Source organism: Ips typographus, linkage group LG1 (assembly GCF_016097725.1).
Source record: "Ips typographus isolate SLU linkage group LG1, UJ_Ityp_2.0, whole genome shotgun sequence".
Taxonomy (NCBI): Eukaryota; Metazoa; Arthropoda; class Insecta; order Coleoptera; family Curculionidae; genus Ips; species Ips typographus.
The window spans coordinates 13,943,752-14,480,922 of record NC_138422.1 but is presented as its reverse complement, the minus strand read 5'-3'; the positions used below and the strand labels follow the sequence as shown (position 1 = coordinate 14,480,922).

Below are 537,171 nucleotides of genomic sequence, written 5' to 3'. Positions count from 1 at the left end.
ATTCTTTTACTCTCTCAATAGGTTGATTGTTTACGTATATCCTACGAATGTCCTGAGTTGTTTTTGTCGTCAACATATATTTTGTTTTGTTTATGTTCAGTGATAGTCCATATTCTTCGCTTACCGTGACCATTCTATTAATTAGCGTCTGCAGATCTTCGTATGTTCCAGCCAGAATAACTGTATCGTCAGCATACCTCAGATTATTTATTGTCATGCCGTTGATCTTAATGCCTATGTTCTGATCATCAAGTGCCCTATTTATTATGTCCTCCGAGTACAGATTAAAGAGGATTGGTGATAGTATACACCCTTGACGAACACCTCTCTGTATTTCTATTTCTTCTGATGTCATGTCTTCTATTCGTACTACTGCTTTTTGACCATAGTATAAGTTTGATATTATTCTTATGTCTCTGAGGTCTATTCTTCTCTACTATATTAAAGTATAATATTTAAAAATCCTAAGTACTAACACATTTTCACATAACATTTTCAACAAAACAATTTTTACATTGACACCAAACTTAAACCACCTAAAAACGCAAAAATGATCCGGAACCAAAAACAAAAACACCTCGAGGTTTGGCACGGTTGGGTACACCCAACCAAACGACTCCCTTTTATTTCGCGTGGAAAAAAAAAACGAAAAAAAGTTTGGCGAAAGCAGTACCGCCTAACCTTTGGTGGCGAATTCAAAAAAGATCAACGTAACGGTACCACTATTGAGTTCGCGGATGTATAAATGATGCTTTGTCAGGCCAGCAAAAACAAACAAAAAAAAATTGCCGTTTAAAATATGACTCGTTGTGCTCTTCACAGCTTTCGAAGCTCGCATGATGAATTTCCAAATTGTATAATGCCCTTTAAAATGACTATAGGTTGGCGTAACGGCATTTCTTGATTAAATTATAAATCATTGCGTGGCTGGTTCTTAAAACGAATGGCTTTAATTTGTATAGTGGATAAAAGAAAAATTGGGATGGACTTTTTGATTTTGTTTTTTTCTTATGGCCGTGCAGATGGTTTGTAACTTAACCTCGGTGTTGCAGGCGATAATCGTTTTATAATGATGCTTGGTATATGAACATTATGTTACCAAAACTGCACCAGTGTAAAGACAATTTGAAATGGATGGACAAAAAGGTGGATTTGTAACCGTATGTCAGGGACGTAAGACAGTAACATCAGTAAATACAAAATTTTGTACAGGGTGACTTGTGATTTTGTTCATTGCTCTAAAACCTAAGCCATGCAATGTAATGTTTTGATACCATAACTGTCAGTGAGGATAACAATCAAATGATTTTGTTTACGTTCAAAAGCGGCAAATTGCCTCTGTGATTGTCCAGGATATCATATTTGTTCAGCCGATGGCAATTGCCTACTTATCCTTTCTCTAAACTGTTAAGGAATTAACTAATATCCTTTTTTCTGTAAATAACTTGAAATAAAAGAAAGCTAGAAAGTTGCGGTTTTCACTGTATAATGTAGTATTTAGTTCTTTTCACTTTGACATTAATCAACGCTACAGATTGAATTTAATTTTTTGAGTTAGGCGGTAAAATAGTTAGTTATTTGTAAAAAGCGCCATTTGTAGATAAAAGGAAACAACTTTACAACAAAACAATTATTTATAGTGCATCTGATAGAAAAAAACCTGCTCTTTTCAATGGTGCCAATTTAGTTAGTTGTGAACCTATCCCAACACGAAAAAACTTGTCAAAGTCTTGTCTGTATATTGACCCAAGATCTAATGATATAATAATGATAATTACTTATTATTGATTTTTGATTTTATTATCTAAGTAGCTTGAAATGATATTGACTGAGATTTCTACAAAGCTGAAGTCCATTAAAAAAAATACTTAAAAAATAAAAAAAAGCGCGATACGGATCAAGCAAAAATCTCACGGCGAACTGGACGCGCTAATTCCTTATTTTCGATGGTACCTACCTAACTTTCTCTACAATAAATGATGGTGCACGAATATCTTCGGACATTGGAAAAGAAGAAAAAACGTGCTATTAATCTTATCTTATGCACTCGGATGCACGCAACGTTATAAGATCGTTTTCGAAGAGAGGCAGAGGCGTACCAACGTTAAGTATTATCAGTAAATGTAGAAAGTACCTAAATTTGAGAGTATCGTTATACATAAAAATAATACAAATATTTCTTAAACACACTAGGACCTTTTCTTTGTTTATATCTAATAATATGCTTATAAATCACCAGTTTTGAATAGATATTAATTAACATTATCTACCCTAGTTAGTAATGGCTCACGGTTATTACTGAACGACATCAGACAGTTGTTTTGACATTGTGACAACGTGTTATTTTATAGAATACCTTGTAATTAGAGTCGTAGAAAAAGTATAGCATTCCACTCGTACGTAATGACCATTAATCTTATTATCTTATTATTCTAAGTGTAAAGAAAAATAGCAAGAAAATAAAAATCCGGAATTACACAACTTTTAAATTTTAGAGCAGCATTTTATTGACGTTAAAACTGCGCAATTTTTGTAATTTAACTTTTCTTGTATCTCTTTAAATAACTAGGATTTCCATTATGGGACTGAAAAATCCCCCTGTATACATACCTACTCAGTGAGTATTTATTGATTAAAACTTATAAATTTCGTATTTTAAATCTTTCACCAAACCACTAAAATATCTTCTACGGACTATTCTGTTAACTCTTTTTATCTACCAGGGTCCCAATTCTTGATAGCAGGGAACGGAAGTCTTGTCCTGGTTCCTGTCACATTTTACAGATCTTTTCTTTGATAAGTCTTTTTCCTTATAAATTGTTGTCCAATAAAAAAATTGTATAATATTATCGCAGTCATACACGCTCTAAACCCACCCATATAAGCTTCCGGTAATGATTTTTTGTTTAAATGTAAAGTCAAAAATAAACTTGTCATGTCTTAAAATTAGTTAAAATACTTGAAAACCACATTTTTGCATAAAACAACCTGCGCTCATATCATTTTAAGCATCAATTGCTAAATCCGATTTTCCATGAAAATAATTCTCGATATTTTTCAATTTTTATAAATTTTTCAGAATGTTGTCATACATACTTTATACAATCCATCAATAAATCCATCAAATCTTCCTATGGTGTAAAAACAGAAGAAATTTAGTTCTTTTTCAACTCTCGTACAATACCATGTCTATAGTGTATACAGTGTGTCCCAAACTGGTTTTACATGTATTGGGATCTCTGTAACCGTAAGAGCTACAGAGTCGGTTAAATGGAGAAAGTTTTAGAGAATTTTAAGTGAAACTTATTTTCGGTTTCAAAATTAAATTATCTTTCTCCGTTTTCCGAAAAATTGGGAAAACGTCAGAGGCTGCATTTTAAACACTCCTTAACCAACCAAAGAGAGTTTTGAAACTAAGACATTATTAAGGCACTTTTTTACGTAGAACATGATGACGTAATTAGAAAAAATCTATCGTCATTGGTTTCCGAGATATGGAGGATGCCATCTTGAAGGCGGCCATAAGAATTTACAAAGTTATCATCCATATCTTAGAAAAAAAACTCTCTTTGGCTTTGTTAAAGAGTGTTTAAAATGCAGCCTCTGACGTTTTCCCAATTTTCCGGAAAACGGAGAAAGATAATTTAATTTGGAAACCGGAAATAAGTTTCACATAAAATTCTCTAAAACTTTGTAGCTCTTACCGTTTTCGAGATCCCAATACATGTAGAAGCAATTTGGGACACACTGTATTACTTTGAACCAGTGGTTGTTGAGTGCAACAGCAACACCTACGTACTTTTTTGTTTTGTAAATGTGGCATCATTGCTTTGCAATATACTTGTCAGGTCTGTCAATCATGTTCATAACCACAATACGATGTATACCTACTTTTTAAGCAATAAAATCTCGACTTTTAAATTAAAAATTTCTTTATTTCACTAATGCAATGTCAAATTCAAATAATAATCGACAACATAGGTTATACACACTCTAAACAATCTATGGTGATTAGAACAAAAATTGAAATGTTTACAATAATCAGAAAATATTTATTGCTCCCATCGAATTCTTGTTATCTCCTATGTCATCTGACATATACATTCCTTATAAAATTTGTAGACAAATTAATAAAAAAAAAAACAGTTTTTCGATGGGAAAAATTCAAAATTTCTACCATCGGAAAACTGATAATTAAAGGGGTTAATGATCAATTGTAACTACACTAATATTAGTAGAACAAACGATTTGCTTTCAAAATATACACCTTTAAAACAGAAAAAAATTGTAGGTTAGAAATGTTGTAGCAGAGTAGTACTAGATGGCCTAAATTTGAAACGCAAATAGAAATAAAAAAATTCTTTCAAAAAAGCTTTATCGATCATACAGTGAAAAACCCAAAAAGTGGTAAATCAGGTCAGTGTATCGGAATCTAAAAAAATCATGCATAAACGAAAACATACACGGGCAAACAATTTTAGCAGAATTCAATACACGGTCAGCTTTAATGCGTTCATGGCCAAGTTTAGGAGTAAGTAATACGTATATCGTGCAGCAGTCTCTTCAGACGGATTAAATTCTCATTTAAAAAAAAATGCATCTCCGACTAGTTGCGTTTGCAGGAAAGTAGGCCAACACCAGGCCCGATCGTTTGCACATTTAATTGGTGTTTGCCGTGCAGAAATCGGTTTGGAGTCTGCCAATTCTGCACCTCCGATTGGCCAGACTACAATGAAAGTTTCAGAAGGCCGAAATTCTACTTGTTACGTTATAAAAATATCTCTGATATTTACATCAAGCTTCGAAGGCGTATACAGGGTGGTTCAAATTGATTGTAAAATAATTTAAGTGTGAAAAGTACATGAAAAATTAACTACAAAGTGTCATATAAACTGGATATCCAGTAATAATTTGACTTGCCTCCCGAATTTGGATTTTTTCCAACCATTCAATACGACATCGAAAACCGTTTTGCCCTAACTTTTTTTTGAACTAACTGTATATTGCAATTAATTTAGTAAATTTTTAAAGTTTTATAATTTTTTTTATGTTCACATTAAAGATCCATTAATCTCATATATAATATATACAATCTTTATTTCGTTTACAACGAAACCAGGCTATCGACCAGTTTGGTCTTTCTGCCTATGTGATAAGAGATACATACTGTAATATGATTACAAAATAAAGTATAACTTAACTAGGTAAAGTATTTACAAAATAACATATTTAAAAACAAAAAAGTTAGTCTAAAGTAGTTTTGAGGATTATGTTATGTGTAAGTGTTCTAGTAGGGTAGTTGTAGGAAATAGGAAGCGAGATTGTCTTGTCTGTCTTGTGAAACACAGAGGATTTAGTATGGTCCAGTTATGTGGGTTGTTTTTCCATTTTGTTTGAATTTGTTGTAGTCTTTCTGTTATTCTTGGTAAGTTTGTGCGTTGGTATAGTAACTCATTTGAGGGGTTATGAAGTGGGTTTTGGGGATGTCTTATTCGTGTTATTATTCTTAGTGCGATTTGTTCTGTTGTTTGTAAGTGCCGTTTATTTCGTTCAGTGTCATCATTAATCTCATTTTCTCAGTATTTAAAGTTAGGAACGATATTTTGAAAAACGGTTTTTACTCTCCTACTTGGAGGTTATTTGGCTTCTTTTTTTATAAAGAAATAGTCATATCATTCCGTTTGATTTTTGTAATGTTTTTTTTTTTTGGAATTTGGGTCATCGTGTCAAAACTAGCCTCCTGGCAGAGAAAGATGTAACTGAATCAACTATATTTTGGTTGATTCTTATTTCTTAAGGAATGCTCTGCTCCACGATCTTTTTCTTCACGTGCCATCTCCGCGGCAGAGGTTGAGAATCATTATAGCAATCCTGACCATGAGTTCTAAAAAGTAAGTTAGTTAGTAACGTAGGTCAAGTACCATTCTTGCAAGATTGTTCTTCTTCCTAAACTGCTTTTGCCCTTGGTATAATCAATTGCAGCATCTCTCCCCTTATAACGTGTCCCAGGTATTGCACATTTCTAGTTTTGATGGTTTCCACAATCTCCAGCTCCTTGATCACTCTCCTCATGACTTCGTTGTTTGTCACGTGTTCCGTCCATGATCTTTTTCGTATTCTTTTATACACCCACTTCTCAAATGGTTCAAGCTATTTTACAGTTTTAGGGTTCAGGCCTCCATTCCATAAAACCAAGTCGAAAAGACATCTTGCAATTCTGATTCTCAGATCCATCAGTTTCAAATCCCTTGTACAGAACACTCTTCTCAGCTCATTAAAATTTGTTCGTGCCTTTTCTATGCGTATTTTAATTTTCTTTAGAGTAGTCGTTGGTAGTCAAATATCTGTAGTTGTCTACCTGTTCAAGAGCCCTATTGTTAGATTCTCCCTATTGTTCTGATTTTTGTCATCTTCATAAATTTAGTTTTTCTGACGTTTATTGTTAGCCCATATTCCTGACCGCATTCAGCTATTTTGTTCATTAGTCTGAAGATCCTCTAGAGTGTGTTCTAATATAACTGTATCGTCCGCGCATCTGATGTTGTTAATCGGCATTCCATTGACCCTAATATTAGCTATTTCACCCTCAAACAATTTCTTGTTTATAATATAAATTTGATAAGATCGTTATGGTCTATCTGTTTCATTTAGGGATCTTCAAGCAGTTTTGGTTGGCGCCCTGAGAGCATTAGGTGAAGACTTGATTAATACGTTAAATACAAAGTCAAATGCCTTACGTATCCCCAAACCTTTAGGGAATCCAAACTGTGTTTCGTCCATATCTATGTCCAGCTTATAATGTATTCGATTGTGGATTATCTTTAGAAACAGTTTTAAAATATGTGACATCAAACGGATGATACCAACGATACCGAATTCATTAAAATCAAGCAATTAAGAACCACCCACCCCATCTTCCTTTTTAAAATAAATTTGAAAAGATTTTTTTTACAAAGTTGATAGATAAACTGGTTCTCTTTAAAAATGTGAAAATAAAGTTTTTAGTTTATTATGCAAAATTTATACAAAATGCAATTTTTAAAGGCCCATTCTACAAGTGAAATAACTGCGAGTTTTACAATTTTTTTTCGCATCTTTGTTGTTATATACGGTTTTTTTGATAACATTTTGTCTTGTCAAATTTTGTAAAAAATTTTAAAAAACTGTTCCGTGATTGAAATGGTGAACAAGCATTTCAAATTTCAAATTTTTTGTTTAAAAGTCTAAATTCAAAAATTGTTTTTGGAGCACTTATTTAAGGCCAGCTAGCTCCGCAAGAGGGCACTTCTCAACTATATGACACTTTGTATGTTCCTTCTATCCTTTAAGTATCCCACAATCAATTTAGACCACCCTGTACACAAAAAAAAGAAGAATAGAATAAAATAATTAAATTTGCATTTTGTTTTCATATTCGTTTTGATGAATGTCTAGCCAATAATAATTAATTACGTTGCAGTAGTATAATTAAAAAGCGCGTAGCCAGTAAGCTCATAACGGACAAATCAAATTATTTCATAAATTCCATACGGATAAAAGCGAGGTTTTTTTTAATAAAAGACCGATTATAAATTCGAGCCGAAACCATACATAAAATAATATTTTATTCTATTTTATACCGAATCTCTAGGGATTAAAAATAATTCATTTAAATCGGGGGTGGTGGAGGGCAGGGGGCGTTTGCCGTCCCGCTAAGTCCCGCCCCCCATCTGCGTACAGATTTTTCATTAAAATGTACGGTTTATAATCGATATTTAAATAAAAGTTGGTTAGAAAGGGGTAAAAAGGGGCGGAAAGCCGGGAAAGCAAAGAGATACGTGAAAAAGGGTTGCTCTGCTACGCTTTTTCCAAACAAGGGGTGCGAGCTAAATTTTGCACAGAATCGGACTTTATTTCACAAAGCTTTTCACATTATAAGTGAATTCATTAAAATTGTTTCTGAAATTATTAAAAAATGTTTATTTGCTACTTGAAAATGGCAAGAAATGTGGGTACAGAATGGTCATGTCACCTGGAAACCATTAAATCCATTTATGTTAAATTCTTTTTCGAACCACATTGTATTCACAACAGTAATTAAAAAATAATGCACAGCCTCCCATTGTCTAGAACTTTCAAAACAAATATTATAAATAATAAATAAACTTTATAGTTGGGACACCCTGTCAGTTTATACACAATAATTGACACTTTACTGTTACAACTTTTTCATCTCTATATGGCGGATATGTAAATAATGATCATAGTAGTCTCATCATCATAGTTCATAGTAGTTCTCATCATCATCAATTTCCTTAAAATGCTAGTGATTTTCATGCCAATTTCGAACAACTATAGATACTTCAAATTTTGTAGGTAAAAAATGTGTCATAAAGATACATTTGTCTGCATCTACATCGAGTCTATGTCACATTATTTCATTGCCACACTACAATGAAATAAATAAGAATCACTTTATTATGATGTAAATAAAGCCTAAAATCGTTTGGAATTAATTTTAGGTTAATGGCAAATTCCATAAAAATGATAGGCGGTTTCTTTCCAATTTCCACTTTACATACTCTAATAATATCATATTTAAGGCAAAGGTTTAACCTGAAGTAAATTCAAAGTAATCTATCCTAATTTAGTTTAAACTGTTGGGTAACCTGTTAAAATCAAATTCTGATGTTTAATGTCAGAGTAATCATTTACTACGTTTCCATGCAAATTAAAAACGTTCTCAAAACGTTTTGAGTTTTGAACTTTGCCTTGTAAACCCGTTTTCAATTTGGTTTCAATCTTATTTCACTTCAAGGTCGATTCGCCGATTTTTGGGATCGTATCGGGATTGAAATAGCATGGAAACACCTTAAAAATGAAAACGATTTTGAAATCGTGAAAATACGTTACAATTGTGTATTGTCAACGTGTAAATGTCATTTTTCACTTCTTTAAGTTAGACAATATAACTAAACATTTTTCATTTTATCATTTATATTGTTTCTAATTTCATTAGTTGTTGTTACTAATAAAGTAAGCATTTTACCTTATCATGGCTACCAGAAATGTTTGGCTGGACAAAGAAGTAAAACTTCTACTGGAAATTTTCCAAACACAAAACATCAATCGGTATTTTGATACCAAGAAGTATAAAAATGGATAAATTTACCAATTGGTTTATGAGGAATTAGTAAAGAAAGGTGTAACTACTAAGAACGTTTTGCAAATTAAAAATAAATGGAAAGCTTTGAAGTGCATGTATTTTAAAGTGAGGCGTAAAAATGGGACAAGTGGAGAAAGAAGTCCGTTCAGAGTGTAACTATTTTGCCATGCTTGATGAAATATTGAGTGCCAGACCATCATCCAGTTTGTAGGGTGGACACTCTTGACGAATATGAAGAAAGAGGTGCATCGGAACTCAAATGACACATCTCAATCGTTTCTGCGTTTTGTCAAAAGCTCAATCTAGTTTCAAAACGGAATTGAAAATGATTTTAAAATTAGCATGGAAACTCTAACAAATTTCAATTTTGAGATCGTTTTAAAAACGCCTTCAATTGCATGGAAACGTACTAAATATTTCCACCCAGCAAATCCTAAACTAAAACTAAGATGATTAAACAGTGCTCATTGTTTTTTTTTTGGTACAATTTTGCAATTATCTCAACTACATCTTACACTTTGACCGCAAGAAGGCTTATTTTTCATAATTAGAAGCATTTTCCTGGATGACCACCTTGTAGACATGTACTTAATTAAAACCAGTTTTACGTGTACACTTTTTTGTGCCAAACAAACAAAACTATCTACTTATACAAAAAAAAAATAATTTTTTGAGATTATTAAATTTTAAGTCCGAACCTGTTTCCAAACTAATTACGCAAAAGCAGAATGCGTAGCTAGGAAAGGCCGGCCGGAATAAAAATTATATTCCGCGGGGTTAAAGTCAACCTTTATTTAAATTTTATAATAAAAAATGACAGAACTGGGAGGGCCGGATATGGATTCCGAATGGCGTTATCTCGTTGCTTTCGTCTCTTTAATAGAAACTAATTTCCCTTATCGGGGGTTGGAGATTAAAAATCCTTTTGGCCCCCGGAAAAAAATCGGCCGAGAAAACGTATTTTTGCTCATTTATTTATCGCTCTTTTTCGAACTGAGGATTATCTGATGAATAATACATTTTTAGGAAATACGCGATTATGGAGTGGTTTTCATTTTTTATAAGGTGTTTATTAAGAGTTTTTTTTTAAGTAGTAAAAGTGAAAGTGAAACAAAACTTTTGGAACAGCATAATGTATTTGTAATTTAAGTTTTAACAGATTTGAAGGTTAGAAAAAGTCATAAGAATGTCATACAACTTATACAAAACATTTTGTAACCACGTTTGATAATTGATAACATTTTTATAATATGAAGAAAAATACGTAATAATAAATATTCCAAAATGCTTTTTAAAAATAATTTTCTTATGGTTAATTTTAATGTCTTTTCAAATTATTGTTTCTATATGTTCAAATTATGAATAAATACTAAAACTACAAAAATACAATTGTCTGCACTAAATAGGGTTCACTAATTTTTCATTAGTATTAACTAAATAAGATAACTCGCTTCAAGTAAATAAAGTTTAAACTAGTTTGAAATTAATTTTAATTTTAATGGAAAATTGCGTTAAAATGCTAGATTTAGTAGATTGGTTTTAAAGATTAAAATTGGTCTCTCAAAGTAACTGTTTTTGTAGAGTTTGGTTTAGCTACAGGTTTAAAAAATTATTTATTTTTAAGAAATTTCAATATTAGAAAAAATAATAAATCTACTAATTAAATATCTGATTAAGGCTTACATTTTAATAAATATGAAAATACAATTTAAAAAAATGTGTGTGTGAAAATACAGTGTGTCTAAACAGTTTGTAATAAATATGGTTAAAAGTCAGGAAAATGATTTTTTAGAAAAATGCTACAACACGTATCCTATTCTTTTTTTCGTATCCTGTCAGAAAATTGAAATATACAGGATGTCCCAAAATTGAGATACGATCTTCGAGTTGACATTTTTAGTTTAAGAACTTTTTTTTTGAAAATTTTTTTTTAAATTGAATTTTAAAGCACAGTTTTATTTGAACCTGAATAATTCTATTATCTGACAGACTCGGTAGAGACTTTTATATGTCGATGGATAGCCAAAGAAGTGAAACAAACAAGTTTCTAAATCGAATAAGATTTTTAAGAGAAAAAAACATCATTAGTCCATTAAAAAAATAGCTTGGAAGGCTAAACGAAAATTTAAACTTTAACACAGTTTTGGGGCCACAAATTATATGTTTTTCTTGTTGAAAAGCGGAAATATTAAAGGGGGAAAAGGAAAGAAAAACATATTGGTCAAAATTAATAAACGTAATTTTTGCGCGAAAAATGATATGTATTTCGACTAGATTAAAAAAGAATAATTAGAAAAAAATTAACAAGAAAAATAGTGTGAAAATTAGAGGATATTTTTTCCGCGTCAGAAATTGTACTCTACAAGATAAAAAGAAGAAGAATTAGAAGAAAAGAACATAATTTTTGAACAAAAATTTATTTTTTTACCAGACGAATAATTTGAATTGAAAAAAAGGGAATAACAATCAAGACGTCAAAATTAAAGTATATAACTTTTGCTACAAAAATTGTATTCTAACAGACAAAAAGAAGTATAATTTAAAAGCAGAAAAATTGAAAAAAAGGAGGAAAAGGAAAATTGAAAGGGAGAAAAGGAAAGAAGAAAAAATTGATTAAAATTAGTGGACGTAATTTTTGCGCCAGAAATGGCCTTTTCACTAGATCAAAAAAGAATAATTAGAAAAAGAGAAAAAAAGAACATTTGCCAAATTTAGAGAACATTTTTTCCGTTGTAAAAATTGTACTCCTTTGATAAAAAGAACTGGAAAAACCGAGGGAAAAACGAAGAAAAGAAGTGAACAATTTAGAAACAGAATTTTTGCAACAAAAAATATATATTTTTTTAACCAAATTAATAAGAAGAATTGAAAGAAGAGAATCTTCTTATTGTGCCCTGTCAGGTCCCTCCGACAGCCACTCTAAACAATTGTTCGACGCTATGTATGCCTGTCCAGGAAGAAGAGAATAAAAATAGAAAATACGCCAAAATACATTTTTTTGATTAAAATCAGAAAAATGTAAGGGACGAAAAGGGCTAAGAGAAAAAGTGTTCAAAATTAGTGATTTGGACGTAATTTTTGTTCCAAAAATGGTATTTCTATCAGTATAAAAAGGAAAGATTGTTTCGTTGAGTTCTAGAATTTTCGAGACATTTTGTATATTTTGAAGCATAATTTAGATCTGTGTGCTCAAATAAGTTTTGCGACGTAGTTTCTATTTAATAATTAGATACAGAGTGCCTATACAATAGTTATTTACATTACTAGTGGGGTATGAGCATTTTTATAGTCACGAGTGGGAGTGTTGCCACGACGAGGTCGTAGACCGAGTTGTGGTGATCACACGAGTACGTTAATTTGCCATACCCCACGGGTGATGTACAACATTTTATCTACGACCATCAGAAGCAGCGTAAAGTAAGAAAAAAATTCATATTTTGTGCAATGTGAACTATTTAGGAACGTCTCGTATATGCTTGCTACGGGTAGTTATTTGTTACCCTTAAATCTTGTCATCTACGCTGTACTGTTTTGGTGTTGTTGCTATGGTGGCCATTTGTTTCCACATATCACTTAAGCGACAATTTAACAGTGTCAGTCACAAATTTTTAAAAGTGCATTTCGTTATGAACATGTCTCAAGAACTTCCGTCAGATATTGAAGAAGCTGCCGCAAACGTGGTATCTGGCTTGTTGCCTGCCAAGTCAAAGGAGAAATATGAAAAAATGTATCAAAGTTATGTTTAAATTCAATAAACAATTACAGCAGAAATTTTCATTTAAAGTTGTTTTATCGCACTAGTGCGATAAAATCGATTATTATCGCACTAGTGCGGTAAAATCGCTCATTACGTAACTCAAAATGAGCTATGTAATGAATGATTACCATGCTAGGAGTAGATAAAGTTATTTTATTATAATAAAAATTATAATTTCAAAATTTACAATTATTCAAAATTTTTTAAGTACAACTAATAATTTTGATTGGAAAGTCTTAAAGAAGCCCCATTAACTAGACAAGTAATATCAAAGGGGACATTGTTAAGAAACGTCAAGCACATTCCAATTAAGCTGATAAGAAATAGGGGGTGATTAGAGTTAGCGCCCCTCGCGTATGAAGCGTCAGGATCGTTTCAGGAGCAGCCTGTTGAAATAAAATCCACATTTTAAAGCACATTCATATCGATCGCACTTTTTAAGCCCCCCGCTACGCCCCTCATTTCGTAAAATGTGCGTGCTATTCACCTACGCATAAACTCGTTCTCTTTTATTCCCGCTTCCCAGCATCCCCCTTCTCGTCTAGTTCCACTATACTTTTTTCAAAGGGTCGGGGGCTTAATTGTCGCCCCCCAAAAACTTGCCCGAACGACTGTCTCTCATCCACCCCGGTGACGAATTATCGAGTTTTCTTTATTTGAATGCGTAATTGAGCTTTCTCCGTTGGTTTTTCCGCCTGCCTGCGTTCACTCCTCGTTATAAAATCTTTACTAGGCTGTTTGATGGATGAATGCTTTGGTAAAGAGTTAACGGTGTCAATGTCTTCAAATTAAAGCATCTTCTAACCTAATGTAGTGTGGAAGATTAATCAAACTTTATTGCAATCAAGTTTTGTAAAAAATCATTGATTTAATAAATAGTTTTTACGTGTCAGGTGCGTAAAGTAGCATATTACACCCGCCGCCACAAGTCTATTTTTACCTCTCATTCTCCTGAGAAACGGGTCGTAAAAATAATCAAACGCCTTATAAAGAGTAAATTCATATTTTTCGCAGTGGAAACTAGCCGTATTAAAAAAATACAGAGAAATTTGTGCAAAAAAATAGTTATTTGCGCAACTAGGGAGGAAAGTGCAAAAAGCAGTTTACTACAGAGTTGCGCATCTAATTTTGTCTACGTTTTATGAAAAAATAGCAGCATACAACATAAATACCTGGCTGAAAAAAAAAGGTGTGATTACTAAAGATATGTTTGTCAATTTGTCAAGAAAGTGACAAACTGTCTGTGTTAGAAAGTGTGACTTTTACTGGTGGCACTTTTCTTCCCTAGGGAGGATACTTTCAGTCTCTGGGTGCATTCGTTTCACGCGTCAAAACCGCTCTGCTCGCTTCATAGAGCTTGAAAACAAATGCTGCTTTTCTGGGTGCGTATTCTTGAAACGAGCTAAGGGAATTATTAAGAGAAAGACCTGTAGAATGTGACAGGAACCCGCTATTGTCAGCTTCTTCTGTCACATTCTGTCAACATTTCTCTTGATGAATTGAATTCCGTTCTTTTCTTTCAAGAATAGACACCCTGGTGGCACTTTCACTCCCTAGGTAGTAAAAGTGATACTTTCATCTCTCAAATGTGGGAGGAAATAGTATATTACACACCGGGGTGGGAAGAGTTTCATTACTGTCGAGAGATTAGTTAGATAGCCGAGACGCGAAGCATCGAGGTTTAGCTAGGATCTCGAGACAGGAATGAAACTTCCTACCGAGGTTTGTATACTATTTTATTTACAACCATCATATTTCTAGCAAAATTTACAAATCATTGTTTCATTCTGAACATATCTAGAATATTACATTTAACAAAAAACTACCAAGCAGTCATTTTTCTATATGCTTTTCTTCTGCTTTTCTGTTATGCTGTCCCAACGTGCCATGTCTTCTGAAGCTGTTGCAAGTAGTTCACAAACCTCAGTCATTCAGCAGCAAATTAATTTGTCGACCAAAGAGACAACTGTTGGAGACGCCAGTGCTGGTACTGGCCTAAATATTTCTATAAACACTTATAATAATTCAAATGTAACCATTAATTTCAATAAGTAGTTTGTTTTAGTTTAGATCATGTTAATTTTAGTATTGTAATGTATTATAGGCATTATAACCGTTAGAATGCATACAATTCGAGTTGTAATCCAGGACATTTTTCTCAATTTATTATTTGCGAACTGAATATCGATCTGACTTTATCTGACATTTAAAAAATTTGATTCAATCATCTTTTTTTTTTTAAATATTAACATCACAATTTTAGAGGGCGGGAAATGAGGGCGGGAAGTGAGGGCGGGAAGTGAGGGCGGGAAGTAGAGGTGCGCAATATGATACTTCCTAACCTTCAATGACGTTAGTAATGACAGCATTACATATATGGTTGTAAATAAATGTTATTTTCCATAGGGGTCGTAGACAAATTATTTTATGCACTTTAGGGATTAAAAGTGCACTTTTAATCCCTCATTTGAGGGATAAAAGAGACAGTTGTAATCCCGCAGGGATTAAAAGTAATTTTAATCCCTGGGGGATTTAAAGTAAATTCTTCCAAATTAAACAATGATTTTATTGAAATTTTATTTATTTGTTAAAGTGTAAGGACGAAAAAGGATAATTAACATAAACATAACTTAAATCTAGTTCTTATTATTATATATATTTACATTTATATTGACTTTGGTGCAGTTTGCAAGGCTAACGAAGGGTGGACAATTGGAAGCAACATTTTTAGTAGTAAACATATTCTGCACATACGTAGCAGTCGCCGTTGCCGTTGTCTCATTTTCTGAAATTGATCTTTCTATGGTTGATGCTGATGCCATATCAACATCGGAGAAGACATTGGTGAATATTTGATCGGCAACATTCTCCTTTTGATACAATGAATTTTCAACATAACCTTCAGCAACAGAACTGCTTTTCCAGCCACCATGTCTTTTCAACACATCTATGGTTGATCCAAAGTCGGCAAGTAAAGAAGCTGATGATCTGCGAAAACAATGCCCAGGATATAGGTTTGCGTTTGGTAGTCTCAAGTAGCCAGCAATTCTCCTTGGTAGCTGTCCAAATGTATTTTTTCCTATGGGCTGAGTCATGCATTTCCCATTTTTGTAAGACACAAAAAATCGTGTATGCTTTGTAGGTGGCCTTAGACCAATATACTTTCTCACTAATTCCACTACATTCGTAGAGTTTTCACCAGACGTTTTTATCACAAACAAGCAATCCTTTCCTGATTTTGTACCCCGTAGATTTACCAGAAAAAAGCTTTTATGATCCGAGACATCGTTGCAGTCTAGCTGGCAGAGCTCCTTTCATCGACATGCTCCAGCGACTCCCATAATCAGTCTCCTGTCAGTACATTTTGTAGTTTTGTAGACAAAAATAATCAATGGTGTTATTTTTAGTAGTACTATCAGGAAAATATTCAAAGTAAAGAAAATAATCTTACCTTTTGGGCTAGATATTGTTCATCTGGAGCATTTTGAAGAAAATCTCTTATATGGTCGAAATCCAATGTCTTGGACTTCTTCGGCTTATAATGGTCATTATGTCTCTTTAGAAATGCCTGGAGTTTACTGTATTTGCTGATGTCGACGTTTGCTTCAGATATTATCGTGGCTTTGATCATGGAATATTGGCTCCATAGAGAAGATGCCTTGAGCTTCTTAGACTTCTGCAGGAAGTAAGCCAGGAGCACCTTTTCATCCGTAAAATTCTCTGCATTCTGTTCAACGCACCATTTTTGGTAAACAAGAAACTGTTTTTTGTAAGCCTCGCGAGATTTTTCTGGAAGAAGGCTAGCGATGGCCTCTTGGGCGGCCTCTTCAATGTTCATTTTCAAAAAATACGATTTTTCTGGACTCACCGTTTGATAACAACTGATTGACATTTGTTTTGTGCCATAGCAACACTTCCAGGGCACAATAAATTTTAAGTGATTCCACCATGCCAACAACAATCAATAACCACTATCAGTAATACGAGAGTACCGTTGTAACCACTGTTAGTTTTGTAATTTTTTTTATTTTTAGTTTCTCGCATTCTAAAGTGCATAAAATAGTATATAAACCTCGTGACTAAAGTGGTTCTTTTAATCCCGCGGCGAAAGGTTTGTACAATTCGCTAAGATTAAAGGTTTACCCTAGGTTTATAATATACTATTATAGAAAGCAATACACTATAACAGTGAGGACAAAACGGTTGGAATAAATTGATTTAAAATTCAGTATTTGCGGTATAACAGAGAAAAAGCTCTAAATTTACGAATCTACATTTTTATTTTTTGTTGTATGTTTTCTATACTAATTACTATAACTTAATGGAAGCTGCTGTCATAACCTGATTTTGTTTCACCTTTAATTTTGTCTCAATTTTGAATAAATTTATCCCACCTTTTTTTTTGTTTTACAGAATAACCCCCAAAACTCAGTATTTTAAATTCGAGTTAATCCTTAAATTGCAAAGTTATCGTTGGATTAGGGTTAACTGGTCATTACAAAAGTAATCATTAAGAGGATTGCTGCTACTACAGCAAAAGAAATTTCCTGAAAAAATTAAATTTCCTTTGAAATTTGATGACGTGTGATCTAATTTTCACTCGTAGATCACGAAACGTCGCCCCACAGTTAATTGGGTGTTTCTGTTACCCTCCTCATCCCACGACTACCCAAGCCGTTGTTCTAAAGTAAGGAGACGATAGTAAACCAAATAATTACAACTTTAACACCTTGTAACTAGAAAACTACACCACCAACGATATTTTTTGTTAAAACATTTTCTCCTCATCTTTGCATATACTACATGCTCTACAAAGTTTGTAATATGGATTTTGTAACGCCCAGTATACTCAAAGGTTTTCAAGTAACAAGAAAATTTCGTTTACTACTACTACTTTCAGTTTAATTCATTTATATTAAAATTTTACTACTAAAACCAAATAATAAAATTATATTGAATAAAATTAAGTTAATAAAAAATTATTTGTACGCGAATGTATACTTTAATAAATGTGAATAATAATTTCAATATTTCCGCCTGAAAAATGTACGAAACGCGAATCAAGCATAGAAGTATGTTTAATATAAATATCGCATTAAAAAAGGGGGGTAGCGGAGCACGGAGCAAGTTGCGCACATAAAAAGAGAGGAAATAAAAGTAAAAAAAGACGACATGCATAATTAAATCGCAAATAGGAACGTCAATATTACAACCCCGAAACATTCCCATTTCGCATATTCTCATCTCTTTTTCCTTGTAGATAAAAACAACTGCTACAAACCCGCCTCATTGAACAGCGGACTAGTATCCTAAAATATGATTAGATGGACAAAATTCATTAAATTCTAACATAAAGTATAGTGATTTTAACGGTTCCTTTCTGAATAATTATATTTTGTTATTAAACTTAAGTACTATAGTCTGTCTAGGTATCCGTAGTTTTAACACGTCGAAACGTTAAACTATTGTAAAGTCTAAAAGATTTTAGTTGCACTTGTGGAGACACTTGTATAGCTCCATGAATATCATTTTGACAATAAAAGTGACAATGTACATAAATATTGTTTTACTATCAGGAACCGAGTGTCAAATACGTCACAACTATCGAAATATGGTCATTCAGACCGTAAAAATACTGTACATTTTGAAAAAGTTTGCTTGTTTTTGTGGAGATGATATGACTTGTATAGCTCCATGAATATTAGTTGGACAGTGGTCACGTGACAGTGTACAGGGTCTTTCACTGGGGACTGACCAACCCCCTTTTTCTGACTTCCCTGTATGTAATTAAAAAAACTGAAATAGCCATTTAATGTAGTTTAAAAAGTTGAATCCAAAAATGACCACGAAATTTTTTTTTCTTTTATTTCTTAATATTTTATTTTAGTTTGTTGTAAAATTGTAAAACATGTCTGATATTCTACCCTCATTTGTTTATGGCTATGATTCCAGAGTTGGTTCTCTCTATAATTTTTTTTATCAATTCGTTAAAAAACAAATTTCGAAAAATTATTAAATTTATTTATTTTTTTATAAAAATATTTGCAGAATTTCGAGCACATTTCGAAAATAGTTAAATATACCGGGGGATCCATTAGAAAAAACAGCATTATTGGCTGTAGCTCTTCTATTTGAAGGTTAGGAATATTTTGGAACTAATTTCTTGATTTAACTTTTTAAACTACATCAAATGGCTATCTCAGTTTCTTTAATTACTTACAGGGAAGCCCAAAAAGGGGGGGTTGGTCAGTCCCCAGTGAAAGACCCTGTCCAGAAATATCGTTATTGTATCACATGACAGTTGTCAAATATATCATAACTATCAATATATGGCTATACAAAAGGTAGAACAACTAGAAAGCCAAAAACATTTTGCGTATCCTTTTGAAGACATTCTGATTTGTGGTCACGTGACAATGTAGATAATTATTGTTCCAGTATCACGTGACAGTTGTCAAATCGGGGCTAAGCCATTCTTGAGAACAAAATCTAATCGTACAGTTTGATATTTGAGCCCACTGCGTGCGCGCCACGCCTAATTTTAAAATGGTGCGTTGCGCAGGCATTAGATTTTTGTGCGAGGGCCACCGAAGGACGCGATTAAAAAATCTATAATTTTTACTATTTACTACTCATCTACGGAATACAACTCCATCTCCGGCCGTTACCATGGTTACCGGAGACAGATGAAGATCACCAGGCAGCGACGTTGCCAAAAAAACTTCGCTCTTATTCATTTCGCTATTCTATTATTACTTTTACGGGGCCTCGCGTTTCACGAGGGGGGTGGGTCGCAGGGGGGTTGGTAAGCTGGAATTTTTTAGATTTACCCTCGAGTTTCTTGGCCTGATTACGTCATGTGTTTTGGAGGTAATTTTATAGGACAGGAATGCTTTATTTTGCGACAGCAATAGGGAGCAATACTTTACAATTTAATATAAACGTGGATCTGAAAAAGTTTATTTTTTTCACCCTCGAAATGCCGTTTCAATTGAAACTGGTGTGTATGGAGAGAATATGTTTATTACAACGCTTTTACACGTCTTAATGTCACAATATATTTCTTTCCTTATGAATGATATAACCGAAATATTTTATTGAAAATTTTTATTCGAATTGTAGCCAAATATTTGGATCGTTCTGTCTTTTTGAATACAATTTTTTTTTATTTTTTTCTGCAATAATTTCTATTTTTTACTGTTATTTTCATTTTTTTATTGCCTTACTTATTTTCGTTGTTTGTGTCTTATTATTTCATAATGGATCAATCAAATGGGCCTGTCCTACCCATTTCATAACATGCAAAGACGGATTGAAAATATTATACCCGTATTTTTTTGTTTTCAAAAATATTAAGTCTAAATAGAACAAAATGATGATAAAAACTACATTAATCTCATGTTTTATTATTACAGCAAAAACTATCTTTTTCTCTTTTAATTTCTTACAATTACATAAATAACTAATAGATTATTTACTCAGATCAATTCTCATCAGTCTATAATGTCATATCACTCCACCATTTGTTGCAATATAATTTTTTTTAAAATAAACATTAGTAATGTACCTAAATACAAAGTGATTGTTTATACATACAAAGTGTTTTTTTAATATAGCGTCCGATATTTCACATGACGATTTTTCAGGTATTTTTAAGGTAAAAAGTCCATGTAGACATGGGTCCGCAAAGCCTCACTTCATGAGGTACCAATTAATTTTAATTAGCGCCCTCTACATGTAAAAGCAAAACGAAGATCTAATTTAAGTTTCTCATGTTACAAAACCCCTAAATACCAAGTTTCGTCCAAATATCGAAAAGAAACATAAAATCAATTTTTAACAACCTGTAGCTCGATAGGTAAGGACTTTTTACCTTTAAAATCCCTGAACAATCATCCTCTAAAATATCGGACATTTATTAAAAAAACACCCTGTATTATTACTCAATAGCTAACTCGGTTAATTTGGGTCTGACATAGATAGTTTAAATTACCAAAGTTGCCAAAATCTGATGTTAGAATAATAATTAATTAATTAATTCATACATTTTTGTGTATATTTATATCAAGGCATCAGATAAAATAATAAGCTTTGATTGGCTAAATAAATAACTGTTCAAATAAAAGACAACATTATACTATCGTGTCCTAGTTCATTAACCTTCACAAAATTTGCAAGTTAATTGAATTGTTGCAAAAAAGCAGTGATTTTGAGTTTTTAATAACATTGTAATACAAACAATAATTTGCGTTATTATATTTTATAAGGTGGTATGTAAAGGTTTGTTAGTCTAATATTTGTATTGCAGAATTAAAAATGTGTTTTATATCATCTATTGTCATTTTTATCGTTAACTTTCCTCAATATACCTCAATATGTTTTAACGTAATCGTCTACGTTAATTATTTTTGAAACCATTCACTTAAAACGTGTTATACAGGGTGTTTCATAAGTTCGTGAGAATCTCTAAGTCATTAAAGATAAACCTCGAAAACCTAACTTTTATATGCTTTAGTAGATTAAAACAAGTTGTTGGTTAAAAATGTATTTCCAAGAAGAATCAAATTATACGTACCTAGATAATAAAAATATAATTATTGTAATACGTGAAATGTCTAGTATTTAACATTTTGTTAAATTTGATAAATGACAAAATATGATAACATAACAACATGATTTATAAGTCTTTCGAATTTGCAAATTTTAACAAACATCTTCTTAAATTCTATTGCATATTTACATACACACGAAGTACATGTTTTCTTTTAATCTGGAATAATTATCTTTTTTAAATTCTTTGCATTGTTAGAACGTAATCACTAATTCAAAGTAAGCAACATGCGATGAATAATTGATTTCATAATCTGTTCTTCAATCAGTGTAGTAAATCGGATTGCTGTTCTCTCGTGTAAACGCAAACGTTTACTTGTAGTTTCAAATCGGTGACTATACAGAGTGGTCCAGTTTTGAGTGTCATTAATTCAATAGGTCTGTTTCCAGAGGCAATCTCTGACTGGTTTCCAACTTAGAAACAGTAAATTTCAAGTTTCATTGGATGAATGTTCACGTGACTATGACGTTTTCTGACTTGTGGTCAATGGATGTATCTATTTCTCCGATTACTAGTTGGAGATTACCTCTGCGAACAGACCTAATATCCATCAAAAAATTAGTTGAACTTTCTAGAGAAAGATAGATTGCCCTCCAAAGTTGAGTTTAAAAAATCAGTTTTTGGGACAAGTAGTTATGAAATTAATACTTATTATGTGATGTTAATGACGTTTGTCAAAATGGTCCAGTGGCGTAGATACAAGAGAATGAATTGAAGAATCAAAATTAGTCCAACAGTCTGACCAGCTATAAATAACAAAAAAATTGAATTTTTAGACTGAACTTTAGAGGACTGTGTATTTCTTTTGCAAACGAGTTTTTTAGGAAAATGACATAATGCATGTCTTACTTATTTTTTGGTGTGCTATCGAATTGATAATTAAAACTGGACCATCCTGTAGTTGTTTACATTTTTCATTTTGTTCCAGTTATCCATCATACATAACATCAAAAATTTCAATTTGTTGTTTTGGCCAAAAAAGAGATTATAAAAGAAAATCGTATTACCATGTATTTTGAAAACAATTATCTGATTATGTCTTAAATAAGCTAAAAGAAATACTGTTTCTCTGTGTGACTGATAAAATTTTAGTTTGTAATAAATTGTAAGCGAATATGAGATATTTCAGTTCCTTCTAGTAAGCATTAAGGCTATCAATCCATTTCCACTCAAGCAAACAAGAAAAACGTGTAGCCATCGCGTTCTGAAAGGAATTAAATCAGCTTGTTCTAGTTACTGAGTCGGTTATTTATAGCTGCTTTTAAGCTATGTGTTCTTCTCGAATATGCCTTGACCTATTATCGTTTAGGACAAAAAAAATGCCAACTTTCTCTTCAATTTCGCTGCGGTTCACGTTACCTTGCGCAATAAAACCCTATCCAATCTACCGTTGTTCTTCTTTAATATGTTTAATTGCTGACTGTAAACTTAACCCGTCTTTGTCAATTTAACTGTTCTTATTAAGAAAATTGCTCCAGTTTTAATACGTAGTCAGGCTACGATCTATCCGAATTAATCCCCCGCAATAAAACCCTTTTAATTGTAAATAATTACAGCCCGCGTTTCGCGCAAAAATTCCCTGGATGCTGGATGAACCCCCTTCTCCGCGAAGTATACTTCCGCCCCGGGACTTCCCGCAGTTTACATTTTACTCCCCTCTCGTCCCCCACTTTTTCCAGTTTTCCCCCTTTGCCCCTAACGCACCAGTCTTCTAAATCTCTTCTCTTTTCCCCGCCGCGCCGCCCACGCCAAATTTTTGCTAGGGACTCATTGTACATATTTTCGCATGAGGCTCTATTTTGCGTTTTTAGCTTTCTCTCTCGATTTTATTCCCGTTTCCCGGTTTGGTATTTAGCGAGCGGCGGTAGGGAGACGAACTTGTACGAGGAGCGATCAGGAACATTCGTGACTTTGTATACCGGAAATACCAAGCATTATTCATAAAGATGTTGATATAACTTTGGACAAAGCAAACACAATAACCATGACCACTTATTGACAGTGTTTATACTGTTATTATTTTTAGAAATAGTTGTAATACGGATTGTTTCAAATTTCATGTGCTCGTTACATAAGAAATACCCTTTTAATTATTCCTTAATATTTTTATTAAATTATTTAATAGTAAAAATGAGTTGTTTACTGATTGAAGCTTTGACCATCCTGCAACAACTATTGGATGTCCGAAAGTACAAGTCACGTGCGTAGTCGCTTTCTGGTTAATAATTGTTCACGTGACCGATCAAGACACACATTTTAGTTTCGTAGTGAAACTTGTGAAATTGTTTTCATTTCCTTAAATTCGCAGCAAGCAACACTGTAAAGTTAAATTGAAGCTTGTCAACAACACACACATGACCTGACAAGTCTGTAAATTACATTTAAACAGTTGGGAAAACTGAAATTGTAAAAGCACGTCTTGTGATCGTGACAATTTAAATTTTCAGTTGGCAACACTGTTAAATTAAATTGACATTTGTCAAAAACAATCATGTGACCCAAAAAAATGTAATTTTTACTCTTGAAAAGTCTGTAAATTACATTCAATCAGCTGAGAAAGCTAAATATGTAAAAACATGTCACGTGATTGTAAAAATTTCAATTCGCCACTGGTAACTATAAAGTTAAGTTGAAGCTTGTTAACAACAGTCACATTTTGAAAAGTTTGTTCAACAGTTGGTTGGTATTATAAAAACACGTCACGTGATCGTGACAATTTAAATTTGCAGCTAGCAACACTGTAAAGTTAAATCGACACCTGTCAACAATAAGTCATGTGATCTAGAAATCATCTATGATGTCATCCAAACTTATGGCAACTGTGTAGTAACACTATAAAATCACATAAATTAAATGCCAATAATTCGGCTAAACCAAATGTCAACTTATTATATATTTTTGGTATCAGAAGAAAAAGATCTATCAACTCATCAGAAAATATACAGGGGTGTTCCATTAAACATTTATCAAACCTATTTTTTTCACTTTTCTCATGATCTAACATTCATTAACATTTTCTAGTAACACAGCTGTTTAAATATACGGACCAACCCTGTACATAGAAAACTAAACACAGGGCACTTCTGAAATAATTTCAAGTAATTAGGAATCTTCTAGTCACAAAATAAAATTTAAAAAAATGCAAGTAATCTAGTAAACGAATTCATTGAGATGTTTGACAACATCGCAGCAAAATTGTCACCTACTTGGTCTTTTTTTACGTTTTCTATGTTTTCCCATGGTCGGTTTTAGTTTTACCACACCTGTATAAGTAAGTATTGTTGTTCACGACCATTTAACAATGCACTGATATTCAGCTTGTTGACAGAAGCTTAACGAGGTTCATATAATGTCAGAGGAAATTTTTTGTTGTATAACCGATATTGAAGGGATTGTCATTGTCGTTGTTGTGATATTTCTATTGTTGTCATATGTGACATTTCAGTTTAGTTCTTCTTTTTGGTATTAGTTATAATGAACAATGGTCGTGAGTACGTGAGTATTAATTTCGTTTTTTATGGCCACTAATTCCCCGGGAAGTTTGAATCCCTCGCCTAATGGCTCTGATATAAAGTTAGCCAAATAATATACTGGCTTTAATGTCGAAAATTGTAAATCTTTACCACAATCAAGGTAAACATTATTAACAATTTTCAAAAATTTTTTAGTTAAAAAGCAAATTTGACTTAACAAACTTGCTATACGTATAAATTTAACCAAATAAGCTTATCAAAATGAGTTATTTTCACATTGTTTTTGATCGGTCCTCGTAGAAAAGATTCGCGAAAAGAGGGGACAGAAAACAGCGAGCCCTCGTTTGGCTGATGTATGCTTTACTTTTAAAATTTATGTGTTTATAATATTAGGCATAGGCCCGGGTAAAATTTGGAGCATAGAAGGGGAGAGCTTTTTTATGTTGTTGGCCGGAAATAAATATTGTATTTGCCAGGAGAAAGATGGAAAACGTTACCGGGAATATGTATTAAAACATGGATAAATCATTAGGCGGCGGCGACGTTTTTACTTTGACTTTTTTTTTGACGGCCGGTATAGGTTTGTGTCAATTAAGGTGGACGGTTTTTGGTCGTGTCAAATTTAATGTCGTTTCCCTAGGTGGTGCAAAGTTATGAAACGCAAATGCGCATTAAAGCGAAATGTGAGTTGATCTAAATTCCTGTAAAGTTGTTTTTTATATTCATATTTAGATCTAAAATAATGGATCGATATTAAAAAACTAAGCAGCATTGTATTGGATGACAAGTAACTTCTAATAAAGTGACCCCACTTTTTCAAAATATGTCTATGAAAGCGCAGAACGACTAATAAAAAAATACCAAAACTCTTTTTATTTAGTGTAATTTTAATCGTGTGTTTGTTAACTAATTTAAGATGAAGCAAAACTTTGTTGCAAAAAAGGGACATGCGTTTGTCAAAACAGAGAAACATCGTTCAACAGTTGGTTGCGTGACCACTTTATCAAAAAGTCGGATTAAAACCTTGTGAGTTTTGTGACCAGCTGTCAAATGATGTCACATCCATTCCACCATGCTGACACTTGTTACTTACAAAGATTATCTTCATCCTTTTCAAAAACATTGATTTAGAAACTTTTTCTTTGTTCTTGTCACGGGATTCCTATGTATAATATTAAAATTTACCTATACAGGGTGTCCCTGAAAGGTGCGGAAAAAATACTACCACTAATTCTGGAAGCACAAAACCCCTCTTAGTCAAATTATGTGACAACACACCAATTATTAAAAAAATTATGTCGGAATAACTAAAACCAAATTAAACTTTTGACACTCTGTATCTCCAAAATTCCGAGGAAAGTTGGGTTATATCGTCATATTTAAGCCTCAAGAATTTGTGGTAGCATTTTTTCCCCATCTTTCAGAGACACCCTTTTTTATGTCTTTCCATATTGAGGGTACTAAACTCCTTTCCCTCTGGTATCCTACTTCTCCCAAAGGCGAAGATGGAACTACTCGGTTGGGTTTGGCGTCATCTCCTCCTAATGGGTGTTAGTTCACTGGCTTGTTAGGGATGCCCTTGTAACTGCCTTTCTTCTTTTTCCTTCTTTTTCATAATGTCCCTCACCATTTCATGTCCAAAGTTCCACTTTTCTGCTGATTTCATCATTTTGCTCAGCAGTTTATCGGCAAACAGTGTTCTTCCTATGCCTATCGTCGCCCTGATTCGTTCACTTTCCCACCGAATACACTCGAAGAGGGTGTGGTTTGGAGTGTCTTGAGGGCAAACTTCCGTGCCCGCTTAGTGCCTGGCATAGAAAATAATCAATCTCCCTATGTTTGCATATCAGCCATGTGTTCAGATCGGGAATCAATTCAGGGAAACCTGCTCGTTTTCTTCCCATCTAGTTTTCCAGCTTTCCACCAAACGGTTTCTAGCCTAGTCATCCTCATATAGCTGCTGCCTTTCAAGCAGCAAAAGGTCAATTGGAAGTGCACCAGCAATAACCTGGATAGTCATTGTGAAGACGGTCCTGTAAGCGCACGCAACTTTTAACAGTATCCTCCGCTGCGTTCCCTCCAACAGTTTCCTATATTTAGCAAAATTAAAGATCCCCGTTTAGGGACACCCTGTATACCTCTGTCTACAATTGACCATATAAATAGATCAGTTGGTCATTTGAATTTTTGCATAATATAACGATTACTTGAAACCAACTTTGCTGAATAATTAGCACACTTTTTCCTGACTAAGAACGAATAAAACAATAGTAATATCAATATTTGGTGACGTTCGATCGTTGGCACAATTTCTTTGTTTAAATAAAAATAAGAACAAAATTTTATAGCGTCTTTGTTTCATACATATCGGCGGCTATTAAATGCAAATCCGATAAATAACTTGAACAAACACACCTATTTGAATTGTCTTCTATAACGGATGCGACATAAATTCAATTGAAATTACGAACAACCTTGCCTTAAGTAATACACTGTATGTAAACCCGTATACGGTGGTTGTTAACCATAACAACGGTTCTAATTTAAAATTTTGATGTTTTTAGATCGCGATTTGCAATTGGCCGAGTTTCACTAATTATGTGTGGTATTGATAAAATCAATCATCAATATAACGTTATTGTGTATGCATTAAAATGTCATTGACTACTCGAAAAAAAAACGTCTGTTTTATTGATTTTTCTATCTTCACATTTTGTTGTTTTTTTTTTAAATACAAACCAAGAATGTCTTTGTCGTCAAGGAAAACACCATTCATTATACATTTCAACGATATACTCTACAGTCTACAAATATGTCTTTTTTTTAGTTTTTGATGTCGAAAATGTATCGCCGGCGTTGTGTAAAAAATTAAATAGCTTATAAACATACTTAAAAAAATATTTCAAGAATTATACCAAAACTAAATAAAAAATTAGAAAATGCTTTGCAACGCTGTTAACAGGATATCAAACAATGTAGTTCCAAAAGGGAAATTATTATTTATTTTGACTTTTTGCTAAACTGACATTTTACCTTGCATTATACTAAAACTAATTAACCATAGACCGAATTTTTTATTTTTAAATTGTACAAACAAGTTTCTGTAACATTGCCTAGCCGACGTTTTTCCAAAAACTGTTTATAATTATTTCAGTTTCTACGACGTTGCCAAACTGACATTTTTTATATATATTCTAGTGATTGAATTTTAGCATAAATGACACTTTTGAGCCTATCTACGTCCATTGGGACCACATTGGACGCTGAGTTTGGCTCGTTGGTGGTCAATCTGGTCCCCATTGTGTATTTACGTCCCATACAGACTAAAAATGGCATTTTTAAAACATTATATACGAATTTTTGCAACGTTTCTAAACAAACATTTCACTTCGTATTTTACGGAAACATTTTATTAAATAAGTCATATTTTTCATATTGAACACCCTGTGTACCAAAGTGACTTAAAACTTTATCGCTTCATTAAAATGCGAGCAATATTAACTATGCACCAATATAGAATACACATTGCATATATTATTATTAAAATGACAGTTTTCGGGCACCATCAGCTAATATGCAAACAACACAGTGCGTTGCACTCCGGACCGATAAAAATACATTTAAAAATAGCGAAGAAGCCTGCTTAGAGTGCACATAACATATTTTTAAAACGCTTCACGAATTTTAAATTTAGTTTTTAGCCAAACATTCACATCGATTGCGTTCTAATATCCCATTGTCAATTATGCAGAAATAACCATTGATATTCTCGGTACTCATCTCGTACCTTATTATCATTAATTTGATGAGCGCACACAAAACTTGAGAGTCAAGTCCAAAGTGCCTGCGATATTGAAGTTTGGAATTATTCAATTCGTACTTTAGTTGCTTGTCTCGTCTATGTATTTTTAATTTGGTAACGTAGTCCTGCATAGAAACGGATGCACAAAGCTAAAAATCATTAAAAGAGAGGCCAAGAAAAGCTTTATGGACGTCTTTTTCGGGTATTTGGCTTAGAGTCAATGACTTATTTTAATGTGTAAACAATAACGTTATATTAATAATTATTACAAAAAGGGGGGGTGAAGAACACTCAGCCTTCTCCACAACAAATTTTTTGTATTCATTTACCTCCACTTTGAGAACATGGACTACTACTACAAGTTTGATAATCATTTTTTTCAACAATACCGTATCTTAGAGAAACCCGGCCAATTGCAAATCGCGGTGTAAGAACATCAAAATTGCAAGAAGTAAAATGTCAGTTTGGCAACTTTGTAGAGACTTGCTGGTTTTTAAATAGCTTTGGAAAAAATGTCTGACAATGTTGCAAAAATGTGTTAATAATTTGGGATTTCAGGACATATGTTAGTTTAGCAAGTTGTAAAGCTGACCTTTTTTCAAAAGTTATTTATACATTATACTTTAGTACAGTTTTTACAATGTTGCTAAACTGATAGAAAATTGACATTTTTCGAATTCAAAAACAAATTTTTGCAACGTTGCCAAACATTTTACCGTGCATATTACTAAAACTGATTAACCAAAGGAAAGTTTCTAAAGTGACATTTTTCCAATTTATAAACCAATGTCTTTAATGTTACCAAACTGATCATTTTCTAAAAACTATTTAGAAACTATTCAGTTTCTCCAATGTTGTCACACTGATATTTTTTTTAAATGTCAACATGTCCAAGTTTTTCAATGTTGCCATTGACATTTTTTGCAAAGTAGTTTATAAATCCAGTGTGTAGTTTATAAATTACAATGTTGCCAAACTAACATTTTACCTTGCATTTAACTAAAATTGATGACAAAATTCGTGAAACCAAATTGACATTTTTCTAGTTGATAATCGAATTTCTGTTTTTAATTCAAGTTTTGTCAAACCGACGAAAATTATTTTGCATCTTAACCGATGACCAAATTTTATTAAATTGATATTCTTTTATTTTATAAACACTTTTTGCAACGTTGCCAAAATTGAGTAAATTTGTCTACAAATTATCTAGTTTTGCCAATGTTGTCAAACTAACATTTTATCTCACATTTGACTTTCATTTATCTGGTAAGACTATAATGTAAGAGTAGGCACATTAGTCCGGACTATACAAGGTGTTGCAGACAATTGTGGGGTGGAAAATTATATTTATTTTGAAATGGAACATTCTGTATACTGTGCTCCCGCTTTTCATGAGTACAGCTTGATATCTCAGTTAATAATAATGCGATTTTCTTTAAATTATGGTGGTGATTGTATCAGAGAAATGAAGTATTTGGTATAGTAAACATTTTTAATTACCATTGGCGTGCAGCGTTGAAGAGGGTAAAAGGGGTTGATTTTGCAGAAAAAAAAATTAGGGAATTGTATAGGTATAGGGTGCTTGAGCAAGGGCGTCGCCAAGAGGGAGCAGGTAGGGGCAGCTGCCCCCCCTTAGAAATTCAAAAAAAGTAATATCACTGAAAATGTACAGGATTTTCATAATAAAATAGTCGACAAATTTACGAAAAACCAAAGGAGATTATGTTTCAATTGATATAATTAGGAAATAAGTCTCACTGAACAAGTTTCTTGCAATTTTAAATCAAATATCATTTTCCCATCTTCCATTCCATATCAATCCCCCCCTAGGTCATAGGCTGGCGACGCTCTTGTGCTTAAGGGTGGATTGAACCCATGAGTAATAGCCGTCAGTAATGACTGATTTCTCACTAGTAGGTAATGAGAGAGATGTGGCTATACAGAAGGATCCTTAGAATATCATGGGTAGATAGAGTGACCAACGAAACAATACTGGAAAGAATGGGGAAGGAAAAAGTGGTGATGAAAATGATTAAAAGAAGGAAACTGGAATATCTCGGACATATAATAAGAAATGACAAAAAATACAAACTCTTAAAATCCATCCTCCAAGGAAAAGTGTTTGGAAAGAGAAGGCTCGGAAAAAGAAGGATATCATGGCTCAAGAACCTAAAGGACATGGTATTCAAAAACAACCACAGAACAGAATCGCTAGAAGTCATGATCTGATTGAACGAATTTAATGACTAACCCTGTATCAATTAAAGTATGCCAGTACAGGTGAGATAAAACTATAACTTTCTGCTGTTTAAAAGCAGCAAAGTTATAAATGAACAAGGACAAATTTGCGCAAAAAGAAAGTTTGCATAGCCCATCTGCGGCTCTGAAAAGGTCACTTTGACCAAATGGACCCCCGTTAATTGGCCAGTTTGTCGGTAATAAGCAGTGACCAGACCACTCCCGTATGCCTATTAATATGCCCCCATATAACTATTTCGATGTGCACTTGTGTGTCTGCGGACTATTAATAAACTAAAAGTGAGTGGTTTGCGCTATCGTCGAACGAAACGGAAAGTGAATCCCACAGTCATGGTGACGTAAGTTGTAAACAAAATACCATCGACTTTAATGACCCGTCTAGCTGGTGTCTAGCCATGGTCTAGGCCAACTAGTTTCTAGGTTAGCCGGTTCAAGGCAAGTGAATGTCGGTCTCGGAACGGGATTCCATCAGTCTGAGACTCGGTTAGTGGGGCCGTAGCCGTAGACTATGACCGCCATTAGATCATTCGTTTTTACTTCTTTTTTGTTTCCTGTTCTTTGTCTTCACGTACGATTTTGTATTTTTTTTTGCTGCTTTGTTGTTTTACTCTTCTGATGGATTTGCAAGCAATACCACTAATAATTTTACTATTCAAATTAAAGTTTCTATTTTGAAATGTTGCAATGCAATAATAGTTCTTTTGTTCGACTGTTTAATAATCAGCTTTACTCACTAGTTTTCATTAGATAATAACACCTTTACCTACCTGTGAGTAATAAGTCATTACTCACGGGTCTGGTTTACCCGCGGGCACCACCGATAACAGTGTAATAGCAAAAGTAGGTACAATATTTGATTTGATTTTGAATGTAACGTTTGCTGTTAAATTCAAAATAATTACTTTTCTGTGATGACGTAAAAGTCCATACTGTTAGTCAACAACCTTAATTACCTTACCTTTGTACTACATTGTTACGTCATCTCACGTTATTTTGATTTTGCTAAATCCGTCAAATTGTCTGGTACCAAACCGAACAATAGCAGGTGACGGCTATTGTCACGTTGACAGCAGATGATATTTTAATTTGTAGGTTTAACTTCATCTTCGTGGGTAATAGCTATCATTACATGCTGGTTAAATAATATTCTATTATCAACGACCACTATATTATAAAGGGTTAATAATAGTATTCTTTAACCGCATTTATGATAAGAAGAACATTTCTGAAAATGGTTATCAACCACTTTTGTCCTCATACTCAAGACCAAGAGAAGACCCAGATTACCGAACCATTGCACAGCCACACCTTGAAGTTGTTCTTAAAAATTATTCTCAAAAGAATTTACAGAAGAATAGAGGAAAACATAAGCAACACACAATTTGGGTTCCTCGAAAGAATTGGAACACGAGAGGCAGTTTTTGGGATTAACGTTCTTTTCAGCGCTGTCTCGTTATAAAGAGGTTATGCATGATATGCATGTTACTTCGACTTCGAGAAGGCCTTTGACAAGGTGAAACATGACAAACTAGCTGCTAGTCAGCAGAAACATTGATTGGAGCCAAAAAGCTAATGCAATGGTAGAAAATCACCAACAGAAGAAAAGGAGATCCTTCATGGTGTGAGACAAGGTTGCGTTCTATCACCGCTTTAATTTAACCTTTATAGCGAAGCTATTTTTAGAGAAACCATGAAAGATGAGTTAGTGGGAATACTTATAAGTGGAGAACTAGTATGCTGATGACACCGTCTTGTTAACAAGCATTTTTAAAGAAAAATTAAATGACCGATATAATGAGTATAGACTAAAAATTTACTCCTCAGAAAACCAAGTTAATGGTAGTTACAAAATTTCCACGAGATCTAAATCATGCGAACCTGATGGTGACAAACACCACGATCATCATATAGATATCTAGGAATTTGGATAGAACAGTCGGTTAACCAAACAAGAGAAATAACAACGAGGATAGAGATAGCCAGATCAACATTTGTAAAAAGGAAGAAGTTGTTTACGAGTCGGAATATTAACATGGAACTTCAATACTTGGATTATACAGTGAGATGACAGAAATACACACTTCTCCAATTGATAGTCCAAGTGAAAAGCGGGGCATTGGCAGACGTTTTGTGTTCTGGCTAAAGCACAAAAGGGATTGATTTAACTGTAGCAATGTGCAACTGTTCAGTAGTGCAGTCATCCTCCGATATGAGATGCACTATACTATAAGAAGAAGAAGGACTTATCATTAGTTAGATTTTTCAAATAGTTATTGTAAGCATTGGCAGAGAAATTGTAAATGTATAGAAGAAAATAGGTAGGGCAGCAGAACACTATCTTCAGACGTCAAATGCTTTTGTTTCTACAGTGCATCTCGTCCAGATGACTGGTACTCCAAATATGTGATGTTATGATTTTAAAACCGATAACTGATAAAAACATTAAGATACGCACAAGAATAGTTTGCACGTTTTCTCTGGGAACTAAAATATCGTTAAGTTACCAATAATCTGACTAGTCACCATAAAATTAGAAACATCTTATAAAGGGTGTTTCTTTAGAGATTTGTTTTTTGACCAGACTGCAGTGTTTATGGTGACAGTCAATTTGACCAGTGAAAGCTGATTTGTTCAGTAAGGTTTGCCATTTATTGATGAATCTTCTTGATCCAGAACAACGCTTGCAAATTGTGTAAACTTATTTCGAAAATCGTTGTTTAGTTCGTTGAAATTGACAGTCATTAGAACAACTACTGTAGTCTGCATTACCTGCAAAAAGAAACCTTCCACAAAATTATGACAAGTCCACAAGAAAAGGCAGCAAACTGAAAGCTGCTTTTCTTGATCGATCACAAACTATCCACCCTGGTGAAAATTACGCAAATGCCGCACATTCGGACTTCAAATGTCGAAACCAACATTTTCCGTTCACCGACAAACAAATGTTGAATAGTCACGTTATCTATTCTTAACAAGAACGAGGCAAAACACGTGATTTCAACACAGACAGGAGTAACAGGCAGGGTTGCTTGATCGGTTTTTTAATAATTCTAAAAATTTTAACTACAACATTAGAGCTGTAGTTACAACCTAACAAACTCGACATCATAAACTCATCATTATCATTCAATTGATTACCCACTGCAATGTTGTGTTACACGACACTGGCCGGACATTCGGCAACGATTTCATGGTCTTTGCAATTAGAATTCCCGCTCATTAAGGCCTAGTTGAACAAAAAGAACGTCAGCGGCAGCAATTTTATTGTCTGGAGAATTTTTAGGGCAGCCCCGAAAAGCGTTTCGGCTCGTAATGCCCATTTAATCGGTCCTGGAGAAATTTGCTATCGTCATGCTATTTGGTGCGTTATAAATTAATTTTTTTGCAAAAAAATTGCAATTTTATTGCTGGAAAGAAAAATTAGTTAAATCACTCAAGGTTCTGATTGTATTAGGTAGAAAATTAATGTTTATTGAACCATTATCGACAGAGTTATTTCACTAATTCGTGTTACATGGAAGTAACATCTTATAAGCCGTCTCACAATAAAAAAAAATTAATAAATTTAGTGACAAATTTATAGTCAAAATATTGTTATAGTGTCATACCAGATTAGTATACAATTTAGTAAGAAAAAAAACGTAGCAAATTTTAATTGAAATACTTGATAATTTGTAAGTCGATCTGTCATCTGTATTTTTTTATTTTCTTTTTTTTAATAATTAGTGTTATAATTGCCGTTGTAGTTATTACTGAAGTTCTAAACAAGCGTAGTGTATATTAGTACCCAATAATTTTTGAATTACTTTTTCAAGGGTAAATGGTAATTAAAAACACGGCATTATCTAACCTAAATGTTTTCGACAGTGGAAATTAAGTTGGGTTTTATGGTGGTATACAAGTTTGTTATCGTGTCCGACTGCTTTAAGAAGAGTATTTCAAACCAACATATTACACTGGAATAACCCTGATAAAATTATTCTTAGAGCTTTACAATGAGTATCTTATGTCCTCCAACCGTCTAACACGCTGTATTATTATCAAATAAAGTTGAAAATAAATCACAATCTTCAATTACTGTAAAAACATGAGAAATTTTTGGAAACGGTACTAATCTATATGCAATCCAATCACTAAAATAACTGAAATTAATCAAATAGGATTTGTGTGCCTATTTCAGGAAATCCTATAAATACTCCATTAAAAAAGTCAGATTAATCTAATGCAGCGGTTTGGAAAACTACTAAATGCTTTTTATTTAAAACTCCAGTTATCAATTATTCAGTTAAGTCCTTTAAAGTGTCAATTGCCAAGTGCCTTCAATTATTTTTTATAATGGCTAAAAAGCGAATATTTAAATAAATAAAGCTGCAGATGACAAGATGATATGTCCAAGTACTTCGTGGTAATTATTTTTTTACCGTTCCGCGAATATCTAATAAATATTTTGTAAAAAGTGGTTCGGAAAATGGAGCAGATAAATATTTCAAAGAATTAGTTAGCAAAGAGTGAATTATGATTTTAGGATAATCCGTTTTTACATATTTTTTCGTTAATTTTTTTTCGTTTTTTCTTAATTTTTTACTAAAGCAGTAATAGTGCTTTAATATGTTTTCACAGTTATTAAGCTGGAAAATTTCTTATAAAACCCTTTCTATTTTATAAACGATGGCAATGATATGTCATATTTTTGTTAAAATATTATATAAATAACTCGAACTAATAATATAAATCGAACGTGACGCGGGAAAAACTTACTGGCAAAAAATAAAAAAACTCTCGCGCTACAAAAAAAAACAACTTTATTGGCAATATCAATGAAAACGGTACCGAACTAGATACAGACAAAGACAAAGCAGACGCATTCGCCAGACATTTTCAAAAAGCTTTCGCAATTTCCACCAACCCTAATTTTGAGGAGCAGAACTGGACTAGAATAACTGATTGGTACGACAACTACTTCAACAATGACTTACCATTTACACACCAATTGATTACTGACGTAGAATACGACGAAGCACTTGCACGCATGAAAAATACAGCTCCAGGAAAAGACAATATAAAAAGTAAAATTCTGAAAAACTTAACTCCACAAACGCACAAAATTATACTTAACTTATTCAACAGATGCATAAAAAACAACGTAATACCAGACACTTGGAAAACGGGAATAATAATTCCCATTCCAAAAACGGGACTAAACAACACACAAGTACAAAACTTTAGACCCATTACACTACTTCCTGTACTGAGCAAGATGTTTGAAAATATTATAAAGAATAGACTACAACACTTAATTGGACAACACATACCGCCATACCAATTTGGTTTTAAACCTAAACACTCAACTGTTCACCCCTTATTTATACTAACTAACAACATTCAAACTACGCATCTTGAAAACAAGAAATCAGCATGTCTCTTTATGGACATCAACAAAGCATTTGACAGCGTATGGCACAAAGGACTACTATACAAACTACACAAACTGAATACTCCAAAATACCTAATCCACATTATTAGAAACTTACTGGAAAACAGACAATTAGAAATACGTATAGACAACACCCTTTCCTTTCCCTTTATTCCTGAACAAGGACTACCACAAGGATCGCCTTTATCACCCTTCCTCTACAATATCTACTGTCATGACATATACAACCACAATCTACTTGACAAAAACTACATAAGCAAACATGACTACATTCTACAATATGCTGACGATACAGCACTCATAGTTCATGCCAAAACTACGGCAAAAGCTGTAGAGGAGCTTCAGACATTAACAAACCACACGACGGCATGGTTCTACAAATGGAGATTAACACCAAACCCCACGAAAAACCAACTACTCTTACCAAATCACAAAATAAAAGACAACTCTCCTACAATAACAACAGACGGTAATGTAACTACACCAAGCCCAGAAATAAAATACTTAGGGATAACACTTGACCAAAAACTCAAATTTACAAAACATGCACAAAATGTGAGAACTGAAATTATTAAACGAACTAAACATTTCAGAGCCCTGACGTACAAGAACAGAGGTATAAGCACAAAAACTGCAACTAAAATATACAAATCTATTTGCAGACCTCTACTCGACTACGGACACATACTAAGAGTTAATGCGACCAGCAAAACAAAAAAACACATACAAACTACAGAACAAATTGCACTTAGACTAGTAACCAAGATTAGACATCCTCAAAACCCGCTACATAACCCAACCAACGAATTACTCTACGAACGGACACAAATGACAAAAATAACAGAACGATTAACGAAACTAGAGGCAAAATGGAAAGGCAACCCCCACAACTGGACAATTATAAACCCCATCTCCCTCACAAGACCAAATAGACAATCTCGCTACGCCTTTCCTCAATATACTCTGTTGGAACATTTTACCTAAAAAAACGAACTATTAATTTTAACCTTTTCTTTGTAAAACATTATATTTTTTTTTTTCTTTTTTTTTAACAAATATTTAGTACATAAGTTTTGTTTCTGTAACATTGGCAGAAAGACCGGTAGGTCGATAGCCTTCTTCCTCGGAAATAAAGATGGTTTATATATATATATTTATACGGAAATGCGGCAAACAAATACATTTATTGATGCTAATATTAATAAAAAAATACACTAGATTTTGTGAGAAAATCTGTATAAATCCGTTTGTACTTTTTTGATATTTAAATAAACAACAAAAATACCGAAAAAAGGCACAACTAAAATAACTCCAGTCCCAATTAAAAATGGATATCCTGTATACTTACTATGGCACTACTGAGTGATGCACCATAATTTTTATAGAACAATTTCTATGAAAATCATGAAATTTCTCACAATTCAGATTTTTATTTAAAAAACGTCGAAGAAAATAAAGTTAGAAATATTTCTCTTGTTGTCGGTTTTTTATTTTCAAGACATTATTTTGATTTTTGTTAGAATGTCCATTTATTTCTTATTTTATTGAAATTCATTTTGTTTTATATTTTTTATTACAATCTTGAGAAATGTCAATTTTTTCAAATACCCTGAGCATTGTGTCAGTTCAGATTTATTTCCTTTACAAATTAATGATATTTGTTCATCAAAAAACTTGATAAATTTGACAACCTTTACGTCGTCTTCCGTCATATTTGAAGATTCTCCCAGAATGTCGCTTATGTAAAAAGCAAACACACGACAACGACTAGACAATAAACAACCGTGAACCCGAATAAACTATGCAATAAAAAGTTTTTAGCCGCTTTTTTCAGAAGGGGAACAATAAACGTTAGTGTTGCGGTAGACATTCTAATTTACTATTGTTGTTTTTTAAGCGGTCAATTGAGAGTTCCATGACTGCCTACAAGGCCGAATGACAAACACACTTGAACCGCGATTGCCATTTGATATTTGCATTTTTGCATCGCTTTTGTCGCTAAATGCACTCATCAGTTTAACATAATCTACCAAAAAAATCAAACTAGACTTTGGTGTGTACGTGACCTTTAGATTATCTATAAAAATTATCAGTAACACTTTGAGTTTTTATTATTATTTTGCAGGACTACTTATGAAATCTTATCTAAAAAATTTAACAGGCTATTAAAAAAAGCTTATAATGTTTTTTAGTGAATATCCTTGCAACTTATTAAAAAGATTGTAGCCTCAAGTAGAATTTTTGGTAAATCCAGAAAATAATTTGGAATCTGTAGGTAACGGCTCTAAAATTTGCTGTGTAGCCAGTAAATTGACAAAAAAATTCAGGGACGTACAGATTTTTTTCCAAAAACAACTCTTACTTAGCTCAAACTTGGATAAATCTTTTTGAAAATGAAGGACAGACAGAAATACCAAAAAAAGGCCATTTCAGTCAGTATTTTCAAAATCTGAGGATTACGGCTCTGAAATTTGCCGTGTAACCAGTAAATTTACTAAAAAAAAAACAAACCGTATTTTTTCCCAAAAAACCTTACTTTACTGATACTGTGATCATTACAATCACAAATGAAAGAATGTGAGTTAAAATGCAATGAAACTCAGATTTCAAAATTATTTTTAAAATTGATTGTCTGATTGACTTTTCTCTTCAATGTCCTTTAATGTTTTGACGTAGAACGTCAAATAGCTGAGTATTAGAAGTAAAAGCAAAACCTGTCAAAAGCAAATTTAGCTTTGAAATTTGACTTTTCAAAGTAAATCAAACTTGGACAGTTAATCTGTAAATTTTGGCTCAAAAAACTCTGTAGGTAGTGTTAAACACTTTATCAGAAGCAGTGCGAAGTTACCAAAATGTATTTTTTTCGAGAAAGTCACACAAAATTATTTATTATTCTAGTTCAAAGAACTTTTTGTCAATTGTTTTTTGCAGCATTTAAGCCACAGAGAAAATTATAACATTTTTGTGTGAAAATTTTGGATGGTGAAGTCTAATAAGGTAAACAGGTTGGCTGTATTGAAAAATAAAACAAAATACAGTTTGTATTTTCATAATTATGTTAATCCTTTTCTATTGTATTGTATGGTATTACTAAATAACTCTCCCTATTTTTTTTTGTTTGAATTCACTGAATTGTCAACGTTTAGATACGATTTCTGACTATCATGCAAACATCTAATTTCAACAACTTTCACATTTTTCCTTTATCATCGTCATTCATTATCACTTTTTAGTTACTTACATTCTCTATTCATCATAAAATACTGTTACTTTTAAGTGTGTATTTTAGTAATTTTTTGTTAGTTCAGTAAATAAAAAAAAGTTTGTTGCCACATAGTTGCTTACGTCACTGCTACTACGTTTTACAAAATAATGATCTAATTTTTGAATTTATACAATGCGAATTTAAAATGTGGAATACGTTATATGTCACTTACTTCATCCTTTTAGTGACGTATTATACAGGGTGTCCAGTAATCGCCTAATCAAAATCTGACGATTATTAAATTTGTTATTAGGAAAAAGTGTCTTATAAATAATCTTCAGTATAAGAACTTGAGGAGTCAAATTTTCCATCCAAAAACCACTATGAAATATTTAAGATTTTCTCAATTTCCAACAACTGAAATTTTTTCAAATAGGTAAGGAAAGAAAAACTCAATTTTTCTCCAACTTTTACTATAGTGCTATAACCTACAATTTATAAAAAAAAACGGAACAGTATAAATCAAAATTACTCATCGATCGTGTAAAAATTGTGTCTGAACTCAGCAATTTTTCCCATATCGTAAAATCACACTCGTTAATCAATATCACAAAAATGCATTCATTTTTAAATCAATAACCAAATATCTCATAAATAGATATTGTGATGAAAATTGAGGGTCTACAATGCGTCTATTACTGTAATAGTAAATGTTTTCATTCAACATTACCTAGGATGTGAGTTTTTTAGAAAGTCAATGGACCTGGTGTAGGTACTGTTTTTTGATTTACGTTATTTGTCTGAAAGGACGTTTCAAAGTGAATTTTATGACTTGCAATGTGAAACATGTGTACTTTTCCTACCAAATATTTTCGTCTACTTTAGAGTGCAAACAATGAACCAATAATTAGCAAGCAAAACAAAAAATCCCAGCCGAACTCAACGACAATAGCATTGAACCATGGACTCCTAGGTCGGGCCGATTTCAAGGAACCAAAACCAAACATTTGGCTGGTTCCACCACGTGGAGGGAGTGCGAGGGGGGACGGCGGGGTGCGGGGGGAACATTTTTCGACGACGACCGCAAGTTCATGGACCCCGGGACTGGTGCAATTCGGCTGTCTGCTAGGAACGCATGGTTGCACTTTCGCCAATGCTATATACGGACTATGCAACGGCGGGTTCCCCCCCTTCTCGGACCCCCTGGCCAGGGCCGGGTCTTCCTGCCGAAATTGCGAGGTCGTTGCTGATGGTGGTTCGTTCCCCCCCTTGCTCCTCCCGCGCCTTGGTACCACCGATAGGCTAGTAAATGATCGGGGCGTTGAAATATTTAAAGTGTTGCAGTTTTTATGGAAGATTCTGTTGGTGAAATTTGCCATATGGTTTTGTATAAATGTAAAATTTGAAAGTTTTATGGTGTTCACAATTTTCATTGGAAATCACGTATTTGAAATATTCGACTATAATTGCTTCAGAAATACCGTGAACAGAAAAGATATGATAAAATATTAATATTTTAGTGCCTCCTGTTTATTGTGTCTTTTTTGACCAACAAATTTCGAGACACTCTTCTTCGATTACTTGATAACCTATAAAACGTCAACAATAAATAATTTACGGATTTTCCTATACTCCACACAAGTTGAAATGTTAATATTAGCTATACACGTAGTTATACACTTCCGGACATAATGTACGTAAACGTTTTGCATCTAAATTGCATGTTCTTCTAGTAATTATGCAGAATTTTTTCAGATTACTATCTCTTTAAGCTTATTCATTCTGCATATTATTGTTCTTAACCTACGTTATTATTACTATAATGAAATTATACATAATATTTAGTATATTAAAGTAATAAACTAATATTCTGGTTTGTCGGTTTCCTAAATTCTTAAGCTAGCTTATACAGCGTGATTTATAGAAGGGTTACTAGGTCACATAGAAATATTATTTTCTCCAAAATTCCAAGAAAACTTATTTACAAGTGTTTTTAACCAAATGAATAAGACTAATGACAAGTTTAAAACAACTTAGGCCGTTTTCAATTACTGTAACTACTTTCCGTAAAAATCCACATTTGACAGAAAAATACAAATCAAAAATGTAACTTGCGTCTCGAAAAATGAGTATTACCTCAATATTTTTGGATAAATACTTTGTTAACGAATGAGTTATAATATGTTACTCTGAAATTCTTATACAGAGTGTCAATAAATTCAGAACCACGCACCACATATAGCTCCAAACATCAAACAAAACTTACACAGATATTAATAAGGAACTATGGGTTTTTGTTGTTTTGGCTTTTTTTATTTAACACCCTGTACGAGAATTTGAATACAAGTTATTTATGAAAAAATACAGGTAATATCGATTTTAGGACAATTCGCGAGGAAAAGATTCAAAATAGTAAAGTTTTTCATAAAATATAATTATTGTTTCTTGAAAAGTGGATACAAATGGAAAACACATTATTCAAAGTGAGAAAATAAGAATTTAAATATGCTATGACGTCACGTATTGTTTCACCACGTGACAACATTGACTATCATTTCAATAAAGAAGATATTAGAATCATGTCATTCTCACTTAACAATATTTTTATATTTTTGTTTATTGTCTCTGTTATATTAGTTAACTGATCAGAAACATTGTTGCCAAATATTCAGAATATTTGTTTGATACGTAAGATAGATTTTAGGTTAAGTTTTTGACATCTGTTGCTTTTGTACCGGTGAATGTACAGTATGTACAACAGGTATTTATTAAATTATTTTTCTCTGCTTTCATAAAGTTTCTCAACTTAACAAACAAAAAGGCATTTTAATAAATTAATAGAACTGAAAAACTTTAAAGTGAAGTTTTTACAAAATATTTTGAATAGCAATATTTTGTTTTAAAAAAATTGGTATATGAGATGATTTTAGACACATTTGTAATTACCAGGCTCCTTTCATTTAATTTTGTTTTAAATGGTGTGGCATATCATATCATAGGAAATTGAAGTTCAATTATTAAGAGTTTTAAAAAATATATATTCTACAAAGTTAACTAAGCACTTATTATAACTTTCTTTTTTTAAAAGTAAACCATCACAAAAAGCAAATGAAAATATATATTAAACAAAAATATAAATTTGTACAATATTTTAAATATCCAAACTCTTCCAAGTCCAAATTTATTAAACAAAAACAAAATTAAACAACTAAAGTTAGTTTCAGGTTATGTTTATGTTATGTTATGTTGGTATATTTTTGCTCGTTAAGAACGTCAAAACGTGAAAGCAACTCATGCGCAAAGAAATATCTTCTTGATTCCTTTTTAAACTTAACAGTTGAGAACTTTCAATTTATGCATTAGCAACTAAAATTAAAACGAATTAAAGATTAAGAACGTGTCTAAACTGCACCTTTTAACAAACACGGTTTTAACTCCTTAACGATTAAGAAATAAGAATTAAAAATAAAAAACTTAAACATATAACGATCACTCAAGAAATTGAATGCAGAAGAAAAATGTCACGTTCTTGCAGTGTTATACACAACAGCTGAACAATTCAGTTTTTTTCCTCCCTGACAAGGGCAGGTAAACTGGATATTAAAATCCCCACTTATCAATTTGATAAACCAAGCCAAAAAACGGTATAAAAAAAACTCAATTACCATTAATTTAAATATTTACTCTTTGTCTTCGTTTGATGGCCGGACATGGTTATGCGGGGTAGGTAAATTGAATCGATCCAACAAGAGAAAATGTCTATTTTTTCTCCGTTTCTTGATGTGTTATTACACAAGGACACCCTGATCCGACAAATATGGGTTAACGTGCACATTGCGCACAGTTTTTCTTGTATACATCCTGATTATTATTCCTTCGTCACTTTTCCATTCATTCTCGTTAAGTGCGTGGTATACAGATCGGCACGTGTCAACTGCCCGTATATTGCTCGGCTACGACCGTGAACGAACACCATCTGCTGAAGATTTATACACTGACGTTTGGCTTTAGTTTTGTTCTTAATTTGTTTAATTAATAATAATAAAACGTAAAAGCAGGTGCCCGTGATGGCCGAATTAACTGTGCAAAAGTTTTTGAAAAAATTCCGATAAATTAGCGTCATTATCTGCATCCAACAATTGCCATTTTGGTTTTTGTATGAAATTTAAGGTTTATTTTGGTTAGCATTTTTATTTAATTTAAAAGAAGCTGTTCTTGCACAACTGGAAATCAAGAACACATCAGCCGTTGTAAAATGCCAATTGTATACCGTCCAAAAGCTAAATATCAAATTACTGCTTTTTTCTACGACTGTGTAATAATATGCTTATTATTCACTAGTTTTGAATAGATAATAACACCCATTACCTACTCGTGAGTAATAGCAAAACTCAAAGTAAAACAAAGTGACGTAATAAGAAGTCTATAGCGTTATTCCTAAACCTTAATTTTCCTTTCTATTTCATTATTACGTCATGATTGTCAGTTATGACATTTTGCTCTCAGTTACACCTTCGTCTTTTGTTCTGTTCTAAATAAAACAAAATCAGTGTGACTTTGGTTGAATGTTGAATGCATTTTTGGCATTTGTAACATTTGGCTGTCTGTTTCTGACTTAATTTTAGTCTTTTTAAATACAAGGTGAGTCTGGAAAGCGACACCCCCTTGTTATTTCTTTAAAAAAAAGAATTTTTGGAAATTGTATGTGTTCATATGTACTATATTTTGCAACACCAAACTATTATTCAGGGTGACTCATAAGTGAAATAACAGTTAAAACAATGTTTTCTTAAATGAAATTCTGTATATTTTATTGCATATTTAAAAAGTACATTAAATTTACAATATTTTTATATTACATTAGTCATTGTCAAATATTAATTATTTTTCAAAATATCCAACATTTTATAAAACTTGATATTTAAATAATCTGGAGGTATCTAGTTGTTATTACGTGGTACTAGGTATCTGTTGGGTCTAATGGCAGTCTCTACGACTACTGTCTAATTAATTAAATTCCAAAGTGTTCAAATGACGATCAATTTACAATTATTGTAATTGTCTTTTATAGTTTTCCATAATATCTAATAAAGTTTGTTTGGAAATTGTATTAAACCCAATCAAGGTGCGTCATATAATTTGATTTATCTACTCCTAGCATGGTAATCATTCATTACATAGCTCATTTTGAGTTACGTAATGAGCGATTTTACCGCACTAGTGCGATAATAATCGATTTTATCGCACTAGTGCGATAAAACAACTTTAAATGAAAATTTCTGCTGTAATTGTTTATTGAATTTAAACATAACTTTGATACATTTTTTCATATTTCTCCTTTGACTTGGCAGGCAACAAGCCAGATACCACGTTTGCGGCAGCTTCTTCAATATCTGACGGAAGTTCTTCAGACATGTTCATAACGAAATGCACTTTTAAAAATTTGTGACTGACACTGTTAAATTGTCGCTTAAGTGATATGTGGAAACAAATGGCCACCATAGCAACAACACCAAAACAGTACAGCGTAGATGACAAGATTTTAGGGTAACAAATAACTACCCGTAGCAAGCATATACGAGACGTTCCTAAATAGTTCACATTGCACAAAATATGAATTTTTTTCTTACTTTACGCTGCTTCTGATGGTCGTAGATAAAATGTTGTACATCACCCGTGGGGTATGGCAAATTAACGTACTCGTGTGATCTCCCACTCGTGACTATAAAAATGCTCATACCCCACTAGTAATGTAAATAACTATTGATTATCTGCTCTGATGTTTGCCTATTTCAAATTGCTAATTATGACTGACAGTAGTCGAAAGGACTATCATTGGACACATCAGATACCTAGTACCGGGTAATAGAAACTTCCTATTATTTAAATATCAAGTTTTGGAAAATGTTGAATAATTCCAAAAATTATATTAAAATATTGCAAATTTAATGTTCTTTTTAAATATGCAATAAAATATACAGTTAAAAAAACGTTATATTACCTGGTACCTCAATTATGAGTCACACCCTGTATAACAGTTTGGTGTTGCAAAATATAGAACATATGCACACCTAGAATTATTATTTGATTTTTCTTTTAAATTTTTTTTCTTGTTTAGAAAATAACAAAGGGGGTGTTGCTTCTCAGACTCACCCTGTATAAGAACCGTCAAAAATCTGTGCATAAAGTTGTAAAACCACAAAAAAGTCTTAAAATCAGTATACCTAAACTGTACCAAACGTAATTTTATAATTTTATGAGTGGAATTTTGACAGTTATGACATTTGGCCGTCAATTCCCATAAAGGCACAAAACAACGAAACATAGTTGAAAAGTAACCAAATCAGTTTCATCAGTGCATTTTTTGTATTTAAAACATTTGGTTGTATGTTTCTGGCATCATTTTAGCCTATTTTTACATATTACCAGTCAAAATTCTCTCCATAAAGCTATAACACCACAAAACACTCTTAAAATCCAGTAAAGTAGGTATAAACTGTACCTAACGTATTTTATCACCGCCCTCTGTACAAGAAAACCAAGAAGGTGCATGCCAAAAATTCCAATATGGCCGAAATAGTGGTTGACAGTTTGCATTTGTTTGTACTGTGGAAATTGAGTTTTTCCATGATTAAATTAATTTTTAAGGTTTAAAGTCAAGACTTGGGATTACTTGCCAAAGTAATTTTTGTTTGCTATTATATATTGTTGTTTATATGTTTATTGTTCTAGTGAAAGTGTAGTTTGTGTTCATTTTATTGTGTTATCACTATTGTTATTGTTCCTTCATTGTTCTATAATTTGTTGTTGGTTTTTTAACTTAAATTCTATTGCCTCTACAATATGCCGTCCACTTGTTGTTTGCCAAATTGTAAAAGCAATTTGGTGAAAGGCCCAAAAGTGTCCAAAAGACCCTGCTCGAACCCAACAGTGGTTGAAAGCTTTGAACTGGAATGATTTTACTCCAACACAATACTCAGTGGTAAGTACAATATGCTTTCTCATTCAGTAAACTTATTGCCTCTTACATACATAGGCAACATTTTGAGAGCAACAAAGGTTTACTCTGAAGAAACAGGACAGCTTTTAGAAGTTCCATTGGCACATTTACATTTTAAAAGAAAGGTCTTGGTAATAATATAAAACCCATTTACCAGTTTTGCTTACCTAGCTTCAAGGATTTCCAAATTTTCTTTGATTGAGCAGTTTTCACATTAGTTTGTTGTACTTTCCAGGAGAAAGGATTCTAACCAAACTTGCTTTGGCTAGACTTTATTGGGTATAAAAAGCCATATCTATACATATCTGGATCAGGAATGAAGCGTTCTTTGATTTTTCACTCACAACTTCTAATCAACTACACGAAAAAATTTAAAAAAACATATTTTCTACTGCATCTGTATAGGTTTGTGTACAAAACGAAAACCTCTAACGCCGCCATTAAAAGTGACATTCTAGGCTTTCTTGTACAGAGGGCGGTGATTTTATAGCTTTATGAGAGGAATTTTGACAGTTATGACATATGGCCGTCAGTTTTCACCTCAAAACTGTCAAATTCTATCCCATAGAGGTACAAAACAACGAAACAACTTAAAAATTAAGAAAGTCAATGTGATTCAATTTACATTTATTTTTGCAATAGCTGTCAAATTGTCCGGTACTAAACCGAACAATAGCAGGTGATTGTCATGAAAAAGTATAGTATTCCACACGGATGTAATGAGTAGTAATACTACGAGTAATCATTTGATGGTTTACAAACACTCGCCTTCGGTTCGTGTCGCAAACCTCAGCTTCGTGAGTAATAGCTATCATTACATGCTCGTTGAATGATATACTATTTTCATTTTTTGAACCTCTGCAATATTTGAAATCAGAAAATATAGATTTTTCCGATTGAGCAAATAAAATACAGGTTGTTCCATTCAAAATAATCGAAACATGTGATGAGAAATGTCAATTCTGAAATCACATTTGGTCACGTTTCAACTGAATATGGTTATGTGCGGCTGTTGCCTTTCCAGATACATTTCAATTTACAGGTGGCTGGTTTTTTCGGATATCTTTGCTCCAATTTAAACGGTCTCGTATGTCTTACAGTTTTGAGATCAATGGTGAGAGTCCAATTCGTATTACCCTGTATATCAAGGGCTGAAAGAAGAAGATTCCGCCTGCAGTTCAAAGTTTCATCATTTCTCGGTCAAAGGTTGTCCGGAGAGACGGACGGTAAAAATTATCTTAGGGCGTAAAGTCATTGTTTCCGCATTGGAAACCTAGGTGTAAACAAGCATTACGGAGCCTTTTGTGCGTAATAATCATTTTAGAATCCGGTCTATCGACGCCGCTGTGTTTCTCCTTGAAACAAGATCATGCAGTTTTTATCAAGCACCATACGAAAGTTGGCAAATTTTTTTTTCGGTTGCTATGCGTAAGCCCGTATACTATCGCATTTTTATCAAAACCAAGGTCGAATCAAACTCTAGTTTTTATTTGTATAGGAGATAATTTTTATAATAATTCAAACACTATGGCAGATAAATTCGGCAAATACAGAAAAAATTGTGCACGTCGGATTTTTTGCAATAAGTCTATGTAAATATCGTTATCGCCATTCTTATCGCATAAATACGATGGCGATTTGATGCCGTCGTTATGTTTTTTAAATGACCTTCCTGCCCCTCTCTACTTTAAGATAGACACTTGGGAAGTCAATGAAAGTGAAACTTCATCCCGATGTCTGACCACATTGTGATTGTGTGTGTATATAAGTTTCGTCTGGGTTTTTGGTGACGTAACACAAGCAAAAGTCATCAGCCCAGCCTCCAAAATTTGTTGACCCGTTTCCTTGGAACTTGTGAAGTTCCTTGAACTGGTAAACGGGAACAAAGTGCTTACGTGCACCAGACACTGTAAAATAAGTAGTATAAACAAATTCGGTTATACGTATAGCTTTTTCACATTTTTTTACAGAGACCGGTTGTACTAATTTTTACTCAGTTCATTTACCTATAAACTTTACCATTCATAAATTTTAATTCCAGTGAAATTTGGAATAGACTTGAATTTATGATATAATTATTATGTTCTTTAAGTAAAAATAATATAGTTTGCTACTCCTGTACAAAATTTGATACTTTTTCTCACGCCTGAGTGCAAAAAGTTAGATATTTCTGCACTAGTGCAGAAAATAATGTACAACAAGGGTGGATAAGATCGCTACCACACTCGGGAGGACAATCTGCCAGAGTTTTACAGTCTACATTTACTCAGGTAAGTTGGTTATGATAAAGACTGTGTGACTGAAGGCATTGTCGTTGTGGAGTATAACTTCTTGGCCCGAAGAAGTATCGCAGTGGTCCCCCAGTCCCATTACAGTCTCCTGTAAATTTTTTAGTTCCCCTCGACTAGAGAGAAAGCTGAACAGAAAGTATTGTCCGTGGAAAACATCCAAACGCATGTTACAATGTTCTTGAAAAGCATTCCTGTGGAGGAGTTCCAAAGTACCTTCCAGGCATGACAAATTCGTTTCAGCAAGTAGTGCATTGATGCAGGAGGGGGACTATTTCGAGGTATCTTAACTATTTATACCGACACAAGAGCTGCAGAGTCAGTTAAATAGGAGAATGTTATGTGACACTTATTCCTGGTTTCCAAATTAAATTATTTTTGTTCGTTTTCCGGAAAACTGGGAAAAAACTTCTTAACAAAGCCAAAGAGTGGCAATAACCAAAAAGGGTTATAAGTGGCTCATAACCCTTTTCGTGCTTAGGATACAGAGAGAAATTGAAAATTATTACTTTTTGTTGTATCTTCCGTATCTCAGACATCTTTTAAATTTCTAAAGAGGTTAAAACAGTTTTTATACATATTTTTCCGCAACATCCAAAGACGCAGTCAGTTTTTTCTAGCGTCGTCAGTCCTTTAATAATGACAAGAACAGTTGTTGTTTTTTTAACTTTACCTATAAGTAAAAATTCATAAAAGGAAATACATGTTCTCAATTGTTATAATTTCAAAGTAGATAATATTTAAGCAACTGTAACATATACATTGTCTTAAAAGTATTAAATTTTTATTCAGTTTACTAAAGAAAATTATAAGTAAAAAAATTCTTTATGATAGTTCTTTGTCATTGACGAAATTTTCTCACTTTTTGATAAAGTGGTCACGGGGCAAACTGTCCATCCCTGTTGGCAGACTGACACATATAACGTCACTAATAAAGTTTAATTCTAAAACGGATCTAAAACTCCCGAGGGGACTGGAGCAGGAGTCTACGGGCGTCGCACCAAATACTCCGAACCCATGGGCCAGTTCCCTAGCATTTTTCAAGCGGAAATTCACGCCATAGAAAGGTGTATTCAGTTTAACCTCGACAGGAAATACCGGAACAAGGAAATTGCGATCCTTTCCGACAGCCAAGCAGCCATCAAAGCGTTGAGCTCATCTAACATCAACTCGATGATGGTTCTGGAGTGCCTAGAAAAGCTCAATGATCTATCAAAGAACAACAAGGTAACCCTCCTCTGGGTTCCGGGGCACGTCGGAGTAGAGGGTAACGAACAAGCAGATACTCTGGTACGAAAAGGAGCATCAGCGTCAGTGATCGGGCCAGAACCATTCTGCGGCCTTGGAAAAGCATATGTCCAGGAAGAACTTAATAAAGCTGAAGAAGAACTGAGCAGCAACGCACTGGCAAATACTTCCAGGACGGAGGCAGGCCAAAGATCTCCTCGGCAATTTTAACCGAGCAAGATCGAAGACACTGATTAACCTCAGCAAAATTAGTCTCAAGGCATTAACGGGGTTTCTAACGGGTCATGGTCGACTCAGAGAACACCTAAGGAAGCTAGGCCTAGAAGAGGACAGTACCTGCAGGTTTTGCGGAGAAGAACCAGAAACACCCCACCACATCTTGCTGGAGTGTTATGCTGTACTCCACAGAAGATTAAACACACTGGGATTACACCAGCTGGCTGTGGAAGAAATACCTCGAACAGACCTACTCAAGATCCTGAAATTCCTAAAGGAACTAAATCTTGAGGGGCTGCTATGAACAAGGAAACCTTGAGATAGCAGAAGACGATCGGGTACAATAGATCTAATCAGGTCGCAGTACATCTGTCATCATCCACACCTACCATTCTTCTTGATAAAGAGGTCACGTGACGAACTGCCCATCCCTTTTCGCAGACTGACACATATTACGTCACTAACTAAGTTTAATTTTATCTTAGTCTAGACTAGTCTAGAGCATTCACTAACATTTATAATAAAGTAATATTTTTTAAATAAATTTAGTTTATTTAAATTGCTATTTTCGGACTTTTTCTTTATTGAAAGTCTTTATTCTGATTGTAGTAACTTTTGTAAGTGACGCATACTTATTTTAATTTGAAAGCTACTGGGTGCGTATTCTTGAAATGAAGGAAGGAGTTACTAAGACAAAAGTATGCAGAATGTGACAGAAACCTGTCAATGTCAGGTTCTTTTGTCACATTCTATCAACATTTCTATTAAGAGTTCCGCTCCCTGCATTTAAAAATTAGGACCCTGAGTATTATTAGTCCTTAGTAGTAGTACAATAACAAAAGACGATTTTTAGCAACAGTGGCAACCCCGTTCTTATATCAAACAAATCACAATTGTTTCTGGTGACATAATTATAATTCAAACACTGATAATTGTCATCCTAGCTAAAGCAAAAATAAAAATATTCAAAACAAAGCTCTTGCGGTTGTTTCTACGCCTCTGTTTCTAACACTAAAACTGTCAATGATAAAGTAAAACAATTTGGTAACCTTAGAGAGCCAATGACGTGCGGTATATTAACAAAGATTACTAACCGATGCCGGATTGGACAGTTGCATTTAAATATGTAACCTGATAACTTTAGTATCACTATTTTATTTAAACAAATTTGTCGTCGTAAGTAGTTCAGATTGTAACTTATCTTTCGCCTTCCATGTCTCTACTAAGGTTTTAATTTTAGACGCTCATTCAGTCAAATTGTGAAAATATGAAGTCATTTTTGTCTGCTGGTACATTATTATATAAATACACATTTTTAAGAGATATTTGCCATTAAATGATATAAAGTTGATATGGATGTAAGCAGAGATTTGATTAACAATATTTTTATTTTTGATAGCCATTTTCCAAAAAAACGGTGCACTCTAGATATCTCAATGATTTAACAAAAATTTATTATAATTATTAGGACTATCCAAAAATGTTCTATTTAGAAAACGATTTTTTTTTTAATTTCTGCCGTAAATTGAGAATTTTTAAAAAATTATAAAATAATAAGTATCTCCTCTATCCTATCTTTCGTTGGCCACCCTCTGTCAGAGAGTACTTAGAGGTTTGTAAGAAAACCTCAACATACTAATAACCTCCAGTACGAAGAAATATTACCGGATAGTTATAATAATCATGCAATTACGCTAGTATTATTAGTATGTTATTTTTATTATGCTTTTATATCCAGTTTTTTTGTATTCTTTATTATCTTTTATTATATGCTTTATTACTAACATTAATTTTAGCATTTCTCTTGTTTAAAATGTTTTCTTGTTATTTTTTCCTGTTCTGAAATTTTAATTTCAGTGTTGGTATTATTTATTTTTTTAGTTTTTTAAAGTTCAGTTTTAGCTTCCTGTTTCAGTTCTAAAACGCCATTTTTTACCAAAATCTGCTAACTATTATTTATTGTGTTGTTTCCGGTAAGTGCGAGTGAATTTTTTTAAGCTAGAGTAATAAAATAAAAAAGTTCTCTCCTGCCGTGAATCGAACCCGGGACTCCCGCGTGACAAGCGGCGATCCTGAATCTGCCGAAGACTCAGAAATAGCTACATCTAAAAGTTTAATGAAAAAAGTCCAAAAGGTAATTAAATCAATCAAAGTTTTCCTTGCACACGCATGCGCATAAGGATGTTTTTCTGCATTTCATTTGATATTAAAATTTACTATTTCTATCATCAGTTACATATAAAACTACGTTTACTTATAAGCAATTTTCGAGTGTTTTTCATCAGATTACAATATTCTCATCAATCTTATAATTTTTATTTCATTTCTTTCAGTAGAATATAAATATTATAATTCCTTTTCAGAAAAATCAAATTATCCGGATTTTTGGCTGTTATTTCAAATTAAAATTTTTGGCATCTTATTCTATTAAACTCCCTTCCCCCCCGTAGTATAGTGGCCTTTTAAACACTTTTTTGCTTTTTTGCTCATTAAATATGGCTAAACCATTTCCGAAATACAGGGTGCTGGAAATGACCAACATTTTTGCTTTCTTTGTCAAATTGTTGAAATTTGAACTACTGGAAAATGTGTTGTGTTCTGAATTTCAATTTATAATTAACTCCACATACTCAATGTCAATGATGTTTAAAAATAAAGGTTCCGTAGATAGATTAAACTTTCTAGGTCAGTGTAAATTTCAACAATTTGTAGATTATTACTTGTACTTAAAACCAATCAGAGCAAATTTGATAAACTCTTTGAAAAAAAGAACAATCAGAAACAAAAGTTTTTATATAAACAATAATTATTATTACTTTTTAAACCGACTTTTTATTTTATACAGGGAAAGTCAGTTTTTACTAGTAGAACTATTTTAAGATAAAAAAAATACTTATAAACATAAAGGATGGCGCAATAGTGTGAAACATTGTGTTTTTTCAAAGAAAAAATCTAAATTGCTAGAAATCACCTTGCACTTAACAATAAAAATGCAGGCCTCAATAAAGTTTCCAAATTAAATGAGAAAATTGTTCACAAATAAGCAGTCAGCAGAAAAAAAGGTGTATTGTAATAGTTAAACCTGTAAAGTTGTAAACCTGATCTTTAATAAAATTTACCACCATGTAGAATTTTAGATCAATTTAGGCTATGGAAGTCTACAGTTCAATAAAGGTAACTTATGGTGAAAATTGAATTATATGTCAAAAACTGTAGGAGCTGTATTGAAAATACTAAAAAAAATCAAGACTGACAATTGCAAGTCAATTTTTCGGGGGTAATATCCCTAGTGCATTTAATTTTTCCGGAAAAATTCGGAAGAACTAGTTTCTAAGTAATTTGTTTTAACAAATAGCATGAGCGAGAGTGGTTTTAAACATCATCCGAGTCGAAGACGAGGATTTTTAAAACCACTCTCGCTCAGGCTATTTGTTAAAACAAATTACTTAGAAACGAGTATTCCAATTTTTCCACAGGAAAAATTAGATGCATGAGGGATATTTGGTAAGATTATTTCCTGAGTTAAATAAACATTTTATTTTAATTAAAACAATAAGAACAATAACTTTCAAGCTAGAAAGGGTAACACTATTCTTTATGTTGTTGTGAGGAGTGTGCAATTTTTTCGATTTTTTTCCGGAAAAACTGCTGACAGCTAAGTTGACAGTTGTTGACAAGTGATTTTTCCACTTAAAATTTACATTTGTTATACTAATTCTTGATAGCGATTGGTCAAAATTGATAGGAAGGAAATAATCAATTTCAAAACGCTAAAACAGTCAAATATTATGAATACTGATTTAAAGTGCTGTTTCCAGTGTCATTCTAGTGTATTTTCTAGCTCAAAATAATGGAAAATAGGAAAATTGCTGCCATTTTAGCCAATTTTAAACTGCTGACGATCGCCTGGTTTGACGATAAATACAAATTGTCAAAATCTGTCATTCCGTCTGTCAAAAGTGTCATTCTGACGATAAAACTATCAAAAGTTGTTAGAATTACATTATAGTAAAAGAAAATGGTTGAGAACGTCAAAACGTGTCAAATTTAAAGAAATAAAAATTGATGTTTGGATAAAAGCTAAGCTAAGTAATTTTTAACATTTCATTAAAAATGTAACGCAAAAAGTGTCAAAAGTGTTATTCTGACTCTAAAACTATCAAAATACGTCAAAATAAATTAATATTTATGTGTTGACAATCCAAAATAAAAAAAAATACCTTTGTCACAATCTCTCAAAAACAAAAAAAGTGCCTTTGTCATTTTATTAGAGCCATGATTGCGTAACTTCTCTCCCATTTAACCAAAACTGTATCTCTAACCATTTTCAAAATCTCCATAGTGGTCCTGTTTATCCTGGACACACAAAAAAAATAAAACACTATATTTTTGTGACCAAATTTTAATTTTTTTCTACCAACCAACCCTGTATGTTTATAAAAACATTTATAATTTCAACTTAAAAATGCTGTTCTATCGAATGCCGGAGTCTTGCTAGTATGGAGGTTTATATAAACTGACTCACCTTGTATATCAAGTGAGAGGAAATTCAGTTATTTTTTAAACGAACGCAAATTTACATCAGACCTGTTGCTCAATACAATCGAGAGGCTCACAAAAGTTTGCTATTTTTTTTTTGACGTACACATCCTCAAATAAAAACAAGTATTCAAAACAAAACACTGAATGGGGTTGTACAGAGAATCCACGTTGCCAGAATGTTTAAAACAGCAATTTATCAATTAATGCGTCATGTATAGGTGCGCAAACATAAATGTTCAGGTCGGGTAATTTGTTTGTGGTATCGAAGAATCGGATTAGTTAATAAAGATTGGGATTGGTGATATTATACGGTTTAAGGAAATGAAGGGCACAACGTGGCAACGAGGGGTCTCATAGACAAAAGGGCACTTCCCTTTGCGAATTTAAAAAGGGGGTCTAGAGCAAAAAAATCCAGTTTTATAGGTTGTATAGAAATCCGGCCGTGAATAGCGTAAAACGACCGGTTTGATGCGCAAATTTTTTGCGAAAAAAATTGCATAGATTTGCTTAGACCCTTCTGGTCAGAGGGTTGTAGGTCAGGGATGACCGTTTGTCGTCGTGGCTAAGGGCCCGCCATTTCCATAATCAAAGTTCGTTAGCTTCTCACGTAAGCCGACTAGACTTTGGCTATATGCTAATAATCTTTCGCACATTTCAAAATTTCGCGAAGAACGATAAATTTGTTTACGGTTTAGTGTCAGAAGATAACCTAAACCAACCGCATAACAAATATAAGATAATTGCCGTCTGAACAAAAATGCAAATAAAAACAACGTTTCTGAACCTAGGACAACCGCAAAACTCCAAACCGCACGCCAAAATTTGCGAAGCTCGCCAACTTAAGGATTTTATCAGTAGTGAGGCTTTCATAGTATTAAGAGTTATATTTGCTCTCGATCTAATCTACCAGGCAGCAAATTCGCCATACAAAAAAAAATTCGACTAGAATTTTTAATTTAGTTAGTACCGGGTTTTGAACCGAGTATCGTACAAAATAGCTCGAAGGCTAGTGATAAAAATTCTATTGTTAATGTTATCTAGTTGACGATGATAATGCGGAGATGCTAGATATTTAGTTTTTCTCATACTTTTGGACCAATCCTAGTTATTAATAGGTAAGTAACCAGGCCTAAAACTCATCCAATGTTGTGTTTTACACTATTTTTGTAACCTTCAGAACAAATATTAAGATAGTTAAGAATTAGGCCTTATTAACATTAATTGCATTAAAAGTTAATTAACGGATTTATAATGTAATTTGAAAGTCACTTTTATAGTTTAGTTAACTAATCCGAAGACGGGAATGATCTTGGGACATCAGAGAATGTTTGATGATGGTTAAAGAATTCTATCAATGTTAGTTTATGCATGCAAGCAAAATGACTAGTAGTCTATTGATATTCATATAATTTGTGTTATTCGTCACTTCTTTAATAGTCATTTACTGGCAAATATGTAATTGATCATGGTTAACTATTTGAAAAAAATCACCTTACTTATACATCTCGTCGTTAATTTTTGAAATTTGAAATATCAAGATACTTTGCTAAAATGAAAATTTTCATGGTGAATTATTGGTACAGTTTAAAACCTTACTAACCGTTAAGAAACATGTTCTCAACCTGTTAAACATTGTGACATTGTGGTACTTGAATGATTTTGTCAACTTTAGTCATATCTCAAAAAAAGCTGAGTGACAAAGACCATGGAATGAGTTTATCTTGTACTAATAAGAGACAAAATGTCGATTACATTGAAATGTACACAGTTTATACTAAAATTAGAATATCATTTAGATATTAATACATATATTTCAAAACTATAATTTTTTAGTAACTTTTAGTTTTAATTTTGCTTTATACTTACTTTCTCACTTTATTATTACTATTACATTCCCAATATAAGCCCATATCAAACTTATTTTGTCAGTTCAGTATCATGGGAAGAATACCTTGAACTTTGTCGGCCAACTCGTATGTGCGGATGAAATATTGTAAATAATTCAATCATTATTGATGTTTACGTTCAATACGTAAAATTAAGTGTAATTTCTTAATCAAAGATGACCAAACTAAACGTAATATTTTAATAACATTTCATAAATATATAGAGTAATAAATAATGTAAGTTTCTTCTGAAAATATGGGGCTATTATGCTATTAATAATGATGATAGCTTAAGGAAATGGGCAATGAAGATAGATAGATAGACTCCATACAATTTGTTATTACATTTTGAAGGAATTTTTTTCTAATGGATTGTTTTAACACTACATACTCAAAAAATAGGAAAATAACTAATATTGCTTTGATGAATTAACTATCAAAGAGCCAACTTCACTTAGATTTGCTCTAGTATATTTTACAGGTATGTAAGTATCACTTTATGTAACTAGTTACATAAAGTAAAACGTTTTGTCACTCTAATCAGTTTTGAAAAGTGTCACTTTATATGCCAAAATTAGAAAAAAAATTGTTTTCTAATAAATATTTGGATTATCTTGACACGATGTTAGGAAGAATTATATTGTATAAAGCATTGTTTTTTTTTTGTATAAAACTCACTTTTAATCCACATTCATTTGGCATTTTTACTGTTGATTTCTTCCTTTTTTTGATTTTTTAGATATTTGTTTCTTTTTCAGATTTTTATCTATTTTGCCTTCCAATCAAGTCAATCAAATTTTGTTTTACAAGTTATTTTACTTTTTTTAATTGAATTCAATTTCATGTTGATTAACAATATTATTTTTTATAAAACAGTCTGTATACTACTTGTACAGGGATTAACCATAATTAATAGTGATGGGTAAATTATCGGTAAGGTAGCTTTTCTTCCTGACTGTACCAAATTTTATAGTGTTTTTTCATGTTATTGGATAGGAAATTTAAGGAGGATTTCAAAGATGAACTTACAACTGTCATTTTCTTACTCCAAGTGGGTTTGACAAGCACTTTTTGACCCTAACTGTCACACTGTGTTCAAAAGTTGCAAAAATCAAGGTTTAGATAAGTTTTTTGCCTTATTCGATACAAAACGCGTTTCTGAGATTTATGACAGTTATTTTGACGTTAGTCACGTGACCGCCTAGCTAAATTATCGTCCAAAACCACGTGATATCTGTCACTTATGTTGAAAGTTTGTAAAACAATAAATAACAAATCAGCCTTTTATTCAGTTTTTATTTTTCAAGATTTTTTTGACGGAAAATGACTTTAGTGAAATTAATGACAGTCAAAACAGGAAAATGATATCTTTCAAGCAAATTTCAATTAGACCCGTAAATTTACTGGACAAATTGGAATTTACTGGTAAAATTGGTACATTTTCCTGTTACACACGGAATTTTAATTTTACAATTTTACTTCACCTTACCGGTAAATAATCGGTCACGGTAAATAAACGTCACGTAAAGTCAACTTAAAATATTATTTTGATCTGTTAATAAATTTTCCAAAATTAAATAATCACTAAATAATACAAACATAGTATTTCTAGCGTTTGCTAAGTTTTTATGAATCATCTGTAGAAATTACTGTATTACAAACAATTAGTGGGTAATAATTTTTTTCTACGAATGATATGCAAAGTAGCATTTTTCCGCACACTATGCGTGAAAATTCAGTCAAAATTGTCAATAAAAACAAAATGTATAGTTATTTCATTTGTAAAAAAAATATTATTCGTAACTGCTTTCACATGCGGGAAAACATCACTTTGCGCACTGATTAGGAAAACTACTATAATAGTTTTACGTAAAATACGGTGACGCACAGAAATATTTATTAATGATACAATTTTGTTAATACTAATTGGCAAAATACAAGAATTATTATTATCATTTTACTGATAGTCCTATCTCGGATAGCAGCTCATTCTAGTTCTCCCACACATTAGATACTCATCAATCAATTGCAATTTTATGTAATAAATTATTTAGACTCCAAAGTTTCACTACAAATTAATGAACTTTAAAAGTATACTGAATAACGAATTTTAAAACCCAAACAAATTTTTAACAAGAATTAATTAAGTTTTATCAGTGTCAGGAAGAATGTGCTGAAATGATTGTGCTGGCTTAACCTAGAGATTTTGAAAGGAGACTGATAAATATGCCCAAAACCTCATTTTAAAAGCCAAATATAATTTAAAGAAGAATTAATTAGCTTCTATCAGCCTCAGAAACGAAGAGCCGAATAATGTGTTGAGCTGGCTAAATGCCCAGAAACTGATTTTAAACGCTAAACATATTTTAAAGAATCATTTAAGTTCTATCTATCAGAGTCATAAATGAAGAATGGTACAATGAATTGGTTATATTTTGCTAAATTTGTAATTAATTTCTATCAAAGATATACTCAAAAAAAAGTGGTCAAAATCATACGTTTTAACCAAAACATATTGAATATTTTTTTTTATTTAGGTCAAACGAAGACTTTAATTTTACGATACACTTAAATTTATTAATAAATACCAATCTTCGTAAAAAAACATAGTGCGGAAAATAGCTAGTACAATACTAGTAACACCTTCTCAATAAACCTAAATAATGTTGGAAGTTAAGTATCAATGGTGTCAAATGGATTATGGTACAGTTTTCGTAAATTGGGTTTTATTATGTTCAGCCAGTGAAAGTCTACAATAATTACTTATTTAGATATTAGCAGTTATTTTGACCATAATCTCAAATTACAAAAATGTCCAGTAGTCACGTAATTTTTTTAAAGTCCAATGCTTATTAATCTCTTTACAATTTATAAATAACTGAGATTATAGTCTGGCAAGAGAAATCGCGGTTATTTGCATAGTTAGTTTTAGATAACCTCCAAACTATTGTAGCTTTGCCCCTTTCCTCAGTTATCTACTAAGAACAACGGTTAATTACCCGTTATAAAAATATATTTTGCCTAATTAAATTCGCAAAGCTTCTGTCCTTATCTAAAACTGTTCAATTATCACGCAGGGATTGAACTTTTATAAATTTGCACGTTTTCCATAATCCACGCAATAATTGTGTTTTTCTGATGCAAAAAGATGTTTTATCGTTTTGCTTGTTTTTTCCTCACAATGACCTTAGCGGAAAGGAACAATTTCAACATTGAAACAAAGAGATATATTTTTCAAAACTGCATAAAATAATGATTTTTCTTATTTGCGCGTTACGGTGCCATAGAGATGTCCCCGTGACCTCGACAGATTAAAAAGTGTTATTTTTCTGTTTGAGACTAAGTAATTGCATTTGCAATCTATTTTAAAATTATGTTTATGGCTTGCTTGTGACCCAGAAAGGTTGGTCTTTGAGTTTCAGCCTATACAAGATCCGACTGACATCCAATTATATTTTTAAAATAAATACGCAATGGCAGGGGCGCAGTCCCGCGAGGATCCGCGGATATTCTAGAACCGGAGGTTTTATCCCGGATAATAAAACTTTCCTTTACGCAAATTTCATAAAACTCCGCCTGAATTTCCCTAATGAAAGTGAAAAAGCCAAGGGCACGTCGAAACTCTCTCTCTCCCCCCTTTTACTTCCCCCCCTTCAAATATACAGGTCCTAACTAACAAGAAAATTGAAATAGCACAGTACGCACACATAACAGTTGATTGAGTTATAACAAAGATTGCACCTAAACTACATCACAGGGAATGTCGGAATTACGTTTAAAATGATTTGAACAAAAAAGAGGTTGAACTGAATAATAAAAATTTTATTTTTTTTTGGTCCGTTCCTGTTTCCCCACGCACTTTTCCCTCATTTTCTTTGCATTTCCCGGGCCAGCTAGCGCTCGGTGCTTAGTTTTAAAACTTAAATTTTGTAGGGAAGAATGTCTTAGTTACACAAAATCAATAAAGCTAGAGAGTTTCAGGGAGAACGAACTACATTTTAAAATACTCGTTCGCGAATGAAGGGGCTCTCATTCCTGTCGGGGTTGTATATGAGGGATGAAAAATTACGCGTCCCCTTTTTTATATACGGAGGGGAAAGAGGAGAGATTTGCTCGGAGCTTGTTTGGAAGGTGTAGTGTATTGATGATTGGGGATGATTAGGCTTGCCTCAAGTAGATAGATATGGAAATTTTTATTCAAATTCAGTCAGGTTGGATAAAAACTTTGATAGATAATGTTAACAAGATTTCTCGAAATAGTAGTAGAATTTAAAAAAAAATAATTTAATTAGATTCTAGAAAATGTAAAAAAATCAAACAAATTTCAATATTATGCAGTGTGTGTGAGTGTTTAAATACCTAAAATGGTATATTCTGGACAGAAAAAGTAATATCCTACCAGTGTTGGAGTATTAGAAAGCCCATCTAAAAATGAGTTGACATGTATTATGCATTTTCCTGAAAAACGCTTTCTAAGTAAGATACTGTCTTCCAAATTTCAGTTTAAAAATCGTTTTTTTTTGCTATAACTGTCAGATCATTGGAGCAATTTTGATCAAGTTTGGAACAAGTACTTATGTATGTATACACCAGATATTATTCAAAAATAACAGTTTTTTAAATTTCTTCCTAGTCACGGTTAGCACAAAGAATGAATTGCAACAATTTCAATTGAAGTTTTATACAAGGCGTCCTGAAATAAAATCGCAAAAAAATGAAACAGCAAATTTAGGCTTGCATGTTAATAAATTCACCCTGTATATCTATGAGTACAAGTCTGGGGCAATTATCACTGTCTACCTGGATTATTGTATCTTTTACTTTAAAATGGTGTAAAAGGATTCTGACTATCTGGGAGGTTTACAAGTTAATTTTGACACTAAAAATAATCAAAAAACAAGATTTTTGGATATTAAATAGTAGATAATAAGTAGTGTAAAACTGAACGTTCAAGACTTGTAAGAAAAACTTGTGTGCAATCCATTGGTGTCTGAAACTGGATTTCAAGCACTAAAAACAGTTCGGAAATCAAGACAAAGTTTAGGAAAACAGTTTTTAAAAATCGTCTAAAAGTTGACTTTTAAGGCTAAAAATTACTTTTTATTAAGACTAAAGAGAGTCTTAAAGTTAGTTTTCAAGATTAATAACGTAGCATTTAGTACCAAAATGTTTTTACTGAAGAGTCTGAAACTTGACTTTTACTATTATAAATAGTCTTAAACTGGATTTTTCAGTCTTAAAGCACTAAAAACAGTCCGAATTTTTTAGAAATGCTTCAATCTCAATATAGTGAAGAAGCTTAAGTTTAATGACATTTTTAAGACTGTCCATAGTCTTGAAAATGTCATTTCAACCTTTCACTATTAAATTAACTTCTAGACACCTCAGTGCTAAAAAGTCGAACATTTCTTAAAAATCTAGACTGCTTTTAGTGCTTCAAAGCTGTTTTAAGCCTGAAAAATCGAGTTTCAAGACTATCCACAAAGTTTTTGACTTATCAGGGCTGAATGCCAGTTTGTGAGTGTAGAAGTCAATTTAATAGTGAAGAAGCTTTACTTTAATGACATTTTTAAGACTGTCCATAGTCTTGAAAATGCCATTTCAAGCTTTGTCACTATTAAATTAACTTCTAGACACCTCAGAGCTAAAGTCGAACATTTCTTAAAAATCTAGACTGCTTTTAGTGCTTCAAAGCTGTTTTAAGCCTGAAAAATCGAGTTTCAAGACTATCCACAAAGTTTTTGACTTATCAGGCCTGAATGCCAATTTGTGAATATAGAAGTCTATTTAATAGTGAAGAAGCTTTACTGTCACTATTAAATTAACTTCTAGACACATCAGTGCTAAAAAGTCGAACATTTCTTAAAAATCTAGACTACTTTTAGTGCCTCAAAGCTGTTTTAAGCCTGAAAAATCGAGTTTCAAGACTATCTTCACAACGTTTTCGACATCAGGCCTGAATGCCAGTTTGTAAGTATACAAGATTGAGAGTGTAGAAGTCAATTTAATAGTGAAGAAGCTTTACTTTAATGACATTTTTAAGACTGTACATAGTCTTGAAAATGTAATTTCAACCTTTGTCACTATTAAATTAACTTCTAGACACCTCACTGCTAAAAAGTCGAACATTTCTTAAAAATCTAGACTGCTTTTAGTGCTTCAAAGCTGTTTTAAGCCTGAAAAATCGAGTTTCAAGACTATCCACAAAGTTTTTGACTTATCAGGCCTGAATGCCAGTTTGTGAGTGTAGAAGTCTATTTAATAGTGAAGAAGCTTTACTTTAATGACATTTTTAAGACTGTCCATAGTCTTGAAAATGCCATTTCAAGCTTTGCAACTATTTAATTAACTTCGAGAAACATCAGTGCTAAAAATCCAAATATTTCTTAAAAATCTAAACTGCTTTTAATGCTTCAAAGCTGTTTTCAGCCTGAAAAATCAAGTTTCAAGACTATCTTCACAACGTTTTCGACATCAGGCCTGAATGCCAGTTTGTAAGTATACAAGATTGAGAGTGTAGAAGACAATTTAATAGTGAAGAAGATTTACTTTAATGATATTTTTTAGACTGTACATAGTCTTGAAAATGTCATTTCAAGCTTTGTCACTATTAAATTAACTTCTAGACACCTCAGTTCTAAAAAGTCGAACATATCTTAAAAATCTAGACTGCTTTTAGTGCTTCAAAGCTGTTTTAACCCTGAAAAATCGAGTTTCAAGACTATCCACAAAGTTTTTGACTTATCAGGCCTGAATGCCAGTTTCTGAGTGTAGAAGTCTATTTAATAGTGAAGAAGCTTTACTTTAATGACATTTTTAAGACTGTCCATAGTCTTGAAAATGTTATTTCAAGCTTTGTCACTATTAAATTAACTTCTAGACACCTCAGTGCTAAAAAGTCAAACATTTATTAAAAATCTAGACTGCTTTTAGTGCTTCAAAGCTGTTTTAAGCCTGAAAAATCGAGTTTCAAGACTATCTTCACAACGTTTTCGACATCAGGCCTGAATGCGAGTTTGTAAGTATACAAGATTGAGAGTGTAGACGTCAATTTAATAGTGAAGAAGCTTTACTTTAATGATATTTTTAAGACTGTACATAGTCTTGAAAATGTCATTTCAACCTTTGTCACTATTAAATTAACTTCTAGACACCTCAGTGCTAAAAAGTCGGACATTTCTTAAAAATCTAGAATACTTTTAGTGCTTCAAAGCTATTTTAAGCCTGAAAAATCGAGTTTCCAGACTATCTTCACAAAGTTTTCGACTTATCAGGCCTGAATGCCAGTTTGTAAGTGTAGAAGTCTATTTAATAGTGAAGAAGCTTTACTTTAATGACATTTTTAAGACTGTCCATAGTCTTGAAAATGTCATTTCAAGCTTTGTCACTTTTAAATTAACTTCTAGACACCTCAGTGCTAAAAAATCAAACATTTCTTAAAAATCTAGACTACTTTTAGTGCTGTTTTTTTTCAAAGCTGTTTTCAGCCTGAAAAATCGAGTTTCAAGACTATCTTCACAAAGTTTTTGACTTATCAGGCCTGAATGCCAGTTTGTAAGTGTACAAGTTTGTGAGTGTAAAGGTCAATTTAATAGTGAAGGAGCTTTACTTTAATGACATTTTTAAGACTGTACATAGTCTTGAAAATGTCATTTCAGCCTTTGTCACTATTAAATTAACTTCTAGACACCTCAGTGCTAAAAAGTCGAATATTTCTTAAAAATCTAGACTGCTTTTAGTGCTTCAAAGCTGTTTTAAGCCTGAAAAATCGAGTTTCAAGACTATCTTCACAAAGTTTTTGACTTATCAGGCCTGAATGCCAGTTTGTGAGTGTAGAAGTCTATTTAATAGTGAAGAAGCTTTACTTTAGTGACATTTTTAATTCTGTCCATAGTCTTGAAAATGCCATTTCAAGCTTCTTCACTATTAAATTGACTTCTACACTCAATAATTTAAACAACTGTGAATGTTTTACCGTAGTATTTTTTTAATTTATGTGTAAATTTACTTTATGCTAATGATAAAATAAAAATGTAATGCTAATGTAAGTAAAGGGGACTCGGCATACAAAATGTAAGGTAAAGTAATCGTTTTAAAATTTAATAAAAATAAAAAAAACTGTCTTTTTATTCTAACAGTATTTGATAACTTTCTTTTTTCTTGGTTTCCTATAAACAGCTTCAAATTTATGTTTTTTTAAAGATGCAGAATGCACACCCGTTTACCCTTTAACGTTTTTGCAATTAAATTTTTGACTTTGGTAGAGTTACAAATCACTGACATACTACTTAATAAATAGTGAGATAAGTTAATCAATGATAAACGTTTATAAGAAATTCAATGCATCCTTGCAAATACAGAGTATAACAACTTTAGCATATTTAAAAAAAATTCACAGGTTGATGACCTCCCCCTACAAAAAGACATCCCAAACTTTCAGGTACAACCTAATAACCCTCGGGTTTGCTTAACTGGCCCTATAATTACCCGATTACATCCTGATCTATCAATTCATCACCTACCTTTTTTAGCCAAAAAAACAAAAAACGAAAAAACCCCCCAAAATTACCAGCAACCCACACGAAACCTTACGGACATAGGTATGTCTGCAATAAAAGTGTCTTGACCTCTAAAATATCTCATGCATAAAACTGGAAGGTGGCTCGATCCTCGTCTCACCCATTGACTTTCCAATGGGTAGGTTCCCCCAATCGGGCAGGTTATTGTTTGAAATGAACAAGTAAAATTTCTTTCGCACGGAACCCTTTTTTAGAGGGGACCAATGCGCTAATCAAAATTTGCACAAAGCCACAGAGCGAGAGAGAAAGAAAGAGAGATGGTGGGTTTTTGGTGGTCGTTGCTGAGGCAGATAGAGAAATTGCAATACACAGGGTTGTACTTGAGTTTTTTTTTAACTGGTAATGTTCTAGAATTAAGTAAATAATTGGTAAATAAGTGTACAAATTATGAGGAATCTAGTTTAAACCGCTTGCTGATGGACGAATGTAAACTAAACAGTACAGTATCAAGCAGTACTTATTATCTGATTAGGATAAGATAAAAAAAAAATAAATTGTCGTTATGCTAGTGGTACGTAAAGTAGGAAAAGATTGCACGCACGTACGCAACTTTTATGATAAATTCTATTGCTACGTTACGTAATACAGTAAGTTTTTTCCAGAAAGAAAAAAAATTAAAAATTTTGGACGAGTGGTCTCGGCGTTTTAAACTCACCCCAAACCTTCACAAACCAAAAAAAGTTTAAGTTTTTCAGATTCTATAACATGACCTTTGAGAATTACATTCAAACAACATTGCCATAGCCAAAACTCTGGAGAACTGTCAAATTTGGCTCCATGTAGCTGTAAAGGCGATGTCAGTTCAATTCCTCAAGGAAACACAACTTTCAAGTCACTAGTGAGTGAGTTTTAGTAATTATGACAGTTGCCACGTGGCCAACGTCCCAACTGTCAAATTTGGCTCCAACACAACTTTCAGTGTACCTAAATCATCAAATTAGCAACATCTTCTTATTTTATAGTTTCAGGTTTTATTAATTATTGTTCTTTTTCCAAGTATTCCTAATTGTTCTGTTGTATTCCTCTTGTTCCTACCAGAAATCCTCTTACAGCAATACTAAGAATAGGGTATCCTAAGCAGACAGCGAATGTTTTTAGCAAAACTTGAAGATGGGTTACTATTATTACTTTATAATCAAGTTTGACAAACACATGAAATAAATTGTTTTACGATTTTAATAGGTTGGCAGCACTGAGGCTTGTTTGTGAACCTGTGTGCGTCGTAAAATTCAAATTTTTGAAATTTTTGAGACGTTTTGCGTCTAAACGACTAAATCCACAGTATTAAGAAGAATACAGATTGATAGTCGACGATTCACTCTACACCTTTTATCTGAAAGATTTTTCAATTATACGAAATGCTATCCCGTATGTTAAGGGTATTGTTGGACAGTTGGGTGTTGGCGTTACACAGTTTCAAAATTAGAGTAGTGAAATAACTATTTAAGTGTGTAAAAGCTGCTTTTCTGAGATACAGAAGGAGTTTACGCTTTTTCAGTAGTATATTCGTTATTGGTCTCAGAATTTTTGTCACAATTAACACTTATTTTTGCAAAATTTCCTACAAAATGTAAATAAAGTAGCAAATCTGAGAATCTGGTAGAGCAATCTCATAGAAAGATCTTAGAAAGCATGCTAATTTCTTCACTTTTTTTTGAACAGAAACTGTATTGTACTACATAATTCCAATAAAAAAAAAGTATGAAATCCGGTCCTGCATACCACATAGAGGGTCCATCTCCGTCGAAAAATGGGATGGCCGAAAACTGGCCGAGTTGCAAATCTTGATTTTTGCTAACTGTACTGCATCGCGGCGGCTGCGACCAAAAAAAAATTGAAGAAGGGGGGACTCGCCGTCTCCCCCTCCCCGTTCAGGTGAGCACTCGACAGGTACCTATGATTTTGCGAATGCCAAATAAAAAGTGGTCCTACAAGTTTAGGGGTTCGGGAGTACCAAAAATCATGAGGTCGTTAGAGTATTACTAGACTCTACGAGCGGCCGGTTAGACGTGCCTAGTGATCGCTCCGATCCGCAACTACTCCGCTCTGGTACTGTTTCTGAGATATTTATGTGTGGTGATGGTTTAGGTCGCTGAGTACCAGGGTCGCGTTCACGCGTTTTATTATCATCACGCGTTTCCGGGTTCCTTTTTTTTTGTATTTTCTTTCTGAGTTTTGTTGGTAAGTTTTTAATATTTTTTTTATTTTTGTTTTAGTTCACACTTTTTTTTTTTAAGCTAATTTGTTTTTCGCCATTTTTTTTAAACTTGACAAAAGCCTTGGCTAATTAGTGAATTTATTTGTTTCAGTAAACTACTACTGTCACTATTCAAAACTAATAACTAATAAAATTTATGACTTAATTCAGATTTTATTAAACAACATTTTTTCCTGACCTTTATAATGAAAATAGTTTGTAATACTACTTCTTAAACAACAAAACTACTTTTAGTATCCATTTTGATAAAGCTAAACATAAAAAGATTTTTTTGTACGTAGTACTAGAGGAAAATGTAAATGAGAAGTTGTGCAACTTTTGTAATAAAATTACAACAAACTGACGCAATTACTTAGTACAAACATAATTATTACAATTACTAGTAATTACTCAAGAATCTTTAATATAATTAATTATTGCAGAACATACAGGATAACTACTGGAGTTAAAATCAAATAGGTAAAGTTATTATTTCAGTTAACAGGAACTAAATTAATTATGGCGATTTCTTGACTGTTACCTGAGATTTCGATAAATAAAAAAGAAAGTTGGTTAGTTAAAACTGTTAATGTTTTGTTTTCAAACATTGTTTCAGAAAGTAGTCATTTTCTTCATTTTCTCTCTTAAATCCTAAATAATTTTTGAAGACACGTTATAATTTTAAATTAAAAGGTCATAGAAATTTTAGAAAAACTCTTTACTTAAATTTCTTTTAGTCGTTTATCAATTTTTAAACACAGACTGATACCTGAGTTTTCAATTTTATGAAATCAAAATTATGATGTAACCTGATAAACTTATTAAAAAGTGCTACTTTCACATTTTGACCTGAAAAGTAAGGGGAAACCAATGTGTGGCTGTAAAGATGGCGTCTACAAAATTATTGTTGGATTTCACTTTTACATTAATAACTTAGGTCTTAAACGTAATGTTTATTAATAGAACTGAAATGTTTCAATCTAAATTTAAGATCTTCTGGATATGCTTAAACATTCCCAAGTTTTCAACAAAATCAAAGTCAATTACTTTCCTATTCAACAATAGACTTGCCAGCATCTTTCTAATCTCAATGAAACCAAAATTGAAGCTTTTATTGGAAAATTAACATTAATAGCGTTTAGATTCCTGATTGTTTCCTAAATTTGGCATTGAAACGAAACATTTTTTGGAAGTTTGAAATATCAAAAAATTGCATGAACACAAATACTCAAATTCTTCTAATTAACATAAATTTTTGAAAAATAAGAGGTAGTAATAAAATTGAGCTCTGAAAATTGCATTTCACATTTAAATTAAACTTAATGGTGTAATAAAACTGAATAATGCTGATAAAAAAAATAGGAAGGTTGAAAATCTTAAATTCTAATAATCTTCAAATCTCAAAATTGCAACAAAACTACTGGAAAAAGACCTATTATTTGGTTAATTTTGATATAGAAAAAACCAAACATTCTCTAAATCGTAATTATTGTATAGTCAAGAAATTTGATAATATGTTCAAACTTTTAAAAAATTGGCCGTATTCTCTTTAATAGAAATAAGAGAAAAGCCCATTTCGCTCTAATTAGTCGTCCAAAAAAGTATTTATTAAAAAATACTATAAAATTTCAACTTAAATAATCGGTTTTTTTTTGTTTGTACAGCTAGCAAAAAGATGAAAGGAAAAGAGTAAGAAAATTGTATATTCTACACGAGTGAAAGCGAGCAACTTTTGCTCTAACTAGTCAAAAAAATGCAAAAATGACATTTTGTTCTTCAGATAACTCGTAAATAATGCTTTTAAAACCTGTTGAATCCTGCAACTCAAGTCAATTTAAATGCTAAAAGTTGAAGTTACTAAAAGATGTTAATCGTTTGGAGAATGTTAAAAGTTAAGTTTCTTTTAATTCTCTTTAAATTTTTAGTGAATCTAGACGAAAGATAATTATAAAACAAAATTTGACAAAAATGCTATACAGGTTGGTTGAATAACTATTGCACTATTGGCCAGGTTAGGTTAGGTTGGGGTAGATTAGGTTAGGGTAGGTTAGGTTATACTATACAGGTTGGTCCAGTAGAAGTATTAGCAATGTTACCAAACCGACAAAGTCTACTAATTTAATACGATATGCGTTTGCAATCTTGCTAATCTGGCAAGATTTATCAATTTAGATCGAAATTAATTTGCAATGTTACCAAACTGTCAAACTCGACTGATTTAATACGGAATCTGTTTCCAATGTTGCTAAACTGACAAATTCTACTCATTTGGTTCGAAATGTGTTAGCAATGTTGCCATACTGACTAGTTCTACAAATTTGGTTCGAAAAGTATTAGCAATGTTACCAAATCGACAAAGTCTACTAATTTAATACGATATGCGTTTGCAATCTTGCTAATCTGGCAAGATTTATCAATTTAGATCGAAATTAATTTGCAATTTTACCAAACTGTCAAACTCGACTGATTTAATACGGAATCTGTTTCCAATGTTGCTAAACTGACAAATTCTACTCATTTGGTTCGAAATGTGTTAGCAATGTTGCCATACTGACTAGTTCTACAAATTTGGTTCCAAATGTATTAGCAATGTTACCAAACCGACAAAGTCTACTAATTTGATACGAAATGTATTTGCAATCCTGCTAATCTGGCAAGATTTATCAATTTAGATCGAAATTAATTTGCAATTTTACCAAACTGTCAAACTCGACTGATTTAATACGGAATCTGTTTCCAATGTTGCTAAACTGACAAATTCTACTCATTTGGTTCGAAATGTGTTAGCAATGTTGCCATACTGACTAGTTCTACAAATTTGGTTCGAAAAGTATTAGCAATGTTACCAAACCGACAAAGTCTACTAATTTAATACGATATGCGTTTGCAATCTTGCTAATCTGGCAAGTTTTATCAATTTGGGTCGAAATTAATTTGCAATGTTACCAAACTGTCAAACTCTACTAATTTTATACGGAATCTTTTTCCAATGTTGCTAAACTGACAAGTTCTACTCATTTGGTTCGAAATGTGTTAGCAATGTTGTCAAACTGACTAGTTCACAAATTTGGTACGAAATTTATTAGCAATGTTTCCAAACCGACAAAGTCTACTAATTTGATACGAAATGTATTTGCAATCCTGCTAATCTGGCAAATTTTATCAATTTAGATCGAAATTAATTTGCAATGTTACCAAACTGTCACACTCGACTAATTTAATACGGAATCTGTTTCCAATGTTGCTAAACTGACCAATTCTACTCATTTAGTTCGAAATGTGTTAGCAATGTTGTCATACTGACTAGTTCTACAAATTTGCTACGAAATGCATTAGCAAGCAATGTTATTAAACTGACAAATTCTACCAATTTGGTTCGATATGTGTTTGAAATGTTACCAAATTGACAATGACATGGTTTTCTTTCAAATTTTTTTCGCCTTTAAAGACTCTTGAAATTGAATGATAAAAATTATCGGTAATTTTCAAGCTCTCGTCGAATTACCACCGACAATTTTAAATTGAATTTTATTTCACTAATAGCCATTTTAGCCTTATATTTCTTTCAGTAATAGGTCGATCCAATTCGTCAAATACGTTCCAAAGGTTTTGTCTGTCAAATCTTAACTTTCTTCATCCTGATCCACAATATTTTCTCATTTGCTCTGTCAGCTTTAGTTCCATGAGAACAACATCAGAATTTATCTTTCAGTGATAGAGTCAATTGGTAATTAATTCCACATAGAACTCATCCAAAGTTGTAGAGAACTCAGACATTATCCTGCATCTAATTTAAACTGAAGGCCTTGGCAAAGTGGTCTAATTTACCAATTTACACTTTTCAAGGAAACAAGCCGATAATTTTTTAATGACCTTTAATGAAAAATATATTTTCCGGTAATTTGTGCCTTTAGGACGAAAAATATGAAAATGCTCCTCTTTCCTCTGCGTTGTAGCAAAAAAGGGGTCGGACGTAAGCCGAACGTTCGCTAATCTAATACAGGGCCGTTGTAGCGAATCGGAACGAAATGAAAGAAGGGCATAGAACAGAATAAAATTAAAATGTTGAAGCATTGCGCAACTACGGCGGCTGGAATAGCCCGCGAAGAATTTAATGATTTTTTGGGGGACCGAATTGACGCGAGGGGCGAAGGGGGTGCCCTCATTAGCATAGGCGGAGCAATTAAAAATATCTCCCCCGGACCGCACTAGGAAAAATTTGATCTCGCGGAACCGGGATGTCTTTCTCTAGCGACCTTGAGTTCTGATTTTTCACCAGTGCCGTAGTCTGATTTTTTTTTCAGTTCAGTTTCTATGTTCTTTTGTTTCAGTCTTTAAGTAGAACCCAATGACGTCAGTTTTTGCTTTTTTGGAATATGAACGTTTCTTATATTAAAATACCCTCTGGAGGGTGCAACAAATTCAAAGAGTTAGTTAATTCCAAATATTTACATAAGAATAAGAAATCACTGATAAGAAGAGAGAAGCATTACATATCAATTTACTAGACAAAGATGAAGAAGAACATCAAAAGTGACATGTATTAATCTGTCACTACAAATGTGACGTAATGCAACTGTTGGTCACATGACCATTTCATCAGGATAACTGATAACTAATTTCTTGTGATCTTCTGAACATTGATATCCTATGGGTAATTTTGAAATTTCCAGACATGTTTAAGTATACAGGATGTCTGTTGCTCTGAGCTATTTAAACAGATACAGAAAAAGTTAAATCAAAGGGAAAGTTACGCATTTTGGAATTTAAGGAGATATAATGTGAAAAAACCGAAATTTTGGAAAAAAAAACCTTCAATAATTAAGAACGATTATACGAAAAATCAAAGTAAACTGGTATGACGTCACCAGTTTCAAAAGTTTGTTCCAATATTAGTTCTACTATGTCAATCAAGTTGATTTGACAGATAACTTTGAGCGCTATTGCCAGGTTTTTACAAGGTAGATCATTATGAAAAAACAGAAAGGAACGCAATTCTAAACCAAGAAACCAAAGACAAACGAGACAATTTACCTAAAATAAACATTTTTTTTCTTTTTCGAATAAAACATTATGTATAATGTTTCTTTTTTTTGTTCGAAATAGATGTCATGTTTTGTAATGTCATTTACTTTTTCCAGGTTGGAACTTAACTTTTGCATTCAATGTAGAAAGCCAATAAGTTGTTTTAAACTATATATGGCAACAATGCACGTTTGTGATGACTGTGACGTCATCCTAATTTATTGTGATATTGCCTATACGCCATTTTTTTATTATATGCCATATCTAGGCTAGACGATAACGTCGAGATTATCGATAGTTTTAATTTGTGTTTCAAAAACATTACAAGTATTGTGTTGTTATTGTGAACCGGTTATCACTACTTCACGAGATTTGCGTTTATCTGGCTTAGTTTCCTCTATAATGACGTCATAGACACTCAAAAAACAAGGTCATTCGAAAAAAAAAATGACTACGTGAAAACGTATAAAACAATAATAATTGATAACGCAGTTGTTGGAATTAATAATAATTCAAAAGTTTAAGGTAATTGCAAATTTTTTAGTTAGATTTAAGTTAATATTATGCAGTTCAGTTCTTTTTGGATTCAATTTCCCATATTTTTATGATTTTTTAAAATAAAAAGTATCTTAATTACAGGAAGTACTTGAAATTCTTACATTATTAATTACATTGTGGTTGGCTTATCAGATTTTTTTTATTACGTAGTGTTAGTTTCCATAAACTGGAAATTATTTATTTATAACTAGCTCAAAAGTCGTTGGGCTATCATCCTTGTTCCTTCACCTTTTTGCGGAATTACTCAATAAACACTTTCCTGTAATTCATTACACCCGCGTAAACACCCATCCATCTTTTATAATATTTAACAAAACACTGAGATCCATTTGAAAAAAATAACTTCCTACCATGTTTATGTTAAAAACTGGCAAACATCAAACTAAATTAAAAAAAAAACTAACAATAGTTTACATTGAAAATATCAAATCGTCCAAAAGGCATCCAAACGGGTCAAACTAACCAGGACACCAGAAAATAGGGATAATGCTCTTTTTATCTTAAAAATAACAAATTTGCAGCTAAAATCTAAAATGTTGACAATTTGACAACGCTGCACTAAAAAGGCAACGTCCTTATTTTGGCTTTTTTAAAGTGAAGAAAGTCAAATTATACCAACTTACTGTGATTGTTAACATTTTAACTTAAGATAATTTAATAAAAATCTTCAATGCTTTTATTATGGTGTCGTATACACTGCCTATAGGTATACTGGGTGTTCCATTTTCATGTGTGTCTAGTTTTTTCATCTAATCACGTCTTATTACAAATTCTTTCAGAACGGTTTTAACCAGTTTAGAACATGTCAGATAGTTTTATAACCCAAATTAACAAGTTTTTTAACGTTGTTGACCACAAGCACCCACTTATGATGTTGTACCTGGCGCGCCATGCTTATTTTTAGAAAAACCAAAAATTTTTTTATTCTGCTAGTGAAACTAAACTGGACCTAGACGACTATGTTGGCGGTGGGCGGTTTTATCATCATGGTTGATGCATTTTTCCGCCGCCATCCAAAACATTCGCGATATTTTTAGCGTTTAGTGGACTAGGTTTTATTTTAAAAACCATGACCTTGCCAACAACTTTTCGCTGCAGTAAAAAATCTATTTTAATTTGCCACGACTTGGATAGTTTTCAAGAAAAATTTTAGTTCACCCATATGTTTCTTATGAACACAGTATTTTTTTCTTTTTCTCTCTCATCTACAAAATTATCATATAGTAATTAGTAAAGTAAATTTGGCGACAGACTATCTTTGCAAAAACTGTTAACATCATAATCAAGTGACGTGTCAAATCTGACAGAATTTACATCTAAACATCTAGACAATGGTCATGAATAGTGATTCACACGTCACAACTGTCAAACATAAATCCATAAAGGGTCCTCTAGGACCTAGAGGAATTGAAATATTTAAACATTCCAAAGATGAGTTTTACAACAATTTGCAGATGTGTCAAAAACGTGAAAATTCTAGTTGAAAAATGCAGTTTCTTAATTTGTTTAGTAATAAATAAGTCATTTGATCCATTGTGTTATTTTGAAGTGTCATTTTGATCTATTTTTGCCTCAAACTATTCTCAGTTATTGTGACAAAACACTTTAAGTTAGTGGCTTATACCAAGTAAATTTGAACCATAATGATATTTGTTGTTTCTGCTGTAATTAAAGGTTTCTGGGAGTGGAGGAAATTAAATAATTAAACTTGCTGTAGATGTGCCAAAAACAAAAAAAAACATAACTTTTTTCGGTTTTTAAGTGTCAAATTTTTTGAGAGGGTAGAGCAGAAAGATTTTAAACTGTTTCAATTATGGTTTCAATAGAAATGAGCATCAACCTTTTTCCAGAAACAGTATTTTAGATGTGTACATTTAAATACTTTGCCAAAGTAAGGCAAACATTTGTAAATATACATAATACAACCATTGACCATCAATCACCAAGTAAACCAACGGCAATCCACTAAAACTGTAACAAGTAAAATTACTTTATTGATTTTCAGCATTTCTTTTCGTCTCTTAAATTTTCTGGTTTTTATAGGGTAGCCCAAAAACAGACCTCAATTTACCATTAGCGTTTTTCCAAAGAAGCTCTTGATATAAATAAGCTTCTGCTAACCTGCGATTCTTCCCTGTACGTTATCGATCAAATATTGACTATCGACAACTGAAGAAATATCCCTATCGAGTATCGAGCCCCAACACAAACCGACATCCTCAATTATTAGGTCAATATCAGTGGTTGAACTCCCTCAACCAAGAATTCGCGGAAAAACAAATGTTTACAGTCTGCCAATCAGTCAGTTTATTTACTTTTTTTGTATCCCACGCTTTTTATTGTTACGATTATCAATATGTTAAACAGTTTTGCGGAAACCTAACGAGAAAAAAAAACATGCTTAATTCCTTCTCTGCCTCTTACACATGACAGACCACCAAAACGAACGGAATCGGCAATATTTTTCCCGTTTTCGTTTCGCCAACTGCCTGGGCCATATTTTATTGATTTTATAATCAATACCGCAATAAAACCTGCAATGTTTTCATCTTTATTTTTCCCCCAGCATCCCTCCGGCCGCCCTTTACTTTTGTGTCCGCATATACACCCGTTCTACTAGTATCTGTTTATTCCCCGCGCTTTTTGTTACCTGGGCGACTGCTGTCGCTATTAAAACAACTTGAGAGGGGTTGAAGGGGGAAAAGAGATGAAGAGGAGAGGGGATGGAAACACTCATCTCCCCTCTCCTATAAATATGATTATTATGAGCTGTAGAGGCAGAAGAGAAAAACTAGGGTGATGGTTTTCCTGAAATCAGATTTGCGTTATAACGTTGTAGTACACCACCAATGTTGTAGCCTCTCAATTTGTTACAGGACAGAAGACAAACAGATTTAGACACAACAACACCAACCAAAATGGAGATGATGTTCTCTAAGTTGGTTGAGATTACTCTTTCAAAAGGTTTAAATTTTGCCATTACACCACAACACAATCTTAAACTTGACATTATTTCTGCAATTGAAAAGACAGCTAAAAATTTGCCAGAAGAACTTCAACAAGATTTTAGAATAAGATCTAACTTTATCTTAAAAAAAAAAACACAAAAACAAGCGTTAGACTCTCTTAAAACAGGCAATAACATCAAATTAACCAAAACTAGAAAACCCACTTAAATATTGATGGGATTAATAGAAAACCCTTTAAAACTGTATTTTATAGGTTGATGGGTCTGTTTTTGACAGTTTTGACGTGTTTTCCATTCACTAAGCTGACATCTGTTAAAATTTATCCCAAATGACCATAAAGAAACCTTGACAGTTACTAAATCGTATAATCATTTTATGAGTTTATAAATTTGTTTTTGACAGTTGTGTTAACTGTCGTTTTTGTCGTTGGTCGCATTCGTTTTCAAGCTCCATAGAGCGAGCAGAGCGTTTTTGACGTGACGATGACGTAATTTGGTAAAACCATAGATTGACCAATTGTCAAACTACGTCATTGTGACGTCAAAAAAGTTCTGCTCGCTCCATGGAGCCTGAAAACGAATGCGGTCGTTATTTTTTTTTTAATTTTTTACACTCACTTTTAGAACAAATACAGGGTGTCCCACGACGAAAGACCTCGATTGATATTGGAAAAAGTATAAATAGGAGAGTTTTGAAAATTTGGTAGGATACTGATGTGGGCATGCCCAATCCAACTAAAATATTTTCAAGATGGTTGCACTTCCGCTTATACCGGAAGTCGATCACACCTTTCTTATTTTAAATAGAACACCCTATATATTATTACATATTTGGATTCCTCACAAAATTCTGACCAACTTTTGTATAGAATGCCCTATGCCTATCTCTAGCCGTTTTCGAAATATTTGATGTTTTTCCAAAAAAGTGACAGTTGCAACGCTCAACATATTTTTGTACTATGTTAAAACCGTATTTCATTTTGCAATGAAACTTTGGGTTATTGTAAATAAAGGATCGTTTTATTAAACTGAGGGTGCGTAATGACTCATTTGTATACAGGGTCGTCAAAAAAAAATCATAAAGTTGCCACTAAAAAAAATGAAAAATCTCAAGTTTTTTAAATAGAAACCCACATTTTTTATGACGGAATCATTTTGAGCATTAAAAATTACTATAAGTTTCAATTTACTTGCCTATACCTAAATCCAACCCATTTCGTTTTATTTGAGAATAAACATTTTTTTATTAGGCTGCATGGTTGGAATTAGCTGGTACTCTAGTTAGCCATGCTTTTGACACACGGTGATATTGGAGAACTGCAAAGCATGTTATGTTGAGCGTTGCAACTGTCACTTTTTTGGAAAAACATCAAATATTTCGAAAACGGCTAGAGATAGGAATAGGGCATTGTACACAAAAGTTGGTTAGAAATTGCAATTTCTACATTTGTATTATTAAGGATTGGTTTTGTTTTAATAGCTTTTATCTTCACAGATCCCGTATTCTTAAAATTTTCAATTATTTGCTTGACAGCTTTTCGTGATGGCTTTGGTTTTTCTGGATAACGAGCGGCAAATACCTCACATGTTCTACTCACAACTTTATCACATTCTCCGTAAATAATAAACAGATTTAAGTAATCTTGGTTTGAATAACGTAACCGCGACGGCATATTTGCAGTTGTCAAAACACTCAAAACTAGTGTTATTAACATGCTCTGCAGGTCTCCAATATCACCGTGTGTCAAAAACATGACCAACTAGAACACCACATAATCCCAACCGTGCAGCATAATAAAAAAATGTTTATTCTCAAATAAAACGAAATGGGTTGGATTTAGGTATAGGCAAGTAAATTGAAACTTATAGTAATTTTTAATGCTCAAAATGATTCCGTCATAAAAAATGGGGGTTTCCATTTAAAAAACTTGAGATTTTTAATTTTTTTTAGTGGCAAGTTTATGATTTTTTTTTGACGACCCTGTATACAAATGAGTCGTTACGCACCCTCAGTTTAATAAAACGATCCTTTATTTACAATAACCCAAAGTTTCATTGCAAAATGAAATACGGTTTTAACATAGTACAAAAATATGTTGAGCGTTGCAACTGTCACTTTTTTGGAAAAACATCAAATATTTCGAAAACGGCTAGAGATAGGCATAGGGCATTCTATACAAAAGTTGGTCAGAATTTTGTGAGGAATCCAAATATGTAATAATATATAGGGTGTTCTATTTAAAATAAGAAAGTTGTGATCGACTTCCGGTATAAGCGGAAGTGCAACCATCTTGAAAATATTTTAGTTGGATTGGGCATGCCCACATCAGTATCCTACCAAATTTTCAAAACTCTCCTATTTATAGTTTTTCCAATATCAATCGAGGTCTTTCGTCGTGGGACACCCTGTATTGCTTAACAAAAGAAAACACAAAAACCCAGAAAAAAAGGTTTTTGAATATCTGAAAATTAAAATTGTTTTAGGTTAGGTTGGCTCAATCTTCACATAAAATGGTCTCAGAAACAGATATAGATAGGTCTATGACATTCTATGTGAAAAAACTACAAATATGTCCAGAATTTGTCGTAGAATCCACACAGAAACTATACATAAGGTGTTTCATTTAAAATAAACCTAAAAAATAAAATAACGAGGGTATGCAAGCTATAAAACTAGAAAACACACTTAAATATTGATGGGATTAATAGAAACCTTTAAAACTTTATTTTATAGGTTGATGAGTCTGTTTTTGACAGTTTTGACATGTTTTCCATTCACTAAGCTGACATCTGTTAAAATTCATCCCAAATGACAATAAAGAAACCTTGACAGTACCACCAAATCGTATAATCATTTTATGAGTTTATAAATTTGTTTTTGACAGTTGTGTTAACTGTCGTTTTTGTCGTTGGCCGCATTCGTTTTCCAGCTCCATAGAGCGAGCAGAGCGTTTTTGACGTGACGATGACGTAATTTGGCAAAACCATAGATTGACCAATTGTCAAACTACGTCATTGTGACGTCAAAAAAGTTCTGCTCGCTCCATGGAGCCTGAAAACGAATGCGGCCGTTATTTTTTTTAAATTTTTTACACTCACTTTTAGAACAAATATTGCCTAACAAAAGAAAACACAAAAACCCAGAAAAAAAGGTTTTTGAATATCTGAAAATTAAAATTGTCTTAGGTTAGGTTAGTTCAATCTTCACATAAAACGGTCTCAGAAACGGATACAGATAGGTCTATGACATTCTATATGAAACAGCTACAAATATGTCCAGAATTTGTCGTAGAATCCAAACAAAAACTATACATAAGGTGTTTCATTTAAAATAAACCTAAAAAATAAAATAACGAGGGTACGCAACCTATAAAACTAGAAAACACACTTAAATATTGATAGGATTAATAGAAACCCCTTTAAAACTTTATTTTATAGGTTGATGAGTCTGTTTTTGACAGTTTTGACGTGTGATCACCATTCACTATGCGGATATCTGTTAAAATTCATCCCAAATGACCATAAAGAAACCTTGACAGTCACCAAATCGTATAATCATTTTATGAGTTTATAAATTTGTTTTTGACAGTTGTGTTAACTGTCGTTTTTGTCGTTATTTTTTCAAAATTTTTTTACACTCACTTTTAGAACAAATATTGCTTAACAAAAAAAACACAAAAACCCAGAAAAAAAGGTTTTTGATCATCTGAAAATTAAAATTATTTTAGGTTAGGTTAGTTCAATCTTCACATAAAACGGTCTCAGAAACGGATACAGATACGTCTATGACATTCTATATGAAAAAAACTACAAATATGTCCAGAATTTGTCGTAGAATCCAAACAAAAACTATACATAATGTGTTTCATTTAAAATAAACTTAAAAAATAAAATAACGAGGGTATGCAAGCTATAAAACTAGAAAACACTTAAATATTGATGAGATTAATAGAAACCCCTTTAAAACATGTGTTTTATAGGTTGATGGGTCTGTTTTTGACAGTTTTGACGTGTAATTCACCATTCACTATGCTGCTGTTAAAATTCATCCCAAATGACCATAAAGAAACCTTGACAGTTACCAAATCGTATAATCATTTTATGCGTTTATAAATTTGTTTTTGACAATTGTGTTAACTGTCGTTTTTGCCATTTTTTTTTAATTTTTTTACACTCACTTTTAGAACAAATATTGCTTAACAAAAAAAAAACACAAAAACCCAGAAAAAAAGGTTTTTGAATATCTGAAAATTAGAATTGTCTTAGGTTAGGTTAGTTCAATCTTCACATAAAACGGTCTCAGAAACGGATACAGATAGGTCTATGACATTTTGTATGAAAAAACTACAAATATGTCCAGAATTTGTCGTAGAATCCAAACAAAAACTATTACACTACATTTAAAATAAACCTAAAAAATAAAATAATAAACTGAGCCTGTGGTGTAGAAGAAGTATGTTATAATTATTATACAGAGTGTCCTAGATTTGAATCGTAAATATCGATCAGATGACAAAATAAAAAAATAAAAAAAACGGTTTACAGAGAGTTTGTTAAATGTCTAGTTTTTGATATACAGGGTGTCATATTTTAATAAAAATCCTATATGGCTTGAGATATTTGAATAATTTTTTGAGCTGCGTTAATTGTTATACTAGGAGTTTTTTGAAAATATTTGTTTTAATATTATACAGTGTGACCCATTTAGAATGGAAACACCCCTATAAAATTTTAGGTTATTAACCGATTTCAATGATTTTTTTTTTTGAAATAATTAGGAATGAAATGTCTATTACGGGAGAAAATTTTAAATATTTATTTCAGTTTTCAGGTCATATTACGATACTTTTTCTTGATAGAAAATGGAGAATTTTTATTAGCGATTTTTTTATTGAAAAAAATACTACGCCACTGGATCTATAGTGCTTTCAAATAGCTGTGACCAAAATTTCATAAAAATCCATTCATTAATAACAAAGTTATGACAAATTAAAATTCAAAAATCCTCTAAGCTAACGGTCACAAAAGAACACCCTGCATCAACTGTTGCCATAGAAATGGTGTTATTATTTACTTGTTTATTATTAATAATTAATTGATTAATTTAATAAAAAATTTAAAAAAAATTAAAAATTAATTTTTAATTTTGGTCACAGCTATTTGAAAGCACTATAGATCCAGTGGCGTAGTAATTTTTTCAATAAAAAAATCGCTAATAAAAATTCTCCATTTTCTATCAAGAAAAAGTATCGTAATATGACCTGAAAACTGAAATAAATATTTAAAATTTTCTCCCGTAATAGACATTTCATTCCTAATTATTTCAAAAAAAAAATCATTGAAATCGGTTAATAACCTAAAATTTTATAGGGGTGTTTCCATTCTAAATGGGTCACACTGTATACCACATTTGACATCCTGTATATCAAAAAGAAAGCATTTAAACAATGTTATGATATGTTTATATGAAAAATTTTCATATTTTTTGCCTTGGTTTGTTCCTAGATTTAGTTCGGGCAGACTTAATTTAATTAGGATAGGGCAAATAAGGTATAAAAGCGTTTTCTTAGCTTTTTCAATATCTTTCCTTATAAAAAAATATCACTTGCAAAGCAATTTTAAAACTGCAATTAAAAAATAAATGCGAGAATTGGTGAGGTTAATTAGGGAAATTAGCAATTAGGTTAGTTAATACTTTGGTGACCATATCTGAATAGCCACAATTCCAGTATTTGCAAATATTATAGGTTGATAGCCGAAAAAGCGTTCTTCATTTAAAATGGTTTTTTGATTAAATGTACCGTGCAGAAGCAGAAAAAAATGTACGCACATAATCACCTGGACGCCACTGTTTTACCTAAATAGTTACCTTCAAAATACATCCCAGACAAAGATTAGATGCGTTATATCAATATATATTCCGCAAAAAGGTTATGTAAATAACCATTTTTATTATTTTGATTCCATATCATTAGGGAGCTTTCTCAGACACGCACCCGTTAATTATGCACACGCAAAAACTCTACTCATACAACTATTCTGAGATTTTGGTCAATTCAATTATACGGTCATTTTGATCAATATTAATAAAAGAGAATTAGTAGTTAATACGGCATTCCAACCAATCCAATAATACCCTATTTACGGGTTTAGGGATAATGCAGTTACAAAATAAAATTAACGTAAACGTACACGAGATCTGCCTAGTCGAGATGTTTTCGAATGACACTCGTGTAGTAATAGGACTACACATTTTTTTTAAAAAACTAAATAGTAATGTGGCGTAAGCGTATCTCGCTCTAGATAAAATTTCATTTGCTAGTCGCCATAATACAAAATAGCTGAAGATAACTACTTCAGGAGTTTGATTAGAATTGTGTCTAGGAAACGTTTTGCAGTATATCATGAATTGAATTGAGTGGACGTTGTTTTTTACAATGTGTTTATTCAGACTTTAAATGATAGGATGTTGTAATTGCATTTTATTCAGGTACGTATACTAAGCTTGTTGTTGTCAATGTGTACAGTTAAAATACTAGGCAGACTCTAGTTTGAAGATGGCTTGACCGTTACCGGTCCCCAGTAAATGTATATTGTGTCAAAAACTTTGAATCTTTCACTTCAAGTATCTGGACAATTGCTTTCTAATCAAGCAAAAAAAAATTAGCAAATCCCCCTTTTTCGTGAAACTAGGTTATCATATTTTATACAGAAAATAGTGCAAACTTGTTGAAAGCTTAGTAGAGCAAACAGCCAAGATCATCAGCTATTACAATGACCCACTTTCTCAGTGATAGTTGTATTATTATTTATTTGATAAGAATTTGCAAACATTTTTATAGAACAATTTACAGATAAAACTAAGTATAGTAACTAATCTAGTTCATTTTATAGGCAAAGACAATTAAATTTTGAAATGAAACGCTACTGACACGTTTGCCTCTATAATATACGTTTCAAGGATTTTCCTACTTTTCTTATCAAGAAAACAAGATATTATCACGCATACCTAGATGATGCTAAAACTGTTTCAATGCACTAACTAATCAGGTTATACAATAGCGCAAAATTTTTCAGCCTATAACTTACGATTTTTCCTGTATCTTGAGCTAAATGCATCACCCAAACTGATATCAAATAAATAATAAATGCTAAATCAAATGAGTGTAAAAACAGTTTTAATATCCGACAGGGCTATTTCATCAATAATGACACTTATTAAGGTCAATTATCTAAGAAATAATGCCCTGGGGCGTTAATTCCTGAGGGCATTATTTTTTATAATGCCCTTTGACCATTTTTTAAATAAAATCGAAAAGAAAAGAAAAATTTAAAGCATGAAAGTCGGACATTAAACGTTGAAGACACCACAGGCATTATAGGAAATAATGCCCTTGGTATCTTAATTACTATTTTGCTCTCGTGAGGAGTCTTTTAATAATGCATACACGTGGCAAGCATTCCAGAAATATCAATTAGTAGACGAAGAATTTAACACCAATTTTAATTAGTACAGTAAGTGAAAAAAGTGTAAAAGCGGCTGTAATGTGCTTTTTTGTTAAATTACATGCGGGTAGTCAATAATGATGGCCAATAATACATAATTAAGAGATTACGTGACTAATTTTGTACTTAATAATTCATGTAGGTTTACTTATAGACTATCAACATTTCACGTAAAATATCTTTAAAAAAATGGTTAATAATATATTTAAAAAAGGAGCAAAGAAAACTAAGGCGACAATAAAAATTAGGTTAGAAAAGAGAAAGTACAAGAACACCCTGTTATTTAAACATTCCAATAACTAAGGCGTATTATAAGTAAAACAAATAAACACCTATTGTTGTGGTTAATTGGTTTATATGAAAGCACTTACAGGGTGTCCAAGATATAAGTAACTACATGGAAAACGGTAAGAAATTCAATAAAAATAAATGGGTTGAATAATGGGTAAGAAGCACTATGGCAAAAATCAAAGTAAAATAAGATGGCACCACAATAGAAAGGTGAAGTTTTGAATGAGACAAATATAGTTGCAAATGTCACATTCAAAACATTTATCTCTCTATTACGTAATTTTACTGTGAACATCATTTATCTAATTTAGGTACAAATACCAAATTTTTAAAATGTTGCCAAATTGAACATTTTCGTAATTTAATATCAGGTTATTGCAATGTTGCCAAATTAACATTTCAGTAATTTAAAATCAAATTTAGCAGCAATTTAAATATTTTGTCTGTTTTAGTATCAAATTTTTGCAATGTTGGCAAAATTTAGAAACAAATGTTTACTAAGTTACAATTTTTTTTTGAAAATTTACTAAAAAGTAATGTCTCCTCCTTAGTCATATTTCAACAACGTTGCCAAACCGATCATTTATCTAATAAATTACTAAATTTTGACAATATTGACCAATTATCTAATATAGCACCAAATTTTCCAATGCCAATTGCCAAATTGACCATTTTTCTGCTTAGAAAAAATATTGTATAATAAATTTGCCTATTTTTTAGTTTTGTACCAAATTTTCCTAATTTATATATCTATAATTTTCCAACATTGCCATTTACCAAATAATTCACCAAAATTTTACAAAATGATCAAATTAGCCATTTTGTTAATTTAGTACCAAAATTTGAATAACGGCAACGTATTGTAATAATAATTGTAATAAAACAGCAAATTTTGCAAAATTTACCATTTTTCTTACTAAATTGTTGCAATGTTGTCAAGTTGTCAAACTAATCAATTATCTAATTTACTACGAGGTTTTCGCCATGCTGCCAAAACCGACCATTTTAATAATTTATTACCAAAATGTAGCAAAATTATAACAAAAATTTCATGACTAATAAAAAATTACCAAATTTTTGCAACGGTGCCAAGTTGATCATTTTCCTAATTTAGTACCATATCTTTCCAACGTTGTAAACTGACCATTTGTAAATTTACTACCAAATGCTTCAAATCTGACTAATTATCTAAGTTTATACCAAGTTTATGTGTCGTTGTCAAGTTGACCATTTCACTTTAAATATGGCCAAATTAATCATTTAACTATATTATTACTAAAATTTTGCAAAATTATCAAATTGGTCATTTTGCTTACCAACATTTTTGCAATATTGCTATAATTTTGACAGTTTTACTAATTTATTATCATATTTTTTCAACTTGGCAAAACTGATAATTTGCGTAGCTCATTACCAATGTTGCCAAGTTGACCATTTTTCTGACAATATCATATTTTTCCAACGTTGCCAAATTGACCATTTATTTAATAAAGCACCAAATTCTTACAAAATTAACAAATTAATCAAATTGGTCATTTTGCTAATTCAGCATCAAATTTTTGCAATATTGCCAACTTGACGATTTTACTAATTTAATTTTTCAAAGTGACAAACTGATCATTTATAAAATTTTTCAAAATTATTAAATTAACTATTTTGCCAATTAAGTACCAAATTTTTGAAACGGTGCCAAGTTGTTCATTTTCCTAATTTAGCACCATATCTTTCCAACGTTGCAAACTGACCATTTGTAATTTACTATCAAATGTTTGCAATGTTTCAAATCTGACCATTTATCTAAGTTTATATCAAATTTTTGCAATATTTCCATTCTGACCACGTATCTAATTTAATACCAAAAGTTTATGCAACGTTGTCAAGTTGACCATTTCACTTTTAATATGGCCAAATTAATCATTTAACTAATTTATTACTAAAATTTGGAAAATTATTAAATTGGTCATTTTGCTAATTCAGTATCAAAACTTTAGCAATATTGCTATAATTTTGACATATTTACTAATTTAATATCATATTTTTTCAACGTGGCAAAACTGATCATTTGCCTAGCTTATTACCAATGTTGCCAAGTTGACCATTTTTCTGACAATACCATATTTTTCCAACGTTGCCAAATTGACCATTCCTTTAATAAAGCACCAAATTCTTACAAAATTAACTAAGTAAAAGTTTGCAAAATCATCAAATTGGTCATTTTGCTATTCAGCATAAAATTTTTGCAATATTGCCAACTTGACGGTTTTACTAATTTAATTTTTCATCGTGACAAACTGATCAATTAAAAAAATGTTGAAAATTATTAAATTGACCATTTTGCTAATTAAATATCATATTTTTGCATTGTTGCCAAACTGATAAATTTTCTAGCATATTACCAAGTTTAGGCAACGTTGTGTCAGTGTAACTAACCATTGATCTTATTTAATACCTAATTTTTAAAATTTTGCATTTTCTTAATGTGGTCCATCAAACTTTGGTTACAATAGTATACAATTTTTACAATGTTGCCAAATTAATATTTTCTCAAAAATTATTACTTTTTATTAAGTGATCAATATTCATATTGCAGAGAACTGACCATTTTTTTGGAATGTTGTGTGAGCTGCAGAAAAACTGGTAAATTAAGTTGACTTGAACTCTGTTATTTGAAACATTTACTATAGAACACATTATGATGAATGGGATTATCACGTGGCTTTGAAAATACCACGCTAAATAGTACCATTTGGTCCATAGAAAGCATCTAAGTTGACTTATTTTTTTTTATATTTTTTTAATAAATAATGTTGCAAAAACAATTTAATTTAAGGGTTTCAAATTAGAAAATGAGGGTTAGTTAAGATTAGTAAATGATGTTTTTTACTATAAATGTTAAATTGGAGGAAGTAAATAAGAGAATATAATTTGTGTTGTGGTAAATGTTAATTAGGTTACATTTCCGATCCTTCTTTATCAAGTCAGAGTCATATTGTGGAATATTAGCGCATTCAAAGTTCACCGATTTTTGACAAAAAAATGTGTGGTTTCCGGTAAGAATGTTCAGGACGCCACTGTCAGTTTCATATTTTTCTAATCAGAGGAAGAAACTAAGAGAGCTAGCAGGTTGCCATAAAAACGCGGCATGAGGGGGATGTTGTGCGGCAGGAGAGGGAAAAGGGGGGTAGGAAAACGTCGGCCGCGTTACGTGTTCGTGGCAATAGCGAAAGTCTGCAGGAGCAGGAAACAAACACAACATTCCCGGCCCATCCCGCAAAAATGTGCCGGGAACGGCACTTTTACTTTTAAAAAAATCGGTTTTGCGCCAGAATCCGTACGGGGCCCCCTCTTGCCTCCTCAAGAGTTCGATTTTTTTATTTTGATATTTTTAATTGCGGGTCTGTACTCGTTATATTCTGCGCATTTTCATTCGCGCGAGGCGGGGTGGGCTCCCCCCTTTTTCCTGCTGCACGCACTATTTTTTAGTGCCGGCTTATTACAGCAGATGTCTCATGACTATGTCCCAATAAAGAATAACTCTGGTCTGGCCCTCGATATTTTTTGCGCGCTCCCAAATTTTAATATTCGCACGCTGTCGCTCGCCGGGCTAACTTCACTTTTCGATGTTGTTGTTTGCCGAATAGTTTAGTTTGTTTGTCAACCGTCGACGGTCGAAACACGTCAATGAACACCGACTTTTTCACGTTTTACTTTCCGGGATTTTAGTTTTTTTTTGTTCTCACTCTCCACTTTCTCACACATTTTCGCTTTTCCGCTGCACTTTGGCGCGAACCAATTTGAATCGGAAGCGCGGTAAAACAAGTGACAGTTTGTGCGCGTACACGTGATTTTTGGAAAAAAAGTGAACTGGAGCAAACTTGGACCGCACATGCACATTTTAGCACAAATGCCTTGAAGACTTTTCCTGATTTTTTTCTTTCAAGGTAATTTTTTTACATATTTTAAATAAACTAGAAAAATTGTGATAATAAGTGACGGTTAACATGTTTCTAGTAAACTGAAAATTCCCAATTGAGTAATAAATGTTCTTAACAATGACTGATTAAAATTTTCCTAGATGTTTACAAAATGTATCACTCTGGGTATTTTCTAGGCCAAATATAAACTGTTGATCACCTGAACTGTTTCACTTATTATCTTTTACGAATTACTTACGCTAGTTATATTATATTTAAAAATTAGACACTAACATTTACTGGATTAGAAACTAGAATTATTCACCTCCTATACTAAATTAAAATTTAAAGTCATTGAACTGTTATACATAATAATTGTAATTTGTACTATACATATACTGTAAAATACCAAAATTCCTGAAATCACCAAACCACTATATTTATTAATTAATTAGAATATTTTGGTGTTTAAATTGGATGCAACAGACTAGCCTAATAGGGTTAAAAACGTTTATAAAAGTATAATTTAAAATTTACATTTTTTACAATTTTCTTATTTTTAAATAAAATTTATTGCAGACAATTAATAAGTCTCAAAATGTTTATAGTATATATTTTTTTTTACATTTTCTCAATAATCTATTATGTGTCAAAGAACTTTGTCTTATTATTTTTGCATATAAATATGAAATATTCTTTCTGAAAAAAGAGACACTTGCAGGTAGGATTAACAATGCAAATAACCAAAAAGCTTCTAAATTAATTGTTGAATACCATCTTTGGCAAATAATCAGTAAGGAAGGCAAAAAAGTTAAAGACCCATGACAAAATTATCATCCTGTAGATTTTTAAACTGAAAGCAACAATTAAAGATAACTCATAAAAACTATGAAGAGGGTCAAAACTAACTAACTTTGCCACCCTGTATCCTGTATCGTAAAAAAGAAGTCGACATACAGGGTGGCGCAATAAAGCAGCAACGTTTTCGATCTTTCGAAAGAGCTATTCTATGAAAGTTGTACATAATCAAATGAAACAGCCTGTGTATTTATCATTTTTTTTAAAATTAGTAGCAAGTTGCAAAGGTGATAAAGAAAATATTCAAACTTAAGGAAAATTTTGGTATCTTTGCTATTTTTCAAATAATTACTTCTGTGTGATGAAGTGGCCAAACTCGGTCTAAAGTAAAGAGTACAAAGTATTTTCTACAGAATAAGTACCATGCTGGGAATTTTTCAAAAATTCAAAAAAGAAAATATAATGACATTTTGTCACATTATGACAGTTACCACCTGTCACAACTACAATCACTGCTAACTTCAAAAATAAGTACATTTATGTACATTTAGTACATTTATTACCATTTTTCAGGCTATAATTCAGAAATATGACTATAGCTCCAAACGAATCCAAAATAGTAAAAGATTGACAGGAATATTGCAATGGGTGGTCTGAAAATACCTTGTATGACGTGAATTTTGCTCTTTTTTGAACTATTATTTATAGTTTTGACTTCCTTTGGACCGACTTGCTTACTTTTATGATATAAAATCTCCTAATAAAAGAAAAATAATCTAAAAAAATAATCCTAAATCTCCTCCATAACAACTTGCAAATAACACAATGAAGTTTAAATCACCATGTATATTTTTGTTAATGGTATCTCTGCTGCACTTGTTATACATAGAGCCTAAAAAATTCCACTTTTGTTTAAATATTAATGGAAATAATACAAATTACTTTAAATTTTTGAAATTTTGAAAAATAATCGATAATGTTTCTGAAATGTTGTATATTCTGCAAAAAATTATACGATTATTATTAAAAATATTTAAACAGAAATCCGAGGGGTAGACCGCCGATAAAATTTTTTGTACACCAAAATGCCTTTTTGCATACAAAATTCCTTGAAATGCCTTTAAAATACCTCAAAATGCCTCATAGTAATAATGCCTTAAAATACACCTTGAATTTTTTTTATGACATTTGACCCTTGTCAAAATGTAGTAAGGATTAATGATTCAAAAAAAAAAATGACTTCCTCAGGTTACCTGATTGCTTTTCCAAATTTTGAAGACCCAAAAAATTTAAATTAATTTTTTTAAAAGTCACGTGACAGGTTTTAGGTTAGGTTAGGTGACAACGTAAAGGTTTTTCCAAATTGTTGACACTTGATTTGACCTTGTGCCGAAAGTTTAAAATTGATTTTCTAAGGTCAGGTAACTGTTTTTTCAAATTCTAACAAACAAAAATATTTTTTTACGGTTGTCTGCAATTACGGGTTATATTTTGACGTTTAAACGAATCTTCTAACTGGCATAGTAACCAAGTTAGCACGTGTCAAATAAAGACACCTATTATTTAAAAGAAACAGTTGAAAAATTAAATATATAGTATTTTAAATTTAGACAGTGGTAAAATTGTAAGAACTACGTTTTGAGCTTGCAACACTGTAAAGACTAGTTGACATTGTCCAAAACCGTCACGTGACCTCCAAAACGCAGTTTAAACTTTGGAAAATTGATAAATAAAATTTGGACAGTTTTAAAAACTTAAATTGCAAAGTACACGTCACGTGACGTTGATAATGCAATTCTGAGCTTGCACCACTGTAGGGCCCAGTTGAGATCTGTCAAAATTAAACACGTGACCGTTAAAATGTGGTTTAAACTTTAAAAACTTAGTAAATTAAATTTAGACTATTTTAGACAGTTGTAAAAGCTGAAATGGTACATATCACGTGACTTTGATTATGCAATTTTAGAGCTTGCAACATTGTAAGTCCAGTTGACACATGTCAAAAACAGTCACGTGACATTAAAAATTTAGTTTGATGATTGATGTTGAAAAATTGGTAAATTATTATAATAATTTGTAATGAATATTGTTTCAGCTCAATGTCATGTACAAAGGTTTTACCACAATATTTACATGTGCGGTCAATTTTGTTAATATACTGCGTGGTCTACTACAATGTATTCCTTAAAATATCGCAAAGTTTCCTTTATTTAGGCTTTATTTCGCTCAAAATTCCAATGAAAAGATCGCAAAACATTTTAAAATATATAGTCAAAGCCTCAAAATTCTATGAAATGCCTCATAAATACCTTAAAAATACGATGCCTCGTAATACTTCAAAATGCTTCGTAATACTGGCAAAGTGACTCATAATACCTCGAATTACCTCGAGTGTGTACACCAAAATACTACCCCTCGCAGAAATCTTGAAAAATTGAACACTTCAATTACAAAAAAACATGAACAATGATTATCAAATGCTAAGAAAAAAAATATAGCAACAAACGTTTTTAAACGTAAAATAGTTCATAATCTGTTACTAACATAATGGACATATTGTTTGTTTAAAGACAAATTTTGATTTTTTTACAAACATCGACATATTTCTGCCAATAATGTGTAAAAAGTACTATAAAAATTACCTTTTAATTCTGTCGTTATTTGTGTTTTTACGATATAGCTCGAGATAGGATAATAACATTCAAAAAACCTCAACAAATATTCATTTGTAGATGATATTTCTTATAATATTTTTGAACAAATTCTGTTAACCCACAAATGTATGTAACTAAATCTACGTTTTTGAGATATGATGACCCCTCTATTATTGCCTACCGGCAAAAATTTTGACATCTTGGGCTTTTTTTAAAACCTTTTACTAATTTGATTCTTGTAGAATAATTTTGTTCATAAAAGAGAAACTCCCAAACATGACTCCTTAATATGAAGAAATGTTTTAATTGTTAGAATTCGTTCAGTACTACTTAACTAGAGATTTCTGTTCATTACAGCAAGATTTTAAATTCACTTTTGAATAATGTAACATCTAGTGATGTGTCCTATTTTATGTAACGCAAACAAGTTTATTAAAATGCTTTTAATTGAATAGATAAATTTGATTATATCCTACTTCTACTGTAAAAGTACAGAAATTATTTATAAATAATTCAAACTTGATTCATTGATCAAACTTTAAAAAAATCTCTAAACCAGGAATTATCTTTTTTCCTAAAAAATATATCATTGAAAATTTATATGAAAGTTTTGTAGTGTTTTTATTTAAACATTTCGCGATAATGATAGCAGCGTGTAGTTTGTGGAATAGTTCAGTTGTTTAGCCTTTAAACGATAAGCTACGATCGCTGATTAAGTTAATCTATTCACTATCAGTGTGAGTTTAAAAAAAAAGAAGTTTCCAGATGACTTATACTGCATAGACTGAATAATACCTACTGCTATTCTAATGTGTCCTGTCAATATTGTTCTCGCATGAAAAATAGTAAGTAGGTACCAGTAAATGGACAGGAAGTAGGTAATAAAAACTTAGTCATTCTGGTAGATAACACCCATTTAATCTTCCTCTATCACCTTCCATTGTGCTGAAAGTTGAACGATATAGGTGAATCAGTTCAAAATTCCGACAGTTTATCAAAATTTCCCTGCAAACGCCTACATTCATAGTAACAAGCACATCAATAAACCGATAAAAAAAACTATTGGCAACGAACAGAAAAAAAATTCCAACGTCCTTCTAGTTGACCAGACCTGAATCCTGCAAACTTATCTATTTCTAGGAATTCGCGGTCGGTTTGAAAACACCTAAAACTGCTTAGTTGCAATTATTCAGATTATTCAGCGTGCCGGTTTGTTTATCTATGGAACTAATAATAATCGAGAGTTCTTTTGTGGGCAGACCGACTAGACACTCGGCTAGACAGACGAGCGTGCTTTGTTTATTCGCTCGTTTAGCACCGCTTAACCGCTATATCCTGCTGCAGCAGCGAACAACAACGAAACCTGTAGAGGTCGTTCGGTTGCAGTTATTTCGAAGTCAGTGGGTTTCCTGGCCGTAGCTGAGCTTTTGCTCTATTTGGCGAAGGATGTCTTTGGCCCTGACCGAGCTATTAAAGAACGGTGGGCGATTCTCCGGGAAATAAACCAGTGACTTGCTGGATTATTCCTGCTAAAGCGTTTATACTGTGATTGCAAAGGTCACAGCTGTTTGCTAGAGAACGGTGTAACCGCGACCAGTTAATGTTTAATTTATTGACCTAGAGACGTTTGACGCCTTTACGTGTAATTAGTATATGCATGTGACCATGACTGGGTTTACACCCGAAAGGTTAACGATTTAGAAAAGTCATACAACAAAAGGTGTTCTGCACTGTGTAAATGTGACCACTCTGTCCGAAATGACTCAAGGACATTGACGCCTTTGCAAGTAATTAGTATGCATTTTACAATGACTGAGTTTACTTCCCAAAGGTTAACAACCATGATCAACTCAGTTTAGTTTAAATAAACTACTGTAAAAATACAAGTTAATAGTCAATCCCTACCAGAGTGTCTTTGTAGACTGGTTGTAGGAAGACTGTGTAAACGTGATCAGTTGTTATCGAATTGACCTTTGTGAAGGTTATGGACAAACTGGTAGTTTTACACTTCCCAGTAAGTTAAGTAACTAATTTTAAGTACTTAAAGCCGATTTTTCTTAATAACTATTGTGATCAACATTCTGGTGGCACTTAATCACCTCAACTCAAAAATGTGACGTAAAGCTTTACCGCTCGCTATGTTAAAGAAAAATAAAGGCTATGACGTTTTCACAATAATGAAAAGTTTACATTTGCGTTTGTAGTTTGTGACCAATCAAAGCCATGTGACAATATATTTCTACTATTTAGAGCTCAAATTGTTAATAACAAGGTGTCACCGACACTAAAACTGTTGCGTCAGTAACTTCAGCTAACTTGACAATGAATTACCTACTTACGAGGCGAAGGATTTTGACAAAATTTTAATTGAAATAAACAAACTTTATGGTTGTTTTACTATATATGCTATACAGGTTGGTCAAAAGACAATTTCAAGGACTTCAAATTGGTATATTAAACCACCCTGTAAATGTCAAAATAGAGTTATGGACTCTCAAAGTGAAAACTGTCAAATTCAATCTTTACAACAAACAACTCAGTTTTAACAGTAAATAACTCAGTTATTCGACGTTTTAGGTAAACGCTATACAGGGTGGTCAAAAGAGAATTTCAAGGGCTACATATTGGTATATTGAACCATCCTGTAATTGTCAAAATAACCGAATTATAAATTTTTATTTTATCAAAAAATTACCAAATATGAATCTTGTACATATTTTCTACTTTATTCCTAAATAATCCATCAGTATACAGGTTGTCCCAAATTTGAGCAAAAACCCAAACTTTCAATTTTTCAAATGGGATGACCAATTTTTTATTCGATTTTTGGAATCTACATCAAATTCTAGGCCTACTTGATGTAACATGTTTGTATCGATATTCAATTGTTTTTGCTCTAGTAGCCTTACTTTGACCACTCCCTTCGAAAGTAGAAATTCCTAATTTGAGCGAAATTTTGGTGCACTTTTTCAGAAAATCGTCCATAACTCGCTTAATTGAAACACCCTGTATAAAACCACCGTATAACAAAAGAATACTAATGAATGGGGCTATCACGTAACGTTGAATGGGCATGGCTAAGTTGTTCCGTTTAGCCGCTAGAGGGCGTCAAAGTTTACTCTCGTTTTTTGCAGTTCTTACTTAATATCTCAGGAACGTTTCATGTTAGAGGTCTGAAATTTTTACCACGAACCTTCTATTTTTACCTTCTATACACTTTTTCGATACCATGCACCGTTTGACCGTGAAAAACTGGAATTATCAAGAAATTTCAAGGGTACCTTCTGATTTTTTTCAGAAAATTTTTTAATTTCAAAATTAACCTAAACTGCGTCAGGTGCAAAATGTCATAGTTACCACCTAACCTGTTGAACTTAAATGCGCTAATGCAAAAATTCAAGTTTTCAAAGTTCGATGGTAGCCAGTGTCTTCCAAACTGAAAGTGAAATTCATGAACATTCTGGATTGGATAATTTTTATATTTTTTTCCACTCTATAATGAGTATTGGCCTGTCCAAGTCACGTGACATAAATCCTACTATTTGTAACAAACTATAAGTCATGTAGTTTTGAATGCAAAAAATTAACTATTTTTACTCTAAATATCTAATTTTATTTTTGCATTTACTCAAAATCAATATTATGATGACTATTTTGAATACTTTTTAAACTTTTATTTATTTGACTGCCATTTCAAAAATGTGACAGTCAGTAGAATTCAAACTCTTTATTCAAAGGGAAGCATAACCACAACTGTTACAATTTTACTATGTAATTATTGTTATGTTGTGCTTTTTCATTTTATTCTTACATTAGTTGTTTAAAAATATCAACATTTCACATCAATCATTTTGAAGGCAATACATGTATCATTATAATTATATTAGATTTTTAAGATGCACGTGATAATTTTTAGACTAATTTAAAAAAAATGCTTCATTCTTTACTGATTTACATGATATTGACATTGTCAAACATTCTGATAAAACAAGATGGCCTATGTTATTACAACTTAAAACTCAGGTTAATATACTTTTGCCAAAATATGCCTTTTAATTAACTGACCATTTTGAAAAATTGTCGCTTTCAACTTTTTATTTTTTAATCTTGAATTGATCTTTCACTTTATAAAGCAAAACTTGATTTCTTCCATTTTGATTTTCAAAGCTCCATTCCTAGTAATTCCTCACTAAAAACATTAAAAAATTTTAAGGTCACGTGACTCTTTTAGATTATTAAGGTCACGTGATTGGTACCAACAATTTTTAGATTCAAATTTAAAGGTTGTATTAAATTCCAAAAATTGTAGTTTTTAAATTTGTTAACTTTTTGGACACTCCAAGTCAAAAATATTCATGATCACGTGACTTATTCCAACGATATTTAGCTACTACTACTACTTGCTGCAGAAAAGCTTTATCAGTAAACTAGGTTTACACAATCAGAAATAACTTATAACAACAATGTGCCTGAGAGTCTTGAGACAAACGTATGTCGCCTATATGTAAAAGTACGGTGTAAACATAATCACAAATTATTAGCATGCATTTGACACTGACCTTTGGGGGTTTACCCCAGAAATGTTAATGACCTACTTGTAAAGTAACATCAGATCAAGGAATGGGAGAAATATGTACATAAATGGACGTCCTTCATCGGCATTGTCTGTGTTTTTAAAAAAGAAATTGCTAATTACATGAAAGGCAAGGTCAAAGACCTTCAATGATGATGTTTTTTTTAAGGTGGATTTGTCAAATAATTTTTTAACTTCTGACAGTTGACGCTCTTTAACTTTGACACTTACTAGTTTGACAACTGTCAGTTTTCAGTATATTTGAGAAAAACAGTTTTTTTTTCAGGTTAAACAACAACTCAACCTTTAGACGGTTTTTAAAAAAATAAACACAGAGAAAGTTTATTAAAAAAACCCAAATTATTAGAATAAATAAAATGGGATATGACTCACATGGTATATCTGTACGTCTATTGTTTCAAAATTGTTTATTAGCATATTTTAATGTACTCAAAACATAATAACTCTTACTAAATACTCTTATCAATCCAAATGAAATAAGCTTGAAAATAAGTTTTTGATTGTAGTTAAATACTAACTATTTAATGGAGTTTTTGCAATAACGCACAAAAATGGTTTACAAATTAATTGAAACCTTGTAAATGCATGGTAACTACGTGTAACTGCTAGTGACATCTGTGCTTAACTCTACATAAAGTGAATTTCATGTTGAAACTATCCCTTTTTAATAACAGAACTATCGGTTAACTGTCAATTTTGTAAGGGCTAAAACGAGCCCTAAGCTCTTTAAACATGTTTTTTTACCAACTTTGAACATTAAAACAATTCCCTAAGACAATTGAATATTACTTATGTTTTGCTACTTACAGAACAGAGCAAAGGTCTTTGATGTTATTTATCAGTGGTTTTGGACTTTTTTCTTTTTTCCAAGCTTTGAAAATGTTGTCAAAATCCAAATTTTCTAGATAAAACAGTGTAAATTTGTTATAAGGTCAAAATTTGCTACGATATAACATCAGCAGATTAGTCGTATGTCAACATGGGGCAAAGTGCAAAAAAATTGTAGAATGGTAAGATATTGATCTACGCTTCTTATTTCCGTGTACATTTTACTGTACTACTGAAATGCCGTATTATTGTAACTATTTTATTAGATGTTTGCCCTAACAAATTTGACAGCTGACACTTTGCTGGAGTGTCTTATTCTAACTGAAAACAGAAAACTAAAGTGACGTTCCTATCACTATTTTTCGTCACGTCACTAGTTTTAAAACTGCTACTTTAAAAATTGGATCTGTAGATTCTAAATACAATTAATTAAATACTACTTATATTGCTGTCGTAATAGCTAATCTGAATCTCCAAGTTTCAAGGTTTTCCAACTCAGAATTTCCAAAATTTAGTCTAGATTTCCGGGTTTATTACAGCTGATTATGGTTCAGATTGTTCTCCAGTAATTTAGATAATTTAATAAAATCTGTGATCACTGCAGTTACTAAATCAGTGAAATAAAAAATACAAGTTGTTAACACGATAATCAAAACCCAACTATTGTATAATGTGTAATTATTTCGTTCTATGGAACAAGCATTGAAAAAGATGTGGTGGAACTGTGACTTTATCTCCGTATAAGTCAACTAAAAAAATTAAATTTAGATAAAATCCATCATAAACCACATTTAGAAACTAAATATATCAAAATGCTATCAATCTATTTTTAACTGAAGGTCGTAATGTGTAGATGATTGGTTAGAACCAACAAAAAAATAAAGGAATAAGGGTTAAGTGTGTTTTTAGGCCATCATCAGTCAATAAAGTTTATCTGAATCATTAAGCCTGTAATTTCTGTGGTGTTTTTTTTCTGTAATGGCTAAATTATAACAAATCAGATTTTTCGATCCTTTTTTTTGGAGAATACCCCGCCAGTCTATCGCGCCTGTTCCTTTTCCTTTCGTTTCTATGCCGCGTAACAGTGCGTCCGGAATATTTTTTGCTTCGCGCTCTATTTTCCGTGTTCTTCTATTTCCCCCCTAATCGCCGTCATTTCCTCCCTCGCCCCCCACTGAACTCCAGGCCGTGCTCTTCTTCGCGATTCCCCCACCACCTCAGCCGTCGTCCAATCAAATTTTTTATAATGAACTTTTTTAATGATCGGCGGTCCGCAGAACGGAATGTGGAACGCATCTAGGGGGATGCTTTTTTCAGAGGGGAGGGGGAGGGGAGTTGAAGGATTATGGAATTAGAGTGGTTGTACCAGGGCCGATTTAGGGCTGCCAACGTTTTATTTTGTTGAGAGGGTTGAAAGTGGAAATTAAGATTTGTTTTAGGACATTTTAAACTGAACTCAGAGCATTTAGAGCGTAGTGCAGTATAATGGAGCAGTTTTTACTGGGTAAAAATAAAGTAGACAGTAAAAATGAGTAAAAAACAACATTTAATAAAAAAAACTATTTGAGATTTAACTTCAGTAGCGCCGAATGATTTACCTACTATTGCATGATACAAATAACAGAAACCTAAAAACCTGTATAGAGAATGATGATGGTATATTAGAGTTTTGTGTTTGTTTAGAAAACGCCTCAATTTTCTTTTAAATTTGGGGTTTTGCCTAAGTCTGCCTACAGGTGTAAATTTGTGTTTGTCGAACTTGTCTATAAGATGTCAATATTACTCAGAGATCTTAGGAAGAAACTCATTAAATAAAAAGTTGGTCATTAACTTGATTTTTGCTTTAGCTCTAAAAATCATACTTAAAAGGCACTGATAAAAGTTCTAGGTTACCGATATTTGGTTAGGTTGCGGGTAAATTTAACCAGGATATCCGGTTGTATGGGGTTTTCCATCCTTGCTCACTCTAATTTGTTTCTCTGATTGCATTTCAAATATTTATTACTTTTTTTAGTAAGTATATTAATAAAAAAACCGAATAAAATTTGTTTGTATAGAGTATATGAATTAAAAATATGTACCGAATACTTGCAAGTGAGAGAAAGAAAAAAACACTTTATATTTGTTTTACCTTTTTTTTTGTCTATCATTTGTCATATTTTTAACACAAGAATAGCGTGAAACCAACTCAGAGTAACTTACAAGTTCATTCATTCAAATTTTCACATTTAAATGGATTTACCCTCAAACAGATTTTCAGCTTGTTAATAGTGTTAACTAGCAGTTAAAACCCACAAGTTGCTGTAAAGGATATCAGATTCTCTAAAGATTATTTAAAGCTAAGTTAACCGAACTTTTTGTACACTGAATTTAAATGATCGACTTCCATGCAAAACTTTGTCATTTCGTTAAGATTACTATGATGACAAATAATAATAATAATTTAGATGACTTTCTTTCTAAGGATTTCCTATATGTATACAGTGATGACTAGTTTTTCGATTTACATTGTTATCCTCCTGGAACTAAAGCAATATCGTGAAACTATGTTATCGTAAAGCTAAAGTTATTACACTAAAGCATAAATTGAATGGAATTGTGGTATTCTATTGTTTTCTACGCAGATGTCCGAATCTCAATGTAAAAGTAGAAGAAGTTATCAGTTGATGGAGATTGTGAGTAGTTTATTGATTTTTTTTTACAAATTGTTTGTATTCATTAAGCCTGACATTTTTTATGTAATTTCATAATACACCTGATAAGTATGACACAAAGCAGAGACAGAGACCATGCACTCATTGCACTCTCTCTGCTTTATAGATTAAAATGTGTATATGTGTTCTTACTATTTTCAATTAATTTTTAGGCATTCTTTCGTAAAAATTGTTTATTATGATTTATTCACTTATTAACAGATCTAGAGGATATCATTAGTAGCATGTAAAGTTGATAAGATTCGTGGACTTTTTGCTCTGGTTTTTAAATGATTTAGATGTGTTTCCTATTTTTGTCACGTATTTCAGAAGTGACTTAAAATTAATTTAATTTTTTTTATTCAATTTTAGTATTCACTGGCTTTTAATATTTCTTAGCCATTTGTCTGATTTCGTTCCTTTTCGCCTTCTTCAAGGTTCTATAAAATAAATAAAATGGACCTAATTATATTTGACATTTACTTCAACGTGTAAATGGTCACGTGACGCAAGATTTTAAAGACAGATTACAGGCTAAAGTCTTTAGAATTACTCACTCAAGTTGTTCAATTACTATCAAAATAAAAGTAAAATGTCTTTAGGTTCCAATTTTGCTTACCATTGCGTGTCTCCCTAAGTCAACTGAATTGTCTTAAGCAAATTTCGACCATAATAAGTGTTACCTTATACTCCATCAAATTATAAGTTAAATCAATGCGGAAAATTTAGATTTTTGGTCACTATTTTCAAGAAAACTTTTTTCAATAAGTATCTGAGAGATTTCAGATACAGGACCAGGGTATAGGTTAACTAAGCTCTGGACATTTCAAGACATTATATGCTCTGTAACGCCCTTGGTACATAAATACTTATATTTTCACCTATCAATTATTATTAATTAAAAAAACATAACATTATGATAACACAATCAACTCTTAGAATATAATGACCACCATTCTTAACGTCCTTGGTACATAAATAGCTTATTCTCTTTTTAAAACCACAAAACGTTGGTCAGGTTATAACACCCTGTGTATAATGATACCAGAAAACATTTTAAATTAGTATTAAAATTCTGCAATTCAATTTTACGGTTAATATAAAACAAAACTAAAGCAACAATAATTTATGTTGCAAAAATTTTACTTGAACAATGGTTGGACCCGCATCGTTCTTGCATACGTATTAGCTGATTATAAACTTAAAAATCCCATGCCAAAAACGAATTTGGTGGGTCATAGTTCCAATTATAGATTGGGAACGTTTAACAACAAAGTAGAGGTGTTAGAACCATATTGGCTGCGGTTTTATTATCTTTAATTCACATCCTCGATAGTCAGACAGTTTAATCAAATTCAAAGAATTTGAATCGTTTCGTAGATACAGGACGCTATTTGTGGTTTGAATCATTTTTGTACACTGTACACGCGTTTTTAACTAATGTGTGTAGGTTTTTTCCTGTGGTAGTAAATTGTGTTGCAACCAGCTACGCAAACATGCAAAGTGTGAATGACTTTGCTAAAAAGATTCAAATGGGTTTTTTGACACTGCAACACTTAAAACAACCAAATAGTCTTCGTTTATTTTATAGTCTGAAGGTCGAATCTTATTTGTAAACCAATAAGTAATAAACAAATGTGCAGTCTGTGTCGGGTTTGCCGTATTTAGGCCAGACACCAGTAGCGTATCACTTTTTCCTAAAAAAATTAATGGTATAGTTGCTATCAAAAATATGGTCAGTGACGTCAGTAGTTAGGTTGTTATAAACATCAAAAAAAAGAACTGAATTGTGCAATATACAAATTATTGCTGCTCTATTATAACAGTGGAGAAATTCTTCAAAAATATAGATATAGATAGTAATTTCAAATTGTTAACTCTTTCACTACGTGACGCAAGTTTCATAGCAAAAATGTGAAATAGTTATAAAAATCAAAAGAAAAATATTTATTTAAAATGACATAGTTAAGTTTTGCAGTAATTCTGTACATTTTTTTGTATAAGAAAGTTTATGCATTTTCCGTTGAGGTCGAGACAAAATTTTAAATATCTTGAAAACGGATAATTATTATTTAATGAAGTGCTAGCTTCTTCGAATAATACTTACTCTATTCCAGAGTCTATTACATAGTTCATTTTAATTAGCTGTCCAACTACTAGAATTTATTTAAAAAAAAACAATTTGGTGCACTCTGTTCCTTTTTGCGTTGTAACGCCTTAAGGAGGGCCTTTAAATGCAAAAAACCCTTAATACAATCTTGTAGAGGATCACATTTCCCACAACTTTCCTCTTTTACACTTTTTTGTAACTCGTCAAATAACGAAGCAGTTGCATCCTGAGCTTGGTATACCCAGTCACTTTTTGCCTTGTAACTGTTAACTCTTTTTTGACGTCAAACAAAATTCTGAAGGTCACGTGATTGCTTTAAATGTCAAATTATTACTTTAAAGATCACGTGACCGTTTCTAAGGTTAAAGTGATGTTTTTTAAAGTCACGCGACTCTTATTCTTAAGGTGAAATTTGAACTATTTTCAATCCTCAAATTTTAAATTTTGAAATATTATTTGAAGGGCCACGTGACACTTTTTTTAATCATCAAAACGGACCTAAAGATCACGTGATAGTTTTAAAATCAAAATATAAAGTAAAAATTGAATTCATAATGTTTTAATTATAAAATTTAAATTTTAAATACAGTAACCCTTAGAGAAATGTCTGGAAAAGAGTCTGGATTTATCTAACCTCACCTGTAAATTTGAGATAAGTAAAAACTTACTTAAATTACTTAAAACATATACGCTACTGGTTTTACTCCTCTTTTCCCTTTCACCCTGCAAACGCCCATCTACCACCATTACTCGTAAAATTTGGTATAAAAAAGTGTTTTTTATTGCAGCTGAACGTAATTTACGATGGTCGACACTCAACACTTTTGTCTGCGTTGGAACAATTATCAAAGCAGCATCACATCAGCCTTTGAGAACCTTCGGGATGACGAAGACTTTGTTGACGTCACGCTGGCCTGTGACGGAAAAAGCTTGAAAGCCCATCGAGTGGTGCTTTCGGCTTGCAGCCCATATTTCCGAGAGTTACTTAAGGTCAGTTTAAACCAGATTTTAAGTTAAAGTAAACCGTTAGTTAAAAGTTGAATATTTTAGAAACAAAAATGTTGATAAATGAATTTGATGATGAAACCAGATAGATAGAAATACAAGTCTTATTTTGTGGGGGTTTTGCGAAACTCAATATTTCAATGACACCAAAAAAGCGAAGGTGAAAATTAAAAATATAATTAAATCGCAGATTTTTAAACAGATCTTTACAGATTATTTTATATTCTCAAAGTTCCAAAATAGTCGGAAATTTTTATTGGTCTAATCGATTTTCCTTGACCTCCTGAGTCATCTGACACCAACATGCTTTATGAAAATTGGTGAAAAAATGTTTGGAAACTGGCTGCATTGTCAAAAATACAAAATATTCACCATTGGATAGCTGATATTAAAGAGGTACACCCTGTATACACTTTTTTCGAAGGACGTACCGTTATCGTACCGGCTGCATACTTTTGGGGTATGTGTGAAAGTGGCTAATAATGGAAAAATCGTCTATTTATGTATTTTTATGTTAAAATTTCCATATGGCAACAGCCTAACTCAGAATCCATAAACATGTGACTTATGTTAGTTAATTCTTTGGAAAAAGAAACAAAATGGGAACCAGCATATTAAGAATCAAGATCCATAACACTAAAACTGGAACCTACTCATCAACTAAAAAAGGAAAAGTGAATAATCACAATTATTCACAATTATTTCATATAAATTGATGACAATATAAACTATGGCACAACAAACCGTAAATTCAAGCTCGTAATCTGTTAAAAGATCAGCAGATTCTAATAAGAATTTTAAGGTCTGTTTCAATTTTTATAAAAACATCTGTTATAGTATATGTATAAGGTTATAAAACAGTAGGTATTACTTTACCGAAGGTTTATTATCGTAAATGACACCTTTTTGGAACAGTTTTTACGGAAATGTCATTGCTTTCTTTCGTTTTATTTACGCAACTTTGATTCCCAACCAATTGCATAACTTGATTTTTATATTAATCATCATTACAGTCTACTCCATGTAAGCATCCTGTGATAGTACTCCAAGACGTGGCTTGGACAGATCTCCACGCCCTGGTGGAGTTTATCTACCACGGTGAAGTCAACGTTCACCAGCGATCTCTCTCTTCCTTCCTGAAAACCGCTGAAGTTCTTCGAGTTAGCGGTTTAACGCAACAGCACGGAGATGGCAGAGAACAGGTAAAGCACATCAAATTTGCCCCAAAATTTGGTGCTAAAAAATTGTATTTTTTTAGTTGGCTCAAGTACAAAGTCTGATCAGATCTCAACAACAACAGCCGCACTCAGCGCCTTCAACACCGCCAATCCCCAACCACCACGGTAACTACACGGACAAACTCGTCGAGGACGCTTTGTTCACCTCACCCACCTCCCCACCTCATGGTGCCACCGTCAACCAATTGTTGAGGAGGGCGGCCATCCAATATAGGAGAGAACGATTTGAAAGGTTTGTGTTTTCCTTCGGTTTTTGCGTTGATACATAAAGTGATATTTTAGAAGGATATCCTCGGACCCAGAAATCAGCGAACACAAAAGGGCAAGGGCTGAACACATAATAGGCAACAATAACAATAACGAGCTGAATTTGTCCCATAATCCACCACAAACGCAACCGGCTGATTTTTCACCGAGCGCAATGAAGAACAACGCACTGAATCTGAACATTAATTCGTCGCTTCACAAAACGGAAGTTATAGAAGGTAAATTTTGTGTTAAACCACCTGTCAGGTATTTAAAATGGTGAATGTTGCAGGAAATGGTATTAGTAGTACTGACAGGGAAAACTCACCGTGCTCACCCTCACCAACTCACCCATTATCGAGATGTCACAGCGACAGTAATGAAAACAACGTCAAGAATGAGCCGATGGAATTGATGTGTAGTACAAATCAACCAGATGAAAATAGGTAGGATTTCCTTTCACCTTTAATAATTAATTAGAAATTTGTCATCTTAAAATAAGTTTAGCAAAGTTTTCACCAGAAACGAACAGATACTAAGTGTAGTGTAAGCCATCACAGACATACAGTTATGGAAGTTTCAAAATTATCCATACAAATTATAAGAAGAGAGATCTATTACAACCCTAATAAGTTTATTCCTAGAGAGAATCTCCAACTACTAATAATCATAGAAAAATGTAGTTATTGGCCACTAATCAGAAAATGTCAATGTCACGAGGACATTCAACCAATGAAAGTGAACATTTCTTTAATTTTGAAACACTTTCTGAAAGAAATTATTCTTGAACTGTCTTCTATTGAGAGTTATTGAACTTGGTTTGCGATATTATTTTGCTGGTACTTTGTAGGAAAGAAGAAGTTTTCTTAAGATTTATGGTGGAAACAAATTTAAGCGTTTTTGTCTTTAGCACTTTTTAGTCTAAATTTAGGCTAATTATTCTCAAGTTTATGTTGTTGTTGTTGTTGTTGTTTTAATTAAGGCAAGACCTATTAGGTTATGTCCATTTTGCCCCAAAGAATTGGGCACAAAGAAATGCTTCCTAAGCTAAGTTTTTTCTAAACAAATCAAATTAATGCAAATAATAAAACTGTATGTTCAGCTCGGTTCAGATATTTTATTGATGGTTCTTGGTTCTACTTAGTTTTAAGCAGAATTCGTCACTGTCCCCTGACTTATGCCCTTAAATAGGGTGCAATATACCGTGAAATAATTTTTTCGTCCTCAAGATTGTTGTTCTCGGCCGTAAGACGGCCTCGGCCTTATAAAAAATACCATTTCCCGGCCTAGGTATTCAAATTACTATTGAAAAACAGATTTGTGATTTTAGACATAACTTTGTCAAAATCCAATATTAAGCTTTATAAGGAATATTTAATTAGTGAACAAATAATAGTCATATTTGAGTTATCAAACTATTATATTTTCAAAAGGAGGGGAATGACACGCAGTCGTCTCCACAAATCTTTATTACGACCTTCAAAGGCCTGCTCTACTAGTTTCGGACATATAAATGGCCATCTTCAGGAGCTCAACTCGACAATCAATGTGCGGGCTGTCTTTTTAGAAAGGGGGAGACAGTGAGAGCCATGTTGTAAAAGTTTTGTGAATTTAAGGTTGTTAAAGGTGGGAATAAAGCTGAATGGAGAAAAAAAGAAAAAACTGACACTACATCCTATTTAAACAAAAATACTTAAAATTAGACCCATTTTAAGGGCTGGGTTAGACCCTAGGGTGAAAAAGATAAATGTAAAACCAATCCACCATCCACGGCAGAGGCGATCGAAATGGAATGGATGGTGGATTGGTTTTACATTTATCTTTTTCACCCTAGGGTCTAACCCAGCCCTTAAAATGGGTCTAATTTTAAGTATTTTTGTTTAAATAGGATGTAGTGTCAGTTTTTTCTTTTTTTCTCCATTCAGCTTTATTCCCACCTTTAACAACCTTAAATTCACAAAACTTTTACAACATGGGTCTCACTGTCTCCCCCTTTATAAAAAGACAGCCCGCACATTGATTGTCGAGTTGAGCTCCTGAAGATGGCCATTTATATGTCCGAAACTAGTAGAGCAGGCCTTTGAAGGTCGTAATAAAGATTTGTGGAGACGACTGCGTGTCATTCCCCTCCTTTTGCACTTGTACAACTCCACTGAAAGAAAATGGACTACTACTTCTTTTATTATATTTTCTTTTATTATACTGTTATTTAATTAATTTCTGTTTTTTAACAGTAACGACTCTGGAGAAGGTACACCCAACGAAAACGGTCCCAACAATTTGACGCACGGTCCCCATTCTGGAGGCAGCTCCGGGGGCGACCACGACGACCATGACAGTCCCATCGGACCATATTTGACACCATCCGAGAGCAAATTGTTTGCCACTGCGGCTGGCAGCTTCAATTTCAGCATGGCCGCGTTAGCAGATCCCGCTACCCTTGGAAGTAAGTTTGGTTAGTTGACTTTTGTTTTTTTTTTATTATTTTTTTTTTATATTAGTGTTGCACGATAATAACCAAATATTCTCAAGTTGGTCAGTATAATTATTTTTTCTTATCCAGATTTAGAAGATTAGATTTTTGAGATAGATGTCAGTCTATTAATTATAATTTTAATAATTTCGACAAAAGACGTTCAAAAAGCTGTAAGCTAGCATACGATGGATGCAAATTCTTACAAATTCGAAAACAGTGCGACTACTATAATATTCTATGGTTTTGCCTTTAAAACGCAATACAAAAAGTATACCGTTGTATCTTATTTTAACATCTAAAATTGTAGTTACAAATGTAATAATTACATTACAATATACAAACATATCAAATTCGTTAATTGTACTTTCCTTTATTCTTATATTTACATTTTTATTATAGCTATTCTACAAATAGATTTGCAATTAAAATCTCAGAAACACGTTTTGTTTCAAAAACTGTGTTAAACATTCTTGTAAATTCTAGGCAAATTTTGACAATTTTGACATTAGGGAAAGATGTCGCGTAGTTTTTGGAGGATAGTTTAGTATCATATTAATAATCATATTCCTTGAAACTTAAGGTAGCCTCAAGGAGTAATAATAACAAGTATTATGGCTACCTTAAGTTTTAAAGAACCCTTAAGAAATGATTATTAATATGACCATTAGCTAGGGAGTAACTTGACCACTGTCAAAACAACTGTCATAAATCTCAGAAACGCGTTTTGTATCGAATACTGCAATAAAACTTTTATAAACTCTGATTTTTGCCTTTTGAACACAGTTTGATAGTCAGGGACAAAATTGCTTGTCAAACCCACTTGGAGTGAGAAAATGACAGTTTTAAACACATTTTTGAAATCCTCATTAAATTTCCTATCCAATAACCTAAAAAAATACTACAAAATTTGGTGCAGTCTGGGAGAAAAGCGATGTCAAAGTTTGAACTGTCACAAACACAGTTTGAAAGGACAGTGAAGGACAAAATTGCCTGTAGAACCCACTTGGATTGTAAAAATTACTGTTTTGAGCACATTTTTGGAATCCTCATTAAATTTCCTATCTAATAACCTAAAAAAAATACTACAAAATTTGGTACAGCCAACGAGAAAAGTGCTGTCAAAATTTGAACAGCTAGAAACACAGTATTTGCAATTTACCGGTCAAATTTTCCTAGTAAAGTAAAATATTTACTTTACTGGTAATTTAGCCACCACTAGTTTTTTTTTAAAGTCCTTAAAACTTATTTTTTCCCAATATTTGGTGACAGCTTGTTCGCATTATTAGGCCATATTTGACACATACCAGTTTTCAACAAAAAATGTCTGAATAAATTTAGAACATCTCCGAAATTTTAATCTTATTTTTTATTAAAACTGACACTCAGTATGTGTGGAAAAGGACATATTTCAACAAATTTGTGTACATGGAAAAATGTTTCGAATTTCTTTGTGTTGTTAAATTTTTAAGCATAGTCGGTATTATCAAATATTTTAAATCTTAAAAAAAGCAACAAAGTAACTTTCAATTTACATTATTTACTCTAGTTGGAACAAGATGACAGTCTGTAATAATTAAGGATCGTTTTACTTAAATGATGACACGCAACCACATATTTACTGTAAGTATCCTAACCTAACCTAAACCCGAACTTTTGATGATTAAAGGTGGTTTGTGACAACCTCAGCCTTTAAGAAAAACAAGTTCGATAGAACACAAGAAGGCAATGCATTTTTACTTTTAAAACCACATTATTTTGATTTATCAAATAATAATTCTTTATATTCTAGTATATTTTAAAATTTTGTAACATTATACCGCTTGTCAGCCACAAAATGGTCATCTGTTATATTTCAACAACAGTCAGATAAATCATGCGGTTTATATTTATCATTATTGCAACTAGCAATTGTTGTATACTGCATTTACAGGTTATTCCGGTAGAATGTCTTTATTGGAGACACACACACTAAAACTGAAACTATTCTCTGACTTAAATTTTACTTCCTTTAGTTTAGTATCCTCACAACTTGATTCGAATTTGGGCAGTTAACTGAATAGTTAACTGCAATAATAAACGTAGACTTGTTTGTTCCAGGTCTCAATCAGTCGTTGCAAACTAACGACACATTGGCAGGCACATCTCAAGGTAAGCCACAGTTTTGTTATCTTTTTTTCATTTTGTAAATATCATCCCGTACAAAATGATTATCACACTGTTTCGCCACTTATTAGTAAAATTGAATGAGTAACATAACATAGTGTAATGATTGTTTTGAGGGATTATTACCAAAGCACAGAAAAAAAGATCCTTTTGGAGAAAACGTAATTACAATCAGTGTATGTCCAGAAGTGTCTTTCGTCTTTCCGTGTTTTATGTTTGTGTTTTTTATTTAAACGTTTTCCACGTGTGTGTTTTTCTGGTCTGGTAACTGTGTGTTTTAGTTTTGCGTGTCTATTCTACCATTCACTTTTTTTTATTTATTTTTGGGGAAGCCAATTTAACTCTCTGTTTACAAAAAAAAACCAGTCTCTTAAAGTTAGGTTGCTTGCAAAGTTCAAATATTATTAAGTATTAGGTCTAATCTAGTGAGTAAGAATATTCGAAGTAGGTTACTAATAAAGGCTGTAAATAATTTGGCTTTAAAACAAAAAAAACACTAGACTACTAAGAGGCAACTAGTAGGGCTGTCTAAACTGGGGCCTCTTGCCGATAGGTATGGAAGATTTTCGATGTCAGCCGTGCAACAAGAGCCTCAGTTCCTTGACGAGACTCAAACGGCACATTCAAAACGTACATATGAGACCCTCAAGGGAGCCGGTGTGTAACATTTGCAAGCGAGTGTATAGCAGTCTCAACTCGCTCAGAAATCACAAGAGCATCTATCACAGAAACGTAAAAAATATTAAGACCGACGAGCTCGTGCCGCCTCATCATTCGTTTTACTTGTGAAGAAGCTAAACGAAAAAAGAATACGTTCTTGACTTGGCGTTGATGTGTTGCTACATTAACTCTGAGTGAAGAATCGGAACCGCTAATGGGTACTGAAGGCAGCTGGATGTTGTAGATTTAACTTAATTAGATTAAAAAATCCAAAAGCACTCAGTAATGCCACATTCCTAATGAACGTTACTTTTATACATGGTAGGAATTTGATATTTAACTAATCCTTAGGTTAAAAGTGGAACGGTTTTGTTGCATTCATAATTTGAGCGTTTATGATACACACTATGTTTCTAGCCATTATGTGATAATAGGGTAGTTCGGCAGTTTTGAAAACAGCTTAAAATTACCATCCAACTGTTATATTTAATTCAAAAGTTACTTTTTCTTTACATCACTACCACCACTTACTTGATGGCATAACTTTGTCAATTCGCTTTTCCTCTCACAATGGTCTTTCACTATGGTTTCTTATACTTTTCCAAATTTTAATAACCAGTAAGTGGTGCATTATTAACTGGACAAAAACTAATAAAAGTCTCGAGTTTTATCACTCTATACAACAGCAAAATTGTACAAAACTGGTAAATACAGTACAAGATGTGGGTACAAAATTGAAGGTGAGAAACTGTAGGAAACAGAGTTGTCTAAATTGTGCCAATTTGATACAGTAGTTTGAGAAATTAAAATATTTTGAAGTAAAAATCCATTTTTTCATCGGAAAAGTCACTCATCATCACTAATGGAGGAGAAAAATCACAGAACTTCCCCCAATTAAATTTATTCAACTCCTAAATAGCAAAGAAACTGTTTGACATGTTTCGTGTACATGACTACCCATCTTCAGGAACGGAAGCGTGTTTTTCTTGGTTTACCTAAATTATTGATTTTTTAAGGGGTATTCTTTATGGCAACTTTATCTTTTACATTTAAGTCTCACTTTGGTAGATTATTATAACTTTCTAGATTGTGAAGATGAGTACTTATCTGACACAATTTGATTAACCTTGCATCTCTTGCATTTTCCGATATCTCCGTACCTTCAGTTTTGTAGCACCCTGTATAAACAGTGCATTTTACAATTGTTACAAATTTTAATTTCAGTTAAAAATTGACAGAATGGTCATGTGACCTAAGCAATCACTTACTATGAATTTTGATTAAGTATATCTGAAGCTAAAATAATTGTCAAAATTTCAGCAAAAAATTTAACCAAATGGTCACGTGATTGTAAAAGTCCAGTAAAAGCATAGGAAAAGTAGAAAAGTGACAAGTCAAAATGGACAAAACAATTATGTGATAAAAAGCCTAGAAATGCTTAAAACAACCTAAAACTAATATTGTAGTAAAAACCTAATTATTAGATTATGTTGTGTGTGATTATGATAATGTTTAACATAAAAATTACTATCAAAACTTTATCTAAAAATTTACAGAATGATCTGCTGACCATAAGCAGCCAATTATAGGGTTTAAAATGTATCTAAACAAAAAGTTTAAGTCAAAAAAGACGAATTGGTCACATGACCATAAGCAGCCAATTAAGAAAATATCAATTATAATTTGGAATAATTTCAAGAGTTAAAATTACCACGTGACTGTGGAAAACAAATTATAAGATTAGAAAGTATAATATAATTGGAGTTTAAATGTCATATCAAAATTGACAAAATAGTCACGTGACTATAAGCAGCCAATGGAGGTCTCTCATGTTTTTAGTTTCATATTTATGATGAACCAGCCGAAAAATAATACTCGTTTTTTTTTACAGAATGGTCAGGTGATCTTACAGCCAATTGTAATAAAGTTGGAAAGTAGGTATCTAAAGCTAAAATAAATGAACAAAATTTAACCAAAAAAAAAAAACGGTCACGTGATCATAAAAAGTCAGTAAAGCCTAGGAACAGTCTAAAAGTGACTCAAAACGGACAAAACAATCACGTGACCATGAGAAGCTGATTATAAACCTAAAAATGGTCCTAATCTCAAACTATAATATTGAAGTCAAAATTTCAGCCAAAAATTGTCAAAATAGTCAAAGTTAGAAAATATAATATAATTGAAATTTAAACTTCACATAAAATTTGACAGAATGGTCACGTGAACATAAGGCAGCTAATGAGGGTCTCTCATATTTTTTTTAAATTTATGTTTATAATAGGTCATAAAGGTCACAAAGGAAAACACGTATATTTTTTATTTTTTTAAAATACTCAGAAGGCAATTAAGTCGGAAAAATAGTATTGAAAAATTACGTTGTTTAAAAATTAGGCCAGTATGACGTAGTAAACCTATATTGACCAATGAACGATCAGAGATTGTAAGGCCGACAAAGAAACAGCTTAATAAAATAAACAGAAAACGTAAAGTTGCGCAAAAAACTTTTGACAACGTGATCTCAAGCCAATTCAAAATCTAAAAAAATGTCAAATTCTACACGTCACATCACTATGAAAATGTCTTTTTGAGTCAAAATTTTACAAAACAGGTGTTACGCGACGATAAGAATTCAACATAGAAGCTTAATTAAGGAATCTCTTCAATTGATGTACTTACTCCATCGTCACGTGACCGTGAGACACGTGACTTACCAAAATTTCAGCTAAGAGTACTAAATGAGCACGTGATCATGATCTAAACATTAGAAGCTTAGAAATTGATTGAAGTTTAATTTAATTTTGTTATAGTATTGGGTTAACACAATAATAAATCTTAGCCATATGCTGTAACATTAGCAATGTTGTAGTGTTAATAAATACTATTAAAACATGCTGAACCACCCTATTATACATAAACAAAACCGTTCTAAATTTTGCAATAAAACGTACAGACCGATGTAATGTAGACAATTTAGACTTTAAACTATGTAAGTTTATTAAACTAAAAAAAACGTAGATTAAGGTTGTGGGGTTCGTAAACCAATAACAAACAGGAAATTACACTCAAATTAACGAAGAAAAGAACAACTTTTTTATTTTTGTTACTCCAACCGCTATTCGCTCGCCATGTTTAAATTAGACTGAAAGCAACTCGAATCGAGTGGTCCAATAGCGCAACTGGAGTAGTAAAAATAAACAGATTGGATAACAAAGCGGAGGCCTAATGGATGTTATATGTTTTCGGTGGCGGCCAGCAGATGGCGGAACGAGACGGTACGGCAACGCGGCAACGTCGCACCACCGATGCGACCTCTGCGGCAAGATGCTGAGCACCAAACTAACACTGAAAAGGCACAAGGAGCAGCAGCACCTGCAGCCGCTGAACAACGCCGTCTGTCATTTGTGTCAAAAAGTGTTTCGCACGCTAAACTCGCTTAACAACCACCGGAGCATATACCATCGTAGGCAAAAGTGAACTTTGCCGACCATAAAGCGCCCATTAGGCCCCGCTACAGCCGTTTGTCGTTCGAAACCCCATCGTTTTAGTTCAGTATGACATTTTTTAAGTGTCTAGGTTGAATTGGCAACATTGCAATTTAGGATAATGATAATGCAAAAACATGAAAAGGCCACGCAATACTACAAATATGTGTTTCTGAAAAATGACTATTATGTTTGTGTTACCCCAACGAAGAGTAATTATAATATGTCAAAAGTCAAACGTAAACTTTAGTCAAAACATCTTTTTTAACACATTTAATATAACGTAATAACACTACTCTTTATGATACTACTTCTCTCTATTTTTCTTTCTTTCTTTTTTTAGGGTGGGTAATAGGGAGACTTTATTTTCCATAGAATATAGGGCAAGCCAGTCAAAGGTAAAAAGTCAAAATTAATCAGCAATACCTTATTTCTCTAAAGTTACGTGACACTTCCAGTTTTTATAGAATTTGCTGATTCAGAGATAACCAAATGAATGGGTTAAAGCAAGTTTTTCATTTCTTTTTTTAGGCAAGTTTAAGTGATATTTTGGCCAAAAATCACATAAAATTTTCAAAGATACCAAAGAATCAAATTGATCTTTGGTAATCGATTATCATGTTTTATCTTAATTCCAAAAAAAAAAATAACAAAATGAGTGTCATACCAACTCGAGTTATGACAAAAACCATTATCTAGCCTAGTGTCATACTCTTTAGAAGGTTAGAAAAGATTTGAATTGATTAAAAGGGTTCGTGTCAAATTAAAAATAGAAAAACCTGCATTTAAACTTATATTTATGAAGATGCTAGAATAAAAATCTGCGAGAGAAAGTTAAAAAAAAACACAAAAAAACATAAAAAAGTACTAGTTTTATATACACAAATATGCATTCATTTATTTAAAGTCATCTAAGTCCAATTTTAAATTTTTAATTTGTAATTTTTAGCTCTTTAGATTTTCTTATGGAAATCAAATCAATTGCAAATCGGAAGACCGATTTCCAATTTTTATTTCATCATTTTTAGCTCTGTTTTGGGTTTTGAAAGATCTTGAAATATCCAAAAACCGGGAATTTTTATGGCTATCGGTACTTTGAAATTTTCACAGATTTGCATCATAAAAACTGTTATTTTCAGTTTATTTTTGAGAATTGCACATAGCAGTTTGAATATTTAAATTTGTCATTTTGGTCCTGTTTTTGAGGTTCAACAAGATTGTTTTTTAGGGAAATTGATACTTGGTATTTTTGAAGTAATCGAAGACTAATTTGAAGTTTTTAAGTTTTTTAAAAAATTCAATTTATTTTTTTTTATGAAGATTGATACTCTGAAGTTTTTAAAGACCTCTAAGATCGATTTGCATCATCAAATTGCCATTTTCACCTTGTTTTTGTGTTTCAAAAATTTTTCTTTTTTAGATAAAAAATCGATTACCAAAGAATTCTGGTTTAATCACTTTTTCCATTTTGCTCATGAAACCACTAAATTTACGAGAAAATAGTATACATGGAAAAATGTGGGTTTTTCAAGGATTCTAACCATTCACTAAAAGTTTTAGTTCGCTAACTCGAGAAGTTTCGGAGATATTGCAAAAAAACGACGACGGGCATATTTTTGAAAACCTCAAATTCTTGACTATTTTTTGTCTTAGTAAAATATGCTTCACTTGGACAGTAAATCTAACAATTTTGGGCTTGAAAAAAGGTCACGTGACCTCGGTAGCATCAACACTATTGGCGACGTTGCCAAACTGTTTATTTACTAAAAAAAATAAGAATTTCTCAATAATCAATAAATCAAAGTATTTAGGTTAAAAGACTTACTAGTGTCTGTACAACCTATTTTGCGACATTTTAGAATAATTTGAAGAAATTTCGAAATATTTTTGAAGACGAGCAACTCTGCGTTTTTAAGGAAAAAAAAACTAGTGCGGAGGTTTTGAATAACTAACCCAAATTGAGAAAGTGCCAAACTTTCATTGTTTTCAGCCAAAGTTGGCTATTTTTTTTACAATTTTCGAAACCTTTAGTTTTCGGTTTGTTAACCGAAATGGTAAAACTCAGCAATATATCCATTTCTGCTTATTAACTATAAAATTGTATGCCATTAAAAGAGTACTACTGTAGCAATATAGCTATTTTTAACTTTTTTTTCCATTTACATTCAAATTAAATTCTTTAACATTTAAACAATTTAACTAGTCTGATAAATTTATAGTCATATCAATTTAAAAATAATGGGGTTTCGAAAACATAATTGCCAATCTCATGAGCTGTAGTTTTTAAGATTTTAGTATTAAATTTTAAATGACAATAATAATTTTAAAAAACTTAAGTGTAATTTTTTTAGGCTCGTTCATTGTTATTTCTGAAAAATTGCCAAATTGACGAGCATTAGAAATTGAAACGAAACTTGCCGATTAGTGAACACTTTGTGATTGAAATTGTGATTTGGACTCGAATAATTGAGAGAAAGACTGATTTTGGAGATTTTTAGTTTGTTGCAATGTTGGAAAGCGATAATCAAAATTAGTTTTTAGGTAACTTTTGGCTGTGAAAGTGTTTTAAGAAAGTATTAGATTGGTGAGTTTCAAGGTGTTCACTAATTGACTAATAATTTTAAGCGTTAACAACACAAATACTATTGTACAATAAGTAGTAATCTCTATTATATACTAGGAAGTAGGGCATATAAACTATAAATATTATTATTTATTAAGGCAACATTACAATAATTATTTATTTTAGGCTCTGTGATATATTTTGTTGGTTACTTCTAAAGATTTTATAATATTAATATATTATTATTTTTGAAAAGCGTAATGTTGTCGCTTTGTACATTTCAACGACATATAAATTGTATATAAGTAATAATGTTTTAGTTGGTTGAGTTTACTTTTAAGATTTAAAAAAAAAGGGTGAATGGGAATTTATATTAATTAATATATTATTTAATTTTTTTAGGTTTTTTATATTGGTTGGTTAAGTAGATTTTGCAGTTTGCACAAAAAGTCAACAGTCGATAAGAAATTAGTGCAATAAAAGATTTTTCACATAATTTGGACATCTAGTCACCCATTGTGGTTTCACTGCCAGAAATTGTTGAATTTTTTGTTGTAACTGACAAAATTTCACTTGTACAACAGTTTGTAGTGTATAAGAGGCTTCATTACCACCGTATAATGGTTCTTAGTTAGTTCATATTTATTTATTTTTAACTAATAGTTATAAGTGTATTTACCTACATTTTTATTATTTTTACTATTTCAACTGTATAGGCAGGAGTATATAATTATTATTAAACTTAAAGAATGTTCATATTTTTCTTAAAATGGAGAGGACAGGACTTGAATTACACTTACGGAAAGACTGAAAGAAATTCTTTATTTTGAGACTCGAGGTATTCTTTAAGACTGAACCGTCAAGTTTGCGACTGATTTTTCAACACAATTTTTAAATAACATTTTATTTATTTCACTTGAGGTTTATTTAATAACGATATTGGCAACCCCATTCTTATTAGTTTGTCCCAGGAGGCTAAAGCAAACATTCCTATAAGGAATATTTCCTTTAACCTTCGATTTTGGTCCTGTGTAGTGGCGTTTTTTTTTTAGTTTTTTGCATTCTAGGCATGTTTCAATGTTGTTTGATGCAATATTTTATTATATTTTATGTAACTGTTGTATAACATTTATTTATGTTTAAATATATTTTTACATTTGCAAAAGCAAACGGCTTGGGTTTTATTTTACGCTTTTTTTAGGCAGCAATTCAAGTCTATCAACAAGTTTTTTTTAGGAAAACTTATTGACAGATGCTATACAGGGTGTTACAGACAATGTACTGCAAATTTATAGTGTGTGTGTGTGTGTGGAAATGTTGTTGGAGCTTTACTTTTTTAGGTACAGAGTGGTGAAGTCCAAATTGTGTTCAGTGCTAATTGAAATACAGGGTTGGTCTGTAAATTTCGACTTATTCCAGCTAGAAAAAACTCAAAGAAAACGTTATGATTCTACATTTGTAATGGAGCTCCATGTATATTTTTCTTCTGGTTCCAAAAGTTAGTTAGGTTAAAACGTGTTTAAAATATTTGTATTTGAAAATTGTGAATATATTGTATTTCGGGTTTCCAAAATACTATTAAATTTTACTAATTCTCTTATCTATTGAAGTAAATATGGTAAAAGCGTCTTTTGCTAGCCATTTTAGAGAGAAGTCTTATATCATTAATTCAGGTCAGTGGCGGAGATGTGGTTATATCACATTTTGTTTATAGAAAAATATTTATGTTTTTTTATACTTTTTCTACAGTATTCTCAGCATAACAATGAAAACCAATTGAGACAATTGTTTTTCTGTTAATCTGCCGATTTCCTTTAATTTTACAAATTTAATATTCTAAAAAACGAAAGTTCCAACAACATAAGCATTTCCTATACATGAACTATAAATTGTGTAATACATTATTTCGTGACACCCTGTATAAAATCCCATTAATGTGCGTGATATGTATGCTTGTATGTTTCTTGTTAATTCTTTTCTTAAATCGGAACCATTTATATTCAGCTTTTTTTGTGTTTTTTCTTGTTGTTTCTGTAAGCAAGCGTCAAATATACATGGTTCCCAACACTGCGAGTGTTGCCACCATAATGGAAAAAAAAGTCGGGAGTTATTTATTATACGTCGCTAGCCATTTTTTCAAACCGCACACTCAAAAATTCCATGGTTGCCAATTTACATCTGCTTCTTTGTACAAGTCTTACTATTAGTTAATGCCATGCGCATTAGATATTACAGCTACAGGGTTGCCACCTTGGTTTCTCACTCGCTTCGACGGGTGGTAACTCTGAAAAAAAATTATAGAAACGGGCAAAAAGGACAACAAAACACCTTCTTGGGAATACCTCTTTCAACTTCGTTCTAACGTTCGTAACGTCCCACCAGTCTGTCCAAAAAGTTTTTTTTTTAATTAAAATTAACATAAAAACAGCAGTACCAAAAAAATAGGGACTGGCAGTGATCGGATCGCGAGTGTGCGGTCGGTGACATGGCAGCGGCGTCGGTTCAAAAAAAAAAATGTCTGTTTTGTACTGGTGGCGACACTCGCGTTTTAATCAAAAACCAGACCAGAAGAGCCAGCAAAACTGAAAAAATCTAGTTTTGAAGTTTTGTTTTTTTTTGTTAAAGTAGAACGAACGAAGTCCTATTTACTTTTGCAGGGGTATCGCCCAAGAAGGTGTTCACTTGCCAGCTTTGCGGCAAAGTGCTCTGTTCGAAAGCATCTCTGAAGAGACATATCGCAGACAAACATGCAGAAAGACAGGAAGAGTACCGGTGCGTGATTTGCGAACGCGTCTACTGCTCGAGGAATTCCCTTATGACACACATCTACACGTATCACAAGTCCAGACCCGGAGATATCGATATTAAGTTTTTTTAGCCAACAGAACAATTTGACTTTTCACCACCCGCCGATTATACAGGTACTGATTATTTTTGTTTTGCGGTGCTACTCGCCCGTTTCACAAAGAACAATATCATCAAGTTGTTTTTCTTAATGTTGGTGATTTCGTAAGAACTAATTTTGAAGAAACTTTTAAAGAGTCTAAAACTTTAACCTGATACGTTGGTTCGTAGAAAGAATCTCCAACCAATAATCAGAAGATCATGTTCAGCTATTGGCCATTATTCACCAACCATATTCAACCAATAAAAACCAACATTTTCCAATTATTAGTTGAAAACCAGTTTAAAATTGCCTCTACGAACAGACCTATTTTATTCACCTATTTTTTCAGACCTCTTATTTAGGGTGGCCCATCAAAAACGAACCAGGGACATTTTTAGGAACCCTGTAGATTCTTTCGAAAAGCGTTTGGACACGTCAACTGTTTTCGATAAAGGAAATAGCATGCAATCTTACAGATTATTCCCAAGTTAAACCAAACAATTTCAAAACATTTCAGATAGGTAATCCCACGTGTAATTCCAAAAAGTCCTAAATTCCACTTAATTCTAACTCTTTTCAAAATTGGTACAAAATTGCAAACTGCAAACATTGCAGTTACTTCCAAGAAATTAATAATTCTTCAAAATAATTCTATACTCTGATTACTGAAAGATTTTATTCATACTTTTACTTTACTAGAAAAAAGAATAAAATAATATGTTTTGTGGGAAAACCGTTACCAAAAATTGATATGCAGAGGAGTTTGAATTGCTAAATTTGGTTTTCTTTTCTGCCATGGTTGCCAGATCTGTCGACTCGATTTCCTTTGACACGTGCTAAGTTGGTTACTATGACAACTAGAAAGTTCGTTCAGACGTCAAAATATAATCCATAATTTTGACTTTCTTTTAACTAAACACAATTTTCTTTCTCAAATCACAAATAACTGAAATATTTACCAGAAAATAGGTCAGCGCAACTGAACAAGCTTTTTAAGGATGTCACAATTTGACAGCTCTTACTTGGTTCCTGTGACGGTTAGGAGGTTCGTTCCAACGTCAAAATGTAGCTTAAAACTTCTACTTTCTTTTGTCAAAACAGAGTTTTTAATGAAAACAATATTAATTACTGAAAAAACCATCCTAGAACAGTGTTCTAGTTCCAAATTCCAGTTCCAATTGTTCCTAAAGGAGTGGTTTCCAGTAGGGTCAGACCTAAAATCCCCAGTTATTCCCCTGGTAAATATTTTTTCCCTTGTCGAAATCGCCCAGAAAAAATATTCCCAAAAAAAATCCTCAATTTTTTTTAGGAAAATTCCCTAATCTGGCAACCTTGTTTTTAAGAACATTATGTTAGAGTTTTTCCACTCACCGATTCAATTGCATTCTAATTTTTGATAACGTTCTGTGATTTCTCTAAAATGTTCATTTTTAAGGAGTTTCAACAAACCTAAAATAATGCTAAATATGTAATTCAAAAGTGTTCCATCTGGGCAAATTCATGTTAATTCCAGGAATGTGTCTGTAATTGTAAGTAATTTCAAAAAATGTTGACGATTTCAAATACTTTTAAAATTTCAAACCACTTTAAGAAATAAACTTGATGTAGAAACTGGTCATTCTCTGTGAAATGGGTGTTACTTATACGAAGTGGTTCAAAAAAAAAATAAAATAGTGTCAGCAATATTTGCATACATACATATAAAAATATCTACAATAACTTTCTATTCTGTCTCGTGTAACTTATAATAACTGTTCTAACAATAACTTCATACAAAATTTGGAAATAAATACTCGTAATATGGCAATTTTGGTACAGTTTTAGAAACTTAAACCCGAAAAGTAAGAATTAAATTCAAAATAGAAGTTGACAAGTTAGTTATAATTTGCCTGTATACGACAAACACTTTATTAATAATTGTTTTACAACCAAATATATCTTTTTTACGAGAAGATAATTTGCATGACCAAACAAAGTTAAATGGTTTTTCATTGAAATACTGTTGTGTATGTACTTTATTTGTGCCACTCCGTATATGCAACTAAATTATTTAAATAAGAAAATCACACATTTTAAACATGGTAAGTCTTCTCGATCAAGTCACCACAAAAAAAAATCATGTCGTAAACGTCCCCTTGTAACGCTTTTGTACTGCCCCCCTATAGCCACCTGCAGTGTTGCCAAACCCGCTCCTCAGCTTGACGCCTGCTTGTCTTCGTCGTGTGACCAGTCGCTACGCATGCTCTTTCCCTCACAACCACACGTCCTAAGTAACGATCCTCTTGTAGGACCGATGAGGATGCCGCCGCCAACGAGCGGGGGTATCAACGAGCCCCAGGAGTGTCCGTACTGTAGACGGACGTTCAGCTGTTACTACTCGCTGAAGAGACACTTCCAGGACAAGCACGAGCAGTCGGACACGTTGTACGTGTGCGAGTTCTGTCATCGTCGATACCGGACCAAAAACTCGTTGACGACCCATAAAAGTTTGCAGCATCGTGGTTCTTCTGGTATGTTGAAGCGGCTGCTCAAGACCACGGCGATCAAGAGCGTTCTGGGTGTGGCGGCTAGTGTCAGTCCGCCCCACGGTGTCATTTCGGCCCAGGGTGGTCAACGACCACAATAAGTAGGTTTGATTGATTACGCCCAGTGCGAAAATGTAACGAGACATTTAATTGACCATGTCAGTGACGGAGGGTGTTTCAATTTCAAGAGCCTCCAGTTTTTTTTCAAGTAACACACCCTCAGTCATTCACATCCTCAAGTATTATCATCACAGTCACTGCCCGTTGATGGTGACGGCCTAGGATTCACATACACACACACTAAAGTACAAAGTTAAAAATTAGAAAACGCAAAAACGTCTAGTTTTATACGATTGTCTCTTCTTGGCAAACTGAAAAATGTATGTATTTTTAAAAGAAAAAAAGTTTTAAAATATTCTAGTTAATGTTGATAATCGAGGTCGGCATATCAAAACTCTATTATATCGAAAATGAGATATATTGTTTGCAACAATTAATTCCGTTTACGGCCAGAACTAAACTGAGTACTGAGTTCGTCACGTGGCTTTTGTGGTCAACTGTCATGCTATCATCACCAACTAGCTCTAAAGTAACCACTGTCATACTGTTACAATCATTCAGTTAAGATCTTCTATTTTTTTAAGTTTATAAAAATTATAAGCTATTTATGTAACCAGTTACGAAAAGATCGATTTTGTGTAACGAATGAATGTTTGTAGGGCGAGCGCAGCGAGGTCCTACAATTTGAATGAGTTACATAATAAGACATTTTCGAAACGTGTTGCATACATAATTTTTTCTAATTTTGACCAAAAAGCGGTAAAAACCATCTTTTAAAGTGATTTAACACAAATATTCACTTTCATAGCACCTTGTATAAACTGTGACAACGACATGTTATGATGGATGTCGCCCATATGTTTCTACGGAAATGCATAAAAACAGGGAGTGATGAAATTAACTTTTCATAACTAGTTACATAAAGAGATACTTTTCGTAACTAGTTACGAAAAGTAAAACGTTTTGTCACTCTAATCAGTTTTGAAAAGTGTCACTTACTTAACTTTGTATTATATACAACCGATAGAAGCTTCTTATGTCATAAAAACAGAATATTTATGATTTATTTTTTCCCAAAAAAGTGCAAATCTTCAAAAGTTCTAAAAAACTTTTAAATGGTTTAAAATGATTGAGAATGACCTTTTTGTATAACCCAACCTGTGTTTATAATACTTTAAAAAAATACCGGTAAAATGTATTCAAAATTTAAATAAATATCTATCTTAAAATGTCTATCTATTGTAAAAATCGAATAATGCAACTTTTTGGTATATTGATGTGGTTTCGTATTTTCGTTAATTTGTTTGGTATAAGGGAATAAAAGCCATTTTAGTGCATGTAAAAAAAATGCAAATAAAAAAAAACTATATCATCACAAATTTGATGTGCTTATAGCGACTCATACAGCGTGTAACAAAAGTATTGAATCTCTTTTCAATATCTCAAAATCCGGTTTTTCTTGTTCAAGATTTGTACAGTTATGATTGGTTGTTAACATCAAATGAAGGAAAACTGGCGTTGTTGTCACATTTACGTTCTTTCGTGCAGTTTCCAAATTAGTTCAAGTTGGATACTCAAATTTTGTTCAGAAAATCTTTGCAAATTACTAGAAATTCCGTTTTTGCAAGTTAACTTGGCAAAGTGTGGAAAAATTATAATCAAATATGGGGATCGAGGAGTCCACTTGATGGTTTCTCTGCAAACCATATTTAACTGTTTTTTGCCCGACTATTGTCTGCAAATATGTAAATTGCATTTTTTGACGTAAATATCTATTTAGTCCCCATTAAAATCTTAATATTGTTAAGGTGGAAACGTAGGAAACTTTTTGCAAGTGTATCTGATACAGATTATTTGATTTTTTTTGTTTTCAAGTGTCAAGAATAAATTTTAGTGATTTAATTAATCATTGACTCTTCTTAAGAAACTGTAATTAGTAACTGCAACAAAACATAAAGCTGGTCTTCTGATATCTTTTTAAGAGTTTCTGATTTCTGACTTTTCATTACACACATTTTAAATTTCTTAATCCAGATTGTGTATTGTTTCTGCATTTTCTTAGAAAATAACATATTGAGAAACTGAATCATTAGTAATAAATGGGCAAGTTTCCTTAAAATTGTCACTTTTTGTGACATTAAACAATTTTTTCATTTATTAACAAACAAAAATTGGTACTGAAGTTTAGTTCTGCGCCATCAAAATCAAAAATTTATTCAACATATCGCACTATGCCATATCAAAAACTTACATGGGCGTCTCTGTTCATTTTGCAACAAAAGAATTATCGAAACAATTTCGGTTTTTCTCATTCTCTCTCTTTCTGTGATTATTTGTCTTGCAAAATTCGTCGCGGCCAAAAATTACAAAGTGGTGTTTATCGTAATAAAATTCGACGCACCGCCGTTTATATTTCTAGTAAAAAACACATTTAAAAGGTGGATGGTTATATATTTTATTAGGGTAAATGCAGTCAGCAAATCCGATATTGCTCATGGTAAATAAAAAAAAAATTGCAACGTTAAGGGTAGGTTATGTGTCTCTGCCTACGCGGTAGGTGTTTAGCATTTTAAACTGTACATGTACGTAAACTTTTATTATTATTATTATTATTATGTTAAACTATTATTATATTAATTGTTAAGTCTAAAAGATAATTCCCTTATTATATCTGTGAATTGGGTGTTTGACACTATTAAGAAATCGTTCTGGATGTAGGCTTAAGTAAACTAAACTTTGAGGATATTTTCCTAAACTACATATCTTCCCAGGGTTAAATTGTCCTTTTTGTACATACATAGAAAAACATGTGCCAATTTTTAAGTAAAATTTGGTTAACTATTATTACTTTTTATATTTAATATTAATAATAATTAATTTTTAAGTCAATGAAATACAGTGTATGCCAAAACCGTTTGTTTGCATGTTCTCACAAGGGCTTAAGGGCAAAAATTTAGTGAACTATATTGTGATTTTGTTTCGTTTATATATTATTTAGTTTAGGGGCAAAAAAGAGGGGACGAGGGGGGTTGTTGTTATTTTTGATATTGTTTTATTTTTGAATGAAATTGCTGTGATTGTTTAAATTTAGGTTGGAACTTCGAGAACATGCAAGTGAACAGCGATGATTAAGAAAATGTCTGCACGACTTTTGTTATACCGTATATTTTTAAAATTTTGTTCAGTGACGTCAGTAACTTTCGAGACGATGACATAATTTAACTGACAAATTATATTATCGTGACACATGAAAATGTTTCTTTACACATGAAACGTGTTTTGTCGACTATATCCCGAATGAAAATATACTGTTAATTCTATAATATACCCTTTTTTAGTTTTAATTATCAGATTTGATTAGATGTGCCGCCAATTTGTTACTCAGTAGCTATGATTTGATCATATGGTCACCATCAGAAGGGTGCAATTTTCATTGTCGCAGTAAAGTGAAAATTTCACTGTAGTTTCAAGGGATAAGGAATATAGTCACAAAAATAAAACATTTCTAGTAACTCGAAATTTCCATTGGAAAAGTAAAGCGAAAATTACTTAAACTTATTAATTTCTTATTTTCTACTAAAATACAACTGAACGAACGTCACTGAATATATATTTTTTGAGAATATCATCAGGTATAGTTGATGCAGACTGAAAAAAATTGATCTGAACCAAGTAGGTACGGTTACGTTTTAAGCATACATTTAAATATGACTGTATCTTTAGTGCTGTGACTTTATTAATATTTACAAAACGTTTTGGGATAAAAAAAAATGAATACGATCGTCTGACTAGGTTTAAAATTTATTTATTTTAGTTTTGTGATATGGCCCTACTACCAAAGACCCATCAGTTTTGACTTGGAAAAAAATATCCTGCTCGGTGAAGAAGTTTCAAATATGTGCCATGTGTAGTATCACTCAAATGGGTAGTAGCAGATTGTTTGTTGTCTACAACTATAATTATTAAAGAAATGAGTTTTTGTATAGGAAAATGGTTTGTTTACAGCCGTTTTTATTTTTATTGCAAATCTATCACCTTTCTGTAGAACTACTCGGATTGGTACTTAAAAACTGTTCTATCGGAAGGTGACGCGACGGATGTATACGAAACCAGAGGAAATGTATAGGTTGTCCTTAAACTGTTTTGTGTAAAAATATTTTCAATTTTTTTTTACTAATGATAAGTTTCTAGAATAGATTTTTACGAAATAAGCGTTAACCCTTAATGTTATAAAACACGTCAAACATATCTATATGTTCATGCCAAACAACAGCAAAGTATATCAAGCCAGTATTAAATAATGTTTTCATCTGCATTAGAACAAAAATCAGATGCGTTAAAACTGTATTTTTTTATAAATACACTGTGTTTGAGGTAAAAAGTACCATTATAGTAATTTTGAAAATAGTGAGATGGCATTGATTTGGTGTTGAACCGAAATCATTGAAATTTTCTGTTTTTCAAATAACTTTGAAAAACTTGGATTATCCTATTTTACGTATTTATTGTGATGTTAGTATTGAACCAGATAGCACATATTTACAGTAACATTCAATCACTTCACTTAGTTAAAAATAGAGTTGGTTTTTATTTGATTTTTTTTTCATTTATGTAGGTGGGAAAACTTTTGAATGGAAATGGAATAAAAATTATTCTGAAGTGAAAGTACTGGCCCTAAATGGTAAGTAAATAATGGTTAAACTAATTTCAAAAAATTAAAAAACAATGTACAGATCCGTAATGGAAATTTTCATCAAGAACATCACAAAATACGTAAAACAGAAAAATCTAATTTTAGACAGTTAATTACGCAATTTTCTCCATTATTTGAACAAATCTCTGTATCTCTCACTGTTTCCAAGATTTCCCTGAGGCCTTTCTTATCTCGGTCATAGTGTATATGGCGTGTAACACAAAAAAATTAGGTATAAATCGTTTAAGACAATTTCACAACAAGTAATAAGTAAGAACTATTTTACTTTATAAAATAATAATAATAATCGTTCCATGTTTCAGCCCTTAATTATTCTGAGTCTAAATTCACTCTCAGGGAAATACGATATACCTCTATTTTCATAAATGTCATATTTTAGGCTCGGAACACATTAGACACGCGCACATTTTAACAAATACCATCAGCATCGATTTTGAACAAAAGTTTAAAAAAAAATAGATTTAAATAATAGAATAATTAAAAATATCCCCTCATAAAATGCACTGCCGTAGCTTTCGAGTTGGAATACAAAAAGAAGAAATATTATTGGGCCAATTTAAACACCAGTGGCGTACGTTCCCTATACCAGGACAACGTATAGGGGAATCGCACAGTGTATGAACAACAGTCCAAAAATTGAAACAAGCTGCCTTGATATCAGTACAACACAATACTTTTAAACTGCAAAACTATATGAAATATCGGTCCTGCGGGTCCGATCTTCAATATATGAAAATATTACCTCAATACTCAGAATATCCGCAGATGTACTTATATTGTAAAATGTATTTAGTGTAAGAAAGAAGAAAACTTCGAAACAAAGCTGTACAAACAAAACTTACGATAACCAATAAAATTCTCTTTATATTTTTTGGTTTTGAAACTTTTGAGCTCGAGTGTGCTTACCCAGCTCGTTAAAAAAGGGTTCTTTCATATCAAAAAAAAATCATAAGAAAACTGTACATACTTGTTTAGTGGCTTTCGGTATATGATTTCTCTGGATAATTGTTTTGATGGTTTTTTTCTCAGTGAAGACAGCATAACATGGAACACCCTCTTCAAACCATTTTTTTAGTGGTTTTCCATCTTGTTCTGTCGATATTATTACACATACTGCTTCCAATTTACTTTTAAGGATTCATTAAAACATTTTTTTTGTAAGAATTAGAAAGCTAATAATTTTTTGTTATAAATATTACAATATAATTGTTGGTGTAATAAAAGTATTGAAACAATGTTGTAGTTTTTCTTTACAATCCATAAAATGATTAAAATGACAGTATGTACCATCATCTATCACAACGGGACGAAAAATAGTGGAGCAATAAAAAAATTGGATTTTAAATTCGATGGGCAAAATGACGTTTAAGTAATGCTTTTTCGATTAGTAATCGATTTATTTCAGTGCATTCAGAAGAAAATTGTCCAGCCATTGCTAATCGATGTGTTCTTATGAATGCGGCCATTAACAATATACAAACTATGCAAACACTTACACACCAAATAGTGAAGTTCCCAACAAATATGAATAATAATAATTGGAATTAATCGAAATTCTAAAAAGTGAAGTGCAATTTCTTATATTTTTTTACGACAAAACAAAAAATATTTAGTTATCCAAGTATTTAAAGATTAGTGTATAATTTTCAGATTGGAAGAACAAGAAGATTTTAAAATTCTGATGATAGTACGTATAAATAATTTCAGATCCAAAACCATTGACGTGCTGTCGGGTGTACCGCAGGGTTCACATCTGGGTCCGCTTCTTGTCAATATACAGGGTAATTCAAATTCGACCCTCACCATTGGGATCTCAGAAACAATAAGAGATACGAGAAAGTTTAAATTGGGGCAAAGTTGCGCAATTTAAAGCTCAACCAAATGCTGTTTTAAAAATTTTGATTTTCCGAGTACTCGCGAAGATATCCGAAAAAAACTGAAAATTTTTTGTTTTTATTTATTTCTAACCTTATTTGAAGAGATATCCTAAAACTAAAAGCATCTTTTCATTGCCACTTTTTCCTAGCTATTCGATGAAGGATTCAAATTTGCCACACGACGTTTCGTTTTCTGTCAGTCATCATCAACTTTCTTTTTTCTTATGGGCGCCATATTGGATTTTTAGCCCACCAAATAGTATGTTTTATTCTGATTTTAGTGATGTATAATAACTTATGATTTGCTTCATAAATAACAAAATAATTCAATAAAAACTATTTTTACTTTAGTTATTGGCTTTGAGTTAATGGGCCGTTTTATAAAATGTCATTATTTGACAGTACTTGTCAAACACGATAATTAGAGCGTCAATCATAGTTAAAAATGTATCTAGAAAAGAAATCCCCGCAGAAAATGTTATTATTATACAAGCATTGCTGAACTATTTAGGTTAATCAGAAAAAGAGATTTGTTAGCATTATCTCTAACTTAAAAGGCTTATTTATGTTTCCAAGAGAAAGATCATCATTTTAGGAACTTCATTTTTTGCCAAATTTCAATTCTTTATAATGTTAAGTGCAAGTTTATAGTTATTTATACAGTAAGTGACAAACCATTTTTTATTCATTCATATTTATTCGAGTGAATAAACCGGTTTAAGTCACGTGTCTTATACAGTATTTTATTAAATTTTGACTTTTTATATTAAAAAAAAACTAAAATTACAGTTCTATTAAATTTGCACTTTTAATTTGAATTATTTTGTTATTTATGAAGCAAATCATAAGTTATTATACATCACTAAAATCAGAATAAAACGTACTATTTGGTGGGCTAAAAATCCAATATGGCGCCCATAAGAAAAAAGAAAGTTGATGATGGCTGCCAAAAAACGAAACGTCGTGTGGCAAATTTGAATCCATCATCGAATAGCTGAGAAAAAGTGGCAATGAAAAGGTGCTTTTAGTAGTGGAATATCTCTTCAAATAAGATTAGAAATAAATTAAAAAAAAAATCAAATTTTCAGTTTTTTTCGGATATCTTCGGAAGTACTCGGAAAATCGAAATTTTTAAAACTGCATTTGGTTGAGCTTTACATTGCGCAACTTTGCCCCAATTTAAACTTTCTCGTATCTCTTATAGTTTCCGAGATCCCAATGGTGAAGGTCGAATTTGAATTACCCTGTATATAAATGATATCTCATCCTGTTTTAAGAATTGTAAATTTCTGCTGTTTGCGGATGATCTTAAATTGTACACGAAAGTTAGTTCTCATGACGAGTGTGATCTACTCCAGGAAGATCTGGGCTGCCTCGGTCGATGGTGTGCCCACAATGGAATGAAGCTGAATGCTGGTAAATGTTGTTCTATGGCATTCTCTCGTCAAAGGTTACCTACTGACTATACTTATGTGGTGAACTCATCAAGACTTAAAACTGTTAGCTTCGTCATGGATTTGGGAGTGCTTCTGGATCCAGCATTGAGTTTTACTTCTCATTTTTCTCACATAACGAGAGCAAATCATTGAAAATGCTCGGATTTATTAGGAGATGTATGTACTTCGGATTTTCGATCACTGGATTCTGTCAAGCTCCTTTACTTTTCCCTGGTTAGGCCTAATTTAGAGTATTGTTCGGGCGTCTGGAGTCCGACTTACTATTGTTATGTGAGAGATATTGAGCGGGGTCAGCAAAAATTTTTAAGATACGTTGCCTGGAAGTTCTCATTTGGTAGACCAGCTGACTTCCTCACCAATTGTGGCTACCACTACATAGATTTCACTTGTCTTCAGTCAGTTCTGAGGATTGATACATTGTCAAACAGGAGAAATGAGCATGATTTAACCCTGCTTTACAAGATTATAAAGTATAAAGCCATTATTTAACTGTCCTGACCTACTCTCAGATATTTTATTACATGTACCATATCCAAAACCACTCGCTTAATCGATTTATTCCATGTTACGTTCGACAGAACGAACTACAGCGCAAATTCTTTTCTGACTAGAGTTTTATCTCTGGCAAACGGAAAACCTGAGCTGAATTATTCTTGCGGAACTTTGGTACAGTTTAGGAGACAGAGGTCAGGAATCTACAGATGAATGTTCAAATATTAGACAAAATTTATGTAGTTCGTACTCACAGTGTTGTAAGTTTGTGGTACATTGCTTTCACTAAGATTACTTTTCTTTAAGAGAGTTTGGTCCTCCTTTGTTTCTTTCTTATAATTTAGTTCGTTGTAATTGTATTTAGCCTCCTAGATCATGGGCATGTCCCGTAAATAAATAAATAAACAAAATAAATAAATTACTAAGAATTATTAACATACGAACTACAAACACATAAACACAAAACACTGACTAGAAAAGTAAATATGGATAATAAGAACAAAAATTAGATTATTTAAGATGCAATCTCTATTTGCAAATCTTCCTTATTCTTTGTATTCTATCATCAATAGGTACATTGACACTAACTTTGAACACCTTCTAACACAAAAGAGTTAATAAACAGTGTGTAAACAAAATATTGCTTTGAAAGTAACGTTTATTTTTATTCACTTAATAGTAAGGAACCAATTATGCCGATCTAGTATACACTAATATAGATGTTAAAAATACATTCAGAAAGATAATTAAATAAAAGTAGATGTAAATATTTTCAGTACTAGTTTAAAAAAGTTGAATGTCTAATCCGGACCATTCTGAAAGCTTCAGTAATCTCAGTCACTTTCAGAAGAAACATCATCACTGTCACTGCTGTCAGACTTAGACAACGGACCGTCGGTAACAATAAGACCGCGTTCCCATAAAGACGCAATCAAGTGGAGTTTATCAGTTTCGTCAGATATAGGCAGCTGATCAACCTCTGAATAAATAATAAATTTTTAAAGAATTTCCAAATGTAATGTTTACACTAAAATATTAAACTCAAATCAAGGTATCTTACCGACAAATTCTGGATATTGTTTTTGCAGCATTTCCAAGCCAGGAATTAACGAATTATCAATTTCCAGCCACTGCTGGTCTTCTCCTTGATACGTTTTAGCATTATCAGTGCAAAAATAGATTTTAGAACCGTCGGCCTCTTTAACCACTCTCAAAGCGTAATAACGCAAAAGTCGAATTTTTACTTCCGGTCCAATTTCCACCCTAAATAAATTGAACTCATTTTACAAATCCCAGGCAGGAAAAAGCAATAATAACCTATTGTAAACTCTCCCATTTTTCATATAATCTCCGTCACGTTTGGATGAATTCTCTGCCTCCTCCCTTGAGTACACAGGTGGCATCGAACTGTGCATAAAATGCTTTCCTAGTAAATCTGCGGCTACATCCACATCCATATAATCCACAATACTGCTAAATAATGATTTAAGTTTATCTATTATAAGTTTCCTGTTGACGGAATCATTATTTTTATTTACGACTCCCAAGTACTTAAGGTAGTTTAATGGCAATCCTTTCCTAAACAAATAACAACCATATACTGAATTGTTAAAACATATTTTCAAATTTAAAAACCTGAATTCAATATTTTCCTCAGCTGCCGTCGCTAAAGCTGAAGGTATAATCCTTTCGAGCAAGTCAATATAAGCCGTTTGCTGGTAAACTGACACTGTAATGTGAAGAGAGTGTTCCTCTTTTGTACAAGCTGAAATTGTATACATTTAGTATTGTCGTTTACTTTTAAGCGGAGTTCAAGTGCCTTCATGAATTGTGCCTCTGGGGAAATATAAAAGATCACCAGCATTTAGTTTAACTTCCATAAATGGATCGTCCAGGTCTTCTCGGTCGATGTTGAGGCTAGAACCACGCGCAAGCACTAAGGATGGACTGTAAGGACAGAAATGAATTGAAGTTATAATTTTTGTAGTAATCGTTTTGGCTTGTCAAAAATAGTGCACAAGGATTTTTAAGTATGTGAAATAATAGAAATGTCAATAGTTATTTACCTAACAAGTGCGGGAAGTGACACTTCCGGCTCGTATTAGGTACAATATTTTTCCTATGATCCTACAGAACACTACAATGAGAACATTTGCATTTTACAATTAGTGTTTGTGTCATGCTATTTGTAGATGAAAGGGTTACAATAGAAAACTAGTCAATTAAATTTCTTGCAGGTGGGTTGTCAGTTGAGATTTTAGATGTTGTCAAAATATTTTTCTTAGGATTACTACCATACTACACAGGCAAAACAGTTCATTTACATTGTAATACATTAACAAGTAGTTATTAAATAGTCACTTAAACTGAACATGTAAAAAAATAACTAAATATAATGTATAATTAAATTATAATAATTTAACATTCAATTATCAATGCTGCTACTTCCGCCATGAAAAATCATCGTAGGAAAAAATGTTTTCCGACACAAAGCTTTATCATTGATTTGAAAAGTCATAGGCCATCTGAATACTACACTTTTCAGGCACTCTGTATAGTAGCGGCACTGACGGACTGTCAAACTTACAGGGATGAGTTTAGCAGTTTTTAATTTTTTAAGAACAATTTTGCTCTCTTTCAAATTTTTCGTAACTTTCACCGTTTTTGAGTTAATTAGCAAAAACTGGTTTGATGCAACAAATTTTCAAATCAGTTGAAATTGTGGTCTGAAATTTTAACACGGTTTAAAGGATAGTTAGGGACAAAATCGCCTGTTAAACCCGCTTGGAGTAAGAAAATTATTGTTTTAAGCACATTTTTGGAATCCTCATTAAATTTCCTATTCAATAACCTGAAAAACACTACAAATTTTGGTACAGTCAGGGAGAAAAGCGGTCTCAAAATTTGAACTGCTAGAAGCACAAAATAACAGTCATGGACAAAATTGCCTGTAAACCCACTTGGAGTAAGAAAATTATTGTTTTAAACACATTTTTGGAATCCTCTTTAAAATGCCTATTCAATAACCTGAAAAACACTACAAATTTTGGTACAGTCAGGGAGAAAAGCAGTCTCAAAATTTGAACTGCTAGAAGCACAGTTTAAAAGAACAGTCACAGACAAAATTGCCTATAAAACCCACTTGGAGTAAAAAAATAACTGTTTTAAACATATTTTTGGAATCCTCTTTAAAATTCCTATTCAATAACCTGCAAAACAAAACAAAATTTGGTACAGTCAGGGAGAAAATTGGTGTCAAAGTTTGAACTGCCCAAATAACAGTTTGAAAAGACAGTCAGAAACAAAATTACTGGTAAATCCCACTTGGAGAGAGAAATTTATTGTTTTAAGCACATTCTGGAACCTCAAAACATTTACCTGTGTTTGATTTGAAATAGTATGAACATGAACAGATTATTAGGACAGACAGGTACTCACTCTGGCTTGTACAACTTCCAATATTTACTGCCCTCCAACTGAATAATAAAAGCTTCAATATCATCAAAATGGGGAGCAAATCCTTGACTATTAGGAGGAGTCAGGTAAACATTAGTCCCCACCATTGATCCAAAGTACTCTTGTAAATTTGATATTATTGCATGGATATGCTCATCATATGTTTGTGGATTTAGAACTCTTATGCTACATCCGTTATTGTAATAATCCCATAACAACACTGGTGAAGCTCTGCCTACAGGTGGAAAAAACAAAGTTATTTAGACTACCAGAACAACTAGAAAAACTAAACCTTCTTCATCCATGACTTCTTTTTTTCCATTTGAATAAGTAACTACATCAATATTTTTGTTAAAGGATAAATGATTTTCTCTTAGAATTTGATCCAATCTTTCAGAGCTGAAAACACTATTATAATAGTCTTCATTTTTGCGTTTTATGTGCAGTACATCTTTTTCCCAGTAATTATCAAAAAAGTCTTTAGGACTAATTGGGTCTATGATCCATTTTAATACTCCTAAACTGTAAGTGAGTGGATTAAATGGTTTTGCTTCCTTTTTAGACACCAATTTACTGTTTTTTTCTTTATTACTTAAACTTGGCAACAGTTTTGTTTTAGGTTTATTTTTTGGATTCCTTATAGGTACTAAAGTTGGAATGTCCTCTTCAGAACTGATATTACCATTTGTCACTTTCTTGCTTTTTTTCTCTGACTTTGAAGCTGCAGAGTTTTTGCCTAATTTTACTTCAACTTTGTTTTTTTTCTGTAACAATAGTGTTGAAGTGACAACATGGATTTTTTCTCTAACTGTGTGGTTATTTTCACCACTGGAGGCTTTAAGGGGTGGTTTTTTAAACTTTGTAGTTATGGGGCCTGGTACCAATGGGAAAGCTTCTGTCCTTTTCTTATCAGAAATTACAACACCATTTGTATGTGCATGGCCAGTGCCAGCTTTCTTAACTTTTTTCTTCTTTTTTTGTTTTAAGTCCACTTTTTGATGCTTTATTTTTGCGTTTTTTACGGTAATTTGCTGCTTTTTATCCAATTTATTCTTTTTAGTGACATTTTCCGGCTGTTCGGGATCTAAGCTCAGCTTGCGTTTTTTCTTGATCGGTTGCTTTTGATATACTTCAAAAGCCGACTTTACCTTCTCCATAATGTTGGACCACTTAATCTACATCAACTAAACAAAATCAATAATTTGAATTTGTATTAGGAACACATGCACAGCAAAAATTCACTTGATTTAAATTTGTTCTTGTTGGTTTTGTTAGGTTAGGTTAGTCAGTAGTTCCATCTTCTTCTTTTCAGTAAATCTGGATTTAGTAATCTAACCTAATTTCACCATAACCTTATTTAACAAATTATCAATGTTCTTAAAAGATAAACAAGAAAATTATGTGTACAAAAATAAGTGGCTGATTAGTAGCATTAAACTTTATAGAAACACGGTAAACAAGTAAATGTAATGACACGTAACGTACTTAAAAGTAGCATCCAGAATGCTTCTTTCAGCATAATTTTTCAGGTAAAAAAATCACTTTCACTTTAGGTACTTCTACTACAAGTACATTTAACTATTGTAGATTCTTTTCCGATGTATATCTTTCATTCTAAACGCTTTTATAATAAGAACAGTGGGGCAAGATGTCCTGGGCATTATGAATGTGAGACTGCTTTTACTTGAATCAACAATTCTGTTCTTATCCAAGGAACCACTATTTAAAGCTTGTCTCACTAATGCCAAATCACATAATTGGGCTCAAGTTATCAATTTAATTTGGTTGTCGTAAGTTGTTAATTTTAGTAGGATTGAAATGTGTTATTTTGAAGCACAGTGTTGCAGTGTACCAATATCTGCCACATTAGGGCTTGTACTTGTGTATATCTGGATCAATGTCCTCAGCCCTACTGATAGTGTGTATTTTTCACAGTATAAACTTGGCTGCTATGCAGTGGCTTTATCATGTGTGATAGAACAGGCAACTCAAAGTGTTGTTTTAGTTGCCCAAAGTTTTTGTTTTGTAAAGCTCAAGGTATGTGGGATGTTTCTGTGATAAAACTGTTTTAAGAGGGGTTAAAGTTTGTAGGTTATAATTGAGACAATTTATATTGTTGGAAGGACTTTTATATTTGTATACTTTGTGCTGTTGTACCCCAGGGAGGCTATTAATGCCTTCTCTTTAGCTCAGGTTTTTTCAGCTGTACTACTTTGCTGCTTGTATTACAGTTTTTTTGCTTGGTATATAGCAAAATTAAATAAAATTAAAGAGCAAGACCATGATGAACGGAAAAAAAGTGTTGACCCACTTTTTCAAGATATGAGTGACTTTCCTTTTCGAAGTGTTCTAAACTTTTTTCCTGGTTTCATGTTTAATGAGGTTAGTATAGTTTGTTCTGCAGCCATAAACTTACTTAACTGCTAAATTGTAGGATGAAACAATTGACAAAAAACTATTAGTTTTGACAGTGAGCTTTGTCAAACAATCAGTTATTAAGCAGGTTCTTACTGAGGGTGAAAGATATGTAATGACAATTTCTCCAGTGTTAACTTTCAGCCAACAATCTATTTATGACATAGTGAATAATTTGGGAAGTTTGGCTGCAAGGTACTTTGTTTTAAACTCTCAACATTACAGGAAAAGCCAGGGAAAATAGTGATTAATATCCAAAAAAGTGCTTTTCAAGAAAAGATCAAATTAAATTACAAAACTGATATATTCTGGAAACAACTTAAATAAAAAAATAAATATATTTCAATTTATTTACATTGAAGCTATGTCAGCAGGTTTAGCAACTACATATTGACCATTTTTGTTTAACTGTTTCTACTTTTATTTGTAGACATTCCAAATACTACATAAAAAGTAAATAGTTCGGTTTGATTAACTTTTTTCAGAGAAAAATGGACTTTTCTCATTTTTTACCCTGACTCTTCACACCTAAACTGCAACATTTAGTAATAAACATATTTGGTTTTAATGTAGATTTATTTTTCGTCCGATTGAGGAATCTGCATATTTTTATTTCACTCAGATGATTCAAAGGGATGAATCTTTAAAAAAACAGTCCCAGGTAAAACCAGCTTAACAGAAAAAGTTGATTTTTTAAAATGTTTTTTTTTTTCAATTTAAGAAAAACGTAGCTGAAGCCTGTGAAGTGCTCAGTCAGTTGTGCAAAGTGGTAACCAGTATAGGGCTAACAGTTGTGGTGTTTGGGTATTCTTACAGTTACACCCTACTGTATTTGTATGGGGGCCAGAAATTAGTGGCTACAACACTTCCAACTACACTACTTCAGTTTCATTGTTTTGCTATTGTTTTATTAGCTGTTAATGGTGTGACTGAAGCCTATGTTTTTGCCACCATGAATAACAAACAACTTGACAAGTATGTAAACCAAATAAAAATGTGATTGAGAGTGTCTCAAATTTAAGTATAAGCAAAATAGCACAAATGACAGTTAACTTTAAAATTTGGGACACCTTGTACCTTCAAATTTGTAATAAAAATTATTCTTTTAGGTACAATTATTTAATGGTAGTGTTTTCCATCATGTTTCTAATCATTTCATATTTACTGACCAATATTCTTGGACCTGTAGGCTTTATACTGGCCAATTGTATTAACATGGCAGCCAGAATAGCACACAGTTTGTATTTTATTAACAGTAAATATTCAGAAACTGCATACAGGCCTTTAAAAGGACTAACACCAACTTCAAAGTTTATTGTAGTTTTAATCATTTCAGGCATTTGTACCAAATATTCAGAGGTACAACAGAAAGTTTTAACACTAATTTGATCATTAATTACTGGTTTTTACAGATCTACCTGCTACCAAAGTCATTTTTGTTACATATCAGCTTTGGGGCTGTATTTTTCCTTTTTACACTTGCAGTCTGGGCATTGGAAAACAAGGCTTTACTTCAACTAGGATATGCAAAGTACAAGAGGAAAGTTTCCTTAAAGTCAGACTAAACTTTGTGATAGATAAATGTTATATATTTTGTTTTTATTACCCAGCAGAGTTTTTTTCCATAACCAAACTTATTATTAAAATCACAATGTGAGAAGTCATGTATGTCTATATAAAGCACCTGTAATTGTGCCATTTTTCTGAATTAGACATTTTTCATTATTGTTTTCTAAGGTGATAATTGGGGTTTGAGGGTTTTTGGGCTCTAACTTGGCTGCATGGTTTGCAATAGCTGCAATGTACCCAGCAGTTTCATTAGATGCTTTACCACTTGCTGTAAAAGATTGAATTACCAAAATGTACTGGGCTATTTGATGAGAGTACCTCCAATGCATAAACCTTGCTCATCAGCAAAAACACACCCAAAGACTCCAGGTTGGTTGCAACTGCAAGGGGGACATAATTAAGATTTGGGGAACTTAATAGCAGGATTAATATTAAATAAACTTACATTTTTTCCATTACACTATCTAAGTTATGCTCCATAACGGGTGTTTTGTTTTACTTTTGGCGATATTTCTAATTGATGTAAATTTTTGGTTTTTGTTGTATTAAATGACAGAAAATAAAAACAAAAACAAGCTCACTTGACAGATGACGCTGATGATCATCTGTCAAGTCTTATGTCACTTTCACTTATATACCAGATGCTCACAGTGCTTAGGAGTTCTGTAGAGGGCGCAGTATATCGCTAAGGGAAGGGTATTTATGGAGGAACTAATGATATTTTTGTAGGTAATGATTTTCCTAACTAGATACCCAAATTTGTGTATCTAATCAAGTAGGAAAAGATAATAATTGGTAATTTAACAAAACATAAAACTCTACAAATTATATTTTATTTCAGCAGGACTTAAATTGAAGTCAACAATGTCAGCTTCTCATTTAACTGTAGTTGAGTTTTAATAAGCTGAGAAAGAGTAATTACCATTAACAAATCTTTAACATTGCTATTAAACATTTCGGAGAACTGCTCATTTGTCATGTGTGGCACAGAATTCACCAAGTGCAAGAGACTTCTTCCAACTTCATTGTTTGGTGGTTGTCTCTCAGCCAAAACATCTTCAACATAAGCTAACACTTGATCCAACAAAACTCCCATTTTATTTCCTGCTTCCGCAACTTGAGTCAAATCCATGGATGGGTTTACATTTCTTGGTCTGCCAGATGGCCCAATTGCTTTTTGACACAGTTGAATTCCAAACACTTCAGGGTCATAGCACAAAATCTCCACTGGAATTGCTGTAAACATACAGCCTTGCTTGCCATTGGGTACACCAAAGTTCACACAAACATAAGCTTTCAGACCCATTCGTCCACCTTGTAGACTGGTGTCTACAGTTAAATGAATGGGATTGACACACTCTCTGGAGTAATACTCGTGAATAACTGAGCTGTGGTTGGTTACTTCATGACCAGTGGCCCACCATCCCACAATAGCTTCACTTGAATTTACTCGACGGTTCAGATCATAGACATCCATAGCGTAAGAGAGTTCGGCTTCGACTTGGTCGTCATATTCTTTGTGGGGTACACAGAAACAGTTGGTGACTTCCACAATGCCTTTGTCTGAGGAACCCAGAAGGGTGCCAATCACTCTGTAGGAGTCCGCGTTACGACGTTCGAAAGCATCCACAATTTGAAACAGGACTACCGGGTGGACCTTTACTCTAAGGTTTAGTGCCATTTTAAGAAATAATGCGAACAAATTGTTTAAAAAGTATGAACCAAATGGCAATAACCTAACCAACAAAACTTGTCTAAGGTGACGTGAGGCGGGTTTGTCAAAGTGCTTGTCAATTACAGAAGTTCGGTATTCGTTTCGCTCTTGTAGTGCTAGACAAAGACAAATATATATTCCGACCGGTCCAATATCGACTATATAAATAAAATGCCCATGCTAAATTGCGATGACGTCACTAGTAGTACATCGTCCATCATGACGTAAGGTAAATCCTACAGCAAATCTGCGAGTATAGCGAGTTTGGTAAAATAGCAGACAACTTAAGAGTCAATGGATTATATTTTCTTATATATTAAAATAAGCCAGTATTCTTTTAAAACTTTATTTACAAACATACACTAAATTACCAATCATCGGCAGAAATATCTTTAACTAAATCCCCACCATCATTCACATCCATTTCTTCCACATCACTTTGTTTGGCAAACGCATTCTTCTTAGCAACATTTTTGCCACCCCTCTTGCCTCTCTGCCTAGGTTTCTTCTCAATTCCCATTTCTTCATCTTCAGAATCGCTCGGAAACAGTTCAACTGGTCCCTGTCCAGTTTTCTTTTCGCCAATCTTGTGTTTCTTCATTGTGGGCAAATTATAATCACCAAGCACATCGTTCTTGGTTATTTCCTTGTTTTTCTTCGCTGTCCTCACTTTGTTCCAGGATTCGTAGTAGGCGGTCAAAGGTGTTCCTTTGACTTTAATTTGAGCCTCCCAGCCTTCAATTTGTTTTACGTCGGTTAAACTTAAGGTCAATTTAGACCTTTCCTGTTCAATGAATTTGGCGTTTTGTTCGATTTTTTCTAAGGCTTGTTTGAGTTTTCTGGTGTAATTAGCCATTTTGCATTTTTTCAGAAATAGTTTGATCTAAAATTAAAATTCAATATTTTAAATTATATAATATTGAATAGGACAGCAAAATTAAGTTCTCACCTGTAAAATACAGAACAAGCTTAAGTCTGGAAATGCTATCGTATGTGACATAACAGACAGGTACTCAAGCAGTTGGGTGTAAATTGTGTCAATTACAGTGTCTTTAAAGCCATTCTCTTGGAGTTGAGACTTTGACAGTCTTAGAATGCAAGTGAAATGCAAAGGTTTCATTGATACTTTTTGGTGTTTCTTGTTGAAGTCGTATGACGTAAGAACCTGAAATATCTTATTGTTAGTGATCTAAACAAAAATGCTTCAAACATAAAGGAATAAAACATATTAGATATTTTTAGTTCTAGTATGATTAATTTTAATGTTCATAAGTGGAAAATATTGTTTATTATATTACATGATTTTAAATTTCAACATGGAATTCTAGTTATTAACTAAATAATTACTAAGCTTTAAGTACTCTCTGTTCAGTGACTTCTGACTGTTGCGTCACGTCCTTTATTATCTCATTTCATTAGACAAAGATGACAAAAAATGTGTGTTTTATTTATAACATCCTACTACCAACTATTGTCCCCTTGACGGATCAATTAATGTGAAGCTATTTTGACGTTTTTATCAGTTTCGTAAATGAACAATGAAAGTCGGCTTAAATAGAGTAGTGTTCAAAATACCTTTTAAGTTCAATGGAAAGGTACAAACTCAGAAGAAAAAAGTGGCTGAAAAATCATTATTAACGCTAAACACTGGTTTCAAGTTTTTTTAATAACGTACGGTTTGTTGATTTTAAAGAGGGTTTCGGATGCTTTAGGCATTTCGAAATCTACTCTCCAAAGAATCGGGTTAAACGGTGTAAAGGTTCTGGTGCGATATAGGTGCCACCGAATTTTTAGTTCTTTTTTGATGAAATCGATGTTTATTAAATAAACAATCTGACTTTTACCAAAATAACGGTGGATAAATCACTTTCGCGCAGGAAAAACATATTTTCACGTTATTTCCTTTCTTATGGCATTCTCCATACTAAACATAAATTACTTGTTTTTGATCGGTACCAGCACCACCAGCGTGATTGTTGAACATTTTGTTTGGTGCCTAACAACCCTAGAAACGTTGTCAAACAGAACTGCTTTTCTGTTCAAAATTAGTAACGTCATTCTAAAAATTGATTTTTCATTTCTTAAAATGGAAGTTATCCATATTGTTTCTCTCTTTGAGATCTTAATTATTATTGCTACATATATGAATCGGTCACTATGGTTAGCACTAGGTTAGCCATGCATATTTTTCAATACATTTACAAAAAATAAGTGTTGCTGCTTGTACTAATCGAACACTAAGGTTAGCATTGTCAACAGTAATTATAGATAGTAAAGTGTTACTTTGCATGTAAAAACAAAAAATACTTATTTTATTTATTTAAGCTATTTAACGATTAAACGCTGCATGATAAACGTCTTATATCGTTTTCTTGAACCTTCAGTTTGGCAACGTTGCACATTTCCAGTAGTAAGGGGGAGAAATTTTTCCTAGACTTTCTAGAAATATTTTGTCTTTTTCTGAATTTTGTTCGTAGCCCTTAAAGGTAATCCTTCTTTGTATAGTAAACTTTTCTTACAGATTAAATTTGCTGAAAAATTAAATTTAATTTTTTTAGAAAATGCAAAAATGTCAGCTGGGGAACAAAATGTATAGTCATTTACAAAACTTTTTTATGGAAGCAATTATTATTACCGGTTCCACAGCGGACCACTACAATTGATAAAAAAACCATTGGAAGATGTGTTTTCTGTCCAGGAAAAATAGACAGAAAATCTAGAACTGCATGTGATATTTGCAAAAAATTTGTATGTCCACACTCATCCAAGAAAACTACAGTTTGTTCAAAGTGCAATTTGTTAGATGCCAAGAATAATAATTAGTTTGTGTTTTTTTTAAAGTTCTGAATGTGGCTTTTTTCAATGAATTCTTATTGTTTGTGACTAGAAAAAATCAGATTTTTGAAAATTGCTATAAGCTCCAAAATATCTTGCAAAGCTTACAAAACAGTCTTTAAGCTTCCAAAAGCTTTCAGAACAGTCTAAAAACTTTCAAATGTTTTTCAACTTATCTATAGAAGCTCTCAAACGATTCGAAGACAGTCTAGAAGCTTCCGTATGCTTCTAGAGCAGTTTAGCAGCTTCCAAAAGTTTCTAGAACCGTCTACAAGGTTTCAAATTCCTTAAAAGCAGTCCAGAACCTTCAGTGCTCACTGTAAACACTTTTCAAATGCTCAAAAGAACAAAAATCTGGTGTCTGTTTTGCTGTAACTGCCGCCATTTGAAATTAGGACATTTTTCACAGTTTTCAAGACATGGCACCCTTAAAAATTATATTTTGACAAATGACATTTTACGTCACATTTCTACCATTAACCTTAACTAACTAAGGCAGTTAAAGACAACTTTAAAAATTCAAAAAATTTCCAAAAAAATTTATAGGGTTACCCCCTTTAAAAATGTCAAAAATCTAGTTTTTTATTTTTCAAGGTCGACCGTGCATTGTACGGTAACATGTTATATTTAATGACAGTTGCGTCTCTTTGAGGGGCATACATAAAAAAAAATTCACACTGCTAATTCAAAACGTTTTCGAGATATTTAGAAAAATGTCCGAAAAAAGGTAATCAAGTATGACGCCTTCTAGCGGCCAGACGGGGCAAGTTAGCGGTGACCGCTCAACGTCACGTGATAGCTCCAATCATTAGCTACTTACGATCATTCAATGTGTCTATACGGAACGTTTTAAATAATCAAGTTATTCGCGTTTTTTTGGGAAAATGCACTGAAATTTTGTCCAAATGGAGATTATTCCTGGCCTACTATACTGACCGTCGCCTAAATTAAAGCGTAATATTTCGAGAACGGTTAGATTTACATAAAAACTACAAGAGTGCAAAATTATTCCTAATGGACCACTAAACCAAACTACGTAACGTTTGAACCGCAATACAGTTGCCTATATACAGGGTGCGCACGAAATTGTTAGTGGGTCATTATTTTTGCTCACTCTGTACACAATTTTTTACATAGAATTTTTTGCTCTACACCACTGAAAAGAGAAGTTCAAGACATTTTTTTTTTGACTGGTTAAACCTCCCTGAACTCCCAAAAATAACCAAGGTACAGGGTGTTCAATTTTTGAACTAATTTTCGGTAAAAAGTGCATCAAAGTAGTTTTTGGAAAATACCTCGTAAACGATTAGACTTACAAAAAAAAACACTGCAGAAACTCCAAAATGTTTCTCAAGCAGTCGAAAGCCTTCTAAAAGGTTTTAGAACACTCTAAAGGCTTCCAAATGATCTTCAACTAGTCTAGAAGCTCTCAAATGCTTTAAAAGCAATCCAAAATCCTTCAATACTTTTCAAACTCTCTAGAAACTGTATGAAAATAGTCTAAATTTTCGAAAAAATTATAGAACCGTCTAAGAGTTTCCAAATGCCTCTAAATCATTCCAGAACCTTCAATATGCTCTTTAGACTGTACAAAACCTTTCAAATGCTCCTCAAGTAGTTGAAACAAATTTTGAAATTTTCCAAAACAGTCTAAAATCTTGCGTATGCTTCTAAAGCAGTTTAAAAGCTTCAATTCTAGAACTTGAATTCAAAAAAAGTAAAAAAATTTGCATCTTTGAAATAGTGCTTTTTTAAAGATTTTTATGCTTTTTTGAAAAAAATAAATTTGCTTTTCAAGCGCTTTTTTTCACGATTTTACTGCTTTTTAATCCGGACTCTAGTTATAACCTAAAACTATAATCATTTTGACAATCAATAAATATCAGCCTTAATTACCGATATACCTTTTTTGCTGGTGATTGTGACGCAACAGTCAGATGTCGCTGAACAGAGAGTAGATCACGTTTGACTCAAATCTGCGTTCTTTAAATAACTGCGAATAAGAAAGAGAGCGCAATAGACCGCAGCTAGTCGCTTAGCAAAACAAATGCAATTTGAAAACGTCGAACTCACTGATGACGTACAACGACCAAATTAATGCCAACTACACTTAAAATGTTTTCAATATTTTCAAACTGTAAAATGCATGTTTTTAGAATGTTAAAACCTATTTGTTCGCCTTTAAATTCTACAGGAAAAAACATGAAATGGTAAAACAATAAAACAAATTACTCACCTCTAGTAAAAATGGCAGAATAGGCACAAACACTCCTGTTTCCTTGCTAAAATCAATCAAAGTCTGTACTAAATGAAACCTCAGAGGGTAATACTGAGTAGTGGGTACCAACTTAATAGTGCCCAAACAAACTTGCACAAACGGATAAACCAACTGTTGCATTTGAGGTTTTGAATGCGTCATCGACAGCAACATCCCCCACAGTCTCAACGAATTTACAAACTGCCAATTGTAAACAGCTTGAATATTTTCCTTTTTGTTCATCGTTATGGCGTTTCTCAAGTGAATCGCCAATTGTCGTATATAAAGAAACACGTGAGAATAGGCTACATTCAAGTCCAAGGCAAACATTTCCACTAAAGATCGTTTCATAAAGTTTATAGCAGCTAAACTTCCTTTACTGACAAATTTCGAATTTTTAATGTAAGTCATGTACATTGATTTGAGGCATGTGTCCAAGGTGCTGGCCATTTGATTGTTAACAATCCGTAAAATACAGAAAAACGCCAACACCCTGACAGAGTCTTCAGCAGTACCCCAAAGTCTGATTAATTTTGTTAATATACTTTTTGTAATGTGTGTGTATGAATTTAGCATTGGACTCATGTAATGCAGATGTTTTAGTAGGACTGTTTGTATGTTTGATGAGGTGACTCCAACTAAAAGCTACACAAAAACAGTTAAAAACTTAAAAAACAAATAAAGTCAAAAAATACCTTCAGCAAATCAGTCAGGTAACCTTTTAAAACATTTTTGATTTTATTAAACTTTTTACACTTGTGTGGAGGTTGTTTTGACCCAGACTGTAACCCTAAAAATCTTCTTAAAGCAGGCCCTAAATGTAACACACATAGCTGAATCACAGCATTAAACACTGCTGAACCTATAAAAAATACATTTTCTTGACTTTCCAGGAATAAGAAAGTTTTGAGGCACAAACCTTCAACTTTAAAGTGATCAGGTTCATCATCAGGCTCCTCACTGTTACCCGAAATGGTCTTTAAGGCTGCATGAAAAGCCTGAGTAAGTTTAATAATTGTTTGGTTGCTTCTGTCTGTTTGTATATCATTTTGCCAGGTTTTTATTAGTTTTAATGTTATCAACCCATTGTCTTCAGGTTTATCTTCCTTGTCCTCAGCCTGTTTAAAGTAATTGAATAAAATGGTTTCACTGAATTTATGGATTGCTTACCTCAAAATCACTTTCATCACTTGCAACTAAAGGATCACTTGGTTGATGTACTTGTTCTTCTTCCCGATCAGATTGATCTGCTTCATCATCCGAAACGGAGAATTGTAATAGTTTTTTATCATTTTCCTAAAATGAAAAACATACCTATAACAGGGTTTTAATATTACCTACATAAATTGTCTAAATAATAAGTTGCAAAAAATGCAATTGCAATGACAAGTGGAAGAGTAAGATGACAAATTATGGCCATTTAGTGTACCTAATTTAGCAGTATTCAAGAGAAAAGTTGACTGTACTACTGAAAAAAGCCTACCCACAACATGAGATGAACTTCAAAGGGCAAGAAGTAGGATAAAAAAATATGAATTATTCTCTTTAGTTTATTACCAAATGAAATATGTAAAGTCTAAGCAAAATATATCTCAGTTACCTGCAAAAACTTGTAAAATTCTGGGTCAGTTTCTTTCAACTTTTCAAGATCTTTCTTGTGCTTAGCTGCTAAGGCCTCCTCATCTAATTCCGCCTCCGAATCACTAGCATGCGACTCGTCGTTGCTTAATTCCTCGTCCGAGTTACCAGGTTTGTCCATAAACTCTTCAATTTCACTATCACTGTTTTGGGGTTCCAGAACCGTTTCCCGTTTAATTTTCTTGGTCAACTTTGATAGTTTCGGCTTTAACGATTTTTTGAGCGGTTTCTTAGTCATTTTTAATTTTTTCTTTGTTTTACTAATGGTAATCTTTGTTTTTGCCATTATTTTATACTGAAAAACAGAGATTAATAACAAAAAGCCTCATGCACAAAGACAAGTTAAAGAACGTGCCTATCCTATCTAGGTTATGTTGTATATTTTGTTTACTGCTCTTCTATTCTTCTTTTTTACTTATTGGCATTTTTTTGGTTTTTGAAATGACATGTCAAACCAATGCTCTGCTCTGCAAAAAATTTCAAAATTAAATTTTTATTAAAATGTGAAATAAATTTTAGTTCTTAATACTGGGATAAACATAAACAAGTTCAAATAACTTTTATTTTAATTTATACCGTCAAATACACACCAAACAGTCTCCACTCATACTCATAAATTAATGTTTTCTGTAACTTTATGCATACAAAAATTGTAACTAATACAAATACTGCAATACCTAAAAAAGTAACTAAAATAAAACTCAAACCTAAGAAAACAGGCAACAAGTATAACTTAACAATTTTATAATATTAATCCTTGGTGGATGCGCTAGAAAAGAAACCAGCTGATTCTTGATTCATTGGTTTTGGTTGCTTTTGGTGGCGACTAACTGGTTTGGTTTGGTTTTGTCTGTTTTTGTTTGTGGTAGTGGTTATTGGTTTTGGTGCTGTTGGAAAAAGTCAGCTGGGCAGGTTCTTCAACGTTTTGGATTAACATTTGAAGGTAAATAATTGCAATTACCACCCAAAGCATCAGGTATTTGTTCACATTACCCCAAATTGTACAAATAAATGATGTCAGGTTCAAATTATTGTTAACTAGGTTATGCTTTCCTTTTGTTTTGTTTGGTTTTGGTTGAAGCACAAGAACTGTTGTGAAATTGGCATGACATGAAGTAAACTTTACATTAGCAAGTTTCTAAGCCTGTTTTACAGTAAAACCCCAGTTATGTTGTACAGTTATTAGATGCTGGCCTGGCATTTATGTATGTTTACACATTCTTAACATTCCAGATGTTGAGAGTGGAAAGTAACACAAATTTGGAGCATCTTGAGCAGGACCTCAATGGTTTCACTGAGTTTGAGAATGATATTCATTTTGACTCAGATGATCCTGATTTTGAGCATCACGGTTCTTTGCATGACATCTTTTTTGGTGGTAAGTTTTAGCTGTTAAACTCTGGGTTTGTTGTGGTTAAGAATAATTAAAAATGATGACTAGTTAATTACAGGTATTTGAAGAACTTCCTTGTGTCTATATCCCTCTTATTAATGTAAAGTATTAATTAATGCCTTTCTTCAAAAAACATCTATTTTGTTAGGACATCAACATCCAGAAACCACTTTATACTTACTATTTGATAAACCTACTTATGTCAATTAAGTACTTGGTCAGTTAGAACATTGCTAAAATTAGATTATTACTATGATAAAATAATAATAATTGACATGCCTTAAGTGGGGGGGGGGGGGGGGGGGGCAGAGTTAGTACCCACTAATTTAGTTTAAATGCATCTTAAAAACTAATTTTTTGTTAAAAACTAACAATACTTACTTGACAATTAGGTGCTTATTGATAGTGTGTTGTTATCTCAGTTGTTACTCATGGCAACAAAATTTATAATGTCCATTTCCTTGACACTTGCTCAGTTGGGTTTAACAACAAGATAAGTTTAGACTGATATTTTGGATCACCTATCTAAAAGGTTTATTCTCTCTTGTCTCTTTTTGAGAATTATGCATGTTTCTTAATACACTGCATTTCAATGTTAAGCCAGTTGTTATGGCTTCTATTTGTCATAATTACGTCCTTAATAAAATTAAAGGGTCTAAAAACAAATAAGTCAATTTATCTTACTTTACGCCCCACTGCTTTATGCATCCCTATGTCCTAAAACTACGGTTTTAGCCATAGTTACCATAATCCAATCACACAAAAACATGTAAGACAAATTCCAACAATTATTAGTGTAAATGATTACAAGAATTTTAACATAACATAATTAGGAGAAAATAATATCATTCCACCCCTTTGAAGCCAAAAAGTAGATATTTTAAAAAAATTTCTACAATTTCCAGAAAATTATTGTGAATAAGAAAAAAAGTTGCAGTGAAAACTTTTTCTATCAATAAAATGTTCGAAGACCAATATCTCTCACTTGTTTATCTCTTTCATGATCAGTAGCCAGTAAAATGGACTTAGTGTTGTCAACCTATTCTACTCTCATATATGTAGTATGTTTCTATGCTCCTTTAATTCATGACTCATTTTTATCTTATTCCACAATTATGCACTTATATCAATTGCTCATTATCGATTTTGGATCTGAAAAAAGACCTCCTGTTCTACTTGAACTTGTCCTTGTTTTATCTCAAATTGCGTTCCATTTATGCACGTTCTAAAATTATCAAGAGTTTGTGTTGGTAATGCACTGATTAAAATATCCGGTTTTAAGTAGTGGAATATCATATTTTTGTAATTAATGTATAATAACCGTTTGACAATCACTTTGTAGTTTTAATAATGGAATACTGCTATAACATGTCTGTAAAAAAATAGACTTATAGAACATATTATATAAAGTTTTGTAAATTACCATATTGTGTTTGTTTCCTACATTCATAATAACTTTATGTTTTCCAATGACAATAGCCAATATGCTCCTGATGATGCTGAAATATATGTCAAAACGTTGAATTTTCAGTTTAATTTTAAGCATAAAATGACAATAAGAGTTTGCAAGTGTTTAAAGTGGTTCAAAGGTTTGTTTATTTCCGATTTTAGGCTTATCTAGTTTACTTTTATGGTAAAAATAGGATTTAAAAAGTTTATTGATAGCTATAAGTTTAATATACCCATGTTTCAAGCAATTTAAAAATTGATACTTTTCTAGGTCAAACTGGCCTTTTTTTGGATTAATTATTGGAACCACTTTGTGAATGAATTAGGGTTTTCAGATCTATGAAGACTCTTCCAACTTCCAAGTTTTTTAGACTAGAACACACTCTCAAGAATACATTGAGATTGTAATTGGCAAAATCAAGTTGATTAAGAGGACTTAAAAGCCAAAACTGCTGGTAGACTACATCTACAGATTCTATAGGATCGACGATGAGAACATTTTCTTAAAGCCAATCAGCTGCATCCAATGAAACAACAATCAAAATAGACCAAGATTCCCCACTAATCTAATACACTAATCCAATTCTTGCCACATATCTTAAAACGAAATTTCTCATCATAACTTTTCAAGAATCCTTAGTAGCATCAGCCAATAGGCATTAGTAATTTAACCAACACTGCGTCACACTAAAAAATTATAAAGGATCAAATCTATAATAAGAAATTGTATGTCCAGTGTTAATCCATTATTTCAATTAAAGTAGCACAAATGATTTATTGCCTTTTCCAAACATAAATTAGATAACAGTTTATTTTTGCGCTTGCAATTTAATAAATTCGTTTAATCTTCGAAACCAAATTCCATATTCTCATACAGGAGGTCTTTCCCCAGATCGTACTTTTCTAACTTGGTCAGCAAGCTTTTCACCCCTGAGATGCAGCATTTTTCGCATTCATTACGTGGAGGGAGGTTTAAGGCTGTACTCAAATAGTATTTTGCCCTAAAACGTTTCACTGATAAGTCAATTCAATATTGAATTGAGTGTTGTACCTGTAGTACTGCCCTAGCTTCAGGCAAACGTTCCCCAACGTGTACAAGTTTGGTATAAAGCATCGTGGTTGTAAGTCTTCAGCTTTATTCAAGTGTTGGTAAGCTTCTTGGAATGAAGAAGTTGGTGGTTCTAGGTAGAGATATTTGGCGATTTTCCGTTGGAACCAAGTCATGTTGGCCATTTCAAAGTGCCATCGCCCCAACATGTACTGAACTTTAAGTCACCAGTTAGAAAATGTATCAAATAAGGACAATTACCTGAGAAGTCGTTTGGATTGCTCTCACAGGCTTTGATTAAGTTATCGCGGATTACTGGATACTCTCGCACTTTAGTTTCCAAGCTGTCTAAACCATTTTTAGTGTTTGAAATCACTGCCAACCACTTATGGTAGTTACTCTTATTCTGGCCTGGAATTCTGCCCAAATCAACACCAAGTTTTCTAAGTAGGACACTTTTACCAATAGTGTAGGAACTTTCGAGTATATTTTGAGCTTCTCCAATCATTTCTTTTCTTACATCATTCGAAATATCCGGCGTCAAGGATAAACTGAACAAAGCCCTGGCTGTTCTCCAAATTATTTCAATGTCTTTACTGCAAGACGAATTTTCAGTTTTTTTTTATTTTGCAGTTTTTTTTAACTACCTGTACTTAATTCTGTTGAGGGTTTCATAAACTTCAATGTATTTCTCTTCTTCAAACAGTCTGTCTGCTTTTTCAAGGAGCTCGGCTCTGGAATTAGAATCCCAGTATTTGGCAATTTTATCTTCATTATCCGTGAAAAACGGTAGTCTTGTTTTGACAAAGTTTAAGAAACTTACAGATAATACCAAATAGGCAGGTTTAGTGTTTTTAGATTTGTAGAAGAAGGCAAACATGATCAGTATAGTAAATTGTAATGTTTTTATATTTTGAGATTAAATTTTGATGGATGATTATGTATGTAGGTTAACGTTGTCGCTTCAAAGTTGGTTATTTTTTTATTATCCATCATAGAATAAAACACTCCGTGTAACAGTAAGAAATATTAATACAAAACTTGGGTAGGATACTCGTTGAATTAGTTATGAAGTAGCGCACGTCATGGTGGAAAAATTGAATTTTGAAGCACTTTCTCAAGAGTTATTGTATTTTTTGTTGCATGAGGCTTAATACATCCCTTATATGGTGTGGAAGATGTTTTAAGGTCTTTAAGTAAGAAGTCGGCTTCTCTAAGTCAAGTTTCAGCTCGTGATGCTATATTTACGGTCTGAGAAATAAGTTATAACGTTTATTTGTCAGTTCAGAAGGTATTTAATTTACTTACTTTGTTGCTTTGTACTCTTTAAGTTTATTAAGTCTTGGTCATCTCTAACCAAAGAATTTTTTGATAAATTAAGTTTATTACTTCTTCTTAGGGTCATATTTACGTAAAGGTTACATAGCCTGTAGCCTAGGGGCTCTCACAACAAATAAAAATTGTGTACAAATAGAGTAAGTTAGTCTTCTTTTAAAATTTCCGAGAAATTAGCTATCTTAATAATTTTAACACTTTCTTTCGCTTCTTTTATCAGTTCGTCTTTTTTTTTAAATTTCTGGACCATCAGTAAGCTCAATCACTTCAAGACTTTTTCCGTTTTTCTTTTACCAATTCGGTTTTTTTTAAATTTTTGGTCTATTTGAGCTCAATAATTTTAACACATTTTTCTGCACTTCTTTTATCAGTTTGTCTTTTTTTAAATTTCTGGACAATTAGTCATTTTAACACATTTATTCGCTCTTTTATCAGTTATTCTTTCCATTCTTCTTTTATCAGTTCATCTTTTTTGGACATGTCTGGGCAAGTAGCTATTTCAACCATATCAAGACATTCATGTTTTTGACCAAAATATGAGCGTGGTTCCACAAAATTTGTTATTATTTATATCTTTTTTTAAAGGGCACTACGGCTTTGAAAATTCTAATTGTAAATGATTGGTTTGTGCATTTTGATAAAGCGTAAATTTCAAATTTTTATATTAATTTTGCGGGTTTTATTTTAGCCTTAATAAAATGTTTACATTTTTGGGGTGTTTGGTTTGTCTAAAAACTTTATTATAACGCTTCCTATTGATCACTTTGGATAGTTTAGTTTAGTGTACTAAGTGCTAAAAACATGATGTTTTCTAAAGTCCTGCTTGGATGATTGATTTTGGATAAATCTTCTGCAGCATCTTCCTCAATTTGAGGTAAACCACCTTCAAATCTCGACTTTTCTGTAGTAGGTTATCTATTTAAGTTCATTTGCCTACTTCTAAGGTGAAAGAGTGTTTCACTTCATGATTCTAGAGAGTAAAATTGTCACAGTAGAGCAAAGTCTGATTTTTATTAATATTTTTTCTATTTCATTAAAATACGATTCTCAATGCTATTTTATTAAATCATAAAATCTGGAAAAAAACATTTGGAGATATCGGTAAAATAATTCAGTATAATCTGAGGAATTAAGGTCGTAATTTCCTGCTATCAAAAGGCAGACACGGATTTGATAATTAGTGTCGGCAATCTTTTTGGAGCAGCTTAACCTAAAATTTTATTATGCTTAAGTAATGTGCATCATTATTTTTTTGTCATTTCAGGTCAATCGCTGGCTTTGAGAGCTACCACAACTTTGGGTAAGGAATTGGTTTTTTAAATGTATTTATTGCTAGTCCAGTCAGTAAGTTGTAATTACATAACTTTGTTGTTAGTTAACCTTGATCAATGAGTAGGACATTTTTTGAATTTCTCCTTGATACCCACAGAAAGTGTATAATCTGGTTATGCATAAAACGCGACCGCCATTTAACTAATTTTGCAATCTCGCATCGAATCTGCCGTTTCCAAAGAAATTGTAACTATCCGACAATAGTACCGGGAAACCTTGACAATCATTCTCAGAGGAAGCGAGTTACAGATATTTAAAAAACTTGTGGGCGTCAAAAAACGTGTACTAACGAGATAATTACGTTACACAATTACCGGGAACGACCAAGTTCATGGATGTTTGCTTTTTTTGAACAATAACGATTTTTTTCTGTTTCTCGTAATGCGTGACATAACTCGATTGTTAGTGAACAATTGAGTTGTACAATTATTACGCGACTTTTTGGTCCATCCTAATGGATTTCCAACCTACGCTTCAACGTGGGAAGTTTTGCCACCCCCTTAGAATCGATCCACCCCCCTGTGACGGTTGGTGTGACGTCACGGATTTTGGGGCGTCAAGACTCAATGTTGTCATACTTATGTTTTGAGGTTTTTTCTGAAATTTACTTTCATCACTGACGTAGGTATAGACTTTGCTACATTCATCCTAGCTACACCGAGTATCCCTTGCAGACTAAATAAGTTGAGGCTGATAGTGGTTTAAGTAGGGCTTTAAGTTCATACTAGTTGCTTTGGCAACAATGCTTCGGATAGAGCTGATCATTTTGCCGTAGCTCTGTGGAGTCTGGTAGTATTCTCGAGTCTGGGTCAGTGTTGCCATTTACAGTCTGGTGGTTCTTATAACTGTGACAAGGTTTAGGAAAAAACGGCTTCGCCCTGGATTTCGGTGAGTTCTTACGAGTCACAATCATAAATTATCTGATAATATTGTCAATACGACAATAAACCTTAACTAATCATTTAGCTTGATCTAACGCTTTACTGCATCTGAGGAATTACACAGCATACTCGTGGTGCAAATGTCGTCATAACACGTGCTATTAAAACGATTCAGCATGAGCTTCAACGTCACTTGACTGCTGTTTGTGTAATAAACATTTTTTTTCTACTTTAGTACTTTACTCATTTGTTTCATATCCAAGGATGGGTCATTAGAAAAATAAAAAAGGAAATATGTTTATTTTCAACCAGGTATGTAATAATGTTATTTCTTATGTGTAAACCAGGTGGAAAGATGAAAATTACCTGCTTTTACTTTCCACCTGGGTGCTTACTTTTTACAGTTAAGAGACTGTCTGCCGCCACCTCTGCAACAGCTCGCAGCTCAGGTGATGATAAGTAACATCTGCGTCTTCAGAAATCTCCATGTTAAAAGCACTTTAAGAAACGTTTTAGCTCAAAATATTAAAGACGGATAGCACAATAATGACGTTGTCAAGATTGTAAACAAATCACCAGTCGTTTATTATGGTTGAAGTCATAACTACTCTACTACCTTATTGTTAGAGACTATTAGCAATCAATATTTCAACTGAATGATTTATTAAAAGTTTGATGAGATTTTGATAAATGGTTGAAAATAAAATAATATACAAACCACAGTGGAAAGTTTAATTTCTGTCTCGAGATAAAGTTACAACAAACTACCTAATTTCTCTTCAAAAATCAAACGCTTTCCACCTGAGTATGTAATATACTATTAAGCAAAAGTTATTAGGTTTCACAAACTCTTCCATTCAATGGCTATATGTATAAAGAGTTTTTCGTAAATTCAATGCACCTTAATAAGATCATAACAAACTAATGAATAACTTGATCTCAGTCATATTGCTCAAATTATTTTTTAACTTAGATGCCACTTTTCCAAACTTTTGCGTGACGAAATATAATTTCCCTAACATGTAAAGTGACACTTTTCTTTATCTTCTCTAGTTACATAAACGATTACACTACCGTAACTTTTTGTAGCAGTAAAATTAATTTGACAAAAATTCATCTGGGCAACGGTCCATAAAACCCTTGCTTGTCAAAAAATCATTTGACAGCGGTTTTGGTAAAACAATGACAGTTTTAATAAAAAAAACATCATTGACGCAGCAGGAAAACAGTTTGGGGAGCTAAAACTGGCATAACCTCAGAAAAATGTTGTAATTTTCTCGAAAAGTGAAAAATGAGATAAAAAATTTTTAAATTGAACAAGAATGGTGATTTTTGAACTTAATGTAAAGAAAAGACTGACCAAAAGAGCGTGTATGTGTGTAGTTTTAGGAATTAAAATTTAAAAAATTGTTTTTCTGGCACATTTTTAGGTTTTGCTAACTCCGGTAGGGGGCAATTTTCGACTACAGTTTTTTGAATTGATTCATTTATCCTTGAATTATCCTACAATCAATTTAGACCACCGTGTATAGTCCAGGTTTGTGCTAAATATCTCATAAACTGTAAGAAGTACCTATAAAAAGTTTTTGCAACTGGTAATGACTTCAACTGAAACATTCTTTCTTTCTATAGAAAATGTAACTTGTTCTGTCTTCTTTATCCTATTTTTACTTTGATTTTTCCAAAAAACACACTTTTTGACAATTTTTTTTCAAACAACAACTTTTTTTATACTCGTAATCGATCAATTAGTGTGTTATTATTACACCACTAACCGTTAATTGAGCATTGTCCGTTAATTACGAAAACATCCAACAAACCAGGTAAATAAAAAAAAACTGTTGAAATTACAAACATGCTGAGGTACTAACTGACGTCAAACGTTTGTTTACTCTTTATGCAGGTTTGGGTCAACACACTAATTAGAAAATTGCTATATTCAAGGTATGCTTTACTAACTTATTAAGACGATTCTAGACGATCCTTTCCAGTTGGTTGATTAGATGTTTCTTTAGATTTATTGAGCCTGTTAACTGTAATTGGCGTTTACACGTCATTGATAACCAGGAAATAGACAAACATTTCAACGTAGATCGATCGCTGAAGGTTTTAACTTTTAAACGTCTACGTAATTTTTTTATCGCAATCTTGTGACTAGTACTAACAGAAGGGTTTATCTGATTTTATTTAAACGACAAATTAATTCAATACCTACCGCACTCGTTAAATTACAACACTATAGCTTCCCGTTTAATATGGTGTAATAAATTATTCCTAATCAGGAATCCAGATTCCGATCGCAAAACGTAAATAGTCTAGACATTATTAAACATTTACAATTCGAAATTTTCCGACTGTTTTTATTAAATAATACGACACTGAATGGAATCGGTTGGACTATTCCAGTTTTGCGTAATGTAAACGATATGTTAATTAGTTTTCTAGTAAATTCTTTATCGCAATCAATCATCAATACAAACAATCTAGAAGTTCATTAATCAGACGGTTAAACTGCTTTCAATTTGATCTTAGACAGTTAGTGACAGAGTGGTGCGACATCAATTTTTTAGAGGAGTTATTAACTTTCTTATTGGGGCTCCATTGGTTCTTGGTCTGACAGTATAGAAAATGTTAATTTTCCCTATTTTTTTTTAAACAGTCTGTTGTTCTGTTACATTCTGCATTATAAGCAAAACTAAATTTGATTCCTTTTATTTGTTTTAAGTGGATCAAATATCCTAAATATAACCTTGTTTATGTTCCGGCGGTTGCCTCTGATGCTATATTCAGTTTATCAAGAAGTTTTCTAAGAGCGTGATTACTGATTGTGTTTAGTTATTTATATGTATTAGTTCGAAACTTTCCATTTATAATGGTCACTTAACTGCCACCGTTTGGCCACGTTGTCAGTCAGAGATCTAGAGTATGGAAGCTCCAAAAACTCAACGAAAGTAATATCACAATATACAGGGTGTTTCACGATAAATGCGTCATATTTTAACGTCAAAAAATAACCATAATTTGCTATATAAACACAAGTTTAAAAAATCTAAAATTATTTATTTCATCAGAACAGTATTTATTATTTCTTCTTCAGGCAAAAAAATATGTACTCTACTGTTTTTATCTGATTTCAGTTCAGTATAATCAGTTCTGAATTCCATATTCAATTTAGAACAGAACGGTTTTAAAAAATTAAAATCGTGAAAATATATCCATAAAATCAATATTAAATCGTCAATTTTGTTTACTATGCAATTTAAAAATTTGACTTTTTTTTTGGTTTTTTTGTTTTTTAATGAAAAAATGGCAAGATACTCCTCGTTCCTATCGAATGAAGCATTTAATTTTTGAAAAATTTTAATACACAAATAATGTAAATGCAAAATAATAAAAATGTGCGATCGATCTTATTGCTGAATTATTCGAAAACAAACAGCATTGATGCCACTAGCAGACATGCGAAAAACAGTATTAAAAAAAAGACTTTAAAATGTACTTAACCAACTATTTATATTAATGTGTAGTTCTGACGAATCCGTCGAATGTTCCATGTCCCATGTAAGTGGCAAATTTCATAAATAAATAGACGATTAGGTTAGGTTCTACAACTCGTTTTTTACAATAGAATTCATTCTGTTACCGTTTATACAAAAATTATTAAATCTTACAGGTTTACGGGTAAAAAGAACCCCATTTTTTCATATGACAGATGTCAGGAATGTAGCTTTAGACAGTCGTAAAGAGAAAGTATAGTCTTCTTCTCTCGTATAATGGGGACAATCATTTGATGGTTGGTCACAAGATGTAGAAGACATATGACCAACTACCAACTGTCAAATGACGTCACGTACATTCCAACTCTTCTGATCCTTGAATTCCTCTCGGTAAGAAAAGAGTTTTCTATTTATATAATTACTTTGGATTTCCCGAAAATTCAGGAATTATCGATGTGGCAACGTGACTTTTAAAACAACTTTCTAAAACTTCAATAATTTTTGAAACAGAATTCTTGTACTCATCCTGTACAACATTATTGCGTGTATTCGGGATGATCGTCTGGAGTATTGACCCGTCGGTGGGCAAAGGGGGAGAGCGTCGCTGACGTCCCGGCGCGTCCCACTGGAGCCAGTTTAGTGCACCAGATATTCAGGTCACGCTGTCTATTTTAATGATCGTAAGAACGGTGCATCGGCGTACAGGGTGTGACTCGAAATGCCTTTTCAAAATGAAAAAAAGAAAAAATATCAAATGCCGCTTAGTCGATGACCTAGTTCAGTCAGACTGATGACAAAGCACAAGAAAAGAACGTGAGTTAGCTGGGTTTAGAAATTTTTGTTTCCATTTGTATAACAGTGCTCTGCAGGCGTGTTTTGACGTTTTTATAAATGATATATTTCTTAATAATGCGTTTGCATATCGTGTCACCTGCCTCAGACGATTTGCTCGGAGAATTTCAGTAATTTATGTGGTAATGAATCATACAACGATTAGGAATTACGATGCGCAAATCGCTTGAGGAATGCTGTTAATCGACATATTTTGTAGTTCATAACAGAATTCTTGTTAAGTACAAAATGTATGTAAATCCCTCATTTCGTGTGCAATTACACATTCATATAAAAGAATATTTGTTTAATTAAAGGAAGTAAGTCATTTTTTCTAGAATATCCTCAGTTATAAAGACACTAATTTTATTCTCTTCTGGATAATAAATTTCAAACATTCACCAAGTGTTTCAGCGGACTAAAGTAAACAGAAATTCTTTTTCCAGTATTGGCTATTTTACTTTGAACCACAATACTCTGCAAACAATAACTCATAAAAAGTCCGATTGAGCAGAAAAAAATGCAAAAAAACAGATCTACAACGAAACATAAAAATATTAGGATTGTACGAAGGCGTAGAAGGGCCACAGACGTTATTTTTCTTAAATTTTTACTTCAAACTCAGAAATTAACTAAATTCCGACTTTGAACTAGAAAATTAACTAAATTCCGACTTTGAACTCGGATATTAGTTAAATTCCGACTTCAAACTCTGAATTTAGTTGCAATGTTGTCAAACTGACAAATTCTGCTAATTAAGATCAAAGAGTGTTTGCAATATTGCCAAACTGACTAATTTTGTTCAAAAGTATCCTTGCAATGTGACAATGTAAATTCTGAATTTGAAGTAGGAATTTAACCGAAATTTAACTAAATTCCGAGTTTAAAGTCGGAATTTAACTAAATTCAGAGTTCGAAGTCGGAATTTACCTAAATTCCGAGGAATGGGCCTGTCCCACAATTTTTTTTTCTTTCATAACTACAAAGACGGATTGAAAATATTATACCCGTATTTTTTTGTTTTCAAAAATATTAAGTCTAAATAGAAAAAAAATGATGATAAAAACTACATTAATCTCATGTTTAAAACGCCCTCCGCCGGTGACGTACTACACTATCAACCAATCAGCGACAAGAAGTGAAACAGATGGCGTGCAACAGCCAATAAAATCGCCCAGAATTACGTACGTCACATGCGCGCCCCCTATTTAACAGGAGAGAGATCATAGAAGAGAGAAAAATACCGGACGAATGGAAGAATAGTGTAACCATACCCATTTTTAAAAAAGGACAGAAAACAAATCCAGAAAACTATCGTGGAATAACACTGCTTGATAGCACACTCAAAGCATTCACAAAAACAATGCTGGAAGAAATCACCAAAACCATAAACATACGAGAAGAACAACAAGGCTTCCGAAAAAACAGATCCACTATCGATGCAATATTCATTGTCAAACATGTATCAGAAAAATCTATAGAATTCAATAAACCTGCGTACATGTGTTTTGTCGATATGACCAAGGCTTTTGACAGAGTACGCCTAAAGGATGTTTTAGAAATAATGAGAACAAAAGGTCTTAATCATAGACTAATTAACCTAACATACGACATTAACACCCAGTGTAAAACAAAAATCAGGGCAGGACATATGACAACAAAAGACATAGAGATCAACACAGGAATTAGACAAGGCGATTCACTTAGCCCCTTTATATTTAATTTGATAATGGATAAAATAATTGAAAACCTACTCAAAACTGCTGGATTCAAAATGGGAGGCACATTCTTCCATGCCGTCTGCTATGCTGACGATGCTGTCCTTATTGCGGATTCCGAGGAAAATCTCCAAAGATTACTACATTCCTTTAACACTCAAGCAAAAAATTTAAATATGGTCATTAACACCGAGAAGACCAAATGCTTAGTAACATCTAAAGAACCGATAAGATGCAAGTTGGAAATAGATTCTAAAATTATCGAACAGGTAAACCACTTTAAGTATCTGGGAGCAGAAATAACGAGCCATGGAAATCTGTATAACGAAGTTAGAGAGCAAACAATGAAGGGGGCTAGAATTTCGGGATGCCTGAGAGAAATTGTCTGGAAGAACAAATACCTTAACACCGAAAGCAAAACCAGAATATATAAAACGGCCGTAAGACCTATCATAACATACGCGGCAGAGACAAGATCAGACACAAACAGAACTCTACAACTGATGAGAACAGTCGAAATGAAAACATTAAGAACCATACAAGGCAAAACGCTACACGACAGAGACGAAGATTTTGGAACAAACATAGGTATAAAAAGAATGGAGGACAGCAGACTCGTCAAAGCCGCAAAAATGAACAACCCAGTAGGAAAAAGATCACAGGGAAGACCACCAAAACGATGGCGAGAATGCTGGACATCATCCTCCGGGGAGGACATGCTGGCAATGAACAGGCAGTAGCCTACTAATATGGTTCACCATGTTAGAAAGAAAGAAGAAGAAGAAGAAGAAGACATGCGCGCCTAAACAGATCTTTTAAATTTAATGGACAAATTCAAACTAATGTAGGAACATTTACGACCATAATTTTTTCTTCAAGAATATGAAAAATTAGTTTTTTGATCCTATTCTTTCGATTCCAGTCATTAAAACAAAAATTTATGATATGTGGGATAGGCCCATTTAAGAAAAAAAATGTTTGTGGCCCTTCTACGCCTTCGTAGGATTGTACAATAAAAAATAATGTTTTACAGAGAGTTTTACGTAATTTTACAGGTAAAAAAATCTAGATACTAAAACACATATGAACATTCGTTAATCCATACACATTTTGCCTGGTATTAACAAAATAAAAAATAAATTTTTGTTGAAACTAGGTACTTAAGCTACCTGTTGTTTTGATTAGGTACTTAAGATTTTCTCCATCATAGAAGGTTACAATATATGTATTCCAGAGAATACCAAGTGTCCCAAATTGGTTATACTTGAATCTCAGTAACCATAAAAGTAATAAAACATCTGCTTAACAATGAGCCTGGCACGATCTTCCGTGACGTAATTAGAGACTTAATCAATTCGTAACGTAGGTGGAAGACAAATTAATCATGTTTTGTAACCAGTGCATTGTTGCCAAAGTTACTAACACTCATAAATATAATAATGTCTTGTATCAATCAACTAATTTTTGTTAATTTAGGTAAATAAAAGCAACTTTTAGATTTTTTTACCAATCACACACGACGAACAGTGCTGTGATTTACGCAAATGCAACCAAAGTTACTAAGAGGACCAAATCACAGTGACATTTGTTATTGCCAGCTGATCCTTATTTTCTCCTTTACACAACCGATTTGTGCACCAAAATTTCAGTTAGTCATCTTTTCAATTTTAATATCTCGGTTATACTTGCGTGGACTTCACTGATTCCTGCAAATAAGCCGTTTTATAAAGTATTACCAAATTATTCAATCATTTATTGTTAACATTAAATTTGGTATGTGTTTACTTAGTTATATAGAAAACGATTTCCTTACTTTATGTGTTTTCTCTATTAAATCTGTAATCATTTTGATGTCCATAAGTACATCGATAAACGAGTCAAGACGGCAATATTAAAACTGCTTCATAATTATTAGGATAAACATGTTTTGCTTTATATTGACTTATGGCGCCAAACTTATGTAGTAACCGCAATTTAAAATTATCATTCAACAATAAAAAGTTCATCAAAAAAATGTCAGTTATTATCATAAATTTATTTCTTTACTAAAAAAACAAGTTAATGAGATTTTAAATGGCTCATTATCATAGAAATCACAATGAAAGTTTATCCACTGTAACATACTGACGTGTACACTGTTTATCTATATACTTACATGGTAGTTCATCACGTTTAGGAAGATTGTTAGCAACATTTCACATGTTTGGCGGCATCACGAGTCGAATGATTGCAAAGCAAGTTTGCAAGTTTGTAACGCAATATACTTAAAGAAATGGTAGAAAAAAAGTAAGCATGCAACTGAAAATACGATTAAGTTATAATTTTTTAAGTCAATGTTTTGATTGCAATTAGGGCAATTTGTCGTCTATCGTTAAAATTACCTCGTTAAATTAGTACGCGTATGTCTCCGGTCGGCTTTGTTTAAATATTATTACATTTTGAATACGATCATGATTACAGATTTTTCCATTTTCTGATTAATATGTTGTCCGTTTCACTGTTGACTTCTGATGTTGGTGCCATTAGTCAGCAACATGATTATAATAAACATAGTGTAGTGAATATTTAAAATTAAATTTTCCAAAATAGTACGATATTGTAGAACATGAGTGGATATGATGTCGTTATCGCATGAGGACCAATGCCTGTGGACAATCAATTTTTTTCTACGAATTAGGAGTGGTACTTTCACCTCTGGATACATTTTTTCTTAAGGTAATGTCGATACAGTATTGCCCAATAGTAGTTCTATAGAAATTGTCTTGTTCTGTGCATTTTATTAAAAAAATCATTATTTTTGGAATACTTTCATGTTTACACATTTATTCCGGTAAACTCACCTTGTGAGTATAATGCATTTCTCAATTTTTTTTTAATTTTTGTAGTTCTTCATCCAAATAGGAAAATTTATCTTTATAATATTTCATCGATATTATAAGTATTGTTTGTTCCTAAGAAAATCTTGGCTTTGGTAGGGTTTATTCTATCACTCCAATATGCTATTGGAGTGTTCCTTAGGAGTTAAGAGCGTCATAGTTATCAACGTCAGTTAGTGCAATCCTGTTTTTTTTCGTTGATTTGAAGGTAAAGTTAATGTTTTACACATCAAATTTGTTCAAGAAGCTATTAATTTCATTTATTTATTTGACATCAAACTGCGGTGTAAACTTACAAGAAGCAAAAGAAATAGAAAAAAAAAACGAATGATGAAATATTTTACACATTAACAATCTCTAAGCACTTTTGGCATCTCAGATAAAATTGAGCCAAACCTAAAAATACGCTCCTTATTCCTGTACTGAAAAGAGCACTAAAAAACGTCGCATTCAATCTCTATTACACAACGGAATATGTAACGAGCTCAAAATGCAAGTTCCAGCGATTCTATGCAGCTCAGTGGGCTGAAACAAAACCGATCAATTCGACCGGCCCACTCAAAAATAGAAATGCGGGCTCGTTGCGTAAACGAGCATTATTCCCGTCGGCCTAGTTTTCATAATCGTACCTATAATGCAGGACCGTAAATCTACATTATCAGTTTTTGCATAAACAAAACCTTATTTATGTATGGGGAAGCCGTATACAAGCCAAAGGGTTGGATTGAATTGATTTATAGGAATAATTAACGTTCGCCTCTGAGGCTACTTTCGAAACCAACTTCCTATGTATTATAGGGAAAATTTCCGGTTTGTGTTTACCATAGGAAAAAAACTAAAGAGAAATCAGGAAGTGTTTTACAAATTCGTCACTTTTGTTTATGAGGGAGAATTGTAGGAAAGCCTTTCCTGCTTATGTGGGCTATAGCCGGAGATAATTGTTTATTGCCAATGAATAAAAAGAGTGTAAACATAGTATAGATAAACATGGAAAAAACAATAGAATACAATATTACCATGTGTGTTGCATTTGTTGATTTTCAAAAGGCATTTGATTCTATAGAAACATGATTCTATTTAAATGCATAAAAATATATAAACACGCAACAATGCAAGTAAAAATTAACGAAGATACGAAAACAGATAAAATCAAATTACGTCAAGGGGATACAATATCGTCAAAGCTCTTCACTTTGTCTTCACAAAAATCTTCAGAGTAATCAAAAAGGAATAGAGTCTGATTTCTAACTAATCTACGCTTTGCAGATGACATCGTTATCATTTCCTGCAACTTATGCGAACTAACCAGAAATGTTGCATCAATTGAATGAAGCTTCTTGAAGTATGGGGTTGACAATTACCATAAGCAAGACCAAAACAATGAAGAACAGTTGAGAATGTCAAAGAATACGTTTATTTAGGTTATACAATCAAACTAGGAAAAGAAGATCAAACAGCGGAGATAACTAGACGTAACTGACATACTGAAGAACACTAACATCCCAATGAACCTGAAACGAGAGGTCTATGATAAATAGCTCAGAGAGGTATGTTGAGAATTTCCCCCCTTAGAGATTAGAGAAATTAGAAGAAAGACCAGAGTAACGTAATATTAGTGACCGAGTTAAAGTGGAGTTGGATAGGGCATGTTACACGTTAAAACAGTGAAAAATGGATCATTATGGTTGTACTTTGATGACCCAGAGAAACAACGAGAAGTATTTCATTAATAGCAGCAGCATTGTAGCATTTGAATAGATGATATCACGGAAGAAGTAGGTCGAAGCTGGTTCTGGACAGCATAAGATCGACAGAAGTGGGAGAGGCCAATGTCCAAAAACGGAAGAAGAAGCATACCAGGGTGCGTATTCTTGAAACGAGGGAAGGGAGTTATCAAGAGAAAGACCTGTAGAATGTGATAGGAACCCGTTATTGTCAGCTTCTTCTGTCACATTCTATCAACATTTCTCCTCAGATTTCCGTTCCCTGCTTTCAAGAATTAGGCTCCAGGAAAGAGAAAAAAGAGTTAAAACAGGGGAGAAAAGTGGTGGTTGTTAATTAAATACCATTTCAAGAAAGACGATATTAGAATCACCCTAACCTAATTTAATTTTTATTTTTTTAGTTTTTAAACTCCGAAGTAGTAGTAGAAGAGTAGTTCTCAAAGTGTGTTTACTGTAACAGCTCATTTTGTGAATAAACTCAAAAGTCTCACAGTTTCATTGAGTAACTACGACTGATAACGACGTTACTCGAGTTGACCCTATCAAAGGCATCATCAGAAGTTTAAAATTTGTCCTTCAAGAGGCACATTTTTATTTCTTGGGTGGCTAACCTTTTAGAGGTTCGTATATCATCTTTCAAGATAAAACCAAACATTTAATAAAATTCGATTATAGTAGCTTTCCCCATTGGTTTAAAATGTTAAAAAACATATGACGTGCCATAACTTATTTATTCTCACTTAATCGTAAATTTATGACTGATTAGTTTCACTCAAATTACGACTAATAAAAAAATAATTGAACAGCACCTCATAAACGTCCTGTCAACAAAATTTATTGGACCTAGCCAAAAACGTGTTATCAAATAATTGCAGAAATCGTTGGCACATGCTACAAAATTGGTTAGCATGCTATTGGGTGATAACTAGTGTCGTTGCTTCGAAAATCCACATTGACTATGTTATTAAATAAAAAAAGTCACTTATTCAGCTCGTGTTTAAGTATTGAATGATCACGTTAGACCGGCATTCATTAGCATCCCATTACCCTCGAGGGTACCACGTCAGAACGCAAAAAATAATTATTATAAAAGAACGTTCGTTTATATCCAGACAATGTTCAAGTCCCACCGACCTCTTCAGAACGGGCTTTGTTGTATTTTAATTACTTTTTTTTACAGATTTCCGTACGAGTTTACCTTTTACCAAACGAACACGATCAACGTTATGGCGCATCATTTGCGTCTTATTTTGTTCCACTTTCTTGGTGTGGATCTCAGTAATGTTTAATTAGCGGTTTTACCAGTTAAAGTGTTTCGATAAGAGATTTATCGTATCAACAAAAAGGAAAGATAGTAAATCACGGCATTGTTAAGAGCTAATAAAGCTTGTTAAAGTGGATCAAGTTCATTGGAAAAAATTCAGAGCGTGGGAGAGAGGGTAAAGGAAGCATATTTTTACCAGTAGAAAGATGATAATCACAGATTTATAGCAGGTTGTACCTACGTAGGTATGTGAAACAGCTGAAGAAAAACTTTTTTTTTTAATTCTGTTATCTTAGTTATTACTAAATATTTTCACAGATCCGACGTTACTTCTAGGTAGAACCTGTTATACTAAAAAAATCACATTGACAATGTTTTTTGTTTGTTAATTTTTTATATTCTACCAGCATTTTCCTAATTAAAACTGACAAAGTTTTGACAAAACATTATTAGTACATACTTTACAGAAAATTTATTCAAAGCACCCGTTTACACTGTTTACAGGATAACTTATTAATATTGAACACAACTTTTTGTTTAGATTTACATTAGTAAACTTTATTTTGCTTGTTTGATTTATTGATCTGGAGATTATCGGCTTAAAGCCAACGTTGTCATTGCCCGCAAACCATTAAAACGAAACCAGTAAATTAAATGAACTTTTGACCCAGTTTGATGCTACTTTTTCAATGAAAGGTTTTAAATTTGGCAACAATGTTTCCTAAATATGGGACACGTTAAATTGCCATTTTAACATTTTTCCGCATTGACCAATTTGTTTTGTCTATACAGTTTTCTGTGAAATCAGAATTTAGTATTGCTAAAATTGCATTGCTCGGTAAATTGTGGAAAATTAGTACGACAATATTATTAGTTTTTTCTCTTTAATTAGACTTAATGTCGGTGTTTTAATTTGACAGCTCATTGAAGTAATAAAACTCTGCTTTCACTAAAATGCGGAACTAGTCAAGCAATAAAGTACATAAACACCACAGGACTGGAAGAACTAGACCGGAATTCCTCATAGAAATTTGTCAACTCATACGTGGTTTGTGCCATAAAAAGGTCACATAAATTATAAAGAAACAACGACTATAAATTAGCTTTAAGAATAAATGCAAAAATACGTTTGCTTAATCAACTAATTAGCTTAAAAATAATATAATGTATGTGCTAAATTCTACATAATGCTGGCATATTTACGGTCTAATTTATACTGCAAAATGGTCATTGGCAACATTTTACGATAATGAAACGAGTTGTAAATCCGTCAAACATTTTAATGTACTTCTGTGATCATTTGCTGTTTCAAAGGTTTTTATTACTCCAATGCTGTGTAGAACATGCCCTATGCATTTAGCGTTAAAATCGATATTGTTTCAATCACTTACAGGTTATTAAAATCTCATTTTGTGATGCGGTTTCGCGCCTGACTTTTATTGTACCTTGAGGAAAAAACAATGAGTTCATAACCTGAATTTGACCTGCTAACAACGTTAACCAGAAAAATAAACTTGAAACGTACGACAATCACGTGAAGCCGTTTGATCAGCGTCCAGACTAGTTTTTTTTATGTTATTTGATCTTATTATTGTGTCTTGGCGTCAGTTTGGTATCAAAAGGTTGCTATGCTTGGTAAATAGAAGATTATGTAGTAATCATATACGAGTGGTTAGATTCCTTGTAAATAAACTATAATTTATACAGAAAGCGCCAGCAAAAGACGAATTATCTAAAAGTTTTTCAAGCTGGCGACACTTTTGGTTGTCAGACAGAATCTGGTTGCAATGACGTCAAAAGTACGATTGACATTTTTGCAAGGGAAAGTAGAGTTCCTCATATTTAATTCATCATTAGAAATTAAAATTTTTAAGGGACAAAATGTCAAAACTTTATGGATCGTTATAAATCTATACTAAACTGTTAATTTGCACTTATAACATTAATAACATATTATTGATTGATTTATTAATAACAGTGTTACACATAAACACACCAAAGTTAGATAATACAATATTTGCGCTAAAATTTTCACAAGAGAAAAATAAGAACAAGAATTGAAATGAGATTAGAAACCTAATTAATAGTTACCTAATGTAATTGAAATCCACTGAGAACCAATGAAATTTAAACATTTTTAATCAAACCAATCACGGAATCAACTTTCAGTACTTACATTCTCATAGCTCTGAACTTTACAGTTTTGTGTTCAGTTCATTCTAGTTCACCTTGTATGTATTTGAATAGAACTTATTTGAACACTATATTTGCGAATTAATCCTGTTAAGTAGTTCCTTATGTTTATTAGATAATTCAGTTTTAAGTGCAGATCACTTCCTTGACGCACTTTACAGGTTTTCCACCTTTAACCCACAATCAAAGGTCGGTGAATTCAAAATCTTTGAAACGTTTCACGTGACGTGCATCTCGACAGTTACTATTGAGCCGAGAACGTGATTTCGGGCATACGAACCATGGTTTCAGTGACCTGAAAGCCGTGCTGGTTCTCATGTAACATCAGTCTTCTATTTAGGCCATATTACTTAATATTGTGCAAATAATTTATGCAAGAAAGAACTAAATAGGATGCCTAGGCTGGTTTAGCTGGATTCATTAATTTCCATTAAGACACTAAGTTATTTGTTATTAGATCGTCATCTGAGATATTAAAGCAAATTTTTTAAACTTAAACTCAAATCATAGTTGATAACTTGAAACCAAATTGAGTAGGTATTTAGTGAAACTTTTTTTTTTCAAAAATTCAATTTTGTTTATACAAATTACCGAATTTAAAACTTAGTAAAAATGTAGTTGCTCTATGCCATATTATGGTTCAAAGTAGCTTGACATAAACCAACGATCCTTATGTATTTTATAATACATTGACAATTATAGTATAACAATCAACATACGACCTTATAGGTTTTGACAAAATAGCTTGTTTTTGGAAAATTAAATTTTGTACAATAATTATTTGTAAAATTGATAAAAATTGCAAATGTTATTATAGTTCCAAAAAATGTTAGTATTTGACAGATGCTTTAGGATTATTTTAAAATTGCCTATTCAAACCTCCAAGTCTCTTTTAAAATTGCCAGATGCTTCCAGAATCACTTGAAAATGCCAGAGGACAGCAAATCACAATTTTTACACTGAAATTTATAAACTCATCAAATTGAGAACTTATAATATTAATTATTATCACACTAAATTCGATATTTTTCTCAGGGAAAAATTTAAAAGGATATTCTGTAATGATTTTCTGTGTTTTTTCCTCGTCTGCCTGTAAGGAATTTGTTTAAATAAGTTTATTTTTTTCTCTCAACTCTAAACTAAACTCTAGTTGTAGCCTGGAACTAAGACAATAAAAAAGGAAATATTATTGACCTAGGTAAATAATAATGTCAATGTCTATTACGACATATGACAAATGAAATATACTTGGCTTGACAGAGACAGATAAATTAGGTTGACTTTTCATGTTGTTATCCTAAGTTTTTAAATTTTCAATAAAAGGGCCATCAAAAATATGGTTAATAGTGGAAAAAACGCTATATTATCCACGGTTTAGACTTAAATCCCTCGTCGCTTCACTCCTCAGGATTTAAACTGACATATGGTCAATAAAAGCTTCTGTCTAAACCTTGGTTAATAATATACTATTATTTACTTTGAAATATTAATGGAAAGAGCTAGATCTGTTTAGTAGGAAGGCCGAGGGATGAAAAATATAAATATTCGGTATTGCATTACATAAGCTTGTTTTGTCAAACACGAAAATTGTTAATGAGACATAAAAGCTTCAAATACTTGACATCCACCAGTCGTTAGAGAAAAACTGTAATTTACCACTTTCCTGTCATTTTAGTGTGACTGTTCTGTCTGCAAAGTAAACAAAGACGTTCAGTGCAACCTAATTGTATAACAAACGAAAGTAAGTAAAATTACTTCCGTGACTGGACTGGAAAGTAATCGCCCATCAAAAAGTATGGTTTTTAAAGTAGTAATATTCATTGCAGTGTGTATAAATAAACAATTAACTAAGCTAGCTTCCGCAAAAACAATCTTCACTACAAGTACGATAAACGTAAATATTCTTGAATGAATCCTTCTTTGATAAGTGTTCTGTTTGTGATGATTTGTTAGTTATTGATAAACGCTGTTTATGTCGTCTAAGAGTCGCCTGAAGACAATTTTTTTATGGGACTTTCCAAGGTTTATAATGCAACATAATGCGTAGTTTTAGTTGTCAATGTGTAAAGTCAAAATATTGTTCAACTTTCTCCAAGAAAAACAAAACATTTTGCTTACATTGATGATTTACAACTATTGCATGCTACTCTGTCTTATTTTTTAATTTAGAAACAAAGTTTTAAGTTTTTTTTATGTTGTTAAGTAACTTAAAATATTCGATTGGTTGGTGAATGTTGAAATACAATGCAAATTTAGATTGTTTCACATCGTAAAAAATTAGCATCAAATGAGCGGAAATGGACAGTCCAGAAGGTGTCTGTAAATGGTAAGGTTAACATTGCAATGCATGATTTGTTAATCATTATCAACTTCTAATAGCGTCAAATGTCTTTTAGTGCTAATAAAAACTAGATCAGACAATAAGATTATTTTGTAATGTGTATTGATCTTATTTGTCAAGTTCGTAAATATGTTGTTGCAGTTCCACTAACGTCACTAAGTTTTACGAGAAGCAATTATGGTGAAAACTAAAGGTTTCCTCCACAATGTGTGAAACGCTAAATTTACAGACGAGGTTAAAGCAAGTGTTGCGTAATACGCCATTACTAACGTTATTTTAATGCGTCTAAACTTAAAACTAAGTACCGCAACGTATATTATTTGCGTCTGGCTAAAGCTCGTGCATATGTATTCAAATCGAAACTTAAATAGTCAGGGATTTTTGATACGAAAATTAATAGACACGTGTCGTATGCCATTCAAAGTGGCATCCACAATAAAATATAGACATTTTTGGCCAAATAAACAAAAGTCCATAAAGCTGATGTCCCATGCCATGTGTCCGTGGTTCGACAACATCAATACACGAAACTGTTTTAATTAGTTGAGAATGCTGCATTCTTATTGGTCTAAATAAAATATATTTTGTCATGTGAGCGATATGATTGCCCGAAACGTATTGTATTGGTCAAAAAAATATCAAAATTGTGATTTACTTATCACTATAACTATACTTATGCAGATGAGACCGCTCCTGTCAGGTCGAGATCTGAATCTGGCTCTAAAGAAGAGAATAGTCATGTGTTATGTATACTCCACTCTTCTGTACGGTGTGGAGGCTTGGACGCTGTCAGACGCTATGGAAAAAAAGCTGCAAACATTTGAAATGTGGATTTTCAGAAAAACTCTTAGAATCTCTTGGATAGAAATAATTACAAACGAAGAAGTACTCCGAAGAATGGGATGTGAGCCTGAAATCATGCTTACTGTGAAGGGTAGAAAATTAGAGTATTTTGGCCATATCATGAGAAATAACAAATACAGAATTCTTCAAAACATAATCCAAGGCAAAGTTGATGGCCGACGAGGGCCTGGAAGAAGAAGAATTTCATGGCTGGCTAACCTGCGAAAATGGTTTGGAGCAACATCTACTGAATTGTTCCGATGCGCTGCCAAGAAGATCCGCATACCCATGATGATAGCCAACGTCCGTAATCAGATAGGGCAATAGAAGAAGAAGATAACTATACTGACTTGACTTCATTATCATTCAGCTTCATCTCACTTAGTAGCTGATAATAAGCTTCTTCCTGTTTTCTATTTCTGGAAATATCATACAAGCTCTGCAATGGCCTTGGTACATAAAAAGAACTTCTACAAAGTTTCAATAAAATTTACATGGAACGTGAACTTTGTAATTTTGACCGATCTGAGGTTATTGCTACATAAACTTCATTAAAAATTTGCTATTGTGTGTTTCAAATGTAATGGAAATAAAAGTAAAACAATAGGCGGTAAATACCTAAAAGTTTAAATTCTTTATTAATCTTCGCACTCGACAAATTTAACAAAACGACAAATTACATAATCTCCTAATCTTTTTAATTATCCCGGACACGGAATATTTTCAATTGACGTCGTCTTGTTACGCGTTCTCAAATTTATACAAAGTTCAATCGTAAAATAAATAAAAGCCACATTATCCTAACTGGTAGTACAATATTATTTTACGTATCCTGTTCTAATTGATTGCTTTCAAATCAATCTTATGGCTTATAGGTACTATACTAGGTAATTTCGAATTTATCAATCAATGACAGGAATAACTAATTCTTGGTTACATATAATCGAAAAAAAAAATCTCTGGAAATATTCTTGTCTTTAAAAAGTTATGCTCATTTGCTAAATTCGGTTTTAATTTTGACCAGCTAGCAAATTCGTCAAGTTTGTGTCTTGGTTAGGTAAAATTTTCAGTCAAAAGCTCTTGTTTTTTATCAATGATATTAATGTAGTCCTAGTTCCTGTTCTACATAAATAGACTTGTCGAATGATAAAACAGTTATGCAAAACGTATGTCTCAGTTCAGTGTTTTGTTTGGAAAATTTCATTCCCTTAATGCAAATTGTCAGTTTTCTTCAGATAACATTTTTTCCAAATTTTAAGGTAGTACGAGACCATTTCCAGACTTTAAGTGGTTTCATGAAAAGTGAATTTGTTTTTATTATGATTATTTATTGTTTTGATACACGTTGGTTCAATACTACAGAATTTTTTAAATTATAATTTAAGTTGCTAGACTGTGTTCTTTTTCCAGTTATTCTGTATACCTACAAAAACCAACATTTAACAAATCAAAATGTAAAATCAGCCTTCACAATATTTCGAACATAAATAATCTCAGTAGACTAGACTTTTTTAACTGCTGTTCAGAAAAACATAATTAAAGTTAAACATCAGTACTAATTTGATTTTTTGCGAAGTTCACCTATTTTCACGATCCAAACTACTACTTTATATTTATGGAAAAGTAATTTTAAAAACATATGTAATCAGTTTGAGGGTCAAGTCTGTTTTGTATAGGAAATTTGACATTGCCTTGCCAACATCGTCAATGATCATCCTTGTCACTCGCATTTTTTGAAGTTTGCATATTTCAAGAATTATGAACGTGATATGTTCTAATATTTTTGATGTTCTGGTATCCCTGAAAAAGCACAAATCACGTTTTCTAGAAAATAATTTAATAGAATGTTCTGTTTACAACTAAAAAACATCAAGTAAATACAAATCGGAACGGAACTATTATTTTTCACAGTTTGATGAGCTTCTGTTGAAAAATAATTTCTTAACAAAGCCTAAACTAATATTTGTTTATTAGCTAAACCCACCGATGCGTTTAATAAGTTAAGTCAATAAACAATTGGCTAAATTATAGAATGAGTATCAAAAAAGTGAACCTTTTCTGACCTTGCTCTTTTATACGCAATATACAGTGTGTCCAAGATAAGATTGACTGAAAACGGCTACTTAAAACTGCAATAAAACAGGTAATCTTCAAATTATGTAGTTAGAATGTTCATACATGTTCATTGATTCTTCTTCTTTAGGTAGGTCTTCGTTCCGAAGTTTGGTTATCATCAAGGCTATGCGTATTTTCGATACTGCAGATCTAAAAAGTTGGCAGTTAATGCAATTATACCATTCTCTTAAGTTCTTCAGCCATGAATTCCTTCTTCTTCCTATGGATCTTTTGCCCATTATGTTTCCCTGGACAATAAGTTGCAGTAACTGGTATTTATCCCCTCTCATAACGTGTCCCAAGAATTGTAATTTGCGCTTCTTAATAGTAAGTATCATTTCTTTCTCTTTCCGCATTCTTCGCAAAACCTCCACAGGTATTCCGGTATTCTCAGTATTCTACGGTACATCCACATTTCAAGTGCTTCTATCCTTTTGGTATCGATCTTTTTCAATGTCCACGCTTCCATTCCGTAGAAAAGAACCGACAGCACGTAACATCTCACAAGGCGAATTTTAAGCTTAAGGCTAAGATCTCGTCCGCAGAACATCTTCTTCATTTTAGTAAATGTGCTTTCTCCACTCTGATCTTGATTTCTTCGGAGCTATCGTTATTTTCGTTGATAACAGTTCCCAGGTAATTATATTTTCTCACACGTTCGATCTTTTGACCATGTACGGTTATGTCAGGAAAGTTTGCGTCATTCTTTTTGAAACGACAACTGCTACGCCGTATCTGTGATGTTGGTCTTCATTTTCTGAGAAATAGATCATTCCGTTGCTCGTCGAGAAGTTGCCTGCACCCAACTACCTTGTATCGCTGATGCCCAAGATATCGATATTTAATCTTTGCATCTCCTGTATGACGTACATTTTTCCAGGCTCATACGTACTTCTGACGTTCCATGTACAAATATTCATTATATTATTGGTTGTATTTTTGACTGTATTCTTGACACAGGGGTTTCGCTGGATGACGACCTGAGAGGCCCTGTTGTCTTGAGATATTCCTCTCCTGCCGGATCTTGTTTTCCCTCCATGATCAGTATTAAAAATAATTTCGTTTTGCATAGCCATGATAATGGTAGTAGATATCTGTTAGGATCCTTAATGCAGTGGTTTCTCCTTGCTTTCTGCATCCTTATGCCGTTGACCATTCCTTGGTTCCTCCGCCTTCGAGACCGATTTCTCAGTCTCAGGTCCAAAGAGTGCCTTTTCCACTTACCAGCTCATCCGCCCGAAGCCGTTGGCCAGTAAAAGTGAGCCATTGCTTATACCGGCAATCACTCGGTGCCTATCTGCGTTAGCCATCGAGATTGATGGTGCCCGCCTTCTACCACGTGGAGGTGCAGATTCGGATGTTTCCTTCATCGAGATTAAGACCTTTCGGCATTTCCTAATCTTTGTAGAGCTTTAGAAGGCATTCATTCATTGATTGAATTATCATAATTTTGCAGGTAAATTTTTTAAATTCTGACATGCATGTAAGATGAAACATCATAATCAAGAGCTCTAAGTTAAATTATTGATACTCTAAGAGTGAATATCATTATAAGTTAGATCCTTGAAAATGCAAGTAAGCAAAATGAGCAAAAATGAGCCATTATGACGTTCAATAGACTTTCATTTGATTATTAGACTACAACCGAGATAAGTTAAAGATTAAAGAATTTGTAAAATTCCTGCATAATGCATAGCAACACCAGTAATTTCATAATTGTGACAATAGCGAACACTCATACTGATTGCATTGAGATACTTGAATCTGTAATTGTTGTTAAATTTTTGTAGGGTCAAGTGGACTGATTATATTAAAGCTTTTAAAAACTGTAAAGAACAACATTATCTGAGTACACGTGTCTAAATCATCCTCCCATTAAAACATAATCGGAATAAATGTAAGTTAATCCCGATATTGTTGGTACTCATTGCGATGAAACATTTTTGCACTTCTAGTCAGTCTAGTATTATGATGATTTTGCATTAGAAATTACTGTTGCTCTGAAAAAAAGAGTTTAAAATAACACAGTAATAATAAAAGTGTATGAGTAAATTTGCCGAAAAGTTTTCCCGCCGTAAAATCTCTATCTGGAACCCATAACCGTCCAATTAAAAGCGAAAACCTCATTTCCCACGTCAAAATATGTTAGAAAATTCCGATTTGTGCTCGTAAAAGATAACTAACGGTCCAAATACTATGAACTAACCGTCAACAGTTTTATTAGTTTGAATGATATTTCAGAAACTCACATTGGGAATTTCGAAAATATCAATCACTTTTGTTTTTGAGAAAAGTTGCTTACTAATTAGTTTGCTGAATATTCAGATGGGATTAACTACTGTTGCCTTCGTTCCATATTTAGTTGTACCGGGTTTGTCGAAGGATTTGCATTTTCTAGAAATTCTACCACTTTTTGCGATAAGACGTTTCTAAACAAATCCAAGCAAACAACGGCTTTATCTTTAAAACAATCCTCGATCCCGGTCACTATTTTTAGCGTTATTTGTCACCCGACTCGAGTTATATCTACATAAATCGTAGGCAAATGTATTATAAATAGTTATACTGACTGCTAAAAATATCTACAGAACGGCACATGATTGATCCCGTAGGTGTTATTTAGTTTAAAGTCGGCGCAAGGGGGAGTAAACAATAGTATGACGTAAAAATGGGAATTTTAATAAACCACGTGGAGGAATTAGTGAAAAACGTATGACAGGAATTATGGTATTTTTGTGGACTATTTTCCAATGCAACATTGTTTATCCCGCACGTTTTTAGGACAAATTTACTGTACGTTTTGCGTTAAATAATTTTCTATTTTCTTTTTTTAAATAATAGTTGATAACTTGAAACCAAATTGAGTAGGTATTTAGTGAAACTTTTTTTTTTCAAAAATTCAATTTTGTTTATACAAATTACCGAATTTAAAACTTAGTAAAAATGTAGTTGCTCTATGCCATATTATGGTTCAAAGTAGCTTGACATAAACCAACGATCCTTATGTATTTTATAATACATTGACAATTATAGTATAACAATCAACATACGACCTTATAGGTTTTGACAAAATAGCTTGTTTTTGGAAAATTAAATTTTGTACAATAATTATTTGTAAAATTGATAAAAATTGCAAATGTTATTATAGTTCCAAAAAATGTTAGTATTTGACAGATGCTTTAGGATTATTTTAAAATTGCCTATTCAAACCTCCAAGTCTCTTTTAAAATTGCCAGATGCTTCCAGAATCACTTGAAAATGCCAGAGGACAGCAAATCACAATTTTTACACTGAAATTTATAAACTCATCAAATTGAGAACTTATAATATTAATTATTATCACACTAAATTCGATATTTTTCTCAGGGAAAAATTTAAAAGGATATTCTGTAATGATTTTCTGTGTTTTTTCCTCGTCTGCCTGTAAGGAATTTGTTTAAATAAGTTTATTTTTTTCTCTCAACTCTAAACTAAACTCTAGTTGTAGCCTGGAACTAAGACAATAAAAAAGGAAATATTATTGACCTAGGTAAATAATAATGTCAATGTCTATTACGACATATGACAAATGAAATATACTTGGCTTGACAGAGACAGATAAATTAGGTTGACTTTTCATGTTGTTATCCTAAGTTTTTAAATTTTCAATAAAAGGGCCATCAAAAATATGGTTAATAGTGGAAAAAACGCTATATTATCCACGGTTTAGACTTAAATCCCTCGTCGCTTCACTCCTCAGGATTTAAACTGACATATGGTCAATAAAAGCTTCTGTCTAAACCTTGGTTAATAATATACTATTATTTACTTTGAAATATTAATGGAAAGAGCTAGATCTGTTTAGTAGGAAGGCCGAGGGATGAAAAATATAAATATTCGGTATTGCATTACATAAGCTTGTTTTGTCAAACACGAAAATTGTTAATGAGACATAAAAGCTTCAAATACTTGACATCCACCAGTCGTTAGAGAAAAACTGTAATTTACCACTTTCCTGTCATTTTAGTGTGACTGTTCTGTCTGCAAAGTAAACAAAGACGTTCAGTGCAACCTAATTGTATAACAAACGAAAGTAAGTAAAATTACTTCCGTGACTGGACTGGAAAGTAATCGCCCATCAAAAAGTATGGTTTTTAAAGTAGTAATATTCATTGCAGTGTGTATAAATAAACAATTAACTAAGCTAGCTTCCGCAAAAACAATCTTCACTACAAGTACGATAAACGTAAATATTCTTGAATGAATCCTTCTTTGATAAGTGTTCTGTTTGTGATGATTTGTTAGTTATTGATAAACGCTGTTTATGTCGTCTAAGAGTCGCCTGAAGACAATTTTTTTATGGGACTTTCCAAGGTTTATAATGCAACATAATGCGTAGTTTTAGTTGTCAATGTGTAAAGTCAAAATATTGTTCAACTTTCTCCAAGAAAAACAAAACATTTTGCTTACATTGATGATTTACAACTATTGCATGCTACTCTGTCTTATTTTTTAATTTAGAAACAAAGTTTTAAGTTTTTTTTATGTTGTTAAGTAACTTAAAATATTCGATTGGTTGGTGAATGTTGAAATACAATGCAAATTTAGATTGTTTCACATCGTAAAAAATTAGCATCAAATGAGCGGAAATGGACAGTCCAGAAGGTGTCTGTAAATGGTAAGGTTAACATTGCAATGCATGATTTGTTAATCATTATCAACTTCTAATAGCGTCAAATGTCTTTTAGTGCTAATAAAAACTAGATCAGACAATAAGATTATTTTGTAATGTGTATTGATCTTATTTGTCAAGTTCGTAAATATGTTGTTGCAGTTCCACTAACGTCACTAAGTTTTACGAGAAGCAATTATGGTGAAAACTAAAGGTTTCCTCCACAATGTGTGAAACGCTAAATTTACAGACGAGGTTAAAGCAAGTGTTGCGTAATACGCCATTACTAACGTTATTTTAATGCGTCTAAACTTAAAACTAAGTACCGCAACGTATATTATTTGCGTCTGGCTAAAGCTCGTGCATATGTATTCAAATCGAAACTTAAATAGTCAGGGATTTTTGATACGAAAATTAATAGACACGTGTCGTATGCCATTCAAAGTGGCATCCACAATAAAATATAGACATTTTTGGCCAAATAAACAAAAGTCCATAAAGCTGATGTCCCATGCCATGTGTCCGTGGTTCGACAACATCAATACACGAAACTGTTTTAATTAGTTGAGAATGCTGCATTCTTATTGGTCTAAATAAAATATATTTTGTCATGTGAGCGATATGATTGCCCGAAACGTATTGTATTGGTCAAAAAAATATCAAAATTGTGATTTACTTATCACTATAACTATACTTATGCAGATGAGACCGCTCCTGTCAGGTCGAGATCTGAATCTGGCTCTAAAGAAGAGAATAGTCATGTGTTATGTATACTCCACTCTTCTGTACGGTGTGGAGGCTTGGACGCTGTCAGACGCTATGGAAAAAAAGCTGCAAACATTTGAAATGTGGATTTTCAGAAAAACTCTTAGAATCTCTTGGATAGAAATAATTACAAACGAAGAAGTACTCCGAAGAATGGGATGTGAGCCTGAAATCATGCTTACTGTGAAGGGTAGAAAATTAGAGTATTTTGGCCATATCATGAGAAATAACAAATACAGAATTCTTCAAAACATAATCCAAGGCAAAGTTGATGGCCGACGAGGGCCTGGAAGAAGAAGAATTTCATGGCTGGCTAACCTGCGAAAATGGTTTGGAGCAACATCTACTGAATTGTTCCGATGCGCTGCCAAGAAGATCCGCATACCCATGATGATAGCCAACGTCCGTAATCAGATAGGGCAATAGAAGAAGAAGATAACTATACTGACTTGACTTCATTATCATTCAGCTTCATCTCACTTAGTAGCTGATAATAAGCTTCTTCCTGTTTTCTATTTCTGGAAATATCATACAAGCTCTGCAATGGCCTTGGTACATAAAAAGAACTTCTACAAAGTTTCAATAAAATTTACATGGAACGTGAACTTTGTAATTTTGACCGATCTGAGGTTATTGCTACATAAACTTCATTAAAAATTTGCTATTGTGTGTTTCAAATGTAATGGAAATAAAAGTAAAACAATAGGCGGTAAATACCTAAAAGTTTAAATTCTTTATTAATCTTCGCACTCGACAAATTTAACAAAACGACAAATTACATAATCTCCTAATCTTTTTAATTATCCCGGACACGGAATATTTTCAATTGACGTCGTCTTGTTACGCGTTCTCAAATTTATACAAAGTTCAATCGTAAAATAAATAAAAGCCACATTATCCTAACTGGTAGTACAATATTATTTTACGTATCCTGTTCTAATTGATTGCTTTCAAATCAATCTTATGGCTTATAGGTACTATACTAGGTAATTTCGAATTTATCAATCAATGACAGGAATAACTAATTCTTGGTTACATATAATCGAAAAAAAAAATCTCTGGAAATATTCTTGTCTTTAAAAAGTTATGCTCATTTGCTAAATTCGGTTTTAATTTTGACCAGCTAGCAAATTCGTCAAGTTTGTGTCTTGGTTAGGTAAAATTTTCAGTCAAAAGCTCTTGTTTTTTATCAATGATATTAATGTAGTCCTAGTTCCTGTTCTACATAAATAGACTTGTCGAATGATAAAACAGTTATGCAAAACGTATGTCTCAGTTCAGTGTTTTGTTTGGAAAATTTCATTCCCTTAATGCAAATTGTCAGTTTTCTTCAGATAACATTTTTTCCAAATTTTAAGGTAGTACGAGACCATTTCCAGACTTTAAGTGGTTTCATGAAAAGTGAATTTGTTTTTATTATGATTATTTATTGTTTTGATACACGTTGGTTCAATACTACAGAATTTTTTAAATTATAATTTAAGTTGCTAGACTGTGTTCTTTTTCCAGTTATTCTGTATACCTACAAAAACCAACATTTAACAAATCAAAATGTAAAATCAGCCTTCACAATATTTCGAACATAAATAATCTCAGTAGACTAGACTTTTTTAACTGCTGTTCAGAAAAACATAATTAAAGTTAAACATCAGTACTAATTTGATTTTTTGCGAAGTTCACCTATTTTCACGATCCAAACTACTACTTTATATTTATGGAAAAGTAATTTTAAAAACATATGTAATCAGTTTGAGGGTCAAGTCTGTTTTGTATAGGAAATTTGACATTGCCTTGCCAACATCGTCAATGATCATCCTTGTCACTCGCATTTTTTGAAGTTTGCATATTTCAAGAATTATGAACGTGATATGTTCTAATATTTTTGATGTTCTGGTATCCCTGAAAAAGCACAAATCACGTTTTCTAGAAAATAATTTAATAGAATGTTCTGTTTACAACTAAAAAACATCAAGTAAATACAAATCGGAACGGAACTATTATTTTTCACAGTTTGATGAGCTTCTGTTGAAAAATAATTTCTTAACAAAGCCTAAACTAATATTTGTTTATTAGCTAAACCCACCGATGCGTTTAATAAGTTAAGTCAATAAACAATTGGCTAAATTATAGAATGAGTATCAAAAAAGTGAACCTTTTCTGACCTTGCTCTTTTATACGCAATATACAGTGTGTCCAAGATAAGATTGACTGAAAACGGCTACTTAAAACTGCAATAAAACAGGTAATCTTCAAATTATGTAGTTAGAATGTTCATACATGTTCATTGATTCTTCTTCTTTAGGTAGGTCTTCGTTCCGAAGTTTGGTTATCATCAAGGCTATGCGTATTTTCGATACTGCAGATCTAAAAAGTTGGCAGTTAATGCAATTATACCATTCTCTTAAGTTCTTCAGCCATGAATTCCTTCTTCTTCCTATGGATCTTTTGCCCATTATGTTTCCCTGGACAATAAGTTGCAGTAACTGGTATTTATCCCCTCTCATAACGTGTCCCAAGAATTGTAATTTGCGCTTCTTAATAGTAAGTATCATTTCTTTCTCTTTCCGCATTCTTCGCAAAACCTCCACAGGTATTCCGGTATTCTCAGTATTCTACGGTACATCCACATTTCAAGTGCTTCTATCCTTTTGGTATCGATCTTTTTCAATGTCCACGCTTCCATTCCGTAGAAAAGAACCGACAGCACGTAACATCTCACAAGGCGAATTTTAAGCTTAAGGCTAAGATCTCGTCCGCAGAACATCTTCTTCATTTTAGTAAATGTGCTTTCTCCACTCTGATCTTGATTTCTTCGGAGCTATCGTTATTTTCGTTGATAACAGTTCCCAGGTAATTATATTTTCTCACACGTTCGATCTTTTGACCATGTACGGTTATGTCAGGAAAGTTTGCGTCATTCTTTTTGAAACGACAACTGCTACGCCGTATCTGTGATGTTGGTCTTCATTTTCTGAGAAATAGATCATTCCGTTGCTCGTCGAGAAGTTGCCTGCACCCAACTACCTTGTATCGCTGATGCCCAAGATATCGATATTTAATCTTTGCATCTCCTGTATGACGTACATTTTTCCAGGCTCATACGTACTTCTGACGTTCCATGTACAAATATTCATTATATTATTGGTTGTATTTTTGACTGTATTCTTGACACAGGGGTTTCGCTGGATGACGACCTGAGAGGCCCTGTTGTCTTGAGATATTCCTCTCCTGCCGGATCTTGTTTTCCCTCCATGATCAGTATTAAAAATAATTTCGTTTTGCATAGCCATGATAATGGTAGTAGATATCTGTTAGGATCCTTAATGCAGTGGTTTCTCCTTGCTTTCTGCATCCTTATGCCGTTGACCATTCCTTGGTTCCTCCGCCTTCGAGACCGATTTCTCAGTCTCAGGTCCAAAGAGTGCCTTTTCCACTTACCAGCTCATCCGCCCGAAGCCGTTGGCCAGTAAAAGTGAGCCATTGCTTATACCGGCAATCACTCGGTGCCTATCTGCGTTAGCCATCGAGATTGATGGTGCCCGCCTTCTACCACGTGGAGGTGCAGATTCGGATGTTTCCTTCATCGAGATTAAGACCTTTCGGCATTTCCTAATCTTTGTAGAGCTTTAGAAGGCATTCATTCATTGATTGAATTATCATAATTTTGCAGGTAAATTTTTTAAATTCTGACATGCATGTAAGATGAAACATCATAATCAAGAGCTCTAAGTTAAATTATTGATACTCTAAGAGTGAATATCATTATAAGTTAGATCCTTGAAAATGCAAGTAAGCAAAATGAGCAAAAATGAGCCATTATGACGTTCAATAGACTTTCATTTGATTATTAGACTACAACCGAGATAAGTTAAAGATTAAAGAATTTGTAAAATTCCTGCATAATGCATAGCAACACCAGTAATTTCATAATTGTGACAATAGCGAACACTCATACTGATTGCATTGAGATACTTGAATCTGTAATTGTTGTTAAATTTTTGTAGGGTCAAGTGGACTGATTATATTAAAGCTTTTAAAAACTGTAAAGAACAACATTATCTGAGTACACGTGTCTAAATCATCCTCCCATTAAAACATAATCGGAATAAATGTAAGTTAATCCCGATATTGTTGGTACTCATTGCGATGAAACATTTTTGCACTTCTAGTCAGTCTAGTATTATGATGATTTTGCATTAGAAATTACTGTTGCTCTGAAAAAAAGAGTTTAAAATAACACAGTAATAATAAAAGTGTATGAGTAAATTTGCCGAAAAGTTTTCCCGCCGTAAAATCTCTATCTGGAACCCATAACCGTCCAATTAAAAGCGAAAACCTCATTTCCCACGTCAAAATATGTTAGAAAATTCCGATTTGTGCTCGTAAAAGATAACTAACGGTCCAAATACTATGAACTAACCGTCAACAGTTTTATTAGTTTGAATGATATTTCAGAAACTCACATTGGGAATTTCGAAAATATCAATCACTTTTGTTTTTGAGAAAAGTTGCTTACTAATTAGTTTGCTGAATATTCAGATGGGATTAACTACTGTTGCCTTCGTTCCATATTTAGTTGTACCGGGTTTGTCGAAGGATTTGCATTTTCTAGAAATTCTACCACTTTTTGCGATAAGACGTTTCTAAACAAATCCAAGCAAACAACGGCTTTATCTTTAAAACAATCCTCGATCCCGGTCACTATTTTTAGCGTTATTTGTCACCCGACTCGAGTTATATCTACATAAATCGTAGGCAAATGTATTATAAATAGTTATACTGACTGCTAAAAATATCTACAGAACGGCACATGATTGATCCCGTAGGTGTTATTTAGTTTAAAGTCGGCGCAAGGGGGAGTAAACAATAGTATGACGTAAAAATGGGAATTTTAATAAACCACGTGGAGGAATTAGTGAAAAACGTATGACAGGAATTATGGTATTTTTGTGGACTATTTTCCAATGCAACATTGTTTATCCCGCACGTTTTTAGGACAAATTTACTGTACGTTTTGCGTTAAATAATTTTCTCTTAAATTTTTTTTGATATCTACTGTTTATGTGTACTGTAGGCGTTCTTATTTTCTTTGTATGTTGTATACTTATAACACGTATGCTACATAATGAATGCCATTTTTGAAATTGCCATTCTAGATGGTGATAAGAAAAGAGCTCTATGGCTCTTCCATCTCTTGAAGTGTTTACATGGGTTTTGCCCATACACTTCTCTTGCCAAAAAATGTAAATTAACTCTTTTGTAAATCTAAAGCGCAAATTGAAATCTGATTGTTCCATGTTTTGCTTGAAAAATGACATGAATTATAAAACGTTGATTGACAGAAAGCCTTTATATGTTATTTTTGCATGTGTAGGTGGTGAAATAACGTATTACGTATAAGGTTTTGCTGCCACTTAAAGTGTCTATTATATTAAACGAAAAAAAAAAACAAAAACGATGGGAACCAGTTCTGAGAGTAAAAATATTAGACATATTGTTCTGCCTTGTTAAAGTCAGACAAATGCAGATATTGGTAAATTACAAACACTCGTATCTGTGATTTGTGGTTACTATCACAGAAGTTGTAACAAACTAAACTAGAATGACGGAAAAACATTGCATGAAAATCAAATTGACAGTTGTCACGTTGGTAGCAATTGACAGGTTTATTTAATTCTAACCAGGCGCCATTGTTGTGTGTTTCTGTCAAACGAAAAACACGTGACCAATCATCTTTGACAAACGAATTAAAAGTGGGTGGACATAATTTTAATGATACTGTCTGTTTTGCAATCTAACACGCATAACCTCAAATTTAAAGAAAATTAGAGAAGAAAAGAGAATCTATATTTTGCCTTGTTATGCAACTATTGCGGTTTACAGAGATATTTGTGGTTCAAAACAAAGATATACAGAGTCGGTCAAATTGTAAAGAATGCTTCCAAAAATATTTAAAAAAAATATCAATTTTTTTTACTAACTAATTTTGAAGTAAATTTCACTCCTTCTCTACAAAGAGGTGGTAATCGGATCTTAAATTCAACGTTTCGAATTTCTTGAGCTATCTATTATTTTTGAAAAACAACCCCTCCCACTTAGATCCGCCACTGGTTTTCGTATTGTACGTCGATACTTATGAATTTCCACTGAGCTTATTTTCATATTAAATTTGCAATTTTATTCTGCAATGATTCAATCACCAATAAATTTTGTAATACATGCTCATATATTTTCAATTATTATTTGATTAGTGTTTTGATAGATTTGCAAGGTTACTAATATTTGCGGTAAACAGAGAAGTAGCACTCATTTTAATGAACTGCTTTCTTAATTCTCATTCAGAATCATTAACCTTCTGTGTTAATTATTTTCAATACCTATTGAAGCAAATGCAAAGCGATAATGATAACGCCCCCGTAAATTATTATAGTTTTGCTGTTTAATTAATTGTTATTATTTTATTGGTAAGTTTGTATATTTTAGGTTAGGTTCGGTTACACCAACAAATAACTGACCTGTTTTGACTTTCATGGCATTATATTCTTTATAACGCCCTTGGTAAGTAAATATAGCTATTGTGTGTTCTTAAAGTGACTGAACTTTTGATTTCTGATTTATAACAACAATACCTGAAACAGCAACTGAGTAGATAAATTCAGTTAAAAGCCGTTTTTCTAAAAGTAATTAAATTTCTGTTCCATTCGATAGTGTTCCCGGAATGTGGCACCGTCACATTTTTTTCCACAAGGTGATTGAACTAAAAAAAAAAAATATTCTGGGAACTGCAAATTTATTTTTGTCTTTGATCGCACGGTTTGCACATTAAAACGGAAATTTTTGTTCTGTGAATTTAATATTTGAGCTATTTTTCTGTTGCCAATAACTACTTTTTATTGAAAATTGGAGGTTGAACGTATAAGGTGGCGCAAAAGTTGTCACCCGATGATATTTTCCTGTAACTTTCTTTATAAATGCTTGGTTCTGCTTTTCCATAATGTTTAATGATTATTATATTCTCATACAGCTCTATTTATAATGTAGGCTGAAACGTTGTTGACATTTGACCATCACTGCCATTATTTTCCAACAAAATGTTGTAATCTTTACCTAGAAATGTTTATAGTTCACACATTTGTGCGTAAAAAAGTTATAAATGTTTCAAAGAATATTACTTGGTTTAATTTATTAATTTTGAAGGTTGTCCTATGTTTATTTAGGAATTTTTTGCAGGTTTTGTTTTTGGTTTACAAAATCTTACTTATCGTTTGTAATAAAGCTAAAGAACAATTCATTACATACACTTTCTAGCATAGAAAATGATTTTTTTGCAATATCTAAGTAAATGTACTTTTTAATAAATAATATAAAATATATAAATAAACTGACTTCAAGAATAATTTTATTTTTTGTAAAATTTAACGATTAAGAACAAGTTTGGTGTAGATTAGTTAATAGAAAACATTTTGCATTTTATTTTGGAACAATTTTTACGTGTAAACCCTTGTTTTGTAAAGCTCCATTTTATAATGTTGTTTAGCTTTGGTTAGATTGTTAACCTCACTTTTCCTCAACAGTTGGCAAAATTGAATTAAGTCCCAACTTCCAGAGTAACTCATTCGTTTGGAGGGTAATGGCAATTAGACGAACTCTCAAGTCTCTAACTTTATACTTATAAAAAATAACTAAACTAGTTTGGCGTCTTGTTCCGAGAGTTGTTAAGTAATTTAGAGGACTTTAACCAGAATTCTGAGATTTCTTAGCGCTTACCGCATAGAAATAAAAGGAATTTGAAGGTCCCTAGACCAAAAACACATTCCTTTCAGGCGAAGTGGCAATTTCTAAAGATTTTGGTTTTATCACTATCGACACATGCAAAAACTAATGGCAGATTAGATTTACCGGAACGTGTGTAATGAATTCTTCGATTAATGACACGTTTTTAGATGACAAACTTTAAAAATAAGAATAAAGCACTCAAACTAATGTTTCTCCTTCAAAGGTCACATGGAAAGTTTGTCTTCAATTACAATCATCATGGAAACAATAACTTGTAATTGTATAAAAAGAAGATAAATATTTTTTTATTTTATGTGTACACAACATTGTCTGCGTCTGATCCGTGTATAATTTAGATAATTCAGAAAACTGAAATTTTATGGTTGCGTTGTAAATTGTGTAGTCCGAAAGTCAATAATCTTACAGTTATACTAGATCATTGTTCAATTTATAGGAAAGTGTACGAATATGCCAGTTAGGTAGGAGTGTGGAAAGTTTCAAACTGAGTATTGTTTTGTGGATTAGGAATCATAATGCGCAGTACTTGGGGTATTATCTAAAAAAAACTATTCGGATTCACGGTAAATTAAGGAAAGCGAATATTTATCGTATTTCAATGATGAAGATAACTGAGATAACAATAAGGCAAGATGGTTATACAGGGTGTCCCATAAGTAATGGTAAATAATTTAATGTCGTATTTATGGGGTCAAAATAATTCGATTTAGCACAACTTACCTCAGACAAAAAGTCAACAGAAACAGAAATACAAGGGGTCAAAGTTATTTTTTTCAAATGCATTTTTTCACTTAACACGCGATCCCCTTGGAGTTTCTTGCTAAAATTAGGTATTCGAGGGTGCCAAATTTGATTATCTACTCAGTTTTAAGCAAGCTTATAGAGGTCACCATCTAAAACCAGTGATTTGCTTTAAAATCACTCTAACTTTTTTCTGGTAAGGCGTGACAACTGAAATCTGAGTATCGGTTTTCCAATATTTTTTTAACAAAAAAGGTATACTTAGTTGGCCTCCTTAAGATCAACAGTTTACGAGATATTTGCAATTAAAGTATTCGGTGCCAAACATGGTTGCAATTTGTAATCTTTCTTGGAGGATGGAACCTTAAATCATTTCTCATTACAAGTGTGACTTAAACAAAAATTTTCTGAATCGTTCAATTGGTCGGAGAAGCCAAATATGACCAGCACCAAGTTCGAAAATTGGTCCTCCAGATTTTTACCTGAATCATTTTGTGTATGAAGAAATAATAGATAACCAAGGCAAGTTATTAATTTCAACTTAAAATGCTGTTGAGACATTTTGGAACAATAATAGACAGTGATTTCAACCAATTTTAATTTTTTTTTTATAAATGCATTGAGGTCAATATTTCAATTGCAAAAAACTCGAAAACCTTCTTACCTTTTTTGGCAAGAAGGTATTGGAAAACATATATTCGGGTTACAGCTGTCACTTGGCTCTACCAGAAAAAAGTCCATACCAGAAAATGTCGATTTTAAAGCGAATTATTTTCTGCAGGTGGCGACTGCGTGCTGGCTTAAAACTGCGTTGATAATTAAATTTACTATCTTCAAAAACCCCCGAATATCTAATTTTACCAAGAAACTCCAAGTTATTCTTGAGTAATTAAAAAAAGACCATTTTAAAAAAATAACTTTGATCCCCTGTATTTCTGTTTTCGTTGACATTTTGTCTGAGGTAAGTTGTGCTAAATCGAATTATTTTGGTCCCTTAAATCTGCTATTAAATTATTTACCATTACTTATGGGACACCCTGTATATTTGCATCTGCGTTTTGGTCAATTTCGGTTTTGTTAACGTTTTAAATTGTTAGTTCAGGATTTGTTTAGCATAGCAAATTGGGGTAGAGGGATAAATATTCGAACTTGGTGCTAACTCGAGTTTTTAAAATTTGAAAGAATAGTACCTACGTACAAAAAAAAATATTTGAAAAAAAAAACAATTTTTACTTATGAAAAGTTCTAAACTCATATTTTATTAAATCAACGTGTAAGTAACGCACCATAAAAGTGTTACAATTACTAACCTGGAAACAGTTTTCAATTTTCATTAATTTTCATGGCCAATTCGAACATACCTATATTCGTTAAAAAAAAACCATATTAAAACATATTCGGCATATTTATAACTAAAAACCTTAAGTTAGATGAAATAAACACAAAAAATAGTATATTATGTATCAAGAACAGTTTGGAAGCTGAGCAAAGCGAAAAATCTCGGTAACGTGAGGAGTTAGAGAGGCTAGTTTTAGCTCATTTTGGATTGGAGTTCAAATAAGAAAGTTACAACCTTTCAAAACTGAAAAAATGACAGTTTTGGTAAAAAGTGCATTTTTGGCAAATTTTTATTTTGCTCCATAAGGGTTCCAATGCACAGCAAAGAATATATTTATACCAAAGGACCTCAAATTAGGTGAAATAACCACTTTGAACCTTTCGAAAATTCGAAAAATGCCATTTTTTGTCAAAATTTTCAAATTTTTTCTTTGCTCCAAAAGGGTTCCAATGCACAGCAAAGGGCACATTTATAACTAAAGTTTTTAGTTAGTTAATTAGGTGAAATTGAAGCCATCATAACTTTGAAAGTTTAAGTGGGTCCGTCTGTCATCTGCGTTTTATTCATTCTATCATAATTTTAATACACGCTTTTTTCTTTAAACACTCTGTAAACATGATCATGCTGCATGAATCTGTTAATAAAATTTCACCTCTGGTTATAATTTATAACTCGTAATCTATTATTAAATAACATCTTGATTCATTTCTTCGTGGTTTTTCTCGCACTATCGCAATGTTGAGGTTTGATCTGAAATTCGCTTCCTCGGTATAGTTTTTTTCTAATTTCAGAAATGTATTTTTGCTGGTTATGCTGTGTCAAAGCATCAATTAAAAAATAACTGGGTGCTTTAATGTAATGGCGCCGTTCGACTTTGCTTGGTGAAAATTGCATTAAACAGTATTATTGAAGCCCAATGTCACCGTTGTTGGTTAATAAAAAGTCAATTAATTAACTTACTTTTTTAACTGACACCGATACGGCTATTAGTATCCTCTGTCTTAACGAATCGCACAAAAAAAACTATTACAACAATTATTGACAACACAATATACATGCGAGTGACGTTTCAATGTTTACTAGATGAAACTCCTTTTCTGCTGATTTACACGCTTTTTATTTAGAATGATTGGTTTTAAATAGATTTGTTCAGAATCGGAAAGCCAAGGAAGGTTTCTGTGACAATTTGATTAATAGGTTTCTTCCAGTTTATGCTACATTAGCAGGGCCAAGGCAAATAGGAAGATGATAGACGTGTTTCCTGTTTTCTTGTTTTTTTTTCTGCTTAGAAATGGCTCAAGGTAATTTTCTTCAAAAAACTGTAAATTATCAGAATAAGTAGGCATTTGAAAATTCATTGTGTCGCAAACTGTAAAACGTCAAATAGTGGCGTCTCTTTGAGGAATCACGCCGCAAATTGTTATTCGTAACTCTGTGGAGATAAATTTGACAGTTATGACACTTAGTGATACCTCACAGCATGGTCAAATGACTGAACAGTCAGTCAGAACTGAAATTACACCAATTTTTCAAAAAAAAAAAAAAACACATTTGTTTGGCACTTTATACTTTCAGGTCACTGGTGAGAACGGGTTTCGCTAGTTATGACAGCTGTCATGTAACGTAAGAAAAGTATCATAGATTAACACACTAGATAGATGTTAATCTCCGTGTTAATAAGGTGAAGCACTGTATGTATGAATTCTTCCGAGTCACAGGGGTCGCCACATGTTCACCTTTGATGGTCGTCAGATGTCATTTTTACGTCTCTATTGTCATGACAGATTTTTAAAAGCGCCATCTGTTGGTAGACTTGCATAAACTGGTATTGGCGGGCTTTTTGAATTAAATTAAGTCTTTCTTTCATGTTTTTTTTTCAAGAAACAGGTAAATAAAACAAAGTCCAGTGTATGCAAAATATATTATATATATTTTAAGGAAATGAACATACAAAACACATACTCTACAAAAATAATTATCTTTTGGTTAGTAAGTTGGTGCAAAACCCAAGACCTTAAGACTATAGTTAAGAATAGATCATAAAGCTACACTTTATACATAAAACATTACTATTATAAATAACATGCACATGCAAATATCAACCATTGTATACCCATAGGTGTACCTCAAAGGTCTTTAAGAATGTTTCAGATATGTTTTTTTTTGGTTTTTGGTTTTTTTTTTTGGTTGGGTTTTTTTGGTTTTTTATTTTTTATTTTGCTTCTTTAAAACGTGAAACATACCAGAAGACGGGGATTAATTCTTGGAAAAGATGGAGGAAGTTGGAAGCACATCTTGATTAGGATTGCCTGTTGATGGATTACTTTGTGAAAATTTACTTAAAATAAATATATATAAACCTAGGAATACTTAACAGGTTTATAAATATTATTTTACTGGATATGCACAGATACCTGTATGAGAATTTGAGGATTAAAGAGCGTATGTAATTTGATTTGGTTTGTGCATGTCAAATGTTTGGTCCTGTTCATTTTTGCTCGTTTTTTTGGTAAATACGTGCCTAATAATTATAGATATATCAAATGAGTTCATTCAAACGTAATGTGGTGACGCGGGATATGATATAGCTAAACTTTTGAAAAAAACAAACTATACCAAATAATTATATGTATTCATATTTACCAGAAGTTGGTGGTCTTTGATTTGGTAAGTTCTTTAATTTTTCATAGTCAATGGAGGGGATTTCAAGAGATTCTGTGAAACAAACATTTCAAATATTACAAGAACGAAAAGTATATAAGTCCATCTTCACATTTTCACACAGTGGAGGTGTTAGGTAAGTGCAACGAAAGATCACTCACTCAATTTCCACATCTTTTTTTATTAGATTTTAAATGGATATGTCCAAAATGCTATCAGCAGTTTTTCCAGGAAACAAAACCTCAATTAAAAAAAAAATACTAATACTAACATGCGCGACATCACTGTATAGGTATATTTTTATTTGAATAAAATTACTTGGGGAATCTGGGTCCTTTGGTACTTGCTGGCAAGGACTTGGTAAGAACCTTGAAGAAATCACTCCCTTTTTTTAGCATGCGTCTGTTATATGGGTTAAAGTCTTCAGGCAAAAAGTGCTTTTCACACACATAATACCTGAAAATACATTTCAGTTTCATTTTTATCTACTGTACCTTATTTCTATTAAGTAGGTACTACTATTAGTAGTACCTAGGTATAGTGCAAAACTAGGGTATTAAAAAAGATACATTTATTAGTCAGTGAGTCATAGTGCTGTTTAAACCCACTTTATGCAAAAGAATACATTAGTTTTCCACTATACTTACCAAAATAATCGTCATATACTAAGGAGCTATGTTGAGTTCTACAAATCATTAAACTTATTTTCTCTTTGCCTCCTTGAAAACCTCTAATAGTAATCCTCTTACTACCTTAACATTATAACGAATAAAAATGAACTTTACTTGAGAACTTACCTGCTATAAATTTCCATATTAGAACAAAGAAGTAAAATAAATAATCGTCCTAAAAATTGTTTCCACAGTGAAAAAGTAACACTGTCTTTTTCCGGGTTAGGAAAACGAAATCGTCGGGAATGTTTTGAAGGGCTGCACCCCTTTATGGTACATCCCGCCTTGCCCATAGTGACCAAAATTCTTTGTAAAACCCAGCCAAAAGCCAAAAAGAAAACTAAAAAAACCTATTGTGCATAAATTGCACAAACGAAAGAAAACATTATAAAAACACCGCAAAATGCGCAAATCAAGATGGTGGACTTCCGTCCCCCTCGCTTAATGCACAAACGGGTTATAATTTGTATTATTGTTACCTCCTGATACTTGTTCTTTTTACTCATTGGTACAGTCAAATTTGACTCCATGGAGCTGTAAAATCTACTTACAGTTACAACCAAGAAACGTATCTACTTGGCATTTTATAATTTCCAAATAGTTTAAGTTCTATTTCCTGAATTGTTGCTTTTGATGTGTATTTATTAACCTTTTTTTCATCATTTTCTTATATTCATTTGCTATTTTTTTTACACCCTGAATCTTCGTTATTGTTTTTATTTCGAAAAAGCGTCAAACGAAAAAAAGATTAATTTTGGAAGCCCTATTCGCAGATGAAAGGAAAGCCCAACTTTGGAGTCACCCTGTATAAGTGCTAAACCAAAAACCCATCTTGCAGATGCAATATCGGTGTTTCTGTAATATTTGTGGTAAAAATCCACGAAATTTGTGCGTATGTTTGGAACCAGGCAAACCGAACCAAAAATCGCTAATTTTGTTGTAAATGAGAACCAAATTCTTGAACTTCAAATGAAATAATACACTCATAACTAATATGTATAAACAACAAAATGAAATTTGATTGGTTTATGTTATTATTTGACAGTGACATTAATTGTCAGACTTCAGTAGGAAAACGCTTATGTTTTGTTTCTGATACTACTGCCTTAATCAGTATCCTCTATTTCTCAGATGGCGCCAAAATTAATACGCACACCCAAAACAGAAACGCAATACAATAAACGCCTCGTTTTCATATCAAACACTGTAATTGCGTTTATCCGTAGATAAACTGATCATTCGATACATTCGTGAACACAGTGACTCCCACGATGACTACTCCGACGAATCATGAATGAAATATCGGAATTATGGTGCGGAAACGCAATGTATACGAATTTGTATAATGTTTTCCTAGCATTGTACTATGTGGAGGATTCATCCTAAATATTGCCATTTAGTAAATTAATTAAATCCTTAAAAATAATTTAATTAACACCCGCTTATCGGAATTGTCCATTCATCAAAGTACAAAAGAAAGAGTAAAATCCATGCTTGTTCTACAATAATTAAAATTATCAAATCATTGTTTATTTATTTATTAAATCCAATTCAACCGTGCTATTTTGCTTGACTGTGTCGTTTAGAGGTTCAATTTCGTTGTCCTTATAATGAGGTCGTTGCTATTTGCGCTTTTTTGGACTTATTCTCGTATACTTACATTTCTGACGAGCCGTTTTCGAGCGCATTTTAACATTTCTGCGGAAAATCACCAAAATAAACCAGGCTTAGAGAATACGTCGAACTCGACTCCGCCATAGTAAGAATGAGAATGCGGTATCGATTTTTTATCGATCGTTGTCAGATAATCAAACAGTACTGTGAAAGGGTTGTTGTATTGTACAATATTGATTTTATCAGTGTTTTTCCATTGTTTTTACTTGGATTTCAGTGAATGTCTAGTAATATTTTGTTTACCTAGATAAGAATGGATGGGAAACTCCGAAACCGCATTAGATACGAAGTCGGTTAAATTAGGAAAAAGTTTTTGATAATCAAGTATTTGTTTTAATTTTGAGAGATGTTTAGAAAAATGTAATATTTTTGATTTTTGGTTTTATTTATTTTTTAAGGCTATTTCAAGTCATAACTAAAACTAAACAAAGAAATTTTTAATAAATTATGCCTGTTTTTGTTAGAAGATGATAACAAAAATTGCGCTTGTCAATTCTAAACATCAGATCAGCTGTAAAATAAAAACGTATCAGTTTATTTTGCATTTGTTAAATTACTTCCTGGCATCATAAAGAACTTTTCAAAATAAATTATGATGCTGTTTTGGATTAAGGAATATTTATTGATGTTAGAACTGGCAAGTGCAATTTTTGTCATCGTAAAAATAGGCTTAAACTAATAAAAATTGACTTATTGCAAATTTCAGCAAATTTTTTAAAGAGCACGGATAAGTAGGCAATTTCTACCGGCTGAATGGATATGAAATCACAGTCTAATCCTAACTGTGAGATATGAAATAGACCAATTACAGTTAATCTTGACCCTAAACAAAATCATCCTTTTGGTTGTCATCCCCACTGACAGTAGACATCAAAGCATTGCATTTTGGCTGACGTTTTGAGACTTATGTTGTAAGCTGAAGTAATACAGTTGGTGGTCTCCTGAATCAGAAATTCAACTTTTTTACTTTTTTTGTATATCCGCTATTTCTGATGTTTCAGTGACTTTCAAAAGCTTGAAATGATCGTTTTGTACTGCTCTTTCATCTTTTGCTAACAGAACCCCGATTGAACATATACAGGGTGTTCAAAAAGCAAAAAGAAAAGCAGTTGAATTTGAAACTAACGCTCTGCCAGTTGTGACAGCCTTGACAGCCAACAAAAACATTTTTGAATATTGCATTAAGATTTTGAAAATTTTGTATCTCCGCCATTTTTGGGGTTTCAGCGAATTGTAAAGAATTGAAATTGTTGGTCTTGAACTGCTCTTTCATCTCGTGCTAACTCTTATAAACAAACACTTTAAATAAAATAGGCCTAAAATTTAACATAAAATTCAAATATGAAATAAAAAATTGGTCATTATATTTAAAAAGTCATAAGTATGCTTGTTATTCAAACTGGTAACACTGACATATTATTGAAAAATCTAAAAATGAAGCAAACACGAATATCCAGATGATTATTTGTATTCTGTAATTTTTCACTAAAATTAAAAATAAGGGACCAGGAGGAGGGAAAATTAAACCACCCTCTACGTGGGGACGTCTCAATTTATGTTCAAATTAAGCGCTTCAAAATCTTAGCAAATGAATAGTTAGTGTTTTCTGATTATAGATTAAGGAATTATTGCACCGTCGTAAAGTTAAGGGTAGTCCAGACTGTGACTTTTCTCACTCATTCTGTCACATTCAAAACCAAACTCGACCTCTAAAATTATAATATTTTAAATAAATGTTAATTAAAGTAAAATTAGTTAAATAAGTACAAAGTTTCGCAATTGCATTTAGGTTGACTATCCAAGTTTATTTGCGATAATTTTATGTGCACCGGGTCAGTTAGGTTAGTTGTTTTAATTTCCGGTAAATTTGTTATTATTAATTTATTTAAGGGTTATTGGACGGACGTACTTTAAGCGAAGGTTAAGCCGTGACTTTTTCACTCGTTCTGTCACATTCAAACTCAGTTTAAAATACGACGGTGCAAATGAGGCTTAAACTGTGGTTCAAAAACTGACTTTCTAGGTAGGGATGGTTTTTGAACTTTTAAAACCACTCGAAATTAAATCTCGCACGGTTACACAGAATCAAACACTTTAGTTCGGTAGCAACATCGATAAGTGCCGCCCATCCATTAAAACGATAAAACGGCAAGATAAATCGAAACTTAAAGCGTACAAGGCAAAGTTCCCGTGTTCGGTGACGTCGGGTTCCCCCCTTTTTTCCTATCCCCGACCAGCACATTATGTCTATATAACTACGGCTGTCGCTGGCTGTAGCTTAGCATTCGCGGTTTTTGACTACGGTGCCAACATACAGCATTTTCTCGCGACTTAGTGCACTTTTCGTGTTTACACCAGTACCAGTTACCACACTTGGATTTATATCAACTTTTTGTTTCGTTTTCATTTCAAGGAATAAAAAGTGAGTTTTTGGTGTGCTTGTGTATGTTTAAATCATTTTTTAACATCCATTTGATCATCCTTGACAAGCGGGTCACAAACGCATTTGCTTCTAGTTTCTCTAATCATACTCATTTCCTTACTAACAACAATTAATCATCTGTTTAACGAGCTTTTTAGAGTAATCTTCTCTAATGAATATACAACACACATGCAAAACTAATAAATTTCTGCGTTAAAACTTATTTGGGTGCAAAATTTAGCAATTATCGTCAAGGTTATTACTAATGAGTGACATCCAAAAAACTGTCTCTAATTGCGACAGCCTAGACGAAGTCATTTAAAAAACTCGTTTTTTTGTGACAATTAATGTTGTGGTCCTAAATATTATAGACAAAAATATACTTGTTCTAATAATTTATAAATGCTTCATCTTAAAAAATATGTGGATATTAAGTTGAAGTTTGTTGTGTTATGAGTTGATTTACTTCATCCAATAAACAATTATTTCTTATATTTTGTTAAAAAACCATAAATTGCTTATTTTGTTTTTATTCAATAATTTCGACAACAGATTAAGCAAATACATACAAATCATATATTTTTGAAAAAAAACAAACATTTTTCTAAATTAATAAAATATAGAATAATAAAAAACCCTAAATAGTTATAGTGTAAATCACATGTGACAAAACAAAAATTTTGAAATTATCAAAAATTGTACAGGTCCCTAGATTTGGAAGTCATACACTCTTAGTACAAAAGTTATATAAAGGGTGTTCAATATAAGGACGCAACTGCAATTGATACGAGGTCGGTTAAATTAGGAAAACGTTTTGCAAATTAAGAGGTCATATACGTGGTGTTTTCGAAAACTACATATTTGCTTTATTTTTTAAGATTTTTAGAAAAAATGATGGTTTTAAATTTCTGTCTTTATTCATTCTTGAAGTTATTTCAAACTATATTATGAAACTAAAAATACTTTTTTTTGCAGCTCTACAATGTTTCGATGTTTCGTTTCTTTCTAGAACCAGCTTTTTTTTCTAAATATCTAAAAAATTAAAACAAATACTATATTTTTGAAGATGCCCTCCTAATTGCGTAACTTTTTCCTAATTTAAGCGACTTCTAGATACTACAGATTCGGAGTACATCATTAATTAGAAGACCCTGTATAGCTTTAGAATAGTAGCTTTTTGGCCAAAAAATGATTTTTAATTAAAAAAAATCGTTTTTAATGGAAGTAAATTTTTAATGGAACACCCTGTTAATGATTCGCTTGTGTTTTTGTCTTCAGCTTGCCGAAATACCAGGTGTCCAAGAGCACCCTGGACATAGGAGATTAACATGGGAAAACGGTTTTGATTTTTTTGCGCCTGTACGGTTGATTTGATTGAAAAATCGTAATAATGAAAGTTGTAGTACCTTTCACGGACTAGTTTTCTTTATTTTTTTCAGATCTCTAACTTGAGCCCTTTCGTCGTAAAACACGAACAAAAATGAGAAAATTTTAACTTTTTACCTGAACTGTATAAGCGGTTGTCGAGCAACCGTACCTGCAACAATGATCTGTTTACCCGTTGCCCGACAACCGACTATACAGTGCAGGCCAAAAGTTTAAATTTTCTCATTTTTGTTCGTGTTTTACGACGGAAGGGCTCAAGTTAGAGATCTAAAAAAAATAAAGAAAACTAGTCCGTGAAAGGTACTACAACTTTCATTATTACGATTTTTCAATCAAATCAACAGTACAGGCGCAAAAAAATCAAAACCGTTTTCCCATGTTAATATCCTATGTCCAGGGTGCTCTTGGACACCTGGTATATCATATCCAATACTACATAAATTAAATTTGAAATTTTCAAACAAAAGGTACCTCGAGAATCTTAAATCGCCTGGAATTAGCCTAAAATGTTCTCAATTGGGCTGAAATGTTGAAAATTAGCCTAAAATTATCAAAGCGATCTCAAAAAGTCTTGCTGAAAATTATTAAGTGCTAAAACAACTTCAAAAAGCCTAAAATGTCTTAAATTAGCCTAAAATGCCTTTCAAAAGCTTTTCCAGCTCCTCAGTTTGCATATACACAACCATCACAAATACACACTTGTTAAAAAAAAATTTCAACTTTGTCACGATTACATTTTTGTTCATTAACATTTTCTGGTGATGTAGGGGGTGGTCTTCTGTAAAAATGTCATATTAATGCCTGGTCATACCACACCATTGTTAGGGTAAAGTTGTGATTTGACTGTGATAGGACGCGTGTAAAATGTCACAGTCAAATCAAAACTTGGAAATTAGCATTTATAAGAATATCTTCCCACTTGTACTGTCATTAGCAACTAGTGTAATTATACGAGTCAACTCGGTTTTCTGTTTTGCAAAATCGCTATTTGGACATTTTTTGTGCACACCTTGTGTGGTAAAATCCTTTTTACTCAATAATCTTTACAGATATGTCAATAAACTGATCGTAACTCTAGAGTTTATTCCGGTATCTCAGAAACGAGAAGAGATATCATTCAAGAAATTTAATATGCAGCAATTGATCAAATCACATGACCAATCACAAATGCTGTGATTTTCGCAAATACTGCACATATAGCTTTTTAGCTTACTTTTTAACGTCCCGCCACTGGAACACTGTTCCACTCATACAATCTCACATATTCATCATAACATTATCAATCAAAATACGGTAGCGGATAAAGTGTGTTGACACACACAAGAGAAAACGCAGTATCATGTTAGTAAATGAGATCAAGGTGATGAAAACGGAGAGAAAATTACGAAACCGCCGATTACAAGGTCCCTGGTTTGTTTATATTTTTGGTGCACTGCCCTTGTGTTATGCTCGGTATCGTGTTGTTTACACCTTACAACTTCAAGAAAGTTCAATTACAGTTCGATACCGATCGAGGTCTTTGGGTCTTCGAACCGTTGAGCACTTGTAAACTCATCCGCTCGGTCATAGGCCCCCACAAAGGTTTAAAGTAACATACGCAGTTTGCTATTTCCGAGTCGTCGACCCAACTTATGTGTTTTTAAAGTGGTAAATTATTGTTTCAGTACCCGCAAAGATGTCTTTGGCTAGCGTCCACCATCCAGCTGACATTCATTCGAGCCATAGGTGAGTTATCTGCGCTTATTGGAATGTTGTATAGAAAGTAAACGCTTTCATCGTCAATCTCGAAGGTCCGATAGAGTTTCGAAGAAACTGCTGATTTTTTCTTGCACCACACTTAATTAGATAGGTGAAAGTGTAAATTGAATACCCGCATCGTTGGTAATTAGTATTTACAAGGTGGTTTAATTTGATTGTTTATAAGAAGTCAACTGTACACTTAGAGAAGGTACTGAATTGCGTAAAATTGCAGGTTTTGCAAAATAAGCTACTTTACTTTCAATGAATTGAATGAGGTGTAAAAAGTTGCAAGCTAATATCTCTCGTTTATGTTAATAATATACACACTTTTCTCTTTTCAACGTTTAATAAGAAGGACAACCCATTTTAGTCTCATACAAATATTAAACAAAATAAACTACTTTTCAAGAATACCTTTTAACTAAAATAATATTACTAAACTTCTTTATTGTACTTTTTAAATTCCTATCTTTACAACAACTCGTTATTGATTTTGGTTCTCATAACAAAGGTAACAGATTACTTACTATTAAATGAATTTACTTTAAATTTAAAAAACAAAAAAAGTGAAAATAATTATTATAATTTAAAACACAAAAAACTTACACAAACACTAAATAAATCAACTTAATTAAATTATTTTTCATGGTTAACACGCTTAGTGGTTTTACACTATTTAAGCTGTCAAATCACACAGAGAGTAGTTTGTGATTGGTCAAAAAAGCAGCTTTTAACTTGCTGTTTTTTTTTTGACAAATTAGGAACAGTGCTGTATTTTACCAGAACATTAAAAACTGTCACATTTTGATAAAAATTAGACGCTAAATCTTCTTGCTTATTTTAAATAAAACACCCTGTAGATTTGGTGGTACCTAGAGTGCACAATATAAATGAGCTTGTTATTTTCCTGATTTTCTCCAAGTTAGGTTAGGTTAGGTTGGTTATTTATTAAAAAATTATAATAAATACAAATCAACAGAGTGTTTCATTAAAAAAGAAACAAGTTAACAACAGAAACTGTCCCCATATTAAAAATGTTTCAATTCAAAGACTTCCATTCATTTAAGCAAATTGACAGGTTATCGATTAAAAATTTAGAAAAAGATCTTTTTAGAGATGCTTTTTTCTACTAACTATACGTCAAAAATGCTAAATGTCAGAAGTAAAGAATTTGTCAGTTGTCAAGCTCACACACTCACTTTTTTCGTATTTATTTAATTTCTCTAATGCTCAGTCAACTAATCGCAGCACTGTTCGTGGTTTGTGCTAAACACCAATGAACACCCTGTATATTTTGTAGTATACGAGTAAACTGAAATGAAACAAAACTAGAATTACGTGGCAAATTTGCCCACAACGAATGTTTATATCACAGTGTGATTTATTTATTAAATATAGAAGAAAAATGCATCCCTAAAATAAACTTCTTAAGTGAGTAACATTTTAGGCAGTTTTTTACATTCTAGCAATAATGCCAACTTTATGACCTCATCCTAATTTGGTTTGATTTTCACTATAGTTGTCCTACTGTTGATTCATTTCTGGACTTATCAATAAGTGACTTTTTCACACTCCTTAATAAAATTGAATGACTGAAACTGATTGGCATGATTCGGTAAAAGTTGCTGGACCATATAAACTGATTACATAAAAAAATCCGTCGCAACATCTGACATTAGAATGTCATAAAAAAAAGCGGAAGTGACATTTCCAAGCCGTTCTAATGGGTTTTTAATCAGAACCGTTCGTACCAGTCCAGGAACATCCGTGATTTTGGTGTTAATTGATTTTCAAGCTGGCCATTAGCAACAAAGTTTCCACATTCCAAGTGATAATTCGAACCGGTATGGTCAAAATAACAATTCTATGAAAAAAAAAATGCATTCCAAATTTTCTCTGACGCACTTTACTCGAAACTAATCCGCGGTTTTTCCACTAAATAATTCACCTAGAAAAAAAATCCCCGATTGGATAATAATTTAAAGTTCTTGCGGTATTTTCCAGGGTCGACTAAATATAATACGGTCAAACAATTTCATAAAACGAGCTTTTTAATACTAACGTGATAACCTTTTCAAAATTAAAAATATACAATGGAAATGTATAATACTGGGAATGACGTAGGCAAATTCCTAGGCGCCAATCTATTGTTTGAAAATGGCTTTCTAGCTTTAATTGTTATTGAAAATAATTTTAGTGCTGTGCAATCAAAAGAACTTCAACGTCATTCTGCATAAAAAGGTTTTGAAATCCGAAAATAACTCGGTTGCTTATGGATACTCTACTAATTTTGTGTAAACTCGTACACACGTGTAGTAAACGTGTCTAGAAAGATAGTAACCATACGATGACTCAACATTTATACTTTTTTCTGATCTATCAAAAATTATATTTGCGATAATAACGAATGAATAAACTTTATACTGTCCGATTGGTGAGCATCATTAATTGAACATAATTTGCATGAAATCGTATCAAAAACGAAGGTTAAACACGGTTCAAATGAATGTTGGATAAGTGCGCAACATTTTATATTGTTTTAATGGTAGTGTGGCCTAATCTAGTCGCTATCGAGTACTTTTATACTTGTAAATTACTTATTAATGATTATTATTAATTATAATCAACGTCAAAATCATAAGTCACATAGCAAAACCGCTAATCATACTGTTTTGTGTAAGACAGTAAAAACTGTTTGGAGTTTGGCAGTTTTGCTATGACATTTCTCAAAAGGTTTCTGTCTTACAATGGACAAAAGTTCAAATTTTTTGGTCCATTTCACAAATTACCTTCTATAGCTATTTAAGAAGCAGAATAACACTTAACAATGTTAATTATAAAACTTTATAAAGTCCACAATCGCAGCACTGTTCGTGGTTTCTGATTGGTCAAAAAAAAAAACCAGCAAGCTGAAAGTATTGCTGTAGAGGCTTATGATTGGCGTGCTTGTTCCATTCTACTACAGTTTTTAGTAATAGCTTCACTAACTCTTGTACTTTTAACGGACTAGTTAAGTTATAAAAATGACTAAAGTCAAGACTAACTTTTTTTGAGATATTTAAGTATAACTTAAACTGATTTTGCAGCTCATTGGCCACGTTGAGCCACAGTTTGGAGGATATAACGTCCTGGGGCTACAGCCACCACACCGAAACCGTGCTCACCATCGAAGAGTTAAGGGACCAGCTGAACTGCTGCTTCACCTGCGGCGTGTCCTGGGCGGACAGTCACGTGTCTCTGGACTGCTCCGAGTGCGGCGGATACGCGATGAACAGACCGTGTCCAAAATGCGAGGGAGCTTGCGGAGCCATCTGGAAACGGGACTTGAGCATGGTGAGTTCAGTCGCCCGATTAAAGCGGCATGATGTTTGTGTTTTGGCTACGTACCCACGTCATATGTATAATCAGCCTGAAACTGATAAGGAGGTCTGTTTTACATGGAAACTGTTCGGGACACGGTTAATGCTCCGCCAGTTCAGTTCCGTTTTACGGTCACGTTATTTTTGCGTTTTTTATTACAAATATTAATTAACTGTGTGGGTTCCTGTTGATAATTAGCTCGTAAACGTAAAGTCAGAATTCCAGTTACAGACCGACCTCCTATACAGTGTTCAAGAGGTTAATGTTGCTACGACATTTCTTTTACCAAAGTGAAATTAACGCGTGTCGGTTAGTAACTCATAAGCCAAGAAAAAATAAATATTTTTAAGTTATCAAACCCTAAAGCCACCTTGTTCTTCTTTAAGGGCCATCTCCTGCTACAGCTCTAAAAAAGTCAATGGAACTACAGTAGTACCATTTTTTCTATGTATGTCTTTCTCTGCATAATATTCCGCAACAATACGTATTTCTCCTCATCACCTGGCCCAGATTACCCATTATTTTAACCCAATATTTATATTATATAAATAATACATGTATGGTTCACCGTTTTTCAGAAAATTACTTTTTTTGCTCCACCTTTATCGAGATCATTGGTGCTTTTTTTCCCTACCGTTTTTTTTACAAAATTTTGCTATAAATTCTTTAACTATTCTGAAACTAATAACATCCAATAGAGTCAATGTAGCCTAACCTAAGCTGAGTTTACAAGAGAACGATCAAGATAACGGGATCACTAAATTTGTATTGGTTGGTCACCTTGTATATTATCTTGTTTAAAAAAAAGCAAATGATGAAGTAATATAATAATTTTCAATTTGTTCTTACCGCATAACATTCGAAGATTAATAAAAACATTTTTTTTGCAGTCTCATGCCAGTGGTAAAGCAAAATGGACTGGCGAGTGCCAAAAAAGCACCACCACCACCGGATCCCCAGTTTCTCAAGAATTGAGTAATCGTTTAGAGCGTCTGAGTGCCACGTCATGACGCCATTTTACGCTCTAACTTAATTATCACTAGGCTAGGACTGATTTTTTTTAGGTTAATTATTTCTACTCGCTGTTACAGTGTTATTTAAAGGTTAGTTAGTGCAATAACGTTACGGTTTGTGGAAAAGCCGGAAGAGGCTTTTCCGTAGCTGATTGCGCACTCTTCGAATTTCTTGCGTTCAAGGAATGAACCAAAATTACCAGTTGTTTTACATTAAAACCAAATTCTCGGTTATTGCGACCCTATCGCTTAAAAGTATTCACCTAAGCACGTAATTATTGTTAAATCTGACCGAACTATTTTACGATCTTGTAGTCACATTCCTTTTAGGAACTACGTCGAACGTTAACAACCTACCTTTAGAACCAAATCATTGTCAAGCTTTATTAAGCCGAGCTTTTTATGTTAAATCTTCACACTTAAAGCAAGAGTTAATCTCTTGTTATAAGACGGGTTGATAAATGTGTATAAGGCTTTGCTAGTAAAATGTATATGTATCTCATAGTTGGAGGTAGAACATATGTAGCTAGAAATTTGTACTTTTTTAATTAAAAAGTTTTTCCGAAACTCTTATATTTAATATACTACTTCGTAATGTAGATGGTACGTAATTTAAGATTTTTGTTTTTGTATGACTGAACTACTACATTATGTAATCTGTATGCTAAATAAATTGTTGTAATAATATTTATAAAATGTTTTATTAATATTTAATCACGTCAATAATTGGGTAAGTTTCATCAGTGGTAGTTATCGCTACTTAGCTTAAAAAAAACTCACTCCTGAGGAAATTTAAAATTATGCGACATAATGTGGTTTACCTTCAGGTTAATTCATTGCAACTACTGAAATTGTGCCGTTAAATTTATATATTTTTTTGTGAAAAACACTAAAGTTAATTGTAGTATTGAACATGTTTTGAACTAACAGGTGTCCAGTGAGCACATGATCGAAAGGGTACTGTGGGATTTTTTCCGAAAGATACCACAGTGTTGCGGTAGAATCAGTCAAAAAGCAGTAGATCAAAACAAATTCATTCATAGTTGTTGTGTAACATCTGGTGACATCTGTACTCAACTCTATGAGTTAGAAAGCACAGATGGCGTTCCCAAATCTAGGAACAGCACCATTAATGCCGCATCATTAGGTAAACACCGATCTGATTGGTTGAAAATGGTGAGGTTTTGTTTTTTGTTTATCAATCCCAATCCTCTGCTGTTCCTAGATTTGGAAACGCCATCTGTACTTTCTAACTCATAGAGTTGAGTACAGATGTCACCAGATGTTGCACAACAACTATCATTTATGGCATCCAGTTGACTATACTGGAATGAAGGTTTTGTTATTTGGTTATCAAGCCCTAAAGCCTCTCTGATGAGCCGAGTAATACGGCGAAACCGGTCAGAGGATTGGGATTGATAAACAAAAAACAAAACCTCACCATTTTCAACTAAATTCATTTATTTTACATTATACAGTTGTCAAAAATTTTAATCATTGATTCTTGCTATAAAAACGTTACTTCGAAAATACAGATTTTTCGTTAATAATTGTTTTTTAAGATTTGACATTAGTGACAGATATCACGTGGTTTTAAAGGGTAATTTAACTAGGCAATCAGGGGTCAAACATCATAAATCTCAGAAACACCTTTTATATCAAATACTGCAAGAAAACGTTTCTAAACCCTGATTTTTGCAACTTTTGACAGTTTTGAAGTTAGTGACAATTGTCACGTGATTGTAGAACACTATTTAGCTAGACGTCACGCGATAATTTTCAAAATAACTGTCATAATTCTCTGAAACACGTTTTATATCAAATACTGCAGGAAAAACGTTTCTAAACCCTGATTTTTCCAACTTTTGACGTTAGTGACAGTTGTCACGTAATTGTAAAATACTATTTAGTTAGACGGTCACGTGACAATTGGCAAAATAACTCATAAATCTCAGAAACCCCTTTTTATATCAAATACTGTGAGAAAACGTTTCTAAACTCTGATTTTTCCAACTTTTGACAGTTTTGACGTTAGTGACAGTTATCACGTGATTGTAGAACACTATTTAGCTAGACGTCAAGTGATAATTCTCAAAATAACTGTCATAATTCTCAGAAACACGTTTTATATCAAATACTGCAAGGAATAGTATATTACACACCGGGGTGGGAAGAGTTTCATTACTGTCGAGAGATTAGTTAGATAGCCGAGACGCGAAGCGTCGAGGTTTAGCTAGGATCTCGAGACAGGAATGAAACTTCCTACCGAGGTTTGTATACTATTTTATTTACAACCATCATATTTCTATCAAAATTTACAAATCATTGTTTCATTCTGAACATATCTAGAATATTACATTTAACAAAAAACTACCAAGCAGTCATTTTTCTATATGCTTTTCTTCTGCTTTTCTGTTATGCTGTCCCAACGTGCCATGTCTTCTGAAGCTGTTGCAAGTAGTTCACAAACCTCAGTCATTCAGCAGCAAATTAATTTGTCGACCAAAGAGACAACTGTTGGAGACGCCAGTGCTGGTACTGGCCTAAATATTTCTATAAACACTTATAATAATTCAAATGTAACCATTAATTTCAATAAGTAGTTTGTTTTAGTTTAGATCATGTTAATTTTAGTATTGTAATGTATTATAGGCATTATAACCGTTAGAATGCATACAATTCGAGTTGTAATCCAGGACATTTTTCTCAATTTATTATTTGCGAACTGAATATCGATCCGACTTTATCTGACATTTAAAAAATTTGATTCAATCATCTTTTTTTTTTTTTAAAATATTAACAATCACAATTTTAGAGGGCGGGAAGTAGAGGTGCGCAATATGATACTTCCTAACCTTCAATGACGTTAGTAATGACAGCATTACATATATGGTTGTAAATAAACGTTTTTAAATACTGATTTTTGCAACTTTTGAGCATTGTTTGGCAGTTTTGACGTTATTGACAGTTGTCACGTGATTTCAGAAGACTATTTAGCTAGACTATAAAGTGACAATTGTCAAAATAACTGTTAAATCTCAGAAAATCGTCTTGCTTCGAAAACTGTGTTAAAATGTAATTCTTAAAATCACGACCGTTTTAGAGAATAATTTGTAGAAAGAAAATTACCGTTTTAAGCTCATTTTTAGAATCCTTATTAAATTTCCTATTCAATAAACTGAAAAAGTATATAAAAAGTTTCACAACCCACATAATGGCAATAACGTAAAGGAGTTATTACGTTGTCTCAAGTGTCTGGTCCACTGTTATTGATGGTCAAAAATTAGCGATGACGCGAAATGCGAACACAGAAGTTGTGATTAAAGAGAGCTATCGTTACATATGCTAGTTGAATAATATACTATTATTTAATATAAATTATAAAAATGTTTACATGTTCAAATTTATAAATCTGACCATTGTATACAGCTAGGATTATCACATCGTCCGTACTGGCATCTGTAGCTGTAAACTGGTGGAGTGTACTTAGCTGCCTGTTGTCCCGAAGTCATTTTGGCGCTAAAAAATTCAATCCAAACCAACATTCACATTTTAACTGAAAATAAATACTTTTCTATGTCTTGAAAAAGGTTTATCGTCTTGTCCTTAATAACACCATTAAAGTTCTCGTCGTGCTCAAAGGACAACACTTCCCGTTTAGTCGTTTCGTTAAATCTACTGATGTCTTTGACTAAAGTCTGCAGTTTCTTCATAGTTATTTCCTCTTGGTCGGTAAATAACTGAAAGTAAATGACTGTCCTTTATGTCTAACAAAATGAGGTAAATAGCAACAACCAGTTCCCGGAAAAGTCCAGGCATATCTAAATGAAGTTCCAACAATTCTTCTCGTTTGCGATGTTCTTCATCGAAAAGAAACTTGATTTTTGGATCATCTGACTCTATATGAATATTGAATATTTTTTCCGAAAATATTAAAAAAAGATGTAGTAAACATACGTATTTCAGCATAACATTTGTTTCCAGTAAAAACATATCTGGCAGACAAAGGACTACTAGTACACGTGGAGACATTGGCATCCTTGTCTGAAGAACTGTCGAAGGAAAAACTTTTCGTTGAAGTTGAAGGTTTGGTAGACGGGATTTTTTCTGCTAAGTTTCCTTTAACTGATGGAAAGATTTAAAAAATATTGTTACCTTATACTTTAAGGGCAATCAAAACTTGTTTCAGCAGAAGAAATAAATGTATATTTGCGAAACATGCAAATGATTAAATCTCTCATTACATAAATTAAAAAATAAATAACTATTGATTTAAAAAAAAATACTTTTAACTTATTTACCTTCGTCGTAACTACCTTTAGGAACTTCAGTCTGATAATTGGAGGTTTTCCTTCCTGTATCCATGTCGCAGTCGTAGACTTTGTGAATGTGGACTACTGTAAACGATACAAGCCGTTTGGCTTGGGGCTGAGTTGTATCATCATCCTGCAAAACTCCAGTTTCTTTTTAAACTAATAAATTTTTGCCGTAATGGTTATACGACTTTTGAAACATCTGATGGTTGCACTGGTTGTTCAAGAAAGTAGGAAGGGTTTTTGGTTACGGTTGCGGGCTGAATTATTAGACTACCACTAAAAAAAATAGATTAGGTATTAGGAGTATTGACCAATAAAGAAAAAATGCAGATACCTTAAAGGAAATTCAGGTTGGGCAGCGGAAATCCACAATTGAACAATTTCACTCTTTTCGGATTTTCGGGATTCAGTAATGGAAGAGGTTGCTACTGAAGATGGTAAGGTGGATTCGTCGCTTTCTCTTGGTACAACGACTGATGGTTCTCCAACATCTTTAAAATTTACAATATTTACACACCTTATATTACCATCAAGGTATTAGATTAGAAGCAGAGTTGAAAAATTATCAGAAATTCATTTTTGAAGAAAACGACAAAAGAATTTAAGGAAAATTCAAGAGAATGGTGAAGAGAATCAAATATAAATGCACATCAAAAGCAACAATTCAGGCTATGGACTATTTGATGTGTTTCTTTGGAGGAACCACACACACTGTATAAGATTTTACAGCTCCGACGTTAAAGATCACTTTTCAGTGAGTGGTTTTCTGAGCTTTCTCACAGTTGACGTGTAAAAAATTCAAAATGCAAAAAGACTCACAGTCTTCACGACAAAACTGATTGAACCTCTAGCAGGCAAAAGGCGCACTCAACATGTTTCACTCGACATACCATACAAACCATACTTTGCATTTTATTTTTGGAATCTTCATAAATTATTTTTTTGCACTTGTAAAAAAATTCCACAAATTTCTGATGATTTATCATTGCAAGACTTAAACTAACCTTGAGAAGTACCATTCTCACAGGCTTGTTTTACTATACTTTCCAGGAACGCTTTTGCCTGAGACCAATTATCTGTGTCTCGTCTCTTTTCAAAGTCCGCTTGCAATTGCGCCACCATTCCTGGTGAATTTAGGATCTTAATAGTTCCATTTTCGCTACAAAAACTGTTGTAAAAACAGAAAAGAATTGAGAATGAACCAACTTACAAAACTTGAAACGCGTACAAAATATTCATGTTTTTCAAATGGGCTTCGCGACAACTCGGCAATGCCAACACAAAGATTGTGTTTAAAAAGTGTCGTTTTATAGTTAAAGCCATTACTAAGTCGCTCGATAGCATCAGAATTGCGTTTTTGGCTTTTTTCAGTTCGCTATGAGCTAAACGAAAAGCAGTAGCAGGCTCAGATAACCAATAAAAGGAGTAGTGTCACACCTATTCCTAAATAAGTCCCTAAAACTTCTTGATAGGCCAGAAACTCTCCGTTTTGCAACATTGTCATAAAAGTGCTTTCATCGATATAATAGCAGTATTCACCATCATCTTCGTCGACAGGTTTTGGTTTGGTGGTATGAGGAATTCCAATTACAACCCTTTAAAAACCATCTAAAATAAGTTATAAGAACCTATAAACTAAGCTTTTACTTTTTATTAGAATCACAAAACTTCTTAATCATGTAAGACCTCCTGGACGCTTGCAGGCCTACTAGAACAATCACAGTAATTGGTGGCTCATCATAAGGACACAGCCACGTCCAAATTTCTGGGGGTTTTAACTAAAACATCACAACTTAAAGCTTCCGTCATGGTAATACTTATGCGTGAAAACCTGTTCTAAAACCGTTAATTTTAACTGATTGTGCGCAGCCATTTGATGAACATCCTTGGTCTGGTTACTGAGTATTTCCAACCACAAATCAGTATCTATTTGTCGATTATCCAACAAGACAAGATTCCTGATATGAGTAACGCACACTTCCACATAACTATAAAATTATATTGGTTTATCTTGTATAATTATTGAGGCTTTTTCTAACACCTTACCGTTCTAAGGTTGTAACTGGATTTCCTGTCAAATTCAGTTTGTTTAAGTATTTCAGATTTCTCAAGTAGTAAATGTCTAACAGCCTTGAAATGTTATTGTTCACTATATCCAGACATTCGAGGTTTTCTACTTTCTCAAATATTTTCAATGAGGAGACCTGTTAAATAATAGACTTACTATAATAACCCTAAATTATTAAGAAACTCTTATTCTTTTGGGAATTAAATGCGATATCAATGATTGGAGCGCAGCCACATTCTTTCCAAAACTTTCTTAAGTTTTAGTAGATTTTAGAAAGTTTATTATGGAGGAGGAGGATGTAAACCTATGAGAAAGCCAGGTGAATGTGGTAGTGAAGGTTATATTCAGAATAAGTAGTCAGTCTAGAAGAGAAAAAGTAAGGGGTGTGGACATGTCCTAGAGTCAGACAACGCAGATATCTTTAAGAAATGTGCTGGCGGATGATTTAAATCAAATATAAGATATATCAGAAGTAGCCAATAATGATGAGGCAGAGGCTGTACATTGACACGAAAAGACCCCATCTTAACTTTTAACTGTTTGGTCGCTAAATGCAACCCTTTTTGTTCAAACAAACAAAATCACCTGATTGTAACAAAGGTTAACGTTACGGATATTTTTTAAAGTGGCCAGTTGAGCCTTTACGTCGTTCTCATCGATTTTTATCATGTTATTTTGCAAAAACAAATACTGAAGTCGAAGTCCGGACAAATTTTCTAGTGTCTCGATGTGGTTGAAAGATAAATTAAGATTTGATAAAAACCTGAAATTGAAATTTTATTATGCTCAATACCTTAATTACACGACCAATTACCGTAAGTCCTTTAAACCTTCAATAACTTTGATCATATTGTGGGACAAGTTTAAGTCGGTCAGTGACCAGAATTCGCTCAAGTCTCGCATCTTTTTGATTTTGTTACGGGACAAGTTAACGACGGTTAGAAAAAATGGGGGTTTAAAGTCCAAAATCGATGTCAGAGAATTTCTTGACGCCTCTAAGAATTTTAGGAATGGTAGCATCTCCAAAGGTTTTAGGGTGGTGAGTTTGTTGAAGGAGAGATCTAGGTATTGCAAATACTGATAGGTTTGCAACAGGTCTATGTTGGTGAGTTTCTGTAAAATAGTTTTTATGGAAAGTTAACTATAAGGATGTAATAGAACCTTTTTAGTTAAAACACATTTTGTGTAGGCGTAATTGTGATATATTGGACTGGCTTCCAACTTAGATAAGTTGGGAGCTATGATAGCTTTAGTAAGAATTCCGTTAAAACCGTCAGGAAGTTCATCCTGCTCCTCTTTTTCTTCTTCGTCGTTCCAAGCATCCAAGTCAAAACGGTGAGCCATCCATAAACCTTAACACAGCCATCACAGACTCTGGCAGTATTTTTAATGACACAGTTTACCAGCATCATCTCTAAAAGCTCGCCATAGTTCTTCACATCTCTCGTCTTCGTGCTCTTTATGAGCTATCCGCATAGCCATAATGTTGTTCTGCAAAAAGTTAGTATATTCCAGACAATTACTGAATTTAAGCATAACCTACCATGGCAATAGAAGCAGTTCTATCGTAGAGGTCCCTGAGACTACCACCTCTAGCTCTTCCTCGACCCAGAAAGTTCATAAGCGACGGCGATGTGGGTTCGTTCAGATTATAGGGTCTTTCCGAAGCTTCGGAAGATGCACCAAATATTGAACTCGCTGTAGCTCCATGAGGGATAAAACCGCTGCAAATAGAGTCGGTGGGATATATTATGCTCATTGTTGCAATACGCTCGATAACTATAACTTTCAGAAAAAATTGACAATTTGCAATATTGACTTTCAAAGCTATGATTGATATCTTTCAAACTGTATAGGGTTGGGTACCTTCTTCGAAAACTCACTGTGTATGGTAAAAATAATCCATACATCCTGACAATTTCGAGATTATCTAAGAGGAAGAGCAGAAGACGGTAAGAAGAAAACAATTTGATATACAATTAATTGAAAACCAACGCTCTAGACAAAATATACTAAATCAGCTTTATAAATGACATGTTTGGGGTCATGGCCACTTTATCAGAAAACTTGTTTAATGTTTGATATCTTGTGACCAACTGTCAAAGTTTATCATATCGGCTTTGGCAGACTGACACGTGGTTTGAATTTTACAGATCAGGTGCAAAATAACACAATCTAAACTAAACTTATCTAAGCTGTCCTTAATTCTTCTGCAATCGACAAATGAAATTCAATTTTTTTTTACAAAAAATGCATAAAGATAACATATTTTTATAACGACACGTATGCATGCAATGCAACTGGCCGCCAGATTCAGCAGATTTAAATCAGTTGAATAATTTTTGTGGAATCAATTTAAAATCAACTGTCAAATTTTAACTTAAAATTAAAACTAACTGGGTCATAAAGTATTCGTACGATCGTAAATTCACAAATCAACAATTTTGATTCAAATTTTATAAATTATTTTATAATCCCAGTGGTAAAACTAAAACTGGTCATAGAAAAACCATATAACTGACAACGAGAACGAATTCAGTTATGCTTCTGGCAACATTGCCCCGAAGTTTTCGCCTTCTAGTTATTTTATTAGGTTTTTGTCTTTGTCTCGCGCATGCAATTATCAATGTTTCTCTGTCAGATACAAGCGCGGTTTTCCTATGGCAAATTTTAGTTTTACCACACCTGTATAATCTGTGTTTTGTCTATCAGAGAACAAAATAAGGTATAAGAACAGTATATTATTTTTGGTTGGAAACAGAACAAACAATCCGCATTGGTTTTCACGCTCCATGTAGCGAACAGAGCGAATTTGACGTTACGATAACGTAATTTGGCAAAATCCTAATTTGACCAAGTGTCAAATTACGTCATTAAGACGTCACATTCGTTCTGCTCGTTCCATGAAGCGTGAAAACGAATCAGGAATCGGAAATCAGAAAATCTTAAAAGTCAGAAATCTTTGTACGAGCGGTTTCTTATAAATAATTTTGAAATTTTTATTCTACGGACAAAATTACGTTTAAGTAATGCTTTCTTGATTAGTAGTCGATTTATTTCAGTGCATTTTAGGAGAAAATTGTCTAGAGATTATTAATCGATGTGTTCTTGACTTCTTGTACCTTGTCCTTGTACTGCTTGTTCTATGAATGCGGCCATCTCGGAATCTGCAAGATGACATCAATTGAATCACCTGATGTGTGTCATCTGTCAGTTGTCAAAGTAGTAATATGGCGAAACTACAAATCCAAAACAACCAAACGTTTTGAAAACAAATATTTCCGGGTTGAAATAGGCAAAATTATGCCCATTTTAACTAAGAATCATCATGTTTTTACTATTTCGACGTGGTAGCTCTTATTTGGATAAGTCTCTGCCGTTGTCATTACGTAGTTTAAGCGAAAATGGTCGGTATAACGTGACCGAAAAAACGTGCTTGTTATGTAAAGTTTTAAACAATTCAAATGGTATTTTTTCTTATCTTTGCAATTGCCGGAATTTGTGTTTAGGTTTGAATTTTTATTTTAGTACCAATTAGAAACCAGTCCTCGGTTACAAACCCTAATGCCAACAAAACCAGGAAGAAAAAGGGCAAAAAGGCCCCCAAACCTTACACTGATGTCCTTGTTGGTAAGTCAACTATAAACAACAAAATTCTCATTGGGTTACCACTCCAGCTATTTGAATTACAGTTACCAAAGAATCTTCATGTTTCAAAAAAGCCAATATAACTAAACTAAAACCATCTGACCTAAATTTGTTAACCACATCCGATATTAAACTGAATGAACTGTATAAATTGAAGAACTTATCTCATACATACAGGTAAAAGTTGTTGGCTAAAGTGTCTAGTGCTCACTGAAATCTGTACTTAAATTTATAGTGATTTAACATCAGATGAAACCATCGCTGTTCCTACAATTCCCCCACCTGGATCAAGTCAAGATTGTGATAATAGCTTTAAGTTAGGTGTAAGCAAACCAATTTTTAAGCCTTTTGTGGCTAGTGATGTTGCAGAAGAAGAGGTTGAGGCCGAATTAACAACTGATCTAGAGTTTAAAAGGTAAGTTTTTATCCATATTTTTGTTCTTAGGTTTTCAGATTTGTGCTAGTTTTTATGAGTCACAAGTTTTGAATTTTTTATTTAACCTGAAAGGAACATTATATTGATCATTATATCTCTTAGAAGAGAGTGAAAAATGACTTAGGTACTTTTAATCCCCAAACTTTTTCTGACATAATGTGATGTGTCATCAAAAAACCAAAACTTTTTGTGCTCTTATGTCATGTAGATGAGAGCAATTAATATGAATATTTCCCTCATGTGTTAAATGTCCCATATGAGCAGTGCATTTTCACCAGAATGACAGCGATAATTGCATTCTAAAGTGATAATTGCATTTCGATAATTGCACTGTACGTATCTATAACGACTGCATTGTTGTAGAGCCTATTGCTAGTATACTAATTGTTGCCTTTGCGCAGTTTTTTGACTTTTTATAACCAAACAATGTCAAACGCGATGTCAACAATAATTAATGAACGGTTTGGAACTTGTTCATTGAGCTGCTCCATTGAGCAATCTATAGTTGCAGCAAAACCAAAACATTTTCTTTATTCGGGAAATATTCCCCAAAATTACATTCGTGCCTTAAAAATGACCTGATAATTCTGCCTTCAAACCTGTTATCTTTGCAAACTGCATTCAGTCATTTTCATATTTTTTTCTAAAAAAGCCCTCCACCTTTGGTGTCGGGCTCTTTCGCCAAAAAAATATGAAAATAAACTCATGCAGTTAAGAGATAACAAGTTTTCATGCAAAATTATCGGTAATTTTTATGCACTTGTGCAATTACCCCCGAATATTTCCCTCATGTGTTAAATGTCCCATATGAGCAGTGCATTTTCACCAGAATGACAGCGATAATTGCATTCTAAAGTGATAATTGCATTTCGATAATTGCACTGTACATATCTATAACGACTGCATTGTTGTAGAGCCTATTGCTAGTATACTAATTGTTGTCTTTGCGCAGTTTTTTGACTTTTTATAACCAAACAATGTCAAACGCGATGTCAACAATAAATTAATGAACGGTTTGGAACTTGTTCATTGAGCTCCATTGAGCAATCTATAGTTGCAGCAAAACCAAAACATTTTCTTTATTCGGGAAATATTCCCCAAAATTACATTCGTGCCTTAAAAATGACCTGATAATTCTGCGTTCAAACTTGTTATCTTTGCAAACTGCATTCGGTCATTTTCATATTTTTTTCTAAAAAAGCCCTCCACCTTCGGTGTCGGGCTCTTTCGCCAAAAAAATATGAAAATAAACTCATGCAGTTAAGAGATAGCAAGTTTTCACGCAAAATTATCGGTAATTTTTATGCACTTGTGCAATTACCCCCGAAAATTCAATAGATAGATAGATAGATAACAGCTTTTATTTAAAACAAATAATTACAGGGTAATTATGTTTAAACACGTCAAAGATAAAGAAGAAAAAAAAGAAGAAAAAAGTATCTAGTATTGGTGGATAGATATACTATACATATTTAACTTATTACTAAGAGTGTTGCACTTTTTGAAAGAACTCTTCAAAATTGTAAGGTTAGATGAAAACGAGAAGATTAAACAAATCCTTTTTAAACTTACCCAAACCTTGTGTTTCTCGAAGCTTTCTAGGTAAAGAATTAAAGCATTTTATTGAAAAATATGTACACTGTTTTACAGTTAAAGTTAACTTGTGTTGAGGAAGGTTGTATTGATTCTGACTGCCTCTTGTGTTGTGTGAGTGATTGACTAAGAAACATTCAAATAAATTTGGATTTCGTTTTAAAAACAATATGTCTTCAAAAATAGATATTGCTGGCAAAGTTAGAAGATCATTATTTCTAAATGCATTTCGACAAGTAGTTAACGGTGGCGACTTGGTGATTATTCTTAGTGCGACTTTTTGGTTAGTGAACAGTAACACCTTTAATATGTTGACATATTAAAGCAGTGGTCAAGTAGTAGTGACTGCAAGAAAAAAAACAATCATTTTTGCTGGTAAAGTGGACATATTTTGACCAACTGTCAGATGACATCATATTCACTCTACTTGTTTCACCGACAAATGAAAAATCTAGAATAAGCTCAGAAAAGTTAAATTGACATATACTCACAACAAAAATTATAGATGTATCAAAACTAGTGAGATTTTGGTTGGATACATAAAATAAAAATATAGTTAGTACTACTACTTTTCAAACTAGACATTCACAAAGATGACAAATTTTTGATTTAGCTCCCTGTCATTCTGTTAATATGAGAGAGATATCTGATATTGGAAATAATTTTTTATTGTTAGTGCATTTCTATAGTGTTGATTTCTATAACAGAATAACAGTTTTCTAAATAAATTTAAGTTGTAGAGTGAGCAATTTGTAATTATTGTGTGTTTGAATTGCAGCTTCAAGTTGAGTCAAACTTCAAACTAAAATTTGTGACATGCAAAGCTGACATTAAAGAATTTTTAAACCCAGTAAATGTGTTTGATACAGTGAAGGTTGTCAGTTGTCACACAATATTTCTTATAAATCAGGAACAGCTTAAGATAAATTATCAATTATTAGAAGACAATTTGATTTAGCATCATAATCATAATAATTATCACGTTTTTAAGTTAAAAAAAAATATTTCAAAAAATTTGCCGCCCCCGGGTGGGCTCGAACCACCAACCTTTCGGTTAACAGCCGAACGCGCTAGCCAATTGCGCCACGGAGGCGATATGTGACTCTGCTTTAGTCTCAAATACAAACAAAGAGTAAATCCTAACATGGAAAATTGATGGGTTGTTCTTTATAGGTGCAGTTTTATTACCTAGACACCAACCAAATAAAGGTTTCTGGTTTGCCAATTAACCAAATTATTGTTTATTTCCTTATTTTGCATTATCCAATTAGTCAAACAAGTAAAATACCAAATTTTTGAAATTCTGTAACAAGTAATTACAGCAAATTTGATGGGGACGGCAAAGGTTCGGCAATATGATATGGTTATTTGGCTGGTAAATAGGAAATCCTCATCCTCTTCCTCTTTACATTATCCGCCAAAGGATGTAGTGACTCAATTGATATTTGATTCAGCAGTTGTTCCATACTTCCCTATCTTGAGCAATCTTTTTGGCATCATGCAGTTCCATATTTATTAAGAGGTTATTATAGGGATTAAGGGTTTTGTATTCTTCTATGCATCCAGTTGGAGATCTGCCTCTTCAGCTTTTGCCTTCTATGATTAGGTTGTCATTTCATTTTTCCTGATCTTTTAGCTATATGCGCAAGGTACTGCAGGTAAATGCGGTTTATTCTGGTTAGCAGCTTTGTACATGTACCAATTTTCGTAAAGAGTCAGCTCAAAATTTCTGGTATGGAGAACGCCATGATCAGTGTGTCGTCGGCGTAACATAAGTGGTTGAACATAAAAAAATACATCAATATGTTCTGGTCGAAGTTGACCGCTCGTTACGTTTTCGGCAAATTTAAAGTTATGATTTGATGACATTATTAATTGGAATCTCAAAGATGAGTGTAGGAGAGCACTGTAAAACTGATTCATTTGTATCTAATATATTTGTCAATATTATAGCACTTCTCCTATTATGTACTTCGTTGCGATGGTACATTATCCGTTCTGACAATAAAACTGCAGGTATAAAAGTAAATGGCCTGTAATGGGTGAAATGGTCCATTTTCCAAATAAGGCGATCCTTTATGTTTGTAATTCAGATTAAAGAAGAACCACATATCGCCTCCGTGGCGCAATTGGCTAGCGCGTTCGGCTGTTAACCGAAAGGTTGGTGGTTCGAGCCCACCCGGGGGCGGAATTTTTTTTATAAAAAAACTAATTATTGCAACAATTCCTATATTTCAAAAAAATGATTCTCAACTCGTCCGCAGTTTCTTCTTTCGGAGTTCCGGTTGTAAATAAATCCTGTATGTAAAGCGGTATTTATTTTATCTACTCCTAGCATGGTAATCATTCATTACATAGCTCATTTTGAGTTACGTAATGAGCGATTTTACCGCACTAGTGCGATAATAATCGATTTTATCGCACTAGTGCGATAAAACAACTTTAAATGAAAATTTCTGCTGTAATTGTTTATTGAATTTAAACATAACTTTGATAAAACCATGAACAGACCTATTTTAAATAATAACTATATTTTACTTTTTATAAATATTAAAAGTGAAATGAATTCCTGAATTAGAAATTTCTTGGATCGAATTTACACAAAAAAAAAAGGCTGGATGAACTATAGGTTGCTGCCAAGGTTTCAAAGTACATGAGTAACACTTTTTCTTGAAAGGGACTCTTTATGTTCTTGGTCTCGCACCAGGTGACAAAACGTTGATACATTTTTTCATATTTCTCCTTTGACTTGGCATGCAACAAGCCAGATACCACGTTTGCGGCAGCTTCTTCAATATCTGACGGAAGTTCTTCAGACATGTTCATAACGAAATGCCCTTTTAAAAATTTGTGACTGACACTGTTAAATTGTCGCTTAAGTGATATGTGGAAACAAATGGCCACCATAGCAACAACACCAAAACAGTACAGCGTAGATGACAAGATTTAAGGGTAACAAATAACTACCCGTAGCAAGCATATACGAGACGTTCCTAAATAGTTCACATTGCACAAAATATGAATTTTCTTCTTACTTTACGCTGCTTCTGATGGTCGTAGATAAAATGTTGTACATCACCCGTGGGGTATGGCAAATTAACGTACTCGTGTGATCACCACAACTCGGTCTACGACCTCGTCGTGGCAACACTCCCACTCGTGACTATAAAAATGCTCATACCCCACTAGTAATGTAAATAACTATTTCACACAAAAATCCTTGTTTTAAAACTGAAAAAGCTAATTACATACCAGGTGTCCAAGAGCACCCTGGACATAGGAGATTAACATGGGAAAACGGTTTTGATTTTTTTGCGCCTGTACGGTTGATTTGATTGAAAAATCGTATTAATGAAAGTTGTAGTACCTATCACGGACTAGTTTTCTGTTTTTTTTTCAGATCTCTAACTTGAGCCCTTTCGTCGTAAAACACGAATAAAAATGCGAAAATTTAAACTTTTTACCTGCACTGTATAGGCGGTTGTCGAGCAACCGTACCAGCAACAATGAAATGTTTACCCGTTGCCCGACAACCGCCTATACAGTGCAGGCCAAAAGTTTAAATTTTCTCATTTTTGTTCATGTTTTATGACGAAAGGGCTCAAGTTAGAGATCCGAAAAAAATACAGAAAACTAGTCCGTGATAGGTACTACAACTTTCATTAATACGATTTTTCAATCAAATCAACCGTACAGGCGCAAAAAAATCAAAACCGTTTTCCCATGTTAATCTCCTATGTCCAGGGTGCTCTTGGACACCTGGTATATAATTCTCTACTTACACTTTAATCAAATATTAAACATTAGATAATTTCTAGTTTGGAAGTAAAAGACTCACTACAACCAGAAGTTGTGGAAGACATAACTGAACCGGCTGAAGAACCTGAAACGTCTGTTGAACCTTTGCCACCTAACGTTGAAAAATCAGTTTTGCTGAAAAGGAATATAATAGCCGCACAAGTGCTGGCCGCATATGGGGAAGTGTGTAATCATCTTAGGAATCCCAGCAAAGGTCTTGGTGCTCTTCATTACCACCAGAGTCGTTCCCAACGAAACTGCCAGCCTAAACTTAGTGGCATGAAGGATTTAAAGGTGTATGCTGTCCTTCTAAAGGTTGCTAATTAATTTTTTTTTTAGTTGTGATTATTATTATGTTGTATTTGTTGCAGGGTTTTGCTAACAAAAAAGACTACATGAGACTAGACAAAGTATTAAAAATTATGAAGAATGAGGAAGTGTCATCTGACCTGCATTGTTATGCGGCCATTCTAGAGTGTTTAGGGAGAATTAACATCAGTAATTACTACTTAAAGGAGATACGGATTTTTTGTAAAGAAGCCATCGGAAAGGGCATCACATTTGATGACATCTTGAACAATGCGGTGTTTTTAAACGACGAAAGGGAGCAAGTACTTAAGGCTATACTTGCTTTTGACCCAAACTACGTCCGCACCTATAAGAAACCTAAAGTTTTTTATGACAATAATCTGGTCAACCACTTGAATCACAAGGAGCAGCTTAATCTTGAAACTAAGGACTCACCACTCAAGAAATTGATTGAACCTGCAGTTATGGATACATTAGTAGATAAACAGTTGATGATGGAAAAAAAAGGATATATTAAGGTAAGTTTTGCCAACTTTGTGTATTATTTACAATTTTTTTCTACTTAATGAAAAATCTAGCTTAGTGCAGGGAATTGTGAGAGATGTTTTTAAAAAATGCAGATTTAAATTAATTCACGCTGAAGACAAATTAATGTTGATTCAAATGAATTTATTACAAAATTATGGATTTTTGAATGTTTCAGATAAAGAGTATAGCAAGCAAAGGACCAATCACGAAAGAAATGAGGCATTACCGCGAAAAACTGAAGGAACATTACAAAATGTGGGCGGACGCTGCTCGGGAAGCTTTCGATCGAGATTTAGCGACTTTAACGGCCAAAAAGCACGCTCTTAATTTGGAACCGTACTTTCGGTCAGTCCCTAGCGAAGACATTGTAGAGATTATAGTTCAAGAAGCAATTCGAATTGCCCAAGGATCGGAAACTTATAGTCCTCAATTGTGGTTGTTGTACAAAATGTTGGGAGCCAAAGTGTATGCGCGGTACAGAGTTTTGAGGAAGCAGAGGACCGGCGTACTTGATCAGGTAAGATACTTCAAAAACTTAGTATATTCTTTTAATAATCAAATGGAAAAGTACTAACAGTAATGTTTTTATGTGTTTGAAAGTGGTGTTGTCAATGGAAAAAGAATACAACTACCTAAATAAGTAATTCAACAACTAACTACTGTGACACAATAAATTTCATGTTATTTCTATCTGTAAATAGTGTTTTCCATTTATTGAGAAATTTTCTATTTGTGTCTTTTGATTACCAAAAATGCTTAAGCATTGTAGTGAGAGTGATCAACGGATTATTGTGCGGCTGATTAAGTATTACCGCAGACAAACTAATATATTAGTTTGTATACACTAGAAAAAGAACCAGAAACATTATTATTACCTTTAGAATTTCTTGGAAGTACTTTATTTCAGTCAAGGGAGTTGACTTAAAATTAGGGGGACTTACACCTGACTTAGAATGACAGATCAGAACTACTGTCTTAATTCGAGATTGAGCGCTGCTAGCGGAAAAATCGATATTTCTTGAAACACAGGACGTTAATTGAGTAGAGAGCCAAAAACTTTCCGATATACGGACTTAGAAAAACACTTCTCTGTGTTAAAATAAAACCAAAAAACATTATTGGTTAATTGGAGACAAGTCCAAAATTTAACTTGTTTGCACGCGTTTTTTTCCACCCTGTATAGTACCGTTACAGTGTGTTAAAGTCAAAGTTTTTTCAGCCAGCCAAAAGCCAATAAATCAAGCTAAATGATAGTCCAAACTAAAATCCGTTGATTCGTTTTGAAATGGCAATGTTTTAAAATTTACCCAAAAAAATTACTGTTTCAGTTTTTAGATGATTTAGTACATTTATATTATCTTTTTTAGATTACTCCCGTCTCTCTTTTGCAGAGGCAAGTAAAATGGAAAAGAATATAGATTGAATAATTGTCGGTTAATACAGAGTTATTTACGTTATTCGACACGGAAGATTGTGACTAAACTATTCACTTTCAATGATTCTGGCATGGATATATTATATTGGAGGTATTTTTTAAAAATATTTTTAAGATGTACCGGTTGTCCCAAATGCAGAAAAAGTATCAAAGTCATGTTTTTTAAATGGAACACTTAGTAATTTCATTGAGGATTGATAGGTCTTTTCAGATATTCGTTATTTTGTAAAAATGTAGAACAAATATTAACATTTAAACATTCAACCTTCCTTTGAGTTTTATTGACCAAAATTGGCTTGGGCGCTGATAACAGAGTTTCATGATCCAAAAGTGATAAATTGTCTAGCTCATATAGGAAGTCTCAAAAAATTGATGCAAAAACTAAAATTTGTAAGTAGTCAAAATCAAATGGAACCCCACTTATTTTATGGTTACAGTATATGCAAAATTTAATTACCTATCGAGAATTATACAGGGTGGTCCAGTTTTAAATGTCAATAATGCACCATTCGATAGCCCATCAAAAAATAAGTTAACATACATTATGTCATTTTCCTGAAAAATGCTTCTCAAGGAAAATACAGTCCATAGAAAATCTGGTTCTTATCATAACCGTTAGAGCGCTGGAGCAATTTTAATCAAATTTAGAACAAATACATATGAAATACTCATTATGTGATGTTAATGACGTTTGTCGAAACTGTCCAGTGGTGTAAATACAGAAACATGGTTTTAATTTTTCTACCTTATTCTTTACGTCACTGGATATTTTTCAGAAGTTTCAGTTTTTTTTTTTACTTTACTTGTTCAATTTGACAAAATAAGTATCTCTTATAAAATTCTGATTTATACCTTTGTTTACCAGTTAATTGAGTTATTACGTTCAAAGACCCAAAACCAACCCAACCCAACTTAAAAATTGTCTTGAAAACGGTGAAAATTGATTTAAGAAGCTTAAAAAATTTATTTGTAGCCAGTTTTCATAGTTTCCAGACAAATTGAAAGACTTTAGCCTTGAAAATTGACTTGAGAGGCTTTTGTCAGTCGTTATAGTTTTCAGATAAGTTGAAAAACTTAGTAGTGAAAATTTTAAAACTACTTTATCTAGAATTTTTGACTACAAATTCACACATTTCAACTTTGAAAATTGACTTGGACATCAAAAAGTGACTCTGAACCAACAAAAATGTAACATCAAAAGCTTAATATTTGCCTTTGAAGTAAGTTTTCATAATTTGAAAATACATTTCAATATTTTAGTCTTGAAAATAGTCTTAAATACAGGATATTGACATTAGATTCATGAAAATTGACTTGAAGACTAACTTTTCAAGTTTTTTTACTTTGCATTTCATTTTCTTAGAACTTTACTTAGACTATTTGTAGGGCTTTAAAACTGCTTTCAGCTTGGAAAATCGGGTTTTAGGGTTATCTTCACCAAGTTTTTGACATAGCAGACTTGAAAAACTATTTTTACATTTTCCATAGGCTTAAACATGCCATTTTACGCTTTGTCAGTATTAAATTGACTTCTAGACGCTTCACTGTGCTTTAAGACTGAAAAATCGAATTTTAAACTATTTTTTATAGTAAAAGTTAAGTTTCAGACTCTTCATTGATGAAATTAAACAATTTTGGCATTAAATGCTACGATATTAGTCTCGAACACTAATTTTTAGAATTAGACTAGACAGTTACCAGTGTTTAATTGAGTAAAAAAAAAAGTTTGAATTGAATGATCAGTTTTACACTACCTATTTTTGTCAATTTTGAATAATATCCAGTGAGCGTAGAAAATAAATACTATCCTCCTATAAACAATTTTGAAGAATGTCATTCACATCACATAACGAGTACTCATTTCATAATTACTTGTTCCAAATTTGATCAAAATTGGTCCAACGGTCTGACAGTTGTGGCAAAAAAACGATTTTTTAAACTGAACTTTGGAGGTCTGTGTCTTCCTTAGGAAGCGTTCTTCAGGAAAATGACATAATGCATGTCAATTTATTTTTTGATGGGCTATCGATTGGTGAATTATTGACATTTAAAACTGGACCACCCTGTATAGATTTTATACCGCTAATTGTTAACGTTTTCTTGGAAAATCGACATTTCTTAAAATAGAGCTGACTTTGACTGATTTTTGATATCGTTCAAGATCACTTGGTATCTTTTTCAATTACATATCTATCATTCTAATCTAAGTAAAACTGAGAATAAAATGGTGGCATAATACTTTGTAAATTTGCTATACAAGTTACAAAAATAATTCATAAAAATGTTTGAAACGGCGACCATTCGACTACAAACACAAACATACTTACACCGTTTTTGAACTCTTCAGCAACATTATTAAGTATCTTAATGGATATATTCCTAAAAATTTCGCTAATTCGCCATTTAAGCTGTCATTTAAAACAGTTTGAATATGTGGTAATTTCTCAAAGGTATCAAAAATTACTCAAAATCGGTGCGAGTTCGAGAAATGTTGATTTTCCAAGAAAACGCGAACAGTTAGCCATAAGAGACCTCAATAATTTTCGATAGAAGATCAAATTTTGCATCTACTTTAACCATAAAATAGGTGGTGTGCAATTGGATTTTGACAAGTTATTAAAGTTTAGGTTGCAATTATTGGGTAAAAATTTTGAGGCATTCTGTATGAGCTAGACAATTTCTAACCCATGGATCCTAAAACTTGATCATTTAGCAGTTCCCAAGCTAATTTTGTAAGTAACGAATATCTGAGAAACTGAAGAGGTTAGGCGTATCAAACCTCTATATATGACCAAACCTTTTATTTTTAACATAGATTCTGAAAATAAAATAAAATACTAGGTATTCCATTTGAAAAAATAGAACTTTGATAATTTTTCGGCATTTGGGACAACCGGTATATCTTCAAAATATTTTCTAAAGATACCTCCAATAAATAGGTCTATATCCATCTCCGAATCATAACTTTGTTGAAAGTGAATATTTCAGTCACAATTTTCCGTGTCGAATAATGTGAATAACCCTGTAAAATAATATGACTCTCATAAAAAGATTGTTGAATAATACACATGAATCATAATTAAGCAGTTATAACATCTGATTTCAGACCATGGCAATACACAAGCAATACTGTCAAATGTACGCCAATAATTACGACGAACTAGACGTGGTTCCATCCAAAGAAAACTACGCCAATCCTAGGATACAGTGGCAACTCTTGTCGCACGAGCGTTGCAAAGATGGCGTCACCTTAAACATGGGCCACCAACCGTGGGTGCCCAGCACCTTGACATCAATCGGGAAGTTTTTATACCACATCTTAATGCACGACATCAAAATAGACGTTAATTCACTGCACATGGATTCGAAACACAAAAACATACTGCCAGCTTTCTATACCGTGTTCCGTAGTCAAGGTAGAATCGTAAACGAAGAGATCAAGCCTCACCCGATTCTGTCCAAGCTCTACAAACTGTCAAAACCGGAAACATTGACGTTTGCCACTAATGAAGTGCCCATGGTATGTCCTCCAGTTCCGTGGACGTCCGTGGAAAATGGCGGTTATATAATCTCACCAACCGATTTGGCCAGGCTGCCGTTCCAGGCCAGCAGTCAACGGAAACGGTTAGAGGAAGCCGATCCGGTTCAGTTATATCCGAATTTTGATGCGTTGAATCAATTATCTGCGGTGCCGTGGAAGGTCAATACGAAAATATTGGATGTAATACTGGAGGTGTTCAGGAAAGGTGGTTCAGCAAAGTTGGACGTTCCTGAAGACCCGTCGACATTACCTCTACCTCCTCCTATCACTCCCGATATGCCTAAGACGGAAAAGTATCAGGTTTTTAGGCAGAAAATGCAATATCGTAGAAAAAAGGGGGAGATGTATTCATTGTGGTGCGACTGTTTGTATAGGCTATCTTTAGCTGAACATGTAAGCATTTAGTTTTTTTATCTAATTTTTTTCGATTTGTGGTTTGGTAAAAGCAAATTTGAGCAAATTATTGTTGTGCAAATAGTGCACTTCTGAAAGACGGATTGAATCGTATATTTTTTCTATGAGGAACCTCAGATTTCATTTATTTTGCAACAAATATAAATTCCACTTTCTTGCTAGAAAATAGCTAAACCTATTTAATTATTCTAGTTTCGTAATGACATTTTTTGGTTGCCACACAACATGGACTTTCGCGGTCGGGTCTACCCAGTACCACCACACCTAAACCATTTGGGTTCTGACTTGGCGCGATCTACTTTAATTTTTGCCGATCCACGACCGTTAGGTCCTAGTGGATTGGACTGGCTGAAAATTCATTTGATTAACTTAACTGGTCTTAAAAAGCGGGACTCTCTTAGAGACAGGTAAAAAATTCTTACTGTCCTCATCTGAGTTACATTACGAATTTACAGACTGGCATATGCAAACGAAATTATGGATTTGATTATCGATTCGGCCGAGAATCCTCTCTACGGCAAAAAGTGGTGGGCAGAGTCGGACGAGCCGTGGCAGACTTTGGCGTGTTGCATGGAGATTGCTGACGTAGTCAATTCGGGACAGGATCCGGCGTTGTACATGTCTCATTTTCCAGTTCATCAGGTTTGTGTGTTATTATGTCACTTTAGTAATCTTAATTGCTTAAATTGAATGAATTAGGACGGGAGTTGTAATGGTTTGCAACACTACGCAGCTTTGGGAAGGGACAGCGCAGGCGCTTACAGCGTCAACTTGGCTCCTTCTGAGGTGCCTCAGGATGTGTACAGTGCTGTTGTTGCTTTGGTTGAAGAACAGAGAGCTGTCGACGAAGCTGCTGGAGTTGAAGTAAGTTGGATTATTCTATTGAAAAATCCTGTTGTTTTTATAAAAATATCTCATATTAATAGACTAATTAGTGTTGTTATTTTGTAATATTTCCGACATTTTGTGTTTTAGGTGGCCAGGATTCTAAATGGGTTTATTAAAAGAAAAGTGATCAAGCAAACAATAATGACCACAGTGTATGGCGTCACAAAATTCGGTGCTCGACTGCAAATTGCCAAGCAGCTGAAGGACATTGATGATTTCCCAAAACAACACGTGTGGGCTGCTTCTTTATACCTTACAAGTGAGTTTTTATTGACAGTTATAATGCTGCCCTGCAATTGCAAAATGTTGTTCTATAATATGTAGTACAAATTGAATGGTTTTAGGGTTGGTTAAGTTTATATCTTTGTCCCAAAACGATCTTTGTCAAAATGGAAATTTGCATTATTTTTCAATTTTAATTTCGACAAAATGTTTTTTTTTTGGAATTGTTAGAGTCATCTAGGTTTGATTTGTAATTTTAAAGTTGTCATTTGTCAATTATAAAAATTTAGTTTTCTGCATCTTGAAAAATAACCACTTGGCTATTCTCTATTTAAAAAAAAACGCCATTATTTACTAATAATTCAGCTAATTTTAACTAAAATCTAAAGTTTAACAAAAAATGTATTTACTGATTGTGCTATAAAAAAGTTGATAATATTATTTGCGTCTGATCAGTTCCATCAGTTTTGAAAAGAAGTAGTCCATTTTCACACAGTGAAGTAGTGAGTGTAAGTGAAAGCAAAACTCAAAGTCGATCTCCACAAAGTATTTATTAAGTTGTTATGTGCCTGAGTCAAGAAACTTCAGGTCCTGCTGCACCTAAAACATGATGCCTTGACATGCTCTGTCTGACCACGCCGCCATCATACGATTTTTTTTTTAATTTGAGTGTTTAACGTTTTAACTTTGTGTTTTCTGTAAACATCCACCGCGGTTCTTGTTACGTGACATTCCTTGCGTGGTCTACTTGATCTCTATTTTTATAGACATATTTAATAGACATGCCGTTTCAACATTATTCAACTACATTGGGTTTTGATTAAGTTTTTTCCCCCTTCAAGAATAAAAAATCCAACCACCTTTTGTACACCTGGGTTCAGCTGTCCCCCCTTGTAGAATGACAGCCAGTAGACTGTGAAGGTAGATTCATAGTTCTGTTTCTGTAAAACATACAGACGTAAAACATAAAAACGTAAAATTAAAACATGAAATTGTAATGCTTTCATTCACAGTTTGAAACGTAAACAAAAACATAACTCCGTTAAACACAAAAACATAAGAAATGTACCATTTTCGTTTCTTATGCTAATGTTCTTACGTTTTTACGAATCGCATACTTTTATTTACTCCATCTTAGATAGTTCTTACTGTTCTTAGTGTAATGTAATGGCCAAACGTTGCTCAGCATTTATTGCATCTGGCAAATTGCGTTTTAATAACTTTGGTGTAACTAAATGTAACAATTTATTAAAAGATGCTAAAGTCAAGCTTTTATATTTGAAAAAGTGGGCTTTGTCTTTAGATTTCATTGGCAAAAAATATGTCTTTTAAAAACCTAATTTGGATCTTCTTTTACTAATTTTCCTGGTTTTTTTCAGACGAGTTTTTCTCCTTCTTTTCTTTAGTAACGCAGAATACAGTATTCCAACAGCCGCCACTATAAAAGCATCGTCAAAATCCATTTTAAATAAAAATCCTAATGCCACTAAAAATGTAAACAAAAATATCACCAAATAAACCACTCAACCTATTTTTTTCTGACAATATTGACTGCCAAAAGTTACAAGTCATTGATTACATTTTACGGATTTATTTTTATGTTTCTTGTTTTATGTAATTATGTTTTACGGAAAAAAAACTATGAATCCACCTTGACTCTAGTTGAGCCTTGTCACGTTTAATTTATCAGCCCTTTCGGATTCATTAATTAAACTGACTCACGACGTTAACGTCGTGCCGGGATCTCAGTTTTAAGGATGGAATCAAACACTGAGTTTTCTATTAAACACTTAAATCTATTAAATACAGTATACACAAATGGGTCTGCACAATACGGTCATAAACACACTAAAAGTTGACAATTTAACAATTGTACTTACATAGACTGATAAGCTAAGGACTTAGCATTTTCTGGCGGCTGGCTTAGTCACTTTCGTGTTGGAACAGTTCTGGAGAATGGACTATTTAACTTGATCTTCTTTTCCGAGGACAGTCGACATCTCGATTTCCTGGTTCAGCTGGTCGCACTACTGTCGACTGGTTCACACTCTTCTTACACTGCTGAAATCGGCGTATTTTATACCCGATTGGCTGACGTAGTTTGTTATTGTTCGTCGCCTATTTTTCATATTCCTGCAAAGCAGGTGGTGGTGACTCATCACCGATATGGTGCACTCGGTGCATCTTGGTGCGACCTTGCCTCGTGCGCTTAATATTTCGCAGTCCTCGAATATTCTTATGTTTTTAAGTCAATAAGTCCATCTTTTGAATTAATGGATTTTCCATTCGTGACAATATGGGTGTCTAAATACACTCGAAACATGTCAGGCACATAACAACTTAATAAATACTTTGTGGAGATCGACTTTTGCTTTCACTTATAGTTCCATAAGTGTCTCTGGCTACTTGTTTACCTTCTTTAGTAACTAAACACAATTTGAGACTACTACACTATCAATAACTTTGTAGGTGGGAGTATTATGTTAATAGAACATAAACATTTTAGGTCGCACCTTTGAATCCTTAAGAACTATGTTCACATCGACTCGACAAATTCAAGATTGGTTTACCGAGTGTGCTCGTTTGATCACCGGTGTTGGTGGTTCATTACTGGAATGGGTGACTCCTTTAGGCTTGCCTGTCGTCCAGCCATACATTAAACAAAAGAAGACTTCCATGCCGTCTGGTTACGACACTTTCATTTTAGATCAATTTGAGTAAGTTCTCTCTTTTTCGTTGTTGTTCTTAGTTTCAGTTTCTTTTTCTGTAGAAAACCGAATACCATGAAGCAAAGAAACGCTTTTCCACCAAATTTCATTCATTCTCTGGATTCTAGTCACATGATGCTGACATCGATGCATTGCGCTAGGGCTGGTATAACTTTCGTGTCAGTGCACGATTGTTACTGGACTCATCCTTCTACGATTCATATAATGAATAAGGTATTCTTATTTGAATTAACAATTTTGAAAATATCTAGAAATGTACAATTATTTCAGACATGTCGAGAACAATTTGTGACTCTTCATTCCGAGCCAATATTAGAGAACCTATCACTATTCCTTTACGATATGTACTCGTTCGATATTAGGTGAGTTTTTTTTTGTTTTGTATTTGTTTGATATATTAATAGTGACCAGTTCCAGTAATGGTAACGATGACGGGAATGATTTGAATATTTACAACAAAAGGAAACTAAACAGGATGCTCAAGCAGTTGCCGCGGACTGGGAACTTTGACATTAAAAACGTACTAGACTCGATTTATTTTTTTAGTTGAGACGGCCGATAGTCTGTTATAGTATTTTTTGTTTTATAGACGTTAATCAATAAACGATATTAATTTTTTGTAAAGGTCACGTGGCTTTCGTGTGATTTTGTAATTATGAGTTCAAGTGATTTTTGAATCACAACACTTTTGGATCCAAAATCATGGTTCGAAAGAAAGCGTACGACTACGACGATTGTAAAGTGAATGGCGCCATTTTAAATATTGTTAACGTGCATTTTCTATTTAGCGTGTTAATTAAGTAATTTTTCTTTGAGACTTCCCACCCCCACTATTTTTTTAAGCAAAGGAAATAAGTTTTAACCAAAAAACACGTTAACTTACATATCGAGGGAGATATTTAAAACCAGTGGGTTTTGCCCCTAGGTGCCCCCACTTGAAGTTTTTAAATGGCACATTTTAAAGGTTTTAAAAACGCCGATTCATCACCGTTTAAAAAACTGAAATCGGTTGATCCGTTCTCCGAATAGGGTCAAAAATACATTCTTGTACTACATTACCTACATGACCTATCATTCGTAGTCTCATACGTATCTAAGGTATTAGTATTTTGAATACTGTTTGTCATGTGACAAGTTCAGTAAAAGCAAAACTGGAGGCAAACTCCGTAACGATGTAGGAAATAGAAAACGCATAGAAATAGACAAGAAAGAAAAATTCTTTCTATTAACTGTTGGTACTCTCTAAGCTATTTTCTATCACATTCGGCTGACACCGTCAACAGAAAACGGGAAGCTATCGGTCCTAAAAACATTGATTAATTTCTAGTAATAAATCTAGGGCTTTTACTTGTTTCCTCGTATTCAGGGTTAATGACAAGTATCAATGACAATAATTTGAATAATTCTACCTGTTTTGCTTTCTTTCTCAGTAATTAATCATATATCTCAAAGTTTGCATTCTAAAATAGTCCGTTTTGTTCCCATTATTGTTGTTGTATTTATTGTAGTTCTGTTTTCAGTTTCTTATTTTCTTGTTAGACCATTAATATTTCTCAGTTCCTTGTAAACATGCTACCAATTGTTATGCATTTTGTGAAGGAAGTAGGATGGGACTTTAGGATGTTGATGGAACTCATATAGCCCTAACACAACCATTCATTCCATCATGAACAGCTTACACCTCAAAAACAACAAGTAATAGATGCATTAACACTTTTACTAAAAACTCAAAAACAATGAAAGGGGGGTACACACAATCAATTGGTCCCCAACCCAACCTTATTGACACAATGTTGACACTGACGGGCATAAGGTTAAAAAACAAAACATGATGGCAAAGAAATTTCCTTGCTATTCGTTAGAGAGTTCGCCTTCTGGCTTTAAAAGAAAGAACGGAAATTATTTTTATGTATGGTACTGAAATCAGAAGTGCGCGTAGAACAGCTCATATTTTCAATGAAAGGCATCCTGACAAAAATGTAAGCCAACGATATGTGTTGGACCTTGTTAAAACATTTGTAGAAACTTGTTCCGTGTGCAACAAAGAGAAGAAGCAACCCAGAGTTCTTACTGAAGCTGCGCAGATTGAGGTTTTGGGTCATTGTGCTGCTTGTTCTGCTTCTTCTGGTTCAGTTGGCAAATATTTCTTATGGTTCCATTCAAAAAGTTCTGAAAGTTTGTTCAAGAACTTGGAGAAGACGTCTATGACCAAAGAATTCAATTTTGCGAAACAATAATGGAGAAAATTCAAATTGAACCGAGTTTGATAAAGAATATTTGTTTCAGTGATGTATCAACTTTTTTTCTTAATGGCTTGGTAAATAAACAGAATTGTAGATATTGGAACAATGAAAACTCGCATGTGTTTCGAGAGGGCCATACGCAGTTCCCTCAAAAGCTGAACGTGTGGGCTAGAATTCTGGGAAATGAAATAATAGGTCCCATATTTATTGACGGAAATCTCACTGCTGAATTGTATTTAAATTTATTGCAAAATAAAATCGACCCCCTCATAACACAATCTCTACAAAATCAAGTCGATGAAGAAAGTTGGTTGGACGAACGACATTTACACTTCCAACAAGACGGCGCACCCCCACATTACGCATTACGTGTTCGACAATGGCTCAATGAAAGGTTTCGCGGCAAATGGATTGGCAGAAGAGAAACTCTGGAAGAATTTCCGAGGCATACAGGTTAATTAATAGAGACGTATTTCAAAACGTCCGACAAGAATTTGAAAACAGGTTGTTCTGTTAAGACAATCACTCCCGGGACTGGGTCGTTCCAAGGATTTCCTTTCTTGAACCGTTGGACGACGTTGCAACATTATGCCATCGAAACTCTCTCGAGAGTGATTATCTTGATTAATATCCATTCTTTCAAATAAAAATTAAAGAACAAAAAATAGATCCCAGGGATGCCAAGTTATTTTATAAATGGAGAAATAACTAAACCTAAAACAAAACTAACCTAACTACTTTACTACAGTAACTCTTCTATTCAGACACTAACAGGGTAATTGTTTTGCGCTCAATGTTTACATACATGACTACCACTACTACTAAATGAACAGATCAGGTACCAGAAACGATTGCAGATATATGAACTACTGTCTATATTAGCCTAATTACTTACTGTCTCTGACACGTTTACGGAATTATTCCAAGATACAAAACGTCTACGGATCACGTGGTGTGTTGCACTATGCCTCCTACTTCAGGTTTTCTGGAATTCGCTCACAACATCATCGGGGTATCAGTATCGTTTTTGAACAGCAGCAATCAGCTCAGTCTCTAGCTCTCCAAAGATGAAATCTCTTAGACAGCTTTGCAGAGTTCCCCACTAGTTTGCTTAAGCAGCAACAAATGCTTCCAATTGATACCTGACTGGAACTGCCCAATGCAGATTACACCCTCTTTAGCTTTAGTTCTCGAACATCAAACGACGGGGCGAAAACTATAGTATTTCCGGCCAGCGTTTTACGCAAGGTGTATTAACTGTTTAAAGCTTTCTACAAGCTATTCTTCCATCAGTCCGGGAGCTTTAGCTTCGCAAGAAAATTAGATATATATGTCTGACAATTCTAAAAAATTCTTTGCAAAAAATTGACATCCCTACCTCTACATGAATATCCCTGGCATCCCTTATAAATTTTAGTTTGCGCAAAAAGAAAAAATAAATAAATCAATCTTAAAAAGAATAGATATTTTTAAGACAGTTCTATTGATTAGCCAACAATGGTGGGCATTTTAAGCACTTAATAAAGTAAGGTTTTAGAGAATAAATTTAGTTACGTTGATTTTGTATTTTAGTATAAATTGTGTCATCTTGACTCTATTCGGAGAACAGATCAGCCGATTTCAGTTATTTAAACGGTGATGAATCGGCGTTTTTAAAACCTTTAAAATAATGTGCTTGCTACAAGCTAGAAGTGCCATTAAAAAATTACAAGTGGGGGCAATGGGGCGAAACCTAAAATACAATGCCCACTGGTTTTAAATATCCCCCTGGATATCTAAGTTGAAGTGTTTTTCGTTAAAACTTATTTCCTTTGCTTAAAAAAATAGTGGGGGTGGGAAGTTTTGAAATAATGACACTGTATGTAGATATAATAATGCGTGTGCAAATTTACGCATAATTTTCATACGTTTCTAAAGTTGCGTATGGTCAAAAATAGACCCCCATGTTTAAAACTAAAACAACTGAGCTATATTAACTTAAAACTTTTATTTAACACGTTATAGTATAGGAGTATGTACACGAAAATTAAGGCACGTTATAAAAATACACTGGCCTAAAACCACGACATTTAAATCGGCTATAATATATAAATAGTCTTTTGTACACAATATACTTGCACCAACAACTAAAAAACCTCAAAACGTAAAAGTACGTTAACTTATAAACTATATTTATAGGGTGAAAAATAATAATTATAATGTAATTAGGAAACCCGCCCCAGTCTTTTTAAGAGTCACCGTTCAGCTCGAGTTTCTGAAAGCTTTTGTATGCATTATACACTGTAAGTAATTACCAAGAAGCCAACTTTCTAAGAAATTATAAAATAAGTTTCTTGATAATGGGGAAAAATTTAGGTGGAAATATTATAATCAGATTTATTTTGGTAGGTTTAGTTTTTGTCCATCTTGGTCTCATTCATCTCCAATGGTTCTATGTTTTTAGCATTGGTTTCCTATAATTTAGGAATTTCCTTACTTTTACAAACAAAAAATTGCAACAATAGCATTCAAAGAAATTAACAAAAGAAACATTTCAAGCAAGCAATTCAACAATTTTAGATATGTACAAGAGATATGCAAAAATAATAGATTCAAACCGATATACCACAATTGCCAATACAATTATTTGGTCTATATTTGGTTTATCTATAATAATATTAATTACTGTTGTGATTATTGGGACTTTTTTTACTAAAAACTAATAAAAGTAAAGTTCATACATACATAGGTTACCCGGTATAAATTAACCAACGAATGTGGTAGGGTTTCAACTGAATTTTTTTAAGGTACTATCAAAAGTTATTGGCAGTGTACAAGACGAAACGATCTAGATAGGACACCCTTTGTATATCATCAACAGTTGTTGTTTAAGAACAACACAATTACTATAATTACTCATAAGAGTAACTGATGTGTAATAAATAATATACCGGGTGTTACATAAAAAAAAAATTGTTTCATCCTATAAATTGAGAGTAACTGAAATTTTGATAGCAACCTAAAAAAATTTAGTTAAAACCATACAACTTTCATATACCTATACCCTTTTTTTCTAGTGTCAATAATAACGATACGGGGTGGGTAATTCACAGCGAATAGTCCTGTACAGGATGACTCAAATTTGTCGGTTTTATCTCAATAACTGACAAAGATACAGCGATTTTCACATGCCCAATTTTGATGAAACGGACAAGGGTGCAGGGTGTAGTACCTTTCACAGTTGCCCTTGTTTCTGAGCTACAGGGTGATATTGAAAATGTGTCAATTTCGAATCTTCCTCCTATTTTCTTTATTATTAGCGAAAAGGAAAAACTAAAAATGTTTTTCAAAAGAAAATTTTACGTAAAATTCATATTCTTTCGTTTTTTCTGGAGAACATCGTTTTCAAGATAGAAACTAAACATACTTTTTTTTGCTTTGCTCTATTTTTGGTAGTTTCGTGTAAAACCATAGAATTTGAGACACCCTGAACAACTTACCTAGGATTGGAGGACTAGTCAAACTAAATTGATAAACTCCATAAAATATAACAAAAAAAAAATAGACTCTACGTAATGTAACACAACATTAGCATTGAAATACGTACAGGGTGATTCAAGTAAGGTGGTCTGTATAAATATAAGGAAAACTATAAAACATTTTTTGGGGCAGTGATGATTTGGAATATTTTTTTACAGCTACAGTGTTGTCATATCTACAGTGTGACCCATTTAGAATGGAAACACCCCTATAAAATTTTAGGTTATTAACCGATTTCAATGATTTTTTTTTTTTTGAAATAATTAGGAAGAAATGTCTATTACGGGAGAAAATTTTAAATATTTATTTCAGTTTTCAGGTCATACTACGATACTTTTTCTTGATAGAAAATGCAGAATTTTTATTAGCGATTTTTTTATTGAAAAAATTACTACGCCACTGGATCTATAGTGCTTTCAAATAGCTGTGACCTATTTTTCTTTTATTTTTTGCTTAAAAATGTGAAAAGTTTGAGGTTTTTACTTAATATCCTTTTGCATACAAATAACATTATTTACACAACAAACATGTACGCCTAAGCAACTTTGTCACAGTATATTTTTTTGTTATTACTATGAAACACCCTGTATGTGCGCTAACTCTCATTCCAATTTAACAGTCATTCATACTTATCGACACTCCACTGAAAAAATAGTACATATTCACAGTTAAGTACGCTATAACGTCCCTTAAATTGACTACAGCATTAAAAATTGGAATGTATTAACAAATTGAGCACGTTGAAGATGCATTTTCATCGAGATATGACGCGTTTCTTTTTTTCACTCAGCGATATGTCACGTACATTATGATTCTACAAAAAACCGTTACGAGCGCTTTAATCACCAATGAAAGTAAAAAAGTTTCTATTGATTGGCAAACTACGAGATTCCTTCAACAAGCTATTTATATAAATTTATAAGACTAATCAACTATAATAACATTTCAAGTCGTACCAAAAAAACAATCACAAAATGTATTTCAAGGAGAGTCTCAATTGTTCAACTTTGAGCTATCGTAGTTTTCCATGTCCCATCTTTGATATGAAGACTCAGAGTCGCACTGTTCCATTATTAGTTTAGTTTTCGACGCGTTTATTGCCATACACTTGTCACTGCTTCCATGACGGATTAGTTTTCGTTTCGGGTCGTACTCCCAGTACTGGTTGCCTCGGCTACCATGGCACGGGTATAGAATCACCTCTTGTCCGCTATAGTCCAGACAGGCTTCGTCACGACGGATTTCACCGTTTTTACTGTACAGCCAAAACTAGAAAATGAAAAAACTAGTTAAACACTTTGTATTAAAAAAAGTTTATCATAGTAAATATTTACAAATATGTCCAGAATCCAGATTGATGATCCATGAATAGAATACCTACTACGGTAAAAGAATTTCTTAAAAGTTAATTGTTAGGTTTTTACACTGACCTGGAAATGGTTAATAATATTATGTCACTCAATGGAGTTTCAATAAATTGATCAGTGAATCTGTTATTCTATATTTCTTTTAGTACATTTGTAGCAAAACTACTCGAGTAATGTCTGGCTGTTCCACTGACACTTCATAGAGCATAATACGAATACACTATGTTGGCACTAAAAGTACCAAAAGAAAACGTCGACCCAATGTCATTACAGTGTTTCTGTCTTAAATTAGTTTTTAAAGGTCACTGAAATTTTAAAAAAATTTCTAGAGGCCTCTGGCAATTTTAAACATTTGTTGAAATGTTTGAGACACTTGTCGCAGAAAAAAAAAACTTATTTTTTGAAGCCCTATTCGTAGGTGAAAGGAAAGCCCCAACTTTGGAATCACCCTGTATAAAACAGCAGATTAAAAATATTAAGTACAAAAATAAAACTTGATTACCATAAATTGGTTATTGATGTGATGATTTTTCTCTAATCTATTTGTTACTAATATTAATAATCAATAAACAATTATTATGTGGAATAATTATTTAGAATATGAAACATAAACTGATATAATTTAATTTCCCCACCCTAGTGCGGGGAAATGATTTCTTTTACGCACTAGTGTGGAAATTGTATATTTCGAGAACAAAACTAGTGCGGAAATGTTATCTTTCGCGCACGCTCGTAGAAAAATATTTTGTCAGCCATAAAAACAACGGCTGTTTGCCCTCACTGTACTGTTTAGACATTTTCGGTTACCGAAAATATCAAAATATGAAAAACACAAATACAACTCACACAAAATAATAATCTAATCGAGTAATCGATACATTTAAGTTGCAAGGATAAAAGTTGGAAGAAACTGTCAACAAACGTTAAAATTGAATGAAAACCAAATAATGCGACATCTATGTAGCAGTTGATTTGGAGACGCCATTTACATTTTTCCTGGTGTCAATTTGACAGATGAACTTGAGAAATGTTTTGTTCTAATTAAAAATGTCGGTATTATGTGACTTCCTATAAAAAAACAGAATTTACCGAATTTATACCTTCTAAAAAGACAGTACTTACAAACAATTCTTGATGACATACTTATACAAACTTTCATTAAAACTTAATTTCTTTAAAAAAATATATTGAACAGAAATATAAATATTCAGTCTCAAACCGTTCCTGCTCGTCCGACAAACCGTGAGAACGCGCCTTAATAAAACTTCAAAGTGCTCGAAACATAAAGAAAACTCATTATCAGTATTAGAGGTATCGTTAACAAGGGAATATTCTTTTCTATCTATAATATAAAAAGAGTGAGCAGCCTCGGATGCACAAAAGTGTTCCTTTGCCCTTTTTACCTGCGAGCCGCACAAAAGCTCCCAACCAAAAGCTTTGCGTTTCAAAAGGCGGCCAAACCCATATCGGCAAATATCTTTATACTAGGTCTCCGGAGACCGGATTGACGAACAATAGTTTGCTGCCCCGCAGGAATCTCAAAGGGAGAAACTTAATGCTTAGGAGATTTCGAATTCTAATGCAATATCGATTATAAACTTTGCGGTGGCTTGCCCGTTGTGGTCGAGACACTTTTATTGGCTGTCAATCAGTGTAAACAGTATTTTTTTAAGTTAAAAGTAGTTAAATTTTATGTAATAAAATTGTTTAAAAGTCAACCAATCAGACGATGATGAGAGAGTTATCATGTTAGTGCCACATGACAATTGTCAAATTTAAGTCTACTTGGTCTATAGCGAGGAATAACCGAACAACTAAAAAAAAAACATTATTGGCATGAAAATCACTTAAACTGTCCAATAATTAGGTTTTTACAATGGTTGGAGTTAAAGAAACACTTACTACGTTTCCATGCAAATTGTTTTTAAATCGATCCCAAAATTTAAATCAGTTGCAGCCGTATGCTCCATCAGTCATTTTGAAGGTTTAAGATTAATTTAAGTTTAGATTGTGACTGTTCAATAGCATGCCCAACAATAGGAACTTAATAAAGCACCAAAATGTCTCGTCGGGTTCTTGAGCATTTTTTTTTTTTTGCTTTAATCGGCACTATAGGGGTCAAATACAAAGCTTTAACATTCCCTTTTTTTTTAATTTCCGTTTAATGCCAATAATGGACATAAAACAATTATGCGTTTGAAACGCCCGCCGAATCGTGTGACGTAGATAACCCGTATGAGACAACGTTGCCAAAATTCAGTGCAGTACAATTTTGAGAATTCTGGACTTCGACTTTGACTTTGTACTAGTGATAGTATTATTCTCTACGCTCGGTGCTGAAGTGAAGTGGAGCTAGAGCAGATTGGCGTAATGGCGTATTCGTAATATTCGTATTGTCAATTTGTCCTTTATTGTCGTGTCTCTTATGGCGAATTCGACTGGGAAGCACTATCCAGTGCACGGCCTACCCCAGTACAATTCGTATTTTCTCAGTGCCATGTAAAAGTTGCTCTAACTCCGATTAGGTGCAGTTAGCACGCTGCACTAAGAAAGTGCGAGCCACACCAGTGCAGTTATTAAAACGAGGTTGATTCGACTGGGATTGACAATTAACAGAAAATTTATCTAATTTATCAAATTGTTCCAAGCAAGCTAACCACTCTTCACCATGACCTCCACCAGGATGACCAGCTGACGAAGAAAGAAGAATTCAAGACAAGAAGAGCGCAGAAGAGCCCCGTTGTCAGCCGGGGCACTCTCACCCAGGACAGGGGACACCGTTGCAACACTGGTAATTCCCGAAAGGGAAATATTTCACCACACTATGTCACACCAGTGACTGTTAATGGAGTCCTTCTTCCGGACCTTTCCTTTTGGTCTACAGCGATGGGAGGGTAAAAAGCAGTAGTCTTGCTTGACCCGCTTATCTGAGACCATTCTCTCCTGTCATGTATAATAACCACTCTTCATCTCAGGAATCACTCTTGCTGCTAGATGACGTGTTTATTAAAAATTCTTCAAGTAAAGCCATTGACACCATTTCTATTTATTTGTTTTGTTTGTTTCTCTAGACAGAACTGAACTAGAACTATACTAGCAGCACAGTTCTAAAATTTTGCACTAAGTGCTAAAACACCGCACCAAATGCAACCCAGCCGAATTCTCACAGACCGCACTAAATCAGTGCATTTCCGAGACGAACATAAATATTTTCAAAACCAGTGCAGAACTTTGTCAGTCGAACAACCAGCACCGAGCGAGTGTGCTTTCAGTGCAGAATAGTGCGCACTAGTGCCGCCAGTCGAATTCGCTATTAGTTGTTTGTTGTGTGTTTCCTCTGTGTTCCTTTTGAAATTGAGTTATTATACGGTTACTGTTAATTTTCCTGTTATTATCAAGTGACAATTATCGTATTATACCTTGTATCTAAACATGAGTGGAGAATATAAGTGGTGTTTGATGTCGTCCTGCAGCAACACTTCCATCAAAACACCAACCAAAGAATTTTTTCAAATCCCTTCAAATAGAAGCACAAGATTGTTGTGGATAGCGGCAACTGGACGTGATTCGCAACAAATTGCCAGAAAGTCTTTATACATCTGTGAAGATCACTTTGACGTAAGTACATTTTAGGTAATATACTTAGTTTAATCCTTGGTTGAATCTAATTTAAACTGATACTATTAAAGGCCCCTACTCCTACCAGAAATTTTGTAGAAATATTTTTACTCTATGTTGTACTTTATTGTAGCTGCCAAACGATATGGAGAACTACATGGAGTGGAAAATGATGAAATGCAGAAAAAAAATGAAAAAAACTGCCATCCCGCGATGCAACCTTCCACAGAGTTTATCCATCTCCTCATGTGATGTTTTGGCTTCTAATTCAACGAGTAGTGCACTCACAAACACACAACAAGAGGAAGAAGTTCCAAGAAAAGTGGCAAAATTTCAAGAAGCAAGTGAAGTAGTTCCAGTAAGTTGTACCACTTTTCAAAGTACATCAGCTTGCTTAACTGTTTGTGATCAAAACACACCGCCACTTGCATCCCAGTTACAAACGGTTCATAAAAGTGAGCAAGTTTTATATAAACCTCACTATAAGAGCAAAGCTGTTCAAGTTGCACCACATTGTGTGAATAAGTTGAATTCACCTATAAAAATTTTGACAAGAGAACAAGCTACTTCTCCAATCAAACATTTAGAAGAGAAGCCAAATAAACGGAAAGTTAGTGGTAAACCTAGAAAATTGCACTTTTCCCCCAGTTTGTCACAGCCTTCATCAAGTACATCTTCACCTCCAAACATTTCCACATCGGAAGAAATTCCAACAAGTGAGAGTGAGGCTTATTTGATAAGGGAAGAAAATATTTCCGAGTTGGCATTGCAATCAACTATGGTTAAAATAAATAGGCATCCCAAGATGTACTTAGGTATTTCAAAGGAGTTGATGTGGTTCATTGAGGAGGTCAAAAAACAAACTGCCTTAAAAGAAATAAATATACATATCACTTTGATAAAAATCAAAACCGGACGTACATTTATTCAACTTGCAGATGACTTTGGACTAAGTGAAAGTTCAGTAAGCAAGATATTCAAAGAAGGAGTAGTTTTGATGGGTCCCTTATTAAAAAAACTAATTGTATGGCCTTCTAGTGAGTCAATAAAAGCTCAACTTCCTCTACCATTTAGAGCGCGGTTTGGAAGTGTAGAGAGCATTATTGACTGCTTTGAAATAGAAATTCATAAACCTGTAGATCCTGTTAAACAAGCACTGACATGGTCAGAATATAAAAAGGCAAATACTTTAAAGTATTTGATTTCTTGTACGCCAGATGGAATAATAAACTTTATTTCAAAAGGATTTGGTGGCCGTACCACAGATCAATGTGTTTTAGAAAACAGTGGCTATTTAGAAGTTTTAAAACCTGGAGTAGTTGTGATGGCGGACCGGGGGTTTAAAAACATTGAGAAACTACTCCTTGAAAAAAATTGTACCTTAGTGCGTCCGCCCAGTGTTTCCAGCGATGCTAAGCTGTCAAAGGAGGAAGTGATGGCCACAAAAAGAATTGCTAGCTTAAGAATACATATTGAACGTGTCATTCGCCCAGTGAGGGAGTTTAACTTTTTAAGGCCACATTCTTGTTTACATTCTAAGTTAATTCCCTTAACTGACCATGTTCTAAACATAGCTTGTGGATTAGTAAATTTACAAGATCCTTTAATAAAAGGATAATCATTAGTTTTGTTACACATTACTGTGATATTACCTAAATTTATATAAACATGTGTCTTGTTGTAGTGGATAGCACTGTGTCTTTTGTACACGTAATGTTATATTTGATAGATTATGTAGTTTTTATGCTAAATAAATATTATTCATTTTTTTCTTTTTCTAGTTATTCAAATAGAATAATTTAATTTTCAAAAATGATTTTTTTATTTGCAGCAAGGAAGTGGTTCTAATGTTTCCAGGTTAGCCAATTTACTACTACAATATAATTTTATTTTGTATTATTAAACTAACAACCCCAAACCCTTTAATAGCTTTAATAAAAAAGAAAACAAAATTAAGATCTCTACAAATGTATTTACAAAAATATCAGAAAGAGAAAAATCAGAAATACATACATACTCTAAAGTCAACAAAACTAACCAGCTAATGTTTTTTAAAACTACTAAGTAAAAAGGGAAATACATTCTCTTTCCAAAATGCTTCTGCTGCTTCTATTAAATTTTCAGTGAATTCTTGATCGTAGTCCACATACAACAAACTCACTTTTCCATTAGTTTCAAAAAATGGGTCTGCAACACAAAAGATACCTTTTTGTTTTCCAAAAAGGTGCATTTGCAACTGTATTTGTGCTTTACATTTATTCACAATTTCTCCATTCTTAATGTACAAACACACTGTTTTTTCTTTTGAAGGACACTTTATTTCCAACACATATTGTTCAGAGATTCCATCTGGTGATGCCCCTAGAAGTGGATGTCCTGGTGATATTAGCAAGCCTGTTGCTTTAAAGTTGATGTTTGTCAGTTTCTCAACTGTCTGCAAAACTTTCTTTTCCAATAGTTTTCCTCTTTTCATAGCATTGGTCTCTTTAATTTTAATTCCACCAGTTACAGATTCTATAAGTGAACCAGGGGCTGTTTTGCATTTCGCAAATTCATAGATTTTTGATGCAGTAACTCGAGCATATCTTAAGTCATGCCACAACTTTGAATCTGACTGCTCAGTTGTCATTATGCAGGCTTTTTGACATACATCAATTGACATTTGTGTACTTGCAAAGTTGCAAAATGCATCTGCATCATTATTACCACTTTTCTGTAAAAAAAGTACCACCAATTTATGGATACTAAGTTGCTTTTCAGTTGGTTCTTCTGAGTAGTGTTTGAGCAGCTGCATTTGAGATCCTGTTTCCTTAGCCTTCTGAATAACTGAAGACAAGAACTCATCAGGATTTGATTTTGGATTTACTTTTCCAGTTGAGGCACCAAAATCATCAAGTGTGATGAATTTAATGCTTGATCCAACAGAGGCCAATGTTGATTTTTTCCAATAACATTTTACTTCTGTTGGTGATGGTTCTTCACTTCGTCTGTGCAGCCACATTAGGAAAGCAATCATATGTTTACAGCCTCCTAATAAACAAAATTAAATTATAAATAAATACTTGATAAACATTAAGTAAAAATACCAGAAGATGCAGCACAGTCATGACAATCACAGCTAATAACTTTTTCTGCTTGCTCATCCAGAGTGATGGTTTGACTGTAAGATTTCCCTCTTACTTTGTGCTCTGGACATATTTTTCCTTTGACTGTACATATGTTAGCTTCCCGCTTTATTTGCACATACCCTATCGCAGAATCACCATAATTTTGCCTCCCAGCACTAAAACCAATATTGTTATTATTATGTTATTTTACAAAGTGCACCTTTCTACACATAACTGAATTATTTATTTTATTGTATTATTACCTTTCAGCTTTAACCCCACGAATTTCAGCACCGTGAAAAACATCACTTTCTGCAAAAAAATTAGCCACCATAACAGCATCCACTGTAGGTAGATTCGGTGAATCGGCTTTCACAAACCCTAACTCGGTCATGTTTAAAAAAAAATTAAAACAGTTGAACTCAACAGCACTAAACTCCTTCAAATTCAAAACAAAACCAAATTACCAAACACGAGACACAAACCGCAAAACGGCAAGGGCATGTCAAATGTCAGTACTCATTACTGTCAAAAAAATAGTATAATTTTATGTTGCAACGTTGTCGGATTGTCTTCTAATTCTTAATAATTTGTGTTTTTCATAGAATTGTAATATTTACGACTTTTTCAATTTATGGTAAATAGTTTTATTTCTCTTTTGTACTAAAGGAAAAGACGTAGTTTTATAACTGACATCTCAGATATAAAAACCTCATAATATACCCACCCACACATACTTGTTTGAGTTTCTGTTATAGTTTATACGAAGTCAGTTGGGACAGGTCAAAATACGGGGTTCGATCAACACACCACATAAAACATTAGAAAAAACCAGCAAATTTGTATGTGATTGTTCCCCGTAGTAATTTACGAGGAGTCAACGTGGACTTGACGAGTAGCTGTCACAAATAATTTTAGGCGTAAGCACCGTAATACCGTTTAATTGGTCACCCCACAGTTCTTATTGGTCGGCGGCTTAAAATCTATTTTTAGTTTCTTCCTATGCTTTCTTAAGACAATCCTATCTTCCCCACAGGTGGCAAAGGCAGTACAGTCGGTGTTTATAGTTTGCATTGCAGTAAGCGATTAATAAGCGTTTATACACAGAGTCCCTCAATATTTTTTATTTTCACGCCGCCCATGCTCAACAAAGACGCTGACTATTTTGGTTTTTTCAGTATGTTTCAACTGACTTTGTATATACTATAACTGCATTTTCTAATAAATATGGCAACATAGCTCAAACCTGAAATTATTTTGAAATTGTACTAACTGTATGCGGTGTGAATAGGCAACGTTTTACGGGTCTGTTACGTCAGGCCCATCATAATTGATTTTGCGCGGGAATAAAGTATGAAAATTTGTAGGATTTTCATTTCAAGATATCTTCACTATAACATAAAAAAGAAAATTAATATTTTGGGGTGGGGTTATTTTAATGACGTACTACTCCCTAAAATACAAAATGTCTATAAATATTTTCTGTGCAAGAACCCTATTTTCAAAAATGGTCAAAGTAACTTGTTTTGTTTTAATACAATGCAAAAGAAACGTTGACAGGTCACATTTCAAAAATTAAAAAATGACAGTTTTGGTAAAAAGTGCATTTTTGGCAAAAGTCTTAAAATTACGTCATCGATGACGTGAATGAAGATTTCGTTAGCGTTTCCTTTACCACACTAGTAATGTAAATAACTATTGAAACACCCATTAAAAGTACAGTTAAAAGCGCACAAAGTAAGAATGTATTTAACCACCTGTAATTTAATACTCAGAAGACTCAAAGGTAGAACTTGTAACTGTAAAGTCCTAGTTAGCGAAAAGTTTCCCAAAGTATTTTTTTTTGTTAGGAACTTTCGAATAGTACGCTTTGTAAGAGAAATTAATTATGTAAAGCGATTGGTGGTAGCTTCTTATTTCGGTCGAAATAAAACGGAAATGTGGATGAGCGATCACGTCAACGTAAATCCAAATTGGCCATTCATTTAATCTCATAATTGGATGATACAATTTGCCAGTGTAGATATTAACGTAGATACAGAGCGGGAATTAACTGTTTCAATTTAAATTCCAGTCAATAATAATTGTAATTAGTGCCCATAGGAAAAACAAGTGAATTCCGGTTTAATATTGGGTTATTGGTTGTTTGTTTCGTTCGAATTCAGTATTATGACATTTTAGTTTTGTCCTTTCACTCATCTATTACAGTTCAATTATGGAAAGATTATAATAAATTCCTACAGGTAGCTCATTTGTGTTCATTTTACAGGATTTATTGGAACTTTTAGTGGAATGTCAAAAAATTCATATTCTTGTCATTCATAGACATAAGTAAAACACAGTATTATGGTGTATTATTCTGGGTTCTAACAGTTCACCCACATAATCTTTCAATTGAGTATATTAGTACCCACCCTAACCCTAAATAATAAAACATATTGAAAAAGATAGTAGGTAATAAGTTTAATTATCATTAAGTCACGAAATAAACCAATCAAAAGAAGAAAGAATATAAGAAGAAGAATAAATATAATTTTAAGGCTTTTTCTATATTAATTTAACTATTGGTTCTAAGATGGGGAATTCTTTCTTTATATGAGCTTAGTCTCTAAAATTTTTATTTCCTATTTTCTATTTTGGCAGCTTCTAGCACGACCCTCTTCGTTCAACAAATTATTTCTCGAACTTTCAAGTCGGTACATCTTTGATCATACCGGGCCGTTTTCATAAGAAGGCCTAGAAAATTGAGACTCTCTTTTTTGCAGTATTAGTTTGTTAAATTTGAGCTAAATATCTCATAAACTCTGACAGATAATGTGTCTTTGTCTCGTATTTTGTTAACAAGTTTAAACACTAGTTTTGAGAAAAACGATTTACTGAACCCTCCTGTACTAACAATAAATAATAAATTACGTAACACATTTCTGTCTGGATGATAATTAAAATCCAACAGTATTTATCATTTAAACACAGCAACTCATTATTACGCACTGCAGTATCTAAAGGCCGACATTTTAATCAATACATAATCCAGCAATATTGTGTGATAAAATTCAAATTACGGACAATGTACTCAGTTTTTACCAACATTTGAAATTGTTAATTCTATTATTGCGTTACCGGCTTATTTAATTAGTTACATCTCCCATCTCATTTTAAAACGCAATATGCAAACTGAGAACAGAGTGTTCAGTCCAATCGGAATGGAATATATTTTTCGATTCGAAAATTGCATTAAATCTCGGTGTTGATTTTGATTTGAGTGCAAATGAAATGTGCACGTTAAAACAAAATTTGTTTTCCCGTTTTGGTGGTTATATTGTCACTACGTATGTGAAGTCGATCGGAATTGACGTAGCGTCGATTAGAATCCTCACCAAAAACCGCACTCGTAAAGTTCTCTTTATAAAGTTAAAGCTTTCGGTGATTTCTCTTTCGGTGAACCGTTCAATCCCAAATTCAACCTGCTAACGACATTTAATTTAAATATCATATTGACGGTCTCATTTTAAAGTTTTGCCAACGCGTTATCGAGATGAATTTCAAATACTACTACTTATCGAGTCAAATTTAGTTTAAAAACTTTAAAATTGTCAGATTTTTTTATTATGACAAATCGATGTTCGACGTCCAAATAATAGTTTTTTTTCTAATTTTGGCATATAAAGTGACACTTTTCAAAACTGATTAGAGTGACAAAACGTTTTACTTTTCGTAACTAGTTACGAAAAGTATCACTTTATGTAACTAGTTGAAAACTTTATGAAAAGTTCATTTCATCACTCCCTGCATTTCCGTAGAACATATGGGCGACATCCATCATAACATGTCGTTGTCACAGTTTGTACAAGGTGATATGAAAGTGAATATTTGTGTTAAATCACTTTAAAAGATGGTTTTCACAGCTTTTTGGTCAAAATTAGAAAAAATTATGTATGCAACACGTTTCGAAAATGTCTTATTGTGTAACTCATTCAAATTGTAGGACCTCGCTGCGCTCGCCCTACAAACATTCATTCGTTACACAAAATCGAACTTTTCATAACTGGTTACATAAATAGCTATTACATTACTAGTGCGGTATGAGCATTTTTATAGTCATGAGTAGAAAGCATTGTGACGACAAGATCGTAGATCGAGTTGTGGTAATCACATTAGTCCATTATTTGCCATACCACATAAATAATGTACAATGTGTCCCAATAAGCCGTGCATGCGGTTGTTTCTCGAATACGAAACATATTTTTTATTAGTAAATGTGGCCAAGAGAAAATGCTGGAAATAATTTTCAGCTTTTTAAATCCACCGCTAGGAGATGTTTCGATACCACTAAAATGAAAAATGTCCAAAAACTCTGAAAATTTAAATGGAAATGTATAGTAAAAATCTCATAAAAGTAATCCCCTATTCTCTACTAAGAATTTTCCTATTTAACTTTTTTTATATCTCTTCAAATAAAGTGGTGGGAGTAGTCCAAAGTTTGCTTTAAAAGAAATGAAATATCTCGAAAACGGCTAATCGTAGAGACTTTGTTTTTGCGGCATTTTAAAGAGCATTTTCTGTCCTGTAGAGAGTCCTAAAAGAATGTTCAATTTAGTTTTCGGTCTTTTCGATAGAGGGCGTTTTTACAAAAATTGCACTTTCATCTTAGATATCTCGAAAAAATCAAATGCAATGGTATAGCTTCCTATTACTTATTCAATAAGCAATCAGATTATCTATCGTTGTGTGATTAAAATTGATTTTTTTTGGTTGTCTGAATCAAAACGCAATTGCGTTTACTAATGACTGCCATTATAACCAAATCCTATGCAACATATATATTCTAATTTGATTAATAATGTAATGTTTATAACTGTAGAAAGGCTATTCTTAACGATTTTTCAATAATATCTCGTATTACAAAAGAGATAGAGTACGGTAGTTTTCACACAACCATAGATAATCTGATTGCTTATGGAATAGGTAATAGGAAGCTATACCATTGCATTTGAATTTTTCGAGATAGCTAAGATGAAAGTGCAATTTTTGTAAAAACGCCCTCTATAGAAAAGACCGAAAACTAAATTGAACATTGTTTTGGGACACTCTACAGGACAGAAAATCCTCGATTTGTCTTCTTAAGCTAGCTTATTAGGTTGAGTGTTGTCACATTCAAAAACTAAGCTCAAATTACCTAAAATTTCAGAGTGTCCCACAGCAAACATGGCAGATTTCAGTCAAAGTCACGTGTTTTGAAATGGTCTAATCTTAGGTTAAATTCCAAGACCATCATGTTTTGTCGTATAAAATGAACGACTTATATGCACAATCAAAAGTATGTTTTTAAAAGAAAAGTTTAGCAATAAAATATCTACGCGAGTACCTCCGTGCCATAATTATTTTCTGAAAACAACACTTTTCCTCGATATACTAAACCTAATCAATTTCGGGGAACATGAAACTCACAGATGGATGGTTAATACTGTAGAGAGTAACTTAAATTGTCTGGGTATCTAAATCTTCTTTCGTTCAATATCATATTCAAGTTGAAAAAAGCAATCAAAAAATCATATTGTCACGTTATCCTATTTTACTTTGATTTTTGTCATACGAATATTTTGTCGCTCTAAAAGGACTTAAAAACTCGTCCAAGCTCTGACCTCATCATAATCCAATTTGATGATAAATTAAGCGCATTGGCTCTAATTGAGTATTCATTAACAGAGTACTGATCAGTCCTAATCTATTTATCTGACAAATGTCCGTTGTGTGGCGACGCTCTACTATACATATACGGCCCAGATAGGGCCGCAATTCGATTTACGGCTGTAATTCTGGGCTCAATATTTGTGGTGTATGATATTACTACGGGAATTCGCATATGGATGAAGTAAATAGGCAGATAAATATAGCAAATGGTGGATTTGCCAGTAGTCTTTACTGTCAAGAAAGCCGGTATTATTTGCTTTAAGGTAGGTTTGATATCAGCGGAACTGAAAGTTGTCGTACATTGTGTGTGTTATATTTTTCCTATAAATTATCTTGAAACTTGAAATGTGTCAAATACTCGTCAAATCTGTTGAGATAAGTCCACTTGTGCACCTTTGGAACTTAACATGGAGACTTACCATTCAGAAAAAAAATTATAGGCTGATTGATTCACACTTTGTTAAGAGCAAGAGCAGAACTGATAAGTTAACATGTTTCATGGCGATAAACTTAAGTGTTAAGCAAAACGTTAACAGACAGATAACAGTTCAAACAAGAAATAAAGGTTATACATTAAATTAACAGGCAGTGCCAAAAAGGCTTAAAATGTGCGTTATTGTGGCCGACAGAATTCGTTTTTGATAATATAATAATTAATTCCTGTCAAAGCTAACTGAAGCGCAAAAATTTAAACAATTAATTATGCCGCGAATTGGGTAATAATCGCATAATTATTTCATAATTCAAACGTTTTACTAGTAGGTATAACGAGAGCAGAATTCATCCTATTAATTTTGATTATTTTTAGGCGAAAATTCAGTTTATATTACTACGACCGATAGGAGAATTGATAAAATTTATTTTCATTCAATATATTGATGACCAACCCAATTTAGTACAGTATAATAAAATAACTAGTACTAAAGAAATTATGCAAATTATTTTAATTAAAAAGCTGTGTTATTTTATGAGTAAATTTCACAAAATGTTACACTGGAACGCTCTACCCATATTTACATGGATGAGCACTTAACACAACTATAAATTAGAAATCGTGATTGATATTTTTTTCTTGCTCAAGAGACTGGCAAATATTAAATTCGACTGTATTTACCATTCGATGATTAAATAACGAAACACTTTGTTGCCCATAAAGCCGAGTGTTGGCATGCTTGCAACAAGTTGACATATTTGTTCAACTGCTAAATAATTTACCAACCGATTTCCAGTCGTTTGTTTGTTAAAATTGTTAGTAAAGTCGATTAAATTAGATTTTTATTTAAGTTAACTGTGTCGAATTTTTGTTACAGTCACAGTTTTATTATTTACATAATATTTACACAGTTTGGTCTTGTAGATACAAGAACTTTTACTATTGACTACAAAAGTCAATGACGAACATTAGCAACAATGTTAAAATAACGTTAATCAAGGGTTATTCGCATATTCCTGAAAAGTTAATAATAAACAGTTAGTAGTCGACTTATAACCAGAAGTGTCAAATCGGCTAAACCGATAAAAAAAACGCAAATTTACTAAGGCCTGGTTTTAGTACAAGTTATAACCAGCACAATCAACTGACCTCACGAAGAATCTCTTTTATAAGAACATGACATTATAGAGTGTCCTTGAAATTATAGTACATGGTGAGTCAGCCACTCGGTCAGCCATAAAAGGTACAGTTAATTTTCTCAGTTGTTTTCATAAGTACAAAAAAATGTTAAAAAAGAAATGTTTAGCAAGAAGATGCATATAATGAAAATCAAAGTAAAATAGGATGACGTAGCAACGCAATACAATTGAATGTGACCCTTATGTTAGCTTTGTATTTAACGTCATCTCATTTTACTTCGATTTTGGTCATAGTTTATAATCTTAAGTTATATTTGTTATGCATTTTTGATCCATCGTATACAGTAAAAACTCTGCATCTTCCTCTCAAACTTTTGTTTCTGATATGTTTTTTGCAGTTTTTGAAGCAAAATATAGATTTTGATCTTCACTTCATGGTTGACTCATCCTGTAGATAGCCTAACCACAAATTTCTTAACCAAAAATAGGGCAATTTAAACAGATATGGCCCATCCAATGCTGCTTTTTTTTCAGATTTTCTTACTAATATATTTTTTCAACTTAACCGTTTATCGAGGATGTTCCAGTTTTTCTAAGCAGGATTTCTAAAAATTTACAAAATTTTATTTTTTTTGAAAATTCTTGAAATTTTAAGACGGTAACCTTCAATTGCGCAATTTTGCCATAATTTAGCCATTTTAGAGATTTCCATACTTACAAACGAATTTCTGGCATCCTGTATACTAAAAGCAGATCATGCGATAAAATTATTTAATTTAACATAAGCTCAGTTACGAAAACTTTTGTTTGAGGCAATCTTGCTTAGTAATTTGTGATTAAGAAATTTGATCAGTTAGTCATACCGCGGACACACAGTATATTACCAAAACGTCCATCAACCAACCAAAGAAGATTTCGGAGAATTCCGCTTTCGAAACTCCTCAGAAAGCTCTACGTTCCAGCAAAGAATTTATAGAGAACACCCAGAAGATAAAGCAACCACCAGATTTTACCTGGTTGCCACCCTGTTGGTGGCAGGGCCACACCCCAACCGGACTGTTCAAATTGTCCGGCGAACTGACACCGTCCAGACACGTTCCCAACTCGGATGCCGCTATCTGTAAAGACAAAGCACAACGTAAATAAGAGAAAAATTGTATTTACCTGATTGCCTCCTTGACGATGACAAGGATAGAGGCCGACTGGTTTGTGCAGGTCGCTTTTTCTCGCCGGCGAGTCCAAACATGTTCGGCTGCCGTATCCTAAGTTGCGGATCTAATAAGGAAGGAGTAATCGTTTGTTAGGTTAGGGTAGTTTAAAGTACGGTGACCAAAGGTGCAATACTTAATAGTGCAAAATGCGGCATTTATACAGAGGTCCTACCATGAACAGCATAGATAGATATACAAAAAAGTTTAGAAAATTTTACAAAAAAAGCTTTCCTATAGTGAAAATCAAAGTGAAACAGGATGACGTAACAACGACTTTTCTTATTTTTGGTCACATTGAAATCACTTGCCATTGTAGTACACTTACGTCATCCCATTTTACTTTGATTTTTTGTTTATCGATCAATGTGGTTTATGGTGGTACACCTTGTATAACCAAAGCTTGGTGGATTGTGCTGCAATCTCTTTAGCGGGTTGGCACTTACATAAATCTTCAAGTCGATGATACATCATCGATTAATTTACCAAGAAAATATGTCAATATGGTCGAAACTAGTTTGGCACAAATCACAAGCAACAGAATTTGTCATATAATAATTATGGCATATTGAAATGTGGGTTTAGTTTGTCCAGTAAAATCCAAATTTGAAGCTAAATTTTAGCTGTAATAGATGTTATTATGGTCGAAATTATTATGAAACATTTCACTTGAATAAGATTATTGCCATAAATCGGTCATCGTATTTGTCATACTGTTTATAAAACCAACTTAACCTAAAACTAACCCACAATAACCATAGCTAGATGCCCATTGACAGAGTCAAAATTGTCAATTTACAGTTGTCACAATCGCAATTAGACACTTCAACAAAATGTTTTTTTGAATCAAATGGGTGTAAAAAGTGGACTTTTTTGTAAAACTCACAAACCAAACCTGAAGGTACGTATTTTCACCCTATACAGGATGTCTCAATAAGGCGTCGTTAAATCCATACTTTTGCATATAATCTTTTCGAGATATCTTAAAAAATGATATTTCAAAAACGTAGTTTACCGGCTAGAGCAAACACGAAATAAAACTTTTATCTAGGACACCCTGTAGCACAAGAATTAGTCTTTAAAAAGCCGCAAAATTAAAATCTTTACGATTTGTCGTTCTCGAGATATTCTATTTCTATAAATACCCAGATCAATACTAACTTTAGACAACTCCAATTACTTTATTTTCTGCATAGAGCAAAAAGTATACGGAAGAACAGACAGTTTAGACAGTTTTGAAAAGTTTTCGACTGCTTTAGAAGCATTTTGGAAACTCTTGACTGTTCTAGAAATTGTTGGAAAGTTTTAAAGTACTCTAAAAGTACTCTAAAACATACAGAAGCTTCTGGACACTGTTTTGGAAGCTTTTGAAATCTTTTTAGACTACTTCAGGAGCATTTAAGGTTTTTGGACAGTTTCAAAAGCATATTGAAGGTTCTGGACTATTTTAGAGGCATTTGTAAACTCTTATACTGTTCTAAAAATTGTTTGAAGCTTTTAAACTGCTCTAGAAACACACAGAAGCTTTTAGACTGTTTTGAAGTTATTTGAGAGCTTCTAGATTAGTTGAAGAGCATTTGGAAGGTTTTAAACTGTTCTAAAATCTTTTTTAAGCTTTTGGGTTGTTTATAATATAATTATAAAACACAAATCAATTTCATATTTCTCATTCAATTTAACTCCAAAGAGCTCTATTTTGTTTTTTTTTAAATGCTCCATTTTATAGTAAAAAAAATAAAAGTGTATGTTCATGCCACATCAATCAACATTAGGAAATCAAAATTAGATAATAAACAGTGTTGTTTTTGATAATTTGACTTTTTGGTAGCCTGTGCAAAATTAAAAAAATATAATTTTTAAGAAAAAATTGCTCCCGATGACATTTAAAATGTCGTGAATTTTGCTGAAAAGTTGATAAAAATCTTATTGAGACACCCTGTACAATGTCATACATTCAGCAAATGACCTCAAAAACTATAATCGTTATAAGTAAAATTAAATACAAATATCGTAGAGTTTTAAAAAAATATTTATTGTGGATTACAACATTATAAAGTCAGTCACTATTCCACGTCTCGATATTCAAGTCGTTTTACAGAGATTGACAGTTAAAAATGACATATATTTCTATTTTACAGGAACGTTCTTGATTTAACTTTTTGAAACGTAACGTAATGACTAGTGTCAAACAAGTTGACATATACCAAACAGGCCAAGATTACTTTACCTAATGGTAAGTCCACATCACTGTACCAATCACAGCACTGTTGGTCAATTGGCGATCGGTCAAGAAAAAGCAACAAGCTGCTTTTTTGACTTAGCATTAGGGCGATTACTTTTAACTTATGGGAATATGTCAATTTTTACCCTCAATGTCTTAAAAACAATTCAATATAGACACCCAAACAACACACAAGTTGCAATGAAGGTCCATTTCTAGTCCATAGGCGGTTTTTCTGAAAAGATCAATTTTGCCATTAAAAATCATTAAAAAAAAGATATTTCCCAAAGTAGTTTAATGCTGATAAAAAAATATGCTTGTACCGTCCTATCTTGTTTGCTGTGATCTTCAATTTGGACCGTAAAATGCATAAGGTCAGTGATTTGTGTCATACTATTTTCAACCATAATAACACCTACAATAGGTGTCAATATCAACAAATGATTGTACAGCAAATTTTCTTTTTATAAAGTGAGTATATTTGCCCTCAAAAACGTGAAGTTGTTTCATGCCAGTTTGGACCATAAAAACATCGATTTTTTATGTATTTAAAGCTGAATTTTGCTTGCAGCAAGTAAGAATGCCAACACAATATTTCATTAGCTTAGAGATTTGTTTTGGGCTAAATTCTAACGTAAGGATTTTCACAAGTTTTTAAATTAATAATTCCAAATATACTGAAATTTTCAGAGTAAAGTTTTGATTATTTTTTTGAAATTGGCGACTTGTAATAAAGAAAACAAACATTTTGACATCCAATTATGACTGAAAGTTTTTGCTGTTCAAACTGCTGTCGATACCAAACTGAACAAAACGCGAGCCATAATAAAATAAGGGAAAAATACAGAGCGGACGGTCAATTCGAAAACGAAATCCAGTATTTCATTTGGCCGTCATTGTTATTCAAACAGTGAACGGCCACAATAAATGTTTATTTTAAATATTCATGGAATAAATGCGGATATACTCGTGAAAGCCGCACCGTAAATAATGACTTTAATTTCAAACTGCTTTTTAATAATAACTCGTTCGGATTGGTTCGATCTCTCAAGAGCATCTTTGTAACGTTTTTCTATATTATCGTGCAGAAAAAATTGCTATTTGGATCAATATTTTCACCATAAACCCTTTTAACATCAGTTATCAATGGTGGAAATTTTGGAATTTTGACACCGCAGAGTTGTAGAGCAACCTCGCTTTAGTTCAAATATCTTTTCTATGAAAATGTTTCTCCAAATAAGGCATGTTTAGAGCAATAAAAAATTTCCTATTATTTTAGAGTTTGACAACAATTTAATATAATTAATATTGTACTATAATTCATTGTACAATCGTCAAAATTAATAAATCATTAATCGAAGAAAACAGCACACTTCCTGCTGCTCAACTCAACAGACAAAATGAGAAGCCAAGAAAACTAGTACTAAAAAAAAAACACTACAGCCTCGTTGAAAAAATGTCACTGTCCACACCTTAGTTAGGTGTTTAATAATCATAATTAATGAAACTGTCCCCTTATGGCTATTGAAGCTAATTTCTTCGTGGTCTTTTTTCCTCGTTTGACGCTATAGAGAAAACGTGGGCAACTTTAACCGAGAGGGGGGTAAGAAATGGCTCGATTATCCGGCACGTCCCATAAAGAATTCCCAACAATCATCGGCGTTTCCGCTGCCACCGGAAAAACTTGAAAACACGTTCGTTCCATCAAACGTTCCACACTTTTCAACTTCCAAGTAAAAAATTATGCAATTAAATTAACGAGTTTCCCGCGCTACAGTTATGTCGAGTTTAGATACCATAAGGAATTAAACGAGTTTATAATTGCGATTTTCCAAGTTGGAAAAAATTTCGAGAAATGACTCAAAACTCTCCATGTTTAAGCAAAGAGTAAACAACGTTTTCTTGAAGAAGTGAGAACACAACTGAGAAGTGTAATTTACTCGAAAATGTACGTAGCATTTCGCAAAACATTCCTGTAATATGGCAGAAAAATCAAGATTTATTTCAATCGTGCTTGTAAACTTTTTGAGCACAGCATCTGGCCTGTCCGTTTATTAAAACTAGTTCATTTTCTAGTCCAAAAACTTTGTTTTATTAATGTCCTTTTGGCTAACAGTGACGACTCGTGCTCAACTCCTTACAGAAATGTTCAATAATTGATAGTTAATGGTGGCTTTTAGGACAATATTTTGAATAATATTGGTATGTAAGAAAAATGAAGAGCCAAATAAGAACAGAATACCAAAACGAATTGTAAAATCCTATTTGAAAAACTTTTAGGTATAATGTTATCGTTTTAAATCACAAAGTATGTTTCTTTTTTTGATACATAATTCTAAATGTTTCCGAGATATCTAATTTTTTTTTGAAAAAAGGATCAACATTTTGAAAAGTTCGTATCTCCGTTATTTTAGGGGCTTCAGCCACTGTAAAAAGCCCAAAATGTTCATATTGAACTGCTCTTTCACCTCGTGCCAACTGCAACACGATTGAACATATACAGGGTGTTCACAAAACCAAAAGAACAACAGTTAAATTTGAAACTAAAGCAACGGATAAAGATCATAAGTAACATGTATCAGTCTGCCAAAGAGATCACAAGATATTGTCTTGAAAATAAGGATTTTTTTTTCAAGAAAATAAAGAAAATTTATTTATTTAATTTATAGAAAAGGTACATTTTTGTAGGGATGTCAAGTGTTTACCATTATAGTTAGTTTTAGTAGGATTGTATGTAGTTATTAAGAAAATTAACAGTATTACTTGATGAACTTCAAAGGAGGTGAAAAAGGTGGTACGTGGAGGTAAAAAGGAAAAAAGGAAAAAAGGCTTTTTTGTTTTTGGTTGTTGATTGTCAAGAGAGACTTTTAATGAGAGCTGGAAAGTCAGTTTTCTAAAAAATTCGAGCAAAAATCAGACTATTGAAGATCAGGGGATCTTAGAAAGCTGTTTCCTTCCGGAACGGAAGTTACTGAGTGTAATACCGAGTGCTACCAGCAATTGTACCATCTAGTCCACGTTATGACATGGAGCAGATTATGATAGAGGACCTATTCCAGAAGTGGTTAAATCGATAACCGAGGAGGCCTCCCGGCTGTTACCGAGATACAGCCTTTGCAGTTAAAAAGCCACCTCAACGGAAAAGAAGAAGATTGGACAACTGACGGTTTATTTTGGACAATTTGGACTCTTTGACGAAGAGTATTAGTTGTAAGTAGTTTGTAATTTTTTGTATTAAAGATATTTGTAGTTTCAATGATATATTTAGAAGCAGGATTTTTTCAGAAAGTAAGTTAGATAAGTTTAGTTATTTACCTTAAAAATAACTTGGCGTCCCTATAATAGAATTTTTATTCAAGCTTATTTATTTAAATTTTCTTTATTTACTAGAATATTAGAATGAATGGTCAGGGTGAATCTGATGCCAGTTATGACGATATTATCATGCAACTAGAAGGAGAGGGAGATTTGAGTAAATCTCATCTTCAGGATGAAAATAATCATGACAATATCAATTACAGTGGTCATGTGACCAACTGTTAAACGACGTCACAGCCTATGTAAAATTTGGCAATATCCAACGACAAAGTTTATAGAGTGAACTGTTTAAGACAAAACTTGTCTACAATAAACAATATAAATCAATTTTAAATAAAAAAATGTATGTTATTCGCTTTTAGTAGATGTGACAACGCTGGAAACACAAAAAAAACTGTTTAGATATTTTCGCCTACTTATTTTAATGATCATCCCGTATTAATCACTTTTTAGTGATAAACACGATTCGCCACTGTAAGCCATTAAGCAAAATATACTGTTTTAAACTTGATTCAAACGTGCTTTACCTAAAATAGTCAGTATAAACGGATTAAGGCTAGGAGTTTGCTAAATTGGATTTCACTTGAGGCGGTCACTCTCCAGACATCTATCGCGTTCGAAATTCGAAACAGAACTTCACGCTTTAAGAAACACACTAGAGGTTTGTTAAAACTAGACCACTATATTTCGAATGGAATCCGATATTTTTCTTGACGAATTCAATTTATTTCGGCAACAAAAGCTAATTCTTAATCGAATGAGACTTAAGCTACGTGAATTTTGCGTGCAAACTTAGATTACATCACGTCTGAAAGTCGAGTATAAATCCGTAGAGAAAAAAATACCGGAATAGAAGACATTTTTGCAGAAAACACAACTCCTGATACAGGTAATTGATTGTTTTCAACTCGGCGAAAGTCAGGAAGTATCTTTTAATCTACTTTACGTGCCGACTTTTATTGTTGTTTTAAAACAATATAAAATGCAGTGCTATCTCCCAGTTTGCCAAGCAAAAGTCGCATAAATTCAAATTGCATGCAACGGAAATATTGCGGTATTACCTCTCCATTGGCGACGGCATCTCCTGGGATGAACAATTCCGGGTAGATGTTGTCCAAGTACCATTGGAAGTTTTTGCACCCCAACCTACTTCTCAACACCTTTCGGCCATTAACATCTCCAAAATCTCCTTTGTCGTGTCCTATAACAAACAAATCATCCAGATAATTTTGTGTCTACCGTTGGCATGAAGCAAATTTAGGCATTTGTTAAGTGCCACAGCACACACATTTTATGTAGATTCCAAAAATGCAATGAAAAGTATGGACATTGCGACAATTCAGGTAAACAGGAATGTTCAACAACCTTCCAAACCTTCACAAACCGAAAAAATTTAAGTTTTTCAGACTCTAAAACACCTTCTACACGTGGAAATGCTTGAAAATTACATTCCAGACACGCCAAGTCAAAACTCTTGATTCAGTCGTTTTAGCAAACGTAGACGCTCGAGAAGCTTCTAATTCATCTGGTTGGAAAACGTGGACCACTTTGGCGAACTGAACTATAGCTAGTTCAGACGTTTAATGACAGGCTTGTCACAAACTGTCAAAACTCATTAAACAGTGCCGCAAAACTAAAAAATGTCAAATAGTTAAAGTCGCAAATTGTTATTCGTAACTATGTGGAGATAAATTTAACAATTGTAACATTAAATGACAGTACAAGACGTTAAATTTGACAGTTATATTTTAATGATACGTCACAGTGTAGCTTATAGTCAGGTGACAGTAGTCTACTACTAAAACTCATTCAGCAGTGCCATGAAACTATCAAATGCAAAACAGTTGTACCTTGTGTTTACACCTCAATAGAATCCAAATTTAACATTTGTGCGCCTACGTGACACTTTGATATGTTTCTTACGTCACGTGACAGCTGTCATCTATCAAAATTCATTCAACGCTAACAAACAACGCAGGAATACGCAGATTAGCTGTATTGCTTACAAAAAATCTGTTCAAAACAGTGAATTTTACCTTTTCCGGACAAAGTTTAACAGTTTTCACGTGGCAATGAACGTTGGCACGTGTTCCTAAAACAGTGTTTATTTAAACAGTCACGTGACAACCGTCAAAATATCTGTTATGAAGCGAAAAACGTTCCTTAATTCGATTATGGCTAGAAAGCTGTTCGTAAATCATGAGTCTTACCTTTGCTGGGCAAAATTTGACAGTTTTGTCAAGCACCTGTCAATTTACGACACTGTCAAAATTTCATATGTGTGCTGTTAAAAGGTTAAAAATATCAATATTTATTATTACCCAAATTTGTGGGGCTGAAAAGCCTAAATTGCTTAATTTTCAGTCTCAAACTCTCAAAACTGTAGAGTAACAGTGACAGTTTTTTAGAACTTCAACTGATTATTTGCTGACCGAGTTATCAAAAAGTGTCATTTGCTAACTATCAGTAACTCTAAAGTAGCTGAAATTCATCCTTCAACAATAAAAAAAATTGAGAATTGAACCCTGAGTTACAGGACGGTACAAATACTACAAAAGCGTGCTAAGAGCAGAAAGTACTTACATCTTTGTCGCTTTCATAGAGTTTGGATAATGGTAAATCCTTCGGCAAATAACTGAATCTAAACTAGACATTTATCAAATGACGGTAGCATGTATAAGGACGCATGTAAATACCTAGTCAAGCAACAAAATCTCTTGAAAAACTTAAACTATTTTGCTATTTGCAATGGTAGGCAAATGAGAATAGCCTAAATTTGCTTTATGTTATTTATTCGTAAGACATGATCAAAACTAAATGTTAAAGTCTTACCGATTCGTTGGTAGTAATACTTGGCATACTCGTCCAACCATACTTCAGCCAAACGCACGGAATTTCGCCTCAAAACGTTAACTCCTTGCCTCCATTTGTACGGTGACCTCTTTCTGAAGATGTGCCCCACGTGAGAGCAAGGTACTATTTCGAGAGTGCCGCCGCACATCCACGTTTTGAAGGATAGTTCCAAGTTTTCTCCACCCCAGATGTCGAAACCTTCATCGTAGGTACCAAGTTGTTTGAAAAATTCCTGAAAGAAGACTTATTTTTTATACAAGAAGGTAAATGGGATTTTAAATTTAATTTTTTTTTGGGTTGATTCTCGGCCTTAGTCTGCTAATTTGACCATTCTAATATTTTGATTACTGATTGACATATTCCTTCCCTTGTTCATCATTTGTTCAACATCCAACCCTGCATAAAATGGAATTTTTGTGTAGGTTTGAGTTTTATTTATATGAAGCGAATAAAATATGCATGTCTCACTAAATTGTAGTGTCTTTTACTGTCACGCTCCCTCTTTGAACTCAACACCAGACAAAAATTGCGCGACATTCAGCTTTTGTTTGGCGAACTCATTAAAATCCCTGCACCCTCCTTAGAGAGCCCGCGGTTGTTTCGGAAATAATTAGTCCCAACCCGGCCCTGGACGCAAAACCCAAGCTTCTTTAAGAGTGATTTATCCCTTTTGCGGAATTAACGTATACACCCCGCGGCTCGCATCAGACAAACATCCCCCGCAACGGACTATATATTACCCTGACCTCAAGTGCAACCCGGCTACAGCTATTAGCTTTATTAAGACATCCCCGTTTCATTAGATAATGCATATCTCTACCCTGCAGGAATGTCGGCATGGCGCAAAACAACACAATCTTCAGCGAATTCCTGACTCGTTTTAATGGGATAGGCGCGGTTTGTTTAGTGATTTTTCTGTTTTGTGAGCTGTTCCGCTTTTCAGTCAGTTTTCTGGTTAATTACCATCAGCAGTTAATAATTAGTCTGCCAGTTTGAAGAGAGTATTGATTCTTTGTAACTAAACTAAACTGCTCATCAAAAAGAATGGGACAGCAAAGTTTCTTCAAATGGATTTACTCGATTTTAATAATTTTTTTAAGGATTATATGTTATTTTTTTGCTCTCTCTGTTTATTTAAATGATCTTTTTTAAAGTTGCCACGGATCCGAGTATACGGGGTGTGACTGAGCTGTAGTCAGTAAATGAAAAATTTGAAGTAACGCCATTTTTTTTTGTGTATTCGTTTACAAATTTTATTGCAAAATTTCAAAAATGGGGTTATTTTTACTTCTCTTGTTTAACTCTGTGTTTTTACTTTCACTTACACTTACTACTCCACTGTGGGAATATGGACTAGTCTTTTTCAATTAAATTGGTTAGTTTTAAGGGTAATTTTGCTTATCCCGTATTTCTTCAGCAAAAGCAAAAGATATAAAAATAAAAACGATATTTGATATTTACCAATAAATTTTATAAACGGTCCTTACTCGCCAAACTGGTGAAAACGTCTAGATATATGAATTGGATCATTAAACAAATAGTGTGCTTTTTTATTAATAGCATTATTTTCCATTAAAATCACTGAAAATGCCAAGATTTATAATAAAAATGTGATTTTTTTTGGGTCACCCTTTATAACGCAGCTTTTCACTTAAATTGGGTAGTTTTAAGTGTAACCTTGCTAATCCCTTTCTTTTTCCAGAAAAGATTTAAAGAAATGGTTAAATTAAAAATAAGAGAAGTAAAAATAACCCCATTTTTTAAATTTTGCAATAAAATTTGTATCTTAATCACCAAACTGGCGAAAACGTCTAGAGATATTGACCACACGACTCGATTAAGGTTATTGTGAAATTCAATAGTTATTTGCGCAACTAGGGAGAAAAGTGCAACTTTTGCTCCCGCGAACAATTTTCAAAGTTCAAGTGTGCCAAAAGCAGTTTAGTCCAGCGTTGCGCATCTAATTCTTTTTACAATCAATGTTATGTTTTATGAAAAAAAGGAGCAGTTAATTACTATGTTAATAATATGTGTTTGTCAATTTGTCAAGAAAGTGACAAACTGTCTTTAGAAAGTGTGATTTTTACTGGTAGCACTTTTCCTCCCTAGGGAGGAAAATACTTTCAGTTTCTTTGGTGGCACTTTCACTCCCTAGGTAGTTTCATCTCTCAAATGAGGGAGGAAAAATTTATTTTCTATAAGGGTCGTAGAAAAAAAATGGCGAAAATTGGCGTTAGACCAAATTTGAACTCAAAATTTTATACTCGGATCCGTGGCAAAAAGATCATTTAGATCATCAGAAAAAGGAAGAAAATACCTTTTTTCGACTACTGATGAAACTACCTCATGTACGCTTCCATTTCAAAGCAGAAAGTGGTTATTTGCCGCACGTGTACAGAAAGTGAATCATTTTCTGTCCTAGAGCGTTTTCGCTTTCTACTAACAATCTACCCACCAACTTTTTCGGCGTTTCCATAACCACGCTTGACATACCTGTTTGAAATAAAGCCATTCCGTCAAAGTGATTTATAGGTGACAATGAGTTCGAGCTACGAGAATGATGTGAATTGTCCTTCTACTCCACCCCACAGCAGTCGTCGAAAAAATATCGTCTATATTTCGAGCCGAAAGTACTTTTGCAGCTTTTACATGATTGCAGCGTTCGGCTTCGCCTCAAGCTGCAATTTCCATGTGCAAGCGGCAAATATCTACTTTCCGCTCTTAATATAGAATATACTATTTAATCCACAAAAAGATGTTAAAATCGAGTGAATCAATTTGAAGAAACAGCCGCTCAAAAATGACCAAAATTGTTGCTGTCCCATTCTGTTTGACGAGCAGTTTAACATAATGAAGATACAGAATGGCTGTCTGTCAGTTTAATTAAGTACAGTAAAAAAAAAAGTAAAAAATAACACAAATCTCAATTTTATTTACTAATAATTTTATTAAATAAAAACCAGGAATGACTGGTATGATATAATACTAAAAATATCTCACGTAACCATCACGTAAAGCACAGCAGGAAAACAACAGAAAAAGCAAAAAAAAGACAAACCTGCAGAGGAACAGAACAACATTATTTTTCAATTTAGCTAATGATGTTCGGACCGGAGTCACGCCACCACGCCCAATCATAAAATCTCATTTATAAAATCCTACAATAACCCTGGACACGTAACACGTACGATTCACCATTCGGACAGCGGAAAACTTTCGGATCCTAAAACGGGGCAAACTTTTAAATTTATGTGCTACAAAATGGGGCGTCGCGTTTAAGCCAAAAGTTGGCCGCATTGATGTATAAAGTTAATTCGGAACCGGGCAGGGGGCTTACCCGGGCTTTTGCCGGTGTCAGAATGAAAAACAAACAATACTGGCCCCGGATTAAGTTTTGAAACGTGTGTTTTCCAACTGATAATATGCACGAACGTTGTGAATTTCTGCGGAAAATTTCAGTTGAATTATTGGTTTGATTCAATCTGCGGACGAAACTTTTAACAGTTTATAAAATCGTATCTGGTTGGAAAACTTGATACAAAATATGAACAGGGTGTAGCAAAGGAAACTGTAAAGTGGTCTCTGGTGAAGAACTGGAAGTTGTCATTGAATATAAACTGTTTGTTAAGCCTAGTTTATAAAACAAAATTTAATTTTAGTATTAATATTAGTACTAAGAATAACTGATTTCCGTTTCCTTTCCGTTTGTCCTGTCCATGATGATCCAACCACATAACGTTGAATCATGGTGTCATGTGATTTTTAAATCATACTTTTTACAGTGTGTCCATAAAGTATGGAATAAATTCGATTAAAACTTAGGGAGATATCTGTCAAAAAAATGCTCGGACACGTATGTTATCATTTTTAGATGAGCAATTTTTGAGAAAAAAAATTAGATATACAGGTGTCCCAAAATTGAGATACGACCTTCCAGTGGACATTTTCAAACGAGAACCCCCATTTTTTATTGCATTTATGGATTTTACGTAAATTTCTGGGTATTTTTCAAGTAGCATATCCTCTGTCGATATACAGCTGTTTTCAAAAAAATAAATGTTGAAAAAAACTTTCACCGTATAGCAATGCCATTCTCATTCATTTTGAAGTTTCTAATTTGTCTGCGACTTTATTTCAAATAAATAATAATATTACAATGCGTTTATCATCAACACAAAGAATTGATATTCTGATGATGATTGGGTGTGGCGATAGAATTCGAACTCATGATGAGGTGTGTGTTTTATTTAATAACAAATATCCAGAAAAGCCAATAAACCAGTCAGTAGTTAGTAAAATTGAAAGGAAGTTTTGAGATACGAGTTCTGTAGAAAATAAGTCAAAAAATGGACGTCTTACGATAAACGAAGATAAAAAACTAAATGTTTTATTATCTGTGGAAGAAAATCCACATACAGCATGTAGCATTCGTCAAGTTTCCCGCGACTATTATATCCCTCGTTACCTCATTACAGCAGGACGGTGCATCCCAGCATTATGCAATACACGTTAGACAATATCTTAACAAAGTAGCATTTCCCAATAGATGGATTGGATTGGATCAATTGAATGGCCTCCAAGACCTCCTGATCTCAATCCATGGGATTTTTTTTGTGGGGTCATCTCAAAAAATTTGTTTAACTAAACCTGAATCAATTGATGACTTAAAAATTAGAATTAAGAGAGTGTGCTAAGATTAGTCAAGAAACCATAAATAGGGTCCAGCGTAAATTTATCGATCGTTTGGGATAATGCCAGACACAAGAAGGGTGTCAGTTTGAACATTTAATTAACTAAATAATTAGTGCTTTTTTTATTAAACACTATTTTCATGAAAACATGTTATATTTTTCAGCTGTTATTTTCTAGAAAACAGCTGAATATCCACATAGGATATGCTACATGAAAAATACCCAGAACTTTACGTAGAATCCATAATTGCAATAAAAAATTGCGGTTCTCATTTGAAAATGTCAACTCGAAGGTCATATCTCAATTTTGGGACACCTTGGATATTTAATTTTTTCTCTCTCTCGAGCATTTTTCTGAAATATAATTTCCTGAATAGTTATTCCATATTTATGGACACACTCTACAACACGTTTGAGTAACCTGGAGAAAAGGCATTTAAAAAGCGCATAAAATATTTAATGGCCTTTTAAGAACGATTTCACAGAGAAAATCCATTTTGACAAAAGCCAAATCTCAGTCGGCTTTATGACACTATAAAATATAATTGCAAAATCTAATGCATGTAGAATTTTTACGTCCGAAAACGCAGATGCCGCGGTGCAACTGGACCGGCAGGTGGGACAATATATTTCTCTTTTTCATCCTGACAATTTATAATTTACGACCCGGCTTTATTAAAACAATGAGTTATGGCACTTTCATAAGCTGCGTAATCCTAGCGACAGTGTTTGTTCGCTTTTTTTTCTTTCCGTTTTTTCAACAGTTTCAAACGGGTCAGTCAACGGATTATAAGCACGAATCAATTATTCGATTTAGCCTGGCTTTTTTGCTGACAGAATTACACCAAAAGTTGCACTACGTGCCAAATAACCTAGAAAAGAATTGTATTCATTTCGAAATGAAACAAAATGTAATTGATTTCAAAGTCATTAACTCAAAAAAAAGTTATTGTCAATATTATTCTAATAAGAAAACTATAGTAAACTTTAATTTGGTTTGATATTAGATGTTTGGTATTAATGGACAGCTAATGTCTTCAACTACTTTTTTTTTTAATTGTCAGTTTTTTCAATTTTTATAAAAAATGACTATTATTTCCGGAAATTTTATATTTCTGCAGAATATGTACAAACGTATAGAGGCCATGTGATAATATCAAAATTGACCGGAACACGTTCCATAGACAAATAATGTCGTCAGAAGGTTAGTTTTTGCGATACTAGTTAGAAAAATTAACATACACAACTACAGATTGACAGATAAGCAAACATCAAAAAGGAATTGTATGGCTAACTATGTCCAACTTTGGACAATGCCAAATTGACATTTTTCTTTTAAGTTTAATGCTCGTTTGCACAAACCGGTTTTAGGGATCCCTACGCCTTAGGTTAAGAATAAAGTTAGGTAGGGCCCTGTTTCTGTTGCACTATCTGAACTTTGAGCCCTAACTTTAGGTGGTCGTTTCTGAGCCTCTAATGACTCCCTAAAATTAACTGTCAACAGAGTGACAGAATTTTTTTTTTGTTGGGGAATTATTTCTCAAATTAACAGTAAAATTAGTAATTTACTATTTTTGAAATATAATGAATGCGTTTTAGAAATATTCGATTTTTTTGAAAACGGTTTTCCAAAGAAAGTTCATGAAAGGACCTATTTTGACTAGTTCTAGACAGTTCTTTAAAATATTAGATACAATTGAAGAACAATTAGAATACCCAGATGATCGGTAAGTTGTAGTACATATAATATTGAATTGATCTATGCGTTTTTTCGTTTGTTTTTATACTTTTATTAATTTTTTATGGTAATAACCGCTTTAGTCCCATAAATCAACTGCTAACGCGCCTTCGGTTTTATGCCACTGGAAGACAACTCAGTATAATTGTAGATTTTATGGGAAATGGATGTTGCAACAGCTTCTAGGATAGTTCAGCTATAGATCAGGACAGCTTCTAGAAAATGTCCGAAGTTTTAGCAAGTTTGCGGCCTCAGTATATTAAAATGCCAAGTAGACATGGTTGAGGGCAAAACAAATTTTTTCAAATAAATTTATTTCTTCGTGTCTTTTATTTTAACTAAACGCGCTTTGCGACAATGAATTATTTGAATTCAAATTCGGAGTTATCAATGTCATAGATGTTTCCATAAATCTGGTCACTTCTTCTTCTTGTGGTGCCTATTCGTTACGAATGTTGGCGATCATCATGGCGATGCGTACTTTGTCAACCGCTGCACGAAAGAGGCCTACTGTTGTATTGAACCATGTGCACAAGTTCTTTAACCAGGATATACTTCGTCTACCAGGCCTCCTTCTCCCCTCCACCTTGCCCTGTAGAATCAGCTGTTGTAAGTCATACCGCTGGCTATTTCTCATTATATCCCAAATATTCCAGTTTACGGGTTTTTATTAAGAGAAGCAGCTCCTTGTCTTTACCCATTCATTCTAGGACCCTAAGGTTGGTGATATGGTCGGTCCATGGGATTCTTAAAATACGTCGAATAACCACTCTCAAATGACTCAAGTTTTGTACAGGAAGCTTCAGTTAGAGTCCAGGATTCGATCCCGTAGAGCAGCACCGGAAAAACTTAGCATTTCAATAGTCTGATCTTAGTTGGCAGTGATAGATCATGGCACTTAAATAATTTAGACATTTTCAGAAATGCAACTCTGGCCCCTCTATTCAGCATTTGATCTCCAGAGAGTGATCCCTCGTTTCACTTATCTTGTCCAGGATGGTTGTTGGTTTTAACCATATATTTTGTTTTTTTAAAGTTCAGAGACAGTCCGTATCTTTCACTGACCCCGCTCACCTGAACCATCATCTCCTGAAGACTCTCAAGGCTATTCGCAAATACTACAGTGTCATCTGCGTATCGTATGTTGTTTATATACTCGCCGTTGATTTTAATCCCACTGTCTGTATCTTCTAGAGCCTCCTGGAAAATCCGCTCCGAGTATACATTAAAAAGTAGAGGCGACAGCACACAGCCCTGACGGACCCCCTGAATGTAAACTAGACATTTTAAATATTCTTACATATTTAGCTTAGCCTTAGCTTAAGTTTCCTTATTAGGTAGGGTTGAAATAACACATTTTATGTTAAGGCAACCTAAAAATTAGGGAAACCCTAGTAAAGTATTACCTAATGATATTTCTGTGCAAACGGGCATAATAAATTTAGTGACTTGTTGCATTATCATATTTGATGGTTTGAACCCTCATCTTTTCTTCCTGAAATTGCTATCTTTACTTTACTTGCTGTCTGCTGGGCTGTCGATGTTAGTGCATTCTCTGTCACTATTAGTTTCAATGGTAGTTTTCAAGTGTTTTTTGTTGAAAATGTTAAACTTCCGCCTGGCAATTTCCTGTTGGTGGGTTCTGGAAGATTCATTCTTTAATTGTTCCGTTATATTTAAATTCACTCATGTTTAGCATAGTTCCAGAGATTTACTTTGATATTTTATGGTTGTCAGCTTGATCATAAATTTTACGCAATTAGGCAGCTCAATTATTTTAAGATATTCTTCTACTGTTCTCTTGAAAACTTTGGGCAATTAGCCAGATAAACCATTTGAACAAATTTTTTTACTATTCTCTTAAAAATTTTAAGCAATAGGCCAGTACAATTATTTCTACATGTTCCTCTACTCTTCTCTAGAAATTTTTTGGCACGTAGCCTGCTCAATAATTTTAACACACTTTTCTCCTTTCTCTTGAAAAATTTGGGCAATAAGTCAGAACAATCATTTTAACATATTATTCTAGTTTTCTCTGGGAATATTGGGTCAATTAGCTCAATCATCTCAACATATTAGTCTACTCTTTTCTTAAAAATTAATTCATAATGATTTCTACACATTCTTCTACTAATTTTTTGAACAATTTTGGACACTTAGCCAGCTCAACACTTCTTCTAAGTTGAAAAACAGTAGGGTAGTAATTAGATTAAAAGTTTACAGGCTGCAGGGAGTCTAAAGTTATTTGAAATGCAAAAAGGCCTTGGGAGCAGCAAATTACGCATTCGCTCATCTAAAATGCGATATATGAGCCAGCAGCCTAATAAAGCGTATTGTGCTGTAACAAATTTTGATAAACGAGACGGCTACGGTTAAATTGCACGTTGGTAGACGGAACCTTAGCTCTCGGGAAACCCCCGTGTGTGTATGTATGTTGTTTGTTGCCGGTTTATCTTGAATAATATGAAATATACCGCGCATATAATGCCGCGGCAATAGAATAGGTATAACGCGCGCACGGTAATCTGATAGTTAAACGGTTTATGTAAATATAAGAAATATTCGAAGCGCTGCCTTTGGTTAAATGAAAATAAAGTGCAAACTGTTTATTTCCCCCCAGGCCAACGGATGGTGCAACTTTTATTATTATTTGCATAATTTCATCGTATGTATGCATAGTTCTCTATGTTTCAAGTTTTGCGCGGCGGCCGCCTCATAAACTTTTTAAGTCTAAGTATGTTACTTCTGGGGTGAATCATTCCAGTCAGACTGGATGCAACCGTTTTGTTAAATTGTTGCTCCACCGCAAGTCTCCCTTATACATTTTAATACTGTAAAGACTCGTTTTAGTTTAGTCTGCGACCACCAGGGCAATCGGAAACTGAACAAATCTTATCCATCGTAAATCAGTTTTTAGGGTTAGTTTTAGGACTTGTCTTAAATCACCAGAAAATATTTTTGAATAAAAATGGCAAAAGTAAAAAAACTACAAAGTTGATACAATTTTAATGACACACCCTGTATATTTTATGATTAATTGATTTTTCTTCTTATTTCAAAAATATATAAAACAAATGCGTCTAAAAGGGTTGTTAAATTATCATTTGATGTTACGATGACGTAATTCAACAAAACAATTAACCAACTGTCAAATTACGTCATAGTGAAGTCAAATATGTGAGGACCACAGACTAATCAGCCTCATGAGTCACACACTGAAGATATTCCTTAAGATTATCCACTACAGAATATCAATAAAGTGCGAAAGAAACATCCACACAATTTGGATTCTGACGAGGTTTAGGCACGAGAGAAGCATTAGTTGCGACAAGCACTGATTCAGAACTGCAACGATCAGAGAAAGGACATAATGCTGTGTTTCATCGATTATGAAAAGGCGTCCGACAGAGTCCAACATCATAAACTGATCCAAATCCTAAATAGATTGGACATAGACCAAAAAGACATCCGCTGCATTTAAAGCCTATACTGGAACCAAATGGCTGAAGTCAGAGTTGGTAACGATCTCACAGAAGCAAGACCAATTTGTAGAGGAGTCAGACAAGAGTGTGATCTCTCCCCACTTCTCTTCAATTTATATTCTGAAGCCATCTTTCAGGAAGCCCTAGAAGAACGCAACGTGGGCGTTAAGGTGAATGGTGTATGGGTCAACAATATTCGTTATGTGGACGACACAGTTCTAATTGCAGATAACATGGAGGATTTGCGGGGTATGCTTGGGACTGTCGGGGAATGCAGTAAGAACATGGGCCTCAATATCAACACCAAGAAGACTAAATTCATGATAATTATTTGAAAACCACAATAATTTCAAAACTCAAGCTTAACATGTGGGAATCAACCAATAGAGCGAGTAAATAAATTTGGGAACGTGGAACGTCGCTGTGTGAAAACTGGGAATCAGACACAGAAATCAGATGCCGGATTGAAAATGCCCATAGTGCGTTCGTGAAATTCAAAAAAGTGCTCACCAATACTGATTTCGGTCTTGGCGTGAGAATTAGATTTGTCAAGTGCTATGTCTGGACAGTGTTGCTTTACGGCATGGAGGGATGGACATGAAGGTGAGCACTATGAACAAGCTGCACTGCAAGAAGAACCAACGATGAGGTCTTGAGAATAATCATAAGACCACGAACAGTTAGACACCATTAAACGTCGAAAAATAGCATACCTGGGCCAAGTAATACGCAACGAGAGGGCCGTATTACAAAACGTCGGAATTAAAAACTGATGACGCCAGTTGAAAGAGCATTAAAAGTTGCTAAATCTGTTGCTTTAGTCTAAGTCCAATATTAACGTCACAAAAATTAAAACGTAAAATCCAAAAATTCACTTTTTTCAAAATATCTCAAAAACTAAAAAGAATTGATCTAACTAACCGTTTCCAAGATCTCCATAGTGGTCCTCCTTATCCTTAACACACTGTATTTTCAATAAATCTGTGTATGAAAACTGACAATCAAATTATATTAATTAAACTCCCGCATATTATTAAATACGATTATTATTTATCTGTGATCGTAAATTATACTTTATTAATTATTCACTGGTTTGTATTTCCAGCGGAACTTCATTTACGTCTCTCATAATGCCCTTGAGAGTTGGCTTAATTGAAAATAGATATTCTAATTAATTATTTACTTATACCAAGGCAAGCTCAAACTCAAATTAGGTCGTCGTTACATAAAAAAGGCTTTTAATCTGGTATACCTATCGGATGATTACTTAGATTAGTAAATAAACTCAATGTAAAATTTCCGGAAAAATAACTTTTTCCAGAAAATTTCCGGTAATTTTTCGGAAAAATTGGATAATCTGAAAACTCCACTGCTCACTTTTTAATTTTTTTAAAAAGCTTAGAGCCTGGGCTATTTCTCCACTCTATTTCATTTTAAATGTAAGTCTTAAGTGTAAGAAATTTTATTTCTGCTTTTCACATAATTTAAAACAATTTCTTATCAAAAAAATCATTTCAAAGGTGTTCGTATTGGTGGAAGTGTATAACGTGGCACTTTACCGAAATGCCAAAAACAGCTGATTGTCAAAAATGTTTTAAGAATCTCAAAAAACCTTAAATATTTTGCTTGCAGCTAACAATAATCACTCATACAAAACTAAACTGATAAAATTTCTTGTTTTTTTTTTCGAAAATTGTCAATCACCTGTTTTTGATAATATAGGTTAAAATAAATATTTTTAACAAAAGTAAGGTTTTACTACTAAAAATACTTTGAAACTCTAACCAGAGCAATTTAACATAGTGATGTGCTGTATCATCAGAATGTGACTGTCACCTGTCATTGTCAACCTGTTCTGTCACTACTATTCTTTCGTTCCCTGTTTTCAAGAATTAGGGCACAGATCGTTTTCAAAACGTTTCATTTTGCCACTTTACACAATCAAATACATGACATACAGTTAATGTGAGATTTATATGATGGTGGGGCTGGTTCTCATAATTAGTCAGGTAGAGATCTCAATCTTGTAGACTGAAGTACAATATATTTAACTATAACATAACTAACTATGAACCTGCCTAAAATCCCAAGCTATTCATCCGATAGCTGATATGATTTTACATAATTTAAACTTACTTCAGTCAGCCAAGTCAGTAAGTGCTAAAAGTGTTTTTCAGTCCTAATAAATTAGATTTACTTAACTTAAGAACTATGTATCAGACAATATGACACTACAAGAAGAAGCTCTTTATACGCATTTTGCTGTTTCAGAGGGGTCTTACCTAACTAAAAAAAGGTAAAAATAATGAAAGAAAACCGAAATGACCGACATCAAATCAAAGAAAACATTCATTCAAAACCACAATAGCGTTGTAACATTATTCTCCATAAATAAATTACAAATGTAGGATTTAAGCACATGTTTAGTTCCCACCAACATCATTTTGTATTATGACAGCTTAACCGTTGATAATTGCATAGAACTTAGTTCATACATTATTTAACGTAATTATGTGATGTGTGTGTAGCGCAAATACGCTAAAATAGTCCAATGAACTTTAACTACCAAAATTAATATGGTGACCAAATAACGGTTTTAATGATATTTTTATTATCAAAACAGTTTTTTTTAACAAGTGCGAAAAGTGATACTTTCCCTCATGTCTGATTGTATACGGAAACCAAGATTATCCGCACTGTTTTGCGTGCGGAAAAGTGCCAATTACGCACGGCAGTAGAAAAGTTATAAAGTTTTGCCGTTTGTTTTTTGAGTGCATGAAATTCTTCATTTGTCTATCAAATGAACTATTTACTTTAAACTATGATTCCTGAGGGAGTGAGTCTAAAGTAGCAACTCTAGTTCTTTAAAAAGTAACAAAACCACTTGCAAATCTAATTTAGAAGAAATGGTAAAATATTCTTACCCTATCGATGCTGAAAAGTCCTCCAGCCATGGTGGGACTCCAAACTGGTTCTGCGGTGTTGTTATGCCGTTTTTTCTCGTGTTGAGGAACGGCATGCCAATTAAATTGTAAATTCCAATCGAAACCGCCCACATTAACCGAACTACTGTCATGGTAAATGTACGCCAGGGTAGTGTCGTCGATGACATCGATTACGGGACAAACCACAGTGGTGGAGTTCCGGGCGATTCGATCCAGAAGTGGTTCTAACCATCCTTCGGTGCACTCGCAATGTGAATCTAAGTAGGTGAGAACCGCACCAGTAGCGTGTTCGTAACCTAAAAATCGTTTTAAGTTATTTCCTATTTTCGTAGAGCTAATTAAACTATAGTGAAAATCAATGTAAATTGGAATGACGACTGAGTCGTTTCGACAGTTGTTATGTCAATCAATGCTACTATACGATAAAGATGGAAAACGAATTTGACTGTCACTTATCTATTGTCACCTGATCGTACAGTAGAAAGTCTGAACGATATCTTGTGACCAATTGTCAAAAATGATGAGGTGAACAGAGTGTGAAAATGTTAGTATTTCACAAAACCCGTCATTTAAAAATATCGCTGTCTATTTGGACTACGGACATCTATAAAAATTATAAAATGTCAATTAAACATTGTAATTTTTTAACAATTTTTAATAAGTAACTGAATAATTTGGTAAAGTTAATAATAATATCACTGCCTGAAAAAAAAATAACTGGAATACAGATAAATTGATCCAATTGGCACTTAGACCACGTATTTTATACATTGAAACATCGTACTTATTTACTAGTTATTTCAAAAAAGTGTAATAATTTCATTCATCTAAGAATAGATTTTTTATCGCTAGATACTATATTTTTTGCAATGATTAAAAAGTCACTTTGACAGACTGTGAATTTAATTACGAGGATTATTCCAGAACCGAGATTATAAGAGGCAAACTTTGCATTAACGAATTTATCTTGACACATTAATTAAACGGGAAAGTAAGTTTAATTGGACGTGGAAGTCTAAAATGTATACTTTGTTGGTGATGTTTCTGGTTTTTGACTTTTCCCACTGTGACAGTAATAGTAATAAAATGGACAGTTGATATAATAAATAGTATGTGACTATAATAATAATACTTTTATTACTCAAACAGACCACACAACAGATGGTTGTACCAAATTACATTATTTTAATCTGTCCAAGCAGTGGACCATTTTGTCTGTACACATTAACTCGAAATAGACTTACTGACCCTATTTAGACCCTATCCTAAGTTGAGGCTCTCTTTTCTAGGAAATTGGATGATAATCTCATTGCTAGCGGTCAACTTTTAAAGCAATTTTTGTCTGTTGTTTAATTGGTTTGCTGGTCTGTGCAATAATTACTACTAGACTGTAAATTAATTGAATTTTCATATTTTACGTAAAAAGTCGACCACATTTTTTGAATACAAATAATAAATTTCAATTTAAATCTTTTATAATATTATAACCCAACCATTTTTATTTGCTGTGATGTTGCCAAATATTACCACTATTGGAAAACTATTAATTTATTAATGTTAAATATCTGAATGTAATGTTACATCCCAAATGAACTAAATAACTTTGACAGTGAAAATTACCTAGATTACCAAAAATACCAAAAACAAGACATCTGCACGAAAATTTAAAACATGTAAAATTGACGACTGACACCGTTATTCTCATTATTTTCTTATACAGGGTGTTTCAGGTTTTATGATCAAGAATTCGGGCGTGGTTAAAACTTTGTTACCCTGTATATTGGAAACGAAGTCTTTGCAGACATATGTTTATAGGAGTAAAATGTGCTTTCCTAACTACGCCTGAAGTCCTGATCATAAAACCTGAAACACCCTGTAGAAAGCGTCTTATTTCGATGTTGATTGTTGTTACTTATTTGACGTGATAAGTATTAACTCATCTCACTACTCACTATAGAATAATAATCACCCTGGAAAATTATATTGTTAAACTTTTGAGCAAAAATTATTTTTATTAACTTTTACTTTTTTCTCTCTTTTCTGGAAACTCTTTTTTCTTCCTTTCTTCTTCATTATATTTTTTTTATTTAAGTTGGTGGTTTTTTCTGTTTTCTTTCTTCTCCTTTTTCAATCCTTCTTCTTTTATTCTAGTAGAAAGTAAAAATACCATTTTATGCTCAAAAATTATATTCTTTAACTTCTGGTCGCCATTTTGTGTGTGTTTTTTTCTTCTTTCCTTCTTGCCTTTTAGTTGTTATTTGTTTTAATCTGATATCCTTTTTTTTCTGTCCTTTCAACTCTTTTTGTGTTAAAATGGATTCAAAATTACTGAATATTTACTAAACATTACCAAACTGTCAGTTTTTCAAGGCAAATAACAATGTTAATAAATACGAAGGTAGAGGTTTTTCACTAAGCAGGGCTAAAATGAGTGTGTCTGTTTTTGTCAAATATTGCGACTTTGCCAAATTTTTGCAAACTAGACTAAACTGTATTAATGATAAAACCATTACACTTAAAACAGTATTAAATTTAACCATCATATGACTATATTAACTTTCAAGTAACTTCAACTCATTTATTTTCATCATTTCGGTAAAAACTTTCGAAATAGTGAGAAAGAACAATTTTCTACCAAATTTAGAAACTTTTTCTTGTCATTAAATTAACAATTTTTGTCTAATTGAACCGAATTTAGCAATAATTTAATAATCAGACCTCTCTGTAAGTGATCAATGTTGTGTTGTTGTGGCCCTGTATGGGTTTGATGAATTTTGAGCAACATGTTTGTTTCATTCGTTACTGATTTCTTTATAAATTAACTTTGGTGACCACTAATAAATTTGCTTGTATAGGTTCTGTTTAACTTTAAACTGTAATAAAATTAGAATTAAAATCTTTCAGTTAAACTTCAGGCTGTAGTTACACATTAATCTCTTAGATAAAATTGAAAATGAAAAAGAAATTCATAACTATAAACGTAGTTCACTTTATGAGTACATCATATCACCATAAAAAAATATTCACTTTTTATGACATTCACGGTACGTAGGTGTGGACAACAACAGGGACAATATAACTGATTGCAACCGTAAGACCGTAACGTCGTTGCCCATTATTCACCCCTCACTTAAAGAAACATTTATATATTAAATCACAATTTTTCCTGGCGAGACATAACCTAGAGCAGGTCACGAACGTATAAATTATGAAACCCCGTAAATTCTTAACGGTTTCTCATACGTTCTCGAATTATGGAAATGAAAGCATTTTCGTGTTTGTCACGTGAGGATTATGACAGGCTTTAGTAGTTTTAGTACTTTAGTAGGCACTACTTATTTAATAGTTATTAGCGCTACAAGGGAGGAAAGTGCATGCAATAATAGTACCTCGAAAAAATATGAGTGTTATTTCCAAAGACATGTTTGTCAAGAAAATGTCAGAGACACCGCATTAATTTGGCACTTATTCCCTAGGGAATAAAAGTGATATTTTCATCCTTCAAATGAGGAAAAAATGTTTTACTTTCTCTAGGAATCGTAGGAGAAGTGTTTTTTTAGTTTAAACTAACATACATCAGTAAACTCACCTAGCAGTCTGGCACGAATCAATCCGACACGTTTTGGTGCCCGAACGATTTTCACTTTAGGCTCGTTCGACCAATAGTCTTCTAGTTGTCCTTTCAAATGGTCCATATCGGAAAAATCATCCACCAGGATGATTTCCTGCATTAGATGCGAAGGTGACCGGTCCAAAACTGAATGGACAGTACGAAGCAGCACCGACCACGCTTCGTTGTGGAAGCAAATGATCACCGAAGTCTTTGGCAAATTTTTCAAATATCTTCCGGGTTTTTTGCACCTGAAAATAAAAAAAATCAATTCAGAAAATCAGTAATGCGACAGCACGACGAATATAAATTTCCCCGTCCCTAGTGGCAGTTCCAATTTTCAAGAGGGACGACCGTTAATAAACCCGAGCCTCATCGTCGAGGTTATTAATTTCATTTCCATCGTTATGCCGTTTAATAAGTCAAGCATCAAATTGAGTTTTTTTTATAAATAGATTCGGCGACAGGCCCAAATTCTAGGGTCCTTTTTCCCGGAAAAATCACGGTGCTGGATGATTGATGGGCCAGAACGTTTTCGCGGCCAACGACATTTTCCATGGTTTTGGAAAGATGGAACGAAAAAAATTTAATTTTATGTTTCACCGGATTTGATATTAACTGCAAGATTTTTTCTGTATTAGAGAGATTTTTTTTAGTTAAAATATTGTTACATTTAGAGCCACTTTGACAAATTGAGAAATTTTACTATGCTAGTTTTAAAGTTAGACAAATTGAAGATACTTGAATTGAACTGTCCTTTTTATATCGTAAACTGTTAATCCGATCAAAAAAGCAGATTGAAGTAAGGATTATTATTGAGTGGCGTATTTATCGCGATTTATTCACTTTCATCATTTTGGATTATTGATTTTGGATGGATTGGATTGGATTACTGGAAGATTCGAAAGGACTGAAATAATACGACTAGTAATTGATAGCAGGATCTCTAATACAACTCATTTCTTTCATGTCTGAGTCTTCCTATCCATCAAGCATAATAATTGTTACGTATTTATTTTAGACTTTTATATATATATATATATATATCTTTATTCTACAAAAGAAAAGGCTATCGGCCCTAGTGGCCTTTCTGCCCATTGTAATAACAGCATTATAGATTAATAATATACACTATTTATAAGCTATCTCTATGTATGTACAATCTCAATAATACAATACTTATATCTAGAATTAATGTAGGTCTTGGTAGTGTTCTGTCAAAGTTGTGTTTGGCGTCAGGTATCGTGAGGTTTGGGTCTGTCGGGTGAGGCATAACTTATTAATTATTCCGAAAAGTAGTAGTCCATATGCACACAGTGGAGTAGTGAGTGTAAGTGAAATCAAAACTCAGAGTCGATCTCCACAAATATTTATTAAAAAGGTTGTTAATTGCCTAACATGTTTCGGGTGTATTCAGACACCCATCTTCAGAGGCTTAACTAGATCACTAGTCTGCTGACTGTCATTCTAAAAGGGGGGACAGTTGAACCCAAATGTACCAAGGTGGTTTTTTATTCTGCACGGGGGAAAAAACCTTGATCAAAAACCCAGTTCTGGTACAGAGGTGACAGGTTGCTCCGTTTTTTATTCTCGAAGGGGAAAAAAAACTTAATCAAAACCCGAAGAAGTTGAATGATGTAAAAACTGCATGTCTATCTGAGGAGACCAAATGGACACGAAAGGGACGTCACACAACAAAAAACCGCGGTGGACACTCACAAGTTCAACATTTAACAGATTAAAATGAGGGCGACTTTCCCTTTGTCACTGTGGAGGTGTGACCGTGCAGGGCAACATGGCTTGGGTGCAGCAGGACATGGAGTGGCCAAAATGGCTTCCAACCCACGACCGCGGTTTTTTGTTGTGTGACGTCCCTTTCGTGTCCATTTGGTCTCCTCAGATAGACATGCAGTTTTTACATCATTCAACTTCTTCGGGTTTTGATTAAGTTTTTTCCCCCTTAAAGAATAAAAAACCGAGCTAGTAAGTTCACTTTTTGACATCAACACTGGGTTTTGATTAAGTTTTTTTTCCCCTTCGAGAATAAAAAACGGAGCAACCTGTCACCTCTGTACCAGAACTGGGTTTTTGATCAAGGTTTTTTCCCCCGTGCAGAATAAAAAACCACCTTGGTACATTTGGGTTCAACTGTCCCCCCTTTTAGAATGACAGTCAGCAGACTAGTGATCTAGTTAAGCCTCTGAAGATGGGTGTCTGAATACACCCGAAACATGTTAGGCAATTAACAACCTTTTTAATAAATATTTGTGGAGATCGACTCTGAGTTTTGATTTCACTTATTATTAATTATTGTCCAGTTGTCTTTTTTGTTTTTCCATTTTGTTTGTATTTTTTGATGTCGGTCCGTTATTTTAATTAAGTTAGTCCGTTCATACAGTAGATCATTAGATGGGTTGAAAAGAGGATTTTCTGGGTGCCGAATTTTTGTAATTAGTCTCAAGGTGATTTGTTCTGTCGTTTGAATGTATTTTTTGGTTTTGTCGTTTGCGTTTGCTAGTATTATGTTACCATAGTCCAGTAAAGGTCTGCAGATGGACTTATAAATTTTTGTAGCTGGATGTGTACTAATTCCGGCTTGTTTGTAAGTAAGTCCTCTGAAGTATTTTGCTCTTTTAGTAATGTTAACCCTAATATTTCGTAAGTGTTTAGTAAATTTCATTTTTGAGTCCAATGTCATACCTAAGTACTTAACGAAGTAACTTGGTCTAGTCGTGTATCCGTCAGCCGTAATTGTAGGTGATTAGACTTTTATTTAACGTATTTAACGAAATACCTTCTGTCAAAAGTGTAAATAGTATAACCATATTTCAAAAGCAACATTTATGAGTAATAAGCATGACAGCGTAATCAATAAAAATGTAATGAAATTACAAAGATTAACTATCGTACTGTCAAATTAACTTCTGAAATTTGTCGGTCAGCTTAATTTACTTTAATTTTCCGTATAATAGACTGACATCTTTACTCGATTAATGGTTCTGCAGTTCTATTTGCGTTCAGCTTAAATTAACTGTATGAATTCAGGGAATTGGACACTGCAGTATCCTTGAATATTTTAAATGTAACTGTCCAAAATTTAGCTTCCCGTCATAAAATCTCCGAGTTTCTGCAGGGATTTGAAGATGTTTGTCAACTCCTTCCCCATATCGCTCCCACTACGTTACAGCCGGACCGATTTCAATTTAAATGCAAATTTTCTGTTTTCCTTTTAATCGCGTTACAAAACTTCTGTTTTAGTAGCGTGTTTTAACAGGATTAATTAAAGACATATTTACGGATATTACTTGCGTTCTCCTTCCCCGCTCATTATTAATTATTACCGGTGACAATTTTGCGCCGCCGGGAGATTAATCTTCTTTCGGACGATTTATGAAGGCGATTTCTAGGTTTGTGACAACGAGCGTTGATTAATTGTCCTACATCATTGCCCTAATGGAATTGCATAAATATGGCACATATTCGCGATAACTTCAACGTCCACCTTACCCATTTACCAGCCTATCTATGGCATTTTGACATTTAGCCCTTTGACAATCATACCATAACACATTTTGTCGTTCCAGCTGTGAAACCCTCATAAACAACAAAAATGTTATTTTCTTTATAGGGAATGCTAAAAACTGTACTAAATGCCAAATTAACATCATTAAAAAGATTTTGGTGATGATTTATTGGCGGAATAGTTTCACATGTTTATATTGCGACTTTCTAAATAATTATCACGTGATTCTGCCAATATTTCCCCCACAACTTCACTTTGGTTATCTCCCAAAAAAATTGCAATTAAAGTTTAAAGCTGCCAAATGTCAGTATATGTTAACAATTGACATTGGTATTGACGGTTTTGTTTTTATTTGACCAATAAACTCTTGCTCCACGGAGTCAATTTTTGGGTTCATTGTTTGGATTTGATTTTGTTTTATTTTTGTTATTAAAGAGATTTAAAATAAACCCAAGAATAGCCTTTGTCCTTCTGCTTGAAGAGCACCAAAATTTAAGATTGTCTATTAACTAAATAAGACGAATATTTATTTGTAGTTTTTTCTCATTTTCTTAAGTAACTTAATGTTAAATAATTTAGTTTTTAGTGAAGAAAATTAACAACGCAGAAAAGTAATAATGAAAGAAATCACATTAGAATCAACCAAGAAAAATTTAATAATATTCAACAAGTTGGACCTAAAACATCTTCAATGCCATTCCAGGGCTGCTCAATCTGAGATATCTCATATTCAGACAAGTAAAACAACAAACAATGTTTAATAAAGCAAAAAAGCACACCTATTTAAACATTCTGTACAATTTCAGTTCGTTTTAAACTTTGTTTGCATAAAGCTCAGGGGCACAATTTTTTGCAAACTTTTATAAACCAGTTTAAAAGTGTAGCTGCAAATAAAATTATTAATTCCAGAAGTAAAAGCCACAAAGGGTTTGCAGAAAAGCTCAATTAACATTTTTATTAATTTTATTTAGGTTGATATTGTCTATTCAGGATCTTTTTGAATCTACCCTTTTCATGAAGTTTTCCCTCCATAAAATGACAAGAAATCTTGTGTTAAAAGTCACCCTGAATGTTGTCACATCTATTAATGCAAACATCCCAGAGTTATAATGATTCTAGTGTCATTTTCTAGAGAATGTGCTTTTGTCCAGTTTGGAAACAAGCAATTAAATTAAAAAAGTGTTTTTAAAAGGTTTGACAAATCAAACCTATATAAAGACCTAACGGTACGTTTATACACACATATTACAGACCCTTACAAATTTTGATTTTAAGGGGAAATTAGACTTCATCGTGTTAAATTCGTTTTTAAAAAAACCTTAAAGAAAAATAATTTTAGTTAGAGTTTATTCCTGTTTGGGAATTAAAATTAAAAAACTGTTTTTGCGGTACACATTTAGGACACCATAGTTAATATGGCACTTGGGCATTTCCACCCTTTATATAATCAATTTGACCCACCCTGTATACAAGTGGGAAAATTTCAAAATTCTATAGATCCTAAAATATCATAAACAGACTTTAAGTAACCTGCAACAGACATTAATAAACATTTATTGATAACATCAGACAGACATCATCCTAATTTCCTAGTTTTGCGTTTGAATACAAAGCTTTCAGCAGGTTTGAAATAAGTTATCCTACTAATTACTGACATGACAACCCACAGGAAAAGGTAAATCACGCAAAATCCGCATCGCAAATAACGAGCAAAAAGCGAACACGTCCGCGACATTAAACAGCACTAAACGTAATGCAGCACGTTCTTTGTCTGTTCCCGTCGTAGGTGAAAACAACTAGAACACACCCTCGTTACCGGTCTCGCTAAACTAAATCCAATAGCGGACTAAATCAGTCGATTTTCCAGAAAACTGTACGTTTACTTCAAAGACTGCGAAAACATAAATTTGAAGGAGAGTTTAGATATGAAAACAAATGTGGGTCGTACGTTTACAAGTTGTGAAAACTTTGCATACGCTAAGCCAGGTTCTACATGGAGCGTGTCTTTTACTTTTAAGCAGGTAATGGAGATTTAATGTTGCTTTACATAGCAGCTTGGAATTGATTTTGTGTAGTTGGAAACTAAAACGTATAGAAATGGTTCTTAGCTGGTTCTCAAGAGAACCTTGTACCGGGTGATCAAATTAAGCAGTTACATGCTTTCTTTTAAGGACCATACACTAATTTCTTTTAAGCTGTTACACTCAAACTTGTTTATGCACTCTTTATTTACTGATGTTCCTATTTTAACTGGACATTTCGCCAACAATTAATTTGGTTTCAACAGAAGCCACCACTTCAGAGCAGAAACTACTTTTCTTAAAAATTTAGATTTTTGCATTATATTTCAAGTTTTCTTCAATCACGTGAATAATTTACTCATTTTTTAAGTTACTTTAGGTTAGGCTAGTTTTGTGGATTATGTGAATCTTTCTAATATTTTAGGATTTTCACAATCATGACAGCTTTACAATTATTTAATCCTTGCATTTTAAAATTAGTTAGTCAATCACGTGACTGTCCTTCATTATGTTTTGTCGAGTTGTGTCAATTACGTGTTTATTCTTTTTCTTTGATTTTGACGTTATGAAATTTTGGTGTGTCTGTTCTTCGTTACATTTTAAACTTTTGTGGATTTTTATCTACTTTTGATGGATTTAGTGACAATTTTGTATGTTTTATCACACTATGTCTATAATTATTTATATTTGTAAATTGTTTATATTCTAGTATAAGAATTTTTTATTTATTTTTTTCTTATACTAAAATAAACACGTGATTATTTTTTCCGATCATATCACATTTTTGTCCATATTTTAGAATTCTGTATTGACATGTTTCCTAAACACTACTCAGAAATAGTCAGTAGTCTTCAACATTTCCATTCTTAATTTATTACCAAATATTTGCAATGTTATCAATTTTTTTCTAAAATTATTCATAAATTATTAATAAGTACATTTCTGCAGCCTAGCTAAACTGATCATTTTCCAAATTTCCTTATCAAACTTTTGAAACGTTGCCAAACTAACCCGTTTCCTAATTTAAAACCAGATTTTTGCAATGTTGCCAAACCAAGTGCCACACTGATATGACATGACTAAAATGTTGCCAAATTACTCATAAATGATCAATGAGTACATTTCTGCAACCTTGCTAAACTGACCATTATCCTAGTTTATTACTAAATTTTTGCAATGTTGCCTAATTTTTTCTAAAATGACCTATAATTGAGTTATAACTGCATTTCTGCAACCTTGCCAAATTAACATTTTCCTTATACTTATACTTATACTTTCCTTACTCATAAATTTTGGATTATTTTGAACGGTAGCCAATTCACATTTTTCTTAGAAAATAATTGTTGGTGAAATTTTCTAGTTCATTTTTGAAGTCTCCTTGTGTTATTGCATATAAAAAAAGAATATTTCCCTCATATGTAAAATCTCCCATATGAGGAGAGGTGTTATCGAAAACTTATAGCGACAATTCCACTCATGTACAAAAAATGCCATATATACGTCATCAAAACACGGTTTGCTATCGGCTAATAAGGAAGGAAAAGAGTTTGCAGCTTTGCTGTTGATTTCATCGTTTCCACGGATTTTCACTACACTTCTATTGTTGCAATGTCTCACCTTGGGGTTTTTGCTGGCACTGTCAATTTTGATGTTTGTTCTTATTGTTTTGGTTATGGCTCGCTTCGGATAGAGTTCTACTGCAGAAAATCAAAAGAACCAAAAACATTTATTTCTGCCAGTACAAGGCAATCACAGTCTTATTATATTATTGATTATATTCATGGAATTGTCTTAACAAATACCATTCGAGCTCAGATTTTGAACAGGATAATTTTTCCGCTTGTCTTCTCATACTTTCTTTATGGTACAAAACTCGACCTGTTTGGCAAAATAACTCGAGCTGCGCTCTCGTGATTTAGTTACAACAGGTCTCGTGCAGTTACACCACAAAGAAAGTGTTCTAAGACAAGCAAAAAAATTATCCGGCTAAATCTGAGCTCTTGTGGTATTGCCCCCGATAATTCTATGTAACCTGGAATGAAAAGCAATATTTTGGGTCACAATTGTATTGTTTTTTCTGCTGTGTACTTCAGTTGGTTTTTGGACTTTCCTCTATGCAGATGAAGTTAATCAACTTGTTCCTTTTTGCTTGTTACAGCTGCGATGTTGCCATTACGCAAAAAATATTTAGGTGAGATTAGATTATTATTATTACATAGAAAACCCAAATATCTATGTTAATCGCAAAACAACTGAACAGAGACTATTTCTATGAAATTGATTATAATTTTACTATGTGGATTCTCATTCGTTTGAATGAAATATTTGTCCTCGTATGATACGGACATCATATACACCTTTGTACAATAATGCACCTTTTTAACAAAAAAGACATGTTTTATTTTTTCCTGAAAACTTTTCTATGTTTTCTAAATGATCCTATTTAAATCCGAGTACACTTTTAGCTTTAAAATAGCAAAATGCACTAGAAAGCGCTCTAGGCAACTTTCGCCCTTTGTCGTTTATATTAATTTTAATTATGAGCGTGTCGACTTTACGCTTTAAACAGAAAACTTTCGAGAACTTAATTAAAATATATTATCACGTTAGGGTAGAAAAAGTCAGGTGAAAATGTAACTAATCAAGTCGAAGAAGGCGTTCAACCTCCAGCGGGGTTTTAAAATGAAATTGGGCGCGAAAACTCAATAAACGTCTTCAGCTCGTAATAAATGTATTAAATTTCTGAGCCTACAGGTCTGACGGGAAGAATTTCTTACGGTTTGTTACGAAATTAGTCTCTTCTTATACGTTTCATCCGCTTTAACGTCACTTCGTATTAGTACAAGAAGCGGGCCCTTAAATCAACAGCCCGGACGTTCACTTTTGAAATTTGTTCGGCTGGCAAGTTAAATGAATTTCACATACCCGAGAGTATGAGATTTAATTCAGATTTCTGTTTACCACACCGCGTTATAATTCAACCGTGGGGTTTGTTAATTTCCCGTAAAACGAAACTGGCATACCGAACTTCCGTTATTCATGGATCGTAAAAAGGCAAGTGCGCCTCGGCGGATATTCCGTTGAAAATTTTAAATTATCCGGGTTTACGACGGTTCGTGACAAAATACAACTTTGGGAACAGGAATAAATTCCACGTCAACATCTCAGGATGGAATGTAGAACACTATCGTTCAATTTGTTTGAGCGATTTTTTGCGGCTTTTTACTGCCCTTGGGGAAACTTTCTCCCATCTTAGACGTAGCTGATTGTAAAACGGAGGCATTAAATTCGCCATTACATAAAAAAAGTGAAAAAGATGCTAGTGCAAGCAGTCAGAAATTTGGATTTTGTTTGTGAAATGTCAAAAAGCAGCTAAACTGACCTAAACCAAAGAGTAAATAATTTAATTTTATATGTGAATGTTGCGTCTAAAATTAAACAAATAAATAAGTGAAACTAAAATACACAAGTAACATGTGAGAATTAAAACAAACTTAACCTGACACTTCCAAATCAATTTTAAGTACAACTTAAGCTAAGATGAGGTTTGCATGTCACACATCAGATACAAAATAATACAGTCTAAACTAAACTTATCTAAACTGTCCTTAAACTCAACTTAGCCAATGTTGGGGAAACGGACATAATAATAATAGAACAACTTCCAAAAGGCGTATTTTGGTTGAAGTTAACCTGAGTTTGCAGGCGTAATAAAGGTCCACTGGATACATTTGTTTTGTTTAAGACAGGAAATCTCTGCATCGTTGGTCAAAAATTACATTATTGACCTTATTTTTTTACTGTGAAACTTATTTTGCACTAGGAACAAAATGGATGAGTATTTCTCACTCAAGTATAGGTCAAAGCTTATTTTATACTGCTTGAAAGAAATGTATATTACATTACACACTATCAGACAAAAATATTGCATAAATTGTTTATTTTTATAAAATCGTGCAAAAAAGTACACTTTTTTTGAATAGTTTTTAGTGTAAAAAGTTCTACTTTTTTGCACTAGTGCAACAAAGTCTTTTTTGCACTATATTATATTTGCTGTGCTTTTGTCATCGTCAATAGTCGATTTTATAAAAAATGTTGTAAGCAACCCATGCAAAAAGTCCCTTTTTGCACTTACGTGTGTTGTTAACAACTTTGACTTGCATGCAAACAAGATGTACTTTTTGCACTTGTTGCATAAATAACTATTTTGCACTTACGTGTTGTTAAACTCTACGTTCGGTCTCGAATAACAACTTTCTCTTGCGTGCAAAAAAGATGTACTTTTTTCACTTGTTGCATAAATAACTATTTGTTCTTTGAACACATCAAATGTATAATACTTTTTTAAGAACAGTTCATCCAAGAAACCATAAATTAAAACAGTACCGAATCAAGCAAAATAACGAGTTTATCACAGATAGATGGTTCTTTAAGGGTCGGTACTTTCACTTCAAAATAATTTTAAACCCAAGATAACTAAATTTTGATTGTAGAAACCGTGAAACCATCAGACGCTCCTAGGTATTGATCAATTCTGTAATTTCTAGAGGAATTATCCTAAGAATAATTTTACCCGCAGATGAAAGTACCAGAAGTGATAACTGCTCTCTAAATAAAATATAGGTTAAAATCAGTCACTTTTAGTTAAACGGGTTTATAATTCCATTACCAGTTAGAAGCTTTACAGAACAAAACCTTTAACACCGTGCATTCAAAAATCAATTTTATAATAGTTACTCTCCGGGCTTCTTTATAGAAATACTCCATTTCTTATTTTGTGCTACCCATTAAATATAAGCCATATTTCAACAAACTTATAAATTTCCTTTCAAAATATTGTTTTTTTTTTAATGAAAGAAGCCAAGTTTTTTACGACGGTTTTTTAAGTGACTCTCCTTCCTACAGAACTTTCGACTAACTTTAATTAAAGCGGATCTTTTTAATAATCTGATTGGAACTTCGATTTTATGATCCGATCTTTTTTTTTTGGGTGAGTTGCTTAGCTGCATGTTATTCCGTAATTGATATTGCGACGTGGATTAATTAACGTTGCTATACCGAATGTCCCATAAGTAATGGTACATAATTTAATGGCGACTTTCTGGGATAAAAATAATTCGATTTAGCACAACTTACCTCAGACCAATTGTCAACGGAAACAGATTAAATATTTTTTTTTAAATTGTCTTTTTTAAATTTCTCACAAACAACTTGAAATTTTTTGGTAAAATTAGATATTCTGGGGTTTTTGAGGATAACAAATTTGATTTTCAACTCAATTTTAAGCTAGCGCGTAGAGGTCGCTACTTGCAGCAAATAATTTGCTTTAAAATTGACATAATTTTTTTTTGGTATAGCCAAGTGACAACTGGAACCCAATTTTTCTATCCAAAAAAGGTATACCTAGTTAGTATTCCTAAAATCACCGGTTCTCGAGGTATTTGCAATTAAGTATTGAGCTCGAAGAATTTAAGGGAAAAATTTAAGAAAATTTTGGTTGAAGTAACTGCCTATTTGAAGATTCAAAGTGGTTATGAAGAAGATAAAGAAAGCTGCTCCATTAAAAGTTAACCTAAGACAGCTGAAAAACGGGAAGATCAAAGAATGTGTAGAGAAAGAGCTGAATGCAGCAATGGCAGAAACAACAGAAGATAGCTCAGTAGAAGAACACTTGAATCACCTGAAAAGTAAAGTGGAACACATTAAGAACACTATTCTAAGGGAAAACGGACAAAGAGTAAGGAAGAAAACCTGGATGACAGATTACATATTGAACCTAATGGAAGAGAGAAGATTGAACAAGAATAACACCATAGAATACAAAAGGATAAACAACATCATAAGGAACGAAATACGAATGGCTAAAGAAAAGGAACAGAAAGAGAACTGTGAGGAGATAGAGGCACTGCAGTTGAAATATGACTACTTTAACGTCCACCGGAAGGTGAAAGAAGTCACTGGACAAAGAAGGAATACAAACTTAGGGAAACTAGTTGACGCTAATGGAAACATCATTGTAGACATGGAAGAGAAGAAGAAGATGTGGACTAATTACGTAGAGCACCTCTTTGAGGATAATAGAGAGAGCCCCCCAGATCCCCGGAGTAACGCACAGAGTGGGCCAGAAATAATGGAATCAGAAGTGAGGGCAGCTATAGAGCAGAGCAAGGAGGGAAAAGCAGCAGGACCTGACAACATCCAGACAGAGTTCCTGAAACTTCTAGACGAAAATGGATTAAAGAAGATCACCAAACTTTTCAACAACATCTACAAATCAGGTAAAATACCACAAGAATGGCTAGTCTCAGAGTTCATTGCACTGCCAAAGAAACAAGGCGCAAAACGATGTGAAGAATATCGAACGATAAGTCTGATGAGCCACCTGCTGAAAACCTTTCTCAAAGTCATCCATAAAAGAATATACAATCCATGCGAGAACCTAATCTCTCGAAACCAGTTCGGGTTCGTCAATGCGATGGGAACCAGAGAAGCACTCTTTGCTGTCCAAGTCCTTGTCCAGAGATGCAGAGACGTTAACCTTGACGTTTACTGTTGTTTAATTGACTACGCCAAAGCATTTGACCGGGTTCAACATGGCAAAATGATGGAAATATTAAAGAAGACAGGGATCGATACCAATGACCTGAATATCATAAGTAGCTTGTACTGGGGCCAGTCGGCAACAATAAGAGTCGACGGAGAAACAACTGAGGCCGTCAAAATAATGCGAGGAGTGAGGCAGGGCTGTGTACTCTCACCCCTGCTATTCAACATCTACTCCGAGCAGATTTTTAAAGAGGCGCTCGACGACGAAGAAGAGGAGGGCATCTCAATAAATGGGAAGAAATTGAGTAATATAAGATACGCGGACGACACCATCGTGTTCGCAGATAGCCCACAAGCACTACAACAACTTATCAACAAAATAGCAAGAGTTAGTAAGGAATATGGTTTGGACATAAACATACAAAAGACCAAAATTATGGTCATTAGCAAGAACAAGATTGACAACATCCAGTTATCCATCAACAACCAACCAATAGAGAGAGTACCACACATCACGTACCTGGGAACACGTATAAACGAGAACTGGGACGCAACTCAAGAAATCAAATCACGAATCGCCAAAGCCACAGCCGCCTACAACAAAATGAGCAAACTCTTCAGAAGCCATGATCTTACACTGGAAACAAAAATGAGACTTCTCAGATGTTACATCTTTTCTATCCTCTTATACGGGACGGAATCTTGGACACTCAATGAAAGCACATCCAAGAAAATAGAAGCCTTCGAAATGCGACTCTATCGAAGAATGATGAGGATATCATGGACCGAACATATCACTAATGAAGAGGTACTAAGAAGGATGAATAAACAAAAAGAAATTATGAACACCATCAAGATCCGAAAACTGCAATATCTGGGCCACATCATGAGAAACGACTCCAGGTACTCCTTACTCCAGACAATCATCCAGGGAAAAATCAATGGAAGAAGAGGTCCAGGAAGGAGAAGAATATCTTGGCTGCATAACCTCAGGAAGTGGACCGGAAAAACATCAACCGAACTCTTCCGCATTGCCGTAAACAAGGTTAGGCTCGCCATGCTGATTGCCAACATCCGTAACGGATAGGAACCACAAGAAGAAGAACTGCCTATTATTGTTGCACACTAACTCAACAGCATTTTGAGTTTGATTTCATAATTTGCCTCCGTTATCTATCATTTCTTCATACACAGAGAGCTTCAAGTATACCCATATACAAAAATCTGGAGAAGTAAAATTCGGACTTTCTGCTTGTCACGATATTTCGCTTCCCCGACCAATTCAACTATATTTTTATTTAAGTTATTTCTCACTTGCAATGAGAAATGAGCTAAAGTTCTATCCTCCAAGAAGATGACAAATTGCATTCAGGTATGGCACCGCATAATTTAATTGCTAATATCTCGAAAACGGATGATCTTAAGGATACCAACTAAGTATACCTTTTCTGTTCAGAAAATATTGTATAACAGATACTCAGATGTCAGTTGTAATTTCGCTTTACCAGAAAAATGTTAGAGCGATTTTAAAGCAAATCATTTATTGTAGATGGAGCCCTCTATAAGATGGCTTAAAACTGAGTAGATAATCAAATTTAGCACCATCAGAAACATTGGAATACCTAATTTTAGCAAAAAATTCCAAGTGCATTTAAAAAAATAACTTTGATTACCTGTATTTCTGTTTCCGTTAATTTTTCATCTAAGGTAAATTGTGCTAAATCGTATTATTTTGACCCAATAAATACGCCATTAAATTATTTACCATTACTTATGGGACACCCTGTATATTTACTGGAATTACTGCAGTACTCGGTTAAACAGGGTGTCTCAAGTCTCAACAGGGTGTTCCACGATAAATGCGTCATATATCAGGATTTGACAGTGCATAAAATAAAGTTTGCTATACAGGGTGTTTTTTAATTAATGTCCGATATTTTACAGGGCGATTTCTCAGGTATTTTGAAGGTAAAAAGTCCATATAGGCATGAATCTGTAAGGCTTTACTTATCAACCTACAGGGTGTTAAAAATTTATTTTAATTAGCGCCTTCTACAAGTAAGAGCAAAACCAAGATCTAATTTTGACATTGAAAGTGCTTCAGTTGGGCCTCGTTGAGAAATAACTCCACGTCCGTAATTTGACAATGTGTTTTAAAACATTTTAAAATAAACCGGTGTCACGTGAGAAACTGTCAAATGACTTTTGTGTGCGATATTTCTGAACGCAACCTTGTTCGGTTTTCACGAGGAATGAAATGATACTATATCTTTTGCTCGGATCGTGCCTTTTTTAGACCTTTTTGTAGCTATCTGGGGCTCAGGGGCTCTAGCCCGACTATCTGAGCCTCTTACGTTTCGAGCTGGCGAAATACCCGAGTTGGTGGAGCCAAAATACCAGTCAAAAAAAAAAACCTTGTTTATCGATTTGACAATGTTAGCAAGACTCACAAGGACAAGTGAGGTGAGGTTAACCTGGTAATATAAACAACTTTCGGAAAAATTAAATCATTGTCGTTATTATTTTACTTTAATTGTGCAGGCTGGTGTTGGTATAGTGATTCAGGACTGTCTGTCATTTCTATGGAAATTACCTTAAGAATAAATTTATTTCGAATTGAAAGTACCGGCCCTTAGACGTAAACATGCCTGATTTACTTTAAAGTTTTATTAACAAACCAGTCTTAAGCCTCCCTCACAAAAGCAGATGAGAATAAACTACTCGCAATCAATTACCCATCTTAAGACAACTCATTTATCAAATTCTTTTTCAATTTTAGGTTAACTATTTCTGTGCATCAAAGTATTTTTCCAGAAATGAAGCCTGAAATGATTTTCAGTAAATAACAAAAGGCAAAACTAATTATCCATCGAACCGTGACAAAAAAAGTGGGGGCGCGCCTTCCACTTGATCAGAAACAGTTCATCCGGTATAGCTTGGCAATTGATTAATGTACTTTACAAATCCTCGTAACGAATGAATACTGCAGATTTCTAAAGCACAGTTGTTTGCTTTAAGTGCGATAAATAATTAATGGCCGCGATCAGACCAGTTTATCCGTTAAAATCCGGATTATGGCTAGTCGCGAGCTCCATTTAGCCCCCCAAAACAATGCAATGACTAAAAATTATACGATTTCAGGACCGGAAATAATTTGTAACGCCAGATGTGGTTGAATAAAAGGATTTCTGGATCGTTCGGATGCCGTAAAATTGGGGCGCGAGAGGAGTCTAACAGATTTTTTATGGCCATTTCTGGCTGGATGAAAGCGAAATTGCTCTACGGGGAATTGAGATAATGACTTGTGACCTGCATCTTAAATGAGCATTCAGCTAAAGAAAATATGTAAGTTTTGATTGACGCCATTACTTAAAAAGCAATCCGTCACTAGAGAGTGCTATTACCAATCGAATTTACTTAAATTTTTGCTTTTATCTTTAAATTAGCAAAGTTGCAATATTTACCTTAAAGCTCTAGAATCTGATGTCAGAATTAACATGCGTCGTTCACTTGTTAAAATTTTGACATATTTTGGTTGTTTCAAATGGTCACTTTTCAAACAATTTCCTCAATTTTTTTCCTCTAAATTTGTGACGCGTGAAACGTTGATTTTTATTGTTATTTATAAAAACTGACAGTTCCAGTAATAAAAAAGTCGTTTAGGCTTTATCCGTCAATATGACACCTTTTGGGTAACATTTTTAATGAAATGATAAAAATTACAGTTTACCTTTTAGTCAGAACATCAATTTTTTATTTCTTTAAATTTAACAATCGTGTTTTAATTAAAAACCTTCACGTTAATAATTTTGTGTCTAATTTTAAAGGTTTTCCTACGCAATAAGAAGACTTACGTTGTTTCTAATCTTGATACTTTTTTAATTGGATTATTGCCGGTTAGGCATTTTTGTAGCATCGACCTTAGTCGCAGGGGACCAAATTAAATTAAAAGAGAAACCCGACCGTGGAAAACGTGGCAGTAGGTTTATCAGAAAAGAAATTTGTAAGGTTTATTAAAAAAAAAAATTCATTTTCTCGTCATGTTTGAGAGTCTAGAGCGACGGTGGGATCAAAGAATATTAAAAACAATAAAACTGTAAATAAGCCAGCAAATTTAAAGTTGACTCTCTATAAATTGAAATATTTGAAATAAACTCATTCAAGGCTTGCGTAAATAGAGCCTTACGGTCTTTGCCCAAGTTAATTAAGTGCTCCCCCGCAGTCTGCTATTTTTATTTTTCTACATTGTATAAGCTGCTTGTAGAGAGTGACCCCGACAAAGCAATATTTCTGAACGAAAGGAAGGGAATGACACGCAGTCGTCTCCACAATACTTTATTTCAACCTTCAAAGGGTAAGGTCTGCTCTACTAGTTTCGGACATATAAATGGCCATCTTCAGCAGCTCAACTCATAAATCAATCAATCAATCGCCGGCTGTCTTTTTAAAAGGGTGTGTGACAGTGAGACCCATGTTATAAAGAATTAGTGAAATTAAAAAATAGTTTAAAGGGGGGAACAAAGCTCATTATGGAGAAAAAACTGACACTACATACTTAAACACAATAAAATTAAAAAAAGAAGTAAATAATGGTAATATTTACTAAATAAATAAAAAGATGTAATAAAATTAAAGTTACTTAAACTAGACCCATTTTATCAGGGCTGGGTTAGACCCTATGGGGAGAAAATAATACATTTAAATTTAATCTACTTATTTGTGTGATTGTTTATATGTCCGAAACTACACCATTTATACATGTAGTTTAGAAAGCGTCAGTTGAATTTTAGAAACCAGAAGATGGATTTAAAAAATATCACTTCTATTTCAGAAAAGGTACTTTCAATTTTAGAATAATAACTTTGATTTTCGAAATTGCAATTTATATTTCAGACTAGTCACTTGTAGTATAGAAAAGAGCAGTTGGATTTTAGACATGTAATTTGGAAAATTAAAGTTGAGCAAAAAAAGATAATAAAAAAAATAAATAGTTTAACGAATATTTTTAATAACATTGTGTTTAAGCAGTTCAATGAAAAATCGATTTATCTCAAAAACCATTTATTTTATCGAAATAAAAGAGACATTATTTTCAGCGTTTGCAGCTGAAAATAATGACAGCTGTCAAAGTTTAAGCAAATTGTGTCAGGTCCAGTTAGTTCCGGCCTTTCGAAGACGAGATACCTGGTTTTCATGTCAAATAGAAGGTCTCTTTCGATAAAACATTAAACCCAATAATCATTACAATATACAAAGTGATTCAAAAGTTACGGCCAAAAACGTTAATTGGAAGGCCGTTCTTTGGGGCTCGATATTTAACTTAGGAGTGACTTAAAAAAAAATTATATGAACAAATCGTATTATTTTGACCTCCCCTGTATGCCCCCGAGAGATTGTCATATAGTTATGGGCACCCTGTATATTTTATATAAATTAATACTCCCAATGGGCGGGTTTTTTTTTTGCCTTAAAGTGATATTAAAAAAAACAATGAACTAATAACCACATAGAAACACAAAAAAAACTGAAATTGAAATATCGCGTTCTAAAATACAAGTGACCTTTTCTGAAATACAAGTGACCAATCTGAAATACAACTTACGTTTTCTAAAACCAAATTTACGATAATGAAATACAAGTTATAGATTCTGAAATCCAACTTATATTTTTAAATCCAAGTGATATTTTCTAAACTACATGTGTAAATGGTGTAGTAGAGCAGACCTTACCCTTTGAAGGTTGAAATAAAGTATTGTGGAGACGACTGCGTGTCATTTCTTTCTTTTCGTGCTCATACAACTCCACTGAAAGAATATGGACTGCTACTTCTTTTTGAAAATATTTCTGAACTTTCCGGGGCAATAATTTAAATTTTTTAATAATTAAAACTCTAATCCGCGCTTAAGTCAAAGTAGACGATAATAAAATAAGAGGACGGGACAAGGAAATATACACCTAAGCTGCGAAATTAATGCGATTTGATAGGAAGGAAAATCCCGAGCAAATCCCTTTTGAGTTTTTCGCCGGGAAACTTTGCGCAAATTCTATATTTTAGCATTTATATCGAATTTAGAAATCTTTTTTACCCCTGGCGGGCACTTTCGCTGATTCGGCCCATTAAAACCCCGACGAAAAAAAAATCAGAAAAGTTTTTTTCTACTTTGTTTGGCTGTTTGATAGACAAGCGGGACGATTTTTCTTTAATTTCGACTTTCAAGATTTGTGTTTCCCTTTTATTTTCATATTAAAAACAACAGTGTACTAAATCTGCCTTTCTTAGGAGACTATTCCTGCAGAATACAGGACACCCTGTATATTAAAACTTTTTAAAAATTGTGTTTCACAGAATCGATTGGTTAGGGTGCAGTTGGCCAACCGTAAGATAATTATATTTCCTGAACGTTACAGTATGGCGTCAATGCCAAACTTTCGAGAAAATGATGGCATCAACCTTAAAGGCCCTAAAAACAAAAGTTATATTAGCGTCCATAAATCACCGCAGCCAACAATTTTTCAACGCCACTTTCCGCATTACTTTTAGTTGTATGACACACCACTGTTTACGAAATTTCCAAAGTTAAGGTTTTCGCCGAGATAAACACAAAAAGTAATTAATCTAAAATGAGGCCTCATTGTGTAAAGTTTTCATTTGGGAACGTTTTGTTAAGGAAAAAAATGGTCGATAATTTTGTAGGGGTGGGGAGGAGTGCAAAAAACATATGCATGTGTGATGAAACGAAGGGGGAAAAGGGGGTTGATTTTTAAAGCTCGCACGTCAGTTCTGTCGTAAAATGGATTGCAAAGGCGAGGATAATGGATCGGTCCGTACAACGGAATGCCGAAATAGGAACAATGTAGTTCGCTGGAATGTTTGTCAGTGATTGGCGTCCTGACAAATGGACGTTATTTGTTCGTCGCGGATTCTTTTTTGTTTTTCTTTTTTTCTTTGCATCATCAGCGTTGCAAAATGTTCGCTCGTTAAAGTGAACTTAAGCTGATTCTAGTGCGAAAACCCTGAAAGCGTCCAACAGGTTTTCATCCATTCACCATTGAAATAAATCTCGTTCTCTCCACCAACAAGGCAGGCAGCCTTCCGCAAAAAGAGGGCGTAGATTAAGGGCCTGGGTTCGCACATAATTTATGGAAGCAGGTAGAGTGGCAGTGTTGTTTTGCGAGCCCTCCTTCATTATAACAACATTAGTGTTCCGACTTGAACGGGCTAAAGAAGGTCGTGGGGGGAAGGAAGAGACGCTTTATGAAACGAATTAGGTCATGTTCTTTTATAATCATCCGACAAATTGCTCGTTGCTTAATTAAATACGAAAAAGCCTCTATTTCATACAGGATGTTTCAGTTTAAGAAGTTGCCTGGGTAAGTTTATTGTCGGCATTAATAAATAGTGCTGTAAATATGCAACCAAAAATAGCTGTCAAAAATTATCAATAAAAGAGCCACGGCGAATAACGATTAACGTCCAAAAAAGTGCTTTCCAAGAAAATGTGTTTATAAGAAATGATCATGAACCTGATCATGGCAGAAATTTAAGAATTTTCTATCTGTACTCTAAAAATTGGTATTTTGGGCTACTCAGCCTATTCACTCATAAAATATGATTCTTAGACTGTTTTAAGCTTGAACATTCAGTTTCAAAATATCTTTAATATTAAACGTCAAGTTATAAGCCATTAATAACACTAAAAAATCTAATTTTACCAAAGTCAAAAATTTCAAACTGCTTTAAGCAATAGAAATCCAGATTTTAATTTTTTATAGAAACCAAAAACTAATGATATAATAGTATGAAAACCTAATTGTTGATAGGTATTCAGTACAATACAATACATAGTAAGTAGTGTGGCGTTTCATCTTTTTCATTGGAGGTAACCTAACAACCCGAAAACAAAGTGCATCTGCATAGGTTCTTGATTTGTGTCTTTGTGTTTTATAAAAAAATCAGTTTACACACACATTATTATAATAGATTGACTTGGTTTGATAAAATGCTCTTTTTTACCAAAAACAAAGAGAGTAATAAAAATTACTGTATTTTCTAAGTTGCTAAGGGCAAGGAGGAGAAAGGACTCAAAACACAACTCAAGTTTTTTCTGATCAACACATTTTAATGAAAATTGTTTTGATCGGACCTCACACCTGCTTATTAGACTACATCCCACAATTATTATTGAGTAAAATATGTAAGTAATAAATAATAAAAGACGTGAAGGAGAGCTACTTCCTGGGCGAACTCACCAACGGAACTTGATAACTTTTGTTCAATCCAATCAAAAAAATATGAAAATACAACCAAAAAAAAACATTATAATTTTGATCCTACAATTGATATCTGACAGTGCCAATCGGAAATTTACGGCCGCCATATGTAAACACCACTTTTCTCTGTTTTGGTACCTTTGGTCCTTCCTGCTATGTTTACATTCTTCAAGGGTGCATACAATCGTAATCCATACTATTCTGAATATGGACACGTGCTTGTGCTTAATGACTAGTTGTCGTTTCTATAACCACAACATGTTCTGACAGGTATTTGTCAAATTCAACACTCAAGTTCAAGTTTAGCACAAGCAGGTGTCCATATTCAGATTAGTATGGATTACGATTTTATACGCACTTTAAGGAAAAACTGTCAATAAATCAGAAACGGTTAGAGTTAGGTAGGTGTAAGAGTATACATGAACTTTTTTTAATTTTCTGTCCCAGGGCTTTTCAACCATGTGGTAACTGAGAACAAAAGGTCACATCAGCAAATGTTTCAGAAGTTGAGAATTTAATTATTGTTTAGATTAGAGGGGTTTGCTGGTTGGTGTGTTTTCCGACTGATATGGCAATACCTCAAATTCCAAAATAGGGAGAGAGTTCGACTCAATCTAGGCTACACTCCAAATTTCAAGGAAAAATTTTGAATTCTTCTCCAAATACTTCTAATATACCCTGTATAGTATTTTGTTATGTTTCTTCTGAATTGTGCACAACACAAGAACTATCAGGTAAAAAAAAATGTTAGCATATGTCTGAAAATCACTTTTGACGCATTTATATTATAGTAAACAAGCAGAGTGCTTCATTAAACTGAGTGAACCATTTGCACATCATTTTTAATTAGGTGCAAAGAGCATATATTTCAGTCGTACCGACTGAATCTAACCTAACAAACATCCGAGTGCTTGTATAGTAATTAGCGCAACTTCCGCCTAGTTGAACGTAATGAATAGTGGCTTTTTTGCACCGACCCCCATAAAAAGTTCGGTCTCGCAGCTGTTATTAAGTAAACTGAGCTATTTTTATGAAAAAGAAAGTTCCCGGAAGTTGGAGAGAGCTCGTAACGGCGCATTGTCTCGCGGGACCGAAAATAATATTTACCGAAAGCGTCTCAGGAAGTTGGTGTTTTACGGAATGAAACTTACCCCTGTTGCGTCGCGTCTCTTCAACGAGAAACTTTCCCCCGTATCACTGGCAACGCAATGTCAGAGAAGATTAAAACGATTACCCGGAACAATACATTTCCAGAGTGGCTCATCCTCCATATCCGTTTAACGGGCTTTTAGTAACGGCGATCAGTCCAATGCCCAACGGCCGCTGGAGCCTCTATTATTATCACTCGGCCTTAACTCGATTGAGCCGCTCTCAATAATAGTGGATCGGGCCAAATTTATGCCGATTCCAATATTGAAGCCAATTAAAATCTTATAGCGTCTAGGAAATATGATGTATTGGATTCGCAAAGCTCCGGATTCAACGCAAACCGCTTTATCTCTCGATCCATTTATCTGATCTCATTTGCGGATTCGATATTGCGCGAAACCCAAAAGGGTAATCAAACAGAACTAAGATAACAATTAATGTAAAGGGATAATTGATTTAAAATGAAAACGCTGTAAAGACTCACTGTAAATTAGTTAAAATGTACTCAAGCTTAAAGTAGTCTAAATATTGTCTTTCGTCAAGCTAGCCGAAAAAATTCGATTTTCGCGACTATAAACAGACAAAATTTTGAATTTTATTATTGAAAACTTGGCCATGTTCATATTAACATGTTACATGTCGTTTATAAACAGTTTTTTCAACTTCCACCTTAAAAATAGTAGAAAATAGAAATGGCCACTTTTCTTATTAAAGTGACGGTAGAACTGTTTATAATTTAGATTTTTAATAAGATTTATTAAAAATATTTAATTTTCTGATGTGTTAGTTTATATGATATCCGATTTTGTTTGGTATTTTAGATATTGGCCTTTTTTTAGCTTAGCAAAGGTCTTTTTTTAAAATAAAATTCTGTTATTGAGAGAAAAATAGATTTTTAGGATCAATAAAATAGCCTTAAACTTGATTGCCACTACTGAAAATAGTCTAAAATAGTAGTTTTCCTATTCAGTGTGCAAAGTTATGTTTTCCCACACGCGAAAGCAGTTAGACGAACGACGCGAAGCGGAGTTCGGATAAGCTTCAAGTGCGGGAAAACTACTTTGCACACGTGTTAGGAACAATATTTTTTCTACGAATGAAGTATCTATACATTTTGTTTTTAATTTTTATTGATATTAAAAACAACAACTTATAACTATTTATTGTTATTAACAACATTAATGTTAAATGTACAGTTGGTCGCGTTTTTTAAATTGATCGCAGATTGAGCGACTGAAGGTAAAATACTGGTACTTGGAACTGCTTCACTTTCTTTAGGATTGAAGGTCAGAATTTTGTTACTTAATCCTTTTTTATAACTTGTGGATTCATCAATGTATTCTTCAGCTACCGTAGTCGATTTCCAACCCCCCAAGCGTTTTATGTCAGTGATTCCTTCACCAGAATCGGCCAGGAACGTTGCCGATGATCGACGATAACTGTGCCCTGTGTAGAGTTCTGGATTTGGCAACTTCAAAAAAATAGCTATTTCAGAAGGCATTTTTCCAAAACTGTTTACTCCAACACTTTGCGAAAAACATTTACCCTTTCTGTAAACTAGTAGGCCGGTGTATCTTCTGTACAGTTGCAGGTAGGTTCCGTTATGAACTTCTTCTGATATTATAAAGTTTCTTGCTGTATGATCTTTGGAATCCCTAATTTTAACGATTATGAGGTTTCCTTTGTCTTCAATATCTGTAGTGGTTAAATTGGCTAGCTCTTCCCTTCGACATGCACCAGCAAGCCCGAATATAGTGGCAACTTTAATTAACAGGTAAATTTCATCTGGTGCGGAGTTCATAAAACTGAATATTTCTTCTTTTGTAAAAATGTTCGCCTTTTTAGGTTTAAAACCAACATTCTGCTTTTTCAGAAATGCAGTGAGCTTATAAAATTCACCGATATCGATGTCTCTTTTTATTTTTATTAAATTTTTGAGCATTGAATACTTTGACCACATTGTGTTAGGTTTGAATTCTTTGCTTAAAGTAACAAAATACGCTAAAAGTACCTCTTCCTTTAAGGTTTTTATCCCCTTTTGTTCGCACCATTGGGTAAACAACTCGTACTGTTTCTCGTATTTTTCTCGCGATTTGAGAGGCAGCAATTGCAAACTAGCCATGTTGGCGGCTTTTAGAACATCTTCCGGAAGTTCATCTTCAGTGATATCCATTATTAAAATAGTTTTTTTAACTTAAATAAATAAGAATAAACACTGTTGTAGACTTTAAATTGCATATAAATGCGTTGTTTGACAATGAGCTTTGGTTTCTAAGGAAACAAGCCTCATTTTCAAAGACAGACAAGGTGGTTTATTTACCTAAACTGTACGGAAGAATAATGTGAAAAAAGTCGTGTTTTTTATATGAAACCCCTGAATATTATTACATTTTTGAATTCTACGCAAAATTCTAAGCAGATTTTATGTATTATAGTCTATATAAAACCACTGTTGCAAGGTATAATCAGCATTTTAAAAAGTGTGCGGGAAAAAGCCACTTTGCACACACTTTTAAGTATGCAAAGTAGCTTATTTGCAAACATTCGTAGAAAAATTGTTTTTTCAAGACTAAAGAGTTCAAAACTGGATTTTCAGGATTAAGAATGAAACTAGACTTGCAAAGTTAAAACAGACTAAAAATTGCCTTTCAGGGCGAAGTATAGCCTACAAGTTCTTGACTTTAACAATCGAATTTCAGAAGAATCAAAAAGAAAATTACTTGAAATAAACTGAAAATTTGTTTTCCATCATTAAGTAGTTCAAAGTTTGACTAATCAAAATTTATATAAATTAGGACCAAGACTGCAAATAATCTTAATTTGAATTGAAAAATGTAAAACAGCCATATTCTATTACCCACAATAACGATTTTAAGCAAACTGAGACATTCTGTACTTACCAGAACAAAACAAAAGATTATTTAGACGGCTTGGACTATTATGTTTATACTATTTAAGCATAGAAAATCAAATTTTGACAATTTAGATTTTTGTATCAAACTTATGAGCGAGAGAGGCTGCAAGAAGGTTTTCCAATATTCACCCACGCAAAAATGCGAATTTACTTTTCAGTTAAATTATCAAATAAATCAGCAAAAAAAATAAAAACTACTTTCTTACAAGTTGCACATAATCAAACTCTTCAACTTTTTACATAAATAGCTATTGGTATTAATTTATGTTGTGATCTTTTTTCGTCTTGATTTTTTTTTTGTTGTTCATCAATTATTTCGTATTCTACTTCTTTGTTGGGTATACTACAAAACGAATACTTGAAGATAGTCCATGTGGAAAAAATGCTTTGATGTTTTTAAGAATATCAACTAGCAATAATAGTATATTATTAACCAAAGTATAGATAGAAGCTTTTACTGATCGTCGAGGGCAGAGAGATTTAAGACATAAGGTCAATAAAAGCTGTCTAAACCGTGGATAATATAGCGTTTTTTCCACTATTAACCATACTTTTGATGGTCCTCTTAATAAAATTTTAAAAATTTACAATATGAAGAGACAACCTAATTTATCTGTCTCCTTCAAGTCAAGTATATTTCATATAACATATGCCGTGTGTTGTATCATGAATGTTTCATGCTAATATTGTTATCTTTACCAATATGGTCACAATGGTGTAAATATAAAACAATCTTGTTAAATTGACCTTTAAGAAATAATGTTTTTCTACGAATGTTTGCAAATAAGCTACTTTGCATACGTAAAAGTGTGTGCAAAGTGGCACTTTCCCGCACACTATGCGGGAAATTTTTTTTCCCGCACACTTTTTAAAATGCTGATTATACCTTGCAACAGTGGTTTTATATAGACTATTATACATAAAATCTGCTTAGAATTTTGCGTAGAATTCAAAAATGTAATAATATTCAGGGGTTTCATATAAAAAACACGACTTTTTTCACATTATTCTTCCGTACAGTTTAGGTAAATAAACCACCTTGTCTGTGTCTTTGAAAATGAGGCTTGTTTCCTTAGAAACCGAAGCTCATTGTCAAACAACGCATTTATATGCAATTTAAAGTCTACAACAGTGTTTATTCTTACTTATTTAAGTTAAAAAAACTATTTTAATAATGGATATCACTGAAGATGAACTTCCGGAAGATGTTCTAAAAGCCGCCAACATGGCTAGTTTGCAATTGCTGCCTCTCAAATCGCGAGAAAAATACGAGAAACAGTACGAGTTGTTTACCCAATGGTGCGAACAAAAGGGGATAAAAACCTTAAAGGAAGAGGTACTTTTAGCGTATTTTGTTACTTTAAGCAAAGAATTCAAACCTAACACAATGTGGTCAAAGTATTCAATGCTCAAAAATGTAATAAAAATAAAAAGAGACATCGATATCGGTGAATTTTATAAGCTCACTGCATTTCTGAAAAAGCAGAATGTTGGTTTTAAACCTAAAAAGGTGAAAATTTTTACAAAAGAAGAAATATTCAGTTTTATGAACTCCGCACCAGATGAAATTTACCTGTTAATTAAAGTTGCCACTATATTCGGACTTGTTGGTGCATGTCGAAGGGAAGAGCTAGCCAATTTAACCACTACAGATATTGAAGACAAAGGAAACCTCATAATTGTTAAAATTAGGGATTCCAAAAATCATACAGCAAGAAACTTTATAATATCAGAAGAAGTTCATAACGGAACCTACCTGCAACTGTACAGAAGATACACCGGCCTACGTCCAAAAAAGTCAAACAATCGTTTTTTCCTAGTTTACAGAAAGGGTAAATGTTTTTCGCAAAGTGTTGGAGTAAACAGTTTTGGAAAAATGCCTTCTGAAATAGCTATTTTTTTGAAGTCGCCAAATCCAGAACTCTACACAGGGCACAGTTATCGTCGATCATCGGCAACGTTCCTGGCCGATTCTGGAGAAGGAATCACTGACATAAAACGCTTGGGGGGTTGGAAATCGACTACGGTAGCTGAAGAATACATTGATGAATCCACAAGTTATAAAAAAGGACTAAGTAACAAAATTCTGACCTTCAAGCCTAAAGAAAGTGAAGCAGTTCCAAGTACCAGTATTTTACCTTCAGTTGCTCAATCTGCGATCAATTTAAAAAACGCGACCAACTGTACATTTAACATTAATGTTGTTAATAACAATAAATAGTTATAAGTTGTTGTTTTTAATATCAATAAAAATTAAAAACAAAATGTATAGATATTTCATTCGTAGAAAAAATATTGTTCCTAACACGTGTGCAAAGTAGTTGTCGTTCGCGTCGTTCGTCTAACTGCTTTCGCGTGTGGGAAAACATAACTTTGCACACTGAATAGGAAAACTACTATTGTCAATGTAGGTATTGCTAAATTAACAATTATCACAATATAGTTAGGTCGTACAACGTTCATAGCTAAGCAATAATAGAAAGTTGGCCGTTAAACCAAGAACAATCACATCAAAGCAATATTGACCCATGCAATTCGCTATTGTAAGTTCTGTTGCACTTTTACAACTTCTTATATAATAGTTCAAAATAGCGCAAACCAAAATTGAGAGCATTAACGAACAACCGTAAATCCAAAACTAGAGTGGCCTAATCTAATTCATAAACTCCGAAACGACAATAGACAATCCAGAACGAGCGAACCGGGATTGAAACAGACCAAACGGTTCGGGATGCTAAAAGCGAGCTCTCGAGGTTATTTGTTTTGCGGATACATTTCCTGCATCGCCCCCGAACTTCCGCTCTAACATAAATGCAGCTAAATCCTGCGAAGTATAAGACGATCCGCTTTGCATAGGGGATTAAGGTTATGGGTCGAATTATATTAGCTTAGTGCCACATTTAACCCGGAATTTCCGACGTAGTTTGTGATACCGGAGTTTCCTATCTGGTTAGTTAGTTGCCGGGATAAGATAAGGGCTAAAAAATCGGAACAATGGCTTTGTACGAAATATGCAAATTTATAATAGAATCTAAATATTACCGTCGTGCTTCAAGCGAGCATCACATATCGAATATCTTTCGGTACATTAGATATGCCTGAAACGACTGAGAGGCGACAGGATACGGATGCTCGAAAACCTATTTTTCTTCCGGTGACACCAGTGGAATAAAACAACGTAAGCTCCTTTTGCATAGCTAATAAAACCTATTTGTTTTCAGGTACGGCATAACTTTACGATATATGTGTATTTTGGCTTTTATATTTTGTTGGAGAGAAATGTTTCAATCTTTACGAAAAAGGTTTACTAGACGAATTTTATAACTTTACTGCACAATACTGCTTAGTGCTGCACCCAAAAGTATAAATTTTAATATTCATTTTATTTTAAAGGTTAGTACAATGGTAAAGTAAAGCATTTTAGCAATAAATTCAATGTTGTGGACGATAGAAAACTTTTACAAAAAAATTGTTTTTTGCTTTAAAAAAGGCAATTCTGAATTCTCCATCATCCTCCGTCCATCTTCTTCAGATTGTGAAGTAAAGTGTGAAGCACAAAAACGCAACACATCAAACTGACAATTAACAATATTGATAAGTGCAGAAACTAATCCAGAACTAGTTACTGACCTATCAAAAATGCAGAAAATTTTGGAGAAGCTGTACCTAAACCTTTTTCAGAAATTAACTGCGCAGCTCACAAACAAGAAAATGACTTTAGAAAGTTGCTAAACGTACCACAGAAGCAAAGAACAATTTTAAAAAAATTGTGGAATCGAAGTCCACTGAACAAACATGTCCCAAAAGCATCTTTATGAGATTTCGAAAACATAATCAATCACCATTGAAGAAGAGTTACAAGAGACAGAAATAATTATTTTACTTTAGTTTGGAGCTATTTTTGGGTTTTGAAAAGACATTTGTGGCCGATACACTATATTCTTCTTCCGATTCCTTCTGAGCTGATCACATCAATTTAATCTATCCGCTGAAGAAAGATGAGTGAAAGTATTTATAATAAAAAGAATTAAGTCCTAGGGACTAAAGTGGTTAAGTCCCTAGGTGTTATTGATTGTTGTTGGCATGGTGGATTCACTTAAAATTTATTGTGCCCTGGAAGTGTTGCTATGGCACAAAACAAATGTCAATCAGTTGTTATCAAACGGTGAGTCCAGAATAATCGTATTTTTTGAAAATGAACATTGAAGAGGCCGCCCAAGAGGCCATCGCTAGCCTTCTTCCAGAAAAATCTCGCGAGGCTTACAAAAAACAGTTTCTTGTTTACCAAAAATGGTGCGTTGAACAGAATGCAGAGAATTTTACAGATGAAAAGGTGCTCCTGGCTTACTTCCTGCAGAAGTCTAAGAAGCTCAAGGCATCTTCTCTATGGAGCCAATATTCCCTGATCAAAGCCACGATAATATCTGAAGCAAACGTCGACATCAGCAAATACAGTAAACTCCAGGCATTTCTAAAGAGACAGAATGACCATTATAAGCCGAAGAAGTCCAAGACATTGGATTTCGTGCCGTATTTGATTTGCTCTAGGGACGCCTACGTCAAAGTAGACATAGCCAATCAGGATTTTAATAAATTTAAACTTTAAATTAAGTTTCTAAATTATCCAAACCATTAAATCTCATTCATGTGTTAAATGTTTATAATTAGTTATATTTTTCTTATGGGGGAAAACCCCATTTCATTAACAAAATCCATTTTCATAAAAAAATGTAGTTTAAAAAAATATTCGTATATTTCAGTGGCTTTCATGCTGTGTTGTTTTGTACTTAGTGTTATATGCTAAATTTTGTATTATTTACATGTACTATTCTTAACTTCGTCAATAGAACTTGATTCTCAGGACAATAAAGTACTTTTGATTGATTGATCATCTATCTAATTTTTATCTTTATTTATAATTTATAAACTTATTTACATATCGCAGGGACTTCTGTCTGTTTATATAATTTAACTTTCGGTTGAATTAAAACTTGTTCGAAAATTAAACTAGCAGCAGTACACCCCTGTCGTAAATAGGACAGGTTTAGATACGAAACTTTCTCCCCAAAACCATTTAAATTTTATAATTTGTCCCCAACGTACGTTTCGGTTTCATTCCAATTAGCATGGCGGAGAAATTTCTAGACGTATTCTGCGGCATTAAACATCCGTCAAGCTGTCACACGCATTAGCGCACTCCACGGAATCCAGATACCTGGGGGTCCTGTAACCGAGTCTCCCGTGAAAAATATTTTCTTATTACTTTGATGGAATCATTCAAAGTTTGTTAGAACTTTGATGATGGAGGCGGAAAAGTTCTCGAGCATGAAACCGTTTTGCTGAGATTTGCTTGTTTTTGGGTGGGAGCTGTGACAAACTGTCTCCACTTCTCCAACTCGAATTGTAATGTAAAGGGATCAATTAGCTTTTTAGTTCGGTTATTTTATGTGAGTTATGTGACTGGAAAAACCGACAGATTTCGTTCGAACTTCGAACGATTGCCCTTAAGCGAATTTAACAATCCAAATAGCCCCACAAAGATTCTTTCCACTACATTTGATACGTATGAGGTGAATAGGATGCGTCCTACTAAATAAACCACTCAAATATTTGGGTTTGTGGAAATTCAGCGAAATATTTGTCGATGGGCGTTGTGTAAGCTCCTGAGTAAACCGGTTGCAATCGCTGTTTTGATTGCTCATGTAGATACTTCAGGGCAAACCTCATTAGGCCGGCTACCGTTCGTATTGGAATCAAGTTCCATTAGTTTGTTAACAAATTTATTGTTTGCTGAATTCTGCACTTTGAATCGAACTGACCGTCGTCCCACTCGAACAAACGTTTGTCCAACGTTAATTGGGAGTTATTGAACTAGACACACGCAAAATTAGAATTTTGTTATTGTCGACTGGTTTTAAATATCACAATGCGACAGGGTAACTTGTTAGAAGTAGAAATACAGATTTAAACATGACAGGCTTATTTCACGATAGATATGATTTTGGCTGTGGTTTTGAATGTGACAGAACGAATGTATAAAGTTACAGTCAAGACTAGAATTAAATACGACGGTGCAATAACCTTTTCAATAACAGTTACGGTTCAAGTTACGGTTAAGGTTCAATAACAATTACTCAAAATGACAGCCATTGCATTCAAGACATTTGAAAACGCGATTACTGGGTTGAGGGAAGAGAGTTACCAAAAGAAATGTATGCAGAATGTGACAGAAACCTGCCATTGTCAGTTTCTTCTGTCACATTATATTAAAACTACTCTTGAGAATTCTGCTCTCTGTTTTCAAGAATTAGGGCCCAGATAGTATTTGTTTAGTGACTGTTGCATCACATCCTTTATCTCATTTTTTTCAGATGCCTTAAGCATTTTGAAATCTAATGGACAAAGTCTCACCCTAAACGGTGTAAATAAAGATGAAAGTTTTAAAAAAGAACTAGCAAAATGAGTTTTCCAAGAGTATAAAAAAATTTGATTGGTTGGTCGTATAGTATAGCTTTTGCAGTTGAAAAAATTAATTTAAATTACCAGAAACCTCTAGAGTCCCTTTGAAAGTGCCAGAAAGTTTTACAAGTGTCTTAAACCTTCCCAGAGTAGTTTTAAATTGCCAGAGGCCTCTAGAATCATTTTGAAAGTTCCATAGACCTATAAATGCTATTGAAAACCTTCTAAAAAGTGACAGAGGCCTCTACAAGGGTTTTAAACCTTCTCAGATTTTTTTCAAATTGCCAGAGGCCGCTAAGACTATTAACCTCTCCTCTAAATGCTATTGAAAACCTTCTAAAAAGTGCCAGAAGCCTCTAAAAGAATCTTATACCTTTCCAGAACTGTTTTAAACTGCCAGAGGCCTGTTGGACAACTTTGAAAGTTCTTAGACCCTCTAAATGCTATTGAGATTCTTCTAAAAAGTGCCGGGGGCCTCTACGACTGTTTTAAATGTGCACGAAACCTCCAAATACTACTGAGAACTTTTTGAAAAGTTCCAGAGCCTTCTATTACTGTTTTAAACTTTCCCAGAATTGTTTTAATTTTGCCAGAGGCCTTAGCACCATTTTAAAAGTTTCGTAGACCTCAATTTATAAAAATGCCAGAGGCCTATACAAGTGTTTTAAACCTTCCCATAGTTGTTTTAAATTGTTAGAGGTCTCTACGACCGTTTTGAATATGCCCAAGACCTCTAAGTGCTACTGACAACTTTCCAAAATGTGCGAAAAGCTTCTTCAAGTTATTCAAAAGTAAGTTTTGACATAAAATTAAAAATACCTTAGAAATTAGTTTGGATTTCACTATTTTCTTTTATTATACCTTTATTTACTTTTCTGCATAATTGCCAGCTGTTTTCAGGCTTTAGTTGTTTTCGAATTTTTGTCCCGTAAGCCATTTTTTAAATTTAGAAACAAAAAGTCGATCGGTGCGTGATCAGGACTGTAAGGTAGGTAATCAAACAGTTCCCAGTCAAATTATCAAATTTTTCAATTTTCAAACTAATTGTTGGCTGGGAACTGTTTGCCCATCCATCTTACACTCGGTCTTATACCGAGCGACTTTTTTTTGTTCCTGCAGGTAAAAAATTAAAATTGAACACACTTTATTTACGGATGTGAATAACTTAAAAGTTTAAGAAGTTTCTGGTCTATTTGGGATGTGAACCTTGGCAGCATTTCCCCAAAAACGATTGCTAAGCATGCAAAGACAGCTGATTTTATTTAAGAGATATTGCACCGCTATACTTGAAACCAATTTAAGTTAACATTTCAGACTCTGACAATAGAAATGAAACAAAATCACAGTATAAACTACACACGATCAAACAGCTACCAGGCCTTTCTTTACAAAAAATGATAATATCAAAATCATCAATCAAAATATCAATTTATTGAACTAAAATTCAACTCAGTTTAATGTCATAGCAGAGTAATAGGTAATAGGTGAACTGAAAAGCTAAATTGGTTTTATGGACTAAAATTACAACTATCGTAGTAAATAATCTACTTGTCCTATCAGTCAGTTTACGATACAGCTCCAAAACAACCGTAAACCAAACTAAACGAGCAATCAAAATGCGTTCCAGATACACGACTTTAAAGCCCATTATTCGCGGTTCAGCAGGTGATTTCCTCTTAGGGCCGACCCTATTCCGGTCTCCTAATTCGGAAGCGGGCCGCCATAAAATAACGCCGGTCCTTTACTGCATAAATCCCGAATTGCCGACTAATTCGGGGGTTAATCCCGACAGTCCCGTTAACCCCGTTCAACCTGAGGATATCCAAAAAATGCCGGCCACGCGTTCCACGATTAATTGGCCGGAAAGGTCCGGATAAAAAGACGTTCGAATATCCCGTCTAATCCGGAAATGGCCGCCTTTTACGACCACATCAAATTTAACCTTAATTTATTACGTTTAAGAGGTTTCGCGTATTATTTGGTACGCTACTGTAGGTACCTCCAAATTAAAAAATTAAACTTGATTTAGATTAATTTAAATTACATGTAAAACTAAACTATAAATTAGTGTCCAAATAAGCATTCGATTTTGTGCGTATTTTTTTTCATTTTGTGCCAAAATGCTTCCTAAACTGTAATTAAACTGCTGAGTATTCGAAACGGATAAAGGTAATGTGTAACTTAGGATGTTCCTCCTTGGACTGCATGACAAAACTGTATATTTTGAAAATATCAGTTGGTCGTATAAATCAGCTTTTTCCTAGTTTTGATCATTATTAAACGTTCCAAAAGTCCACTCCAACAATTTATTAAAACCAAATCTCCCTTGAAATTGACCTTATTATGACGAGCGTACATAGGATTGACATTTCTATTACAAAACTCTGTGGGCGGGTATTTTTAATGAGCGCTGGGACTAAAGGTTTTATGTGGTCGGTGTGCGATTAATTTTTAACAAAGCCCGAACATGATAGCGCTTTTTGAATTTGAAGAACAATGTAAAATTGATAAGTCACTTACCATTCGTCTCTGGCGTCAGGTAAGCTCCGATGGACGCTGATCATATCGCTAGCGTATTGATTAAAAGCGTTCTTCAGCCATCCGTTGTCTACCATTTTTTTTACGGCAGCTGAAATCATACAAAAATTCTAATTAATGATTGGTAACATTGAATCGTACAGGATGTCTCAAACTACAAACCAAGTATACTTTTATACTTTCTGCTACTTTTGAGGTAGTTCATAGAGAACTAACAACACACTTTTAAGTGTGAGCTGAAAATATTTTATTGTTTACGATTTTTATGACACTTGAATTAATATTTTTCTAAAATAGTATAGTTTTGAGCAGCAACTTTAACACACAATTACAGTTTTAGATTAGATACACTTCCAGGACACTCAGCACAATCTTTATTAATCCCCAGCACTAGTTAGAATAGTAGTAGTTGAATTTTGACCTTTTGAAAATGACGTCATCTTTTTACATCTTTGTTTCTCGCATATCAAACATATGAAATAAACAATTTTAGCAAAAAAGGCACGTTGGTGATTTTGTCATCATGTCTAATTAAAAACGTTGTCATTTACTGTCACTTTGATTTAAATAAATATCAAAGTAGATATTCTAAAAAAGCAGCGCTACAATAAGCGCATTAGTTTTTAAGCTCCATGGAGCAAGCAGAGCATTTTTGACGTCACGATGACGCAATTTGGCAAAACTTGTCAAACTACATCATTGTGACGTCAAAAAAGCTCTGCTGGCTCCATGAAGCGTGAAAACAAATACGGCCCATGAGTAAGCTCAAATGCTAATTCTAAATGTGCTGGTTTTTTACGAACACGGAAAGAAACAGTTTTAAAATGACATCCCGATTGATTACTCCTTTAAACGTGAGAACTGCTACCCTATGCCGAATAAAAAGGGCTGGAATTTAAGCTGATGACTCCTATTTCACTAACATTTCTTAGAAAATGTCGATCAGAAAAACCAAAATAACTACATTTATGAAAAACACAAGGAGAGATCAAATTAATGTATGCTAAAGCAAAATTATTATGTAGGAATCAAAATTTTGCAAAAAGAATTATTGGACCAAATTGGAAAACGTTTAAAAACTTGCAGGGCCATTTCTGCCTTGCAAATATGATGCAAACTATTGGTTTTAAATGGAAATAGACCAGTAACTATAAATAGCCATAGAAAACTATCTCAGACTGGAAAATCAGTCAGTAATCTTAGTAAGTCAACAATGTTGTTAATTACCAACCTCTGCTTTATGTTATGTAGTTTTTTCGCTTTAAAACTAGATACAGAGACAAAAGATTTCCACTTTGAGTGTGAATGAAAAATAAACCTCATCAAATTACGCCATTCATAGATAAGTTTTATTTCTAGCTGCTAAGATTAACCCTCTCTAGTTCTTCTTCTTCTTCTTTATTTCTAATATTGGTGTCCAGATAGGCCTCTTCGGACGTTGATGTCCAGCGTTTTGGAGGTCTGCCTTGGGTTCGTTTTCCGACAGGATTGTTTGTTTTTGCGATTTCTAAAAGTCTGTTGTCTTCCATTCTGTTTACGTGTTTATTCCAGTATTTTCTTCTCTGTCTTACCCACCTTCCTATGTCCTGTATCTCGCTCCGTTGTCTAAGATCTTCGCTTCTGATTCTGGCGTGTAGTGTTTTTCCGTGTATCCTTCTTATTATTTTCATTTCAAACCGTTCGCATCATTTGTAATGTTTTTGATGTGTCTGGTCTTGTTTGGGCTGCATACGTTATGACAGGTCTGATTGTCAATTTATATACTTTTATTTTACTGTTTATGTTAAGATATTTGTTTTTCCACACAATGTCACATCCTGATATTCGAGACGCCTTCATAGTTTGTTCTCTGACTTCATTCTGTAGATTTCCATAACTTGTTAACTCAGCTCCTAAGTATTTGAACTGATTTACTTGTTCTACAATGTTCTGGTCAATCTCCAGTTTGCATCTTGTTGGCTCTTATGATGATAGGAGACATTTGGTTTTGTCTGTGTTAATGACCATATTTAATTGTTTTACTGATTGATTAAAAGAGTGAATTAATCTCTGAAGGTCGTCCTCAGAATCAGCAATGGGCACCGCATCATCTGCGTAGCAGACGACATTGAAGTAAGTGTTCCCCATTTTGTATCCTGCTCTTTTAGGTAGATTTTCGACAATTTTGTCCATAATCATATTGAATATAAATGGGCTAAGTCACCTTGTCTTATTCCTGTGCGTACGAAAGGTCCTACTTTTATACTAGTCCGATAGTGGTTATTGATCTCGAATATTAGTTTTATTAATATCTGGTTCACTTCCTTTTTTCGCATTATTTCAATGATGTCCGCCAATCGTACCCGGTCGAAAGCTTTATTCATGTCGACAAAGCACATATAAGCTGGTTTATTAAACTCTAGAGATTTTTCTGTTATTTGGTTTACAATGAATATAGCATCAATGGTAGACCAGTTTTTTGTAAAACCTTGCTGTTCTTCGCGAATTTGTATAGTTTTGTTTAATTCATCTAACAAAGTCCTAGTGAAGGAAAGCCTTGAGATTCTGTTGAGAAGCGTTATTCCACGATAATTGTCCGGCATTGTTTTCTGGCCCTTTTTAAAAATTGGTATCGTTATGCTGCTTTTCCATTCATTTGGTACTTTTTGTTCTATTATGATGTTTCTGAAGAGAGTTAATATTACTTTTTGTAGGTTGTCTCCCCCGTATTTTAACATTTCATTTGTTATCTCGTCGGGTCCTGACCTTTTTTGATTTTTAAGATGTTTCACGATGTGTTCTACCGTACTGCCTGTCAATTCTATCTCATTGTCTTCTTCTTGGTCTTCTTCTATTAGTAGTTGTTCAATTCCCTCATTTTCTTTATATAGGTTTTCAAAATATAACCCATTCTTCCGCATTGATTTTATTGGTCTGCATAGTATCCTTGATTTCTAATTTCTTCATTTTTAGCATTCGCCACATCTTTCTCTGGCTCTCGTACATATCTCTCCCCATCTCTTTGGTAAATCTTTCCCAGTAATCTTCTTTTATCTCTCTGATTCTAGCATTTATTCTCTCTAGTTGTCTCATTAATTAGAGTGACACCGAATGGCAAGTGGCACTAGCCAAGATCACAACTAGCTATTTTATTTAAAAAATCCTAGTTTACTACACAAAGAATCTCATTCACAGTTTAAGTTAGAATTGACTGTATCTGCATCGAACTTAAGCTTATTACGGTTTTTCTACCTTTTCAATTTTAATTTGCCAAGTCGGAATTTTACGTTACTCTCTTGAATTTCAATTAGTCTCGTGGTTACGTTAGCTGGAATCCTAAAATATGGCATCCGCTAATATCAAAATGCTAGAGAAATCCGAGAGAATTTCACAATTTAATGGGTTATGATACACATATACTCTATGTAAATGAGTGTCTTAACATTCATGTTCCTATTAAATTACTTTCCAGAGAAGACCGTTCGGGTTTCTAGTTGAACACTGGCCAGATTAGGACGTTTTGTAGAAATTTATCGGATTCTTCAATGCCCTTTTAAGTTCGCTAGAAAGGAAAGCAAATTGGAACCAAACTAATGTAAAAACCCATATTGTCCCAAAAGGATTAAGTTTGAACATTATGACTAGGGTTAAACTATATTAATCATAACTTTCCTCATTTGATTTACTTCACTCACTAAAGTGATCTCCTCTTTCAGCTTCGTGGTATTTCAATGTGTTAAAACAGTCCGGTCCATGGGAATAAACCATTAGTCCAAATTACAGCCATTAGACTCCCAAATCTAATAACAAAAAAGTCTCGTTTTCCCGAAAACCGATTTATGAAAGCGTTCTGGGTTCTTAGTGTTACCAGCGATTGAGTCGAGAAACTTTTTTCCTAGCGGAATACTTTCTCGGTAATGTTCCTGGATTAGCGCACATAATTCACGTTGCCTTCCTGAACTCTTGATTTGCGCCGAGACCCTCCATTCCTTCATGTTTTTCGAATGAAAGAGAAGCTGTTTTCGAAAATTACTCTAGAAACTCTAGGGAAACTACCGAGGGATGTGACGGGGGCCGTTTCCCACCGCCATTGTTGTCCGCCAAAAGTTTTTAAAGAGTTTTTTTTTGGAAGCGTCGAACCATGACATACATTTTCAAATCAAGGGAAAAACAGTCTGCCCCAGCGGATCGTATTGAATCCATCCTAGGACTCTCGTATTTTCTCATCGCGCGATAAAACCCTTCCGGGCCATATTCAAAGTTGTTAAAGATCCGTTTTTCTCCTGCTTTAGTATCGGAAACAAAATCGGATTTAAGTCGCGTATACGCCCGCCTATGTGTTCCCCAAGGGATAGCATTGAGGGTAAAGAGGCGCCAAAATCGTTTCTTGTCCCAAACGAGGTGAAGTTGGTTGCCGTTCCTAAGGGAACCCCCAAAAAATGGATCTTGGGTTTTAAGGGCCGCAGCTTGCCGTGACTGAGAATGCACAGCCGAAGCCGAAGGATGATTTTTTTATATAGTTGGAGTGTTTTTGTTCTGTGAAGTACGCCAGCCGTTACGGTAACAAATAGGCGAACGTGATTTTTGCAAACAGAAAATAAAAGATTAATGATGTTTTTTTGTGGTATCGTTTTAAATTACCGCAATTGTTGTAAGCAGTGATTAGCTTAAGATGCTTTTCAAAAATATGATTGGTTCACTGCAAATCAAGGTTTCCATAAGATGTTATTCCATTAATTTGATATAGCAGACAAAATCAGTGAAAATGTTTCTACTCCTACAGGAATATTGGCTACTTCCTTAACAGTTTAGGTAAGGGATAACTGGCTGAACAGATGTGGAATCACAGTTTATCCTAACTATGAAATATGCAATAGACCAATTACAGCTAATTTTGACAAGTAAAACACTTTTTTGATTCGAAAGTATCAACTATTAACACAAATAAAATAAATATCACTGCACACTAATATACTGGATGAAAGAAAATTTTAATCTCAACTTTCCGATTGTGAAACCAGTACTCACCACTCATATTGGTCGGCAACACGACCGCTTTTCCCATTTCGCCGGGCAGTTCTTGCGGTGGTGCCAACACTGAGTCGTCGTTTTCCCTCTTGAGTAACGAGTCGCTTTCCTCCTTGTTAAAAGGCATGAGAGGACCGGCTTCGCGATCGAATATCTCGTTCTTATTCACGTTACGTCTCACTACCGATTCGTGCACGTCATCCACCTGCAAGCAAATCAAATCGATACTCACAAAGAGTGTAATGAAAAGACTAACGTACAGTTTGCCAGCGTAGCCAATTCGGTTTACATATTTTGATTAAAAGTTAATTACTTACAAAAAGTTTGGTACTCTCTACCAAATTGTATAAGTTGTCCCGCGAGTTGTTAAGAGTAACTAAGTGGTACTTACACTATAAATTTTGAATAAAAAAAATCTCATTATCAATAAAGTAACTCAATTGTGTTAGTATGCATTGCAACAACATTGTTTGGATTGTTTAAAATACTGATTTTTGATATTTGAATAAAAACAATACTCACCGAATTGTGATCTTGTCTTAGTGGTTCTGCTATAGGTCGACGGTCCGGTATCTCCGATTCCCGGAACATAAGCATCGCTATCGTAAACCATGCTGTACCCACTATCACGATCAGTTTGATCAGAAGGGATCTGGAAATATTAAAAAATAGTATCAAAAGTAAAATGATACGGAGAGAGAAACACTGTTAATTCAATGTTTCTGACAAGGAGGCAAATATCAGAGCTTATGACATGTGTTATACTAGAAACCAAATTATACGCCGATAAAGCAAATGGAAGTAAAGTTTGAATGAATGAATTAGCAGACTTTACAAATTTTAAAAGTTTATACTAAGCTAAGAGGAACTGAAAATTTAATTACTGACTAAAATACGAAAGTTGGTCATACTAATAAGCACAGGCTAGTTTGACGTATAACAATGTCGTTTAATAATCAAACAAAAATAATTATGAAAACTGACAAATTTTATGCTATGATTTGATTAAAAGTAAACGCTTTTAGTCTATGAAGAATCATCTTCGTAAACTGACTTTTTAAAAATTATTATGTTCCTGAAGAAATCCCTCAAATAATCCTATTTACTCATAACCAGAAATGCTATAAAAAACCCATTTTAAAACGACTTTTAGCAAAACAAAAACAGTGCATTATGACAACCTACATATTTTTATCGCACTGCACTATAGCCCATATATTATGTGAAACGAATTATTTACCGCGACTGAAAAATAACTTTCAAAATTCCAGCCTTGCCGGCTATCAAAGAAGAATGTGAAATTATGCAAATGAGCGGCATACGTGTATTTGGAAAATTTTAAATTCTAAATGTTTTAAATTGTTCTATTCAAAATTAAGTGTTCTAATCTTTTATGCCTCCAGTGGCCTGATTTTTAAAACACAGCAGTAAGGTCACTTTTTATTACTACTTTGATGTAAATTAAGCCTATATGTAGTAGTATATAGAGTGTCTTTCGTGAAGTGAGTTTTTCATATAAACAACGCATTTTATCTAGCATTTCAAATTATTGACACCATCCTAAATTCCGTACTCCATCATACAAGTTTCAGGAATGTTTCAGAGGCTTCTGGCACATTCCAACCAGTGTAAGAACCTTCTGGTACTGTGAGATGTCTATTATAATGTTTTAGAGGCTTCTGGCACGTTTGAAAGACTGTTAGAATGTTTCAGAAGTTTCTGGCACATTCCAATCACTATAAGAACCTTCTGGTACTTTGAAATGTCTATTAGAATGTTTTAGAGGCTTCTGGAAGATTTAAAATGGTTGCTAGAGGCTTTTAGCACGTTTAGATGGCTCTTGGAAGGTTTCAGAGGCTTCTAGAACATTCCAATCACTGTAAGAATCTTCTGGTACTTTGAGATGTCCACTTAAATGTTTCAGAGGCATCTGGCATTTTCAAAATAATAGTTCTTAGAGGCTTGTGGCAACTTTAGAAGACTCTTAAAAGGTTTCAGAAGCTTCTGTCACATTCTAATCACTATTAAGACTTTCTGGTGTCTATCAGAATATTTCAGAGGCCTTTGGCAATTCCAAAACAATTTTTAGAGGCTTGTGGCAAATTAAGAAGATTTTTAAATGGTTTCAAAGGATTCTGTCACATTCTAATCACTATAAGAACCTTCTGGTACTTTGAGATGTCTATTAGAATGTTTTAGGGGCTTTTGGCACATTTAAAATGTTTGCTAGAGGCTTCTAGCACGTTTAGAAGGCTCTTGGAAAGTTTCAGAGGCTTCTGGCACATTCTAATCACTATTAGAACCTTCTGGTACTTCAAGATGTCTATTAGAATATTTCAGAGGCTTCTAGCACGTTTAGAAGGCTCTTGGAAGGTTTCAAAGACTTCTGGCACATACCAATCACTATAAGAACCTTTTGGTACTTTAAGATGTCTATTAGAATGTTTCAGAGGCTTCTGGCATATTCCAATCACTATAAGAACTTTCTGGTACTTTAAGATGTCTATTAGAATGTTTTAGAGGCATCTGGCATTTTTAAAATAATAGTTCTTAGAGGCTTGTGGCAACTTTAGAAGACTCTTAAAAGGTTTCAGAGGCTTCTGTCACAGTCTAATCACTACTAAAACTTTCTGGTGTCTATCAGAATATTTCAGAGGCCTTTGGCAATTCCAAAACAATTTTTAGATGCTTGTGGCAAATGAAGAAGATTTTTAAATGGTTTCAAAGGATTCTGTCACATTCTAATCACTATAAGAACCTTCTGGTACTTCGAGATGTCTATTAGAATGTTTTAGAGGCTTTTGGCACATTTAAAATGTTTGCTAGAGGCTTCTAGCACGTTTAGAAGGCTCTTGGAAAGTTTCAGAGGCTTCTGGCACATTCTAATCACTATTAGAACCTTCTGGTACTTCAAGATGTCTATTAGAATATTTCAGAGGCTTCTGGCAGATTTAAAATGTCTGCTAGAGGCTTCTAGCACGTTTAGAAGGCTCTTGGAAGGTTTCAGAGGCTTCTGGCACCTACCAATCACTATAAGAACCTTTTGGTACTTTGAGATGTCTATTAGAATGTTTTAGAGGCTTCTGGCACATTTAAAATGTCTGCTAGAGGCTTCTAGCACGTTTAGAAGGCTCTTGGAAGGTTTCAGAGGCTTCTGGCACCTACCAATCACTATAAGAACCTTTTGGTACTTTGAGATGTCTATTAGAATATTTAAGAGGCTTCTGGCAGATTTAGAAGCTCTACTAGAGGCTTCTAGCACGTTTAGAAGGCTCTTGGAAGGTTTCAGAAGCTTATAGCACATTCTAATTGCAATTAAAACCTTCTGACACTTTGAGTTGTCTATTAGAATGTTTCAGAGGCTTCTGGCAGATTTAAAATGTCTGCTAGAGGCTTCTGGTACGTTTAAAATACTCTTGGAAGGTTTCAGAGGCTTCTGGCACATTCCAATCACTATTAGAACCTTCTGGTACTTTAAGATGTCTATTAGAATGTTTCAGAGGCTTCTGGCACATTTAAAATGTCTGCTAGAGGCTTCTGGCACGTTTAAAATACTCTTGGCTTCTGGCACATTCCAATCACTATAAGAACTTTCTGGTAAAATAAGATGTCTATTAGAATGTTTCAGAGGCATCTGGCATTTTCAAAATAATAGTTATTAGAGGCTTGTGGCAACTTTAGAAGACTTTTAAAAGGTTTTAGTGGTTTCTGGGACATTCTAATCACTATGAGAACTTTCTGGTACTTTAAGATGTCTATTAGAATGTTTCAGAGGCTTCTGGGAGATTTAAAATGTCTGCTAGAGGTTTCTGGCACGTTTAAAAGACTCTTTGAAGGTTTCAGAGGCTTCTGGCACATTCTTATTGCTATTAAGACTGTCAGTATTATTTACTACGTTTATATCGAGCAAATTGAATCCGCTTATTCAATCCGATCATGTAAACCGTCATAAAATCCTCGATATAAACGACGCGGATTAACGATTCCCATTGACTAGTCAATTCTAAAAAATAACAGGATTAAAACGGTGACGTCCATGCCATGGATGTCCGATGTAAACAGGATTGACTTGACATTGACACATTAATTTGACGGACAGTTGTCATTGTTTAGTTGAACTGTGTACTATTAATCTCAAAATTCAAATTTCATTTAGCTATATCTTTTTTGCATGTAAAAATATCATTTATGATTCAAGTTCACAAAATTTTGCTGATATAGTGAAATTTTAAGTGTTTTATTTTTATTTTTTACAATCTAAAAAATAAATAAATTCTAAATAAAATACTTTACGTTGAAGTTTAAACCCTGGATGAAAGGATCGACTTGGTCCATGTCTTCTTAACCAGGTAGTTGAGGTAACCAGTTTCAAATTGGCAGCCTGCACAATTGGTTTTGCCATAAATGCAAGTCGTGATAGCAAGCGAAAACAAACCGTAATTACATCCAATTAACTTAATAGATAATTTAAAAACAAGTTTAAAGTTGTGTTAGCACTTCTTGAGATAATTTTGTCATTTTGTCGTTTTTGAGATATTCGACTTTTTTGAAAATCGAATAAAAATTCTGTATCTTTGCTATTTTTGGGGTTTCAGCAGCTGTAAAAAGCTGAAAATGTGCATTTTAACGTCTTTTATTTGCTTTTATAATAATAGTATAGATTCCAAATATTACATAAAAAGTAAGTATTTTTCTCTAGTTAACTTTTTTCGATGAAAAATGGACTTTTATATTTACCCTGACTGTCCAGATTAAAAACCTGTATATTTTTTTAAGAAAATTTTCACCTTTTTGGTACCTCTCAGAAGATGGAAATATTTTGTTTCTTCAGATCTTAAAATAATGCTTTAATTAAAACAAAAACAACATATGTCATAGTGGTTCAAATTTGCTTGAAATAATTCACTGTCATTATGCGTTTTGCTATAAGAGCTAAAAGTAGTAGGTACCAAACAGAAATTAACCATAAAGAGAATATAACAAGTTGGGGTTTAACTTTTACAAGGTTTACGTATTTTACCCAGCTTTTCAATTTCATTATCTAACTGAAATTCAAACTAATCTTCGGGTAACTACAATCAGTCGAAGTATTTCCAACCAGAAGAAATTAATATTAGAACGGAAATATTTAAATATTTAGTTACCTTCTTCGCCAAAACACCATGTTACACGTTCATCAATCACGAAGCCTCAGAAACCTCAATATCCGAATCACCATCATGAAAGGGTCAATACAACTTCCTGCTACGATTAGCCGTCATCATGAAGTGCCCTGGAGGGACATTATGACGAATGCTTGTTCAAGGTGGAATAACCGCTGGTTTCGGACAGGCAAGTTCCTGAAATTAATAGAAAATTAGAGATAAATTGCTAGACAGCTTTAGGTTGGTGTAATATATCGCACCTAGAGTAGGTAATTAATGATAAAAACAACAACAGAGCTTAAAAAAATACAAACAATTCGATCAAAACAGAAAAGTGTACAAGAGCCGAATAATTTGAATAGTGATTTTGTACCTTCTTGACTTTGACATTGATTGAAACAAGTACAAGTTGACTTGTCATGTGTCACAGTGAAGTCATGTTGTGACAAACTTATACAAGGAGATTTATAATAATTGCTTTTTTCAGGCTTAGTTTTCATGTCATTTTGCAGTGTATAATAAACTAGGGCGTTGTTGGTAGTTTGTGATTGGTAAAAAAAGCAAAGAGCTGAAAGCTGCGTTTTTTACTAACAGAAAATATTGCGATACTGCCAAATTGAGTATTTTCTCAATTTAAAAACGAACGATTTTGTCTAAAATAACATATAATTTGGCAATGATGATGTACTGAGCATTTTCCTACATTTACATATGAACATAGAAATGTTCAAAAATCACATTTCAGCCACGCAGTATGTCCATTCAGGATTTTCTGATCTGGAAATGTTGACAGATTGCCATCACAAGATCATAAACCACATTTGTTGAATCTACCAAACTGAGAATTTTTCTAAAATTACTTAAACATGAACTAACCATTTTTGTTTTGCAGTCGCCAAATTGACTTTTTCTTTAAATTACTAAGAAATTATCACACTTCTGCAATGACGTCAAACTAATCATTTTCTAATTCAATACCAAACTATTGACAGGTTGCTAGATTTACGATTATTTTAAAATTACTGGAAAATGATCAATAATCATTATATTACTAATAATAAATCATCAGTTTAATTCATAAACGTTCTTATGAAAACAGTTGGTTTGGCAAGGTTGAATTTCACTTTTCCCGTGTTTAAAAGAATCTATAATAACAAAAAACAAATTCTTTGAATACTCTTAAATTGTTTACCGAACACACAACTTTCATCAATAAATTAGCATCGTTTTGTCGTAAAAGGTCGTTTGGTTTTTAATGCACTCGAATTTTTATTACTTTGTTTCGTTCGATTCTATTTCCGTAATCAAAACTTTCTCTTCAAGTTTAAAGTGCGAGGCCGCAAAGGTTAAAGTGCATCTTCACTTTCGTTTCGGTTAATAATGCATTCGGTAACTTTATTGCTAGCTTACTGGAGCTTTAGAGAACCCTTTGGGAAAGTTCCCAGGAGGAAGAGGCCCGTTATCGATTATGCATGACGAATAAGTGATCACACAATCTGTCAAGAAGAGCTTTCGATTTTGATGGTAATGACGATTAAACGTAAATTGCAATTTGATTTAGACTTTCACAATTGATTAACCTAATAAGATTGTTAACAGTATTAAGTAAATTTCTTTCGTAACCCAATTGTTTTAATGTCTAGCAGCAACGTCTTCCTAAATTTACCCAATTTAAAATAAATTTTAATTGAACGTGTAACAATCCCAATTAGAAAAGTCGACTAATTAGGACTGCATCGAACCGTTGATTTCGGAAATTGCTGACATTGAGTTACTGAACCTGTTAATCCACCCTGATTTAAAATAAGCTTTTGTAGTTTTGTTAGATAAAATGAAAGTGAACCTTGTTTTTTTTTACAAACATTCATCCACTTGTATGGGTGGTATATTGATGATTTCAGATTTTTTATATATTTAAAAAAAATAATACAAAAAAATACTTATGAATCCTAACTCTACACAATGAATAATAATAATTGGACTTTCTGGGGTTTGGTCTGCTAGACCTACTGACTTGACATCTAGCGACTTATATAGGTAGTGTATAATCACTTTAAAATAACTTCTTGATCATCATCAGTCATCCACTTTATCCAAATTTCAAATATTGTTAGCCTAAACTAAAATGTATTGCTGTACCGTTTTCACTCACGTTTCTTGAATTATTTTGATACTATATTGAGTCACAAATAAAGTATAATAAAGTAAGGGAAATGCAAAAGAAAGTCCGATTTATGCAAAAGTGAATTGAATAAGACGCTTACGTGCTCAAGATAAGCAAATGCGTTAGTAGGCAACCCAGCCAGGGTTGGATAAAGCTCTCTCATCTGTCTACTGCTCCAAAAATAGAGGTGGGTTATAAAAGTGGCTGTATCAATCCTATTCTTTCGAATGGAGGCATTTGTAAATTTGGGTTTTTCCCGATGCATCAAACATTTTTAGTTGATTTTCTTCGAAAAAAAATTGTGTTAAATAGGTTAAACCGATTAAAGTTTGAAGAACTAACAATCATGTCAAACATGCTTGGGTGTTTTTTAAATATATTCACTTTTCACGAGTAGACAAGTACAATTTTAATGGCAACACTAAGCCCACACGTCAAATACGCCAAGCATAACATAAAGTCTCTAGAGAAATAAAGAATATCATAGACTGGTTTGTGCAGGGGCGTTACACAAACAAACCTGCACACGGGAAAATGATGGATTGCTCCACGTATTTTAGTGGTTGTGCTAGCGTGTCCTTGTTTGTTCAATTGTCAGAGGAAATCAGGCTTATTTCTGTGTTTTGAAATTTCAATTCGGTTTAAAGTTAAATTTAAAGAAAAATAAATAAAGTCAAAATATGATGGCTTAGCTGATGAGACTGTGTTGAAATGTCAATTGTTATTGTTTGTCAATGTTTCGTTATCAATTACCAACAATCATCACGGTTTTGTGTTTTAAATCTTAAATGTCAGTTGATGTATAAATTAGTGCTAAAGTCATTTTTAGTTTTTAGCACTAAATTCTCTAAAATCTTTTAGCTCCATTTAATATTTTTTGTGGCTAGTCCGCGATTCCAATGTAGAGAAACAAATTCGAACACATTGAACCGTTAAAACTGAAAGCTAAACACACAAATTGAGCGGCGCGAAATCGCGTAATTATCTAATTCATTAACTCATTCAGCCTTTTATTACATATTTTAATTATATTGATGGTGTAACGGCGGTAATTAAGTCAAACAATGGTAATTGATATCGGGGGGCAGACCGAAGCGCTTCAATAGCGCAAAGCGTTTTCTTTTTCGTTTCATTCAGATATCGGAGCCATACGTCGAATGATGAATGTTATTTGGCTTTAAATCCGTGTTTTGGACCATCACCAAATGCATACAAACACCCAGTAATATCGTATTGCTTGGCCTGGACATTTTTGGCCATTAAGTAACGGATGTTCAATTCAAAAAGTCATCATGTTGGTAATGATTTTACATCGCACAGGATGAACGATAACCAAATAAATTACAATTTGTCTTATCTGTAAATTAGGATCAAATCAGAATTGCGATCTTTCAATTCAATAGGAAGTATCAAAACAGTAAGGAAGCTTTACTGATGACCAATTTGGCTGAATTACTAGTACCTGTGGACTATTACTTTTAAAAGTTTTGTTTCAGTCACGTGACCAACTCAACTGAACTTGCTAGTTTATCTAGGTCACGTGACTGTTTTTCGAAGCTAGAGTGAATCGACCATAAATCTTAGTGTAAAAATGTCTTTAAAACTTTAAGAAGTTTTTCCTATACACGTGACTAGTTTTCTTCTGAGCTGTATCGTTTATGATTCCAGGACTATATTTGGCTAAATTGCTTATTTTTACATGGTTGGTGGACTTTTGACAATTTAAAATATTTTTTGGAAAGTTTGACACTTATATAAACTTCTGGCCAATTAAAATAATTCTTGAAAGGTTTGGGACACTTTTAAAGTCTTGTGGTAATTTAAAATACTTATTGGAAGGTTTGGAACACTTGTAGAGGAAATTTTAAATAATTCTTGAAAGGTTTAAAATATTTGTAGAGGCATCTGGTAAATTTCTAGACACTTGTAGTACCATCTGGCAAAATTTGGGGACACTTATAGATTCTTCTGGCAATACAAAATAATTTTTGGATGGCTTGGGACACTTGTACAGACCTTTGGCATTTTTAAATTAATTTTGGAAGGTTTTTGGAAGGGACCATTTGTGTTTCTAGCTATATTTGTGGGTGTTTTTAGTAGTATTTAAAGTTAAATGCCATTGGTATTTTCAAAATAATTAGAGAATCCTCTGGCAATTTCAACGGCTAATGGCAACTTTAAATTTCACAGGGTAGTTCAGAAAAAAGCGTCTGCTACGTGCAAATTGACGTAGACGACGAAGAAACGGTTATCGACCACATGGTTTTTCTTTCCTGATTAAAGCCGGCCTGGAACGCCATTTTGTCTGTCATTTCTTGATACTATGCAATATTTCCTTTAAAATAAGGTGCGTCAATATTTTGACAGAAAATTCAAAATGGCGGCGTGCGACGCCATTTTTCCTGTCATTTCTAGAAACTTCGTGAAATTATCTTTAAAATGAGATGCAAGTCAATATTTTGACAGAAAATTCAAAATTGCGACGGAACGCCATTTTGTCTGTCATTTCTGGAAACTACGTGAAATTTCCTTTAAAATGAGGTGCAAGTCAATATTTTGACAAAAAAATCAAAATGGCGGCGCCTGCGACGCCATTTTGTCTGTCATTTCTTGAAACTACGTGAAATTTCCTTTACAATGAGGTGCAAGTCAATATTTTGACAGAAAATTCAAAATGGCGGCCTGAAACCGTCAATAAATACAACTTTTTTATTTGTCAAATTACAGTTAAAATTTCCCGGAAAAGACGTTGGTGCAGTCGGTTTTTTAATATCTCAAAAATTAACAGAGTTAGACCTAAAATTTTACATTTTAACCATTTCTTTGCCAGGAACTCGGCCGGATTAAGAGATACATGAAATCTGACTGAAAATATTTACAGTATAATATGTGATATTATGGTAAAGGAAATTTGACGAGCTCTAGTGACCAAACGGTGTTATCAATCAGCTCATTTTTAGAAAGCTTGAAATCTGCTCTACCTTTTGTTTTCTATGACATTTTGACGTAACTTGTCAAATAAGGGAGTAATTTAGGGTCAAAGCAACATGTGTCAAAAAATATGCTATTTTTACAAAAAGTGCAATTTTGACAATTTATAATTTATTCACATAATATTACTGACTTTAAACCTTCTGACCACTTCCGCAATTAAGGGTCGTACTTTTTTATTATTAATTGGACAAACGTTATATCGACTATTAGCTTTTTTCAGCTCAATATGAAACATTTCTAAGAAAAAAGTATGTTTACCCTTAATTACATTTCAAACTTTAAATTATTCAAACTGTGCTATAGTGGAGGGTAATTAACTTTAACCACAGATCATTAGTAAGAACCCAAATCGATCGGCAACTAATAAACTGACATTAGAACAGTTCTAGAAAAGCTATTAACAACTACACACACATACACACATTTATAACTTAAATTTTGTATGCAATTTTAATGGTTTGGGGTTTTTAAAATTCAATGTCCAACGGTTAATAATTAGAGTCTTTGTTTGGTTTTTAGGTTAATCTATCAACAAAAACATCATTCGCGTTGTACCTATTCAATTTTTACGTACGGGAAGCTTATAAAAGACCACTGCCAATTATCGCTCTCGTTTTATTCAGCCTAAGGTCAGGTTAAACTAACGGTAAATCGCAATTATTATGGCATGTCATCCATTGAACTTTTAGTAATTGGCACCGGAATATATTCCGCTCAGGATTTACTTTTACCTAATAAAAACGGAAATTGCTCTTTTTGAAACGTGACAACAATCTTTATTTTGTTCGTAAATTTCTATATTGTGCTGCTGGTACGTGTTAATTTGTTTATCCAGATTTTTACTATCTGTGCTTTCAATATAATTAGTGTAAAGTCGATAGGTCGGCAACCAAATTAAACTAATATTAAGAGAAAGGTGGCCTTGCTGTTCATATGGGAACCTTAGCCTTTGAGCGAAATGTCAACTACGTAATATAGACAACAAAGATGTTCCAAGTAGTTGATATCATCGTTATTATTGCCGTTAGAAAAAAAAGTTTAAAATGATAGGTAAATGGTTTCAAATGATTTTTTTGGTTGATTTGTTACTGTTGCCACTTTTCCTCCGTTACAACGTGGCAATTCGTGAACGTTTCGGTTTTCGATTACCATCATCAACTCTTTTTTCTTATATCTTTGATTACATTTTGCTGAAATAACAAGTTTTTTTTGTTGATGAAAAATAAATACCGAAAATTGGCATCATCAACAATTCACCATCATTGCAAATTTCCTATTTTTTTCCTCTAAAACATGACAACGTCACATTTAAAGTCTGACGTTTCTGTTTTTACGTTATCATCAACATATTTTTTTTTAAATATTCAGACCATTATACTATTTTTACTAGGAACATTACAGAAGCCTACTAACTAGTATTATCGTTTTACGGTCGAATCAACGAGATAATAAAGAGAGATCAATCAAAATTCAATACAACTGAAAACAATTTGCAATATTTAAAATTATCAGTTTGTTGTGTAGCTGAGCAAAATCAAATCAAACAATCTTTGTAAACAAAATTATGCAAATTAAATGTTTTCAATATAAATGAATGTGACGTCGTTCGGCTATTGGTCACATGACCACTTTATCACAAACGACTGATTGATATAAGATGACTGATATCTGATTTTATGTCACATCCACTTTGGAAGATTGATATAAATGTCAATTACAAAGTTTGTCGCCATTTTTGTCTACTGGTTTTTTATGTATAGTTTTGAAATTTTCATACCTGTATACATATTGTTTTCTCTTGTTTTTGAATGTGCCTTTGTTGGTCACTAAACGATAAAAGGAACCAAACCGTGTAAAAGGAGAATTTAACGCCACTTCAAATAAAAACAAATAATAATTGACAAGTCGTCATTTTTACCATATTTTCTGTTTCTGTTTAATTTTAAACATCAATAAGTATATTTTTATCTTTCTTTCCTGTAGGGTTGACTCTGTTGTACTTCCCAATAATCATCAACATATTAAATTTTTATACAACATTACAGAAATTTGTTTAGTTTTATTTTTGATTGTTGGGCTTTTAATGCGTTTTTGTCAAAAAAAAACATTTTATACATGTAAAACTCGACACTCACTTTAGACCGTTTTTTCTACCTTCAAATAAAAGAAAAGACAATGTTATCAGGGTTTTCTCCTGATTCAGAATTCTTGATTTAATGTAGAATTATTTATTACACACTACTAATATGGCCATCAAATAACACTGAGCGAACAAGAGGTAATGGCAAAAATCAAAAAATTGAAAAACAGAAAAGCTCCCGGAACTTCTGAAATATGCCGAACCTGAACTAGGAAAACATCTAAAAATCCTCTACATCAAAATTTTAGAAACATCGGATATACCTATGGAATGGCACAAAAGTATAACTATCCCTATATTCACGAAAGGACAGAAGACGCACCCAGACAACTACAGGGGCATAACGCTGCTGAACACAAGCATTAAACTCTTTACCGGCATTTTGAAGGAAAGACTTGAAACACAAATAACAAACAGGGAAGAACAACAAGGCTTCTGACGAAACAGATCCACGACCGAAGCCATATTCATTATCAAACAACTAAAAGAAAAATCAATCGAATTTAATACACCACCATATGTCTGCTTCATCGATTTGACCAAGGCATTTGATAGGATTCGCCTCTCCGACATCATAAATATACAGATAGCGAAAGAAACGCCAGACACCATCGTAAGAGCAGTCCGCAGTCTCAATATGAACAACATGACTAAAGTAAAGGCAGGACACACTTATACGGAGGAGATACCGATACCAGGAGGCATCAGACAAGGTGACCGCCTTAGCCCATTTCTGTTCAATCTCTTAATGGACAGAATTATAGAGGAAGTATCATCATGCGATGAACATGACCAAATCTATAGAAAAAACGAAAAGCATAGCCTTTGCTTAAGATCCCGTAAGATGTAAGCTGGTAGTTCAGGACAAAATCATCGAGCAAATTTCACAATTCAAATATCTAGGTATGGATCTGTCGAGTTATCACGACCCAGTGAAGGATCTAAGAAGCCAGATCAACGAAGCGACTGCCATGTCGGGCTGCTTAACGCAGATAATATGGGCGAACGAATACATGCCAAAGAATAGCAAGGTCAGGATCTATAAGACTTGTATCAGGCCATTCATGACATACGGAATAGACACCAGAGAAGAAACCAACCAAACGAAAAGAATGTTTCGATTAGTCAAAATGAAAACGCTCGGGACTATAATGGGAAAAACAAGATTGGACCGAGTTAGGAACACTGACATTAGGGAATAAAGTGGGGTGCAAGATATCGTAAGATGGGGAAGACATAGAAAAAGATATTGGTACGCTCACGTGAGAAAAATGGAAGAGAGAAGACTGCCACGCATCGCACTTGAAAGGAAACCAATAGGGAAAAGAGCACTTGAGTGAAGAGATGCAAAGACAGCTGGCAGTCCACCTCCCAGGAACTGATCCAGAGGAACCTGCAAAACTAACAGATCGCGAAATCTTAAATATGAATAAGAAGAAGAAGAAAACTAATATGGCGTATAAAACGGTTATTCATTTTTCTACTTTTTCCCACCACAATATTTTTACAAAAAAAAAAACATATAGGATTAAATTTCACTATTTTTAATAAAAACCAACACGCATAACAGAAAGTATGTTCAGATGAATATATGCGCATTCCAAACCACGATTTCTATTAATAAAATTCATTAGCGTGATGTAACGCCTTTTCTATTACATCCTCAACAGTTTGCGGCATCAGCCAAATAGTTATAGGCGATTTTACTTTCATTGTTTGGCATTGATAGAGAACAATCCTTTCCTAATATCTTCATAAAATTTAACGAAACTTTCACGGTTTATGATGCTACATTACTGGCATTCCTCGCTGTCATTAGCGAAATTATTGGATGTCTTGATTGGTTTTTGGTAGGTATGGTCATAACAAAGCTTATACGATGCTTTAAAACATAGTGGATTATTGTTTTTTTTATAGTAGAGATAAAATTTTGTTTGTACTGTTTTAGGAGATTGTGCGGTATTCGGTAAGAACCGTAAAACAACGTCAATTTCAGAAACCATAAAATTGTAAATAGTGGATAATGTGATAATACTAATTAAATATACAGTGAACAACAATTTTATGGAATTTTTTCGTTCAAAAAGTCAAAGAATGATTTTTCAATAATTTACTCAAACGCGTTATTTATTATTTTTTGTTGCGCATTTTTTGATATGCAACCGGGATATACAGGGTGATCAGCGTAATAGTTATGATGTCAAATTTGACTTTTTCAAATAGAATGCTCCATATGGTATAAAGTTTTTGAATCCCTCTAAAAATCCTAAACATGTTTAGAAAAACCCAACAGTTTTGGAAATATTGACCAACTACATCCCGCGATCTAACACTGTTGGATATTTGAAATCAAAAGTTTTATCAGACCAAAAAACCGACGTATAACTTTTCGCATAGTGAGGAGGCTATTAGACATTCTGTATATTAGAAATGAAGAAAGGAAACAACATAGTGAAACGTTTTAGAGCGTATCAATTAAATAATGAAAAGAACCACATTAATGGCTCGTAATAGCTTTACTAAGTAGTTAAATTCCCACGAATTTGAATAGTTATTATGTGGCTTTAACTTTGCAATATATTTTAATATTAATGACAGTCTACTTGTTTAGGTACAGGAGATTTGAAGGATTTAAACGTACAGAAATAAAAGATATCAGGAAACGTAGAAACAATGCGGTTTTATGCAAATTAACCCGTTTCAGCTATTTATTTTATTTGTAAATCTGCCGGTATTAAATCTTATGAAGCAACACAGCCTTAATTAAATGTTGATGGTTAAAAAAAGATATCCTGGCCGTAATTGCTACATGCGGATGTAACATTTTTTGTTATTAAAACATAACAAGTAACAGTAAAATACAAGCAAAAAAAAGTCTCATCCTGTGGTGTTTGGATTTAATATTTGCAATATCGTAATCCGCACCAAAAGCCACATATACCAAGTAGTGGAAATGTTTTTCTTATATGTATGCATATGAGCTTTGGAATTTCTTTTATCACGCGTATATGGAGGGCCCCCCTAGCTTTAACAAAAGTTATTTATTACGTGGGATTAACAAAAAAAAAAGTGAAATAAAGGTAGGTAACTGACAAATTGCACCATTGTGTACCAAAAGTAAAATATGGCCTATCGGGAGAATGATACCTGCCCGAATATATAAAATCCACTGCCACTGATGTTTTATTGTTAGGGGGGGTTAATGGTGATGCGTCCAACTTTCATCTAGAGACCAACAAATTCTGTCTGTTACATAGCAAATTTATGACTCAATTTGATGTTCAAAAGTCCGCCGTATATTGGTCAGTCAATTACTGAGTTTTTTAAATGGATCTTAAACGTACGAAGACTTGTTCAAATTACGTTCTCCTTTGAGATGAGTGAAATGAAATCAATCATTTTAAACATAAAATATTTCAGTATTGCAAAAAAAAACATCATCTTGACTTAGAAACCAAAGTAGCCGTTTCCAATCCAACACCGCTTGGCATTTCGATTTCATTGATTCTGTCATTCAGCGAACATCGTGTTGGCATTGTTGACAGTAATCGCTGACGTGTAAAATTATTGACAGTTGCGTTCGCTTCTAGTGTGAAACTTTACGGTTTTGTGCGATTTTTGAAGTGTTTAACGCTGAAACTCAAGAATATTGAATTATTGGTGTACTTCAAGATTGTTTAAATGGTTATAACAGGGGTAAGTTGAAGTTTAAGATTTGAATTTACCTTATGGCCATCTACGACCCTTCAATAGGTGGAAAACGCACATTTTGTTAACACTCAAATTTTGGCCATTATTTGGTAAAAAAAATGCCTAATTTTCGCATTATTCTTAAGTTTGAAGCCCTGTAGCCTGTAGAAATCAAACAGTGTCACCAACCTATCAATGCTATTATACCGTTGGATAGAGTTTTTCATTGGCTATTCCAAAGACATTTTTCGCCGATCGTGTATTAAGAGACTTTTTTAATGAACGATAACGAAAGGAAATAAATGAATGATTTTTGAGTTGTTTTACTTTTTTATGAACGATTTTATCATACTTAGGCAACCAAATACGTTCATAGTATAATTCTATCTTTCTTTATTTGTTTTAAACTGAGAGAAATAGACCCACATTCTTTTGTTGACGTCCACCATTAGCGACAGAAATAACTGTCACTGTCATTGTCAAAGGTGCCTGCGATTTCGGTTTGCGGTGTCGTGTTTTTAATTGAAACTATTATTCGCACACTAATGCATTAACTAGAGAACCCAACAAAATTGCTCGAATGTTCGAAACAATATGCTTCGCGTGTCGAAACAATTATTATTCTTCCACTCAGAAAAGCCGTAAGTAAGCTAGAAACGGAAAATCAAACATCTTCGCTGTTATGACACCTCGTACGTGCTGGAAAATCTAGGTTAAGTTAATTATCAATACGGCGTCCATTAATGGGGCAATGTCTTCGATATTGCTTGGTAGTAACGTGCACTTTTATAGCGACCGCATAAAGCCCGCTTAAGTAGCCATAATGACAGTAATCATTCAACGTCCGTCATTAACGCACGACAATTTAAAATTAGCGGTCTCCGTTACGGACCGCGGTATATAACTAACTATACAGGATGGTCCAAATTGGTTGTTGGATACAGTGTCGTACAAAATATGGTTGAGAAGTGACCCCTAGCGGAAGTCTAGCAAAACCTTTCTAAGGGAAGAGTATATGCCACATCATAATGCCCTAAAATTACAGCTTAAAGTAGGAACCGCATGCCAAATTTCTTTTGAGTAACTTTTTTTGTTTGGAAATTTAAACTTAAAAAATGGTTTTTGTAACTCACTTTTAGGGTTTGCTTTCTGTAGATGAAGTGACCGTGTCAGTGCATGAAAGTTGTTTTGTCTATAAATACCTTTTCTAGGAGAGCATTCATGGCATCAGTGTGTGTTTAAGGTTAGCAAAGGACAGAAACATATTGATTGACAATTGACATTGACAGTGCTTCATTGTTTAACGATTTGACAAGACGCACAAGAGTGAGGTTAAGCTGGAAAAAGCAAAATCTAAACAAAAGCGGAAAAATTAAATAATCAGTGTCCACTTTACTTGATTTGAATTGTGCAGGCTGGTTTTGGCAGTGATTCTGGACTGTGTTTTCTTGATGGTAAACCCGCAATGTAAGGTAAGCAGCAACCAACCCGCTGTATGTCACATGAAACATCTATCAGTCCCAAATTCAACCGCTGTTTGCCTTCACTGTACTGTTTAAGACATTTTCGGTTACCGAAAATATCAAAATATGAAAGACACAAATACAATATGGAATAGACTTTACTTTCCACCACTGAATTATTCTACAAACAATTTGGACCACCCTGTACCTGTATACGGTGGCGTAAACAAGGTCATTCTCGTTTCGGCAAATATTGTTGACCTTATGTTCTTCTATACGAACCGTTCCGAGTCTTAATTCGTTACTAAACCCCTTTAGTAAAATACAAACACGGTTTGTTACGCCCCATGCGAGCGGAAAAAGCATAGAAAAGCCCGAATTGCTATCCCCCAACCGAAATTAACGTATTTTCTATATTGGGCAATGAAAAAAATAGGCGCGTTAACACCGCAGGTTGTTTAACGGGGGGTGGGCCCTATGAGGGTGCCTTTTTATTGATTACCGCACAAGGAACGCAGGTAACGTCTGGAAAGCTTGAGGATTACGCATCATTGTCGCTTTTCACCAAGTTTTCTTTGCCACCCCGAAACTGTTATCAAATGTAGCGGGTGATAAAGATGTATGTTCGCGGGGGGTTGACTTTGATAACGAAATTAACTAGGGAGGTGACAAAATAGTTAATGTAAGCAGTTGGGAAATTAATTTGCGTATGTTTCGAATTGGAAGGTTGGAGAAAAGTGAACTTCCATGGTTGCTTTCCTGAACAAAACAATTAATTACCGAACTAGTGTGGTAACATCGCTCATTACCATGCTATTCGTAGATAATAGTATATTATTCAACGAGAATCTAATGACAGCTAGTAAATATTTTACTTTTTCAGGAAAATTTTTAAATTTGACCGGTAAATTTTAAATTTACACTTTTCTCCCTGGCTGTACAAAATAAGCATAAAGTATAATAAGTATAATTTGTGGTGTTTTTTCAGGTTATTGGATTGAAAATTTAATGGGAATACCAAAAATGTGCTTAAAACAGTCATTTTCCTACTACAAGTGGGTTTTACAGGCGATTTTCTCACTGACTATCCTTTAAAACTGTGTTTCTGTCAGTTCAAACTTTCATACCGCTTTTCTCCCTGACTGAATCAAATCTTGTAATGTTTTTACAGGTTATTGAATAGGAAATTTAATGAGGATTCCAAAAATGTGCTTAAACCAGTAATTTTCTCACTCCAAGTGGGTTTTACAAGCAATTTTGTTGCTGGCTGTCTTTTCAAACCGTGTTTCTGGCAGTTCAAACTACTTTGACACCGCTTTTCTGTCTGACTGTACTTAATCTTGTAGTGTTTTTTTATGTTATTGGATAGGAAACTTAATGAGGATTCCAAAAATGTGCTTAAAACAGTAATTTTCTCACTCCAAGTGGGTTTTACAGGCGATTTTGTTGCTGACTGTCCTCTCAAACTGTGTTTCTGGCAGTTCAAACTTTGACACCGCTTTTATCCCTGACTGTACCTAATCTGGTACTGTATTTTCATGTTATTAGATAGGAAATTTAGTGAGGTTTCCAAAAATGTGCTTAAAACAGTCATTATCTCACTTCAAGTGGGTTTTACAGGCGATTTTGTTCCTGACTGTCCTTTCAAACTGTGTTTCTGGCAGTTCAATTTTTGACACCGTTTTTCTGTCTGAGTGTACTTAATCTTGTAGTGTTTTTTCATGTTATTGGATAGGAAATTTAATGAGGATTCCAGAAATGTGCTTAAAATAGTCATTATCTCACTCCAAGTTGGTTTTACAAGCAATTTTGTTGCTGGCTGTCCTTTCAGACTGTGTTTCTGGCAGTTTAAACTTTGACACCGCTTTTCTGTCTGACTGTACTTAATCTTGTAGTGTTTTTTTCATGTTATTGGTTAGGAAACTTAGTGAGGATTTCCAAAATGTGCTTAAAACAGTAATTTTCTTTCTAACTTTGTCTCTGACTGTCCTTTCCAACTGTGTTTCTGGCAGTTTAATTTTTGACATTTTCTCACTGACTACCAAATTTTGTAGTTTTTTTTAGGTCATTCAATAGGAAATTTAATGAGGATTCCAGAAATGTGCTTAAAATAGTCATTTTCTCACTCCAAGTTGGTTTTACAAGCAATTTTGTTGCTGGCTGTCCTTTCAAACTGTGTTTCTGGCAGTTCAAACTTTGACACCGCTTTTCTCTCTGACTGTACTTAATCTTGTAATGTTTTTTCATGATATTGAATAGGAAACTTAATGAGGATTCCAAGAGTATTTTTTTCTAATTTTGCCTCTGACTTTCAAACTGTGCTCAAAATCTGGAAAAATCAATGTTTTAGAATTTTTTTTTTTGCAGTATTCGGTCGGTATTTAGGCAATGGTCACGTGGCTGCCTAGCTATCCTTCAAAACAACGTGATATTTGTCAAAACTGTCAAAATTTGCCTAGAATTTGCAAGAATTACAGTTTTCTTTCAGTTTCATGGTTGGAAATAAATGTATAAAGGCATTTTTAAAATAGGACTTTTTCGACTCTGTTTTCCGGCTTATAACCCTTTATATTTAAAACATAGACGAGGGTAATGCGTTACTATTCTGTGCTCATAAAAAATTCAAAACATGACTAATCACATCAAACACTGATCAACGTGAAGATACCCGACCGTCGCCATTATGCATGTGACTTTCAACATAAAATGCAAACGAACGATCCGCATTAACTTTAAAGCTAAAAGCACTGGCGATATTTTTAAATAATGCAAAATGCCGTTCCTCTAAAGGTATTTAAATTTTATCATTTAATTCCCTACCACGTGTATGTATTGTGTTCGTAAATGGACGACTTTTGTGCCACTTTATTCATTTATTTCCTGTGAAATCACCACGCAAACGGATGCATATCGGATATCATTATCAAATATAAAATGCTACTGAATTATTGTGGGTTTTGACTTCTTTTTTATTTTGAACGCTTTGGGAACGTGATCGATTCGGTTTTATTAAAATTTGTTCTTTGTTATACGGTTTTTGTTGTCGTTTGAAGTTATTTATTTAAGTCTTAAAGCTATTGAAATTGATTTCGACAATGTCCCAAGCCCTTAATTGTACATAATGTCTTTTTTTTCGGTTTTTATTCTTGAAAACCAATTTATAGGTCACGGTATGATTAATATGTTGTTGTCAAATTTAATTAACCAAGTTTCCTGCTTTATCCGTAAATTAATATTTCAATTGTTCTTTTTAAGGCAAGACCAGTCATACACGATTCGTTTGTGGGCGATGGTTTGGTGAAAGTATTTTTATGATTCTGCAGTACAAGAATGTGGCGACCAGATATATTAAATTCTTCTTCTCATTAACCTTTGAAAATACTTATTACACAGAAACCACAAATCAATTACTTTTATAGACAGTCAGGTAATTAAATTAGCAACTTCAGAACTTAAATAATAAGTTACGACGGTGAGTTCCCTGAGTTTTGAACCTAGGTCAGATTTTGTAAAGAATAGTAATAAATAATCTCATTTAATAATACACAAATTTATGTTTGCGATTTGTGATAACAATATGTAAGAGGAATGAATTATTAAGTTCTCTTCAAATTAAATAATTAATACTTTAGTTCGTGGCACTCAAAAAAAAACTATAAAAGTAATATTTTTATAATTTTTTAAGATTTTTTTTATATTTTCTACAATTTGTTTAAATTGCTTTTTTGTCGCCCCACATGGATTTTCTTTGACTAACTTATTTGGAGTCAACAAATCAAGTGTTGCTTATATTATCTTATCTAATCAGTGAATATCTGGTCGATAAATCAGATTTCCCCAAAATCCTGTAATAAAGCAGCAGGTAAGATCCGCATAATCTAATTTATTCATGTTTAAACCTTACACATTGCTCCTACTAGATTTCCTTTTACGATTCAGCGTCGTTTAAGGATATATACTCAATCTCAATCTGAATAAAAATCCCATCAGCAACATGGAAATAAAGCTAGAAAAATCCAAACCAATTTCTGCATTTTCGATGCGTTTTGAAATTTTTGCGCATTACGTCTCACTTGGATGTTCTTAAATTATTTATGATGACCTAGCACTAGATCGTAAAGAAGAGATGTAAAATTCATAAAATGTAAAATTCTTGCACCGTGCAGTACAAGAAATGTTAAGTAGTACAGTGAAATAGATCGTATATCCCAATTTTATCTTCGTTTTAAAGTTTCTAAGTGTTAACTTTGTTCTTTCAATTGCAAATGTTTTTTTTAACACTAAAGGAACAAGCAGTTAATTACTCAAAAAAATATAGTAGTCACTTTTTGTGCGATAATTGAATATGCCCAAATAAAGCAACATCCCTGATGATGAAGCTTCGAAGTATAAACACATTCATATTCATTGTTTTTTTTTTCCCTCAATTATCCCAGAAACTGTATAGCTTTGATATAGCACTTATGAGCTCATTAAGTGGACTTAAGTTCGTGCTACAAAACAATGTAATAACAGACAGGGTGTCCAATTTAAAAGGGTGTGAACGTAGTGAAGACACTTTCACTGCAACTTACTGGGGAATACTTTAAACTCAAATATCTCAGGAGCTTTAAAACTTTTGTATAGCACTTATTAGCACATTTAAGTTGGTTCTACAAAAAACCATCACAAAAAATCAGTTTAGGAAAATTCAGGTTGGATTCCAAAAAATTCAACTAAAAGCTATTTTATGTAGGTATCAAACTATAAACAAATTTAAAAAAATAAAGAGTTCTCACATAACCCAATTGGGCTAAATGACGTAGAAGTAGTACCTAACTAATTTTGAGACCTAAATTATATTAATAAAACAGTATAGAATACAATTTTTTATTATAATAACAAATTATTACTCGAAGGTTTTTTCCACTTTTAACCACATGGGTGCTATACCTACCAAACACCACTTTTATAGCGGTAACAATTCTGAACTTAATTGCATATTATCAGGTTGTAAAAGCGGATAACAAGCTTAAATTAACATTGAATGAAACAGGGACATCTACGGTGCAATTTGAATTTATTTACTTTTATTCATGTGTTTTTTTTTAACAAATCACTATACCGTAAAGGCCAGCGCATCAGCCTATTATTTTCGCTTAAATGCAACTTTCGCTTTGGATTTCTTGTTTGTATAGAAAAAACGTTGTTACCCAAACATTCTGGTAATTTATATCGAAAAATTGTGTTAACGGGATTCTATTTCAGTCCTTTTACCATACAAACGCACATCTGAGTTAATAATTTCGATTTGAAATCAACTTTACTGTGAGTAGCGTGTGCCAAAAATCAATTAATGAGGCTCAAAGATTCGACTTTTACAAGTTATTTTTAGGTTATGTTTACATTTTCCGGTTAGTTACGGCAGTTAGTAACCCAATTTTTGTTACGCAGTAAAACATTACAACTTTATTAGCGGCTTAATGACTAGACGATAATCACTATCATTATAACGAACAATAGTAAAGGTTAGAAGTGAAACGATGTAGAAAATACTTAATAATCAAAATAACTCCATACATTATGAACAGTGTGTGTGTAAGTTGATACTTTGTAAAGGTTCACAAACGAAAAATTTCCACATTATGTGGGTGCTAAATCAATTTAAAAAAAAACTGGAAAACGAATGGCCGTTTAAACTCGAGAGATTTGATAATGTCTGAATATATTCTGTCTTATGGACCTTTAAATCTTTCAGGAAGTTTAAGATTCAAAATGGTCGGGGACGGGTCGATAAAATGAATATATGAGGAAAAATGATAAATGTCAGGCAGAAAGAGTTTTAGGCAACCTTTCGGGATGAATTTTTACAAAAAAAAGTTGTGAAAGTGTTCCCCTGTGCTTTTAGGCAGACATTTATTATAAATCTACACTTAAATGAAAATAAAAGAGTGGGGACCATTTTTTCTGTGTTGTTATGTTGGTTTTGGATACAACGAAGTCTTAAACCATCAGTCTTAAAAACAAATGACTAGTAAAAAATATGAAATTGAATTGGTCTAGTGTGTTTTTTTTGGAAAAATTGGGAATTAAATGGTTTATTACATTATAACCTCGAATTCACGGCATATATGTAATATGTTACAAAATAAATGTAAATGAACCGATATTCTTCAATATGCTAAAAAGTATGACAATATAACTTACAGTTAATATGATTATACCCGCAGAATGTACTTAGCATATTTATAAATGATTAAGTAATATCAATGTGTGGGTAATCACTATCTAACAACAAAAAACGTAATTTTTGCATTTCAATGGATATCCCAGTTACTTACTTACATGGTGTGATACGTAAAAATCCTTTATGAATATCAAAAAATATCAATTCAAAGTATTTTTTTTTGTTTGATTGAGTCTACTTCATCTCAAAATTCTTTGCAATAATTTTCTAGTGTAGAAAAAGCCATCCGAACTTAATAATCAGTAATTTTGATCTGAATAATACATGTTTTTTTTCTAGTGTCCTGGAGAATAATAATAATAATAATGGTATTTATTTAGCATGTAGCTATAAAATACACAATGACAAATCATGCAAATATAAAAATAATAAAAGTAATGTAAAAATAAAATAAATAAAATGGACCTGTTTAAAAACAAGTAACGAGTTAAAAAGTAAAAACATTAAACAAAAACAAGCTAAAGCACTTAAATTACAACATGTTGTCTTAGTGCTCTTTTAAAATTGTTTAAAGTATCACAGTTTTTTATTACATTGGGCAACATATTAAAATCTTGAAGGCCTTTGTACAATACTGAATTGAACATATGTGTTGTTCTACAATTTCCACTCAAAACAAAATCAGAACAGTTTCTCGTGCTGTAACTGTGGACTTCGTTAAAAGACTTGATCCGCTTGCATATATAAAGTGGTAACAGTCCATTTTTTAATTTAAACACAAACACGTGAACGGCAAACACAATCATTTTCTGGACAGGTAACATGCTTAAAATCGTGGACATTGCTACGATGGGAGTATACCTGTTGCATCGCAATATGCACCTCATTGCTCGGTTTTGCACAATCTGGATCTGATCTATCTTAAAACCAGGTAGACCGTACAAAAGAGCAGAACAAAACTTGAGATGAGGGGCCGCAATACAGTTATACAATAACAGTCTGGTCTCCATAGACAATTGTCTTCCTACTCTCGAAATGGAGCCCACCTTCTTTGAAAATTTTCGAGTTATATAATCAGTGTGGGCATAAAACTTCAGTTCGGAATCAAAAATTACTCCCAGATACTTTATTTGACTTTCGTACTTAATCCTGGTGCCATTCATAATTACATCGAGCTGCTCCAAGGAAACGTTTCTCAACCTACTTTTTGTCCCAAACAGACAAAACTTTGACTTGAGTGGATTGACACTAAACTTATTTTTACATAGCCATCTAAATATATTTTCCAAATCGTTGTTTACGTTCGTCTGCATAAGATTCAAGTTACTCCCAGATATGTAAATCATTGTATCATCTGCGAACAGCTCGATGCAACAGAAGTAAAACGTAGCATATTTTGATAGATCTGAAACTTCAGAAACTACCAAAAATACCGTACTTGAAGTATACGACTTGAGGCAAGTGAACTGAATTACATTAAACTTTTTTGCTTGTGTGTAATTGTATAGTTCAAAGGGATTGAGGTTAATAGATAGTATAATTTAGTATTTTGTTAAATTTAAGTTCAGTTCGACTATAAAAATTTGATTTAATGACAGGAAACGTTTTTACGATCAGATGGTGCAACAATCCATTTATGTTTTTCTCTAACCATACTTAATTAAAAATATTTAGTTTTCTCACTGCAGAACTTTTTTGCCTCTACCTACCTAACTCTGCCTATCAAGAGTGTCAAGTGTCACACATGTCAAGTTTGTGAAGTGGCTGGTCATGTAGCATAAAATTTTATTTGTTGTATTATAATACTAGAAACTGTATACGAGTATCGTTAAATATCTAAGTGTGTTGGATAGGAAGTAATTATTTAAACGATTTTAAAGCCAAAGCCAGGTATATCTTTAGTTTTCAAAAACCATTATACAGAAAAATTTAGAAAATCTTTTTTTCCGCATTTCAACTGCCTTGATTTTTAGATTATGCAAATTTTAAAATTGTCTATATGTAAAATTGTAAGAAGAGAGAATCTTACCATCGCAATTTAATGACAAAGATGATGAAGAGTGAGACGTGAGTCTGTCGAAGCAGATGTGACGTAATTTGACAGCTGGTCACAAGGTAGCAAACACAGTCCAATCATTGACTTTATTATGTGAGAACGATTTGTTTTCTTCTTCCCACTTTGAGAATTTCAGTTCTTACTACTTGAAAAATGAATTCGTTTACTTATTTTTTTTTTAACACCAAATCAAATTGTCTAGCAGAATTAAATCAGGGTATCCCACAGGCCGTCTTACTAGTACCAGACTCAGTATATGCCAAAATTTTAAAAAACATATCTGAGTCGCATACAACTTAATATGATAATAAAATGTAAGAGAGAAATAAATATATCCGTAACATTTTCCATGCAGTTGAGATTAAACTAATGTCCGCAGTTCTCCACCCACTTGTAGCGACCAGAGCCATTAAAGATAAGCCCGGAAAAAATATGGATTTAAATATGCATAAAGCGTATACACATATCACGCGAATAATTAGGACTTCCTAGGGCATTTTATTAAAAAAAATGCTTCACGAAAAACGTGGGATCAGATAATTGTAACTACTTTCTAAACATGTCAGGAAGCCTAACTTTAGGCAAACAACGTTCCGTTGGCTTAAGGCTGGTTTTTCTGTCAACGTGTATTGTTTGAACTAACCTTTGTATGTATAAAATGGATATTACTGTGTCAAAAATACAATTACATTAAAAATGTTTACTCCAAGACTTGTAAGTAGTTTAATCTGTGTATCATAAATTGAAATATGTACACCATTTACACATGTAGTTTAGAAAGCGTCAGTCAGTACTTTCAATTTTAGAATAATAACTTTAATTTTCGAAATTGCAATTTGTATTTCAGATTAGTCACTTGTATTATAGAAAAGAGCAGTTGGATTTTAGACATGGTCATTTGTAATTTGGAAAATTAAAGTTGAGCAAAAAAAGTAAATAAGTAAAAAAAGTAAATAGTTTAACAAATATTTTTAATAACATTGTGGTTTAAGCAGTTCAATGAAAAATCGATTTATCTCGAAAACCGTTTATTTTATCGGAGTAAAGGAAGAGTACAATTTTTCGATAAAAATGTCAAGAGTATATACATTAATGGCGTTTGCAGCTGAAAATAATGACAGCTGTCAAAGTTTAAGCAAATTGTGTCTTAGGTCCAGTTAGTTGAAATACAACTTACGTTTTCTAAAACCAAATTTACGATAATGAAAAACAAGTTATAGATTCTGAAATCCAACTTATATTTTTAAAATCCAAGTGATATTTTCTAAACTACATGTGTAAATGGTGTAGTTTCTACTTGTCGAAAGATCATCAGTGATAGTCACCGATGAATTCGACAGGGAAAAGGTCAAATGCTGAACCGAAGAAAGTTGACCTAGGATGCATGAAGATGATTCACTAACAATGCGTAATCAACTTTCTTCTTTTACTTATTTGTTGTTAACCTATTTGTTAGCCACAGCTTCATATTATAGCAAATTCTAACCGTCCAACATATTTTTGATTTTTATTTTTTCGTGGTTTGGTAATTCCTTCACGAGGCTAAGGCCAACTTTGACCACAAATATGAAACACCTTTTCTACAGCACTTTTTAGGTCACTGTGTAGCCCTGAGTATGCGCAATTCACTGACCTAAAAATATACAGAGTGTCTCATTTCAAATTCTTGACTTGATTGATGTCACTATTCGAGCAATTCCTTCAGAGCTAATGTCAATTTTGACCTCAAATATGAACGCAAACGTCACTGTGTAGCCTTGAATGTTGCAATCCACAGATCTAAAAAAATACAGGGTGTTACATTTGAATTTCCTGACTTTTGGCATCATCAAGTGTCCCCAGCAGTCTCCGCGAGGTCCATTTCTGTTCTTGTTTTGAGTTGTGCAATGTTATCAATAATTTGCTAATTTCAAAAGAAATGTCTGTAATTTTTGTAATATTTCTAGTTTTAAAAGTAATTTTTTAAATGAGATATGTATTTTTGGTATTTTTTTATTTATTAAGGTGATTTTAAGATACATCAAAAAAATTATTTCCTATCAAAAGGATACCGAAAATTACTTGCGTCGCAACTTATAAAATTCAGTTCGATTAACAGTTTCGTTGAAAAATCCGTTCACTTTTCCAGAACCGAGTTTACAACACAATTAACTAATCAAATCCTTCAGTTCTTCCTAATTACATCACCAAATCAATGTTGCATGCCGCCTACAGATAACGCACTGCACGAAACGGAAACTGAAACTAGTCGGAAACTTTCTAATACCTCTTCAGGTAATATAATCTATAAATTTACTACCAAGAAATAGTAAGTTAAGAAAAAAATCTATTAGATTATTGAAAAACTTTGATTATTGAGGTATTGGAATTTGTTATTTAAACTTTTAACTAGCTACAAAACTAACTTAGTTACAACAAACTGAACTAACTAACAAGAATGAATTAGCAAAGATGATATTTCTCAAAAGAAAGTTTAAAACGATTAGCATGGGAGAATTAAACAAATTTACCTGCAGAAAGTTAAAAGGCTGTGCAATAACACTTTCCTAAACTTCCATCAAGTAAACAAAATGTGTTTTAGATCCTAAATGAGTTAATTAGTTTATTGTCGATTTGAGAAAAATAGTATATTGTCATATTTTAATTGTAACTTTTATTACACTGATGAAATTTTAACTTACTATTACTTACTTATTTAATGGTACTATAGTCGAAAAATCATCCGTTAGGGAAATATAAGGTGTTTAACTGAAAAAATCTAGTTTTGTCAATTGTTACATACATACAAATCCCACAAAAGTTATCGCATTACTAAAATATTCGTAAAACATTTTGATTGAAAATATTCCAAATGATCTAAATTTTGAATTTGCGGGATCCATTGAAAAAACAAAATATAGAAAAGAACACAATTATCCTTCTTTCCAGGCTTTGTTTTTGAGATATCTAGCTTCAATGTTGTACAACAATTGAAAATCAGTAGTACTACTTGAAACAAACTTTTTTAGATGGCTTACAAATATATTCAACTTTTACTCCATTTAGCAAACCTTGTCGAATTTGGGACACCCTATATGTAGCAACGTACTACTCTGGGAAACACGACCACAAATAAAGTCTTCTACAATGTGACTACTTTTTTTCAATTTGAAGAAACACAAATCAAACGTCTAGACCAAGAAAATTCAAATATGGATAGAAAACAACCGTACTGCTTCCTTAAAAACTTTACGAAGTCATTAAGCTAATCGGTCACTTGTAGTACCATGTTTTCTCTGCTAGTTTTTATATGGTACCGTGCTTGAAACAACAGCAGAATCACTAGTTATACACCTCGTATTTTACCATCCTCGAACATTTCTCGGAATCAATACTGTTAGAGAATAGTGGTACAAGTTAATGACAAGTACCTTACCAAAACTACAATACCTAGAACCGCACAACAACCAAACCACTATATCGATGTCATAACCGTCACCGCTGTCAGATTCATCAGTTTTAAAAAAATTGTCAGTGCTAATTGACTCGTTTTCCAAATTTTTTCGTGAAATGCTAATATCAAATCATCAGTAACATGTCCATGCGTAATTACTTAAGACCTCTGCTTCGAAGAGGCGTAACCTCACCGCTCGGGCCTTTCAGACAATATTGTGCAGGCGATTGTCTGGACGAGAAGAAGGGACTCATCCTCGGAGTGTATCAAGGCGAAAATGAAGAACCAATTTTCACTAAGGCGGCCGCGAAGTTCAACGACCATTTGGGCGGTAAATTGCTGGAGTTGGTCAAGTCGGGCGGTTGCGAACTGCAGAGAGGACACGGTAAAACTTTCAATAATATTGACAAAGAGTTTTGGTCGGTGGCCATGGTCGGTTTGGGTCCTGAGTGCTTGGGCTACTGCGAAATGGAAGCTTTAGATGAGAAACTAGAAGCTGTCAGAGAAGCCGCAGGAATTGGGGCTCAACTGTTAACTAAAGAATGCATTGGGCGGATTTTAATTGAGGGTTTAGGACACCCGGAGCAAGCTGCTGAAGGTAGTGCGCTAGCTCTTTGGCGTTACCAAGAAAACAGATTGAGGGGTAACTGGAAGCCTATACCAACACTGGAGCTTTTTGACGATAGTGATGCTGAAAGCTTTCAACGAGGCTTGTTCAAAGCTGAGTCGCAAAATTTAGCTAGACGACTGTCAGATACGCCAGCTAATCAAATGACGCCGTTGCATTTTGCACAGGAAACTGTCAACGAGTTGTGTCCTTGCGGAATCAAAGTGATGGTACACGACAAAGACTGGGTAGAGTCCAAGAAAATGAATGCATTCCTCACCGTTGCCCGTGGTTCTTGCGAGCCCCCTGTAGTTGTGGAAATCTCATATTGTGGTACCTTCCAAGACCAAAAACCTGTTTTGATGGTCGGGAAGGGTATCACCTTCGACAGTGGTGGTCTATGCCTGAAAAAGTGTGATGGCATGGACAGATACCGTGCAGATATGGTGGGTGCTGCAGCTATTATCGCCGCAATACGAGCCGCTTCAGCTTTAAGCCTTCCAATCAACATCGAAGCTATAATTCCCTTGTGTGAAAATATGCCAAGTGGAATGGCCATGAAATGCGGTGACGTCGTCATGGGACTGAATGGAAAATCTATCATGATCACTGATACAGACAATGAAGGAAGACTCATCCTAGCTGACGCTTTGGTATATGGTCAAAACTCTCATCAACCGAGACTCATCATCGATGTGGGCAGTTTAACACCAGGTTCACGGGCAGCTTTAGGATCTTCAGCGAGCGCAGTCTTTTGCAATTCCCAAACCATGTGGTCGCAAGTGAGAAAAGCCGGAGTCATTACAGGGGACAGAGTATGGAGGCTCCCAATTTGGAAGTACTTCACCAACAAAGTCACCAGGTTCCGATCACATGACGTCAACAACAAAGGATTGGGTCACGGTTCAGCATGTCTGGGTGCAGCCTTCCTCAACGAGTTTATCGACTGCGTTGACTGGATTCACTTTGACGTAACCGGAGTTGGATTCAAAAGCGAAGAGAAAAACTACTCGTACTTGACTAAAGGAAGAATGACAGGCCGCCCTACCAGAACACTCATTCAACTACTATATCAACTGTCCTGTCCTGCCGAAGGACAAAGAAAACTCGAGTAGCTTGTCATTTAACGTTCTAAACTATAGTAATTTAAAATTATCTGTGCATTTTCAAAAAGGATTAGGGTCCTCAATAGGGTTTATGGGTTTTCAGACTATTTAATACTATAAATTCGCAGACTGGTCCACTGCGATAATCCAGGTTTGATTTAGTTGCTTGTGTAATTTTTTCTAGGTAAACATTGTTTAAATGTGTATAGTCGTTGTTAAGGTATGACTTGTTTAGGTACAATGCTACTCAGCTTAATGTGGAATAAAGATTTCTTGGAGTACTTGGGAGAAGTTTTTCTTAAATCTACGCTGAATGTTAGTTTGGTTAGTTAGAGTTAAAAATTAAAATTAAATAACCTCAAAATTAACTTTTGACTGGAGTTTACAAATAACCAACTTCATCTTTGGTTAGCAAAGTATGTTAAAGGTAAAACAATTAACTGACGCAATTCTGTAGAAGCTGTTGCAATTGTGAATACTTAATTAACAAAATTGCAAAGATGCCAAAACTGAGCATTTTTTAGTGCCTACTTAGTTAAGTATCATGTTATTTTTGAAATAATTTGATAATATAGTTTTGATTAATTAAAACTTGTCTGTTTAACTTTTAACCATTAACAAAACGTATGTCTTTTATTTTCTATTAGGACAATTTTTAAGGTTTACTTATCTCTAAACAGCAAAAAAACAAAATGGCGTTTATAACATTTATCGAAGTTATTATACATAACTAAAAAACAAATGACTTTTCCTAAAACGTCTTCGAATTACATATTCTCAGAGAGTTGCATATTTTCTCATTTATTTTTAGATTACTAATTTGGGCCATCCTATAGTTATTTGATCATTAGTGAGTTTGCTACTATATTATATGAGTGATTTCGACTACAACTCAAACATAATTGTGACAAAGTCGATCAATTATAGATTGCTATTAATGTCCCTTAACAGTTCATCTTTTAATTAAATTAATCAGAACATAATTTACCTGATCAACGGTCACGTTTAATCCCTGAATAACCCACCAGAGTGTTTTCAACATGAAGTTATTGGCACACGCTTGACTGGAAATGTAAGCCCTTAGGCCCGATTTATCGATGGGTGTTGAATTCAGAGTTAAATTAGTTTAGCCCAGGGTTAAAGTCAATTACGTTAAAAGGCGCCAGTTTATTGCTATTGGCCGTGTGCGTTAAGGCAAATAACTCACAACTTTAATTATGTTAATTCTTATATTTTTCAGTCACTGCATTAATGATTCATCAATTGAAAGTCAGGTAATTAAATATTTAAATAAGTAAAATTATTAGTTGTGGTAAAAATAAAAATGTAAATGATAATGGACACCCTGTACAGTTGAAGCGGTTAATAGAAAACCTATCAAACCTATACCGGTATAACGTTACCCCATTACATAAAATTATCATGTTTTCGGCATTATACGAACACCCTGTATCCTATTTTATTCCAAAACATATGTACGAGTCGATCTGTTGATAAATAATTATTAAACTTGTACTTTCAATTTATTCCTACAAGTTGTATGGCTGCTTTGAAAGAACTAACACAATTTTCTACTGTCCTGATGAAGAAAGTAATATTTTTAGTTTGAAAAGGTTTTATTAACTTAAATTATTACTGTCAATCAAAGGGTCATTTCAGACAGTATATTAAATATTGGTAGTTGACTAGAACTTTACAAACTATATGTCCTGTACTATAAGCTGCTTTAAACTACCAACGATTTAAAATTCATTAACTGTGTGTGTGTTCTTACCAAGATTGAAAGTCGTAGATATGAAATATGGTTAATAAAACCCGCAATAATACCAACATATTGCATTGACCGAAGGTACAGTTAGTCACAATAACAAATTATGCACTTCTCAAGTGCATTTTTACGACTTTAATTGAATTTAAAGTGGCATAAGTAGATAAATTTTCCACACTGCCTTAATGCTATAAAATTGTCTAAACAACGTTTAAATTTATCATAAACACAACCTATTTTTATTTGATTTCGTCAGATTGTTTGTTATGTTTAAATTAGTATTCCCATCTTTATAAGTTTCTCTGCAAAGCATCAACCTGTGTGTTTAAAATATAAAATAACCGTATCAATTCCTGTATTTATTTAATCGGTAAAAGAACAGTAGATTTCGAATTTATGTTTATATTTATAAGGGAGAGTAAACATACATATAATACAAATAATAAATTTCAAAACATATTTGATGTCGCTTTTTTTATACAGGATGGATTTATTCTTCTAAAATATGTAAGCTTTCTGTGCTTTTGCTATACGTCGTATGGTCGGGGTATTTTTGCATTTATACAAATCGCCTTTTATTATTCATCTTTTGTTCTTTTTCTAAATTTGTAATTAATAAGAGGTTTCCATTATATTTCAAATTTTATTAAAAATTAAACTAGGGGCATAGCAACCATTTTTGTTGTAGACGTATTCCATAAAACGTTGCGGTTTTTTCGAGAACACCGCGTAATTCCTTTTGTAGACAAAAAATTAAAAAACCTTCAAACATGTCCGGAGATATCATCCAAGATCATAAAATAACATAAGAATCTATCTCAGCTATCAAATGCACTGGGTTGAAATTCAAGAAATTTGCGTTCTATAAGAAACGACCTTTCAAAACCAAAAATCTTGCTGTAAATATCATTTTCGTGAGCAGTTTATTATGAAACACCCTGTAAAGTTGCTAATCTGTTTTTGACAAGCAAGTCGTTTACTTTATTTAACCGAATATTATTCAAATTCAAAACTATGCAAATATTTGAATAATTTACGAAAAGGTTTGCTAAAGGGCAACAATTCAGGACTTATAAATTACCAAAAATCACGATCAGTTAGTCCTTCCCATTTTGTTAAGTTTGTGTGAGTGTAATTTTAGGTCAAAGCAAAGCACCCTCTTATTTAATCGAGACCCAATGTTTTGCTTATTATTCATTCATTTATTCAAAACTCTGAGAGACTCGGAGAATTAGATCAGTGATTTAATTGAATTTTCAATATGTTTATAACAAATGATTTTATGAATTTTGCCTAATAAAGGCATCATCAGACGTCTAAAAATGGTTAGAACACACAAACAGGGCAACTACATATTGATAAATAATTGAAACCACATTTTATAAAAGTTTTGGCCCTCTGATGATGCCTTTCTTAGGTGAAACTGTGACGAGACCGAGGACGAGACTTTGAGTTTGAGTTTGACTTTAAGTCAATTTTTTGAGGAATAAAAGGTGTTTTCTTTCTCTTTCTGATGACCTAAATGATCGTTTTGAAAGTTGCCACGGATCCGAGTATACAGGGTGTGATTGAGGTGTAGTAAAAAAAAAAAAATCGTCCTAACGCCATTTCTCGCAAAAACATTTTTTGGATTTTACACAATAACATTGGATCGAGTCTTGTGGTCAATATCTCTAGACTTTTTGGCCAGTTTGGCGATTAGGGGTTAAATTTTATTACAAAATTTTTAAAATGTGGTTTATTTTAGTTCTCTTGTTTCAAATTTAACAATTTCTTTAGATTTTTTCCGGAAGAAGTACGGGATTAGAAAAAATACACTTAAAACTACCCAATTTAAGCAAAAACTTATAAACTACCTTCATACAGGGTGAACCAAAATAAAATCATACGTTTTATCGTCAATTTTCGTGTTCGGTAGTTTTAATAGAAAATAATGGTATCAGAGCATTAATTTCAAAATTTGAATGAGTTAGCAGAGATGGTGAGGGTTGAATGGGAGGCAATTCCCTAAAAATTTATTGCAAAGAACTGCTGGGGAAACGACAAGGTATTAAGAACAAATGGGTTTGTAGCCCGCAAAGTCATCGGATATGAACGCTGTGGATCTCTTTTTTTTAAAATTAAAAACCGTTATTTTTGATTAAATTTACCGAATAAAGATACATCGTTTATTTGTGTGATAAAACATTTGATTTTTATTTTGTATGATTTATTTAATCCACCCTGTAGAACGCGGTTTATAAATGTTCACCCGAGGGGTAGACACACACTCGAGGTAATTCGAGGTATTATGAGGCACTTTGCCAGCATTACGAAGCATTTTGAGGTATTTATGAGGCATTATGTAATATTTTGAGACATTATCGGAATATTTCAAAACATTTTGTGAAATTTTTATTAGAATTTTGAGCAAAATAAAGCCTTTCAAGATATTTGCGATATTTTAAGGAATACTTTGCAGTAGACGATACCGTGTATCAAAATAACTAAATTGACTGAATAATATAAATATAAATTGATTGACTATTATGGTAAAATCTTTGTTACTCGTATATTATATTGAGTTGAAAAAATATTCATTACAAATTATTACAATAATTTACAAATTTTTCAACGTTTAAACTACATTTTTAAGGTCACGTTACAAGTGTCAACTGGACTTTACAGTATTGCAACCTCTAAAATTGCAAAAACCAAAGTCACGTGATGCGTCTCTTAAAATTTCAGCTTTTACAACTGTCTAAAATAATCCAAATTTTTAAAATTTAAACTACATCTTAAAGGTCACGTGAGTAATTTTGACAATGTCAACTGGCCTTTACAGTGTTGCAAGCTCAAAAATTGAATTGTCGAAGTCACGTGACGTAGTTCTTACAATTTTACCACTGTCTAAATTTAAAATACCAATTTTTCAGCTGTTTCTTTTAAATGATGGGTGTCTTTATTTGACACGTGCTAACTTGGTTACTATGACAGTTAGAAGATTCGTTCAAACGTCAAAATATAACCCGTAATTTCAGACAACCGTACAAAAATTATGTTTTGTTTGAATTTGGAAAAACAGGCACCTGCCTTAGAAAATCAATTTTAAGCTTTTGGGTCTTTAAAATTTAGAAAAACAGTCATTTAACCTGAGGAAGTCTTTTTTTATTGAATCATTAATCCTTAGGACAGTTTGACCCTTGTCAACACTTTGACCCACGTACAACTTGTAAAAGCAGATATGCTACTTAATTAACCTAACTTAAAAAATGTCACGTGACCAAACAAAATAATTTTAAGGGGGGGGTATTTCATCAAGGTTTATCATTGTCTCAATACCAGTGGCCTTATAACTAAATTTAAGAATGCCACAAATGTGTAAACATTTGAAGGCATTCTAAGGCAGTTTAAACGATTTCAAGGAATTTAAATTATTAAAGGCCATATTAGGCATTTTGAGCATTAATAGAAGAATTGTGAGGTATTTTAGAGGCATTTCAAGGTATTTTGCATTCAAAAAGGCATTTTGGTGTACAAAAAACTATCGGCGGTCTACCCCTCGTGTTCACCTAAAGTGGTAAATTAAAATGTAATTTTGCTAATCTCATTTAAATCAATATCAATTTTCAAAAAGATCATTTAGGTCATCAGGAAGAGAAAGAAATTGTCTTTTAATCCTCAAAAAAATTATTAAAATTGAGTGACTCAATTTGAGGATACAGCCGCTCAAAAAAGACCAAAAATTTGGCTTTCCGATTCTTTTTGACGAGCAGTTTATGCAGAACACAGTGAATTATACGCAAAACGTTCTAGTGAATTAGATGATCAATAAACAAAGCTCGTGTTGACCGATAGAATCAATCAGGTCGATTTGTTTGCACCGGCCAATGCCAAGGCCCGATAAGTGTGCTACAAAACAACGAAACCAGTTGTAGTAATAAGGGCGATTCTTGAAGAATGACGAACCTGTTGGTTATACGGTAAACTATACGCATACTTTGAACGCTTTAAGCGGTATTAATTAAAAAAGAGACTGGGTGCCGCATTATCCATATTAGTAGCGGTTTTTCTTTAGAAGTGACAATAATTGACTTAAGTACCGCACAATAATCTAAATATTTTCAAATTAAATCCTGTGCATTTTACAATAATTTTTCATGTCTGAATAAACATTAACATTGAAAATTGTTCTACTTACATTGACAGTGAAAAAATATTAATATCCGCGGTCAGTCACACCACAAAACCATTCAATTCATTAACAAAAAAAATAAACCACACACTTGGGTCACATATAACACTCAATTCGAATCGGTGGTGATACGAGTTCGACGATCGACGAGTTATGTCCGAGTCAAATCGAAATAACTGTACTCATACACACGCTGCGGCAAACTGAAGACGAGTTTATCGCAACTTCCTCCTCGACGTCGACGCTTTCAGTTTTCGCATGTACCCCTTTCGGGGGCTCCGATAACCGGCAGACAACCCCTCTCCAAAGCGAAAAAGTCGATTTCTACTTTATCGAATTTTATATACCAACCCTTCGCAGTTGTTGGTGGGTTCGTTTTCTATGGACGACAGGTGTTTTTCATTGATATAGTAGAGTAGAAACTGATTTATTTAATTATATGAAATGGGACCTTCTCCCATAACTAGTATTTAAAGTTTGGCATTTATGCTTGATTTTAAATTTAATTTAGACACGGAAAATATAATGGGGTCGGCTGCAAAAAAAATTGGTTTAGTAATTAGTAGTAGGTACTAGGAAAAATATAAGACACATGTTTTCCTATTTTTCTCTAGCTTGATATATGGTATACCTATATGGTATACAGAGTGTCCTATGACGAGAGACATCGATTGATATTGGAAAAAGTATACATAGGAGAGTTTTGAAAATTGATGTGGGCATGCCCAATCTAACTAAAATATTTTCAAGATGGTTGCACTTCCGTTTATACCGGAAGTCGATCACAACTTTCTTATTTTAAATAGAACACCCTATATATTATTACATATTTGGATTCCTCACAAAATTCTGACCAACTTTTGTGTACAATGCCCTATGCCTATCTCTAGCCGTTTTCGAAATATTTGATGTTTTTACTCTGTCAAAACCGTATTTCATTTTGCAATGAAACTTTGGGTTATTGTAAATAAAGAATTGTTTTATTAAACTGAGGGTGCGTAATGACCATCATTTGTATACAGGGTCGTCAAAAAAAAATCATAAACTTGCCACTAAAAAAAATTTAAAATTTCAAGTTTTTCAAATAGAAACCCACATTTTTTATGACGGAATCATTTTGAGCATTAAAAATTACTATACGTTTCAATTTACTTGCCTATACCTAAATCCAACCCATTTCGTTTTATTTGAGAATAAACATTTTTTTATTAGGCTGCATAATTTGGATTATTAGTAATTGGTACTACTGGTGGCCATGCTTTTGACACACGGTGATATTGGAGACCTGCAGAGCATGTTAATAACACTAGTTTTGAGTGTTTTGACATTCAAAACTAGTGCTGTAATAGTTTGCAAATATGCCGTCGCGGTTACGTTATTCAAACCAAGATTACTTAAATCTGTTTATTATTTACGGCGAATGTGATAAAGTTGTGAATAGAACATGTGAGGTATTTGCCGCTCGTTATCCAGAAAAACCAAAGCCATCACCAAAAGCTGTCAAGTAAATAATTGAAAATTTTAAGAATACGAGATCTGTGAAGAGAAAATCTATTAAAACAAAACCAATCCTTAATAATACAAATGTAGAAATTGCAATTTTGGGCTATTTTGTTGCAAATCCAACTTCGTCAATAAGACAAGTTTCCGTAGAATCAGGCATATCCAAAAGCTCAATTCAGACGATTCTGAAGAAACATAAATTTCACCCTTTTTCATTTAAATTAGTGCAACACTTAAAAAAGGTTGACTTTCGGAAGAGAGTGGTTTTTAGTGAGTTTTTGCTGACTAGTCTATGGAGAAGAATTGTGTGGACTTCGCGAACACAAACCACCGGTTTGAGGCAAATAAAACTCCACTATTTAAATTTAACGAGGAAAATTACTAAATTCTTTATTTTCTGCAAACTCTACTTTTTTCCGCCAAAAAAGACACATTATTTTTTTTTAGGTTCTCTACCAGTCTGGTTTACACACATGCACTGTCAAATGTCGATCTTTCAATAATGACGTCTTGCCCGATACACACTATACTTTACAAACAGAGTGCGTTCCGAATTGAGGTTAATTATTATTGTAAGTGCGCGACATTCTCCCACCTGAGAAACTTTTGTCAACATAAAAGTTTCTCACAACATAAAAGCAAACTTATAAAATTTCCCCTTTTTTTTTTTTTTCAACAAAACAAGTCTACAAAAATAAACCTTATTCTAATCTAATAATCTAGACGGCGTCTTTATTAGCCTACCACTCCGCGAAGTTTTCGTTTCGGGTACTCTGCTTTTCACATCACTCCCGCTTTTCGCGAACACCGATTCACTATTTTCACAGTAGTCTTGGGTATCTTCGGCAGCGCCTTCAGCCGGAGTATTCTCGAACTCATCTGTAGCATCCACTTCTAAAGGAAACACTCTCTGGATTGGACGCAGAACATGACCTCCAGAAGTCGCCAGTCGGACTAGTCTAACACGACCATCTCCTCCCGGTAACAATTCAGTGACCCGTCCAAGCGGCCAATTTAGTCGTTTACTACCATCACTGCCAATGAGGACGACCTCCCCGATCTTCACAGGGCGTGACAATTGGTGTTTGTTATATATCACTCGTAATTGTCCCAGATATTCGCTTCGAAATCTCATTCGCAAAGCATCTCTCAGAGTTTGTAACCGCACCACTCTTCGCTGTAATGAAACACGATCAATTTGGTCACAATCGGGAATTCCGCTCTCTGCTTGCTCTCTTAAGTACATAGCCGGTGTTAAAGTGACTAGTTCATTCTTGTCACCAGTCATCTCCGTTAAAGGTCTTGAATTAATGATCGCCTCACAATCACAAAGCAACGTTAACAATTCTTCATAGCTGAGTGAAGCTCGACCTAGTGTTCTTCTGAGAAGTGATTTCATAATTCCTATCATCCTCTCCCAAAAGCCTCCCCACCATGGGGCAGCAGGGGGGTTGAACCGCCATATGATACGATCAATAGCAGTTTTCTCCACGATTTCATCCCAATTCAGGCTTTGCATCAGGTTATTCGCCCCAACAAAGTTTGTCCCGTTGTCCGAGTAAATAGTTTTTGGTCGACCACGTCTCGCAATAAAACGCCTCAAAGCGCGTAGAAAACAAGGTGTAGACAAAGAGGTGGCTAGCTCCAAGTGAACAGCTCGGAAAATAGCACAGGTAAAGAGACAAACCCACACTTTATCGCCATTTTTTAGATGAAGGGGGCCCGCAAAGTCAACACCAACAATCTCGAAGGCAACAGCATCTCTTACTCGGTCGAGCGGCAAAGGTGGCACTAATGTATTTAATGGTTTACCTCCATGCCTCTTACATGTCACGCATTTTGCTAAAACAGAACGTATGTATTTTCGACCACTCAAAATCCAATATTTCTCTCTCAAAACGCTCATTAACATTTGAACACCGGCATGACACTCTCTCACATGTAAGTCGAATATTAGCTTATCCACTACTGGCTGTCTTGAAGGTAGGATAATCGGCAACCGAAACCATTCCGTGTCGTCCCTGTTAATAATAGGCGTCTTCAATCGAATAAGACCTAAATCGTCGACAAAAATATTGAGAGGTTTTAATCTTGGGTCATCCAATGGTAAGTTGGATTGCTGCAATGTCTTTAGAACAAACGTTTCAGCGTCGTTTAGTTCTTTGGCAGTTATACCTCCTTCTTGCTTGCTTGTAGGATGACGTGCATTATGGCAAAATCTGAAAATCCAAGCAATCATTCGAATAGTTTTTATATATTTTGAAAAATAGTTAAGATGCCATTCATCTATTGAATCAATATGGGCGTTAACTAAGGCAACCACAGTTTTTCTCCTTTCTTTGAAAATCTCCTCGTCAGAACAAGGCGGTTCTGATTTAGGCCAATTCTTTTCGTCCTCATAAAGCCAACTTGGTCCCTCCCACCATTTTGATTCGTATAATTTTCTTGCGTAGCATCCTCGAGAAGGCAAGTCCGCCGAATTTAGACGACCAGGCACGTGATTCCAGGATGACACTGAGGTTAATTCACGGATCTCATTAACTCTGTTTCGAACAAAGGTAGACCATTCTTCTTTCCTTCGTATCCATGAAAGAACAGTCGTAGAATCCGTCCAAAAATAGCTACGCATCTTCACATCAAAATTGGACTGCACAGTGGTATACAACCTTGCTGCAATTGTAGCACCTAGCAGTTCTAGCCGTGGTATGGTTATCGCCTTCAAAGGTGCAACTCTTGCTTTAGACGCCAGCAAACTGATTGATACTTCTTTGGTTTGTTCAACTCTTAAAAAAATTACACAAGCGTAAGCCTTTGCACTTGCGTCACAGAAGACATGTAACGAGTAAGTTTCTTGGCAATCAGGTCTTAAATTCACCCATCGTGGGATCTCTAACTCGTGCAAATATTTTAATTCACTAACCCATACCCTAAACTCATTGGCAATCTCTTCATTGACTTCCGAATCCCAGTTTAGTCCTCGCTTCCAAGTTTGCTGTAATAATAGCTTTGGACACAATGTTGTGGGACTCACCAAACCAATAGGGTCAAAAATCCGTTGAGTGTGGGATAATATGAGTCTTCTAGTTATCGTCAGATCCTCGGGTATGTCTACCTCCTTCAAGCTGTTCCTCAAGGACAGAGTGTCTCGATTCAAGTTCCAAGTAAGACCCAAAACATTAATGTCTAACTGATTCTTGTTCATCCTAGGACTTTTACTACAAGATTTCTCCCACCCTGTAAGTTCAAACTTACCCTTGAGCATGATTTCAAAAGATTCCTTAACAAATGACTCCACTGATGCTTCATCTGGCAAACTTGTAACGCAATTATCCACATAGAAACAACCATTAAGTTTATCCAAAGTATTCATTTGATAAGGCCATTCTGAAGAAGATATTTTTTCCTTGGTTAGCTCAAGATGGTGTCTTATTGTCGCCGCAAGAAGAAACGGGCTGCAGTTAACGCCAAACACCACCCGTCGATGTCGGTAGATAATCTCCTCTTCTTTGCTGTTGATCCACAAAAAACCTGAGAAAATCCCGATCTGCTTCATTTACTGCTATTTGAAGAAACGCCTTTTTAATATCAGATATTACTCCAATTCGGTACTTTCTGAACCCAATCAAAACATCAGGTATAATCTCTATCAAATTGGGGCCCTTTTCCAAACATTGATTTAAAGAAGGGCACTGACCTTGTCTTGCAATCATTACCTCAATGGCAGAATTTTCCGCAGTATCTGCAAGCTCTATGCCTAGGCTATGCAACTCATCAATCCAGAGTCCTGGAGGTACAGGAATCACTTCATTGCATATGGTAGGTTGGCTCAAAACTTCTAATTTGCATCTATGACCCTTGTATACTAGTTCTACCTCAAAACGACTGTGGGTCTGTTCCACTAAACGACCTCCAAATAAACAGTGCAGTATTTTATGTCGAGATAATTCAACTAACTTTAATTTTTGAACAGTAGACTGCAAAACATAAGAACGTTGCGATCCTGTGTCTATTAGAGCACGAACACTACAGGAACCATTAGGGGCAGCCATCTCAACGCGTAAAGTTTGCATAAAAACTCGAGAAGCAATACCAAGGCTAACACAGTTAGTTGCTACCAAATCTTCCTGGTGAATTGAGTGTTGAGCTTCAATAGGTTGTTCACTGGCAGTTGGTGTATTCCTATTTGATTTTATCTCAGGACACATCAAAGTGACATGACTCTTTTCACACACCAAACATTTTACATGACCTCTACACTTTCTAGCTTGATGTCCTTTCCTTAAACAAGAGAAACATGCTCTTTTATCATTAACAATTTGCTTCTTTTTCTCTAAAGGTAATTTTGTTGCCTTGAAACAATTTATACTTTCATGACCACCTTCACAAAAGAGACACTTAACAACTGTAGTATTATTAAGCAAGTCAGCTGCAGTTGATGGATATTCTAGTGACACCTTTTTCCTCCGTTCTACATGGCCACCTGGAGTATCCGAGCGATTTCCTACACTACATAGTCCAAAACCTTCAGCAGCAAGACTGATTCGTTGCTCATTTTGTACTTCACTTTGCAAAAATGTCATTAAAGCTTTAAGTCGACTTTCTAAGCTGTTGTTACAACCACTTGGTACACTATTAGAATTTTCTTCATATTCCTCATTTTCTTTCAAATGTCCCACAGTGCTACGTTGCCATACTCTTAGTAATTCCTCAGGAAGACAAGATTCAATTAATGGGTAAAGAATGGCAGCATACTTATCAGCTGTAATTCCTAAAGTTTGAAGTGACCTTAACTGAGTTTCGAGACTATCATAAAGGTTAAACAACTCAATTTTTGTCTTGGCTAGGGCGTTGTTTAAAATTAACTTCAATAGTTCCCTGACATATACTTCAATTTGTAGGTCTTCCCTACCAAACCTACTTCTTAAACTATCTACAATTTGTACATAATTTACTCCTATAGCAGGAAAACTTTCAACAACTCGCCTAGCCCTACTACCTGGCACAGTAGACTGAATAAGATATTCGATCTTGTCAGCAGGGTCCATCTCAATATCTTCATGGATTTTCTTAAATTGTGCCCAAAAGGAAAGCCAATCTTTTATGTTTCCATCAAACTTTTTAAATTGTATTACAGGCAATTTAAACTTCCTCTTACCTGTAATAGCAGCAATGGAACTAGCACTTTCATTTAAGTCATCAATTTGAGGACTGTCCACTTTACGTAGCTTCAAATAGCACAATTCAAGGGTTTTTGCACGTTTTAAGTATGTATCACACATGTCTTTCTCTTTAATTAAGTCCTCTTCTTCAACATCACACACTAACATAGCTTCAAATATCTCGGCGTCTTTCACCTGCAGTTCTGCTAACTTCCCAGTTAATAACTCCTGCAACACTTGTGCCTTCTGTAACTGGTCTTCAGTTGGCTCTGCTAATACAGTCTCTAACTCTGTACAGCACCTTGTAAAGGATGCCCGAAGAACTTTACGGCCTTTTTTCTTGATTTCGAGATCCATCTTTCCACAGACTGTAACTTTACACAAATGAAATCTCCCTAAACTTTGGACCTGAAGTCTCCAACACAATAGTCAATTTTCCCCGTCCTGTCACGGTCGCCAAATGTGGACTTCGCGAACACAAACCACCGGTTTGAGGCAAATAAAACTCCACTATTTAAATTTAACGAGGAAAATTACTAAATTCTTTATTTTCTGCAAACTCTACTTTTTTCCGCCAAAAAAGACACATTATTTTTTTTTAGGTTCTCTACCAGTCTGGTTTACACACATGCACTGTCAAATGTCGATCTTTCAATAATGACGTCTTGCCCGATACACACTATACTTTACAAACAGAGTGCGTTCCGAATTGAGGTTAATTATTATTGTAAGTGCGCGACAAATTGTTTTGGAATAATATTATTTAGAGCGACGAGGCCAAATTCACTAAAAATGGAATGTTCCATAAACATAATTCACACTACTGGTGTGACATAAATCCACACGTAATTAGAGAGAGAAATTTTCAAGAAATCTGGAGCTTTAATAATAAAAAACCGTTTATTCTCAAATAAAACGAATTGGGTTGGATTTAGGTATAGGCAAGTAAGCTGCCTATACCTAAATTTGATTCCGTCATAAAAAAATGTGAGTTTCTATTTGAAACTCACATTTTTGAAAAAACTTGAAATTTTTCATTTTTTTTAGTGGCAGGTTTATGATTTATTTTTGACGACCCTGTATACAGATGACTCATTACGCACCCTCAGTTTAATAAAACGATCCTTTATTTACAATAACCCAAAGTTTCATTGCAAAATGAAATACGGTTTTGACAGAGTACAAAAATATGTTGAGCGTTGCAACTGTCACTTTTTTGGAAAAACATCAAATATTTCGAAAACTGCTAGCGATAGGCATACGGCATTGTACACAAAAGTTGGTCAGAATTTTGTGAGAAATCCAAATATGTAATAATATATAGGGTGTTCTATTTAAAATAAGAAAGTTGTGATCGACTTGAAAATATTTTTGTTAGATTGGGCATGCCCACATCAGTATCCTGCCAAATTTTCAAAACTCTCCTATTTATACTTTTTCCAATATCAATCGATGTCTTTCGTCGTGAGACACCCTGTATACCTATATGGTATTTAACTGCAAAAAAAACGTTAGCAAAAACCTCACTTATTTGGTACACCATATACGAAAATAACCTATGTGACATAGAAAGGGCCAGTTATCTCTATTTTGCTATTAAACTGAGCAAAACAGAATATGACTACAAGTTTTTTTTTAGTTTCAGTGTTTCCCCGACTTAAATTAAACCCACCACACTAAAACAAAATTTAGAATACGCGGTTTAAGTTTACATTTTAAAACTTGAAACGCCCTGTGTATTAAAAAGTATCCAAAAAAGGCTTGCTTGAAAGTCGTCTTTTATAATGAATATTTATGTTATACAGATAGTCTGGTAGTTATTCTGTTCAATAAACACTGTATTCAGTAATTTGCTATTTTATTATTCTTTCAAAAAGTGGTTATTTATTTAAGCAGTCATTACTAGTAATGTCAGTATTTATTACAAAACAAACGATTTAATTTAGTTCAAAACATTATAAATTTATTGTAAATTCCAAAGGTTCTAACATTCCTAAGTATTTCTTTGTTAATAGCTGATTATTAATTAATAACTCAATTTCAAAATTATTGAGAGATCATAATTTAATTCTAATTTGAAGATATTAATGTAATTGTCTAGTAGAATTTATTGGTGTTAATTTACGTTTTTTTGGCTAACACTTCAAAAAATTAGCCATTTTATCAGCCTGGCCAGGGACATCACAGACAATATTAAAATTCCTATTGGTTTTCAGTAATTTGCTGTTGCCAAAAATGTCAGAGCTTCTGTTTTAATAGTCAAACTACTATTATATTATAATAACAGGACAACCAGAATAATGGTCAACGGAGTCAGCAATACGGAATTGGTCGCAATATCTGCAAAGTAGGATTAGTTAAATTTTTCAGGTATTGCAGTAAACGTTTTTTTTCGTAATACACTTATTTAGATTAAAAAGAATAGTCTAATAGCTTAAATTAATCTATTAATCCATTTTCCACAAATCAGTTTATGGAAAAACTTTTCACCGCACGTGTGTTTTCAAATGGCAAACTACATATTTACCCATTCCACCAGAAACAAAATAAAAACAACAATAAAGTTCATTCATTTTAGCGTAGTTTTGCGGCACAATCGATACCGACCGGTACACGGACGTTGTTTTTCTAGTTTGAATTTCCGCTTTAATTACATTTAACGATAATTGCAAAGTGTTTGAAAAAAACGAAAACTTTTCCAGGCTCCCCCATGGAAAACAAAAGAAGGGTGGTTAAGCTGTCGATTTTTGTTTAGAGTCGGTGATTTTACACTTTTTTGCTTGTTTCAGGAAAAATAATTATGGTCATTTTTACAATTTTGTTTAGCTGTTCGGGGTTGTGTTAAAAAAATCTCATTTTGAATTGAATTTCAGTTTAGATGAGAAATAATGAGACAAAAATTGCAAACAGGCAAATGTTTTGAAGCAAACATCACATTCAAAACACTTTTAACAAGTAATTGTGTATTGTTACCTTTTTGGCCAAAACTCTAATTTATGAGCTGTATTCTGGCATTTTACCATTTTCCTATAAAATTAGGTTTGTTTTCATTGTTCTAAAACAGACAATTTCAAATTTAGAAATAGAATTTTCTTTACTTGCCATTAATCATTTAACAGCATTTGAAATTATGTTGTTTGACAAAATTGTTAGGAATTTTTTCACAAAAATGAAGTCTTTGCATACTACTGCATGTAGAACAAAAATTTTTTGCCTTGTCAGAAGTGGTAAAATGTACTGTAAAAAGGACATTGAAGCAATAACAAAATATTAAAATCAATAAAATACACCACTTTAAAACACAATAAAAATAAAATACCTTAAACCAGTCTATAATATGGATGAAAATTTGATAACATGGTGATAAATAAATAAATCTATAAATTATGATAATATGTAATTACAAAGTTGCCACCTTTACATAAACCTTTTTTTTTGTAATAAAGCTATATTACTAAATACAATTTTTCAATCAGATTTGTATCATTTTTAGTTTAATAAATAAAGTCCATAACATATTATTTAAACACTTCTGGGTGTGCTTCTAATACATATCACATTATAATTTCTCTCCCAATTTTATTGATAAAACTACTTTTTTGTCATATTATCTAATTTTAACTGAATAACTTCCAATGCACTAAACAATTGCTGTAAATCTTCCTGTCCTAATTCTAAGACTGTTTTCTCCACTTGATCATCATTATCGATCTGCAACAAAAATATTTTAAGAACTACCTTAAACTTTTGAATACTTTAAATTACCTTAGCTAAATCCAACTGAATTGATGCACTTGGAATTGCCAGTTTACTGCCCAAATCTGAAGCAGTTTGCACATTTAACTCCCAGCTCATATTAGTTAATTTACAGCGATTCTCCAGATCACCCAACTCCTCTTTCAGCACACTTGACCATTCTTTAGTGAATATTTCAGCTTTTTCCTGGTCAAAACCTAAAACTTCCACTAATTGCCTTTGTAAGTCGGTGGGTTTTAGTAGCACTTTGCTGCTCTGCTTGTGTATGTGCGCAATGCTTTGAAGCAGTAACTGCAGTTGCTGCTCATTCAATTTAAGTGTCTCTTGCAGTTTTTGAGTTTCACTATCAGTGAAAACCTGATCGTTTGTGGTGTTAACAATGCGGGATAGAAGCGCCTGGAACTTTTTATTAGTTAGATTGTTGATTAATGTGATTCCTTGATGTAGGCTAGATAAAAACAAAGATTAGCGGTTTGATTAAAGCTGAGTATTGGCGCATACCGTGTGTTTAATGCTATCCAGTGAATGGAACTCATTTCTTTAGTTACAAATTAAGCAACAATAAAACACAAAACATTTAAAATGAGTAAACAAAATAAAAAAATAAATGAGGTTAGGTTTGTTTTGTTCTGCATACGCGTATTTTTAAAGTCAACAGTTTAGGTATTGTTGCCAACACAAGCACCACAATTTTATAAAAAGTGTTCTTAAAGTGCTGATGAATTAATGGTGGATGCAACTGTCACTGTCTTTTAAGTCAACATAAATCTGTGATGAAAACAACATAGCCTCAACTTTCCACCAAGCCTCAGAGCTGATGGATTTGTTGATTTCATGTTGGAAGTCAATTTTCACCAATGACAATGTAAGCTTTTTTGACGTTATGTATTAGCCTTTCCGGCATTTGTTATTGTTTGTTGTGTTTGTTGATTAAGGAAAATAGAAAAGGCATAAAATACTCAGCAAAGGTTCTTTAAATGTAAATCCCGTTTTTTAAGTCAACAAGAAAAATGTTGCCAACCAGCTTAACAGTTTCAACACAATCTCAACACTACTTCAACAAAACCATTCTCTGACGTCATTCATCACAACTTAATGTTGACTTTAAAAATACGCGTCATTCTTCTTTTTCATGTCAATTCTTCTAATTCGTTTATTAATCTTTTCATCCAATCGGAGCCTAATGAAACAGTTATCACGTGACTCCGCTAATTGTACACTATGTAGTATCATGTGATGATTGTCAAATTTAAGTCTGCATGAACGTCATAGACAGTTCAAATAAATACCGCGTCCGCCATATTTGTTGGGAGACTCAGTTCGAATTATGAAATTCGAATGTTTTTCGATATTATTTCACTAGTACTCACTACTCCTCACCAGTTATCTTCAAGCTCAACACTGGTATGTGTAAGACAACAAAAGATTCTGGAACTAATGAAGGAAGTTGTGTAAACTGTGAACACCACATCCACATAGGTACAACTTTATTTTTTTTCAATTTTGTATTGTTATTGTTCAACGTGGAATCACAGGTGTAAAATAACGACAGAGAGTATTTTTAAACTCCGCTGTGATTGTAAAAGAAAGAAGGTTGATTGTGCTATTTACTGAAAAAATGCAAATTTTTAAAAATAGAGTTATTTTAGAAATCTTTTTTTTTCTATAAATTCTAATCGATCTGTTATAATACTGAATGTTGATTGATTGATGGGAGAAATCTGTTTTTTTGTTACTCGTTTGAATGCATTTTGCCACCGCCCTCTGTACAAGAAAGCCAAGAAGGTGCATGCCAAAAATTCCAATATGGCCGAAATATGGGATTGACAGTTTGCATTTGTTTGTATTGTGGAAATTGAGTTTTTGGATGATTAAATTAATTTTTAAGGTTTAAAGTCAAGACTTGGGATTACTTGCCAAAGTAATTGTTGTTTATATGTTTATTGTTCTAGTGAAAGTGTAGTTTGTGTTCATTTTATTGTGTTATCACTATTGTTATTGTTCCTTCATTGTTCTATAATTTGTGGTTGGTTTTTTAACTTAAATTCTATTGCCTCTACAATATGCCGTCCACTGCTTGTTTGCCAAATTTCTAAAAGCAATTTGGTGAAAGGCCCAAAAGTGTCAGTCTTTTACTTTCCAAAAGACCCTGCTCGAACCCAACAGTGGTTGAAAGCTTTGAAGTGGAATGATTTTACTCCAACACAATACTCAGTGGTAAGTACAATATGCTTTCTCATTCAGTAAACTTATTGCCTCTTACATACATTGGTATGTGACTTATGTGAGTTACATTTTGAGGCCGCCTGCATTTTGAGAGCAACAAAGGTTTACTCTGAAGAAACAGGACAGCTTTTAGAAGTTCTATTGGCACATTTACATTTTAAAAGAAAGGTCTTGGTAATAATATAAAACCCATTTACCAGTTTTGCTTACCTAGATTCAAGGATTTCCAAATTTTCTTTGATTGAGCAGTTTTTACATTAGTTTGTTGTACTTTCCGAGACAAAGGGTTCTAACCAAACTTGCTTTGGCTGGACTTTATTGGGTATAAAAAGCCATATCTATACATATCTGGATCAGGAATGAAGCGTTCTTTGATTTTTCACTCACAACTTCTAATCAACTACACGAAAAAATAAAAAAAAACATATTTTCTACTGCATCTCCATAGGTTTGCGTACAAAAAAAAATCCGATAACGCCGCCATTAAAAGTCACATTCTAGGCTTTCTTGTAAAGAAGGCGGTGACACAGTATATAAATATTAATAATAGACTATTTATATACTGTGGCGGTGATTTTGCCCCTTTTTGTGTGTTCTTTTTGCCGCTTTACGGTAAATACAGAATGTGACGTACGATGTTTATTGTGACGTCATATCCTTTCTAGTGTCCAAATACGTAATTAGAGCTCGAATCAGATGAGAAAAGGCCACCGCATCATCAATGACGCAGTTTTTAAAACTATTTCTTTCTCCGTCTACAGTTGCCGTCGCATTAGATATAATCAGAGGCGTCCTATTAAAATATTCCCGAAAATATATTGTTAAGCGGTCAAAAAGCCACTTGGCAACGTAGTACGGTTTTTACTTGGACACAATTAAAACAGATGCGGCAGCGGCCAGGTACATTTGGACCTTTTTATATGCTTTTACTAGCCGGCACTCTAAACGGTGTTGCCAAGTTTAAAAAAATGTAGTGGCGGACAGGGAGACTTAGGGGGTTAGGTTAGGTTCCGTTTTAGTCTGGTGTTTTGGTTGTATTGTTGATGGTCGCAGTTGAAGTTCACATAGTGTTATGAATAAAAAACGTTATTTTGTCAAAATGTCTTTCAAAAAGGTTGGAAAGAAAGGTGTTATCATATACAGCCAAGGCCGTGAAATCGTCAGTAACGTCTTACAATTTATGAAGAAAGAAGCAGAAGGAGTTTCCATTCCTTTGAAAAACTTGTTGTCTTTTATTTTCTTTATTAAAAACGACGAAAATGTTTCATTTTACTGATAAAATAATAGCACGCCACTGACTGGCTGCAACAACTTGGAAAGTAACGAGAGCAGCAATATTTAAAGCGAGACGTACAGAGATCGTGACATCATCGTTTGATGACGCCTGTGGCCTTTTCTTAGCTGATTCGAGCTCTACTGTTAGTTTTGTTCGAAAAAGGTGGCCGATAAAAAATATTGGTCGAAAAGTCGGAGTGCGCATGCGCCGCGACAATGTTGTCGCATCTTCAATTCACACTTTTAGAGGTCACCTTTTTAAACGACCCATATGATATTTCTTCCAGCAAAAAGAATCAGGAGGTAGCAAATACCCCGTTTGTGCATTAAGCGACCGAGACGGAATTCGCCATATTTGTCCCCCACATGCGCCTACTACGCAATTGAATGAAACTTCCGAAGTTAGTCGTAAAGCAGTTTTGTTTATATTTGGTGGTATGTGAAGTTAGCTAAAAACCGCAAAGATTTGTTGTTTGTGTTTGTTTTGCTTTTCGGTCCGCTAAAGATTAATTTTTGCAAACTTAAATTAGTTGAATTATTATTAACGAGTGGATTTGTGAATAGTGGGGAACAGCAGATATCGTCACTGATTTTCTGATAGTTTACGGCCGCCATACTGAACGAGTTTTTTCCCCCGCTTTGATTGCTATTGCTCGTTCCTGCTATATTTTTTTATTCAATTGTGATCCCTCCAAACCACCGCCCTCTGTACAAGAAAGCCAAGAAGGTGCATGCCAAAAATTCCAATATGGCCGAAATATGGGATTGACAGTTTGCATTTGTTTGTATTGTGGAAATTGAGTTTTTGGATGATTAAATTAATTTTTAAAGTTTAAAGTCAAGACTTGGGATTACTTGCCAAAGTAATTTTTGTTTGCTATTATATATTGTTGTTTATATGTTTGTTGTTCTAGTGAAAGTGTAGTTTGTGTTCATTTTATTGTGTTATCACTATTGTTATTGTTCCTTCATTATTCTATAATTTGTTGTTGGTTTTTTAACTTAAATTCTATTGCCTCTACAATATGCCGTCACACTTGTTGTTTGCCAAATTGTAAAAGCAATTTGGAGAAAGGCCCAAAAGTGTCCTTTCCTTTCCAAAAGACCCTGCTCGAACCCAACAGTGGTTGAAAGCTTTGAACTGGAATGATTTTACTCCAACACAATACTCAGTGGTAAGTACAATGTGCTTTCTCATTCAGTAAACTTATTGCCTCTTACATACATAAGTGAGTTAAATTTTGAGGCCGCCTGCATTTTGAGAGCAACAAAGGTTTACTCTGAAGAAACAGGTCAGCTTTTAGAAGTTTCATTGGCACATTTACATTTTAAAAGAAAGGTCTTGGTAATAATATAAAACCCATTTACCACTTTTGCTTACCTAGATTCAAGGATTTCCAAATTTTCTTTGATTGAGCAGTTTTTACATTAGTTTGTTGTACTTTTCAAGACAAAGGGTTCTAACCAAACTTGCTTTGGCTGGACTTTATTGAATATAAAAAGCCATATCTATACATATCTGGATCAGGAATGAAGCGTTCTTTGATTTTTCACTCACAACTTCTAATCAACTACACGAAAAAATAAAAAAAAACATATTTTCTACTGCATCTCCATAGGTTTGTGTACAAAAAAAAATCCGATAACGCCGCCATTAAAATGACATTCTAGGCTTTCTTGTAAAGAAGGCGGTGTCCAAACCAAATAACTTCAAAATGAAGTTGACATTTGACATATAACTGACATCAAACAGCTGATTGCTCTATTGTTTTTGGTTATTGGTATGTTATTGGTTCAGTTGACATTAGTATTCTTAAATTACACTTGGTTGGTCGTATTTTATGTATGTTTTCGTTGGTAAAATCAATTAATTTATTGTGATTATTGATTAGATTGGTTGAGTTGGCTTTTTACTTGTGTATTTTACAATTTACAGCAGTAGAGAAACCGAACCAGATAGTACTGTGTTGGCGCTGCTAAATATAACTGGGTGAGCTTTTACAGAAGAAACCAATTTTTTGTTTAATTTTAGGAATTTAGGTGTTAAGTTAATGTAGCTCCTATTACTGAAGTTTATCATATTTGGAACCTTTTGCTTTCTGCTTTATCTCAAATTCTCAAACAACAATCATCAAAACAACTGAGTTTTTGATTTGTTGTTTATTTTTTGTGTTATGGGTCAATCAAATGTGTCAAACTTTATCATAGGTTTTGAGGTTAGGTAGGTTATATTCTTTAATTTTTCCATAGTTTTTGAGTTGTTTGTTTAGTTGTTGGTTATTTTATATCACAGGTTTATGGTATTGAATTTTGTTAGTATTTCTTGGCGGTTTTGATATTTTGATTTTACACTGACTTATCCTTTATGTACCTATTGTAACCTTTTACCTGAAGTCACATTGGATGTGTTTTTGTAGGAATATTTGATTTTTGCTTTTAGGGACATTGAATCTGGGACTTTCCACTGCAAATCTTTCTCCTGTAACTGATTTTTCTGAGTAATAAAACTCAAATTAAATGTGAACAGGAATTTGATTTTGGCCTTTGAATACATTTTTTTTTTGTTGTGATAGGTGAGAGCTATATCTCTTTAGACAAAAGACTGGTTTGCTTAGGCAATTCTTGTCATTTTAGGACAGAAAATTAGAAAAGTTTCCTCTTTCAGTGAGGGTTGAGGGAATGCTCATGTGGATATGACATTTCCTCTTTTCTGGCCTGTGGCTGTACTTATTTCTCTGATGTTGAGATTTTCTATGCAAGCAGACATTGTACTTTTGTTTCTGTAGGGCTGTAAGTTATTGCTTTATGGGTTAATTGGGAGAAAACTTTTCTTTCTGGTGCATAATTTTATTTTTGCTTAGATTTTGTCTGTGCTTCTTTTGGTACCACACCAATTTTATAAACATTACTCTGGTTAAAACTAAACCCAAGACTAAACCGTATAGTTATGGAAATTCCAAATTATTTGAAATCAATGGTAAAAAGAGAGAAGAATAACTGCAAACCAGTGCTCTGGACCAAAATGGTAGAAAACTTTTTAAGGGACACCTTGTAAAACCCATGTAACATAATTTAACACTGTCATCTTTCTTTGAAACTGACTTCCTGAGTTTTTTGTTGACCCAGTTAAAGCACACGTCACATGACCATAAAAATAGTTGAAACTGGAAATTTGCAAAATCAAGTTTAGACAGTTGGAAAAGGTGAAATTGTAAAATACACGTCCCATGACGTTGTTAATGCAATTTTCAGCTTACAAAACTGTAAAGGTTTGTTTGACACCTGTCAAAATCAGTCACCTAACTTTTAAAATGTAGTTTAAACCTTGAAAATTTGGTAAATCAAATTTAGATAGTGGTGTAAGCTGAAATTGTATAATTGCAATTGGTCCTTTCTTAACTGACGTCAGATCAATTACCTGTATTAATTAATATGTAAATCTCCTTGATTTTGTAGTACTAAACTACTATTAAACATTTATTGTTACAGATTTTCTAAATCAAAATGGATGCTCCAAAAACATCCGACATCATCATAATAGCGGGTAATTCACATCCCGAGCTGGCTAATTTAATAGCCAAACGATTGGGTGTGTCAATCGGACAGTGCGCCATCTACCATCGCAGCAATCGGGAGACCATGTTCCAAATTGGTGATTCGGTGCGGGGAAAAGATATTTTCATCGTCCAAACCGGCACCAAAGACGTGAACAATAACATTATGGAAATGCTAATAATGGCCTATGCATTGAAAACCTCCTCAGCCAAAAACATTGTTGGGGTTATTCCCTACCTGCCTTACAGTAAACAGTGCAAAATGCGCAAAAGAGGATCGATCGTTACTAAACTTGTGGCCCAAATGATGGTTAAATCGGGAATGACACACATCATCACCATGGATCTACATCAGAAGGAGATTCAAGGGTTTTTTGATTGTCCGGTGGACAATTTGAGGGCCAGTCCGTTTTTACTGCAGTACATTCAAGAGAGGGTAAGCTGATCTGAGCTCAGTAACATACTGAAATGATTAAACTGGAGTATTTTCAATGTAGATTCCAGACTATAGGAATGCAGTAATAGTGGCTAGGAATCCAGGTTCTGCTAAAAAGGCCACATCGTATGCTGAACGTTTACGTTTGGGTATTGCAGTTATTCATGGTGAACAAAAAGAATCAGACGCTGATGAAGTAAGTTTTTGTTTTTTTATTCAAGTAAGTTACGCTGGATTTACCCTTGTTTATTATTAGTTTGTCCTGTTTAATTTGTTATACAGAATGACTGGTTGACGTCACATATGTTTCAAAAGGGTATTTTTCATGCATTAACATGTTTGCGGAAGCTAGTTTGCACACACCAAAACCGCATACTTTTTCGAGCGGACGTTAAAAGCACAACATTCTCCTTTTACCACAATTTAGTCTTTATAAACTATACTACACATTCCAGTTTTACCAGATTAAAAAAAAGAAGAATAACTGAACGCAGAGAAAAAAAAGCAGAAGAAAAGGTGCCAAAATTAGAATACATAATTTTTGCGGTAAAAATTGTATTTTTATCTGATTAAGAGAAGAATTAAAGGAGAGAAGAAAAGGCTCCAAATTAGAGGATATAAGTTTTGCTCCGGAAATTGGGGTTATAATTTCGGCACGAATAATATTTCTACCGGATTAAAAAAAGAATAAGGAAATATGGCAAACATAAAGAATTTAATTTTCGCGCTTAAAATGGTATTTCTACCAGATTAAATGTTGAGAAGAAAAGCCTACAAAACTAGATATAATTTTTGCGCTAGAAATTAAATTTTTATCATATTAGATGGAAGAAGAATTGATAGGAGAGGAAATTATAATAATAATAGTATTTATTTAGCGATAATGCTACATAAAAAACAAAACAATACAATGCACACATGTCCCAAAAATTAACCAACAAGCAAATCACTAGCAAATTACATAAACATTTGCTCTCGAATGTGTTTTTGCAGTTCTATTTTAAATAGTTGTACATTAGGCGATTCCTTTATATTGACTGGCAACCGATTAAATTTGAAGAACTCCCCTATACAGTAATGAATTAAAACATAAATTTGATTCACATTTTCCACTAGCTATGAAATCTTTACAATGTCTTGTATTATAATTATGTACGTCAGAAAAAATTTATCTTTACTACTTTACGAAAAAATCTTTTTACAAATGTAATCATGCAATAACTCATTCTTTAGTTTGTACACAAATACATGGGTATCAAACGATATTTTTTGTTCTACAGGGAGTATGTTGAGTGTTTCCTGCATTGTGTGTATGGAAGTGTACCTATTGCATTTCAAAATTGTTCTTATTGCTCTGTTTTGAACTCACGTATTTTGTAGTCGGGTAGGTTATAGAGAAGTGTCCAGCAGAACTGCAGATGCGGTGACGCAATACTATTATACAACATCAACCTAGTATAAACAGACAAATGGTGTCCCACTCTTGAATATTTTCCCATAACATAATTCCTCGGAAATTTAGATTTGGATCGAAAATTACTCCAAGATACTTTGGTTTTTTTCGTACGTTATTCTACTTCCATTCATTTCAATGTATATGTTGTCCACATTTATATTACTAACTCTCTGTTTTCTCCCAACCACGCTGAATTTAGTCTTAGTTACATTTATACTTAGGTTATTTTTACATGAGATAAACAATTTTTTTAAATCATGGTTCACATCTTGTTGCATTTGCCCCAAATCATCTCCAGTTATGTAAATCATAGCATCATCCGCAAACAGCTCCATCTCACACCTCTCAACCTCCCCGACCACATCATTGATATACAATAAAAACAAAAGAGGTCCCAAGACAGTCCCCTGGGGTACTCCATATTTAACATCAATTAGATCTGATAAACAATCCCTATATTTGACTCTTTGTTTTCTGCCATTCAAGTAAGACTTAAACCACACTAACACATTATGTCTAATGCCCATTTTTTCCATTTTCTTTACTAAAGTATTCCTGTTTACAGTTTCGAATGCCCGTCTTAGATCCACAAATATTGCCAGTACAAGGTTACCACCATCTATACTATTTACAAAATTATCACAAATATTTATAACTACTGTTTCACAAGAATGGTTTTCTCTGAACCCGGATTGGTTTGGTATTATTATTTTGTTTATATTACAGTGACGCAACAGCTGTGTCTTAACCACCATCTCTAATACCTTTTCATACACTTCTACCGTATTAATGGGCCTAAACTCACTGTGCAGCTTTGTATTTTGTACTTTTAGTACTGGTATGACAGTGGACTCCTTCCAAATTAACAAACCACAAGAGCAAAGAGTTTATAAATCCAGCTTTAATTCAATTGAAATTAGATCTAGGGGACTTTCCAAGTTTTAAACAATATTTTAACAAATAATCAATTTTAAATCTAATTTTTCGAACCATAACCATGTAATATTTTTTAACAATTTATTTGATCAATAAATGAACAGTGGATATATTTTCCTTTAGGTGGACGGGCGTTATTCTCCTCCTATGGTACCACGATCGCGTACAATGGACGCCGGCGTTGGAGTTCCAATACATATTGCCAAAGAGAAACCTCCAATTAATGTCGTTGGTGACGTAGGAGGAAGAATTGCGATCATGGTGGTAAGTTTTCCAAGTGCATCGTCTTCGAATTAGCGCCAAATTTTAGAGTATTTCAGGATGATTTAATCGATGATGTGAAGTCATTTGTGGCTGCTGCCGAAGTATTAAAAGAGCGCGGCTCTTATAAGATTTACGTTTTGGCCACGCACGGTCTTTTATCCTCAGACGCTCCCAGATTGATTGAGGATTCCCCGATTGATGAGGTACTGATCTTAAAAACATTAATGCCTGGTTTATATAGCAAATTAAAAAATAATGTCAAATTAGAAATCTGTGGAAGGTTTATACAGTTAAAATTACAATAAGATTGGTAGTTTCATTCACACACATTCTCATTTTAATTGTTCAGTGGAGAATCAATTATCTATAATAATCATAATGAACAAAGCCTATACCATTAAATTTTGTTGACAGACCTTTCTACAAATTTCTTATTTTATTTGAATTTGCTGTATAAACCGGACATTACTGTTTGATTAACACTGGACTGTCATTTCTTCAAGGTGGTCGTCACCAATACAATTCCGCACGAGCTTCAAAAAATGCAGTGCCACAAAATCAAGACCGTAGACATAAGCATTCTGTTGGCAGAGGCGATTCGAAGAATTCACAATAAAGAATCAATGTCCTATTTGTTCAAGAACGTGACGCTCGAGGACTAAGAAACACGGAAGTTTCTGTATTATCTACCGAGTAAGACCAATTAATCATTAATTTTTTTTTGTTTTGCGTTCTATCTGCTCCGCCAAGATTGAGGGACCTGTTTCCATTATGACATTTATATTAGTTGCCTGCAATTTAGATTATATTATTCGTGTAGTAAATGCAACAGATATTTTTGTTTCCAACTTCCAATTAGTAGTTTCACAATATCCTAATTTTACTAAGGCACTTTAAGTGTCTACTCTCTGTATTGTTGGTTGTTAAAACAACTCGATAGAGATCGTCCAAGATAATTTTCTCCACGAAGATTTTACAGAAAATAATAAATCATCGTAAATTTTCTTCCACAAATGCTCTCTAAAGAACGTTGAACTTAGAGGAGAGGGAAATCGTATTCAATGCCTTGCTTTACTCAACTTTTTTCGATTTTTATTTTTTACCATCACTCTATTCAATTTCTATAAATGTGTGAAAATTCCGAAATTATATAATATACGGGGTGGTCCAGTTTTAAGTGTCAATAATTCAACATTCTATAGCCAATCAAAAAATAAGTTGACTTGCATTATGTCATTTTTCTGAAAAACGTTCCCTAAGGAAGATACAGTCCTCCAAATTTCAAATGGTAAAACTGAACATTCAAGACTTGAGAGAATCCAAGTTTTGTACTGAATAGTCTAAAAACTTGCTATTTACTACAAGGAATAGTCTTATAATTCGTTTTCTCAGACTGCCATCCTGGTCGAGTGTCTGAAACTGGATTTCAAGAACTAAAAACAGTTCGGAAATCAAGACAAAGATTGTATTGTGCATGAAACTCATTTTTTACTACTAAAAATAATCTAAAAGTGGAACTGACTTTACTAGGACTAAAGAGAGTCCAAAAGTCTATTTTCAGGACTTTAATTGGTGTACAACTCAATTTTCTGGACTGTAACAGGTCTAGAAGTAAATTAAATTTTCGCTTCTAAAAATTAGTTCTCAAGACTAATATCATAGCATTTGGTACCAAAATTTTTTACTTTTATTACTGAAGAAACTTGACTTTTGGAAATAGTCTTAAACAAACATTCTCAAGACTGTGGACAGTGTACAAACTGGCTTTTAGGCCTGATAAGTCAAAAACTTTGTAAAGATAGTCTTGAAGCTCGATTTGAGGCACTGAAAACCGCCTTAACGCACTAAAAACAGTCTAGTCTATTTTTAAGAAATACTCGAATTTCTAGCACTGAGGTAGAAGAGAATTTAAAATTAGAATTTCAATTTCTAGAAGTCGATTTAATAGTGACAAAGCTTGGAATGCCATTTTAAGTCTATGAAGAATGTAAAATTTGTTTAAATAGTCCAGAATTCTAAGAAAATGAAAAGCAAAGTAAAAAGCACGAAAAGTTAGTTTTAAGACAATTTTCATGAATCTAATGTCTATCCTGTATCTAAGACTATTTTCTAGACTAAAATATGTGTGTGTGTGTTATGGTTCCGATGGCCACTCGTCAGTGAGACGTTCAGCCAGATTAACAACGCGATTACGCGATACACGATTACTAAAGTTCCGCGGAAGAGGCACTTGCGTGCGTCTGAGAAACTCTCATCCCTCCCGTTTGCATAAAAAAGACTAAAAATCGCTTAAGGGCACGATCCGAGTGAAAGATATAGTCATTCCTCGTGGAAACTATAACCGTCACTGTCACATCCAGGTGGTCTTGAACTAGGTTTTCACCCTTTCCGCCTCTTGGAAGTGCACCGCACAAGACAGTTCCCCGTAGACCTTTAGGAATCGACGTTTCCACTTAGAGGCCCCTCCATCTCCACTCGACCGGCTGCGGAATTCGGTCGTCAACTTCAAATTTCTCTGAACACCGTTTCAAGAAACGTGGTTTCTTAGCGACAAAAAATGAATTGAAAACCGAACTCCGACTAAAATATTAAAATGTGTCTTCAAATTATGAAAACTTACTTCAAATGCAAATTGTAAGCTTCTGATATCACTTTTCATTAGTTCAGAGTCACTTTTTGGTGTTCAAGTCAATTTTTAAGGTTTAAATGTATGAATTTGTTTGTCTAGAAAATTTGTAGTAGTAATTCTAGAAAAAGTAGTTTTTTATGTCTACAAGTCAATTTTCAATATTGTCTCTCGATTTGCAGGAAAACTGGTTACAACCACAATTTTTAAGCTTCTGAAATCAATTTTTATCTTTTCTAAGTAAATTTTTAAAACTAAAGTCTTTCAGTTTGTCTGGAAACTATGAAAACTGGCTACAATGACATTTTTAAGCTTCTTAAGTAAATTTTCCGTTTCCAAGACAACTTTTAAGTTGGGTCAGGTTAGTAGTGGGTCTTTGAACGTATTAACTGAATTATCTCGTAAACGAAGTTTCAAATCAGAATTTTATAAGAGATTATTTCTTTTTCATCGTGAACAATGAAATTAAAAGAAACTATGATGTTTTTTAAAATATCTAGAGTAGAAAATAAGGCAAAAACATGAAAACCATCTTCCTGTATCTACGCTGCTACTGGAGAATTTTGGCAAACGTCATTCATAATGAGTATTCATTTCTTAAGTGCTTGTTCCAAATTTGATCAAAATTGCTCTAACGGTCTGACAGTTATTACAAAAACCGATTTTTTAAACAGAAATTTGAATGACTGTATTTTCCTTAGGAACCATTTTTCAGGAAAATTACGTAATGCATGTTAACTTATTTTTTAATTGGCTTGGTGAAATATTGACATTTAAAACTGGACCACCCTGTAGAAATAGGAACAATTGTAAATTAATACACTATAGAGAAAGATGAAGCATAACTTTGTAAGTAAGTTACGTGTTGCGGTGATGGTCAGTCACTTGACCAACTGTTGATTGGCGTCACATCCGTTTTAGCACACTGACACATGCCACTTGCAAAGCCTTTCAAATTTTCAAGATCAGCCTGTTTACCTGTCTGCCATATTTAAGCCTTTCTGCATATTTATAAATCAAAATGAAGAAATCGACTCCAGCTGCACAAAGTTTATATAAAAACCTTTGTTTTATTGGTTTGATTAACCTCTTACATCTCATGTTTCCATTTTTTATTATTCCCAAGTTTTTACAAAATCGTAGTTACAATAAACAATTTTTTTGTTAAGATGTAGGTGTTCCCATGATACTATAGTGCCAAACATTGCTATAGCAGTCTAGCTCATTGATTTCTAATAGTTTTCTTCTCCTTAACGACTGATTTCGTATGTATTATAATTTTGAAATTTCTATACCTACCTGTATCACGATAACTACCATCTGTCAAAAAGCTGAAAGAAACTTACTGCTAGTTTGCAGGTAGAGGATAATGAAATAAACAATGTTACATTAAGACAACCTTTATTACTGAATGCATACTGGTCATTTTGGGTTACAAGTACAGAGCATCAACAACGGAGTGTTGTTCAAAAGCACTTACAATAACCTAACTTAATCCTAGGTGCCCATCTGCACTGTACACGTATTATTTTTATTGTTGGGAGACAAGATTGGACTCGCGTACACCTACAATAATCTCAGGCAACATGTTCTAATATTTAGAATTTAAAAATTACAGTGCAGCAGGGTAGTTTTATAACATTAAAACTATGTTTTTTTTCCTTATACAGATTTGAAAATATTCTTCTACAACATTCAATTGAGTTTACATAGGGGTAGTGTATTACTTGAGAGGTGTTATTTAGTTTATTCTCTGATTTGATTTTTTGTTTGTTAAATGTTTACTACTTGATATTATATCACCGTGACTTTTGGCCTGGTCCCTGAGTTTACCCTCCTAAACGACAGTTTAAGGCGCGATGCCTTTCATTCTTGTCACAGAGATTCTATATAGTTTTCAGATCAGACTTATCCTTTATTTAGATTTGCCGACGTACCGTATTGCCTAATTATGTACGTATCAATTGTTCGCGTTTCCCTAAAAGTATCTTTTAAATGTTTTAAAAGACCTACAGCCAATAGAGGACGGCGGATTGCCGCAGTTACCGCTCTATTTTATTTACTTAAATCGTTCCATAAGTGATGTTTTTTTTTAGGTATAGTAGTGGATAACGGTTTAACATTTATTATTATTAATTATCTTTAAATTGTCAGCAATATCACATATTTGAATCTGTCAATACAGGAAAGTTTACATATTGCCTTATTCGATTTACCATTTTATCAAATTTTGTTTTCTTTAAAACACAACCACTTAATTTAAAAAAAAGTAATAATAAATAATATAGTAACGGAGGCCCGCGGCTACCTAAATAGCTACGTTAAGGAACTCGAAATTAAACTTTTTGGAAGATGTGTGCTTAAAATACGAATTAACAAAGAAAAACAATCAATAAGAGCACTGGAATAGTTTGAGTTTAAACATCAAAATGGACTAGATTTAACAGGAGGGAACTTGTTTTAGGCCATTTGTTGCAAGAATAATTTACTTCATCCTAACATCAAATCCAAACAAGCAAGAGAGTCGTTATGTGATGCTCTACGCATTTGACACAGTTTACATTTTACGCATATTGCGCATACCGGAGCGCGTTTAACAATAATTTTGACTATTGTACAGTTTAAATTGATACTCCCAAAATACGCTACAATTAACAATATTATCACAAAAGTTGTACTTGTATCACAAATCAAAAGGAAATCACAAGTTAGTGCGTAAAATGTAAACATCAGTTTCCTAAAACCGTTTTTAGGAAATTTTTAAGGTTAGGCACGACAGCAAAAAGTGCAAATGATTTAACACACTTAAAAAACGGCAAAATAACAAAATATTACCTGGTGTCAAGAAAAAAACAACCCTTGTTCTACAAAAGCGGTTCTATCTATCCTGACGAAGAGAAACTTGCACGTTTTTTGTTTATTTTATAATACTTAAATATGTAGTAACGCATTATCTACTAAACTAATAAGTGGTTTTACACAATAATATACTATGAAATTATAACAATTGTACAAGAATTCATCAGCCAATATATACATACATATTGCATTTTAAGTTATTATACACAGCAAGTAAGCGTATGCGGCCGATGCCGCTGTGAGCAAAAGTTTTCTAAGCAAAATTTTGGCACGATTTCGTAATTAACCAATTTTGTTGTCTTTATTTAAACCGTTTGATATGATATTAAAATCTCTCTATAACTCGGTCGCGTTTATTAAAAATATACGGGGGAGATTCCATATAAGACAAGTTATCCAAAAAAGCCGTTATTAGAGCACCTTTGATTGATGGACCTATAGTGTTCTCTCTCTTACTTTATCTGTGCAAAAAAAAGTCTTATTTATCCGAACGCCAAAAAAAAACCTCCTCGAAGCGATGTGCTTCAATATAGAAGCTTTTCTGATCACCTGGTATCCCTCTACAGTCTTTCTACAGTCGTCTGTAAGACGGCTTGTGTTATCCAATTACCTTAAAACTACCACGAATCTTATTAATCTACAAGTAAACTAGACAGAGAGCACACTTTTGTCATTTTAAGGCATTTCACTGTATTTTGATTTAACACATCGAATTGGCGTTTAGATGGTGATTTTTGTTTTCAAGCTAAATTTTCAAATACAGGGTGGTCAAGAACAAATCTAAAAATTTGATATCAGAAAAATCGACCATTTAAAAAAAAAATCTTAAAATTCTCAAAAACACCTTCAGTGTACTGGAAGTTGGTACAACTTGCTTATTTAAATCAAACACCTTGTATAAAGTTGGGGGCGATTGCTAAACTGGTATTAAAGTGACTAACTTCAATTTTTCTTATCTTATATTTTGTGGTGAATAACTGTTTTCAATAAATTTTTTTTGTCATGTTGTATTTTTTCTTAGTAAATAGATCCTATTTGAATAGTATGTGTCAAAATTCCGGCAACTAATTATTAAACGTTCACGTGACTTTTAAAATCAAATTTTAATAGAAAAATATTAAACGGTCACGTGACCTAAAACAATCTGCGTGTAAGAATTTGCTTCTGAAAGGTGTCAAAAAAATCAACAAATTTAAAATGGTCACGTGACTTTAAAAATATAATTGAATGCTTTAGAGGATTTCAAAGGCCGAAAAAATTATTAAACGGTCACGTGACTGTGTGACTCCTAATCTTAAAATTTAAGTTTTAGGCCTGGAAAAAAATGATTAAGTGTGACTTTTAAATTCATAAAAAAAATTGAAAAAGTGAAAACGGTCCCGGGACCCTAGAAACCCAACATTGGGTTTGAGAGCAAGTCAAATATATTGTAAATCTGCCACGTGACTTTTTTGAATTCGCATTTTAAGCTTAAGAAACAAAAAAAAAGTAAAATAATAACATGATTTTAAAAGAAATGCCCGTTAAGCTAGAAAGCAAGAAATTTTAATTTTTATGCCTGAAAAAACAGTTTTAATTATAAATAAATTGTAAAAATCCAATTTTAGGTCGGAGACTTAAAAGAAAAAAAACTTACTAATTTAATATAAAATTTAACGGTCACGTGACCGCAAGAAAATATAATTTTGCGACTTAGAAAAAGTGTGTTTAAAAAACTGAAAAATGTAAACGGTCACGTGACATGTGTAAAAATCGTGGCACGTACAATGTTAGGTTAGGTTAGGAAAACAATTGACATATTGGAAAGTGTCAGAAGAGAATTTCTCAGATAAGATGTTGCCAAATTTTTTAGCAATATACAGGGGGTTTGATTTAAAATTAGCCAGTTGGTACCTACTTCAAGTATAACCGAAAGTGTCGTTATCTGGAAAACATTCTAAATTAATTACTTTGATGGTTAGTCAGAGTCAGATTTTTTTACCACTCTGTATTGACGTTGTCACGTAGACATGAACGTCCACGAATAACGAGGAATAAATAACTTTGAGAAATGATATTCAAGGAATGTTAACTTTATCAGTTACCTTAGTTTACCTATGCTAGAAGAATGATAATAAATTCTACACCTGAGATTGAGGGCCTAACGTTCATTTTTCTACCCCACACAACTACTTACTTTACATTTTCGTACCAATTCAGAAAAATATCTCTGCGATTAGTAGAACTGGCAAAATGTTATAGTACAATTAACCTACGCGATAAAACTCTTTGATAATATTAGAACATACATTATCTTTTTACAAGTTGGCAGTACCTTGCTAGCGTGAATCGTCGCGGGAACGCGAGATCGACAAAATTACATTTCGACACACTTCGAATTTGGACAAACGCGGCGTTTTTTACGTAAAAAATATCCGATCTCTCTCTTAATAAGTTTTCTACTAGAAAATATCAAGCTCCCTAATCGGCCGCGTTTGTCCATAATCCTTACTAAATCAAATAAATCGTTCAAAAGCACACCGTTTACTTATACTTCTACATTGTCTATTTTCTTCAGCGGTTTTTTTATACAATAGTGGGGGCTAACAGTCGTAGCCGATTTGTTTTAAATATACAATCATTTCGCCTAAATATGTTTAAACCCTGTCTAAAGTCAGGCCCAAATTTTTCAATTGCACATATTTATAGGCACTTGTGTTGTCTGTCTGAAAAAACCGCAGATTTTTAACCCAATCTGCGATCTTCCCAGTGGATTTCTATTATAAATAACATACTGGTATTAAATAAACAGCACGTGGAATAAAAAGCACTAATCTATGACTATCACAACCATGGTTGGAAGAATTTGGCGAAATTCGAAAAAACGACAATTTAATAATATGACACAAAAGGTCTTTGGTATATAGTGACAAGAGTTAAAAAGGATTTTAGTATCGTTAAGTGACGGCAAGAAAACCTGTGCAAACTTAAAAAAAAAAGAGAGAGGAAAAATGATCGGTTACGTTTTTTTTTAACTAGAAACGAAAAAGCGTATGGTGATCAACTAAATAATACTTTGAAGACGAGGTATTGCACAGTTTTTAGGTTTTATGCAACTCTCTGGAGTTTATTATAATACTAGTTTTACTGACTAAATGCTGCCACTATGTAAGTAACAATGTTAAGTATACTAAAAATATCTTAAAATTACCCATTATCCCATATTTTTTTTTGTATGCAAGTTTCTCTTGAATAGATAGAACCCTAACCACAATCAGCGAACAAGGTTGTACAGGCTGAGTTTTTGAAAATGGTACAAAACGTATTTGGGAGTTGGTATTTTTTAATGAAATCTTGCTTCTTCTACCCAATCGCCCTCTGTGAGTCAGTACGTTTTATGAGTGAAGATCAAAGCAACAATTTGGTACTTAGTTTAATGGCTTTAGCTTTAAAACTAAGAAAAGCGACAATCTATACAGAAAATCAAACAGATCAAGGATGACGTCACACACTAGCACAATAACTGGATTTACTTTTGTTTTGTTATGAATAAACCAAAAACCAAACTAGGTGAAAATACAGGGAAAAACTTGAGAAATATCCCGTTTGAAACTTATGATTCTTTAAGCTTATACAAGACTTTAAAACAGATTTTTGTTCTTTAGAATGCAGCAGTAGCGTTCTTAATGGCGCGTTTTTGAGACACCATGTATATTATTCTTTATTTGTATTAAGAGTAATATACGCTTTCTAAAAATATTTCGGTAATAACTTTTCTGAAAACTGAGATTTTTATTAGGCAAATATGCAGATTTTTTCCTTTTTTTTAAGTCCTATTATACAAGGTGTCCAATAAATTCTTCTGACATTAAAACGAACAATTTTCGTCCCATATCTATTTGTCCGCAACGGTTTCAATTTTGACCTACAGGGTGTTAAAATTTAGGAAAAAAAAAATGATTTTTTTTCATAAACTAACAACACGACATTTTTGCCTCTTGCTGTTTATTCTGCTCTATAATTCTTCATTTTACGTTTATTTAATTTGAAATTCCAACACCCTGTAGCGCAAAAACGACCATTGTGCCCAAATCAGTGTAGGGCAGAAAATATTCGCTTGGACGTTGTGCTGTTTTTTGAAGATTGTCAGTTAATTTACAAGATACAGTGTATATAAGTACATACTATTAAAAAGGTCACATTAGGCTTTATAAAAATGACAGGGTATTCCATTAAAAAAAGTTTAAAGAAACCTGAGATGTTGGCTGAAAAGTAAAAGTTCAGATTTACCCTGCTGTATAAACCAAAAGTGCTGACAGCATATTTCTCCAGTTTCAGTCCTACAATAGTGTCCAACATGGGACACCCAGTAAACATACAAAAATTCTAGTTTCAGATGATAATCACACAAAGAGGGCGCTTACGCAAAGTAATACTTTCTGACTACCTTCGAAACGTCTTGTACCACTTTTAAAACAACCACCCTGTAGAGATCGTTATCGTCTCTTCAAGTCATTTTAGGGCACGTGACCAAATTTTCCTCGGTTCACGCGGTGTTTTTTACAAAATAGAGTCATCCAAAAGACAAAGTTATGTACGTTTCTAATATAATTACTTAAAGCTCATTAGTCAAAATTAATGTAGATATCCGTTCACGGGAAAACTGAGACCAAGCAGGTCACGATTTGATTATTATATACACACACACACACACATATGTTTATAACAAAGTCAAGAGGCACATCGATTGGTATTATCAAGTGTTACATGAACATTGCGCGTTTTAACTGTTTTTTTCCCTAAAAGCGACAAGCTTCTATGCACTTAAACGTCACTGGATGTTATTTATTAAGTATTATTATTATTCTCGAAAAAACTGTAATTCCATTTAAAAAAGTCATATCCACATATATATTTTAAAAATTAATAATTGTTATTATTGCCGATTCATAAAAATAACTCTATACTATATCTATTTTTTTTTATAAAGTCAGGGTTTCAATTTTTGGCAGACTTTAATGTGACCTTGTCAAAGTTACAATAAGACAGATCGGAAATCGAAATTTCAGCCAAGATCATCACCATTTAATCTTTTTTTTTTTTTGAGTTCCAGCTGAATAATAAAAATGTAGGCACAACCGTTATTTCCATTTTTTTTTTGATATACTTGTATAGGCGATCAACGAATTGAGGTGAAAGTAATAAAAGATTAAATGATGCTCGTGATAGTATCGCAGTAAGTTTCGTATTGATATGAATCAAAAATAACCTAAAAATATTGATTTGGCATTATACACTCTAAACTGAGCATTAACGAAGCGCCGAAATGTTGAAAATGAAATTAGCAAGTCTTCTCAGAACGCAATCGAAGAATATTTGGGTCAAGTCAAGTAAAATATTAAGTCTTAAGAACTACCGAACACCAAGAATTCACTACTACGAAATTAGAGCGACGACGCTCTAACATATTTCTATTTTCCTCTATTACACGGGTGTATTTATTATATAATATACTCTTTTAACTAATATAATATATAGTATTTAGTGGCAATGATTAAATATATAATATATTATTAATATACTTGAAAACACAAGTGGCACTTTGATCACAAATACTGTCAACCTAAACAAAATACTTAACTGGTTTTCAACATTGACTTTAATGATTTTTTGTTTGTCAAAATTTTGTATTTTTTTACGTATCGTGCGGGTTTTCTGCTTGTACATAAAAAACGGTATAATAAGTTTCGTTGCTGTTTGCGTATATTGCAAATAGTCAGGTAACGTCGGTGGTACTTCAATTAATTACGCGTTCTGCGAAGTTCAGCCACGGGTTTCAGTTTTGTTTTGTAGTTTAATCGTGCACAGTCTACGCTACTTATGATATACAATATAATAGTAATTATTATTCAAGCTGAGCTTACTTAGGTAGATTTTTTTTGCGTTTTTTTTTTTGTTTCAGTGTTATTTTATAAATAAACAACGTTATACAGTCTAAAAAATTCAAAGGTACACAAATATCAGACATTAGGAAACTAGAATCGCATGAATCTGGCAATTGACAGCGCCCGTTTTCAGGCAGCTAGATTGCTAGTTCACAGTTGGATTTTTTTTTTAATGCACACTCGATAATATATACAACATTAGTAAGTAAATCACAATAGTTCGTTGGCAGTCGTTTAATGTTTCTCGCCGTTAAGACCAAAAAAAGGAATTAAAGTAGGTATTGTCTTTGCTAGAAAGAGTTAAGAGATGGTTAAGTCAGTCGCTAGGTTTACAGGGTGGTTAGGCTTAATGTATGTTTTTGACAGTTTTTAAAACTGCACTAAAATCTAATTTTAACTTTTAACCAGTTGGATATTAACAATTCAGTGAGAACCGTAGAGAAACTTTTTGTATTGTTACCATCCGGCGACACGTTTTACATTGACAGATGGCAAAAACTTTGTATCAGAAAATACACAGGGTGTTCCATTAAAAATTCCCATCAACTTTCTATTTTTTCACCTTTGTCACGGTTTGATATTTTATTTAATAATACCTTCTGGTTATTTAGGACAATAATGATTTAGGTTTTAAATAATTTTTGATTTTTCTAAGATATTACCTTAGCACGAAACAAAAACTGACATGCTTATATGAATGTTATTTCTTTATGTTCTGTCCGGTTCATTAAATGCTCGATTGAAACTTGGAACACCCTGTAGAATTGTCACAAGATGGAGCCACCTGGCACACGTTAAAGAACTCAACTGACTTTAAACGTGGCGCTTAGGCTGTGACGTCACTTAACAGCCAGGCGTTGTTTTCAAAACGCAGCCAATGTCACGTGACTATTTGTTGAATGACGTCACACCACGCGCTTTGCCAATGGTGTCTTTGGCTTGTCCGTATCAACTCATAAACTTTTTCTCTACAGTTTGTTTTCAATTTATTTTTGTAAAGTATGTTCAAAAAATTACTTTAAAATACTATAATCGCACTTAAAAGCTTGTTTCGCGTATTAATGAAATAAAAGTTATTCCATAAAGATCAAATTTTACACCTTATTACGCTTAACCATTTATGTATTTTATAGAGTGTAAATTAAGCAGAAACTACCCTGACTACAACAATATTTGATGACGTACGGTGAGAAACTTAAGTTGAACGACTGCCAAGCATATTCATATAATTAAATCACTGGTGGGGGACGTAAGTCTACGAACCACTTAACTAATCAAACTTACCTACACGATAAACTGACTAAACGAGGATTTTGTGTTTTTTATCTCGGATCTACGGGTTCTTAGACGTTTGGAAGTAAAAGGGTGGAAAAGGCAGTTTTCTTATTGATTAGAAGCGCGTCGAAGCGGCTTCGCGACAAAAAAAACCAATACGAAAAAACACGCAGTGGATGGTACGAGTGTTCGGTAAACAACCACTAAGAAAGGCCGCGGTGTCTAAAAATTGGGGTCATTGCCATTGTCGATTGCTTTTTTTCATAATTGCGTAGATTTTCGTCCAAAAAGCGCTTGTATTTGCTGTTAGGTTACAGTAAATAAAAGAACTTTCTCCATTTTATACAGTACCGATGATAACACCTAGGCTTTCGCTACTAAAATTCCCATTTCGGATTACGCGAGTATTTGCTCCGATTTATAAACCAGTTCGCGTATTTATTATAGTTATGTGTATGATTCAGAGTTTTGTGGTTGTCCGATTATATAAGAACACACAATATAACCCTACTACCAAGTTTCTTACATACTAAGTAATATCGTAATCCCTAAAGTCTAATACATATATACTAAAATGTAAATTGGCAATAAGATACTAAATATTCTCTATTGGAACTTACGAGAGAGGTCTATTTTTTCCAGGAGGCTTAAGTAAAGCGTCTTTTAAATGTTTTAAAGCAGTGACAGCCTGCTAGAAAGAACAGCCCGTATTTTTTGCACCATTTATCTAGAAAGCGCCCGCTTCCGGTCTTTTAAAAATAAAAATCGAATTTTTTTTCTGTACAATCAGTTTAAAATTCATTAGTGATTATTGTTTCTTTTCTTTAGCACGATATGACGACTCAGCCACAAAGCAGGCGCTTTCCCCTCTTCAAAAAGCTACTAAACAAACAATAGCTTTTTCAAAAACAATACATTTTTTTTTTGGATTTTTTCAAGTTATTATTAAAAATTAAAAAGCCACTTAAGAGTCACAGCACAGTTATGTACTTTTTTTAAAACTGTTACGTTAGTTCATTCAAAAGATGATCATTTATAGTTTGTGACTGCCAAGCCGAACGTCCCGTGCCTCGCGTCCTTTTGTTTTTATGAGACAATTTTTTTTTTAATTAACCTTAAAATTCGATATCCGACCGGACGCGGACGAGGGAAACCTCACTCGGCGAGCTTTAAATTAACCCGAACATTACGCACCAAGCTTAAATGCATCTAATGTGAATCGAAGATGTATTAGTTTCAGTCTTTTTTACCACTACTAAAGTCGTTTTGGTAACTTCGCGAATGGAGAGAATACGAGAGTAAACAGGACTAGAAACGTGTCTCGTACTGGGACAGAGGTTTGATTCGCGCCGTCAGCTGCCTTCGTATATTGTATTATTTGATTTCCAGTCGAAATATGACAAGAGAAATGTTTTTCGATGGGATGTCCAAAACAAAATCACAGAACAAGCAGCGCCAACACAGGACTTTGTTTAGAATTGAGCATTAAATTATCTTATTAACTAGGTACCGCACGGGTCTCTAAGCTTGATCTTGAATTGGCATGTAGAATCAAATGCTGAAGTAGTCTGCTGACAAATTGAAATGTCACATATTATTGTTATGTTAAACATTGAATTTCTAATTAACCAGTTGACACGTTTGTGCCCTCATGTATGTTAATTTCTTTAGGTTAAATTTGAATAGGTATTTTTTAATATTGCCACAACAATACTCATCTACTATCAACAAATTTTTTACCACACTAGTGCAGTAACATCAGTTTATTATCACACTAAAGTGGTAAAATTGCTCATTGCGTAACTCAAAGAAATCTATGTAGTGAATCATTACCATGCTATTTGTAGATAAATAAATCACAATTTGGATAATTTGATGTTCGAAATTACCATTACTGTGTTTCAGCAATACCGTATATGTTTAAATTATACCGAGTGTTCGCTGACCAAAGAAACCATGGCAGTTTACAATGACGTTTGTGTACTGCGTGAAAAAAAAATTTGAAAACTGTTTTTCTTTTGTATATTTATCCATTCGTGGAAACTACGTTCAATTCTAAGAAAATTTTGTATTACATACCATACTGATTTTTGAAACGGCTTTCTTATAAATCCAGACAACCATCAAAAAAACTTTACCGTTTTGAGGAAATTTACTTGATTTGCTTAATTCAATTTTACTAATATCATTTTTCCATAAATCTCGTTTTTAAAAAGACCTCAAAAATGGTCAAAAAGAGACATATTGCATGTAATGGGAAACTTGGTTTTAATTGAACTTTGAATCCAATAATCTAAAAATATACAAGATGTTGCATTAAAAAAAAAAAGTAGAAACTACTGAATGAACCACTTTTTTGCCGTATTTTTAACTTTGCCAGTTTTAATTTTGATTCGTTTTATTTAAAAAAATACCAATAATATTTGAACCTCGATCGCTGTGACATGCATGAATTGCAATAATTGATTGTAGGTTCTGACGTAATTTGACAGTTGGTTAAATGCCGGTTCTATCAAATTACTTAATCGTAACGTCAGGTTGGCATAGAGATTGGAAGACAAAAACCTTGCAAATTACACGTAACTTTGTTGACTCTGTGAATTAATTTCACCATGACTGGTTGTTATCTCTCGCCCTGTATATTGTCACGTCACAGTTGATAGTGTGAACTATGTAAAACTGAATTTTATATTACTCTCAATCTCTGATTGGCTACAATATGTTTGACCAGACTTTCACTTTGAAGACATTTTCAATTAGACAGCAGTTTAAAGAAGAAACGTGTAGTCTAGTTGGTAGAGACCCGCGCGAATAATCAACTTGCAATGCGTAATGTTCAAATTAACGGAAAATAAGTCAAACACGTCCCCATCTCACATTCACTTTCATACCGTTAGCTATAAAGTTGAATCTCGATATTGTATGAACACCACAATAACACATGTTTGTTAATTCTTATTGTGATCAAAACAATCACAGTATACAGACTACAAATGTAACGATATTCAAAGTCTACGGCTAACACATCCATTAAACACAGAAATACATTTATTATAATATGATTTAAGGGTATAATAAACTTTTATTAATTAGAACGATATTTTGGTTTTTAACTTTTTAAAGAAATTTATTACTTAAATTTATTTAAGAATACTTTCATTTAGCGTGCAGTCTAAAAACTGATTGTGTGGTGTTTTTTTTTATTTTGGGACTAATCCAACCCAAAAATATTTAGTTAACAGCTTACGTAAACATGTATAATTTGTAAGTGTATTTGATATATCAGGAATAGGAGATCACAGGTTTCGCGGGGATAAGAGAGTTCCCGACGATGATAACGACCGCGCAGAGTCACAGTTGTTGTTGTGTTTAGGCGGCGAACGATTGACTAGGCCCAGTTTGCTGAGAAACGAACCCAACTATGACCTCTGTCAGACTAAAGTTTTCGAGGACCGCAACTTAATTTTCGAATTGGCTAATATAAAAAGCTCAGTCTTAAACTTACTCCTGCGGTTCCGCTGCACGCCTAATTGCGATACGAAGGCGGCCTAACCAGGAAATTGACAGAGTCACACCCGTACGTTCTGTCAATTCTCTATTAGTGTCTAAAAAGAAAGGAAAAACGTTCGCGGCTCAAAAACTAAAGTTGTTCGGTCAAATTCCCAAAACTCTCGCTCAAAATTTTCAACTTTACGTCCCCTGCATGAAATTTTCGTCGCGCTACTTAACCAAAAAACGTAGATAGGATAGAATACATGCCACGAAAAGAATACCACACCGGGTTTTACCTACCATTATACAAAATAACTTAGGTACAACTTTTTAAATTACGATTAAACAATAATAATTAAAAAACAACGTTAATATTAAAATGTTAATATATAGGAAAATATCTGAATATGAGAAAGTCTATGCTAAGAGCTCGAAATATATAAAATGTAATTATTATGAGTTTGGTCACGTAGTTAAATATATATATTTCATTATATAATATATTAATATTAAACCTTGCTTAATTGGGACTAGTTTAGGTTACATTTCATATTTTCATATGCGTCACTTGGTGCGTTAAGTTGAGCTCGGTACCACTAAAAAAAAAACGTAAAACGCATCGCAGTCGGTTATTTAAGTCACGAATCTTGTTGACACAGCGTGTTTATCATATTCTGCTTTAAAGCTACATATTTTTTTATCTATTCACCGGCGGCCGCTCGCGCGAAGCCATTTTAAAATTACAACGAAAAAATGGCAACTCAAAAATAAATAATAAGAACGCAAAATAAAATTACTTCCCAATTTTTTTTCGCACTCTACGCGTGGAAAATAGTGTACATTTGGTATCCACCTCCCCTAAATCTTACCTCACTATTAAAAAAAAAAACAAATATATTCTAAAACAACAACTACTAAATCACCGATAATTAAGGGTGGAATTACATTTACAGTAACAGTATAAAGTCAATTTCAGTTAAATAATACAGAAAAAATATCATAGAAACATTAACTGATAATGTTAATTCGTACAGCTTAGCGGGGGAAAAAACGACAAAACTTGCGTAAAATTTCGACTAACTCAACCGAACCGGTTGATTTATTTTACTCTTAACATACTCGTTTAGCGTTTTAAATAGTTTTCGATTTACATCGACTCACCTCCAAGCAAGTCGTTTGGTAAATATGAGTTAAGGCTTGAGGGGGTAGCGCGAGCGGTGTCCGCCGCATCCAGATTTGGGTTCGCCCATAGACTAGATGGGTTGTTAGGCCATCCGGTACTCCAAGTATCCGCACCACCTAAAATTACATTAAAACACTAATCGCAAATTTAAATTGAAATAGAAGATTTTTCACTAATCGCAGTTTTTTGCAGTGTTCTCAGCTTGTCTTAATCGCGATTTGCACTGTCGTACACTTTGAGAATGTTTTTGTTTCACTTCAATATTTTTAAATAGCAATAGAGTACCGATCAAAACGATTCGAAATAGCTTCGTACACTGAAAAGATAAAACAATTTCAGATTGAGATTATTTTCTTAAAAATTCAATTCCCATGTAGGTATAATATCTAGCCGGAAAAGGGAGTTTTCCTGCCCAAACAAACAAGTCTGAGTAATAAAGAATAAATGAATCAAGCCGCCATTAAGTTTTATATCAGAAATAATCTTTTAAAAATTATTTAATTTTTTACCTATCAGCCATGCCTACAACTTTATGCGTTAAATTTCGGTTCAGGTCTTTTACCACCTAATTGATTTTTTAAAGAAAACAGCTGTCCATTTAAGGCCAGAATTACCCAACTTCTCAGTCATAGTCGTAATCAAAAACTTGATTTTTGTTCATAACAACACATACCCGGCCTAAAGTCGACTACTGTAGCATTGAAAACTTAGGAGTCAAGATCAAATGTCGCTGTCAATTAATAAAATAAAAAAATAACTTACTTGGTTTAGTCGATGAGCTACGCCAACCTCCAGAAGAGCCGCTTTGTTGATTAGCGATGCTCTGTAACAAGCTGTTTGCATCCCATTCGGTTGGGTTTTCTGTCAAGATCGTCGTATTGCCGAGAACGCAATTGTTCAACGCTGTTTGAGCCTGCAAACAATAAACGACCCTCCTAAAACTACCGACGCCAAAAACTCATCCCCGATCACGGGCAACCGTAACGGTCATACTACAAAAATGTCGAATCACTCAATTAGGTTCATAAATTGGATCCGTAAATTTATAATCATGGTAATCTAGACAGACTCTAGTGCGTATCAACTAGAAGAATAGTAGATTCAAAAAACACACATACCTTAGTAGCTTCTTCGCGGGATGAGTATTTGGCTAGTGCAAAACCTTGATGAAGGTGGAGGTGGAAACTTAGCAATGGGCCATGTTGCATGCAAAGCGTTTTTAGAGTCGATCCATCTATCTAGAATAGACAAAAAGATATTCGTTACCATTGGTCGCGATCTTTAATTTTATTATTGGAAATTTAGCCCGTCTATGCAATGGTATTTTATTTAGAAACAGCCCTCAGACTGGGCTGATGTACTTGTAACGAGTTCTCTAAAATCCTAGCTGCTACATAGCTGTAGTTAGAAAGTCGGGCACAAGTAACCACGGTTCTAGTGAAATGATAAGTTAATATTCTTAGCCACAACAATAAATTACACTACAAAAAACAAGTCAAAAAGTAAATCTAGGTAGAGCAGTAGTTGCAACTAATTCATTCAGTGGGTCGAAAATATATGGAAAAAGTGTTTATCCAGATCCACTCATGGTAACCAAAATGACAGTCAATGTATATTGTGTAGATGACTCAGTCGTGAACGAAACCGCCGCTTGCTTCGGTTGGAATCTTACCTGATTGTCACTTTAAAATACATAACCTCCTAAAGAACAGTTTTTCGTTTCAATAATTGATAGTTCAAAAATGCCATCTATTTTCCTCCTCAAAGTTGGTTAGGTTAGGTTGTATGTAACTTTCAATCCGACAATAACTTGCTGAGCCAAACACATCAAATATGGTCGACGGCACTAATGGGAGCGATGCACGTCATCAGTGAGTTTGACGTTTTGACAATGCATTCGTATTGCTTAGCGATTAGTTGCGACCTGTAGCACTCTCTTTCTCACACGCGCTTATTAACTGAACGCAAAACGCAATTCTGATGCAAACGTGACCCGTGACCTTCTCGATCTCGACGTTTAACGAGTTGTGTGCATTGTTGCCAGATTGCTAGTTGACGGTTTGCTATTTTTGTTGTTGATGACTTGACTAAAAAGTGCTTACAGAGAGACAAAAAAAAAACCTCAATATTGACTAATATTGTTATTCAAAATTCTCATAGGTTATATCCCGAGACGTTCAAGTTTTATCGGGTAAACTGTGCATAGGTGATTTTTTGCAAAATTTTGCTTGGAAAATGATTGAGACTAAATAATTCGACGATAAAATCCTGAGACCGCAGGTCGAAGGATTTTTTCCAAAGAATTATTTAGTCGAAACCATTTGCCTAAAAGAAAAATTTTGCAAAAAACCTACCAATGCACATTTTACGTGATAAAACGTGAACGCCGAGGGGTATATGTCAAGATTATTTCCTGAAAACTCACATTTTAGTTTATTAACAAGAAAACCCCTTAGTTAGAACACAAATACTAAACTAAACGTGATGAAATTAATGATAATATTGAACTCACCCCAGCAGACGACAGATTTTCGTTCAGTCATGTATATTTTTGTTTACATTTCAAATTGACAATCATACGTCAAAATATTTTAATTTATGTAATTATTTAATGAAAACTACGTTACAGTGATTTATTAATTGTTAATATTGAAGAAGATAACTTAAATTTTATAAGTGTCTAAATCCCGTTTCGTTTAATATCAAATGTTCTTCAAAAAAACGTATTCGAAAAAGGTAGGAGGTGTTTATTCACTGTTAAATTTTAGCAGCCAGGGATTTAATCAGTATAAAACGGTTTCCATTGGTGGAACTAGAAAGGTTCTCGGAATTTGATTGGCTGCTGGTACAATGAAGGAAATAATCAGTATATAACGGCTCTCATTGGTCGAACTAGAAAGGTTCATTGAATTTTATTGGCTGCTAGTACAATGAGGGAAATAATCTGTTAAAAAACTGCGTCAACTTCTATATAAAATGTAAATAAAAACAAAATTTATGTTAAGTTCGAGTTTTAATGAAAAAAATAAACTGGCAACGTGGCGCGTTAAACGTCAATGACGTGCGTCGGCCGATTTATTGCCGTCTACTATACATACCGAATACACTCGATCTGGTGCTTCACACGACGATGCGATGTTTGACCATAATTATTTTAAAAACTACCTGTATATTCAATTACTTGTCATTAAATCGGCTGAATTATTTAATGCTGAGCTAAGAATATTAACTACTCTAATTGAACTAAGGCGAACAGAGTAAACTTGTAAACTCTAATTGACTAGAAACACACGCGGCCAACCAACATACCCGACTTTGTAATAAAACTTGTCGATGAGCGACTCGGTTGGCAAAAATAAAATGATGACACAACAAACACTATTCAGATGTAAATCAAAAAAACATCAAAATGAAGTGCAAACAACATCAAACAGACAAGAAGGCATACCTGGGCTGTCAAATTCCTTAACAGTAACCACTGTGAAGCGCCACCAGAGCCGCCCCAGTTGCCCGAATTGCGTGGGTTGGTGTTGCCGCCCCAGGGAGCGTTGCCGCCGCCCAATTGACTGTTATTCCAGCCATTGGCTAAACTGCCGCCGTTTCCTTTTCCCGACAGACCGGGTGGTGGTCCGGGGTTGCGCGGTTTGTTCGGGGCTCCCCACAGTTCAGAAGTGACTGCGGTGCCTGGATTCAAATCTCCCAGGGTGGCTTTGCCGGATGGTAGTTTGATTTGAGAACTGTTTAAGATGTTTTTTTAATTAGTATTTCTTTGGGTTGTTAGCCACTAAAGTGTTTGTCTTTGTATTAGTCATAGTAAGAATATCTTTCAAAGGATGATCAGCAATTGGATCCGGAATTTTAATCATTCTAAAGATTTAGGCCTGGTTGTACAATATGGGTTTAAAGCTATTTTAAGTTATAACTAACTACTTTCAATACTATTATCACAAGTAAAACCACATTTTAGACAATCCCTTCTCTTATGCACCAAAGTTAATTAAACTTACCTTCATTATGTTAAGTTACCATTTCAAAACCTAATTTTCAGTGGTTTAAACCAACGTTTCCAACCTCAAAAATGTGCTTTTAAAGTTTTCTTAACATCCAACATCCGCCTTTATTAATGGTAAATTTGCACAAGTTCATTGACTATGGGGATTTTGTATAAAAACTGTACATTCTGTTGTACATCACATTTTGTTATGCAAAGTAACGGGTGTTCAATAATTGTTATGGTCAGGTCGCCTATGGATGGCAATTGTCACAAAAAGCGTATGTCCTAGATAACGTTGCAAACAATTATTATATGACAGCTGTCAATCCGCCGGTTTGATTTCAAACCATATACAGGGTAATTCAAATTCGACCCTCACCATTGGGATCTCGGAAACTATAAGAGATACGAGAAAGTTTAAATTGGGGCAAAGTTGCGCAATGTAAAGCTCAACTAATGCAGTTTTAAAAATTTCGATTTTCCGAGTACTTCCGAAGATATCCGAAAAAAACTGAAAATTTGATTTTTTGTTTTTATTTATTTCTAATCTTATTTGAAGAGATATTCCAAAACTAAAAGCACCTTTTCATTGCCACTTTTTCTCAGCTATTCGATGATGGATTCAAATTTGCCACACGACGTTTCGTTTTTTGGCAGCCATCATCAACTTTCTTTTTTCTTATGGGCGCCATATTGGATTTTTAGCCCACCAAATAGTACGTTTTATTCTGATTTTAGTGATGTATAATAATTTATGATTTGCTTCATAAATAACAAAATAATTCAATAAAAACTATTTTTACTTTAGTTATTGGCTTTGAGTTAATGGGCCGTTTTATAAAATGTCATTATTTGACAGTACTTGTCAAACACGATAATTCGGATGATCATTAGAGCTTTTAGAGATTTTTACCTTAGTTAGCTTTGAGTTAATGAGACGTTTTATGAAGATTACTTGGTAGTACTTGTCACACGCAATTGGCCTGAACATACTTAGTCACAAAGGTGTACACGTGACTTGACTTAAACCGGTTTATTCACTCGAAGAGCTTAGGCCACTCGCTACGCTTGTGGACCTAGTTGTTCTTTTCGTGAATAAAAAATGGTTTGTCACTTGCTGCAAAGTAAGTACTATTAAATCACTCTGAATGACATTCGCCTATTTACAGATGTAAACAAACAAACATCAATGTTACATCTACGGGGCGCGGTGCAAATTTAATAGAACTGTAATTTTAGTTTTTTTTTTAATATAAGAAGTCGAAATTTAATAAAATACTGTATAAGACACGTGACTTAAACAAGTTTATTCACTCGAATAAATATGAATGAATAAAAAATGGTTTGTCACTTACTGTATAAATAACTATAAACTTGCACTTAACATTATACAAAATTGAAATTTGGCAAAAAATGAAGTTCTTAAAATGATGATCTTTCTTTTGGAAACATAAATAAGCCTTTTAAGTTAGAGATAATGCTAACAAATCTCTTTTTCTGATTAACCTAAATAGTTCAGCAATGCTTGTATAATAATAACATTTTCTGCGGGGGTTTCTTTTCTAGATACATTTTTAACTATGATTGACGCTCTAATGATCATCCGAATTATCGTGTTTGACAAGTACTGTCAAATAATGACATTTTTTAAAACGGCCCATTAACTCAAAGCCAATAACTAAAGTAAAAATAGTTTTTATTGAATTATTTTGTTATTTATGAAGCAAATCATAAGTTATTATACATCACTAAAATCAGATTAAAACGTACTATTTGGTGGGCTAAAAATCCAATATGGCGCCCATAAGAAAAAAGAAAGTTGATGATGACTGACAGAAAACGAAACGTCGTGTGGCAAATTTGTATCCATCATCGAATAGCTAGGAAAAAGTGGCAATGAAAAAATGCTTTTAGTTTTCGGATATCTCTTCAAATAAGGTTAGAAATAAATAAAAACAAAAAATCAAATTTTCAGTTTTTTTCGGATATCTTCGGAAGTACTCGGAAAATCAAAAATTTTAAAACAGCATTTGGTTGAGCTTTAAATTGCGCAACTTTGCCCCAATTAAACTTTCTCGTATCTCTTATGGTTTCTGAGATCCCAATGGTGAGGGTCGAATTTGAATTACCCTGTATACGAACTTATCAACGGCCCTACGTTCATGCTAGAACGAGAGAACCATAGCCAACTACGACCATAACAATTATTGAACACCCGTTATTTCTAAACTAAGCTTTTATTGATAATGTACAAGAGAATAGTCATAATTGAGATAAATTTTTGTTCAACCAGTCCTTAACGTTTTCAAAGCGAATGATATAAAAATAGTTACATACCTAGTGAAAGCACTGGTGGTGGGTGGATTGAACGACCATGTGGACGAACTGAGCGATTGCATAGTGTCGGTGGCCGGTGGACTTTTACTAGCGTTAATGCCAAATAATTCGTTTTCCTTGATCGCGGCGATCGACAAGGGAGAACGCACAACGGAACCGGGCGTGATACTTGGGTCGTCTTCGATCGACTTGATCTGATTACCCTAGAAACCGATCAGATAAACGACACTTTTAAACGTACGCTCGCCCAGTACTGATTCCGGATCGTCGGAACGGTTCATTACCTTCCACGGTTTGCCAGGCTCAAATTCAGGTACTAAATCAGTCAGGGAAGGTTGGGGCGCCGGTGCCCACTGTGCTTCTTTCACGTCGTTCGTGGAATCGGCTCCGCTCGAGTCAGGCCAACCTCCGGTGTCAGCGGAACGGCCGGTTGACCAGGGTCCATCGGACTGGCTTAGTCCCAACGGTCCCATGTTAGGTGAGGTAGCTACTGGCTTGGATGAGGAACCGGGAGCTCTGCTGAACTCGCTGTTTTCGTCTTTGTCTTTGTTTATCCATTGGGTTAGTCTTGATTGTTGCTGATTCTGATACCAAATACTTTTTTTTAAATACAATAAGGTGATGATTCAAATGCGTACCTAGTGAGATACAAAAATCTTACCGCATTCTGAGAGATTTCAAAGATATTAGAAGATAGATTATTACTGTGTTTGAGAAATCCTTTACGAGTACGAAATGAATAAGAACGAAATTAAGATAAATTTATGGTAAACATTTGAAAACCAATTATTAGAAAAAAAAAATTATTGACAATATGACAATATTCAAATTGGTGATTGAAAATATTGGGAAAGAATGACAGTCTTTGAACTTATTTCGGACGTTTTTACTCTACAATCGTTTGCATTAGTAGTCAACAAGACACCTATCATGTACAGGCTGTCTCAATTTCTACTGGAAGCGTAGGGATCTCTAATACTATAGGAGATACAGGGTACGTTACATGCGGGAAAAAGTCCATTTTTTTGCTATTTTAATTTTTATAGGATATCTTCAAAATTATTCAGGTAATCAAAGGGCATATTGCTGTCCACAGAAATGCGCAATATTGTCTCCACTGTTTCTGCATCTGCTATATTTTTTAAGATATATTAAAAAATTTAATGGTCGATTTCTGGGGTCAAGATAATACGACCGTTTTTGACGTCACAATGACGTAATTTGACAAAACCATAATTTGACCAACTATCAAATTACGTCATTGTGACGTCAAAAATGATCTGCTCGCTCTATGGAGCTTGAAAACGAATGCTTCCTTTGTGTCTAACCAATCAAACCAAATAAAAAATGTGTTTGGAAACACGCTAGCATAATAAAATATTTACATTTCATCTGTTCTTTTTTTGAAAACTTTACAATAAACGGTTTTCTAGATATAGACGATGTTTTTTTCTTAATGGCTCACCGGGTACTATTCTACATATTTGTATTGTTACAAATTAGAAACACTTACCACTTCCTTCAAACCCAAATCAGCAAAATTGCCTTGCAAAGCATTGATCGAGTCGTGCATAGGATTGGCTTTAAAATCGTAGCCAATGCCCTGTTGTTGCTGCTTCACGTAATGAGCTTGCTGAGCTTGAATTTGATTCTGCAATGTAAGAAATATAGTTAGTTACCACAAATGGTGGACAAAGTCAGCCACAAAACTTACCTGAATATTCATGATTTGTTGCTTTGTCTTTGTGATCAAAACGGAATACTGCATAAACGCTGGGTTGTTGAGATTACCCTTTGAAGATTGCGCCGCAATTTGGTGCTGACTGTTTAATTGTTGCAGATTTTTGATTTGTTGAAGTAGTTGATTAAGTAAGAGAAGCGTTTGAGGGGCAAGAGGTTGGTTTAAGATCTGAAAAATCCAAACAAAACGTCAGCGTTTAAGGGAGTCAATTTTACGCAAATGATGTAATAAACCACAGAAGTAATTTTCTTCTTTTTGGTCATCGTTGTACATGTAATACAAACAAGATTAAGTACCTGGTGGTTAAGATAACCCGCTTGAACAGCCATTTGGATTTGTTGGACGAGCATGCGTAGCTGCTGAGTTGAAGGCCCTTGAGGTTGCATCGGACGTCCTCCAGAAGGACCAACAAAGCCTTGACCGCCAACTCCTCCTGCGCTTCCTTGTTGGCTTAACATTTTTTGAACCACGGCCGGAGCAATGTTGTTGATCAGTGAACTGAAACGCGTATACAAACTCCGTATTCGACTGACGTTATTAGACTAGGAAAATTGTCCAACCTGTTGCCTTGACTAGCGGCTCCGCCCATGTTGTTAAGCAAACCGGGACCCGCTCCAGGAGGAAATCCGCCGGTCGCCAGTGGGTTTCCGGTAGGCCCTCCAATACCCGGATAGCCGCCTCGTTGAGGCCCGGGTCCGAACTGACTATGATCGAAGTGTTCTTCGTGACGTCCGCCCCAGGAGTCGTTGCCGCGCCCCCGGGTCGTACTGAGGAACTCTTGAGCTTCGTCCACGTTCATTTCGCGCATTCTTAAGGCATTTTCAACGTCGTCCTTCTGTACAGCGAAGAAAAAAATAAGATAATCATTGGATCTAACAACAAATCAATAATGTGAGTAAGTGTTTAATGGCACCTTAACTAAGTAAACCTTAGTTAAGGTGCCATTAAACAAAGAAAAGTTTTTCAGATAATACAAGTAGCAAATTTTTAACATAAGGAAGGACCCATCTTTATAGTTTGTAGGTGTAAGGAAGTTTTCGATAATATTTAGAGGCGCGCATGGCCATTATAAACAATTTTTCTAAGGTTTAGGACACTAGTAGTAGAGTCCTTTGACAATTTTTAGAACATTTTCAACAATACAGGCATTTAGAGGCTACTGCCCATTTTAAACAATTTCTAAGTGTAATCTAAGTCTTGTAAGACTTCTGATATCTGGGAATCAGTATCAGACTTAATTTGTGATTTGATTTACCCCAAAAATCTATAACATTTTTAAATACGGAGATTTTTGTCTCATTTTTACTTGGTAAAGAGCAACATCAGCAATTTCGATTTTTGAACGATTTAAAAAATAAGTTTGATGCAAACCCTTTACTGATGTAACAGAACTCAAGAGTTTTCCTCTCTCAATATACAGACAGTATTGCCACTCACGGCACTGACCAAAAAAAAAAAAGTTGTTATTGAAGACACTCACCTTATAACCCAAGTCTACCAGCATTCTAAACTGTTTCGAATTCCATACTTGTTCTTTAGTAAGCTGGGGTTTCTGTGGCGGCTTGTGGCCCCAATCGAGTTCACTAGCCGTATCCCACAGTCCACCGCCGGGACCTTTTTGTTTAGTGGCCCACGGCGCTGTTCCGGGCTCTTCACCCCAACCGGCGCCTCCTGGACCACCGCCCACTTCGTCCCAACCGTTGCGTCCGCCAGCGCTCCATACACCTTCCGGCTTACGTCCGGGTGCCATGCCGGGCGGTCCGGCCCTGGCTACGCCCATACCACCAGCTCCTGTAGGAATATCTTTCCAATGAATCCCTATTAAATAAGCAATGCGCGTAAGTATCTATTTGGTCGAAATTTGATTTGTTGTGACCGTTAGAAAAACCAAAAGCGAGGAGCTCTTGTCCGCTGGTTACGCCAACAATTAACTAATGAAGCCGTAAGGGTTAGTTAGACTGCAAGCTGCGAATATTAAAAGTAAAACAAACAAAATATTTATTGGCGACATTTTGAAGGCATCCAACTTGGAAAATTGTAAAAACTCTCTCTCAGGATTTTGAATAGAACCATTTCTATGTTTGGGTTAACAACAGGTCACAAAATCTAAAGCAAAGTTTCTCATATAAAGCTTTAGAACAGACCAAATGTAATAAATGGCACACAATAAAAAAATAGGTCAAATAAAGATTCAGAAACGTGTAAAATCCCTAGTCAAATAAAAATTTGTCAATTTTCACACTGTAAAGCTGTAAACAAAATATTTTGCTTCCCAAAACGCTCACAATAAGATTGTTTTGTTAACATAAAAACAGTAATTTTTACAAACATGAAACACAAAAAACGAAATTAAAACAAGGCCAAATTACTAAGCAGATTAGGGTTGAAAAAAGAAAAGTAACCAATTCAAGTACCTTGCTGGGGCGTTCCCCATAAAGCGGTTCCATCATCATAATTAGACATGTTACGTCTGGCAGCAGGCGGAGAAGGTTCTTCCCATCCGGCGGTGTTGCCGGGACCCACAGGCATTTTACTAGGATGATGCATTCCACCAGGACCGGCATGAGGACCACCTTGACCCCAGAATTCGGCACTAGCGCCATTCAGTCTTCCGGTAATGCCTAGAACAATAACCGCTGTCAGTTTTAAGTAATTTTACCCGCTAATCTTAAGTAATTTCAACTAAAACTGCTTTATAGAATATCTGTATTACATCTGGAAACTATAAAGAGTACGGTCTAGATTGTCAGAAAAAACCACCATCATGTAAATACATTAAAAACAAAACCGAGATTTGTTTATGTATTGTGATATTTCCATGTAGGAAATTAGTCAGACATAGATATATTTATTTTTGTTCAGTTCAGTACAAACTAGGTACTAAAAATGTTTACAAAGGGTGTGAAACAATGTCAAAAGAAGACAACAAAAACAAAGGGAATACATGATTAAAGTCTCTAAACTAACGAATTAAACTCACAAATGTTTGTTACACAAATAGAGTGTTAAAGTTTCAATAAAAAAAAATTATATTTATTTACTTTTTCAAAACGGCTGCAGATATACAGTGTGTCCCAAATTGGTTCCACATGTATTAGGATCTTGGTAACCATAAGAGCTACAGACTTGGTTAAATGGGGAAAGTTTTAGAGAATTTTATGTGAAACTTATTTCCGGTTTCCAAATTAAATTATCATTCTCCGTTTTCCGGAAAATTGGGAAAACGTCAGAGGCAACACTCTCATACACTTGCCGCCATCTTGAAGGCGGCCATAAGAATTTACAAAGTTATCATCCATATCTCAGAAACCAATGACTATACATTTTTTCTAATTACGTCATCGTGTTCTACGTAAAAAAGTGCCTTAATAATGACTTAGTTTCAAAACTCTTTTTGGCTTTGTTAAAGTACTTAGTTAAATAAGTTTTACATAAAATTCTCTAAAACTTTCCCCATTTAACCGACTCTGTAGCTCTTATGGTTACCAAGATCCCAATACATGTAGCAGCAATTTGGGACACACTGTATGCATAATACTTTGTAGGTGTCAACTGTCCACGATAAAGCACGTTTTACAGTAAAAAAGATATTTTAGTTATAAATTCCTCATTCAGTTTAGAGCAGAAAAGCTGAAAAGCAACTTTTTGGTACAACTTTTAGTTTTTCAGTTAAAAAAATTATATTGTTGGTAATTGTAATGAATTTGTTTAAAGTCATACAGCATCAAATACAATCAAAATTCGGCCTAGAGTCCAAAAATAAAATGGAAGTATTTTTTCATTACAAAATTAGCGGGTCGTAATTGGTTTAACGCTTCTAAAAATGACATTTAATTTAAAAAAAGATATGCAACAAAAAATAAAAATCGATAAGTGCAAATTTTAAATTATTAGAAACTATCAACATTTGGCTTATTTGAATTAATTTCCCAAACTTTATGTATCACCATGTAGTATTAAGCAGATCTCTAGACTAAGTCAACGACTACTTCAGCATTTATGTCATACTTAGCTCTCATTTAAAAAACCTGTTCTTAATAAACCACTGAATTTTGTATTTAAATTTATTCTCAACACATATTTCTAATGCGAGGAATGCTTTAAAATATTCGAATTTCGCTGAAATGACACCTACTGATGCGAGTTTTCATGTGGAAGTGACTCACAGCAATTCATTTACATGAAAATAGCATTAGAAACCACTTAATTTAAACTCATCTCCCAATTTAAAACCTGACTAGATATAGTCTTCTGAATATTACTTGCAGCCTTAAAACTTCTAAAATTCATCAATACAGCAAACAATTGTGAAACTCATGGCAACATCAGCCATGTACCAAATCATTATCGATTTCATTCAAAATATCGTAATCTTATCGAACCATTAGTAATTAAAAAAACAATTGAAATGTAATGCTTCATTCCTCGAACTTGAAAGGCTCCGGCTGTAAATAGAAATGCACCTAGCAATAAATTAAACAATTTTCACCGCTAATTAGTAATAGCATTAGCATCGCGATGACTAATTGGATTTGACCTAGACATCGCCAAAAAAAAATAACGAATACTTAACGTTAACAAACCAGACAACCATGTTTCACTTAGTTTTTTCTGGTTACCCTATTTAAAAATAACTTTCGAACAAAAATAATGGAAATTCTACTCTACTGATATCTGATAAACATGAAGATTTTTTACTGATAGTCAAAACTTCATTTCATAATGACATTGTATATCCCCAGCTGAAATTAACTTATTTGGCACCAGGACAAAAATATCTCGTCACAGTTTTATTTATAGAAGTTCGTTTATTAAAAATACGCATTCCACACCCGAAAACACAGGACAGTAAGAACCGGATGGGAAAGTTAAAAAATAGGTATTGTGAGTTCGCGTTGGTAGATTCAAAAATAATTAGGATAATCCTCAAGTTACAACCAAAATGTCTATAAATTGTATACAATTGGAATGTATAAAAACAGAGATTTTTATCTCAGTAATGTCTGGAAAAACCGATATAACTCACCTCTAGGATCACCGCGCATATCACCACCAGTCATTTGTCGCATCTGTTCCCGAGGATCAAGCTGTCTATGATCAAGACCAGCTGCAGCTGCGGCTCCGCGAATATCAGGCTGTAGCCTCATACCACCATCCATTGCTACAGCAGCAGCTGAAACTGCAGCTCTCGGATCGACAGCAGCCCTAGGGTCGCCCCAACCTGAAGCGTTACCGCCAGCTGCTCCTGCAAATTCAGCCATGTGTCACTTACTTAAAATTCTTCACCCCCAAACCAACAACACCTTTACCTCCCCACATCGTGTTGGAAGTGTTGTTTCCCCATTGTTGCTGATTATTGGGAACTCCGGTCCACACATTCGAGCTGTCGGCGGCATCGTCGTCCTCACCCCAAGTACCGCCAATGTTGGTCGAAGGGGTGTGGCCCCATGGGGTTTTTTGTTGCGGTTGCGGCGGCGGTTGACCGCCATTTCTCAGATTGGCCTCCCATAACTCAGTTCCGTTATTTACTGCAGGTTTCCATGGTGGTGGACCGGATCCTTAAAAAATAATAGAATAAAGTATTCAAATCGTAAAATAGGTTGTTTGACAATGTAAGACGTTAAAAAATAACAACCACATATTCAATTCTGACAATGGAGTTTAGTCCACAATAGAGACATACAGATGACAATATTTTCTGCCAATTAACTTTCAATGCATTTAAGAACACTTTTAGTGCGAGAAAGGTGCGTAGAAACGTTTTTAGTGCACGTTAATGTAATTACATATACATTAACTTAGTAGCCATACTGTGATATTTAAATGACAATATTAACTGTTGTTAATAACGGTGATTTAATACTGTGTAACGTGATCACAACATTCATGACTTTTGCTACATTAGATCAAATAAGCCTCAAAGTAGGTGTTAATAAGGCGCGTGAATTTCATACACATTCTCATAAACCTGATCTGTTGTTTTTGGTGGTGAGCTTAAAAAAATACAATTTTACAATATTAATTTTTAAATTTGTTGACATTGACTATGCTTACGACGATCAACGTTAGACAATTTTATATCAATTCGGTTTTAATTGATGATGATTGAGATTCTTGAAATCTGTACGTTTTTCACTATTTTAGATCGTCGCTTTAGTGCAACAAATTTGTAAGGAAGCAAAAAGATATCTTAGCAACCATACACGACAGACTAGATCAAAACTACGAATTTCAAGTTTTTTAGTTGTTGCACTAATAGCCATATTCTTCATATGCACATAAGCCAAGCTTATGTGTTAAGACAGCTTCAAAGGAACCATTTGTTATGCACTGTAAGCAAATATTGTAACTCAACTGGTCACCAATTTTGTCGGCTCTACTTGCTAAGCCAGGCTTTAATATCTGGTTTAATTTTCAATTATATCACTTTTGAAGCTTTTATTGTTTTATTTCAAAAAGTAGGGATCTACTACAGGTTATTTGAAATTTGTTAAAATATATATCATGATTTCAAAAGCCAACAGTATTATACGTTTTATGTAGAACATAAAATTAGCAGCTAGTAAAGTTGACACATCAACATCATATGGTTTATTTGGTCTTACTAGTGCTGTCTTTGTTAATATAAACGACAAAACGCAACATCTCCAGTAAGCTTATATACTTTTTCTCTTCAGCTAGTCAAATAATTCTGTCTTACGATTACGTAATATTTCTTTAAACAGTGCTACAGCTCAAAGTAGCATTTAATTTAGTTTCAATAGCTTTGAGCCTGTGATGTCCGTTTTTTATCTAAGCACCTAGTGCAGCAGCATATTCAGTATGATGATGTATTCTTAATAAACAAATAAAACTTTTTCAGTATTATTACTATTTGGGACATTTTATTTGTTCTTTTCACTTTACCCAAGTATATTTTCTTCAAAAAATTACGGTGGTTCTTCCAGAATTTATTATTCTAAAATTTTTATGTTTACACTTGTAAGACTTAATTATCGCCGAATATGGCCTTAAGGAGACAATATTATCAAATATCAACCAACACGACCTCGTTTATCACCTAAACTAAATGATCGTCTTTTAATCGAATGCACTCTTTCAATTTTGATCACGTTTACGACCGATCAATCAAAGCTAAACGTAAATCCAATCCATAACGTGGCGATTTTAGTGGAAGTTTACCTAATCTGAATAAATAAGCACGTTAAATCCGTTCAATTTAAACCTAACCAACTAAGAGGCGTTTCAAGGCGAGATCCGGCACTGGAGGTTCATTAGATCCAACGATTTTTTGTTGTTACGACAAAAAAAGGACTAGTATCAGTTACCAACCAATAACCGAAACTTTATCTTTATCTAATCTATTAATTATTGAGTATTATTGTTTATTACAACAAAACTGTTCTACATTTTTTGATAAAAAGAATTGAGCAAAAATGAGCATGAATAAATGTAGAAGTAATCAAGATTTTCTCAGTTACTAATAGAAAACCCACAGCTGCTCTAATAATAAACTCATACCTGATTTCTACAAAGTTAAACTTTCACTTAAAACTTTCTCACCAATATACCTGCCGTTTGTACGGTGAGTTTCCCCGAATTTACAGCCAGATATTAACGATAGCACGTGATAAATCACTTGCCTGTTATAAGAGATGCTTAGAAGTCTATAAAAAGGGAATGCTACTTTTACTTTGTTTGGTCTAAATCCGCAGGAGGTCGTGCTATATATAGCATTAATATTTCTCAGCTACATTCCTTTTTTAACGCTCAGAGTAATTTAATCATCGCGTAAATTCAAGAAATCATATAATGTAAATTAGAAACCAGTTTCATACGCCCAGTAAAAAATTCTGAAGTGTTAGTTTTTCTTAAATATTTCAATGGTATTCTTTAGATGTCAATGTTAGTTCTTGAGGTTCAGTTTGGCCTTCAAAGAACTAAAAACATCCTCTAAATAAACTCAGTAATATTGTAAGTTCGCAATAACTTATGTCTGGACTGGATATCTCTTCTTGTGAACCCTTAACAAACGCAGCAATGTCTTTAATTGAAAATTAAATTTAAAAAACTTACCACCGCCTTCCATTTTCATTGCCGGTTCCGGACTAACGGGGATATCCCACAAAGTGTCCTGATTAACGTGTCCACCCCAACCGTCCGTGCTAAATATAGCTTCGCGCATATTGTTGAGTTGTTCCAGTTGCTGTTTGGTTGTGTTGGAGGTACTGCTCGGAGCGTTGTTCGGTGGAGTGTTGTTGGTGGAGGCGGCCGTTGAGGTAGGCGGCGGTCCGTTATTGCTGGCTGGAGGCTTGGAACCCGGCTGGCCCCACGCACTGTTGTTCGATTGCGACGTAGGCGGTTGCTGGCCGCCTGCGTTAGTTTTGTTAGCTGGAAATTATCACTAAATTGCCTAAACTCTGTTTCATTAAAACGGTTTTCCACCAAACAAAACACAGCGATTTTTGTGTATACTTTCAGTTCAAGCAGGTTCCGACAGTACTAACAAGATATCAATGAACCGGAAAGAAATTCAAGCTGTCAAGTGTCACTTCTTATAGAACTTTACCAACATAAGTGTAATAAAATCTAGCCGATCCCACAGATAAATGAAAAATTAACTTCTAATAATAAAAAGCACAAATAAATCGTACTATTTACTGGCATTGCATTTCAAAAGCAAATATGTCCCAACATTGCATTCAAGATGTTTCTAATAAGCCTACTGCACAACATGAGTCTAAATTTGCCATGAGAAAATGTAATAAATGAATGACGTCACAGTCGTTCGGTCAATTACACAGCATTATACTAAAAAAGTTCTAAACCGTAGAAATCAAAAGGCATTAAGGATACATAAGTTAACTATAATCAATTCAAACTTAAATTTCTTTCATTGTAATAATTATTGTTTAATTTAATCTTTATGTAAGAGATAATTTTCTTAGAAAAAGGCTAAAAGGGGATCTACTTGGATAATACTACACATGATACCTTTGATGATGATGATAAATTTATAGATTTTTCTTTATTTACTTTCGCTTTTCAGGCTTCCTTTGCCCTTTTTTCTTTGATGCCATAAGGTATTTACACTGGTATGCACTCTATCTTTACAAGAGATAAAGCAAGAAAATGTGGAGCACCTGTTTCACTTGTGATTGATAATTTAAAGAAGCAAAATCAGAACGGTTTTTTATCATTTCAGTGTTAAATCCAACTGAAACTGTAGACAACAAGATTAACTAAGTTTGTCTGTGAAGAAGACGTTTGTTTTTTGCAATAAAAGTTAACTCTGGTCCTTTAACTACCTGTTTTATTTTCATTTATACCTTCTTATCATTTTTATTTGACTGCTGCCCTACACTGTTTTTTTAAGCCTCCGCCCCAATTTATTTTTACCCTCCATATTGATTTGTTACATAATTAACCACAGTGTTAGCTTCATCATCTCCTTGTTTGCATAATTATTGTGTTTCTATTGCTAAGAGGTTTTTAAAGAAATACTGCTTAGCTTTTACTTAACTTTGTAGCCATGTGAATGTTTTGTTTGGGTTTGATTTATCTTGCTTTATAGTTTGTTTTGAACCGATATTATTGAACTTACTGTCAATTAACCTAATTTGTGAATAAACAAGTTTATTGATGTTTTGGCTGTTAATAATTGGAAAACTATAAGGCATAGTAAGCACCATTAAAAAAATCTACCCAAAGAAAAAGTAAAAAAAGAGTTTTCTGCAGGGTTAGAGCTTTTTTCTCCACACATCAATTCACCTTAAAGATTCATATAATGTAAACAAGGGGGCGGAAATACGCCAGTTAATAAGGTGGATAATAAAAGGGGAAAAAAGTAGATTTGGACTATAAAGATAAAAACACTTTCAGCTTATAACAATATAAACACAAGACAGAATTAATGATCTTTTTAGAAAAGTTAAATATACCGGTAAAGACAAACGTTGCAATGAGTGGAAGCTTAAAAACTGCGAACGGACAAATACCTAACAAAGAGGACAGTAAACAATTTATGCAAAGCATTAATTAATGGCAAAACATTTGCATATACAAAAATAGTACATGTTTACTCATTTGCTTAGCATTCTAGCTTAATACTGAATAAAATTATCATTCATCAGGTATTTAAAGTTGAATTGAAATATCGATGGCTTAAAAAATAATATAAAGATTCATTTTTAATTTTTCTAAGCTTTTTATTATTTGGCTACCCTGTACAAACAAAGCAAATTATTTTTATCTTATTTAAACTGAAAGTTTAAATAAAGCTAGGACTGCTATCACTCGTGGTAAAAAACTCACCCTGTACACTCTTACAATCATGTGACTCTTGGACATGGTGATACAGACCCTAAAGCGTAACCTTAAAAATTACAGTAAATATTGGAAAAACCTCAAACATTGATAAAAAAAACCCAAATAAAACTTAAAATTTTAGTTATATTAGTAGTCATATTATGCTCCTCAAAATTAGGATAATAAAAAGAAATCAGAAGTCAATGCAACCCTGTAAGTCATACTTCACGTCATCTAGCACATCCCATGATAAGTAATCAAAAAGAAGCTTAAAAGTTAATTATTTTAAATTAAGATAATGATTTCGCGTGCCAGTTATATCACGTTTTGATTCAAATCTACGACAGAAAATACTTTGCACATTATTGATTGGCAAGACGCGGTTTTTCAACATTCAAACAGCCAATTTGGTGGAAAATCGTCTATCATTCATCGATTACAACCCAAAATGAGTTTCAATTCCAATTTTGGAACGTTCAAATTATAATTTTTTAATTATGTTTGACGACTTGTAAAATCCAAAACTTACCGTTACTGTTGTTTCCTTGTTGAGAAGGAGGAGAACCCCAACCGGACGTGCCAGTACTTAGGGAACTTTCACCTCCTCCTCTCAGCCTCAATGGTGCGGCAAACGTTTGCAGGTTGTCGTCGTCGTGGATTGTGCGCAATTTAGTTTGCCTGAGAAAAGAAGAACCAGAATTTAAATTTTCAGATAATTCAGTCAACATAATATCGAACTTTCTTACTAACCTAATTTAAATCGAGTTGTATATTCAGAAAAAACTACTTAAACTTAGTCATATCCTATTTATACGAGTACAATGGTACTGCTTAATTGAAGTCACTCATGCTTACTACCACGCAGTTTTTTTTAAGTATAATCATTCACAAAACCGCCGTATCAAAATTATAGTGCAGAATGCCCTTTAATTACTATCTGCTCTATCAAATACCTTTGAAACAGTATGGTTTTGCACTAAACGTCCCAATCAAAAAACGTTGAAAAGAAACGTTAATTTGCGGCGTAGTAACGTCAATCTTCCATACAGTGAAGCCAAGAGTCTTATATTAGTTTCAAAATAATCCCTGTTTAACCAATAGAGGAAAATACCATGTATACCACACCATTACGTTGATGCATATTGGAATCACATCATCCTATTTTATGATTTGTCTCTTTTGCACTCACAAAGGCCGCATTCGTTTTGACGGTTCGTGGAGCATGCCGAACGAATTTGACGTCACGATTACTTAGTTAAACAAAACTATATTCTGACAGACTGTCAAATTACGTCACCGTGAGTTGAGACAGTTGAGCGTTAAAACAAACGTGACCAAATTGATCAGAAACAACGTTGGCAAATATCAAATCTGTTTCAATGACCTCACACCTACAATTTTTTGTTTGTTCTATAGAAATAAGTAAAACAAAGGGATTTAAGGATTGCCAATTAAAAAATCGATTTTTCGAAATAACTTTTTTTTTTTACTTCAAGTTTCTTGTCTTTGTGCGTGGGTTTACATTGAATCTAACTGGTATTTACTGATTTAAAGCAGTTTGGTTTTCAATCTTCTAGTCTAGAGTTACATTTTGTTTGTACTGCAGCTCCATACAATGTACACTAGTTTTTTGTGTTATTATGTTTTATGAAGGTATCTCTAGTTTACCTTATGTTCACTGTTCTTGTCAACATTGATAAAGACCCAATAAAGGTCAAAAAAATGGCTTATTTTCCAAGGTAATTTTACTCTAGGTCCTAACCTTACAACTGACTAACATTGTTAGCTTCATCAATATGCAAAAATATTTTTGGTGTATTCCAAATAAACTAAATAAAAGAACGTTGGCAATATGGAAGAAAAGAAACATAACTGTATAAATTTAAGCATCCTATTCTTAGGTACATTCACATAGTTACACTTGTAGACTTCCAGACATTTTCGAATAACTATGTGAAAAATATACTCGACCTTCGTTTTATTTATATGCCAAGCCATATTATCTTGATTATGGCATTATGGAAATTTTAGAGTGTGTTTACGCAATATTGATACCCAGTGTAACATAATATACTTTCTACAGTCAACAAACAAGTGAGCATATACTTACTTGTGGCACAAGAAATTGTCAAGATCAGTCGCTTCTTCATCCTTGTCGTTGTTGTCGCTATGAAGGGTTGTAGTTAACGTTAACTCCTTCAAAGCGTCGAGTACTTCGAGGTCATCAGACTTTTGGTTGGGAATGTCTCGTCCAAGGGGCAAAGCACCAAACTTACTTAGATTATCAACTACCTTATCGCTATCTACTTTATTATTAGTTAAATTATTGTGGGCGACCGTGTAACGGTCATTACGTTGTATTTTTGGTACGGTAACAGAGTTCAGAAGACAGTTATCGGTCACAGATTGCAGCTTAAGATTAAGGGCTGAGGCCTCGGGGCCCCGACCAGAGCCAAATATCACAGATGAGGCGGCGAACTCCCCGGAACGGGGCGTTACGCCTGAGGGACAACTCGGGGGGTCGGCTCGACCCCCCCGAGACACCCAAGCATTTTCGTCTTGTACTGGTTGGGGTGCGCTGCCCCGCATGGCTGACTCTTGAGGCACTTGATAGGTAGGAAATATTATATTAGACTTCGGCTCGGAGGGGGTGGGGGCGCGCATCGTCACTAGTGCTCCATGTCAGTCTGGCCAGCCAGAGAGATCTGTAACAAACACTCTATTTAACGCAATCGCCATTGTTTCATCATTAATCATAATATGCATACGCACAGGTAATTTGATAAACCTGAAATACAGTTATTATACCGTGAATACACTCAAAACAAAATTACAGGAAACGCTGCGGTAAGTAGGTGGATACATATTAATCGATTACATTGGCCTATCAGTATAAGTACAACCAAAATATAATTAGATGATAGAAGTTGGTTAGACTGCTTTATTTGCGATTTGCTTAGCAACCAGGAAAATCCTTATAACAACATGATATTTCATTTAATGGCCTTGTTATCAAAGCGTTGATAAGATTACAATAAATGCGGTTGCTTTTATTACCTCAAAGTTTGATCAGTTTTTTTATATGCAAGTCAGTGCATGGAAAAACTATTTACAACAGAGATTCTAATCAAATTACGTAAAAATCTGCGATAGTTCTATAACATTTTCGACTAAAATTGTTAAATGATGTCTCGATACATATGTAGAAATTGTCGATACATATGAAATAAATTTGAAGAAATTAGAATTGCTGAGAAGTCAATTGTGTGTTTATTTTACAGACTTATTACCTTTAGACCTGAGAATATGGAAAGTAGAAAAATATGGTATTTAGGAACTTGTGTTACCAATCTCTTCAATAAAATATGATGCTGCAAAAAGGTGACCACAGAAGCGGGCTGTACCAGATCTAAATGGTCTGTCTTATATTGATAACTTAAAAACGACCATCAATAATCAAATAAGATTTCTAAAATAAAAATTCTCAATGAGTTTTAAAAAATGTCGTCAAAACAAACAAACATATCTCTCTTTAAAAGTATATTTTCCAGAGAGATCTTCCTTCACTCAAAAAAAATAAAACCGAAAATGATTTTGTATAATCAATTGAGGCTGTCTCATATTCACCTCAATGAACACACAGAATCTGCAGCATTTATAATGTCTGTCAGATATTTTAATACTTATTTAAAGCCTTAAGTCTTCGTCCTTAATGATGGTTATTGACTGGACTATGTAAGTATTTTGATTATAAATTGTGTAGACCTTGTCTTGAATAAATCAGTTCCTTCAAAAATCAACTAAAAAAATGCATTTCATGAATTACAAACATTAATTTAATTATGACCACCAAAGAACTCAATACATCGGATTTCCCTTATTATTGCGTTGTTATTTACTACTATAGATTTCAACAAACACCAATTTTTTAGTGATTTTATTGTTGTTTATCACATTCACTTGAAAATTTCCAAGATGCCAAACGACAACGTTACTTTTAAAGTATGACTGAAAACATTCTAAATGTCCGAACTATTCGTCGCCCTTACCGTTTAGTGATAAAAGAATTTTTACTTTATTATATGGATAATACCCAAAAAACGCCTAACTAGAGGTAGTCATACCTATAGTAAGTCACAAAACTCAAGTGAATTGAACTTGTGGGTGTAAAATAGGAATTATGAAGGAACTAGCCATGGCAAAATATAAAGAGGATCTTGTTCATCGACTTTTGTTTCTCAATTTGTTTAGAAATCACAAAAATCCATATAGCAACCAGAATTTCAATGTTATCAAACCGCTGATAAGATTACAGTAAACATGGCTGCCTTAATTACCACAAAGTGCAAAGTTTTATGAGTATTTTTATATGTATGAGTCGTAATAAAAAACCATCAAAAGGTAAAAAAAATAAAATACATAATAAATAAACTTACAATAAATAAACTGTTTATCACCAAAAACATTATCCTAAACATGAACATCAACTAAAAGTTTTAACAAAAAGTAACCAACTACACCGAACCAAACCTCTAATGAATGTAACTCTCTACTTTATATTCTAGGACTAAGATCACTATCACAAAAACGATAAATTCAGGGAAATACCAATTTACTATTGACGTCCTTATTTGCCAGTAAGTATACGACAATGTCAATGGATATAGACCACTTTTAGAGGTAATATGAGTAGTACACTTATGGCTGATTAAGTATCAATAAGATGCAACAAGCTGAAACATAGAAGAGTGTAGAAGAACTTGCCTGCATGACTATTGCCAACTCTACATTATTAAAACGTACTAAACAAAAAGGAAAGTCTGAAAATGGGTTCAATTTTGAAATCCTATGAAAAACAACAGAGATTGTGGTTCAGGCTTGGAATGACCAACCACAAATAACGTATCTCTATTATATGTATAAATGAAAATTGAACAATGGATTACATCATATCAATAAAAATCCTGATATCATAAAATTTTAAGACTAACAGTCTGGTGTTTGACGGTATATGCGTGACTATTATAAGAATAGTAAATTTGCCACGGAAACGCTTCAGCTAACGATAAAAATAGCTTCATATTGATCAATTCAGAATCCAAATTCAGTAAACACTTCAAAGTGTGAATCTCGGATATAGAAACTCTTGCATAACAACAAACCTTGCCTTACATAAATGATAAACAATATTGATATAACAGGATTAATTTCAATTACGCTTTAAGTTATAAATTTCTAATAAATGCAATACAATGTATTGTAGTATCGTTGACATAAAAACTTTATTGAGTTACTAAATTATTTTTTAAGTTGAGGTATTGTACGATCAATTGAGTTGGACAAGTAGTAGTTATAGTTAAAATGTGAAAGTAGATAAGAATAACAAAAAAGAAAATTGATTGGATGTGTTTAACACAAATTGTATAAAGGGGCAGGGGCAACCACTTTAGATACACAGGGTGTTCACTTCCAAGAAAGAAAGAAGAAATTTACTGTTACAGGATGTACCAGCTTGGAAATCTGTATGAGACAAGGATTTAAACCATTTTTGAAGAATGTTTGATTAAGTTAACACATATTTCCTGTAAAAGAAAATTTAAACTGTAATTCTGTGAGGTTTCAATGGGATACCTAAGTAGCCTAGTGTAACTGATCAACACTTTTTTGAAGCTTTGGAACAAACTTTGGATTTGGTGGTTTTGGAACAATCAAAACCTCTTTTGTTGTCACAAATAACCCTTTTATTCAAGGTTCTTGAAATGCTATTTTAAGTTCAAAAAACAATCAGAAACAGGTCCCAATGTTCAAACTGAAGGTTTGCAGTTCTATTTCTTACTCTCATTATATCAACTGAATTAACTATATTAGGTTATTTCGAAAATAAACCCCTAAAACTGGTTTTACAATCGCGATTTACATTTAAAAAATAACGTAACGTCTAGCATGCCAAACTTAGTGATGCTCCCATATTAAATCATGTTCGCAGACCCTCATTACCTTATTCGAAAACTGTGTCAGAGAAATATGCAAGTCACTTTTATCTATAGAGATGAACGGATTTGTTTTGGGTCGCGTTCGAAATGCCGAGTCTAGTAATAAAACCGGAACAGGCTAATTTGTATATTTTTTAAACCCTTTATATGAACAGAACAATGGTTGTGTAGTAGTTAGAATGTAGGTTTCATAAAAAAATTAAACCGACCTTGACAAATGGTTTTGACTACATTTTAAATCTGTGGCAAAATCAGGAAAAAAAAATGATCGATATCAGTCAGAAATCGACAAAAAAACTTGCTATAATTGTTTGTAATGTAACTATTATACCAAAAAGGAAATCGAGTCAGGCAATCAAATCGTGCAAAATTTATTCAAAATAGAAATTAAATTTTGTTCTTCCAAAATCAAAAAACCTTTCCAACCTTCAAAAGCAGGAAAGAAGTGTTACAGATCAGTTAACAAAGAACGGTATCTGTCACATTCTGAACTGTATTGATAACTCTCATCCTTTGTGTCAACAAACTGCCTGTGAGAAAGCTACTTTTGGTAGAGTACTTTGTACTACCTGAATCTAGCAGAGCCAAACAGCGACTTTCAGAGTCTTGAAATCTTCATTGATTTTCGATGATTTCTGATCATAATCCTGAATAGAGCTCAAAGAAAGTCGTTCTTTGTGTCCTTTGTCGTTTTTGAAATGTGCGTAAATCCGCAGATTTGGGTTCCAAGAAAATAGTTAAAAAAGTGGACAGGTATAATTTTTCTAAGTAAAAATTGCAAACTGCACTGTTCTCCATGCATAACAGAATCGATTATCCAAAAAGCCGATATATCAAAGCAAAGTCTTAAAATCATCATGTAAAGTCACATCCTTTAAGAGCAAGCGTCAAGGTCTCAACAGACGGAAACCGTAGGAATTTCAAATATTTCTAGTAAAAAACGCATTATAACACTGTTTTGAACAGATTTTCTGCAAGGTGTTCCGTGTCCGTGAACCATCTATGTATCTATGTAGTCAACTTTTTTACCAAGTCATTTCTATAGTATTTAGTGTACCTACCTAATTCCAACTGACACTTGGTAGGTAACTTCTTTTTCATAGAGAAAAAAGTTATCCTGTGTTTTCGTGGTAGAAATTTAAAGATGAAGAAAAATATCAATTTGACAAAGACCAAAGTTGGACATAGTTAAAGACACACAATCCATTTATAAGTCCCAGTTGTACAACAGTGGGTCAACTTTAGAACCCGGTCCAAGTCAGAAACGTCACTTTGACCTCAATGTATGTCAATCTGTAGCGCCTTATATTAACGGCAACTCTGTAGTTCATAGTAAAACACCCTGTATCTTGAAAACTACATCTCTGTGGACGTTTGTCTATAGAACATTTTGTGCTATTTTTCGCTTTTCCTACATGACCCTTAAGATTGTGATACATATTCTAAAACAGCCTGTATATTCGAAAATTTTATTTGAGTTGCTCATCACTGGCATAACATCCAAGCTATAAACGTAAAAGTGTTAAATATTAATGAAGCCTAACTTTTTATTATGATAAGTATGACTAGACATTATTATTTTGACATCTAGCCAAGCAGTTACTTTGTAGACAAGATTTGGTGGAGAAAACTTGCAAAATGGAATCAGTAAAGAATAAAAGTAATTTTTGGCAGTGGCACATATCCAGGAACCAGGAACAAAGTATTACTGATTTAGGTAATTGTGGTCGCTCAGATTAAGTATTATGTTTGTACATTCAGTAAAAACGCAAAGTGAATATACTCAACTAAACGATGTACAACTTTTCCATGCTAATTCCTTTGAAAGACACAATGCCTGAACTAATGCAACTCATATAACAAAAGATTTCTTCACTCGTTTAATGTTTGCGCAACTTTAATTTAGCAACAAGCCCAACACGATGTATTGAAGCAGAACAAAACACACTAAATTTATGAACAAACAACATCCATAACATTGTCAGTTATCTCAATCATAAAGTATAAAAACTGCGTCTACAACACCCACGCATCTCTGGGCCGGCATTCGACAAAAGTTAATAATAGAAATGAAATAATAAAGAAATGCTTCATAGCAACAAGAAGATCAAAATGTGGGTTTAGTAATTTTTCACCGAAATCCGCTATTTATTACCGGAAAATGGTGCATATGGCAAGGAATTTATGTGTGTTTGTTTTTCTATAATTCTATAAGGAGTTGTGATTGGTTGGATGAGTAAGGAGCATGTGTGTTTTGCCTTACAGATTTGCAGCATATGGAGTGGCGTTTTTTGTAATAATGGCATAAAGGAAATATGGCAACATCAAACACTTTTTGATTGAGTGAGTTTGGTCTTGTGGTAAGACCACTCGGCGAGTCTGTTTAGAAAGGCAGTGGATAAGGTGCAGATAGTGTTGATGATTGCCAACGTTCGAAGAGGACAAGACACTTGAAGAAGAAGAGTTTGGTCTTCTTAAACAGAAATTAGTGCCACTGCTACTAGATCAAAAAAATATAGAAGCACTGCACAGCGCAAAAACTCCTACATCTAAGCAAAGGCAGTGAAGCATAGAAGATTTCCACTAATAGACTATTCAGTTATTGTAACAAGACACTTGAATTGAACATGTACTTTTATCTAATCAACAATAGACTGGTTGGGAAAAGAGCAGGTTCTGAAGGTTAGCCTTCTTCCTTTGTTGGAGGGTGTTAATACAGTGTTGCAACATGAACAAGGGAGTGAAATGAGACCCAAACAAAACGTGAAAACAATAAAAAAAATTAAATACAAACTTACAGACAGAATCGGACGCCAACGGGATCAGCTAGCAAACCTTCTGCCAGAAGAGGGGGACATGAAAGGCTGGCTCGCGAACACACAAGTCATATTATCCAATGCGCACTTTCCATTAATAACACAGTACAGGGCTAAACTAATGCAAAGTTAATGTATTTATCACACTAAACCGAATGAGAATACTAAATATCACAATATTATCAAATTTGGCGTTAAAATACTTGAATTTGCGGGCACCACAGATTTGTTGTTTATTGATCCGCAATTACGTGGCAGCGATTCTCTCTCTGCTCTCAGTGTCTCTAGTGTACACCGAGTTTGCGTTCGACCGTCCTATCGGCTGCCATCGGCACTTTACGCGTTTGGAAAGTGTGCGACGGAAACCAGTTTTGAGCATTTACCGACAGGCAACGTTGCCGTTTCCTCACCCCGTTTATTCTTTTTTCAATTGCACCCATCACCTGGCCGATTTCTTGGGAAAGCTCGAGGGCATCCGCGAAATACCGGCTTGCCATTGGTCGATAAATTACACCGCCGTCTAATTGGTCACAATTGATTTCTGGCAGCGACTCCTAGCGAGGAACACACTGAAGCTACTCTTTAATTATGCAACGCACTCTTATCATAAAGGTTTGGATAAAAGTTTCGATATCAACTAGTTGAAATGTTTAAACAGACCGAACGGTAAATTAAATAAATAGAGTGTAATGACAATAATAGTAGTGTTATTCAACGCTAAACCCTTATTAACAAAACTAGAGATGGGATTGATGGCAGAAAGATTAGAGACTTGTCTGAGGTACCTGAATTCGGTACGAATTTTTAAACTAGTTGTTCCCTATTTAATATATCAAGTTGTCTTATGCAGAAAGAGACAGCTTGAGCAAGGTACATATCGGCAACCAGTTCCAAAGGCCATCAAGATATATTTTCAACGACCATCAGTGTCTCTATCTGCATGTATTTAGAGAGCAGAAGGTAAAAGAATATCAGTTTGGCTTGGCAGATATAGTCTGGTCAAACCCGTACATGCACAAAGATAACAAACTTAGAATCCACAAGACCTGTATCAGACCTATCATGACGTATGGTACCGAAGTTCGCGAAGAGATCAACAAGACGAAACACATGCTAAGGGTGGTAGAAATGAAAACACTGAGAACAATAGTGGGGAAAACAAGAAGAGACAATGTCAAACACAAGAAGAGACAATGTAAGAAACACAAATATCAGAGAACAATGCGAAATACAACATATTGTGAGATAGGGAAGACAACGTAAGAGACAGTGGTACAACCATGTAAAGGCGGTTCCAGACTCACGCCGCAAAGTCACTCCGTGATAGATCTTGAACGTTCACTGACTAGAATATCGTCTCCACAGTCGCAGAGTTCACCCTTTTACGGGTGACTGACGTGCAAAATCTTTTAAAGCGGACAAAGTTACAGACTCGAAGCGAGAAACAATCCGCTAACACTCTGTGAAAGATTGCGAAAACTATACCTACAGATTCTCGGGTGTTCGCGGCTTGAGTCTAAAGCCGCCTTTAGACGAGAACAGACTTCCAAAAATAACACGAAACGGCCCAAAAATGGAAAGATAATTGGCAATCTACCTCCCAGAAAAAGATGGTTTAAAATTAACAGATTGACAGATCTCCAAGAAGTAGAAGAAGAAGTTTGGCACTATCAAATGATCCTTTCGTTTTGGTTCATAGATCTGAACCGCGGTAGAACCGGTAACCTATATGAACGAGCTATTTTGAAATGGCTAATATGCAGTAGATATAGTGAGAAAAAAACGATCACTTCGTTTAGTAGGGAATATGGTAAATAACCAAAAGAATCGAACTTACGGCGCATCATTAGTTCGATTAAGACCCAGTTGTGGTGGTTCAACATATAAAGCTGGATCAAGTCAAAAACGTCTATTTGACAGCAATGCATTTCATATGGCAGAGTTTAACTACTAGTAGTAGATCGGTACGGAAAAAGTCTTTGAACTGTGATTGTGGTAATCGGACCTAAAATGCGAAGACCTAGATAGAACTGAAAAGAACACCGAAACAAGTACAGGATAGATAGACTGTCGTGGTGTTCTTATCTTTTTCCCGTTTTGAGCATGTCTCCTGCCCTCCACGATCACTAGATCTAAATACGTGTGATTATTTTTTGTAGAAATATATGTGTATCCCAAAAAACTGCGTTTGTTACAAGATCTGTAAGAATCTATTCGGAGAAGTGCTGCAGAAAGACTGAAACCAGTATGTACCACTATTGTCACGAGGCTTGAAAATGGCATTAGAAAATATGGACGGATCATTTGAGAGAAGTTGTTTTTGCTAACCTTGCGGTATAAGTGTATTTTCAAATATTTCAATGACAAAATAAGCCAAAAGTGGGTACAGTACAGGTACAACACTCTTTAGAAGAACTCCATTGTATACTTCCACTCAAAGTTGCATCAGAGAAAAACATATTGCCCATATGAAGTACCAGCAAACATACCATGTCGTACTGTTCACACTACTTATTTTCACTTAGAAAATAAGTGACAATGACATCATAAAATCGTATAAAGAGGTCTATTTGAAAAACCCCTGTTACAAAAAGAACCAAAACAAAGGAAAAAATAATCGTCTTGGGTGGTAAAATACGTTTTCAATAATTTTGCGTTTGTTATTCTTGTAAATTTTAGATTAGAAGATGTAACTATTCTGAAATAAGTCTAAAGTAAGTGACAAATTGACATTGAAACATTCATAATAAACTTCTGATACAACCGTCTCTTTAGTTTTACCTCAAATAGAATGGAGATTTTTAGCCATTTTTTTATCCCATCTATATAAAAAATTAAGTATTCTTGCGGTATAAATATATCCATTTGGAACTAACTTTAACAAGCAACTCTAAAAAATTGTCAAATTCAGTATCCTGCATTTTGTAATAATAATTATTTCTTGGTAGTTGCATTTTGTGACATGATGGTGCAGCAAATTTACTAAAACAGTCAACAGGCTTGTAAAAGCTCTGAAATCAACTTTTCATTTCCTTACCGATCATTTTATTTTGCGGCGTGACCATGTTTTTTATTTTAAGATATCACTATTATATGACGTCATTTAAGTAGATTGACATGTGACAGGTCGTTTAGAAGTACAACATTGGCTGATGTGTGGATTGGTTAATTTTGACATGTTAATTAACCATGTGATCAATTTTTGTATTGTGGTCGGGCTATTGCTTATAACATATTAGCATACATAATGAAATCTATTTTTATAAGCTAAAACCAAATGACGTACTACATATTCGAACCGACCCGACCACAAAATGTAACACAGTAAGTACGCGGCGCTGCTACTTGTGGCTGAATTAGAAAGCCACCGGTACACCAAACGTTTGTTTACATTTTTGCATACATAATCTATTTATTTACTTGTTGTTCTTCGAAATCGCTAAATAATAAAAGTCGCGGCATTTACTTGTCCGCGGGGCACGCTTGTTTTTCTGTGCCGTTCGATAGGCGGCGTTGCCGCTGCCCCAACCTTGTCCTTTTTTCTCTCTAACTGTCTGTATTTGCGTCGCGATACGTTTTATGGTTGGTCGAGCCAGTTTATATTGATAATAGTTTTATATGGATTTTCCAAAAAATACTGAGTTTAACCTTCGATTTGTTTATTTAAGGTTATACTAAGGGGAATCCACCAAAAATGGCGATACTGCGCTAGTTATGTGCACTCCAGATGATTAATTATTATTTACCTAAAGATATCAAAATTTAAACCTATAAACTAATATTTACTTTTTATTTCTTTGTAAATGCCAAATATACCTAAATTTTGTCGGAATTGATAACTTTTTGGAAGTTAACAGATTATGTATTTTCAACATGGCTAGACGCATTATTATCTATATTTAAGATTTTTTTTGCAGTGATTTGAGATAGAGTTTTGTATGTAGTTGGGAATACTTATCCAACAACCTAACCTAGTATTTTCATTCTCGATATGCTTGAAGTTTGGACAAATAATATTTTCTTTTTAGAGTTGAATATTTAAGTTTTGTATTTTATACTCTCTAATAGTGGAAAGTTTTAGTGCAAAACTAGTAGACGGTTTCAATGACCAAACTAAAATCGACTATCCTCACTTTTAATCTTGACAATTTTCTGCCATATTGGATTATTATTTATATTTGTCAACGCGCACAAACTATTAACAATTTATAAACGGTCACTTGATGACTATCGGATGATAATTGTTATATCCCATGTCCTGAAAACCTTTCTTAGAATCATCCACATGCAAATCTACAAGAAGTGCGAATATCAGATGGACATCACCCAGTTTGGATTCCGAAACGGACTCGGAACGCGTGAAGCACTCTTTTCCCTAAATGTAATGACACAAAGGTGTAGACATGAACGTGAATGTATTTGCATGTTTCATAGACTATCGAAAGGCGTTCGACTGTGTTAATCATCAGAATATGATCGAAATTCTAAGAACAACCGGAGTTGACGAACAAGACCTACGTTTCATATCAGAAGAATCAACATCGGAAGATATGCAGATCAGACGGGGTGTTCGACAGGGTTGCGTCTTGTCTCCACTCCTGTTTAATCTGTACTCAGAAACGATATTTAGAGAGGCACTGGATGGAGTCCAAGGCGGAATCAAGATCAATGGAACGCCAATAAACAATATCAGATACGCCGATGATACGGTTATAATAGCCAAAGATGTACAAGAACTGCAAAGCATCATAGATTCCGTAGTTTACTATAGCGAGATGTTTGGATTGCATCTCAATGTCCCCAAGACTAAACTATTGGTCTTTTCTAAGACTCCAATAAATGCACACCTGCGTGACAAATAATCGAACAAGTAACCTCAATAAAATATTTGGGAGCTAACATCAATAGCCAGTGCGATGAAATACTTTCAAGGATTGAACAAGTGAGAAAAATCTTCATAAGTATGAAATCATTTTTTACAAGACTAGATCTCAGTTTGGAACTCAGAACTCGAATGATCAGATGCTACGTTTTCTCTGTGCTACTCTATGGATGTGAAAGCTGTACACTAAATCCACAGACCGAACAGAGAATAGAAGCTTTCGAAATGTACGTGTATAGACGGATGCTGCGAATTTCATGGATACAAAGGATCACCAACGATGAAGTACTCCAGCGCATGCACAAACAAAAAGAACTACTGAGCACCATCACGGAAAGAAAAATGCAATACCTGGGTCATGTAATGAGAGGTGATAAATACGAAATACTACGCCTCATAATGGAAAGCAAAGTACAGGGGAAAAGATCAGTAGGAAGACGCCAAAACTCATGGCTAAAAGATTTAAGGAGATGGTTCGACCGCTCGTCTGCAGAAATCCTTCGTGCTGCAGTTTCCAGAGCTACAATTACCATTTGGATCGCTAACCTTCGGCAGGAGAGGCAGTGATAAGAAGAAGAAACAGTCACTTATATCGGTCCAATTAAACTTCAATCTAGACTTCAAACCATAAAATGTAGTGTACAGGGTTGATCCGTATATTTAGACAGCTTAGGCGACTCTTTTGCAGTTTGCAGAAAGAAAAAAAATTCTTTATAATACTAAACTAAAAACAATACTTATAAATAAAAATATATAGATTTTAAATAGTTAACTGACTGACCTATATGAGCTAAATGTCTCGGTCAACTAAATTATTTAATTTGTTGGCATTAATCTCTCAAAGACTGTAGAGTTTTGTAACAGTTTATGAAAAAAAAATACTGGTACCTATTTAGTTATTTTTCAAAGCGTCCTCGCATAGTTTCCTGTTAATAAACTAATGTATTAAAAACAACTGTTGCAATTTAAGAATCCAGTCTCAATGCACTGGGACGTAACCTTACAAGTAACATAATCTGGCAAGAGCAACACTACGCACGTGTTCAAAAACTTTTGCCAAGAATCCTTCAAATACTTGAAACCACATTAATCCGATTAGTCAAGTTCTGTCTGTTTACTGGAGAAGAATCATTTTCGTTAGTAAGAAATTGAATTCATGCTACAATGAACTATCAGCATATTTTTTAGTAGTAAACGGCCACCAAGAGTGCCAAACTTAACCTTAGATGGTATACACGTGTAAAGAAGCTTGGACATGACTATCACAGTCCAGTAAACTTTATTGTGCCTCATTTTCAACAGTCCAGCTTTAAAATCACGGTCAAAAACGGTCTCGTTCAATTTAACTATTTTATTTCACCTCATCCAGATAATTCTCATTGTAAAATGGTAATTTTAGCATCCTAATTTATCACTGAACACTATAGTAGTAACGAAAAGAATGTGCAACTGAACTCTCAATAGATTAAAAGATTTAAACAAAATATTCGATCTTTCATAATTTCAGTACTAAATTAGTGACAGACTTCTGCGGATATAAATACATGAATGTTTTTAAAAGAAAGTTATCAAATGTTTTCGACAACATGTTTGTTTTCATTGAATTAAAGAAAGCTACATGCACGGTTTACAATTTATAAATTATTATTATTACAGTTAAATACTATCAGTAACAGTGGCAAACATATTTGTTACTGATTAATATTAATCTATAACATTAAAATACGTTCCATTAAGCCAATAATGGATGCCCGTCTATTTAATGTGCATAATCCCTAAATTATCGTCGTTTTTTGTAATTATTTTATTCAGACAAGACGGGAATTTAAGAAAATTACGGTTGGTTTTTGAATTTATTTTATGGTCTACAAGCTCCTTTGGACTAGAACTCCGTACTTTAGTAATCATTGTATTCCTAAGTGAATAAGTCGCTGATTGATTAGTAGAGATATCACTTTTTGCACGTTCCGTCATATATCAAACATTTAAATAGGGTACACTACTGAGCATGAAACAAGGGACGTTAAAGTAGTTAGTTACAAGATTGATTAAGTTTGCTAGTGAATTATCAGTGCATAAATGATAAACAAACGGACAAACACAACAATATTTTGAAACAAAAAGTGAGGTTTGACAACACTGCTACAGAAAGAAAAGTTTTGTCATCTGTCAACGTCACTGCCGTCAAATGTCTATCGTCCGGCCACCGATCATTTATAATATAATATTAGTATAACAGCTTACTGTAAGGCAATCAGATATAATATTTACAGAATGGAGTACCTAACTCATAACTCACAAAATTCTAGATAAGATTCCACTACTACAATTACTGCCAATTTTGACTCTAACCTGTCTAATCTCACTTCTTCCGTCTTTCTATGTTTCTTCGTTTTCCTGTCATCTGTCTAAATTTATTGCACTACTCAGATTTATCACAATGACAGAATTCGTATGGAAGTTATTAGGTAGAAAAAAAAATAAGGATTAGGATATCCTAAAATTTAAGAAAAATGCATAAGATAATAGAACAATAAAATTAAAAATGTTATCTCTAACCAAAAACTTAAATGATTTTCATTTCAAACATTAATAATTTTCTAAATAAATTTTATTCAAATATGTCAAATTATTTGGGACATTATACCTGAAAACAAAGAATTTAAACAAAACCTGTCTTTTTCAAAAATTTTTCTTCTACATTTTCTCTATTAGTACTTGGGACACCCTGTGTATGAAAAGCAATATCCTAATATACACAATATTGTACAAAAGTAATTATTTTTAACAGTCACCTATAAATTAGTTATCTAACACGTTTTTCATATTCAATATGTCGATCATGTCAGAGAATAAATTAACACACACACGACATAGCGTGCATGTCTATAAGTATACGGAAAATCAAAGTAAATTAAAACTCCGTCACAGGTTTCCAGAGTTCGTGCCAACATAAGCAATAACAAAAAAAAGCATGAAGACCAAGTCAATTTGACGGCTGTTACGTTGGTTGGTAACAATTGAGCGCTATTGTCACATTTATACAGAGTGTCCACGAGCATAAAACGTCTCAAAAATGTGGATATTAAAGTTTTTTTTTATTATCTATGGAACAGTTGTACAAGCAGCTGCAAAGACTTGTAATGCCATTGACTTATTTGTTACTCATGATAGTGTAGTTGAAACAGTTCTTTTTACACAATGTTCATACAGGGTGTCAGGGTATGTACAAATTAAATGTGTGTCAATAGACAAATAAAAATATTTGATGTTGTTGAACACAATTACATTCAATGTAGGTATAAAACCAGTAAGTTTTCCTAAGCTATGGCAACAACGCAGATATGTCGGCTGTGACGTCATCTTGATTATTTTGGTTTTCCCTATACATTCTCCAAAAAAATCATTGCTTTCAAACGGTAGCCACTTGAGTAAACAAAAATAGTGTTTTCAACAATAGTAGAAAACACTTAAGCTACCTTTGTACTGTTGTTATTACTATCAATCGCAACAAAGTTAATCTCAAACGTTGCATTACTGAATTAAATCCCCTGGACTTTTCTAGAAAAAATTTGAGGGATTCCTTTTTCTATTCAATTAAATGACATATTCATTAATCTTGGAGCTGTAAAAGTTATCCAGCAATTATCAACTAGATAAGGCTTTCGTAATTGAGATTGTTTATTTTATCCAAATAGGGTCACCGTATCAGTAATTGACCACCTAAGCAAAAATTACACTTTAGTAAAGTATCTTGATATCTCAATTTGTAAATTTACATGAAAAAATACTTCTGGGTGAATTAACGCATTGATTAGCTGTTTCAAACATTTTAAATTCTACTAGTTGACATGATCTGCCACTTTTTGATCCACCATTATTTGCCAGTGAATGAGCATTAAATAAAAGACGAATAACACAGTTTCTTAAATATTTTACATGAATATCAATCGAGTACCTACTATCAATATTATTAAATAAAATAGTAAGAAAATTATGTATCTATAAACTAACATAAATGGAAAAATTTGACATTAGTTCAAATTGCAAAAAAGATTATGGTGATGATTTCCCTTTCTGACCCTGATTCCTGATTTAACTTCATAAAAATATTTTCTTATGTCCTAATATTATCCATGTTTTTGGATTAATAGCAAATCGTAAATCATCTAAATTAACATTTTTTATGGATCATCTAATATGTTTTCAGCATTTTCACTAATAAAGTAAGGTTGAATGAAGAAAAAATGTTGTGTGCCCTTGCTGTCGTATTGCTAAGATCAGTTCTAACATTTCCTTTATTATTTCTTTTCTTTCTCGGTTCTTAGGTTAGGTTAAGTTAGATTAGGTTAGACAATTCCACCTAACCAATGGTTGACCAATAAAAGCTGTAATCGAAAATAAAAATTTTCAATATGGCAGCATGTATGGGATATGATCTTTTAGCAAAACGTTTACTCATATTAACTAAGGAAAGAATTAATTATACAAAAATCTGATCAATTACTGTTCAATACAGATTGAACGCAAGCAGCAAACCCAACAAAGAAAGCATGCAAGCAACCATTTGGGAATCATAATTTAATAACGATTCAAAAATAAATATCAACCTATTTCTGTGACTTCACACTGGTGGAGTGACCCTAATCATTATTCTACCACAGGAACAAAGGTATTAGAGTTGTAATGTCAGTGATTCAAGATAATCCACTAACCCAGGCCAAAAACGCCCCCAAATTAACTGTGAGGGCAGTACTACAATACCAGAAACTTTCAGACTAGAAACTTATTTTAGTGATTTCAATTTATTTTCAAATATTCCTTGCCAAATTTCCTGTAAACAGCTTTCACTTTTTGATTTGCCCCAAAAAACAAATTTACGATAATAAAGACTCCTTCGATCGTGTGCAAATTTACAAAAACAAAAGCATACAAAATGGAACAATCTCGATGCATTTTACACACTTTAACACGCAAAACCAAGCATTTTGCTCGCTTCTTGGCGGCCCCACATGACTACCTGTCTAACGGACTGACATGGTCGAATTCTACTGAGAATCGCGGCGGGGTCATCAAACTTTTGCCATCGCGTAAAATCCACTGCAATTAGCAATGGTAGTTATACGTTTTGCACATATTTAACAGGTGTGAAATTATGTAATACGGTTAATAACGATGGTCGTCTTGTCGCGTTCTATCACTAAGGATAGTGCTATTTTTGTTGCACTATCAATTTTCAAATGTCGCAAGCCAGATATGCAAAAGTACCGCACTGTATCAACAGTGATTTATCCTATCAATGGGGGAAGTTACGTAATGTTGGCGACACGTCAGGATGCGTAGCATTTAAATGTGGATATCCTCATTATAGCTACAGTAACTATTGAGATTCTTAGTGGGAACTGCTCTTAAAATTATAATGAGGGTCATCAAATGTATCGATTTACGTGCAATTGGCAGAGACTCATTCGACTATATGAAAATTCAAAATAAACTTGGAGTTGCATTGTTGCCATAACTGCTTAAACTTGTTCTAAACATTGCATATCCATTACATGCTCTCTCCATTCACCATTTTTAAAGCCGATTTCAATGGTTCATTCTTCCACATCGTTTGAAAAATGGTACACGCTGTACAACCACACGTCAACAGGTCAATTGGGAACAGGAAAAAAATCTTGATTTCTGGTGACAAAAAGCAGTATAAACCCGACAATAGCTCTCATTGTTACCAACGTAATAACTGAAAAAGTTGGATTTAAAAATACTCTGATGTCACTACTATTTAATCGTTTGCAAGAATGAACGTAAGTGGCAAAGATTTGGCAACGTTGTAACTCATTTAATAACAATTAAAAAAAAGTCATCAACCTAAACTCATTTTATGTTTATATTTAATTTTTCATACAGAAAAAAAAACATACTATTTTAAAAAAATTAATATTATTTATTTTAATTAAACAATCCGAAACAAGGACAGCAGTCATAACACGACTAACACAAAGCAAAAAATAACTGAATTCTTTTCTGAACGTCAAATTGATCAGAAACAACGATGCCAAATATCAAACGTACTCCTGTGACGTCACACGTACAATTTCTTGTTTTGTTGCATAAATATTCAGGGCAGTGTAGGCTCAAAATACTCGTTTAAGCCAATGTAGAGTTTAGCGCAATTTTGAATTATTTGCCACTAAAAAACTCCATTTTAGTCAGTCATTTTTTTTTTGTTTTTGACAATACAAAACTGTGGAGAAACTGGATAATAGGAGCTTGACATTGTGAATTTGTATAAACTGTTCTAATTTTTACAAAAGCGTTAGTTGGGTGCCATTTGTATACTGGATTGTGTCTTGCTTTCAGCAAAACAGGACCATCTTTTTGGATCAGCATCAAAAATGGCCTCTGACAAGAAAGAAAGAAATTTCGATTTGACAGCGTAGGAGATAGGCACTTTGAATTCGTATCAACCATGACGTGATTTTGATCTGTATATCCTTTTATATGATCAGTTTTATTTCGCTTTGTGATTTTGGATCCAAACGCGTTATGATCCAAAAGTCACGTGACCTCCGTTGTTGGATCCGAAATCATGGGACGAACGGAAGCGCTTATGATTCATACACCAACCCAAATTATATGGCGTCATTTTGACGAAATAGAAAGTATGGAAAAAATCAAAGTTAGTTGAGATGACGGAACAATGTTATAGAAAGGTAATTCTGCATTTCTGCATGTAACGTTTACTTCTTCATTTGCCACTTTCAAATCATTTCACACCTTTTCAATTTGCCATATGTTATACTGTCAGAAATTCAATGCTGAGTTCAACAAAACCAACGTAAACAATATTGCGAATCGTTTATTCAGGATGTTTGATTTTTTTATGATCAGGATTGGAGCTATGTTAGAAAAACCAAAAATTTGAAGTTATTTTTGTCATCTGAACCTACGTCAACTCCTCAACAAAATGACATGATCATTTCTAAGTCAGTCTTGACGTTATTGAAGGTGCGTTCCTAAATTAACCTCACAGAGCACAAAGAGTACTACCAATGAGTAAAAAGAACAAGTATCAGGAGGTAACAATAATACAAATTATAACCCGTTTGTGCATTAAGCGAGGGGGACGGAAGTCCACCATCTTTGATTGCGCATTCGCCTACTGCGCAGTTGAATTGACGCAAAGCACCGCCCTCTGTACAAGAAAGCCAAGAAGGTGCATGCCAAAAATTCCAATATGGCCGAAATATGGGATTGACAGTTTGCATTTGTTTGTATTGTGGAAATTGAGTTTTTGGATGATTAAATTAATTTTTAAAGTTTAAAGTCAAGACTTGGGATTACTTGCCAAAGTAATTTTTGTTTGCTATTATATATTGTTGTTTATACAGTGTGACCCATTTAGAATGGAAACACCCCTATAAAATTTTAGGTTATTAACCGATTTCAATGATTTTTTTTTTGAAATAATTAGGAATGAAATGTCTATTATGGGAGAAAATTTTAAATATTTATTTCAGTTTTCAGGTCATATTACGAGACTTTTTCTTGATAGAAAATGGAGAATTTTTATTAGCGATTTTTTTATTGAAAAAATTACTACGCCACTGGATCTATAGTGCTTTCAAATAGCTGTGACCAAATTTTTTTTTGATTTTTTTTTTTTGATTTTTTTTTAATTTTTTTTTTTTGATTTTTTTTTTTTTTGATTTTTTTTTTTTAGTAATTAATCAACTAATAAGTAATAATAAACAAGTAAATAGTAACACCATTTCTATGGCAACAGTTGATGCAGGGTGTTCTTTTGTGACCGTTAGATTGGAGGATTTTTGAATTTTAATTTGTCATAACTTTGTTATTAATGAATGGATTTTCATGAAATTTTGGTCACAGCTATTTGAAAGCACTATAGATCCAGTGGCGTAGTAATTTTTTCAATAAAAAAATCGCTAATAAAAATTCTCCATTTTCTATCAAGAAAAAGTATCGTAATATGACCTGAAAACTGAAATAAATATTTAAAATTTTCTCCCGTAATAGACATTTCATTCCTAATTATTTCAAAAAAAAAATCATTGAAATCGGTTAATAACCTAAAATTTTATAGGGGTGTTTCCATTCTAAATGGGTCACACTGTATGTTTGTTGTTCTAGTGAAAGTGTAGTTTGTGTTCATTTTATTGTGTTATCAGTTATCACTATTGTTATTGTTCCTTCATTGTTCTATAATTTGTTGTTGGTTTTTTAACTTAAATTCTATTGCCTCTACAATATGCCGTCACACTTGTTGTTTGCCAAATTGTAAAAGCAATTTGGAGAAAGGCCCAAAAGTGTCCTTTCCTTTCCAAAAGACCCTGCTCGAACCCAACAGTGGTTGAAAGCTTTGAACTGGAATGATTTTACTCCAACACAATACTCAGTGGTAAGTACAATATGCTTTCTCATTCAGTAAACTTATTGCCTCTTACATACATAAGTGAGTTAAATTTTGAGGCCGCCTGCATTTTGAGAGCAACAAAGGTTTACTCTGAAGAAACAGGACAGCTTTTAGAAGTTTCATTGGCACAATTACATTTTAAAAGAAAGGTCTTGGTAATAATATAAAACCCATTTACCAGTTTTGCTTACCTAGATTCAAGGATTTCCAAATTTTCTTTGATTGAGCATTTACATTAGTTTGTTGTACTTTCCAAGACAAAGGGTTCTAACCAAACTTGCTTTGGCTGGACTTTATTGGATATAAAAAGCCATATCTATACATATCTGGATCAGGAATGAAGCGTTCTTTGATTTTTCACTCACAACTTCTAATCAACTACACGAAGAAATTTAAAAAAACATATTTTCTACTGCATCTCCATAGGTTTGTGTACAAAAAAAAATTCGATAACGCCGCCATTAAAATGACATTCTAGGCTTTCTTGTAAAGAAGGCGGTGCGCAAAGTCATTGAAAGTTTGGAGTTTCAAACCCGCAAAAATTTGTTGTTTGTATTTGTTGTAGTATAGTGTTAGTTTGTTTTGTTTGTTTGTGGTTCTTTAACAGTTGAGTTTTGCAAATTTAAATTAAGTTGTACAGTGGACAAGATTAAATTTAGATCTGATAGTGCCAACCGGAAGTTGACGGCCGTCATATTACTCCCCCCCCTCCCCCTTGTTTCTGTCACCCACTTTGTTTGCTATTGCTCCTTCCTGCTATGTTTACATTTTTTTTATTCATTGAGTACTACACACCACATGACTAAGTGTCAAGTAACGTCACAATCACCTAACTAGGGTTCTCTAGGGTTATTTGAAAATATTTAGGCTTTAGGTTTTACGAAATTTCTGAAGTTGGAATCTCTGCCACTGTTTTATTTTTAGTTTCTTAGATACAGCCGAGCTACTGTCTTATGTGATTACCTCGTGCACAACTAATGTAGAATGTTGGATCGTGTCGTAACGGTTATTAGCGAAAGCGGGGATATTTCTCTCCAAAACGTTGCCCTTCGTACCCTCGACCCGACCTTACCCCTTGGCATCGGCCTATTTCCCTCTACCGTCACCCCTTCAACGTTCCTGACCCAGTTTGGCGGGAATAAAATGGGACGACGCACACGATGCAATAAGATCCATTGCAAGGATTTTGCTTCCTATTTACACTGGCTTTCTGCTCGAGATATTTTCGTTGTACACAGATTAGACAAGCCTGGTTGTTTTGATGTTATCTGGAACTTCAGCAGCCATTCGCGTGATTACAAAATGCACGATAGATTTGAACTCGTGTGTCACGGTTAAGACAAACACAACGTTCACGTTTTATCTCTCTAATATAATTGATTTTATGTGCATCAGTTAAAAAATAGGTGTGCGTCATAAGTATTTTCTCAGACTGATGTTGAATAACAAAAAAACAGGTCAAGATTGATTCAACGCCGTTGTAGGCGTCACATATTTTATGACCCAAATCATGAAAAATATTTTGATGGTTGATTAGAATTATGTAACTGTTTACAAGTGATTCGTTTGGTGATCTAGATTCACACAAAACCGAGCCATTAACCCGTAAATGCCTGTCGCCGGTGTTACAACATTCAACAATGTCTACATTTTCAATTCTCTTGGTGTAAAACCGATATAAAAAGAAACAGACAAGTCTAGCCCTAGTTTGGTAAGTGCGCAGTTGCATTTTTCAAACCTAGCTAAAAAAAAAACATACCACGCCCGTAAATAGAAGCTTCGGCAAACCCGCACTTGGAAATTGATATTTCGTTTTTCGAACAAGGACAATGCAATGTTGTCTCTGTTTTCTATTTATACACTCATTTTATTAAACTAATATTTTGTTGCACAGGCATCATAAAGAAACAAAAAACTTAAATACATTATTTCTACTTTAGCCAAAGAAAAAAAAATTTGGAAACTATTATAATCATCCTACTAAAAGAATAAAACGCCTACAATCTGGCAACACAGTGGTTGATCGTCGGCCAAGCCGTACGTCAGCCAAACAACTTTTGCAAACCAGCTTAGCAACCCAACAGATAGTCAAAAACTGCAACGCTGCCAACTTTTCCACTTTAAGGTACATTCAACGATTTTTGCTGTTTCTTCTCGGATATCTATTCATTAGACAGTTCAAGAAAACAATTAACTTGATGTTTACGTAGGACAGTCATTATACCGCATTCTGCAACTAAAAAAATCAACTACTGCACAGGAACAAAGCTTCAGGATGCGTATTCTGGAAACGAGGGAAAGGAATTATCAAGAGAAAGACCTGTAGAAGGTGACAGGAACCCGCCATTGTCAGCTTCTTCTGTCACATTCTATCAACACTTCTCTTGAGAATTCCGTTCCCTGCTTTCAAGAATTAGGCCCCAGAGCATCACAAAAACCGCAAAAAACTGTTAAAATAAACAAACAAATGTAGTTTTAACCTAATTTTGTCCTACCAAAAGCTGACGATGACAGTTTCTTGACAAGTCCACAATTACACTGGCAACAATGGGTTTGCAAAAAAATACAAATGAATGCTTCCTTTCTACCAATTCTTCTGTATGGGATTGGAGATTTACCTGACTACTAACTATTAACAGGGTGAGGTAAAGGTGCACACCTACAGGGCTGCCAGATTAGGGAATTGTCCCCAAAAAATTGAAATTATTTTTTTTTGTGAGGATATTTTTTCCAAGGGAAAATATTCATCTGGAAATTTCATGTCTGACACTGATTTTGGGACAGCTCGCGTTTATGAGGAATACAGTATCAAATTGAAACCTGTGAGAGTATACTAAAACTTCGTATTTCAGTCTTCTCAGTTGTTAGTGTTTTGGGCTACATTTTGACGTTGGAACCAGTCTCTAAACTGCCACAGGAACCATGTTAGAAAACATAGAAACTTTCAAATTGTGACATGTATTTAAAAAGCTTTTTGTCTTGCACTGTTCTATTTTGTTGTCAGTATCTCGGTTGTTTGTAACTTTTGAAAGAACATTGTGTTGAGATAATATTAAACTGAAATTACGGGCTTTATTTTACCCTTTGAACAAATCTTCTAGCCATCATAATAACCAAGTTAGCACGCGTCAGATAAAGACACCTGAACAGAAACAGAAGAAAAGTGACAGTTTGAATTCAGGACTAACAAAAAATTATACCTAATCTATGAAAATATTTTTTTACATTTTTCATTATTTTGATTAAGAAAATCTAGTTGACAGATCTGGCAACCATGGCCCAACAACGCACCAGTAAACGTTTCAATTTCGAAACAAAGAGTCGAGATCAAAGTTGGCAAGTTACATACATGGAGAAACCTTAGGAAATTGATTTATTTTTAGTAAAAAAAAAATGTAGAGGAGGGTAATATGACTGTTGAACGCACGCAAATCTTCCACAAAAACCAAACTGAACAGTCATTCGTGTTTACTAAATCTAATTAAAACACCATGGCACCAAATGCACATAGCGAAGGTTGTTTTAAAATCTGAAATTCCAGAATACGCAAATGGCAAAAAATAACGGTAAAAACTGGCTGCACACTCTGAGAACATGGTCGCTAATGCTGCTTGGCAATTTACTGCTCCTAAGTAAACGATTCTAGTTTATCAAGGCCGCATACTTGCAAAGAATGTACAGACAAACACCAGCTGCATGGAAGGGACTAGGTAGGTATTCTCCTATTTACTGTATAGAAATACATTCTGGGTTAAAACCGACTGGTTTGTACCTTCTTTCACATACATAATGCAGCCAAGATGTTTACAATTGGTGGTGTTTCCAATTAAGAATTACCAAGGTTGCTTCTATAGCAGTAAACATTTGCCAAAATAAAGCCAAACTTGCTACAATGTAAAACCTTATTATAACTAAAAAGCACCTAACTTTGGGTGAAACATATTTATCAGTTATTATATGCTACAGATAATATTATTTGTAATGGTTGCTAATCAGGCAACATATAGCCAGGCAATTAATTTTATCAGATTTTGCTTGCAACATATTGACTATATTTACAAAAATAAGGAGTAAAATCATTACAACCCCTGACGTAACCATGTAATAAATAGTAATCTTAGAATCCTACTAAAAAATACCACTTGATGTCATTAGTTACAGGTTTTATATCATTCTAGTATGGTTCTTGTTTGCATCAAATGTAATTGAAATTTTGCCTCTCAAGAAACTGCATTGCTATTTTTTGATTTATTACTTAATACAAAAATTAATAACACTACACTAACTAAAAAGTTAAAACTCTCCTCTGTTTGAAATGATATGATTGTGCTTTAATAATAATAAGTCTGTGTGGGACTAAAAGAAAAGGTAATATTTGAACTTCCTAGTTTGCTATACAGTCTGCAAGATAAGGATGCAGTGCATGAAAATCTCAAAAACAACAATATTGTATGTTTTGTGACTTGTACTGTCACTGTTAGCTCATATTCCTCATCTTGCTTTATTAGACAAAGTGAGAATAAAAGTTTTGCTAAGTGGAGTTTGAATGTAACAGTTTAGCTGCAAAATGTCATAGTCAAAACCAAACTTGCATTAACAGTGCAATCAGTCATTATGGTGGGTATTTTGGCGTCAGTGTTTACAATGTCTAGATCATTTTAACTCATTCTGATAAAACAAGATGACCTATGTTACTACAGTTTACATCTCAGGTTAATACTTTCACCAAAATTTGCCTTTTGTGTTGGTGTTTTTTTTTTCAAAAGTATGTTATCATATTTTTTCTCTTTTTTTAGATAATTTACAACCCTTTTGATAGCAACTTTACAAAATCTTACTTAAATCAAAACTAAACGTAATCGCACAGTTTTTTGTTTTTTTTTTATAATGCCAGCCAAATTGTACATTCTGTAGGCAAAAATTCAATAATAGGATCAATAAATATGACATGACATTTTTTTTGCAATTTCTGCCCTTTTGAAACTAAATAATACCATCATCAAGTACATCATTGAAAAGCCTTTTTAGGCGCTTTCCAAAAATGCAAAAATTAAGATGGTGGCCATAAGAATTTACAAAGTTATCATCCATATCTCAGAAACCAATAGCAATAGATTTTTTCTAATTAGGTCATTGTGTTCTAGGTAAAAAAGTGCTTTAATAATATCTTAGTTTCAAAACTCTCTTTGGCTTTGTTAAAGAGTGTTTAAAATGCAGCCTCTGACGTTTCCCAATTGAAATTGGAAACCGAAAATAGGTTTCACATAAAATTCTCTAAAACTTTCCCCATTTAACCGACTCTGTAGTTCTTTCGGTTACCGAGATCCCAATGCATGTAGAACCCATTTGGGACACACTGTATACACTTCATGTCTCCAAATAGGCAAAATACTTAAAATACTTAGTATTAATAATTAACACAGTACAACCCTATGAAAAAACTAAAATGCATATCAAAACAGCTGTTTTGATCAGTTTGGGATGTTGACACCAACCAGTATACAGGGTATTTACCTCAACCCTTGGTGGTTGGTGGTATACCGTATACCCAACACCAGGCTACAGAAGAAATTCCTTGAATACTCAGTAACAAAAAAGATTTATAACTGACCCACCCTCAGTTCATTTCATATTACATGTCTTCCAGATCAATCACAAAGAAGCAATAAACACCATAAACAGTTGTAAACCTATCAAAATACACAACCTTTTTCCTGAACTTCACCAGACTACCTGAGATCGATGAAAACCGTAGCAACTGGTGAAAATACGACCCCCACCAATATAAAGTAATTAAAAAAGTCACTTACCTATACGATTATAGTCTTTAGATACAAAAAATTCGCAAAGATATCACTTCAATTACACAAAATTCATCAAAAACGCACGTCGATTTCGCAAAGCGACGCCATTTTATTATCAGAAAATTCTATTTTTGACATTTCTACCAACCATCGGAACGCACGATGCGCGAGCATCCCGCGTAAAAGCACGAGGAGAAAGGCGGCGCCACAGTCGTTTGACATTTTACAGCCCAACAATAAAAAAGTTTATTTTTCAAACACCTTTTCGTTTTAATTTATTAGTTTTAACAGAAAATAAGTAAAATAATAAATATTTTATTACTGAATTGCACGTACTATTTTTCAAAACAAGGAAAAAACTAAAGAATTATTGTGACATTCTGACACTGTTTACTTCTGACAGTTGACGTTAGAAAAAGAACCTAACACCTAACCTCAAATTTTCTAACAGTCACTACAAAAGAAATATTTGTTGTTTTCTTCTGGTTTATTGTTGATTTTAAAGTACTAATTTCACTATGCCGAAAGTGCGTCGCAGTAAAAAAGCCCCACCAGAAGGATGGGAACTGATCGAACCCACCCTAGACGAACTGGAACAAAAAATGCGTGAAGGTATGTACACACAATTGCACACCACCTAAGAAACTAATCATTGCTGATTTCAGCTGAAACGGAGTCCCATGAAGGAAAACGCAAAAACGAGTCACTATGGCCCATATTCAAAATTCACCACCAAAAATCCCGGTACATTTATGATCTGTTCTACAGACGCAAAGCAATTTCTCGAGAACTGTACGAGTACTGTTTGAATGAAAACATTGCAGACAAAAACCTCATAGCTAAGTGGAAAAAACAAGGATATGAAAACTTGTGTTGCTTGAGATGCATTCAAACTAGAGACACAAATTTTGGTACTAATTGCATATGTCGAGTACCAAAAGGAAAGTTGGAAGAAGTAAGTTTTAAAACAATTTAGTTTTACTGTGTAAATCAATGTTTGTTTCAGGGCAGGATAGTCGAATGTGTACATTGTGGATGTCGCGGATGCTCAGGATAGTTCTATACATTTAAAATTAGGTATTTAGTATGTAAAGACTTTGTGTTGTATGTAAGAGTTTTATTTTCTACTTGACTGGATTAAATTAATATAATGATATAAATAAATACAAGTTGGGAACTAGAAGTAGTGTTTATTAATTTGCCATAAAACAGTATACAAAGATTCCTAGAGTAAAACAAGAAAGTAACAAATAGGTAACAATAACATGTGAGTAAAACAGCTTAAAATGGTACTTTCGAGGTAAAAAACAAGTGTTTATTAAAAAATAAAGGGTAAGCTTTGTCATCAGTACTAACTTCAATACATTTATTTTACTGAAATTGTTTTGTTTTTTTTGGCCAGGTAAAACCAATAATTTTAACAATAATATAGGTATAGATTTATTAACAGAGACAGTATCTGAAAGAACTTTTTCTAGAATTACCCAAAAATTCTAGGAGTAAATATTTTGATTGTATTGACAGTACTGAAAAATTATTTTTGAATAAACACATTGATTGGGTGAGTCAAGCTTTAAGCAATCCACAAAAATCACAAAACTTTAGGAACTAATTAGAATTTGCTTAAAGCTTAAATCAGCGGCGTCTGAGTATAAAAACGATTAAAAACAGTAAAACTTAAAATAATAACACAGCAGTAAAATTAAACCCAAAAAAAAAGGTTATATGAGAGGTATGAGTATTATGTGACATTTTGAGTATAATAGTAAATCCAAAATCAATGGTGCATTAGAATGTTATTTTGCTTTGTAAAAAAAATATTTCTTGAAACTTGCTAAGCCACGGAATGTTAAAAGTTAAATATAGCAGCGAAGTATAAGGCCTAAGTTTTACAACCCTGATTTCTCTAAAACGTAACGTTTTATTATCTCTTTTTTTTAATAACGCCTAGCTAAATATACTATTGAAATATTTTCAATTCCTCCTAAACGGCAATTTTGCTTTTATTATAGTTTATTGTGTAAAACAAAGCTGGAGTTGTATTGAGTGTCTGTACGGAGATCGATAATAAAATTAAATTGGTAATTACACTTGAATTGTTTTTTGATAATAGTGTTGCGTTGAACACTTGAGTTTTTTGAACTAAGAGTGGATGATTGGACTCTTTTATTATTTTCATATTAAACTATAGGCCGTAAATGCTCTTTTTCAGAATACTTTACAAGCTCGGCAATTTGTTTCATCGAACACTCATAAAAGTAAAATGTCCAGGAGTATTATTATTAAAATAGAATCAAATTGCGCAAGAGTGTGTAGATTTTTAATAACCATTGTTGTGGTAGGTTACACTAGCTTGACTTTATAGTCATTACTACCCATATGTATAGTGTAAAAACGACATACTTCAATCACCGTTTGATTATTATCAATGCAACACCCTATATATTTTGAATCAATTGAATTGACGTTTTTCTTCCGTTTTCAATAATTGACCTTTGGTTTAGTCGTTTTTTTAATTTCTCGAAAATTATGAAAATTGAAACAAAGGCTCAAAATGTTTAAATAGAAAAGTATGAAGAATGTAATAGAAAAATAATGGAATAGAATATTTGAAAATCAATGAATGTCAATGTAATCTGAAAACGGGTTTTCCAAAAGGTCCGACCTAATTAAAAAAAACCAATTGCTGTTCCTTGCTGCGTTTCTGAAAATTCCAACAGAAATTCAACGTGTTTCTTTGGTGAAAACAAAGCATAAAATCATTGTTTTTAACAGTTTGCCAAAGTAAATCATACTAATAATCGGATTGTTTATTTGAATTGAGCGTGACTAGATTTCCAAAAATTTTCGAAATCTAAAAAGATTAGTAAACAGAACTTGTCAGCACCTGTCAGGTATATACAGGTATGGAAATTTCAAAACTGTGATCGGAAGAGGAAGTCATTATAAATCAATGCTCAAACAAAGATGAAAAGTAACTTTGTAACATGTGTGAGTCTGCCAAAACGAATGTGACGTCATTTGACGGTCACATGACACTTTATAATAAAGCCGTTTAGTTCCAACTGGCCGAGGCTCACTTACAGGAAATTGAAAGATACTGTTCGTAACCGAAAGTAAATTAAAAAATTAATAACTAAAAACTAAGAATAGACGAAGAAAAATGGAGTTCACAATACAATCACAAAAAGGTAGGGGGAGGTAGGTGCAAAAGGATGTGCTAGTGGACAATAGGATTTAGGGGGAAAGCCAGAGAACGAGCGACAAAATATTATCCTCTCTAAACATCAGGTACTTCCGGAATCTTCTTTGCACGGACTCAAGAGTTTGAATGTGGGAGTTGTATATAGGGGGCCACACTATTGAACCGTAATCCAATTTTGATCTTACATAGGAGTTATACAGCACTTTGATAGTAGACTGGTTAGCAAAATGTTTGCAGTTTCTTAAAACAAAGCCCAGACTTTTAGAGGCGCTGGCAGCCACCTGTTCGATGTGAGGAACAAAAGCATTTAGCATTGAAGACCACTCCCACGTCCTTTACAGTGGAAAGTCTGTCAAGAGTTGATTCGCATAATGTATAATTAAATTGTAGAATAAAACCTATTTCGTGAGTAAGAGACATTTCGAGATGTTGAGGTTTAGCCGGTTAGCCAAGCACCACTGACTGAGAAGGGATATGCTGTCCTGCAAGAGGGCGCAATCGGCCGAAGTATCGATGCGATTAAATATTTTTATGTCGTCGGCTAGTGTACTGCAGTTGAGTGCTGAAATTAGATCGCTTATGAAAAGGTTAAACAGTAAGGGGCCCAAATTAGAACCCTGAGGTACGCCAGAAGTAGGAATAAACATGTCCGATCTAAAGCCCTAACACTCAACGAACCAAGAGGTAAGAATTCAACAACGAAATTGTCGGAGAAACTTTCTGGAGTAATAGGGGGTGTGGTCAATCTGGTCAAACGCCTTGCTAAAGTGGGTGTAAGCAACCTGGCTTGCATTGTTAATGGCGTCACAGACGTTTCTTTATCAGAAAGACTGATTAATAAGAGGTGACTAAATTGTCCAATTACATCATATTTGTTTCGGCAGTCTGGCACATAGTTTACTGCCATCTTTGCCCAGCCCACGGATTTGTAATGAAACTCTCTTCCCACCACTCAATGATCCAACGATTGAAAATATACAGAGTGCATGTAGTTTGTACAGAATTCTAACTGATCCTCTTGGGGTAAAACATGATGGTTTAACTTAATTAGTCAATACCATTTAGGTTAAACTATCCCTTTTTAATCAAAGAAACATGTAGTAGTATTTTGTACAGCCGCCCTGTATAAGTTAAGTATTTTAAAATCCAACACGTTTTGTTGAAATAAATTATTGTCTAAAAACGCAATACGGCACCAATATAACCTACCACAACTCTCATTAACACTCATATTTAATAATACTCAGTAAATTTTGATTTGGCCTGATTAATAAGTTATTAACTAAAAGTAAAAAAAACGAATTTCTGCACCTCCTTTCACTTTTTAAGAGGTAGATTTTAATGGGCGTATTAAACAGTCATATAATCTATTAATAAATATGGCCAAATCCGTTGTACTTTTTCTAGTATTCGACGTGAATACAATATTCAGTCGTCAACAGCTATACAATCACTATGAACATCAGCTACAAGCAGACGGATGAACACATTTTCAGTAAAATGTTTACAGATTAACGTATATACCGGGCTCTGCGTTAGCGAATTATCCACTTTGCGTGTGGTGGGTGAGTAAAAACCTTAATTTATTAGTTTTCTTTTGAACAGCAAAGGTGGTAGAACAATGATAATTTCTTTTGTTTTTCGCATTATAATATCAAGCGGAAACGGAATTTTAAGTTACTTAACAACTGACTAGTCTCACCGTTCTTGGGGTATCCTCGTGCCTCGAAGAATTTTGCTGCTCTATAAAGTTGTAAAAAAACATTAAAAAACTTGTTTGTTTTGCTTTATATAGTGTAGTAGTATAATTACAGTCGATTTCAACTAATTCGGGGTCGAGGAGTTCAAAAAATGTTATGTTAGATTTGGAAAACCACTTACCTGATATTGTTGTTCGTTGTCAATCATTCCAATGACAGCGACGATTTGATACTGTTTGGCTTTCATGGCGGCCTCGCTTTTTCGCAACAATCTAAGCGCGCTGGCCGAACTGTTAGTGTCTCCTAATTCAGCCATTTGCGGCGGAGTATGGCTTGGATCGAGAACTAGAAGACCTAAATTGCCGTCTCGGTGAACTTCAATGCCCATAATCGTGCGACTATGACCTTTGGGTGAAATTACAAATCATTCACTTAATTTTGCGTTACAAACGTTTCAACTGACTTCTTGACCACCGAAAAATCAAAATTATAACAATAGAACTGCACAAAATAAAAACCAAATCAAAAATTTAAATTTAATTGGAAAAAATTCGAGAAAAGTGTGGAATCACAAGTAAAAAAAATAGAAAAGTAACGACGTGACTGCCAGAAGTCCTGGGACGAACAGTACTTTTTTATGTATAATTTTTTATACCAAACAAATCCACAAAACACAGAATATAATTATTACCTTGATGTTGAAGGTACAGAGGTGGCGTAAATTCACCACCCACGCTGTTCTCAAAATAGTTTAAAACCCATTTGAAAAGGTCCGGATGAGTACCGCCTGGACCGGTAGGTCTGTGAAAGTCCACCAGTTGGCAACGAATTCGCAGATACGACAATAAAGTGACCACTTCAGTAGCTCCGATCCATTTCCTTGTATTGACTAGTTTGCAACCCAGTTGTTCTGAACCCTACAGTAAATAAATAGCTCATGATAGTTAATAAAAATTGATTACTAACTCATATAAAACCCGGTTATTTAATGGTGCTGTTTAAACAAGTTTTTCATTTGTAATTTTATTTGCTAATGCATAGTCTTAAAAGTTCTTAAAGAGTACTACTTTGAAAACTATCTAATCTATATTTCTCGTTTGATTAATTGATGAGAACCTTTGCCGTGTAAATTTGAAGTTTGAAGAAATGGATAAAAAAAAAATCTACACTAAATTAAAACACTTACCTGAATATCAAAACCTTGAGACCACGCTTGCTCAATGAGACTCTGCAGACGTGAAATGCTCGGCACCGAGCTCCTCGGCGGTTTTTCTTTCTGCCACAACCGATATAGCCTCTCATTGTACCCGGTATGTGTCAACAAACTCGAAATAATCATTTGAATGTTCCTGTAGCCGCAACCCCATCCTCGATCCCCGTAAGACGACGCGTAATGATCCACACAAGTACAAAGTAGAGTGCGTGCAATATTCGGGGCGTTTATACTCATGGCTCTCACTCTCGGCACCTAATTGTGATATAGCCACAGTAAAAAACTGTCAATTTTGTATCAGCAAGAATATGGTTAGCTTACGATGCTTCGAGTCACTGAATTGCCATCGTCCACTCCAGTACTTTCGGCCGCTTTGAGATTTAGTTGCCTCTCGTAGTAATCAGCCACGCTCATTTCCCCAGCGTAGACTGCTCGTTGCATGTTAGTCACAGATTGTTCGCGAAAATTTCCCTATTAAAATTCACTTTAAATTATCAAACTTACAACTATTGCAAGAGGGTCGTTATTCGATATTTCCATAAAACTCGTATCTTGTTGACCAAATGTAGTGATTCTCGCCGTTATGAATAATAAAAACGGTTTTAAGTCTTATCTTTTAACTTGCTCAATCTCTTATCCCGCTTTTTCCCGCCTTCGCCTATTTACAATGAAGAAAATTTTAATTTACAGAGAATCAAAAAGGGGGAAAGTGAAGAAAATGTGGCACTTCAAGCTCAAGAAAGACTAAGCAGGTCGTCTAATCAGGGACAAAGAGAAAAAAAATTGTGGTAAACCTGGTCACTTTGCCAAATTTTGTAAAACTAGAACAGGATGTCGAATTTGTAAAAAAACAATCACAAAGAAGAGGCTTGTTATTTCCGGACAAGCGTAAACTCAGGGCAGTCAGGCCAAAATTCAAAACCAAGACACAATCAAAGGAAAGAAGAAAGCAAGGTAGCATTTTTAACACACTTTGGAGATTCAGAAGCAATTCATTGTAATGAAGATCAATTGATAGTTTCCTGGGAATTGATGTCACAATTGGGAAATCGTTTATTGCTCTTGATCAAAAGCAGTATACAGTAGAACTGATACGAAGATTTAACAGGGATAATTCTAAACCAACAACTGCTCCAGTTATTCACAGTTTCCAAACGAAATTGCACCACATACAGTTGAAAATGTTTTATATTCCCGTTTCGTGAACCTATAGGAGGACTGGATGGAAAATGGAAAATTCTTCCAGACGACGTTAAAAATGTAAAGCAGATTTTTCGATATATAATAAATTCTGCTAATATGGGAGTGCATTATCAGCTAGATGAAAACAAAGATGAGAGTTATTATCATTGGGAAGCATACTGGGACTCAGATTTTGCAGGTGATGTCGAGACAAGAAAGAGCACAACTGTGTTTTCTTCTGAGGTGGACCCGTTGCCTGGTGTTCGAGAAAGTAACGGATAATGACATTATCAAGCAGGGAGGCAGAATATGTAGCAGCTGCTGAGTGTGTAAAAGTACTTTTATATTTAAAAACTTTAATTGAACAATTAGTCAATGTTGATGTAACAATAACTTTAAATGTGGACAACCAAAGTGCTAAACTCTCATGAAAAATGGTCAATTCAATAAAAGAAGCAAGCACATTATGATCTTAGATACCAGTTTTTAAATGAAAAGGTAGGAAGGCATTTTGAAAGTTAAATACTGTCCTAGGAATGAACAATTAGCTGATGTTTTGACTAAATCATTGGAAAGTTTGCAAATACGTTAGTTCATAAACTTTAATGTGTTTGAACTTTGAACTGTGTTTAAAATTGTTTAGTTTTAGTACTTAGTTTGGAATGAATGTAAATGTAGTTTTATAGAAAACGTACAATTAGAAGGTGTTAAGAAAATGAATATAATTTTATGTTTTCTTAGTTTACATACATTCAACTTGTATTTATGTTAAAAGTTAGTTCAACCTGTATGTATTCAAAATATCAGAATGGTGTTGGTATTGTTGGTTTTTTAGATAAACAGTCCTTGTCAATAAAATTATTTAATTAGTTGCAGAATTTTCCTGATTTTCTTTATTATAATCAAACATACTTTACTATTAGATTGAGGTGTACTCAGATACATCATCATCATCAAATCATTTTTTAAGTCCGATTATTAGTTAGTAAAAAATATCGACTTGCAAAGTAAAGATATTAGGACCAAAGTGCATACCTGATTGTCCATACCATATTGAGCTCTAAGCATTTCAAAGTCCCGCCTCTCCCTTTCTTGTACAGCTGCCCGGTCACTAGGTTGAGGTGACATAGCAAGAAAGTGCGAATCCACATGCTGTTGAACCTCGCTCTAACCAAATTTCCCATTTAATAGAACCATTTTAAACAAACATCATTGTTGACCTACATCATTTTCTCCCGCTAATGCTAATCCGCATACTGGACAGGAATAAACGACAGGGCTGGCAGGAGATAAAACATCCTTATGCTCGATATTAACATGGAGTTCTAGGTCGGGTGCTGAAGTAAACGATTTTACGCACAAAGGACACGAAAAATTCTCGACGGTCGTTCCAGTTCCTAACGATGGTGATGTTAAGTCGAAATGTTTCCTAATTACGTTAAATACGTTTTAATACTGCAAAAAAGTTTAAACTACAATGTACCTATTGACGTGCTCCTGGAGATCGTTAGGATTATTGCTAGTATAACTGCACATTGGACATTGAAAGGCTGGTGATGCGGCTTTTAGTTTTAGTGCCAAATTTGACCTCAAAGGCGAACCATGTCCGTGACTAGAATTTGGATGAGAAACTGCTCCACCACCATTCACCTTTAACAATAAAAACCTTTTTGCCAACTAAAGAAGGAATATCGATTGAACTCACTTTTGGATTAAGGTTAATATTAGAGTAACTTTGTTTGTTGTCTAGCATTTCTTCGTTTTGGACTTTATTTGAGTAAGTGGCTGGATTGTTCCAACTCAAGCTACTTTCTCCATTGAAACCGTTGTACTCACTACTGCAATAACAATATGTTGTCTTAATAATATCTATTCAATAATAATATTGTTAATACTACATATTGACTATTGAATTACACTCATACAGACAATACAGATTGTTGTTGTTTTTTTATCAATATGAACAAGTCCAAAAGAAATGAGAAACTTGAATAGCTTCTTGTTTCCTCAATAACATGATTTTGTTGCTGTATGGCTGTATGGCATGATTTTGTTGCTATGTTGAGTGAAAATTTGTGTTATTGATCCAGTATTACATACAGAACACTTGCAAAAGGTTTACTTTTAGGTTGGTCTTATAGATGACAGCAGCATTACTGCTGCTTATTTACAATGCTAACTAGATCTAAATCTGTTTTTTTAGTAAAAGCTTCAAATATGTTCAAAAAGCAATCTTGCAGCTCATGAGGTTGTCTTAATTTTGTTTGTCCATTATTTTTACATTTATTTTGTAAATTTAAATATCCAACCAATGAAAACACCATGTTCTGCACCCTAGATTTCTGGTATGGTAGGTATTGGCACCTGCCACCTGCCAACTTAAATAAACGATTTCTACTAAATAATGGACATTTGTAAGCAGTAGAGTGTGTAGTAAATTTGAAGCATGTACTTTATATATTGTAAGTATAAGCAAATGATTGTTTTTTTGAATAATAAGCTAAAAAACATACCTCCCAGTCCAGGCAGGTTCTTAACACTCTTTTGTAAGTTTAGGAAAATGGTACTTCAAGTCTGCTCATCACAGAATGATAAATTAGGGTGGGGCTTTTTTAAATGATTTGTCATTTAACTACCCTTCCCTTTTATGAATATAAACATAACAGTCCCTATCCTAAGATTCCTATGATGTCTTAAATTATTCTGAATGTGGCTCAAAACCTACTAAATCTGTATCTACTTTTATTATTTATTATGAATAAAAAACCATCATAATCCATTAAATGATGTAGCACCAAAACACAACTTTTACCTGTTTTTATTGGTTCTTATTTGGTAAACTCAACAGAAACCATTCAGAATCTATTATACCTCAATAAATTAAGCAGAAAACTTAAACTGCTGAATTTGATAATTTTAACAAATAGTTCACACCATTACAAGATGCCTTTAATTCAAATCACAAAAATAGAACAGAATTGATTCCAGCTTACAGTATACAATTTTACTATGGCAAAAATTAATGTAAAATATGAAATGATGTAATAAAAAGATAAAAAGTGACAAAAAATTTTGCCTTCAAATCATTTACTCAACAGAACTAAACAAAAATAGCACAGTACATGTCTTTCAAATTTCAATACTGGCAGTACTCAATACTAAATACTTGGCAAAATTCAAATAAACCAAATCAGCTTCAGTTTATGACTATAAAAAAAATCACCATTCATCTTGCAATGGTATACAAAACAACCCATTTATTTTTACCAGTGCAGAGTAAACTTTTAACCAAATTACATTCTTATAAAAAATCCAAAATCACTTTGTATTAATTGACCTGTCTCAGTTCAGACACCTACTAATGTAGAGCTCGAATCAGATGAGAAAAGGCCACCGCATCATCAATGACGCAGTTTTTAAAACTATTTCTTTCTCCTTCTACAGTTGCCGTCGCATTAGATATAATCAGAGGCGTCCTATTAAAATATTCCCGAAAATATATTGTTAAGCGGTCAAAAAGCCACTTGGCAACGTAGTACGGTTTTTACTTGGACACAATTAAAACAGATGCGGCAGCGGCCAGGTACATTTGGACCTTTTTATATGCTTTTACTAGCCGGCACTCTAAACGGTGTTGCCAAGTTTAAAAAAATGTAGTGGCGGACAGGGAGACTTAGGGGGTTAGGTTAGGTTCCGTTTTAGTCTGGTGTTTTGGTTGTATTGTTGATGGTCGCAGTTGAAGTTCACATAGTGTTATGAATAAAAAACGTTATTTTGTCAAAATGTCTTTCAAAAAGGTTGGAAAGAAAGGTGTTATCATATACAGCCAAGGCCGTGAAATCGTCAGTAACGTCTTACAATTTATGAAGAAAGAAGCAGAAGGAGTTTCCATTCCTTTGAAAAACTTGTTGTCTTTTATTTTCTTTATTAAAAACGACGAAAATGTTTCATTTTACTGATAAAATAATAGCACGCCACTGACTGGCTGCAACAACTTGGAAAGTAACGAGAGCAGCAATATTTAAAGCGAGACGTACAGAGATCGTGACATCATCGTTTGATGACGCCTGTGGCCTTTTCTTAGCTGATTCGAGCTCTAACTAAATTAGGACACTCATAACCTATATTAAGCATAATAAAAAAAAATAATTACCCTGGACTGATGTCGTCAATAAAACTAAAATTCTGGTCTGATTCCGGTGTTAAAAAATCCAAATGAGCTTGGTTCACATGTATAATGAGCTCGGCTGGGTTGGTGGTAGTTAACTCACAGAAAGGACATACTCCACAACCCTCTACATGGGCTGTATGAGTGTGGATTCGAAACTCCTCCTCGCTTAATTCGTCTAGTCCGCAGATCTCGCAACAGTAATTAAAATCAGGGATGTTACTTGCCATCTTTGTGATTGGGGCCTTTTGAAATCCCTAATCAACCCTCCAGTAACTTTGTTCATAGACAGAATCAACTTGACCTTCCAGGCATTTTTAAAGATTTTAAATGAATGTTAATTTCTCACATTATAATAAATTTGTATTTGAAAAATAATGGTGTTTTGTATTGAAATTAGAAAAGTGGATTAATAGGGGATTATTATTGTAATTTTGACAGTTCTATTCATTCATTAATTCAATAGTCAATTTATGAAAGAGGGGTGAAACTGTATGATGTAGCCTTGTCTAGCACATAGAAGTCAACTGAGATAGACATATATATTCGTTGAATGACGTTTAACATTTCAGATGACCTATTTAATGCGTTTGTATGTGCGGTTGCATAACAAAAGAGTTGTAATTTTTTTTATTTGATTGTGCCAATCATCCATCCAATCAAAATATTTTTGGATTTTTAGGTTATGGTTGTTTTCAATTTTGCTTTCGTTTGCGCTCGGTTTTGCGTTTGAATTGTATCAAAACATAAAATGACCTTTCCTCACCTTTAGGCGATAAGCAGCAGCTAGTTAACCTTCGGAGTTAAATAACGTTACCGCCCAGAAGTTTCAGTAGGAAAAAATGGGCGAGAAAGAAGTAAAAAGGGTCCCCAACTATGTAAAATTTGCGTTTGGAGGCAGTGCTGGGTAGTTACAGAAAAATTCCATAAGAAAAGAGCTTTTCTGTGATGTGTTTTTGAATTTCAGTATGTTAGCAACATGTTTTGTACAACCACTGGATCTGCTAAAAAATCGAATGCAACTCAGTGGACAAGGTGGAGGCGCTAAAGAGCACAAGACTAGTTTTCATTTGCTTAAATCAATTGTTAGAAATGAAGGTTTGTTCACATTGTATACTGGACTTTCGGCTGGTTTGATGCGACAAGCCACATACACTACAACAAGATTGGGTATATACACTTGGTTGTTTGAAACATTTTCCAAGGATGGTGTCGCCCCTAACTTTGTTACCAAAGCTGCTTTGGGCATGGCTGCAGGAGTATGCGGGGCATTTGTAGGTGAGTCAAGTTTTCTTTTCTATCAAATTTGTTGTGTCAATTTCATTAGCCTTGTAACCTAAAAAGAAAAATAGTTAATATTATACAGTGAGCCCCAAATGTACTGCAAATAATTTTTTAAAAATCAGGTGTTTATTTTTTGAAAAATTTTTAGTTAGGAATTTTAGGAACCAATTTTTATTTCTACAGGGTGACCCGAAAAAAGTTAAGATACCAAAGCCAACTTTTTTAAATAAAAACCTAAAACCTCTCTTTTTTGTAATTTTGTTGAGTTGTCTACAAAATTCTAATAATTTTTTATGTAGCATACCCTTACACTTATTTTCAATGGTTTTCGATAAAATGGCCTCTGGAAATCGTGTAGAAAACCCTTCTTTTCCATTCTAAGAATTGTGTAAAATAGTAATTTCCATTCACCATTACACCCCATTTTCTGGAAAACCATTCAAGATAACTATAGGATATGTTACATAAAAAATGATTAGAATTTTATAGAGAACTAAAAAAAATTACAAAAAAAGGGGTTACTATTTAAAACAGTTGGCCTTGATATCGTAACTTTTTTTTGGGTCAACCTGTATAAATGAAAAATTGTTTTCCAAAATGGGCAACTAAAAACAAAAATCGATGGGTCCAATTATTATATGCAGTACATTTGCTGCTCACTGTGTAATTTTGCTATCAGACAAGCCAGAGCAAACAAGGAATTATTGGATTAATCTCTTTCATGTAGCCTACTAATCCCAATTGAATGTACTCAGTGTGTATGTTAAATGCTGAAACTGGTATTTACCTGCACAAGTGTTCACATAAATATAACATGATTGTAGTGTACATGCTGTAACCAGTTTTACAATGATTACAGTTAAATACTTTGTAATGAGTACAACAATTGAACAAAAAGATAAAAACTCTCAGTTCTGATTAGTGATTATCTCTCAGTTATTTTTAAAATTTAATTATTAAAAAACCTCTTCAGATTAGTAGTTGAGTGGTTCCTGGAGGAGGAAAACAAATGATCAAATAAATGTGAAAGAGAAGGAGGGTAAAAATACAGGGTGTTTTGACAGGAAAACCCTATTTCCTGGATAGATAGGAAAAAGCTAGTATTTCGAGCAATCTTGTCAGTTTGCGGCGCTAGAGGGCGTTTTTCAAATTTCGCCCATTTTGAAAACTCTTCACAACTTTTTTGTTTATTAAAATATGAAACTGAAACAAAAACATTCTTAAGACACTTTTTTGATGTGATTCCAGTGGCGTGCTTGGTTTTTTGCTAATATATTCCGTTTTCTCAAAAATGTACCTACCTATCTTTATTATTTTAAATGGAAATGACATTTAATTTAATTGGCTATAACTTTAATAAAATTTCCATTTTATGCCGTTTACTACAATGCAAGTATGTCTATAGTTAATCTTAAGAATAACTGAGATATTACACTTTTCTGTTTTTATTCAGGTTGGCTTTGACTCAGGTTTTGACATTAGCTGTCAAAAGTGACGTTTATTTATTTCTTTTTTCTATGACAACACTTGAATGCTGAAAATTACTGTATTTTTAACTTTGAAGTCAAAGTTTCAATTTTCTTTTCTTTACTTTATTTTTAATTATTTTCTACCATTAATTTAAAAATTAGTTCTCTAGTCGTTAGTTACTTTAATGTGTGTGAAAATCGAGGTAAAAATACTTAAAAAGTAATAAGTTATATTCGATTATGAGTTCCATTTAAAATTGAAAGTTATGTCAATTATTGAGAAAACGGAAGGAAGCAGCAAAATACTAAGCCCGCCACTGGAATCGCGTTGAAAAAGTGCCTTAAAAATGTTTTTGTTTCAGTTTCATATTTTAATAAACAAAAAAGTTGTGAAGAGTTTTCAAAATAGGCGAAATTCGAAAAACGCTCTCTAGCGACGCAAACTGACAAGATATCGAAATACGGTTTTTGCAATTCCGGACACCCTGTATATCTTAGGAGAAAGATGTGTTGTCATATCAGTTGTCAATTTAGAAATGCAAGAAATAATTATTTACCTAACAAGTGCGGAAAGTGGTACTTTCCCGCAGGAGACTAAGCAAAGCGTACCTCTTTGTATGTGATAGTTTCATCTCTCTGTTGAATGAGTTTTATAAGTGACCTGACTATAAGCCATGCTATGAAGTATCATAACTGTCAAATTTAACATCTTAAACTCCAGGGAGTTACAACTAACAATTTGGGGCGTGATTCACTAAAGAGACGCGACTATTAATATAACAAGGCAGAGTTAGTTAGTAAACATTGTCAAAGATATATTTTTAAGAAAATGGTACAGTAAAAACCATATTTGAGTTTTGGTCACCAATTGTCAAACATTCACAGGTACTCCAGCTGAGGTAGCTCTAATTCGTATGACAGCAGATGGTAGACTGCCACTAAACGAACAGAGAAACTACAAAAACGTTTTTGATGCACTTTTTAGAATATACAGGGAAGAAGGTACAGTCACATTGTCTTGTTGCATCAACGGGTTCATAACGTTAATAATTGGTTCTTCAAAGGTATTGTGACTTTATGGAGGGGTGCGGTGCCCACTATGGGTAGGGCAATGGTCGTAAATGCGGCCCAATTAGCCAGTTACTCACAAGCTAAACAGTATTTAGCAAATACTGGCTATTTCCATGAGGGAATATTCTTACATTTTCTAGCTTCGATGATATCGGGCTTAGTGACTACTGCAGCCAGTATGCCTGTTGATATTGCGAAAACTAGGTAAGTCATTTATTTTCTATAAAAAACAAAAACCTTACATCTGATTGAAGGATACAAAATATGAAAACCATCGACGGTAAACCGGAATTCAAAGGACCACTAGACGTTCTAGGAAAAATCCTCAAAAACGAGGGAGTGTTTGCCCTGTGGAAGGGCTTCTTCCCCTACTACTTCCGTTTAGGGCCTCACACTGTGCTAACATTTATTTTCTTGGAACAAATGAATGGTGCCTATAACAAATATGTATTAAAACAAGAAAGCAAGGCCAGTTTATAATACGCGCCAAAACAAAAAGCTTTTGTCCTGTATTTGTTTTATGGCTAGCAAAAATGCTGAGAAAGTAGATTTTTAGCTTCAAGGATGTGACAAGTGTAATTGAAAACATTTTTAGATAAGACATTCTTTCATTAGAAAAACAAAGTTATTTTTAACTAGTGCTTTTTTAAATATAGCTCAATCAAGTTATTAGAACAGTTTGAACTTGCTATTAACTGATAAATACTCGGGGAACGACACTTTGTCTATGAATATAATTGCATATACAACATTGTCATTTTTACTTTCTATTGGTTAAATTTTTAAAAATGTATTCTGATGGACAAAGCTTCTTGATGATTGTCCATATCTAGGCGTGTATTTATAATTTTTCTTTACTGTGATGGTCATTATTTTAGATACCCAAATTTAATTCCTGTATTTTTTGTTATGATATTAATATATACCCACTATATTTTTGCTGTTTACTTGAGTTTTAATCAAACCATTTCCCGCAACGCTAAATGAGTCTATAGCTGGGCATCGTAAATAACCACAAATGTTAACTAAAGAAAGCACTAAATTAAGTATCAATTTTATTAATTTTCTTGAAAAAAAAGTTAAAAGAAATCGTAATTACCGCTACATTAAATAATGCACACACATAACAAAGCAAATTAATTATAGGTCATGTATCTAGGCGTAGCGGAGAACTTAGCATACGACTTAATGACTTTATTGACCGCCTCTAAAAAGTCCTTTTCTGTGGCCACCTTCCTCCTGGCTCTGATTGCAAACATGCCAGCTTCAGTACAAACTGAACGAATTTCAGCACCAGTCGAATTAGGACACAATCTAAAAACAAATAAAGAATAAAGATGCGCTTGTTTGTAATTTTAAACAAGCTGTCAAACAGGTGTGGAAAAACAAAAACTAGCGTCCCAAAGTTGACATTTACATCTGTTATTTACTAGTTGCACCTTGTATTTACACTTCAAAATACAAGGCGCAAATGTTTTGCATTTGATCGTTTCATGTCACTGCTGAATGAGCTTCAAGTTATAACAACTGTTACCTATAAGCCACACTGCAAAGTGGAAACAGTCATAACTGTCAAATTTAACGACTTAAACTGTTATTTTGACGTCACATGTGCCAGATTTAATTTAACTCGATTTGTTCGAAATTCGAAAGAAGTTTGCTAATTTACTTTTTCATAAATTCTGCATGGAGAAAATTACCTTCGGCCATCAATAGATGACGAGCAATTAAAGTTATAATAAACAGATTATACATGTTTACCTGGCCAATAATTCAAATCGAATATCCCTTTCCACACTCATAGACCTAGCGTGAATCTTAAAAATGTGTGAACGCCCCTCCAGATCAGGTAATCCAAACTCGACTTTCCTGTCCAACCTTCCTGGACGCATTAAAGCAGGATCTAGAGTGTCTGGCCTGTTGGTCGCCATCAAAACTTTAATATTCCCTCTCGGATCGAAACCATCCAGCTGGTTGATCAGCTCCAACATGGTCCGCTGGACCTCATTGTCGCCGCCGGCGCCGTCATCGAATCTAGCGCCTCCAATAGCGTCGATTTCATCAAAGAAGATCAGACAAGCTTTTTTGGAGCGGGCCATTTCAAAAAGTTCCCGAACCATTCTAGCACCTTCTCCTACATATTTCTGCACCAGTTCCGAACCGATCACTCGGATAAAACAGGCGTCAGTTCGATTAGCGACAGCTCGAGCGCATAAGGTTTTTCCTGTTCCAGGTGGGCCAAACAGTAAAACTCCTTTAGGGGGTTCGATTCCAAGTTTAACAAATTTTTCGGGCTAAAATGTGTAACAAAATGCAGGATTAAGTAAATGAACGCCAAATCCACTGAATGTTAGTTAGTTCTAAGTACAAATCATAAGAAAATTTGTATAATCTTTGAAGAATGAAAATCTAATGCCGGGTCCACATTAAACCGACAAAGGAGAAACAAAACAGAAACTTTATGTTTTTCAACAATTCTGCAACAAAGTTGGAACATTTTAGCAACTTTTTTTCGCGCCTCTGCTTTGTCGCCTTATTCCCCAACAATTTTGTGTCCCGTCGTTTGTCCGTAAACATCAAAGGGTTTCTGTTTTGTTTGCTTTATGGGAAACTGTGTCGATTCAGTGCGGACCGAGAAACAAAACTTCCAATATCGTTTGCGTGTGGTACTGTTAAAGAAATAGAATTTCTAAAATTCGTATTGTTACGGTCTGGACCTACTATGCTCGATAGTTCTTAACAAGCGCTCGCTTCGGGATGAAACCGATGCGCCGTAATATCTGGCCGGGCGCGTATTAAAGTAGGCCACAGTTAGGAAGCGCCGGACCTGGAACAATCGTTAATATTCGACGTAAATCGCGAAGCGTTTCGCGGTCATTCTAGAACGTGGTTTGCGAATATAAAAGACGCGGTGTAAACCGCGGGAGTAGTGAATTTGGGAACGCGGTTAAGTTTAAATAGCGAAGTAATTGTGGAATTGTAGTAGTGTTTTTAGTAGCTGTGTTAATTATTGTACGGAGTGTTTTAACGTGTTAATAAATTTATTAATTGTTCAGTTAAATTGACTTTGTGTGAACCCACGGGAAAATCGTAACAATTGGTGTCAGAAGTGCGATCAGACTTTAGTGCGACGTGAATTGGAACTAAACTTCGGGTTAGAGACTTGTGTTCAGAACCGGACTAGAGATTTTCGGAACAGTGGTGTGTTAAATTTATTTTATGCCAATAACAAGACGTCAAAGTGCAAACATGGAGGCCCAACTTGCAGCTATTATGGCAATGCTTGGAAAACAAAGAGATTCGACAGCAAGACAAAGAAGAACAAGAAAGGATTCGACAAGAACAAGAAAGGATTCGACAACAAGACAAGGAAGAACAAGAAAGGATTCGACAAGAACAAGAAAGGATTCGACAACAAGACAAGGAAGAACAAGAAAGGATTCGACAAGAACAAGAAAGGATTCGACAACAAGAGAAGGAAGAACAAGAAAGGATTCGACAACAAGAAAAGGAAGAACAAGAAAGGATTCGACAACAAGAAAAGGAAGAACAAGAAAGAATTCGACAACAAGACAAAGAAGAAAAAGAAAGAATGAGACAACAAGATATAGAAATGCAAGAAAAACGTAACGTAGAAATATTGAACGGTCTAGCGGGGACCAAAACAGAAATCCAAGAGTATGTAACCCATAGTCTTAAAAAGATGGAGTGTGATGTTGAGGAAAAATTAAAGGATGTTCGGGAAGACATTAATGATGTTCGGGACGACATTAGTAAAATTCAGATTGATGTTCGGGAGGACATTAATAAAATTCAGAATGATGTTGAGATAAAGCTACGCGACTTAGAGCAGAAAATTGACAGCAGAGGAGCCAGCTCTACAGTGATCACCGGAAACGGGCTCAACAAGATCAAGCCTCCCACATACGACGGTCAAACTTCATGGGCAACGTACCAACTCCAATTTGAGGCCGCTGCAAATGCAAATAGATGGAGTAACGAGGAAAAGGCTGTAGCACTGGTGGTGGCATTACGAGGACCTGCATTGGAGCTGTTACAGACTCTGCCTATCGCCCAACAAAGCAACTATGACGCATTAGTAGCTGCATTAGAACGACGTTATGGGGGTCAGCATAGGAAAGGAGTGTACCAAACACAATTAAAGGCAAGACTGCAGAAAACTGGTGAAAATTTACAAGAGTTTGAGGCCGAAATTCGTCGCCTTGTGCATCTGGCTTACCCAGCCGTCCCGGATGAAATCCAAGAAGAACTTGTGGCACAGAGTTTTGTAGATGGGATTCGAGATCTGGAAGTAAAGAAAATGCTGAAGATGTTCAAAGGAAGCAACAGCAGCGAATTACTAGTTCGAGCGCTGGAAGTTGAAGCTGCGTGCAATGACTTAAAGCCAAGGATCAGGGCCGTGACTATTCAAGAGGAGAGAGAACCGCCAGCCGATCATGCTGCTACACCAATGAATGAAATTAAATCAATGTTCGGCCAATTAGTGCAACAAGTGGCAGCATTAGGAAATGGTCTTTCCACACAGTTAGAACGATCACGCCCGATCACGAGAGTGGAGTGTTATCGATGCGGACGTACGGGACACATGAAACGAGATTGTCGAGTAAGGATACCGTCCCGCTCTCCAACGAGGGACGTACAACCATCCAGAAGGGACCAGGAAAACTCCCACTAGTCAACATTACGGGGCGAATGTTGACTAGCGAAAACAAAGCCCCCAGAATTATCTCCATCAAAAGCCTGGGTAGATCAATGGGAAGCCTGAACGTAGATGGAAAGGTGGATGCGATGAACGTTACTTTTACTTTGGATACCGGTGCGGCAGTATCTTTGATCCGGTCAAACCTTGTGGATAAAAGTCAAGTTAAGCCTTTACGAAGAAGTATTCTCCTGCGCACTGTGACTGGAGAATCGGCTAAAGTTTTAGGAGAAATAACAGTCAAGATTTGCCTTGGAAGGATTACGTTTTACCACACTGTGTTAGTAGCGGATATTGAAGATGAATTTATTCTGGGAATGGACCTGATTCGTCAACATGGATTTTCTTTTGATCCCGAGCAAAATATCCTAAGGTTTGGAAGTGAAGAGTTCATCCTGTCAACCAGTCACCGCTGTGAGTCACCCATTAATGTTTTGGCATCTCAGACAGTAAAAATAAGCGGCAATTCCGAGCAAATAATTATTGGACAATTGGAGCAGAATTCTGGGAGCTGTGTTGGACTTGTACGAAACCCGGACCGACCAGGAAGATGCCTCATTGGGAAATCACTTGTAAATGGAGGAAGTGAAGTCCCAATAAGAGTTGCAAACATTTTTCCAGACGACGTCAAAATCAACAAAGGCGAAATTATTGCGGTATTCGAGCCTGTAGTCAAAATAACCAATTGCGATGGGTTACCAGAACAGGAGCAGCAGTTGGGGGAAAACAAGCTCTTAAATGAACTTGAAAAGACCTGGAAACATCTGTCAACACCACAACTGAAGAAGGCTCGGAAACTGATTTTGGACCATGGTAGCATATTTGGAACACCGAACAATATGGGAAAAACTACCATTGTAAAACACCGAATTAACACCGGCAATGCACAACCGATTCGACAACCACCTAGGAGACTACCAATAGCCAAACAACAGGAAGTGCAGGAATTAGTGGACAGGATGCTTGACGACGGAGTTATAGAAGAATCCTGCAGCCCTTGGTCATCACCTGTTGTTCTGGTCACTAAGAAAGATGGATCAAGCAGATTTTGTGTAGATTACCGAAAACTGAATGACGTGACCAAAAAGGACAGCTATCCACTTCCCCGTATCGACGACACACTGACGACTTTGGCAGGATCCTGTTGGTTTTCTACTTTAGATTTGAAGAGTGGGTACTGGCAAGTTGGCATTGAGGAGCAAGATAAGGAGAAGACTGCTTTTTCTGCTGGAAATGGGCTGTACCAATTCAATGTGATGCCCTTCGGACTTTGTAATGCTCCTGCTACGTTTGAAAGACTAATGGAAATTGTGCTTCGTGGCCTTAACTGGAAGACTTGCTTGGTTTATCTGGACGATATCATGATGATGGGAAAAACTTTTGAAGAACATCTGGACAACTTGCAAGAAGTATTTGCTAGAATAGGTGGTGCCCATCTTCGATTGAACGCCAAAAAGTGTTGGTTCTTCCAAAAGCAAGTCGAATTCCTTGGGCATGTGGTGACGGTCGACGGAATCCAGACGGACGACAAGAAGATCCAAGCAATTAGAGAATGGCCAGTACCAAAGGATAAACACGAACTCAGATGCTTTCTAGGACTTGCCACCTACTACAGACGGTTTGTGGAAGGATTTGCCAACATCGCAGCTCCGCTACATCAACTTACTGAGGACAAAACACCCTACTGTTGGAATACCCAATGTGATCAGGCGTTCAGAAGATTAAAGGCCTCACTTTGCTCCAGTCCCATCCTCAGTTATCCACAACCAAAAGGAAAGTTCATTTTAGACACAGATGCCAGTAATTCTGGTATTGGAGCTGTATTGTCTCAAGTCCAAAACGGAGAAGAACATGTCATAGAATACTTCAGTAGGAAACTTACCAAAGCAGAACGGAACTACTGTGTAACGAGAAAAGAGCTACTGGCAATAGTAAAATCAGTCGATCACTTTCACAAGTACTTGTACGGACAGGAATTTTTGATAAGGACTGACCATGCGGCACTCAAGTGGCTCCTCGGAATGAAACAACCGGAAGGACAAGTAGCAAGATGGCTTGAAAAACTCCAGCAGTATAATTTCAACATCAAGCATCGACCCGGAAAGCTGCATAATAACGCAGATGCTCTATCAAGAAGACCTTGCGCCGAAGAATGCAAACATTGCCAGAAAGCGGAACAACGTGAGGGAGTTGTGTCCATCAGAATGGTTCAGCTGAAGACCGATGATGAATGGAGTCCCGATGAGATCAGGAAGGATCAACTAGAAGACAGCGACATAGGCCCATTGTTGTTGAGAAAGGAACAAAGCGAGCCAAGACCAACATGGCAAGACATCTCTAGCAAAGGCCTGACGTTCAAAGCACTTTGGGCTCAGTGGGACTCGCTTGTGGTTGAAGGCGGCTTGCTAAAAAGAGCTTGGGAGAGTGCCGATGGAAAAGAGATAAGGAAGCAGCTGGTAGTTCCCAGAGGAAGGGTCGACCACGTACTGGAGGAAATGCACAATGGAAAGACTGGTGCTCATTTGGGAGTAAATAAGACTTTGGACAAAATCCGGCAACGCTTTTACTGGGTGAACTACTGCCAAGACGTGAAATCATGGTGTCGACAATGTTCCATTTGTGCAGCTAGCCACGGACCACAGACGAGATCCCGGGGACCTATGAAGCAGTACAACGTAGGATTGCCGTTCGAACGTTTAGCCATAGACGTTGCTGGGCCTTTTCCTGAGACCAACAGAGGCAACAAGTACATTCTTGTTGCCATGGATTACTTTAGCAAATGGCCTGAGGTGTTTGCGATTCCAAATCAAGAAGCCAGCACAGTCGCTGATATTCTCGTCGAAAATGTCTTCAGTAGATTTGGTGTGCCGTTGGAGTTACACTCTGATCAGGGACGAAACTTTGAGTCCAAGCTCTTTCAGAGGCTCTGTGACCTGCTAGGCATTAGGAAGACCCGAACAACGCCGCTTCATCCTCAGTCGGATGGCATGGTCGAGAGATTTAATAAGACCATAGAGCAACATCTCTCAAAGGTTGTTGATCAGCATCAGAAAGATTGGGACCAGCATATTCCGCTCTTCTTGATGGCTTATAGAGCAGCAGTCCACAACTCAACGGGACAGTCACCATCTAAAGTTCTGTTTGGTCGAGAACTGCGACTTCCATGTGATGTGGTGTTCGGATCTCCAACAGGCCAAAGCACAAACATTGAGAACTACGTTGACGAGTTGCAAGACAGATTACTGAACGTCCATGATCTGGTCAGGGAAAGTCTGAATCTAACTAGCGACAAGATGAAAGCTCGTTATGATCTGAGGGCCAATTCGGGAGGGTTCCAGAAGGATGACAAAGTTTGGTTGTTTAACCCTCAGAGGAAGAAAGGCAAATCACCAAAATTAACACCTGTTTGGGAGGGACCTTACAATGTGGTAAAAAGGTTAAACGATGTCGTGTACAGAGTCCAACGCAGCCCCAAAGCCAAGATGAAAATTGTCCATCTGGACAGACTAAAGAAATACCACGGATTAGATGAAGCGGATCGGGACGATCAGCTTTAAGAGGGGGGCAGTGTTACGGTCTGGACCTACTATGCTCGATAGTTCTTAACAAGCGCTCGCTTCGGGATGAAACCGATGCGCCGTAATATCTGGCCGGGCGCGTATTAAAGTAGGCCACAGTTAGGAAGCGCCGGACCTGGAACAATCGTTAATATTCGACGTAAATCGCGAAGCGTTTCGCGGTCATTCTAGAACGTGGTTTGCGAATATAAAAGACGCGGTGTAAACCGCGGGAGTAGTGAATTTGGGAACGCGGTTAAGTTTAAATAGCGAAGTAATTGTGGAATTGTAGTAGTGTTTTTAGTAGCTGTGTTAATTATTGTACGGAGTGTTTTAACGTGTTAATAAATTTATTAATTGTTCAGTTAAATTGACTTTGTGTGAACCCACGGGAAAATCGTAACAGTATTTTTCTTCTGTATCGCTGGTCCAACTAATTGTAACAAACTTTCAAAATCTTCCCTAGACATTCGTAAATAATTGGTAAAACTAGAAGGTATCTCGCCTGCTAAACCAATGTCGTCTTCACGGATATCTCTAATCAAATGTTCGACTCCGTGACTCGTTCCTCTGCGCAAAGTGGGTCTCACCCAAAAACGTCTTCTTTTCTTCTTCAAATTTAACAAAATATAATAATATTCAGTACGAAAACGGTAACGAAACATGCTACAGTGTGGACTGCAAAGACAAAACTGAAACATGGAATGTTTGTTGCTGTTTTGTTTTTAATAAATGGTCTGTGATGTGGACTTTGTTTCACAAATGTTTTGTTGCATAAAAGTTTTGTTTTGGTTTTGTCCGTTTAATGTGGACTCCGCATAACATGTGATATTCACCTTAGAAGCACAAAGTATCACAACGTTGCAATGATGAATTATATCTTTTTGTGTAAACTTCTACAGTCAAAATGTCAATTGTGTAGTAGAATTTTCATCTTTCTTAAATTACGCGACAGTCTCGGAGGTGTGACGTAACGTTCTTGGAATGGAGCTTTCTTTTTAAAAGGAAGTCCAGTTATGGCGGCACCGAAATTGTGATTTTGGGCAAATTATGTTTGATTTAATTTTACGTACGGAAAAAATAAATTTCTTAATTAAAGTATCCTGACAAAAAGTGGAAAAGAAATTTGACAATTAAGGCTTTGAGAGTATAAAACGGTTATTTTGAAAGATACAGGATGATCCAATGTATCAATTTCAAGTTCTTCAAATCTATTTTGAAATTGAACTAAGTAAATTCAACAAATCAACCTGCATAATTTAATAAAAGTGAAAAATGTCGTTATATTGATTTGTTTAATACTCCTACCCCTTGGACTGATCTGATGTCTGGATCATACAATTTCCATTAAATAATTCAAAATTTCATTTTGAGAGTTACAGTGTGATTTAAGAAACCAATTTGTAACTTTCCAAAACTAGTTTTCATTACAAAAGGAAAAAAGTCAAATGAATGACTTATTTAATAACAAAGACAAATGAAACTAAAAGTAATTCTGAATTTGACAGGAGTGAGTTTTAATACAGTGTTTCAACTTTTAGATAATTATGCTCTATATTTACAGACCTGGCAACATGGTTATACTATAGGGTGATACTTTTTCTAGGGCACAACTTCTTACTACCTCAAACTGTTTTTCAGTGCTCTACTGAGGTTTAAACACATTTTCATTGGATTTCTGCTTGCAATAAAGAAATCTTGTATTTTTTGTCTCTGTGATTGACTTGCGTATTCAGGCTATTAAATAAAAAAAATCTTTAATCTTTGTTTACAAAAATACCTTAAAACTATACTAAAAGTTGGCATACTGCAGGTTTCAAGCTTGCCAACTGTAATATCTCCTTTTTTTTGAACACCCTGTTTATATGAACTTTTGTCTTTGTTTTTAGACATAAAATGGTCTCAAAGTTAATGCACTGAATATTGGGTTACCTTGTATATAAATGTGTAATCCTCAAGGTCTTCCTTCAACCACTATGTAAAGTTATACAGTAAAAGGTTTGTGGTCCATTATTTTTACAGTTACAGAGTGATTCAATATTATGATTTCATCTTCCCAAAACCTTTTTTACTGGTTAAAACAAACTAAACTGAAATCTGAACTAAACAGTGTGCAATTTAACAATCTTTTTATTCTGTTATTTTGATAGTAAAGGGTGATAGAACATATCAATTTCAAGCCTTTCAAAACCTTTTTCCACCTTGTATAGAAAAATATGTTACAACCATGTTATTTAATAATACAGATTGTACTGAACTTGCCTAAATTTGACAGTTCCTTAAAAAGTTACTTTGACCGTTGCATATGCTAAGTTTACATGTGCAGCAAATCTCAGCACAGGGGGTAGTTTGTGATTGGTCAAAAAAAAGTAGCTTTAAGCTTGCTGCTTTTTCTTTTCCAATCACAAACTATGAATAGTGCTGTGATTTATGCAAATGTAAAATTACCATCAATATACCAAACAACTAATTTATTTAATAATAAATACAGCTCAAACTAAATTCTGACCATACATTCTGATTTTAAAAAATCACACTTAACTTACATGTAACAGAGGAGTTTCAACAACTTCCCGAAGTTTCTCAATTTGTTCCTTACATCCTCCTACATCACTGTAAGTGACATCAGGTTTCTCCTCCACCTGCATCATGGTAACTGTAGGGTCAATCTTGGGGGGCAAAGGTATATGGATTTGGTACTTGTTCCGATCCACACTGTAAACAATGCATTTATATAAATACTAATTTTAGTGGATCAGAACAAAGTAAACTGACCCAACTCTCATGCCTTCCTCAATATCGGTAGGAGCTACAGAATCTGCTAGATCAACCACAAACTTGGCAAACTGTTTCACATTTATGATGTATTTAGGATCATCACTGTCTGCATTGATGATTTTAGTGCATCTAGCTACTTGGAGTGGCTGCTCATTTTGTAAAGTCTTGAAATATGGAAATTTTAGCAATGTACATAAGTTTAATAGAATGTTATACTTGTTTATCAGCAGCCAAATCCCATAAAGCTGGTGGGGCCAGCCCAGTGTCAGACTCTTTGATTCCAGTAAGTTCATTTACTCTCTTTATGATTGTCTGGATGTCTTCCTCCACAGTTTTGATAGTCTTTGTGTATTGTCCTTGTCCCTGAAATTTTCAAATGAACTACCTTTATAATATATTAATATTTGAGGTATAACTTGCACCATGCAAATGACTATGATTTTATTGTGAACTATAACAACTTTAAAACTAATGTCTACTTGGTACTTACATAGGTTTTAAGTAGGGCAATATCACCTTCGTCGAGAGCTGCAAATTGAGTTAAATATTGTTTAATAAAAAATAAGTAAAAAATTCAGTATACTTTACATTTAATTCCTTTTCTTCCTGCTCAGGCTCCGCTTTTATCTTTCGCATATCATCTCCTAAATGGTCCGGCATTTTAGACTATTTTTTTTTGAAAATTACAGTCCTAAAATTTGCTTTTTGTTAGAAAAAACCTTTGTTGGAGGAGTTTAGGTTGTTTTGCTTTGAATTGGAGGATTTGAGGATTACAAGCAAAATTTTTCTTTAAATGTCACACTCACTGTCAGAAAATTTATTTGTCAGTGACGTTGACGTTTTACTAATTGGTCGTATTCGTTTTAGCACTCTATGCAACAAGCAGGGTAAATGTGAGGTCATAATGACGTAATTTTACATTTTATCAAATTACGAATTTTTCCAAATTACGTCATCGTGACGGCACATACGTTCTGCTCGCTATGCTCCATGTGGCCCGCTCGTTTGTCACTAGTCACTGTCAAGAGTGTCAAGCAAAACGATATTTTCGATTTGCCGGTTCCTTGTTCCTTCTTGTATGGTAAAAAAAGTGTCTTGTTTGATCAATTTGAAGTACAAGTAAGACATTTTATTAATTTATTTGCCTTTATTAAGTACATGAGCAATAAGCAATAAACAGTTTCAAATCACCTTTAGCAATTCAACTCGTAAAATCCGTATTATGGCAGATCCCAGAATAAGAACACTGAAAATCAAAACAGGTGTTGTGAGAAGGTTAGCCAAAGAAAAACTTGTTTATGAAAAAGAAGCTGATCAACAAAAGACTAGGTAAAATCTTTCCTATTAACTTTTTGTAGTATTTTCACACACCCCTGCTTAAGAATATAATTTAATCCTATTGGTGTGTTACCATGTGGGGGGTGCCATCTATTTATAGCAAAAACCACTCCCTCCTGCTGTCCTCTCATTATTAGAATTTATTTTAACATTTACTAAATAGTAAATACCTATTTTGACATAGAATTGAAAAACTAAAGGCCGAAGGACGCGACGAACATGACATTAAAAAACAGGAAGAAGTATTGAGAGAATGTTTGATGATGATCCCAGATGGACAGAGAAGACTTTTAGTTGCCTATGAGGAATTGAGAGGTTTTTAGACAATTGAGCAGGGGTGCTGGTTGATATTGTTGTATGACAGATTTCAATTTTTTTAAACCTCTTTCTATGAATCACCATGAATAATGAATCATTATTAACCTTCATATGAAAGCATTGTCTTTATCTAATGAGTAATAACAGGTTTAGTACTAAGGTACTTTATGATAGTATTACTGTTTCCAAGGACAAATTTTACTAGTGTAAAACAAAATTTGATATCAAATTCGTCGTGAATAAATTCACCTCAATTTCTTCACGAAATTAGAACCTGTTCTAATTTTCCTCAATTTATTCACACAAATTTGATGTTTTTGCGCAGCAGCGCAGCCAACCTTAAAATAAAAACGGATAAAGTGAGGTTAGATTACCAAATTAACCCTGTTTTAGGGTGACATTCAGGCATGTCTTTGTACTTTTTGTTCACGCTTGGTTCTGACGTTTGTTTATTTCAGCTTTCTTGTTTGGCGATCTATAGTTTGGCGTGTAAAATCTTAAATTTACACGCCACTTAATTTACGCGGCCTACGACGCCATTTTGTCTGTCATTTCTAGAAAATAGGTGAAGTTTTTTTAAAATGAGGTGCAAGTCAATATTTTGACAAAAAATTTAAAATGGCGGGCTGGTAAGCCATTTTGTCTGCCATTTCTTAAAACTACGTGAAATTTTCTTTAAAATGAGGTACAAGTCAATATTTTGGTAGGAAATTCAAAATGGCTGCCTGGGACGCCATTTTGTCTGTCATTTCTTGAAACTACGTGAAATTTCCTCAGCATGAGGTGCAAGTCAATATTTTGACAGAAAATTCAAAATGGCGGCTTGGAACCGTAAAAAAATACAGCTTTTTTATTTGTCAAGTTACAGTTGACGTCTCGGTGTCATTTTATGTTAAAATTTCCCGGAAAAGACGCTGGTGTCTTTTCCGGGGTCAATTTTTCCTTAATTTTCCGTAAAATTTGAAACTTTGTCATAACCAATATTGATCATCAGACCCTTGGATGGTTTTTATAACAATTAGAGCATAAATTTATACAGGTATTTTGGAGTCTGAGCAAGATTTAAAGGAAACCGACGAGTATTCAGCCGCTCAGAAAGTTCTCGAAGACGCTAAACCTCAGTTACCCGCCCAAGGCGAGGGGCACATGTGCTAAATATTGTGGACAAAGGACTATTTAAATTTTATGTCAAAGCTTTTAATAAAAGTAATTTTTTCTTAATAATAGTTATAAGTGTTCTTAAAAGTGAGATCGTGGACGGACCATTAATTAGACTAATTTTGAATAACAAAATCAAGTGCATTTTTTAAGTTTTAACTCTAGTTCTAATCATGAATTACTTCACCCATCACCAGCCTATTGCCATGACGAGCCGACAAGCCTCAGAAGTGGCTGCTCAAATTTTCCAGAGACAAAATTTAGATAAAGCTAGTGTTTTAGGTAAGTTAACATTACAAAACTTATGAAAAATTTTGAATTGAAAATCACTTTAGATGATATTTACAACAAATCGAATGACGAACTGTGGGTAGAAACGTGGTTGCAACAAAATAACATTTACCGCCCTTTGCCTAATTTGAAAAAAATCAACATTCCTATTAACGCTATGGGTATACACGAAGCAAGGTCAGAATTGATTAAATGCGTGTCTTTAATGGAAAAATTGAACAAGGTAATAACTAACAAACACACAGTATTAATCCAAGTTTGAAATGGAAATTTTGTGGGGCAGATTCAAAAGCATTTGGAGAAAAACGTTGCAGTCATGTCCAGCGCTGAATGGAAGCACAAAGCTGTGGAAATTGGAATGGTTAAAGACGAATTCACTAAAATAATGTGTAAATTCGATAACCCTGAAGTACTAAAACATCTTAAAGTGTTGATTAAAAACCGGAAGAAGAAGCGGCTAAATGATAGAAAGCGTCGTGACCGCAAAATACTGATAAAAGAAGAAGAAACGGCAAATCGCATTAAGTTACACAAGGAAATTGATGATTGGCTGAATAGTAAAAAAGAAGAGGTAAGTTGTTAATAAATTTTTAAGCATTAAATCTGAAATAGTAGTAAATTATTTTTCTTTACCATAAAAACGCCTAGTAAAAGTTAAAAACTCGTTCCACCTATCTTTTCTTCTTATAACTTTTGTGGTTTGATATTTAATATGAGACCAAATTGATCAACGCAAGGTAGAATTGAATCAACCTTAAAACATTTTTAAGGTTGAAAGAGTCAAAATGGAAGAGATGATGCAAAAAGATGCTGACTCGGTACTGTCAGAAGTTACTAAGAAAAAGTCGGACGCTAGAAAACAGTTAACATTGATAGGTGCCCTAATAAAGCTCCGAACAGTCAGAGAAAACGTAGCAACGCAGCGAGGCGAAAAAACCTCTCTAGCGGATCGTAGAGCCTTCAGCATTACCACGGAGAAACTGATTAAAATTTGGGAAAACAGCCTCCAAGTGTACCTCAAAGAGGAGCAGGGACTCAAATTGATGTTGGGTAAGTTTTACTTCCTTGTCTCTGAATTAAGATGAAACCCGATTTTAATGTAGAGAAAAACCAAACGGAGGATTCGAAGCAGGCGAAGCTAATTAAAGAGAGACGTCTAGTGGAGGAGTGGAAAAGAGCTTTGTTCGGGCATTTACACACCATACCGTCCAATAATCCGACTTATTGGGCGTTGACTGCCGCCGAACGCGAACTGGAGACTTTTATCGCAATACGAAAAAGTTGGGACACGTTTTTGGTTCCGCCTGAGAACGAAAACGGCTCAAAAATTCCTATTGGATGGGTTCTGCCGGATCAAAATGCTAGCGACGGGTGGAAGCGTTACTTAGATGATAGTGTTTTGTTTTAAAATGTGATGAGTGCTTTTTTCAATATATTTTGTATTATTCATTCTTAAATTTTCGTTTGTTTATTCTACTACAAAAATTTCAGTTAATTTCTTAACGATTCAATACTCAATAATTTCAGCTGGCTGAACTGATATCAAAGTGCGATTTGAAACAAACCAATTACTGCTAAGATTGACATGATAGCTCTCATTAGAACTAGCAGTTAGCGTCAATAAATTGAATGACATTTTTCAGTAAAGTCCCAAAACGTAAAACGTCACGAATTTGATCTAAAAAATTGTCATACAACAACCAAAAATATATGAACTGACCTAAAATATACCAGAAAATAATGTATTGTAATTTACAAAATAATATATTGAGAGTTTTAATAACCAATTTTGTCTGAAGAAGCAGGTTGTTCTTGACAAAGTTAAGGGTTAAAATCAAGCCTAAAAAATGGTAAAAACAAATGAAAACCCAACATGAGTCACTAAATCAATAGAAGCCAAACTGATGAAACTAATGCGTTAAAATGCCATAAATTACGACCAAATCTAAGTTTTAATTGGGGAAACTGGTACTTTGGCCACCAAAATACTAAATTAATCTAACCCATTGTATCTCTTACCGATTTTGCGACACACAAATGTGTAGGACCTTGTATTTTACCAAAGGAAATTAAAAAACACAAGAAATTCCAGTTTCGATTTTTTTGTATAAATCTTATTACGAATTTAAAATAAATCGAACAACAATATAGTATATAAATATATAGTATAACAAATTAACGAACTAACGTTTCTACGACAAACATAAACTTTGAAATCGGCATACTGAAAACTAAAGTATAAAACGTAAAAACTATATTATGGATATCCTGTATAAACAAAAGAATACCGTTATAATTCTAAAAAATAAACCTCAAAATAAGAGCTAAAAATTCTCAACAAATACTTAAATTAAGGGAATGTATGGCTTTGTGTGTCGATAAAATTGGTACTCTGGTTTGAGAAGTTACACTACAGAGTGTCCCATAAATAAGCACACCACAGGACGTTAAAACCTACGATTTTTGTCCTATACATATTTGTCTGCAATTTTAGAAAAGAAAACCGTCAATTTCATATACATGGAAAGAAAACTAAATAAGTTTTACGTCGGGATCCCCCACACTCGCCAAGTCGGGTTTATGGACCATTTAGAATATGATATTCGTCCACCTGATCTGTCACAGTCAAATCTTGTCTCAGTTTAAGTTGCCCTTAAAACCGACTTGCCAGTGCTGGCAAGGAAAACGGGCATTAGTATCCTTTTTTTTCTAGATAAAGGCAAACGATACCCAAAAAGCAAAAATTTTTGTTTTTAGATGCTTTATCTATAACATTTATTTGAAATCCTTGTAGCTCAAAAACGAAGTCATTTTGACAGATCTATCTATATAGCGCAAAAAATGTTTGCTTTTAACCTTCAGCAATCCTAAAAATATTTATAGGACACTCTGTAGAACAAAACACTTACGACTTTTCGTTCTCGTCACTATTCACTTTTTCACCTCCCGTCTCATCCATTATCGGCATCTTCGCTTTTTTTCGTTTGGATCCCATAGAATGGACCAAACAAACCTCGATTGATGCTCCAGCTTTTTGCAAGTAATCGAGCCATAACAATTGGTTGGGCGCCAGCCGATCACCTTCCCCCTTCACCTCTACGAACTTGTGAATCTTTTTGTCGACGTTCCACACTAAAAGATCCGGCATACCGCTGCTGTTTTCCCTCAAATCTTTGATCAGCCTTAAACAAGTTTATATGTAGCAAATTGAGTGGATAAATAGAGGTTTTGTAAAACCTTTCAAAGACTTTTGCCATCACTTTTCGACCAAGAACGGTAACAAGCACTTTCACGGTCGCGATGTCTGGAATAGTCAACTCAATTGCTCCGAACGGGTTGAGTTCGTGGGAATGTTTTGTCCAGTTTTCAGTAGCGAATTCCATGAGACGTTGGTCCGACCATTCGGATTCTATGATGGTAAACAGTTAATTCGATGTTTTAGTTATTTTGTTAGTTACAGTTATACCAAGTTCCATTAGTCGGCGGTGTATCGGTTCCTGTCTCTTTTCATAAAAATACCGCGTAAACATGTCGAGAGGAGCAATTTGTAGTTTACTAATAAATGTCCCTGGGATTACTATTTCAGGGTTATAAATTATGTCCCAAAAGTAAAGCATTAAGAGAGCTTTAATCAATGATCCTTCACAATGTTTGCCACCTGGAAAGCCTGACCTAAAGACAAGAAACGCTGTATAAATAACTGAATTAATAAAATTTTAATTATCATGTGATGTAAGCAGTAAGTATTAAAAGTAAAAGTGACTGTATACTTAAAATTAATATTTAAATCAGTGGAATCTGCTCTGTTTTTAGATTCTTGTTTTACTGTCAACAAGGTAGTTATTGAAGGTCTCTTCAACTAACCACAGTAAAGCACTGGCTAAACTTAAGCAGCTAAATAAGGAAAAAAAACGAAAACCGAAGAAGACAAACCATCAATAAGTAACAAAAATAAATCTAAAAAGGCTGCAAAACCCGTAGTGGAAATGGAAGTAGGCGAGAAAGAATACTCCACCACTGCGGGAAAAAAGAAACTTTTGAAATACGATATAAGAACAAAAGCAGGTTTAGGGTCTGAAAATTTTGCGCGGAATTTTAATGTCTGTCTGGAAACACTTTCTGTAATCAACACAAGACAAAAGAAAATGTAGTATCACTGTGAAAGAACTTACACTCTATTAGATTAAAAATCCTTTCTAAATTAACTGGGAAGCAAATTACTTACTCTGAATAATAACCTAAAGCAACGTCTTCCACAGACATGGTGGTCATTTCCTGGTTTCCTTTCTTAATATAGGTTCGTTTCCTACCTTTGACATCTGAACGAATGCAATGGCAGTCTATTCTTGCTTTAGGAAAATTATCGGTGATAGCTTTGGGAGATAGCTGGGCGATGCGATCGTGGTATAACTGCTCGATTTTATGTATTTTGCTTGATTTTAACGGGCGAGCTAAAGCAGCCAATTGCAACTTATCTTTTTCAGTTAAACGATCGCTTTTGGTTTCAAGCACGTCGATTAAAATTTTTGCGGCCTGAAAATGTGTAAAAACCATCATATAATATAAAATACTATAAAAACTTAGATTCAAAAAATTAACAAAAAACACTCACTGTTTCATAATTAATAACATCCAAATGTCTCATATGTAGCCAGATGAGCCTATGATACCAAAATCCCACTTTCCTGGAGTCGGGGAATTGTTTTATTAAACACTCCAACCATTTTTTCACCTCGTTTGGTTTGCCATGCATTTTGGTGTGCACATGTTCACAACAGGTTGACAACACTGAACAGTAAACATGTCGAGCAGAAAATCGCTTCAAATGAGGAGCGTTTTTATGTTCGCGACAATCGTCCTGTTCCAGCCCAATTAGGTTATTGTAAGCATTAATACCGATTGTACAAATATCTGAAAACGATGACAGTAAGTGCGCTGAATGGTTTGCGTCATTATTTGATATTTGTACCAGCAATTTTATCCGGAGTTGCTCTGTTGCCTAAAATATTGTCCAGTTCTTTGCGAACTTGTAAAGCTTTCGCGTAAAGTACAAACTTTTCTCTGCTATAAAACACCGGATAATCTTCCCAACTAGTTTCAGGAAAAACCACCCTAAACTCTGTCATTTGTCTGAAAAACGCTTGTACGTCGTCAAAACTATCGTTGGTAAAAGTGCCTAAAGTGTATGCGTGGAAAAAAGCCTGACAAATGTCGTCACGAATTTTCACAGCAAATCCCATTTTCTTTTCTATTTCATCTCGCACTCTGTCTTCCAGTGTTATTTCCGTTAACGTCTTCTGTCTCCGAATGGCCGTCAAAGTTGCATCAATCATACTTTGTTTACTTTTCTGACGCGAAACTATCCGAAGCTCGGTCATAATTTCTTTTAGGTCCTTTGTGTCTAATTGGTCAAATAGTTCCAACATATTTTTAGATTTTTTATAGTCTAAAATATCAAATAAATTAGTTTTCATGAGTTTAAAAGTGGATTTTAAAACATTAGTACCAGTGTGAACAAACTCTTCTTCTCGCAAATACTCAAAAATGTCGCAGATACTTTTGTCACCGTCGGTAATATGCAGTTGGGCTTTGGTGCAGAACTTGAAAATGTTGTACCACGATTTTTTCCAAATAAACAGTTTCATAACAAAATATTTCTGATCGTCTTCCATTTTTTCAAATCGTTTTAGTATGGAACGTTCCTCCGAATTCAATAATTCCCTTTAAACAAAACGTACAATATTATAAGCTGTGTTTTATTTAATTGACATTTATGTTAATTTTGATCTCCCTGTACAGTTTATATTAGCAAAATTTGTAAATATGTTCTAGAGAGTCAGACTCTGATGTTAATTTGTTGACATAGGTTTTGTGTATCTCCTTTTTAATGAAAAATTGGAAATGTAAAATTCAGTGTGACAGGAGTGGAAAAAAAGATTGAATAGTTCATAAATGCATAATGTGAATAATACCAACTATTTGAATAACTCAAATAGGACTATTATAACACACTAAGAAAATTTTTGAGCACTCTGTGTGTTTTAAGAATAATTCCGATTTTTTTTTAAAACGAATAAGAAACACATACTAGTACGTAATTACTCTGTATCATGCAAAATGAATACTCACTTTAAATGTATACTGGATGTAACTTGATTAAATAATCTTATTAATTCATTTAGTTGTCGTATCTGAAGCTGTTTTCCCTCTTTCGCTTTTAAACTCTTCAATTCTTGATTCTTCCTTGGACTGCCCTTTGAAGGAGATCCAAATTTTCTCTTTGGAGAACCGCCTGTCGACTTGGAAGGACTAGACAGGGGAGTTTTTGAAGTAGACGGTTGATGCTGATCAATAATTTGTGTTTTCTTTGGAGTTGCCGGCGACTTTTTGATAGACGAGTGATTTTTTACGGTGCCAGTTGATTCAATTCGTTTTTGTGGTGTTCTAGAGGATGTCGCGACTGTTTCATTAGACTTAAACGTCTGAATAAGGAAAGGTTTCTTTACTGTGCTTGTTGAGTTTTTGGTTTGACTGGATGTTAAAATTGTGCTTTGGATCATGTGTGGAAGGCTTTTGGCAGTTGAGTTATTGATATCAGAGACATTATTTATAGATGTTTCAGCGAGCGTTTTTTGTGGAGTTTCAGCATTTGTTGCAACTGATTTGTTATTCTGAACTGTACCAGGTTTGTGGACGTTGATCGTTTCTAGTGATTTAAGTGTAGAGTTTTTAATATGGTTGGGTGTTAAAATTATATTTTGAATAATGCGTGGTGATGCGATAGTTTTGATATTATTTGCCGACATAATAGATCCGCCAGCAGATTTGTCTTTATCATCCACTCCGTTTGGTTGTTTATCTGAGTTTTCCTTACCAACTGCCGTAACATTCTTCAGTACTTTACTTGAGCGTTTGCTTTTCCATGGAATTTTAGGAGTACTAAGTTTAACTAATTTGGCATCCATTTCTTTATCATTACATTTAGTAATCTTATCATTGTTGTTTCCTTCAAACAACAGTTTTCTTTTTACAGGACTTTTACTTTGACTGGATTCCCTAAATTTAACCCAAACATAACACAACATCATTAAAGTAATAAAGGCCTTACCCTGATTTTGTTGATGATTGCGAAGTTGAAAAACTGTCAGATATTGCACTTTGGGTATTCACACTTACAAAATTGTTGGGATCATTAGTTATTAATTCACCACTAAGTGGCAAGGCACTGGGACTAGTTGGAGGGTCAAATGTAGTATCCATAACACAACTTAAGTAATCATATATCATTGTTCGGTTTGAACTGCCAGACCCATCACTACATGGTGAATCTAAATTTAAAACTTCAGTATATTGTTTGTTAGTATATGTAGTTTTAGCTTGGATACTAAACTAATTAATTGGTTACCTACCTGTTATGAAAGTATCTGCATCTAGTGCATTCAGCTCAGTTGTTAAGCAGTTTTTCCCATTTGGAGTTCCTGAGATATTTGTGAAAAAAAAAACCACATTAGTAATTAAACATAATAATAACAAGAATGTAGAAAAAAGGTTTATATTGCGCGATTCATATTTTTACACAATACAAACTTGCTATTTATTTGTTTATTGATAAAACATGGAACAAAATCAATAGAAACACTTTGAAAAAAGCTATAGTCGGCAAATAAAAATAAAACTACAATGTAGTTTTAATAAAGGAAAAAGAATGTAATAAATGGTGTTTGTATGGTATGTGATGGTAGATTGAAAATGAGAATTGTGGAAATATTTTAAATGAAACAAAAAAATTCTGTACATACATACAATCGATGTCTACATCGATGTTTACTTGATACAATTGGATAAAGGTGACATAGATTAAAGAGTGATTTATAGGCGTTTCAAGTTAAGAGCAAGTATGTAGTAAATTAAGTAAAATTTGACAAAGCAAAGAAAGCTGTCAAATGTTTAAAGACTGTTTAAAATGAGCTCATCACTTTAATAAATTAGGAAAAAAGTGACCTACAAGGACCTACCACAAGGCCTACCACAACAAAATGGTTGGAAATTTCTTGAAACACTGTTGTTGTCATTTGCACAAAAAAAAAACATTTACTTATTAGGGCTTCTATTTGAGTCATTGTTAGTTTGAAAATCATCGAAATTTATTTCTTTGGGAAAAACCCAATGGAGGACCTTTAGAAGCTTTATTATCTGTTCAGGAAGAAAATAAGAAATTTTAAGACCTTACATATTCTTACTGATTTATTTTTTTGATACTAGAAGGTGGCAGCTGCTTTGAAAATTTCCCGCAAAACTGTTTATTCGATTCGGAAAAAGCAAGCAAGTAATCTTATGATTTCCTCACCTAGAAAACGTAAATCGAAACGTTATCGACGGGCCATGACCACTGATTTATCTGAAAGCATTAAAATGGATGTTCGAAATACATTATATGATATGTACAACGATAGTATGTTAATAATAGTAAAATATATCTACTTTTGTAAGAAACATCTATTAACATTTCATTGTTTCCAGAGACTGAGATTTTTGGGTTGCATTATAGATTTTTCATAAAAATTTCTTAAACATATTAATAATAAAGTCATAAAAAAAATAAAATAAGCGTCTAAAATGTTTTCCAGCGGGTTTAAAATGAAATAAGTGGATTGCAACCTGAAAATGAGATACCTATGAGATACTACAGCATCACTCAGAATGTCTTTTTGTTGTATTTATTTTAGAGGAACATGTAATCATCCAGAACCTAAATCAAGAGCTTAAAGTTAAAGAAATACTACATATTGGTGATTCATTTCTGCGAATTTTGGTAAATAAATTAGGTTTCAAATTTAGATGGAATTCTATGATCCAAACGAAGACTTCTCACAAATAAAAAATGTTATTTCGGTCAAGATATTTTTGATTTGCTTTGGTATAAGGTTGTTTTAGTGCAAATTTGCAGCCAAAGATCTCTACTTTCTGACTGACAATACACGCAAAATTTTAAAATTTTAAACGTGAGGAAGCTTTAGACACGCCCTTTTCTATAATATGAACACAACAGGTTTGTTGAGGAAAACTTGATTTGATTCTCAACTCACGGTAAACTCACTCCGCGAGAACAGTAGTTATATTTTTAGTGTAAATATGTAACTTATAACATTGTTTCCCATAAGTATTTTTTCTGTTCCTTCATTGTTTTTTTGGCAAATGGTAAAAAGCTGAGATTTTCTAATATTATGAGTGTCATTGGCCCACATACCACATAGCATTTTAAGATGTGCTGTGTTTTAAGTGCATTCCATATTAATCAAATAATCACCATAGTATTATCACAGTTTGTTGCTTGCTTTGTTGTTATGTGGTGCATACATCCTCTCTGTTACTGATATTTTCAGTTGTGTTGCCATAAATCACACAAAAACAAAACTAAGATATTGTTACGGTTTGGGCCTACTATGCTCGATACTTGATGAAACCGATGCGCCGCAATATCTGGCCGGGCGCGTATTAAAGTAGGCCACAGTTAGGAAGCGCCACACCTGGAAGATTCGAAGCAAATCGCGAAGCGTTTCGCGGTCATTCTAGAACGAGGTTTGTGAATATAAAAGAAGCGGCGTCGACGAGAGAGTAGTGGTAGTGTAGTAGTGAATTTGGGGAACGCGGTAAAGTTTAAATAGCGGAGTAATTGTGGAATTGGAATAGTGTTTTTAGTAGCTGTGTTAATTATTGTACGGAGTGTTTTAAAGTGTAAATAAAGTTATTAATTGTTGAGTTAAATTGACTTTGTGTGAACCCACGGGAAAATCGTAACAATTGGTGTCAGAAGTGCGATCAGACTTTAGTGCGACGTGAATTGGAACTAAACTTCGGGTTAGAGACTTGTGTTCAGAACCGGACTAGAGATTTTCGGAACAGTGGTGTGTTAAATTTATTTTATGCCAATAACAAGACGTCAAAGTGCAAACATGGAGGCCCAACTTGCAGCTATTATGGCAATGCTTGAAAAACAAGAAGAGAAACAAGAACAAACAGAAAGGATTCGACAGCAAGACAAAGAAGAACAAGAAAGGATTCGACAACAAACAGAAAAGATTCGACAACAAGAGAAAGAAGAACAAGAAAGGATTCGACAACAAGAGAAGGAAGAAAAAGAAAGAATGAGACAACAAGATATGGAAATGCGTCAAGAAGATAGAGAGCGGCAAGAAAAACGTAACGAAGAAATATTGAACGTTCTAGCGGGGACCAAAACAGAAATCCAAGAGTATGTAACCCATAGTCTTAAAAAGATGGAGTGTGATGTTGAGGAAAAATTAAAGGATGTTCGGGAAGACATTAATGATGTTCGGGACGACATTAATAAAATTCAGAATGATGTCAAGATAAAGCTACGCGACTTAGAGCGGAAAATTGACAGCAGAGGAGCCAGCTCTACAGTGATAACCGGAAACAAGATCAAGCCTCCCACATACGACGGTCAAACTTCATGGGCAATGTACCAACTCCAATTTGAGGCCGCTGCAAATGCAAATGGATGGAGTACCAAGGAAATGACTGTAGCACTAATAGTGGCATTACGAGGACCTGCATTGGAGCTGTTACAGACTCTGCCTATCGCCCAACGAAGCAACTATGAAGCATTAGTAGCTGCATTAGAACGTCGTTATGGGGATCAACATAAGAAAGGACTGTATCGAACGCAATTAATAGCAAGACAGCAGAAAACTGGTGAAAATCTAGAAGAGTTTGAAACCGAAATTCGTCGCCTTGTGCATCTGGCTTACCCAGCCGTCCCGGATGAAATCCAAGAAGAACTTGTGGCACAGTATTTTGTAGATGGGATTCGAGATCCGGAGGTAAAGAAATGGCTGAAGATGTTCAAAGGGAGCAACAACAGCGAATTACTGATTCGAGCGCTGGAAATTGAAGCTGCGTGCAATGATTTAAAGCCAGAGCCTATTCAAGAGGAAAGAGTACCGCCAGCCGATCATGTTGCTACATTAATAGATGAAATTAAAGCAATGGTAGGCCAATTAGTGCAACAAATGGCAGCATCAGGAAATAGTCAGTCCACACAATTAGAACGATCACGCCCGATCACGAGAGTGGAGTGTTATCGATGCGGACGTACGGGACACATTAAAAGGAATTGCAGACAGCGGTCTTGTTCTCCAAACCCACAGTGCCGACGAAATCAGGACATTAGAACAAATCACCGGAACTCCTCTGCTAAAAGAAACATTACATGTTATATTTGTGGACGTAAAGGACATTACCAATGGAATTGCAGACAGCTGTCTCGTTTACCGACACCGCAGAACTGGCGTAACCAGGAGCAGGAAATGAAGAACCCGGAAGGACATTTACCGCGATATGTAGAGGATCGTCAAGCTTTGGATAGTGACTTAAGGTATCGGAAAGGACAAATTCATAATGGTTGGAGGATTGGTCAAATCGCGATGGTGACAGATAAAGAGGCTATAAAAAGAATGAAGAGCTGCGTTTCTAAGGAGGACATAATAAAAGGACAGCGCTCAGACTCTGATTTGAAAGTAATCAGAAGATGGTTGGAGAAGGATTTGAAACCGGATTGGCAACAGATTTCCAGATATGGACCAACAGTAAGGGGTTACTGGTTGCAGTGGAATTCGCTTCGACTGCGAGATGACTTAATTACTCGCAAATGGGAAAGTCCAGACGGAAAACGCTTTGTTTACCAAACAATAGTGCCCAATTCCTGCAAAGAGAATGTGCTGCGAGAACTACATGACAGTCGCGGAGGAGGACACTTTGGAGTAAACCAGACTTTGGCTAGAATAAGAGATCGATTCTACTGGATTAACTTCAGAAAGGACGTTGAGGAATGGTGTAAACGGTGTGACCAGTGTTCGTTACAGAAGGGATCCATCACAATTCGGGAACTTGAGAGAGAGAAGATGAAACCAAACAACGACTGTATGAAGATGACACTGGACCACAGACCGACTGGTGGCAATTATAAGGAAGGTGTGGATGTTTCAACCCAGGAGGAGCAAAGGATTAAGTCAAAGATGGCAACGACCCTGGGAGGGACCTTACAATGTGGTAAAAAGGTTAAATGATGTCGCGTACAGAGTCCAACGCAGCCCCAAAGGCAAGATGAAAATTGTCCATCTGGACAGACTCAAGAAATACCAGGGACTAGATGAAGCGGATCGGGACGATCAGCTTTAAGAGGGGGGCAGTGTTACGGTTTGGGCCTACTATGCTCGATACTTGATGAAACCGATGCGCCGCAATATCTGGCCGGGCGCGTATTAAAGTAGGCCACAGTTAGGAAGCGCCACACCTGGAAGATTCGAAGCAAATCGCGAAGCGTTTCGCGGTCATTTTAGAACGTGGTTTGTGAATATAAAAGAAGCGGCGTCGACGAGAGAGAGAGTAGTAGTAGTAGTAGTGAATTTGGGAACGCGGTAAAGTTTAAATAGCGGAGTAATTGTGGAATTATAGTAGTGTTTTTAGTAGCTGTGTTAATTATTGTACGGAGTGTTTTAAAGTGTAAATAAAGTTATTAATTGTTGAGTTAAATTGACTTTGTGTGAACCCACGGGAAAATTGTAACAATATTATTAGCCTCCTAGTCATCTGGCAATATGAATGTAATAATAAGAAACCTAAGCAAATTGCAACAATTTAATAATTACAACAATACTTACCATCACATTCAGAAAGTGGAGTCTCCAGCTCTGAATCAGTATCATCAACATAAAGAACACCTGATACTATTGTAGGTTCAGAAAACCTGTAGGGGGGACATTTCACTTTGCTGAAGGATTCAGTAATACTCATTTGACGAAATGAAGTTCCCTTTTGGGACATAGTACTTTCAAAAATTGTTATTAAAGACTGTGCTTAAAAAGACTAGAATAATATGGCACGAGAATCATATGGCACTTAAAAAATAGTATAGAAACTTTGTTTTTTCTCCTTTTTTTTTAAGGTTCAACTGAAATTCACTTGATATGATGTTTTGTACCAGGCAAAATGTATATTTGGTGTTCGGGGATTTATCACTGTCACTAGATTAGATTAAGTATATTGTGGGTCTGACTCTGACTGTTTATAATCATACCCACAACCTTGAAATTATAAATTAGTAAAATTATGAATTAAAAACAAGGGTTTTATGTGAACTGTGAACATCTGTGCTGTGAACAAAACCACAAATAACATATAATATAACATAACCTTAAAATTTGTTTGTTGTTTTGTAGGGATCGGAAAGAATGTCAAAATCAGGTGATCTAAACAATGGAGGACAAACATGTTCATCTGACTTGTTTTTTCGAGCACTTAAAACTATTTGTGCAAATTAGGACTTGTTGAAAATTGTTGGGTCACACAAATTTACCCTCAATTTCAGGATCAACGCACATTTTTAGGAATAAATATGTCTAAAGACTGGACTGGAGTTTTTTATTGACAGAACAACACAACCCATCTCCCATTACACATGTGAGTTCCGTCTTCTGTCAATATTGACATAAAAAAATTGACAGTGGGCCCTGCAGTATTTAAAAATTTTTATAAATAAACAGAAAACAAAACTTCAAACATAAATTGAAAAAAAAAATGGAAAACCTTATTAACGATTTAAATACGTCCATAAACAGTAAAAAGGACCAAGATATCATACACAGCTTAAAGCTGTTAATCGAGGATTCCGACAATGTAAAAGTCAAAGAAGCCAATACATTTGAAAAGCTACTAAATCTTGAATCGAAGAATGTACTCACTGTTGCCTGCGAAACTATCGCCGAATTGTGCAAAAATGTGGAAAACCGAAAGGTTTTTACCAACGAGCATATTGTTAATAAGTTGATGTATTTTCTTCAGTCAGGTAAGTCTCACCATCATTAGGTATTAACCACAACAATCAAGTACCTCACCAGAATCACCTGAATTGGTTTTTACCTCAATACGAGCCCTTGGAAACATTTGTTATGAAAATGAAGAAGCCAGCAACTTGGTTGATAAGGTTGGAATAGCTGGTGTATTAACAGTTCTCAGAGGTGACTCAAAAAGAGACAACAGCAACTTAACAATGAAAGTGTCAGGGCTCTTAGTAAACCTCCTCAATACACATGAGTCATTACCTAAAACTGCATTAAAAGAAGGTGTTCTTCCAATAGTTCAGAATTTGTTACAAAAGTATAAGGTTGTTTTAAAAATTTATGACCAAAGTAGTAGTTTTGAATGCTGCCACAAATTATAGGAGCCAATTGAAGACAACGAAATTCTTCTCAGTTTTCTGCTGAGCATTGTCAATTCCCTCACTGACTATTTTGATGATAAGGAATATGTATTCACTGAATCTTTAGGAAGGCTGATAACAGAAATATTTAAAAAGTCTGAAATACCTGGAATTTGTGTTCTTTGTCTGGAAATCTTCCACACTTTGTCTGAGAAAGATGAAGTAAAAACTTTATTAGCCAAAGAAGGATTATGCGAGTTGCTGTTTGATCTAATTGAGAAATATAGGTATTGTAGATATAATAAAAAGTTGTGTGTTGGTTTACAAAAGAAAGGCAAGTGTGATAACTTAATGTTCTAACTGACCCACAAACTTTGTTATTAATATTATAAAGCCTGTCATTTTTGTTAAAACAATTATAGGGATAAAGTAAATGATGAGGAAAGTAGATCAGTTTTAAAAATGGCTTGTGACCTTATTGTGGTTGTCCTGACTGGAGATTCTTGTATAGATGATTTGTATTATTGTGGCAATGGCAAAACATATCTTAACATGCTTACTTGGTTGGATTCTGATGATTCAGACTTACTAAGTACAGGTAAGTTAAAATCCTATTTTTCTATTGCTTTTAGTGAGGATCTTGGTTTTTGATTAATGATATTTTATTGGTAATGGATAATGATAACATATTTCTGAAATTCTCTGGTAGTTTTATACCTTTACAATGTTTTAAGAAATAAAAGCGTAATTATAAATTAATTAAAATAAGACAAAGAATTTTCCATCCTTTCATTAAATAACAACACATATCTGTAATCAAAACTGGAATTTACTATTAAATATACTTTTAACAAAATTTGTCTATCAATTTGACACGTCATTTCGATTTTTTACTTATAAAGGTATATTGGCGGTTGGTAATTTTGCAAGAAAAGACACTCACTGTATCCAAATGGTGAAAAATGGCGTTGCAAAAAAGCTCATAACCCTTCTGGCAAAGTACAACCATTCAACTGTTTTGGAACATTCTAAAGTACAGCACGCCTTATTAAGCACTCTTAAAAACCTCGTGATACCGAAAGAAAATAAAGAACAAGTGTTGAAAGACAACATCATTGAAGTAATGTATCCGATGCTTAATCAGGAACGATTTATGGTGGTATTTAAGTTGTTGGGTACATTTAGAATGATTGTGGATGGACAACCAGATGCTGCTTTGTATCTTTTGTCCAAAAAAGATTTTATAGAGAGGTTGGTGTTTTGGTGTTACAACTGTGATCATTTGGGTGTCAGGTGAAGCTTATTATTCTCTTAAATCACAGTTTGTTATAAAAGAGTTTTCTAGAGGTGAAGTACCACGAATATTCAGCTGGTTAATTAAAAATAGTCACTCATCACAGCCATTTTCAACGTTTGTATCAGTCAAAGATAGTGTGAAGTGTATAGTCGATATGATCGCCTCAAATCATGGTTTAATGCAAAATGAATCGTTTTTTGCGCTGAACATTTTGGCTATTGGTTTGAAACATTCTCCGGTAAGTTTTACCAAGTGGCAACTTGCACTTTAAACTTATTGTAACTGGTTTCAGGAGGACTTGGAAGCGTTTTACCAAGCAATATGCGACGCTAATATAGGAAAGAATTTGAATTTTGTGATCAGCAAATACGGCGACAAATGGGAGAAACCTATCATGGAAAATTGTATGACGTTGCTGCAGAACCTAGCCAAGTCTGACAAAGTTTTGGCGGAGTTGAAAAGTAATGAGGTGCCTCAAAGTTTGGAGAAATTACGGAAAAACGCTGATGCTAAAGGGTGTCTTGAAGCGTTAGAGAATACTTTAGCCACCTTCAATATATAAAAATTTGATTAACGGTTTGGGGGGTTTTAATTTTTTTAGTTTCCGCAGGACGTCAGTTTGTTGAGAAGGTTTTGTAACTTTTAAATAGAGATTGGTTTGTGCTTGTGCAGTACGAAAATCGTAAAATCTAATGTTTGTTAATAAATGAAACAACCTGTATAACGCTTATTGACATGATTTTTCTAAAAAACAAAAATGTATTGTCCCTCATTTTCATAGGGTTTGTGCTATTTACCTCGTGGCAATAAATCTGATTCTAATTATTACATTTCGTCTAGTGAACGTAATTATTAAATTTCTTTAGTGTATAGATTGAACATAGATTTTTGGCTGTGGCCTTTTTAATCTTCAAACATTTTTACACGCCCACAATGTGTGATTCTAAATAGTTTTAACATACAAATTAGGTTTAAGCTATTTTGGCACATTTTAGAATATCCACGTTATACACCTTTTACATTATAACGCAAACGTACTTGATGTAGGAGAATTGTGCATTTTTTAGACACATATTATGTTTGCGCTTTAGTTAGACCCTTTGTTGATTATGTCCATGTGCCATTTATGTGTAATTTTTTGTCAGGTCTAACTAAGACGTTGCTGGGCAATAGCATTTACACTCAGTATTTATATTTATTAATTACAATTGTTGAATTAGTATGTGTAACGTAAAACACTCGAGACCAAAAAAATAAATATCCTACATTTTACCTTTACCTTAGTACGTAGGGGCTTTTTGCAAATTTTCCCGTTTACGAATATTATAGCAATTCCATTGTTTTAGATAATAATACATAGTTGATGCTATTTATTGATAATAAAAATATTTTAATAACTACTTAAACTAACGTTTTTTTTTTTTGTTAGTTGACCTGTCAGTAGAGTAGTAAAATAAATCCAAATACTAACTTAAAAACTACCTTTTAAAAAAATGTTCAAATTTTAAAGAAATAAACAAATTGGAGCTTGAATTGAAAAATTTTAACTGAAATTTGGAACTTTGCCACACTATTAACAAATCATCATTGATCAGGCATGTTTTTTTCAATGGCCACAATTTGACGTATATACAGGGTGTCCCACGACGAAAGACATCGATTGATATTGGAAAAAGTATAAATAGGAGAGTTTTGAAATTTGGCAGGATACTGATGTGGGAATGCTCAATCTAACTAAAATATTTTCAAGATGGTTGCACTTCCGTTTATACCGGAAGTCGATTACAACTTGAACCACCTTGTAACAATCAATATGATTGCGAGATGTATACTCTCAAATTGGAAAATGACAGACATAATTTATTTATTCCATTTTGTTTTTATTATTAAATAACTGTTAAGTTGTTGACACTATAAAACATGTTAAAAAAAAGGTTTTAAGAACCACAAAAGTTTATGTATTATTGAATCACCCTGTGTCTGTCAAAAATTACTGAGTTGTGGACTGTTAAAGTGGAATTCACATAATTACCTTCATATGGATTGAACTAAATTGATGTCTGAATTTGACACATATAGAGTCTACAACATTTTTTTATTACAGAGTGATTCAATATAGAGTTGCCGGTGTCCGAGGGCATCGTAAATGTACCTACACAAGAATGAAATTTCAAAATTATACATAGGAACTCAATGATAGGGAGAGGGAATAACCAAGGGGAAATCAGTGCTACCGACAAAGAGGGAAACAACCTAGGAAACAACTTTGAAGTGACATGTGTCAGTTTGCCGGAGCGGCTCTGTCACGTCATCTAACCGTTTGTCACATGACCACTTATCAGAAACTGCGAATGACAAACTTACGGAGTTTTTCCGTCTTTGTTAGGAACGATGATTTTCAATGATGATCTCTCCTTATCACTGTTTTTCAAAATTTCTATGCCTTCCTGTATGTGTCACACTTATTACCATTCTAAGTTCACAGTTTGTTTATTTTGACAGTTACAAGGTCAGTCATAAGAGTGGCTGGCAGCATAATTTCTTCAATTGAGCCACCGTGTAAGTGCCAAAAGACCAACTTTAGGCGTATTTTGGCGGAAGTTTTAACCTGAATTTTTTAAGCTGTAACTAGTATCATAGTCCATCTTGTTTTTTCATTCAAAATGAGATAGACATTGTAAACACTGACGCCAAAATACGTTTTTTTCTTGGACTGTTAAAATAGAAATTGACAAGTTCTCGCTTCAATTTAGCTCAATCTGTCTTTACACCGCCCTCTGTACAAGAAAGCCTAGAATGTCACTTTTAATGGCGGCGTTAGCGGTCATTTAGCGGTTTTCGTTTTGCACACAAACCTATGCAGATGCAGTAGAAAATATGTTTTTTTTTATTTTTTCGTGTAGTTGATTAGAAGTTGTGAGTGAAAAATCAAAGAACGCTTCATTCCTGATCCAGATATGTACAGATATGGCGTTTTATACCCAATAAAGTCCAGCCAAAGCAAGTTTGGTTAGAACCTTTTGTCCTGGAAAGTACAACAAACTAATGTGAAAACTACTCAAAGAAAATTTGGAAATTCTTGAAGCTAGGTAAGCAAAACTGGTAAATGGGTTTTATATTATTACCAAGACCTTTCTTTTAAAATGTAAATGTGCCAATGGAACTTCTAAAAGCTGTCCTGTTTCTTCAGAGTAAACCTTTGTTGCTCTCAAAATGCAGGCGGCCTCAAAATGTAACTCACATACCTATGTATGTAAAAGGCAATAAGTTTACTGAATGAGAAAGCATATTGTACTTACCACTGAGTATTGTGTTGGAGTAAAATCATTCCAGTTCAAAGCTTTCAACCACTGTTGGGTTCGAGCAGGGTCTTTTGGAAAGTAAAAGACTGACACTTTTGGGCCTTTCACCAAATTGCTTTTACAATTTGGCAAACAACAAGTGGACGGCATATTGTAGAGGCAATAGAATTTAAGTTAAAAAACCAACAACAAATTATAGAACAATGAAGGAACAATAACAATAGTGATAACACAATAAAATGAACACAAACTACACTTTCACTAGAACAATAAACATATAAACAACAATATATAATAGCAATCAAAAATTACTTTGGCAAGTAATCCCAAGTCTTGACTTTAAACCTTAAAAATTAATTTAATCATCGAAAAACTCAATTTCCACAATACAAACAAATGCAAACTGTCAAACCAGTATTTCGGCCATATTGGAATTTTTGGCATGCACCTTCTTGGCTTTCTTGTACAGAGGGCGGTGGTCTTTATCATTGGCCGCAATCGTTTTTACGCTCCATGAAACGAGCTAAGCGAATGTGACGTCACAATGACGTAATTTGACAGTTGATCAAATATGGGCAGCAACCGATTTCACGCTCCATTGAGCGAGTAGAGCTTTTTTGCCGTCACAATGACGTAATTTGACAATTGGTCCAATTATGGCTTTGCCAAATTACGTCATCGTGACGTCAAAAACGCTCTGCTCGCTCCATGGAGCTTGGAAAACGAATGCGGCTATGGTTTAGCCAAATTACGTCATTGTGACGTCACAGTTAGTCTGCTCTGCTCGCGACATTGTGAAAACGAATGCGGCCAAATCAGTTGTTTGACATTCTTTCTATAAACACCAAAAACGTTTAACAAGAGGATTTTAGGAATCAAGTACAAATTGAGATATTATTTCACCCTGTACCGGTCAAAAAAACTTAACGGTGAATTTTACGACACTTTTGCAAGTTAATATGAACTTTCATTCTTTAAACTAAAGAGTTACCCCAAAGGCTTTCTTCGAGTTTCTCAATGTGAGTGGAGAATGGAGATCACTATTAGTTTAATGAGATTTTGCACTGTTTAACACATAACTTTAGCTCAAAACAGGTGTAAATAAACCGAAAAACTACTTAAAATTAGTGAACATCGACAACAAGACGCCATTACTAAATTATTCTTTGTAACTGTCAAATTATATTCAAAATTCAAAGCCTACTCCGCGCTTCGCAACGTATGCTTTCCATCTTCCGTTTCTTTCTATGCTGTTAGAGTGACAGAGAGGACTATAGCATCTGTGTTTTCCTTAGAACCGCCAAGACGGTAGTAGGTATAGTTGGATTTTTACCTTTTGAGAATGACGTCATCTTTTTACATCTTTGTTTCTCGCATATCAAACATATGAAATAAACAATTTTAGCAAAAAAAGCACGTTATTAATTTTGTCATCCTGTCAAATTGAAAACGTTGACATTTACTGTCACTTATAAACAAATATCAAAGGTATAAAAATGCTGCGCTACAATGAGCTAGCCCACCGCCCTCTGTACAAGAAAGCCAAGAAGGTGCATGCCAAAAATTCCAATATGGCCGAAATAGTGGTTGACAGTTTGCATTTGTTTGTATTGTGGAAATTGAGTTTAATGATTAAATTAATTTTTAAGGTTTAAAGTCAAGACTTGGGATTACTTGCGAAAGTAATTTTTGTGTTGTGCTATTATATATTGTCGCAGATTCCAACATTTACATTCACCATACCTATCGTACAATATACTGAATAATCGATTATGTCAGCAAGTCTGGTAGGAATCTGGGTCAATCGACGAGTATTTATTCAGCAAGGCTGGCCATCTAAAATCACTGGTCGGCGAGCAACATTCCCTAACTTGAAGTGGTGGGTCGGCTCGCTACCCTCTCAGGATCCCAGGCTGAAAAGAGAAGGGTTCTCTCGCAACTTGAAGTGACCGTTAGAACCCTTAACCCTGTCAGTTGTTCACTTGGTCTTTTGGTCACATCGTACAAGAACACCTTTGCGTGCCCCTTTACGGTGTAGCTGAAGGGCTAAAACCAAACTCACCCTCCCCGAACTCTCATGCGCTCAACGACGATTACGGCCGTGTTGGCCCTTTTATTCTGGGGGTAAGAATAACCCCTCTTAATTGTTTGGTTTAAACTATTTTTATAATAAACGAGGCTTGCCTGTGACCTAGGTTGTTTCTCTACCATCCCTCACTACGCACCCCTAAACGTGACAATATTGTTGTTTATATGTTTATTGTTCTAGTGAAAGTCTAGTTTGTGTTCATTTTATTGTGTTATCACTATTGTTATTGTTCCTTCATTGTTCTATAATTTGTTGTTGGTTTTTTAACTTAAATTCTATTGCCTCTACAATATGCCGTCCACTTGTTGTTTGCCAAATTGTAAAAGCAATTTGGTGAAAGGCCCAAAAGTGTCAGTCTTTTACTTTCCAAAAGACCCTGCTCGAACCCAACAGTGGTTGAAAGCTTTGAACTGGAATGATTTTACTCCAACACAATACTCAGTGGTAAGTACAATATGCTTTCTCATTCAGTAAACTTATTGCCTTTTACATACATAGGTATGTGAGTTACATTTTGAGGCCTCCTGCATTTTGAGAGCAACAAAGGTTTACTCTGAAGAAACAGGACAGCTTTTAGAAGTTCCATTGGCACATTTACATTTTAAAAGAAAGGTCTTGGTAATAATATAAAACCCATTTACCAGTTTTGCTTACCTAGCTTCAAGGATTTCCAAATTTTCTTTGATTGAGCAGTTTTTAAATTAGTTTGTTGTACTTTCCAGGACAAAGGGTTCTAACCAAACTTACTTTGGTTGGACTTTTTTGGGTATAAAAAGCCATATCTATACATATCTGGATCAGGAATGAAGCGTTCTTTGATTTTTCACTCACAACTTCTAATCAACTACACGAAAAAATTTAAAAAAACATATTTTCTACTGCATCTGCATAGGTTTGTGTACAAAACGAAAACCGCTAACGCCTGCATTAAAAGTGACATTCTAGGCTTTCTTGTACAGAGGGCGGTGGCTAGCCCAAATGCTAATTCTAAATGTGCTGCTTTTTTGGAGTACGAAAAGAAACAGTTTCCAGATGTCATCCCAATTGATTATTCCAATGTGTATGATAGAGCATCACAGGCTTGAAAAGTGAGTACTGCTACCCTATGCCGAATGAAAAAAGCTGGAATTCAAGCTGAGGACTCCTACTTCACCAACATTTCTAAGAAAATGTCGGCCAGTAAAACCAAAATAACCGCTTTTATGAAAAACAAGTTGATAATGTTGGTATGTCAAATTACTATTTTTGCCTTATTGTACAAAGCACAATAAAACAGCACAAAATCAATGAACAGTAATAAAATATTATGTTATTAGGAGTAGAAGAGATCTCTAAGTGAGTGCAAGCACACCTATTCACTGAATGAATGATGATGATGATCTAATTCTAGACATACGTGTTTTTTCACCTGCTTGACGTCATTCTCAAAGAGTAAAATTTTGACTATAGTTGGATTTTTACCTTTTGAGAATGACGTCATCTTTTTACATCTTTGTTTCTCGCATATCAAACATATGAAATAAACAATTTGAGCAAAAAAGGCACGTTATTAATTTTGTCATCCTGTCAAATTAAAAACGTTGACATTTACTGTCACTTTGATATAAACAAATATCAAAGGTATAAAAACGCTGCGCTACAATGAGCAAGTCCAAATGCTAATTCTAAATGTGCTGCTTTTTTTGGAGTAGGTACGAAAAAAAACAGTTTCCAGATGTCATCCCAATTGATTATTCCAATGTGTATGATAGAGCATTTGTAGGTTAAAATTTGTGATCTAATTCTAGACATACGTGTTTTTTTACCTGTTTGACGTCATTCTCAAAGGGTAAAATTTTGACTATATACATAGACAGGCTTTGGCGAGTCAGTTGAAAGATGCTAAAATAGGTCTTGTTTTTACTTAAAATGTTAATAATTCAGTTTTTTCAGCATACCTTGTGCTCATACATTGTGGAACTCACAGTTAGATAGTATGTTTACTACACCATTTCCAAATGTAGTTCAGAAAAGGCCAAGTGAGATTCAGAAAAGGTCAAGCGTAATTCAGAATAAGGAACTGCAATTCAAAAACCATCAAGTGTAATTCAGAATATGCAACTGTAATTCAGAAACTATCAAGTGCAATTCGGAAAAAATCAATTTAAATTCAGAGACCATCAAATGCAAATGAAATTCAGAACATTCAAAGGCAATTTCATAAAATATATTACCTGATGTGGATAAAATTACCAAAGCTGAAACTCCAAGGCATTTTAATAAATGAGAAAGTCAGGTTAAAAATTAAACTTGATATACTTTTTGAACTGCATTTTTGAATTATACTATACGATTTCTGAATTACCAGTTGCCTATTCTGAATTACCAGTTGCCTATTCTGAATTACTCTTGACTTTTCCTGAATTACTATTAACTATTCTAAATTACCCTTGACTTTTTCTGAATTTCACTTGACTCTTTCTGAATTACAGTTAGAAATCGTTTAGAAGTTTTGATTTTTAGAACGGCCAAAATCTCATTGAGCAAAATTTGAAAAAAAACACGTGCAAAACCTTACTGGTTAAAGTCACATCAAAATTACTATAAACTCTCAAAACTTTATTTTCACAATCATATCATAGATAAATATTTAAACTTTACCTTATTAATAATCATAATAATCTCTTCCCTATAAGCTAATCTACCATATAAGATAATTTAAGGCTAGTTGGTTTTAAATACAATATACTTTTCAATTAAAAATCTATTCTTAAAAGCTACTTTGGACGGAAGTTTGATACATAAAGGTCTGAACTAGTCAGACCGAAAAATCTCTTTTAAAATTATCGTAAGAGTGCACTTTTTCTATATAGGCAACTTGTTCAAAGAGCAAAGTTTGAATAAGGCTTTTAGGACGGAATTTTTCTTAATTTTTTGAGCATACAACGTTTCACTTATGAGCAATGCGTTTATTGCCGAAATTTTCAACATTTTGAGCTTCTTATTTGAGCAAATTTAATTTTCTGGTTTGCCTATAAAATGTTAGTAGGTGATCCAAAACAAATTAGTTCCATTAGGAGGAATTTTTAAAAGTATACGTCAATCCACAAATTCTACATTAATTGTACACGTATTACTACAAAAAATAACGCACACACGATCGATTAATGGTCACACTGTGTGTTGTAGAGGCGAAGGCACAAAAACACTCTGTGTTATGATAGGATGTAGTTTAGTAAGTTATTAATTATGCTATTGACTAGATCAGTTTGTTTTTGTATTGGTTCAGACAGGACAAGTCGAGTTGATTCATGTCCTACTTTGTGTGGTTTCTATACTGTCTTATCCATATGCACACCCTATCACAATCCTCAACTAGTTTCTGTCTGAAATTTTCCCATTAATATTCACCTTTCCCTAAAGTGAATCTAAAATCGAATCGAGCATTTCCAATTGGCACTCGTCCCAACCGTTGGTCGCCAACAATAAACCAGTTAATTCCTCCTCGCCCACAATAGAGGAACCAACCGGTTCAGTTAGAGGTGGCGCTTGCGGCATCGAAGGTGGTACTACCATTTGACACCTGTCAATGCAAGTTTTTAACTGCAACCAAAGAACTTAAGACAGTAACTCACTTTTCTTGGTTCTTTGAACTTTCGTCTTCGGACGGTTCCTCGGTCATGATTTTGTTCAGTTCCTTCTTCATTTTCTTCAGTTTGTCGAAATACTTTTGGCCGGACGATTTTTTGCTTTTCGTATTCGATCTGGCCGAATCTTCCACGTTGACTATTTCCGTAGCGCCACAAATTGTGATGTTGGACAGAATGTTGTGTTTCCGTTCTGTCGGTGCTGAATTTGGTCTATACCTGAAATTTATGTTACTTTGATTTCAAAACTGCCAAATGACTTACCAGAGTAATTTTGAAAATGTGACAATTTGGAACCCCCCCTTCATAGAAAAGTTCACGTATAATCCAAATATCTAATCTTTTTCTCTGAAACACACCGTTAATGGGACACCCTGTATATTTTTTTAAATTTCGAATAAGCTAAAAATTACCTTGGAGCCACGGAGCTAACACTATGGAGTTAAATTGAAAAACAACGTAGAAATTCCCCTTTGAACATGGTTGATCTTGTTTAGGGTCTTTTAAAATACTTTTTTGTGCTTTGACACAGTTTTTAGGGAATACCTCCTTGAGGAAGTCCTTTAAGTGTAAAAGTGCCCTAAAGCAATCTGGTAAAGGTTGAAGTTCCTTACAACTTTCCCCTTTTACATTTTTTTCATATTTTTCTTAATAACCGAGTTACGTCTGAAAGAACTTGTAGGTTTCCCGTTATTCATTTTTTTTCATATTTTTTAAGAATTAGCAAAAAAAAAGTTTTATTTTATGTTCAACCCGGTTTTGACAATGGTTATCACTTTTAACCAGTTTTTTAACGATCACGTGACGTTTTCGCAATTTTTACGTTACTTAATTTATTCCAACCAAGTTTTCCAGGGTCACGTGATGTTTTTCCCGGTCATTTTGATTTGCCTTTTTCTATAATTTTTTAACTTTTCTGTCAAAGTCACGTGACACAACCCACACACAATTCCGCCATTTGGTAAAGTGTCACTTTTGGCAGCTATTTTGACTTTTTTAAAATGAAAAAATCACGTGGCTTTTTTCATCATTACCAAACCATTTTTCCAACGCGTTTTCTAGATTTCGTGACACGTTTTTTAAAACTTCTCATACACTCTTTCATTCAATCGTGAATAACTATCTTATTTGACACATAAAGTATGGACTTTTATAGGTCGATGGATAGCCAATGAAATGGGCTTTCCAACGATGTAATTACGTTGCTTGACCGATTGAACCATTTTGCTGCTAAAGGCCGTCAAAGTTGACAAATGTTTTCTGTTCATGCAGTGTTTTGTTTGAACCTAAATAAATGTATTATTTGACTGACATGGTAAGGACTTTAATATATCGATAGATAGCCATTAAAATGGGCTTTGAAAACATATAACAACTTTAATAATAGGTTTGACGGTTTGGCCGCTAGAACGCGTCAAACTTTTTTTATTCCAGTGTTTCAATAAATGGTAAATAATTCGCTTATTTGGTCCACACTATATAAACTTTTGTACGTCAATCGATAGCCAATGAAATGGGCTTTCAAATGACAACACTGGTTGGTAGGTTAAACCGTTTGACCGCTAGGGGGCTTCAAACTTAACCAATTTTTCTCTTAAACTTAAGAATCTTAGCAACTGAAAACAGTTTTCAAACTTCTAGTGACATGTTACGCATCCACTATTGCCAATTTAGTGTTTTTGAGACACCCTGTATAGTAATCTGGGTTTTCCTGACAGTATCTGGGCCTTAGTGGCAGAAAAACTTACCGTTTTGCTTTTTTCTGTGCCTTAACTGGCTTTGCCGGTTTGGCTCCATTCTTGGGCGTGCGTACAGTCAACGACGACCGACGTTTCGATCTTCTCGACTCTTCGAGTCTCTCCAGGTCCAATTTCCAAAATCCGCCTTTGCCGGGCTCATCTTTGGATCGCGCCTCTTTCACAAAACATTTATTCAGGGACAAATTGTGTCTAATGGAGTTCTGTAACAAAAATAATTCAATAATTACTGTCTTTAAATGTTTGTGTTCATTGAGTTGTGATAATTAGTTGGATTAGGACAATATGGACAGTGAAGTTTGTTAAATTTTGCATTAGCAACTATACACATCTATTTATTGCTGATCAGAAACAGTAAACTAGCAAATAGTGGGAGTAATGATGCAGAAATTGCGAGGTCTACATCTGCAGCATTTGCGTAAATCTCAGCACAGTGGATAGTTTGTGGTTGGTCAAAAAAAGCAGCTTTTAGCTTGCTGCTTTTTCTTGACCAATCACAAACTATTCACTGTGCTGCGATTTTCGCAAATGCTGTACATGTAGACTTAAAGTGAAACTATAGTCGTCATCAATTTCTTGCAAAATAACGCTTCTGATCAGATTCAGTGAAAGCAACTGAGCGACAAATTACGTCACTCCTTATAAAGTTGTACTATGTCTACAATTACAGGTTGACATTCTGGGATGGTTTTTGTGCTTACCTGCCAGCTAGGATGAGCTTTCCGGTAATACAGAAAGTTTTCCCGAATCCAATGATAGATGGTGTTCAACGTCATCCGGTTGCCATTTTTTCCCATCGCCATGCATATCAAAGTGGCGTACGAGAATGGCGGTTTTTTGTCACCGTTCTTCTTGTAGAAAGTAATGTCGATGGTTAGATCCGCGGTGCGTGGTGGTCCATTTTTAGAGTCCGCCGATTGGTTACTGGAACCGGTGCGGGTACTTGCGCTTTTCGACTTTGGTGTTGGCGACACTGGTGGCGTGGGGAGGTTTGGTACTAAAAACCACAATAATCGGTTAGTAACTCTCAGGCACCTTAATATCAAATAGGCGATGTGAAGCCTTATTTTGGATTCTTTCGAAACAGAGAGGGAGCTGCATATGCAGATGTATTTATCTATCAAGGTAAATGTTACCTTTGACGTTTACACTAGGGCCACAAAATGACCTTTGACGTTGACATAGGCCTTGTTGGTTGAATTGACTTAATTTGTGGCAACTCCAAAGAAGAGTAAACTTTCAACTTACCTGACATAAAGTTAGTGTAATTTTGCAACCAATTGAGACTTTTCAGGTCTGTTTCGTTTGCTTCCATGTCGCTATCACTTTTCGGACTCAACATCATACTAGTCTGAAGATGTTCATCAACTTCTTGCGAGTTGGAAGAGTCATCCCCGATGGCCAAGTACGACTTATCTGCTGCATTTTCAGGAAAACTTTTACTAAACAAACTAGCGGTGTCCATTTGAGTTACATTATTAATATTTTGAGGCGGGTTTAGTGTTTTTATTTCTATAATACTGATATTTGAGGTCGGTTGTGGGTTTGGTTCACTCAACGTAATTTCAATAGTGTTGTCGTAGTTTTGACGTTCGATGATGAAATTTTCAGTCGAGTTTCCGGTGGTATCCTCGTAAATTTGATAATCCAAAGTTGTGTAGGGTTGGTTTTGGTTCAGGTCGACGAAACTCGATTCTTGGGTTCGATCGCTTAGTTCCTGAACCAGGTTGGGTTGGGTTATATTAAACGTGTTGTTTGGCAAGGTTAGGACCGAACTGGATTCGATTTCTATGCAGTTTTGGACGTCCGGTAGAAAATCAGTTGACTGTTTTAATCCAAAATCTGTAAAACAAAAATCTATTCAAAAGAATTATTATACATATTTGAATTGAGAAAATTTGAGAAAAATAACTGGTGTCAGTAATCTGGATCTTTGAGACTTTTTGCAACTTTAGTAAACCTTTGGCCATCCTAAAAAACTACTTATTTGTCAAAAACTTTCTGCAAAGAATTCTGTTTTTTGGTAACCACTATGAACTTTTTTTTTAAATACGATCTTATTTTTTAGCAGGTTCTTCTCTTAAAAGTCTAAAAAAACTGTAAACGTTTCTCAAAGTATTGTAACAAAATTGAGCACAATAAAATTACAAATTTGCCATTTTTACTCTTTTTTATAAAAAAAATTCAAAAAGTGTGTTTTAATTGATTCTTTGTAATTTTTACAGTTATCTAAGATCAATTTGTAATTTTTAATATACCATTTTTTATCTGTTCTTCCTATTTCAAGAATTTTTCGAAACTTTCAAAATGTGTATTTTTCTCATGGAAATTGATTCTTTGGAATTTCTAGAATTCTTTAAGATCAATTTGTAATTTTATATTAGATACTTTCCCTCCTTTTTCATTTTTCATAATTAAAAAGTGTAATTTTTTCATAGAAGTTGATTCTCTGTAATTTTGAGAGTATTTTAAGATCAATTTGTATATTTTAATTTGCCATTTTTACACTGTTTCTTCATTTTCCAAAATTTTCAAATTTTTAAAAAGTGTATTTTTTTTCATGGAAATTGCCTTTCTGGAATTTCTAGATTCATCTAATTTGCAATTTTATAGTTTTTTATCATTTTCAGTTTTATCCTGTTTTTCCATTTTTATATTTTGTAATTGTAACTTTGTATGTTGTATTTGTAATTTTATAGTCATTTGTCAATTATTAAAAATTCCCTCTTCGTCTATCTTTAAAAATACCTTCTAGCTTTGTTTTCCTTAAAAAAAAAAAACAATTTTTTTGAATATAAAATTAAAAAATAAGTGTTACTATTTCATTGCTACTTTTAGTCATTCTACAGCAGACACAAAATTAATTTTGTGATTAGAACGAAGTTTCCAGTCGACAAATTCAGGGAGACGTTTGACAACATCGTACCAACAATTCTGCCTACTTGGACTTTTTTTTTAGATTTTCTGTCTTGCGCATGCAATTATCAATGTTTCTTTAACATTTACATGGTTTTCCTATAGCCAGTTTGAGTTTCACCACACCAATTTAACTTGAAAAGCGAATTCTACAAAAAAATTAATATTTTACAAACAATATTGCCAAAAATCAGGGCAAATTGTATTTTCAGATTTAGCTTTAAAAAAAGTAGAGTCGTATAAAAAAACTTGATCATGGTTGACAAAAACCAAAAATGTCGGACATCAAATGTGACGTCATGTGAAATCAAATGTGACGTTATGTTTTAGAGGGAAAAAAGTGTCAATTAATTAACATTTTTGCATCCACAATAAAAACCGAATTTTAGCTATTTTTGCGGAATTGCAAGACAGAATCATACCATAACGTAATCAGATAAAAAAGCTCTATTCAAAACTGTAAAAATCCAATATGGCCATATCCAATAATTATAAGAAAAATGAAAGATGATGATGGTAACCAAAAATCGAAACGTCGTATCTCAAGTATGATATTGCGTTGTAGAGGAGGAAAAGTTGCAGTATGGTCATGTATCATTTATTTCCAGTTAAGTCAAGGTTTTTTCGGATATCTTCGGAAATAGTAAAAATTCCTAAAACTTTAAAGTTTTTGTTTAAGGTTTTTAATATCGAAGTTGTCAAAGTAAGTAATTTTTTTATTTTTTTAAATTGTTATTTATGAGTATTTAATGACGTATTCAAACCTCCAATAAAATACAGGGTATTGAAATAACATGAGTTTGCGATAAAAAGTACCTTTTTGCTCACAGGTATGGAAATTTCAAAATTATACACAGAAAACCAATGATAAAAAGAGAGAACCATTAGAAATTAATCAGCTAGAAAATGATGCCTACAAAATTTGTTGACACTGTGTTGTAATTTTTTTAAAAAAGCTTGCTGCAAATAACACTTGTCACTGTCAAATTTGCTTTATAAATGCCTGATAAACAAAGAAAATATTTTTTGGGTCTCACATTTTTGATAGTAACATGAACCAAATTATCCAGAATTTTTTTAAAATGTTACTAATTTGAGTCAAAACTTACCATCAATAAAAAACTCCTTGCTAAGACTGTCCAGTTGCCTACTGACGTGTTCAGTTGCCATTCCCTCCTCAAATTCCATATTCTGACAATGTTTATCGTTGCACACGCCGTTTTGGCAATTCTCGCACTCGTCAGGATGACATGTGGGCGCCATGTTGCTTCGGTAGCCAATTGGTCCAACGGCTACTTGAGATGAGCTACCAATACCTTCCACATTAGACGATTTTCATTTTGGTCACTTTTGAGTCGGTTTTTCTTAAGCTCTTCAATGGGATCATTATAAGACATATCTGATTGATCCAAATTATCAAAATGTTAGTTAAATAAGAAATTGATTTTTTTATGGTTATTTGTGATGTATAAACAATTTTATACCTTTTCGTGAAAGCGAAGTCACTGGATCACGCTACTTCACCAGAATTTTACGTTTGAATCGACTTTTCTACTGGAAAAACAAGTTTTCCCGAGCATCGCAATCGACCAGTGTGACGTCACGCCGGCTCGACAAACTACTGACCGGTTCTGGATCAATATTTTTCCCGTACACAGGTCTGGAAGGGAAACGAACAATGTAGCTGATGACTCATTCAGATTAATCAACCCTATTTCCATAATACTCATCATAGAGATAAATACATACTATTTTAAAATTTGAGTTTACCGAATAAGTATCTAGAAATATGTCAAAATATAATATCAAATTTACAAGTTGGGACAGTCACATACAATGAGATTTTCTTCTGCATTAAGTGTTTATGACATCATCTTAATATTTAGCTAATCTATCCTTTCCCCTTAATCTTCTTCAGATAAGTTTTCAATCTCTCCAGAGTTTTCGACCTGCACTGTTTCTGGAGTTAGTATAGTTGTTTCAATAAAGTTGAAGAGATGCAGCAACACTACTCTCACTCCAGCTGATATTGTAAATTATAGCTAAAGCATCACAAAAATGTTATGAGTTTCCTACAAGAATAAACATTTAAAAAGAATCTAACTAAATTAAAGACTGTCAAATTAACGATTTGTGAGTTTTGTGACAGGTAGGGTCGTTAAGTCGGTGCCGCAAAAGAAAACATTGGAAATTAAAGACAAATTCTCCTTAACTTTGCTTAATTTGGTGCATTAATAATTCATCGACATCCACCTGACTATCTACGGCAACTAAAATGGAGGCGAATAAACAAGGATAATGACTGCCCACACGTGAACTTTGAGTGTGTTTAAACATGGGGGAAAAACGGACCAATTGGAGGGATTGTTTCCTGTAGCTTTGCTGATATTAGCAACGTTTATATCTATTATTTGAAGATTAAAACATTTTTATTATTAATAATTATTAACAGCATGAGAATACCACAACCTACGTAAAACGTTAGTTACTCAAAACACATCAGTAAAATTTAAACAAATATAATAAATATACAGGGTGTTTTACGAAAAATGCGCCATATTTTATGATTTGGCTAAAGGTAAAAAAATAACCCTATAGTTTGCTAAATAAACCATATGGTCCAAAGATGTTTAGTTATGGAGATACAATGAGGGTGTTTTAAAGTTTGGATGAAAAAATCTAAATTTATTGACGTTAAATTTGAATTTTTTTAATTTTGCCAGTGGCAGCCAATCAAAAGAGTTCCTAAATATTATTGCAAAAGAAATATGTACGCCATTGTTTTTCCATAAAACGATTTAGAACAGAAAAGCTATCTAGTGACTTTTCGGTACACCTTTCTGTTTTCCAATAAAAAATTAAAAACCATGAAAATGTACCCATAAAATCAATACTAAATCTTCGACTATGTTTATTATTTGATATTTAAAATTGTATTCATTTAGTTTTTTTTCAAAAGCAGTATCTTGCTATTTTTTCAATCAAAGAACTGAATAAATACTACTTTTGCAGGATTTTTTAATTTTTTTAATCGAAAACGAGATGACGTACCAAAAAGCTTTAGAACTAATTTGCATTTTATGGAATAACTTTTTGTAGAAAAATTCAATAACTTGTTTGATTGGACGCCACTGGAAAATCTCAAAAATGTATTTTCTGCTGAAAATATCTACAGTTGTTTTGAAGAAATAAATAAATGTAGATTTTTTTATCTAAACTTTAACACTCTGTATCTCCATAACGAAACTAGAGTTATTTTTTGACGTTTAATCAAACCCTAAAATATGACGCATTTATCGTAAAACACCCTGTATGTTATAAAGTAAATCGATCACCAAACTGCTCTTTTTTAAACTCCAGTCCTCTAGTCAAAAATATACAAGGATCAAAATTCCCGAAATAAATTAGATTCAAAAACTGTGTGTTGTTAAAAAAATGTTTAAATGACACTGACAGCAGAAGAGTATTTTACTGACAGTAAAATACTTTGTCAAGAAAAAAAGACAAATAAATGGTTAGGAGAAGTTAATAAATAATTCAATAAATAAGCGGTAACAATTGTCCCAAATCTTCAAAATTTCAATAAAAACTCCTTGAACTTTTCACAACCAGTTTCATAAAAAATAATACTTTACGTAATTAGTTACGCATATTAATACGTTACATCACTGTATTAGTTGTAAGAAAGTGTCATCTTTTCTGTCAAAATTAGAAAAAAATTATAAGTATATTGCAAAACTAACTGGAAATGAAAAGGATTTACTGGAAATGAAAAGGATTTGTTTTGTTCTGATCTTTTTTTCTGAGCTGAGATGACTGGCGAAAAGTGGGCCGCGCAACCTTCTTTTGTTTCAAAGATACGGGGGGTTTTCGAAATTTGGTAATTTTTGAACCTCTTCTGAATTTCAGTTGCTCTTAAAGTTATCAAAAAAGGAAGAAAGGTTCCCGGTAGAAGTTTTCATGTAGAATCCAATGGCGTAGCCAGTTTTTTTCTATTCCGTTTAGTTTCTGACATATGACACTAAGTTATATTTTTTTAAATGGAACACCCTATATATTTTTAGTTCATTTAATTCTGTTTATTTTTACCGTTTCAACGGTGTATTACAACATATGTTTGTAGAGGTTAATCCTGTTATTTTAAAAAAAGGACCTTTGCTAAGCTAAAAAAAGGCCAATATCTAAAATACCAAACAAAATCGGAAATCATATAAGCTAACACATCAGAAAATTAAATATTTTTAATAAATCTTATTAAAAATCTAAGTTACAAACAGTTCTACCGTCACTTTAATAAGAAAAGAGGCCATTTCTATTTTCTACTATTTTTAAGGTAGAAGTTGAAAAAACTGTTTATAAACGACATGTAACATGTTAATATGAACATAGCCAAATTTTGTTTCAACTGTGGGTATTTTTATACATATTATTTAGCACTTTTTTGTTAAGAAAACGCCTTTTTTCTAATTACCAAGATTAACGTTTACAAACTTATATGTTTTAATACACCGTTGAAAAAGTAAAAATCAACAGAATTAAATGAACTTAAAATATATAGGGTGTTCCATTTAAAAAACTATAACTTACTGTCATATGTCAGAAACTAAACGTAACAGAAAAAAACTGACTACGCCATTGGATTCTACGTCAAAACTTCTACCGGAAACCGTTTTTCCTTTTTTGATAACTTTAATAGCAAATGAAATACGGAGGAGGTTCCAAAATGACCAATTTTCAAAAGCCCCCCGTATCTTTGAAACAAAAGAAGTTTGCGCCGCCCACTTTTCGCCAGTCATCTCAGCTCAGAAAAAGAGATCAGAACACGTATGCTACTTTTTTTCTATCTATTACCGTTTTCTCTGTACCCCGTAAAACCATCGAAAATGCAGCACCCTGTACAGAGTGTCTCAAATTCGATGGTTTTACGGGGGATCTCCAAAACTAGCAAAGGTAGAGCAATGCAGCTCTATTTTGTTAAATGCTTTTAAACAGCTTTTTCAGTTCAGAAACACCAATATGTCACCAGTGACCTTCAAACTGTCTTTTGAGTCTTAAAAGTAATACAAGAGGTTCTCAAACGAGTTTTGCAGGTCAGAAACATCAGAGGGGTTCCAAATTGTCATATTTTCAAAATTACCCTGGTAGCTCAGAAGCGGGGGTAGCTGAGGATGGTGATGGCTCTATCTTTGCTGGTTTTGGAAATGCACCGTAAAACTATGGAGTTGAGACACCCTGTACATTATTTTTATGACTCTATTTAAGCTTTGGACATTTTGTCATTAAATCATTTGAGGCTTGTTTTGCTTCTAAAAACAAAAAGAGGTTCTCAAACGAGTTTCGAAGGTCAGAAACATCAAGGGGGTTCCAAATTGTCATATTTTCTAAATTACTCTGGTAGCTCAGAAGCGGGGGTAGCTGAGGATGGTGATGGCTCTATCTTTGCTAGTTTTGGAAATGCAGCGTAAAACTATAGAGTTGACACTGTACATTATTTTTATGACTCTATTTAAGCATTTGACATTTTGTCATTAAATCATTTGAGGCTTGTTTTGCTTTTAAAAACAAAAAACTACCCTCTGAAATTGGACATGGTGACGTAGACTAAAAACTTGCCAATTTTACGTGGGGTGCATTTGAGGGGGTAAACGTTCACAACGTTTCCCTAAAAGTAAACTTATTTCATGCATGTTATACTTAATAAAAGGGTTGTTAAAAAATCAATCTTTCAGTAGTATTTTACTACAGTGCTTACTTACCTACTAAGAAAAAATTGGTGGGCAAATCCAGAAAATTACTTTTTTTTTTAAATACAATTAGTTCACTTAATTTTCCACTGGATAACTGGTTGATGGGAAAAATAATACGCAATGGAGTCGGAACGGTTACGATGGACAGGTGCGCATTAGTCCCATGGGCGATATCGACCATACACCCGACTCTACCACTTTACTACACTAACTGACTGGTGGAAATAACAAAACAACCACCATACGGGGTCGATTGGTGTCAGGTGGATCGAAACGGCGAATGACGACAGCCCATTGTATACTCAAAGAACGAAAACCGATATTAATAACTATCTATCTCATTATCTGCTCGAATTAATATATTATAAGATTTTTGTGTGCCCTTGAAGGGGTGGTAGTGGGTGGGGTTCGCCAATAATGGATCGAGTGGTTAAGCTGGGTCTTTTGTTTTCTTGCTTTATTTTCAGTTCATAGAGCTCAAATGTCTTTGTTACAAACTAAATTGTTTCATTTTCAGTTTAACCCAAAACAATCGAACAATAATAAAATGTCAAACTTGTATTTTTTAGTATCTGGAATAAATATAACTACAATGAAATAATCTAATAAAAAAGTCAGTTAAAAATATGAGAAAAAGTAGTAAAACAAAACCAACAAAAACAAACAAAATTGTAACACATCAAAAAGAGAAAGGGGTAGAAGAAGAATAGTATTTGAATACTATGAAATCAAATTATTATTGTTTAAAAAAGCAGCTTTCAGCTTGCTTGACCAATCACAAACGAGTGATATTTCAGTCTATAACTTAAAATCTGTCAAATTTATCAAAACGTCACGTCAGCTGACTGATCAGATACACAAGCAAGTTTACACAAAAGTCAAGCATTTTCCTCTAAAAAAAAATTTTAGAGGAAAATGCTTGACTTTAGCTAACATAATATAGCCTTGAAATGTATCTAAAAACCAAATTTGTTTGAAAAAAATCGGATAATTAACGGAATTTACCGTAACGTACGCAAACCACGTTGAACGAAAACCACTCTTAATATGCCAAACATGCTCATGCAGAAAATACCCAAATAGAAAAGAAATTTGACTTTTAACCTGTTAAACAGATTTGTATAATTTTATAAAGCAAAAACGTCAAATTAAACGTAACTTTTGTTCAATTAATTTCACAGAATAATAACAAAAAGTTCAAAAATGTTGTCAGATTTAAAATGGCGCCAAAACACTGAGCCATGTTTTTGGAGTCATTTTTGCAGTAATTAAAAAAAGATGACAAATGACGCCACTGAAACACTGAGGAATCATTTTCAAATAGTACACAAAATACTGTTATGGTCATCTTGTCTTCTGGCTAGACAAGTGTGGAAATAATAGAGTTACTAAACACAATCAACGATAAGAAGAATTATCAAACTTGTTTGATTATCAAAAAACCTCATTGAATTCATGTCTATAATATTGTACCGTCGTACTCCTTAATGACACACTTCTTGAACAACACCGTATATTGTTTACAAACAATAAACTGACACTGACACTTAACCTCGCTATCTGACAACTTCAACTTCACTACAACCATCAATTCAACAACTAACTAACCAGGCCTGGTTCAGCTGCTTATATAGGCTTCCATGGTTTCTAGAAAGTTCCCAAATATTCATGAAATTGACTTTCTCCCTCACACTCATTAAGCTATAACATAAATCTCTCTCTATATAAGCAACGGAGCCAGGATTTTCTAGAACACAGACAAAAGAATGTAGAACGTAAACAAAGCAACGTAACATACAGGGGTAACAACAAATAACTAAAGAAATCCTAACTAATAATCAAAAGTTCGCTTCGCAACACTGCCCCCCTCCTAGAGTTGATCGTCCCGATCATCAACTTCACCAGCTTTGGGTGGTCGGTAAGGTGCAAGTCGATCCAGGTGAACTATTTTCATTTTCGCCCGATGTCCTCGCTGTATTCTGTAGACGACGTCGTTCAGACGCTTTATAACGTCGTAGGGTCCCTCCCATGACCTCTGTAGCTTCGGTGACTTTCCTTTCTTTCGAGCAGGATTGTATAACCAGACCTGATCACCGGCTTGGAATCCGCTGCTGTTGGCCCTTTTGTCATATCTTGTCTTTAGTCGGTCGCTTGCAAATTTCAACTTCTGCCGGACTTCCTCATGGATCACGTGCAAGCGTTGCGCCAATTTTTCTGAATAGCTATCACAAGAGGCTGGGGGTTCTTCCGGTCGTCCAAAAAGAAGATCCATTGGCAAACGAAGCTCCCTTCCAAAGACAACACTAGCTGGTGTTTTGCCAGTGGAATCATGTACTGCCGATCGATAAGCCATCAGGAACAACGGAATGTGCTGATCCCAATCTGTCTGATTGTTATCGACGACTGTCCTTAGGTAGTTGTCTAGTGTCCGGTTGAAACGTTCCACCATTCCGTCTGACTGTGGGTGTAATGGAGTAGTTCTGGTTTTCTTAATTCCCAATCGGTCACACACTTCCGTGAATACTGCCGATTCGAAATTACGCCCTTGATCCGAATGCAGCTCCCTCGGTACTCCAAATCTGCAGAAGAAGTTGTCAACCAGAACTTCTGCTACAGTAGCGGCTTCCTGGTTTGGTATTGCGTACACTTCTGGCCATTTACTGAAGTAGTCCATTGCGACCAAGATATAGCGATTTCCGGAATTAGTTTTGGGAAAAGGTCCAGCTACATCAACGGCAATCCTCTCAAACGGAGCTCCGACATTATACTGCTTCATACATCCTCGGCTCCGAGTTTTGGGACCCTTGCTACTGAAACAGTCTGCGCAACGCCGACACCAATCTTCTACATCTGAGCGGCTTTGTAGCCAATAGAACCTTTCCCTAACTTTATTTAACGTTTTGTTGATGCCAAAGTGTCCTCCGCCAATTCCATTATGGGCTTCTTTCAGTACGTCACTAACTCGGTTTCTTGGCAGAACTACCTGTAGTCGTTCTTCTTTCCCATCCGGACTTTCCCATTTTCTTTTTAGTAAATCTCCATCAATAATAAGGGACTCCCATAATGCCCAATATCCCTTTAATGTTGGAGACTTAGCGGAAATCTCCTCCCAATTTGGTCTTTCTCCACGCTCTTTCCAGTTAATTATCTGTCCTAAATCGGGGTCTTCTCGTTGATCGGCAGCCAAGTTTTCCCGATCCCATGCGATGTCATTTTTCAGAGCGATCCTTCGACAAGGCTTTCCAAATTCGGCTATCTCCAGGCGTTTACAGTGATTGCAACCTTCCACACAAGGTCTTCGTGACACTGCGTCCGCGTTTCCGTGCAAACGTCCTTTTCTGTGTTCAATCTGGAAGTCATATTCTTGAAGTCTTTGCAACCATCGAGCTATTTGTCCTTCTGGATTTTTGAATTGAAATAGCCATTTTAGAGAGGCATGGTCCGTCCTTAGTCTGAATCGTTGTCCGTACAGGTATTTGTGAAACTGCTCGACTGTTTTCACTACGGCTAACAGCTCCTTCCTGGTTACGCAATAATTTCTCTCTGGCTTTGATAGTGATTTGCTGAAATAGGCGATCACTCGTTCTTCACCATCTTGGATTTGAGATAAAACTCCGCCTAAACCAATATTACTAGCATCTGCGTCCACAATAAACTCTTCCCCAGGTCGTGGAAAAGCCAAAACTGGTGGAGAACAAAGGGTTACTTTCAGTTCTTCCATGGCTTCCTGACATGTTGCAGTCCATTCGAAGGGCTGGTTATTCTCCGTCAATTTGTGTAGGGGTCTGGCTATATCAGCAAATCCACGAACAAACCTTCTGTAATAGGAACACAATCCCAGAAAACTCCTTAATTCATGCTTGTCTTTCGGAACAGGCCAATTTTTTACAGCTTCAGTTTTCTTCGGGTCGGTTTTTACTCCTTTTGACGATATAACGTGTCCCAAGTATTCGACTTCTTCTTGGAAAAAGCTGCACTTCTTCGGATTTAATTTCAGGTTTGCCCCTCTGAACTTCTTGAAGATTTCTTCAACGTTTTGCAGGTGTTCTTCAAATGTTTTGCCCATAATAATGATGTCGTCTAAATAAACAAGACAGGTTTTCCAAGTCAATCCTCGTAGAACAGTTTCCATTAATCTTTCGAAGGTTGCCGGAGCATTGCAAAGTCCAAAAGGCATGACGTTAAAATGCCACAAGCCATTTCCAGTTGAGAAGGCAGTTTTCTCTTTGTCCCGTTGATCCATCTCCACTTGCCAGTATCCACTTTTTAGATCCAAGGTGGTAAACCACTTTGCGTTAGCCAGAGTGTCTATGGTGTCATCTATTCTGGGCAAGGGATAACTGTCTTTCTTAGTAACTTCATTTAGTCTTCTATAGTCCACGCAGAATCTTGTCGACCCATCTTTCTTAGTAACAAGTACCACAGGAGAACTCCAAGGGCTGGTGGAAGGCTCAATGACGCTGCGATCCGCCATGTCCTGTATAAGATTTTCCACTTCTGCCTGCTTAGCCAATGGGAGTCGTCTGGGTCTTTGCTTAATGGGCAAATAATCCCCTGTTTCAATTTTATGCCTCACTAAATGAGTTCTTCCCAAATCCGTTTCATTTAAGGCGAACACGTCCTTGTAGTCGTGAAGCAAACGGCCAAAAGTCTGTTTCTCTTGATCAGTCAAAATTGAGCTCGTCTTTTTCATTAAGTGCACCAAACACTCAGGAAGGTCACTGTCGGGGTTTGGTTTTGTTTCGTGCGACTCCTTAGTCACCATAAGTACTGGTTCGGATTTGGCTATTATATCGCCTTTTTTAAATCTTTGACCACATTCTTTCAAATTGGCGACTTTTACGTATGCTTGGCCGTTTTTCTGCTGGACTAGGGTGCGGGCTACAAGAACTCCCTTCTTCACAGCATCATCTTCCTCTTCATAACTCGGTTCTATCAGCTGAAGTTTGCTCAATTCCGTTTTTCTATCCAAATTAACTTTAACGATGGTCTCTGATCTTGCAGGTAAGTTGACATCTTCTTCCAACGTAACTTTCCTCACACGCATATCTTGTTCGGGTGTCATCATAACAATCTCGTCTTGTCCAGTCTTGATCAATCTATTCTCCAAATCCAGCTGGAACTTGTGTTGCTCCATAAGATCTAAGCCCATTAAGACGTCATCAGTTATGTTGGCCACAAAAACGGTATGGTTGAAGACATGCCGCCCAAGCTTCACTTCCGCTTCATGGATTCCCAGAACAGGCATTGACTCACCAGCGGCAGTTTCCAATATAAACTTTGTACCAGTGTCGCTAATCCTGCAGTGTTTCACTATGTCCGGCCTTACGATAGTATGACAAGAACCGGTATCAACAACCATTTGGCAATCCTGGCCGCAAATCTTACCGGTCACTATTAAGCTGGTGTTTTCGTGCTGAAGACGGGCTACTTTAATTATGGTTGGTGGGGCTTGACAGTGTTGCGTAGCCAGCTTTTGCCCCGGAAAACTGGCTACTCTTCGTTTTCCTGGTTCTGCATTCTTCTAGGTTTGCGGCACTGCGATTGAATGTGCCCCTTTTCTCCACAGTTCCAGCATTCCAATGACCGAGTAAACGTGGTGGTTTGAGCGTTTCGGTTGTTCTGACTTCTTCTATTTAACGCTCCCATTAGTTCTTTTCGAAATGTCTCCAGTTGACGATTCAAGTCTGACTGAGTGATTGTGTGATCTGAATTGGAAGATCGGTTTCTCGGTTCCGGTGTAAGGCTTCTGACTTGACGCACTCGAGTATGTCCTCGTGATACTTGCTTGACCGCCTCAAACTCCAAAGCGTAGGCAAGAGCATCATGCAATGTTTGGCATCTCGCTAATCGTATTGCTTGCTCTGTGTCACAATCTTTAAGACCTCGCACAAAAGCCCGTACTGCCATTCGCTCTCTAATGTCGTGAGAGGCCGTTGGATAGGCCAGACAAACTAATCGAGCAATGTCGGCTTCATACTGTTGAAGTGTTTCCGTGCTTCTTTGGGTCCTACTAGACAACTGAGCTTCGTATACTTGTTCTAGGTGCTTATTTCCAAATCTCATCTCCAAATGTTGGATTAAGTCGTCGTAGTTTTTGTACTGGCTCTCGTCCAAAGTCTGCAAAACCTCCAGTGCTTCTTCTCGAAGTGACAAAACCAAGGCAGTGGCTTTGTCACTTGATGTCCAATTGTTGGCCTCTGCGGCAGCCTCAAACTGTTTTTTGTAAACCTGCCATGAGGTCTTACCGTCGAAAACTGGTGGCTTAATATTTGAGCAGACACTAGAACTGGCGACTACGGTTGGCTTTGAAGACTTTTCCTGTAGTTTGTCAAATTCCTCTCGCAAGGTCTGAACGGTCTCCTCCACACCGCTTATCCTCTCATTTACCTTTTCTTCCAAAATTTCCATCCTGTTGTCCATTTCTCCTTTTATTTCATTTATTACTCGGTCTAATTTTTCATCTTGTCGTTGAAACTGGTCTCTAATTTGGTCTTGGCTTGCTTTGAACTGCTCTTGACTTATTTGGCTTGCTTTCATTTCTTCGAACTTCTGGTCTTGGCTCGCTTTCATTTCCTCCAACTTTTGGTCCTGACTTGCTTTCATTGCTTGAATCATCTCCATAAGTTGTTTCATTCCTTCATCCATTTTGGCACTTTGTTGTCGTGTACTCACAGGCATTCAACACACCTTCTGCTTTTGTCGGTTTATTCTGTCTTCCTCTGGAACTCTTCTTCGATTCTCCAATCCCACTTCTGACACCAAATGTACCGTCGTACTCCTTAATGACACACTTCTTGAACAACACCGTATATTGTTTACAAACAATAAACTGACACTGACACTTAACCTCGCTATCTGACAACTTCAACTTCACTACAACCATCAATTCAACAACTAACTAACCAGGCCTGGTTCAGCTGCTTATATAGGCTTCCATGGTTTCTAGAAAGTTCCCAAATATTCATGAAATTGACTTTCTCCCTCACACTCATTAAGCTATAACATAAATCTCTCTCTATATAAGCAACGGAGCCAGGATTTTCTAGAACACAGACAAAAGAATGTAGAACGTAAACAAAGCAACGTAACATACAGGGGTAACAACAAATAACTAAAGAAATCCTAACTAATAATCAAAAGTTCGCTTCGCAACAATATAATTATTATATGTATATAATTTAATATCTTTCAGGAGAGTAAACGCACCTAAAATAGTGAAAATAAACTTTGAAATGCTTCAGGTCGAAGACAAACTGTTACTAACATAAACTTCCAAATAAAATTTTCTAAAAATTGCTTGTAACTCAGTTATTTAATAAAACTCCCGAATCCAAAATGACAATTGTTAATAACTGCCATTTATCACTTTACTTAGTCACTTTATACTTGTTTGTAATAATTATAAATTAATATTTTACAAGTCTGATGATGCACATTATGTCATTTAACAAAAATACAATAAATGCAACAGAAAATAAACCCAATAATTACAAGAAGCATATTGTGGGAAATGAAAACTTTTCAGTATTTTGGAAACACACGCAATGTCCTGCATAGTCATACTCGTAATTTGGAGTGATTATTATTTAACAAACACCTGCTTTTCACCCCCTTTGCTACCTTTTTTTTACCATGGTCAACCCTCTGTGAAACTGCAGGGCCCTAAAACTAGCACGTGCAAGCTGTTTCCTCTTCATGCCTCGCCGATTTACCATAAATTGCCATTTGTTTCCTATTTTTTCAAGTTTGTTTCTTTTTTGCTTTTTGTGGGAAATTCAATCAAAACCTTATACTAGGATAGTGACACTAATTGAAAGAGTAAAAAAAGTAAATAGCTATTTTTTGACAGGTTTGTTAAGGAGTAGACAGAGTAGACTAAAGAAAGTCATTTCGAATATTTATTGTAGATTAAGCAACTTCACATTTTGTTTACCTAACACCATGTAATAATTCTACATGTAAAGTATTTGCGTAAATCACAGCAATGTTCGTAGTTTGTGATTTTTCACAAACTATCCACTGTGCTGAAATTTACGCAAATGCTGCACATGTAGACTTAAAACGAAATTTGTCTCTTTTTTACATTTTTTGATTATAAAATAATGTAAACAAGAAGCAAAAGGAACCAAAACTGGACAGAAAAGTGGTGGTTGCATATGGCGGTTGGTATTGTCAGGGATCAGTGGCTGTGGAGTCAAAATCATATTTTTTTTGTTGTACTTTCATAAAAAGTTGGTTAAGTATAATTTCTGTTTTTTAGAGAACTCAAATCTGACAATTATTTCCTTATCTTATCCTATTTTAGGTGGTTACCGTAGTTGATATACAGGGTGTAAACTCTTAAATATTATTTTATGATTGCATTTTTGAGTTTGTGTTACAGAGGTAAAAAGTATGTGGCCTGCAGTATTCTTGAGTGTTATTAGCACAAATGACAGACTATAAGATCATTGCAACCAGTACTAGAGAATCATTTTTTCTAAATATTGTAAAGAATTATGCTAATTGATAATAATTTACCAACATTTTAAGTTTATTGGGTACGATAATTGAGTCGAACAAAACACTTTTGACACGTGCTTAAAACAATTCCTGAACCATGGTTCGGTGGTCAGGCGTCGTACCATGAGGGTACTTGCATGCGCCAAAGGTCTTCACCACCGACCATATCTCCACCAGGTGGTAATGTTGATGACCCGTGAACTATAAAATCTAGTAATTCAATTTTTATAATTATTACAAGTTATGTTCGGAAAATAGGTATAATGTGACACACATATTATTACTTTAAATTATAACATAAGTGCAATTTTGGTCAATTTTTATTTGGCCCCAGAAGGATTTCAGTGAACAGCGAAAGGCACAAATCAAAATTTTCGTTTTTCCAAAAATAAAAAAAAAATACGATTTGAGATTCAGTATCTCCAATTAGCAAAGTTGCGGTATTTTTCTTGAATCGCCAGAATTTTATATCAAAGTTTCGCTTTTAGTTAAAACTTCAATTTTTAATTTCTTTAAATTTGACAAATTTTACCTTTCTCAACTACCAGTTTTTGACAGTTTTAGAGTCACTTTTGACAGAGAGAACGACAGATTTTGAATTTTTTTTTATCGTTGATCAAGACAATTTTTGACAGCGTTGCCGAATTGTGCATCTCCAACAGATTGTCGCCGACCAGGATTGTCAGCAGTGACAAAATTGACAAAAATCATGGCAAATAGTAAATTTTCATAATATTTTACTCTTTTTCAAAGCCTTGACAATTAACTAGAGTGACTGTGACTGCTCAGTAAAGTAAATTTTCATAAAATGTTACCAATTTCGAATATTTTCACCCTGATATGTGACAAAAATGACTGAAAATAGCGCGTTCAATTAGTGTTCATAATGTTTGACTATTTTTTTTAACTTCGTCAATTAGAAAATTGACTAGAGTGACCGTAAATAGTCCAGTAAGTCAATTTTATCATTTTCCAATATTTTGACCTTAAAAATAGACTGAATAACTGGAAATAGCGCGTTCAATCAGTGTTCATGATATTTGACAATTTTTTTTACGTTTTGACGTAGAAATTTGACTAGAGTGACCGCAAATAGTTAAGTAAGACAATTTTCACAATTTTACTGTTTTTCAGCGTTTTGACTCAATTGAAGAATGACTACAAGTTTCTTTGCTTGTTCTTCTTAAATAGAAAGTTTAAAAAAATTGCGAGAGATTTCATTATTCGTTTTTATGGTTGCAAAGAACAACTTATAACGTCATTTAATATATCTATATTAATAGGGGTAGGTATATACAATAAGAAATACTGCTTAAAAAATATAATACAGGACTGAATATCAGTCCAGACATCGCACGTAAAAACACGTTTTTTCATTAATGGTGGTGGTAATCTCGTTGATGTCTTTAAAGTAACGGTGACCCTCATGCTAGAGAGCACTGAAGCTGAAAATGTCCCAGATAGCGTTTAATTAATTCCTACCAGCTATAAATACTCAAAAAAAACGTTTTGTTACCTGTTTTTTTCCAACTTATTCAAGATCGCATAAAGATCCTTTCCTAATGTTTATTCGATCTTCAGAAAACCGTCGAGTGTTGACCTCATTTCCATTTACCAGGGGTGTTTCCTCTTCTGGTGCTTCAACGTCCCTAACTGGAAAACTGGCAGAATCAACCACTCCGATAGTTTGAAACAATTTCAAACTGTGCTCGTCCAAAAGATGTTCTAACGTTTGCAGTACTGTACTGTTTACATTTAGAAACACTATTCCCACTTGTTTGTTGTTGTATGTTTTGGCTAAATTCTCCAAACTCTGAAAGTACATTTCTTCTAGTTTTGAGTCTCAAATTTAGGAATTGTCCTTACTTTAGCTGCAGAGTAGTCAATGCGTAGAATTCCGTAACAATCAAGCGCAATCGGTTTTTGAGGATCCTTTTTATGGGCTTTTTTAATGCATTCGGTCAAGTAATCGGCAGCCGGATAGAAAAGTCCCAACTCCGGCTTTACATAAAGATAATTGATTCCCAGTTCAGTCTGTAAAATATAAGTATCTAAATAAGATGTAAAAATTTTTGTAAGAATTAAGTTATCGTACTGTACGAGGTTCGATAAGAATTCCAGGTCTGGACCAGGACTTTAACAGGCATAACGCGTTAAGAATTGCTCCTATTACGATACTGGTTTCCACGCTAACCAAGATACACAAGATAAAGGTGGTTGTGGTGATCATAAAGTCAATTTCTGTAATTAAATTTTATCTATGTAAATGGTCATTTTTCACACAATTTTTTTTGTTAATTTTATAAAAAAATGCTGCATAATCTGATTTAGAAATTAAACCAAAAAAATGACATCAAAAGCTATTTTTGTTTACCAACAATCCCAACCAAAATAGGTTTGTTGTCAGTTACTGCCAACATCAACTTCCTGATATTTACGACCAACGATCCTGATATTTTTAACATAATTATTAATAAAAAATAAGAGTCAACTTACTGCTACATCTCCAAAGTGTGCCAAAGATCTCATAATCAACCAAACTACTAGCCGCCACTATAAGAACAGCGGCCAACGTAGCTTTAGGAATATAGAAGAAATAGGGGGCCAAGAAACTTAACGCCAAAACTATTACAGTACCTAAAAACATCTAAATGTTTGATGATATATTCGTTGATTAGAAAAGTGAAATTGCACCAGAGTATATTCCTTGTAAGGGTGTGCGCACGTCACTACTGCTAGCCACTGACGACCTGGTGAAAGCCCCGCAACTTGGCATTGCCCTGACAAAAGCCCCAAAAATGTTGCACAGCCCCAAGGAGATCATCTCCTGAGAAGCATCCACAACGGCTTCCGAGCCTGCATACAAACTACGTTTACTCACTTAATTGCTTTTTTAAATAAGAGCATACTGTAAGCTTTGGCTATGGCAACATTGGCGAGTACAGCCACTACCGGTACTACAACGATACCGGTACCCAGAGATGACACCATGTCCATTAGTCCCATGGTGCTGTTGTTAATTTGGGCGCTTGTTGGTGGTAGTCCGATTTCTGGTAGACCATTTGGTACGGTACCTATGACAGAATGGTCTTTAGCATCTTCTCTGCTTTACACTGGCAGGTTTATGTAATATTCATACTAATTTTGGCTTTCCAACATAACCTACTGTATTCATTAACAATTGAGAGTATGGTGTTGTACTTTACAATAATACAGGTATTACTGTGATGTAGTAACAAGAAATACTTACCAGTTAGCTTAAACGGAGTGCCTCCTTGGGAATTGTACCAAAAGTAGGATACCAACGCTGTGATAAACACCACCAGAGCGTTTTTGGATATGGACAAGAACCAGAGACCCTTTTTGGTTGTAGGCGAGTTGGTTTTGATTTTTGTCAGTTGCTGTTAATAATTTAAATGCTATTAAACACCATGTACAGGGTGTACCACAAAATCTGAATGGCGGCGGTTAGCAATTAACAATTAACCTAATTTGTGATTACTATTAAATCTGTTTGCAGAGAGAATCTCCAACTAGTAATCAAAGAAATAGATACACCCATTGAGTATCTATTAGAGGAGTAATTAATAGTTAATTTGATCGACAACAACGGTCGCATTAGTGTCGTTTACTATAAATGGTATTTTGTCTAATCTCCTTACCTTAAAAGCCAATAAAAACGCAACGCAAATAACTCCTAAAAGAGTATCGGGCAGTCGTACGTCTCCCAATTTGCTGATAATTTCCATTATAGCAGGAAAAGTCGAATGATTTTTTACCGAAATACCTAGAAAGCCCTTTGCTTGTGACACTGCGATGATAATGGCAGTAGATGACGTAAACCCACTGGTCAGACAAGGCGATATAAAGTCAACCAGAAACCCTAAAAATTGTTAATATAGAAATAAAATGTATTTGATAACAGATATAATTATTAATAGAGAAGAGAAATTTATTAGTTTGGTTTAAAAAGCGGACATATTAAGAGTTACAATTTCAGGCATATTATTTAACCACTCTGTATAATGTAACAGTTAATTAAACATTTTCAAGTAATTACTACAGAACTTCAATTCTTCATAACTCGGCCACATGGCAAAATGCAGGAAAATGTTAATGAACAAAAATTGTAAAAAATTTAGATTTTTACGAAAATCTAAGAGGAATATTTTGCCCTAAAGGGGGTCAGAAGAGAGTTAAATTCCCAAGACTAAGATCTGAGTTTCTTTAAAAACAACTTCAACCTTCTGTATTTTGTTTTTCTTGACAGAATTCAGCAAAAGTCTAAAGGGAAAAATTGTAACTAGTTTAAATCTCTACCAAAGCCTTAGAGAGATATTTTGTCCTTAAGGGCCTCAGAAGAAAGATATTTGCTTAGGAATATTTAATGGGGGCAAAATGTCCTGAATGTCCACTTACAGAACTTCAATTTCCCGTAACTCGGTAACGTGACAAAATTCAGAGAACTGTTAAGGAACAAAAATTTACATTTCTACGAAATTACATTAATAAAACTGATTTGAAATAGGTATTAAAATGGAATCAATATCGGAGCAATATTCAGTTAATCTGTAATGTGATCAAGGACGTGATATTTTGAATAATAAATTTATCAATGATTTTCCTATTGTCAATATTTATTAATTCTCACTTGAACATTTAGTTTGTTTATGTAAATATCGAGGTAATACTATTTGCAATCTGATTTTCATAAAACAACAATAAAAATTTTGTTCTCGTTAGTACTTACCCAGTTTAAAAAGTCCCATTGCCAACTCAACGCAACCAGCTAAAAAAGTGAGTAAAATAACGCACTCGATGGGTTTACCCACGACATAGGAAAAAGTTAACAAAGCCATTAAACTGGTGGGTCCAATTGACACTTCTTTAATGGAACCCACCAAGACGTAGGTAAAAGAACCAATAAAAGCCGTGTACAATCCTGTAATTTTTAAAAAATACCCCAAATGATTGGTTTTAAGGAAAGGGTTGTTTCAGTACCATATTGGGGTTTTAAGCCTGCTAATCCAGCGTAAGCCACAGATTGAGGGATCATAGTCAATCCAACTGTCAAGCCAGCAATAAAGTCAGCCACAATATCTTCTTTGGTGTAGCGAGGCAGCCATTGGGTGATTGGAAGTCGTTTTTGCAAAAACTTCTTGCATTTTGTTGGCTTTTCCACTTCAATCTCTTTGTAAGATTTTTCGGTCACTGTAATAATGCAAAACTTCCTAAACCATCACGCTGAATTAAGATAATGTTCACAAACTTTTACCAGTTATCACTTTCTTGTGCAATCCATGTTTACCGACTAAAACAGATCCGCTTCCATCTTTTTCGAATTGTATTGTTTATGGATTTGCGAAAAATGTTTGTTTTCGAGGTTTCAATTATGTGAAAGTGTATTTTTCTCAAGGAGCATCAACGAAAAGGTTAAATATTTGAGTTTTGATTTACTACAGCTTTCACTGATTTATGAGATTGCAATAACTTTGGAGTCAAGTTTTATGAGGGTTAATTTGTTAATGTGATTTGTCTAAAAAACTGATATTAAGTTTGATTTAGAAAAAAGTTTTGTGTAGTAGAACATTTATTTTATTAAAATCCATCACTAGTTTGACCTATTTTTTAATATTTGAGAATAAAGAATCAAACAAATGTAGTAGTGATTCATTCAGAAAAAGTTTACATTCAAATGGTATTCATTTGTTATGTCACTTTCAAATGTGTTATTATTATTAAGTGGAAGTAATAAAAATATCAGGCATTTTTTTGATAATTTCAAACAATTTATGAGTATATCTAAAATCTATTAGAAATAGTATACAGTGTACTTACTTGTGCACTTTCTCGACCAAACGACTAATTTTGCAGGTAAACTGCCTGGTACCTATGCTTAATATCTATACTTATAGTAAATATATTTCGTGAATTTGCCGCTTTTACAATATCATAATTTAATCTTTTCAAACTTGCTTAAATAAAACAAAGCGTTTGGGTAAACATTTCGTTTCACTAATATTGTACCTACCAGGATATGTCGCTACGCGTTTGCCTTGTGCGGGCCATGTACTATTTCGGCGAAATTAAGTTTTATTTCTGTAAATAAATGGAAAAAAGGAGCAAAAAACCGTTAAGGGCTTAAATAGCATGGTTTGTTTAATAACTTTAACAAGAATTAACTTCTTATTCTTCTTTCACATATTGTAGGCCTTTTCCAACTTTCAGTTCCTTTGAGATGTTGAAGACCACGACTCTATCCATCTCTTTGGAGGTCTTCCTAAAGAGCGTCGTATTCGTGGTATAGTCAAATTTTTACCCTTTGAGAATGACGTCATGCAGGTGAAAAAACACGCATGTCTGGAATTAGATCACAAGTTTTAACCTACAAATGCTTTTAAAAATTAGTGTGTTCAGAAGTGACTGATGATCAATTGGGATGACATCTGGAAACTGTTTCTTTTCGTACTCCAAAAAAAGCAGCACATTTAGAACTAGCATTTGGGCTTGCTCATTGTAGCGCATCATTTTTATACCTTTGATTTGTTTATATCAAACTGACAGTAAATGTCAACGTTTTTAATTTGACAGGATGACAAAATTAATAACGTGCCTTTTTTGTTAAAATTGTTTATTTCACATGTTTGATATGCGAGAAACAAAGATGTAAAAAGATGACGTCATTCTCAAAAGGTAAAAATCCGACTATATACCATTTTTAACGAGTTTTGCTAGCCTAGCCATCATTTCCAGGTGATCATTCCATGCTCTTCTACGTTTACGTTCCCACCGGACAATGTCTTCTACCTCATATTGGTGCCTTATGTCTGTGCGTCGTTTTTCTTTCTATTGATGTTTCTAAGTATTTTCATTTCCGTTTTCGTTCTTTTGTTGTCAGCTCTTGTCTCTATAGTGTATGTCAACACCGGTCTAAAACAGAGGTTTTGTATATTTTAACTTTTGACCTTTCATATTGGTGTTATTCCAGATGATGTCACGAAGTGAGACTGATACCTATTCGGCTGGCTTTCTTGGCTTGTTCTACTACTAAAACACTATGGAAAGTATACTTACATATTTTTACAAAACCACCTAAATATTTAGCTATTTGAATTGAAAAAATGTTTTTTCGTACTCAATGCGCGAGTTTTTGATAGTAAGACGACGATTTACAAATATAAATCCAAATTTATTTTGTAAACTTAAATTCTACTCTATCAATGAAGCATCCAATCACCGTCCGACAATGTATAGACTGTCGATCAGTGTCAACATTAGAAATCATATTAGTGCACTACCCACATAACAAATAAAATATATTCATGTGAAAAAACTAGCCGCCTATGAATTTGAGAATATGCCTGGCATATACCCGGCTGCTGTACAGATTTAACTTTTTAAATATTCCAATAAGTATATGCCAGGGGTATGTCTGAGAAGTGAAAACTTGTCTCTATAGCATAGTTTGTTATAAATGGAAAATAGTCTCGTAAAATTGTTACAAGATATACCACACTATTTCATACTGAATGATTAAATGAGAATAATGAAAATATAGTATAAACTATAAATGGATATAAGAAAAGCAAAATATGAATATATCGTATTTTAAAACCTTACATTTTCATTCAGCCGTTGAGTTAATTCAAGCACAAGAAGATTACAACGCGTAAACCAAACAAAAACTACAAAAATTACTGAAATTACAAACCAAAAATACAATTTTGAAATTTCCGCCTACATCAATGTTATTTTTAAATTCCTGAGAAACATGCCTGGCACATGAACTAAAGGGACAAAGTAATATGCCAGGCACGAATTGGGAATATATTTTCATATACTGGGCATATATCTGGCATATATTTGAGAATATACCCCTGTCTTGAAAGTAACTGCCAGGCATACAATTTTGCTAAGTGGGTACAGTATTGAATTGTATATCAAAATGCGGTTTTTATTCTGACTGTACCATCATGGCTTTTCTATAAAAAAATTTGGAATAATTCACCCACAGTCTTGTAAAATTGCATCTTGATTATGTTACCATTCATATTAAGTATGAAATTCTTGAGATGTGGTCATCACCCATTTTTAATTCCTACTACTCTATAAATATTTCTTTGACTAGAGCACTAGTCTACTTTTTACAAAATAAGAATTCAAAATCTCAATTAAAAACAAATCAAAACAGACAAGTTACCTTCCAATGCCAAGTTTAAGAGGAATAACAAAAAATGGTTTTTCAAAGGAAGCTATTTTTAAAGATTGACTGAATATCAGACAATAATCAGATTTTCTATTCTAGCAAAAATAAAACAAGTAAAACCTGGAAACTAAAAGGGTCTTTAATGAAAAAACTCCAACAAATTCCCACCCCAAACAACAATTATTAATTACTGCTTTGCTTTTTATACTTCTCGTCCTGAAATTAAAAGTAGGATTTTAACTAAATTGTATACAACTATAGTCCTGCTATATCAGAGAAAAAATATACATCCACAGATAAACCTGTCTACCTAAAGCGGCTACCACAATAATAATAATAATAATATAAAATAATTTATGATAATAAACAGTCTTGTCGAAACTTAAACCTACAATGACAATTGTTCAGTTTCATTTAAATTGTATGAGGTTGCACAATATCAAATTATCAAATATGTGTCAAAAATAACTATACTCGTTACTGTTTTTGTCTAACCTAAATAAGTATGTAAATGACTAAAAAAGGTGCGTTACCAAGCTTTAGCGCCCATCAAAGATAACACCTCCTCGTACGTCAACCAGAAACTAAGAGACCAGGGAGCCATCCTCATCCAAATTGGAACAAAACCTTTGTACAATGCCCCCAATCCCTCGGTGTGTACTGTTTTTCTCAAACAGTCAATTGAAGATGCGTACAAAAGACCTCTAAAATAAAAAAAATGTATACTTAGTAGAAAGATGTGTATTTAAGATGCAAGTGTAAAAAGTATTAAAGACGATGAATCTTTTGTGCTTACCTTCCTCGATCATCTAAAGGTTGATTCATAACTCTAGTCTTGATAACGTCGGCGGGTGTTCCCATTGAAGCGGCCACGAAACCGGCACAACACGAAGCCATAACGTGCACCAGGTGGTTATCGGGCAACGTAGTGTGCCTCAAAATGAATCGCTTGGCCAAATCGTAGGTGGTGAGGTCGCCCAAATTAACCAAAGCGGCTCTCTGTACATTGGGTACGGAACCTAAGTGATATTAATCGATTTAGTGTTAATAGTGTGTTGTGTGGTAGTAACGTACCTTTCCAGAGTCCACGCACACCTCCAGTGGCCCACACTTTGTTGAAAGCGTCGAATATACCGTTTACTCTAGGAGGTAATCCCATAAGTCTACGTCTACCTTCCATTTGTAATTGAACTTTGACCAGATCAGTTGGACTAGCTATGTATTGCGCTATGGCACCGGCACTTACGCCGCCTGGAACCGTAAAAACATCAGTTCGAAAATACGCACAGGAGGCAGAAATTTTGAAAACATTTTGAGGCGCAAACCCGGACAGTCATTTTTTTTGGTAATTTTTAAAACCTTGCCATTTCTAAACGAAACGACCAAGAAGTCCCCAATTGATCAATAATTTGTTTTGGGTTTGTTTCAACTTAACGAAGTGTTGTTTAGGTCAATATCTCGGAACATTTTTGGCCGTTTCCCAATTAGCATCCTGTGACTCAAGAAATAGCGATGTATCCAAAAAATGCGACATAGCTCAATCTCGAATTAAGGCAGATTAGCTTTGAACTGTCATTTTAAGTCATGTGTAGGTCCCATATTATGTGTTGCATAATTTTAAGTCAACTCTTTTAACCGATAGAACCATACAGGGTGTTTAGAGACAGTTAAAGTGGAAGAACAATTTGTGTAAACAATTTCAAGTTTAAGTAAGGTCTTACCAAATATGGGGCTTGTCCTGAAAAGTACTCAGATTATGTAAAAGATAATGTTGAACATACAACGGCATTTGAATGATAGATACAAACCTGCTAATATGGCTTAATTCAAGATTGAACAGTGTTTTATCCATTTTCCGGAAAAATCGATATTTCTTCGGACGTTAATTAAGAAACGCCCAAAAACGTCCCGAGGTAATACCCTAGACAACAAGTTCCCATGTAAGAAAAAAGTTAAAATTATTTATTAGTAAAGTGGCTGTAATTTAATACTTTTCTTTTTTTGCGCACGTTCTTGTCCCACTTTGATTGTTTTTAGCCACCCTGTATGCTCTTATTGGTCATGGGATTGCTTCAAAAATTATGTAAAAGATAATATTGGATCTACACTAAAATGACACATAAAAAGGTGCTGGCATAACTTAATTCGAGCTTGAGTACTGGAATGTCGTCTTTTTTCGATAAATGAATATTTCTTGAGACATGGGACGTTAATTGAGAAACGCCCAAAAATTTCCCAGATATTGACCTAAATAACACTTCCTTATGTTAAAACAAAAAAAAAACAATTTTTTGGTCACTTTCACTTTTTTGCACGCACTTTTTTCACACCCTGTATAAGGCAGTTAGAGTGCATTCAAGCAAAAGTTTTATACATCAGTAAAGAGCCAATAAACCAAGCTCAATGACGGTCCAAACCACATTAAAATCTGTTGATTCGTTTCAGAATGGCGTAGTTTTAAAAATGACCCAAAAACATCATTGACCCGGTTGACGTGGCGAGCAGTTTATTTGACATAATGAGAACAACAACAAGCAGGGCAATAGAAGTTCTGACATGCTCTATCTCACTTTGTGAATTTATATAAAAGCTAAACTAAGGCTATATGATCTAACTTTGCTAAGAATGGATTTTCATTAGGAATACAACACGGAATACTCAATCCTAAAAGACCAAAATTTACTCAAGAACAATCAAAGTACCTCTTAATGGGAAGATGTATGAAACGGGAAGACGCCATAGAAATACTAAAATGCATTGAGAAGCAGGAAAAGAGGACAAATTAGGCCTTGAAAACGAAACTAACCGATAAGAGCTTGTTAGGGCCGGGACAACTAATCAAAGAAGGACAAGAGAATACAGATAAATGAGTAAGCTAATCAGAAGCACACTAAGTCAAATAGAAAATCAAAATAGACTGCGTGACATCTAACGACAAAATCATTCAGTTTGTAAATTTAACTTTTGATGTATCTCTTGAACTCTTCAATAATCATCTCTCATCATCTCTCTCATATAACCATGTTACCATGGTGGTTCTCGAAAATCAGACAGCCTGTATGCATGTTTACGTCAATGGCCATTATTTCACTAGAAACTCATTATTGGAAATATACACCGCATCAAAAATAAACAGTATTGTATTGGTCTAGTTTTAAAAGACTTGTCTCTCATACTAGTATGTAATTTGAGAGTGTATTAATAAAACAGTAATCTCAACTTACACAATGCGGACTTCCATAACGGAAAATATTCTTCCGACTTGGTTTGTTTGAAAAGCTTCTCCTTGAGGGCCTTATAAGTCATGATCCTAGTGCCTGAATAAATAAGATGTCGCGCGAAAGCCGCGTGTACCCCCTGCCACAGTTTGTGAATTCCTTCCTCCTTTGATATGCCCATTGCCGTTCCCAGCATGCCTCTATATGGAACCTGCCAATAAACTTTCAGTACTGATCAAACTGGAACCACATAAACACCAACCTTTCCGCCATTTTTATTTAATTCTCCCTGTATTTGCAGTCTAGTTTTAATGAGATCCAAGGGGTAGGTTACTGAAAAAGTCCATTAACTCTAGTTGTTTGTCACTTGCGAGTGCTGTAACTTACTGAATTCGGCGTTCCAGGCAGCCACCACTGAAACTACATAGATGCACCATAATGAATCCACGAACTTCGGCAGAGGCAAATCTGGCTTGGCAGGAGGCACTGGAGGCATTGCAGCGACCACATTTAATGTTACAAGCCCTGAAATTACATCAAGCATGTAAAACAACAACAAAAAAAAACTGAACTACACTAAAACCAACCTTCGGTACTACTCATTGGGAAGATTTTTGACTTAAATCACCTACAACAATCGTTAAGGAACTGAAAAGTTTTTTGCGTATTTATAGTCACACACACTGGAGATATTTTAAACTTGAACATTTCATTTATTTGTTAACCTCTTCCACTTTAAACTGAATATAGTGTTACGGGGGGACACGAGTCACTGATTTCCGATGATATAGTCCTAAACGTCACTTGACCTTAACTGTTTTAGTTTACATTACACTCAAGAACGAATCAATAGTGATATGCAGTAGATTAATTGCGTATTTGACAAATTGACCTCTGAGGATGGGTACTCTGCCAGCTGTTGTTAACTCTACATTATTCAAAGCTTAATAGTTTACTGGGGATTATTTTGCCAGTTCAAAATATACCAATTAAACCGTGTTTATCTGTGGTGTAAACAATATTGCATTAATTTTTGAAAGCATTATTATACCCATTGCAACTAATAATAACCAAGGTCAGGGACTTTTCCACACTATAAAAGTTAAATTGGAATTTATAAATATTGCGTCACTAGGTGCTCATTTTCCTGCCAAATTATGAAAGTTCAAATACCCGCGCTTTCCAACTTTTTTGGCACCGACACGTTTTATTTTAGTTTTGTTTAATAAGGTAGTTTGGCTAGTACTTCACATATAAACTAAATTAATTCACAAATTGTTGGCTGAATACGTTTTAAAGCTGCTTAATGTATTAATTATTGTGCTGGTAATTGCCTTGTTAGCAAGTGCAGGAAACAAACAAAATATTGAATGTTGTTGTGTTTTCTACGGTTGGAGACAGATTCTAAATTAAAAGTGCAGCTTGCTAAACAGAGTGTTTAGTTTAAACGGATGTACAGAGTGTCATATAAAGTAGTGATAAAAACACAAAACCAAGAAAAAATTTAATTGTCGAAAATGGCGTTATTGTGTTTTTTTCTCTGGAAACATATTATTTCTTCTTTTTGTAGTGACATCAAAATTAATAAATCACTCCAAATACTTGAAAATATTATGTGGTAAATGACTAAAAAGTTCAAGAGAAATGTTACTATGGATACTCTAGTTTAAATAATTGAAAAGTTGACTTTCACTAATTTTAGTTAATTGGACTGGCTTTGTCAACCTTGAGGTTTTTATCTGCCTTGAAAATTATAGAGGATAACTATAGTTAATAAATTTCAGGCTTCATCCAAAGTTTCATAAGAGAATTTCTCAGCCTCAGATTCTTAAAGTCTAAAAAATATTATCTCTAACAGTTCTGTAATATTACAACTTGTAAAAATGACTTTCAGACAGATAATGCTACAGACAGTTCATAATGTCAGTTTATTTTATTCTATTTTTTATCTTGCTTAGATTTCAAAGTATTCAAAGCAACACTTTTCGATTGTAAATATTTCTGAAACATCTGTTAACAAGAAGGTTTATTAAGTTTTTCGTCATAAATAATTTTCTGCATATAAAAAAAGTTGATAAATCTTTAATGAAATACCCTGTATATTTTGTGATTGATTTAAATTGTTCGCCAGTTGTCAGGAATAAAGAGACTAAACGTCATTCTGTGTGCATAGCAAATTTGACGTCACTTTTAACGTTTACAAAACAATATGTATATGGACCAAATGCTGTTTATACACTTACCAATTCAATTGCTGTAATTACTGATCAAATTAACTAATGACTTTATACAGGGTGGTCCAGTTTTAAGTGTCAATAATTCACCACTCGATAGCCAATCAAAAAATAAGTTGACTTGCATTATGTAATTTTTCTGAAAAACGTTTCCTAAGGAACCTACATTCCTTCAAATTTCAAGTCCCGAAATCAAGACAAAGATTGTATTGTGCATGAAACTCATTTTTTACTTCTAAAGATAATCTAAAAGTTAACTTTTAAAGCTAGAACTGACTTTACTAGGACTAAAGAGAGTCCAAAAGTCTATTTTCAGGACTTCAATTGGTGTACAACTCAATTTTCTGGACTGGAACAAGTCTAGAAGTAAATTAAATTTTCGAACTATTTCATTTCTAAAAATTAGTTCTCAAGACTAATATCGTAACATTTGATACCAAATTTTGTTACTTTTATTACTGAAGAAACTTGACTTTTGGAAATATTCTTAAACTCGATTTTTCAGTCTTAAAAAGCACTAAAAACAGTCTGAATTTCTTAGAGATGCTACAATTTATTGCACCTATGATGAGTGTAGAAGTCAATTTAATACTGAAGAAGCTTGAATTAACATTTTCAAGACTGTGGACAGTGTACAAATTGGCTTTTAGACCTGATAAGTCAAAAACTTTGTAAAGATAGTCTTGAAGCTCGATTTGAGGCACTGAAAACAGCCTTAAAGCACTAAAAACAATCTAGATTTTTAAGAAATACTCGAATTTTTAGCACTGAGGTGTCTAGAAGTCGATTGAATAGTGACAAAGCTTGGAATGCTATGAAGAATGTTATGAAGTCTATGAAGAATGTGAAAATTTTTTTTTTTTTCTAATTTTGGCACATAAAGTGACACTTTTCAAAACTGATTAGAGTGACAAAACGTTTTACTTTAGTTATGAATGTTTTTACAAACATATGGGCGACATCCATCATAACATGTCGTTGTCACTGTTTATACAAGGTGCTATGAAAGTGAATATTTGTGTTAAATCACTTTAAAAGATGGTTTTTACCGCTTTTTGGTCAAAATTAGAAAAAATTATGTATGCAACACGTTTCGAAAATGGTAAAGATAGTCTTGAAACTCGATTTTCCAAGCTGAAAGCAGTTTTGAAACCCTAAAAATAGTCCAGAATTCTGAGAAAATAAAAAGCAAAGTAAAAAGCAAGAAAAGTTACTTTTCAAGACAATTTTCATGAATCTAATGTCAATGTCCTCTATCTAAGACTATTTTCAAAACTAAAATATTGAAATGTGTCTTAAAAATTAAAACTTACTTCAAATGCAAATTTTAAGCTTCTGATATTACTTTTCATTAGTTCATAGTCACTTTTTAGTGTTCAAGTCAATTTTTAAGGTTTAAATGTAAGAATTTGTAGTAAAAAATTCTAGAAAAAGTAGTTTTTTATGTCTACAAGTACAAATTAATTTTCAATAATAAAGTCTCTCAATTTGCATGAAAACTGGTTACAAACACAATTTTTAAGCTTCTGAAATCAATTTTTATCTTTTCTAAGTCAATTTTCAAAACTAAAGTCTTTCAGTTTTTCTGGAAACTATGAAAACTAGCTACAATTAAATTTTTAAACTTCTTAAGTAAATTTTCCGTTTTCAAGACAATTTTTAAGTTGGGTTGGGTTAGTTTTGGGTCTTTGAACCTAATAACTGAATTATCTCGTAAAGGAAGTTTCAAATCAGAATTTTATAGGAGATAATTTATTTTTCATTGTAAACAATGAAATTAAAAAAACTGTAATTTTTGAAAAACATTTAGAGTCATAGAAGATAAGGCAAAAACATTAAAACCATTTTCCTATAATTACGCTACTGGAGAACTTTGGCAAACGTCGTTCATAATGAGGATTAATTTCATAATGCCTGTTCCAAATTTGATCAAAATTGCTCCAACGGTTTGATAGTTATGACAAAAAACTGATTTTTTAAACAGAAATTTGAAGGACTGTATTTTCCTTAGAAAGAATTTTATTATTATTTTATTGACATTTAAAACTGGACCACCCTGTATATTATGTAAATTTATAAAACCACATTCTAGCTTGAAACCTACTACTCTTTGCTAAACTTTAAGTCATCAACATATAAATGCTGTAACTGTAATCAATAGAGATTAATTTCAAAATTTTAACATTTATATGTTTATGGTAGAGTGTTAAACAATCAGCACTGTTGCCAAACTGTTCCTGGATTGCTTGTTGTTATTGTTTTGCTAAGAATTTCAATTTCACATTTGGTTAATTGAATTTTTGATGATTTTATGAATTTATTTGCTTATAAATCAAGATAAACGTATTCCTATGATTTGTGAATCATATAGGTATTGAATATTAGCTTGGTTGGAATATAGTCATAAATGTTACATAACATGATTAAAAATTGTCTTTCACCACACTATATCTACTTTCTTTGGAAGGTTAAAAAAACTGACCTTCATTGGATACTTTTGATAAAAACTGTTTATTTTATATAATTTTTGCTGATAGTGTTTGAATAGGGAAGGTAAACTGGTAAATAGTTCTTAATAATCTTAATGCCTTTTTAATGACACTAATTACACAGCAATGCAACCTACTGATAAGTTTTAATTTCCCGGAACTTGCAGAAACAAATATTTTGTTAATAAGAACAATTTTAAAAGTGGGGGAAAAGCCTAGTTATTTCCAAAAAATACAATTAATGAAGCGACTGACATGACAACGTCGCGTTCTCCCGTACTCGCGTCCATTAATAAGTAAAAGTGTCCAGTTTTCTTAACAAAAAACCAATACAGTATTTACGCGAATTGCTACGGTACTTACCATTTGATTAAAACAAAACAATATTGGACTTTGGTGTTGCTTGCTATAGTAATGTTTCGAAATAAACATATCCGACCCGCTTATGGCGAAAAATTGCCTGATTTACCCGTTTCGAGTTACTGGAGCGACATCTGTTTTGGTTGTATCTGGTTGTGACGTGTCTGACGTCACCAGTATATTATTTCGGTTTTAAATTGTAATAAACGCATTGTGACTGATTTGTTAGTACACATTTTGGTATTAATTCGAGAGATAAAACAATAAACTTCGTTATATCATTATATTGAATAAAATACTGTTCTAAATTATCTAAAGAAGTCGTTTCTCGGTGTAGGAGAAAATGTCAATGTCACTCCGCTCACGAAAATAACTCCAAATAAATAAAATTAGTATTTTATTAACTTTTTGAAAGTGAATTTGATAATTACATGACTAACAATAAGCAAGTAGGTAATTGAGTTTCGACGAAACAAATGTTTGCAAAGGCAAACTAGGGTTCTTGTGACGCATTAGATAGAAATGTCTACATATAGAGAGCTATTGCTTCCCATAGCGTAGACAAAATTATAGTAGAAGGCAATATATCGGCCGATGCACGTCATTGACGTTTAACGTGCCTCGTTGCCAGATGTTTAGTTTTTTCATTAAAACACGAACTTTACATACATTTTGTAACACAATACACAATACAATTTACTTCTTATATACAAGTTGACGCAGTTTTTTAACAGAGAATTTTGAATAACAATATTAGTCAATATTGAATGTTTATTCTCAAATAAAACGAAATGGGTTGGATTTAGGTGTAGGCAAGTAAATTGAAACGTATAGTAATTTTTAATGCTCAAAATGATTCCGTCATAAAAAAATGTGGGTTTCTATTTAAAAAACTTCAGATTTTTCATTTTTTTTAGTGGCAAGTTTATGATTTTTTTTGACGACCCTGTATACAAATGAGTCATTACGCACCCTCAGTTTAATAAAACGATCCTTTATTTACAATAACCCAAAGTTTTATTGCAAAACGAAATACGGTTTTGACAGAGTACAAAAATATGTTGAGCGTTGCAACTGTCACTTTTTTGGAAAAACATCAAATATTTCGAAAACGGCTAGAGATAGGCATAGGGCATTGTATACAAAAGTTGATCAGAATTTTGGGCGGAATCCAAATATGTAATAATATATAGGGTGTTCTATTTAAAATAAGAAAGTTGTGATCGACTTCCGGTATAAACGGAAGTGCAACCATCTTGAAAATATTTTAGTTAGATTGGGCATGCCCACATCAGTATCCAGCCTAATTTTCAAAATTCTCCTATTTGTACTTTTTCCAATATCAATCGATGTCTTTCGTCGTGGGACACCCTGTATAGTTAATACAGTTGTAATTCATATTTAATACTTGTTTATAGGTTATGAGTAGAAATTGGACAGTTGTGGCGTATATCTGTTTATTTTAATCATATCGCAGTTTGTCAAAAACTTGTTGACTAAATTGATTTGAAAAACTATCAGAATCTGCTTTAGGCAGCAATAAAATGACACACGAAATTCAAACAAAAATACAGTTAAAACAAAAAAAAAATAAAGACAAATTTCCTATAAAAAAATACTTGCCACAATAGTCTATAAGGTTCTAGACATTTGTGAAGTTAATATGAGTTTTCAGTAAAACTAGTTGGAATAATTAAGATTTTATGACACATTTATTTTACATCAAAAATGTTTACCCGAGAACCATCTGGCAACACTGCAAAAACACAATAAAAACTCTAATTAGAGAGATTTTAGTTTTGTTTGACTATGCTACTTCTTCCTGGATTATATTTCTTGTTGGTCTTGTACAACTATGTTTAGTATTTGCTGAAATCAAGCTTTGTTTAATGCAATAATATGACGTCATACCAGTAAGTCATACAGTGTCAACCAATACCGGGCTAGTCAACAGATGCGATAGCACCCTATCGGAGCAATCGCAAAAAGTCGGCTGTCAAAAGTGTGTCGTGTCGGGCGTTTCCGTGAAAACAAGATAGAGAAGTTGATGGTAAAAGAGAATTATCTGTGGTGGTATTAAATTTCAATCAAACAAAAAAACAGTTAAATCGCGTCGAAATAATAATTAAACAAACCCACTAATCGGTTTCGATTCGTACGTACGTGATGTTTGTCTTAAATCCGTCGGTCGTGTAAACGGAGCACCATAACATTGGGGGAGAACTCGTTTTTGTTTTCCACCTGATATTTGACGTCTGCGAGTGAATCACTTGCCTCAGGCTACTGCTGTGAAAATTTCATATTTTAAGCTGTAAAAGGAGCTTTTCAACCAAATACCGCATCGATAGGGCGAGCGAAAACGAAAATGGAGGCGGTGGCAAAGCACGAATTTAACGCCACAGCTGAGGATGAGCTCAGCTTCAGGAAAGGACAAATCCTCAAGGTAGACCTTGTTGTGTTTTTGTTTTACTTTTGGCTGCTGCTTCTTTGGCATTGGACGTTTTGCTTACTCTTTATGGTGCCCTTGGCCACATTTACTTAACTCTGTTTTTTGTTGTAGGTATTAAACATGGAAGATGATATGAATTGGTATAGAGCAGAACTAGATAGTCGAGAGGGTCTTATCCCTAGTAACTACATAGAAATGAAGCCACATGAGTAAGATTTTAATAACTATACCTAAATTGCCCTTCAATGTAAACTGGGAATAATTTCAGCTGGTATTATGGTAGAATAACCAGGAGTGACTCTGAAAAGCTGTTGCTCAACAAATTTGAGGGAGCATTTCTCATCAGAATTAGTGAAACTAGCCCCGGTGACTTTTCACTGTCAGTCAAGTGAGTATCAACATTACAGCACATTAAACCCCATTTTAAACCTGTTAAATTCAGATGTTCAGATGGAGTACAACATTTCAAAGTACTTCGCGATAACCAAGGCAAATTTTTCCTGTGGGTAGTAAAGTTTAACTCTCTTAATGAACTGGTGGAGTACCATAGAACATCATCAGTGTCACGGTCACAAGATGTTAAGTTACGGGATATGATTGCTGATGAAGTAACTTTTTTCAGGCTTTTACATTCAGGTTATTTTTAAATCGATTTTTTTTTGTTACAGTATTTAGTTCAGGCTTTATATGATTTCACACCACAAGAGGTTGGAGAGCTTGAGTTTAAAAGGGGTGATGTCATAACAGTTACAGGTAAGCCACTTTTTTTTTACACATTTTTGTCAGTGCTAGAGGCAAAATTGATGTTTTCGAATTGTGATCAATGGAAATTTGAACCAAACTAGCTTAATATGCCTGATTCAGCTCTTATGGTGAAAGATAATATAGGTTTTTGTTTGAATCTTTGTGAAAAGATTGGAGATTAATGTTATGTAAATATTTGATGTAGATATGACTAGAGATGGCCAAGGGTCATTTTTTCCACTAAGAATTTATAGAAAACAGTAAATTATTGAGAATTTTTTTCTACAAATGTTCTCAGAATTTTAAATATAGCTTCTTGGTTAAATTCTCAGTAGGTTTTCAAAAATTTTTTGTTTGTCAATTGTGAATAAATGCTTGCTTTTTACCACAATCAAAACATGAAAAAAGTGATGTTGGCGCTTTTTGAACTCACCCCAAACTTGCACAAAGCGAAAAAATTACAGTTTTTTAGACTCTAAAACTCCTTTTCCACGTGGAAAAGCTTGAAAATTACATTCAAATCAACATTGCCAAAGCTGAATCGTTTGATCATTTTGGCAACGTCATAAATCTCAAGAAGCTTTTAATTCCTATGATTGGAAAAACGTCTACCACTTTGACGAACTGAACTACCTATGACGTTTAATGACAGGCTTATAGTCACTTGCAGTGTAACTATGTAAGGGAATAGAAAAGAAATTTCTTTCTTCATCTCCCTTTGACTTGCATGTTCTACTATAAGTCTGGCTTGTTTAAATCTCTGTTTCTATCCCTATCAAGTTACATAGTAATCCTACTGGCAGCTGTCAAAATTCATTAAAACACTTGAACAGTTCCATAAAACTGCAAAATGTCAAATAGTCACCACATATTGTTATTTGTAAGTTTTGTAACTCTGTGGAGTTAAATTTGACAGTTGTGACACTTAACAGCGTATAGCTTAGTCAGGTGACACTTATAAAATAACTATTGAATGAAATTTTAATTGATATTGATGAAACTATCAATTGCAAAATACAACTTGTGCCTTGTATTTATACCTCAATAAAGCCCCAAATTTGAAGTGACACTTCTATGTTTTTTGCGTGACGTTTCATACTATGACGAATTACAGTTTTTTAGACTCTAAAACACCTTTTCCACCTGAAAAAGCTTGAAAATTACATTCAAATCAACGTTGCCAAAGCTGAATCGTTTGATTTAATCATTTTGGCAACGTCGAAAAGCTCAATAAGCTTTTAATTCCTACGATTGGATAAACGTGGACCACTTTGACGAACTGAACTACCTATGACGTTTAATGACTGTCAAAATTCATTAAACACTTAAACAGTGCCATAAAACTACAAAATGTTAAATAGTCACCACATATTGTTATTGGTAAGTTTTGTAAAGTAACATTCACATAACATGCAGTGCATTTGTACTGTGAATGGCAAGTGCACTGCAAGAAGTAGACAAATGACATCATTCACAATAAACTCAAAATTAAAATTAGAAAATAGGAATCAGGTTAAAATTTCAGAAACACAAGACATAAACGTCATACCAATAATCATAACCATCATCTAGACTTCGACTATTTGTTTCAAAAAAGATAATTAGGTACAAACTAAACAGACATTCATAAACAAATACAAAAAAGCATTCTTTCAAATTTTCGAATTTTGAACAGTTAATTGACAACAAAAATACGCATGTGTCAAACGTCTGAAATGGCTCTCCTTATTGGTTGCTTGTATTAAGGTGGCAAAACTTGAGTAAAAGCTAAAAGCTAGATAGATTTTGCACTACTATTAAGTTAATAATTCCACAGTATACAAGTATGAACAGTACATTAGTCATTAGTTTATAATGTACCTAACCTTTAGCAGTACACATACCTTACCGTTGCAATGGTCATAAAGTTTACGTGAATGATGCTTATAACTCTGTGGAGTTAAGTTTGACAGTTGTGACACTTCACAGCGTATAGTTTAGTCAGGTGAGATATTAAATAACTATTGAATGAAATTTTAATTGATATTGATGAAACTATCAATTGCAAAATACAAGTTGTGCCTTGTATTTATACCTCAATAAAGCCCCAAATTTAAAGTGACCCTTCGATGTTTTTTACGTGACGTTTCATACTATGACGAATACGGTTTTATTGCATTATTCATAAATCAATAGATTAAAATGTTATTCTAACATAATTTAAACCTATTAACTTATTGGTGTAGCCTAGAATTAGTAGATATATTAGGGTTTTGGTAAAACAATACCACGGATAATAGTGCATATTAAAATGTCGTGTCGATGATGAACGCCGATTTAAGTCAAATACTCTGAAATTCCGATATTGTCAAATATTCTACAATATAAATGGAATTGTTTATCGTCCGTAAATACAGCAGCTACTGCAAAGATTAAATGGGGAATGTTTTAGAGAATGTAATGGACAATTCCACACCGTTTTAACAACATTAAAGTTATGCTTTCTGTGTTGAGTTATTTTTGAAAAAAAAGGGTTTTAACTCGAATTTGAAAAATTTCTAAATTTGGCTTGAACAATATTGGAAGCAACTTTTTAAGGACTATGTTCCTGTGTATTTCATTTTTAATTCCAACATCTGAACCACCAATGAAACCATCATAAACTTCTTTTTCTCTTATGGATGTCCAGTGACGTTCATCGCAAGTATTATTTATGTGGTAGGCTGAAGTAATTCTAGTTAGAGAAAAAAAAACCTGACTACAAAATAAAAAAGTAAGAAAATTTTGTTTCTCCGCCATTTTTGGGGTTTCAGCGCTGAAAATGTTCGTCATGTTCAATTGTTCAAAAGTTCAATTTGAGACTAACCCTCTGATAGTCCTAGCAAAAATTGAGTAACATTAAAAATTAGAAGAATCCGTATAAGAATGCTCAGATTCTTCACTAAAGATTTAATTCAGTTGTAGTCTGTCAAAGTCAGTTATCAATGAAAACCTTGGATATGCCGCATTGAAACGATAAAAAGAAATAAAAAAAATGACACTTTCTAGAAAATAGCTGCAACTTGTATCTAAAATAAATACATTGATAACCAGTAACTTATCATTATTTGCCTACACTGTCTAAATTTGATTGCACTAGATACGTTTTATAATGATATTATACGAAATTGATAAAATTATTTTATTGCAGATCGTTCGGATCAACATTGGTGGCATGGAGAGATTGGTCATCGTAGAGGGTTATTCCCCGCAACTTACGTCACGCCCTATCACACGTAAAAACAGGAATGTATCGATAAAATCAACTCGAGAAAATTTTAGAGCTTCTTTAATTAATTGGTAGCACAAAGTATAAAAAAAAACGTAAGAGGCGTAAGTAATTTTTTAGAAATAACTTTTTTAAAGCATCGAATCGAAGAAATGCAGACAAAATTATTGATTTTACAACCTGTTCAGGTGAGGCATTATGTATGAGTTTTAATTGCAATATTTTTAGCGCAGAGTGCAATTATTGTGAATTTTATTTATTCAAATATTTGTCAGGATTTTTTTGACAAATTGGTGCAAAAAAAGCCGAGTGTGTGATGATTATTAATATTGATACTGGCGAAACCTGGTGCATGCTGATGATTTAGTACTACTATTATTTTAACTTTATGTTTTATTTACTATCTTTTTTTAGCCTGTTGCTTGTTAACGTGTAAGTTGAGATTGTATTAATTATTTTGCTCAGTTAGGTACTCGAGATTCTGTCCTGAATAAGGGTCAGTAGTGTTTTTTCTGTACCGTTTTGATTCCATCTTTCTTCCAGCCAAACTGTGATTTGTATAACTGACCCAAAAAGACACTTTTTAATGATTTCCAAACTGCAGTTTTGCAGAGGGCAAATATCAATTTCCTGTGGATTTATTTGCCATTGAAACTAAACGTTCAATAATATCAACCTTCACGCTTTTTTAACTTCAAATATTTTTGTAAGGAAATAGTTTTAGTGAACCTTAGATTCGTTAATTGGAATGCTGAAACTTTTATCCAGGTTTGCTAGATTGTTTGCAACCATTCTACAATAGTATGTTATTCAATGAGTTTTTTATGATAGCCATTAATCCCTAAGGGGGACGCAAATCTCCCGTGCGATTGATGGCCACAAAAAACCGAAGATAATACTATACTTTGTCCACGACAACTGTTCATTATCACTAATGCCAATTGAAGGTAAATTAAAGTTGATGCACTCTCTCTCTAGTCGTTAGCTTCATGTTTGAAGCGTCGTGATCCTATGTTAGTCTCATATGTTGTGTTTTGAGCAGTTTCCCTTCATTCCTCTCTATCTGACGTGCTTCTAATGCTGTCTTGGAAGGATTTTCCTGTAAACTGCTTCACCTGGTCCAGCCATCGTTTTGGAGAACGTCCTCTAGGTCGTGTTCCCTCTACCTTCCCCTGGACTTTCGAGTTTGTCATCTTTCCTCCTGCTGACATGTCCAAAATACTTGAGAATCAGTTGTTTGATTTTAGTTGACATTCTGACTTGGATGTTAAGTTCTTTGAGTATGGATACGTTTCTGCGGTCTGTCCAGGGAATCCTCAGTGGTCTTCTCCAGACCCACATCTCAAACGCATTTTAAAGTCCAGGATTCAGGACTCAACGAGGGTGTTTACTAATTTGCATTTTGTTGTGGTTGTTATATGCCGATCTTTCCAAATTTTGTTGAGTTTGGTCATGGCTTTTTGACAAGAGCTATCCTTCTGATTTCTTGACTTGATCCGCCATTTCTGCTGATGTGGGCACCTAGATAAGTTATTTCCTCCACGTTCTCGACATCTTTAATATTAGGCATTTCTTCCATGCTATGCGTGCGATCTATTAACATAAGTTTCGTTTTCTGACGGTTCAGTTGTAGACCGAACTCCAAGCTCACTCTCGCTACTCGCTGAATAAGACTCGACATTTCCTGCTCATCTTTGGCGATAAGTGTGGTGTCATCAGCGTAGCGGAGATTATCCATCCTTCTGCCACCTATGACAACTCCTCCTTCCCAGCCGTCCAAGGCTTTCCGTATGATATATTCTCCATATACGTTAAACAATAAGGGTGACAGAACACAACCCTGCCGTACACCACGTTCCACGTTGAAAGATTCAGAGGATCTTCCATCGACCTTCATTAGTGTTATGTTATTGTTATATAGTTCTTTTAGTAGGTGAATCAGATGCCGCGGAGTCCCCATCTGCGACAGGACATCTCAAAGTCGTCTCCAGTTGACACAATCAAAAGCCTTGCTGTAATCCAGGAAACACAAGTATGCAGTTTTGTCATATTCTCTTGTTTTTTCAATGATTTGCCGCACATTCATAATCTGGTCTCTCGTGCCCTTTCCCCTCACAAAACCGGTCTGTTCTTGTGGTATTTGCCATTCTAAAAAATTCTCTGCCACAGGATCCTGAGCATGACCTTGCTTGGATGAGAAATCAGTTCTATAATGATTGCATTTTTTACTGGATCCTTTTTTATGCAGCGGTATGAGAGTAGAGGTGCACCAGTCGATTGGCCACTCTTCTGTCTGCCAAACCCTGTTACAGATTTTCCACAAGAGATCAATACCTTTCGCGGGGAGGTGCTTAAGCATTTCTGCATTGATGTCCTCTTCTCCTCGACTCTTATTGTTTTTTAGATGTCGAATCGCATATTCTACTTCACTTCTTAAGATGTCGGGCTCCTGCTGCATATCCTTGATTGAAAGCGAAGTTTCGGGCTGTTGTTCAGGTTCTACTTCTTTGTATAGATTCATACAATGTTGTCGCCAAACTTGGATGACGCCTCCTATTTCAGTTACCACTGTTCCATTCTCGTCCTCTATCGACCACGATTTGGGTCTGGATTCTCCTGTGATCTCTTTAATACATTTAAATAGTTCACGCGATTGATTATTCTTAGAGAACTTTTCTATGTCGAGACAAATGTTCTGTAAATGTTGGTTCTTATCTCTTCTCGTCAGTCGTTGTATTTCTCTGTTTAAATCTTTATACTCAGTTCTCTGTTCTGTATTTATACCTGCCTTTCTAAGACCTTGATACTGTTTTATGTATTTACTGTTCCTTTCCCATTGTTTGATTTTTCTGGCAGCAAATTTGTACTTGCCATTTTGACAGCCTGTATAATATTTCTGTTGGGGTGCATCTTCTCAAGTCAAAGAATAGTAGGTGACAGGGATTGTCATGTTGACAGCAGATGATATTTTAATTTGTGTGTGTGACTTTCGTTGTGAATACTTACCACAGTCGTAGAAAAAGTATAGTATTCTACATGCATGGCTATTACCACAGACAAACTTAGTTTGTAATATTACTCACTCGATGATTTATGCCATTAAACTTTATTTTCGTGAGTAATACCTATCATTACATGCTCGTTGAGTAATATACTAATATCGCATATTTCATGCTTGATGTATCCTTGGTTTGCAACCGTCCTTAGATCCAGAGTGAATAATAATTATTAATTATTCCCGCCTGATGTTATATGATCTTAATTTAACTTCTATCAACACGTTAAATATTATTGGTTGATCGTGGACAAACTTTTATTATTGAATCGGTAATTAGTGTAAAGAATGGTTGCTTATTTAAGTTGAATGATAAGTACTTTTTTTAGGTTAACAAAAAACTATGTTTGGATGCCATTTAAACTGTAGCTTTTTTTAATTATGTAGAATCACGTTAGTTAGACTTTATTTACTGAAGGAATTTTATTATTTGCGGAGAAAATTTGGCGGCTCAAGTAATTTTATTATGATTATCATCGCTCAAGCTGACAGTGTGTTTTGATTTTAACAAAAGTGTTTTGGTTTGGGCCATCTGATTAGTAAGCAAATAAATTAAACAATTATTTTTGTAAATATAGTGGCCGTGAAAAGAATTGTTAATCCTTGTAACTGTCCGATGTAACACCAAGTGTAGGTATATTAAATGGACGTTTATCAAAAGTTCCAAGCTGTTTTCCAACTGTACTAAGGGTTTTAAAAATGTATATTTAAGCCCACGAACCGCTTGATTCATACCTACACGATGCTATAACGATTGTGTCGTGTGTTTGATACCGTTTGCTAAATATTCGTTTTGTAAAATGCATGCGAAAGGAAGATAATACGGCTAGTTTGAACGGCTTTTTTAATTATTTTAGTTTAAAATTGTATATAAACTAACGTAGATTATCAAATTTATGCCCATAAGTGCAACATATTTAGATAAATATATGTTATTCAAGCTAATAATTGTCGTTTATTACATGCAGGGTGTGGGGAAAAAATTGCAGTTTTAGGAGACCAATTCAAAACAGTTTTTCGTTTTTTGAAAAAGTTTATGGATCACTAGATATTTAGCAAAGTCCAAATTTTGTCGTTTTTTCTTTATCTAGCCGATTTATTATTGTAGAAAAATGATGTTAAAATTGTAGATAAAGTTTTAGCTGAACGTAATATGCTAATCAGATCAATTCTGTCACATCATTTTTGACATATGACATAAACCCCTACTGTTGATAGAATGTGAGAGAAATTTTTGCTAATGGCAGATTTAAGTCACATTCTGTGTATGTTTTTCAGGGCAGGGCATTGCTTTCTTTTAAGAATACCCACTCTAATAGATTATTGGCCAATGCCGGCTACTGTACGAAATCCTAAATTCAAAATAATATGCCACAGGCGGCATCTCATCAGGTTTCGTCAATAGCATAGACTAAATGATAAGTATAGACAAACAGTGGCAATGGAACCGTTGTCTAGTTGACAAATCACATTTTTTGTTTTGTTTCTAGGCAAAATATAACAGATTTGTGTGAGTTTTCTTTAAATATTGTATTTCACTTCGTTGTATTTTTAGTTTATTTTTAATATTCAAGTACAAATTTTATACTTAATACATTATGAATTCCATGATTAATCTTAAAACAGTCACGTGACCATTTGTACCTTAAAATGAGTCCGAGATTTAGAGCTTAAAACTAAAAAACGGTCACGTAATCTTTAAAATTAAATTTAATTATTGAAAATAGTCACGTGACCCGTCAAATAATATTTTGTCATTTACAGTCACGTGACCTTTAAAAATAAAGTTTGATTATTGAAAATCGTCATGCGACTTTATGAACTGTAAAAAGAGTCACGTGACACGTGACTCTTCAAATAATATTTTTAACATCTAAAACAGTCACGTTACCTTTAGGATTCCGGTTTGACGTGAACACGTTTTTAATTGAAAATGCATTATAGAGTAACGTGTGTCTTAAAAAATATCAGTCTAAACTAAACTGAAAAACGAGCATGTGATCCTTTAAATAACATTTTGACATTCAAAACTGTCATGTGACATTATAAAATAAATTTTTAATCTTAAAAGAGTCACGTGACCTTTAGGATCCGTTTTGAAGTTAAAAAAGAGTCATGTGGACTAAAAAAAATAAATTTGAGTATTCAAAATCGTCACGTGACCATTTGCACATTAAAACGAGTCACGTAATTTAAAAAATCTCAGTTCAAACTGAAAAACGGTCCCGTGACTCTTTAAACATTATTTCGCTATTTACAGTCACGTCACCTTGAGGATTTCGGTTTGACATTAAAAAAACGTCACGTGACTTTAAAAAAAAAATTTGATTATTGACAATCGTTATGCGACTTTATGAACTGTAAAAAGAGTCACGTGACCGTTAAAAATATATTTTATTTTTGAAAATCGTCATGTGGCCATTTGCACATTATAAGTAGTCAGGTGACTCTTCAAATAATACTTTGACATCTAAAACAGTCACGTGACCTTTAGGTTTTCGTTTTGACGTTAAAATAATTGAAAATTGTCACGTGGTCATTTGCATTGTAAAGAGGGTCACGTGTCTCTTTATTAAAAATATCAGTTTAATGTCATGTCATGTGACATTATAAATTCCATTTTTAATCTTAAAAGAGTCACGTGACCTTCAGGATTCTGTTTTGACGTTAAAAAAGAGTTCTGTGACTTTTAAAATAAATAGAATCTTTATTATCGATACCTCAAACCAGAAAGTCTTATCTTGTTTAGTTTTTAAAATAAGAGTAATTTAACTCGAAATTTATTTGAAAAAATCAAGCTTTCTTACGCAGTTCAGATGGGATAGCAAAAGAAAGCGGATTATAGGAAATACTGCAAAAGTTGGCAACTATGTCTGCAATGATGAGCTGTATTAGCGCCATCTCTAAGGCCCAGTTGTACAATCACAGTTCAAACACCGGTTTAGTTGAACTGCAGCTGGTAGTTGAACTTTTCCATAAGAGATGCATTGCTGTCAAAGTGACATTTCTGACATAAACCAGGTTCAAAGGTTGAACCACTATTGTACAACTGGGCCTTAGAGTTTACCTACAACGTAAGCTTCCTTTTTGGGTGCCACTTTAATTACATTGCGCTGGTTGTCTGTACTGACATCATTTAGTCTATGTCAATAGACAAGAACCAGAGATTGAAAAACACAACAAAAGTTATTTGGTAATTGAAAAATTCAA

At 33.8% G+C, this 537,171-nt stretch overlaps 31 protein-coding genes, 6 long non-coding RNA genes, 2 other non-coding genes and 1 pseudogene across 90 annotated transcripts; 18 read left to right on the top strand and 22 right to left on the bottom strand.

The window, feature by feature from the left end:
- Positions 1-55,841: 55,841 nt before the first annotated feature.
- br (broad-complex core protein) lies at positions 55,842-126,835 on the top strand. 20 transcript variants are annotated; one of them, XM_081995861.1, is made up of 10 exons: positions 55,844-56,095; positions 102,370-102,571; positions 103,600-103,788; positions 103,845-104,056; positions 104,107-104,309; positions 104,363-104,516; positions 106,305-106,525; positions 108,629-108,694; positions 118,072-118,335; positions 120,590-120,726. In XM_081995861.1, the coding sequence occupies exons 2-9, from the start codon at positions 102,386-102,388 to the stop codon at positions 118,290-118,292; spliced, it is 1,452 nt and encodes a 483-aa protein (XP_081851987.1). In that variant the 5' UTR covers positions 55,844-56,095; positions 102,370-102,385; the 3' UTR covers positions 118,293-118,335; positions 120,590-120,726. The 20 variants fall into 20 exon arrangements, with proteins under 20 accessions (XP_081851991.1, XP_081851985.1, XP_081851988.1 ...); XM_081995869.1 differs by having other exon boundaries at positions 106,305-106,516; positions 108,644-108,694; positions 120,467-120,607; XM_081995864.1 differs by having other exon boundaries at positions 106,305-106,516; positions 120,467-120,607.
- Positions 126,836-130,066: 3,231 nt separating this feature from the next.
- Positions 130,067-134,179, bottom strand: NO66 (Bifunctional lysine-specific demethylase and histidyl-hydroxylase NO66). Its single transcript, XM_081994883.1, has 7 exons — positions 133,175-134,179; positions 132,865-133,117; positions 131,246-131,373; positions 131,062-131,191; positions 130,744-131,004; positions 130,487-130,689; positions 130,067-130,405 (listed from the first exon to the last, which is right to left on the bottom strand). Exons 1-7 carry the CDS (start codon positions 134,037-134,039, stop codon positions 130,260-130,262), a joined length of 1,986 nt encoding a protein of 661 aa, XP_081851009.1. The 5' UTR covers positions 134,040-134,179; the 3' UTR covers positions 130,067-130,259.
- A 74-nt stretch (positions 134,180-134,253) lies between these two features.
- LOC145739481 (man(5)GlcNAc(2)-PP-dolichol translocation protein RFT1) lies at positions 134,254-136,902 on the top strand. The gene is made up of 9 exons (XM_081994890.1): positions 134,254-134,411; positions 134,470-134,672; positions 134,730-134,919; positions 134,974-135,264; positions 135,317-135,492; positions 135,871-135,958; positions 136,019-136,272; positions 136,407-136,656; positions 136,710-136,902. The coding sequence occupies exons 1-9, from the start codon at positions 134,352-134,354 to the stop codon at positions 136,860-136,862; spliced, it is 1,665 nt and encodes a 554-aa protein (XP_081851016.1). The 5' UTR covers positions 134,254-134,351; the 3' UTR covers positions 136,863-136,902.
- Lamtor5 (Late endosomal/lysosomal adaptor, MAPK and MTOR activator 5) lies at positions 136,865-137,472 on the bottom strand. Its single transcript, XM_081994947.1, has 3 exons — positions 137,312-137,472; positions 137,185-137,246; positions 136,865-137,134 (listed from the first exon to the last, which is right to left on the bottom strand). The coding sequence occupies exons 1-3, from the start codon at positions 137,344-137,346 to the stop codon at positions 136,959-136,961; spliced, it is 273 nt and encodes a 90-aa protein (XP_081851073.1). The 5' UTR covers positions 137,347-137,472; the 3' UTR covers positions 136,865-136,958.
- Positions 137,473-137,683: 211 nt separating this feature from the next.
- eIF3f1 (eukaryotic translation initiation factor 3 subunit f1) lies at positions 137,684-138,643 on the bottom strand. The gene has a single exon (XM_081994934.1). The coding sequence runs from the start codon at positions 138,545-138,547 to the stop codon at positions 137,714-137,716; it is 834 nt and encodes a 277-aa protein (XP_081851060.1). The 5' UTR covers positions 138,548-138,643; the 3' UTR covers positions 137,684-137,713.
- A 269-nt stretch (positions 138,644-138,912) lies between these two features.
- Noc2 (Nucleolar complex protein 2) lies at positions 138,913-145,780 on the bottom strand. 2 transcript variants are annotated; one of them, XM_081994874.1, is made up of 8 exons: positions 145,666-145,780; positions 145,273-145,605; positions 144,843-144,968; positions 144,592-144,790; positions 144,368-144,534; positions 143,652-144,317; positions 139,530-139,745; positions 138,913-139,463 (listed from the first exon to the last, which is right to left on the bottom strand). In XM_081994874.1, the coding sequence occupies exons 2-8, from the start codon at positions 145,594-145,596 to the stop codon at positions 138,948-138,950; spliced, it is 2,214 nt and encodes a 737-aa protein (XP_081851000.1). In that variant the 5' UTR covers positions 145,597-145,605; positions 145,666-145,780; the 3' UTR covers positions 138,913-138,947. The 2 variants fall into 2 exon arrangements, with proteins under 2 accessions (XP_081851000.1, XP_081850998.1); XM_081994872.1 differs by lacking the exon at positions 145,666-145,780 and having other exon boundaries at positions 145,273-145,659.
- A 313-nt stretch (positions 145,781-146,093) lies between these two features.
- Positions 146,094-203,063, top strand: Pino (protein pinocchio). The gene is made up of 6 exons (XM_081994938.1): positions 146,094-146,253; positions 146,544-146,688; positions 151,800-151,835; positions 197,919-197,979; positions 201,081-201,327; positions 202,245-203,063. The coding sequence occupies exons 2-6, from the start codon at positions 146,544-146,546 to the stop codon at positions 202,362-202,364; spliced, it is 609 nt and encodes a 202-aa protein (XP_081851064.1). The 5' UTR covers positions 146,094-146,253; the 3' UTR covers positions 202,365-203,063.
- Positions 148,908-150,168, bottom strand: LOC145739518 (regulator of microtubule dynamics protein 1-like). Of its 3 annotated transcripts, none has more exons than XM_081994926.1 (5): positions 149,848-150,168; positions 149,663-149,796; positions 149,489-149,611; positions 149,204-149,417; positions 148,908-149,153 (listed from the first exon to the last, which is right to left on the bottom strand). In XM_081994926.1, the coding sequence occupies exons 1-5, from the start codon at positions 150,078-150,080 to the stop codon at positions 148,994-148,996; spliced, it is 864 nt and encodes a 287-aa protein (XP_081851052.1). In that variant the 5' UTR covers positions 150,081-150,168; the 3' UTR covers positions 148,908-148,993. The 3 variants fall into 3 exon arrangements, with proteins under 3 accessions (XP_081851052.1, XP_081851046.1, XP_081851038.1); XM_081994920.1 differs by having other exon boundaries at positions 149,462-149,611; positions 149,854-150,167; XM_081994912.1 differs by having other exon boundaries at positions 149,462-149,611; positions 149,848-150,160.
- On the bottom strand, positions 189,436-191,264 carry LOC145725903 (uncharacterized). Of its 3 annotated transcripts, none has more exons than XR_014177433.1 (4): positions 190,899-191,215; positions 190,420-190,557; positions 190,084-190,155; positions 189,436-189,749 (listed from the first exon to the last, which is right to left on the bottom strand). XR_014177433.1 is itself a non-coding variant. In XM_081974823.1 (4 exons), exons 1-4 carry the CDS (start codon positions 191,063-191,065, stop codon positions 189,697-189,699), a joined length of 342 nt encoding a protein of 113 aa, XP_081830949.1. In that variant the 5' UTR covers positions 191,066-191,264; the 3' UTR covers positions 189,436-189,696. The 3 variants fall into 3 exon arrangements, 2 of the variants coding, with proteins under 2 accessions (XP_081830949.1, XP_081830960.1); XM_081974823.1 differs by having other exon boundaries at positions 190,420-190,469; positions 190,899-191,264; XM_081974834.1 differs by having other exon boundaries at positions 189,436-190,155; positions 190,899-191,216.
- Positions 203,064-204,634: 1,571 nt separating the features above from the next.
- Positions 204,635-210,791, bottom strand: LOC145739429 (uncharacterized). 4 transcript variants are annotated; one of them, XM_081994858.1, is made up of 19 exons: positions 210,635-210,791; positions 210,295-210,475; positions 210,155-210,242; positions 209,913-210,103; positions 209,566-209,864; positions 209,337-209,514; positions 208,730-208,887; positions 208,515-208,671; positions 208,331-208,461; positions 208,121-208,278; positions 207,894-208,065; positions 207,688-207,842; positions 207,018-207,174; positions 206,872-206,959; positions 206,669-206,813; positions 206,325-206,492; positions 206,163-206,266; positions 205,938-206,107; positions 204,635-205,886 (listed from the first exon to the last, which is right to left on the bottom strand). In XM_081994858.1, exons 1-19 carry the CDS (start codon positions 210,655-210,657, stop codon positions 205,772-205,774), a joined length of 2,838 nt encoding a protein of 945 aa, XP_081850984.1. In that variant the 5' UTR covers positions 210,658-210,791; the 3' UTR covers positions 204,635-205,771. The 4 variants fall into 4 exon arrangements, with proteins under 4 accessions (XP_081850984.1, XP_081850985.1, XP_081850979.1 ...); XM_081994859.1 differs by lacking the exon at positions 210,635-210,791 and having other exon boundaries at positions 206,684-206,813; positions 210,295-210,588; XM_081994853.1 differs by lacking the exon at positions 210,635-210,791 and having other exon boundaries at positions 210,295-210,587.
- Positions 210,792-211,961: 1,170 nt separating this feature from the next.
- PolrMT (mitochondrial RNA polymerase) lies at positions 211,962-228,921 on the top strand. 3 transcript variants are annotated; one of them, XM_081995796.1, is made up of 16 exons: positions 211,963-212,218; positions 212,280-212,381; positions 212,444-212,576; positions 212,635-212,814; positions 218,247-218,541; positions 218,598-219,053; positions 219,239-219,580; positions 223,605-224,432; positions 224,646-224,860; positions 224,909-225,095; positions 225,153-225,317; positions 225,429-225,600; positions 228,070-228,280; positions 228,334-228,505; positions 228,563-228,654; positions 228,710-228,921. In XM_081995796.1, exons 1-16 carry the CDS (start codon positions 212,080-212,082, stop codon positions 228,840-228,842), a joined length of 3,822 nt encoding a protein of 1,273 aa, XP_081851922.1. In that variant the 5' UTR covers positions 211,963-212,079; the 3' UTR covers positions 228,843-228,921. The 3 variants fall into 3 exon arrangements, with proteins under 3 accessions (XP_081851923.1, XP_081851922.1, XP_081851921.1); XM_081995795.1 differs by having other exon boundaries at positions 228,704-228,921; XM_081995797.1 differs by lacking the exons at positions 228,334-228,505; positions 228,563-228,654; positions 228,710-228,921 and having other exon boundaries at positions 211,962-212,218; positions 228,033-228,280.
- TRNAN-GUU (transfer RNA asparagine (anticodon GUU)) lies at positions 215,448-215,521 on the bottom strand. The gene has a single exon. It is a non-coding gene; the product is annotated as a tRNA-Asn (tRNA).
- Positions 216,543-216,616, top strand: TRNAN-GUU (transfer RNA asparagine (anticodon GUU)). The gene has a single exon. It is a non-coding gene; the product is annotated as a tRNA-Asn (tRNA).
- LOC145740366 (uncharacterized) lies at positions 225,948-227,700 on the bottom strand. The gene is made up of 3 exons (XR_014181392.1): positions 227,444-227,700; positions 226,333-226,504; positions 225,948-226,163 (listed from the first exon to the last, which is right to left on the bottom strand). It is a non-coding gene; the product is annotated as an uncharacterized LOC145740366 (long non-coding RNA).
- Positions 228,922-232,502: 3,581 nt separating the features above from the next.
- LOC145740331 (putative polypeptide N-acetylgalactosaminyltransferase 9) lies at positions 232,503-351,030 on the bottom strand. Of its 4 annotated transcripts, none has more exons than XM_081995834.1 (11): positions 350,815-351,029; positions 319,048-319,242; positions 314,426-314,555; positions 313,904-314,108; positions 308,879-308,987; positions 275,455-275,726; positions 271,845-272,161; positions 258,989-259,241; positions 257,218-257,357; positions 250,423-250,527; positions 232,503-235,323 (listed from the first exon to the last, which is right to left on the bottom strand). In XM_081995834.1, the coding sequence occupies exons 2-11, from the start codon at positions 319,065-319,067 to the stop codon at positions 235,048-235,050; spliced, it is 1,827 nt and encodes a 608-aa protein (XP_081851960.1). In that variant the 5' UTR covers positions 319,068-319,242; positions 350,815-351,029; the 3' UTR covers positions 232,503-235,047. The 4 variants fall into 4 exon arrangements, with proteins under 4 accessions (XP_081851960.1, XP_081851959.1, XP_081851961.1 ...); XM_081995833.1 differs by lacking the exon at positions 250,423-250,527 and adding an exon at positions 250,574-250,684 and having other exon boundaries at positions 350,815-351,027; XM_081995835.1 differs by having other exon boundaries at positions 235,198-235,323; positions 250,314-250,527; positions 350,815-351,030.
- LOC145740375 (uncharacterized) lies at positions 237,899-238,445 on the top strand. The gene is made up of 2 exons (XR_014181402.1): positions 237,899-238,007; positions 238,070-238,445. It is a non-coding gene; the product is annotated as an uncharacterized LOC145740375 (long non-coding RNA).
- LOC145733990 (uncharacterized) lies at positions 238,854-240,769 on the top strand. The gene is made up of 2 exons (XM_081987042.1): positions 238,854-239,039; positions 239,173-240,769. Exons 1-2 carry the CDS (start codon positions 238,854-238,856, stop codon positions 240,655-240,657), a joined length of 1,671 nt encoding a protein of 556 aa, XP_081843168.1. The 3' UTR covers positions 240,658-240,769.
- LOC145740361 (uncharacterized) lies at positions 242,086-250,289 on the bottom strand. Its single transcript, XM_081995905.1, has 2 exons — positions 242,410-250,289; positions 242,086-242,322 (listed from the first exon to the last, which is right to left on the bottom strand). Exons 1-2 carry the CDS (start codon positions 242,538-242,540, stop codon positions 242,112-242,114), a joined length of 342 nt encoding a protein of 113 aa, XP_081852031.1. The 5' UTR covers positions 242,541-250,289; the 3' UTR covers positions 242,086-242,111.
- LOC145740380 (uncharacterized) lies at positions 277,183-277,753 on the top strand. Its single transcript, XR_014181407.1, has 2 exons — positions 277,183-277,296; positions 277,518-277,753. It is a non-coding gene; the product is annotated as an uncharacterized LOC145740380 (long non-coding RNA).
- On the top strand, positions 343,190-345,147 carry LOC145729416 (cytosol aminopeptidase pseudogene; annotated as a pseudogene).
- A 1,987-nt stretch (positions 351,031-353,017) lies between the features above and the next one.
- On the bottom strand, positions 353,018-355,681 carry LOC145740076 (uncharacterized). Its single transcript, XM_081995416.1, has one exon. The coding sequence runs from the start codon at positions 355,679-355,681 to the stop codon at positions 353,018-353,020; it is 2,664 nt and encodes an 887-aa protein (XP_081851542.1).
- Positions 355,682-355,769: 88 nt separating this feature from the next.
- On the bottom strand, positions 355,770-357,827 carry LOC145740075 (uncharacterized). Its single transcript, XM_081995415.1, has one exon. The coding sequence runs from the start codon at positions 357,825-357,827 to the stop codon at positions 355,770-355,772; it is 2,058 nt and encodes a 685-aa protein (XP_081851541.1).
- A 3,023-nt stretch (positions 357,828-360,850) lies between these two features.
- On the bottom strand, positions 360,851-361,880 carry Vlet (COMM domain containing 10 protein valette). The gene is made up of 3 exons (XM_081995891.1): positions 361,728-361,880; positions 361,236-361,674; positions 360,851-361,181 (listed from the first exon to the last, which is right to left on the bottom strand). The coding sequence occupies exons 1-3, from the start codon at positions 361,760-361,762 to the stop codon at positions 361,062-361,064; spliced, it is 594 nt and encodes a 197-aa protein (XP_081852017.1). The 5' UTR covers positions 361,763-361,880; the 3' UTR covers positions 360,851-361,061.
- Positions 361,881-362,537: 657 nt separating this feature from the next.
- Positions 362,538-372,202, top strand: LOC145740345 (phosphoribosyl pyrophosphate synthase-associated protein 2). 4 transcript variants are annotated; one of them, XM_081995878.1, is made up of 7 exons: positions 366,513-366,570; positions 366,664-366,717; positions 368,217-368,717; positions 368,779-368,913; positions 371,233-371,373; positions 371,430-371,576; positions 371,877-372,202. In XM_081995878.1, exons 3-7 carry the CDS (start codon positions 368,232-368,234, stop codon positions 372,033-372,035), a joined length of 1,068 nt encoding a protein of 355 aa, XP_081852004.1. In that variant the 5' UTR covers positions 366,513-366,570; positions 366,664-366,717; positions 368,217-368,231; the 3' UTR covers positions 372,036-372,202. The 4 variants fall into 4 exon arrangements, with proteins under 4 accessions (XP_081852005.1, XP_081852004.1, XP_081852003.1 ...); XM_081995879.1 differs by lacking the exons at positions 366,513-366,570; positions 366,664-366,717 and adding an exon at positions 362,538-362,705; XM_081995877.1 differs by having other exon boundaries at positions 366,517-366,717.
- Positions 372,203-375,383: 3,181 nt separating this feature from the next.
- gw (trinucleotide repeat containing adaptor protein gawky) lies at positions 375,384-435,214 on the bottom strand. 9 transcript variants are annotated; one of them, XR_014181390.1, is made up of 19 exons: positions 435,054-435,214; positions 409,223-409,817; positions 407,642-407,790; positions 404,881-405,195; positions 402,108-402,362; positions 401,831-402,049; positions 399,219-399,425; positions 398,285-398,622; positions 397,365-397,639; positions 397,101-397,302; positions 396,778-396,972; positions 396,577-396,714; positions 395,348-395,647; positions 395,064-395,266; positions 392,181-392,469; positions 389,851-389,970; positions 389,495-389,645; positions 378,551-388,848; positions 375,384-378,493 (listed from the first exon to the last, which is right to left on the bottom strand). XR_014181390.1 is itself a non-coding variant. In XM_081995787.1 (18 exons), the coding sequence occupies exons 2-18, from the start codon at positions 409,774-409,776 to the stop codon at positions 388,697-388,699; spliced, it is 4,062 nt and encodes a 1,353-aa protein (XP_081851913.1). In that variant the 5' UTR covers positions 409,777-409,817; positions 435,054-435,214; the 3' UTR covers positions 375,384-388,696. The 9 variants fall into 9 exon arrangements, 7 of the variants coding, with proteins under 7 accessions (XP_081851913.1, XP_081851918.1, XP_081851920.1 ...); XR_014181389.1 differs by having other exon boundaries at positions 375,384-380,762; positions 380,825-388,848; XM_081995787.1 differs by having other exon boundaries at positions 375,384-388,848.
- A 223-nt stretch (positions 435,215-435,437) lies between these two features.
- l(1)10Bb (BUD31-like protein) lies at positions 435,438-436,230 on the top strand. The gene is made up of 3 exons (XM_081995901.1): positions 435,438-435,659; positions 435,713-436,002; positions 436,054-436,230. The coding sequence occupies exons 1-3, from the start codon at positions 435,566-435,568 to the stop codon at positions 436,102-436,104; spliced, it is 435 nt and encodes a 144-aa protein (XP_081852027.1). The 5' UTR covers positions 435,438-435,565; the 3' UTR covers positions 436,105-436,230.
- On the bottom strand, positions 436,218-447,070 carry LOC145740334 (zinc finger-containing ubiquitin peptidase 1-like). Its single transcript, XM_081995839.1, has 10 exons — positions 446,501-447,070; positions 444,053-444,185; positions 443,831-443,997; positions 443,572-443,776; positions 443,383-443,514; positions 441,487-441,636; positions 441,139-441,420; positions 440,644-440,869; positions 440,134-440,357; positions 436,218-439,995 (listed from the first exon to the last, which is right to left on the bottom strand). The coding sequence occupies exons 1-10, from the start codon at positions 446,743-446,745 to the stop codon at positions 439,951-439,953; spliced, it is 1,809 nt and encodes a 602-aa protein (XP_081851965.1). The 5' UTR covers positions 446,746-447,070; the 3' UTR covers positions 436,218-439,950.
- LOC145740377 (uncharacterized) lies at positions 439,692-443,216 on the top strand. Its single transcript, XR_014181404.1, has 2 exons — positions 439,692-439,817; positions 441,856-443,216. It is a non-coding gene; the product is annotated as an uncharacterized LOC145740377 (long non-coding RNA).
- A 139-nt stretch (positions 447,071-447,209) lies between the features above and the next one.
- Positions 447,210-451,284, top strand: LOC145740348 (mitochondrial 2-oxoglutarate/malate carrier protein-like). The gene is made up of 5 exons (XM_081995886.1): positions 447,210-447,422; positions 447,483-447,793; positions 450,154-450,270; positions 450,333-450,543; positions 450,594-451,284. Exons 1-5 carry the CDS (start codon positions 447,358-447,360, stop codon positions 450,817-450,819), a joined length of 930 nt encoding a protein of 309 aa, XP_081852012.1. The 5' UTR covers positions 447,210-447,357; the 3' UTR covers positions 450,820-451,284.
- A 93-nt stretch (positions 451,285-451,377) lies between these two features.
- Positions 451,378-462,201, bottom strand: Rpt1 (26S proteasome regulatory subunit Rpt1). Its single transcript, XM_081995909.1, has 7 exons — positions 461,976-462,201; positions 461,885-461,922; positions 461,611-461,757; positions 461,392-461,558; positions 461,163-461,331; positions 452,101-452,633; positions 451,378-451,653 (listed from the first exon to the last, which is right to left on the bottom strand). Exons 1-7 carry the CDS (start codon positions 462,052-462,054, stop codon positions 451,476-451,478), a joined length of 1,311 nt encoding a protein of 436 aa, XP_081852035.1. The 5' UTR covers positions 462,055-462,201; the 3' UTR covers positions 451,378-451,475.
- Positions 462,202-462,356: 155 nt separating this feature from the next.
- On the top strand, positions 462,357-464,274 carry Tbca (Tubulin binding cofactor A). The gene is made up of 4 exons (XM_081995902.1): positions 462,357-462,513; positions 462,592-462,723; positions 462,917-463,047; positions 464,090-464,274. The coding sequence occupies exons 1-4, from the start codon at positions 462,473-462,475 to the stop codon at positions 464,203-464,205; spliced, it is 420 nt and encodes a 139-aa protein (XP_081852028.1). The 5' UTR covers positions 462,357-462,472; the 3' UTR covers positions 464,206-464,274.
- Positions 464,275-464,348: 74 nt separating this feature from the next.
- On the top strand, positions 464,349-465,956 carry LOC145740344 (programmed cell death protein 7). The gene is made up of 5 exons (XM_081995876.1): positions 464,349-464,490; positions 464,544-464,722; positions 464,783-465,070; positions 465,270-465,549; positions 465,603-465,956. The coding sequence occupies exons 1-5, from the start codon at positions 464,382-464,384 to the stop codon at positions 465,905-465,907; spliced, it is 1,161 nt and encodes a 386-aa protein (XP_081852002.1). The 5' UTR covers positions 464,349-464,381; the 3' UTR covers positions 465,908-465,956.
- A 629-nt stretch (positions 465,957-466,585) lies between these two features.
- Positions 466,586-477,873, bottom strand: LOC145740324 (fanconi-associated nuclease 1-like). Of its 5 annotated transcripts, none has more exons than XM_081995801.1 (12): positions 477,183-477,873; positions 471,909-471,977; positions 471,608-471,839; positions 470,629-471,555; positions 470,006-470,220; positions 469,469-469,945; positions 469,112-469,410; positions 468,725-469,032; positions 467,966-468,171; positions 467,737-467,908; positions 467,409-467,681; positions 466,586-467,172 (listed from the first exon to the last, which is right to left on the bottom strand). In XM_081995801.1, exons 1-12 carry the CDS (start codon positions 477,343-477,345, stop codon positions 467,142-467,144), a joined length of 3,372 nt encoding a protein of 1,123 aa, XP_081851927.1. In that variant the 5' UTR covers positions 477,346-477,873; the 3' UTR covers positions 466,586-467,141. The 5 variants fall into 5 exon arrangements, with proteins under 5 accessions (XP_081851927.1, XP_081851928.1, XP_081851929.1 ...); XM_081995802.1 differs by having other exon boundaries at positions 466,586-466,981; XM_081995803.1 differs by having other exon boundaries at positions 471,608-471,827.
- A 143-nt stretch (positions 477,874-478,016) lies between these two features.
- vimar (visceral mesodermal armadillo-repeats) lies at positions 478,017-481,423 on the top strand. Its single transcript, XM_081995837.1, has 7 exons — positions 478,017-478,366; positions 478,419-478,684; positions 478,742-479,007; positions 479,143-479,318; positions 479,623-480,013; positions 480,066-480,255; positions 480,310-481,423. Exons 1-7 carry the CDS (start codon positions 478,099-478,101, stop codon positions 480,577-480,579), a joined length of 1,827 nt encoding a protein of 608 aa, XP_081851963.1. The 5' UTR covers positions 478,017-478,098; the 3' UTR covers positions 480,580-481,423.
- A 6,563-nt stretch (positions 481,424-487,986) lies between these two features.
- LOC145740337 (uncharacterized) lies at positions 487,987-499,703 on the bottom strand. Its single transcript, XM_081995842.1, has 9 exons — positions 499,464-499,703; positions 495,192-495,367; positions 494,817-495,106; positions 492,040-492,633; positions 491,493-491,788; positions 490,783-490,994; positions 489,023-489,253; positions 488,799-488,970; positions 487,987-488,746 (listed from the first exon to the last, which is right to left on the bottom strand). The coding sequence occupies exons 3-8, from the start codon at positions 494,968-494,970 to the stop codon at positions 488,805-488,807; spliced, it is 1,653 nt and encodes a 550-aa protein (XP_081851968.1). The 5' UTR covers positions 494,971-495,106; positions 495,192-495,367; positions 499,464-499,703; the 3' UTR covers positions 487,987-488,746; positions 488,799-488,804.
- A 9,471-nt stretch (positions 499,704-509,174) lies between these two features.
- LOC145740330 (sodium-independent sulfate anion transporter-like) lies at positions 509,175-513,932 on the bottom strand. Of its 2 annotated transcripts, none has more exons than XM_081995832.1 (12): positions 513,798-513,932; positions 512,961-513,170; positions 512,710-512,901; positions 511,622-511,842; positions 511,210-511,360; positions 510,869-511,033; positions 510,654-510,815; positions 510,456-510,596; positions 510,055-510,200; positions 509,826-509,993; positions 509,466-509,772; positions 509,175-509,398 (listed from the first exon to the last, which is right to left on the bottom strand). In XM_081995832.1, coding segments are annotated over exons 1-11 (1,839 nt in total). In that variant the 5' UTR covers positions 513,799-513,932; the 3' UTR covers positions 509,175-509,398; positions 509,466-509,490. The 2 variants fall into 2 exon arrangements, with proteins under 2 accessions (XP_081851958.1, XP_081851957.1); XM_081995831.1 differs by having other exon boundaries at positions 509,175-509,404; positions 509,476-509,772.
- A 51-nt stretch (positions 513,933-513,983) lies between these two features.
- Positions 513,984-515,164, top strand: LOC145740370 (uncharacterized). 2 transcript variants are annotated; one of them, XR_014181396.1, is made up of 3 exons: positions 513,984-514,112; positions 514,170-514,260; positions 514,948-515,164. It is a non-coding gene; the product is annotated as an uncharacterized LOC145740370 (long non-coding RNA). The 2 variants fall into 2 exon arrangements; XR_014181397.1 differs by having other exon boundaries at positions 514,170-514,712.
- A 1,119-nt stretch (positions 515,165-516,283) lies between these two features.
- On the bottom strand, positions 516,284-524,625 carry Ucp4A (Uncoupling protein 4A). 3 transcript variants are annotated; one of them, XM_081995883.1, is made up of 8 exons: positions 524,470-524,576; positions 519,971-520,011; positions 519,771-519,908; positions 519,646-519,716; positions 519,390-519,594; positions 517,240-517,416; positions 516,962-517,184; positions 516,284-516,869 (listed from the first exon to the last, which is right to left on the bottom strand). In XM_081995883.1, the coding sequence occupies exons 2-8, from the start codon at positions 519,984-519,986 to the stop codon at positions 516,695-516,697; spliced, it is 1,005 nt and encodes a 334-aa protein (XP_081852009.1). In that variant the 5' UTR covers positions 519,987-520,011; positions 524,470-524,576; the 3' UTR covers positions 516,284-516,694. The 3 variants fall into 3 exon arrangements, with proteins under 3 accessions (XP_081852009.1, XP_081852010.1, XP_081852007.1); XM_081995884.1 differs by lacking the exon at positions 519,971-520,011 and having other exon boundaries at positions 524,470-524,625; XM_081995881.1 differs by lacking the exon at positions 524,470-524,576 and having other exon boundaries at positions 519,971-520,355.
- A 1,534-nt stretch (positions 524,626-526,159) lies between these two features.
- Positions 526,160-526,521, bottom strand: LOC145740365 (uncharacterized). The gene is made up of 2 exons (XR_014181391.1): positions 526,391-526,521; positions 526,160-526,335 (listed from the first exon to the last, which is right to left on the bottom strand). It is a non-coding gene; the product is annotated as an uncharacterized LOC145740365 (long non-coding RNA).
- On the top strand, positions 526,505-534,909 carry drk (growth factor receptor-bound protein 2 drk). Its single transcript, XM_081995890.1, has 6 exons — positions 526,505-526,909; positions 527,027-527,124; positions 527,184-527,303; positions 527,358-527,523; positions 527,584-527,668; positions 530,829-534,909. The coding sequence occupies exons 1-6, from the start codon at positions 526,832-526,834 to the stop codon at positions 530,915-530,917; spliced, it is 636 nt and encodes a 211-aa protein (XP_081852016.1). The 5' UTR covers positions 526,505-526,831; the 3' UTR covers positions 530,918-534,909.
- Positions 534,910-537,171: the final 2,262 nt, after the last annotated feature.

What these genes read in the sequence shown, in the direction of transcription:
- br (XM_081995850.1), top strand. Translation starts at nt 102,386, where the DNA reads ATGGTCGACACTCAACACTTTTGTCTGCGTTGGAACAATTATCAAAGC. An exon ending in ACGGAGATGGCAGAGAACAG is followed by an intron (nt 103,789 to 103,844) that starts GTAAAGCACATC and finishes GTATTTTTTTAG; the next exon opens with TTGGCTCAAGTACAAAGTCT. An exon ending in AGGAGAGAACGATTTGAAAG is followed by an intron (nt 104,057 to 104,106) that starts GTTTGTGTTTTC and finishes GTGATATTTTAG; the next exon opens with AAGGATATCCTCGGACCCAG.
- NO66 (XM_081994883.1), bottom strand. Translation starts at nt 134,039, where the DNA reads ATGGAGAAGGTAAAGTCGGCTTTTGAAGTATATCAAAAGCAACCGATC. An exon ending in AGAAGTCATGGATGAAGAAG is followed by an intron (nt 133,118 to 133,174) that starts GTTTAGTTTTTC and finishes TTCCACCTGTAG; the next exon opens with GCAGAGCTTCACCAGTGTTG. An exon ending in ACAATATCCAGAATTTGTCG is followed by an intron (nt 130,406 to 130,486) that starts GTAAGATACCTT and finishes TTATTTATTCAG; the next exon opens with AGGTTGATCAGCTGCCTATA.
- LOC145739481 (XM_081994890.1), top strand. Translation starts at nt 134,352, where the DNA reads ATGACACGTAACGTACTTAAAAGTAGCATCCAGAATGCTTCTTTCAGC. An exon ending in CTTTCAGCATAATTTTTCAG is followed by an intron (nt 134,412 to 134,469) that starts GTAAAAAAATCA and finishes TAACTATTGTAG; the next exon opens with ATTCTTTTCCGATGTATATC. An exon ending in CTTTAAAAAAACAGTCCCAG is followed by an intron (nt 135,959 to 136,018) that starts GTAAAACCAGCT and finishes TTTCAATTTAAG; the next exon opens with AAAAACGTAGCTGAAGCCTG.
- Lamtor5 (XM_081994947.1), bottom strand. Translation starts at nt 137,346, where the DNA reads ATGGAGCATAACTTAGATAGTGTAATGGAAAAAAT. An exon ending in GATAGTGTAATGGAAAAAAT is followed by an intron (nt 137,247 to 137,311) that starts GTAAGTTTATTT and finishes TCCCCCTTGCAG; the next exon opens with TTGCAACCAACCTGGAGTCT. An exon ending in GCAAGGTTTATGCATTGGAG is followed by an intron (nt 137,135 to 137,184) that starts GTACTCTCATCA and finishes AATCTTTTACAG; the next exon opens with CAAGTGGTAAAGCATCTAAT.
- eIF3f1 (XM_081994934.1), bottom strand. Translation starts at nt 138,547, where the DNA reads ATGGCACTAAACCTTAGAGTAAAGGTCCACCCGGTAGTCCTGTTTCAA.
- Noc2 (XM_081994874.1), bottom strand. Translation starts at nt 145,596, where the DNA reads ATGGCAAAAACAAAGATTACCATTAGTAAAACAAAGAAAAAATTAAAA. An exon ending in GTGATGAAAGTGATTTTGAG is followed by an intron (nt 144,791 to 144,842) that starts GTAAGCAATCCA and finishes TACTTTAAACAG; the next exon opens with GCTGAGGACAAGGAAGATAA. An exon ending in ACCTGACTGATTTGCTGAAG is followed by an intron (nt 144,318 to 144,367) that starts GTATTTTTTGAC and finishes GTTTTTGTGTAG; the next exon opens with CTTTTAGTTGGAGTCACCTC.
- Pino (XM_081994938.1), top strand. Translation starts at nt 146,544, where the DNA reads ATGTTGAGAGTGGAAAGTAACACAAATTTGGAGCATCTTGAGCAGGAC. An exon ending in GAGAGCTACCACAACTTTGG is followed by an intron (nt 151,836 to 197,918) that starts GTAAGGAATTGG and finishes TTATTGTTTCAG; the next exon opens with TACCCGCAAAGATGTCTTTG. An exon ending in GACATTCATTCGAGCCATAG is followed by an intron (nt 197,980 to 201,080) that starts GTGAGTTATCTG and finishes CTGATTTTGCAG; the next exon opens with CTCATTGGCCACGTTGAGCC.
- LOC145739518 (XM_081994912.1), bottom strand. Translation starts at nt 150,080, where the DNA reads ATGTTTGCCTTCTTCTACAAATCTAAAAACACTAAACCTGCCTATTTG. An exon ending in CGAAAGTTCCTACACTATTG is followed by an intron (nt 149,612 to 149,662) that starts GTAAAAGTGTCC and finishes GCAGAATTCCAG; the next exon opens with GCCAGAATAAGAGTAACTAC. An exon ending in AAGCTAGGGCAGTACTACAG is followed by an intron (nt 149,154 to 149,203) that starts GTACAACACTCA and finishes GAAACGTTTTAG; the next exon opens with GGCAAAATACTATTTGAGTA.
- LOC145725903 (XM_081974823.1), bottom strand. Translation starts at nt 191,065, where the DNA reads ATGGGCAAGGCGGGATGTACCATAAAGGGGTGCAGCCCTTCAAAACAT. An exon ending in AAAGGACCCAGATTCCCCAA is followed by an intron (nt 190,156 to 190,419) that starts GTAATTTTATTC and finishes TTTGTTTCACAG; the next exon opens with AATCTCTTGAAATCCCCTCC. An exon ending in TCAAAGACCACCAACTTCTG is followed by an intron (nt 189,750 to 190,083) that starts GTAAATATGAAT and finishes ATCCATCAACAG; the next exon opens with GCAATCCTAATCAAGATGTG.
- LOC145739429 (XM_081994853.1), bottom strand. Translation starts at nt 210,510, where the DNA reads ATGAGCATAATATATCCCACCGACTCTATTTGCAGCGGTTTTATCCCT. An exon ending in AATGTGTTTTAACTAAAAAG is followed by an intron (nt 209,865 to 209,912) that starts GTTCTATTACAT and finishes ACTATTTTACAG; the next exon opens with AAACTCACCAACATAGACCT. An exon ending in TAAAGGTAGTTACGACGAAG is followed by an intron (nt 206,493 to 206,668) that starts GTAAATAAGTTA and finishes TCTTTCCATCAG; the next exon opens with TTAAAGGAAACTTAGCAGAA.
- PolrMT (XM_081995795.1), top strand. Translation starts at nt 212,080, where the DNA reads ATGTTTTTACTATTTCGACGTGGTAGCTCTTATTTGGATAAGTCTCTG. An exon ending in TTACACTGATGTCCTTGTTG is followed by an intron (nt 212,382 to 212,443) that starts GTAAGTCAACTA and finishes TTTGAATTACAG; the next exon opens with TTACCAAAGAATCTTCATGT. An exon ending in CGATTCATATAATGAATAAG is followed by an intron (nt 228,506 to 228,562) that starts GTATTCTTATTT and finishes CAATTATTTCAG; the next exon opens with ACATGTCGAGAACAATTTGT.
- LOC145733990 (XM_081987042.1), top strand. Translation starts at nt 238,854, where the DNA reads ATGAGTGGAGAATATAAGTGGTGTTTGATGTCGTCCTGCAGCAACACT. An exon ending in TCTGTGAAGATCACTTTGAC is followed by an intron (nt 239,040 to 239,172) that starts GTAAGTACATTT and finishes ACTTTATTGTAG; the next exon opens with CTGCCAAACGATATGGAGAA.
- LOC145740361 (XM_081995905.1), bottom strand. Translation starts at nt 242,540, where the DNA reads ATGACCGAGTTAGGGTTTGTGAAAGCCGATTCACCGAATCTACCTACA. An exon ending in CGTGGGGTTAAAGCTGAAAG is followed by an intron (nt 242,323 to 242,409) that starts GTAATAATACAA and finishes TATTGGTTTTAG; the next exon opens with TGCTGGGAGGCAAAATTATG.
- LOC145740331 (XM_081995833.1), bottom strand. Translation starts at nt 319,067, where the DNA reads ATGGTGTTTTGGCGAAGAAG. An exon ending in ATGGTGTTTTGGCGAAGAAG is followed by an intron (nt 314,556 to 319,047) that starts GTAACTAAATAT and finishes TAATATTTCCAG; the next exon opens with ATCCCTTCTGATCAAACTGA. An exon ending in GTTGCCGACCAATATGAGTG is followed by an intron (nt 308,988 to 313,903) that starts GTGAGTACTGGT and finishes GTATGATTTCAG; the next exon opens with CTGCCGTAAAAAAAATGGTA.
- LOC145740076 (XM_081995416.1), bottom strand. Translation starts at nt 355,681, where the DNA reads ATGAATACTTTGGATAAACTTAATGGTTGTTTCTATGTGGATAATTGC.
- LOC145740075 (XM_081995415.1), bottom strand. Translation starts at nt 357,827, where the DNA reads ATGGATCTCGAAATCAAGAAAAAAGGCCGTAAAGTTCTTCGGGCATCC.
- Vlet (XM_081995891.1), bottom strand. Translation starts at nt 361,762, where the DNA reads ATGAGTTCCATTCACTGGATAGCATTAAACACACG. An exon ending in TGGATAGCATTAAACACACG is followed by an intron (nt 361,675 to 361,727) that starts GTATGCGCCAAT and finishes GTTTTTATCTAG; the next exon opens with CCTACATCAAGGAATCACAT. An exon ending in TTCAGTTGGATTTAGCTAAG is followed by an intron (nt 361,182 to 361,235) that starts GTAATTTAAAGT and finishes TTTTTGTTGCAG; the next exon opens with ATCGATAATGATGATCAAGT.
- LOC145740345 (XM_081995879.1), top strand. Translation starts at nt 368,232, where the DNA reads ATGGATGCTCCAAAAACATCCGACATCATCATAATAGCGGGTAATTCA. An exon ending in AAGAATCAGACGCTGATGAA is followed by an intron (nt 368,914 to 371,232) that starts GTAAGTTTTTGT and finishes ATTTTCCTTTAG; the next exon opens with GTGGACGGGCGTTATTCTCC. An exon ending in AGGATTCCCCGATTGATGAG is followed by an intron (nt 371,577 to 371,876) that starts GTACTGATCTTA and finishes CATTTCTTCAAG; the next exon opens with GTGGTCGTCACCAATACAAT.
- gw (XM_081995787.1), bottom strand. Translation starts at nt 409,776, where the DNA reads ATGCGCGCCCCCACCCCCTCCGAGCCGAAGTCTAATATAATATTTCCT. An exon ending in GCCGCTAGTCAAGGCAACAG is followed by an intron (nt 397,303 to 397,364) that starts GTTGGACAATTT and finishes TACGCGTTTCAG; the next exon opens with TTCACTGATCAACAACATTG. An exon ending in TAGCTCATCGACTAAACCAA is followed by an intron (nt 388,849 to 389,494) that starts GTAAGTTATTTT and finishes ATGTAATTTTAG; the next exon opens with GTGGTGCGGATACTTGGAGT.
- LOC145740334 (XM_081995839.1), bottom strand. Translation starts at nt 446,745, where the DNA reads ATGGCAAGTAACATCCCTGATTTTAATTACTGTTGCGAGATCTGCGGA. An exon ending in ATTGACGACATCAGTCCAGG is followed by an intron (nt 444,186 to 446,500) that starts GTAATTATTTTT and finishes TTGTTATTGCAG; the next exon opens with TAGTGAGTACAACGGTTTCA. An exon ending in ACAACGAACAACAATATCAG is followed by an intron (nt 439,996 to 440,133) that starts GTAAGTGGTTTT and finishes ACAACTTTATAG; the next exon opens with AGCAGCAAAATTCTTCGAGG.
- LOC145740348 (XM_081995886.1), top strand. Translation starts at nt 447,358, where the DNA reads ATGGGCGAGAAAGAAGTAAAAAGGGTCCCCAACTATGTAAAATTTGCG. An exon ending in AGTATGCGGGGCATTTGTAG is followed by an intron (nt 447,794 to 450,153) that starts GTGAGTCAAGTT and finishes AAACATTCACAG; the next exon opens with GTACTCCAGCTGAGGTAGCT. An exon ending in GTTGATATTGCGAAAACTAG is followed by an intron (nt 450,544 to 450,593) that starts GTAAGTCATTTA and finishes ATCTGATTGAAG; the next exon opens with GATACAAAATATGAAAACCA.
- Rpt1 (XM_081995909.1), bottom strand. Translation starts at nt 462,054, where the DNA reads ATGCCGGACCATTTAGGAGATGATATGCGAAAGATAAAAGCGGAGCCT. An exon ending in ATTTGGCTGCTGATAAACAA is followed by an intron (nt 461,559 to 461,610) that starts GTATAACATTCT and finishes CCATATTTCAAG; the next exon opens with ACTTTACAAAATGAGCAGCC. An exon ending in CGATTTGAATTATTGGCCAG is followed by an intron (nt 451,654 to 452,100) that starts GTAAACATGTAT and finishes ATTTGTTTTTAG; the next exon opens with ATTGTGTCCTAATTCGACTG.
- Tbca (XM_081995902.1), top strand. Translation starts at nt 462,473, where the DNA reads ATGGTAAAAAAAGTGTCTTGTTTGATCAATTTGAAGTACAA. An exon ending in GCTGATCAACAAAAGACTAG is followed by an intron (nt 462,724 to 462,916) that starts GTAAAATCTTTC and finishes ATTTTGACATAG; the next exon opens with AATTGAAAAACTAAAGGCCG. An exon ending in TGCCTATGAGGAATTGAGAG is followed by an intron (nt 463,048 to 464,089) that starts GTTTTTAGACAA and finishes AAATTTATACAG; the next exon opens with GTATTTTGGAGTCTGAGCAA.
- LOC145740344 (XM_081995876.1), top strand. Translation starts at nt 464,382, where the DNA reads ATGAATTACTTCACCCATCACCAGCCTATTGCCATGACGAGCCGACAA. An exon ending in TAATGGAAAAATTGAACAAG is followed by an intron (nt 464,723 to 464,782) that starts GTAATAACTAAC and finishes TTTGTGGGGCAG; the next exon opens with ATTCAAAAGCATTTGGAGAA. An exon ending in GGGACTCAAATTGATGTTGG is followed by an intron (nt 465,550 to 465,602) that starts GTAAGTTTTACT and finishes ATTTTAATGTAG; the next exon opens with AGAAAAACCAAACGGAGGAT.
- LOC145740324 (XM_081995801.1), bottom strand. Translation starts at nt 477,345, where the DNA reads ATGTCCCAAAAGGGAACTTCATTTCGTCAAATGAGTATTACTGAATCC. An exon ending in GCTTTAGGTTATTATTCAGA is followed by an intron (nt 468,172 to 468,724) that starts GTAAGTAATTTG and finishes TCTTGTCTTTAG; the next exon opens with GTCAGGCTTTCCAGGTGGCA. An exon ending in CCGCCGACTAATGGAACTTG is followed by an intron (nt 467,909 to 467,965) that starts GTATAACTGTAA and finishes TTACCATCATAG; the next exon opens with AATCCGAATGGTCGGACCAA.
- vimar (XM_081995837.1), top strand. Translation starts at nt 478,099, where the DNA reads ATGGAAAACCTTATTAACGATTTAAATACGTCCATAAACAGTAAAAAG. An exon ending in ATTTGTTACAAAAGTATAAG is followed by an intron (nt 478,685 to 478,741) that starts GTTGTTTTAAAA and finishes CACAAATTATAG; the next exon opens with GAGCCAATTGAAGACAACGA. An exon ending in GATCTAATTGAGAAATATAG is followed by an intron (nt 479,008 to 479,142) that starts GTATTGTAGATA and finishes AAACAATTATAG; the next exon opens with GGATAAAGTAAATGATGAGG.
- LOC145740337 (XM_081995842.1), bottom strand. Translation starts at nt 494,970, where the DNA reads ATGGCGCCCACATGTCATCCTGACGAGTGCGAGAATTGCCAAAACGGC. An exon ending in TTACACTAACTTTATGTCAG is followed by an intron (nt 491,789 to 492,039) that starts GTAAGTTGAAAG and finishes TGTGGTTTTTAG; the next exon opens with TACCAAACCTCCCCACGCCA. An exon ending in GCACAGAAAAAAGCAAAACG is followed by an intron (nt 489,254 to 490,782) that starts GTAAGTTTTTCT and finishes CATAAATTTCAG; the next exon opens with GTATAGACCAAATTCAGCAC.
- LOC145740330 (XM_081995832.1), bottom strand. An exon ending in CACACTTTGGAGATGTAGCA is followed by an intron (nt 510,201 to 510,455) that starts GTAAGTTGACTC and finishes ATTTAATTACAG; the next exon opens with AAATTGACTTTATGATCACC. An exon ending in TTCTTATCGAACCTCGTACA is followed by an intron (nt 509,994 to 510,054) that starts GTACGATAACTT and finishes TATATTTTACAG; the next exon opens with ACTGAACTGGGAATCAATTA.
- Ucp4A (XM_081995883.1), bottom strand. An exon ending in TGCCTGGAACGCCGAATTCA is followed by an intron (nt 519,717 to 519,770) that starts GTAAGTTACAGC and finishes GGACTTTTTCAG; the next exon opens with TAACCTACCCCTTGGATCTC. An exon ending in TAAATAAAAATGGCGGAAAG is followed by an intron (nt 519,595 to 519,645) that starts GTTGGTGTTTAT and finishes GTTTATTGGCAG; the next exon opens with GTTCCATATAGAGGCATGCT.
- drk (XM_081995890.1), top strand. Translation starts at nt 526,832, where the DNA reads ATGGAGGCGGTGGCAAAGCACGAATTTAACGCCACAGCTGAGGATGAG. An exon ending in ATAGAAATGAAGCCACATGA is followed by an intron (nt 527,125 to 527,183) that starts GTAAGATTTTAA and finishes GAATAATTTCAG; the next exon opens with CTGGTATTATGGTAGAATAA. An exon ending in GACTTTTCACTGTCAGTCAA is followed by an intron (nt 527,304 to 527,357) that starts GTGAGTATCAAC and finishes TGTTAAATTCAG; the next exon opens with ATGTTCAGATGGAGTACAAC.